Here is a 576,716-nt window from a genome sequence, read left to right as displayed (position 1 = left end):
ATACAAACAAAGCCAAACTCACAGGAGCTGTCCTGGATCATAGGCTCCACTTCCGATCCCAGGTAGCTGGAGGATGCTGAGCAAACAGTGGAGTTAGATGGGGCTATCTCTTCATTATTCTGCTTGTAAGGGACATATGAACTATGTACTTAGGATAGATTTTGTGAGACATAGGCTACAAATTGTATCAGTCAGTTCAGTTGCTCAGTCATGTATGACTCTTTGCGACCCCATGAATAGCAGCACGCCAGGCCCCCCTGTCCATCACCAACTCTCAGAGTTCACTCAGATTCACTTCCATTGAGTCAGTGATGCCATCCAGCCATCTCATCCTCTGTCGTCCCCTTCTCCTCCTGCCCCCAATCCCTCCCAGCATCACAGTCTTTTCCAATGAGTCAACTCTTCACATGAGGTGGCCAAAGTACTGGAGCTTCAGCTTCAGCATCATTCCTTCCAAAGAAATCCCAGGGCTGATCTCCTTCAGAATGGACTGGTTGGATCTCCTTGCAGTCCAAGGGACCATCAAGAGTCTTCTCCAACACCACAGTTCAAAAGCATCAATTCTTCAGCGCTCAGCTTTCTTCACAGTCCAACTCTCACATCCATACATGACTACTGGAAAAACCATAGCCTTGACTAGACGGACCTTAGTCGGCAAAGTAATGTCTCTGCTTTTGAATATACTATCTAGGTTGATCATAGCTTTCCTTCCAAGGAGTAAGCGTCTTTTAATTTCATGGCTGCAGTCACCATCTGCAGTGATTTTGGAGCCCCCCAAAATAAAGTCTGACACTGTTTCCAAATTGTATAGGAATGTATAAAAAATGACCAAGAACCAAGGTTGGAATGGGGGTCAGATGAATTCTAGCAAAATGCTTTCATTTCAACAAATTCTGTTATGAAGTCCAAATGGCCATTTTGAGCACCTCCATGATGTATAGGAATCATGTGGCTTGGGGATAGTCCCCTCACCCAACACACACACACGCATGCACATGCACACACGCATACACACCCACACGTGTGCGCACATACATACATACTTTAGCACAGACCAACCACTCTGCGAATTAAGATTTCTCAGAGAAGATTTATAAGTCTTAGGTCAGTAGATCATCATGCAACCGAGGCTGCACATAAGATTTATCTAGAAGTATTTGGGGGGAAAATAAGACCAATTCCCTTGACCTCATTCTAGACCAATTAAATCAGATTCTCAGGGCAATGAGGTTTTTTTTTTTTTTTTAAATGCTCCCCGGGTGATTTTAATATATGACTAGGGTTGAGACCCATTTTTTCAGGTAGTATGCTGAAATGGGTTCCCTGACACTCTTTCTTCTCTTCCAAGTTTATAAGAATTTTCTGTTAGATTCTAGGTTCTTTGAAGGAGAGGTGGGCTTACATAGCTTTTTGCTTCCAGAGCATCTAGCTTCCAAGGAATAATTGTTTTGTGAGTGACTTCACATCAGAAAGGGCACCCAGTTCTAGGGCTGCTTCATCCATTCATTAGCTGGGTGACCCAGGGATAGGGCAGCCAGATAAAATACAGGCTATCCAGTTACATCTGAAATTTAGATGAACAATGAATGGCACTTTAGTATACATGTTTCCCATTCAGTGTTTTCACATGCATTTTTATTTGCTAAATCTGACAGTCCTACCCAGGAGTGTCTTCTTGGTCTCAGATTATTTGCCTCTAAAATGAGGAATGCAGGCTTCAGAGGTTAAATTATTTCGTTTGGAAGGTAAAAAAAAATTGTAAGAGATCAGAATTACTTCTAAGTATGGGTAAATTTAAGTTGAAGTGTGGCAAATCCTTTTATTTAGGTTTGTAAAACAAGTTTTTCGATGGGTACACATAATGGTAACCAGACCAGTAGACACAATGGTCGTTATGAAAGTGCTGCTTTTTCTCCATTTAGTGATGTTCATTTGGATTTCAAAGGGCTCCTTCAGGTTAACAACGAACTGTGGTCTTTTTAGTTTCTCTTAAAGACTGGAGATGTTTGATTTTGAAAAGCCTTTCTCTCAACAGTTTTTTAAGTTCAAAGCACCCAGAAGGTCTCTGTAGTCCACTTGGTAGAGAGCCCTTTTTTCACAGGCATATGAAAATTTTTGTATCTTTCAGACCTTAACTTAAATATCATTGTGTGTCTGCATTTGTGTGTGTGAAATTTTGTCCCTTTTCATAAACTTCCACAATAAGCAGCAACTTTTGGAGTCCTAGTACCTTATTATACAGTATCTATTATACAGTATTTGCACACACACAATTATCTAATGCTAAAATGAGGGAAATAGAGATTACAGCCTAAGGCAATTTCTGTAAGTTGAAGAATCATTAAAATTGGAATTCCCAAATGAGTTTTTCCATGTCTTAAACCTCATGGAATGGATCGAGTCAGATGTCCAGGAAGGTAATTAGCAGCATTATTAAAAAAAAAAAAATTGCAACTTTTGTGGGGCAAAGATATTCCTAGTTTTACCCAACATTAATTTAATACTGTGGAGTCAGGAAAGTCTTCAAAGGAGGTGTGCTTGGTAAGGTCACCAGAGGGAAATTTGAAGAGTTTTTGGACTAAAACTGAAATTGTGTGAATTTTACAAATATAGTCAACAGGAGAAATACTAAAATGTGAGTGTATAAAAAATGAGTTTCATAATATCTCACAGATACTGCCATTTTCTGTGGCTTTCATGACAAAGTCACTTGGAAAATAGAAATCACTGGATTTACAAGTTTGTTTCTCTGTTCTCCAGTTTTCCTTCCCTCCTTCACCTAGAAGCTCTTAGGGAATGAGCACTTTCTCATGATTCTTCTTATCTCGACTGCATCCTCAGTGGACAGTTTATTTGTACGTTTAAAAGATTGAGTGATTGATTTTTATTTTATTTTTGCCTGTGTTGGGTGCATTGCTGTGTGCGGGCTTTTTCTCTAGCTGCAGCAAGCAGGGGCAATTCTCTGGTTGTAGTGTGTAGGCTCTCATTGCGGTAGCTTCTCTTGTTGTGGCCCAAGGTTCTAGAGAGTGCAGGCTCAGTTATTGTGGCACACAGGCCTAGTTGCTCCGTGATATGTGGAATCTTCCAGGACGAGTGATGCAACCCACGTCCCCTGCATTGGCAGGTAGATTCTTAACTACCAGATCCCCCGAAAGTCCTTCAGTGGACAATGTATATGCTGCCTCATTGGCTTTTCCCCTTCTCTGGTATTCCTTGGAACCAGACACCACAGTGGGCTCCAGGATATCCTACTCCTCTCAAAAAGATTCTAGTCCTTGCTATTTTGTTTTATTTTAGCACTTGTACTTCTAACAAATTCTGCTCCAGAAAACATTATACAACGCTAATGCTGAGCCTTGTGTCAAGCATTTTATATGCATGATCTCATTTGCTCTTTAGAGCAATCTTATGAAAGAGGCAAAATTACTTTCAGTTAACAGATGAGAATTTTGAGGTCAGTGGAAGTTGAACACTGTCCCTAAGGCCATGCGGGTGGTAAGGGGCACCTGTAGAATTTGGACGCAGGGCTCTGGATTTCTTGACTGCTATGTCATAGTAAGATCTTAGTTTTATAGTGAACATAAGAACATTTATTTAAAAATAATGACTATTATTCTTATGGTAACATTCAAATTACAAACAAATCACTCTTGGTTCTTCCTAAATATCAAACAACTCTGGAATCAATACTCCAATACTTTGGCTGCCTGCTGTGAAGAGCCAACTCATTCACTGGAAAAGATCCTGATACTGGGAAAGATTGAGGGCAAGAGGAAAAGGGGATGACAGAGAATGAGATTGTTGAATGGCATTACCAACTCAATGGACATGAGTTTGAGCAAACTCCGGGAGATGGTGAAAGATAGGGAAGCCTGGTGTGCTTCAGTCCATGGGGTCACAAAGAATCAGACATGACTTAGCAACTGAACAACAACAATGAAATCAATTGGTATTTTAATTCAGAAATCTGAGCCTTAGTCCAACTCTACATGTTCTTAAAATAGATCTGAAATATAATAGAATTAATGAACATTTTACCTCTTCTCTCCCCATTTACAGGGCCCTCCACTAATACATGGGGCTTCCCAGGTGGTGCTAGTGGTAAAGACCCTGCCTGCTGATGCAGGAGAATGTAAGAGACACAGGTTCGATCCTTGGATCAGAAAAGTCCCCTGGAGGAGGGCGTGGCAACCCACTCCAGTACTCTTGCCTGGAGAATCCCATGGACAGAGGAGCCTGGTGGCTAAGATCTATAGAGTCACAAAGAGTAGGACATGACTGAAGTGTCTTAGCACTGCTAATATATATGGTCACTTGGTACTCAAAAGGGGCTTCTGTCCCCTTGCAGAAGCCTTGTGCCAGGATGCTCCCTGGACAAAGGAGTGTTCACTGGATCTTAAGCTCTAGTTATCCTCTTGACTTAGGCCAAAGGTAAATGTGGAGTGAGATGACTCGAGGACTCTAAACAAAACACATTTCAGATCATCATTGAGAAGAGGTGGCAGGAATACACGGAAGAACTGTACAAAAAAGATCTTCATGGCCCAGATAATCATGATGATGTGATCACTAATCTAGAGCCAGACATCGTGGAATGTGAAGTCAAGTGGGCCTTAGAAAGCATCACTATGAACAAAGCTAGTGGAGGTTATGGAATTCCAGTTGAGCTGTTTCAAATCCTAAAAGATGATGCTGTGAAAGTGCTGCACTCAATATGCCAGCAAATTTGGAAAACTCAGCAGTGGCCACAGGACTGAAAAATGTCGGTTTTCATTCCAATTCCAAAGAAAGGCAATGCCAAAGAATGCTCAAACTACTGCACAATTGCACTCATCTCACACACTAGTAAAGTAATGTTCAAAATTCTCCAAGCCAGACTTCAGTAAAACGTGAACCGTGAACTCCCTGATGTTCAAGCTGGTTTTAGAAAAGGCAGAGGAACCAAAGATCAAATTGCCAACATCCGCTGAATCATCAAAAAAGCAAGAGAGTTCCATAAAACATCTATTTCTGCTTTATTGACTATGCCAAAGCCTTTGACTGTGTGGATCATAATCACCTGTGGAAAATTCTGAAAGAGATGGACATACCAGACCACTTGACCTGCCTCTTGAGAAATCTGTATGCAGGTCAGGAAGCAACAGTTAGAACAGAACATGGAACAACAGACTGGTTCCAAATAGGAAAAGAGTACATCAAGGCTGTATACTGTCACCCTGCTTATTTAACTTCTATGCAGAGTACATCATGAGAAACGCTGGACTGGAAGAAACACAAGCTGGAATCAAGATTGCCAGAAGAAATATCAATAACCTCAGATATGCAGATGACACCACCCTTATGGCAGAAAGTGAAGAGGAACTAAAAAGCCTCTTGATGAAAGTGAAAGAGGAGAGTGAAAAAGTTGGCTTAACGCTCAACATTCAGAAAATGAAGATCATGGCATCTGGTCCCATCACTTCATGGGAAATAGATGGAGAAACAGTGGAAACAGTGTCAGACTTTATTTTTTTGGGCTCCAAAATCACTGCAGATGGTGACTGCAGCCATGAAATTAAAAGACGCTTACTCCTTGGAAGGAAAGTTATGACCAACCTAGATAGTATATTCAAAAGCAGAGACATTACTTTGCCGACTAAGGTCCGTCTAGTCAAGGCTATGGTTTTCCCAGTGGTCATGTATGGATGTGAGAGTTGGACTGTGAAGAAGGCTGAGTGCCAAAGAATTGATGCTTTTGAACTGTGGTGTTGGAGAAGACTCTTGAGGGTCCCTTGGACTGCAAGGAGATCCAACCAGTCCATTCTGAAGGAGAGCAGCCCTGGGATTTCTTTGGAAGGAATGATGCTGAAGCTGAAGCTCCAGTACTTTGGCCACCTCATGCGAAGAGTTGACTCATTGGAAAAGACTCTGATGCTGGGAGAGATTGGGGGCAGGAGGAGAAGGGGATGACCCAGGATGAGATGGCTGGATGACATCATGGACTTGATGGATGTGAGTCTGAGTGAACTCCGGGAGATGGTGATAGACAGGGGGCCCTGGCATGCTGCGATTCATGGGGTCGCAAAGAGTCGGACACGACTGAGTGACTGAACTGAACTGAATTTTATGAGAAGCAGGATGTTATTGATAAAGGAGAACTCAAACAAATATTAAAGGATAAAGCCATTAGTTCTTGGACAGACCTCCTGGGCTATATGTCATATTTCTCATCTGCCTCCTTACAAGAACTTCGCAGTGGGAGGGCACACCAGGGCTTCCTTATATCAGAGCAGGCTATTGCCGAGAAGCACACGGCTTCTCCACATCCTTTACTCTCTCTTTGTATCTGCAGTCCTTGCTGAAGCTCCTTTCTACCCTCTGACTGATTTCCATAAGTTTGAGATATGAATACATAAAAGGACAGGGTGCTGTTACGCAGTGAACAACCAATATCAGAGGAGTGACAGAGAGCAACCCAAGTATCCGTTGCTGTAGTTCTAATCATTTAGAAGATCTCAACCTCAAGCAGTGAGGAGCAATGGGCCTGAATTGCCAGGGAAGGAGGAAGACTTGGTGGTGGTGGGGGGATCCATAAAAGCCCTAATCTGCTTATGAAGCCCCAAGTTTTAACCTTCTGTTTAAACTCTTGATAAGATGTTCAACTTGTCTGTCGTTCCCATGGAACTTCATTCAGTGATCTGCATATCCTCCACTTACATCTCCCTTGAATAATGTTCAGTGCACAAAGTGTTCAAGCAAGGCCAACTGAAAAACCGTCATCTGATTTCTCCCTGGACTCTCAGGTGAATAGAACAGATGTGACTCCCAAATATGAGGATAACAATGGCACCAAAGGAGTGTTCTGATTGCCCATTATACTTGGATCTGGAAGGACATGTAAAAGAAGTTAAGGTATTTTCCCTCTTCAACCACATTTATAGTGTCCCAAAGCCCTAGGCCAGGGTGTTACAGGGAAGGAGTACTGTAACTTCTTAGGGGCTTCCAGTCACTCTAATTTTGGACACATACTTTACAACATACAGGAGGCATGCCGGAATCAGTGCTCAGAAATGCCCTGGCTGACATGTCTCATGGCTTAATTATAGCAATGCACACCCACAGTACAGCACTGGTGTCTGGAATTACTCCCATAGCTGTATCTGCCTCAGATTTCTAGGTGATTCAGCCCAGAGATGGGTACTGAAATGCTGTACCATAATTACAGGTATCCTACCAGTAGGTTCATTTCAACTCTTAGGAATTCTCAATAAATATATCCAGAAGTCCTATACCTTAATTCTAATCCACTGTTTTAAAAATTGTAGGTTGCAACCCATTAATGGATTTGAAATCAACTGAATGATTTATTACCAGTGTTTTGGGAGACATGACATTGACTAGAACAGAGTAGTCAATATCAAAGTGGACTACACATAATAAAGGTGAGTATTGTTTCTTGAAATTTCCTCTATATTCCATCCAAGACATAGCATTCCATCTAAGACATACATTTTTCATCATACATCTCTTAAATCAGGATGAGTTAAAAGACTCTTGCTCCTTGGAAGATAAGTTATGACCAACCTAGACAGCATATTAAAAAGCAGAGACATTACTTTGACAACAAAGGTCCATCTAGTCAAAACTACGGTTTTTCCAGTGGTCATGTATGGATGTGAGAGTTGAACTATAAAGAAAGCTGAGCGCCGAAGATCTGATGGCTTTGAACTGTGATGTTGGAGAAGACTCTTTAGAGTCCCTTGGACTGCAAGGAGAGCCAACCAGTCCATCCTAAAGGAGATCAGTCCTGAATATTCATTGGAAAGACTGATGCTGAAACTGAAACTGCAATACTGTGGCCACCTGATGCAAAGAACTAACTCATTTGAAAAAACCCCAATGCTGGCAAAGATTGAAGGTGGGAAGAGAAGGAAATGACAGAGGATGAAATGGTTGGATGGCATCACTGACTCAATGGACATGAGTTTGAGTAAACTCCAGGAGTTGGTGATAGATAAGGAGGCCTGGTGTGCTGCAGTCCACGGGGTTGGAAAGAATCGGACACAACCAAGCAACTGAACTGAACTGAACTGAAAACCCTAAAACATCTTGCATCTGACTCCAGATTTATTTTCTGTCTTCAAATCCTAACTACTTTCCCTGAGTTCAAGTGTTACCCTTCCCCGAAACCTGACTCCAACTGTAGAATATTCCAACAGAATATTCCAATTTGCAGGTTTTGTGTAAGTGGAATTATACAGGATGTGCTCTTTTGTGTCTAGCTCCTTTTTGAAAAGGTTTTTATTATCATTGTTATTTTTTGGTTGTACTGTGAGGCATGTGGAACTTCTCTGACCAGGGATCAAACCCGTGCCCTCCACATTGGAAGGGTGCAGTCTTAAGCACTGGAACACCAGGGAAGTCCATGTTTATGAAATTCATCCATAGTTTTGCACATTCTTGTGGAGCCTTCATTCTCATTGCTGTAAAGTATCACATTTTTGTGAATATACCACAAATTGGTCCTTCATTCAACTACGGAGGGTATTTGGGTAGTTTCTACCATTAAACTGTTTCAAATAGAGCTGCGGTGAACCTCCTAGTACCTTCTAGGATGTATTCTTAGGAATAGAAATAATGAATCATGTGTGTGTGCTTAGTCACTCAGTCGTGTCCACATCTTTGAGATCCATTGACTGTAGACTTCCAGGCTCCTCTGTCCATGGGATTCTCCAGGCAAGAATACTGGAGTGGGTTGCCATGCCCTCCTCCAGGAGTTCTTCCCAACCCAGGGATCAAACCCAGGTCTCCTGCATTGCAGGCAGATTCTTTACTGTCTGAGCCACCAGGGAAGCCCAAGAATCTAATATCTTAGGGAATATATATTCAGATTCTGAAAATGGACTTTTTCATTTCAGTCAGTCTGGTGAATGTGTAATAGTATTTCATGTGGTTTGAATTTGCATCTCCCTGATGGCTAATGGAGTTGAGAATCTCTCCTGTGCTTATTGAATATTCGGATGGATAGCTTATTTTGTGAGTTGTCTATATAATTTTATATTGGGTTTTCTGTCATTTTCTTATTGATTGTTAAAGGGTTTTTTGGTTAAAAAACGTTTATTTATTTGACTGCTCTGGCTCTTAGTCGTGGCACATGGGATGTTTTAGTTGCATTGTGCAAACTCTTAATTGCAGCATGTGGGATCTAGTTCCCTGACCTGGGATTGAACCCAGGCCCCCTGCATTGGGAATGTGGAGTCTTAGCACTGGACCACCAGGGAAGTCTCTGAAAGTTATTTTGGATGTGATTCCTTTATCAGATGTATGTAATTACAAGTGTCTTTTCCACTGTGGAGTTGCCTTTTAATTCTCTTAATATTGTCTTTTGATGAACAGGTCCTCGTAGTTTTAATATTGTCTAATTTATCAACTTTATGTTTAAAGTTCTTTGTGTCCTCTTTACGAGCTTCTTGCTTGCTCTAAAGTCATAAAAATATTCTCCTCTGTTTTAACAATTTTAGAAAAGGTCCAACTCCTCCTTTTCTGCCTTCTCTTCTTCTTATCTTTACTTTTCTTGCTCTCTACAACTTCCCCTTTACCTGGTTCTCCCTTCTTTCTTTTTTCCCCTGTGGTTCTCTGTCCAAATAAGCAGCATAAGAAACCTTTCATCTTTTCATTATGAAAATCAGATTCGTCCTCTGCTTAAAATATTCCGCAGTCTACCAAAGCTTTCAGGATAAAGTTGGAATTTCTTAGCGTAGAAGCAAAGTCTGTAATGATCTTTCTCCTCTCCACCCCTCTGGCCTCCCTTGGTTAATGTCTCCACCTGAAACATACTCTTCATTCCCTTCATTCCAACTGTATTGTGATATTAAAGTTCCTAAAGGTGTCCATTTTCTTTTGCTTCTGTGCTTTTGCACATGCTGTCTGTCTACCTGGTACACTCTTCCTCCTTTTCTATTTGACTAATTACCATTCATCCTTCAAAACTCAGCTCAACCAGGTTTTCTCTGGTGATCTTTCTGCTCCACACACTTGGTTTAGTTGTGCTTCCTTTGCTCCCCCAGTGCCCCGAGTGTCTCTGAATTATGACACATATCACACTCTAATTATTGTTTTGCCTGTCTTTCTCCCTCGCTGCAGTCATAATATTCTTGAGAGCAAGGATGGTGTCTTATTTGCCTTTGTGTCTTCAATGTCAATATGCTTGGGTTGTAGAAGATGCTCAAAATGCTGAATAAGTACATTTGGAGATGAATGCATCCCTTTCTGTGGGTGAGGAAAATGGTGGATATGAAGTGATAACCAGACCAAAATAGAGAAAAGAGATAGAATTTATTGAGGATACAATGCACTGGCATTTTCTGTTATTAAGACCTCCTGGCTGAGAGTTCTATGTAGAGATTTCTCATATCATATTCGTTTTGCTAGTAAGCTTTACACTGTTTCTTCTTCTCTGTTCTGTCTGGAAGTTTGTGGTTCCTTTTAAAGACAACTGGTGGATATTTAAATGCTCAGGTAACAGCACTGCATTGTTTCCCTTTCTGTACTCCATGTCTGGAGCATTGCTAACCAGCCATCTATAGTAAGGAAAGATAAATGAAGTAAATTTTGCCAGCTTATGTCTTTCATTTTTTGTTAAATGTTTATGACACATTTTTATTTAATTAATTATGACTAGGCAATATGTGCATGTGGTTTAAAATCAAAAGGTGAGAAGGATAGATAGTGAACAGATTCTACACAGAAATCCCTTGCATTCCTATACACGAATAATGAGAAAGTAGAAAAAGAAATTAAGGAAACAATTCCATTCACCATTGCAACGAAAAGAATAAAATACTTAGGAATATATCTACCTAAAGAAACTAAAGACCTATATTTAGAAAACTATAAAACACTGATGAAAGAAATCAAAGAGGACACTAATAGATGGAGAAATATACCATGTTCATGGATCGGAAGAATCAATATAGTGAAAATGAGTATACTACCCAAAGCAATTTACAAATTCAATGCAATCCCTGTCAAGCTACCAGCCACATTTTTCACAGAACTAGAACAAATAATTTCAAGATTTGTATGGAAATACAAAAAACCTCGAATAGCCAAAGCAATCTTGAGAAAGAAGAATGGAACTGGAGGAATCAACTTGCCTGATTTCAGGCTCTACTACAAAGCCACAGTCATCAAGACAGTATGGTACTGGCACAAAGACAGACATATAGATCAATGGAACAAAATAGAAAGCCCAGAGATAAATCCACACACATATGGACACCTTATCTTTGACAAAGGAGGCAAGAATATACAATGGAGTAAAGACAATCTCTTTAACAAGTGGTGCTGGGAAAACTGGTCAACCACTTGTAAAAGAATGAAACTAGATCACTTTCTAACACCGTACACAAAAATAAACTCAAAATGGATTAAAGATCTAAATGTAAGATCAGAAACTATAAAACTCCTAGAGGAGAACATAGGCAAAACACTCTCAGACATAAATCATAGCAGGATCCTCTATGATCCACCTCCCAGAATTCTGGAAATAAAAGCAAAAATAAACAAATGGGATCTAATTAAAATTAAAAGCTTCTGTACAACAAAGGAAAATATAAGCAAGGTGAAAAGACAGCCTTCTGAATGGGAGAAAATAATAGCAAATGAAGCAACTGACAAACAACTAATCTCAAAAATATACAAGCAACTTCTGCAGCTCAATTCCAGAAAAATAAACGACCCAATCAAAAAATGGGCCAAAGAACTAAATAGACATTTCTCCAAAGAAGACATACGGATGGCTAACGAACACATGAAAAGATGCTCAACATCACTCATTATTAGAGAAATGCAAATCAAAACCACAATGAGGTACCACTTCACACCAGTCAGAATGGCTGCGATCCAAAAATCTGCAAGCAATAAATGCTGGAGAGGGTGTGGAGAAAAGGGAACCCTCCTACACTGTTGGTGGGAATGCAAACTAGTACAGCCACTATGGAGAACAGTGTGGAGATTCCTTAAAAAATTGCAAATAGAACTACCTTATGACCCAGCAATCCCACTGCTGGGCATACACAATGAGGAAACCAGAACTGAAAGAGACACATGTACCCCAATGTTCATCGCAGCACTGTTTATAATAGCCAGGACATCAGCAGATGAATGGATAAGAAAGCTGTGGTACATATACACAATGGAGTATTACTCAGCCATTAAAAAGAATTCATTTGAATCAGTTCTGATGAGATGGATGAAACTGGAGCCAATTATACAGAGTGAAGTAAGCCAGAAAGAAAAACACCAATACAGTATACTAACACATACATATGGAATTTAGGAAGATGGCAATGACGACCCTGTATGCAAGACAGGAAAAAAGACACAGATGTGTATAACGGACTTTTGGACTCAGAAGGAGAGGGAGAGGGTGGGATGATTTGGGAGAATGGGAATTCTAACATGTATACTGTCATGTAAGAATTGAATCGCCAGTCCATGTCTGACGTAGGGTGCAGCTTGCTTGGGGCTGGTGCATCGGGATGACCCAGAGAGATGTTGTGGGGAGGGAGGTGGGAGGGGGGTTCATGTTTGGGAATGCATGTAAGAATTAAAGATTTTAAAATTAAAAAAAAAATTATATTTTTGGCTGTGCTAGGTCTTAGTTGCTGTCTGTGGGCTTCCTCTAGTTGCAGTGTGAGGGCTTCTCATTGCCATGGCTTCTCTTTTGTGGAACACAGTCTCTGGGTGCACATGGGCTTCAGTAGTAGCATCAAGTGGGATCATATAGCTCACAAGCTTAGTCACCCCGTGGCATGTGGAATCTTCCTGAACCGGGGATTGAACCTGTGTCCCCTGCATTGGCAGGCTGATTCTTAATCACTGGACCATCAGGAAGTCCAGTCTCCTTATTAGCAATTACCAAATGTTGGCAATGATATGGAACAACTAACTAGAATTCTTATATACAGATGATGGGAGTTTAAATTGGTATAAACACTTGGAAAAAAGCTGCTTGGAAATACCTACTAAAACTCAAATACCCTTACCTCATGGATCTAACAGTTCCTCAGAAGTGAACATTTCTGAGTCCACCAAGAGACTGCTAGATTACTACTAGAATACTCCTAGCAGCTTTTATGCATCATATCTCTAACCCTAAAATAGTGTAGAGTCCACCAATAGTAGTAGATACATAAATTTTGGTATAATGATACATCATCTATTCGCACACAGTGGAATACCACATGTTAATAAAGAAGAACTGCCGCATGCAATAACGTGGATGTGTCTCATAGACATAATTTCCAGTGAAGGAAGCCAGACAGGAGAGATTAGACACGGTATGAATCCATCTGTATTATGATCTAGGTCCAAGGGTGGTTGTCTTTTGGGTTGCAGTATTGACTGGATAGGAGCAGGGGGTGTCTTCTGGACTTCAGGAAATGTTCTGTATTTTGATCAAGATTGTGGTTACATGGGCAAATACCTATGTAAAAATTCATTGGGCAGTTCATTTAAGATTTACGCACTCTACTTCAATAGCATAATAAATAATAAACACACATACACACAAACATTTTACAAAGTCTCTTTCTATATTCCAAGTTCTCTCTAGAAATAACCAGTATTATCAGTGTTTTGGGTGAATCTTTTCCAGGATATTTTGTGCAGGTATAGACAAATGAATATATATGTACCTGCATGGATATTTACATGTATGTGTGCTTTTTTTTTCTATTTTATAAACAGATAGTAGCTTTTAATGTGTGCTATTTTATATCTTTCATTTTTTTCCTCAACAATCTTGAAAGTTTTCAGGATGCTGGGGTATTTAAGTATTATGCATTATAACATAAATGATAGACTGAATTATTCTCTATGCTGATCAAAGAAGAATGTGGTAAAAATAAAACAAATAGAATGAGCAATGGCAGATTTTGTTAAACTGTGAAGTTTGCTTTGTATTGATTATCTCAGTGTTAATGGCAGCGCTACCCTGGAACTGACTGCAAGGAGATCCAACCAATCCATTTTGAAGGAGATCAACCCTGGGGTTTCTTTGGAAGGAATGATGCTAAAGCTGAAACTCCAGTACTTTGGCCACCTCATGCGAAGAGTTGACTCATTGGAAAAGATTCTGATGCTGGGAGGGATTGGGGGCAGGAGGAGAAGGGGATGACAGAGGATGAGATGGCTGGATGGCACCACCGACTCGATGGATGTGAGTCTGAGTGAACTCCGGGAATTGGTGATGGACAGGGAGGCCTGGCGTGCTGCGATTCATGGGGTTGCAAAGAGTAGGACACGACTGAGCGACTGAACTGAACTGACCCTGGAACTGACATTAAAGCGAGTTTAGACTTAAAATTGGTAGATGGTTTTAAAAATAACCATTCTGGAGATTTGTAATTTTCCAATTCTAGTCGAATGATTTGTGCCCTTCTTCAAGTTGAAGTATGGAGTGATGTCTTCATTAAGACACAGGAGATTGAAAACCATTTTAAAGTCTCCTGACCCCAGAGCCTGTTTGGAGGTTCAGGTTCACTGTTAAGGTCCCAGTGAATGTCATGAAATCATCAGTCGAGCATAATTTCTGAGCACGAGCTGTGCCAGGTGCTGTCTCACTGTGCGCTCACCTGGCCTTTGTTCTGTGCACATGGTGTGGGAAGGGCTCTCTTCCTTCTCCTCTGAGGCCAGTGGTTCTATGGGATTAGGGTTCTACCCTCTTGATCTCGTTTACCCTTAAGGACCTCCTAAAGACCCTATATTTAAATGCAGTCACATTGAGGGTTCGGTTCAGTTCAGTTCAGTCAATCAGTCATGTCCGACTCCTTGTGACCCCAAGGACTGCAGCACGCCAGGCCTCCCTGTCCATCACCAACTCCTGGAGTTTACTCAGACTCATGTCCATTGAGTCAGTGATGCCATCCAACCATCTCATCCTCTGTCGTCCCCTTCTCCCCCTGCCTTCAATCTTTCCCAGCATCAGATGAGTCAGCTCTTTCAAATGAGTCAGCTCTTCTCATCAGGTGGCCAAAATATTGGAGTTTCAGCTTCAACATCAGTCCTTCCAATGAACATTAAGGACTGATTTCCTTTAGGACTGACTTGTTTGATCTCCTTGCAGTCCAAGGGACTCTCAAGAGTCTTCTCCAACACCACAGTTCAAAAGCATCAATTCTTCAGCACTCAGCCTTCTTCACAGTCCAACTCTCACATCCATACATGACCACTGGAAAAACCATAGCCTTGATTAGATGGACCTTTGTTGGCAAAATAATGTCTCTGCTTTTTCATATCCTGTTTAGGTTGGTCATAACTTTTCTTCCAAGGAATAGGTGTCTTTTTATTTCATGGCTGCAGTCACCATCTGCAGTGATTTTGGAGCCCTCAAAAGTAAAATCTGCCATTGTTTCCACTGTTTCTCCATCTATTTGCTATGAAGTGATGGGACCAGATGCCATGATCTTCGTTTTCTGAGTGTTGAGCGTTAAGCCAACTTTTTCACTCTCCTCTTTCACTTTCATCAAGAGGCTTTTTAGTTCCTCTTCACTTTCTGCCATAAGGGTGGTGTCATCTGCATATCTGAGGTTATTGATATTTCTCCCAGCAATCTTGATTCCAGCTTGTGCTTCTTCCAGTCCAGCGTTTCTCATGATGTACTTTGCATAGAAGTTAAATAAGCAGGGTGACAATACACAGCCTTGATGTACTCCTTTTCCTATTTGGAACCAGTCTGTTGTTCCATGTCCAGTTCTAACTATTGCTTCCTGACCTGCATACAGATTTTCTCAAGAGGCAGGTCAGGTGATCTGGGATTCCCATCACTTGAAGAATTTTCCAGAGTTTATTGTGATCCACACAGTCAAAGGCTTTGGCATAGTCAATAAAGCAGAAATAGATGTTTTTCTGGAACTCTCTTGCTTTTTCGATGATTCAGCGGATGTTGGCAATTTGATCTCTGGTTCCTCTGCCTTTTCTAAAACCAGCTTGAACATCTGGAAGTTCACAGTTCACATATTGTTGAAGCCTGGCTTGGAGCCAGGCTTCAACATTGAGGGTTAGGGGTTTAATTTATGAATTTTAGGAGGACAGAAGTCAGTCCATAGCAGTTACTAAACCTCCCTGAAAGCTTGTTTCCTCATCTGTAAAATGGGTTAGTGGGAGGGCACACCAAAAGTATCTGATTTTTTTTTTTTTTTTTTACTTTCTTCCTCTGGGAACAAAATCATGAATGTGAGGACTGTCCTGACTCTGGTAATGTGTGGGCTTATTGGTAAAATAAGTCGGAAGGTCCCACAGCATTTAAATGACTTGTTCTAGGTCACCTATTAACCTAGTTGTAGAAACTGGATGGAACCCTAGACCTCAGGCCCCTCAGGTCTGTGTTACACTACACTGGATGACTTCTTTCACTTAGGGATGACAGGAGTGGGAGAGCTTCTCAGCCGGCTTAGATTTGTCTTGGGTATTTCACAGCCATGCCGCCCCCAGACACATGCAGGCATTATGGGCTGAGGGGAACGCTATGTGCTCTATGGAATGCTATCCTTTCATTGGATTAGTGGGCTGGGGCGGCCTCTTTTGCTCTGCACAGGTCTGGCCTCGCAGTATCTAGTTTCAGAAGAGCATGATTGGCTGGCACACAGGTCAGGGAGACAAGGTTCTGTGGGGGTCACCCATGTCCTTGGGGAAAGGGGATCGTGCTTCTCACCGGGCAGAAGGCTCTGCACCAACTGTGTTGTAAAGCTCACCAGCTCAGGCAGCTGAAATAATTTGCTCTCTAAGGGCTTTGGGTTTTGAGAGACAATATCTGCGATTGAATGACTCTCTCCTCTGAGCTCCACGTGGCTCCTGTTACCCCATCATTCCAGCCTGCATAAACATTCTCTCTCTAGCCTGGGCAGCTGGGTAAGAATCCCAAACCGGCTGGTGAGAGTGTTTCCCGAGTGATCGGATTTAAGGGGCAGTTGTCCTCAAAAGAATCCTCCAGGAGGGTGGCTCCATGCCTGAGCTCCCACCATTGGCAAGGAATTCTTTTGTGGGTTGAAGGCTTCAGGGTCAGTTCTTGTCATCCCCCTTGGAGACTTCAGGACCACTAGGTAGGATGAGAGGAAGCTGATGAGTCTCTGCTATCAGGCAGCTGACAATGATGTCCCCTGGAGGGGTGACCCAGAATAGACTGAGGCAAGGTAAGGTTGAAAGACAACCTATTATGAGTTTATCCAACCCCTTTGACTTATAGTCAAGGAAACCAAAGTAAAAAGACTTTTCTGAAGTCACACAACTAGTTAGGACAGAGCCAAGCCCAATATCCAGACATTTGGCTTCTGCTTCTGTCCTATTTATTGGATATACGTAATGCTGAAGAAAACAGACACAGCAGAAGAGTGAGGCCTGGAGCACAGGGAATGGAAGGAGACCAATGACAAAATCCGACTGCCTCCCAGGGGAATCTCAGGTCAGTCCTGGTGTCAGCACTCCTGCAGGAAATCCAGGTATAGCAAGAGTCCTAGTCCAACAGTTCATTCTTACAAAGTTTTTCTCTTGAGTCATGGGGCTTGCTCTCCTATAGAAACAATAATTTCAATGTTTTAAATGGTGAATTAGGTTCCCCAAGATCTATCTACAGAAATCTATTTAATTCTTGCAGTATCTGAAGGGAAATGTTAACAGGAGTATTTCAATTAATACTGCTTAAAACTTGTCTTTGAACTGTGGTTTTGGAGAAGACTCTTGAGAGTCCCTTGGACTGCAAGGAGATCCAACCAGTCCATTCTAAAGGAGATTGGTCCTGGGTGTACTTTGGATGGAATGATGCTAAAGCTGAAACTCTAGGCCTTTGGCCACCTCATGCGAAGAGTTGACTCATTGGAAAAGACTCTGATGCTGGGAGGGATTGGGGGCAGGAGGAGAAGGGGACGACAGAGGATGAGATGGCTGGATGGCATCACCGACTCAATGGATGTGAGTTTGAGTGAACTCTGGGAGTTGGTGATGGACAGGGAGGCCTGGCGTGCTGCGAATCATGGGGTCACAGAGTTGGACACAACTGAGTGACTGAACTGAACTGAAAACTTGTCACACTATGATGTCTATGGGAATATAATACATGATGAATCTTCAATCAGGTTAGAAGAAAGGCATCCAGGAGTGGCCTTTCTAGAACAGAATCTGGAGGATGGAGTGGGATACCAGTTAGGAAGAGGGGTGAGGGCGCAGCCATACTCTCTGAACCTCAACTCTAAAATAAGAACAGTAGGAATAATGTTGCCCTGCCCACTTCATAGTGTTGAGTGAAGGACTGAGTGAGATAGTAAATGGGAAATTGTCTTGAAAAAAATAATGTGAATATTTGTCTCAGATAAGCCCTTTCTAGGTCAGTCACTCCCTAGATGGTTAGGTGGGATGGTCAAGGGAAGATGCTAGAGTGGTGGTGCTATGGGGTTGTGTTGGGCCTTAGTTAGTGGCAGTAATGATAGTAATAACAACCACAGTAGTGACAATAAGGGCTTCACCAGTGGCTCAGCAGTGAAGAATCCGCCTGCAAGCCAGGAGATGCGGTTTTGATCCCTGGATGGGGCAGATCCCCTGGAGGAGGGCATGGCAACCCACTCCAATTTTCTTGCCTGGAGGATCCCGTGAACAGAGGAGCCTAGCGGGCTACAGTCTGTAGGGTCGCAAAGAGTCAGACACGACTGAAGCGACTGAGCACACACACAGCAGTGAGAGTACACATTTCCATAGAGCGCTTTCTAGGTGCCAGCTGTGGTCCTGATGCTCTGTAGTATTAATTTGTTATACCCATTGTAGTGGCTAATTTCATGTATTAATTTGGCTGGGCCACGGTACCCAGATATTTGGTCATACACTAGTCTAGCTGGTGCTGTAAAGTTATTTTTCAGATGAGATTCATGTTGAAATCAGTAGGCTTTGAGGCAAGCAGGACACCTGCATAGTGTGATGGGCCTCATCTAGTCAGCTGAAGGCCTTCACATTTCAAGATTCTCCAAGAAAGAATTGTGCCTGCAGACTGCCTTTAGACTCCGACAAACTCTTGCTTGCCAGCCTGCTCTGTTTTCAGACTTGCCAGCTTTTAACAATGATTGTGTGTGTGTGCGTGCTTAGTCATGTCCAGCTCTGTGACCCCACGGACTGTAGCCTGCCAGGTTCTTCCTGTCCATGGAATTTTCTAGGCAAGAATACTGGAGCGGGTTGCCACTTCCTTTTCCAGGGGTTCTTCCTGACCTAGGGATCAAACCTGTCTCACGTCTCCTGCATTGGCAGCTGGGTTCTTTACCACCAGTGCCACCTGGGAAGCCACGCTTTTAACAATCACCTGAGCCAAATCTTTGAAATCAATCAGTCTCTCTCTTTCTTTCTCTCTCTCTCTTTACACACACACACAAACTCACTCACTCACACACACACACACACACACACACTCACATTTCATGTGTTGTTTCTCTGGAGGACCCTGACTGATACACCCAATCAACAGTGGAAGAAGGAACATAAACACGTGAAAATAGAAGACAAAACATAGAAACTTTCTTAAGTAAGCAGATATGGTAGAGGCTGGGTTTGTTCACCATACCAGTTTCCTTTTCCCTCTGGGTCACAGCTAGACTACACTTCCCAGCCTCCCTTGAGACAGGCGAGGTCATGTAACTGAGTCTGGTCAGTGGCTGGTGGGTGAGTGAAATATACATCTCCAGACCTTGACTCCACACTCTTCCCTGACCTGCTGACTCCAAGGCCCTGGAAGCTGGCAGGGTCATGGGATAGAATGAGCCTGAGTCCCTAATAACTGCAGGGAGCTGGGCCTCTTAGCCAAAAGTACACAGGACAGTGACCCAAGTAAGCAGTAAACCTGTGTTATGTTTAGTTGTTGGGATTTGGGGGTTTCTTTGTTAATTATAACACTTACCCTGACAAATACAGTGATGGAGCTAGATTCAAATCCAGGCCATCAGGATTTAGAGTCTGGATGCCTCATCTCTCTACTCATCAGACAGCCTTTGTGTTCACTCATCAAGAAGTCAGAGTAGGAAATGTCTCCTTCGCTTTCCCCTTCCTGCTCCAAAAAGCGAGGATGCCTCAGAGGTACAGAGCACCACATCCCAGAGTGGGATGCTGAACTCCATCTGTCAGGTGCCCGAAGTTTTGCAGAGCAAGTGAGCCCTGGGTATAAGGTGAAGGAGAGGAGGAGGATGGGCACCAAGCATGTCTGTTTCCCAACTTCCTTGGATGTGGTTTTTGTCTTTCCAGCAGGGGAGTTCCTGGCTCGTCACTAACTAATATGCAAGGCCTGTTTATGCTGGAGTGGACTGTGGAAACACACAGCCTGTTCTGCCCAGTGCCAATCATTCCTTGCAACTTAGTGCTTTTTTTTTCCAAGCTCAGTTCAACAAAGGAAGAATGAACTGTCGCAGGGCTGCCCAAGGAGGCTGGCACAAATGCATTTTTCCACAAAGTTTGCCATCTATAAACAAAATCAAGGTTCAGGGGAATGAGGTCTGCTTTGTTTTCCCTTTTCTGTGTGTTGTGGATGCTCAGCCACACTTATCCAGGACAGTCACCCTGTCCTGTCCACGGTCCAGGGTGGTTACACTCCTTGGATTTTGCTAGGGTCAGAACACCTGGGTGGGCTGGTAACAGATTAGGTTTTTGATGCTTTTGAATTGTGGCACTGGAGAAGACTCTTGAGAGTCCCTTGGTCTGCAAGGAGATCCAAACAGTCAATCCTAGAGGGAATCAACCCTGAATATTCATTGGAAGGACTGATGCTCAAGCTGAAACTCCCATACTTTGGCCACCTGATGCAAAGAGCCACCTGGAAAAGACCTTGATGCTGGGAAAGGTTGAAGGCAGGAGGAGAAGTGCGTGACAGAGTATGAGATGGTTGGATGGCATCACCGACTCAGTGGACACGAGTTTGAACAAACTCCAGGAGACGGTGAAGGACAGGACTGCCTGCTGCAGTTCATGGGGTTTCAAAGAATTGGACATGACTTAGTGACTGAACAACAATAAACTGAGAGTGATTCAAGGAGCTGACCAGTCTCTTTACCCTACAGAACAAGGAAATGCCTGAAGGAAACTGAACTGGAAAGGGATATGGTGGTACATCTTCTACTGGAGCCATCCCAGAAACCCTGCCTATATTTGTATGGAAAGGTGACCTTAAACACAAGCTCAGGTACAAAATCTGAATCTCGAGGCATGTGTTGTCTGGCTGAGACTGTGAAAAGAAGTTGATCGGTTTAAGAAAACAAAAAGTTAAACTTAGTTTGACTTTGCAGTCCAAGGGACTCTCGAGAGTCTTACAAAATCAAAACTTACAAAATCAAAACTTTTTGATCGGCACTTTTCTTTTCAGCTAGTGGTAGTTAGCTTCAGATTTTTCCTAGTGTATTCCTTTCGAATTAAAAGAAAATTGGGATAAGTTTTTGTTGAAATTGACTAGTTCATTCATTTTTAACACAGTGACCACTGACTACCTTTGTTTAAATAAAACAATGGTTGATTTCCTCTGGCATAGTAGAACTCAAGTATTTCAAATCAGAATGCCAGATTTTGGTGCATGGGGTATGTGGCATGACAAAGCTTTCCAAGTACCTCTTATCTTTCCAAACTACAACTCTGGATTTTGTTTCTTGGGTTTTTTGTTGTTTGTTTGTGTTTTGCTGGTCGCTTGCTAGACATTTATTGAATCTTAAGACAACTAAGTTTTTTGATTGCAAGCAACAGAAGGCAGCTTTGGCCAATATCAGTTAAATGGAGTTTTATTTATTTATATTAGTAGTCCTCAGCTTTGATGAGAGGCTGGGAGACCAAGTTTAAGAACCACAGGAACCACCATAGGTCCAGGAAGTAGGAAGCAGGAAACAGCAACAGTCTCCATCTCCTACCAATAACCAAGTGGCTCAGTTGTTATCACCACTGCTGCCTCTGCAATGATGGTGACCTCCAAATGTCCCTAGCTGTGGTAGGGCAGAATGCTACAGAGGCTCCAAGATTCCTGTCCCCTTTTTATTCAATGGCACACTTATCTAGGTAGTGATATGAAAGGATTTTGCAGATAGAAGGTCCAAAGTCAGTTGACCTTAAGACATGGAGATTATCGAGATGCACCTGATCTAATCATAAAATCCCTTTAAAGCAGAAGAGGAAGGCATAGGGGGAGTCAGATTCAAAGCATCAGAAGGATGCTATGTGCTGTTGCTGGCTTTGAAGGTGTAGGAGCCTGTATGCCAGGAATGCAGCAGAATGGCTGCAAGGAGCTGAGAGTGACCTGTGGCCAACAGCCAGAAAGGAAACAAGTTCCATAACTGCAGGAAAGTAAATTCTGCTAAAAACAGACTGAGCTTAGAAGAGGTGTGTCAGATGAGAACGTAGCTGGCCAACGCCTTGTGAGATCCTGTGTAAGCCAGGATTCTCTGCAGGAACAGAACCAATAAGACATACATAGTTAAAGTTGACCTTGAATAACTTGGGGGTTAGGGGTGCTGACTTTCCCTATAGCTGAAAATAAGCATATATTATAACTTCATGGTTGGTCCTCCATAGTCTTACATCTGTGATTTCAACCAAACTCAGAACATCTAGTACTGATCCGCTTAGTTCAGTTCAGTTGCTCAGTCATGTCCTACTCTTTGCGACCCCAAGGACTGCAGCACGCCAGGTTTCCCTGTCCATCACCAGTTCCCAGAGCTTACTCAAACTCATGTCCATTGAGTCGGTGTTGTCAGCCAACCATTTCATCCTCCCCTTCTCCTCCCGCTTTCAATCTTTCCTAGCATCAGGGTCTTTTCCAATGAATCAGTTATTCCCATCAGGTGGCCAAAGTATTGGGAGTTTCAGCTTCAGCATCAGTCCTTCCAATGAACATTCAGGACTCATTTCCTTTAGGATGGACTGGTTGGATCTCCTTGCAGTCCAAGGGACTCTCAAGAGTCTTCTCCAACACCACAGTTCAAAAGCATCAATTCTTCAGCACTCAGCTTTCTTTATAGTCCAACTCTCACATCCATACATGACTACTGGAAAAAACGTAGCTTTGACTAGATGGACTTTTGTTGACAAAATAATGTCTCTGCTTTTTAATATGCTATCTAGGTTGGCCATAGCTTTTCTCCCGAGGAGCAAGTGTCTTTTAGATTTCATGGCTGCAGTCACCATCTGCAGTGATTTTGGAGCCCCCCCCCCCGCCCCAAATAAAGTCTGTCACTGTTTCCATTGTTTTCCCATCTATTTGCCATGAAGTGATGGGACAGGATGCCATGATCTTTATTTTCTGAATGTCAAGTTTTAAGCCAGCTTTTTCACTTTTTTCTTTCACTTTCATCAAGAGACTCTTTAGTTCTTCACTTTCTGCCATAAGGGTGGTGTCATCTGCACATCTAAGGTTATTTGACGTTTCTCCTGGCAATCTTGATTCCAGCTTGTGCCTCATCCAGCCCAGCATTTCACATGATGTACTCTGCATATGTTAAATAAGCAGGTGACAACTACATATATATTGAAAAAAGAATTGCATATCTTTATGTGAATTTGAACTGTGAACTCACATAGTTCACATTCATGCTGTTCAAGGGTTAACTGTATATATAAGAGAATATTTATTGTAGGCATTGTCTCAAGTCATGATGGAGGCTAAATTATATAATCTGCAAGCTGGAGACCCAGGAAAGCTGGGGTGTAATTCAGCCTGAGTCTGAAGGCCTGAGAATCAGGAGGCTGATAGTTGTTAAGTCCTAGTCTAAGTCTGAAGGCCCAAGAACCAGGAGCACCTATGTCCAAGGGCAGGAAAAGACGATGTCCCAGTTCAAGCAGAGAGCAAGTATGCACTTCCTCCAACTTTTTGTTCTATTTCAGTTGGGGGATCCCTCCCCACCCCCACCAGACTGGCGACAGTCATCTTCTTTACCAGTTCAAATGCTAACCTCTTCCAGAAACACCCTTGCAGACACACCCAGAAATCATGATTTACCATCTCAGTGGGCATCTCTTAGCCCAGTTAAGTTAATGTAGAAAATTAGCCATCACAAAATCTGAGCCACAATATTCCTGACCTACAGAGTTATGATAATATAAACTTGTGTTGTTTGAAGACACTAAATTTGTGGTCATTTGCTACACAGCAATTGTTAACCAATATACTGTGTGTCTGTGTCATTTAGGACTTACAGAGTCTGGGAGACAGTGTCCCTTTGAGTGAGATGAGGGCACATACACATCCCTGACCATACCCATGGGCAGATATTGTATAGATGGCTCGCTCTCTTTGTAGTTGAAAGGTGGGCTCTAGGAACTACCTCCTGTCATGGTTTCACACTGTGGAAAAGAGCTGATTTGCCAAAATGAAATTAAGATATAGTTACCAAAAAAGGAATGGGAACTGGATAACCCAGGTAAGCATCTACCGCACAATTTTCCTCAGGGAATGTTCTGGTATGCCTCAGCTCAATCTGGCTTTGGGCAATTTATGGCCAGTTTGCTAACCACACCTGAGTTCCTAACACATCCTTTCTTACTTGTGGGCCTCATGTGTAAATTGGGGATAATGTGTTGTGTCTTAAGTGTCAGTGTTTCAGGATAGGCTTGGATATGTTTGAGCAGAGTGGTGTGAGGAAGGGGCTGTAAGTTTAGGCATCTGGACAAGTGGATTTTAATTCTCGATTTTCTGCCGCGTTACTTTGGGCAATCACTGACATGCTGCGTGTAAGGTCAGGGCGAGGTCAGGATGAAAGGTTCAGGGCGAGGTCAGGGTGAGAGGTCAGGGCAAGGTCAGGCATGCCGGGACATGTCCCAGCAGAGGGCGCTGCAGACAAGCCCCGGAGACGGCCCAGCAACCAAGCCGACCAATCAGGAGCCGTCACGAAGCCCTCGCCGTCCAATCAGGAGCTGACACGGAGCCCTTGGACACCAATCACTGCTGAGCCCGCGTTTTCTTCCTTATATGGGAGGCCTGGCCCGGACTATAAAACCCTTCCCCACCCTCACAGACTCTGCAGACTCCTTTACCCCCGCAGACTCCCTTTGCTTCGCAGGCCGCCCCCCCCCCCCCCCCCCCCCCCCCCCCCCCCCCCCGCTTCCTTGCTTACCCGCCCCCGGGAGTTCTGCCCCAGAGCGACCACCCAATAAAAGGCCCTGTTCAATGGTCCATAGGGGTGGCTCCTTCTTCCTGCAGCGTTTCTTACACTGTGAATTTAAGCTGCCTCTCTGAAAACTGAAGGTCTGTGATTAATGAAACCTAGTCTCTTCCAGCTGGAAGTGCTTCTGATTATCTGTATTTACTTGTTCATTAAATAATTATTGAAATTTGCTATGTGTCAGGTTCTAAGGATAGAGCAGTGAGCAAGGCTGTCAAGACCTCTGAAGGCCTTCCCATTACATAGAGGTTATGGGAAACCAAGCCAAAGAGGTAGTATTTGAATGGAACTTGGGGGCCTGAGACTGGGCCTACTTTAAGATTATGAACAATGTGTTGATTTCCTGGATGTTGAACCAATATGGCGGGGCATAGTATAGATACAGCCCATGGTCCATATTTAGCTTGCTGCCTGCCTGTTTTTGCATGGCCCTTGAGCTAAGAATTGTTTTCACATTTTAAATGAGGTTTTAGTTTTCTAGGTCTGCCATAGTAAAGTATTACAAACTGAGTGGCTTAAACAACAGATATATTATCTCACACTTACGGAAGCTTAGTCCAAAGTCAAGGGGTCAGCAGGGTCATTTCCTCCTGACAGTTGTGATGGAAAATCTGTCCATTGTTGGTGGTGGCCTCAGGCATTCCTTGGCTTGTAGGTGGTGTTCTCCTGGGTCTCGCATCTTCCCTCCATGTGTTTCCCTCTCATTATGAAGACATCAGTCACATTGGATTAGGGTCCACTCTAATGACCTCCTCTTAACTTGATGACCTCTGCAAAGATCCTATTTCTTAGCAGGGCCACACTTGTTGGTACTAAAAATTAAGATATCCACCTATCTTTTCGGAGGAGGATAAGACACCATTTAAAGCACAACAAATGGGTAAATTTTAAACAGTTACATGACTACAAAATAAATCCTCAGTTTTGTCTCTAGCCCACAAAACCTAAAATGTTTGCTGTCTGACTTGTTAGTAAAAGTTTGTCAGCCTTGGATCTAAATCGGTGGCTCTCACATTTTAGTCTGCACCTACTGCTTAGAAGGTCTCATATCTAGAATTCTGAGAATTGTGATGCTGATGCTGCTGGTCTAGAGGGTGGTTCTCCATTTCTGGTCCTTGGAGGTGCCACATCATCTGGGGAACTTGTTGATAGTACAGATTCCTTGTGCCCAGACTCAGTCCATCAGAGTCTCCAGGAATGAGGCCAAAGGTGATTCTAGTATGTAGCCAGGTGTGGAAACTATTGATCAGGTGTAGTTATCTTGATCAGGAGGAACAGCTGATTGGATTATTCTTTTGTGATTGGATTGGTTGCTTGGGCCTCATCTGTCTGTGAGAAGTCAGGGCATTGGGGAATCCCATTTTTCTTGTCAAGACTTGTGTTGAAGGAAAACATCATCAAGAAATGTATGGTCTGAATTCTTCCAAGGACAGAGATCTTTGTTTAGGCTGTTTCACAAATATTATTATCATTAAGTGGCTTGTCAGCAGCTCACAGTAAAAAAAGACGTATTGACTGTAAACTCAATTGGAGCCAACAACAGCGCAGGACATCTGCTGAGAGACCCCAGGCCTTCTGGGCTGCTCTCAGAGCTGTTTACTACCCAGACCAGAGAAGGTGACACTCCTCTGTATCCCAGGCCCCATGCACTGTCACTCTCGGTTAATTAAGCACACTTTAAGAGCGACACTGACACGCTGGAGTATTTCCAGGAGAGGGAGATGAAGAATCTGAAAACTGTGTTCAGGAAGGGAGGACTGAAAGAGAACCTGTAAAATGGTGGCCTGCAGACCCAATCTAGTCACAGACGTGTGTTATGCTCAATAATCCTGGTGATGCAAAAAAAAAAAAAAAAAACCAAAACAGAAAAAACCCAGCCTCTGTGCACTGGTGCTGGACCAAATCTTGGAGATAGAGTTTTCAGTGAAGTGGAAAAGAATATCTTTATTGCTTTGCCAGGCAAAGGGAGACATAGCCAGCTCCTGCCCTCAAAAAATGTGTGTCCCAGTGCAGGAGGATTTGGTGAGGAGTTTTATAGCAATACTTCAAGGGTGGGGTTACTGATAAAATTAGGGTTAGTGCAGGACTTGCACTCCATTAATCTGGCCTCAGGTGCTCCCCTAATCTTGTTGAGCTTCTCTCGTGCCTTTAACATGGAATGAAGAATATAAACACCTGGATTATTATTATTTAGTTCTTTAAGGAGTTCAAGGATATTGTTATATGTATCCCTTGAGGTGAACCCAGACCCTGCCCCAAGGCTCCACTATTGTTTCCTGGCTGCTGCTTCCTTATCTCTGCATCCCCTCCCTTCCCTAGTAAACAGCTGTTTGAACCTGCTGTTTGGAACTCAGGGAAGGTCCTAGAAGCTGCACAGAAAGGTTTCCATGCCCAGGAGACCCACCAGGTCCTGCCTTGTTTTACGAGTGTTAAGAGGTCAACCTAGAGTCAGATTTCTAGAGCGGTCAGCTGATGGAGGATGTGCTGGTTCCATTAATACAAAAAATACCCCCTGAGGTTCAAGTATCAGCAAAGGTGACATTGGAACTGGTTTCTCAGCAAAACAAACACCTCCCTCCTAACAATGACTTCAACTCCTGACTTCAACTTTCACCATCTTCTTTCTCTCAGGCTATCTTTTCTCCTTAATAATAATTTCAGCAACGAATTACATGAGAAGTGTCCATATGCCAGGCACGATGTGCCTCCGATAGATCGTCTTCTGTAACATTCCTAACAATCCTTGCTTCAAGGATCCTTGCTTAGAAATCCATCAGTAATTTTATTGATGATGAAATTGAGGCCCTGAGAGGCAGGGATTTCAGCCCAAGTCACAAAGCCACTCATAGGCACAGACAAGCTTTGTGAATTTAGGTTTACTTGGCTCCAGAACTGGGTTGCCACACATTTTTGAGGATGATCACTGACACTAAATTTTTTGGTCATTTTCTTATGATTAAAAATGTTAAGAAATTCCCTTTAAGTGGACTGTAAGTAAATATAGTCAGATTGCTAGAGTGGGAATCTCAGGTTGTGTAAAAATTTATCTCTTGGACAATCCTCTTCTATGTGTGTCTGTTTTTTTTAAAGTAAAGCTTTGCGGTGGTACATATACACAATGGAGTATTACTCAGCCATTAAAAAGAATACATTTGAATCAGTTCCAATGAGGTGGATGAAACTGGAGCCTATTATACAGAGTGAAGTAAGCCAGAAAGAAAAACACCAATACAATATGCTGCTAAGTCACTTCAGTCGTGTCTGACTCTGTGTGACCCCATAGACGGCAGCCCACCAGGCTCCCCCATCCCTGGGATTCTCCAGGCAAGAACACTGGAGTGGGTTGCCATTTCCTTCTCCAATGCATGAAAGTGAAAGGGAAGTCACTCAGTTGTGTCCAACCCTCAGCGACCCCATGGACTGCAGCCTCCCAGGCTCCTCTGTCCATGGGATTTTCCAGGCAAGAGTACTGCAGTGGGGTGCCATTGCCTTCTCCACCAATACAGTATACTAACGCATATATATGGAATTTAGAAAGATGGTAATGATAACCCCGTATGCATGACAGCAAAAGAGACACAGATGTATAGAACAGTCTTTTGGACTCTGTGGGAGAGGGTAAGGGTGGGATGGTTTGGGAGAATGGCATTGAAACATGTATAATATCATATAAGAAATGAATTGGCAGTCTAGGTTTGATGCAGGGTGCAGGATGCTTGGGGCTGGTGCACTGGGATGACCCGGAGGGGTGGTGTGGGGGGGGAGGTGGGAGGGGAGTTCAGGATTGAGAACACGTGTACACCTGTGGCAGATTCATGTTGATGTGTGGCAAAACCAATACAATATTGTGGAAAGTTAAAAAAATAAAAATTAAAAAAAAAAAAATAAATAATAAAGTAAAGCTTTGGGCATTTGCTTGATTTTATATTATTTTCTTTATGCTTTCCCCTTGCATTGTGAAGTCATATTTTTATAATAGTTTCAATATTCTGGGTAGAGAATAGAATCTGCAGTTTACTATATCTGTATGTTTTTCATGTGGTTAAGTGTGCTTGATTTCATGATCTTTTTCTCTTTTTCCTCCTTCCTGTATTGAGGAAATAATTTACATAGTACAGTGAAAAGCGCAGATCTAAGTGTAATGGGTTTTGATGAATGTAGCTAATCCTATGTTACCATTAATATTCATTATCTGGAAAGGTCTCTACTGCCACTTTCTAGTCCATTTCTTCATTCCCCCAGAGGCAACCACTGTTCTGATTTCTATCATCATATATTCATTTTGCCTGTTCCTGGACTTAATATAAATGAAATCAGACAGCCCATAGTCTTTTCTGTCTAGCTTCTGTTACTTCACTTATGTTATTGCATGTGTCTTTAGTTCTTCTTTTTTTATTGCTGAAGAGAAACCTATTCTGTGATTATATCACCACTGACTTATTCATTCTTTTTGATGAGCATCTGGTTTGTTGACAGTTTGGGGGGATTATGAATAAAGCTGCATTTGTATACACGTCTGTTTTTAGGCATCTGCCTTCATTTTTCTTAAATATATTCCAAGGAGTGGAATTGTCATACGATAGGTAGAGTATGTTGAACTGTATAGAAAACCTGTCAACTGTTTCAAAGTGATGGTATCTTTACATTCCCACAAGCAATGTATGAGCATTCCAGCTGCTTTGTTTTCTCACCAACACTTGATATGGCCAGACTTTAAAGAAGCAGAGACAGTTTCCTGGCAGTCCAGTGGGTAGGATTCCATGCTTCCAGAGCATGGGCTGCAGGTAAGATCATACATGCTGTGCAGTGTGACCCAAAAATAAATTAATAAATACAATAAAAAGGTAAACATATTTAAAAAAACAAAAAATAAATAGAAAGTGACTTCTCATTATGGTTTTAATTTATATTTCTCTGATAACTTATGATGTTAAATACCTTTTCATGTGCTTATTGGCTACTCTATATACCTTTCCTTGGGAAGATTTCTTTTAAAACTTTCCCCCCTTTGGGGGGGCTTCCCTGGTGGGCTCAGACAGTAAAGAATCTGCCTGCAATGTGGGAGATTCGGGTTTGATCCTTGGGTCAGGAAGACCCCCTCAAGGAAGGAATGGCTACCCACTCCAATATTCCTGTCTGGAGAATTCAATGGACAGAGGAACGTGGCAGGCTACAGTCCATGAAGGTTGCAAAGGATTGGACATAACTGAACAACTAACACTTTCACTTTCCCACTTTTATTTGGGTTATTTTTGATTTATAGAACTTCTTTATGTATTCTAGAAGACTTGAGAGTCCCTTGGACAGCAAGGAGATCAAATCAGTCAATCCTAAAGGAAATCAACTGTGAATATTCATTGAAAGAACTGATGCTGAAGCTGAGGCTCCAATACTTTGGCTACCTGATACAAAGAGCTGACACATTGTAAAAGATCTGGATGCTGGGAAAGATTGAGGGCAGAGGAGAAGGGGCCAGCAGAGGATGAGAGGGTTGAATGGCATCACCAACTCAGTGGACATGTTGTTGCTGTTGTTCAGTGGCTCAATCATGTCCAGCTCTTTGTGATCCCATGGACTGCAGCATGCCAGGCTTTCCTGTCCTTCACCACCTCCCAGAGCTTGCTCAAACTCATGTCCATTGAGTTTGTGATGCCATCCAACCATCTTGTCCTCTGTTGTCCCCTTCTCCTCCTGCCTTCAATCTTTTGCAGCATCAGGGTCTTTGCTAATGAGTCGTCTCTTCTCATCAGGTGGCCAAAGTATTGGAGTTTCAACTTCAGCATCAGTCCTTTCAATGAATACTCAGGACTGATTTCCTTTAGGATTGACTGATTTAATCTCCTTGCTGTTCAAGGGACTCTCAAGAGTCTTCTCCAACACCACAGTTCAAAAGCATCAGTTCTTCAGCACCCAGCCTTCCTTATGGTCCAACTCTCACATCCACATGGGACTACTGGAAAGACCATAGCTTTGACTATAAGGAATTTTGTTGGCAAAGTAATGTCTCTGCTTTATAATATGCTGTCTATTTTTGTCTTAGCTTTTCTTCCAAGGAACAAGTGTCTTTTATGAACATGAGTTTGAGCAATCTCTGGGAGATAGTGAAGGACAGGAAAGCCTGGCATGCTTCAGTGCATGGGGTTGCAAAGAATCAGACACGACTTTGTGACTGAAAAACAACAGTATATATATGTGTGTGTGTGTGTGTATTGTGAATTTTTTCTCATTGTCAGCTTGCCTTTTTTCATTTTCCTGATGCTATTTTTTATGAGCAGAAGCTTTTAATTTTAATGAAATTAATCATCATCTTTTTCCTCGTGGTTAAGACTTTTTGAATCCTGACTAAAAAAATCTTTGATCATTCCATTCATGAAGATATTATTTTCCCTGGAAGTTTTAGAATATTTTTTTGCACTTAGATCTATCCCCAGTAATTGTTTTTTGCATGCCATAATGTAAAGAGTCAAAATTAGTTTTTTTCTACGTACATATTTATTTGTTCTGGCACTGTTTTACATAGCACCATTGCAATTTTTCCATCAGATTCATAAATTTTTGTTGGAAATCTATTGATCACATCTTTATGGACCTATAATGGACTCTATTCTTTTTCTTTTTTATTTGTTTTTTTTTTCCTGCCAACACAATATCTCAATTAATACAATTTTATAGTGTCTTAATATCCACAAGAAAAAACTTGCTAAAATTTTGATTTAGATTATTTTAATCTATAGACTAATTTGGAGAGAATAGACATCTAAACAGAAATGAATTTTCAATTGTTGAAAATGGTGTATCTCTCTATTTATTTTGAATTTTACTCAGGAATATTTTTGTAGTTTACCATGATAGAGGACTTGCACATATATTGAAAATTTATGTTTAGATATTTGCTGCTATCATAAATGATATTTAAAATTTTGTGTTCCAGGATTTTTTTTATTGTTGTTCTTGTTAGGATGTAGAAATACAATTGATTTTTAAATATTGCCATTTTATCCTATGACCTTGCAAATGCATTCAGTAGTTTTTGTTTTTTTTTTCATTCCTTTGCATTTTCTACAACCATAATTATATTGCCTCAAGCCAAGATTGTTTCTTCCTTATCAATCTTTATTCCTTTTAATTTTTGGTTTAAATCATTCCTTTTTTCCTGATACATGCATTTAAGGTTACCACTTTTCTTCTAAACATTGTTTCATTTATTAGATCTCACTAATTTTAACATTACTTTTTGTTGTTGTTTCAGATATCTTTTTTTCTATTCTAGTATTTCTCTTTGGGTCTTCTTTAGAGCTTGACTCTCTCTGATGAAATTTCTTTCTGTTTATCCATCGTGTCCATCTTTGATAATATTTAACATAATTGTTTAACAAATTTAACATTTATTTTAGAGACCTCATCTACTAATTGCAATATCTGGTCATCAGCAGATCTGCCTCTATTGACTGTGAGTAACATTTTCATTCTTCTTTGTAGGTATTAGGATTTTTAATTTTATGTCAGACATTTTGCAGGCTTTCCAAGTAGCTCAGTGGTAAAGAATCCGCCTGGAGGAGCTGCAGGAGCTGCAGGAGACACAGTTTCAATCCCTGGGTCAGGAAGATGCCCTGGAGAAAGAAATGGCACCCCACTCCAGTATTCTTGCCTGGAGTTCCATGGACAGAGGAGCCTGGTGGGCTACAGTCCATGGAGTTGCAAAGAGCCGGACATGACTGAATGATTGAGCACTCGGCCACTCACTGCCACAGACATTTTGCTTAAAAGAACAATAGGGACTAAACTAGATTGTATATTTTTGTTTTGGTTTTCCCAGAGAAGACTTCTTTTCTGTCTCAAAGATGAGGAAGGGAACTTTATCTAGATCCTATCATGAGTTTAACTGAGCTGGGGTTGGGATATAACTTCAATTAGTTTTCGTTTACCTCTTGCCAGTGAGATTATGGTGAGTTCTCTTGGCCTTTCAGTCTAACTCCTAGCTTCTTGCTTCATATCTAGGGAGTTCATGAATGTGGGATTCTCAGTATTTGAACCAGAAAGGACATTGTTTGCAGTTTTAATTACTTTGATTTCACCCCCAGACTCAACTCTAGGAGGCCTCTGGACCCTAAGTAGCATGAGGGACTGGGAGATCACTCTTTACCTCCAGCTTCGGCTCCAACTGTTGCTGACTCGGCTGAATTCCCAGGGTGGAGAATTGCCGTTTTGAGAGATATATTTTTGTGTTTGGGACTCATCCAGATTTCAGTGTTTCATGCTACCCCGCACTCTTGTTAAAAGTTTAGGTGATTCTTCTCATTCCAGCAAACTGCTATGTCTATGTTAGACTTCCATTTTCATCCCCCTGAACTCAGATTAGGCAATTTGCTCAAAGTAGGAAAATAATCACCTCCCCCCCCCCTTTTTTTTTTTTTGCCCTTCTTCCAAAGGCATGTCCTCTTTGGAACTAGTTTACTTGGACTTATGTGTGTGTCTAGTAGCCTTTGAAGGCTTTTAAGAAAAGAAAAATAGAATTTTTAGTTTATTTATTACTTTTTAAAATGATGATAAAAGTGATAATCTTTATGGCTTTCTATATCTTAACCAGAAGTAGCACTCCCATAGTTTCTTAGAATTTTGTCTTAGATTAGCTCTGGGAAGCAAGTGTAAGGCTTCAGAGCAACATAAAGTAATCACAATTCTGGATTTAGACTTATTTAGATTTTGAATGCCAGTTGCCTGAGTCATAGGCAGTATTTGGCCTTGTAAAGTATTACTGTTGTTTTAACCCTCCTTCCCTGCACCAAAAGCAATTAGTTTTACTTCATATGCTTATTCTGTAAGCCTCTTTCCATCTTCAAATCTAATTCAAGTCCTAGTGATTTCTCTTTCTATCCGTCTCCAACTGGTAGCATCTTGGTCTAAGCTACCATCATGCCAGATAATGTTGTCATTCAGTCACTCTGTCGTGTTTGTGACCCCATGGACTGAAGCACGCCAGACTTCCCTGTCCATCACCATCTCTTGGTGCTTACTCAAACTCAGGTCCATTGAGTTGGTGATGCCATCCAACCATCTCGTCCTCTATCATCCCCTTCTTCTTCTGCCTTCAGTCCTTCCCAGCATCAGGGTCTTTGAGTCTAATGAGGTCTAATGAGTTGGCTTTTCTCATCAGGTAGCCAAAGTATTGAAGCTTCAGCTTCAGCATAAGTCCTTCCAATGAATATTTAGGATTGATTTCCTTTAGAATTGACTGGTTTGATTTCCTTGCAGTCCAAGGGACTCTCAGGAGTCTTCTCCAACACCACAGTTCAAAAGCATCAATACTTTGGCGCTCAGCTTTCTTTATAGTCCAGCTCTCACATCCATACATGACTACTAGAAAAACCATATCTTTGACTAGATGGACCTTTGACAGCAAAGTAATGTCTCTGCTCTTTAATATGCTGTCTAGGTTTGTCATAGCTTTTCTTCCAAGGAGCAAGCATCTTTTAATTTCATGGCTGCAGGCAGATAATAGCCACAGCTTTTTCCTAATATTCTAGCTAGTTTCCCTAGCCCCTCTGGGCTCCCTCTAACCCAATTTTCACACTGGATTCAGACTAATTGTTGCAAAACTGTATTTCTGACCACATCACCCCCCTGATTAAATTGTTTCCTTGACTTCCATTGCTCTTAAGGTATGGACAAAGCTCCTCATACGTGCACGCCGGTTCCATCTTGTATCCTTCCCCTGTTTTCCAGTGTTCCACTGGCTTTCTTTAATCGCTTCTCTTCTTGCTTTCTCCCACCATACAGCCTTTCTTTGCACATACTCATCCCTCTCCTTGGGATACCCTTCCTGTTTTTATCTAGTCTATGCCTGTCATTTTTTTCCCCAGATATCTCCTTAACCATCACTTCTTAGAGAAGATGTCCCTGACCTTCCTTACTTTTTCAACTCCTCCTATCTGTTTTTCTCTTATTTTTAGTTATTTGACCCAGTAATGAATTTTCTGTTTGTTTGTAAGTGAAAGTGAAAGTGAAGTCGCTCAGTCGTGTCTGACTCTTTGCGACCCACGGACTGTAGCCCACCACGCTCCTCCATCCATGGGATTCTCCAGGTAAGAATACTGCGGTGGGTTGCCATTTCCTTCTCCAGGGGATCTTCCCGACCCAGGGATCAAACCCAGGTCTCCCACATTGCAGGCATATGCTTTAACCTCTGCACCACCAGGGAATGGCAATATCTATTAGACCAGAAGGTCTAATGAGGGCAGAAAAAAATATTTGTTTTTTGGATAACCACTCCATCTCCAATGCCTCAACAGTGACTGGCATTTAATAAAAAATAAAGTGGATAGAATGAATGGTAACAAATTAACAAATGTGGAGAAAATGATAAATTTTTTTAACCTGGGGTCTGTTCTGTAGATGCTTTCTATGTACCTACCTACCTACCTACCTATCCTCTTCTCCATCATCATCTACCTATTTCTTTTGTTTTTAAAATCTTTAGGACAAGGCCCTTGGACTTCAGGAATTTGTCTTAAATTAGAGTGAAAACATAAGGTTACATATAAAATAGGAAGTATGCCTACTTTTAAACTCTGAGTTGACTGTTATAAGTCTGTTATTTGGGTCATTATTATAGCAAAGGAATCTGTCTCATAGAGCAATGAAGGAATTTTCTATTCTTTCTTTCCAGGCTATACTGACATGTTTATTTCTCCTGACCTAAATCACTAGAGTGGATGAGAACTGAACATTTGCCAATTAATTAGTGACTTAAATCACTTGTGAAAATGGCTGTAAAAATGAACTCAAGCTGACATAGCTGGATTTTCAGATGCTGCGTAAACAAAAGTAGTCCTTTCTTTTTTTTTGTGGTGATATCCAAGGAATTGTGGCTAAGAGTTAAGATAATTGAAGACCTCCCCCTTTGAGTTCTTCTTCAAAGACTGGGTCTAGTTACCCAAGGTGTTCTTAAATTATCTCTAGGTTTCCAATTCAGTCTTTTGATCCAGTGTGTAATTACTGGCTTTGAAAATGGTAGAATTATAAAGGAAACATCTCTCCTTCAAAAGTCAAGAAGATTGAGTTTCACACTCACATGGGAGTGATTTTAATGTTTTGATTCCTAATAGTTCTTTGGTCTAACATGTCAAATGCTACTGGCACCCCCAAGATGACTCAGAGTTGGGAAACTCAAGTATCTCTCTCAGTGGTCTTGCCCTAAACCTCTGGGAAAATTAGCACACATGGCCACACTTTCACATATAAGTTTGAGATCCTCTGCCTTTCTGTCTTTTAACACATGCTAAAATGTATTGCTTGAGTAAAAGCAAGAAGACATAATTAGACTGTCTGCTGAAAGGAAGGAAGCAGTCAGCTGCTCCCTGCCATGTCTTTTATTTTTTTAAAGAGCAAGCAAATAAGTTCAAGAAGGACCAGATTGTATCTTTAATACTTAATTTTCTTGACATTTTAATATGATTAACTGGAATTGAGCCAATCTGGAATGGTTTAAAATGTCAAGAAATGCCTTTTTGTGGATTGTGTGTGTGTGTGTGTGTGTGTGTGTGTGTACTTGCACACACACAGATGCATGCTACACAGATTATACAAGAGGATACTTACTCTGTGATAAGCCATGTGTCTAAAGAACACAGGTCTCAAGAAAATGGAATTATTGCTCTGACTCTGAATCCCTAAGCATTTATCTTCTTTTTACTATTTCTCTTTTCTGCATGTGTATAAATATGTGGTGATCATAGGGAGAAAGCTATACCAGAAGCTTTGAATAAGAATCTCAATACTATTTTATTTATTCACACTTCTTGAGGAACAGTATTAGTGAAGCTTTTATTTTTCAGTATTCACATAAAATCCTCAGCACTGCACTGGTAGAGAGACAATATGATCTTCTTTATATTTGCTAGTTCAACATTTTTATTGAGTACCTGTTCCCTACAAGGTGTTACTTGGGGTGTTGTTAATTATATATTACTTGGAAAAAATAATAACCTTACTTGAAAAATACTATTGGTCTTCCTTTCTCTGTGTCTCTTACATCCTGATTCTTCATTTCAGTAGTTGCTAAGAGAGACTTGATGAGAGAGGCTTTTGTGTCCTATGATATAACAAAGGTAATAATAAAAATAAATTAATAGCTAACACTTATTTGGGGATTAGTCTGTTCACCGTAGTATGAGCTTTACATGTATCATTTCATTTAATCCTCACAGGAGCCCTGAGGTCATGAGAATTATTATCCCACTTTACAAATGAAGCAACTGAGGCAGAGAGTTCAGGTAACTTGCCCAAGGTTACATAGCTAGTAAGTGGCAGAGCTGAGATTGAATAAGCTAAAGAAGCATAAAAATGGTATCCATAGAGCTTAGTGATGAGAGCTAATTTGTGCAAAACTGACATGACACATAGGAAAGAAATGACTCATAGCGCTTTTAAGGATAAGAAACCAAGGAATTTTCAGAAGTTCCAAGTTCATTCTGCTCTTTTCAGAAATACTGAATGAACCCTTTCAAAACTCGGCAGAGAGGCAAAAGTAGACACTAGCCAAAAGAAGAAAACAAACATTTGAGAAGCAGATCCACATACAGATAAATAATTAGTCCTTCACAAATGTAACGTAGCGAAAGAGGAAATGATAGACCTTTCAATAAATAGAGGTAACAACAAAGTCTAACATTTGCTATGTTCTGGGCGGTATTCTAACTCTTTCTGTGTTTTCAGCACATTTCACTGTCAAAACCACCCCAAACATACCTGTTTTGTAGATGAGACATAGATAAGATGCCTAACTTTCAGAGCTCACAAACCTACCTGTCTGCCTCCAGAGCCAGCCCTTTTAATAACCAGGCTTTTTAACAGCTACATTAGGAATTCTGTTTAGCTACTTAGAAAAAAGTAACTTTATAGCCTGACCTCATATCTTACAACAAAATAAATTCTAGACAAATTAAGGATTTAAAAATAAAATATGAAACAATAGTTGTACTGCTGCTGCTAAGTCGCTTCAGTCGTGTCTGACTCTGTGCAACGCCATAGACAGCAGCCCATCAGGCTCCCCTATCCCTGGGATTCTCCAGGCAAGAACACTGGAGTGGGTTGCCATTTCCTTCTCCAATGCATGAAAGTGAAAAGTGAAAGTGAGGTTGCTCAGTCGTGTCCAACTCTTTGCGACCCCATGGACTGCAGCCTACCAGGCTCCTCCGTCCATGGGATTTTTCAGGCAAGAGTACTGGAGTGGGGTGCCATCACCTTCTCCGATAGTTGCACTAGAAGAAAATATAAAATAAAATAGAAATAATTGGTATGGAAATTATTATTGCTTAAAAGATGTTTAAGACAACAATCTAAAAAGAAATATTTTATAATTTTGATTGCATCAAAATGTAGAACTTTTATATAGCAAGACAATAAAAAATTAACTAAAGCCCACCATAAATAAAGTATAAAGGAAAATGACAAGTGAGAAAAAAATTAAAACATATGACAGATTAAATTTTAGCATGTAAATAAAGATGGAGGGCCAACTGAGAAATGAACCAGGGTATCAACAGATAGCTCATTAAACATTAATACATAAAAACTAAATATCAGTATATAACTAATGTCAGAATAATTTCATCTTTGATAGTGCTCAAAAAGACACTTATTTAAACAATGAAATATTAGTTTTTCCTGTAGAAATGATGAATGATACTATTTGTTGGTGAGGTTGGTTATGGGAGGCTAACATTGCATATACCACTGCTGAAAGCATAACTTTTGGGGAAGGCAATTTAGAAGATGTCTAAATATCTTAAACTGTGATTTTTTTTTGAGTCAACAATTCAATATTTAGCAATTTATTCCAAGAATATCATTCTATACAAATGTAAGATTGAATGTACAATTATGCTAGTTGAAGTATCACTTTTAACAGTAAAAACAACTATAAAACTGTAAGATGGGATTGGCTAAATAAATGAAGACAAAAAATTTTCATTGACATCTGTACATTAAAATTGGAATCATGCCCTATATATCACTTCATAATCTTATTTGAACAATGGAAAACATGGTTCCACACTGTGGTTAACACCTACTGTTTGCTGGCTAACACCAGTTTCTCCTAATTCTTGGTGACAGAGTCCCATGATTCCCTTGGGGAATGTACCATTTGGTTTGATTTTTTTCCCACCTCCAGGGATAGGAAGCTGGTTGATTAAAGTAACTAATCATGTGGTGTCCTCCTGGCCACACTGATGTTGCAGAGGTGAAAGCATCATGTAAGGAAACATCTAGCAGGGTGTACTTTCTGACTTTTGCTGGAAACTGTTGGGACAAAGACTGACTCAATTCTTATCTGTTTGCCAAGGAAGAGGCAAGCAGCTTTGGGAGCTGCTGGCAGCCATCCTTGTAGCAGAAAGAGGGAGACAAGGTTAAAGCTAATGGAGCTGAGAAGTAGAGATGAGAAATGGTGAGAGAAAAACCAGGCTCCCTTCATAGCCTTGAGCCCGAATGAAGCCTGATTTGAAGCTAACCTTATGTGCCACCTCGAACTCTTCAGGTATGTGAGCCAATAATTTCTTTTCCCCATCCTAATTTTTAAAAACCATTTGGGTAGAAATGTCTATTTCATGTAATTGAAGGCATCCTAACAGCCATACATCTCTCTGTTTCAAACATATAATGTACTCTATGCTTGGGACATGTTGATTACCATTCAAAACAGCAAGTGACTGAGGAGGAAAGTATGTATTCTGTTGAACTAAAGGCTCTCATAGCCAAATATCAGGATCATTGAAAGATTCCTGGGCTAGAAAGTAAACAATAAATTGTATGCAACTGATTAAATTATAATAGTTTGATAATTAATATTTAATAGTCCAAAATTTTAAAAATTGTTATTATCCTCTGGGAACATTATAATAGTCACTCAGAGCTGACAACTGTTAAGTGGTTCTTTCAGTCATTATTCTGCATGTTTCAATACTGAAGAAAGGGCTAGTTTCAACTAGGACTTTTTAAAATGTTATTATTCATTTTGTTCAGAAAGGATATCATGATCTTCCTAACTTTTCTGGCTAGTTCATTCTCTATTAATATTTGCATTCATTTATTCTATATTAATGGTATATTTGTAGTTTAATATTTGTAAAACATTCCCTTATTTAAGCTTCTGAAAGTTTCTAATAATCATTTTAGTGCGTAAAATTAATAATCTTTCTAACTATTCATAATTACTCTCCCTACACACACACACACACACACACACACACACACACGTAATATTTGTACTCCAGCTGTTAGAATTTCAATATAAAATTCTCTGCAAATAGAGATTTCCTCCTCCAGGTTATATCTAAAATGCTTATGTATATTTTAAGGTAAATATTCAGGTATTAACTGGAATCTTGATTATGTCTTATTCAAGTTACTGACATTATTCTCAGCTAGATGTAATGGTAATCTGTTCCATCACATAATCACTGAACATGCATGACTCCAAGGTTTCCAGATGGTGATGAAATCAGCATTTACCTCTTTCACTTGCCAAGGCCAAGGCCAGAGATGAAACCAAAGAGCAGATTTTGGATAAACACTAACTGAGGCCAAGGTCCAAAGTCGATGTATCATGTATGTATCCTTCTTAAAAGCTACATTTTATGACTGTACCAGGATTTACTTAACCAGTCTCCCGGAGAAAAATGTCTGAAAACACATGCCCCAGAATGATAAGACTGCTTATCCCTGGGTGGCGGAATGATAGATAATTTTTTTCTCATCGCTTATCAGTATTTTCCACCTTTTCTCTAATGAACATGCATTGCTTGAGTAATGACGAAAAAACACGAAAGGCTAAAACTTCTACAATTTAGAATGAATAATAACAACAAAAACCCAATTTACACAAACAACATCACACTTAAAAAAAAAAAAAAAACAAGCAGAGGTACATCGGGAAATCCCTTTTGGGAAGACACTGCCAGGGCTTATAATAGTCAGGAAGCTTTTTCTTAAGATGTAGCCTCAGTTCTTCTTGCTATTAGTTAAGCCCTTCATCAAAGGAGTCAGAACAGCTGCTAATCCTCATCTAAATCCACCACCAGATTACATTTCCTTCCCTCTGTCTTCTCATTTTTAAGCTGAACTTTCCTTTTCGTGTCCTTTCACCACACCCTCATTGTGAACAATTGTAGCATTAAGAGTAAAGGAGCAAATTCCTCCTTCAAGGACGTGTTCTTATTCTGTTTTATTGCTTTAAACCTCATTGGAAGAATAACTAAAAAATCTTGTTGAAGATAGGCTTTGGAGCCCCAACTTGAAAATGAATCCTAGAACCTAGCAAATAAGCAGAGCTGGAGTGGTTATACTACTCTATCCTGGAGGCTCAAAGATAGAAAAATCACTTGAGAGAAAGACCCCATCACGCACACACACACATTTCCCAGGTATATTCTTTTTCATATTTCCTGCCAGAAAATGCAGCAGAAGTCACTGCCTAACTGTGTTAGGCCACTCACTGGAAGAAAGCACAGCCTTTTCTCAGAGTGGAAGCAGAGAATAAGGATCTGATACATCTTCCCTGTCCAGGCATTTAGTTATTCATAGTCTAATCCAAGTATTGCAGGTTCAAATCCATGCCATGTCTATAGAATTGAAAACACAAAGCAAAGCAAAATGAAAAAAGTTCACATTAAAGAATCACCAGCTCCCTGGTTTTTTATATTGGTCCCAGTTCATGTGGGACCTTAGAGCTAGTTTACAGCAGGGCCTCAGTAAAGAATCGTGGGCATGTTGCTTGATCCATCCTGCCAGGCGGTTGCCTGCAGAGGAGGCTTTGTGATGTATACATAGATATACATAGACTTTGAGGACTTAATAAATGATATTTTCTGGGTTTATTAGAATTTTTCTCTTTCTTGAGCCCCTAAACTTACAGATTCAGGTCAGAGTTTGGGTAGGAGGTAAGGGGCTGTCCACAGACATGTTGCTATGATCCTGGCTTCACCAGAAATGGATAAAGTAATGACGTGAACACTCGAGGAACAACTACTTGGATCAGTTACTCATCCTATAACTGTGAAAATGTTACATATTAATTATGAATATGAATGTTGAACTATGACAATAGGTGATAGCCATTATTGAATGTCTGAAGATTGAACTCCAAGCTATAATTTTATTTTAGACAGTGGAGTAAATATTCTAACTGGGAGAATTTAAAGCACAATTACATTGTGTCAAAGGACCTGGTGAATTTGCTTGGCATACACACTCAGTGACTCATTACCAAGATCCTGGTCTTTTTCAAAACTGTAATATAAGCCTTTAGGCACAATCTAAAAGAACTCAGAAATCTTTCCAGTTTCTCAGTACATTGCTGTTTTCCTTGGTTTAGGGGGAAGTATAGAGTATATTAATTTAAAGCTGCAATTTAACAGATATAAGCCAGCTGTTCAATCTTGGAAAATATCATATCCCAAGTATTCCACTTTCGTATAAGCTTTAGACTTGGTACAGAAACAGGCAGGGGTGGGAGAGACGATAAGGGTCATCCAAGTCATTGAAATTTGATTACCATCCTGCTTAGAACATTCCAGCCAAATGAATGCATCAGATCATCATCAGCAAAGATGGGGCTATGCCACCAAGGGCTCTAATCCAAAAACAGTAGGACTATGCCCAGGAATTGAGCTCCTGTTGCCCCTTGAGCTCTCTTTAGATGGCTGTTGTCTAGGACCCTTAGTTTATTAAGGTGACTGATGTTGCCAGAGCTGAGTAGAGCAGAGAGTCTGTGCCTTTGCCAAGAGTGAGGCAGTTGCTATGGGAGAGGTAGTCTAAGAGGGGCTCTTGGGCCCAGCTTCTGCAGAACCTTCTGAAGGCAGGCTGATGAGAGCTGACATACCATTGTCCTCTAGAAACCTCATAGGACACACATATTTTTCCAGTAAGTGAGACAATTGCAAAGTTCATATTTCATAAATGCTTAGAAAGAGATCTCACACGCACAAGAAAATAAACTCATAACTAATAGCCCTTTGGGGGGAAAATTGTATGTTCATTTACCATGCTCACATGGCCTTCCACTTAATCTTGAACACTGTTGTCGGAACTGGGCTGGAAGCCAGTTCTCAAAATAGCGTAAATGGGAAATATTTAGGCAATCCTTGGGATATACACTAGGTGTGTTTGGTTATTGTAACACAGTTCCCTTTAGTACTTTCAAAGTTATGTGTGATGGATTATGGGGTTTGAGATTATTATAGTAGGTGTCACTTCCCTTGTATGACACAGCTGGATTAGAGGTCACAGGAGTCAGAACTCACTATTGGCAAGATCAGGGTACATATGCCATATTTGGAGAATGTGCTCAAAAATGACAAAATCTTCCAGTGGAGTAGAACACATAAACATATTTAATTCATCTGTAAAATTGATCTCTGAAGTTTTTTGCAGCTCTACTATTATATGGCAGAAACCAATTTTCAAGTAGTTGGTTTTAGATTGTCTATAAAACAGGGGAAATAGTGGTAGGCACCTTGGGTATTAACCTCAGCTTGATATGAAGATTAAATGAGTTAATATATGAAAATGATCTATATTGGTCCCTGGCACATAGGAGGTTCTCAGGAAGTAGGAGAGGCTGAGATTGTTCTTTTTATTGGCGTGTGTCTAGAGCCCTTTCTAAAACCAGTACCGCGATGCTCATGCTAGTCCTTCTGTTCCTATACCTCACACACATCCTCATAGAAAATATACATTTCTTTCAGTAATGTTGCTGTTGCTCAAATATCCCCAAATTTTGTCTTAAAAATGAACACAGTTGCTGATAGAATTAAAGCAATTGAGATATGTGCTTTGTAAATGAAAGAGGGCTGTTCAAATGAACAAAGAGTTGGGGATTGTCTGTTCCTAGTGTAGATGCCCTCCACTGAAATCTCCCCGATATCCATTTGTTTTAAAATGTGGGTTTATTATTAGTCTGGTATGCTGAGGCCAACAGATCTGGAAATAACAATCATTGAAAAGGTAGTTTGTCACGGTTCTCAAGAGGAGGGGGCATGTCATGTCCTATAGGGCCACCTGGGGGAAGCACCAGAGTTATTCAGGAGACAGGAAGAAGGAGTGGAAAACATGGGCAAGAGCCCTTATCGTGGATTTGTGGGAAGGAATGGACCAGGCTTGGTAAGCAGGCTGGACAGATTAGGATTGGCTAGTTTGAATAATTTCAACAGGTTCTAGGATGTAGGGACTATCCCTAGTTTCCTTGTACCTGGCCCTGGAGTGATTAGGGTAGGGGGATATGGCTCAACCTGTGAGATCTAGCAGAAAGGTGTTAGTTGGTAAGTTTGGGCTCTGGATTGGTTGGTTATATTTGAATAGCCCTATTTTGTTTATAGACTATCTCAGCCTTCTCAACTGATTTAATTATATCAGCAGTTGTCTTCATTTTAGAGACAAAATTTGGAGATATTTGAAGATATTAGATGAAAGACAGTCTCTCAACAGAGTTATTTGCTGTTTCTGGAAATTAGCTAGCCTTGGGAGAGGCATTCTCCAGAATCAGCAAGGCCCCTGATGCCAGAGGATTAAGAATACAGAATATAAGAAAATAAAGTTAATATACCATTTCATATTCAGAGCATCTTTGGATTCATTGTTTGTTACCTAGGGAGGAGGGCTGAGGAAGTTTAGAGGAAGATGAAAATCTAGAATTTTAGCTGGAGTAGAAGGTGTCTGTCCTTACCTGGTCCCTTGAACTGATTTTGAGATCCCAGTGAATAAAACGGCTTAGTAGCAGACTCTGATGAAGTGTTCCTTATCTAGTCATGAGAGATGTACAGGTAGGTTCAAGTGAAAACTGTGGCATGGAGTTGGAGAGAAGATCTTTCCCATCTTCTCTCCTGGCCTCCCTATATGATTTGGCCCCTTTAATGTTCAAGAGAAATTAGACGATTTGGAACTTCTTTCAGTGGTCCCTGGGGTTTGGTGTTCCCAAGATGGACAATAGTAGCCATAGGACTTTTTTGAGTGGTTTTCCAGGCAGATGTAAAAGAAGTGGGAGCCAGAGCAGATGAGACTAAGATGAACGCATATGAGAAATCTTTTTGGAGATTCCCGAAGAATTAATGCTTTTGGATTGTGGTGCTGGAAAAGACTCTTGAAAGTCCCTCAGACTGCAAGATCAAACCAGTCAATCCTAAAGGAAATCAACCCTGAATATTCATTGCAAGGACTGATGCTGAAGCTGAAGCTTCAATACTTGAAGCTGATTTGAAGAGCTGGCTAACTGGAAAAGACCCCGATGCTGGAAGAGATTGAGGGCAGGAGGAAAAGGGGCCAACAGAGAATGAGATGGTTGGATGGCATCATTGACACAATGGGCATGAGTTTGAGCAAACTCCAGGAGATAGTGAAGGACAGGGAAGCCTGATGTGCTTCAGTCCATGGAGTCACAAAGAGTAAGACTTGACTTAGTGACTGGACAACAGTAGCTGCAACAAGAATAACTTGAAGGTCTACCCTATACATCCAAGCCAGTAGACATTTAGGCAAAATTATAGGAGATGACATTATTTTATTTTAAAACGTTTTCACTTATTCAGTAGTTAACCAATATTCATTAAGTCCCTTTTATCAGTTACATCAGAAAAGTCATCTTATTTTATAGCTACTTCTAACATTTCCCTTGAAAGTTGCTCAGTCATGTCCAACTCTTTGTGACCCCATGGATTATAGAGTCCATGGAGTTCTCCTAGCCAGAATATTGGAGTGGGTAGCCTTATTCTTCAGAGGATCTTCCCAACCCAGGGATATAATGCAGGTCTCCCATATTGCAGGCAGATTCTTTACCAGCTGAGCCACAAGGGAAGCCCAAGAATACTGGTGTGGGTAGCCTATCCCTTCTCCAGGGGATCTTCCCAACCCAGGAATGGAACCAGGGTCTCCTGCACTGCAGGTGGATTCTTTACCAACTGAGCTATCAGGGAAGCCCCGAGCTGGTTGCTAAACTTGATACTTTGAAATTGGCCATTGTTAAACAAGTTGATGACTACCTCTCATCCTTTTACTAAACATGGTACCGTGGGCTGGATCTGCTGAGCAGATGCTAAGAAGAGGCAAGATGTGCAAGGAAAAAGTGGAAGCAAGGAAAGCAGGAAGAGTTTTGAGACTGTATTGCAGGTCTGACATGTGTGAAAGGAGAGAAGAATGAAAGAAGGCCTGGATGAGAAGAATCTTGGCCACAGCACAGTTCTGAGAAATGTTCAGCCAGGCTGATGGGGAGCCCTTGAGTCCCATGTCTTGTTGAGAAGGGCCCACCTGCCTTCATTCCCCGTCATGCTGTCGTTGTCTGGAAACCAAATGGCATAAGTGCAGTGCATCCCAAGGGGCAGTAACTGGGGCCATTAGTCAATTGCGCTCCCAGCAGCAGGAAATCTGAGTGGCACACTTTCATTATTGCCACCTCTGGGATCAAAATAATTTTGACTATTTCCCAAATCAAATTTAGCTTTAACAGCCAAGGATTTGCTACCACTGGAAACAGTAAATGAATGCCCACTGGGGTTTGAAGGCAATTCTGGAAGAAGCATCCTAAAAGCATCCTGAATTTGTAGAATTCCAGGAGGGTCACCAAGGATGACTGAGCAGGTTATGCACTACACAAGGCCATTTGGTCAAGGGACCTGAGATCCAGCCCCCAGTTTGCTCATTAGGCTGCATGCCCTCAGCAAGGCTGCCTTTCCCAGAGAGGTCACTCATTCTTATTTGCATAAATATTAGCACCAAGACCTGGATTCCAATGTGTTTGTTCAAAGTTCAAGCACATATATCAATACTTAGCCAACACACAATCACCTAAATAATAAAGAAGTCAAAAGTTTAGCCAGTTTCTGCCACTGAGTCCTGTGGCCAGAAACCTAGGATCTTTTCAGCTTTCCATTCTTTCTGATGTGTTAGATTGCTGTTCCTAGGCTTCTTGCTGCATGATCACAAAATGGCTGCTGTTGCGCCAATGTCTATTTTTAATGATTGTATTCAAAGCAGACAGAGAAGAAAGGAGAAGATCACTATCTCACTGCCAGTTTCTTTCTTTTCAGAAAGGAGAATGTTTCTCAGCATTATTTTCCTCCCCACATATCCTCCTACCATACTGACTTCCCTGTATATCTGCCAGAACTGAATCTGCAGAACTGCAAAATAGTTTGAAAACTGAACATACACTCTTTAAACTTCTGTAGCGGGAAGTGGATTTTGCCTTCAAAGCAAAGAGAAGACATGACTGGGGAGGCAACTGTATCTGTTATCTATTGCTACAATAATGCTGCATAACAAATCACCCTAACACTTGGTGGCCCAAACAACAATTTTATTGTTTTTCTCATTAATCTATGGATTGTCTGGACAGTTCTGCTGGTCTGAGCCAGGGCTGGCCAGTCCTAGCTGGGTTTGCTTGTGGATCTGCAGTCAGTAGGTTGATGGGCTAGGGAGGGGCTGGCTGGGCTAGACTGTCCTCAGCTAGGATGATTCATCTCAGTTCCAGGTGGCCCTCAGTCTCTATCAGACTAGCCTAGGTTTGTTCCCAAGGTAGAAGAAAGCATTCAAAAGATAAGGCAGAAGCATACAAGTCCTCTAGAGGCCTAGACACCACATGGAGTCATTCCCCCTATATTAGTCAAAGAAAGTCACAAGGCCAGTCTCAATTCAACAGACAGAGAAATAGGCTTCAACACAATATAATTGAAGTGGCAGTCACATTTCAAGGGATGCAAATACAGTTTTTTTTGAAAACCTGGGGCTATTTCTGCAGTCAGTATACCATAGCAATCAATAGAGTTCTTAATAAACGAATGTAATGAAAAATGAAAGTGTTAGTCACTCAGTCATGTCGACTCTTTGTGACCCCATGGACTATAGCCCACCAGGCTCCTCTGTCCATGGAATTATCCAGGCAAGAATACTGGGGTGAGTTGCCATTCCCTTCTCCAGGGGAATCTTCCTGACCCAGGTATCAAGCCCAGGTCTCCTGCACTACAGAGAGATTCTTTTCCATATGAGCCACCAGGGAAGGCTGTGGACAAAATTTAACCTCTCAGCTTCAATTTCCCCAAGTGCTAAATGGAGATAATAATAAAATCTAACAGGGTTGTTCTGAAGATTATATATGTATCAATCTATATCAAGGAGCTTATAAGACTATCTTCATTTGGTAAGCTACCATATATTAATACTAACTGACGTTAGCCCTCATGTTTATCGGCCAATGGTTGGTCATCGCAACGCTGGTCTCAAGTATCTTATTGACAGAGTCATAACCAACTGGAAATTCTGATGTTTAGGACAAAGAGCAAGAATTTCATCCTCACATTTTGTTAAATTCACTTTTCAATTTATAGCACTATTCATGTTGTTTGGGGCTGTAATTTAACCAGTTCTTGCTAACTAAGATCTACTTCTGTTGTTTCCATCCACTGAAAAGGCGCTCAAGTTCCACTATCATGTGAATGTCGCTAATATTTAAATTGCATACTCCTTTTGGATCCTCACAGACTCCTGGTTAGCCTGGCCCAAGTTGCTACCCTGCCTTCAGGATGTGCTGAATGGAGCAGCTGGGGAAAAGTCGGGGAGAACATTTGCTGAGAGCACAGCTTTGCCCATGGGGCCTCTGCTTCTCTAATAGTCAGGCAGGAGCCCTAAACAGAGCGCTGAGTTGAGTTCAGGCCAGTGTAGCTGTCTACAAAGTTCCCCGCTCCTCCAGGGCCAGATAAAGGAGGAAGCAGATTAATCTAGCACCCAAGTGTAAAACAAACTCATTTGACCTTGACCCACAGTTGAGAGTACATTGTCTGGAGGTGGGGTGGGGGGTGGGGTGGATAGGAGGAATAAGTTAAGAGTTTGGGATTAACAGATACACATTACTATATGTAAAACAAATGAACTACGAAGATGTATTGTATAGCACAAGGAACTCTATTCAATATTCTATCAGTTCAGTTCAGTCACTCAGTCGTGTCTGACTCTGCGACCCCATGAATCGCAGCACACCAGGCCTCCCTGTCCATCACCAACTCCCAGAGTTCACTCAAATGCACGTCCATCGAGTTAGTAATGCCATCCAGCCATCTCATCCTCTGTCGTCCCCTTCTCCTCCTGCCCCCAATCCCTCCCAGTGTCAGAGTCTTTTCCAATGAGTCAACTCTTCGCGTGAGGTGGCCAAAGTATTACAGTTTCAACTTTAGTATCAGTCCTTCCAATGAACACCCAGGACTGATCTCCTTTATAATGGACTGGTTGGATCTCCTTGCAGTCCAAGGGGCTCTCAAGAGTCTTCTCCGACACCACAGTTCAAAAGCCTCATTTCTGCGACACTCAGCTTTCTTCATAGTCCAACTCTCATATCCATACATGACCACTGGAAAAACTATAGCCTTGACTAGACAGACCTTTGTTGGCAAAGTAATGTCTCTGCTTTTGAATATGCTATCTAGGTTGGACGTGAGTTTGAGTGAACTCCGGGAGTTGGTGATGGACATAGAGGCCTGACGTGCTGCAATTCATGGGGTCGCAAAGAGTAAGACACGACTGAGCGACTGAACTGAATGACTGACTGAGGTTAGTCATAACTTTCCTTCCAAGGAGTAAGCGTCTTTTAATTTCATGGCTGCAATCACCATCTGCAGTGATTTTGGAGCCCAAAAGAATAAAGTCTGACACTGTTTCCACTGTTTCCCCATCTATTTCCCATGAAGTGATGGGACCAGATACCATGATCTTCGTTTTCTGAATGTTGAGCTTTAAGCCAACTTTTTCACTCTCCTCTTTCACTTTCATCAAGAGGCTTTTTAGTTCCTCTTCACTTTCTGCCATAAGGGTGGTGTCATCTGCATATCTGAGGTTATTGATATTTCTCCTGGCAATCTTGATTCCAGCTTGTGTTTCTTCCAGTCCAGCATTTCTCATGATGTACTCTGCATAGAAGTTAAATAAGCAGGGTGACAATATATAGCCTTGACGTACTCCTTTTCCTATTTGGAACCAGTCTGTTGTTCCATGTCCAGTTCTAACTATTGCTTCCTAACCTGCATATAGGTTTCTCAAGAGGCAGGTCAGGTGGTCTGGTATTCCCATCTCTTTCAGAATTTTCCAGAGTTTATTGTGATCCACACAGTCAAAGGCTTTGGCATAGTCAATAAAGCAGAAATATATGTTTTTCTGGAACTCTCTTGCTTTTCCCATGAATATCCTATAATAACCTATAATGGATAAGAATCTGAAAAAGGATATATATATATATATACACACATGGGGTCACAAAAGAGTCTGATACAACTTAGTGACTAAACAACTATATATACATATATATATATATACACACACAACTATATATATATATAATCCATATATATGTATATGAATGACTTTATTATACACCTGAAACTAACATAACATTGTGTCAACTATACTTCAATTAAAAAAAAAGAGTACATTGTGCAGTTTTACAGTTGTCGGTGCATGTGTGCATGCTCAGGTGCTTCAGTCGTGTCCAACTCTTTGCAACCCCATGGACTGTAGGCCACCAGGCTCCTCTGTCCATGGGATTCTCCAGGCAAGAATATTGGAGTGGGTTGCTGTGGCCTCCTCCAGGAGATCTTCCTGGCCCAGGGATTGAATCCAAGTCTCTAATGTCTCCTGCATTGCAGGTGATTCTTTATTGCTGAGCCACTGGGTAAGCCCACAAATGTTGGTACTCATGTACAAATATGTGTGCATCTGTATTAACTATACAGTACACAAACGTATGCACATATAGAAAACTGAGGCAAAAGTTCACTAGAACAACATTTACTTTTGTATGTACCATGCCCTCTGATATTTTCTCTTCTATTACATTCTTTTTTATTTCATTTTAATTTTTTGAACTATTACTCACAACCCATTAAATTGGCTAGGGAATGCTGTTTGAACCAAACTGTTTTGAAAAGCAGTGACTTATGTGGCATCATGTAAGGAGCATTGAGCAAAACTTTTCTCTTTTCCAGAAGTTTTGTCTATTTCAAGATTTACCAAGAGGGCGGTGTCTGAAGGCTCTGTGGCTAAAGCAGTCTTGCATGGTGGTTAAGAGCAAAAAGTCTATAGGGAAAACTGCTTGGGTTTAAAACCTGTTTCAGGCGCATTCAGTGCCTGCATGCTCAGTCATGTCCAACTCTTTCCAACCCCATTGACTGCAGTCCCGCAGGCTCCTCTGTCCATGAGATTTCCCAGACCAGAATACTGGAGTGGGTTGCGATTTCCTCCTCCAGGGGATCTTCCTGACCCAGGGATCAAACCCGAGTCTCTGGCGTCTCCTGCTTGGCCACTTGTTAAAGGACCCTAGCAGAGTTACTTAATCCCTATCTAGCTTTAATTCCCTCCTGAAAACATGGGGATGATATTACTCCTTCATTACAGTTGTGAAGATGAAGTGAAATCCCTTGGCATAGCACTTAAACGTTATCTATTTCTATTACCTCGAGAGGTGCTGTCAACCTTTAACCCTCCGTGAAGCTGTGTAGTTCAGTTTTTTTCTAGTGGAGAACCAGCTGGCAGAGTGGTACACAATGGGACTCAACATAAATCTTGGTACAGAAAGAATAGCATACTGGGGGAGTCCTAGAGGTGACCAGCCAGAGAAGGCCATGGCACCCCACTCCAGTACTCTTGCCTAGAAGATCCCATGGATGGAGAAGCCTGGTAGGTTGCAGCCCATGGGGTCGCTAAGAGTCAGACGTGACTGAGTGACTTCACTTTCACTTTTCACTTTCATGCACTGGAAAAGGAAATGGCAACCCACTCCAGTGTTCTTGCCTGGAGAATCCCAGGGACAGGGGAGCCTGGTGGGCTGCTGTCTATGAGGTTGCACAGAGTTGGACACGACTGAAGTGACTTAGCAGTAGCAGCAGCAGCAGCAGAGATGACCAGCAGGCAAGGGACAATGAAGTAGAGGTGGAGCTGGTGAGGGAAAGATGTCTCACTGACCAGGAGAGGGTCTGCAGAAAGAATCAGGTGGGGGCTGGCAGTTCTTGCGCAGATGTGCCTAGGTCTCTGATGCTGTGTACATGCTCAGTTGCTCAGTTTTGTCTGACTCTTTGCAACCCCATGGACTGGTAGCCTGCTCTTCTGTCCATGGAATTTTCCAGGCAAGAAAACTGGAGTGGGTTGTCATTTCCTGCTCCAGTGGGGTCTTTCCAATCCAGGGATCAAACCATGTCTCCTGCATTGGCAGCTGAATTCTTTACCACTATGTCTCCATGATGCAGGTGTAGAGCCCCTCTTTCTACAAGACTGGCTCTATTTAGTATGAGGTTGGCCAAAATTCCATAAAATGGCTCTAGTAGCACTTAGCAGTTATCTTTAACTTCATTCCAAACTGTTTTGTTAGGTTGTAATGTGACAGCTGTCATATCAGCATGAATTTTAAATAAGCTTATCAAAATAGGTGAGTTTTTTGAGACTTTGTCGGTGGCCCAGTGGTTAAGAATCTGCCTTGTAATGCAGAGAATGAGAGCTTGATCCCTGGTCAGGATCCCTGGTTGGGGTAGATACCATATGCTGTGGGCCAACTAAGCCCTAACATCTCAATTACTGAGCCCCCATGCCACAACCAGAAAGAAGTCCATACTCCGCAGCTAGAGAAGCCTGTGCACTACCAGGAAAGATTCTGCATGCCACAAGGAAGATTCCACGTCACCACAACTAAGACCTGATACAGCCAAATAAATACTTCTCAAAAATCGGTGAATTTTTCTGTAGCCATTTTAATATTAAAAGTTGGAAGGAAAAACCCCAACATTTTCAGCTTATTATGCTTTATTATTTCAAGAAAGGTAAAAACGCAACTGAAACACACACAAAAAAGATTTATGTGGTGTATACAGAAGGTGCTATGACTGATCGGATGTGTCAAAATTGGTTTGCGAAGTTTCATGCTGGAAATTTCACTCTGGACGATACTCCATGGTGGGGTAAATCAGTTGAAGTTGATATGGATCAAATCGAGACATTAATTGAGAATAATTAATGGTATACATGTGGAAGATAGCCGACATATTCAGAATATCCCAGTCAAGCACTGAACACCATTTGCACCAACTTGGTTATGTTAATTGCTTTGATGTTTGGGTTTCACAGAAGTTAAGTGAAAAAATCCTTCTTGACCATATTTCTGCATGACACTCTCGACTGACATGTAAACATTCTGTTTTTAAAACAAATTTTGACGAGTGATGAAAAGTGGATACTCTATAATAATGTGGAATGATAGAGATCATGGGATAAGTGAAATGAACCACCAAAGGCTGTGATTCATCATCCAAAGAAGGTGATATTATATACATTGTGGGACTGGAAAAGAGTCCTCTATTATGAGCTTCTTCCGGAAAACCAAACAATAATTTCAACAAGTGCTGCTCCCAATTAGACCAACTGAAAGCAGCACTTGATAGAAAGCATCCAGAATTAGTCAACAGAAAGTGCATAATATCTCCTCAGGATAACACAAGACTGCATGTTTCTTTGATGACCAGGCAAAAACTGTTACAGCTTGACTGGGAAGTCATGATTCATCCACCATAATCACCAGACATTACACCTCTGGATTTCCATTTATTTTGGTTTTCACAAAATTCTCCTAATAGAAAAAAAATTCCATCCTTTGAAGACAGTAAAAGTCACCTGAAACAGTTGTTGGCTTGAAAAGATATAAAGTTTTGAGAAGATGGAATTATGAAGTTGCTAAAAAATGGCAGAAGGTAGTGGAACAAAAAAGTGAATATGTTGTTCAATAAAGTTCCTGGTGAAAATGAAAAAGGTGTCTTTTGTTTTTATTAATACTTAAAAGCCAAAGGAACTTCTTGGCCAACGCAATAACTCAGTGCAGGAACCAAAGTCCAATTCTAGGCAGTCTAGATTGTAACTGTTAGGCTGCACTTGTGGAAAATTGAGTGCTGTTAAGGCTATTAAAGTTCTGGACTATTGATTGTGGTCATCGACGAGGCTTGCTGTTGGTAAACACTGGGGTAGGCCCCTGCAAGGATCCCCAGTCCTTTGGCCAATAGCACCCCTGGGTCTGAAGCATAAGCTTTCTTGGTGGAGTCAGAAGGATCTCAATTTTTTTTTCTAAAGACTCAGAAGCAGCAGGATGGAGAAAGGAACCACAATCCCCACCCTGTACCACAAACCCCACCCAATATCCCTACACCCCTCTGGCCCCTGGGGCAATTTCCAATGACAACCAAAACTGTTCCAAATTTAACATTTAAAAACTTCTTCATATTGTCTTGATTCATTAAATTGCCATATTTCATGTTTGTCTGATCACAAAATTACTTTGCTATTAATATCTTTGATCTTATAGACCTAATTAAGAAAAACAGGCTTTCTTAGGACTTCCCTAGTGGTCCAGTGGTTAAGATTCTTTGCTTCCACTACAGGCGGTGCAGGTTTGATCCCTGGTCAGGAAATTTCTGCATGTCACGAGGTACAGCCAAAAAAAAAAAAAAAAGGAAAAAAGATGAACAGGCTTTCTCTGCACAGAACAGCCTCTATCAGACTGTATCTGGATCTTATGTTTATCGGTTATTTATTGTTGTTTAGTTGCTCAGTTGCGTCCGAGTCTTTTGCAACCCCATGAACTGTAGCCCACCAGGCTTTATACAATCTCTTTAAAGCTAAGCTCAGGGACATTTCTACCCTGGCATTTCTGTCTATTCCATATCCCCTCTGGGTAGTCATGTCCTTTGGTCCAGGCTCCTTTCTTGTTGCCCTAGAGTCTAATTTTTATAGATTCCTTCTTGGGAGTAATACGTCTTTCCGCTTCCACTTTTCCTTGTATCATAGCTCCTGATCTGCCTCTCACTCTCTTGTCTAATCCCCACTCCTTGCCTGGGTTACCCCAGCCAGCTCTGCCTTTGGCCACCCACAACCCTAGTGTTTGCATTAGTGGACTCGTTTATCCCTTTTCCTGTTACATAGCTAGAAGAAATCCCGGGTAGATCAATCACAGTTTTGATCTTAACAAAATACAGTCCCTCCCTCCCCTGTATCCCACACCTGACCCCACAACACATGTAAAAAGTCCAGCATGAAAGTCAGAGGTGGGGAAAATAGGAGCCAGCCCCGATGAATGTGCACTTTGGGAAAATGCTAAGCGCCCTGTGTTTATCTTTCAGCAGGGCAAAGGACACGGGGCGGGATGGGGGAGCTGTCATGCACAAAGATATCAGCATCAAGATGAAAAACTGAATCCCTTCTTCGAGGCATTCCACCTGCCTTGCAAACAGTTGTTTAAGTAGGTAAGACCTCCCAGATCCTGGAGAGAAAATTGCACCTTGTGGCTGGAAGACCTTTCAGGAGCACAGCTTGTGTGGGCATTTTGAAGGCTCCTCTTTTCTGTTTCCTGCAAACTGTTAACAAAGCTTTTACAGAGAAAGAAATATGCAATCTAGAGCCATCAGCCTGGAGTTTTACTAAAAAAGACCAAAAAAAAAAAAAAAAAAATTGCTGACTACTGGCTCCTCAAAGGCTGTCGGTCAGTCAGCTCACTCAGTTGTGTCCAACTCTTTGCAACCCCAAGGACTGCAGCATGCCAGACGTCCCTGTCCATAGATGATATTGACTCAGTTTTAACATTATAATTGCTTGCCAGCCTCAGGGCAATTTCCCTTTGAAGTAAGGGACTCTACCATCCAGGGCCATCTGGAGGGGCAGCAAAGGACATCCATATGGCAAGTAAGGGTGAAACACACAGGACATTGTCCAATCTGCTGCATACCGGTTTTTGTTTCAAGATGGAAAAAACTAGGTAGATGTGGGTTCTCACCAGGGGAAGGCCAGCCTGTTATCTCCCCTGAACACTTGAAGGGTAAGGCCTTCCTTTTGTGAATTCCAGCTAACCTCAGCCCTGCAGATTCAGAAACCCATCATCAGCTCACCTAGGCTTTTGGAGGTGGGCTTATGTTAGCCAAGTTCATATGACTGATAAGTAAAATTGGTCACGGGTTAATACATTTACAGTAAGAAATAACTGTCATAGTTTTGACTTGAATGTGAAGGACTGGAGCACTGTCTCCCTATGGAAAGATTGGAGGAAGACAAATTATGATAAGAATAGCTCTAGGTTAGCACCAAATCAGATGACTGAACCATTGAGTGGCATGAGATAAAGACCACATGTCACTCCTTTCTCTCTGTTTTGGGGATGATCTTGCCGATGGGACCAGAAAACTCCAAGTCCACTGCCCAAGGCACTCTTTCCCTTTGGACAGTGCTCTTTTCTCTGTTTCTGAGGCTGGTTGACACTTTCTTTAGATATGTTAATATAGTTAGTCAGATCACACCATCTGCTCTAGAAGGTCTGAGAGTCCCTTTATGAAGGTGGCAATGCATATTTCTGTTCCAATCTATTGTATATTGATTACAAAATATTAAATGTTAGGGATGATTCCATTTCTTTCATTTTCAAGGTCTTAGGGGACACTGTCTTGTTGTCAGGTAAGGCCAGTGTGTCGTCCAGCCGTCTTTCTGCTTGGAGGTAGACAGGTGGGCTCCGCGTCTCTCAGGTGTCCCTCTCAGCTCCATCATTTTGATTCTGTGTGGTCCTGTTTTCTTCTCAGTTCTTTCCAAAAGCTCTGTAGCTTCATGGGAAAACCATTGTCCCTAACATTTCCAGTGCTATTAAAGAGTCTCTACACCCACATGTCACTAGAGAAAAGCAAGGAACTTTGCTAACTGGATCCACTGGTGTTTCATTTGTAGCTGCACTGCTACTCAATATCATTTTATTCAATTCAAGACTTCTCCATGGCATTCTCCTCTGAGCAGTCTCTAAGCACTCTCCTTTTTCCTCTGGCTCTCAAACTTCTCAGCCCTTGGCTCCTCATGAAATTTTACAAGTATCTGACCATGCACTTTCATGTTCATCCTAAAATTTCCACCATTTGCTCCTTTTCTTTTTTTTCCCCAGAGGAAGAAAACATCTCCCCAACACCAGTCCCATCCTAAAGATCCTTGATCCCCCACTTTTCCCTACTTTTTCCAGGATTTTGTTTTATTACTCTTATTTCCTCTCTCTTGAGTTTTCAATTCCTCCCTCTGCACAAGCTCCTGCTCCTTGTCTTACACACACAAGTGCAGGCCATCCCGTCTAAACATCATTTTTTATCTTAACTCTCCACTCTCTTGAGTTTGCATCTTATCTTTGTGCCCTGTCATTTACCCCCAACATTTTTAAGTGGAGGCTAATTGCCTGCCTCCATTTCCTCACTGCTGTTTTCTCCCTAATGCATTTCAGTCTGGCTGTGATCCCCACTGCTCTACCAAAACTGCTCTCTTGAAGGGACAAAGGGGAAGAAAATAGGCAAAGAACTTTGTATGATGTTTAGCAGTAAATCTGTTACCACAAGGAACTATATTCAATATTTTGCAATAATCTATAATGGAAAAGAATCTGAAAAAAGTATTTATATATCTACCTGAATATATATGTATGCATGCAGGCTAAGTTGCTTCAGTCATGTCCAACTCTTTGGCACCCTATGGACTATAGTTTGGCAGGCTCCTCTGTCCATTTACTAGAATGGGTTGCCATGCCCTGCTCCAGGGGATCTTCCTGACCCAGGGATCAAACCCATGTCTCTTACGTCTCCTGTATTGGCAGGCAGGTTCTTTACCACTAGCACCACCTGGAAAGCTCATATACATATACATATAGGCTTCCCAGGTGGCTCAGATTGTAAAGAATCTGTCTGCAAAGCAGGAGACCTGGATTTGATCCCTGGGTTGGGAATGGTTACCCAGTCCAGTATTCTTGCCTGAAGAATTCCATGGACAGAGAAGGAGGCTACAGTCCATGGTGTCACAACTGAGCAACTAACACTTTTGCTTTCACACACATACACACACACACAAATACACGCACGCACATATGAATCACTTTGCTGTACACCTGAAACTAACACAATATTGTAATCAACTCTACGATAAATAAATAAAATAAATAAATAAAAAATAAAATTAAAAAAAGAGCAAATCTGTTAGAACCACAAATTTGATTTTAAACACAAGTTTTTTGAGGAGAAAATTAGGACAAAAGGATCCATCATGTAGCTCATAGTGTGAGAATACAGTTGTGGGTTCACAAAATTGCTGACCATTGACACAGAGCTGGTGTGTACATAATAATTTGGAAAAGTAAGTTCCATTTTACTATAACAAACATATTCTAGCAAAAATTACTTTTATTGTAAACATAAAGTGTCCAAAAATAATTTTTATGCCCACTATGTAAAGGAAGATTTGCAGTTATCATAGCTTTGTAGTCAAGGTTTACATTCCATGGGAGATAACTATAAAACTTTGGTGGTTAAAAGCAGAAAATCACAGGAGAGCTTCTTGCCTTTTTCAATAAACAATTCAATTTTATGATGACAAGATACAGAGTATGTATAGATTTAACTTAAACAGGAACTTCCCCCACCTGGATAATACTTCTTATTCTTTGTGTCTTATAGTATCTAGTATATAAAATTCTGTATATTTTTGCAACAAAATATGATTTTAATCTAGACCCTTGATACCTTTAAAGAACTTCTGTCTTTTTGTCAACCATCTTTTCTGTCTAAATTACTCTTCATTAGTTTCTTCTTGTTATCTTACAAACAAGCCCAGGTCTTCCAATTCCTAAAAAAGATAAAATATCTTATCTCAACCCTGCTCCCCCTTGAGTTAGTACCTTATGCTTGCTTTTCTTATTCTTGAAATTTGGAAGGTAAAGGCTATCTTGTTTATCTCTACCCTCAAATTTCTTATTCACCATTTTGATCCATGACATATGATTTGATAATGATTTTAAAAGAGATCAAATCAACATTTTAGGGGGTAATAAATTTTTATTTTCATGGACTTAACTTTATTTAGCACCAATGACACCACAGGTGCTCTGTAGATGTTGTGTAATAATCGTAACCACACTGAGGTAGGTACCATTTCTTTCCTTTAATAGTTGAGGAAGAAGATGTTCAGAACATTGCACAAAGATCACCCATCTGGTGACAGTCACTCAGCTAGTAAGCATGGTGCTTGGATTCAGTCTAAAAGAGACAGAAATCCTAGTTGCAAGGAACAGAAATTAAGGCCGCCTGATTTCAGCAGAGAATGAATGAATTATGCTGTCAGGTAGACTCACAGAACCCCAGGCAAGTCTAAAGACCTAGATTGAGGGCTTAGATAGGGCCTAGATAGTTAGCGGTGATCTCATTCATACAGAGGTGCATGAATGAGGACACTTCTGGCGGCTTTGCACATTGTAGCTTTCACTCTTTACACTGCCAACGCTGCCAAATGGATACTGGATGCCTGCATCAGCACCAGTCTTGTTGCTTTCCTAGGAACTTAATATTTCTTCAACTACTGCTACACTAGGGACAATCTCTTACGGTCCTCTGATATGAGCTATGTTTTCCTGACTGGCAAAACTTAGATCATGGGCCTGTATCCTAGCTACAAGTTTTCTTGGGAAAGTACATTTCTGGAATTTTCCATGTTTGTCATGGAAGATAGTTTTGTATCCCATCAAGAATCATAGTGTGTGTGTGTGTGTGTGTGTGTGTGTGTGTTGTGGGACGGGGGATTCTTAAATAAAGGAAGTTGTGTTCATACAATGGATGGTCAAAAAGAAAAACAGGTTCCATTACCAGAGCTCAAATGTGTCTGATTCTGTCTTTCCTTTATACAATGAAACAAGTCACTGATGGTCTCCTATTTGCCAGTTTTAATGACTTTCTCATTCTTTATGTTAACTGCTCTAAAGATTTGACATTATTGAATATATCTCCTTCTTTCTTTCTTTCTTTATTCCTAAAAAGAAATCAAATTATTGTTTTTGCAAGACAAAAAAGTAGAAGAAAGAAAATAATAATAGAGCAAAATTCAGTGGAATAAAATATATGAAAAAATAGGCAAAATAAAGAAAACCAATAAAAAGGAAAGTTTGTTCTTTAAAGTATTAATAAAATGAATAATCCCACAGGATGACTGACCCCTTAAAAAAGGGAGAAATACAAATTTGATGATATCTGTATAGACCCTATAGACAGTAAGAGAGTGATAAAGGGGATATTATTAGTAATTTTATTATGATACATTTGACAACTTAGAACAATGGGCAATTTGCTTACAAAAATCAACTTACTGAAATTATTAAAAGTAAATATAGAAAATTTGAATGGGCAGAAGACCTTAATTGACATTTTTCCAAGAAAACATCCAGATAGCCAATAGGCACATGAAAAGTTGCTTAGTTATTAGAGAAATGCATATCAAAACTATAATGAGGTACCACCTCACACCAGTCAGAGTGGCCAACATTAAAAAGTCTACAAAAAACAAATGCTGGAGATGGTGTGGGGGAAAGGGAACCCTTCTACACTGTTGCTGGGAATGTAAGTTGATACAGCCATTATGGAAAACAGTATGGAGGTTTCTCAGAAAACTAAAAATAGAATTACTGTATGATCCAGCAGTCCCACTCCTAGGAATATATATCCAGATAAAACTATAATTTGAAAAAATACATACAACCTTATGTTTAGGGCAGCAGTTTTCAAAATAGCCAAAACATGGAAGCCACCTAAATATCCATTGACAGATGAAAGAAGATGTGGTGTGTATAAATGATGCACTACTACTCAGTCATAAAAAGGAAAAATAAGGCCATTTGCAGTCACATGAACGCAACTATTCATAGAGATTATTACACTAAGTGAAATTAGTCAGAAATGGAAAGACAAATGTCATGTGATATCACTGATATGTGGAATCTAAAATATGGCAGAAATGAACCTATCTACAAAACAAACAGACTCATAGATATACGGAACAGACTTATGGTTCCAAGGGGAGGAGGACGAGGAATAGACTGAGAGTTTGGAGTTGGCAACCCACTCCAGTACTCTTGCCTGGAAAATTTCATGGATAGAGGAGTCTGGTGGGCTATAGTCCATGGGGCCGCCAAGAGTGACTTCACTTTCACTTTGGAGTTGGTAGAGGCGAACTATTACATTCAGAGTAGATAAACAACAAGGTCCTAATGTATAGCACAGAGAACTATAGTCAATATCCTATGATAAAACATAATGGAAAAGAATGAAAAAGAAGAATATATATGTGTCTATAAGTGAGTCAGTTTAGTATACTGCAGAGATTGGCACCACACTGTATTAATTAATCAACTATAATTTCATAAAAAGTAGAAAATATGCTGCTGCTGCTGCTGCTGCTGCTAAGTTGCTTCAGTCACGTCCAACTCTGTGTGATCCCAGAGACGGCAGCCCACCAGGCTCCCCCATCCCTGGGATTCTCCAGGCAAGAGTACTGGAGTGGGTTGCCATTTCTTTCTCCAATGCATGAAAGCGAAAAGTGAAAGTGAAGTAGCTCAATCGTGTCCAACTCTTAGTGACCTCATGGACTGCAGCCTACCAGGCACCTCCGTCCATGGGATTTTCCAGGCAAGAGTACTGGAGTGGGTTGCCATTGTCTTCTCCAAGAAAATGTGAATACTCCCATATTTGTTAAAGAATTCAAATAATTGAAAGTTTACCCAAAAGGAAATCCCAGACCCAAGCGCGTACTTGGTTTGTGAATAATACCAAACATTTAAGTAAGAAATAATACAAATATTAAAACCCTTTCACAGAATAAGAAGAGAGAACATTTTCCCATTCAATTTTATGAGTCCAGAAAAGCCTTCATACCAAAACTGGACAAAGGAGTACAAAAAAGAGAAGTATTGATCCCATGAACCTCATGAACATCAGTGGAATAATTCTAAGCAAATATAAGCAAATAACAATATATAAAGAAGATAAAACATAATGACCAAGTAAGTTCATGAAAGTTTGGTACAGAATCAAAAAATCAATCAATGTAATTCACCACATCAAAGAATAAATGGGAAAAATTATGTGATCATGTTAATAGATGCAGAAAAACACTTGATAAAACTCACCACATGTTCATGAAAAAAAAGTCTCACCTTAGGATGAAATAAAGAGAACCTTTCCAATCTGATGAAAGCATTTACAAAAAACCTAGGGCAAACATACAATCTAGTGGAAAACTGTTGTTTTCCCTTTAAGGCAAAAATGTTCCTTCTTATCCCTTCAATTCAACATTGTACTGGAGATAGTGAATATGATAAGGCAAGAATATGAAGTAAAAGGCATAAACACAGGAAAGAAGATGTAAAACTGTCAACTATTTTCATTTACAGATAACACACTGGTGTATATAGAAAATTCAGTGGAAAATTCAAAAAACGAAAAACAGGAAGGAGGGAGGAAAAACCCACTATAATTAAAAATCCACTTTGTCAGATCCAAGAGATAAAAAGTCAAAATTATTTTTGTCTCTGCTTATTTGCAGCAAATAACTGGAAAATTTAAAAAAAAAGCCATTTACACATTCCTCTGAATATATTTAGTAAAATATGTGCAAAGACCTATATATTGAAAAGTATAAAAACATTGATAATAGGAATTTTTAAAAGCTGAAGTGAAAAGACATATGATGCTTATGAATTGGGAAACTCAGTATTGTTAAGATTGGGTGAGTGTGGTGGTGGTTTAGTCGCTAAGTCGTGCCTGACTCTTGCAACCCCATGGACTGTAGCCTGCCAGGCTCCTCTGTCCATGGGATTCTCCAGGCAAGAATGCTGGGTTGCCATTTCCTTCTCCAGTATATCTTCCTGACCCAGGGATCGAACCTGGGTCTCCTGCATTGTAGGGAGATTCTTTACTGACTGAGCTACAAGGGAAGATTGGTTAATTCTCACCACATTGATCTATTGATTAAATGCAATTCCAAGAAAAATTCCAGCAGGTGTTTTGGAGAAACTGACAATCTTATTCTAAAATTTATATAGAAATGCAGACTTAAACTAGCTATCTTACCTTGAAAAGGGACAATAGCGAAGGACTCACACTATTAGATTTTAAGACTTACCAAAAGCTTTAATAATGAAGACAGTGCAGTTGACGTAAGCGTAGATAAATGAAGTCATAAAGCAATGGAACAGAAAAGAGAATATGTGGAGTAGGAAATGGGAACCCACTCCAGTATTCTTGCTTGGAAAATTATATGGATAGAGGAGGCTAGTGGGCTACAGTCCATGGGGTCGCAAAGAGTCACACACAATTGAGCAGCTGAACACAAATAAACAGACAAGGGCCTATCCTAAATCCAGGTTGATCTCATCGCAAAATCCACAATTACATGTACAAAGATCATTTATCCAAATAAGGTCACTTTTGCATGTTCTGGGGTTACAACTTGGGGTTACAGTTCCTTTGAGGGCCACTATTAAACCTGCTGTAATCTGATAAGAAAAAAAAAAAAGAGAATCTGGAATAGACCTATATGTGTATAGTGTTAAGTCAATTCAATAAGGAAAAGGGTGTCTTCAATAAATGATGAAGCTGAAACATACCTTTGTGGGGTAGGGGGGGAAGGAACTTTGACTCTTAAGTTGTGTTTTTCCATTGCTAAATCACATCAGTCTCTTTGCAAGCCCATGGGCTATAGCATGCCAGGCTCCTCTGTCCTTCACTATCTCCCAGAATTTGCTCAAATTCACGTCCATTGAGTCAGTGATGCTATCTAACCATGTCATCCTCTGCTGCCCCCTTCTCCTTTTGTGTTCTATCTCTCCTAACTTCAGGGTCTTTTCTAATGAGTCAGCTCTTTGCATCAAGAGGTCAAAGTATTGGAGCTTCAGCTTCAGCATCAGTCCCTGTATGATCAGGGTTGATTTCCTTTAGGGCTGACTGGTTCGATCTCCTTGCAGTCCAAAGGACTCTCAAGTGTCTTATTCAGCACCACAATTCAAAGGCATCAATTCTTTGTGCTCAGCCTTCTTTGTGGTCCAACTCTCACATCTGTACATGACTGCTGGAAAAACCATAGGTTTGAATTATATGGACCTTAAACTATCAAGTTTTCTTAAAGGAAATATAGAGGAATATTTTTATAATCTTGAGATAAAGATTTCTTAAGATATATAAAATACTAATTATAAAAGAAAAAATGATAAATTAGACTTCATCAACATTAAAAGTTTTTGTTCATAAGAGACATTGTTAAGAAAGACAAAAGCCAAGCCACAATCTAGGAGAACATATTCATAAACATATATCTGATAAAGAACTTGTCCCCTGAATGTAAAAGAACTCCTATGAATTAAACATTAAAAGGACAAATCATTTAAATAAAAAATTAGCAGGTGACTTGAATAGGCACTTCACAAAAAGAGATATATGAATGACCAATAGTATTTGAAAAGGTATTGAGACTCATTAATCCTCAGGCATGCATGCTTAGTTGATTCAGTCATGTCTGACTCTTTGTGACCCCATGGACTGTGGCCACCAGGTTCCTCTGTCTGTGGGGTTCTCCATTATTTCTCAGGACAATGTAAATAAAGACCATGATGAGATATCAAAACAATTAAAAGTTAAAAAATGGCTGTTGTGGATGTAGAACAGTTGGAATTCTCATACAGCTCTTGTAGGAGTATAAAACAATTCAACCCCTTTGTAAAACAGTTTCTCACTCTTGAATAAAGCTAAGCATACACCTATACTATGACCAAGTATTTCCATTCTTAACTGTATTGCCAAAAGAAAGGAATGTCACTATCCTACAAAAGATTTATTCAAGAATGTTTCTATCAATTTTATTTATAAGGGCCCCAAATTGGAAACAATCCAAGTGTCCATCAACATTAAAATGGAAAAAGCTGTATTCTATTCAGAAATAAAAATCAAAGTTATGGAGAACAAGATGGCGGAGGAGTAGGTGGATGTAGAGTACATCTCCCTCTAGGGATACATCAGGAATACACCTTCAGACACAGAAGTGCATGCAGAACACCAACTGAGAGCAGACAGGAGGACCTGACCTGCAGAAAAGGATATATAGACCCACGCAAAACTCGGTAGAATGAAGGAACTAGGGGAAAAACAGGAGTGTTAGTAAGACTGGACCTGCCCTCAGAGGGTGGCGGAATGAAGTAAGGATATGATCCCCACATCAGGGCAATTGTCTGAGTCAGAGGAGAAACATTTAAGGCTGAGAGTGAAACAGCTGTGGCAGCCTTAATGGAATGAGAATCAGACAGTCCTTGCCACAGCCATACATACCCTGTACAGGGACATAGATCCCCTGGAAGGGGCAGCAGCTGGAAACTGGAGTTTAGGGATTGTGGAGCAATCCCAGGGCGAGGGCTGCTGTTGACTGTGGAAGGACAGATTGAGGGGATGTGAGGGAGGAGATTGTGGTGGCAAATGTCTATGAAGGAAGGCCAGGCAGCCATGGAAGCAAGGTGATAGTGCTGAGTCACGCATAGGGGGTGGAGCCATCAGCAGCTGAACAGTAGAGAGGCTGGTTCATCAAACACCTGAGGCACTGAACTACAGAGTAGGACCCCACCCAAGGTGCCCCTTTAAGTGCCTTACATGCGAATCTACAGAGTAGGACCCCAGCCAGGGGGGCCCCTCTATGTGCCTGACACCCAAACAACAGAGAAGGACCCCAGGCAAAGGAGCCCTCTAAGTGCCTGAATGGGCGGAGCTACGGAGAAATATTGCCCAAAGATGCCTTCTTATAGCCAGCTACAAGAGGCTCGAAAAAAGACTCTGATAGGGCCATAACTCCTGTGGTGGAGGCAGACCATGTCCCTGCACACTTGGCACTGCCAGGGTCCCCGCAAGCCAAGCAGCTGTCCACCTTCACACTCAACTCTCACTGGGGCAGAGCTGTCACAGGTAAAAAAAAAAAAAAGTCTTGCATCGGTGCATGCAGGGTTGCTTTGGTAGTGTCTAACTCTTTGTGACCCTGTAGTCTGTGTCCCGCCAGGCTTCTCTGTCAGGGAGGGGGTTGCTCCAGGCAAGAATACTGGAGCGTATTGGCCAGCACTGGTTGCCATACCCTTCTAGAGCACTATATTTCCTGCTGCCCTAGCTGCCAACTCCCCTGAGTATCTGGTGCTGCCAGAATTCCTGAAACCCAAGCAGCTGCACCACCTCCAACCTGGCCCTCACAGGGGCAAACTCAAGTCCTCCAAGGAAGCCTCAGGAGCAAACCCCAGTGGACAACTGACATACAGAGGTGGAAATAAAACCACAATTGAAACCCAGGGGCAGTGTGACTAAGGAAGAAGACCCAAAACCTTCCCGCCAGCTGTACAAGCTGCAGATTAAATCCACATGATCAACCAGGCAGACTCTGTGTCTATGGAATATATAAAAGGTCATTGAAAACTCCCAGAAAAGAAAACACACTAATTCTGATAGTTGCAGACATTGGAGGCAAGAACACAGAGAAGTAGGACCAGAGTGGAATCTGAGCTGCCCTCACAACAGGTCCAGAGACCAGCACAGTGTGTATATGCGTATAGTCCATTATTTTAATTATTATTTGCCTGACTTTGTAACTACAGTTTATCTGGGGTTCATCTTTGGTTTCTCACTTTTGAATATGTTTTAATCTCACTTAATGCCATAACAAACCACTTACGAAATCTTCATTCCTGACCAGAGATCAAGCTCTGAGGCTTTGGAGTGGGAGCACTGACTCTAAGACCCTAGACTACCAGAGAACTAACCCTAGGAAGTATCAAATAGTGAGAACTCAACACAAAAGAAACCACTTGAATATAAGACCCAGCATCACCCAACTACCAGTGGCACACTGTGCAGTATGCCCCATCTAAACAACAAACAAATAAACTGTGGAAAATTCTGAAAGAGATGGGAATACCAGACCACCTGACCTGCCTCTTGAGAAATCTGTATGCAGGTCAGGAAGCAACAGTTAGAACTGGACATGAAACAACAGTCCTATTGGTTCCAAATAGGAAAAGGAGTACGTCAAGGCTATATATTGTCACCCTACTTATTTAACTTCTATGCAGAGGACATCATGAGAAACGCTGGACTGGAAGAAACACAAGCTGGAATCAAGATTGCCGGGAGAAATATCAATAACCTCAGATATGCAGATGACACCACCCTTATGGCAGAAAGTGAAGAGGAACTAAAAGGCCTCTTGATGAAAGTGAAAGAGGAGAGTGAAAAAGTTGGCCTAAAGCTCAACATTCAGAAAACGAAGATCATGGCATCCAGTCCCATCACTTCATGGCAAATAGATGGGGAAACAGTGGAAACAGGGTCAGACTTTATTTTTTTGGGCTCCAAAATCACTGCAGATGGTGACTGCAGCCATGAAATTAAAAGACGCTTACTCCTTGGAAGAAAAGTTATGACCAACCTAGATAGTATATTCAAAAGTAGAGACATTACTTTGCCGACTAAGGTCCTTCTAGTCAAGGCTATGGTTTTTCCAGTGGTCATGTATGGATGTGAGAGTTGGACTGTGAAGAAGGCTGAGCGCCGAAGAATTGATGCTTCTGAACTGTGGTGTTGGAGAAGACTGTTGAGAGTCCCTTGGACTGCAAGGAGATCCAACCAGTCCATTCTGAAGGAGATCAGCCCTGGGATTTCTTTGGAAGGAATGATGCTGAAGCTGAAACTCCAGTACTTTGGCCACCTCATGCGAAGAGTTGACTCATTGGAAGATTGAGGGCAGGAAGAGAAGGGGACGACAGAGGATGAGATGGCTGGATGGTATCACAGGCTCGATGAATGTGAGTCTGAGTGAACTCCGGGAATTGGTGATGGACAGGGAGGCCTGGCGTGCGGCGATTCGTGGGGTCACAGAGTTGGACACAACTGAGCGACTAAACTGAACTGAAACAACAAACAAAACAAAGATACAAACCCAATCATTAGCAGACAGGATTACCACCTAACTCAGCCTTGCCTATCAGAGGAAAAACAAACAAAAACTGGGCACAAATCTTACCCTACACGAAGCTTACACAAAACACTAGACCAACATAAGGAGGGAAGAAACCAAAAGGAGGAAAAATTCAAACTTGAAGCCTGGGGAAATGAGGCCTCAAATACAATAAGTTAAAAAAATTAATGAAAAGGCAGAGAAATACTACACAAATGAAGGAACAAACTAGAAACACAGAAGTCCATATAAATGAAGAGGAAATATGCAAACTATCTGAAAAAGAATTCAGAATAACGATAGAATAGATGATTAAAAAAAAAAAAAAAACCTTGAAAACAAAATGGAAAAAATGCAAGAATTAATTAACAAAGACCTAGAAGAATTAAGGAATAAACATACAGAGACAAACTTACAGTATGGAAACTTACAGTACCATATGTAAAATAGATAGCCAATGGGAATTTGCTGCATGGCTTAGGGAACTCAAATAGGGGCTCTGTATCAACCTAGAGGGTGGGTTGGGGAGGGGAGATGGGAGGGAGGTTCAAAAGGGAGGGGATATATGTATACCTATGGCTGATTCATGTTAAGGTTTGACAGAAAACAACAAAATTCTGTAAAGCAGGTATCCTTCAATAAAAAATAAATTAATTAAAAAAAATTTAAAAAAAGCAACCTCAAGATCATATCAATTTGTTAAAAAATTTTCATGGATACTACTTTTACTACTAAGATAATGAATTTCTAGATAACTCTTGTCTATCTAGACAGAAAAATAACCAATCATCTCAGATCATGTGGTATGGATATTACAATTGACCTCAATCTTCTCTGCAGCAACATCTGGTGCCAGAAGATAATGTATAAATGCCTACAAAGCTCTAAGAGAAAACAACAGTGTGTTTCAAGAATATCAGAACCAGGCACCACACTGGGTAATAAAAATAACCAGATGTTTTCAAAATGAATAAATTATTACAATAGAGCCTTTAAGAGTTTTCTTTTTGTTTTGATTTTTAGTGTTAAGAGCATATATGGTTGAAATTTAATCTATATAGAGTGGAATTAATAAATTTTAGTGTACAGCTCAATGAACTTTGACCTGTGTAACCATCACTCTAATCAAAATTTAGAATATTTTGGTCACCTCAGAAAATTTCCTGGTGTCTCTTTCCAGTAGACAACGCTGTATCCTTTCCTGATTTATATCATCATAAACTAATTTTGCCTGTTCTTAAAATTTATATACATGAAATAATACAGTATTACTATTTTATTTAGCTTCTTTAGCTCTAAATTATGTTCTTATATTTCATTCATGCTGTGATATATGTCAGAACTTTTATTGTTTTTTAACATTTAGAGGAAATTAGTTATTTTATTTTATTTTATTAATGTTGGTATTAAATTGTTCAGTTGGGCATCTTGTCAAAACTGGACTTTTTCTTTCTTTTTTTTTTCTGCTTCAGATCTTTTCTTATTTTTATTTTTTTATTGAAGGATACTTGCTTTACAGAATTTTGTTGTTTTCTGTCAAACCTCAATATGAATCAGCCGTAGGTATACGTATGTCCCCTCCCTTTTGAATCTCCCTCCCATCTCTCCTCCCCAACCCACCCCTCTAGGTTGATACAGAGCTCCTGTTTGAGTTTCCTGAGCCATGCAGCAATTTCCCATTGGCTATCTATTTTACATATGGTACTGTAAGTTTCCATCCTACTATTTCCATACATTTCACCCTCTCCTCTACTCTCCCCATGTTCATAAGTCTATTCTCTATGTCTGTTTCTCCATTGCTGCCCTGTAAATAAATTATTCGGTACCATTTTTCTAGATTCCGTATATGTGAGTTAGAATATGATATTTATCTTTCTCTTTCTGACTCACTTCACTCTGTGTAATAGGTTCTATGTTCATCCACCTCATCAGAACTGACTCAAATGCATTCCTTTTATGGCTGAGTAATATTCCATTGTGTATATGTACCACAACTTCTTTATCCATTCATCTGTTGATGGACATCTAGGTTGCTTCCATGTTCTAGCTATTATAAATAGTGCTGCAATGAAAAATAGGATATATGTGTCTTTTTCAGTTTTGGTTTCCTCAGGGTATATGCCTAGGAGTGGGATTGCTGGGTCATGTGGTGGTTTTATTCCTAGTTTCTTAAGGAATCTCCATACCGTCTTTCTTAGTGGCTGTATCAATTTACATTCCCACCAACAGTGCAAGACTGTTCCCTGTCCTCCACACTCTTTCCAGCATTTATTGTTTGTAGACTTTTTGATGGTGGCCATTCTGAACAGTGTGAGGTGATAACTCATTGTGTTTTTGATTTGCATTTCTCTAATAATGAGTGATGCTGAGCATCTTTTCATGTGTTTGTTAGCAATCTATATGTCTTCTTTGGAGAAATGTCTGCTTAGGTCTTTTTCCCACTTTTTGATTGGGTTGTTTGTTTTTCTGGCATTGAGTTGTATGAGCTGCTTGTATAGTTTGGAAATTAATCCTTTGTCAGCTGTTTCATTTGCTATTATTTTCTCCCATTCTGAGGGCTGTCTTTTCACCTTGCTTATAGTTTCCTTTGCTGTGCAGAAGCTTTTAGGTTTAATCCAGTCCCACTCGTTTCCTTCTGTTTTTATTTCTGTTATTCTAGGAGGTGGGTCATAGAGGATCTTGCTTTGATTTATGTCATCGAGTGTTCTGCCTATGTTTTCCTCTAAGAGTTGTATAGTTTCTGGTCTTACATTTAGGTATTTAATCCATTTTGAGTTTATCTTTGTGTATGGTGGGCTTCCCTGGTGGTTCAGATGGTAAAGTGTCTGCCCGCAGTGTGGGAGACCCAGGTTTGATCCCTGGGTTGGGAAGATCTCCTAGAGAAGGAAATGGCAACCCACTCCAGTACTCTTGCCTGAAAAATTCCATGGATGTAGGAGCCTGGTGGGCTACAGTCCATGGGGTCGCAAAGAGTCAGACATGACTGAGTGAATTCACTTTCTTTGTCCCCACTGAGGAGAGAAGTTGATAGCAAAACTTCCTTCCTAATGGTGTTAGGAGGTGTTCCAATTTCATTCTTTTACACTTAGCTATCCAGTTTCCCAGCACCATTTATGGAAGAGGCTGTCTTTGTCCCATTGTATATTCTTGCCTCCTTTGTCAAAAATAAGGTACCTATTTCTTGTTCCATTGGTCCATATTTCTGTTTTGTGCCAGTACCATACTGTCCTGATGACTGTAGCTTTGTAGTATAATCTGAAGTCAGGAAGGTTGAGTCCTCCAGCTCCATTCTTCTTTCTCAAGACTGCTTTTGCTAGTCAGGGTCTTTTGTGTTTCCATATGAACTGTGAAATTTTTTTGTTCTAGTTCTGTGAAAAATGCCATCAGTAATTAGATAGGGATCATGCTGACTCTGTAGATTGCCTTTGGTAGTATACTCATTTTCACAATATTGATTCTTCCAACCCAGGAATATCTGGAATATATCCATGGAATATCTCTCCATCTGTTTATGTCATCCTTGATTTCTTTTATCAGTGTTTTACAATTTTCTGCATACAGTTCTTTTGTCTTAGGTAGGTTTATTCCTAGATATTTAATTCTTTTTGTTGCACTGGTGAATGGGATTGATTCCTTAATTTCTCTTTCTGATTTTTTATTGTTAGTATATAGAAATGCAAGTGATTTCTGTGTATTGATTTTGTGTCCTGCAACTTTGCTAAATTCACTGATTAGCTCTAGTAATTCTTTTATACTACCTTTAGGGTTTTCTCTGTACAGTATCATGTCATCTGCAAACAGTGAGAGCTTTACTTTTTCTTTTCCAATCTGGTTTCCTTCTGTTTCTTTTTCTTCTCTGATTGCTGTAACTAGGACTTCCAGAACTATTTTGAATAATAGTGGTTAAAGCGGACACCCTTGTCTTGTTCCTGATCTTAGGGGGAATGCTTTCAGTTTTCACCATTGAGAATAATGTTTACTGCAGGCTTATCATATATGACCTTTACTATGTTGAGGTAGGTTCCTTCTATGCCCATTTTTTTTTGAAGACTTTTAATCATAAATGGGTGCTGAATTTTGTCAAAGGCCTTTTCTGCATCTATTGAGAAGATCATATGGTTTTTTTCTTTCAATTGTTGATATGGTGTATCACATTGATTGATTTCCATATATTGAAGAGAGGTTGATTTTTTTTCATTCGAGTACAGTTTGCTTGTATTAGACCATTTAATACTTTCTCTAACTCATATTTAAATTTTTTCAGAAACAGTATTTTATGTTGTATTAATTTTGTTCTCTATTTCAATTAGCTTCTTTTCATTGCATTTGGCTTTTTGCTATTTATTTTGTGCATTTGTAATCACTTTCCTACATACCATTAAGTTTATTTTTAAGTTGGTCTAGCCTGAAGAATTCCATGGAGCAAGGAGCCTGGCAGACTACAATCCCTGGGGTTGCAAAGTTAGTCAGACTAACACTTTCTAGTGTATATCTTGTAGTCTCAAATGTAATCATAGATGCTGCTATTTTTTCCTTCAGTTTATTCTCTTACTTCTGTGACTTTCCTGTTTATCTCATCCTTTTGTGAGAGAGGGCTGAATCCTATCTACTAGACAACCAGGGAACTTTCTTTTTATTGTTTGATCATCTTTACTATGGGCTCTTGTTTATTGAATTTATCTTCTCACTCCGTTTGCTGTAGCTCAGAAGACTTGTGAAGAATTTCCTTCTGATTTTTGTTTTTGCATCTAAGTTGGTTTCTATCTTTTGCATTATTGACCTGTGTGTGTGTGTCTGCATGTGTTTATGTGTGCATTTATGTGGATGGTTGCCAGGGACTAATTTTCATTTTGCTCAACTGTTCTCTTTGTCTGAAAGTGTTAATTACTCCGTCAGGTCTGACTTGACACCATGGCCTTTGTGACACCATGGACTGTAACCCACCAGGTTCCTCTGTCCATGGAATTCTCCAGGCCAGAGTACTGGAGTGGGTCACCATTCCCTTCTCCAGGGGATCTCCCCAACCCAGGGACTGAACCCAGGTCTCCTGCATTGAAGGCAGGTTCTTTACCATCTGAGCCACCAGGGAAGCATTTGCCTGATGTAGTGTAGATGTCTTCTTGTCTTTCTTCCCTTTTGACACTGTTTTTCCTCTGAGAAGCCACAGTTTGAGGGCTAGGATTTTGATGCTGTTTTCACTTTTTCTGCAGGCACAACAGGACACAACATAGCCCAGCTGAGGTACTGTGCAGAAGTACCAGGGCTCAGCAGTCATTTCTAAATGTGTTAAATGTTTATTAAATGGGCTTCCCTATAATCTGTGGGGTCACAAAGTGTTGGATGCAGCTGAGCAACTTTTACTCTATTAAATGTGCAAAGGCTTTCTTCACTCAGTTGAGGAATGTATTCTATCTTAGGGAGGATACCCTCAATCTTATATGGGCTTCCCTGGTGGCTCAGAGGTTAAAGCATCTGCTTGCAATGCAGGAGACCCAGGTTCGATCCCTGGGTTGGGAAGATCCCTGTGGCTCAGCAGCAAAGATTCCGCCTGCAGTCCAGGAGATGTAGGAGATGCAGTTGCAATCCTTGGGTCAGGAAGATCCCCTACAAAAGGAAATAGCAACCCACTGCAGTATTCCTGCCTGGGAAATCCCATGGACAGAGGAACCTGGTGGGTTACTGTCCATGGGGTCGCAAAGTCAGACACAACTTAGCAACTAAACCACCAAACCACAAGGTATTGCTAGTTTCTACAAATTCCCCCCAAGTATCAAGCATGATAATTTACACAGAGTATGTTAATAAATGTTTATTGATTGAAAAACATGAAATAAAATAAATAAATATTTTTAATTAAAAAAAGAAAAACGTGAACTATACCTATCTTTAATTATGCCTGTCCCAGGGCACCAAGGAAATGCTAATGGGTAAGGATAAATATAGAGGAAGTTAATAATTTGTGTGGTTATGCCAGCAATTTGCCCAGGTGGAGAACTGTGTAAGTGCCTCATCTAAGAATTCATGCATAGTGCAGAAGACCTACCTAGACGGAGGCAAACAGATGAAATGGTTTGTTCCAGTCGCTTCTATCATCTGATATCTAGTCTTTCACAGAACAACATAATAAATGTCACATGGAAAAGTAAAATATTTTTTTATCAGTAGCTATTCTGTATATGCACATATATACATTTCAGATGTGAGTTTATGCTAAATATATTTCATGTAAATATAGAGGTTTATTTCCTTAAATGTTTCCTTTTATAGTTTTTGTTGCCATTCATTCAATCACCACTGTTACTCTTTTCCAAGCTCCCAATTTTCTAGTAGTGCTCTGTTCATAATCGAAGACAGAAAAGCTAGTGTATTCACATCAGAGCTGAAAAGAAAGTGACAAAACAAGTACATGAGAATGGCCATTAAATAATTCTCTTAATAGTTGAAATCATCTGGATCAAATCCCGCAAATGTTCAGATTTTCCATGCCAGCTTCTCTTGCTTTTCTTCCAGAACCACATGCTCAAATGTTTAAAAGTATTCCAGCTTTATAGGTCTTTTAGAAGTCATATTTCATAGGAAACTGTCCTTTTGGAGGGGAATCTTAATAAAAGCCAAATATGTATTCTGAGAATCTGCTTATAATGTGATAAATTTAAGACAGTGTTTGTAATGAAAAACTGAATGCTCACATTTATTTTGTAACTGGACACAATTTTGTACAAAAAGTGTGTGTAGCATCTCTTGTCCTAGATGGAGCCTAAGATAGGTTCCAGATTCACATGCCTCAAACCACGCCTCTAAGGGCACATTTGTAGAAATCTATGTGCACAAGGAATGGAGACACTTTTTAAAACAAAAAAGTTTAATTGACAGTGATTTGAAAGTTGAGCTTTTACTCTTTGATCAACATGTCTTAGCTGATGGTAGAACCTGATTTCCAGTGGAAGACAGCTCTTTATTTTATTCATTTATTTTTGGACATGCCATGCCTGTGGGATCCTTGCTCCTCGAACATTGCCTTCTGCATTGAAAGCACAGAGTCTTAACCACTGGATGGCCAGGGAAGTCCCTGGAGACAATTTCTGGGCAGAATTTTTCCTAAAGGGAGAGCGAGGCAGAAAGAAGCTAGTATGAAGCCAGTCCCTCCAAGAAATCATGTGTTAAGTCCTGGGGACAGAGGAGGCTGGGAATCAAAACTTGGAGAGACTGGGGGCAAAGCCACATGACATGGAGAGGGCAATGTTCTCCACCTCACCAGCAGAAACTCATCACCTCCAGAACCTCAATGTGTCAGCACTGGTGGAGCAGAAGTACCCAACAGGAGAGGCGGCAGTGCCCTGATCCAGATCTAGAAGGTCTGTGGGACGGCAAACAGGGAGGCGGCAGAGACATCCGAGCCCAGTAGATACAGCATGTGCAACAGTGGTGACGTGTCTGTAGGCACTCGAGATGTGGAAAGTGACCTGCCGAGAGCTTAGCAGGCTTGGCAGGGATGGCAGCAGCAGGATCCAAGCGGTAGAAGAGGAAAAAATGTGTCAGAATCTTGTTGTTTTTCAGTCACCAAGTTGTGTCCGACTTTGTGACCCTGTGGACTTCAGCATGCTAGACTTCCCTGTCCCTCATCATCTCCCAGAGTTCATCCAAGTTCATGTCCACAGAACTGGTGATGCCATCCGTCCAACCATCTCATCCTCTGTCACCCTCTTCTTCTGCCTTCAATCTTTCCAAGCCTGAGGGTCTTTTTTTCCCCTCAGCATCGGGTCAGAATCATAGTTCTTTGAAAAATGCCCACAGTGGATAAAATGTCTGGGAAGGTTTATTCAAAACAGAGGCAGGAGAAAAGACAACTAATAATCTTTGAAGAAGTTTTTCAGATATTTAACAATGTTCATTTCATTTATTCTTTTAATAAGTACTTGTTGAAAGTATCAACTCTGAATCTGAAATAAGGCATTATCTGAATCTATTTATGTAATTTTTATCAAGTGCATCACAATGTATTAAGTGTTTCAACACAAACATTGAGCCTGGCAAGTCAATTACTAGGCTTTCAATCTCATAAATGAAAACAGATTTTATTCACCAAATCACTATTAGAGAAATCTTAAATGACTACAAATTTTGAATTTAAAACGTCTTACTGTTGTCGTAGATTCTTAGATTATGGAACTGAAAGTATCCTACCAAGGGTTAGGAGTGGTGGCATAATTCATGATGAAAATGTAAGGAAAAATAAAAAGGGGGAGAATTGTACAAAGTTGGAGATATGACAAAGATGAAAGATGCTGAATGCTGTTTGTTGTTGTTTAGTTGCTCATTCGTGTCTGACTCTTTTGCAACCCCATGGACTGTAGCCCGCCAGGCTCCTCTGTCCATGGGATTTCCCAGGCAAGCATAACGGAGTGGGTTGCCATTTCTTTCTCCAGGAGATCTTCCCGACACAGGGATTGAACCTGTGTCTTCTGCATTGCAGACTGATTCTTTACAGCTGAGCCTCTGGGGAAGCATAGAGCTCTTAAATACATCAAATAGCTAAGCTAACTAGTCTTCTCCAAGAGGCGCTGTTGGTGTCAGTTACCGCCAATATTGACAGTCTATTATTATATATAATACTGGTGCCCCAATATTAATCACCAACTCTTTATCACCAAGGACTAGTAAATCCTTAACTAATTTCATTCTGGTTAACTGAACATAAGATGTAAATGGTTGAAATACAGTGAGCATTAAGATAGAGATATGCACAGAACATATGGAAAGAATACACAGGAAAAGCATTCTTTAAAATTTTGAGTGGTTTTACTTGGATGTAATTGATGTAGAATGAACTGTACATATGAAGTGTACACTGATAATTTTAGGCATTTAGACACTTATGAAACCATCAACAAAATCAACATACTACATATTATCATCCCCCAGTTTTCTTGTACTTCTTGGTAATCCTTCCCTTTTCCTGTCCTTCAGTTCAGTTCTGTTCAGTCGCTCAGTCATGTCCAACTCTTTGCGACCCCATGAATCACAGCACTCCAGGCCTCTCTGTCCATCACCAACTCCCAGAGTTCACTCAGACTCACCTCCATCGAGTCGATGATACCATCCAGCCATCTCATCCTCGGTCGTCCCCTTCTCCTCCTGCCCCCAATCCCTCCCAGCATCAGAGTCTTTTCCAATGAGTCAACTCTTCACATAAGGTGGCCAAAGTACTGGAGTTTCAGCTTTAGCATCATTCCCTCCAAAGAAATCCCAGGGTTGATCTCCTTCAGAATGGACTGGTTGGATCTCCTTGCAGTCCAAAGGACTCTCAAGAGTCTTCTCCAACACCACAGTTCAAAAGCATCAATTCTTCGGTGCTCAGCCTTCTTCACAGTCCAACTCTCACATCCATACATGACCACTGGAAAAACCATAGCCTTGACTAGAAGGACCTTAGTCAGCAAAGTAATGTCTCTGCTTTTGAATATACTATCTAGGTTGGTCATAACTTTTCTTCCAAGGAGTAAGCGTCTTTTAATTTCATGGCTGCAGTCACCATCTGCAGTGATTTTGGAGCCCAAAAATATAAAGTCTGACACTGTTTCCACTGTTTCCCCATCTATTTGCCATGAAGTGATGGGACCGGATGCCATGATCTTCGTTTTCTGAATGTTGAGCTTTAAGCCAACTTTTTCACTCTCCTCTTTCACTTTCATCAAGAGGCTTTTTAGTTCCTCTTCACTTTCTGCCATAAGGGTGGTGTCATCTGCATATCTGAGGTTACTGATATTTCTCCTGGCAATCTTGATTCCAGCTTGTGTTTTTTCCAGTCCAGAGTTTCCCATGATGTCCTCTGCATAGAAGTTAAATAAGCAGGGTGACAATATACAGCCTTGATGTACTCCTTTTCCTATTTGGAACCAGTCTGTTGTTCCATGTCCAGTTCTAACTGCTGCTTCCTGACCTGCATACAGATTTCTCAAGAGGCAGGTCAGGTGGTCTGGTATTCCCATCTCTTTCAGAATTTTCCTGTCCTTACCCAACCTGTACTGCTGTTCTACTGTCCCCAGGAAATCAATGATCTGCTTTCTATCATTATAAATTATTTTACATTTTCTCGAATTTAATGGAGTCATACTCAGTTCAGTTCAGTCACTCAGTTGTGTCTAACTCTTTGCGACCCCGTGGACTGCAGCCTGCTAGGCTTCCCTGTCCTTCACCAACTCCTGGAGCTTGCTCAAACTCATGTCCATTGAGTTGGTGATGGCATCCAACCATCTCATCCTCTATCATCCCCTTCTCCTTTTGCCCAGCATTAGGGTCTTCCAGTGAGTCAGTTCTTTGCATCAGGTGGCCAGAGTATTGGAGTTTCAGCTTCAGCATCAGATCTTTCAATGAATATTCAGGACTGATTTCCTTTATGATTCACTGGTTTGATTTCCTTCCAGTCCAAGCACCTTTCAAGAGTCTTCTCCAACACCACAGTTCAAAAGTATCAATTCTTCAGCACTTAGCTTTCTATATAGTCCAGCTCTCACATCCATACATGACTACTGGAAAAACCATAGCTTTGACTAGACAGACTTTTGTTAGCAAAGTAATGTCTCTGCTTTTTAATATGCTGTCTAGGTTGGTCATAACTTTTCTTCCAAGGAGCCAGTGTCTTTTAATATCATGGCTGCAGTCACTATCTGCAGTGATTTTGGAGCCCAGAAAAATAAAGTCTGTCACTGTTTCCATTGTTTCCCCATCTATTTGCCATGAAGTGATGGGACTGGATACCATGATCTTGTTTTTCTGAATGTTGAGTTTTAAGCCAACTTTTTCACTCTCCTCCATACAGCATATCCTTTTTTTGTTTCATTTCACTCAATGTAATTATTTTGAGATTCATTTATGTCAGGTGTCTCAATATGGAAAGGTGTTATCTAATTGAGAGTGGAAGCAAGCTTGAGACTTAGAAGTGATATTTATATTTAGCCGGAGAGCAAAAACAAATGGTAGTATTCTAAGTAGAAAAAATAGCAAGAGCAAAGGCAAGCATTCACACTCGTGCGTGTGTGTGTGTGTGTGTGCATGCATGTGTTGGGGATGAAGGAGAAAGTAGTACATCAGGGTGGCCATAGTGCTAAATGAAGGGAACACAGGGCATGAGATGGCAAAATAAAGGGTGCAAGTTAGCAGGGCAAACTGATGTCACTGGTGCTGAAAACAGATGCCAGAAGACTTAAAAGGACTGAAAAAGTATACTTCAGATTGTATGATGCTAATTGAAGTTGTCAAGTGTGACCTACTTTCCATTTTTGCTTAATTTTCATCTGCCCAACAGAATGTGTGTGATTACATATAATATATGTGTGTGTGTTAGTCGCTCAGTCATGTCCGACTCTTTGTGACCCCATGAACTGTGTAGCCCACCAGGCTCTTCTGTCCATGGAATTCTCCAGGCAAGAATATTGGTGTGGGTTGCCATTTCCTTCTCCAGGGGATCTTCCTGACTCAGGAATTGAACCTGGGTCTTCCACATTGCAGGCAGATTCTTTACTATCTGAGCCACCAGAGAAGTCCATATATAATATATATGATATAAATGATATATCATCAAATTTATATATAATCACTGAGTTGATTATATGTAATTATAGGTTATGTAATTACATATAGGCTCACTAGATTTGATAATATGTCATACAGATCATCGTGTATATTGCATGATATATAAAATCACTAAATTTGTTAACTTTACTGTACATTTTTTTAGTATACAGCTGTAAGCACATACTTATAGTTCAGTATTGTTTTCTTAATTGTTCAGGTAGCCTTGTTGCCTTCTTGGACATCCTGATATTTCTGACAGTTTAAATACTTACGTGGACTGCGGCATGATTAATAGCGTCTCAGAACTGTTTGGGTTTTATGTAATTTATTCCTTTTTAGTGAGCAGAGAGAGTTTGCGGCTGGGGAGTCACAAGGCCTGGCTTTCACCCATTCTCTGCCCAACTAGCTGGGGGGCCTTGTCTGTGCCTTCTTTCTCTCATTTTGAAAACCCAGGCTTTGGAATTAATGTTTTCCTAGTGCTTTACTGGGGCAGTGCAATATGATGGCAAGATGATGGCACCAGAACCCAGGACTCCTGGCTGGTGACTCTCAGTCCCCAGTGTGCCCGTTGACAAGCAGCATGGGACTCAGTCCTCTCATCTGTTCAATGGGGCTAATAACACTGTCTCTGCTGGTTTCATCAAGATGCCACCTGGATTAAATGAGCATGAGTTGGAAAGTAAACTAATGGTAATAGTGCTGTCCAGTTCTCAAGTTCATGACCAAGGGCCATAGGGCGCTCCCATGATTTTCTCAGAGTCTTACTTTTCCTAGTTCCTTCCTGTTCTTTGGTGAATGTTATAGTGTCACCATGACATATCTGTTTATAACATACATAACAATAATACTTAATGTAGTATCATTCATCCTACAAACTCATCAGTGTGCCATAATGTTCAGTATTGTCTCCAAGAGTCAAAAAGTATCCTTTATGCTCTCAGTTGCTGTATGGTTTATGAAAAGGACAAAGCAAAACATGTTTCCTTGAGTTAGCAGAATAGAAGAGCCTAAGTATGGTCTTTTGTAGTAGGAGCTACCTAAAACCAATAAATAAATAACTTAAATAAATAAGTTACAATGCCACTTTCAGAACAGGGGTCACCATTTAACCTTGGACTGGGCGTAGGAAGAGGTGAGAGCAGGGAGAGGTGAGACTGGACTCAGGAAATTAAATTAAACAATAAATAATGGCAGACCCCGCTCCCGTCATCATTTCTCACCAGACCCAATAAGACTTTGAAAGGAGGGCTCTGTGGAATTCATTTTAAGTCTTGGGGAAACAACATGCAGTCTAAATATCTGCACATAAAAATGTGAGGGGCAGGAGGGTGGGTCAGGAGGTGTCAGACAGCACTAGGATCCCAACCCAGCTCCCCAGCCCTTTCCCCATTAAATACGATTATGTACAGTTAGCCCTGAAGGTGACAATGCTGCAACTGGAAGTCCCTAGAACTTCCCATTTGGGGCAATTTTTCTTACGGAAATAGCATTGTTTTTCCAAAATTTATTCCACTAGCAGAAGAAATACATTGCATTTGAGTTAGACTAGTAGTTTAGATAAAAGCTCTTCTTTACCAAGTAAAACCCAGAAAAGTAAAGGGACTCCTGGACTCCCCACTCCAAATAAGAGCAGAGACGTGAAGGGGCAGATCCAGCTGCTTGATTTCTTTTTTAACTTTGCACAAATACTTATATGGCTCCTATATTATGGAAGACACTTTACAAACCCTGTAGGAATACAAAGCTAAAAAAGAAGAAGAAGAAGAAGAAGTCTTCTCAGGAGGCATCCAACATAGACAAGCATAGAAGTAAACTCCAAGACAGAATGAGGTGAAGTCACTCTTAGCGGAGTCCAAAGGAACGAAAGATCACTGGCTTTGTGGAAGAGAAGGCATTTGAGAGGAGCCTGGAAAGATGGCGGAAGCTTGAAAGACAAATAGGGATGGATGGGAAATGATCAAAAAGTACAGAAGTGTGAAAATAATGTGTCTTTTTCCAGTTTGGTTCAAGAATGGTGGGAAAGCGAGGGCTGGGGCTGGAAAGACAAGTTGGAGCTGTGTTGTAGATGGATTTGTGCTGGGCTGTGGGGTTCATTATATTTTAGATGGTGTCCAACAGGGGGACCCTAGAGGCTTCATCATGGGATTGAAATGATTGCAGGATTGAATGATTGGAAAGTGGAGGCTCAGAATTGGGTGAGCAGGATGGATTTGGTGGAGACTGCCAAGCAGAGATTACGGGGGCATGAACTGGGATAGGAACTGAAACCAAGAGGAAGAGGCCAATTTAACCACTATTGTGGAGACAGAGTCAGCAGGACATGACACCTCTTTAGATGAATAGGTGAAGAAGAAAAACGTGGGCTTAGGCAGCAAAGATAATTGCAGGGACTTCCCTCATGATCCTATGGTTAAGACTCTGTGCTTCTGCTGTAGTGGGTGTGGGTTCAATCCCTGGTCAGAGAACTAAGATTTCATATGCTGGGCTAAAAAGAAAAAAAAAAGAGAGAGAGATAATTGCGAAAGAACTGGGATACACAGAAAGAACATAATGTTGTCTTAAGTACCCTTGGAAATACTTCAAAAATAAGGTTCCTGGGCACGAGAAAGAGAACTTGGGAGTCAAATAATGGGCATTTGTGATAGATTGCTTTTCCAGTGAAATTCAGCTTCTCTTGGAGGAAAACGGAGAATAAAGAGCCTGGGGATTCCCCAGATAAGACATTCTAGCCAGAGCTTCATTGAACTAAGGGATCTGAAGTTTGGGCTGGATGGGGATAGAACCAAAACCAGTGGGGCTAAAGGATGAGAATAGTAGAAAGGGGCTTGGGTTGGGGGAGGTTCGGCTCAGGAGGAATAAGAAAGAAAGATGGAAGACAAAGAGATGGTGGTGTGCAAGGAGAACTCCAGAGCTGGTGATCTTGGGGATGGAGACATTTTGAGTGATGAGAAGAACTAGTATGGAAATGGGCCATGTTGGGTGATGATGCAAAGACTGGAATTGTGAGTGTCAAAGAACTGGGAGGCTGTCGGCAGGGAGTAAAAAGAAAGTCCCAAGAAAAATATTCAAATAAAGTTTATATAAGGCATGTACGGAGTTTACAGGAGGTGGAGGTTGCAAAATAAAGGAAGGCTATGGCTGTATTTATAGTCTCGCATTTTTTATTGCTGCCTCCTTAATTCTTTATGAATTGAGCCAACTTGGAGCTTACTCTTACTTTATACAATCCATGTGTTTTCTCACGTCTTTGAAATAGGCCGGATGTAACATCTTTTTCTTTTATTTTTCTTTGTTAATCCTGTTCCTGGGGAAACATCTACTGCAGTGTCTTCTGCCAACTTATATTTTTCTTAATCTTTGCTGTCTTTGCCAAGGTTAATCTAAATACCTCACACCTGGCCCGAAATTTGCAATACAAACTTCATTCCTCTGGCCAAAAAGCAAAGAAGGGCAAGGGAAACAAGTAAGAGAGGCTTCAGGTCGGGGTGGGTGGGGACAGATGAGTGGGAGAAAGCAGGCAAACAGATTTTAAACCATAGTGGATGCCATTATGTATGACTTCAGCATTTGAAAATTATATAAAAACCAGAGTTGGTTGGTTTTTGTTTGTTTGGGTAGGTGAGTTTTTTCTTTCTCAGATGGTCTCAGGAGACAAAGACATGGTATCAAGACAGAATTTTGTCTGGACAAAGATGTATATCAAAAGGAGAAAAAAATAACCCAGACTTTATGTTTTGCTTTGATTCTACAATGCTGAAGTTGTACACTCAGAGCTCTAAGTTGCACTAGAACCTTTTCTAACATCCATACATGCTGTGTCCCCACAAACAAAATCAGGAATCCTTTCAGCCTCAACCCTTCTGAGATGGTAGCACATCCTCTGCAGGGGTCTTCCCTCCCCTTTTCAGTTTTCTGACTAGCAGTGGAGGTAGAGGAGGAAAGCCCAAGACACTTGCTGTTGTTAAATTACCAAGTCTTGTTTGACTCGTGTGACCCCATGGACAGCAGCAGGCCAGGTTTCCCTGTCCTTTACCATCTCCCAGAGTTTATGGAAGTCCATTGAGTTAATGATGCCATCCAACCATCTCGTCCTCTGTCGCCCGAGATGCTTAATTAGGCTAATAAACCCACTTAGAATAGAAAGTCTGCCTCATTTTTTTCAACATCTAAATCCTATATCATCTTCTGGAAGAGGATGGAAGAGGAATTGGAATGACAGTGTAGTACTAGTCTCTTTCCTCCAAGATTTGTCCTGGTCGAACCAGAAAGGTGCAGCTGATTTTTTGCAGCTGACATGAAAGGCATCCCTCCAGGGGCAGTGAGAACATTCTTGCTGGAGAAGTTAGCTGGGTGCAGCTCTCTCCCTGTGGATGAGTCACTCGACTCAAAGTAGACAGGTAATCACACTGCTGCTGCTGCTGCTGCTAAGTCGCTTCAGTCGTGTCTGACTCTGTGGGACCCCATAGACGGCAGCCCACCAGGCTCCCCCGTCCCTGGGATTCTCCAGGCAAGAACACTGGAGTGGGTTGCCATTTCCTTCTCCAATGCATGAAACTGAAAAGTGAAAGTGAAGTCGCTCAGTTGTGTCCGACTGTTCGAGACCCCATGGACTGCAGCCTACCAGGCTCCTCCATCCATGGGATTTTCCAGGCAAGAGTACTGGAGTGGGGTTGCTATTGCCTTCTCCAGGTAATCACACTAGTGAGAGATAAAAGTGGTTTCTGATGAAGAGAGCTTGGCAGGAGGAAAAGGCAAAACATGGGCTTTAGAGCTTGCAGTTTTAAGTTTATAGTCTGGCTTTAACAACTAAAGTCTCACTTTTGAATGCAAATAAAGAACATCTATTTTGTTCTTTCTTTGTAACATTCTCCTGCAACTCTCTCTCTCTCTTTTTTTCTTTTTTTGCAGGTAAAGAGGAATAAATAATTTCTAAAACAGGCAATGGTGCTCTGACTTAAACCTCATGTTTCAATTCTTTAAGACAATTTCCCCCTTATTGAATCAAGAGTTGAATGGAGAATTGTTGTATTTTTGTTCTCTTTTTGCTTCATGCTAATGAAATATCTTTTTCTGTTTATCTTTTAAAAGACTGTGTTTAATCACACATGAATGGGATTTTCTTTGGTTAGATGGACTTGTATAACTTAGCTAACCTTTGAAAGGTGGGGAAAAGGAAACTGTTTAAAAAAAGAAAAGAAAACCTGTGTTGGACTGAGCTTAGACACATATCCACACACACAGGCACATACTATTGATATTTTTCTTTTACCTGGAGACCACCAAGATTGCACCGTTGCTGGAGAGCTGGTCTGGTTTTTGTTTGGATTGGGTATTTTTATTTTTAATATTTGTCTTCTGAGTCAGAGGTGGTTATCTCTTAAAAGAAAAATTTGATGGCTTGAAAGCTGGATGTTTGTGCTTTCCCTTTGGAAATGTTAACATTTAAGTAGCCTTCAATGTGCTTCAAAGTTAGCACCCCACTAAGATAAATTAGTGACCTTCCCCCAACCCCACCCCTGCCCTGTTGCACTGGTGCAATTACCTCCCCGTGGCTGGCTGGGAGCCCCCTCTGGCCTGAACTGGGTGATTCTGTAGGAGATTCGGTGGCATGAATGTCTTGCCAAGACAATGGTGGCTTTTTATGCTGATTTAGTAATCTGAAGAATGTAGCAGCCTGTCCTTGAGAGGAACCTGCTTCTGTTGATATGTTTATGTGGTTTCCAGAGGTGGGGTGTGGGGTGTGGGTAGGGGTTGCAGGGAGCTGGAGTGAGGAGTGGATTGCCTGGAAATTTACAAGTCAGTTTGGACCTGATTTATTGAGACTTTATGAAAAGTTTTTTTTAATATCACTTATCCAGTTCCCTGACACATTAAGTTAAGATTGATGAAAACACAATTTTTTTTTGTTTCAAACTCTGACCCTTTTTACTCTACTCCTATGCAGCTTATGTTTCACAGGAGTTTTAAACAGCATCTTTTTCTGTTCAATTCTAAACTTTCTCTACCTTTTCTTGTCTATCTGCTGATTAAGGCACCCTGCTTTATCTATCTATCTTCTGGCTGTGTTTGTGGCTTGCACAGTCTATATAGCCACCAGCATGGTGTCAATGGGGATGAGACTGGTATCCATTTACCATGATGGGAGGCAGGGGAAGAGCCTGTGTACCACTGTGCCAGGATGAGTCAGGCAGGAGAGCATGAATGGGTCCAGCATTCATCTCCCGCTGCTGCCTGAAATACAGTTCAAATCAGATGACCTCCCAGGAGTGTCCGTCGCTGTCTCCATACATGAACGGCAACTCTTGTCTCTGCAGTCCTAACACAGAGCAAATTGTCAGCATCTTCGCCACCCCACATGGAAATCTTTCTGCTGGAGGATGTGGGCACTCCCACCCCTGGGGAAACATGGCATTTGTAGTGCAGATAACACAACTGGGCTCAGAATTCAGCTCAGCCAATCACTTAGCCTCTCCGAGCTCTGGGGCTTCCCTGGTGGCACAGACAGTAAATCTGCAATGCAGATTCCAATTTGATCTCTGGTTGAGGAAAATCCCCTGGGGAAAGGAATGGCTATCCACTGCAGTATTCTTGCCTGGGAAATCTCATGGACAGAGGAGACTGGCGGGCTGTAGTCCATGGGGTCACAAAGAGTCGAACATGGCTGGGAGACTGTTGCTCAGTCCAACTCTTTGCAAACCTATGGGCTGTAGCATGCTAGGCTTCCCTGTCATTCACCATCTCCTGGAGTCCGTTGAGTCAGTGATGCCATCAAACTATCTCATCCTCTGTCATCCCCTTCTCCTGTTGCCTTCAATCTTTCCCAGCATCAGGGTCTTTTCCAACGAGTCAGTTCTTTAAATCAGGTGACCAAAGTATTGGAGCTTCAGCTTCAGCATCAGTCCTTCCAATGAATATTCAGGGTTGATTTCCTTTAGGATTGACTGGTTTATGTTTTTAATATATTTATTTTAATTGGAGGCTAATTACTTTACAATATTATATTGGTTTTGCCACACCTCAACATGAATCCGCCACGGGTGGACACTGGTTTGATCTGCTTGCAGTCCGACAGACTCTCAAGAGTCTTCTTCAGCACCACAGCTCGAAGGCATCAATTCTTTGGCATTCAGCTTTTTTATTGTCCAGCTCTCACATCCATACATGACTACTGGAAAAACTGAGAGACTAACATTTTCATTTTCACTTTTCTCTGAGCTTCTTTGTGTTGTTGTAAAGATGAGGAGTGAGGAGGTTTATTTGCTTGTTTAGTCGCTCAGTTGTGTTCGTCCCTTTGGCGACCCTATGGACTATAGCCTGCCAAGTTCCTCTGTCCATGGGATTTTCCAGGCAAGAATACTGGAGTGGGTTGCCATTTTCTTCTCCAGGGGATCTTTCCAACCCAGGGATCAAACCCACGTCTCTTGCATTGGGAGGCAGATTTTTCACCAATGAGCCATTCTTCACCACCTGGGAAGCCTTAAGAGGTTTATGTCTCTTCCTAAAAGAACTGCTTTCAGCTTTAAGGAAAATAGCAAATGATTCTCCTAGCATCGTGTAGGTACCAGATAAATGTTAGAGTGAGCAGTAGACTGAACCAGCACAACTCGTGATATATTCAAGACACAACTTTCCTTTTGCTTCCCTTGGTGCCTTTAAACTTTATTTGGGATGGTGGTGGTAATGTTCCCTTAACCCAGATGAGAATCAGGCAAGCCTGTGACTTTTATGCTCATTCCGTAATGACAGCCTTGAGTTCTTTTAAGTCATGTAGTCTTGAATCAGAAGACAGAAAGCATACACTGGTGATGTTCTATGCTAGACCTGGCAGCAACTCTTCCCTTCTCTAGGGCTCTTGGTCTTCCTTAATCAATAGAATTTGATAAGAGGCTGTGCAAGAAATTTAGACACAGCTTTATCTGGGCTCCTGCTACAGCCGTGGGGAACAAAAACAAGAAACCCTGAGGGGAGCAAGTTGGTTCCTTAGATGGGGTGAGGGTAGGGGAGCATCCAGGGGTCAGGCTGGAGGAGTGGCTTAGGTGATCTGCCCACCCCTTCATGGTGCTGAATGCAGGGAACGTGCCCAGCACCCTACTTCTACTTTCAACATCCTGTTTTTGTTCCAGGCCCCTCAGAAGTAGCAGTTGAGCTTTTTGTATCTTGTCCATAATTTAGCCCAACTGTACATGCAGGCAGTTATTTTTAGTCCGTTGTAGATTCTTTATATTTCATTATATTTTGTTGCTTGAGGAGATATTTGTCCAGTGCAAGCCCTGCAGCAGTGCTGCAAAGGGTCCCTAGTCCCAGTCCCGGCCCATCTCACACCCTGATGCTCCGCAGTAAGCCTGCAGTCTTTCTGGACTCAAGCTGTCTTCCTCCCTTCTGCTGCCCCATCACAGACTGGTCCCCCAGGCCCTGAGTGGTGGGGTGGGCAAGAGTGGGGTGGGGGAATGAGGGATGGCTAGAGAGAAGTTCCTAATCAGATTCTTGGGACCTGGGGGATGGCCGAGACTTTCCCTCCTGGGAGACTCTATGTGGCTTCTCTGTCTCCTTCAGCTCCCCGGACCCACATGGCCTCATCTGTGTTCTGCCTTGGCTTCCATCAGTCCTGGGCAGCTGGCTGTCCACCTCCAGCCTCCTGCTTCCCCCGATGAAGTCCTTTTCCTCGTGACCCCAGCCCATGGCAATGCAGACTCTCCCGGTGCAGGGACACACCAGGCTCTGTGAAGAGCACCAGGCAAGACCTTCATGAGGACCTCCCCAGTCCCTCTGTGAAGGTGGAGGAAGAGAGTTCAGGGCACAGGTTTCTGCAAAAATCTCATGACAATACTCTCTTCTTTCTGCCCTCTCTGATCCCTGTGTTATGCTCCAGGTTCTCAGAGCCATTCCTTTGAAAATTGTGTGTGTGTGTGTGTGTGTGTGTGTGTGTGTGTGTGTGTGATGGTGGAAGAATCTGTCTCATATCCTCCTTGTTATCCTGATATTTATCATATTGACATCTCAGTCTAAACTGAGGCAGGAAATTTCCCCCTTCCCACATAAACACCCTGGCCTTCATTTACCACAGGAAACTTTGATTGATGGCAAAGATATGGCAGATTGGGACCCTTGCAGTGATGAAAAGCTGGTGGCTCAGGGCAAATAATGATGATTAAGGCAGTTGAAAGGAAATTGGCATTTGATATTTCAACATGAAGTCATGAGGATAAGAACAAAAGAGAGGATTAGAACAACATAGAGCTTTGTTCAATTTTATTGTTTTTATTTGGATTTCATGAGTGTTGGAGAAACAGGGCGGCTTAAAGCATCTGATATTCTTAGCAGGTCTTGAGGGTCTAAGAAGGTTCCAGATTGCAGGTTCTGTCCTAGCAGAGGCTTGGTCCAGGCTGGGCATACCCTCTGCCCATCAGCCCTCACGTGGAGTTTGCAGCCTGCTTCTGCAGCTTTGTGCTGTCTACGTGGCTTGTGGGGCCCTGCCTAGGTCAGTGCTCTCTGTGCTCTATTCTAGAGCCCGTCTGCTGGTCCCTCAGTCTGGGGAAGCCTCTTTGTGTTGTGAGGTGGGCCCTACACTCCCTAGAGCCTGCCTCCTGCCCCTGTACCTGCCCCGCCTGGAGATGCCCTTTGATGCAGCCAAAATCAGCACTTTCTCCCTGAACCCTGCCCTTGAGCAGGGAAGCCTGTTTGGGGGTGGGGAAGGGGTGGTAAAGTTTGGAGGCACAGAGAGTCCTAATCCACCTGCCCGTGGGTTGTGTGACCATGGGCTGTGTGACCGTGGGCAGTGTGACCATGGGTTGTGTGACCGTGGGCTGTGTGACCGTGGGCAGTGTGACCGTGGGCAGAGTGACCGTGGGCAGTGTGAGCGTGGGCTGTGTGAGCGTGGGCTGTGTGAGCGTGGGCAGTGTGAGCGTGGGCTGTGTGACTGTGGGCAGTGTGACCGTGGGCTGTGTGACCGTGAGCATATTACCTAACCCCTCCAAAGCTTCTGTCTCCTCACCCCTAAAAGGGGAAGAGGATAGAGAGCATCACCCATGTGTGGTTTGTGTGTATGAAATGAGGTTGGGCATGTAAGGCAGTTAGCTCAGCACTTGGCACACAGAAAACACTGGAAAATCTTTAGCCATTATTCCATGACTTAGTTTAAAAAGGAGGAGCTCCAGCTCCCACCTCCGGAGATTCTGATTCCGGACTTTGAGTTTTCACTGCTTTCCGCAGAAGATTTATCCGTGAACAGGTTTGGAAGCCCTGCACACACCTCCCTCGGCTCTGTGGAACTGTCTTTGGCAGCCAGCTACCCAGTCTTGTTTAGGCATTTGAGGCAGCTGTGCCTCATTGTTAGCACCGAGTTCCTAGAATTAGACTGTCTGGGGTCAAACTGCTTTGCCAGGCACCACTAGTGTATACCCGGGGAGGTTGATCACCCCCTCTATGCCTCTGTTTCCTCATCTGTAAAATGGGTATAATGATGGTGCTGCCTCATGAGATCACTGTGAGGATTCAGTGAGTTAATATGCTCAGAGTTAATGAACACATTGCTGAGAGCACAGTGAGCACTCAACAAACGGTAGCAATGATTAGGTCTACCTATTTTGATCACATACCCTGAGAAAGCCTTATAAATTATTAACAAAAATTTGAATTCTTTTCAAAACTATTTTTATTAACTAGTTAATTCCTTTTTTAAATGAAGAAACAATAAAAATTTATTGATGAAAATGAAAAGAATGAACAACACATGGTAGCATAAACCATAACTTCAAAAATGAGCAATCCAAACTTTTCAAATTTTAATGTGTAGATGTTAAATAGCAATAATTATAAAACAAAACAGAAAATCATGCTATGTAGCTATCTGTTCGAAGCTTACTTTTCCTCTCATTTAAAATCTTTCATGGCTTTAGTTGAAAAGTCTTTTTTTTTAATTTTTCTCTTTAATTTTGGAGCATGTGTAGGTTCATTGTTAAATATTTTTAAATGGCACCTTTTAAGGTTAATTTTCACGCCTTGATCTAATTTACAGCACCATTTCTAAGATAATTTTTAAATTTGAACATGAAGGTAATTTTTTTTTCTTTTTTTTTTGGCTATGCTTTCCCATAAAAAGGTCATTGAGGTTATCAAAGAGAAAGAATAAACAATTTAAATACCTTGCTTTCTAAAAAGTATTTTTAAAGACTTTCTGCTGCACAATCTATAAAATTCTAATAGACTCCAGAACTAAGTTCAACCAATTTACAGTTAAGTTGACGTGTGTACTTGGGATCCACAGCCTGAGTTTCAAGTGCCATTAAAAGTAACCATGGTGAGCATATTGATTCAAAACATCTTTGTATGTCCCCTTGATTATTTCCTTAGGATAAATAATCAGAAGGAGAATGGCTGAGTTAAAAGGTATGCCCCTTATTACGGTTTGTTGAATATCATAAACCTGCATTTCTAAAAATCTGAACCAGTTCCTCTTTGCACCAGCTGTATGTGAGAAGGCTTGTCTCACCAGTACTCACAACAACACTTGTTGATATCATGTCTAACAAGATTAAATAATACCATATTGCCTTAAACATACAACTTTATGTACTGAATTAGTGAGGCTGAACACTTTAAATCTATTTGTTGACCATTTATATTTATTTTGGGGCTTCCCAGGTGGCAATGGCACCCCACTCCAGTACTCTTGCCTGGAAAATCCCATGGATGGAGGAGCCTGGATGGCTGCAGTCCATGGGGTCACTGAGGGTCAGACACGACTGAGTGACTTCACTTTCACTTTTCACTTTCATGCATTGGAGAAGGAAATGGCAACCCACTTCAGTGTTCTTGCCTGGAGAATCCCAGGGACAGTGGAGCCTGGTGAGCTGCCGTCTATGGGGTTGCACAGAGTCGGACAGGACTGAAGCGACTTAGCAGCAGCAGCAGCAGCAGCAGGTGGCTCCAGCAGTGAAGAACCTTCCCGCAATGCAGGAGGTGCAAGAAACATGGGTTCAATTCCTGGGTCAGGAAGATCCCCTGGAGGAGGGCATGGCAACCCACTCCAGTATTCTTGCCAGGAGAATCCCATGGACAGAGGAGTCTGGAGGGTTTCTAGGAGCTGAACATGACTGAACACATGCACATTCATTTTATAAGTTATATGTTCAAGTCCTTTGACTGTTTTTTGGGTTGTCTTCCTTTTCTTATTAATTTATAAAATTTTACATATATTGAAGAATAATATCCTCTCAAAGACATTACAATCATTTTTCTTAGTTTGTTCTTTATCTTTTGGGGTATACTGGAATTTAAAAATTTTTGCAACTTAAAATTTTCCTTTATAATGTTATTCCTTTCCTTTATGATAGGTCTTACTAATCTCAAGTTTCCATAAATATTGTCTTAAAAATATCTAATTCTTTAAGGTTTTAAGCAGGATTTACTTGGCTTTTTCAAAGAGATGAACATTTATTCCAGTACCATGTGTAAATAACACTGAGACTAGTTCCTAGTACATCAGTTCAGTTCAGTCGCTCAGTCGTATCCGACTCTTTGTGACCCCATGAATTGCAGCATGCCAGGCACCCCTGTCCATCACCAACTCCCAGAGTTCACTCAGACTCATGTCCATCGAGTCTGTGATGCCATCCAGCCATCTCATCCTCTGTCATCCCATTCTCCTCCTGCCCCCAATCTCTCCCAGCATCAGAGTCTTTTCCAATGAGTCAACTCTTTGCATGAGATGGCCAAAGTATTGGAGTTTCAGCTTTAGCATCAGTCCTTCCAAAGAACACCCAGGACTGATCTCCTTTAGAATGGACTGGTTGGATGTCCTTGCAGTCCAAGGGACTCTCAAGAGTCTTCTCCAACACCACAGTTCAAGAGCATCAATTCTTCAGTGCTCAGCTGTCTTTAGAGTCCAACTGTCACACCCATACATGACCACTGGAAAAACCATAGCCTTGACTAGACGGACCTTTGTTGGCAAAGTAATGTCTCTGCTTTTGAATATGCTATCTAGGTTGGTCATAACTTCCCTTCCAAGGAGTAAGCGTCTTTTAATTTCATGGCTGCAATCACCATCTGCACTGATTTTGGAGCCCCCCAAAATTAAGTCTGACACTGTTTCCACAGTTTCCTCATCTATTTCCCATGAAGTGATGGGACCGGATGCCATGATCTTCGTTTTCTGAATGTTGAGCTTTAAGCCAACTTTTTCACTCTCCATGTTCACTTTCATCAAGAGGCTTTTTAGTTCCTCTTCACTTTCTGCCATAAGGGTGGTGTCATCTGCATATCTGAGGTTATTGATATTTCTCCCGGCAATCTTGATTCCAGCTTGTGTTTCTTCCAGTCCAGCGTTTCTCATGATGTACTCTGCATAGAAGTTAAATAAGCAGGGTGACAATACACAGCCTTGATGTACTCCTTTTCCCATTTGGAACCAGTCTGTTGTTCCATGTCCAGTTCTAACTGTCACTTCCTCTACTAGCTTTGTTTGTAGTGATGCTTTCTAAGGCCCACTTGACTTACATTCCAGGATGTCTGGCTCTAGGGGAGTGATCACACCATTGTGATCTTGGTCTTGAAGATCTTTTTTGTACAGTTCTTCTGTGTATTCTTGCCACCTCTTCTTAACAGTAGGAACAAAATTGCTTGGAATCAGTGAATAGATATTTTAGATACTTTCTCATTTAGGAGGACTTCCCAGGTGGTATTAGTGGCAAAGAATCCACCTGCTAATTCAGGAAATGCAAGAGATGCAGTTTTGATTCCTGGCTCGGAAAGGTCCCCTGGAGTAGAAAATGGCACCCCACACCGGTATTCTTGCCTGGAAAATCCCATGGACAAAGGAGACTGGCGGGTTACAGTCTATGGGGCAGCAAAAAGTCAGACACAACTGAGTGACTGAGCACAGCATATTTATAAATTAATGTGAATTTAATCTAGGACTCCCTTTTATTTCAACACTGAAGAATAGACTGAATATATATTGCAAAATATCACAAACCTTGAAGGAATTAGCCTGTGGATAGAAGAAACTAGACCATGGGTATTATGGAATCATCCCTTTATGTGACAAGAGCCACTTGGGTCTTGCCTGTCCAATGGCTACTTCCCACTTTTCCTTCTTTTTCTTTTTCAAATATTATTTAGGCATGGATCAGTAACATGTTCAAGGAAGCTGGTCCCAGGGTAAAAACCATGAGTCATCTAACCATAGAATAATAATCCTCATTCATTTTTATCAATAATTGTTTTAAAGGTGGGCATATAACAGCCGAGCTCTGGTTAGTGGGCCCTGAGGGAAAGTCTACTGGGAACCTATGGAAACAGTCACATTCTCATAGCAAAGGAAAGATGTACAATGTGAGTTTCCTTCCCCATTTTTTCCCAACACACACACACGCACACACCTACACACCTTCCTCCCTTTGGATATCATCACATGAGGTGGTGATGCTTGGGACTGTGGCAACCATCTTGCCAACATGAGGGGAAAATGTTGGAGTCTCAATAGTGTTGACTTTCTAAAATAGCCCATTCTCTAGTCTTCTTGTTATGTGAAATGCTGAACCCCCATTTTAAAAACTATTTACTTTTTTATGGCATCCTTGGTGAGCCACTCAAACTTTCTGGGATTTAGTTTCTGTGAAATAGCTTCGGTGAACTGGATATTCATCAAGGTCCTCTCTACATTCAGAACACTGTGATTCCAACTAGTTGTCCCTGGAGCATCTTTCTCCTCTTTATTCTAACAAAAAGGACTTTAAGTGCTGAAATACAGAGAGTGATAATTAACACCTGTAGAGCACATTTCACATACATTATCTCTCATAATCTTTGTAACAACTGTGAGAAGTAAGCATACTCATTTGCAGATTTAAAAAATTGAGGCTTAGAGACATACCAAGTTCTCTCCACTAAGTGCTGAGCTGCTGCTGTTGCTAAGCCACTTCAGTCACGTCTGACTCTATGTGACCCCATAGACGGCAGCCCACCAGGCAACCCCGTCCCTGGGATTCTCCAGACAAGAACACTGGAGTGGGTTGACATTTCCTTCTCCAATACATGAAAGTGAAAAGTGAAAGTGAAGTGGCTCAGTCGTGTCTGACTCTTCTTTGCGACCCCATGGACTGCAGCCCACCAGGCTCCTCCATCCATGGGATTTTCCAGGTAAGAGTACTGGAGTGGGGTGCCATTGCCTTCTCCTAGTGCTGAGTTGAGACTTCAACAAACCCAGCTTCTCCGGCTCCAACTCCATTCCTCCTTTCCCTGTGCCTCACAGCCGCAGGCACCATTATCTTTGGTTGGTTTATAGCAGCAGACAAACTTCCAATGTGATTAATTTCTCCTTGCTGTCCAGATGATCACTGATCACTCTGAAAGCAACGCCACGAGCAGCCAGAGAGTCCAAAAGGAATGTTACCACCCACCACTGGATTCTTTTTTTAAATGAACTTACAGGGTCAGGCTCTGATGTTTATATGAGAGGAGATAAAGTACACCTGTTCTTTGAGGAATATACTTTAAGGAAAGGAGAATATATGACTTATTTTGGATAGGATATTTATAACCTAGTAATCTATAAACTAAATGATGAATTGCCTAAAGTCAGAGTTCTGCAGGCCCTGGCAGAATAGAGTTTACACCCTGATCATGTGGTCCCAGCATGAGAGGAAGAGGTGAGAGATGGTTATGACAGGTGGGGGTGGCCTCTATACTCATCACAACTTGTTGCTGATGAGTAACTGCTGCAGAACCTGGGGACATATACCTGCTGTCTCCGTCTCTTGAGCCTGTAGTCTTTGAGCCACAGGAAGGCTTACGTTATCTAGGCCTCCCACTCACTCTGTAGGTGAGGAAGTTGCCTTTATGGTCATATCCTGAGCATCTAGCACAGAATCTGGCCCATAACAGGCACCCAATAAATATTTTCTGCATCCTGTTGTTAATGAAGGAAGTTGAAGCCTGAAGAGGTGAAGTGCCTTGTTCGAAGTAAAATAACTAATAAATGACACAGCCCAGACTTCTGGTCTCCTCAGGCCCATCTGACAGAATTAACTCCAGTAAAACTGGAAATGCAGACTTTGTTGGAGGTCAGAAATATCACTACACATGGGAAAACCATTGTTTTAATTGCCTCAAAATGTCTGGGATCCAATATAAATACATCACTCATTTTATAAGGAGCCAAATATGTCTTCCAGGTTGAGTAGCAACATGGCTAGAATGACTGGAATAACTCTGGGAGCATTTAGGAAATGCTATGAAAATGGAAAATGTTATGGAAATCTGTCTGTCTCTGATGGCTCAACTGAGGGTGCAAGGTGGTCTCTGTCATCCTGAACAATCCGTTCTCTCTGACTGGTGGAAACTTGGTTACCCTCAGAAAAATGCCCACTGGGCCACAGGCATAACTTTCTTACAACACCTCAATCTCTAATATGTCAATGGCTTAAATGTGATCCCATGAGTCACTTAAAGGTGGAAGAATATTATGTACCATAAACAGATTCTGAAGAGATTTTATGAAGAGTCAGAGAAGGGTTCAGTCACTTCAACTTGGTAATGAAGGAGAGAAGGAAAGGAGAAAGGACTATTAGTTCCTTGAGGGCAGATAATTAACAGTTCATTGTATCAGGTATGTAGCAGGCAAATATGTTGAATAAATGAAAATTAGTCTTAATTTTCATATGTAATGTCAATGCATATTTTAATGCATATGTAAACCAAATCTTTGGCTCAAACAGTAAAGAGTCTGCCTGCAATGCAGAAGACCCAGGTTTGGTCCCTGGGTCAGGAAAATTTCCTGGAGAAGGGAATGGCAACCCACTCCAGTGCTCTTGCCTGGAGAATTCTATGGATGGAGGTGTTTGGCAGGCTACAGTCCTTGGGATCACAAAGAGTTGGACACGACTGGGCGATTAACACTTTGACTTTCATGGACACATATATTTAATCTAGACATATATTTATGTATTATATGGATATCATTGGTTGGATGGAGCTAACTCTATATTCCCTAGTTTCTTCTAGCTGAGTCACTGACCATCTTTCTTGTTTCAATACTAACTCAAGGTCTCCCAAACTTGGAGCCCAACACGGTCAGCCTAAATGGTCCCATTCTAGGTCTTTGAGTGGCAGAGAAGATGGGATTTATGAATGTAGCAAGATGTTTTCTGAAGGCAGCTGGTGAAGAAATTTCTTCTCTCCTCTATGTAAGCCACCTGGAGAGAGTCCCTCTTCCAGAGGCTATTGTACTGCACAAATCCAGAGGCACTGTTGGCACTGTATTTAATTTAGTTCCATGAGTGTTGTACCCTAGAGTTGTGCAACATGGCAGGCCTACCAGTGGGCATATGAGGAAGCATATATTCCCTGGAAACAGCTGGCCAAAATCTTGTAGGGGCAGCCAGCCTTAGGGTTCAACACTACCTGCAGAAGACAGATTGGAGAGAAAGGATGAACCTGGCCTTTGGTTACACTGTCGAGCTAGAGTCAAGCCTCCATGAAACATTCTGTTTCATTCGCAGGTGGTGTCAAATTTCGTCCATTGTTTAGATCTGTTTGAATCAAGTTTCAATATGACTTACAACCCAAAAGGTCCAAACAGACACACACAGAGGAATGAACAGATTAAATCCATAGCATTCTCATCAGTGGAGACACCCAGGTCAGACCACTTGGATCTCAGAAGGAGGATTTTGTCCTCAGTGTCCAATTTCACGCCCTATTTATAGTCACCAGATAATTATCAAGTGTCTGTTTCAGCATGGAATGGACATGAGAACGTCTACACACATTTAACAGTTCTCTTCAACAAACTTTACCCAAACTTCCTTTATATCAGGCACTCTGCTAAGTGCAAAGTCATAAAATATACATTTAAAATATCCCATGTGTTTAAGACATGAACAAGACAAGAACTCAGCCTTTGGGAACTTGTAGTTTTCTGGACATCAGGGGTTGTAGGGGAGGCAGGAGAAAGAAGGAGGCCCCAAATGTCTCCTGTCATATAAGGCACAATTGTTAAAGGAAAAAAACGAAGGGCAAATACATTGCCTAGGAGGGAGAAACCAACTCCAAGTTAGGGCATCGCGTTGGGGTCAAGAGTAAGTTTGCTATGAGCTGGACTTGAAGAATTCACAGAATTTCATTAGCCAGCAATAAGGATGAGGGCATCCCAGGCAACAAAGGGTAAGAAAAGGCCAGAAGGCAGGAAATTACAGATGAATAATCCAGTGTGGCGAATGCTGGTATGTGGGAGTGAGGTATTGACAGCGCAAGCTGGAAGGTAGAAAGGGCCCAGAGTGTAGTGGACCTTGGAAGGTTTTTGAAGGAGCTGGACTTTATTTAATAATATAATAGTGATCATACAAATAATAATAGTATGAACATTTGTAGTAATCATACAAATAATAGAATAGTGATCATACAAGTATATGTTATGTGTGTGTGTTTGTATGTGTGTGTGTTAGTCGTGTCTGACTCTTTTCGACCTCACGAACTGTAGCTCACCAGGCTCCTCTGTCCATGAAACTCTCCAGACAAGAACGCTGGAGTGGATAGCCATTCCCTTCTCCAGGGGATCTTCCTGACCCGGGGATCCTGACTTGGATCACTTCCTGACCCAAGTCTCTTGCACTGCAGGCAGATTCTTTACCCTCTGAGCCACCAGGGAAGCCCACACATATATGTGTGCATACACACACACATATATGTTAGGAATTGGACTAAGTTTATATATATTATATAGACCAATATGGAGAAGGCAATGGCACCGCACTCCAGTACTCTTGCCTGGAAAATCCCATGGACAGAGGAGCCTGGTAGGCTGCAGTCCATGGGGTTGCTAAGAGTCGGGCATGACTGAGTGACTTTACTTTCACTTTTCACTTTCATGCATTGGAGAAGGAAATGGCAACCCACTTCAGTGTTCTTGCCTGGAGAATCCCAGGGACAAGGGATCCTGGTGGGCTGCTGTCTATGGGGTCGCACAGAGTCGGACACGACTGAAGTGACTTAGCAATAGCAATAGCAATAGACCAATATGTATGGACTAATTTAATACACATTACTTTAAATATAATAAATATACAAACTAATTTATATATGTATATGGACTAATTTAATCTTTGTGACAACTTGATGGACTAAGTACCAGAATTGTTATTCCCATTTCATAGGTAAGGAAACTGAAGCATAGAGAGGCTAGGTAAGTTGTCTGAGATCATACTGCTAAAAAGTAGTAAAGAAGGGAGTGAAAACCAGCTCTGAGGTCGGTCTGAGGACTCCAGGGTACTCAACAGAATATTGATGTGGCTCTGGTGACCCAGGTACTGCTGTGGGTAACAGAGAGATGTCAGGTTGTCCTAGCAGCTCAGGTAAGAGACAACAAGGGTCTCATTAGATCAGTGGCACAGAGAAGGCAGAGGAGAGAGTGGAAGAAGAATACAAAGGAGAGAGGCTTCATACAAGGACTGGAAACCGACATCAGTCTCACAGTCTGGCCTGTGGTGTTTAACAGATTGAGCTTTGAATGCATTTTGATGGAGGATGTACCATCTGTTTCCCTGTTGTCACTCCCAGACCCTTCCTATATTTCTCTCTCCAGCCTGACTTTTGGAGGCCAATACATTTACAAGCCCTGTTCCATAGAATCTGATGTTAAGGATAAATGAATGAGCCAGAGACTATCAGAGATGTCTAGCTTGACAGCAGCATGGATGATAGTGCCATCACTGATGTAACACAGCCTAGCGAGAGGCCAGAAGAGAGAACTAGCTGGTCCATCTATATGTGGAGGTGAGAGGCGTAGGGGACCGACTTGTAGACAGCAAGTAGGTATGGAAATATATAGCCTGGAGCCTAGGACCTAAAAATGGTTGCTCTTAGAGAAAATAGTCACAGTGGAAGCATAGAGTGAAATAAGGGGTGGGTACATATACCTGAAATGGACAGATAGCTTATTCTCATCACTTTTAATCATTCAGTTAGATCCTATTGTACGTGGCAGGCTTTAACCATACAAATAAGCCAGTGGTTCTGGACACTGGTTGTGGATTAAAGTCAGCCGGGGTGTCTTAAACATGCTAATTCCAGGCTTCTTCTCTGCCTCTCCATGGTTAAAGTAGAGTCATCTAAGCATAGGTATATAATTTTTAGTTCCCCCATGCCCTAACAGGCAATCTGGCTGGTAAGCAACACCTGGAAAGCTTATCAATGGATAATCAACTTTGCAATAGAAAAAGAGGAAAGAAAAGGGAAGAGGAATGCCAAGCCACAGTTCTAGAAAGCCTGTGGTATTGCGCTCATCACCTTGCCTGGAGCAAAAGAGAAAAATGTTTGGTTAATTAGGGCAAATTACTAGACCTACATAATGTCTGCAATGGACAATGTTGTTATTTAGTTGCTAAGACATGTCCAACTCTTTTTGACCCCATGGACTATAGTCTGTCAGGCTCCTCTGTCCATGCGACTTCCTAGCCAAGAATACTGGAATGGGTTGCCATTTCCTCCTCCAGGGAATCTTCTTGACCCAGGGATCAAACCTACGTCTCCTGCATTGGCAGGTAGATTCTTTACCACTGAGCCAACTGGGAAGCCCACTTTGCAGGATAACTATAATCTTACTTTGCAATTACTATTCCTGGTTAGACCCTAAATATTATATGGAGCCTTGTTCAACTCTTTCTTCTAAAGCCAGGATTGGCCCCCATGACAGAAGTGAAACTGAGCCTGCTGATGGCCAGCAAGTGGCCCAGCTATGAAATAAGAGGAGATCAAGATGTCAGGAAGCTGATGGAATATTAATACTTTTTAATGCACATGTGGAGAACACAGCTCATCTTTGACTTTAGAAAAACAAACCACCCTCAGAATAAAAACAATAAATAGACAGATGAATATATAAAAGTGCTCCAAGAGACAGTGTGAAGCTAGGTGGATGCCTATGCCCTGAACTGGCCAAGTGAACATGGCACTCACTATGAATATAAGCTAGAGTTCACCTGATCCTATTTAAAATGAGATTTTTTTAATTATAAAATTAACATACCCTCACTGTTAAAAATTTGGAAATAGAAAAAGGATGAAAAAAAATCAGAATCACTCAAAATGTCACTACTGTGGATAGCTATTTTGTTGTATTTTCCCTCTTAAAGTACATGCATTTATGACATGTGGTTGACATCTTACTATAATTATAATTTTACTTTTTCATCTGACATTATATCATAAGGATTTCTCTGTGTCATTAAAATGTCTTTGGAAACACAGTTCTAAATGACTTTATAATTTTTCATTTACATGGCTGAAATATAATTTACTAATCATTCCCCAATCTTTTGCTCATATACACTTTTGCTTTTTTATATTATGAAGGGTCCTGGTATTATTTGTGTCCAAATTTCAATTAATTTCATAGGCCAGTTTCCTAAAAGTATTCTCCTGGTCAAGGAGTCTGAACATTTTAAAGGTAGAGAGATTCTGGCTAGTCATGCGAAAATGGGATTATTGGAAAGAGCTAGGAAGTGCTCTGGAAGTTGAAGAACATAGCAGATAATCTAGAATCAAAATGGCAGGATCCAGCCTACTCTTCAGGCTCCATCTCTCTGCCCCACGCTGTCAGAGCCTGGTTGGCTAAAGTCAGACCCTGGATCAGTCAGCAGGTAAGGAACACACACACACTAGGTATGAGCAGGTAAGGAACACACAGACACACATGCTGTGAGCGCATGTCTGCTATATGATATTCCTAGCAAGGAAATTCCTGGGTCAAAAAGTATGCATGTTAAAAGTTCTTAACAGAAATGACCAAATTTCTTACTAGAAATGTACCAATTTATACCCTCATGAGGTCTGCGTTTACATCACAAACCTGTGCATGGGATCTATCGAATTCTTCTAAAATTTGATAGGTGGAAAGCTGTATCTCATTTTGTCATTTTAATTTACTTTTCTTTTTTTTTAACTCACAAGAATTCTGAACGTATTAGTGATCAGATGCCCTTCTGTGACGTGAACCTTAGTTTCTATCAGTCACTTTGACTCAGCTATATGAGTTTTTTGAAAGCACCCTCTACATGCCCTCACACCAAAACTCCTCATGAGGTTCTGAAGTGCCATAATGTTAAGCAAAAGCATTTGTTTCTTTGAATAATGCAAATGGTTTCGATTTATATTTCATGTGCCTCTTCAGTGTGCCAAAGATTTGAATCTTATTCTAAAAAAATGTTAAAAAAAAAACAAGCTCCATATAAAAGTCTTAAATTTTTCCTTATTAAACATGATTTAAAAGCCTTTGATTTGTAAAGTATTTTTAAAAATCCCTTTGGCTTGTGTGGGAGTTGAGGACACTATCTTTCACTAGCTGCTGGTTGAGTAGTAGTAGAAGGGAAAGCGTTCCCTCGTGTAGGCAAAGGAATAAACCTATCAAAGACTAGCGTCATAGTGCACAGCCTTGGCTGTTTATGGATAAGTCAATAAAGATATCAAAATTATAGGGGCTTTAATTATCGTTAAATAACTCTTGATGTGCCAAGTCACAAGGTCCTTTGTTTTATGTTTCTAAAGAAAAATTGTTTAAGGCTAAAGCAGTTCTTGGCTTCTTGAAACTTGAGATTATCACCTTAATCAGGAGAAGACATCTGTCAAAAAAAAAAAAAAAGAACCTTATCATTAATGACTATTTCATTATGTAAGCAAGAGAAGACATTAAGGATCAAATGCAGACAAGACCAAAATCTCTTTTTGGATACTCCTTCCACTTTTCTCCTCTACACTTACCATTCTGTATGTTTATACAGCCAGATGGTGCCAGTTCATAGTGCTTATCACAGACATCCTTTTGCAATGGATTTGATAAGTATAAAAAAAGACTCAACTGTGTTGAGTTTGAGGTCTCAAAACATTGCTAGTGATTTCATTAGTTCTTGGGATCATGATGTGATTGTAAAACAGCTGACCCTGTCTTGGATATCATAGAGACAGACTTTGTTTGAATTCATGTCTTTTCACTTTCCTGCATTGGAGAAGGAAATGGCAACCCACTCCAATGTTCTTTCCTGGAGAATCCCACGGATGGGGGAGCTTGATGGGCTGCCGTCTATGGGGTCGCACAGAGTTGGACACAACTGAAGCGACTTAGCAGCAGCAGCAGTAGCATGTCTATCTTCCAGCTTTACAGGGTTGGGGAGAGAAGGTGAGCAGAAAGAAAGAAGAAAGCTGCACTTGAGCCTTGCCTTCATTAGCCTAGCCACCTGGGCTTCCCTGAAAGGTCTAGAAAGGGGTGGTAGTAACATCATGGACATTTGCAATTAATTTAGATACATATTTTTCTTGTATCAAAAAGTTCAGAAACAGAAGGTTCCAAGGTAAGTTTCAATACTCCAGATGGCTCTCTACCATCCTCTGTGAACTACATTTTCCTCATGGCCACAATATGGCTGCAATGCCTCCAAAATCATGTTCTTCACATGATAGCTTTCCAGGAAGAAAGGGAGGGAAGAGAGCCAAAATTCCTTCTGACTAAAAATAGAACTGTTATAGACTCAGCAATTCCACTCCTGGGTATTTATTTGAAAAAAGTTGAAAACACTAATTTTAAAAGATACATGCACCCTAGCGTTTCTAGCAGCATTATTTACAATTGCCAAGGTATCAAATCAACCAAAATGTCCACTAACAAATAAGTGGATAAAAGAGATGTGGTATATAGAATATTACTCAACCATAAAAAAGAATGCAATTTTGCCATTTACAACAACATGGATGGACTTGAAGGGTATTTTGCTAAGTGAAATAAGTCGGACAGAGAAAGACAAATAATGTATGACATCACTTACACATGGAATTTAAAAAATAAAACAAACTTATGAATGAAACAAAACAGAAATAGACTCCCAGACACAGAGAACTAGTAGGTACTGGTGGGCATAGGGAAGCAGGACAAGCAAACAGGGTAAGGGATTAAAAAATATAAATTACTACTAAGCTACAGGGATATATAGTACAATACAGGCAATCTAGCCAATATTTTATAATAACTATAAATCAAATATAATCATTAAAAATTATGAATCACTATACTCATTAGATAGAGAAGGCAATGGGACCCCACTGCAATACACTTGCCTGGGAAATCCCATGGATGGAGGAGCCTGGTGGGCTATAGTCCATGGGGTCGCAAAGAGTCAGATACGACTGAGCGACTTCACTTTCACTTTTCACTTTCATGCATTGGAGAAGGAAATGGCAACCCACTCCAGTGTTCTTGCCTGGAGAATTCCAGGGACAGGGGAGCCTGGTGGGCTGCCCGCTATGGCATAGCACAGAGTTGGACCTGACGGACCCGACTTAGCAGCAGCAGCAGCAGCTTACTCATTAGAAAAGATCCTGATGCTGGGAAAGATTGAATGCAGGAAGAGAAGGGGACAACAGAGGGCAAGATGGCTGAATGGTATTACCAACTCAATGGACATGAGTTTGAGCAAGCTCTGGGAGATGGTGATGGATAGGGAAGCCTGGTGTGCTGCAGTTCATGGGGTTGCAAAGAGTTGGACATGAATGAGGAACTGAACAACTACAATATTGTACACATGAAACTTATGTAATATTTTACATCAACTATGCCTCAGTTTTTTTAATGAAGGCTTTTTGTTTTCAACTGACTACTTTGTATCAGAAAAAAAAAAATCTTTCCCAGAAATCCCCAACTGACTTCCTTCTATATCTCATTGGGTCACCTGACTGCCTCTGGCTTTGCAGAGGAGGTTGAATAGGCCAGCTCTAACTGGTTTAGACCAGATTCATTCACCTCCTCCTGAGTGTATGATACATGGACAAAACTGGGGCTCTGCTATTGAGGAAGGTGAAGGATTGGCTGCTGAGAGGCAACTTCCAGGAATTGTCCTGGTGTGGTTAATAACACCTTCTAGTGGCAATCACTCTACACAGTAACCTTCAGTATGTGGCATGACTTCATATTATATGATGAGAAAGTAGGAACCAGGAGACTGAAACGTGTGTGGTAGTAGCAGTGGTGATGGTGGGGTGCTGTTAAGAAAGGTAAGATCATGTGGACCGACTCAAAGCAAAGAAACAACTTTCCTAAGGACCTCTTAAGTGCCTGACTTGGTACTGGGCTAGTGTCAGATTCGAAAACCCCCCAGATGTATGCTGTGGGCCTCATCTGTAAGGGAATTACATGCTGTTGCGATAGCTGTGAGAGAACTGTAGGAATCAGGACGTTACGAAGGACTAAACTGTGTGGTAGTTTTAACATTCACAACAAACTGGAAAATTCTGAAAGAGATGGGAATACCAGACCACCTGAGCTGCCTCCTGGGAAATCTGCACGCAGGCCAAGAAGCAACAGTTAGAGCCCGATATGGAACAGTGAATTGGTTCCAAATTGGGAAAGGAGTACATCAAGGCAGTATATTGTCACCCTGCTTATTTAACTTATATGCAGAGTACATCATGAGAAATGCCAGACTAGATGAAGCCCAAGCTGGAATCAAGATTGTCAGGAAAACCTCAGATACGCAGATTACACCACCCTTATGGCAGAAAGCAAAAAGGAACTAAAGAGCCTCTTGATGAAAGTGAAAGAGGAGAGTGAAAATCTGGCTTAAAACTCAACATTCAAAAAACGAAGATCATGGCATCTGGTCCCATCACTTCACGGCAAATAAATGGGGAAACAATGAAAACAGTGATAGACTTTATTTTCTTGGGCTTCAAAATCACTGCAGATGGCGACTGCAGCCATGAAATTAAAAGACACTTTCTCCTTGGAAGAAAAGCTATGACCAACCTAGATAGCATATTAAAAAGCAGAGACATTACTGACAAAGGTCTGTCTAGTCAAAGCTATGGTTTTTCCAGTAGTCATGCATGGATGTGAGAGTTGGACCATAAAGAAAGCTGAGCACTGAAGAATAGATGCTTTTGAACTGTGGTGTTGGAGAAGACTCTTGAGAGTCCCTTGGACTGCAAGGAGATCTGACCAGTCCATCCTAAAGGAAATCAGTCCTGAATATTCACTGGAAGAACTGATGCTGAAGCTGAAACTCCAATACTTTGGCCACCTGATGCAAAGAACTGACTCATTGGAAAAGACCCTGATGCTTGGAAAGACTGAAGTCAGGAGGTGCAAGGGGATGACAGCAGATGAGATGCTTGGATGGCATCACTGACTCCTTCACTGACTCAGCAGACATGAGTTTGAGCAAACTCCAGAAGTTTGTGAAGGACAAGAAAGCCTGGCATCCAGAAGTTCATGGGGTCACGAAGAATTGGACATGACTGAGTGACTGAACTGAACTGACACTGTGTGGTAGAGAAAACAATGGCCAGGAGAGATTGGGGAGGAGACTTCATTGCAGTTTGGAGTCTGGAGAGGGCTTCAAGGAAGAGGTGTGTTTGGGGGCTCAGTGGGATTTAGCTGAGAGAACATTCCAGGTGGGAGAACACTGCATATCGGGGTGGGGGTGGGGACATGTCAGAGGCTGAAACTAGAATGCATGTGTGGGAATTCCCTGGTGGTCCAGTGGCTAGAACTCCTTGCTCTCAATGCCAAGGGCAGGGTTCAATCCTGGGTCAGGGAACTAAGATCCCACAAGCCTTTCAGTGCAGCTGGAGGGGAAAAAAGAAAGAAGAAAGTTTAAAAAGAAAAAGAATGCATGTGTGTTTGGGGGTGAGAGGACCCATCAGTAAAGAAACCTGAGTTTGGAACACATTTGGAAAGCCGCTACTTAAATTCTTGAAATGTTAGCATTCAGAAGTGCACCTCTGAGAGCAAAATGGCGCCTGACAAGTGAGGTTTTGCTTCACAGATTTCCTGGAGGAACATTTTTGTTGTTGTTGGCAGCACAGTCTTGCCTCTAATGCTTACAGATACGAAGCTTGAGGTTTGTTGGTTGAAAAATGTTACTGATGGGGTGGGGTGGGGCTGGGGGCCTCCTTCTGGGTTAAATGGCTCTTTGTCTGTTGCTCAGGAAGACTGCACAGAAACAGTCATTCCGTGTAGCACTGTTCTTGTATATAGCGGTGCATGCAAAGAGACAGGAATACTCCTCTGGCCCTCCTTAAGAGTTAAGACCCATCTTTAATTGCAGATTTTCTTGAAGGCTCCTTGTAACCTCTTTAGATATCTTGCCCTTATCCCAAAGACTCCCCTTCTCAGCAGCTACTGAAACCTCTTTCACTCCATCCCTCTAAACAGCATACTTCCGACCTGCTGATTGCCTTGACTCCTTGTTCACACACATCACAGCTTTCCCTAAGCTTGTACCCTTTCTCTCTGTGTGCAAAGATCCTCAGTCATTGACCTGACTCAAGAAATCTACCCAGGAAAGAAGAGTTGGGAGCAGACTTGATGAGACTCACTGCACGAGTGTGGGAGATGGGCGACTGAGAAACTCGTATATAAATCACATTTATCTATGTTCATAGCTAGTCCATCAGTCTACAGACTTAAAAGTTGTTTTATTGTGGTAAAAAAAAGTATAGAATAAAATTTGCCACTTTGTTTGTAAGTGTATAAGTCAGTGGTATTAATTATATTCACAATGTTGTATAACCATCACCACTATTTCTAATACTTTTTGATCACCCCGACAGAAACTTCCCTGGGGCTTCCCTGGTGGCTCAGAGGGTAAAGCATCTACCCACAATGCGGGAGACCTGGGTTTGATCCTTGTGTCAGGAACATCCCCTGGAAAAGGAATTGGCAACCCACTCTTGTACTCTTGCCCGGAAAATCCCATGGATGGAGACGCCTGGCGGGCTACAGTCCATGGGGTCACAAAGAGTCGGACACGACTGAGTGACTTCAGTTTCTTTCAACAGAAACTCTACCTATTAACCAATAACTCTCCATTCCTCTCTCTCTAGCCTTCCTCTCCCTCTATCTATCTCTAGCTCTGATAACCTCTAATCTACATTCTGGGTCTCTGAAATTTTTTATTCCAGATATTTCATCTAAGCAGAATTATGCACTATTTTCCCTTTTAGATCTCGCTGATTTCATGTAGCATAATGTTGGCAGGGTTCAGCCATACTGTAGCATGTATCAGAGCTTTGTTTCTTTTCATAGATGTGAGTATTCCATCGCATGTTTATGCCATATTTTCTTTATTCAGTCATTTGTTGATGGAGGGGGTTGTTTCTACCTTTTTTCTATTGTGAATAATGCTGCTATGAACATCAGTATACAAGTAGCTGTTGGAATCTCTCTTTTCATTTTCTTTGGGTATGTACTTAGAGGAATTGCTATATCATATGGTAATCCCATGTTTAGCTTTTTGAAGAAACACCAGACTATTTTCCGTAGTAATTGCACCATTTTACATTCCCACAAGCAATCTACAAGTGTTCAAATTTCTCCACGTCCTCACAAACATTCATTTTCTGCTATTTTTTATATATAAGTCTATTTATTTATTTATTTTTGGCTGCACTGGGTCTTGGTTCCTGTGCGGGCTTTTCTGTAGTTGCGTCAAGCAGGGGCTATTCTCTGTTTCAGCGCCCAGGCTTCTCTTGGGGTGGCTGCTCTCGGTGAGGGGCACAGGGGCTTCAGTAGATGCTGCATGTGAGGCCAGCAGTTGCTGCTCCCAGGCTCTGGAGCACAGTCTCAATAGTTGCGGTGCACAGGCTTTGTGGTCCCATGGCATGTGAGATCTTCCTGGACCGGGGACTGAACCTGTGATGTCTGCACTGGCAGGTGGATTCTTCACCACCACCACCACTGAAGCCCTATTTCCTGCTTTTTAAAAATCTTATTATAATCATCCTATAAGTGTGAAGTGGCATCTCATCATGGTTTTGATTCGCATTTCCTCAAGTATTAATGATGTTGAATTTTTTCATGTGTTTATTTGTGTGTGTGTAGGTATGTATACATATGAAAATGTCTATTCAAGTCTCTTGTCTATTTCTAAACTGAATGTCTTTTTGCTGAATTGTAGAAGTTCTTCATACGTTATAGATATTAATCCTTTGTTAGATATATGATTTTCTAAATATTTTCTTCCATTTTGTGAAGTATACTTTCACTCTTTCCACAGTATCATTTGATGTATGAAAGCTTTAAATTTTAACAAGGTTCAGTTTATCTATTTTTTCTTTTATAACTTGTGCTTTGTTATATTTAAGAAACCACTGTTAAATCCAAAGTTATGAAGATTTTCCTATATTTCCTCTAAGAGTTTTATAGTGTTAGGTCTTAAATTCAAATATTGGACTCACTTTAATTTTTGCACATGATATCAGGGAAGAGTCAAACTTCACTGGTTTGCATGTGGATATCCAGTTTTCCTAGCACCATTTTTGAAAAGACTGTCTTTTCCTAATGAATGTTCTTGGCACCTGTGCTGAAAATCAATTGACCATAAATGTGAGGATTTATTTCTGAGCTACCAATCCTATCCCATTTATCTGTATGTCTGTCCTTAAGCCAGTACCACACTGTTTTGATTATTGTAGCTTGGTAGTAAGTTAAAATCAGGAAGCTACAGAGCTTAAAATGCAGGCCTTTTTCATTTTGGTCATACCTTTTATGCTTCATAGAAATCTTTTCTATATTGAATGCAAATGTCCCTGCCAGTGTGTGGGTCTCTCTGTTCCGAGGTTAGCTCTAGTTTGGGCCACAGTGGGGCAAAAGGAAGGCCATCATTTTTAGCTGCAGCAAGACTAAGTGAAAGCCTGGAGTAAATGCTCTTGCGATCTTCCACAAGAACTATGGCATTGGGTTTTTTTACTTTCCTCACCCCCAAATACAGTCAAAGAATGAATTCAGAACAAGCCCTAATAAGGGAGCAAATGTTAATGAGAGAATATGAGTGCCTGTCAGGTTCTAACCAAGAATTTGGAAACCACTTCCAATATTACCACAAAGAGAACTGAATTCAGGGAACACTTACAAAGGAATAGAGAAATGAACAAAGAGCAGAGGTATGTCAAAGATGAAAAAGAGCTGAAACCCTACTGCCGCTCTGTAAATGTTACGGGCAAAGGGAAGAAGCAATGTTCCCAAAGCTTAGGGGCCAGGATAGCCCTGTGGAAGCTAGGGGTTGTCAGGTAGGGGGTGGAGCTACAGGGGAGATACAGCCTCTGCACAAAATGCCACCCATGGCTGAACAGGAAGGGCAGAGATAGCCCAGGTTCTCCCAGCAAGTGCTACCCGCTGCTAGCTGAACCTGTTCCAAAGTCACCGGTCCTGGGAGCTGGTGGGCCTGCAGTCTGCAGGGGCACTCTCTTGGTCCCTCTGTATTTCTCCTCCCCCCAGTGATGGAGAGCAGAGCAGAAAAGGTTGCTGCAGAATAGATCTGAGGTTACTATGAGGCCCTGGAGTTGCACACCAGGAAAGCAGGACCCTCCCAACACTGGCATGCAGGAATCTGATTTGGGGTGAGCTGTTAAAAACAAATTCCATAATGATAACAGTTTTACAGTTACTTAGGATGAGATATGTATGAAGGAGACTACTAGGCTCTTAGCATGTCATGTAGTTGAAATTCATGAAAAGACCTAATGATGTCACTATTATTGAATAGTTTTCAAGACAGGAAGAATGGAACTCACTTAAGTAGCTTGTCCAAGCTTGTTACTGGCAGAGCTAGAATTGGCATTTGAGCACATCTACCCACCCCCCTTCACGAGTCTGTGTTCCTAACCATGAGGTTTGCTGCTTCTCAGCAAAGAAAACCAAAGCTAACTGTGTCTGCCCTCTGGGCTAGTTTACCACTACTTCTAGAAGTAATTTTGCCTTTTCACCAAAATGAAGAATGAATGAGTAGTCACACTGAAATTTCCTACCATTCTTTAGAAGCAGGGAACAAGAGGCTCAGCTAGACATCGTAGCAAGAACCAAGAACAGTCCTGAAGAGGCCCAGAGACAGCCTGGCCTGGCACCAGGCTGCAAAAAAGTATAATATTTGGGGGAGTTCTGAGGTGCTCCATATGGTGTTTGACCCATATATGTGACTTCTCCATGACTCCATCCTCTTGTATTAGTTCCCTACATAAATTCTCCCTGTGGTGAATGACTTTAGGAATCCTTATGGAATAAGATTCCCTGGAGAAATATCAGTAACCTCAGATATGCAGATGACACCACCCTTATGGCAGAAAGTGAAGAGGAACTAAAAAGCCTCTTGATGAAAGTGAAAGTGGAGAGTGAAAAAGTTGGCTTAAAGCTCAACATTCAGAAAACGAAGATCATGGCATCCAGTCCCATCACTTCATGAGAAATAGACGGGGAAACAGTGGAAACAGTGTGTCAGACTTTATTTTTTTGGGCTCCCAAATCAGTGCAGATGGTGATTGCAGCCATGAAATTAAAAGATGCTTACTCCTTGGAAGAAAAATTACGACCAACCTAGATAGCATATTCAAAAGCAGAGACATTACTTTGCCGACTAAGGTCCTTCTAGTCAAGGCTATGGTTTTTTCAGTGGTCATGTATGGATGTAAGAGTTGGACTGTGAAGAAGGCTGAGCGCCGAAGAATTGATGCTTTTGAACTGTGGTGTGGAGAAGACTCTTGAGAGTCCCTTGGACTACAAGGAGATCCAACCAGTCCGTTCTGAAGGAGATCAACCCTGGAATTTCTTTGGAAGGAATGATGCTAAAGCTGAAACTCTAGTACTTTGGCCACCTCATGCGAAGAGTTGACTCATTGGAAAAGACTGTGATGCTGGGAGGGATTGAGGGCAGGAGGAGAAGGGACGACAGAGGATGAGATGGCTGGATGGCATCACTGACTCGATGGACATGAGTCTAAGTGAACTCCAGGAGTTGTTGATGGACAGGGAGGCCTGGCGTGCTGCGATTCATGGGGTCGCAAAGAGTCAGACACGGCTGAGCGACTGAACTGACTGAACTGAACTGAAGGAATAAGATCAGCTGGTGCAACAAAGTGCATCCAGAGCGATGGGAAACGTTCTCATCTAGGGGCTTCCCAGGTGGTGCAGTGGTAAAGAATCTGCCTGCAAATAAAGAAGACACAGGAGATGCTGGTTTGATCCCTGGGTCGAGAAAGATTTCCTGAAGTAAGATGTGGCAGTCTACTCCAGTAGTCTTGCCTGGTAAATTCCATGGACAGAGGAGCCTGGCAAGTTACAGTCCATGGGATCATAAAGAGTTGGACACGACTGAGCACACACACAGAATCCACAGTGAATGAATCAGGCGTAGGACCAGCAGCATCTGCTCCACAGACCCTTCCCTCTTCACCTTTCTAGTTTTCTAACTTCAATTCCTAGTACTCTTTCCCTGGCTCATCTGCTCCAGCTACACTGACATCTTTGCTGTTTCTTGGACCTGTTAAGCATAATCTTGCCTCAGGGCCTTGGAACTTGCTGCCTAAGAACACTTTTTATTCATATATCTGTTTAATCTCTTCCTTATCTCTGCTAGTGCTTTACTCAAAAGTCACCTATCTCAGTGAGGCCTTACCTAATTATTCTATTTAAAAGAACAAGTCTGTCTCTGCTCTTTTCCATCCCCCTGCTTCTCCCTCCATAGCCCTTACCACCTCTCCAAAAGGTTCTCAAATTATAGCAGGTATCAGAATCTCCTGGGGTAAGGCAGGGAGGTATATTGAAATTCAGATTCCTGGCTCCACTCCCAGTTTCTGAGTCAGTAGGTCTAGGGAGGACCCTGAGTATTTGCATTTTCCAGAATTTTCCAGGTGGTGATGCAGCTACTGATCCCAGAATCACATTTTGAGAACCATTGTTGTATAACTATCCATCCATCTTGCTATACAGCTATATATGAATATATAACTTCAAGTCTGCTGTCCTTAAGTTGCTTATTATTTTATAATATTTTTAAAAACTTATATTTCTATAAGTTCTTTTCTCTCTTTATATTATTTGCAGTTCCCAGGAGACTTGGGTTAGATCCCTAGGTTGGGAAGATCTCCTGGAGGAGGAAATGGCAACCTACTCCAGTATTGTTGTGTGGGTATTCTTGTCCATGGAAATCCCATGGACCGAGGAGCCTGGCAGGCTATATAGTCCATGGGGTTGCGAAGAGTCAGACACTACTGAGCAACTGAGCACACTCATGCCCGCATTTAATCATCATAGTTTTTCAAGAAACCAGCTTTCACTTTTCATAGTTATTATTTCTCTGTTTCTCTCTTTGTTTATATCCATTATCTTTCTTATCTTCTTCCTTTTTATTTCTTTATGTGTGCTCTATTACTCCTTACCTTCATGAGTTGAATACTTAGCTCATTTTCCATCTTTCTTGTTCTTTGTTTACATATATTTAAAGATTGCCCTAGCCCTCTAAGGGCTTCCTGGGTGGCACAGTGGTAAAGAATCAGCATCCCAATACAGGAGATGTGGGTTCGATCCCTGAGTCAGGAAAATCCCCTGGAGAAAAAAAATGGCAACCCGCTCCAGTATTCTGGCCTGGAGAATCCAATGGACAGAGAAACCTGCCAGGCTACAGTGCATGGGGGTCACAAGAGTCAGACATGACTTAGCATCTAAACCACAAAGCTTTCCTTGCCATAAGGCTCTGTATTTTTAATAATTTTTCTATCTGATTTTCTCTTATATAGAAATGTTCTTTAGTGGTATCTTTTTTTGGTTTCCAGACATATGGAATTTTTTAAAAACTATCATTATATGAATTTTTAATTTTATTGCACTGGATCTGTGTGACATTGATGCCTAAAATCTTACTATTATTATTTTTTTTAGCCAAGAGTATGTCGAATTTTTGTGAAGTTTCATATGACCCTGAAAAAATACAACTTTCATTTGCTGGAAACGAAGGTATGTATGTACACATGTGCATGCATGCTCAATTGCTTCAGTCGTGTCTGACTCTCTGCCACCCTGTGGACTGCAGCCTGCCAGGCTCCTCTGTCCTTGGGATTCTCTCAGCAAGAATACTGGAATGGGTTGCCATGCCCTCCTCATACACGTATATACATTAGTACTATTATTGAATATGTACATAATAGTTATACTGATATATATTAGCACCTCTTAACCACGTTATTAAAACCTTCTGAATATGTGCTTGTTTGTTGTCAGCTAGACCCGCTATTTCCTTCCCTCTGTGCGCTCTCACTTTTCTTTGTGAGATTCCTATTAGAATGGTGTTGACATTTCTGCTTATTTTTCATATCTAAGTCTCCTCTCATTCTTTTCATCTCTTCAGACTGTCTTGATGCCTGCTGGAATGATTCTTCAACCTGAACATCCAGCTTGCAAATTCAGACTTTGTATCTGCTATTTCCTGGGCCACAGTGAGAATGAGGGTACAAACCATGCCAAGTAACGTAAAGGAAAAAAAATTAAACAAATAAAACTGTCTCCTGGAGGCTGGCTGGTGCTTCAGCTGTGTCCCAGGCTCTCTCTACATAAGGCCATCATCATCCCCACCCCACGCCCACCCCCAGCTACTGGGTCCTCATCAAGACTCTCCTGAGCATTTCTCACGATGTTCGTGTTATCTGGCTGACCACAGTCGAGATCCATCAAACCTCCCATCTCTTCTGCAGCCTCTACAGCCCTGGGGTCCATCTGGAAGCCTTCAACCCATGAATATTCATTTCATGTCCATCCTGGCTTATCTATGGGTCTCAGTTCTCTACTGTTATAGCCACTGCTTGTCATAATTTCATTCTTTTCAAAATATTGCAAGAAGGAAAAAACCAAGAAGTTTCGGATCATTTTATTAGCAACAAATATCTGTAAATATTAATTTATCCCATGTTTGATATATGAATGAGTCAAGTGCCAAACTATTAAATTCAACTTAAATAACAGGAACAGCAAAGAATGAACTGAATTCTTGGCTAGTAGATTAGCCACCTTTTTCTAGCAGACTTGACCTGCTGAAGCTCAGAGGTCTGGGGTAGAAAACCTTAACAGAGGTTCAGACAAGTACCAAATCTGAAAGGACAAGTTTCTCAGGATAAATTCCCCAGGAATTTAAGCAGAGTGGTTTCTCCATAGAGTTGCCCTATTTTGCAAATAAAAATATATAGGACACCCTATATTTTCAATTTGAAAAATAGCTTTGACTGTCAAATTTTTGTAATTTATTCCCCGAATAGTTGAACACAGGACATATGAAGAGTTCTGACAAGGTCAATATATGACACAGGACAAAATCATTAAATACAGGACATATGCTATGTATGCTGGTCACCTGGCAACCCTCTTTCTTCATCCACTGATGTTACTAGACTTCCTCAGGCCTAATGATACTCATGGTCACAATGACAAAGGCTTTCCTTCCACAAGTTTGAGGCATGACCACCTTAGGAGAGAATATGGGAAATCAGGACCATTCAGGGAAATTCCAGGGTAGGTATTGCATAACAGTGGGTTTCTTTATAGCAGAGGTCCTCAACCCTAGAAATATATTAGCATCACCTGGGGATTATGTTGCCAACAAACCCAGGATGCCTAGTAAGATTTAAATTTCAGATAAACAGGAATAATTTCTTACTGTAACTATGTCCCAAATACTTAAAATTTTTTAAAAAAATGTGGTTTATTCAAATTTAATTGGATATTCTGTATTTTTATTTCTTAAATCTGGCAACCTTATGGGGGCACTTTGAAGATATATCCTTGCCTGGGCCATGCCCCAGATTAAATCAAAATCTAATGGTGGGATCTATTGTTTGGTCCCTTCAGGCTAATGTGCAGCTGTGGTTGATGGCCTCCCCAAGCCCTATCTTTCTAGACAGAAGATAGACTAGATCAGATGGAGTCTAGAATGGAGAATCTCAGCTTAAATTTTATGTAAATCATCTGGGATTGGGTCACCAGCTGATTCTATTGTCTGGGGTGGGGCTTGAGAGTCTATTTCCAACAAGCTTCAGGTGATGTGATTCCACAGGTCCCAGAACTTCTTTGCTGAAGAACTGTTTAGGAGCACTTGTTGGTTAGACAGTGCTAGATGGGGCTGGAGTAAAAGCCTACAGCTACTGAGAGAGTATCAATGCCTCTGTACCACCCACGCCTGTCCACAGGAGTTCAGTGTATTTTCTAGGCCTTCTTCTCACTGGCACGGTGGTGGTACTAGGTAAGAAGAGTGGCTCCTTGGTCCAACTTGTCTTAATGGTTTCCTTGCTGAGCATAGGATGTACCTGAGTATAGGGAGCAAAATCTAGTGTGTGTATTTGGGAATGAATACTGAAATGAATACTAGGATGGTGGGCTTCCCAGGTGGTGCTAGTGGTAAAGAACCCACCTGCCAATGCTGGAGACATAAGAGATGCGGGTTTGATCCCTGGGTTGGGAAGATCCCCTGGAGGAGAGCATGGCAACCCACTCCAGTATTCTTGCCTGGAGAACCCCATGGACAGAGGAGCCAGGCGGGCTACAGTGCATAGGGTTGCAAAGAATCAGACATGACTGAAATGACTTGGCTCACATGTACTGGCATGGTGGAGACGGCGGTTGATGCAGTCCCTGACCTCCAGGGAGGGATACTCAGACCCCACCTGACTTGATTTTTTTTAAAAATTATTTTATTGAAATATAGTTGGTTTACAATATTGTGTTAATTTCTGCTGCACAGTAAAGTGATTTAGTTATACATATGTAAATATTCTTTATCATATTCCTTTCCAGTTTGGTTTATTACAAGATATTGAACATAGTTTCCTCTTCTATACAGGAAAGATCTTGCTGCTTTTCCAGTCTGTATATAATAGTTTGCTTCTGCTAATCCCAAACTCCCAATCCATCCCTCCCCTTCCCCCTTCCCTCTCAACGAGGTCACTAGTCTGCTTTCTATATCTGTGAATCTGTTTCTGTTTCCTAGATAAGTTAATTTGTGTCATATTTTGCATTCCACATAAAAAAGGTATCATATTGTATATTCGTCTATGTCTCACTTACTTCACTTAGTATGATAACTCAGGTTCCATCCATGTTGCTGCAAATGGCATTACTTCATTCCTTTTTATATTTTAATTCCTTTTTATGACTGCGTAGTATTCCATTGTGTGCATGTGTATGCTACATTGTCTTTATCTATTAATTAACATTTAGGTTGTTCCTATGTCTTGTCTATTGCAAATAGGGTTCTATGAACACAGAGGTGCATATATCTTTTTAAATTGTAGATTTTCCCAGATATGCTGAGGATTGGGATTGTTGAGTCATATAGAAGCTCTATTTTTAGTTTTTTGAGGAGCCCACTTACTCCATAGTGGCTAAATCAATTTACATTCTCATCAAAAGTGTAGGAGGGTTCCCTTTTCTCTGCACCCTCTCCTGCATTTATTATTTGTAGACTTTTTAATGATGGCCATTCTGATCAATGTGAGGTGGTACCTCATTCAGTTTTGATTTGCATTTCTCTAATGATTAGTGATGATGAGTATCTTTCAAGGTGCTTGTTGGCCATCTGTATGCCTTATTTGGAGAAATGTCTATTTATGACCCCATCTAACTTGGCAGCCTCTCTGCTCAGCTGAAGCTTGACGTTGATCCTCAGAAATCATCTAGCCCAGAAAGCATTTTAGAACCCTTAGAGCAGCCACTTTCGTTCTGCAGAATATCACAGGATTTTTGCAGAGGTGCATATTTGTGAAACAGATGGTATGGATGGATGTGGGTACAAGTGTGATAGGGAAGCCTGTAGAAATAGATCAGATGGGGTCTATGGCATTGGTGTGGGGCTGTGAGGGAGGGCAAGCTTCAGGTTTATCACATTACTGGGTAGTGTTCCCAAGCCTTTTGCTCCTTCTATCACCCAGATTCTTCCCCTGGCCCCATTGTTTCATGGTTATTGTACACGTGTGTGTGTGTGCAGATACACACGCATACACTATACTTTCTTTTTTCACCTTTTACAGAAAGTGTAAAACTCTAGGTCACTGTTAAGATCACCAGGAGAATGTCAGCTTGTTCCTCTAGGGTTGCCCAGCCCACGATATAGTCTTTAAAGGAATGCACATGACAAGCAGCTGGTCACTAGTGAATGCCATCATATGCTGCTGCTGCTGCGGTGCGGCTCAGTCCTGTCCAACTCTTTGAGACGCCATGGACTGTGGCCAACCAGGCTCCACTGCCCATGGCATTTCCCAGGTAAGAATACTGGAGCGGGTTGCCATTCCTACTCCAAGGGATCTTCCCAACCCAGGGATCAAACCTGCATCTATTGCATTGGCAGGCAGATTCTTAACTGCAGTGCCACATGGGAAACCGTCATATGAAAAAAATTAAAAAATCGTTCTGAAAGCTACCACATACCACCATCCACCAGAACTCCTCTCAGTATACGTCAAAGAATCAGGACCTGGTGGGTCCCTGTTTTTGTCCCTCCAAGGAGACAGGGGCAGACAAGTCAGGAAAGTAAATGTTGCTTAGATAACTAGATTTGATTCCCTTCTCGGGTTGCCACCTAACTAGGTCAGGACTTTGGGCAAGGCCCACTTGCCTGTCTGACTCAGTCTTTCACTCTAAAAATGGAGCTAGTAATACCTAAGTGGGCTGCTGGAGGGTTAATAAGAAGATGCAGGTCAGCGCCTGGCACAAGAAAACTGCTGATCAGCCAGTTCTGCATATGGAGGGGGGATTCTGTTTCCATGACAACTTCAAGGCCTCCCCATCTCCGGTCCTTATTGCCACACACGTGCTCTGAGGGAGGAAGGCAGCTGAAAGCAGCAAAAACTGCTGTTCAGAGAGGACTGCAAAGCCATGTATCAGTGCCCAGCTCATGTTTGTGAAGAATGGCATTTATAGCTGAGCATTTGCCAGCGTAGCACACTTCAATAACACAAAACAAATCACACAAAAATACCAGCACACACCCACCCCTTAAAAAAGTATTTACTATTAATTTTATGAGAAGTTGACTGAACTGTTGAAAGAATGTTGAAATGAAAAGCCACTTCTGAAACATCTCTCCATGCCTAGAAACATTCTGGTGTATTATTAGCAGTATTCTTTTTAATCTGGAGGCTCTTTGCCGCCCCCGCCTGCGTGACTGAATGAGGAAATACTCCAGTGTGATGAGAAGGAATATTGCTGGTTATCTCCTTGGTGAACATTTGTCAATTTCAAATGAATCATCGCTTTGGAATATCAAGAAATGCCATTTACTTATTAGACCCACCTAGAATTTTACTCAGTGAACGAATTATTTGACAAAATGTGCCAATTAAACAGAGATTTTTTCCAGAGTCTGGGTGTGCCCTTTTTTTTTTTTTCAGTTAAGATTGAAAAAATGAATTTGCCTCATTTTTAAATGCTGCATAGTAAACAGAGCTTTATTTTCAGCCTGATCAATGTGACCAGACATAAATTGTGTTGTTTTTCTGAATAATGACCAAATTCACATAGTCCAGTGTAAGTGTCTTTTAATGTGTGTCTACACATTTATGTGTATATGTTAAACTATAAATATCAATTAAATATATACAAAATATTATTAAATACTTTGTGCTATAAATATTTAAAATTCTCTCTGTATAATTTGATTACTGTACAACCCCTAAAAATTAAGTGATTAATGAAAAGCTGCTCAATATCACTAATTATTAGAGAAATGCAAATCAAAACTACAAGTGAGGTATCACCTCACACTAGCAGAATGACCATCATCAAAAAGTCCACAAAAAATAAATGCTGGAGAGGGCAGAGAAAGGGAACCCTCCTATACTGTTGGTGAAAATGTAACTTGGAACAACCATTATGGAGAACAGTATGGATAGTTTTTTAAAAAGCAGAGCTACCATATGATCCAGCAATCCAAATCCTGGGCATATATCTGGCAAAAACTGTAATTCAAAAAGATACATGTGCCCCAAAGTTCATAGCAACACTGTTTACAGTAGGCAAGATATGGAAGCAACCTACATATCCATCAATTGAGGAACAGATAAAGGAGACATGGTACATATCTACAATGGAATATTATGCAGCCATGAAAAAGAATAAAATAATGCCATTCACGGCAACATGGATGGACCCAGAGATTATCATACTAAGTGAAGTAATTCAGACAAAGACAAATACCATATGATATCACAAATGCAGTATCTAGAAATATGATACCAATGAACTTATCTGAAGTGGAGTGAAAGTGGCTCAGTCATGTCCAACTCTTTATGACCCCCCCACTCTACAGTCCGTGGAGTTCTCCAGGCCAGAATACTGGAGTGGATAGCCTTTCCTTTCTCCAGGGGATCTTCCCAACCCAGGGATCAAACCCAGGTCTCCCACATTGCAGGCAGATTCTTTACCAGCTGAGCCACAAGGGAAGCCTAAGAATACTAAGAGTGGGTAGCCTACTTTTTTCCAGCATATCTTTCTGACCCAGGAATCAAACTGGTGTCTCCTGCATTGCAGGTGGATTCTTTACCAACTGAGCTATCAGGGAAGCCCAATGAACTTATTTATAAAACCAAAATAGAGTCATAGATGTAGAAAACAAACTTATGGTTACCAGGAGGGGAAAGTGGGAGAGAGAGAAATTGAGAGATTTGGATTGACATATACATGCTGCTATATATAAAATAGATAACAATAAGGATTACTGTATAGCATAGGGAACTCTAGTCATTACTCTATAGTGACTTACATGGGAAAAGAATTTTTAGAAAGAGTGGATATATGGATGTTATAACTGATACACTTTGCTATACAGCAGAAACTCATACAGCATTTTAAATCAGCTATACTCCGACTATAGCTATGAAGGGCTTCTGTCTTCCCTCATAGTCTCCTGCAATGCAGACCTTGGTTCAATTTCTGGGCTGGGAAGATCTACTAGAGAAGGGGTAGGCTACCCACTCCAGTATTCTTGGGCTTCCATGGGACTGCAAAGAGTTGGACACGACTTTCACTCACATACTCTGATAAAATTTTTTTGAAAAATTTACTAAGGATCATTCAGTGACAAGGAGAGAGAGCAAAATAAAGAGGCAGAAAGGGTTATAAAATGATATTAGAGTATGATCCTAGCCTTGTAAAATAACACACATGCACACACACATGGGAAAAATACATAAGCAAAAATTAGGATACACAACAATGTGTGACCAGTGGTTGTATTGCGGTATTTGGGTTACAGGTGATTTTTTTTCTTTAGGTGGTTTTTTTTTTTTTTTCATTTTATTTGTTAGATATGTCTTTTTTATATAATTAGACAAAGCCTGCAACAACTGTTACTTTTAGGAACTGAAAGAGAAACCCCAGTCTTTTCTATGGCTGCAGGTCAGTGAGCCACTTCGCCGCCCTGGTTTTGTGGCTGAGACCTCATGGTTTCCTTGACTGGCCTGGCAGGGACTGAGGGGCAATGAATGCCTCCAGCGAAGTAGCAGAGTTCCTTCAAGCTGCCATGTCCAACAAAGGTCTGACCGCCCTTGGCCATCATACCTAAAGATAAAAAAAGTGTAAAGTGATGCTTGAAGCCACAGAAGACTCTCAAAGGCCCCCATGTTTGGCTGATATTCTGTTGCCACTGTGTTGAAATTCTTACTAATTTTGGAACAGAACCCTGAACTTTGATTTTTCCTGGGGCCCAGCAAATGTTGTAGTTGGTCCTGCCTGAAACTCTGACTTCTCAAGAGCAGAATCTGAGTTTATAAAAGGAAAACAAAAAGGACAAAACAACAGCTTAGTTTTTCCACCACTTCACATGTCTTGTTTATAAGAACACCCTCTGGGTTGAGTGTCCTTGGAGCACTGTATTTCCTCCCTAGCATTTCACAGTATTTCTGTTTATTAAAAACAAATAGTAAACAACCTGCGCAACATTGGAGGCTGAAGATTGCCGGGAGAAATATCAATAACCTCAGATATACAGATGAAACCACCCTTATGGCAGAAAGTGAAGAGGAACTAAAAAGCCTCTTGATGAAAGTGAAAAAGTTGGCTTAAAGCTCAACATTCAGAAAACGAAGATCATGGCATCCAGTCCCATCACTTCATGGCAAATAGATGGGGAAACAGTGGAAACAGTGTCAGACTTTATTTTTTGGGGCTCCAAAATCACTGCAGATGGTGACTGCAGCCATGAAATTAAAAGACGCTTACTCCTTGGAAGGAAAGTTATGACCAACCTAGACAGCATATTCAAAAGCAGAGACATTACTTTGCCGACTAAGGTCCATCTAGTCAAGGCTCTGGTTTTTCCAGTGGTCATGTATGGGTGTGAGAGTTGGACTGTGAAGAAGGCTGAGTGCTGAAGAATTGATGCTTTTGAACTGTGGTGTTGGAGGAGACTCTTGAGAGTCCCTTGGACTGCAAGGAGATCCAACCAGTCCATTCTGAAGGAGATCAACCCTGGGATTTCTTTGGAAGGAATGATGCTAAAGCTGAAACTCCAGTACTTTGGCCACCTCATGAGAAGAGTTGACTCATTGGAAAAGACTCTGATGCTGGGAGGGATTGGGGGCAGGAGGAGAAGGGGATGACAGAGGATGAGATGGCTGGATGGCATCACTGACTCGATGGACATGAATCTGAGTGAACTCCGGGAGTTGGTGATGGACAGGGAGGCCTGGCGTGCTGCGATTCATGGGGTCGCAGAGAGTCGGACACGACTGAGCGACTGAACTGACTGACTGAACAGAGTGGCTGACATTCAGCTTATGGACCAATTTCCTCTCCTCCAGTTATGTGGTTCCTCTAGAGTGTGGCTGTGGGGGGATGTTCCCAGCCCTAATGGGGGGACATATGTGTTGTCAGAGTGTTCCACTCTCCATTTTTCTGGACCCCATGCCCTTCAGATTTGTGCCCCAACACATTTTTTAAAGTGATTTTACTCAGCTCCAAACAGCATCACCAATAAATTCCCTTGCTTTATTAGGTCCCTGTGCTCTTTAAAAGCAAAAAAAAAAAAAAAAAAAAACTGAAATGCTTGCCCTGCATTCTGAATTACTTTTCAGGAGACTAAACATTTAAAATGCAAGACATACAACAGGCTTATTCTTGACTTCATCTTTTGCAAGAAAGAGAAAACCATTCTCACGTTTTGGGGCTTGCAAAAGATTGAGAATGCATTTCCAGTATTTTTACTGACTCTAGTAACGGCCTGCACCGTGCAGCCTGTGGCACTCATCGCCCTCTGCTGCTGGGGTCATGGGGTCTGCAGCCTCCCCCCTAACCCCCGCCCCGTGTCCCACCCCCCTCCCACCCTGCATTCTTCAAGGAGTGCGGGCGGGTCACATCCGCGTGGGCTCTCCAGCTCCGGAGCGCTGGCCTGACCACAGCATGCCCTGATTAGTCTTGCTCCCGCTCGACCCTGTCTCAGCGATGGCTTCTCTTATTACAAAGTATCATCCTGCTTCAGCTGTTGAAACCTGGTCATTTCGCACCTGCTTCGATGAATTCGGAGTGACTTGTGTTTTTGATGAGCTGCTCACTTCATAAATTCACCCCTCTCCAGTTATCAGCACTCGCTCACCACTCAGGCGTGTCCCCGCTCAGCCTTCTCCGGCAGCACCAGGAGGAGGCCACTTTCAAGCCTCTGTTCACATTAAGATTCCCAAGTAATGATTTTAAGTAAGCCTGAAACCTTGAAGCAGCATAATTAACGGAGGATCAAAATTGGATCCACAGCCTGACCTGAGGGGCAACGGCCTTACTGTCAGGCTCCAAGCCCTAGACAGCCGGCTGGAGTGAAGAAAATGCAGACGTGAACGGTTTTCTAAAATTAAAGCAGAAATCTAGCTCAACTTCTCACCCTACCCCCACCCCACTCCCCATCCTCCCATCCCCATTTGAGGGAATTTTTTGTTTTTGTTTTCCTGTCATGAAATCACTCCCTGTGTTCTTTTTTCCCCTCAAATATTTTTCAACACCACAAATTACGGGAAATACAAAAATGCCAGGAGCTCTGGGGTACTTCTGGTATTTTAGGGTCAGCTCAGACCAGGAAATAATTCAAGTTTGGTAGAGGAACCTGATCTTGGGAGGTTTCCAGCTGAGAGAGTTTTGGCATCCTAGCCCCCGCTAGTCTTACTGAGGACAAAGCTACCTTCCTCCCTTTGTCTCTTGGCTGAAAAAGAATTTTCTCTCAGGTAAGATTGGGCATCATGGCACCCCACTCCAGTACTCTTGCCTGGAAAATCCCATGGACGGAGGAGCCTGGTGGGCTGCAGTTCATGGGATCTCGAAGAGTCAGACACGACTGAGCGACTTCACTTTCACTTTTCACTTTCATGCATTGGAGAAGGAAATGGCAACCCACTCCAGTGTTCTTGCCTGGAGAATCCCAGGGGCGGGGGATCCTGGTGGGCTGCCGTCTATGGGGTCGCATAGAGTCGGACACGACTGAAGCGACTTAGCAGCAGCAGCAAGATCGGGCATCACCTCATTTCTGGATTCTCTAGAGAAGCGTTCTAAATCTGTGGAATCTGATTATGGGTGTGTGTATTCATAGGTGGGTGTCTGAGTGAGGGTGCGTATATGTGCGTGCACACACATAACAGAAATTGAGTGTGAGAATCTTCCGAGCAATAAACTCAGTAGGTTTATACCTATGACCCTGTGCTCAGTCGTATCTGACTCTTTGTGACCCCATAGACTGTAACCCACCAGGCTCCTCTGACCATGGGATTCTCCAAGCAAGAATACTGGAGTGGGTTGCCATTTCCTTCTCCAGGGGATCTTCCCAACCCAGGGACTGAACCTGGGTCTCCTGCATTGCAGGCAGTCTCCTGCACTGTAGGTGGATTCTTTACCAGCTGAGCCATCAGGGAAGCCCACTGATGGCCCTAGTGGGGAATTCAAATGGTGACCAGCCACTCTGGGCTTCTACTGGCTAATGGAGCCCAGGTCTTAGGAGGCTGAGAATTCCTTCCTTGCTCCTCGTGTCTCCTCGGAATATGCCAGGTGCAGGAAAAACTCAGTACTGATGTCTCTCCTCCCCAGTAAGCTCTTAGCAGGGACCAGCCTCACAAACCATGGGGAACATTAGCGCCCAGCCCATCTGTGCTTTTCCCCAGCTCTGTGCCCTCATCTGCCATTGGATCAGGGAACCCACTCCTTGGTAATGCCCACAGTTGTCACCTGGGATCAGCCTCATTGATTTCAATCCAGACTTCCTCTGCCTTCTGACCCTGCCCACTTAAGAGCTCACATCAGCCCTTTGCAGAGTTGACCTCCGAGCTTCATGGAGGTCCCCAGGTGGGATTTTAGCTCAGATTCACCTCACAGGGTCCTCCTGCCTTGGGCCAGCCCTTTGGACTCAGAACCCACCCTTGGCTGCAGCTGCTGGGATGGAATTTTGGCCACTTGTGTGGGATTCAGAAAGAGAAGGTATGCTTTTTCTCCAAAGTGAGGGAATGGCTGTTCTCTTCCCATTGCTGCTGCCACCCTGGCAGCTATAGGCTCTGGGGACCTTCTGCTACTAACAGCTGCCTAGCTGCCTTCCGCCACTGACCACAGCCCTAGAGAGTCCACTCTGCCAGGAGCAGCTCCCTAGTCATCACCATGCCCACGTTCTGGAGCAGTGGTCGTGGCTCACTGGCTGGGACTCTTCTGCCCCCTGCAGCTGCCGCCAGTCTCCAGATGCCCTTTCTGTCAGGGACTGGGAGGTAAATCCCAGAGACATGCCCACATGCTGCTCCTCCAGACGTGTCTGTGCTGCTCCACACATACTTCAGGTTGGACAGGAGAAATCATCAGACACTAGGTTGGCCACCTGATGCGAACAGCTGACTCATTTGAAAAGACCCTGATGCTGGGAAAGATTGAAGGCAGGAGGAGAAGGGGACGACAGAGGATGGCATCACCGACTCCATGGACATGAGTTTGAGTAACCTCTGGGAGTTGGTGATGGACAGGGAGGTCTGGTGTGCTGCAGTCCATGGGGGTCACAGAGAGCTGGACACAACTGAGTGACTGAACTGAGGGTACAACAGACTCACCTGAAGAGCCCAGTTGGCAGAACTACTCTGTTAGTTCTTTCCTGCATCTCAAGTCTTCTCTTGGCCGCTCAACCCAGGGCCTGGGTCTCACATGGTGGATCTCCCACTTCTACTCACCAAGAGAGCCACAACCCAAGTCTTCTTGAAGGGTCTGAGCTCAAGGTGAAGGACACAATAGTCCCAAACGTTAAATTCAGGATGGTATGTACACCCTGTGTGTGTGTGTGTTAGTTACTTAGTTGTGTCCAACTCTTTGTGACCCCATGGACTGTAGCCCACCAGGCTTCTCTGTCCATGGGATTTTACAGGCAAGAATACTGGAGTGAGTTGCTATTTCCTTCTCAATGGGATCTTCCCAACCCAGGGATAGAACTTGCATCTCCCACACTGTAGGTAGATTCTTTATGGTCTTAGCCACCAGGAAAGCCTGTGTACACCCGAGCCACCTCAAATCACTGAAGGGTCTCATCTCTAAGATTCTCCTTTGTAAGAGAACTGCTGCCTGTGCCCTTGGTTGCTAGGCTATATTTTCCCATTCAGCCCTACTACTACCTTAGATGGTGTGTGTGCACACGTGTGCACACTCAGTTGCTCGGTTGTGTCTGACTTTTTGTGATCCCATGGATTGTAGCCTGCCAGGTTTCTCTGTCCATGGAATTCTCCAGACAAGAATAATAGAGCCTGGATTGCCATTTCTTCCTCCAGGGGCTCTTCCCCACCTAGGGATTGAACCCATGTCTCCTCTATTGGCAAGTGGATTCTTTACCACTAAGCCAGCTAGGGTATGTGTGTATAAAAACAACCTCTGTGGCTTGTGGCCCTGAGCTCGTGTACTCTTTTCTCCAGAACCAAATTCAGACGCATCCTTCGGGTTTGATAGCAGAGATTCTAAAATGTTATGGTGCACCAGACTCCCTTCTTCTCTTGTTAGAAGTGCATGTTCCTATATTCCACTTCTAGAGATTCCAGTGTGATATCCTGGGAGTGGAGTGGGGCATCTGATAAGCAGCAAGCCACCTCTCCTTCCAGATGATTCTGGTGCAGGTGGCTCACAGACATCACAGACATTTTGAGAAATGATGCTTTACAGTCTTAGACTACATCCTTGTTTTAAAAATATAAGTGCCAGGTAGTACCAGCATTACAAATCAAAATACATAGTAGTGATTATAATATGAGTTTGTGAGTTAACTGCAGTTTTGGAGATGTCTGAAACTCTTTTTTGGCTGAATAATATCTTCTTTGCACTTGGATCTTTGAGCTATGGAGCCCCAGAGATAAGGAGACCAAAATGATTAAAATCTAACTATATCAATGAAGTTAAGAGATGTCATCACATCATACAAAAGTGAGAAACTTTTCTACAGTTATCTTTGGGGTGGTCTGATTGGAGTGTACAAAATAGGCGTTTGGGGAGTTGTCAAAGAAATACCATCAAAGAGATGGACAGTCATCTTCTAGAGCACCAAGAAAGACTACAATGAAGAGCCAGCTGGGAGAGACATGCCATTTGTATTAAGACAATATGTACAACACAGGCAATGACAAGTGTGGGCAAGGATGTGGAGAAACCAGAACACACACACACACCACTGGTGGGGATATAAACTGGTAAAGGAAAATAGTAGCAGGTCCTCAATGAGTTACTATATAACAAAGTAACGTGGTTCCTGGTTATCTAACCAAATAAATGAAAAAAATATGTTTACACAAGGCTTTGTATGTGATTGTTCAGACTAGTATTATTTATATAGCCCCAAAATGGAAGCAACCCAAATATTCATGAAGTAATGAATGGATGAACAAAATATGATACTGCATGGAATATTACTCAGCAGTGAAAAAGGAATGAAGTACTGATACATGCTACAGTATGGATGATCCTTAAAAAAATTATGCTACTTAAGCAGGTCACAGAAGACCATATATTGAATAGGCAGCTCTACAAATCAGAGATCCAGAGAATAGATTGCAGTTGCTTAGGGCTGGGGTGGGAAGGACTGGAGAGTGATTGTTAATAGACTTGAGATTTCTTTTGGGGATGATTAAAATGTTCCAACATTAGGTTATGTTGAAGGTTATGTTGATCGTTGCACAATTCTGAACATTCTAAAAACCACTGTACCTGTTAAATGGGTGGATTTTACCATGTGTAAATTATATCTGATTTTGGGGGGCTCCAAAATCACTGCAGATGGTAACTGCAGCCATGAAATTAAAAGACGCTTACTCCTTGGAAGAAAAGTTATGACCAACCTAGATAGCATATTCAAAAGCAGAGACATTACTTTGCCGACTAAGGTCCGTCTAGTCAAGGTTACGGTTTTTCCAGTAGTCATGTATGGATGTGAGAGTTGGACTGTGAAGAAAGCTGAGCGCCGAAGAACTGATGTTTTGAACTGTGGTGTTGGAGAAGACTCTTGAGAGTCCCTTGGACTGCAAGGAGATCCAACCAGTCCATTCTGAAGGAGATCAGCCCTGGGATTTCTTTGGAAGGAATGATGCTAAAGCTGAAGCTCCAGTACTTTGGCCACCTCATGCGAAGAGCTGACTCATTGGAAAAGACTCTGATGCTGGGAGGGATTGGGGGCAGGAGGAGATGGGGACAACAGAGGATGAGATGGCTGGATGGCATCACTGACTCGATGGACCTGAGTCTGAGTGAACTCCGGGAGTTGGTGATGGACAGGGAGGCCTGGCGTGCTGCGATTCATGGGGTCGCAAAGAGTCGGACACGACTGAGCGACTGAACTGAACTGAACTGAAAGTTACTTTAAAAAAAACACTCTGGAAAGAGGAAATGAATAGTTATTTCAATTGTAAGTTCATAATAAAAAAAAAATCACATGAGCAGACCTTCTAAACTGGATATTATGATTGAGATAGAACTGTGTCGCTTTGTCCAGAATTTCATTTATTGATGGTTAAAGCAAGCAATGCCGAATTCACAGCTGGTCTAGGAGAGTAAGTTATCCGGTGACAGGCTTCCTGAACCAAGAGACTCAATGTCCCTGAGTGATGGGCCCTGGGCCCCAAAGGGTAAGAACCACTGCAGTTCAAGCACACACTCGAGAGCTGGATTTCAGCAATCCTGTGCAGAGCTTTTTGATCCGTTAGCTAAATCTGGCCCAGGCAGCAAGCCATGATCCAAAGAAGATCTTTGTAAAAGTTGCATTACTTGTATAAAAACCTTTTCATTTTGAAAAATTGCTCCAAGTCCACCTGCACTTGTAACTTTAGTTGGGCCATTTGGCCGGAAGATGGATGGAATTTTTCAACATGACCATTTTAAAGCTTGAAAGATAAACTTATTTTTGGTTCTACCTCAAATATTCCACTTGTTGCTAAGATTCTGCCAATAAAAGTTGAGTTTCACCCTGAGAATTATTTACACTATCTTCTATACTTCACTCTGGGTGTTGTCATAACTTTAGAAATGGAACCTCTAATTCAGCAACTCCAACTCTTTGAGTTGTAACATCCTATATTTATTAAATCTCATTAAATCTCCCTATTCCTCTGAAGAACTTGGATATGAGTCTGAATTCTAAGCATTAACTCTGTCACAAAACTGTGCAATGTGTTTAGAAAATAATGAATAAAAATTAAATAGGGCTGAATGGGACTTCAGGGAAGCCTTGCTTCGTTCAACCCATTCATTCTGTAGATCAGGCAGATCTCCTTTAGAAGGTTATAACCAATTCACAAAACTAGTTATTTCAAGCCTTGGTTAGCTCATCTTTAAAATGGAATGGATATAAAAGAATAAATAAATAAATAAAATGGGATGGATAATGTTGACCCTTCATTGTTATTGCTTTACTCATGGAATTGTTGTAAGGATAAAGTAAGATCATTTACATAGATGTGTTTTGAATAAACTTTAAAAGAGCTAAATGTGTTTTTCATAAACACATGCATGCTCAAATTTATTTTACTCAGATGGTTCTTGTCTCTTTTGAGAAAGTCTGAGACCCTGGGCGGGGCGGGGCAGGGTGCTCACATCACCAGCTGCTGCTGCTGCTGCTAAGTCGCTTCAGTCGTGTCTGACTCTGTGCGACCCCATAGATGGCAGCCCACCAGGCTCCCCTGTCCCTGGGATTCTCCAGGCAAGAACACTGGAGTAGGTTGCCATTTCCTTCTCCAATGCATGAAAGTGAAAAGTGAAAGTGAAGTCGCTCAGTCATGTCTGACTCTTAGTGACCCCATGGACTGCAGCCCACCAGGCTCCTCCATCCATGGGATTTTCCAGGCAAGAGTACTGGAGTGGGATGCCATTGCCTTCTCCACACATCACCAGAGTAGGTACCCATTGCTCTTGTCTGATAAACATCAGCTGATGAGGATAGGGGAGTTAAGTCAGTTTCTCATGTCCGGGGGGGGGGGGCGCTGCATTTAATAGGCTGTTTCCATGTACATTTTATTTTTTTATTTTATTTTATTTTTTTTACAAGCAATTCACTTTATTTTTTTTTTAATTTTTATTTTCACGTTGTTTTACCTTACAATACTGTATTGGTCCATGTATATTTTAAATATTCATCAACTCTGTGATTTTTCACCAAGATTAGTTTCTAAGAGCTGGAGTAATGAGGGCAAAATTTTAATATGATTTCTGAAGTAGGAAGAAGAAAACATAGGGAATCTGAGCTGCCATGTTGCCAGGGTAAGAGTTAGCCTGATGCAACTACAAGAAAGGGCCTGCCTTGTGGCAAAGAGTTGGTGCCAGAAAATAATATTGGAAAACTTGAAATAAGTGTAAAGTGTTGATTTGAATACAGAAAGATGGGACAATTTAGACTTCTTGGCTTTAATTTGAATTGATGGATTGTCTCTGAAGGTTGTATTATGCTATGGTAGCAGGTATAGATTTTCAAGCCAGTGTAATCATGAGAATTGGGCTGTACCCCATAGCTAAGTGGGGTGATGTGTTTTAGGAGAGCAATCAGGTTGAAGAACTCCAGAAATACACAAGGAAACGCCCAAGTGCAAGGTACTTGAAGTGCATAAAAACTTGAATGAAGCTAAAACTGCATAGGAATGCACAAGTCTTTATATCTCCTTAGAAAAAGCCTGATGCTCTGTCATGCTCAGTGAAGCTGGTTTGCCTTAGAGAATCAAAGAAAACTGAATTGCAACTTCTTTCTAGCTAAGAAATGCATTTGTTCTGGTAGATTTTTCTGCAAAGTTGAGTGAAGCTGAGAATTAGACTGTTCAGTTCAGTTCAGTTCAGTTCAGTTCAGTTCAGTTCAGTCACTCAGTCGTGTCCGACTCTTTGCGACCCCATGAATTGCAGCATGCCAGGCCTCCCTGTCCATCACCAACTCCCGGAGTTCACTCAGACTCATGTCCATCAAGTCAGTGATGCCATCCAGCCATCTCATCCTCTGTCATCCCCTTCTCCTCCTGCCCCCCAATCCCTCCCAGCATCAAAGTGTTTTCCAATGAGTCAACTCTTCTCATGAGGTGGCCAAAGTACTGGAGTTTCAGCCTTAGCATCATTCCTTCCAAAGAAATCCCAGGGCTGATCTCCTTCAGAATGGACTGGTTGGATCTCCTTGCAGTCCAAGGGACTCTCAAGAGTCTTCTCCAACACCACAGTTCAAAAGCATCAATTCTTCGGCGCTCAGCTTTCTTCACAGTCCAACTCTCACATCCATACATGACTACTGGAAAAACCATAGCCTTGACTAGACGGACCTTAGTCGGCAAAGTAATGTCTCTGCTTTTGAATATGCTGTCTAGGTTGGTCATAACTTTCTTTCCAAGGAGTAAGTGTCTTTTAATTTCATGGCTGCAGTCACCATCTGCAGTGATTTTGGAGCCCAAAAATATAAAGTCTGACACTGTTTCCACTGCTTCCCCATCTATTTCCTATGAAGTGATGGGACCAGATGCCATCTTCGTTTTCTGAATGTTGAGCTTTAAGCCAGCCTTTTCACTCTCCTCTTTCACTTTCATCAAGAGGCTTTTTAGTTCCTCTTCACTTTCTGCCATAAGGGTGGTGTCATCTGCATATCTGAGGTTATTGATAATACCCCCTACAAGCTGGACTTAACCCCTTTCAAAGTTATGTATGAGAGGCCCCCTCCCATATGCCCTCTCTTTAAAAGTAAAAAGCCCTACTATGTGCCCAGGTGGCCAGTATTACAAGACTAAATAAGACAAATTAGATTGTGTCTGAGACAAAAGATGGTGGGTTTGTTCAAACATCGGGCTAACTCTATGTTTACATGCATCAGTTTTTAATCAAAACAGAGAGTTCTGTATAATAGTGACTATAATGCCCAAAATCCTGTACCACCCTGAAAAGATAATGTACGACTACTGGGCCCAAAAACAAACACCCGGCTCATTACATTTATAAAAGAGCATATTAATACAGTTCAACTATTTGTGCTTAGACAGCAATATCAAACTGTACCCCAAAACAAAGAGGAAGATTCCTCTATATGATCTAAAGACAGGGGGGAATGTTACAACCTCACCAGGGCCATGACAGGCTCAGAGAGGTGCACTAGGCCAAAAATAATTCCTGAGTCATGCTTCCGGGGCTTCCGGGAATGGTCACTCTGGCCAATCAGAGAGATGGTAACTCTGGCCAATCATCATCCCTCTGATTGGCCAATCAATAAATACCAGGAAACCCCTGCAGCCAATCAACTCTTGCCAACTCCCTGTCTTTGTTCTAAACTTATAAATAGTGCTGTACTTGGGCTCGGGGCTCTCGTCAAGACTCCACTGCCCTGGATGAGACGGGAGCTCTGGCTCGAGCTGGGAATAAAACCCCTTTATGCTTTTGCATTGCTGTGGACGTCTTATTCTCTCAGTTTTGGGGACTCGGACTCTGGGCATAACAACTTTCTGCCATAAGGGTGGTGTCATCTGCATATCTGAGGTTATTGATATTTCTCCTGGCAATCTTGATTCCAGCTTGTGTTTCTTCCAGTCCAGCATTTCTCATGATGTACTCTGCATAGAAGTTAAATAAGCAGGGTGACAGTATACAGCCTTGACATACTCCTTTTCCTATTTGGAACCAGTCTGTTGTTCCATGTCCGGTTCTAACTGTTGCTTCCTGACCTGCATACAGATTTCTCAAGAGGCAGGTCAAGTGGTCTGGTATTCCCATCTCTTTTAGAATTTTCCAGAGTTTCTTGTGATCCACACAGTCAAAGGCTTTGGCATAGTCAATAAAGCAGAAATAGATGTTTTTCTGGAACTCTCTTGCTTTTTCCATGATCCAGCAGATGTTGGCAATTTAATCTCTGGTTCCTCTGCCTTTTCTAAAACCAGCTTGAACATCAGGAAGTTCATGGGTCATGTATTGCTGAAGCCTGGCTTGGAGAATTTTGAGCATTACTTTACTAGCATGTGAGATGTGTGCAATTGTGCGGTAGTTTGAGCATTATTTGGCATTGCCTTTCTTTGGCATTGGAATGAAAACCAACCTTTTCCAGTCCTGTGGCCACTGCTGAGTTTTCCAAATTTGCTGGCATATTGAGTGCAGCACTTTCACAGCATTATCTTTCAGGATTTGAAATAGCTCAACTGGAATGCCATGACCTCCACTAGCTTTGTTCGTAGTGATGCTTTCTAAGGCCCACTTGACTTCACATTCCAGGATGTCTGGCTCTAGATTAGTGATCACCTTTATACTAAAGCTGACAACTGAAAATATTTTCCTTTGAGTTCAAGTGAAGAAGAAGTTTGGAAGCACCTGCCTGGTCCATACTCCCCATCTCTGAGAACCCCTCCTGCCACCATCCATCAGGAGGGGATCCAACGGCATGTCTTTATTGTGTAACCTCTCCTTCATTGTTAAAGCTGATTAGACCAATGTGGGACACCCAACCCAGGGTGAACCAATCAAATCTTCTTTTTGCAGAATCTAGAATTAGGATTCTAAAGTGCTGGGCAGATTCAGAGGAACTTTTGAGCCAGACTTCTGCCCAGGTCTCAGGCAGAAGTAGATAAAGCTGGTCTGCAGAAAGGGAAAACACAGATTGATGCAGACAAAAGCAGAAACGAGATCACGTGGCCCCAGAGAGATGGAGAAACTGACTTTGTTTCTGACAGCTTTACAGGTTCTGGTCTAATTCCTTGTAAGGCTCAACAACACTTCCTGTCCTAAGATACATAAATTTGCTTAAGCTAGTTTCAGCAGGTTTATGTTATTTTCTCTTTTTCCTATTATTTTCAATCTAATAAGCCTTCACCAAGATCTTGGAAGTTTGTAGATGAGAAAAGACTGGATGTTTCTCTTTTACTGTAAAACAGCCTTCTTGATCCGTAAAATAATTTTTCTTGCATGTTTTGGTTTAGAAAATCTTAAACTATAGTGTATTTTTAAAATGTCATATGAATATCCTTCACATTATTACATACAAATGCCACTTAGCCAGGGAAGATGTGATACTTAAATTTCAGTCTAGTAGGGGCTCACTAAATATTTATTGAATGAATGAATCTTTGACAGATATTTACTAAGCCCTATCCCAATACTGAGCTAAATCACATGCTAATCCTCTATTTCCAAAATTAATGATTAATGTTCTTGGAAGATTATTGTGCCTTTCATCAAAACATAAATGAAACATTTTTATGGATTTGCTAGAACACATGGCCTACATATGCCATGCATTTATATTTGCATTATTTCCATAAAAGAGATTTATTGTCCCATAATAGCAATTAGGAGAGGGAAAACAGTGTTAGGCCTTTGAAGACATAGTTTATAGAAAGAACCAGCAGTTGACTTTTCTATATGGAAAAAATTTAATTCAGAATTTATTCATTTATGTTATTGATATATGCCATAGACACCTAAATGTAAGGTTAAAAGTACTTACCCTCAGTGTAGAGTTAGACCTGGAATCAAATCCCATTAGGTATCTGGGGAGATATTTAATTTAATGCTTCTCTAAATTGTATGACATTGTTTTCAGAATTACCTTGAAATTGTTTGTGAACAGTATCTCTGCTGCCCAGGAGGAAGAAAAACATTGATTTCCACTGGTTACCTTTTCATTAATGAGTGACCCTCACATGAGGTTGATTTATAATGGTCCTTAGGGACACAGGTAGGGTTTATTAACCTCAGTTGACCTTCAAACTGATAGAATCCAGTCATTTGATAGAATAAATGGTGGTCTCTGCTTATTCCCACTTTAGTGACACAGACTTTTGGCCTAGAAACTTTCTAAAAGTTTGTTTGGCAAGAGACATTTCCTGAAATTTTCAACTACAGTTGTCCTTTTTTGAGCCACCAATTAAAAATGAAGTAATTCCTATTCTGTGATTTTATAAGGATAGGTGTTGGGTGTTTTCTAATGCTGTAGGCCCTTTGAAGGTTTTCTCATGCCTGAATTATATAAAAAATATGTGATTTTTATTAGCAATATATTTCTATTGAATAGAATTGAATTTAAACAATAACCTAAGTAGTGAGAGTAATAAGTTATTTTCAAGATGTGAGGGAAAAATCACAAATTTTTTTGTTTTTCTCTAAAATACAGAATTATATTTTCATGTGGTTCAACATATTTCTAGAGAAATAGATAGGTCTGTATTTATCATTAGTCATGGCAGGAAAGCTGTTTATGGGAAAGCAGAGATGTTTATTTCACGCTCTCTGTAACAGGAAATGTTTTCAGCTACAACTAACACCCCCACACCCCCCAAACAGTGGTTTATACAAACTAGGAGTTTCATTTTTCTCACATTTCCTAAAGTCCAGAAATAAGTGGTTAATGGCTTTGGCTCAATGGTTTAAAGATACCAAGGTGAGGTATCTGGAAAGATCTGGGGGTATAATAAACGCTGCAGGTGTGTCCTCCTTAAGACTCACCTGTCAGACTTCTGCTCTCACCCCCTGTGCTAGAACTCTGCAAAAGGTGCTGGGAAGTATGGATTTTTAGCTGGGAGCGTTATACCTCCCAACAAAATAAAGGTTTGTGAGGAAGAGGGGCAGTGACCAGCAGGTCTGCTCCAGTATCAAGCCAAAGTCAAGGTAAACAGGAAGTGTCCTAGATATCCCTGGAAATTGACAATTCATCATGGATGAACAGTCCTGTGTGTATTTAGAACTTTCTGGAATTGAATTCTACTTTCAACCAATTCACTTTTAAGGAAAGAGTCAACAATTCTAGACACAAATTAAAAGCAGTTGTTTTCAAGTTAGTCTTTCTGGGGGTGATAAGGAAGAGCACAGTTGGCAGCCACTCTCCGAACTTCACTGTGTCCGTGGTCCACACCTCTTTTCTAAAGAGCAACCTTGGAATCATTACTACTTGGAGAGACTTCCCTCGGCCACTGTGCTCCTCATCCCCCCACAGACATACGTACATGGGCTCAAACCTTTCTACAAATGAACTGCCACACCCCTCCCCACCCCCAAGGGTGCCAGACTCTGTCCTTGAGCCCCTTGGTGTTCCAAGTTTTGATTCTTCTCAAAAGTTCAGGATATACATCACTTTGTGGTTAGACTGAAGCAGGAATTTAAATCCTACCTACCCAAGTGTGGATTAGTTTCCAATGTTTCTCAAAGTTTGGTTCAGTGACCACCGGAATCAAAGCACTTAGGGTGTTGATAAAAAATGTAAATTCCTAGACTCCGGCAATACATTTAAGATCCAGATCTCTGCAGGGAGAGTTGAGGCAGTCTGCTAGGATAATGTGAGCCCCAGAAGGACAGGATTCTCTGTTTTCCCTTCACTGCTGTATCCCCCACTGTCTAGCACAGTGCCTGTCATGAGGTTGGCACTCAACACTATTCCATTGGAGATGAGTAAACACTTATAATGTTTCCTATGTATTGGGCACTGTTTTACGGACTTTTTATGTCCTTATAAAGGACACATTTAATCCATATAAAAACCCTATGAGATAGGCACTGTTCTTATCTGCATGGAACAGATAAGGAAACTGAAGCACAAAAAAATGAAATGGCTTGTCCAAGGTCTCCGTTTGTAGGTGGTGAAGCTGAGGTTTGAACTCAAGCTATCTGAATAGAATTAATGATTGACATGGAACCTAAAAATCCTGGGTTGGATGGTTTAAAAAAAAGAAATTACCAAAAAATCTAGAGATTTATGACAGTCTCAGAATGCGTCCTGGAGAAGAAAATGGCAACCCACTCCAGTATTCTTGCCTGGAGAATCCCATAGACAGAGGAGCCTGGTGCGGTACAGGCCATGGGGTCACAAAGAGTCAGACACGACTGAGTGACTAACATTTTCACTTTCAAAGAAAAGAAGACTGAGACCTGCCTCTTTTTTTGTCTTTAGTGTGATTATACAAGTATATATATATATATATATATATATATATATATATATATATGCACAAGAATGAGGCTTTCCAGGTGGCATTACTGGTAAAGAACCTGCCTGCCAATGCAGGAGACATAAAGATGCAGGTTCAATCTCTGGGTCAGGAAGATCCCCTGAAAGAGGACATGGGAACCCACTCCAGTGTTCTTGCCTGGAGAATTCCATGGACAATAGTGGTGGGCTATAGTCCATTGGGTTGCAAAGAGTTGGACACGACAGAAGTGACTCAGCATGCATGCATGCAGAATGCATCTCTCAAGAGTGTCAGATGATTACAATAGACACTGGAGATACAAAGATGAATAAATAGGAGGAAACCAACAAGTTAACAGGGAAACTATAGAATCCTCTGATGTGTCCCATGAGAGAGGTTGGCTCAGCCTGTGCCGGGAGCTCTTATGAAGCCAAAGTAAGACTAGGAGAAGTAGCCAGGTGGGGTAATGGCGAGAGTTGAGAATGGAAGTTGGTGAAGGGAATTGTTTGCCTTGATGAGGGTACTCAGGCAGTGCCAGAGAGTGATCCAGAGCCAAGATGGGCTGCTCGGGGAACTGGGAAGAAAATTAGAACACAGACAATTTCAGGAGCCTGCATTCATTCAATATCCAGTCATCCTTATGAAAACTAAGAAGGCAAGTCGTTACTGAGAATCTATCTATTATATGTGAGGGACAGTGCTCTGCTCACATGAGTATTATCTCAACTCATCCTAGCTACAGTGCTACGAGGTTGTTAGCATTCCTGTTCTACAAAGCTGAAAAAAAATAGCAGAACAATTGACTTAGCCATTCACAGGAAGAAACTAAATCGTCCATAATATAGTGTCCAATCTTCAAAATAGCAGAAAGAAAATGTCGAGAAAAAGTTATACCACTAGTGCCACTTGGGAAGCCCAAAGAAACTTAAATGGTATGCCAAATCAGATGAAGTCATCCTTTCAACAGGATTCATTGTCTTTCCTCCTTAATGTACACATTTTCAGTGCCATTCTACTGAATGTCAATTTCACAAGCGTTTCACGTTTCAGATACTTCTGAGCCCTTCTCCAAAGCTGAGTATTTCTTTTATGAATGGGATGACTGTCCTTTCAATGCAATTTGTTTGTCATAGATAAAGTGAAAACTTCATTTTGTCAAATGTCCGAACCAAAACTGTATGTATTTAAGTGTAAAATTTACATGTGGGTCTGGGTTGTCTGGGTATGTATGAGTGTATGTTTTCTTCAGTACTTACAGGGTAGTGAGTATTTCTGCTTGGAGGATACATATATAGGTATTGCTGTTGTTCAGCTGCCCAGTCATGTCTGCCTCTTTGTGAACACATGGACTGCAGCATGCCAGGCCTCTCTGTCCCTCACCATCTCCCAGAGTTTGCCCAAGTTCATGTTCGTTGCATTGGTGATGCCATCCAGCCATCTTATCCTCTGATGCCCTCTTGTCCTCTGCCCTCAATCTTTCCCAGCATCAGGGACTTTTTCAGTGAGTCATCTGTTCACATCAGATGACCAAAATACTGGAGCTTCAGCTTCAGCCTCAATCCTTCCAGTGAATATTCAGGGTTTATCTCCCTTAAGATTGACTGGTTTGATCTCCTTGCTGTCCAAGGGATTTTCAGGAGTCTTTTCCGGCACCACAGTTTAGTTCAGTTCAGTCGCTCAGTCATGCCCGACTCTTTGTGACCCCAGGCCTCCCTGTCCATGATCAACTTCCAGAGTTTACTCAAACTCATGTCCATCGAGTCGGTGATGCCATCCAGCCATCTCATCCTCTATTGTCCCCTTCTTCTCCTGACCCCAATCCCTCCCAGCATCAGCCGTTGACTGTGTGGATCACAATAAACTGGAAAATTCTGAAAGAGATGGGAATATCAGACCACCTGACCTGCCTCTTGAGAAACCTGCATGCAGGTCAGGAAGCAACAGTTAGAACCGGACATGGAACAACAGACTGGTTCCAAATAGGAAAAGGAGTATATCAAGGCTGTATATTGTTACCCTGCTTATTTAACTTCTATGCAGTGTACATCATGAGAAATGCTGGACTGGAAGAAACACAAGCTGGAATCAAGATTGCCAGGAGAAATATCAATAACCTCAGATATGCAGATGACACCACCCTTATGGCAGAAAGTGAAGAGGAACTAAAAAGCCTCTTGATGAAAGTGAAAGAGGAAAGTGAAAAAGTTGGCTTAAAGCTCAACATTCAGAAAACAAAGATCATGGCAGCTGGTCCCATCACTTCATGGGAAATAGATGGGGAAACTGTGGAAACAGTGTCAGACTATCTTTTTGGGATCCAAAATCACTGCAGATGGTGATTGCAGCCATGAAATTAAAAGACGCTTATTCCTTGGAAGAAAAGTTATGACCAACCTAGATAGCATATTCAAAAGCAGAGGCATTACTTTGCCGAATAAGGTCTGTCTAGTCAAGGCTATGGTTTTTCCAGTGGTCATGTATGGATGTGAGAGTTGGACTGTGAAGAAAGCTGAGCACTGAAGAATTGATGCTTTTGAACTGTGGTGTGGAGAAGACTCTTGAGGGTCCCTTGGACTGCAAGGAGATCCAACCAGTCCATTCTGAAGGAGATCAGTCCTGGGTGTTCATTGGAAGGACTGATGCTAAAGCTGAAACTCCAATACTTTGGCACCACAGTTGGAAAGCATCAATTCTTTAGCGTTCTGCCTTCGCTACTGTCCAGGTCTCACTACAGTACATGACTACTGGGAAGACCATAGTCTCAAGCATACAGACCTTTGTTGGCAGAGTAACGTCTCTGCTTTTCAACACACTGTCTAGGCTTGTCATTGCTCTCCTGCCAAGAAGTTCTAACTGCAAGTATACTGGGGTGGTTTGCCATTCCCTCCTCTAGTGGATTACGTTTTGTCAGAACTCTCTGCTATGACCCATCTGTCTTGGGTGGCCCTGCATGCTATGGCTCATAGCTTCATTGAGTTAAAAAAGCCCCTTCACCACAAAGCAGTGATCCTTGAAGGGGACATATAAAGATATTCCTAGTCAACTTATGACATTAAACTTTTATTTCTCTGTGATCTTAGAAAAGTCTATAGACATAAGTTGAACATTTTTTTAAATAGACCTACTTTATTGTTTGTAAAATCCTTGAAATTCATTATATGCTCAACACTAACAAGAAATCACTAAGTACAGTGATCTTTTAAAAGTCTCCAACAAAATAGAAATTGATGTAAACTACATAAATATGAGAAACAAGTTTTAAACAAACAATTTATCGCATTACTAAATTGATGAAAGTGAAAGTGACTCAGTTTTGTCTGACTCTTTGCCACCCCATGGACTATACAGTCCATGGAATTCTCCAGGCCAGAACCCTGGAGTGGGTAACTTTTCCCTTCTCCAGGGGATCTTCTCAACCCAGAGATCAAACCAAAGTCTCCAGCATTGCAGGTGGATTCTATACCAGCTGAGCCACAAGGGAAGCCCAAGAATACTGGAGTGGGTAGCCTATCCCTTCTCCAGTGGTTCTTTCCAACCCAGGAATCGAACCCAGGTCTCCTGCATCCAGGCGGATTCTTTACCAACTGAGCTATCAGGGAAGCCCAAAGATGAAAGTGAAAAGGGAAAGTGAAAAAAATTGATGAATGCTTTACATAAATTAATTTCCAGAGAATTGATCTAGAGTACCTTCTTCATGTATCAGAATTAGGTAGGAGAGTTTATAACACAAACAATAGTGACTTGAAATACAGGTTTATTTTTCTCTCATGTAGAAGAAGGAGGAGGTCTTATTAATAGGGCTGTGATGAATGCCTGAAGATCAATAGTGTTCCAGGCCCCAGCTTTCTTTCTTCTTGACCTTCCTTAGGGCTTGCCTTAGATCTTCGGGGTCACCTCATGGTCCAAGATGGCTGCTATAGCTCTGGCTATCACTTGTAGGTTTTAGACAGGGAAAAGAAAAAGGGCAGAAGGTATGTATCAGCTGCCTGTGCCTCCTTTTAAGGAGTTTCTTTTGAAGTCCCACCTGACAAATGCCACTCATTAATACATCTCCGAGACCACTCCTAACAGCAAGGGAGAGTGGCTAAGAGGCATACTCTTTGATCTGGGCACATTGTTTTCCAGAATAAAATTAAATTTAGCTTGGTTAGAAGGAAATGGATAATGGGTAGAGAGCTTTGGCCATATTATTGTACCTAAATCCTGAATTGTTTATGTATATCAGGGCCCAAATTTTAAGAAGGAAACTTAATGTCATCCTTCAGGAACTTAGAAAAAACATGAGTTCTCAGGCCACCAGCCTAAAACAGGGACATTGAGAACCCAGTGGACAGCTATCAATCTAAAACCACAGAGACCTTTCTAATTGTGTGAATAGTGAGAAGCTAGCTGAGAGATCTTTTTGGCCTTCATGCTAATATGTCCTGAGAGTCACCAGACATACCCGAATCGCAAGTGATAATGACAAAGGGTGACAGAGGGAGAGCTGAAGAAAGTAGAATACTATTATCCCCGAAACTTCCAGGGGTGACCGTGAGAATATGTATTTTTTTCTCATATAAACTTGCAGAGATTTAACTCGAGTATAATCCTGAAAGATGATGCTGTAAAAGTGCTGCACTCAATATGCCAGCAAATTTGGAAAACTCAGCAGTGGCCACAGGACTGGAAAAGGCCCGTTTTCATTCCAATTCCAAAGAAAGGCAATGCCAAAGAATGCTCAAGCTACCGCATAATTGCACTCATCTCACATGCTAGTAAAGTGATGCTCAAAATTCTCCAAGCCAGGCTTCAGCAATACGTGAACCGTGAACTCCCTGATGTTCAAGCTGGTTTTAGAAAAGGCAGAGGAACCAGAGATCAAATTGCCAACATCCGCTGGATCATGGAAAAAGCAAGAGAGTTCCAGAAAAACATCTACTTCTGCTTTATTGACTATGCCAAAGCCTTTGACTGTGTGGATCACAATAAACTGTGGAAAATTCTGAAAGAGATTGGAATATCAGACCCCCTGACCTGCCTCCTGAGAAATCTGTATGCAGGTCAGGAAGCAGCAGTTAGAACGGGACATGGAACAACAGACTGGTTCCAAATAGGAAAAGGAGTACGTCAAGGCTATATATTGTCACCCTGCTTATTTAACTTCTATGCAGAGTACATCATGAGAAATGCTGGACTGGAAGAAACACAAGCTGGAATCAAGATTGCTGGGAGAAATATCAATAATCTCAGATATGCAGATGACACCACCCTCATGGAAGAAAGTGAAGAGGAGCCTCTTGATGAAAGTGAAAGAGGAGAGTGAAAAAGTTGTCTTAAAGCTCAACATTCAGAAAACGAAGATCATGGCATCTGGTCCCATCATTTCATGGGAAATAGATGGGGAAACTTTGGAAACAGTGTCAGACTTTATTTTTGGGGGCTCCAAAATCACTGTAGATGGTGATTGCAGCCATGAAATTAAAAGAAATTTTGGAAGAATTACTCTTTGGAAGAAAAGTTATGACCAACCTAATAGTATATTCAAAAGCAGAGGCATTACTTTGCCGACTAAGGTCTGTCTAGTCAAAGCTATTGTTTTTCCTGTGGTCATGTATGGATGCGAGAGTTGGATTGTGAAGAAGGCTGAGAGCCAAAAAATTGATGCTTTTGAACTGTGGTGTTGAAGACTCTTGAGAGTCCCTTGGACTGCAAGGAGATTCAACCAGTCCATTCTGAAGGAGATCAACCCTGGGATTTCTTTGGAAGGAATGATGCTAAAGCTGAAACTCCAGTACTTTGGCCACCTCATGCGAAGAGTTGACTCATTGGAAAAGACTCTGATGCTGGGAGGGATTGGGGGCAGGAGGAGAAGGGGACGACAGAGGATGAGATGGCTGGATGGCATCACGGACTCGATGAACGTGATGTGAACTCCAGGAGATGGTGATGGACAGGGAGGCCTGGCGTGCTGCGATTCATGGGGTTGCAAAGAGTCGGACACGACTGAGCGACTGAACTGAACTGAACTGAACTGATGGAATTATTTGTGACACAATGGTAAATGGTTTTATCAAGTTATAGCATAAACTGTTAGATCATCGAGCTCTTTGTTGAGCGACATTGGTTTGGGATGAGGAGATGGATCTTCTCACATAAAGCCTCTCTTCTTCAGCATGAGAAGAGTTATGTGAGTAGAAAGTACTCGGTCAAAGTATGAACCTCTAGCCTGATTGAGTTGTTCTTCCAAAACATGACGCTACTGCCCCATCCTGGCTGAGGCAAATGATTTGTGCTATGTCTCCAGTAGCGTGTAGAATTTCCACTCTGATGCTCGTATTCACACTTAAAAATTAATATAAGATCTACCATTGCTGTGAGCCTCCTGAAGACAGGTTGACTGACCTTGCAGTGAGACCACTGCCAGGGACAGTCCCCAGCTGTCCGTGGCATTGTAGTGTCTTTACAGAGAGAGGACCAGCCAGTACATCAAAGCAATTGATTGACAGCAGCTCCCTCCTTCCCAGTGTCTTTGAATCATACTTGCTTTGCCAGTTCAACATCCTTCTTCTTCCTCTTTCTTTTTCCTTCCTCCCAGAGCCTTCTGCTATTCTGATCTTTGGTACCTAAATCACCATATGTTCATGGTCCCTTAATCATACTCTAGACCAGGCCTGTGTTTCCCTTGACATATTGTGTTCTCTGAGTTGGTAAAGACTTTTATAGTTTGCCCAGAACTATGCTGAAAGTACCTACAATTGTTAAAAAAAAAAAAAAAGCTACATTTTTGGAAAGGTAACTGGAGAGAGAATGCTGCTGTGATGAGGGGGCTATGGGAAAGACAGAAAACTCCATTGTGCCAGGAACCCTAGGGTTGGAGTGGGGAGTCAGCAGCAGGGCAGAGAGCTGGGCATCACCTGAGTCAGGGAATTCTACAGGGCGGGGTCTGAGGACTGCCTTCCCCACGGCCTCTGCTGTCGGCCATGGACCCGAATCCCCAAACTAAAAGCCTCTAGATGTGTTACCTGCCTCCAGAAAGAAACTTCAGCCATTGACATTGCTATTGAAAGGATTATAAGTGTGGCAAGACTAGAGTTTGGGCTAAGAGTTTGGGAGTGACTGTGGTGGAGATGATGGAGGGCCTGGAATGGTATCTGGCCACTTCCTGTACAGATAGAGAACAGCACTGCGTAACAGAAGCATAATGTGAGCCGCAGATGTAACTGTAATTTTTCCAAGAGGCATATTTAAAAAGTAAACAGACACAGATGAAATTAATGCTAATAATAGTATATTTTATTTAACCCTATATATCCAAATAGCATCATTTTAAAATATAATCAATATAAACTATTAATGAGATACTTTACAATTTTTCTCACATAAAATCTATAAACTCTATTGTTTATGTTTTCTACTGACAGCACCTTGCAATTCAGACCAGCTGCATTTCAAGGGCTTCATGGCCACACGCGCTAGTGGCTCTGTATGGATCAGCACAGCTGTAGGAAGATCCAGTGATTCAAAATATCAAGCTACTTTCATCTATCTTCCTGATGTCCTCTCTGTGGTCATTCTGAAATCTTGCTTTTCTTTCTGCTTGCCCTCCTTTCCCCTAACTTCTTTTCCAATACTGTCCACTCCTTCTCTTCCCTCCTTTTTGTTTTAATAGCAGTGACCTGTATAAATCACTTATGGACTCATTAGAACTGAGAAGAGGGCCAGAATTAGGACAAGGAAGAAAGGAACAAAAGGAGCTTAGTTTTGTGGTATAATATTAATAGAAGGAGCAGAGGACAAATGTATGCACTTCTAGCCCAAACCACATTAAACTCTAGGAAGAAGTAATATTTCTAAGTGAATTTTGTATGGAAAAGAGTTCATTAAATGAATTTAATTTATAATGAAAAGAAATACTAATGCTCCCCAGTGATTTAATTACTCCATGCCCATGTGTGTCAAATTTTCCAATGGGAACAATACTGGTTTTCTTTACCAAAACTGGATTGCTTTTAGTTGTGTTAAATCTATTTTGTTGCTCACTCCCTTGAACTATAAATTAGCTACTATGAACTAGCAGCCAAATTCATGCAGAAGGTGTAGGAAGTGTTCTCAGAGGCTACTCTTCTCTTTAATCACTTGCGGACTCCCAACTCCTATCCGTGTTTCTTAGAAAACAGGAATGCGGAAAGAGTTTCTTTCCCCCCATGTTCCTTCTTCTTCTTTGATGTACAAGGACAGCTGAGCAGAGCCTGAGAGGTCACATAAAGAGGGAGCTCAAAACTGTGAGCTGTGGGTTTTGTGGGGCCTGAAAGCTATTCTTCAAAGTCTTGAATGTACAGGAATCCCAGCTTAGGCTCCAAGAAACATTGGATTTTTCTCTGATTTATTTTCCCTCTGGTCCTACATTATTACCTATTAAGTCCATCAAAGATCATTTGGTTGATTCTGGGCATTCTTCTTAATTATCCCAAATCTTCCCTCTCATTGGATGCATAATAGATATAAAGATCGTTTCCAAACTTTGGATTTGGGGCCCTATTGACCTATTGTCTCAAACTGTCAACTCATTGAGTTAAAACAGGCCAAATCCATTGTTCAACTTCTTAAATAGAAATCAATTGGCGGTTGAATATTTTGACAGCTCATTCTTACGTGTAGGTATGACTTTGGTGAGATTGCCTTTTCCCCAGCATGTGTTGGTTCAACATTAAAGTTCTTTCTTTAGTTTTAGCCTCTTTGGCTATGCTGAGCCAAAGCTTTTGTTGTTTTCTGTCTAGCTTATCCACCACCCACTTCATTTGACCTTATAAACATGTTTAAATAGATTTCTCGGATAATGACCATTTTAGCTGGCAACTTCCCGTTTAGATATTACAGCAGGCACAGTGCAAATTAGAGGGCAGAGCAAAAAGCACTAAGAATCATGAGACCCTAGATAAATATAGTCGGACCACTCGGCCTCGATCAGACAAGGCTGAGTTCTGATCCCAGTTTACTCACTGACTCAGTGAGTGACTCTGGGTAGGCAGAGTAAAACAATCATTGATTTCATCCACTGGTGACTCAGTCCTGTTGATCTCGAAAATGTGGGGGGGGCGGGGCGGTGGGGCAGGGCGGGGCGGGGGGGAGTGAAGAAGGAGTTTACTGTTGCAAAGATACCTCATTACCATCCTGGCTGTTTCACTGTTTCCTGGGTTTGCCTCTGAGTTCATGCTGAAAAAAATAAAGATGCCCTTTGTGCTCAACACACTAGGCTATCATCAGGATGAGTGGCCTGACCAGCAATGGGAGGAATCTTTCTAAAGTTTGACACTGGTCAGCCTGATAATGAAACGTAGCCTTAGAAATGTGGCTTTGCTGAGTTTGATGTTACCTTGATGGGATGTGCTTTACTGCTCTGTGATCTCAGTAACCACCCAGGCCCACAAGTGATTCACACTTGAGAAGCCTGATGAGGTTCTGCTCAGCACCTCACACAGCATTTGGCACATGCTAGATGCTCAGTGCATGTTGAGAGAGTGAACAAATAGATAAAGACCTGAGGAATTAGGAGCAATTACATCGTAAATGGTCTAGTTCACGTCTCTGACAGCACCTTTCCTTATTAACTTGATTTTCGAAGTGCCAGAATTTTCAAGTCTGAACTTCTTCAAGTCTTTATATTTCTGATTTTTAGAATAAAGTTTTTTTTTTTTTAATTGAATTATACACATCTGTGTCTTTTTTCCTGTCTTGCATACAGGGTCGTCATTGCCATCTTCCTAAATGCCATATATATGTGTTAGTATACTGTATTGGTCTCAGAGGGAGAGGGAGAGGATGGGATGATTTGGGAGAATGGGAATTCTAACATGTATACTATCATGTAAGAATTGAATCGCCAGTCCATGTCTGACGCAGGGTGCAGCATGCTTGGGGCTGGTGCATGGGGATGACCCAGAGAGATGTTGTGGGGAGGGAGGTGGGAGGTGGGTTCATGTTTGGGAACGCATGTAAGAATTAAAGATTTTAAAATTTAAAAAATAAAAAATAAAATTAAAAAAAAATAAATTGAATTATAATTAACATTTAATTATAATTAATTAATTAATTTCACGTGTACAACATAATGACTAGGTATTTTTATACAGTAAGCATTTTCAGTTACTTGCTGGCCATTTGATGGGTGTTTTTCAGTTGTTTCCAGGAGATCATACTTTGTGACCTAGCTAGGAAATATTTTGACTAAGTTTTCACTAGGCCTTATTAAATAAACTTAACTTATCCCTCTTCTCATTCCTCAAAATGTATTTCCATGTCTTTGGAGCTGGAACAATGGAATTAGAAAGTATAACATATAAAAATATACAACAATTTGATGAGCAACTAGATTGATGTTTTTGAAATGCAGAAAGTGTGCAAAACAAAAATTGCAAAAAATTTAGCCAGTTCACATACATTCCTTTAGAGAAAGAAGAAGCAACTTCACATGGATGAATGATGTTATTATTTACCAGTTAATAAATACATTACCATATATTATATAGTTCTTTTATATTTATTGACCCCAAATACCTTGATATTATAAATATTGCCTGAGGCAAATGGGAAAGGTATAATGTGCTACATGAGCAGAAGGGTTAACTGAGCTTTGCTTTCAAGGATTTTATTTTTTTTTAATTTTTATTCTTTTTTAATTGAAGTATACTTGATTTACAATGTTATGTCAGTTTCAAGTGTACAGCAAAGTCAATTATATACACAAACATATACATAGTAATATATATGTACACACACACGCATATATAGTCTATTTCAGATTCTTTTCCATTGTAAATTACTGTGAGATAGTGACTATAATTCCCTCCGCTACACATTAGGTCCTGTTGATTATCTGTTTTATATGTAGCAGTGACATCTGTTAATCTCAGACTTCTAATTTACCTCTCCCTACCCCCTTTCCCCTTTGGTAGCCATAAGTTTTCTATCTCTGTGAGTCTGTGTTTTGTAAATAAATTCATTTATATTGTATTTTAGATTGCGCATCTAAATGACATCATATGGTATCTGTCTTTCCCTGCCTGACTTGCTTCATTTAGTATGATAATTCCTAGGACTATTCATGTTGCTTCCAATGGCATTATTTCATTCTTTTTATGGCTGGATAATATTCTATTGTACATATACACCACATCTTTGTTATCTACTCATCTGTCGATGGACATTTAGGTTACTTCCTTGTCTTGGCTTTTGTAAATAGTGCTGCTATGAATACTGTGGTGCCAGTCTGTTTTCAAATTTAAGTTTTCATCTTTTCCACAGTGGGATTGCTAGATCATATGGTAACTCTGTTTTTAGTTTGTAAAAGAACCTCTGTACTGTTTTCCATAGTGGCTAGACCAATTTATGTCCCCACCAACATTGTAGGAGGCTTCCCTTTTTTCCACATCCTCCGCAGAATTTTTATTTGTAGACTTTTTGATGGTGGCCATTCTGACCAGTGTGAGGTAATACCTCATTGTAGTTTTGATTTGTATTTCTCTAATAATTAGTGATAATGAGCGTCTTTTCATGTGCCTGTTGGCCATCTGCATGTCTTCCTTTGGAGAAATGTCTATTTAGGTCTTCTGCCCATTAAGGATCCTGTAGTTTATTGGGGAAAATTAAAGGTGTATATAAAAGTGAATAACATGGGGCAGATTCTGTGTGTGCATGCATGCTAAGTCACTTCGGTCGTGTCTGATTCTTTGCGATCCTGTGGACTGTAGCCCGCCAGGCTCCTCTCTCCATGGGATTCTCCTGGCAAGAATACTGGAGTGGGTTGCCATGTCCTCCTCCAGAGCATCTTCCTGACCCAGGGATCAAGCCCACATGTGTCTCTTACATCTCCTGCATTGGCAGGCAGGTTGTTTACCACTAATGCTACCTGGGAAACCCCGGGCAGATTCAGAGTGCCCATTGAATGGTAGGAGTTCAGGCAATGGCACCCCACTCCAGTACTCTTGCCTGGAGGATCCCATTGGATGAAGGAGCCTGGTGGGCTGCAGTCCATGGAGTCGCTAAGAGTCGGACACGACTGAGCGAATTCATTTTCAGTTTTCACTTTCTCACATTGGAGAAGGAAATGGCAACCCACTCCAGTGTTCTTGCCTGGAGAATCCCAGGGACGGGGGAGCCTGGTGGGCTGCCGTCTATGGGGTCGCATAGAGTCAGACATGACTGAAGCGACTTAGCAGTAGCAGCAGCAGGCAATGGTGCTATTTCCTCACTGTATCAGGGAAGACTTTCCAAAGGAGGGTAAGTTTATGAATTTAGAGTATTAATGAAGCTAAAGCAAGTGAAGAAAACTGACTTTGGTGGATCAGGGATGCAGAGAAAAGGGCAAAAACAATTACCAATAAATCTAATAGCTTTCCTGATTCCTTGAAATGCTTTGGTCAGATCAGTTTCCAAGTGCACGTTGTAACTTATGCTATATATGTACTGATTGTACTAAGTTTGGGTCCCACTGTGACACTCACAAAATCAGATTCTGATGGGTTCCTGAGGCAACACTGAAAGCTATTAACCTTAGGCTGAAGGACCTAGCATCTCTTACTGGAGTGTAGGAGACACTGATCTGCCCTACTCAGATCCTCTCTGATTCATTTTTCCATTTTGGTGTGCCCTTCATTCCCCTGGCTTCTGTGTGATTTTGTTTCCATGTTCACACTTTCACTCCCAGAAGACCCCCTTTGCCTTCCAAATTTAAAGCCAGAAGCACTTGAAGGCTTATCTATCTCCCCGTGCCCTTACCCAATGACTGCCTGGCAAAGGAGAGTGAAAACCCAGATCCATTGCCTCAATTTGGGATAAACTTGGAGGTGTAATTCACTCTCCAATGCTCTGCTGAAAGATCAGGCTCAAATATCCTCCATGAAATTTTCCCTAAAATCATAGCCCTGCTTGGAAGTAGGGAAGGCCTAGTTCCCTACCCACTACCCACCTTCCTCTACCCCCTTATGAAGTGAACCTTCATTTCAGAATCTGCATCTAGAATAATCTCCCTAAAATAAGGAAACATGCTTTTCTTCTGATTTGGGTTAAAGGTCTGTAAAATAAAGACAAGAAGGAGGGGATGGTGATGAAGCTAAACCAGAAATTAATCTCTCATTATTTTCTAAGCGCAAGAAGCCTCTACTCTGCATCCTTTCATTTCCATTTTCTCCTCCTCAGTCTCCATGTAAGAGCCCTTCAAGGCACAATCAAATACCACCTTTTGTAATAGTAAACTCTGATAACTATTTTCTAGATAGAAATAAAGTCTTTCCCTCCATCCCCAACACACCCAATACAATCTGTGTTCATAATGTGCAATTTGAAAATTACGATGATCAAGAGCATAATCATAGTCACAGCCCTATGTCATCGCTCTGTACCCACACAGCCTCTTGCTCACCCCTTCAGTGTTTACCAGGAGGCAGCTGGCCAGAAAGGAAGTCCACTGCGGGGGCTGCACAATTCCAGGAGCCAATCCATCAAGAAGACATTTGTGACTTTGGGGTGTGGGGGCGAAGTGGAACAAAAGTAATGTTTGTCCACTTGCATCATGAGACAGCATGGGAGAAATCACTCCTGACCAAGCAGTACTGGTTGGTGGAGCCCAGCTTTGAAGACCATCAAGTTGCCCATGAGGAAGAATATCCAAGGGATGAATCCACCACCAAGATTTCCTCCTTCCTGCTGTCTGAGTTTTCAGAAGGAGTGCCAATCTGTGATAGACGGTACTCATGTGATGATTACTGTATTGTGAATCCACCAACACTAATGATGTACAGACTTTCCAAAGTTCAACCATTTTATAATACCCCCAAATTAATACCAAGAGCGTTTCTTGGGAGAGGAAGGGAACAACTGTGACATATGGACCAAATCTGATGATTTGTCTGAAACTGATCAGTTTCTCTTGAAACTGATTTGCTGAGTTTTTACCTCCTTTGTCCCCTTCTAATTCCTTGAGAAATGAAAATCAATCAGTGTCACATTGTGTAATTCTTCCAAAGCAAGAAATAATCTATAGCATCTTATTTTTAAGAGAGGCTTTCTTTGATGACCTCAAAGTTTGTCACACAGAATAGGATATTGTAAAATCACTAGAAATTCAATTTGTTTCTCATGAATTTTGACATATTGAAACTCCATTCTTAATAATTATTCTCATTATGAATTTGTGACTGAATTCTAGAGTATTTTGTACAAAAATTCATATTGAAAGGAATTGTTCCCTTAAACGACGTTTCAAATGCCTTGATTAAAATTTACATGTACTATAACCAGTACTTCCTTCACCTACCATTCCAGGGGAAATTGTATTTTTTAATAAAGGTTGTGTGTGTGTGTGTGTGTGTGTGTGTGTGCTCAGTTGCTTCAGTCATGTCCAATTCTCTGTGACCCGATGGACTACAGCCCACCAGTCTCCTCTGTCAATGGAGATTCTCCAGGCAAGAATGCTGGAGAGTGGGCTGCCATACCTTCTTCCCGGGGATCTTCCAGACCCAGGGATCGAACCTGCATCTCTTAGTGTCCTGCTTTTGACATACTTTGGTCTTAGTGACTCTCTATGGTTCCTCAAGGATGGGGCTTTGTAATCACAGCTGATGGGGACTTATCTATTCTTGATTAAAAGAATGAATGAACAGAATATATCATCTAATTTAGTACTCCTCTCTTTATGCCTTCTAAAATGTTATTTTTTAAAAACATGATTGTAACTATTCTTTGACTGTGCACCAAAGATCAACAAGTGGCAGTTTCTTTTTTAAAGTTAATTAATAAGTTTGGCTGCCTCAGGGCTTAGCTGCAGCACGTGGGATTTTCGTTGCATCATACGGATCTTCGGTTGTGGCACAGGGACTCTCGTCTTGGCCCACAGGCTCAGGAGCGCACAGGCTCAGTAACTGTGGTGCTCAGGGCTTAGTCGCCCCATGGCATGTGGGATCCTAGTTCCCCAACCAGGGGCTGAACCCACACCCCCTGCATTGCAAGGCAGATTCTTAACCACTGGACCACCAGGAAAGCCCCTCTAAAATGTCATCTACACTGTGAATTGGTTTTATAAAATTCTTTTATAGCAAATGTGAAATTCAGTTCAGTCACTGTCTTAGTGAAAACCCCAGATCAGTAAAGTCTAAATCCCAGGTGGCGCTAATGGTAAAGTCTCACCTGCCAATGCAGGAGACATAAGAGACGTGGGTTCAATTCCTGGGTCAGGAAGATACCCTGGAGAAGGGCATGGCAACCGACTCCAGTATTCTTGCCTGGAGAATCCCATGGACGGAAGATCCTGGTGGGCTACAGTCCATAGGGTCACAAAGAATCGGACACGACTGAAGTGAGGAAGCACACGTGCACACACAATTGTGCAGTAGCTGACAGCTATAGAATAGATGATCCAGACTGTCATAGGCTCTATGTGACATCTACAGGGTGTCCAGCAGAAAAGAGGTTGCCTCCACATGTGTCTTTATCTGCAAGGAAACCTTCTTAGAACCTCCCACGCCCAAGAAAGTTCTTGCGTATTACTGGCCAAGATTGGATCCATGCCCTTTTCTGAAGCAATAACTGGCAAGGGAGATGAAATTTTAGTAGTTAAGTTTAATCAAAATTTGCTCCCTGAGTCATGTAAAGAAAGGGTGAAGGCCTGAACCTAAATCAAAGGAAGGGAGGCATGAATGATGACCCAGAAACAAAAATTCTGCTCCGACTACCTTTCTAGGAACCAAGCTTCTTCTGCCACTACAGTGGGGAAAGATGTGTTCAAGGTGTGTGAAGTGACTTTTTATAAGCATGGCTTGTAAGTAAAGGCATAGGGCTTCTAAGGTATGATTAATAGATAAACCAGAGAAGGCAATGGCACCCCACTCCAGTACCCTTGCCTGGAAAATCCCATGGACTGAGGAGCCTGGTAGGCTACAGTCCAAGGGGTTGCAAAGTGTCAGACGTGACTGAGCAACTTCACTTTCACTTTTGACTTTCATGCACTGGAGAAGGAAATGGCAACCCACTCCAGTGTTCTTGCCTGGGGAATCCCAGGGACGGAGGAGCCTGGTGGGCTGCCGTCTATGGGGTCGCACAGAGTTGGACATGACTGAAGCGACTTAGCAGCAGCAGCAGCAATAGATAAACATGCTTCCTGTCCCAAAATGTCTCACTAATGAGTCTTCTGAAAAGTCTTACCTTATTTCTTTGGGTTAAATTATTTTATCAAGATTAAACTTTGAAATTTTGCAAAAATAAAATGTGAAATTTGGAGTGATATAGTAGTGTAAATGGGATATATGTTTAATATTTAGTAACTTTTAAAAAGCACCTAATAACAAGGCACTATGTTAGATACCATGAGGAATATAATACATCATAACTAGTCCTTCAGACTGACAGTCATTTGGTTTGAGTGAACTATGTGCAAAAAAAAACAAGATGGAAAGTGATGCCATAGAGATGTGGCCGGCTGTTGGAGTTTAGAGATAGGAATATTGCAGAGAATGAAGAGAGAATGGTGGAGAAGGCAATAATTGGATGTGTCCCGCAGGACACTAAGATGGAGATTTTATTTTCTTGGGTTCCAAAATCACTGAGGACAGTGCCTGCAGCCGTGAAATTAAAAGACATTTGCTCCTTGGGAGTAAAGCTATGACAAACTTAGACAGCGTATTAAAAAGCAGAGACATCATCACTTGCTGACAAAGGTCTGTATAGTCAAATCTATAGTTTTTCCAGTAGTCATGTATAGATGTGAGAGCCTCCATAAAGAAGGCTGAATGCCAAAGAATTGATGCTTTCGAATTGTGGTGCTGAAGAAAACTCTTGAGAGTCCCTTAGACAGCAAATCCTAAAGGAAATTAACCCTGAATATTCATTCAAGGACTGATGCTGAAGCTGAAGCTCCAATACTTTGGCCACTTGATGTGAAGAGTCAATTCGCTGGAAAAGACCCTGGTGTTGAAAAGACTGAAGGCAAAAGGAGAAGAGGGTAGCAGAGGATGAGATGATTGAATAGCAACCAACTCAACAGACATGAGTTTGAGCAAACTCTGGGAGATAGTGAAGGACAGGGAAGCCTGGTGTGCTACAGTCTATGGGGTCGCAAAGAGTTGGACACAACTTAGCAGCTGAAACAACAAAAGATGGACACAGGGAAAGGACAAGCTAAGACATAAGAGTTTCATGTTGACATGAGAAGCACAGGAACAATACAAGGAAAAAAAGATCTTCTTTTCCTGAAAGAAGTTGGCAACCCACAAGTGGCGTTTGGTAAGCAAAGCTAAGGAGTTTGATATTTATGACAGGTTCAGAGAGGATCCATTAAAAGCACTGAAAGGCGTTGAATTTTTTAAAAAATTAGAATTTTTTTAGAGCAGTTTTAGGTTCACAGCAAAATTGAGCAGAAAGTACAGTGAGTTCCCATATATCCTTGCCCTCATACTTTCATAGCTTCCTCTACCATGAGCATCTCATTCTAGAGTGGGACAATTTGTTACAACCTACACTGTCATGTCGTTATCACCCCATAATTCATAGCTAACATTAGTGTTCACTCTTGTGTATTGTATATTTTATGGGTTTTAACAAACATATAATGACATGTATTGACCATCATAGTTTCATATAGAACAGTTCCACTGCTCTAAAATCCTCTGAGCTCTCCTGAGTCATCCTTCCCCTCTAAACCCTGGAGATCAGTAATTTTTTTTATTGTCTCCATAGTTTTGCTTTATCCAAAAGGTCATATAGTTGGAGTCATATAATATGTAGCCTTTTTAAGTTGGCTTCCATTACTCAGTAATATTCATTTGTTTCCTCCATGCTTTATTAGGACATGCTTCTTGATCAGAGCTTTTTTCATGAAATTGTTTTAGTTTTGATTGGTAAATAAATTTATTGTTGTTTAGTCGCTAAGTCAAGTCCGACTCTTTGACAACCCCATAGACTGTAGCCTGCCAAGTTCCTCTGTCCATGGGATTTCCCAGGCAAGAATAATGGAGTGGGTTGCCATTTCCTTTTCCAGAGTATCTTTCAGACCCAGGGATCAAACCCCTGTCTCCTGCATTGGCAGGTGGATTCTTTACCATTGAGCCACCAGGAAAGCCTGAAAAAAATTGATTATGGGAATATTAATAGATTATTAAAGACAGTTATTTATTCATAAATTGTTTGAAGGGCTCCCCAGGTGACACAGTGGTAAAAAATCCACCTGCCAATGCAGGAGACACAACAGACATTAGTTCAATCCTTGGATCAGGAAGATGCCCTGAGGAAAGGAGTGGCAACCCAACCCAGTATACTTGCTTGGAAAATTCCATGAATAGAGGAGCCTGGCGGGCTATAGTCTCATGAAGTCACAAAGAGTCAGACATGACTAAGCCACTGAGAACTCACTCATACAGTTGTTTGAAAGGACCTAGCTGGAATTGAGAAATATTTATCAAATACTTACTATGTGCTTGGTTTCAGCAGTATGTGAACTGAGAAATTCCAGATGTACAAGCAGGATTTAGAAAAGGCAAAGGAACCAGAGATCAAATTGCCAACATTCATTGGATCATATAGAAAGCAAGGGAATAAAAAAAAATCTACTTCTGCTTCATTGACTACACTAAAGCTTTTAACTGCGTGGATCACAAAAAATGGGAAAATCTCAAAGAGAGGGGAATATCAGACTACCTTACCTGTCTCCTGAGAAACCTGTATGCAGGTCAAGAAGCAACAGTTAGAACCAGACGTGAAACAACTGACTGGTTCAAAATTGGGAAAGGAATACATCAAGGCTGTACATTGTCATCCTGGTTATTTAACTTTTATGCAGAGTACGTCATGTGAAATGCTGGGCTGGATGACTCACAAGCTAGAATCAAGATTGCTGGGAGAAATATCAATGACCTCAGATATGCAGGTGATACCACTCTAATTGCAGAAAGCAAAGAGGAACTAAAGAGTCTCTTGACGAAGGTGATAGAGGAGAGTAAAAAAGCTGGCTTAAAACTCAACATTCAAAAAAACGAAGATCATGACATCTGGTCCCATCACTTCAGGCAAATAGATGGGTAAAAAGAGGACACAGTGACAAATTTTTTTTCTTGGGCTCCAAAATCACTGTGAATGATGACTGCAGCCATGAAATTATAAGACATTTGCTCTTTGGAAGGAAAGCTATAACAAATCTAGATAGCGTATTAAAAAGTAGAGACAGCACTTATGCTGACAAATTTCCATATAGTCATGGTCCCAGGTGGCGCTAGTGGTAAAGAACCCATTTGCCTATGCAGGAGACAAAAGAGACATAGGTTCAATCCCTGGGTTGGGAAGATCCCTTGGAGGAGGGCATGGCAGTCCACTCTAGTGTTCTTGCCTGGAGAATCCCATGAACCAAGGAGCCTGGCTGGCTATGGGCCACGGGGATGTTAAGAGTTGGACACAACTTAAGTGACTTAGCACAGCACACATCCATATAGTCAAAGCTATGGTTTTTCCAGTAATCATGTATGGATGTGAGAGTTGATCCATAAAGAATACTGAGCACCAAAGAACTGATGCTTTCGAACTGTGGTGCTGGAGGAGACTCTTAAGTCCCTTGGTCTACAAGGAGATCAAACCAGTCAATCCTAAAAGAAATCAACCCTAAATATTCATTGAAAGGACTGATGCTAAAGCTCCAATACTTTGGCCACCTGATACAAAGGGCCAACTCATTGGAAAAGACCTTGATTTTAGGAAAGACTGAGGGCAGGAGGAGAAGAGGTCGACAGAGGGTGAGATGGTTGGACGGCATCATTGACTCAATGGACGTGAGTTTGAGCAACCTCCAGGAGATAGTGAAGGACAGGGAAGCCTGGCATGCTGCAGTTCATGGGGTGGCAAGGAGTCAGACTCAACTTAGCAACTTAACAACAATAAGGCTTTTTGCTAAATGCTGTGGGCAACAAAAAATGGAAGTAAGCACAAACCTTCCTTTTTTTCCTCTATTGAAGTATAGTTTATATGCAATATTGTGTTAATTTCAGGTGTACAGTGAAATAATTCAGTTATATATACATATATATCTATGTTTTCAGGTTAATTTCCCTTATAGGTTATTACAAAACATTCAATAGAGCTTCCCGTGCTATACAGTAGGTCCTTGCTATACAAGGACCTATCTTATATATACATAAAATATATATCTATTTTATATATAGTAGTGTGTATATGTTAATTGCAAACTCCTAATTTATCCCCCCCCTCACACCCCCCAACAATAAGCCTTACTTTCTAAAAAAGTAATACAATAGCACTGACTTTTATTCATTCATGTCATAAGTCACCTCGCATATCTGTTGCATTTAAATGCTCATTGTAAATGGCTGAACACACTCATTTTAATGGAACTTAATCCATTAAAAAAAAATCCTCAGTATCCCAATAAGTGAAGTCACTTCAACGTATCCTCACAACAACGCCCACACCAAAAGAGTGCTTTATTTTGTAAATCTTGACCCATTATTACACCCATGTTATGGTTGTTTCAGTTGTCAAGTATACAAGGTTTAGCAAAAAAAAATTAATTAGATAGGGGTTGCATCTGAAAAATAAATTGTTACACTCCATATGTGTGCTGTGCTAAGTTGCCTCAGTCATGTCCAGCTCTTCGAGACCTTACTGACTGTAGCCCACTAGATTCCTGTGTCCATGGGATTTCCCAAGCAAGAATACTGGAGTGGGTTGCTATGCCTTCCTCCAGGGGAACTTCCTGTCCCAGGGATCTAACCCACGTGTCAAGTCTCCTGCATCGGCAGGCAAGTTCTTTACCACTAGCACCACCTGGGAAGCCCTAACTCCATATACATGTTTCAAACCTGTTGGGTTCCAGTCCATCTGTGAACTTCTGGGCTGCCAGTATCTATCACGTGCTGCATACTAAAGCAACACCTTCTGAAGAGCTGATTAATTCTGAATAGGTCAGATTGATCAATATGTCAGCCTATAACAGATTGTGCTCTTTTCACTGAAGTGGCAAAATATTCACCAATATGGCAGGAAATATTTTCATCTCACCTTTCCCATAGTGATTGATCCAGTCAGTTAACTCATTGTTTTATGCAACTTTATTGAAGAAAAACAAATCAGTTACAAGCAGGGTTATTAGCTGATCACTCAACCATTGACAACTTGCATCGTTTATTCAGTGCAATGAGCCTTACTTTTAAAGGGCTTCAAACTTTGGAGGCTAAGCATATACACGAATGAGGAAAGTTTGTACACTCAGCCATCATTCATTTGGAGAAATAGTCTTTCTTGTGCCTTTTGGATAAAATGCTTTGAGCACAGCCTAGAGCGTGTCTTGGCACCCCTTCTGTGTTTGTGTACAGTGTGCCCTGAACCCACAGGTCACATCCCTAAAACAAGTCACTTTTTCCAGAGCTGAGGGAGTGCCCAAACGAAGTACATAGGGGGCCCAAATGTTTGTTGTACTCGGGAACAGTGAGTGGACTAATGACCTACTGGGGGATCCCTTGTTCCTCCTGCTCTATTATCCTTTCCAGGTTTAGGGTGTTGGAGTACTCAGGAGCTTTAGTAGCTAAGCTTCCCTTTGACATTTGATAGCTACCACTTAACAACAACCACTTTGTAAGTGGTCACAAAAAATAGCATTTTATCAGCTTGGAGAAGGGTTCCATCCTGGGGAGAAATCTTTGCCACGTGTGTAATTTCATTGTCAGTTTCTTAGATGTAGTTCCATTTGGAATACTGTAGTTCCAGGCCATTCACGTTGTCTTGGAGAAATACTTCCATTCTTCCAGTCTCACTGATTATGTCCTTATTCCTCTTTGATGTCAGAACTTGGCTGGGTTATTCCAGTTGCTTGTCATCAATGCTTCAGCAAAGGCCTTTAAGTAGGCCATTTAGAACAAGATAACTATAGACCTAAAAAAAAGAGAAAGAAAGAAAAGACATTGTTCTAAGATGCAAATAAAATCATCCAACACCAATATGACATTGGCAGTGCGTTGAAAGAGTTCTCTTTCCCTACTGCTTCTCTGTATCTTTAAGCACCTCTCTATCTTCTTGGTCATAGATGAATTAAGATGAAAAACTTACTTTTCGATCTCCTTGTTTCTGTTCAGAATATTACACACAATTATTTCTTATGCTTTCCTCCCAGAATTACAAATATTTAAGCTGAAATAAACAAAGGGAAAATTAGAAAAGAGGATCAATGAATTCCAAAATCAATTCTTTGAAAATATCTACAAAATAGAAGAAGGGGGACAAAAATCCTTGTCCAATTGCCCAATTAAGGTGAAAAAGATAGAGAAGAAGGTTAGGAATGAAAATGGAAATGTAATACACATCACAATGAAATTAAAGTAATTAAGAAATAATTCCCCAATGCCAGCAAAGTTGAAAACTTACATGTATAGACTGGTTCTGTTTATAGTATAAACAAGCCTCTATACCAGGCTCACCATAAACTACAGACCAAATAAAATAAACCACTTGAAGCCACTAGAAAGGTAGATTCTGGGGACAGATTTTGGCACTGAGAAGAAGGAAACAATATTGAGTGAGTTCCCTCCTCTTTTTTTTTTTTTTTTTGCGGGATGTGGGGGCGGGGAAGGCTGGCTTCAGTCTATAACATACAGGGTGGTGAAAACTTTGAAAAAAAACTCTTGATCTTATTGGCGTGTAGAACCAGAGGATTAAGAGCAACCACAGCCACAAGAAAATAAAGAGATTCCTGGAAAGAGGCACCAAGGGAGAGCTCCAAAGTCTTGAGTGTAAACTGCTCAAATCTGTGGCTATTACATGAGCAGACTGAGAGGTCCATTAAGGCTAGAAGAAGAGCTGAGATTTGCAGTGCTACCCAAGAGTAGAGTTTGAAGTTTGAATCCCACCATATTAATTGCTGCTAAAACAAAGACATTAAGTACAGAGTGTCTACAACTTAACAGTGCAATAAGCAAGATATAAACAAAGTTACCTGACATAGGAAGAACCAGGAAAATGTGACCCAGTTTTTGAAAAAAGTAATCCTACGGTAGCTTAGATTTTGGAGTTGGGACAGATATTGAAAGCAGCTATTTTAAACCTGTTCAATGATATGCAGAAAAATATACTCAAAGTTAACGAAAAGATGGGACATTTCAGCAGGTAACAGAAGCCACAAAAAAGAATTAATTTCTCTTTCCATTCTAGTATAGTGTCTGTACCTCTTTCCAAGAGATCTGTCCTTTCCTGTTAGAAATATCCTTAGAATGATAAGTAGCTGGATTTTCTTAGCAGTATGACATGTTCCTCTATAATTACCTAGAGCTTATTTCTCCTTTCTTTGCCTTTTAGCCCCTTGTGCCTCACCTCTGGCTCTTGCTACAGTGAAATTTAGAGACATCAAAGTGAAGAAGTGAAGTGTTAGTTGCTCAGTCATGTCCAAATTTTTGTAGCCCCGTGGACTGTAGCCTGCCAGACTCCTCTGCCCATGGGATTCTCCAGGAAAGAATACTGGAATGAGTTACTGTGCCTTCCTCCAGGGAATCTTCCTGACCCAGGGATTGAACCTGAGTCTCTCAAATTGCAGACAGATTCTTTACCGTCTGAGCCACCAGGGAAGCCCCTTAGAGTCATCAACATCTTTTAAAAGCAGTAACAGCAAGAGTAAAGTTGTAGGTAAGTTCCAAGGACTCTGTGCTGCATTCTTTGCCTCCTGGTACTTACATTCTAGTGAAGTAAAATAATTCAGTGCAGGGGTTCTCAACTCTGGCAACTCAGACTCACTAAGGGAGTATTTTTTTTAATGCCTTGGTCCCTCTCAGGGATTCTAATTTGGGGGATCTGGGATAGGGCCCAGGCATCAGCATTTATTGAAAGCTCCCCAGACAATTCCAATGGGTGGCCAGTGTTGGTAGCCACCAATTATCATGTTACACTTCAAAAGAACTAAGAAATGATGTTTGGGGCAACTGTCAAAAGAATATGCATGTGTGGATGCTAAGTCACTTCAGTTGTGTCAGCACCACCTGGGAAGCCCAAAGGAACATAATTTTGTGTAAAAGGGATAGTTTGGGGTTTGGGGCTCAAAGTGTTTGTGTCATCCTTCAGTTTACACAGTGTAGTGGGTGAAATTTTTGTTGATGGCTGGGGTCAAGTTAGGTGGCAAGGTGGCACTATAGGTAAAGATCTGCCTGCCAATGCAGGAGACATGACCGTTGCTGTTTCAATCCCTGGGTCAGGAAGATGCCCCTAGAGGAGGAAATGGTAACCCATTCCAGTGTTCTTGCCTGGAGAATACCATGGACAGAGGAGCCTGGCAGGCCACAGTCCATGGGGTTGCAAAGAGTCAGACATGACTGAAGCAATTTAGCACGCAGAAGCAGGGTCCACTTGGCCCCAAAACTTTCTGATCAAAATTCCTCTTGTATCCTGACTATAGATTGTACGGCAGCCTTAGTTACCATTCATTACATGCTATTGGCACATTACATTGAATTCTCATGGTGACCCTGCTAGGTAGGTCCCGCATGCCACCTTTTGCAGGGACTGTCACGTTTTAACAGGGGACAAAGAGTTCACTTTGGGAGTCCAGCACACGCGGACTTGACTCGGGCTACCGACTGGTTATGTAATGTTTGGCAAGTAACCTAACCTGTCTTAGTTTCAATTTCCTCATCTCTAAAAAGGGAAGAAGACCTCAGCGGGCTGTGACGAGGATTAAGAAGATTTGAGAGTGCGCCTGGCATGGTGCCTGACACCTAGTAGGTACCTGTTGAAGGTTTGATCCCTTTTTCCTTCACCCCAGTGGCAGGAATGAAAGTGCCTGGGGGTCTGTTGCTTTGGAGATCCCTCAAGAGCAGGCGGGCTGTGACATCCTCCACACCACCACCTACACAAGGCATTGTTGAGGAACACATTGAACTTTTCCCCAGAGCCACACTCACATACGTACACACTCACAGTCACACACACTCTCTCTCACAAACACACACACACACACACACACTCACAATCCATTGCTGGGTGACATAGATGAGATAGATGAGTTCACATAAGAAGGCCTGGACTGTACATCACATCCAGGCTTCTCATCAGCCCTTCCTTTCAATCCTGAAGCTTCCCCCGAAACCCACTTGTGAAGGCTCCTATCTTACCTCTGATGCACTAAGTGTCCAGATATATTTTGGACAAAACAGCCACCTCTTGGTCTTTCTTTCTACGGAGATTGAAATGCAGCTTCTCTAAATGAAAAACTGGTGGCTGTGTTCGCATAGAACATGGCTGAAATGCAAATAGGCTTCGGAGTTTGTACCTTGACAGCAGTTCGTTAAAAGGTGACTGTTATTAAAGAACAATGCAAAGCCATTAATTATCAAGCTTTCAAGGAAGCTGTGTGAACAAGCTTGACTTTCATTATCTGTCTCTGTCATCCTGTATAAGAGCCCATTAGACTTTCTGCTAAGGCAGAGAAGCCAGCTGACAATGGAAAGGCAGTTGTTTAACTGCCATTACCTTTGCAAGTTTGAAGTGCAATTTTTTCTCATAATTGTTTCCAGGAAAAGAAGCCTGGATTTGAAGACTAGGTTAGGGGAGCAAAGGACTGAAATGGAGCTGGCTGTGGCATCAGAATTCTGATCCCACAGATCCTGCCCTGTTGTGGTAGGGTTCTGACCTGGGCACACCTGTCCAGCTTAAAGCCACGGTGTGTGGGCATTGCATGCTCAGTCATGTCCGACTCTGTGCAACCCCATGGACTGTAGTCTGCCGGGATCCTCTGTCCATGGAATTCTCTAGGCAAGAATACTGGAGTGGTTTGCCATTTCTGACTCCAAGGGATCTTCCCAACCCAGGGATCGAACCCACGTCCCCTGCTCTGCAGGCAGATTCTTTACCACTGAGCCATCTGGGAAGCGCTTATAGGATGGTAGACTTTGGCAAGTCATGTAATCTCTCCACACATCAATTGTCTCACCAGTAAAATCAGCAGAATGAGAGTGTTCCAAGGGTCTTTGAAGGTAAACGGAATTTATATAACGTACCATCACATTGCTCAGAGGAGAGTCAACAGAAGCTATTGGCCTTTCTCCTATGCATGCACGCAAATGCAGTTTGTCCAGTGCAGTTACACTTGGTAAAATCAAATGAAATGGACATCAAGGGCAGTGCTGAAAAAAGAGAGAAGTCACAGAGGAAAAGTACCCTCAGGGGTGTGTGGATATGTGTGTATAAGACCCAGTTTTTGAAACTCAAGGTATAAACTGTAAAGACTCCAATACTTTTGAATAGCTACCCTACGGCAAAGCGTGTGACCAGGAGCCTAAACACCAGTGCTACAAAGGGGTACTGTTTGCCTGACCTGGCGATGTTAGCGCCCTTCAAATGTCATGTTCGTAGCACAGGACTTGATGCATTAATTCAAAACAAGTCAAAGCATTAAAAACATTGTGGAATAAATAACAATGGGTCACGCGTTTCTGAGACATGTTTTCTGGTCTTTTTTTTTTTTTAAACTAAAGTAGTCTTTCCTGGCTCCTGAACACAAGTCGTCCTCATCTATTTCCTAAGATAATCCATTATAAATTATGACAGGCTCCCGAGGGCCTGGCGGGCAGTGCGGCCCGATCTGTTGCCCAGGTCTCACTTTTCTGTCCTGGTCATCTCCGACAAGTTCCATGCGTGACCGGTCAGGAGACGGCTAATTCTAGTCCACACATTTTTCAGATGAGCTTCATTTTATTTTTAATTTCCCCACAAATGCACGCCAGGCGCAGATTTCATCAGTTACAGACATAGCTCTCTAATCTGTGCCGCCCTTCCGCAGCTCAGACACCAAATGAATTAAGGTCCAGTTACATATAAAAGTGATTATGATCAGCGAAATGTCTGCCCAGCATGGCCCTCCCCCAAAAAGGGCCAAGATTAAGAGTCTGATGCTCCCCTTTGGCTATCTAGGGGCCACGCACTGTATCAGAAAAGCGATCCCACCCACAACCTTCTAAAACCTACGCTCTCTTCAGATTTTACAGCTCAAGGACCTCCAGCCACCACCGAGAAATACATCGTTTTCCTGGGTTGAGTGAACTGCATTTGTTTTCTATTTTCATCCTATAAGATTTCAGGAGACCTGACCTGATCCTTTTGAAAACTTCCCGTTACACTTCTGCAGGGTCTCACTTCAAGGCACACAACTTCTTGCAAATCCTAACCATTGAGGGGCAGGACACTGCATCATTTCAGGATTCTTATTAGGCTCATCCGGGCCTTTCTCCGGACAGTTCAGGACTGTTTGCCCCTTAAATGGTCAGGGGCCAGGAGTGCATGAGATAAACACTGCACAGGGACTGTAACGTTAAATCAGGACAGGGAGCAAAGGCATAAAGGCCACCTCTGTCTGCTCACAAAGGGTTGTTAGCATACTTCAAGGGACAGGAAATATTCCAAAGGGTGCATTGACTCCTCATATTAATACTTTATCATCTCATCTTGATAAGTTAATGGGTTATGTACCAGGCTCAAAAAACAAGAAATAGTGTAGCAGAAAGAGTATTTATTAGGGACCACGGAGCTGGATTTTGCCACCAAAGAAGCATATTTTGTATACGTCAATGCCTTTCTCTGGGGGTTGGTTCCCACAAACGTAAAGTCTATAATATTCTGGGCTTCAGTGACAATTGGTGACAGAGCTAGGCAAATCAGGAAAACCTTCCTCATGGGAGTCTCTAGGACAAGGATCACAAAAGCCTACCCAGGCTGATCCTGCGGGGACATCTCCATAGCACCCCCCACCAATCAGGCCTCTTTCTGTGGATTTTTCCAGCTTGCTTTTGCAGAAGTAGCTGAAGCGAAGTTGGCTCAAACCATTCAATCCAGTTCTTATTGGGGTGGAAGTAAGTTTACAAAAGGCCCATCAAGCCCTCCCAGATCTGAACACTGAGCAGAGCCTGCAGTGTGGTGGTCAAGGCAGAGGAAAGGCTGCCCCCATCGGCAGAAGAACACGTTACACTGGTCCCTCCAGGCCCGCCAGGCCGGGGGCCCAACAGCCCTCTGGGACAAACCAACCTTGGTAGTCACCCAACTTGAGAATCTTTTGAGCTCTTCCTGTCGCCATGCCCCACCCCGTCCCATTCCACCCTGGCCTCTTTTTTCTCCTCCCTGGCAGCCACTGTGTTTTCAGATGTTTACCCTGGGTTAGAACCTCAGTGGCCAGCATGAGGCCTGGAGGAGAGGAGGGGAGATGGCCCAGGAAAAGGAATTCCTCGGAGAGGCATCTAGGGAGCAGCAGATGGATGCCCGCTCTTTCTCTTGGCATCTGAGAGACTGTGTGTATGTGCGTGTGCACGCGTGTGTGTTTTTACCAGTTAACAGTGGGTCTGCATCTCTGGTTTGCTAATCCTTAATCCTAGATTAGCCCAAGCCAGAGGCCTTTTTGGGCGGAACACTCACCTCTGAATGCCCCATCTCAGTGGTCTCAGTCTGATCAGGACATCCAGATTCCGTAACATCACTTTATAACCATGCCCCCGACCCCGATTCCATCCTTCAGAGCTCTGAGGACATGTAACTAGAAGCCGCTCCAGTTTCTCTCCCCCTCTGTGGTGGACCAGTGTCACCTGCCGCCCTGGCATCATCAGCCAGGCATGCCCTGTCACACTCCCAACCGGAATGTCAGCTTGCTGTTTGAGATTCACACCGACACTGGGTCCCCAGAGGGCTCCTCCCAGAGCCAGGGCAGCCTGCGCTTGGGCACACATGAAAGCACAGGAGTCCCCTGGCTTTTTGGCAGCACTTCAAGCGCTAGCCCAATGAAGAGATCTTGACAGCATACTTGTAAACTCCACAGGCCCCAAGGGCTCAAACGCCACGATATTTATGCTCGCGGGGTGGACAGCCAAAATAGTTGGGTTGTTATGCAGACGTGGGTCTCTTAGTTGGGGCCAGCATTTCTGACACCTGTTAATTGGCATTTGAGAGAACTGAGTCGAGGGGGGTGGGGGGCCTTTGGAGCTGCTGCCAACCTGTACCTGAACAGCAGGGTGTCCTGCAAGGTTTTGGCCCAGCCGGTGTGGCCCAGAGCAGGGGTGGTTTGGGGTTCCCTGGAAGAGCGGTGGGGGGATGAGCAAGAGAGTCCCAGGGTTGCCAGAAAGGATCATCAGAGAAGGAAGAAAATAGGAAGGAGGGCGAGAAGAAAAGTAAGAGAGCGAGAGGGAAGAAAACAAATAGAGAGGGCGGTATTTTTAGATTTGCTAGCATAGAGCTTTGTGCCGTAGCGCTCAGGGCCCTGTTTCTGCACGGCCAGTTCTCCTGGTCCAGGTTAGGACAAGCACTCCATCCCAGCTGAGGCAGACCCATCCATGATTCCAGGCCAGCTGCAAGACCACCTCCTCCCAGGAGCCTTCTCCAAAAACCCCCAGGTCCAGCTCTCTCTCCTGCCCATTGCTCTTCTCCTAACATAAGTTGAGCACTTCCTCACTCTTCCTGAACATCCGTGTTCCTCTCCTCAATGGCCTCCTCGCCCCGATGTTCACTCCTTGGCATCATAATGGAGACTTTCTCTGGTCTGCGTGGCCCACCGCTGACCTAGACCCACAGGGGTCTTTGGCTTCCATAGCTGGATGCCTATGCTCCCACTGGATCTCTTCTCTTTAGTTCCAGGCTTTCTGTCTCAACTTCCACTCAGTGAAGCCCCTGCTCTGTCCCCACGTAGACAGAGCTGACCTCAGACAGAGCTGACCTCAAGCTGACCCTCAGGGCTCTGTGAACTTCTTCCCTGTTCCTCCCTCGAGTTTTGGATGGTCCACAGCTTAACCTGAGGTGAGACTAGGTTTTAATGACTTAGTAAACATCACTTCTGTATTTCATTATTCACACATACACAAATGTCCAGAAAGTCCCTATATACGAACTGACTTACATTCCAAAAGTTACCTTGTAAATTAGTTGTTTGAATCTGGAAGTTCATAGGAACAATACTCTAAATGAATTCATTCATTCATTCATTCACCAAATACATCTCAGCAACATTAAAAGGCAAACTTGCAGGGAACAAAGCCCCTCTCCTCAAGGAGTGTATTCCCTTGTCAGGGAGACAGATAACCCACAAATAAAAATATATTTATGGCAGAGGATCCAAGGTGCTACAGAAAAGAATGCCACAGGGAAAGTGAATAAGGAGTACTGGAATGGGGCTGGGATTATAAATAGGGTGGCACGGGAAGGCTATTTAAGACTCTTGAAAGAGGGCGAAGAAAGTCCAGACACAAGGCAAGAGTGAAGTTGATCTGTTCAAAGACCTACAAGAAGGCCAGGGTAGCTAGAGCTGAGTGAGCACTGGGAGACAAAACTACTGATTGGTTTCCTGGCCAACCCGCTGGCTGTCAATTTAGCCGTAATTCTAAATCAATGCAAGACAACCTTTATTGGGTGCTGACTCTCTCCCAGGGATTAGGACTGGGACTCATTCTCTCGACTTCCATAACCTAACTCGTCTCCTAAGACACAGTTTTCCAGATCTCTGAAGACAGGTGCCTATCCCATTGCCCTAGCCCCAACACACTCAGTATAAGATTTTCTCATCTTTGGTATACTTCAGTTTTGTCATGAGGTACTTTGTTTTTAAATGCTTCCCTGTATACAGTTGCAGGAGTCACAGGAGAGGCAAGTTCAATTCCTGGGCCAGGAAGATCCCCTGGAGGAGTATATGGGAACCGACTGCAGTATTCTTGCCTGGAGAATCCCATGGACAGAGGAGCCTGGCGGGCTATAGTTCACAGGGTTGCAAAGAGTCAGACACGACTGAAGCAACTGAGGGCAGCACGCCATACACTATATGCTTTCAGTCGAAGACTTTATGACCTTCTTCAGCTCTTAAACATTCTCAGCCATGACTTCAAGTATTGCTTCTCCCCCAGTCACTCTTTCTCTTTTGCTGAAATGATTAGACACATGATGGAATCTTCTTAAACAGCCTCCCCTGTCTCTTACAACTCTTTCTATTTATCTCTTTCTGAACTATATTCTGAGTAAATTCCTCGGAACTGTCTTCCAGTTCACAAATTATGTCTTTAACTATGTCCAATGTCACGTTTACCCAATATGGTTTTATTTGTTCTTACGTATTTTAATTACCTATTACTCCTCAGCAACTAAACTCCACACAGCTGTGTGAAGTTGGGGTGGTTTCTTCATCCCTTTGAGAGTCAACTTTTATTAAACAGGATAGTGATACTACATTTCTAGAAATGAGGATTAACTGAAATAATGCATATAAAGGGCATAAATAAGTTGTTCAGTAAAAATTGTTGGCACCATTTCCTTTGACTGGCTGTCATCTGAAAGAACCGTGGATGAGAAAGGAAGCAAAAAGATGAAAAGCATGAAGGGGATTGAATGGAGGTTGTTGTTTAGAATGGAGGGGATTGTTAAGGACTTCTGCAAAAGGAGATAAAGCTACTTTGGCCATCAACAGTTGATGGAAGCTTGTGGTCAATATTGGTCACCTCCAACAATTAGGGTGGGTGGAACTCCAGGTCTCCTTCCTCTACATCCTGGCTACCTAGTGGAAGGCAACAACAGTAGCAAGCCTCAGACCCCATTCTACCGCAGTCTGATGATGACCAGCACTGCTGCTGCTGCTGCTAAGTCGCTTCAGTCATGTCCGACTCTGTGCGACCCCATAGACGGCAGCCCCCCAGGCTCCCCCGTCCCTGGGATTCTCCAGGCAAAAACACTGGAGTGGGTTGCCATTTCCTTCTCCAGTGCATGAAAGTGAAAAGTGAAAGTGAAGTCGCTCAGTCATGTCTGACTCCTAGCGCTCAGGTCCTCAAACAACCACGCAGGCTGATCCATAAGCTTGGGATGACCCTACTCTTGGTCCTTTCAGGCAACTTGACAAGCACATTGTATGAAAGATTCACCCTCAAGCAACCAAGGCAAATTCATCAAATATTCTAACAGCAGAATCAGCACACACATCTTCTGCCAAGTGTGAGAGACAGAGGATAAACGGAGTTTCAGGTCAACAGCAACCTCCTGCAGGTAGTAGATCACCAGATTTACGCAAAGGGAGGCATGCCTTTAGAAATTTTCTAGGCAATCATTTATCTTGAACACCATTGATTTCACAAACGAAAAAATGTTTTACCATCCTTTATGCTAATTAACCTAGTCTCAGATAAAGGTTTTTAGATCAGGAGAGCTGAGCTGTTTTCTATTCTTCTTCTGCGATGTTTATCTCTGAGTATGTGTCTCCAATATGCATGATATTCACTCTCAATACACATCATGTTGTCTGCATTCAAGTATTTTTAAAGGAAACTACATGCACTATAACAAGGATAGTTAGGCAGAAGACTTGGAAAGCCTCGATCCTTCAAGGGAAATCTGAAGATAGGAAATGGAAGTCACTTGTTCAGACAGAGGAACAAACAGCACACTCATGCTTGGAATGGTTTCCATTTCCTGGCTTGTCTATCATAACCCCTCTTTCGGCCCGAAAATGACTCCATTTCCATTCAGATTTGTTCATTCCATTACCATCCCACATAGTCTTCAAGAAACGTTTTTGATATAAAGATCTGAATATAGACTTGAAGCTTGAGTGCTAGGAGAACATGAATCTATTAACATTTTGATATGATCTATATTTGCATTTCTTTCAAATTCAAGCTTGTTCAATGCACCTGGATAGTTAACATTCCACCGTAGGTACTACTCTTTTCAGCCCCTGAATTCCCTCTAACTAGTCCCACTGGTTTGGCAGAAAGATCTTAGGCTTCTTCTACTGGCAGATTTTGATCAAAGGGTGGGGAGCTGGGATTCAGGAAGCTGGCACACACACACTGACCTTGGAACCTAGCTGAAGGTTACAGGGACACTAGCAGGGTGTACTTGCCACTCTCCACTCACAGTGTAACCAAACGCCCTCCATTGTACCACTAGTTTGGCTGCTTAATGTGAAGACCACACTGGGTTAAGAGTGAAATGTCCGGATTCAAGCTCCAGCTCTAACATCTGCAGCTGGCTATGCTTTGGTAAGTCATCTGATGCTTCCCAAGCCCAGTTTCACAATCCATCAGATGGGGCTGGTGAGTGAACTCCGACTCACAGGGTGGTCGTTAGACCAAGTGGCAGATTATGAAGACATAAGCTCTGTAAATTATAAACGTTAACATGAAAGTGAAGTTGCTCAGTCGTGTGTGACTCTTTGCGACCCCATGGGCAGTAGCCTGCACCAGGCTCCACCGTCCATGGGATTTTCTAGGCAAGAGTACTGGAGTGGGTTGCCATTTCCTTCTCCAGGGAATCTTCCCGACCCAGGGATCAGACCCAGGTCTCCTGCATTGTAGACAGACGCTTTACCATCTGAGTCACTAGGGAAGTCCTTAGAAACATTAAGCACATGCAAAGAAGTATTTATATCCATCATGCCCATGCATGTGATTGTTTCAGGTGAACATACCTGATCTTTACAAGTGGATTCTAAGATTCTAGAAAGGGTAGGCTATAAACTACAGGTCTTTGCACTACCTAACAGCACCATATACCTACTGACACTTATTGGGTAAATGAAAGAATGAGATTCCAATAGCAGGGGAAGAAGACAATGACTTGGCTTAATATCATAGACCTGTGCGTGCTAAGTCATTGCAGTTACGTCTAGCTTTTTGTGACTCTATGGACCATAGCCCGCCAGGCTCCTTTGTCCGTGGGATTTTCTAGGCAAGAAAACTGGAGTGGGTTGCCACTTCCCCCTCCAGGGGATCTTCCTGATCCAGGGATTGAACCTGTGTCTCTTGCGTCTCTTGCATTGGCAGGTGGGTTCTTTACCACAAGCACCACCTGGGAAGCCCATCACACACCTAGGAAGAGTATTCAACATCATCCATTCCACAGAACTTTATTGAAGACATGTCATGTTCAAAGTCTTGTGTAAGACTTTCAACATAAGATGAGCGGCCTCTGCCTTCAGGAAATTAAGTGGAATAAAGTGTTAAAAGGGCTAAGACGAGAGTCTGGACTGAACACAATGGGAACACAAAGAAGTGTTTGGGTAATTCTACCCCTTTGGGTGTTGAGGGAAATGAGAAGAGAAAGGAAGAGCTTCATATGGAAGCTGATGCATGAACTGTTTTAAAAGATAAGTGGGTGTATGACATTTGGGGGACTCAGAAGGTCTGGGTACTGTGTTCCAGAGGAATAATGTGAGCAGAACCAGCAAGCGAGCAGGGCCAAATCCTTTCCTGTGGTTTGAAGGGCCAGAGTAGCGAGCAAGGGACGAGTGGTTAAAGAGATGAACCTAGGAAAGGAAATCTTTCCCACTCTCAGTTTCTAAGAAAGCAGACCCCCTACAAACACACACACACACACACACACCTGACTTCTCTCTACGCTTGGGAGGTGCAGTGACTTCTCTGGCTGGTAAACTGGGAAGAACAGAGAGCGTGTTCTGTTCAGCCCTGTCCTTCTTCTTCCTCTTGGGACTTGGAATGTCTGCCACATGGAAATCTGCCCCTCTGTGTACCAGTCCACACACCTGGGGCTGCATGCTGGAACTTACCTAATGAGGAGTCAGCTGGCAGGCCCCTTGGCCCTCATACTAAGTGGCGTTCTCCACTTGAGCCTCCATCAGTAGTAAAGGGATGTTCTGGCCATGTTTGCACACTTCGTTTGCTTTTGCAGTTTATCCAGAGCCCACACAGGGCGGAGGGGCACTGTTTTGTGTTCGGTGTCCCTACCAGGGCCAGATCATGGAGGGCTTGGAAGGCTTTGCCTATACCTTTAGAATCGCGTGGACCAAAGGGTCCCTGCTACAATGAGTGTGCGACGAGAGGGCCTGTAGAGGAAAACAGTTAGTGCAGCTTTTGTAGGAAGAGCGTGGATCTGGATTTCAGGGGAACTGGGAGGAGCCCCCTGGCTCTGCCACCTCTGGATGACTTTGGGCAGATCACTTTAACGTTCCAGGTCAATTTCCTCATCTGTAGAATGAGTTGGTTTATAAAAATCTCTAGTGGCTCTCTCAACTTATATAAACTTAGAACAGGGAGGATTTCCTAACAGGAGGAAGTTTGGAACACTGGAGCAGGTTGAACAACGTGACAGGCTGTGGAATTTCTTTCCTTAAAGATCTTGAAGAAGCAACTTGTTTCACATCTCATTTGGATAAGCAATTTAACTTGTATATGCCACGTACTTGATCACAATAGTTATATGAATGTTCTTACTTAATTCTCAGGCTTCCCTGGTGGCTCCGTGGTAAAGAATCCACCTGCCAATGCAGGAGATCTGGGTTCGATCCCTGGAGAAGGGAATGCCAACCCACCCCAGTATTCTTGCTTGGGAAATCCCATTAACAGGGCAGACTGGCGGGCTACTGTCCATGGGGTCGCAAAAGAGTTGGACACTTCTTAGCGACTAAATAGCAATTTAATTCTCATGCCAATGTATGAAACAGATACTACTATCATTCCTTATTGATATTCAAGGAAACGGAGACTCAAGAAGACTTAGATAACTTCCCCAGGGGCTGACAAGTAGTAAGCACCAGCGCTGGACTTTGAACTTGGGAGGTCTGACACCACGGCTGCACTGTCCAGCGCTCCATTGCACTGCCTCCGTGCTAAGGGGCAGCTCTGGGTCTTTTCTCAAAAGCCCATCATGATCCATGGTGTCTCTGGAGGGACTCAGTGTGAAGCTTCTCCAGACACGTGCAAAAGGCAGGTGCTTGGCTAGTGAGAGAAACCAAACTCTTTTGGCTCCCTCTGAGCTCTGTGCCCTCGCTTTTGACATTCAGGGGTGAGAAGCACTTGTTTGGCAATTAATAATGCACTGCCTTGTCACATCTCTTTATTGATGTCTTTATTGTTGTTGAGTTTCCATGTGCTTAGGCGTTGCCTTCTTCCTTCATACTGATTGCATAATTACCACCTGTCAGGCACTGTTCTACACACCTCAAATATGTTATTCCATTTAACACTCACAACAATCCTTCAGGGCAGGTACTATTATCATCCCCAGTTTACAGCTGAGAAAACTAAGGCACACAGGGAAGGATACTATAATATTGCCAATAGGACAGAGACAATGACAGCGTATAGCAGAGCCTCAGTGAATATCTGCAAATGGATTGACTAGTCAAGCTTCATTTATTTCAAAGATTCCCCTTGCCCAGGTCTTTCCATAATCTTCCATTTATTCTCTGCTTAGCTTTATCTTTTCTATAATTCTTACACTGACTGTGTCTAAGGTGCCGATTGAAAACTGGAACAACCATCCAGATGTGGAACATTTCAAAATGCTTGAGGGCAGTGTTATTCTAGTAGGCCCTGGGGAAGATACAGGAGGCTCCCGATACAGAATACGCACAACACCTTCCAAATAATAATTGTGCTTCAGTTGACTACCTTATTGATGGTATATTTGCTTGGTTCATGATCTGCTGATAAGCCTGTTTGTTCATTCATTTATGAATTTCAGGCCTGAGAGAATTTTTCTTGCTTTTTTTGTTCTGCTTTCATCTGACTTTTGGCTTAAAAGTAAAATTAGGAGAAACTAATATCAGCGGAATGAGGGCTGCACACAGTAGATATGCTTTCTAAACAGACGTGTGTGTGTGTGTGTATTTTGGAAGGTAACTACGGGCTGGCAGTGGCGGGAACCTCTCCTCTCTGCCCCTTGAATGTCCTGTGAACAATCTCAACTCCAAAGCCACAATTTCTGTGTTTACTTTGGGCTCTGGCAATGAATGATTAGTCTTCTCCAATGGTGATGCACCCATTTTGGACATGCTTTCTACACTAGCGTTATACTTTGCAGACCACCGCCGTGACTGCAGCTGGGACAATGATCTACAGTGGTGGCAGCAGTAATTCACATAAACCACAGGCTAGTCAGACGTGCAAGCTGAGGCAGATGGATGTGTCCATCACTTCTTGTACCCTGACCTGTGTAAACCCCTTGTGGACAAAATTAATTTTCCACGAGAAGAGTTAGACAAGAATGGATAGAAGAGGCTTTCTGCCTCTTTACTCCTGACCCTTCTTTAGAGAACACTCTGCTCCAAAATTGCAGTTAGAGAGATCTCAAATTCAACCCTGGGCATGTTTCTTTTGGCTTCACTTGTGACACATCTCTAAATAAATGTTAGCGTTTTACAACATTGAAAAATACCAGAAATACACATTTCTCCATAAAACCCAGGAAATTCTCAGTATTAGCGCATGAGCCATAATTCCATGACTTTTACTGGAGAATGAAGGTTCACAGTCTCCTCCAGTGCATGCTTAGGCCTCTCCAGACCAGGTGGTGCAGGTGGCCATCTGGATAGAATCACCATCAGCCCAGAAACAAATGCTCTGAAGACCCCAGGTTTCAATTTCCTAACAGGAGACTCACATTCTGCACCTGAACCGCTGGTGTGAAGAAAATATGGATACACTGAATGCACCTAAAGAAAGGTGATGCTCATCCACACATTCTTGTGGTACAAGTGGGAACTATGTTATAACTTCTCCAAGAATACAATACACAAGAGTGAAATCTGGTCATGCAATCGATGACTTTCCCAGGACAGGTAGTATATATAGTTCATCTATGTTGAAAATCAAGAGTAGACCAAAAAAAAATTGAAGAAGTAATTCACAGAGGAGGAAACATAAATGGCTACTAAACATAAGACGACATGAATTTTCACGGTGGTTATTAGGGAAATGCAGGTGAAAACTACAACAGGTTACCATTTTATGCCATTCAGTTCAGTTCAGTCGATCAGTCGTGTCCGACTCTTTACGACCCCATGAATCGCAGCACGCCAGGCCTCCCTGTCCATCACCAACTCCCGGAGTTCACTCAGACTCACGTCCATCACGTCAGTGATGCCATCCAGCCATCTCATCCTCTGTCATCCCCTTCTCTTCCTGCCCCCAATCCCTCCCAGCATCAGAGTCTTTTCCAATGAGTCAACTCTTCGCATGAGGTGGCCAAAGTACTGGAGTTTCAGCTTTAGCATCATTCTTTCCAAAGAAATCCCAGGGCTGATCTCCTTCAGAATGGACTGGTTGGATCTCCTTGCAGTCCAAGGGACTCTCAAGAGTCTTCTCCAACAGTTCAAACGCATCAATTCTTCGGTGCTCAGCCTTCTTCACAGCCCAACTCTCACATCCATACATGACCACTCGGAAAACCATAGCCTTGACTAGATGGACCTTTGTTGGAAAAGTAATGTCTCTGCTTTTGAATATGCTATCTAGGTTGGTCATAACTTTCCTTCCAAGGAGTAAGCGTCTTTTAATTTCATGGCGGCAGTCACTATCTGCAGTGATTTTGGAGCCCAAAAATATAGTCTGATACTGTTTCCACTGTTTCCCCATCTATTTCCCATGAAGTGATGAGACCAGATGCCATGATCTTCGTTTTCTGAATGTTGTTTTAAGTCAACTTTTTCACTCTCCTCTTTCACTTTCATCAAGAGGCTTTTTAGTTCCTCTTCACTTTCTGCCATAAGGGTGGTATCATCTCCATATCTGAGGTTATTGATATTTCTCCCAGCAATCTTGATTCCAGCTTGTGTTTCTTCCAGTCCAGCGTTTCTCATGATGTACTCTGCATAGAAATTAAATGAGCAATATACAGCCTTGATGTACTCCTTTTCCTATTTGGAACCAGTCTGTTGTTCCATGTCCTGTTCTAACTGTTGCTTCCTGACCTGCATGCAGATTTCTCAAGAGGCAGGTCAGGTGGTCTGGTATTCCCATCACTCTCAGAATTTTCCACAGTTTATTCTGATCCACACAGTCAAAGGCTTTGGCATAGTCAATAAAGCAGAAATAGATGTTTTTCTGAAACTCGCTTGCTTTTTCAATGATCCAGCGGATACTGGCAATTTGATCTCTGGTTCCTCTGCCTTTTCTAAAACCAGCTTGAACATCAGGGAGTTCACGGTTCACGTGTTGCTGAAGCCTGGCTTGGAGAATTTTGAGCATTACTTTACTAGTTTGTGAGATGAGTGCAATTGTTCGGTAGTTTGAGCATTCTTTGGCATTGCCTTTCTTTGGAATTGGAATGAAAACGGACCTTTTCCAGTCCTGTGGCCACTGCTGAGTTTTCCAAATTTGCTGGCATATTGAGTGCAGCACTTTCACAGCATCATCTTTCAGGATTTGAAAGAACTCAACTGGAATTCCATCACCTCCACTAGCTTTGTTCATAGTGATGCTTTCTAAGAAGCATCCAGGATGCTTTCACATTCCAGGATGTCTGGCTCTAGATGAGTGATCACACCATCGTGATTATCCGGGTTGTGAAGATCTTTTTTGTACAGTTCTTCTGTGTATTCTTGCCACCTCTTCTTAATATCTTCTGCTTCTGTTAGGTCCATACCATTTCTGTCCTTTATCGAGCCCATCTTTGCATGAAATATTCCCTTGGTATCTCTAATTTTCTTGAAGAGATCTCTCGTCTTTCCCATCCTGTTGTTTTCCTCTATTTCTTTGCATTGATTGCTGAAGAAGGCTTTCTTATCTCTTCTTGCTATTCTCTGGAACTCTGCATTCAGATGCTTATATCTTTCCTTTTATCCTTTGCTTTTCACCTCTCTCCTTTTCACAGCTATTTGTAAGGCCTCCCCAGACAGCCATTTTGCTTTTTTGCATTTCTTTTCCATGGGGATGGTCTTGATCCCTGTCTCCTGTACAATGTCATGAACCTCATTCCATAGTTCATCAGGCACTCTATCTATCAGATCTAGGCCCTTAAATCTGTTTCTCACTTCCACTGTATGATCATAAGGGATTTGATTTAGGTCATACCTGAATGGTCTAGCGGTTTTCCCTACTTTCTTCAATTTAAGTCTGAATTTGGTAATAAGAAGTTCATGATCTGAGCCACAGTCAGCTCCTGGTCTTGTTTTTGTTGACTGTATAGAGCTTCTCCAGCTTTGGCTGCAAAGAATATAACCAATCTGATTTTGGTGTTGACCATCTGGTGATGTCCATGTGCAGAGTCTTCTCTTGTGTTGTTGGAAGAGGGTGTTTGCTATGACCAGTGCATTTTCTTGGCAAAACTCTGTTAGTCTTTGCCCTGCTTCATTCCACATTCCAAGGCCAAATGTGCCTGTTACTCCAGGTGTTTCTTGACTTCCTACTTTTGCATTCCAGCCCCCCATAATGAAAAGGACATATTTTTTGGGTGTTAGTTATAAAAGGTCTTGTAGGTCTTCATAGAACCGTTCAACTTCAGCTTCTTCAGCATTACTGGTTGGGGCATAGACTTGGATTACCTTGATATTGAATGGTTTGCCTTGGAGACGAACAGAGATCATTCTGTCGTTTTTGAGATTGCATCCAAGTACTGCATTTCGGACTCTTTTGTTGACCATGATGGCTACTCCATTTCTTCTGAGAGATTCCTGCCCGCAATAGTAGATATAATGGTCATCTGAGTTAAATTCACCCATTCCAGTCCATTTTAGTTCGCTGATTCCTAGAATGTCGACATTCACTCTTGCCATCTCTTGTTTGACCACTTCCAATTTGCCTTGATTCATGGACCTGACATTCCAGGTTCCTATGCAATATTGCTCTTTACAGCATCGAGCCTTGCTTCTATCACTAGATTGGGTATAAAATGACTCTCAAAGTGATAATATGGATGTTGAACAATAGGGAATCTTTGTGTCCTGCTGGTGGGAGTATACACTGGTTCAATTACCTTAGAGAAAAATTTGGCATTGTTTAGTCAAAGTGGAGATGTGTATTCCCTCTCCCTTAGGTAGTCCACTGGTAGAATAAGTATCACATAAGTGCAGGGTAGATACTACATGGATATCTGGAGTAAGATTGTTGGTTAAAACAAAACAATGAAAACAACCTAATGTCCATCTACAGGGTGCACATAAATGGTTGTACCTTCATGTAATCAACTGCTAGATAGGGTGAAAATGAACAAGAGTGACATTCATCAATGTGGATGAAGTTAAGAGAATGAAAACCACTTGTAGACTAATAAATACAGCATGATATTATTGATACTAAGTTAAAAGCAGGTAAAATACCACTTGTTTCTTAGGGATCCATATATATGCATATAATAAAAGTGTAAAGAAATCCATGAAATTGAAAAGTACACAGTTCAGGATGATTAGTTGTTCCGGGATAAAGAACACACTTGGGGAAGGATACACAGAAAGTTATCTATTATTTTGGTAACTTTTATTTCTTAAGTTGAGTGGGTATTCTTTTTTTTCTGCTTTATACTAGTGTGTATATATTAAATATTTTGTAATATACTTTAATTTGCATATTCCCTATGTGGGTGTGCACACACAGACACACACTTTGAGATAAACCTATGTTGTAGGAGACTATTATTAGCAGAATGATGCACAATAGCAACAAATCAGACAGTACATATATATGTGATATATTGATATACTATATATATATATGTATATCCATATTAAAACAAATGGGTAAAAAAATAAAACTAAATAAAATATTCCGTTGAGATGCCAAAAAAATTTCAGAGTTAGAAAGAAACCATCTAGATCAACAACCTCCCTTTAAATATGATGACAAATAATGAAAATCAGAAATGGAAGAGGAGGCATTATAATTAATGGCACAGAAGTAAAAAGGAATACAAGAGGCTGCTATAAACCATTATACTCCAGCAAATTGGATAGCCTAGGAGAAAAGATACATTATTAGAAAAACATGGAATATCAAGAATGAATTAGGAAAGAATAGAAAATCTGAACTTACCTATAGATAGCTAGTAAGGAGATTGAACTATTAATCAAAAATATTCCAACAAAGAAAAGAAGAGGACCAGATGGCTTCACTGGTCCTTCAATCCTTCTCAAACTCTTCCAAAAAATTGAAGAGGAAGCACTACTTCCAGACTCCTTTTGCAAGGTCAGTATTACCCTGATATCAAAGTCAGAAAACGAGACTGAAAGAAAACTACAGACCAATATCCCTAATGAATATTGATGTAAAATTCATCAACAAAATGTTAGTTAACTAAATTCAACAGCACATTAAAAGGATTACACATCATGATGAAGCAGAATTTCTCTTGGATGTAAGGATGGTTCAACAGACAAAAATCAATGACCATAACACACTACATTAAATAGAATGAAGGACAAAATTTATATGATCATTTTAACTGATGCAGAAAAAAGCATTTGACATAATTAAAAAAAATTTTGATGAAAACACTGAATAGACTATGAATAGAGGGAAAGGTCATATATTAAAATCCTATAGCTAACATCATACTCAACAGTGAAAAGCTGAAATCTTCTCCTCTGAGATAGAAACAGGACTAAGATATCCACTCCCACCATTTCTATTCAACATAGTATTAGAAGTCCTAGCCAGAGTAATTAGACAAGATAAACAGAAGTCATTCAAATTGGAAAAGAAGCAGTAATCTGTTTGCAGATTATATGACCTAATATATAGAAAACCCCAAACATTCTACAAATATGAAACTGTTAGAATAACTAAACTAATTCAGCAAAGTTGCAAGATGTAAACCAGCACTCAAAAATCAGTTGCATTTCTAAGAACCAATAGTGAAAATCAAACTAGAAAATTAAGAAAATGATAACATCAAAAGGAATAAAATACCCCGGAATAAATTTAACCAAGAAGGTAAAAGACTTATGCACTGAAAACTACAGAACAGTGATGAAATGAAAGAAGAGACAAATGAATGGAAAGAAATCCCATGTTCACTGGAAGACTTAATATCGTTAAAATGTCCATATAGCTCAAAGCCTTATACAGATTCAATACAATCCTTATCAAAATCTCAATGGCATGTTTTTGTAGAAAGAAAATAAGTCATAAAATACATACAGCACCTCAAAGAATCCTAAACACCCAAAATAATCTTGAGAAAGAACAAAGCTGGAGGGCATACACTTTCTGACTTCAAAACATATTACAAAGCTATAGTAATAAAAATAGTATGGTGTTGGCATAAAGACAGACATATAAACCAGTAGAACTAAATAGAGAGCCCCCAAATAAACCCTCATGTATAAGGTCAAATGATCTTTAATTGGATACTTAGGCTACAAAATGGAAAAAGATAGTCTCTTCAATACATGGTGTTTGGAAAATTGAATATTCATATGCAAAAGAATAAATACGGACCTTTATCTTATATGGGCTTCCCTGGTGGCTCAATAATACAATACGTGAATTACAACAAGACGTGAACCGAGAACTCCCAGATGTTCAAGTTGGATTTAAGAAAGGCATAGAAACCAGAGATCAAATTGCCAACATCCATTGGATCACGGAAAAAGCAACAGAATCCCAGAAAAACATCTACTTCTGCTTTATTGACTACTCCAACTGACGGTCAAAACTCTTTGACTGTGTGGATCACAATAAACTGTAGACAATTCTTCAAGAGATGGGAATACCAGGCCACCTTTCCTGCCTCCTGAGAAATCTGCATGCTGCTCAAGAAGCAACAGTTAGAACTGGACATGGAACAACGGACTGGTTCCAAATTGGGAAAGGAATACATCAAGGCTGTATATTGTCACCCTGCTTATTTAACTTATATGCAGAATACATCATGTGAAATGCCAGAATAGACAAGGCACAAGCTGGAATCAAGATTTCCAGGAGAAATATCAATAACCTCAGATATGCAGATGACACCACCCTTATGGCAGAAAGTGAAGAGGAACTAAAGAGCCTCTAGATGAAAGTGAAAGAGGAGAGGGCAAAAGCTGGCTTAAAACTCAACATTCAGAAAACTAAGATCATGGCATCTGGTCCCATCACTTCATGGCAAATAGATGGGGAAACAGTGGAAATGGTGAAGACTTTATTTTCTTGGGCTCCAAAACCACTGCAGAAGGTGATTGCAGCCATAAAATTAAAAGACGCTTGCTCCTTGGAAGAAAAGCTATGACCAACCTAGACAGCATATTAAAATCAGAGACATTACTTTGTCGACAAAGGTATGTATAGTCAAAGCTATGGTCTTTCTAGTAGTCATGTACAGCTGTGAGAGTTAGATCATAAAGAAAGCTGAGTGCCGAAGAACTGATGCTTTTGAACTGTGGTGTTGAAGAAGACTCTTGAGAGTCCCTTGGGCTGCAAAGAGAACCAACCAGTCCATCCTAAAGGAAATCAGTCCTGAATATTCATTGGAAGGACTGATGCTGAAGCTGAAACTCCAATACTTTGGCCACTTGATGAGAAGAACTGACTCATTGGAAAAGACTCTGATGTTGGGAAAAACTGAACGCAGGAGGAGAAGGGGATGACAGAGGAGAAGATGGTTGGATGGCACCACCAATTTGATGGATGTGAGTTTGAGCAAACTCCAGGAGTTGGTGATGGACAGGGAAGCCTGGTGTGCTGCAGTCCAGGGGGTTACAAAGAGCCGGAAATGACTGAGTGAGTGAACTGAACTTATCTTACACTATATACAAAAGTTAAAGTCCTAAATATAAGACCTGAAACTATAAAACTTCTAAAAGAAAACAGAGGGAAAGACTTCATGATACTGGAGTATGCTTACAATACATCCAATGTTTTCTTGGATGTAACACGGAATGCATAGGCAACAAAAGCAAAATCAGACACGTAGTGCTACATCAAACTTTAAAACTTATATTCCACAGAGGGTACAATTATCAGAGTAAAAGGAAACCTACATAATGGGAGAAAATATTTGCAAACCATTTATCAAATAAGGAATTAATCTCAAGAATATACAAAGAACTCCAACAACAACAACAAAAATAATTTAATTAAAAATAGGCCAAGGACTTGAACAGGTATTTCTCGAAAGAAGACATACAAATGGCCACCAAACAAAAGATGTTCTATATCACTTATTATCAAGAAATGCAGATTAAAAATATGAGATACCATTTCAAAACTGTTAGAACGGCCACTATGCAAACAAAACAAACCCTCAGAAAATAATGAGTACTTGATATAAAAAATTTGAATGTAAAGAATTCTCACTGTTGGTATGATTATCAAATGATATGCCATTATGAAAAACAATACAAGGTTTCTAAAAAAAATTAAAATAGAACTACAATATGATCCAGCAACACCACTTCTGGGTACATATCCAAAAAATTGAAAATAGGATTTTGAAGAGATATTCGCACATCCACATTTATTGCAATATTATTCACATAGTCAAGATCTGGAAGCATCCAAAATGTTCACTAACAATGAATGGGTGAAGAAAACATGTATAGACATGCAATGGGATATTATTCAGACTTAATAAAGAAGGAAATCTTGGCACGTACTAAAACATGGGTAAAACTTGAGGACAGTTTGCTAAGTTAAATAAGCTGGTCACAAAAAGACAAATATTGCATGATTCTACTCATGAGAAAGCTAAAGTAAACTCATAGAAACAGAAAGTAGGATTGTGGCTGCCAGGAGCTGAGGGGAGGGAAAAATAAGATGTTTTTCAGCGGGTATAGAGTTTTCGTAATACAAGATGAAAATGTTCTAGAAATCTGTTGTATAATACCATGAATGACGTATAGTTACCAACGCTTACTGTGCACTACAAAATTATTAAGAGGCTAAATTTATGTTGACTGTTCTTTTACAACTAAAAAATGAAACAAAAACATGATGAGAGCAAGGACCAGGATAATGGAGTGACTTACCCAAGGTCATGAACTAGCCAGTGCTGGGACTAGAATGCAGGCTGGCCAAGTCCAGATCACTGGCCTTTTTCCTACACCTTGCCAACTTCTTGTCCTGAGTTCTGTCTTATTTGTAATACCATTTTAGAGACTTGAGATGGCCTTTAGTGAGGACTGCTCTGAGGGGAGAGTCAACTCTTTATTGAACATGATAGCTCCGTTAAAAACATGGCCTTGTATCTTTGTGAGGCTTGCCCAACAAGCTTCCATAATTGAGTTCCTAATTTTACAGCAAGCAATCACACATTCACATTGCACTCAGCTTTTGCCACCTTTCAATTATGGAGCTCAAGCCCCTTCGGAGGAGGTCAAGATTCATGGTTTGCTTACTGCATGAAATGACAGCTATATTATAGAGTGAAAAATGCGAGGCCTGGAAAGGTCAAAGGGCCTATCTAACATTATAATGCCATCCTTAAGGGGAACACGCTTTAAGGTCAAATTATTTAAAACTTCTCCCCCTCTCCTCATTTCAGCCTGATGGTTGCCTGTCTCATTCCCCAGCAGTGGGAAGTGATTAAAATACAGAAACACAGAAGTTTTAGTCCCAGCATTATCTTTTGCCCTTGGAAATGGCCTCCTTGCCTCTGTGGGAAAGGTATCAAGTGTTTCCTTGATTCTAGGGACAATTTTTTTTGCAAATTTGTAATTTGGGGTGACTGAGGCTCTGAAGTGAGGTGGGGCATGGGAACCCCTTTCCAGATGGGGAATGTGGGCAGGTTACAATAAGTAGCTCCTGCAAATGGAAGTGAAAGGCCAAAAGCGCCTGGAGTCATAATTCCATCTGCGCTGAGGCAGTCATAACTCATGGTTTCCTGAACACTCCAGACGCTCCAGAGGGTAATTAGGGCTGCCTTCTCAGGGGCCCACATGCCCTAAATGGGGTCCAGTTGGACCGACAGACCCCCCCCCTCTTCCCCCCACACTTGGAACTGAGGTTGGGCACCTGGTCAGCCAGCCTCCTGGTTCAGCTCAGGTTCTGGGTTTAGGAAACAAGAAGCTGCCAGCCCTTCACCGTCTTCCCGGAGGGTGTGCTTCCTCTGGGTTAACTTGTCAAAGTTGGCTTCCAGGAGGAAAGCCACAAGCGGCACCACACTGACAAGCGGTTGCCGCGTGGGGAGGGGCCCGGCGTGACCGCCACTCCCGCGTGGGAGCAGCGTGGACCCCGACGCCACGCCTCTGAACGGGGGCGGGGGAGCGTCTGCTGGAGCCTCGTGGACCCCTGGGACCCCAGCATTTTGGGGACCCCAGAATTTTGGGGCTTCCTGTGCCCCGCCGGATCTCCCGCCTGGCATTCCGCACCCCGGGGCGGGCACGCTGATGTCCCTTCTCCAGCCTCCAGCCTGACCCTGACCTCTGGGTCCTGAGGTTGGCACGGATTTATAACCCTGAGCTGCTTTTTATCTCTTCGGGAAGTAGACGTTTTGCTTGGGAAGTTTTTCAATTTCCTCCTGGCCTGGACCAAACCGCTCAGATTTCCGAGGCCGAGCTTCTCCTCTCCTGCTTGGGAGGCTCACTCCGCCTGCAGACAGGCCTCTGCAAAATGCCTGGAGGGTGGAGCAGACAGGCCTTCCTGACAGGCCTCCCTCTTACCAAAATGCATATGAGGGGCGGGGGCACAACGACGGCCAGCCATCACCCCTCCCTAAATGTCCCCTCCAAAGTGACCACAAATTCTCCTAAGCCACAATCTCCCAGGACAGGGCCCCACAGCGACACCTCCCCCCGTGGCTACGGTGGTTCTGAAACACCCCAAAGTTCCATTCCCACTGCTCTAGTCACTGGACAGGAGACAGAATGGGGCGAAGCAAATCTAGTCCTCCTACCCTTAATCCTCCTGAAACTTTAGAGCATCATTCACAAGGAAAAAAAGATGAACCCAGGACAGTCCAACAACAGCATACATCAGGCTCCTCACCAATAACACTGATGCCTTTTTTTTTTTGTTTTGCGGAGAAGTTTTCATCCAATTACACACACATCTTTTTCCCCCCTCCATAAATTCCCCTCCTCTAATCCCCATACTCACCCTCCCACGCAGTTTTCCCTCTTACACACGATGTCATCTGAAAGTCAGGGAAAGCAGTAAAGTCAAGGCATCCCTTTTGTAGCTTGGCGAATATCTTCCGTTTTGATGGCTCTTTTATCCTGAAACGCTTCACCCACTTCATATCCCAGGATAACTTCACCCACCACTGAAGTACCGCCAGCCGGCTCAGGAGGGGAAAGTGGCAGCTGTTGCTCTGTTTAAGGCAGGAAGTGAAGAAGAACATGATATTCAATTGAAACTGCAGGGGGAATTCAGCGAGACAGCAGGGTCTAGTGGAGACCAACGGCCTGGGCGATCAGCCGGTCTGAGTCCTCTCCCGTCTCTGCCACCAGCTCCTGGGGGTGACCTTGGGCCTGTCACTAAAACCTGCAGGGCCTTCGTTTCATCTGAAAAATGGTGGTGATGATACCTGCATCCTCGCAGGGATAGTTATGAGGATTAGAGAGATTAGGAAAATAAACAGGGCTCTTTTGATCCCTTCAAAGTCAGCAGCAAAGGATGGATGGATGCAGAAAGCCATCTTAGGCTGAGTGGATTCGGCTGCCAATTACAGGATGTGATCTGAGGTGTAATGAAAAGGCGGCCAGAGCCGAGATGCCGCTCCCAGCAGCCCGCAAAGCTGCTCTGAAATCCCGCTGTTGGAAAGACATGCAAAGAGCTGGGTTCACATATGAATGTGACCTCTAGGAGCGACAGCACAGCCTTCTCCTGAGCTAGCTGGAACAGTTTGCCAGTTTCCCAGGAGAAAAAAGGGTCCTGAGTGAGTGAGACATTTGAACGAGTCCATATTATTGGAGAAGAGTTTAGTACAAAGAGAGTGAAATCAGCATCAGCGTTTATGGTGGTTAGTGACGTGGGGAGGGGAGTGATACTTCAGAAGCTGGTTATTAGAAACACTGTAATCAATGTTAGGCTATTGATAACAGTATGTAATCAATATTATTATGGTAACAGTAAGATCACCCTGCTGAAACAATGTTACCTGATGTCTGTTCTCTCTGTAAGATGCTGTACGCATCCTTTCTTACCAAGTTTGTTTTTTTTTTATACACATTTTTTAAAATTTTTATTTATTTATTTTTTACTTTACAATACTGTATTGGTTCTTACCAAGTTTTGTTCTTCATATGTCCGTGCTCACTCGTTTAAGTTGTGTCCGACACTTTGTGACCCCATGGACTATAACCCACCAGGCTCCATGGGATTCTCCAGGCAAGACTGCCATGCCATCCTCCAGGGAATCTTCCCGATCCAGGGCTCAAACTCGGGTCTCTTACATTTCCTGCATTGGCAGGCAGGTTCTTCAGCACCACCTGGTAGCCATCCTATGCGTATATGTTCAGCACGCCAGGAAGAAGAATGATACTGCAGAAAGCTTTATGAAGATGATGGCTGCGGTTGTGCTGACCAGTATCATTGTTTCCACACACACATCAAGCATTGTACCACCGAGGGTGATTAAATCCTGGAGCCTTGAGTTGGAGTCCCAGCTCTATCACTTTGTTCTGGGGCCCTGAATACTTGAGCTTTCTGAAACCCAGTTTCACCATGTAGAAAATTAACAGACCTGCTTCACAGCTCTTTCCAGAGGATCGAATGACGTGGTGTAAAGGGCAAAAGGCATATGTGCAAGACAGAGGGTAATTCAAAGGGGAACTCTTGTCTCAGTCAGAGTAGGCTAGGTTACACCACAGCAACAAGCAGCCCATGACATGAGCATTCCATGGCTTAAAGCAATAAAGGTTGATTTCTTACTCTTACTACAGGACTACCACAAGTCAGCCTAGGAGGTGCTCTGCTCAGTGTAGTCACAGTGGGACACAGAACAGCAGCCTCTAGGTCAGAGGTTAAAAGGGAAGTGCCCTTGGCTCTTAGAGTTTCTGCTGCTCCTTCCTTAACGCAAGAAAGTCACAGGGCCCTATGGACTTCAGGTAGGCAGGGGATTGTAGTCCTACTACGTGTCAGAAGAAGGGAGATCTGGGATATTTATTCACAGCCCTAGGGCAGGCACGGTCGCTGCTCTACAAGGCTGGGTAAGATGTGGTCCTTGCATTCAAGGAGCGTAACCAGAACTGACCTCTAGAGCACACCCTAGAAGCTCCAGAAATGGCTCCAGAAGAGCACGTGTGCATTCTGCCCTGGATTCCCACCCTTGCCCCCACCTCCTCCCAGCCTTCTCAGGACTCATTCCCATCTCAGGAATGCCTCTGTGAGAGGAGGCTAGAACACCCTCCTGCTTCCTTAGCCTCTGCCACACTGCTTGTAAAATAACCTCAAGGCCTTTCTTTCAGAGCTGGTGTCCCCACTTTGTCCTTCATCTAGACTGCATGGAGAGGTGCCCAGGCAGCAGGCCCCTCAGGATAGCAGATAGCCTCCCCTGGCTGCAGCTAATTGCACCAGGTGTGAAGCACAGCTCTTCCCCTGCCTCCAGCCCTTCCTGAGCCTGATGCAAGCTGACCTTCCCATGGCCCAAGCTTGGAGCTGGTATTTTGCCTTTAGGGAAGAAGCAGGCAAACTTAGGTCAGACTTTGCCCCTCCCAGTCTCCCTTAGAACCGGTTTCCAGCTCTCCGAGTGTAGACATCTCCCACATCCGCTTCTCCATCATCCAGAGATTCCTAGCATGGCCTGAGATTCAGCAAAGTTTTCCCTCCTTCTTCTTGAGTCATGTCCCTTTTCCTAGGCATTTCAGTTGAGACCCAGAAAGAAAATGAAAGGGTTTAACGTGATATTTTTAGTAATAATAGTAAACATAATAGCTTACTATGTGCCAGGCTTTGAGTACATTAAAGTATTAACTCATTAAATATTCACAACAGTTCTACGAAATAGGGACAATTTTCTCATTTTCAAAATGAGAAGGAAACAAACCCAGAGAGGTGAAGTAAGTTGTCCAAGGCCACGCAGCCAGTAAGGGACAGAGTTGGGATTTAACCCCAGCAATCTAGTGCACAGCACGTGCAGACCGTTTTTCATAATTTATACAGTGTTTGACAGAGGTGGTTGATAGACTGGAAGACTGATTCACTTGCAGATGCCTTCTCAAGATATTATGAGGTCATCACTGCCCTCTGGTGGTCATTAGTGAGCATTGCCGCTCAAAATGCACTGACCCTAACCCTCTGGCAAAGAGCTTCACAGAATTCAGAGTGAACTGGCAAATAAACGTTCAGTTCACATGCCACGATGTCGTATTGACTATTTCCCTCTGGCTTGGTGTGTTTTACATTTGTTTTTCCCCTGGAGAGAAAAGAAGGGAGAACAGAAAGCACATGGGCAACTCTCCACCTCTGTGAGAAAAAGCAGAAGAAAACCACAATTATGTAACTATCAAATAACAAGTCTATGTGTTTATTGTCATGGAATTTGTGATGTAGTGTAGATACCCATGAAATGTCATCCTAAACAGATGTAAAAACACATTTTCAGTCGTTTATAACTAAGTTAAGGTGTAATTCTTGCCTTAATTAATCAGGGTGTTCTTCCACTATAGAAGGTTGCATGCAAGAAGATTCTTATTTTTAAAGTTCAGCCATTTTGGATTATCTTTGTTCAAATAGAAGTCCGAGGTCATTTTTTGTTTTGGTGCAGAAAGACGAAGATGATCATTTCTGACGGACTTGTAATCGGACAGTTTGGCCTGAGAAACAGTGTTTCAATAGTGACTACGATTGTGGAGTGGGCTTCCCTGGAGGTGCCCAAACCTGCCTGCCAATGCAGGAGACATAAGAGACGCAGGTTCGATCCCTGGGTGGGGAAGATCCCCTAAAGGAGGGCATGGCAACCCGCTCCAATATTCTTGCCTGGAAAATCCCATGGACAGAGGAGCCTGGTGGGCTACAGGCCATGGGGTCGCAAGGAGTTGGACACAACTAAAGTGACTTAGCTTGCAGGCATGCACAATTCTGGAGCTTCTTATTAAGCTCCAGCCAAAAGGACCCCTCAAACAAGCTGATCCAGTAAGTCTTCGGGGAGGAGGGGCGAGGGGAGGGAAAGGTGAAGGGGGACATGTATTCCTATTTGTAGCCACAAAAACCTGGTCTGGTCCTGGAAGCCGTGCCCCGGAAATTTCACAGATGAAGCACCTGGTAACACGTGGGAGGCCTCAGGAGTCAGGGCTTCTGGAGGCTGGGTTTTCAGCCCCCAGATTGAGAATCATTCACCGTCAGCTCTTACCTTGGTTAAAGTTTCCCTCCTTGAGAAAATCAAGTAAGTTATGCATGCACAGGTCATTAGTCACACCAACAGCAAATCCTTCACCGATCAGAATTCCTCTGTGTATGTTTCAGTTCCTGCAGATACACCTTGTTCATATCAAGATGGGAAATCACAGAAAAACTGCTGATAAGAAGTGTTAGTAAGGCAGACCTACCTTCAAGACACACTTAGGATCTGTACTCAGCCCCACCCACAGATCATGCCTGGACCATGAACATTCATACCCTATCCATGGGTAACCTTTTTGATCCATGTCCATACTTCAAATCATTGTCTTGATATGGGCCATGTGCATATCCATTGTTCCTTGCTGCTGCCTCTGCCCCAGGGTCCCAACTTGCATCCAACTGCCCAGTGGCAAGTTCCACCCAGTTGTCCCCCAGCCCCCTTGCTCAGCATGTCCAAAGTGGACCCACATATCCCATCCCTGGTGCCTCTCCTGAACGTCTTCAATTTATTTCACCAGTTTCACCATCTCCCTGTGATTCCAGATCAAACCCTGAAAGTCATCAGCTTTGCTTCATGCTCTTGTCCCACCCACTGGACCTAGTCACCTGCTGAGATCGCTCACATCTGCCCTCTACTTATGGCTTCCCACTCTTATCACCTCGGATGGCATGATGCACTGGATGAGTATTCAGAGTCAAACATGGGTTCAGATCCCAGCTCTGTTGCTTATTATATGTATGAGTGTGGACTTTACTTAATATAATCAAGCTTCATTTGTACAATGGAAGATTGATGATGAGTTCAAGGTGGGTCAGTCAGTCAGTCAGTTCAGTCACTCAGTTGTGTCCGACTATTTGCAACCCCATGAATCGCAGCACACCAGGCCTCCCTGTCCATCACCAACTCCCGGAGTTCACTCAGACTCACGTCCATCGAGTCAGTGATGCCATCCAGCCATCTCATCCTCTGTTGTCCTCTTCTCCTCCTGCCCCTAATCCCTCCCAGCATCAGAGTCTTTTCCAATGAGTCAACTCTTCGCATGAGGTGCCCAAAGTACTAGAGTTTCAGCTTTAGCATCATTCCTTCCAAAGAAATCCCAGGGCTGATCTCCTTCAGAATGGATTGGTTGGATCTCCTTGCAGTCCAAGGGACTCTCAAGAGTCTTCTCCAACACCACAGTTCAAACGCATCAATTCTTCAGCGCTCAGCCTTCTTCACAGTCCCACTGTCGCATCCATACATGACCGTGTGTGTGTGTGTGCGGGGGTGGGGGCAGTGCTCAGTATATCCTATTTCCTTTTTCCATTCAGGCCTTGTTTCTCACCAGGACTAATTTGTGCATGCTAAGTCCCTTCAGTCATGTCCAACTCTCTGCAACACTATGGCTTATAGCCCACCAGGCTCCTCTCTCCAAGGGATTCTCCAGGCAAGAATACTGGAGTGGGTTGCTATGCCCTCCTCCAGGGGATCTTCCCCACCCAGGGATTGAACTCACATCTCTTTAGGTATCCTGAACTGGCAGGCAGGCTCTTTACCACTAGCTCCACCTGGGAAGCCCAGGGCTAACTTGACAGCCTCCTAATTAGCCCTTGCTTCTTTGCTCTCACACACTAGTATGGACTGAACACTTACTATTTGCCAGACACCAGACTTTCCACTAGGAAGAGAAACAGTAAACAATTCCACAGGGTGCTGCCCCCATGAAGCTTACAGTCCGACAGAGAAAGTTAGATTCTCTCCTTCCAACAATTTATCTTCACTCTTCTGACAAATGAATCTTGCTAAAGCACAGAGCACTCACGTCATTTCCCTCCTCAAGACTGTCAGCGGCCCCCCACTTCCCATCTCACGAGATATGCATTCCTTTGCCTACACTCAGGCCCTCCTTAGCTAATAAGGGCCTTGCCTCCTCTTGCAGCCTGATTTCCTCCACCCCACAGACCCTCCTTTCTGTCCAAGCAGAGCTACTTGCCAGTTCCACAGTAGAGTAGATAATTATCTTTTTTAAAATGTCTGTTATAATGTCCTTCCTGTTGGGAGAAATCCCCATGACTGAGAATCTCGGTGAGAAGCAGAACTCCCTTCCCATAGGAGTGGGAACACACCGTTTCTTTTTCCCACTTCAGTGGCTCCTGAGACATAGGCGAAAGACCAAGGCTAGGACAGTCCAAAACCCTACTCAGGATTTTGACATGATATCAGATGAGACACTTAAAGGTTTTACCTGAAAAGATCTTAAGGAAGAGAATATTTACAGAGATATGGGTAAGGTTAAGGAGGTTAAGAATATCACCACTGGGGGTTGGCAATGCCCTTGGGATGTATTTATAAAGACAAATCTAGATAAAAGTTTATGTCTCCCCTTCCCCCAGACTTTAAAAAATGTGGCAGGTTTATAATTTTATCAGCAAATATGAAGAATCACATAAGAATGTATTCTCAGCTGTTTTTTGCATAAGGAGGAAAGGGCATAATTTCTGCCTGTGACTTTCATTCAAGCATCTGGAAGTGGCCCTTGATTAATAGACTGAAGCTACTAAATGACATCAAGATGAGACAAATTCCTTAGTATGATGTAGAAAAAGAACTCAAAGACCTAAAGAGAAGGGAATGCTGGAGTGGATTTAGCATATTTGATCCACACCCCTCGTCTGTAACCTGCTCCAGTATTCTTGCCTGGAGAATTCCATGGACAGAAGAGCCTGGCGGGCTATGGGCCACAGGGTTGTAGAGAGTCGGACACAGCTGATTGGCTGAGCACACATTACCACGGTAAGCAGAAGAGTTGACTTTTAATAGGGATAATCAGACAAGAATTTTTGACGGGGAATTCCCTGGTGGTCTAGTGGTTAGGACTTGGTGTTTTCAGTGCCAGGGCCCCTGATCAATCCCTGGTTGAGGGATTGAGATCCTGCATGCAAGTTGTATGGCCAAAAAAAAATTTTTTTTTTAGCCAGAGTTAACTGATTCTGAATTTCCATGAGTGCATGGATTATCCTATTTGCATAACTAAAAATAACTTTCACCGTAAGAGACTATGTTGTTGTTTGGTCCCTAAGTCATGTCTGACTCTTTTGCGACCCTATGGACTGTAGCCTGCCATGGACTGTAGCCCTCCAGGCTCCTCTGTCCAAGGGGTTCTCTAGGCAAGAATACTGGAGTGGGTTGCCATTTCCTTCTCCGGGTACCTTCCCAGACCTCTGCAGTCACAAGGCTGCTAGATGGGGTAGGTATTCTTTCCTTCCTGAGTTCCCTCAGGGCTCACCAGCTCACTGTTGGCAGTGGTTGCAATTACTGACAACTGTGACATCTTAGTTGCATTTGAAAGTGGATTCTTTATCACTGAGATACCAGAGAAGCCCAAGAGACTATAGATTGGCCCAATTTTGGATAGGCTTAACATGTGGCCAGGGGGGAGCAGCGCTGAAACACCCCTGCTCTCTCAATTCCTGACTCCCTTCAGGGATCCAGAGGCCCAAGGACGGTGGATGAGAGTGCCACTTTGACACAGGCAGATGATTAGACACCAGATTAGACATGCCTGGGGCTGCTGTGCTTAACCACCATCTGCCCTACAGCAAAGCCAGTTATTATCCAAGTTATTGGGAAAGAACCACTGGGATAAATGAACTTGAAGAGCTTAATTTAACTGGTCACAGGGAAAATACACTTTTTTCCTTCTTGATTTCACATATTTATGTCCAACCAAAATGATCAGTTTAGTGACAGAATTAAGATGTTCAATCTATGAATCCCAAAGTGATAGCATGCCCTGCTGATTCACAACTGACCTTAGTATGCAGTAATATTCCTCATACCCAAAGGGACTTGCACCTGGGAAGATTTCACTTCTGTCAGCCTCAACCCATCAGATCATGAAGAATCATGGTGTAAGAGAACTCAGGCCACAATCTTAGAGGTCTCTTTCCTATTGATGAAGAAGGAATTTCCAAAGACAGTTCACTGTGGAAGATCTTCCTCCTGGTAGAATAATGAATGTGATTCTGTGCTTGAGTAATTATTCAATACATTGACAATGAGGAAAAGTTTGTCCTGTTGGAAAACTGGTGGTAAAGCTAAAAGCCTTGACTCAACTAAAAGCTTGAACTATTTTGATAAACTAAATTGAAAATGTCTCTCTTAGGTCCTGATGTCTAAAAGTTATCCAATATAATTAAGTAACTAGCTTCCAGATCTTGTGACTAAGAAATGGAATATTTCCTGCCATATCAAACAAAACACTTCAGCTGCTGCTGCTAAGTTGCTTCAGTCGTGTCCGACTGTGCGACCCCATAGACGGCAGCCCACCAGGCTCCCCCGCCCCTGGGATTCTCCAAGCAAGAACACTGGAATGGGTTGCCATTTCTTTCTCCAATGTGTGAAAGTGAAAGTGAAGTCGCTCAGTCATGTCTGACTCTTAGCGACCCCATGGACTGTAGCCCACCAGGCTCCTCCAACCAAGGGATTACAGCCACTGCCAACATTGAGCTGGTGAGCCCTGAGGGAACACAGGAAGGAAGAAACACCTGCCACCTAGCAGCCATGTGACTGCATCCACTCCCAGTGGCGAGCCCTGAGGAAACTCGGGGTGTGAAAATACAAGACACTGGCTCCAGATATCTGAGGTGCCTATCAGAGGAATAATTCCAGCAAGTCCAGACTCTTGCATCTTCCCATACATGGAAAAGCACTAAACTCCCTAGTCGGGAATATTGGTTTTCTTTAACTAACAATCATCTTTTGACATTCAGGCTAACTGCTCTCAGTGACAAAACGTCTATATAACCTGGCCGTCCCCCCAAACCCCTTGCCTCCTTGGGGCAACTCTCTCAGGGTAACTCGAAATGCTGTCTCCCAGACTTAAGTTCTAAAAATTCTCACCAAATAAAACGTAACTCTCAAATTTAGGTTCTGAATATTTCTTAAGTCTACGTGACAAGTGTTTGACTTGAGCTAACCACTATGACAGAAAGTAACAATAGACAGAAAAGCACATAAAGAAGTTTGGTTCATTAGGAAGGACTCTGCAATAACATCTTGAGGACACAGCATGGCTATTCATCCTAGTTTCCCAAAGATCCCCAAAGACCATTTACCAGGGTAACTGGGTACTGGGGAAAGATATCATTTGACACTGACTCTAAGCTAACAGATTCTTAGAGATTACAGAGGGGGATTGGGGAGGTGATATGATGAGTGACATTTTGTCCAAATCCATCTTGAATACAACTTAGTGAGATCCCAAGCCTATCCTGATTATTTCACCAGCCCCTGGATATATAGTTTAAATTAATATTTTTAACACTTAGAAAAATCCTGATCTGTAGGATAAGATGATCTTGTGGTAGAAAAAAACCCAAAGAAGTTCCAAAGATCCCTACCAAAATAGTAAAAAAAATAAAAAGAAAAAAAGAAGAAAAAGAAAAAGCAGTGCCAGTAGTCATGTATGGATGTGAGAGTTGGACCATTAAGAAGGCTGAGTGCCAAATAATTGATGCTTTTGAACTGTGATTTGGAGAAGACTCTTGAGAGTCCCTTGGACTGCAAGGAGATCCAACCAGTCCATCCTAAAGGAAATCAGTCCTGAATATTCATTGGAAGGACTGACGCTGAAGCTAAAGCTCCAACACTTTGGTCAACTGACATGAAGGGCAGATGCATTAGAAAAGACCCTGATGCTGGGAAAGACTGAAAGCAGGAGAAGAGGATGACAGATGATAAGACAGTTGGATGGCATCACTAACTTGATGGACACGCATTTGAGCAAACTCCAGGAGTTGGTGATGAACAGGGAAGCCTGGCGTGCTGCAATTCATGGGGTCACAATGAGTCGGACACGAATGAGCAACTGAACTGAACTGATAGCGTTCCTGGGTTAGGGGAGGAAGATACTTATATAAATTGTTGCTGCTTGAAAGATGCAGGAGTGGTGATTCTCCAAAATAAGGATAATAATGCTGTTCACCTCATAGAGATATTGCAGTCATTGAATGAGTTAATACATGTGCCTGGCACACTATAGCCACTTAATGCAACTTAGATACTATTTCCATAAATATTGATAATTATAAATCCTATTTTAGTCTGCATGGGGGTGTGCAGAGAACACTGAGATCTTGAAGAATTACTATAGATTAAGCATAACCAGGTATCAATAGGCCCTGGAAAGCAAACATTAACAGGGATTCTGGAATTTAGGTAAGAGAATGAAAAGTAAATCCTTCCCAATTCAAAGACTTTCGACCTCAGACTTCTCTTAGGGGTTCAGCAGTCTGGGCACATCAGGATATCTCCTCTGAGGTAAAGGGGTGTCACTGTACTTCACATCTCCTACTAAGAGGCCTTGGGACTACGAGGTGGGGTGGCCTGTTTCAAGTGGGTGTTGAGGCTACCGACCAAGATGGCATTTCCCTCTTCCTATGGATGCTCTGAAAATACTTTCAAGAGCCGGGCCTGGGAGGTGGGGGTGAATTGGCAGATGGGGACTGACATACATGCACTACTGATACTGTGCATAAAATAGATGGGCTTCCAGTTGTGCTAGGGATAAACAACCTGCCTGCCAATGCAGAAGACCTAAGAGACACGAGTTCAATCCCTGGGTCAGGAAGGTCCCCTGGAGGAGGGCATGGCAACCCACTCCAGTATTCTTGCCTGGAGAATCCCATGGACAGAGGAGTCTGGCGGGCTACAGTCCATGGGGTCGCCAAGAGTCAGACATGACTGACGTGACTTAGCATGCATGCTAAATAGATAATAAATAAGAACCTACTGTATAGCTCAGGGAACCCTCTCATTGCCCTGTGGTGACTTACAAGGGAAGGAAATCCAAAAAAGAGGGGATGTATGTATACACAGGGTTTCCCACATTGCTCAGTCAAGATCAGCCTGCCAATGCAGAAAATGCAGGTTCGATCCTTGGGTCTGGAAGATCCCCTGGAGAAGGAAATGGCAACCCCCTCCAGTATTCTTGCCTGGGGCATCCCATGGGTAGAGGAGCCTGGAAGGCTATAGTCCATGGAGTCACAAAAGAGTTGGGCACAACTTAGTGATTAAGCACCAGATACATATACGTATAGCTAATTCACTTTGTTGTACAGTAGAAACTAACACAATATTTGTAAAGCACCTATACTCCAACAAAAATCAAATTTTTAAAAAGGAGATAGACCTGTACATCATCTGGGTTTGCATTCACAAGTTCCATGGGATGGTAGTGAACAAAGAAGCTGGTGTTAATGGGTGAACCCTCCCCAGGGCTATCCCTCCAAGGCTCAGTAGAATGGGAGTAAGCAAAAACACCTATCTCCTGAACTTTCCCTGGAAGGAATTTGACAGCATACTTTACAAACTGTTGTTGACTTAGAGTCTGACTTCTAATTAGCATGCATCTGAGTGTTGACTGAAATCCTCCAGGATTTCAAACACCAGTGGACACTTTGGCCCATCTTCTCCCTCCAGCTCACTGCAACAATGTAACTAAGTCACCAGTATTGACTTTTCCTGTTGTGACACCAACAGTCTTCTAGGAAGAGGTAGTTCCATCCCCCTGGTTCCCAGCATGAAGATGTCCTGCAGCAGAGTTGCAACAGTCCATGTAGTGAGTGAGAAACTTTTATTGCTTGTTACTACAGCATGACTTAGCATTACTTATGCTGACTGACACTCCCTCCTAGAAGCAGTGTGCTCTGTGAAATGTTAAGATGGCTTCAGTTCAGTTCAGTTCAGTCGCTCAGTCGTGTCCGATTCTTTGCGACCCCACAAGTTGCAGCACACCAAGCCTCCCTGTCCATCACCAACTCCCGGAGTTCACTCAAACTCACGTTCATCGAATCTGTGATGCCATCCAACCATCTCATCCTCTGTTGTCCCCTTTTCTTCCTGCCCCCAATCCCTCCCAGCATCAGAGTCTTTTCCAATCAGTCAACTCTTCGCATGAGGTGGCCAAAGTACTGGAGCTTCAGCTTTAGTGTCATTCCTTCCAAAGAACACTCAGGACTGATCTCCTTTAGGATGGATTCATTGGATCTCCTTGCAGTCCAAGGGACTCTCAAGAGTCTTCTCCAACACCACAGTTCAAAAGCATCAATGCTTCAGTGCTCAGCTTTCTTCACAGTCCAACTCTCACATCCATACATGACCACTGGAAAAATCATAGCCTTCACTAGACGGACCTTTGTTGGCAAAGTAATGTCTTTGCTTTTGAATATGCTGTCTAGGTTGGTCATACCTTTCCTTCCAAGGAGTAAGCATCTTTTAATTTCATGGCTGCAATCACCATCTGCACTGATTTTGGGAGCCCCCCAAAATAAAGTCTGACACTGTTTCCACTGTTTCCCCATCTATTTCCCATGAAGTGGTGGGACCGGTTACCATGATCTTCCTTTTTCCAAATGTTGAGCTTTAAGACAACTTTTTCACTCTCCTCTTTCACTTTCATCAAGAGGCGTTTTAGTTCCTCTTCACTTTCTGCCATAAGGGTGGTGTCATCTGCAAATCTGAGGTTATTGCTATTTCTCCCGGCAATCTTAATTCCAGCTTGTGCTTCTTCCAGCCCAGTGTTTCTCATGATGTACTCTGCATATAAGTTAAATAAGCAGGGTGACAATATACAGCCTTGACGTACTCCTTTTCCTATTTGGAACCAGTCTGTTGTTCCATGTCCTGTTCTATCTGTTGCTTCCTGACCTGCATATAGGTTTCTCAAGAGGCAATCCTAAGATGGCTTAGGCAGTATGTAATTACAGGGCCATTTTGTTGTGCTCTTCTGCAGGTGGAGAATCCAGTGAAAACCAGAGTATATTATGCAAATTTTCCCATGTTATGATTAGAGAACTGAGAAGTGGATGTAGAACCTAATGGAAAAAATGTTGCCTCTCCTCTCTGAAGCTCCCGCCTCTGTCATTGTAGAAGTTATTATAATCAGGAGAAGACTACTTGTCCCAGTGAAACCAACAATAACCACATGGACTTGAGTAAGCCACCTAACCATCCCACTGGATGAACAGGCAAGAGAGTCCCATTTGCTAGGCTCTTGCCAGCTGTCTTCTGGTTGGGTCCTACCAGGAGCAGTGACTGGAACTCAGAAAGTGAGCAGGGAAAAGGACAAACATGTGCTGTTTCTAGGTGCTGGCGGTATCTTTCCAGCAAATAGTAATAGACACCTGTACGCTCTTGAGTCCGTAGACAGGTGTAGCTTTGCAGCATGGAGGAGGTTTCCTGGTCCATGGAGCTTGGTGCCTTCTCAATGGTCCCAGCACTACCACACAGCGTCCCCTTGACAAACCAGCATTCTCATGTGGCACTTCCTCCAGAGGATGTCCCAGCACCAGCTGTGGGGCCCTGTGTTCCTGGACAGCTCCAGGTGGCTTCTGCTCTGCAGCAGTCCCGCTGGCTGGAGGCACTCCTGGCAGTGGGGAGGATGAGTTGTCCACTGTGGGTGAAACCACTTCCTCTTCTTTGCTTCTGCAGCCATAGGGACGGAAATTTCTTCCTCCAGCTATGATTCTCGGCATTGCCTGGCCTTCTTGATTTTATCTTCTTGACTGATTTCATGTTTTTGCAAACAATTCCCTGAATGAAATCCTTAGACATGTTTAGCTTGGTATCAGTTTTCCAGATTGGACCCCAAATGATACACTATCCATTTTAGAAGGCACATTCTGGTTCATTCCTGGTGGCGCAGTGGATAAGAATCTGCCAGCCAATGCAGAGGACATGGGTTCAACTTCAACCCCTAGTCCAGGAAGATCCCACATGCTGCAGAGCAACTAAGCCCATGCACCACAACTCCTGAGCCCTCCTGCCTAGAGCCTGTGCTCTGCAACAAGAGAAGCCTCTGCCAGCTCAGAAGCCACCACAGTGAGAAGCCTGCCCGCCACACCAAGGCGTGGCCCCACTCGCCACAACCAGAGAAGGCCTGTGCAAAGCCAATGAACACCCAGTGCAGCCAAAAATAAGTAAATAAATAAAATTACATATATATATTTAAAAAGCACATTCTGAATGCCCTCTCCTCCCAGAAGTCTTATGTGATCTCCCAGCACAGTCTATGAACTATTTGCAATTATGAGTCCCTTGGACTGCAAGGAGATCCAACCAGTCCATTCTAAAGGAGATCAGCCCTGGGTGTTCTTTGGAAGGAATGATGCTAAAGCTGAAGCTCCAGTACTTTGGCTGCCTCATGCGAAGAGTTGACTCATTGGAAAAGACTCTGATGCTGGGAGGGATTGGGGACAGGAGGAAGAGGGGACGACAGAGGATGAGATGGCTGGATGGCATCACTGATTTGATGGACATGAGTCTGAGTGAACTCCAGGAGATGGTGATGGACAGGGAGGCCTGGTGTGCTGTGATTCATGGGGTCACAAAGAGTAGGACACGACTGAGCGACTGAACTGAACTGAACACTTTTTGATGAGAATACCACACCACCTGACCTGCCTCTTGAGAAACCTATATGCAGGTCAGGAAGCAACAGTTAGAATGGGACATGGAACAACAGACTGGTTCCAAATAGGAAAAGTAGTTCGTCAAGTCTGTACATTGTCACCCGGCTTATTTAACTTCTATGCAGAGTACATCATGAGAAACACTGGGCTGGAAGAAGCACAAGCTGGAATCAAGATTGCCAGGAGAAATAGCAATAACCTCAGATATGCAGATGACACCACCCTTATGGCAGAAATTGAAGAGGAACTAAAAAGCCTCTTGATGAAAGTGAAAGGGGAGAGTGAAAAAGTTGTCTTAAAGCTCAACATTCAGAAAACGAAGATCATGGCATCTAGTCCCATCACTTCATGGGAAATAGATGGGGAAACAGTGGAAACAGTGAGAAACTTAATTTTGGGGGGCTCCAAAATTACTTCAAATGATGATTGCAGCCATTAAATTAAAAGACACCTACTCCTTGGAAGAAAAGTTATGACCAACCTAGATAGCATATTCAAAAGCACAGACATTACTTTGCCAACAAAGATCCATCTAGTCAAGGCTATGGTTTTTCTAGTGACATGTATGGATATGAGAGTTGGACTGTGAAGAAAGATGAGCACTGAAACATTGATGCTTTCGAACTGTGGTGTTGGAGAAGACTCTTGAGAGTCCCTTGAACTGCAAGGAGATCCAACGAGTCCATCCTAAAGGAGATCAGTCCTGGGTGTTCATTGGAAGGACTGATCTTGAAGCTGAAACTCCAATACTTTGGCCACTTCATGCGAAGAGTTGACTCATTGGAAAAGACTCTGATGCTGGGAGGGATTGGGGGCAGGAGGAAAAGGGGATGACCGAGGATGAGATGGCTGGATGGCATCACAGACTCGATGAACGTGAGTTTGAGTGAATTCCGGGAGTTGGTGATGGACAGGGAAGCCTGGCGTGCTGCGATTCATGGGGTCGCAAAGAATCGACTGAGCTACTGAACTGAACTGAACTGAACTGAACACTTTTTGAACATCTTTTGATGTTTGTAGTTTTCCATCTTGTATAGAATTCACTTATTTCATCCCACTCGGTTTCCCATAGATGGTAAATACAGTTAAAGCAATCACTGCATTGCAGTCATCACTTTATCTCCTACAGCAATTAGCTCAGTACCATGAACTCGGCTGATGTTCTGAGAAAATATTATCTGATTTAAATTGCTGTTTCAAGCGGTAACCCTAAGATCTTACCATCGTCCTCAGCCATCAGGATCACATTGCCTTGGCTGTACTCTTGGTTGTACTCAGAGTGATGATTAAATTTGGAGGTTAAAAAAATAACTGAGGTTAAATTACAAAAAATATATTGTATTCATAATTCCCCAAACTGAAATGGAAGTATTTGTATACCCTATTTCCTGCCTTGCACTCATCCATCTATACACATAAAACAGTGCTGTCTGAAAACATTTAGCTCATTTTAACTTCATGTTGATGATGAGAAATAGGAATTGATACACTTTTAGTACACAGTGCTAAAAGGCAGAGTTTGGGCTCCTATCCAAAATACTAACTTCAAAGTCAAGTATTCTTTCTCACCTTTTGTCTAAAGTTGGGGTTCTGGAAAGTCAAGGTTCATATTTCTCCAAGTCCTTTCTCCCTGCGAACAAACGCCACCATTAGACAACCAGATTTCCATGTTTCATGCAAAGGTACAAAATAACAGATTCTTTTTTATTCCTCTTTCCTATGAAATAAAGGGGCAAATGACCATTTAATTCTTCTGGCTTAGAGAATGTGGACAATCGTGTTGTCAATTTCACAGTTCATCGCTTGAACATTTATTAGATTAGCACTGGTTTAGAAACGCACCACCGAGCCTCCCCATAGCTTGGCAGTCGCTTTTTGATTGCTTTTTGGAAGTGCACTGCCTGTTCTCCCAAGAGTACGACCAAGGTTTAGCGAGTTAAAACTGAAATGCTGCAGGCAGAAACTGAATCCAATCCAGGCAAGGCTCAAGTTATTACTTTTTCCCACCTGTTTATTTTTCAGTTTTTCATTGGTGCCGCTTCTTGTCTGGGGGGCTGATGTTACAGAAGCAGGTCTCCTTTCTCAGAGCAACATTTGTGTCTTGGTAGAGAGGGGAGACTCATTCCATCACTAGCCCTGTATTGGCCCCCAAGCACCTGAAAATATAGCTCCAGTAACTGACCTTGGGTTTGGCTGGAAAAGACTTGTTCTGTGGCCAACCTTTATGAAGTACTATTTGAAGGGTACTGTGAATGTCCAGGCAAAAGTGTCATTCTCTACACTATACCCCTCGTTTTACATTGTGGTTGATCCTAAATTCCAGCAACAAGTCATTTTTCCTTTCCATTGGGTTTTTGAGTCCTTATTCCTGAGAAATTATCACACTGATTTTGCTTGTCTGATCATACCCAATCCTCTTATCTGAGCAGGTAGTTTAGGCTCTAAAACTCAAAACTTTGGATATTGCCTGGTGGTAAATCCTCCGACAACGGAGGTCATTACTGTCATAGTTGTCATCATCACTATTATTAGCCGTGTTTTGTTACCCAGATCAGCTAATCGGGATGGCTGATATTTATCACACACATACTATTCTAGGTTTATTCTAGACACTACTTTGCTATTTAATCGTTGTAACCGCACTATGAAATAGGTACTAATATTTGCCTCAGTTTTAAGGGTGAGGAAATGCAGCCAGAGACTTAAAGCACCTTTCCCAAAGCTAAAGGCCTAGAAAGGGGCAAAAGCAAAATTCAACTGTTGACACCCTTAATAGTGTAAGAATTGAAGAGCCGCTGCAGGATGAGTCTACCAGACATGTCACCTACTCCCATATAGCCTACCTGAAAAATACTGAAAGAAACTTGTCTAGACAAAAGGGGAAATTCAAAGGCTTGGGTCACTGAGGAGAGCTATAGGCCCTCTTTCTCTCCCAAACTTTCAGAATAGGGCACATAATAGCTGGCAGAGCCTGTTGTCAACTGGAAAAAAATAAAAGCACAATGTGAGAGTTGTGAGTTAAGTTCTATTTGGGGCAAAATGATAACTACAGCCTGGGAGACAGCATTTCAGATTGGTCTGAGAAATGACTCCAAAGAGGCAGGGGAAAGGTCAGTATATATGTGATTTTGGTGAAAGGAGGGTGCATGCATTCAAGCACACATTTTTACAGAAGGTTACTGCTAGTCACAAGGAGCAGATGTCGCCAGGAAGGATTTTAAATATGAGGCAATATAAGAATTGAGCTCATAAAATTTTATCCTGGAAATATCTAACCATCTAAAGACCTGTTCTGCCAGTCTTTCCCAGAGCACAGGGTGTCTCATTCCTGATCTCCACCCTGAACACCTTTCAGGAGGTGCTGGCAGTCAGTGGTCACAGCAGACTGGGATTTAGTCCTTGCAGAGGTAGATGGCCAGTGCCAGCTTGTAGCACTCCTGAAGGCAGAGGTGTATTGGGAATATGGTTCTTGGTGTTCTCTTTGTTCACAGCCAGTGTGTGCAGTGGGGTGTGTTTAGGTTTGTGCACAACTTCCAGCCCTCACCTATAGATCTCTCCTCTGCTCCACACTCAAGGAAGCACACTGCAAATTAAGTGAATTTACTTATGTCTTTGGACCAAATAACTCTGGAGTGTTCTGGTGCCCCACTGGGGCTGTCTCTAAGGCTCCCTGCAGGATATCTAGGGAGTGTGGTCATACCTACCTCAAGAGAGCTCTGGACAGAAAAATGGGAGTGAGTAGAGGACAGAGGTATGACTGTGCAAACCCAGATCTTGCCAACACATTTCAGACAAGGTAGAGAAGAGCATGGTCATGTCATTCCCCAGATTCCCAGCTTGGCAAACCCAGGCTCAACTGCCAGACTCAGGCTGCAGAAGGTGTCCAGTCAACCGTTGCTTCTGAGTGGGGACTGAGCCTGGGCTGACTACCAGGAGGGCAATGTGGCCGGTGGAGCGCAATCAGTAGCCATCTCTCTGGAGACCAATCTGGCTCTCGAGTCTCCTCTTCCCTTGCTGTCCCATCACCTTCCAACTCAGCAGCCACTTCCCAGTATCAACAGTGGTGATGGTGGGGGCCTGTCATCATGTTGTAACCTGCCAAGTTCCAAAGTCATGTTCCCAGGCAGGGAAATTATAACAGCCTGAAATGTGCCACAACATGAAATACGAAAGCACATGAAATCAGTAAAATGGAATTCAGAAATTTAGTTGTGATGCTATATTGCACGTTTTGTTTATCAAAACAAGTGTATCTCTCTGTTAGCATGATGTAGAGGGGGGAAACCTACGCTATGCTTCCCCATCCCAAACTTCCTGGATTTTTCAGGGAGAAATCACAGTCCTTTTCCAGTCTGTCTGGACTTCTTTCCAATCTTCTCATTTCCCTCCTGCTCTTACCTAACCCTACTCCCTCCCTTTTTCCTTTTTTATATTCCTTTCCCTTTCCACCTCACCTCTCTTTTAAAACTGGTCTGTGATGACTAATGAAAATGACAAAGCAGAAATCTGACCAAAAGTGACTCCCTGCCTTCTCCTCTTTTCCCAGAGAGCTGGAATATGCATGTAAATATTTTTCTTTTCCCACAAGGCTTGTACATGTTTAGTTAGATGTGATTTCATGCTGTGGATAAGCTTTGACAGGCAGACACTGTTAACCGAATTCCTCAATTGCCCGTAGGTTTTACAGTGGTGGATTTTTAGGAGAAAAATGATAAGAAGTGACATGAATTTGGAAAGGATATTCCTATATAGTAACCTGTTACCGCACAAAATAATGTCTAACAAATAACTGCAAAACCCAATACAGTCAATGATAGTTGGATTTTGCTCTTTCAGCTGCAGATCAGTTACAAGATGGCTGATCCAGGCTGGGGTGAGCTGGGCTCCAAGCTGCAGGTTGCTTCTTTGTCTGTTCTAATTGTCTTTCCTCATCCTTGGATCAGTGGGATTCTTGGAAAATGTTCTTCACGTCAAAGAGACAGAAGTCCAATTGGCCAAGCACAGTTCAAGCTTCTGCTTGCATCATATCTTATAACATCCCACTGAGCAAAGCAAGCCCCTGGCCAAACCCAACATTAAGGGGTTGGGAAGGATACCTTGCTTCTAGTAGTAGGAACCGCAAAGTCACACAACAAAGGGTGTGAGGATAAGGAAGGCTGAAGAAATGGGGCCACTGAATTCAGTCGACCACTCCTGGGACAGCAGTGGCTGTATTTAAAGCCGTGAATAGCCAGGATTTAGAGGAAAACTTCACTTTGATAGACTCTGGTGGCATAAGGAGCCCTCCGGAGGCAACGGCAGGGGTGTGAAGGGAATTGGGCACAGGAGTGGCCCATGGCCAGAAGACACCAGTGAATGCTGTTTACTTCTCACAAGGGATCTCTTTCTAGGATACCATCTGCCTCTTTTTGTAACTTTCAGCCTGTCATTTGTCTAACTAGAGCCTCCATTTTTCATATGCAAAATGGGCACAAGGAGGGAGAGAAGAGAGAAAGAACTGCAAGACCTCTGAGTTACCTTCAGACTTAGGAGTTTAAGATTTCGAAAAAATATATTTAAAACATCCTTACTTCCGTTGCCCCTTTCTCCCAAAGCTACATTCACCTAACAAGACCTCAATCCAACTTTCTACCTGCTCCACACCTGAAGCCAGATCAGCTCGGTGTCCTGAAGGGAACCACACAGCAAGCTTGGCCAGCCTGCCTCAAACTTAGGACCAAAAGCTCCAATGACAGCTGTTCCATAATCTGCTATTACCTGTACTTTCCAACCTTATCGCCCCTCACATTTTCAATATTTCTTCCTTGCCTCACTATCACTCGATGACCTTACTTTATAACTTTGTAGACAATATAGAAGCAATTTAAAAAATACCCCATGTCCCCCACTCCAGTTTTACCAATGGACCTACAGATGTATTTAGCTGCCCACGGCTGACAGAAGTGACTACAGCCAGATACATGAAGTTCATGTAACATGCTGCTGCTGCTGCTGCTGCTGCTAAGTGGCTTCAGTCGTGTCCAACTCTGTGCGACCCCATAGATGGCAGCCCACCAGGCTCTGCCGTCCCTGGGATTCTCCAGGCAAGAACACTGGAGTGGGTTGCCATTTCCTTCTCTGATGCATGAAAGCGAAAAGTGAAAGTGAAGTTGCTCAATCGTGTCCGACTCTTCGAGACTCCATGGACTGCAGCCCACCAGGCTCCCCCGTCCATGGCATTTTCCAGGCAAGAGTACTGGAGTGTGTTGCCATTGCCTTCTCTGCGTGTAACATGAGTAAGAAATAAACCTTTGTGTTCTGTTTGCCACTGAGATTTTGGAGTTGTTACTGCAGGACTGATGCTGAAGCTGAAACTCCAATACTTTGGCCACCTGATGTGAAGAGCTGACTCATTTGAAAAGACCCCGATGCTGGGAAAGATTGAAAGCGAGAGGAGAAGGGGACGACAGAGGATGAGATGGTTGGATGGCATCACCGACTCAATGGACATGAGTTACTCTGAGTAACCTCTGGGAGTTGGTGATGGACAGGGAAGCCTGGTGTGCTGCAGTCCATGGGGTTGCAAAGAGTCGGCTATGACTGAGAGACTGAACTGAACTGCAGGATAACCTAAAGCGACTGATACATGTGTCGTCTTAAATATCGCACAATCTAAAAGTTGAAAATTACATTTTATTCGAAGAGAATTTTTAGAACTTCAAGCCCAGGAAGCAGCATCTCAATTAAGCCTGAGAAAAGTGCTCTGAGGAATTGCTTGGGGTTGGGGTTGGGGGGTGGGGTGGAGGGGGAGCCAAGTTATACAGAAATTTTGTAACAAAGGGCAGGTAATCTGAAAGTCAAAAGATTATTGTAAACTACAGAAAACCATATATTCCAAGTTGGAAAATGCAAGAGTCTGGGCTCACTGAAGTCATTCTTTTGAGATGCCTCTCAGCTATCTGGGGCCAGTATCCTGTGTTTTCACATCCTGAGCTTTCTTAGGGCTTACTGTAGGGAGTGGCTGAATTCTGATGGCTGCTGCTGCTGCTGCTGCTAAGTTGCTTCAGTCATGTCCAACTCTGTGCGACCCCATAGATGGCAGGTATTGTTTCCTTCCTGAGTTCCTTTGGGCCTCACCTACTCACTCTCAGTGGTCTCTGCAATTGCTAACAACTGTGATATCCTTTTGGAGAAGGCCATGGCCACCCACTCCAGTACTCTTGCCTGGAAAATCCCATGGACGGGGGAGCCTGGCAGGCTGCAGTCCATGGGGTCGCTAAGAGTCGGACACGACTGAGCAACTTCTCTTTCACTTTTCACTTTCATGCTTTGGAGAAGGAAATGGCAACCCACTCCAGTGTTCTTGCCTGGAGAATCCCAGGGACGGCAGAGCCTGGTGGGCTGCCGTCTATGGGGTCGCACAGAGTCGGACAGGACTGAAGCCACTTAGCAGCAGCAGCAGTGATATCCTTTGTTTACTGATATGGCAGGAAAGATTCCATTTCTGAGTGTTTTCTTTTAGCTTATCAGACTAATACATACAATGAGAGTGACTTTGTCATGGAAGAGTCCATAATCTAGAGTTAACACACCTCCGTTTGAAACGTAGATCTGACATTGGATTTGTTACCTTGGAAATATCACTTGACCTCTGGACCTCATTTTCCTTGCTTGTAAATTGGAACTAATAAAATTTCATGTTTTTAAATATGGTTATTATTTTTCTACCATAATCAATAATAGCAATTCTACTTTTTGCTCTCTTATTATTGAACTCCTATCAGGCACTGGGGCCAAGCACCTTCCATGGGTTTACTCTTCCCCACAGTGTCATGAAGTAGGTTTATTATCTCCATTTTACAGATTTAGAACTCAAGGCCTTGCAATGTTAAGTATTCTGGGCGCGGTCACATAGAATACAGGAGTGGACCCAGGGGACTTCCCTGGTGGTCGAGGGGTAAGACTTTGACTACCAATGCAGGGGACCTGGATTCAGTCCCTGGTCAGGGAACTTGATCTTGTACGTAACAATGAAGATCCTGCATGCCGCAACCAAGACCTGGTGCAGCCAAATGAATAAATAGAAATAAATATTAGAAGGGAAAAAAAGAGAGTAGAACAGGATGTTTGCTAAAGCTGGAACCATCAAACCTAGCAAGGATTTCAACTTTATACTTAGAAAGGAAAGCCCCCAAAAGGGAATTTATAAACTCCAATGCACACACTTTAGAGATTTAATATTTTTAAGATCCATTTTTCTTAATTAGCTTACCTAACATAATGGCACCGTGCATAGGTGAGAACTACGTACATACCATTTGATTGTTTCTATTTTTTAAAAAGGTTTTCCTGCTTTTGGTCACTAGATGGTGCTCGAGGCCAACAGCCTCTCCCAAGCTGTCCCTGCTTGGCCATAAGTCACTCCCCAGCACAGCTGTGCCAGGTATTCTGGCCCTTTCGCAACAGGCCTCACGCCTTCCTCACACCAGAGGGCCTGAGCTGGAAGAGCTGATCAACATCCATGGGGTTCCTGGCATCTGGAGACCTAGGCCAACACTGGGACTATATTCAGAACTCTTTCCCATAAACTTGTTAACATTTTTCCAAACCAAATAAATTTACCTTGGAAACTCCAGGTTTGAAACTTCAGAGGGGCCCCAGCCCAGAAATGACATGCCTGTCCACCTCCGGCCAAGACGAATTCTCACAAGTGTTGCCCTTCAATGCAATGGAATACGTATTTATTGGGCTTCCCGGTGGCTCAATGGCAAAGAATCTGCCTGCCAGTGCAGGAGATGCAAGAGTTAAGGGTCCGATCCCTGGGTCAGAAGATCCCCTGGGGTAGGAAGCGGCAACCCACTCCAGCACTTTTGCCTGGAAAATTGCATAGACAGAGGAGCCTGGCGGGCTACAGTTCACGGGGTGGCAAAAAGTCAGACACAACAGAGCACACACACACACACAGAGGCATTTATGCAATTTAACCTTTCCAGTTTACCATTACATTAAAGATCTGACTCTACTACTCAAGCATGGCTCACTGTGGGCAAAACCCAGGAGCTTATTTAAGAGGCAGAATTTCAGGATCTGCTCTGGACTCTCCGGATCAGAGTCTGCATTTGAATAAGACTGGGTGATATGTGGGATCACATTTCAGTTTGAGAAGCACACAAGAGTCACTAGCCCATTTGTGGTCTTCCTATTAAAAAAATATTTTTTAAGTGTCTCCTTGCAGGCAGATGAAACCATAAAGCTCTAAGCACAGCAGAATTTCAGTGCCCACTAGCCAGGGGCTCTTGTGCTGGGGTTTAATCTGCACATTACACAGTGACCTTGATGATTGATTTTTTGATGGTCATATTCTTTTCTCTCTCTCCTCTCTCTCTCTCTCCTTCCCACCTTCCATTCTTCCCTCTCTCTTTGGTATATGTGCCAAAGATCCACCATCATATACTTGTATAATAATTGTTTAACCAGTACGCAACAGCTTACCTTAAAAAGGTGTCCCTGAAAAGCACTTTCAGGTTTAAGCTCCTTGGAATATTGATGTTTTATCCCTTAGCCCTGATAATCAAGAGCCAATTATATACTGAATCCTGGAATAAACGTACACCCACTGAATTCTTGGTGGTCCAGTGGCTAAGACTCTGCATTCCCAATGTAGGAAGTCTGGGTTCAATCCCTGGTCAGGGAACTAAGAGTTTGCATGCCACAAGTAAAGATTCCACATTCTGCAAAGATGATCCAAGATCCCATACACCATTACTGAGACCTGGTATAGCCAAATAAACAAACAAACAAATATTTTTTAAAAATAAATAAAATTGTAATACAACATACACTACTTACAAGCTTACACTGCCAAAAGGATGACGAGACTTGATTATATATCCAGCTCTTCCCTGCCACACTGACATCATGCGTGTGTGCTCATTTGCGTGTGACTCTTTGAGACCCTGTGGACTGTAGCCCCCCAGCTCCTCTGTCCATGGAAGTTTTCAGGCAAGAATACTGGAGGGAATTGCCACTTCCTATTCCAGGGGATCTTCCCCAACCAGGGATCAAATCCTCATTTCTTGTGTCTCTTGCATTGGCAAGCAGGTTCTTTACCTCTCAGCTACCTGGGAAGCCCCATCACATTCACATCAACTTGCATATTTCTTTAAATGTTTTGGGGTCTTGTCGAAAAAAAAATAGCAGTGAAATATCCTTGATGGTCTTTGCTTTAACTCTCATCTTGTTCTTCCTAAGCCTTTTCTGTCTGATGCCCAGCATCTGAGGAATAAGGTAAAGGCCTGGACCGGGCCAGTCTTCTCCTTGGATCATTCCAGGGATAGTGACCTTGGTTTCATGTGCCACCAAAAGAGAGTAAAGTATTACCTAAGAGAAGAAGAGTTATAGGAGGGTAAGAAGGATCTAGAGGAGCACAGGTGAAGAGGCCTAGATAGATGGGGAGAGAGAAGTCGGGAAGGGGCAGTGGGAAGGTAGGAGGAAGGAAGAGTGAAGAAGAACTGAGAAAAAGTGCTGGTGATACAAGGTAATACCAATTAAAATTAAGGATAAAAATAATATGCCCCATCTCCTGCAGAATTAAAACCAGGGCCCATAGCCTCTCCTCTTCACATTTCCCCAAACTCTTGGTTTTGTCTCCCCCCTGCCCCCAGCACCCATGTCAAATTTCCACATTACTGTGGCCACGCCTCCCTCAGCCCCCAGAATTCCCACGCTGCTATGGCCAGCCCACCTCACCTCAGTCTGGGAGCACTGCCAGCAGGCTCTCGCTACAGGGATTTTGCATTAACCTTATCTGTGTTGAAAAAGGCTTCCCCCGAATATCTACCTGGCCCACTTCCTTCCTTAGTGTAGTTTTCTGTTCAAAATCTCTCCTCAGGTCCACCCTATGGATAACTTTACAAACACACCTCCCCCACCTACCCTTAATCCCGCTCTATTTTCTTTTTCAGCCTTTATCACCTCCTGACAATTCACACATCTGTTTGTTTCATGCTCTGACTTGCTGGACCAGAATTTGAGTTCTAGGAGGCCTTGTTTTGCTTGTGATGGGACCTCCAGCACCGAGGACAGTGGCTGATGCAGAGTCAGGGGCATCAAACCTCCATACAGGTGAGCGAGGGTTTGTGGCATCCTTCTAAGTCCGCTACAATCACCAACCTGTTTAACCTTCACCAGAACCCTGTGAAGCCAGGGGTTGTACTGAAGAGGAACCTGAGGCACCAAGAGAGGAGGTAACCTGCCCAGGGTTTCTTTGTTCGGGTTTTTCTCTGACTTGGCCTTGACCAATCTTTTTCTGGTACAGGGCAAGGGTGAGAACACTACAGCTCGCTGGCCAAATCCAGCGTGCCATCTTGTTTTTGTAAAGAAAGTTTTAGAGGAAAGCAGCCAGGTCCACTTTTTAAATATTGTCTGTGACCGCTTTCTGGCTAAAATGTTAAGAGTTGAGTGGTGTGACAGATACCATGTGCCCCGAAATGTATTCACTATCTGACTTTTTATAAAAAATGTTTGCTAACCCTTGTTCTTGAAAGTAACCCATCAGGAAAGCAAAGCCAAATCACTGGTCATCTGCTTGAATGTAGTGGCTCAATAACTGTGTTTGATCATGTCTTTAGGTATTCAGATGAATTCAGGGAAAAGAACTCCAATCTTGGATTTAATAAGTATGTGCTCTCATCTCCATTCTGTTGCTAATTAGCTCTGTGATCTTAGGTCATCATTTCTTGTTTCTGGATCTGTTTTCCCACAACAATAATGTCTGGGTGCTAAGTAGCTTCAGTCGCAACTTTGTAGCTCTTTGCGACTCCATGGACTATAGCCGGGCAGGCGGGTCTGTCCATGGGATTTTCCAGGCAGGTATACTGGAATACATTGTCACGCCCTCCTACAGAGGATTTTCCCCACCCAGGGACTGAACCCTAGTCTCTTACACCTTCTGCTTTGGCAGGTGGGTTCTTTACCACCAGTGCCACCTGGAAAGCCCAACAACAGTAGTATGATAACAGTAACAATAGCTCTTGTTAAATGCCAGGCTCTTTTCTTGGCATTTTACTGTAAAATAATAGTGTTTAATATTTGAGTTGGGCTTTTGGTAAATATACTGACTCGACGTATGGTAGAAGTATGCTTCCGCACCCACTGGGAAATAAGTATAGCTATGGACTTGCTTTGGTGAATAAAGTGTTAGAGAAAGTGGCACATGTAAGCTTGCCTCAAACTCAGCCTATGCACACGTTTCTTCATTCTTTCTACCATGGCAACCAAAAATGTTTCAAGGAGTGGATATTATGCCAGTTGGGTCTCAGAGTATGGATAATGCAGAGCAGAACCCCTGGTTTTCCCTCATAGAGCATAAGTGTTTAGTACACCTGGGTTTTTGTTGTTTTTTCTAAGCCACCGAGATTTGGAACTGTTTCTTACTGAAGCACCAGCTAGCCTATCCTCACTAATAACACAACCATTAAGATTCTCTTCAGGTCAAATTCTGACGTCTTAAAAACAAAACTCTTTCCCACCTCAGGGGTAGGATCTTCATTGGTTTTGTCAAGGAAAGGTGACTTATGTGTGTACTGTGGATAAGGAATGGCAGGGCATACAGGGGAGAGTGACAAGGATCAGGAGCAGACAAGGTTCTCTCTGAATGACGATGGTAGCAATCCAGATTGCCCTGTTGTCATTTCCGTTATAGTTTTAGGCAAGCTTACCCCCAAATATCTGCTCCTGTGGCCACTTAAAGAATTCTATCCCTGCTCATTCCTTGGGTAAGACAGTAAAAGCTCTTATGAGAACATGTGTCCATGCAAGTACACGCAGGTACAGTGGTTTCTGAAGGGTGGAGAGTTAAGTTATTAGCCCTCACAATAAAAGTCCATGTGTCAAGTTTTATTCCCTGGAAGGCAAATGGAAGGGCCTAAGAGAGGTATATTTTGCAAAGGGATGTGGGGAAATGTTCACACATACACATTTCCTGCAAATAGAGAACCCAAATCAGCCAGGGAGTACAACCTTTCTGGGGTTGAGGGAGAACTCAAAGAGAAAGGAGGATGACGAGGGAAGAGACACACAACTGTAATTGTCAGTCAGACTCAGGATTGATAGGAGTTTTAAGATGAAGAATGTGAAAGAGAAGTTGAGAATTTTGTTATTTTTGTCAATTCCACTTTTAAAGGTTCAGATTGGCACCGACATAGGTGAGGGGTGGGCAACAAGTATTGTCTGAATTGTAAGCATGCTGTGTCATCTCCATAAGCCATTTGTTTTTCCTTTCCCTTCCTCCAGCAGAATGCCATCAGTTTGCATGCTTCAGCTTATAGTACAAGGACATCTGGTGGGTGCAACAGTCCTCTGGCTCATATTGGTAAACTTTCAACATACTTGGACATTGGGTGGAGTTATTTTACGAGTTGAAGGGGTTTTGCAGAATGGGCAACTCATGTCTGTTTTAAGAGGAATCGTAGGCCACCTAAAGTGTAGGTGGCCTTTTGTGTGATCACTAAGCATAATATGCCTTGTGCTCTGTTGATTCTGACTCTTTATGACCCAACGGACTCTAACCTGACAGGATCCCCTGTCAATGGGATTTTCCAGGCAAGAACACTGGAGTGGGTTGCCATTTCCTTCTGCAGGGGATCTTCCCCACCCAAGGATTGAACCTGTATCTCCTGTGTCTTCAGCATTGCAGGCAGATTCCTTACCTGCTGAGCACACTGGGGAAGCGTGTGACCGGTACAGACAACGCTAAATGACAGCCACATTAGAAGGCCAGGTGTCTGGGGAGGCGATGAGCCATGTGACTGTGTGAGCAGCTGCCCTGACCCCCAGTACTGCAGTAGCAGCAAGCGTGTCCTGACCACCGACTCTGTGCCAGCCCACCATCCTCCTCCAAGAACGTTGGCCACCAGGCCCTACATTGCACAGATCCCAAGGGACCACCCACTCCTGCCAATGGCTACATGGGTGCTCTTCAGACAGAATGCAGAGTGAATGTTTTCCGGGAGTGGTACAAATTGGTGACCTTCTCCATCCCTAACATCTTATGAGCATCTCACCTCCCAGATGTCCTGGAGATTGCCAAGCTTTTGCAAGCCACAGACCAAGTTTACAAAGCCAACTCTCCTGGCATGAAGGCAGGAGGGAGTGAAGTCTCCCGAAGCTGAGTGCGTGGGAAAAGATGTCCTGAGACCTCACACTCGTGTTGTATGAGAGACAAAGGAGGCTCTGGTGCTGGAAGGCAATAAGGGTCTTTGGAAAGAGCAGGAACTTCCTCCTTCTGCACAGACAGACGCGGGGACCTCCTTGGGAAAAGTCTCAGAGTCAGGACACTACTAATATTTCAAGGTACACATGAGTAGCATTTATGGTTAACAAATTTCAGGAACTTTGAGGAATGAGAAAGATTTGTGGGCTAAATAATGTTATTTCTTCCAGTGTTCTAATTTTTTTTTTTTTTACTTTGAGTGTATATTGCTTTTATAATCAGAGATGGCAATAGCTATTTCTTTTTGACAAAATTAACTCAAGAGTGCTGAAAAAAAGAGGTGGCAAAATAAAATACACCATTAATTCTTTATTAATTATTTACACTGATTTTAATGACAATAATTGCACACACATATATATATAATTATATAGTAATTATGATTTTGAAATAACAAATTAATCATTAAAATAGTTAATTTATACTAATTATTGGGAATGCTAGGAATGAATGAGCATTGGCTATGGCATGGGATGTATTCATCGTTTTCCAGATATGTATTGAAGGGTAGAAGGCATTTCTGGCATCTGGACCATCAGAACATGTGAGCTTCTTGCTTCCAAATGTCCGTCATATCACGTAAACATCTGTGCCTGGCATATCCAGCCCCTTAGTAATTATTAACTGAACTGAAAAGCACAGTTTTGCTATCCAGTAAACCTCTGGTTTGAAGTAAGTTTTTTATTATGAAAATTTGCTTCCCTGACCTTCCAGTGTTACTCTGATGTGTTCTCGTTTGAGATTCAGAGACCTGACTGCTACCCAGATTTCAAGCTGACAATCTTTGGAACATCTAGTATGTCCATTTAGAAATGTGAGCTTTAAAATCAGTAAGATTTTGCCTTAGTTGTTTGAACTTGTAATGCATTCCATAGCAAAGAGATGAAGCCCCATCATGTCTGAAGCCCTGGGCAGCTAGAAGTTTTAGCTTGCATTATTCTCTTATGGGGCAGAACTTCTTTATATCCGTATACACATGAAAAATGTGGAAAATGACATTTCATGTCATTTTTTTCCTTGCATCTTCCCCAGCTTCCTTTGGCCCCTGTTTTTGTAATTGCAGATGTTTGTCAAGCGCTTAGAGATACTATTTGCAGGGAAGGTGTCATATAAAGTGAAGTTACTATTGGCTCTACTATCGCCATGTCAAACATTTCGAGCCTGAGGAATACAGATTCTTCAGCAGCAAATGAAAATGAAATGAACAAAATGTTTTTGATTCATTCCAGTAACACTGGCAAGTGATCTTCTACAGCACCATGAGGTGGGAAAACCTTGCTTAGTTTCCTCTACAACATGGATCAGAAATGTAAAAAGAAATATTCAGTCCGAAACGGTAGTAACTTCTGAATATGGAACTAAAAGAAAACTTAAATTCATTTAACCTTTTCATAGATGAGAAAATATACCTGATGCCAACATAGGTCAAAGGTTTTGCTGAAAATCATTCAGGTAGTGGAAGAGTCAAGCTCAGAACCCTGGTCTCTGAGTTCCCAGCTAAGGATTTGTTTTAGTACATTATGTTACCTTAGTCTACCTGCAGCAAGAGTTTGAGGTCATACAGCCTCTCTCTTCCACTAGGATGTGCTTCATAGCAGCATCAGAATTTGGGGGCCAGCTTGACATGAACCTTAACAGACATAGGCTTCCAATCTTTGTAAGTTGTATGGAGGGCACTGGGAAAAGAAATGCCATCCTGCTGGCTAAACCCACATGATAGAAAAAATGAGGAAGGATTTCATAAAAAACGAAAAATATGAAGACATTGGGTTGTAAGAAGCACTAATATCAAAGCTTTGACTTATGCTCATAAACATTGCCAAGCAAATTTTTTATGTTCTCAATTCTACCTCTTCACAGACTGAAATGTTCACTAGTTGGATTCCATTTCAAAGTTAAAATTCCAATTCGGTGAAGTTGCGATGAAGATCTGAGTTGACTCTTGTTGTTGTATGACCTAAGTCTTCTATCCATGCCAACTTTTTCATTTTTTTCTGTGTTGTGCATTAATGATGGCTTCTTTTCCCCTTGAAGTTTAACTCCATAAAATATCCTCTATAACTGTTCCACTTGTCACAGTCCAGACAATTCTCCAATCAAATAGTCCTGTTTAGCACAATACCTCCTCTCAGAAAGCCAAAAAAATAGATATGGGGCAAACAAAGTGCAGCTGTGTTGAAGCTGTTTAATAGCCCACCAATGTACAGCCCACCAATGAGGGGGCGGGCAGTGGATGGGGTGGGTTGTAGAGACCCACAGGGACATCCAAAGAAAGAGCAATCATTTTGATTTCAGACACAAAGTTAAGGAGTGCCTTTTTTTCGAAAGATACTTGAGATAAGAATGTAAATGGTAATCTGATGATGCAGGCTCCAGCAGTAGGGCTGCCCAGGGAGAATGGCCTGCCTTACCAGGAAATGTTAAGCTGTTGCCACAGAGATTGTTAGCTGCCTGGGGAGAAGCACTCTAAGAATCTCTGTGACTTTCTGAGGTGTCCATTAGGTGGATGAGGGTGTCTTACCAGCCCTGTAAGCCCCAAGGAGTCAATTCCATCAGCTTAACCAGCAAGTCTTAACATCCCTGAAACTGGCTTCATACTGTCAGGAAGTTAATTCTTTAGTGGTCAAGAAAAAGAAAGGGATCTTGTTTGGGGACAGGGGAGTCTAGAGCTGGCTGGTGTAAATGGCCTGAAGCTAAGGAAGAGAGTGTTTTACAATAAGCCATTGATGATACAGAACGTCAGACTGAGGCAGAGAGGATATGAATGAAAACCATGGATGGGTTGCAAGAGAGAGCAGAATGGGATTATGTCAAGTGCCCCCAACACAAACAGTGTTCTGACTTTTTCATCGTTAGGCTTCTGTGGAAATGTGTGTTTCCCGATTCACATGGGCAGATCAGTCAAATGTCACAGAAAGAGATGTGCTCTCTCTCCTACGGAATTCTATGAAGCTCTAGATGGACGGGTGCTTTGAAGTCAAACTGTAACCTTTCTTTTGGTAAAACTCACTTGCTAAAAATGACAAAAGGCATAAAATATTGTTGAATAGTGTATCAATGGTAAAAATTGAATTCTTGAGGTTTAATTAGTCACTTGTATTCTATTTTAAAGAAACTTAAATCATGGTGTTTTTCTCCATTGCTGGAGTATCTTTTCACTTCATTTGATGAGCTTGGTCTGAGTGACTCATGGATATTTACGATCCTCTTGCTGGTTTCATATTTCTGAGCCAGGCTCAATTTTATAGACCAGTTAGTTTTACCATCTGTCTCAGTAATTCTCAAATATTACAGTGCATCAGTATCCACTGAAAACCTATTTTTTGTTGGCTTGATTTTTGGTTTTTAAAAAATTTTTAATTGCAGTATAGTCACTTTACAATATTGTGTAAGTTTCAGGTGAACACAATAGTTCAGTTATACATACATACATATAAATATATTCTTTTTCAGGTTCTTCTCCCTTATAAGTTGATATCAGGTATAGTTTATGATATCAAGTATAGTTTCCTGTACGATATAGGAGGTCCTTGTTGGTTATCTGTTTTATATAGAGTAGAGTATATATGGGCTTCCCAGGTGGTGCAGTGGTAAAGAATCCGTCTGCCAATGTAGGAGATGTAAGAAACACTGAGTTTGATCCCTGGGTCAGGAAGGTCCCCTGGAGAAGGAAATGGCAAAGCACTCCAATATTCTTGCCTGGAAAACTCCATGGACAGAGGAACCTGGTGGGTTACAATGCATGAGGTCACAAAGAGTCAAACATGTCTGAGCTCGCTTGCAGTGTATATATGTTAATTCCAAACTCTTAATTTATTCCTTCCTGCTCCCACTTTTCCTTTGGTAACCATAAGTTTGTTTTGTATGTGTGGGTTTATTTTTGTTTTGTAAATAAGTTCACTTGTATCTTTTTTTTTTTTTTTAGATTCCACATATAATCAATGTCATACGATATTTGTCTTTCTCTATTTGGCTTACTTTACCTGGTATGATAATCTCTAGGGCTATCCATGTTGCCGCGAATGGCATTTCATTCTTTCTTATGATTAAGTAATATTCCATGTATATAGTGGTGGTGGTGGATTAGTTGCTAAGTCATGTCTGACTCTTGTGACCCCATGGATGGTAGCCTGCCAGGCTCTTCTGTTCATGGGATGTCCCAGGAAAGAATACTGGGGTGGGTTGCTATTTCCTTCTCCAGGGGATGGATTGAACCCATGTATTCTGCATTGCAGGCAGTCTCCTGTATCACAAGCTGATTTTTTTTTTACAGGTGAGCCAGCAGAGAAGCCCTCCATCAGTCAGTGGACACTTAGGTTGCTTGCATGTCTTGGCTGTTGTGAAGAGTGCTATAATGAACATTAGGATGCATGTATCTTTTGATTTATGGTTTCCTCTGGGTATACCTCCAGAAGTGGGGCTGCAGGATCATATGTTAACTCTATTTTTAGTTTTCTAAGGAACTTCCACATTGTTCTCCATAGTGGCTGCACCAATTTACATTCCCACCAACAGTGTAGGACTGTCCTTTGAAAGTCTGTTAGAGTGAGCCCTACTAACTCTTCTGTTCTTGAGCCATATTACCAGAGTTTCCAACTCAGAAAGTGTGAGATCAAGGAACCTACACTGTGACAAATGCTCTAAGTGATTCTGATTGTGACGCAGTTGGTCTACCAGTGGCACTTTGAGAAGCCCTGCCTACCCTTTTCTAGTTGCTGTCTCCTGTATGACTTGCTCTCCCTCCATTTCCCATCACAGAATTGTTTTATGATCCATATCAAGGGGAAACCACATCAAGGCCTCAAACTTTCTCAAAATCCATTACATATGTCATCAGCACCCAACTACTTTCCCAATCATTCCAACTCCATCCTAGATATCTTCCATCCTTTGGAATCAGTCTCTAGAATGTCTTCTAGAATCAGGCAAAGTGAGAAATTAATAGCGTCTCTTTAGGCAAATGACATCTCTTTAGCCTTTTGGTCCTTCAGCTACAGAATAAATCAGTTGGACAAGATCAATAGTTCTCAAATGGGATGCAGGGTACCTATGAGTCTTTGTGGAATGCTAGGAACTGATGCTTTGGAACTGTGGTGCTGGAAAAGACTATTGAGAGTCTCTTGGACAGCAAGGAGATCAAACCAGTCAATTCTAAAGGAAATCAACCCTGAAGATTCATTGGAAAGACTGATGTTGAGACTAAAGCTCCAATACTTTGGCCATCCCATGTGAAGAGCTGACTTATTGCAAAAGACCCTGATACTGGGAAAGACTGAGGGCAGGAGAAGGGGGTGACAGAGGATAAGATGGTTGGATGGCATCACCAATTCAATGAACATGAGTTTGAGCAAACTCTGGGAGACAGTGAAGGACGGGAAACCTGGTGTGCTGTATGTAACTCATGGGGTCACAGAGTTGAACATGACTGAGCAATTGAACAAACAACAAATAAAATACAGAACTATTTGCTTAATTCCAGGAACAATTTTATTAAAACTTGGCCATGCAATATAAAATCACAACCATGACCACAGGAGTAGCAGACTGTCTTTCTCAAAGACGGCCACACTCAACTGTATAATCCTTGCAGTATATTCTTCTTTTAATGTGACTTACACCTCTTTCACTGAGAGGTGGACTGTATGTTACCTCCCCTTGAATCTGGGCAGGAGGCTGTGGCTGCTCTGATCCACAGAGTATAGTGGAAATGATACTTGCGAGCTCCAAGTTTAGGTCATTAAAAGAATACACTTCTTGTTTGTACTTGTAAAGTGAAAGTGAAGTCGCTCAGTTGTGTCCAACTCTTTGCGACCCGGGGACTGTAGCCCACCAAGCTCCTCCATCCATGGGATTCTCTAGGCAAGAATACTGGAATGGGTTGCCATTTCCTTCTCCAGGGGATCTTCCTGACCCAGGGATCAAACCCAGGTCTCCCAAATTGCAGGCAGAAATACAGTCTCTCAGAAAACCTCCTATAGTGACACAGAACTTCAGATCCAAGTACTAACATCAAAGATTTCAAGGGAGGAAAGGAATCCAGGTTGAAGAAGGGGGATGAGGCTGGGCAAAAGGGGTGACCTTATAGACGTCTCCTGCTACCTACAGATACCCAGGTGTTATGGGACTTTTCCCTGGGCCTCCAGAGAAGGGAGGACTGACCCCATGGACTGAGTAGTCCATGGAATTCTCCAGGCCAGAATACTGGAGTGGGTAGCCTTTCCCTTCTCCAGGGGATCTTCCCAACCCAGGGATTGAACCCAGGTCTCCTGCATTGCAGGCAGCCGCTTTACCAGCTGAGCCACCAGGGAAGCCCACTTGTACTTGTAAACTCGCCTCCATATTGTGAGGAAGCTCAACTATAACATGAGGCAGTCATTCTGCCATGAAAGAAGTGGTGTCACCCAGGTGTAATGATTGGATTAACGGAAGGAGAATTTTTGCTCTGCCAGCATTAGAACCATCTCTTATTATCTATTTCTGTGCTGCTGAACTTAGAAGTTTTCCAGTTATGTCTGTTTATGGGTTTTCTATGGTAGACCTGGTCATCATAATAAAGAGTTTTTGTTTCATTCTAAGCGCAAGGGAAAACTGTCTGAGGGATTTAATAAAAGGCAAGACATTATGTTTTAAAAAGATAATTCTGACAGGTTCATGAAGAATGAGTTGTGTAGACAAACAAGACTCTGGAGGCCTGCAGGAGGTTATTTTAGGAAAAAAATTATGGTGACATGGACAAAGGTGGCAACAGTAGTGAAAAAGATAAATATATAGATTGGGGATGTGCTCTAGAAGGAGAGTCGACAGGATGCCCCAGTGGATTTGTCATGGGAGATGATGAGAAAATCAGGGTTATCTTAGCTTTTTGACTTGATTACCTGGTCGGAAAATAGAGTCATTTACTGAGATAGTTAAGATGGAGGAAGGAACACCGTTGGGCTAAGGAGATGTAGAAATCAATAGATTGTAGATTTCAATGTAGAAATCAATAGATTGTATATTTCAATGTAGAAATCAATCAGTCCTCTTTCAAGATCCTATTACTCATCCACACAGATATTAATATATCAAGTCCAAAGAAGGATACAAGTGTGGAGTTGAGGAGAGAGGTCGAGGCTAGAAATGTAAATACAGGCATCATTAGCACATTAAGGCTCTTCATGTATTTGTTTTTATTTATTTGGCTGCACCAGGTCTTAGTTGTGGTGTGTGGATCTTTTCTTTTTAATTTCAGCATGTGGGATCTAATTCCCAGACCAGGGATCAAATCCAGTACTCCTGAATTGGGAGCATGGAGTCGCAACCACTGGACCACCAGCAAAGTCCTCACTGATGCTATTTAAAGCCAGCGGGGCTGACTGAGATCACGGAGAGAACAGTAGTTGGGAAAATCAAATGGGTAGAGGCAAAGCCCTCAACAGTCTCTGTTTGGAGAAACAGAAGAGATGATGGAGCTGACAAAGGAGACTGAGAAGGAGATACCACAGACAGGAGAACCAGGAAGGGTCTGCGTTGTTTACATGGGCTTAGAGCATGCTGATGGGAATGGATGAATAGAGGCAGGGGAAAGGCCGAAGGAAAAATAGAAATAACTGCAGGAGTAGAGACCTTGAGAAGGTGAGAGAGGGGGTTCAAGCACAAATGAGAGCTGGTTTTCCATAGGAACTAGGACCCCTTTGTGACTGGCCAGAGTGGGGACAGACTGCCTGCACACACAGGCTACAGGCTGGTAGATTTGCTGTGGGAAGATGAGAGAGTCTGGCTTGAGTCACTTGCTCTAAACCCACTTGTTTATTCTTTTGATAATCCTATGGAAAACTTCTTTGTAGAAGCCAGCTGGTCTGGGAGGATCAGAAGTTGCATTTGGCATTGTTCAAGGCATTTGTATTGCAGAGTTAATAAGCTCAGAGCTAGGATGGGCACCTGGTAAGTGGTGAGGTTATCACCATTTATCTTTAGAAATACTCCCTCCCCCAAGTCCTTCACTATTTCTCCCACCTCCTCATCTCTTTGTTCAGTGTTCTCAGTACTTGGTAACTCAGGTCACAGAGAAAGCCTCAAACTTCTCCATCCTAAGCTATAAGGGCTTAAGTGTCACCCTTCCCAGGACTGTTTGCCTTTTTAAAAGAGAGTTCTGGGAAAAGAGGAGACAGTTCCCAATGCAAATTCCCAGTGGAGGAAAGGCAGGCGTGGGGAAGATCTGGGGGAGTGGCTTTCCTCCTTCAAATCCCAGTGGGGACAGCAGTCATAAACAATCATAGGACTGAGAAACAAAGCATCAACCAAACTACTATTTACAAATCTGATTACTGATCACAGATGCTTTCTGTTTTATCTTTCAAGGTATGTAACTGTGACATACTGTGACTGTGAGCCATTATGGTGGGGGAAGAGAGGAAGACAAGGAGGAAGAAAAAACGGAGGGAGGAAGGAATAGGGAAGGAGAAGGGAGAAAAGGAAGAAAGTATATTGATTGGTGCAGTTTGTGGCTCTGTAATAATACATCTCTTTTGGTCCATGAAATTTCCCAGGCAAGAATGCCGGAGTGGGTTGCCATTTCCTTTTGTCCATGGGGTCACAAAAGAGTCGGACATGATTTAGCAACTAAACAACAACGAATAATACCTCTCTAACAATCCACTGGTATATTTAGTAGCAACGTTAGTTGGAGTGTCCAAACATCGGGATTCTAGAAGGAAATGGACTTTTAAAGAAAGTTGGTTTGGTGATCACCATCAGCCATCACACTAGTCTTTAATAACAAAGTTTGAAATTTCAGTTAAAGTATTGTGTGCCATATCAGAGGCAAAGGAAAGAAATAGGGCTTGACTTTTTCATAATAAGGAGAAAAGCAGAATGATCCTAAGAATGATAATGGCAGTAGTAACAGCTATGATAGTGGGCGACTACTGTGTGCCACAACTACAGACTTCCCTGGTGGCTCAGACAGTAAAGCGTCTGTCTACAAGGCAGGAGACCCGGCTTCAATCCCTGGGTCGGGAAGATCCCCTGGAGAAGGAAATGGCAATCCACTCCAGTACTATTGCCTGGAAAATCCCATGGACAGAGGAGCCTGGTAGGCTACCGTCCACTGGGTTGCAAAGAGTCGGACACGACAGAGCGACTTCACTTTCACTGTGTGCCAAGCACAGCACTTTGTTCTTCAGCTGCTAAGTCATGTCTGACTTTTTGTGACCCCGTGAACTGCATCACGCCAGGCTTCCCTGTCCTTTACTATCACCTGGAGCTTGCTCAAACTCATGTCAATTGAGTTGGTGATGCCATCCAGTCATTTCATCCTCTGTTGCCCTCTTCTCTTGCCCTCAATCTTTCCCAGCATCAGGGTCTTTTCCAGTGAGTCAGCTCTTCACACCAGGTGGCCAAAGTATTGGAGCTTCAGCTTCAGCATCAGTCTTTACAATGAATATTCAGGGTTGATTTCCTTTAGGATTGATTTTGGAGCCCAAGAGAATAAAATTTGCCACTGTTTCCATTGTTTCCCCATTTGCCATGAAGTGATAGGACTGGATGCCATGATCTTGGTTTTTTGAATGTTGAGTTTTAAGCTGGCTTTTCCACTATCTTCTTTCAACTTTATCAAGAGACTCTTTAGTTCCTCTTTGTTTTCTGCCATTAGGGTGATATCATCTGCATATCTGAGGTTGTTGATATTTCTCCCAGAAATCTTTGTTATTCTTGCTTCATCTTGTTTATCTTCATCTTGATAGCTTTAAAGTCCACACTTTCATAAAGTAAGTAGCTATAAAGTCTGCAAACTTGGAAAGGTCAGGAATAAGATGGCCCTTAAAATATACAAGGGTGAAGGGAAGGACTTTTCATACTGTTCATGAGGAGAGTGAAAAAGTTGGCTTAAAGCTCAACATTCAGAAAATGAAGATTATGGCATCTGGTCCCATCACTTCATGGGAAATAGGTGGGGAAACAGTGGAAACAGTGTTAGACTTCCTTTGGGGGGGCTCCAAAATCAGTGCAGATGGTGATTGCAGCCATGAAATTAAAAGACGCTTACTCCTTGGAAGGAAAGTTATGACCAACCTAGATAGCATATTCAAAAGCAGAGGCATTACTTTGCCAACAAAGGTCCGTCTAGTCAAGGCTATGGTTTTTCCAGTGGTCATGTATGGATGTGAGAGTTGGACTGTGAAGAAAGCTGAGCACCGAAGAATTGATGCTTTTGAACTGTGGTGTTGGAGAAGACTCTTGAGAGTCCCTTGGACTGCAAGGAGATCCAACCAGTCCATCCTAAAGATCAGTCCTGGGTGTTCATTGGAAGGACTGATGTTCAAGCTGAAACTCCAATGCTTTGGCCACCTGATACGAAGAGCTGACTCATTGGAAAGGACCCTGATGCTGGGAGGGATTGGGGGCAGGAGGAGAAGGGGACAACAGAGGATGAGATGATTGGATGGCATCATCGACTCGATGGACATAGGTATGAGTGAACTCTGAGAGTTGGTGATGGACAGGGAGGCCTGGCGTGCTGCAGTCCATGGGGTAGCAAAGAGTCGGACACGACTGAGCGACTGAACTGAACTGAACTGAAAGGGAAGGACGGTGATATATAACAGTAAGATTTTGTGAGATTCAAAGAACACATGTTCCCTGTGTTGATTTCTACCCCAACTGTCCCTTCTCCACTCAAGTCAAAGGAAACAACGTTTACCATCTGCATCTGCCTTTTGGTCTCACATCTAGATTTCTGAATATTTCCCAGATTCTCCACGGATGGTGAATGTTGTGAAATGAAAATAGCTTAAGGTTAATCTACCCTTAATGCAGAAAGTTATCACTCAACATAAACCCACACGTGGCCCCCTCACTGTTGCCCAACAGCTGACGCTGAGGGTTATGCTATTTTGCGTGGGGTGGCTCTGGTGGACAGAAGCCAACAGTATCAGAGTCACATCAAGGCTGCATTTGGATCTCATCTCTGCTATTTATTAGCTGTGTCACCTTGGGCAAGTTCCCTAGCCTCTCTGATGCTCAACTTCCTATTAAGTAAAGCAAGGAGACCCTGGTCTTCTTGTGAGGGTCAAGTCAGAGAGTATATATGAGCATGTAGAATTTTTAAATGAGGAAAAGGACATTGAAGGAAGCAGAGCAGTTAAGAAAAAGATGAAGGAAGAGAGACAGACAGAAAAGCAAAAGGGGGAGAGGAGAAGGGGAGGGGGAGGGGAAGGGAAAAAGAAAGTGCATTGAAGACTGGCAAATTGTTTTGCACATATGGCAAATATTTGTTTACTGGCTATAATGATGAATCAATTTCAGTGAAAATAATCATAAAAAATAGCTAACAGTTCTCTCTTTCTCTCCTTCATCCCCAGTAGTTTCCATTATCTGCCCCACCATTTATAAGAAGGTAAAATCCCAGGGTTACAGCATCACCTTCTTGGGGCAATCCTAATGAAGAGGAAAAAGAAAACAGCATGTAGGCTTTGGATAATTCAAAAGCTGAACAATCAGCTCCTGAATAGTTGAGAGCAGCTGCTTCTGCGCATTGCTTCAAACCTATAACAAAGCCGGGCCACTCAGGTGGACATACAGCGAGGCATTGTGCATCCCCCATCCTCACCTGTCCCCAAACACGGGGCACAAGTGTTTGACCTTGACCCAGACGCCACCAAGCCCAGAACAGTCTGATCTGCATTCAGTGAGCAGGCTCTGTGTGAGCTCATCATGTATACATCATACATATTTACAATAGTCTGCCATGCTTTCTAATGACTGCAGGGAAACTCAGGCTATCTGTCTGCATACATCACTTACCTGAAACAGAATTAGGAAAATATTTCTACTTGATTTCCTGAAAAATTGTCAGTGGAATGATTCTTAGGTTATGAATTTAGTAACAGGCAATAGTGTTAATTATTAAGTGAAATCTATAATATATATTGAATGTATCAGTTACTCAGTCATGTCTGACTCTTTGCAAACCCATAAACTATAGCCGGCCAGGCTCCTCTGTCCATGTGATTCTCCAGGCAAGATTATTGGAGTAGTTAGCCATTCCCTTCTTCAGGAGATCTTCCCAACCCAGGGGTTGAACTTGGGTGTTCTGCATTGCAGACAGATTCTTCACCATCTGAGCCACCAGGGAAGCTCATAATACATAAGAGCTTCCCAGGTGACTCTAGTGGTAAAGAACCTGCCTGCCAGCGCAGAAGACTTGAGAGACGTAGGTTCAATTCCTGGGTTGAGAAGATTCCCTGGAGAAGGAAATGGCAACCCGCTCCAGTATTCTTGCCTGGAAAATTCCATGAACAGAAGAGCCTGGTGGGCTACAGTCCACGGGGCTGCAGAGAGTCAGACACAACTGAGAGACTGAGCATACATATACATATATTTTATATCTATTTAATTATGAAATATATATATAATACATGTAATTATAAATTAATGTATTATAGATTTAGAAAATAAATGAATATATAATTAAGTGAAATCTATTCAGATTTTCCTGGAGTTGGTTTTATCATCTTGAATTCTGAATAAAAATGGGTATTTAAACTCCCATAAGAATCAGTAAAAAAATAAAAGCTCTCCAGTTCTTGTATTCTTCTGAATACTACTGAGATACAATAAATAATCCTATCAGACAATGCTTGTGTTATGAAGCCTGTGATTTCTTTTATTCTGCAGCAGAAACCACTTGTCAGGGGGCTCATTAGTACAGGGCAGATGCCAATACCCTTTCAGAAGAGTGGGTACCGAGAAATAAATGCTTTCTCAGAGTAAATGGGCCAGCAGCCTCTGCTATATTTCCACATCTTTGGCCTTTCTCCTTAGTCTGGGAATGGAATGAGGTGTTTTTCCCAGAAGTCAGTCTGTCACCTTCTTTATATCACAGGAGGTGAGAACTCAGCCCTGGACTGGAGGTGAAGTGGTGAGCAGGCGCTGGAATGGCTCCAAATATGGGTGTGAAGCTGTAGTGTGATGATGTCCAGGGAACCCAGCCCATGTAGGGTAGGGCTCCATCACTGCCTTGTGTGTGCATGCTAAGTCTCTGGTTATGTCCTACTCTGTGACCCCATTTACTGTAGCCCGCTAGGCTCCTCTGTCCATGAGCGGGTTGCCATGCCATCCTACAGGGGATCTTCCCAACCCAGGACTCAAACCCATCTCTTATGTCTGCCTGCATTGACAGGCAGGTTCTTTACCACTACACCCCCAGTTCCCTTCACCCTGTCAGGTTACAGTGGAGGAACCACCTTTGGCTAAAAACAAATGCTTGGATTGCTCTGCTGCAGTCTACCTCTGGTACTCATGGGAACTGCTAGAGGTCGAAAAGGGACAGGTCATGGTGTCTATTTGAAATGAAGCAAGTGTGTTTGCTGTGGAATGAAGTCCTTAGGGCTGTGATGCTAACTAAATGGGGACTGAAATCCTAATGTCCGGGGCAGACATCCCTGCTTTAGGTCTTAACCTTGCTGTATCCATAAATATTTCTGAGATCAGAATCAGGCTCTGTCCATGAATTAGCCTATAGAGGGTTACTAAGCCTTCAGAATATAAAAGCATCAATGACCAAAACACACACTTTCTCTCAGTGTGAGAATGAAAATGAAGACCTTCAGATTTAGTCTTCAAAACAGCTCAATGCTCATTCACTCTGTTGTGACCCTCATGTGTTCTTTTGAAATTTTCTCGCCAAATGCAGGGCAGGGACGGAGCATCAAAGGGAGACCTCGGCAGCACAAGGGGACCAAGGACAAGCTTGAAGGAGTATTGATTAAAAGGCTGAACATTCATCTCAGGACTCAGATTCTAAAAAATGGCTTCTTGGTATCTAAATTACCAATTTTAGATAAATTCTTTAAAAAAAAGTTCGTTCATATAAAATCATTTTTCCTAAAATCAATGATAAGAAGCTTATTGTTTATAGACGAATGTTTCCTCTCTGAACTGTATAGTAAGCACCACTTCAGGACTTTCTTCCATTCTGTTGCTTGAATCACGAAGCCTCCTGTGGCAGAGGCTGGGTGATCTTTCACTGAACCATTTCCATTTTCCTCCCCGGCATGCAGCTCTTTTACCAGGAGACTTAATGCAATGAGCCATGGAGCACTCCATAGCATTCTGTCTCTTTCCTTTCAAAATTAAAATTTCCTTCACTGCAGAATCATTGCTTCTAAAAAATGTGCTTTTATTTTTTAAGTTAGTTTTAAAGTAAAAAAAAAAAAATTCTGATGTGGTCATCAAATTTGGTAATTAATTGAGTGAAGAGATTGTGATTACCAGTGGCCAAGCATATGCTTCTTATCATCAGTTTAGCTGAAAATGGCTTTTTCTTTCCTTTTCTTTTCCTGATTTAACAGAATATTTTTCCACAAGCCTAGTTTAATGGGCTCCTAGTGATGCTCTAAGTGTTCGCTTGTATATTATTGGAGAGCAATGGGTTTATAAGCTTAATGAGGTTGATGATTATAGAAATTCAAACCAGAATCATTTTGGTAACATATGCAATTCTTTTTTAACTTCAATGTATTTGTCAGTATCTAATGCATCAATATCATTTGACTTTTAGCCTTTCACACAGGCAAACAAAATAACTACATTTTTAGGTTCCCAACAGTGAAGTTTCAAGGAAGCATTATGATGTGCTTAAAATTGACTTTATAATTTAATTTATTGTTTGAGTGGATCATGTAATGCATACTATAGCCAAACAACATAAAGGATCACCTAGTGAAAAACAGTTCTTTTCTCTCCCTTGCCTTCTAGAAACTCAGTTTCTCTGAAAACTACCATTATTACCCATTTCTTCTATATCTTTCCAAAAGTATTCTATGTATATTTAAACAAACATTTATATATTTATTTTCCATAAAAATATAATATTATACTTAAATACTGTTTTGGAACCTTTCTTTTTTAACTTAACCATATCATCTAGAAGTTCTTTCCATACCAATACATATACAACTTTTCCACTTTCTGTACAGTATTCCATTCTAGGGGTGTGCCAGGTTGGCTAACCAGTTCCTATTAATGGACATTTACATGGTTTCCAATACATTGCTATTATAATATTACAATGGGTATATTCACCCAATAATGTCACTTTGCATGTATGAGAGTGCCTATCTGTTAACTAAATACCAAGGGGAGGGAGATAGGAGGATTTTTATTCTGAGACATACACATACACATGCTTATATAACCATGTCTTTAAAATGACCAGTGTTGGACTCTCCCACTTTGGAGGAAATCAAACAATTATCATGCGGAAAGAGCCAGCCATTTGCTTCGCCTTTCTGGGCCTAGCTGTAGGGTAAAGTAGATTCAAAAGCCTAGACTTAAGGATGGTCAGCGAATTTGCAAGATGTGGAGATGTCAGGAGCTTGGAGTAAGGGAGGTAAGAGAGGAGTGAAAGAAGTGGACTAATGACATTTATTATTATTTTTTTTAATTTTACTTTACAATACTGTATTGGTTTTGCCATACATCAACATGAATCCGCCACGGGTGTACATGGTATGGGGAAGGAGGTGGGAGGAGGGTTCAGGATTGGGGACTAATGACATTTAGAATTAAGGTCACCTGGCTGAAGATACTAGGAAATACACAAGTTAGGGAAGGGCAGCTACCTGAAAATGATCATTGTGTAATTGTGGTGAAGGGGGAAAGATAGAGATGGTTAAAAGATAGAGATGGTCAACATGCTTAAAACTAAATTCATTCAGATTCCACTAACAGTTATTAAGTTCAAAATTTTCCAGGCATTTTCACATGCATTCCTTTTTCTCCCCTACAAAACCCTTGTGAAGTAAGCCTTGCTATCTTAATCGGTCATTCAACATGTTTAGGCACAAAGCGGACTTCCCTGGTGGCTCAGATGGTAAAGCGTCTGTCTATGATGCAGGAGACCCAGCTTTGATCCCTGGGTTGGGAAGATCCACTCCAGTACTATTGCCTGGAAAATCCCATGGACAGAGGAGCCTGGTAGGCTGTAGTCCATGGGGTTGCAAAGAGTCGGACACGACTGAGCAACTTCACGTTCACGTTCAGGCACAAAGCAATGCTAACTTCAGAAAGTTTCCCAGAACATCAGCCCCATAAGAGCAAGGCTGTGTCAGGCTTGTTCAGTGCTAATGTCCCCTCTGCCCAGAATTGTGGCTGATTCCTAATGGGTATCCTATGAATGAAGTTTGGGCCTTCTCTACTCCACTGAGGAAGGAAATAAAAAGGCATAGAGAGAATCTGGTTAAGGTTAGAGATAGAGTTTTAAGAATTATGCCCTTATAATTATTAGTCCCAATCATTCTTTATAAGGAAAACATAACAATGTAGGCATTCTATGAAAATTTACTGATTACATACTTTAACGAAGAAACGAATGAACTTTTCAGAGTGTTTTCAGAAAATATTTCATGAAGTCGCTGGGTTCCCCAAACCCTACAGGGAGAAAAATACTATTTTTATTTGCATTATTGGATTGTCCAAAAAGGTCATTCAGGTTTTTCTGTAACATCCTACAGAAAAACCCAAACTTTTGGGCCAACTCAATATTTATATTACAATGACTTGAACTATTGAGAAGTTATTCCATATTTCACTTTTTTTTTTGTATTTTTAACTGTTTTTTGACCTATGTTTTGCTTGGGATAAATTAACACATATGCAGTTGGCCACATATTTCTAAAGCCTGTTTTACATAGTCATGTAGTTTATGTTGCCATATGGAAATATATAGATAAGGAGAAAATTTCTCAAACTTTCTCACTGACCAGGTTTCTTAAATTAAATAAGGAAATTGAAGGTGATGACCTTGAATGTCCTCTTTGGGCCTAAAATTGTATAATTCTGTGAATAAAAGTATGAGGGAAAGCAGAGGTAAGAAAAAAAAAAAAAAGCCCGGGATCCCTGTGGGACAGAAGCCACGTTACACTTGGAGTATGATAATAAACACCTCTCTTTTATAGAGTGTTGACTGAAGGCCAGGCCTTACATACCTTGTTTCACTTAATCCTTACAATCCCTATAAAAGGGGTGTTGGAAATTCTGCCTGGTGTCCAGCAGCTGGAAAGGAGATCGTTCTAAGCACAGACTATGATTCGAAGCAGCAAAGTTGCCAATAATAACAAGCTTTGTAAAAGTAATTGCTGCTTCAAGTCAAAGAACCCTACCATTCCCCTTCTCCCCCACCCCCACCCCACCCCCGTCCCGAAAGGGCCATTAAATCCAGGGGTGGTCCCTCCAGCTATAAGACACACAGAGATAGTGTCACCTTGAAGGAGACGGTTCTGTGTGGTAATGACTTCACAGAGCAGGGCTTTTTTACTTGCTTTTTCACTTTCTCTAGAATCAGTTCTTCTTTCTTGAATGGATGATACTCTTTCTCCCTTCTAGTTTCTGCTTCTGTTGTGAACTTGCCTAAGCCAACGTTCTAGCACAGAGTTCTTAGGCTCTTTTTGTTCATATCGGGTGTATATCAATAGTCAGAGGTAGCTGGGAACTGCAGATCTCAGTGCTCACGTCTTGCTACAGGTAATAAAAGCAAGACTCAGACAAACTCTTCTCTCACACAAACACTCACAAGCAAGCATCATTCACTTCGATTCTTGCCTTTCTGGCCACTCCCATTACTCCCTGTATAAATGGCACATTTGGGGCAGCTGCCATTATATCTTACAGGGTTGCTTCAGTTAGCCTGGTCGCCGTTAGGCAACCAGAATCCTCCAAGTCAGCAGTAGCCTTGGGACAATTTTAGAATTCAACCTTAGGAACCATTTTATTGTGTGAAGAGATTATATTCTTAAACCCTGTCCATTCAAAGGCAGGCAGTGTGTCTACATTATTCTAGACTAGCAGCTGGCAAACTTGGTGCAAAGGTCAAATCTGCTCTGTGCCTCTTTTTGTAAATAAAGTTTTATTGGAGCACAGCCATATCATCTCATTTATATGTTGTCTAAGACTGATTTTGTGCTACCAAGGCAGAACTGAGTGATTGTGACAGATTATTCACCTGCAAAGCCAAAAAAAAAATTAGTCACTTGACCCTTCCTAGAAAAAAAAAAACACGTTTCCTGACCCCAGCACTGGCCAATCCACATATATTGATGTAAAAATGTTAGTCTAGTTGTTCAGTCATGTCTAACTCTTTGCTATCCCATGGCTTGTAGCCCACCAGGCTTCTCTGTCTATAGAATTTTCCAGGCAAGAATACTGGAGTGGGGAGCCATTCCCTTCTCTAGGGGATCTTCCTGAACCAGGGATCGAGTCTCCTGCATTGGCAGGCTGGTTCTTTACCACTAGCACCACCTGGAAAGCCCCCAGGTATATTAAGCACGACTACATTCAGCAATAAAAATCCTTTGCTATTAATAATATCCATTTTGCTAATTAGCAAAACCTCTGGTGTGGATCAGAGGTAAATGTAGCTGAAGTGTTTACAGCAGCTACCTCTGCAGGGTGGCCTGCCTATTAAATATTAAATGACACCCCCATAATATGCATGTTCTATTAGGGCAGTAGTAGGCTCAGAGTATTTATTAAAATTAACACACACTTATAGAACATTGTCAATTTTGACATTTTAAAAGTAAGTTGCAAGTCATCTTAGATTTTCTTTTATTGCATCTCAAAGCTTATATTCATTAATGATTATGATTAAATTTGGACTTTCCCAGTGGCTGAGTAGTAAAGAATCCATCTGCAATGCAGGAGATGCAGGAGACGTGAGTTCAATCCCTGGGTTGGGAAGATGCCCTGGAGGAGGGTGTGGCAACCCACTCCATTATTCTTGCCTGGAGAACCCCATGGACAGAGGAGCCTGGTGGGCTACAGTCCATGGGGTCTCAAAGAGTCGGACATGACTGAAGTGACTGAGCATGCACGATTAAATTTTAGATACTCTTATATCAATAACAGTGTTCAACCCAGAGTTTGAAAAGTATGTTATTTGATTGGATCTCAATACAATAGCTAAGATAGAGCAGGTTTATATAATCCCATTTTACAGAATAAAAAATCTGGGGACTTCCTTGATGGTCAGTGGCTAAACACCCAGCTCCCAATGTAGGGGGCCAGGGTTCAATCCCTGGTCAAGGAACTAGATCCCACAGGCTGTAACTAAAGATCCTGCATGCCACAATGAGGATAGAAGATCCCACATACCTCAACCAAGACCTGGCACAGCCAAATAAATAATTTTAAAGAAACTAAGGTCTGAAAGTGTATCTACTTTTCTCACAGTTGTAGAGCTGATGGGTAATAGACTGAGGCTTGAATCTGAATCTATTCATTTTCAACATCTCATCATCTCTTCTCTACACTATCATAACATCCCAATAACAACAATTAATTGATTTTTTTTTCAGTAAACTGCAGATTTCAATTTCAGACAATGGAAATTAAATAGAAAAAAAATAAATTCTTAGGGACTTAAGTATTTTACAAACTGTGTCTACCTCTTTTTCTCCACACTTTTTATTCTTAAAGTTTTAGAGCCATCATTGGGTTGCAGAATTAGTTACTTGAGGTGGGAAGTAATTTCCCAGGGAATCCAAGGAATGAAGGTAAATGCTTGAAAATGGATCTGTTTCATCAACTACATAAAATGAGACTCTACAGTGTCAAAGAAGTCTTTGAAGGACCACCTTGGACTTAGAAGTCTGTAACTGGCACAGTATAATAAGGCTCCAGGGCTAGTCATAGACATTAGAAGAGGAAGAAGCTCATTATTAGGTTAATGAGTTCACCCCACCTCACTTTACAATGCTGGGTTGTTCTTCCAACTGTGTCGGGCTGCATGGGAGATTCAGTTATTAATGATTGGCAGTGGGTTATGTGACCTGGTGTAGCATCTCCTCAGCCTTTCCTCAGTCACTATTCCCCATGACTCTGACCCTCAGTTTCCCATAATCTATTCATTCCCATCCTATGCAATCATCTTGGTTGGATTTAAGCCCATTATTGGTGCTGGTGCATTTTGCTTCTTCCACCTGCAGGTTCTGAGTTGGAGACAGAAGAGGCTTTCCTCCAAGACATCCCTTCGTCTACATGGGCTCCAATAGGCCTCAATCATTACCATAACTTTAGGTGAAGAAGGGCAAAGGGCAGGTATCATGTTCAGGAATAAGAATGTTAAGGTGTGAGTCCAAAAAGGAAGCTTGAGGGTATCTTTCCAGACCTTAGCATGATTGTCTGCTAGTGACTTGGATGACAAGTCATAACCATATGGTTTCTAATAGCCAATAAGAGCCCTCATTGGAGACTTTTAAAAACAGCTTTAAAACAATAAGTTAGTAATGTAAAGAGGCAAAAATGAGTTTAGGTGTGAGTCCACCAGTAGATGGTAAAACAGCAGCAATGTTAGGAGAGAGAAGTCGCTGTGTATGCTTTTTTGAGAAGACTCAAATCTCTTAAAGATAGCTTCTCATGTCTGAACATCTGGGAATCTTCTTTGTTGACTTCTAGTTGACTTTTGATGATGATGCTGGAAATAGCAGAGTCAATGTTGGGAAAAAGACAAGACTTTCAAAAGTTAGGGTTTGAGATTATATATTTATGGTCTGCCTGAAATAGAAAAGTGGGGAAAACAATGAAATCTTGAGTATTGACTGCAGGAGAGAAGACTTCCCTGATAGCTCATCTGGTAAAGAATTTGCTTGCAATGCAGGAGACCTGGGTTTGATCCCTGGGTTGGGAAGATCCCTTGGAGAAGGGAATGGGCTACCCATTCCAGTATTCTGGCCTGGAGAATTCCATGGACTGTATAGCGCATGGGGTCGCAGTCGGACAAGACTGAGCGACTTTCACTTTCAAAGATAATTTACTTTTCACATAATATTAACTTTAGGACTATGTAGTCAATCATTCAGGATGGGTTAGCTTATCCTGTGGCAACACAGAACTGCAAAATCTTAGTGGTTTAAAACAACCGAGATCTACTTTTCATCCAGAGAATATACCCCTTGAGAGAGTTAACTTCACTCTGGAACCCAGGATTATAGAAAAGTAGCTCCGTGGAACAAGACTGAGCATTGTGATAGAGAGAATAAGAGCTTTGGGAGATTTGAACCAATTAAGTGCTTCAACCCAGAGTAACATTTGCTAACAACTCATTGGCCAGCGCTGGTCACATGCCCCACTCAATCACAAAAGCCGGGGAAGAATAATCTTATCAACTACCCAAAAGGCAGCTAAAAATATTTATAAAATAGTACTAATGATTTCATGTCATTAAGATCAACAGGGCAAAATCTGACCTGGAGTATGTTCAAAATCATGTACACCAAATGATTCTGTTAAGGCTGACTTTGAAAAAACAGATTACAATAGCCAGGGCATGGAAACGACCTAAATGTTCAAGAACAGATGAATGGATAAAGAAGTGATACATACATACAATGGGATATTACTCAGTCATACAAAAAAATTGGGTCATTTGTAGAGATATGAATGGATTTAGAGTCTGTCAGACAGAGTGAAGTAAGTCAGGAAAAAAAACCACAAATATTGTATAGTAATGCATGTATGCGGAATCTGGAAAAAATTATACACATGAACCTATTTCTAGGGCAGGAATAGATATGCAGAGATAGAGAATGGACGTGTACACAGGGAGGTAAGGAAGGGTGGGATGAATTGGGAGATTAAGATTGATATATATATATATATATATGACCGCATAATACAAATCGGCTTCCTTGGTGACTCAACAGGTAAAAAATCAGCCTGCAATGCCGGAGATGTGGATTGGACCCCTGGGTTGGGAAGATCTCCTGGAAGAGGGCATGGCAACCACTCCAGTATTCTTGCCTAGAGAACCCCGTGGACAGAAGAGCCTGGTGGGCTACCCGTCCATAAGGTCACAAAGAGTAGGATATGACTGAAACGAGAGCGCACATGCATATAAAATAGATAGCTAGTGGGAAGCTGCTGTATAGTGCAAGGAACTCAGCTCGGTGGGTGACAACCTAGAGGGGTGGGATGGGGTTAAGAGTGGGAGGAAGGTCAAGAGGGATGGGATATGTGTGTATGTATATAGCTGATTCACTTCATGGTACAGCAGAAACTAACACAACATTGTTAAGCAATTATATGCCAATAAAAACATAAAAATAATTTGCAGACACTCACAGTAGTGAGAGAATCTACTCAAAGTTTCTCTGCCCTTGGAGAGTGAATATGGGGATATCCTGGAAAGTGTGAAAAACATTTATGCCTGGGGCCCATTTCAGAGATTCCGATTTAACTAGTTTGAAGTGCATCAGGATCTTTAAAAACTCCCTGAAGTGATACTAAGATTTGCCTAGAGTAGAAAGCCACTGATCTGATTTACAAGTCGGGGTTTTATGGTCATCTTCAACTCCAGAGTTATCTGTGTATCTGTGTGGTCTTAAGTCAATTAACTACTCTAGGTCTCTGTTTTATTATCTGTGAAATTAAGGGTGGAATACAATGACTTCTACAGATCCTTCCAGTCTTAAAAATCTCTCTGAGACCACTGACTTCTATTTAGAAGGCGTTTCAGAGCTCGAATTAATGCTTAAGTGCAGCCAAATCACTCTGTAAGTTCATCTGGTTAAGCTCCTCTATCTTCAATAATGGAAACAGGGCAATCATTGGCAGGAGTCTTTATGAGGTAAGGAGCTGTGTTTTTTTTTCCCACCAAACCAGAAAGCTTGGCCAGACTTGGGGCTAAAGTCATGCTATAAGAAAAAACATGAAGTTAAGTTCTTCTCTCGGTTCTGCGTGGACTGAGGGTGAACTTCCTGCTCCAAGATGAAAAAATTGTATGACCTAAGGCTATTCAGGCAAAAATAAATTTTAAAAAGCCACTTCCCTCAATTCTTCTTGCTGAAAATGAAAAAGTGAAAGGTTTCACCATTTCTTCACCGTGTAATCCTATCTCAGTGCTGTCAGTGTCTTAATGGTGTATTGATTGGCCCACACGCCTGCTATCTTTAAAGAAGCATTATTACTTTGTTGGGCTCAACATAAAAAACTACTTTTAAAGACCTTTTAAAGGTTTCTTTTTTCTTTTTTTTTCAAAAGCTTCTTGGGGGTGTATTGAGCTTCTGTGGCAGCTGGAATTAACTCTACAATGCTCTTTGTCTATTTCTGACACAGTGAATCAGCTGAAGACGGCAGGTTATCAATGACTCATAGGAGGGAGACGATAAGAAAGCTCCGGAGGTAAATTAATGTGGTAATTAGTTATGTGGATATCTGTATTTTTAGGCTCTTTCTAAGTGCTATTGTTCCACTGAAAACTCACGATAATTATCAATCGCCATCTTAAATATGTGACATTGACTAGTATTACAGGGCAGAAAGTGAAGAGAGGAGAAGATGGATTGTAAAAATTAAAACTGTTAGATGTTCATCTGTTTTTCAATTATCAAAATGCCTGACAAGCTGAAAAAAGACAGAATCTTCATTTAGAGCTCTGCTATATTTATTCTATGTCTGCATCTCTCTTCTTCAGTTATTAGAAAAAAGCATCAGAATGATTTTTGTTGAATGCTTAGAAAAATATATGATGATAATAAACCAAAATGTTGTCATTGTGGGTGATGGTATTGTGAATAGGTCTTTTCTTCTTCCTTTGGGAATCTCTAAGTTACACTACTTTTCTCCATTAACCAAAAAAAAAAAAAAAAATTTAACCTCACTCCTTCAGCATGTTTTTGGGAAAATTACTTAACCATTCTGACCTCATTCTGCAACTCAAGATGAAGATAATAATAGTATCTGTCTCAAGAGCTGATGTAAATATTAGGTTTAATCACCTGAAATAGCTGATACTTGATCATCTTTTGACCTGTGAACATGACAATTTGAAATGGTTCAGCATAGTATTAAATATTCAGCATTGTGTCTGACAAATACTAAGCACTCAGGAAATATTCACAGTGAAAAAATGTTAAGGAAATACAGAGAACAAATTTCAAAATAGAAAGGACATGATATGCAATTTGAAAAATTAGGTTTATGGAGGTATCATCTGCATGTAGCTTACAGTTCTAGAAAAGATGACAAACACATACAGTTGAATAACCACAGTCAGGATACAGATAATTTCATCATCCTCTCAAAACGCATTGCGCCTCTTGTAGCCAGCCCCTCCCTTCTCCATAGTCCCTGGTAAGTGCCAATATTTTTCTATCCTGATAGTTCTGCCTTTAAGACGAATTTCCCCCTTAGTTTGGGCTTCCCTTGTGGCTCAGCTGGTAAAGAATCCACCTGCAATGCAGGAAACCTGGGTTCGATCCCTGGGTTGGGAAGATTCCCTGGAGAAGGGAAAGGCTACCCACTCCAGTGTTCTGGCCTAGAGAATTCCATGGACTATAAAGTCCATGGGGTCACAAAGAGTCAGACATGACTGCACGACTTTCACTTTCACTTCCCTTTCCCCCTTAGTTTAATTAACTAAATGTATTCATTTGCCTTCTTCTTACGTGCACACACACTTTCAGAGGCAGAAGGGAAGTCTCCTCCCTTTGGCTAGGCGCTAACTTCCACAGGGGTTCAAGATGTGGAGGGGACAGGGACAGGCATTTGCTGAGGCTTGACTTCCAGGAGTAGAGAGGTTCATTCTCTCATGAGAGGAGGCGAAAATGTACACAGGCAACCCATTCTGACTGCTTTTCCTGGGATCCCAATGTGGTTATGGACTCTGACTTTTCTGTTGATTATAACAGGTACACATGCTTGCAGGAGGTCTCAGGATCTAAGGTCGATTTAAATTATTCCATATCTCCAGAAAGTGTTTAGCAAAGAGTCCTCCTCAGTCTGGTTCTCCTTTTAGAATAGTGCACATCCTGTGGGTATAGGAAAAGCCCTCCCTTCTTAGATACTGGGGTACTTTTATGAGGGTCAGGGTTGTGGTCGTGCTCTTTGAGGTATTTTTTCCTTGCCTTCTAAGCATCTTTTCATCATGAGATCACTGAGAATAATGGCCTTATTTCACATTTCTGCAAGTCTCTTTAACATCCGGTTTAATAGAAGATGGGTCTTCCCTGGGAGCTCATCTGGTAAAGAATCTGCCTGCAATGCAGGAGACCCAGTTTGATTCCCGGGTCAGGAAGATCCACTGGAGAAGAGATAGACTACTCATTCCAGTATTCTTGGGCTTCCCTGGTGGCTCAGCTGGTAAAGAGTCTGCCTGCAATGTGAGAGACCTGGGTTTGATCTCTGGGTTGGGAAGATCCCCTGGAGTAAGGCATGGCAACCCACTCCAGTATTCTGGGCTGGAGAATTCCATGGACTACAGTTCATGGAGTTACAAAGAGTCGGACACGGCTCAGTGACTTTCACTTTCACTTAATAGAAGATGTTATGCTCACACCTGCTTCGCTTCTGCAGTCAGTCTATTATCACAGGATGTGTGACATGCAGCCTCTGAAAACCCCCTCAAATTCTCAGGACAGGAGGCAAGTCAAAAAAGGCAAATGGCATCTTAATATTATAGGAATAGTTTTAACCTTGCAAACCCGACCAGAAGGTCTCAGATACCCTACTCAAGGGTCCCCAGCACTATCTTTAAAAACCACTGCAATAGACCACTCTTAAGAATCCTAGAAAACTCTGGAAGTTATTACATTAATTCTGGAGTTGGCCTTTATTTAAAAACTAATTTAGTGTATTTCTTTATTTTTGGCTGTGCGGGGTCTTTGCTGCTGTGCGGGCTTTCCTCTAGCTGCAGCGAGCAGGGGCTGCTCTCTAGCTGCGGTACACTGGTTTCTCATCGCTTTGGTTTCTCTTGTTGCAGAGCACACGCTCTAGGGTGCCTGGCCTGCAGAGGCTGCTGCATGTGGGCTCTGTAGTTGCAGTTCCTGGGCTCTAAACCACAGGCCCAATAGTTGTGGTGCACGGGCTTAGTTGCTCTGAAACATGTGGGATCTTCCCAGACCGGGGATCAAACCTGTGTCTTCTGCATTGGCAAGTAGATTCTTTACCACTGAGCCATCAGAGAATCCCCAGGCTTTTAAAAAATATGTATTTATTTATCTCTTTATTTGGCTGCGTCAGGTCTTAGTTGAGGCACGGGGGTTCTTTTTGCTGTGGTGCACGGACTCTTTAGTTGTGGCGTGTGGGCTCCAGAGGACTCAGGCTCAGTAGTGGAGGAACACAAGCTTAATCGCCTGGCAGCATGTGGGATCTTAGTACCCCAGCAAGGGATTGAACCCATGTTCTCTGCCTTGCAGGGTGGATTCTTAACCTCTGGACCACCAGAGATGTCCCTGGAATTGGGCTTTTGATGTTTTGTACAATTTCTAACTTCTTAACTTCTGTGAGGACACTCTTTCTGAACCTAGGTTTTGTTTTTATTTCAGTTGCAGTTTCCTTCTTCATCTTCATCCTCTGATGGTATCTGTCTGATCATAGTCTCAATACAGAGGAGAATCTCTCCAGAAAATCACCAGCCAAAGAGGTAGTATTTTCTCTAGACAGAACATTTTATAAAGAAGGATGTCAAGTGGATAAACACATTTTATTGAATTCCTTAAAGATTTTAAAAAATTACTTTGGAATAGATCACCCTAGCCTCATGTATTAAATGACAGAGTATGATTTTTTTTTTTTTTGCTATATGCATTTACCATACTTATCTTAGTATTTTTTATTCAAACATGGTTTCACAATTCTTTAAATATAAAATGTAAACTAAAATAATTTGATTTGCTTAAATATCATATGTCCATTTTTTGTCCCTAATTTTTAATACTCTTATGCCTGGATTTCTAAGTTTATACCAGGTCTTCTCAGAAGAGCTTTAGAGTAGGCCTCTGAGTTCTTTGATGTGAACTCTCCTTTGAGCTTGGAAATGTTTCTTTCGTGTATTTGCTTCTCCATTGGATCTGTATCAGCTTGACTCCTCCCAAGTGTATATTGAAGGAGTTGTGCTAACTGGCAAATCTGTTGTTCATCATTATGTCAGGGCTAGGAAAGTGGGACCCTGTGAATTCAAGGGTCTTTCTCTACAAGATTCCCCTGAAGGCTTAATACTCTCAATTCAGAGAATCATAGAATATTAGAATGAGGAGAGATCTTCAAGGTCATCTAGACCCATGCCACTCAAGAACTAAAGCACAAGTACCACCTGGGAACTTGCTAGAAATGAAGAATCTCTGGAGCCACTCAGACCTACTGAATCAGAATTTTCAATAGAACAACAAGATTGGAAGAGATGAAGTGTCCGTGTTAGTGTCTGAGAAGTGCTGCTCCAGACCAGCCCCTTATCCAGCGGAGAAATTGTATCTGCAGCCTCTTCCATGTGGTGGTCCCCTAGGGCTCAGAAGTCTTCACCTTCAGGCTTTGGGATACAGATCAGTGATTCTAGATCAAGATTCCTAACTTTGATTGCATATTAAAATCACTTGGTAAGTTTTAAAAAATTCTAATGTTGAGGTCTCACCTTGGACTAATAAAATCTGAACCTCTGGCATTTGTGTTTTATGAAGTTTCCCCACAATAGCCTAACATGTAACCAAGAATGGACCACGGATCAAGAGCTATCCTTTTGCAGCTTAGGCCATTTACTTCATTCCTGCTTTGATTTTCTGTGAAAATGCAAATATTCCCTAATTTCCCTGGAAATAGGGTTTGTTTGTTTTTTTTTAAATCATCCTAACTAATTGATGGCAAACTCTTTAGTAGCATGACAATTCACACAGCGTTGTTCTGGGGTGGAGGAACCAGCAGTTAGGAAACCTCACACCTTGTTCTTGGTCATGATCAGTTCTTGGTCAGCTAAACTGCCTTGGGGTAGGCAGAGAACAGGAAGTCCTTTGGCCAGCCCACTTCAAGTTTCTGGTCTGTCTTCTTGCTTCTGCATTCACGGTCCCTGGGGTGAGGAAGGTGTAAGGAGGCAAGAACCTCTATAACTTCCAAGCTATTGGGCCCCCACTGCTGAGTATGGGGTCCCCAGTCTAGTCCTTGGTCTAATAGGTCTAAGGCAAATTTTGCTAATGTCAAAATCTTGTTGGCCTCAGAAGCAGTTGGTTGTTTTTCTCCGCTCAATAATCCTCTTGAGTCATAAGCACTTTTGTTTGTGACATGACTATTGAGGAAACTGAAACCTGCTTTTATTACTTTTTTGCAAGATTTGTGGGAGAATGATTTTGTTGACATTTATTAGCTTTTAAACTATCCAGTTTTATTTTGATAGTACTACATTAGACTAGTTGTTGCTTGAAAGTGTGTAAATCATGTTAACAGTAATTCTGAACAGACTAAATTTATGATCAAGTCAAAATTTTGAGGACTTGAGAGACAGCATTATTTTAAAAGGAAATTCAAGTTATCACCCATAGTCATTTTAATTTACTATTAATAAAAATATAACAGAAAATGAACTCTTAATAATCAATAAATTTAGAAGTTCTAATATCCTACAGTCCAACGAGTTTCATTCACATATTAAAATAAAATTCAGAAAATGTATAGCTTATAAACTTTCCTTTATACATGTTTGAGGATGAAATGCCATCACATCACCTTCCTCCCATCCCTGCTTGCTCAGTTGCTCAGTTGCCTAACTATTTGCGACCTATGGACTGTGGCTCACCAGGCTCCTCCTCCATGGTATTTCCCAGGCAAGAATACTGTAATGGGTTGCCATGCCCTCCTCCAGAGGATCTTCCCAATCCAGGGATCGAACCTGCATCTCTTGCGTCTCTTGCAGTGGCAGGCAGATTCTTTACCTCTGAGCTGCCTGGAAACCCCATCCCTGCTTACATAGCCTTCAAATCTGTATATACATATACACATGTTATTTAATCGTGAATATGACACATTAGCTTTATAGACGTGTGAAGGGTTTAAAGTTTTGACTCCTAGCTTTTTAAACATCCCAAAAAGTAGTCTTAGAGATAACATTAATGTTTACTTTGTAGACTAAGCAAGTATTATAGGAAGAGAAGATTGTGTCTTGGGTGCCTGAAAAGTATAGAGAATTTTAGAGCAATTCTGTTCTCCGTTAAGGAAAACGTGGTTTGGCTTCCCAAGAAAACGTAAAAGAGGAAGATAGAAAACATTTTAAGAAGGATATTTTTTCTAATTATAACTCTTTTCTTCTACTACTACATTTGTATTTAAAAAAATTTTAAATAAAATCTCAATTTTGGTACATGTATTCCACTTTTTTTCACTAACTTACATTTTCATTTCAATAATGCTTTATTCTTATGTTTGAATATGTATGAATTGAAGTTAACACTTTGTCTATTCTACTTCCAATTAAAACATTTGGGAAAATCTCTCTGTAGTAACTTTTATAAATATTTTTTTTTAATGTGAAAAAATCCTAGTTGTGCCCCAAAGGGATCTTTTACATATGTTCAGATTTCTTAAAGAAGGGTACACCTGTAAAGAGTCATCTATGTGAACAGGTAATTTTCTTATTTACTTGCTTGGTGGGGCTTCCCTGGTGGCTTAGATGGTAGAGAATTTGCCTGCAATGTGGGAGACTTGGGTTTGATCCTTGGGTCAGGAAGCTTCCCTGGAGGAGGGCATGGCAACTCACTCCAGTATTCTTGCCTGGACAATCCCCATGGACAGAAGAGCCTGGCGGGCTGCAGTCCATGGGGTCACAAAGAGTCGGTCATGACTGAGCAAGTAAGCACACACATGTACTTTACTGGTCATCGGGCTTCGCAGGCGGTGCTAGTGGTAAAGAAATCTGTCTGACAATGCAGGAGACGCAAGAGACATAGGTTCCACCCCTACGTCAGGAATATCCCCTGGAGTAGGAAATGGCACCCCACTCCAGTATTCTAGGCTGGGAAACTGTTAAAATGTGAAATTATGAAATTATTAAACTTATGAACTAATTCAGTATATCTGAGAATATACGTGAGAACGTTCTTGATCTCAGTATCTTCCACTTCTGTTCCTTTCTTCTCTCCCAATTTGTTTCCTTGACTTCTGGGTTTCTTCTTTGTCCTAATTTCCTTACATAGAGCTCTCTACTTTTTGAGAAGGGCCCATGTGTACACCTGCATGGGTGAGGATATATGGGGACAGTTTCTTACATTTTCAAATTAAAGTCACTATGTTGCTACTGTCTGCTTTTCACGCTGGTGAAAGTGAACAGCTTGAATTGTGTGCTGTTATTATTGTTATTTCAACTCAACCCATGATTGTCATAGAGTCTGGGACCAAAGCGCAATTAAAGCCATCCCTCTCCTTTCACCACATAAATACCTTGAGGACTGCCTTCTTCCTGCAAGTCAACATCTGACATTCTTCATCTGCTTCTTGGGTCTTTCCCCTTATCATCTGGACCCAGCAACCCCTTTGGTCTAATCCTTCAGCTCAGACACCAGGACCATGGTAGCATTTCCCAGGATAAGCGGTTGGGATCTGGACGTAATTGAGGAGGATGTGCCTGAGGCCACATTGCCCAAACATGGGTGCAACAATGTTCAAGCTGGGAAAGATCTTGTGCTCCCTCCAGTTCATCCCAGGAAACTGCTGCCAGGGAGGCAATGTGACTCATCCAGGGACATATAATAAGTAATAAACAAAGAAGAAAACAGGGAACATGGAAAGTACGCATACTGGATTAATTAAGAGGCACTAAAGCTGAAGGAAAATATGAATGGGGCTCAATGTTCCCAGGAACAGAGAGGACTAATTGGCGTGCTACCAGTGGTTAAGTGTATCCTGTGTGTATCTTTATTCATCTTGATGGCCTAGCCATTATTCCTTCCCTAGGGAATCTCTATCTTGTATATCATTATCTTTTTTGGAGCTGTCTTTCATTGTCCCAAAATACAAACCTTGACTTTCCCCTTATTTCCAATTTACATTGAAATTGTTCAGATCAAAGCTTTATCTCTGGCCTCGAGCCTTATTTGCCATCCTAGCAATAATCCATTAGTGGTTCTGGAATTTAACTCTGAAGAGGACTTAGCCTGTCTCTGTGATAAACATGAGTGATGCAATGAAAGAAAGCCAACATTTAATGAATGCCAAGGGTATGGTAAGTACAGTGCCCTGGGTTATCCCATCTGATGGTCACAGCCTTTGAAGTAGGCTGTACATCCCATTGGCTTCCCAGGTGGCGCTAGTAGTAAAGAATCTGTTGCCAATGGAGGAGACATAAGAGATATGGGTTTCATCCCTGGGTTGGGAAGATCCCGTGGAGGAGGAAATGGCGACCCTCTTCAGTATTCTTGCCTAGAGAATTCCATGGACAGAGGAGTCTGGTGGGTTATAGTCCATGAGGTCACAAAGAGCTGGATGCGACTAGTCTTGCTTGTTGCCTACATTCTATTACACAGGGGATAAAAGCAAGGATAATTTCTCCCTCATCCTTCACCACTGATCTTTCTTTATATTGACAAATAACTTAAACATGGATCTAAGCCATTCGGTCTTGTTTTTTTAGAATTTCCTTTGAAACTATCCCATTCCTCCTTCCTTGAAGCAGTGCTGCCATCTTGACTGGCCACACAATGTCTTCTCTGGCTTGAATCTTTTCCTCTCGCACCTCTCCTCCCCAGGGGCTGGGAACAAGCCAAGTCTCCCCTTCCTCAGCTGTTTTGCACCTCCTTGACTTGTCCCATATGGTGACATCAGATTGTATCTTCAAACCTCCAGTCCCCTCCTCCTCACTTCCTCCTTTAAGAAACACCCAAATACAATCAAACTCAGATGGAAAAACTGGCATTCTGCTTTTTTCCACAGGTTTTTTTTTGGCATCAGAAAATCTGCTTTTATTTGTACTGTCATTAAATGACCCTGAAACTGAGCCAGGCTTCCTCTGCTTCCTACGCCCACCTCTCTACAGAAGTCTCTCCTACCACCTCCCTTTTCCCAACTCCTTATTCCCTCTGTCTGGGTAGACTGGAGATGACTTGCTTAGAAACTCTGGGTCTGCACCCTAAGCCTTCTCAAAGGCTTTTGTCCTGCTGTGTGTGTGTATATTAAATGTTGCGTTTTATCTTGTCTTTCTCCCTCCCTCCTTTCCTCCTTCCCTCTTTCATTCTTTCACAAGAGACCCTGCTTTCCAACTTCACAAAGTTTTTCTGAGAATAAACTTTTTACAAGAGTTCTTGTTGTTTTTAAGTACTGACATCTGTCTATCCTGGAAAAGTAAAGAGGTTCTTCTGTGGATTCTGAAACAGTGAGCCCCAGGACAAGGACAAACGTCTTCTCATCCAATACCCTCATTTGATAGAGGAGAAAAACAAGGTCTAAAGAGGTTGGCTGAATCACTAAAGTCCCATTGACTGTTCCAGACAGGGCTAGAGCCAGAGGGCAGGTCTCCTGACCTCTAGTCCACCGAGATTTTCTTGAGATCATGTCATTTCACAAACAAGCCCTGCATTTTGAAGTTGCATGCTGACTCTTGAAATAGCTGTCCGTTAGTCTGCTGAGCAGTTGCCTGCGGCCACTTCGGGGCTCTGGCATTTTGTTGTGTTGTGTGTGTGTGGTCACTGGTGACCACACAGCTCTGGAGACCCCAATGTCTTTAACATGTGTGTGGGGCTGGGGTGGGGTGGGGATTCCCTGCATTTCCAAGAAGATAATAACTCCTGTTCTCTTTCTTGCATTAAATCTGGCAGCACCAGATAGAATCACATGACCCATTAGGGCTGCCTTTCATGTCCCACTCTCCTCTGAACAGCCTGCCTGTCTCAGACTTCTCTCCTTCTAAGAAAGATGTCTGGAGCCTCTTCGTTTCTCAGTCCCTACCATTCCTCCTCTCCCACCAGATACTCCAAGTAGGCTGCCCTATGTTCTTTTAAAATGTATTCGTTCTTTCTTTTTAGCCCAAATAAAGACATTCCTGGGCTACCCCAGGTGGCGCTAGTAATAAAGAACCCGTCTCGGTCAGGATCCCTGGGTTGGGAAGATCCCCTGGAGGAGGGCATGGCAACCCACTCTAGTATTCTTACCTGGAGAATCCCATGGACAGAGGAGCCTGGGGGCTATGGTCCATAGGATTGCAAAGAGTTGGACACAACTGAAGCAACTTAGCGTACACGCAAAGACATTACAATGATTACAACATAAGAAGTAAAAACAGCATCCCAGACTCCCCAGTTCCCTTCCCATGCTCAGTTAACCCTGGCACTCTGTTCTGCATCTTATTTTGTCCACAGATTTGGGGATACCAGGTAAGACATCCTGGCGACTCCAGTCCTGTCTCTGGTGAATCCTGTTATGTATGCAAGCATGATTTAAACATTTGTGATGCGGAGTGCTGTATTTTATAGTATATGTAGTATATATATAGTATACTATAGTATATATAAAATATAGCATATTTTATAGTATAGTTTACCATTCGAAATCCAGGATCTTCCTCTCCTGACATACCAACAGTGTGTTCACTCTCATCTGTTGCTTCCTTTGCTCTGTTTTATATGCAGTGTCTTCTCGCAACAAAACCCCACTCTTCTTGAGTGTGGAAGATACTGTTGTTTTTTCTTTCCTGTAGGTCATTCTTTTCTCAGCACAGAACCTAGCACATGGTGGGATCACGTCTCAGTTAATGCTTGCTTCATTTTGAGGATGGGGAGTGTTTACACTTTTTGCTGATCTATTTTTATTTGTGTATTTTAAGGAAAAGTGAAAGGGAAGTGTGAACTCTCCTCATTCTTCTTCTTCAAAAATGTATACACGGACGGATGAAGTGCGAGGAGGGATTCTCGGGTTGATGGCCATGTTCTAGTTCTTGGTCTGGATGGCAGTTACACATATGTGCTCACCCTGCTATAACTCATCAGTTGGCGTGCTTCTTGTATGTGCGTTTTTCTGTACATGTTGTGTGTCATTTAAAACAGGTAATATGTATTATATGATATATAGTTCTAGTCTGATAAGACACTGTGTTGGTGAAAGTTTGTGGAAATAGTCATGCTCCTGCATTGCTTATGGGAATGTAAATTGTAAAATGTCCTTAGAAGTAAATTTGGCCAAATTATCAAAATGAAAAGGTACTTACCCTCTGGCTGAGCAATGGCTAGCCTAGCAATGTCCCCCACATCTATTGTAACATGTGTAGACTTGTTATACATTCAAGATCATTCACTGCACTGTTGTCTATAATAGTAACACTGGAATCAACAGGAGGAAGAACAGATTGTTGTACGTCATACAATAGAATATTATTCAGCAGTTAGGAAGAGGGAGGCAGATTTGTATCTGCTAATTTGGAAGCAACTTCAGGTTAAAAGGGCTTCCCTTGTGGTTCAGATGGTAAAGAATCTGCCTGCAATGCAGGAGACCCAGGCTTGATCCCTGGATTGGGAAGATCCCCTGGAGGAGGACATAGCAACCCATTCCAGTATTCTTGCTTGGAGAATTCCATGGACAGAAGAGCCTGGCAGGCTACAGTCCATGGGGTCACAAAGAGTTGAACACAACTGAGTGACTGGGAACATTTCATGCAAAGATGGGCTCAATAAAGGACAGAAATGGTCTGGACCTAACAGAAGCAGAAGATATTAAGAGGTGGCAAAAATACACAGAAGAACTGTACAAAAAAGATCTTCATGACCCGGATAATCACGATAGTGTGATCACTCATCTAGAGCCAGACACCCTGGAATGCGAAGTCAAGTGGGCCGTAGAATGCATCACTATGAACAAATCTAGTGGAGGTGATGGCATTCTAGTTGAGCTATTTCAAATCCTGAAAGATGATGCTGTGAAAGTGCTGCACTCAGTATGCCAGCAAATTTGGAAAGCTCAGCAGTGGCCACAGCACTGGAAAAGGTCAGTTTTCATTCCAATCTCAAAGAAAGGCAATGCCAAAGAATGCTCAAACTACCGCACAATTGCACTCATCTCACATGCTAGTAAAGTAATGCTCAAAATTCTCCAAGCCAGACTTCAGCAATATGTGAACTGTGAACTTCCTGATGTTCAAGCTGGTTTTAGAAAAGGCAGAGGAACCAGAGATCAAATTGCCAACATCCGCTGGATCATGGAAAAAGCAAGAGAGTTCCAGAAAAACATCTACTTCTGCTTTATTGACTATGCCAAAGCCTTTGACTGTGTGGATCACAATAAACTGTGGAAAATTCTGAAAGAGATGGGAATACCAGACCACCTGACCTGCCTCTTGAGAAATCTGTATGCAGGTCAGGAAGCAACAGTTAGAACTGGACATGGAACAACAGACTGGTTCCAAATAGGAAAAGGAGTATGTCAAGGCTGTATATTGTCACCCTGCTTATTTAACTTCTATGCAGAGTACATCATGAGAAACGCTGGACTGGAAGAAACACAAGCTGGAATCAAGATTGCCGGGAGAAATATCAATAACCTCAGATATGCAGATGACACCACCCTTACAGCAGAAAGTGAGGAGGAACTAAAAAGCCTCTTGATGAAAGTGAAAGAGGAGAGTGAAAAAGTTGGCTTAAAGCTCAACATTCGGAAAAAGGAAGATCATGGCATCCGGTCTCATCACTTCATGGGAAATAGATGGGGAAACAGTGGAAACAGGGTCAGACTTTATTTTTCTGGGCTCCAAAATCACTGCAGATGGTGACTTGCAGCCATGAAATTCAAAGACGCTTACTCTTTGGAAGGAAAGTTATGACCAACCTAGATAGTATATTCAAAAGCAGAGACATTACTTTGCCGACTAAGGTCCGTCTAGTCAAGGCTATGGTTTTTCCAGTGATCATGTATGGATGTGAGAGTTGGACTGTGAAGAAAGCTGAGCACCGAAGAACTGATACATTTGAACTGTGGTGTTGGAGAACACTCTTGAGAGTCCCTTGGACTGCAAGGAGATTCAACCAGTCCATTCTGAAGGAGATCAGCCCTGGGATTTCTTTGGAAGGAATGATGCTAAAGCTGAAACTCCAGCACTTTGGCCACCTCATGTGAAGAGCTGACTCACTGGAAAAGACTCTGATGCTGGGAGAGATTGGGGGCAGGAGGAGAAGGGGACGACCGAGGATGAGATGGCTGGATGGCATCACTGACTCGATGGACGTGAGTTAAGTGAACTCCAAGAGTTGGTGATGGACAGGGAGGGCTGGCGTGCTGCGATTCATGGGGTTGCAAAGAGTTGGACATGACTGAGAGACTGAACTAAACTGAACTGAGTGACTAACACTTTCACTTTGGGCTTCCCTGATGGCTCAGACTGTAAAGAATCAGCCCGCAATGTGGGAGACCCGGCTTTGATCCTTGGGTTGGGAAGATCCCTTGGAGTAGGAAATGGCAACCCACTTCAGTATTCTTGCCTGGGAAATCCCATGGACAGAGGAGCCTGGTGGGCTACAGTCCGTGGGGTTGCAAAAAGTTGGACACAACTGAGAGACTAGCACTTCAGGTTAAAAAGTATGTACAAGATGCGTCTGTTTGCGTTAAGTATATATATATATGTGTGTGTGTGTGTGTGTGTATATATATATATTTGCTTGTATGCTCATAAAATAACTGTAGAAGGACACACAAGAAAGTCTTAATATTTATTGCTTATGACACAGGAAAGGGAAAAGGAAACTTACTTTTCACCGTTTACTCCACCTGATGCACATTTCAAATATTATGTGTACATGCAACCTATTCAAAAAATTAATTACATCCAAAGCTGTTCCTTTGCTGCTGTCTATTTCTCACTCTCATTCATGGACTTCCTAAAAATCCTATAATTGGTAACTTTGCCTTTACTTTCTTCTAACAGCCTCCGAATCCACTCTATGGAGGAAAGATCATACTCTTCTCCCATGATATTGAGCAAAACAGGCAGGTCACTCTTCTGCTGGTGACCTTATTAATTGAGTTTAGACCTCAAGTGAATTTGCACAGCTCTTTTTTAATGAAACATTCAAAGTTTCTTTGCCCTCTTTAGCTCCCTTCCTCTCAGAAGGCAGGAAGAGAGTCAAAGACAAGAGTTCCATTTGTCTTTAATCAGATTTACAAGTGCTGTAAACTGGTTGTTGGACTAGAAGAAGAGAAAACCTTAAGGGATGTAATTTGACAAGTGATGGGAAGAAGTTGGGTCTAACATGTGCCCTAGATTTGTAACAAGCAGATCTCAAGAAGTAAGGTCTTATCTCCATGGCCTGAGAATCTGGAGCTATTAGAGGCCCTCAAAACTAAAATATAACAATATAACCAAAGATAATCCCAGCAAAGAAGAAACAAAGGGGACTCTGATAGAACCAAGGCAGCTTCCGGATCACCCCCGGCCAGCTGCAGAGGGTGGTAAGGCCAAAAGTGAGGAGGTGTATAGGTGCTTGAAGAGAACATCAGCAGGAAGGCTGAAACTCAGCCTTGCAGAATTCGCGATGGACAATGTGTATAGATTTTTGAAAAGAGACATTTAAACCTACTGTATAGTACAGGGAACCCTACTCAATTCTCTGTGGTGATCTAAATGGGAAGGAAATCCAAAAAGAGGTCATATATGCCTACATATAGCTAATTCACTTTGCTGTACAGTAGAAACGAACAACGTTGCAAAGCAACTGTACTCCATTAAATCTTTTTTTTTTTTTAAAGAGAAAAGGAACTTTCAGAGAAAAAGAGACTTGGATTAGATGGTGCCGCCTAATTGGATAATAAAGAGAAAGCAAACCCTGGAACATGGCAATGACTTCATCTAGTCCCTTCATTTTGCCAAGATACACTGCAAGTAGAGCCTAATATTAAACACATGGATCTCAGGATTTTTGGTCCACTGCTGTGTCTGCCTGCACCTGTCTCCTTCAAAGTCTGGACTCTGGAACCAGGCCACCTGGATTCAACTGAAGCTCTGATTCTCAGAAGTTGAATGATTTAGAGCCGGTCACTTAACTTCCATGGCTTTTCCAGGCGGCTCAATGGTAAAGAATTTACTGCCAATGCAGGGGACACAGGAGATGCAGGTTCTATCCCTGGGTCAGGAAGATGGTTTGAAGGAGGAAATGGCATCCCATTCCAGTATTCATGACTGAAAAATTCCATGGACAGAGGAGCCTTGCAGACTAGTCAGTCCATGCAGTAGCAAGAGGGACACGACTAAGCATGAATGCAGTTAACTTTTACATGCTTCAGCTTTCTCCTCTGTCAAATGGGGATAATACTAATAACAATACCTAGCTGGTATGGCTGACAGTGGGATTAAACAGTCTTTTAAAGAGGGTCTGGTACACGGTAGGTAATATATAAATGCTAGCCATGATATTAATGGTTAATATTACTTCCAATTTTTACATCGGGGAGAATAGTTTTTAAGTGGGAAAGAGCAGAACCAACATGGGAGATAACTTCAGGGTAACAGTTATTTGGTTCTGGGTGTCACCTTAGGTCCAACACCTTCTCAGCTGGTGGTAAGGTAGACACTCTTTATCACAGGGGGAGCTCAAGGCAAAGATGCTGGAGACAGATTCCCGAGTGGAATGGAGGCAGGGCCTAGATGACCTCTAATCTTAAGATTCTGCTACCTTTGAGACTAGCAGCCTTGGCGGGCAGACGCATTGCCTGGCTACCAGACATACATTTAGTATCACCTTCCAAGTGAAGGGCGCAGTCTGTACGAATTATCCCCTCCAGCTCCGTGTAAAAGGACAAACTCTGGTGTCACATCTAAGACTCCCAATGACTCAAGTTGGAGTGACTTTGAATTTCTTTAGGGACAGTAGTACACTTGAGAACGCCAAAACAAAAGGGAACGTATTCTCAGCTTTGCTAATAAACCAGATCCAGCCCATTACAAACCCTCTAGCCAGGGAATAGATACTTGCCTCCTAAAAGAACAATATCAATCTTTGAGGGGAGGAAGCGAAGGGAGATAGGCAACATCGTTCCCTCCGGTTCCCTGAAGCCAGGTTAACAATGAGGGGCCTGGACACCAGGAGCCTCCCGGGAGCGGCTCGGTGGGGCGGGGCCGGCTCGGAGTCCCCCAGGTCAGCCACCCAGGCTTCCTCTGCGGGATACTTCCTAGGGCCTTTGATCTTCCTCCAGGAACTGGCGAAGCCTGCGTTTTCCTCCAGGTTTGTTCCCTCTTGGTTTATTGTATCCGCCTTCTCTTTGGCTCGAAAATCAGCACGCGGCTGTGCAACAGGACTGGTCACGGCGTCTCCTCTCGCCACCTGGAAATCCGGCAACAGGCGCTTTTTCCTGAGTTCTCCGCAGCAAATTGGAGGAGAAAGGGTATTTTTCGGAAATAGCGAGCCGATCTGGGGACCTTGGTCCCAGGGTCAGTGGCCAGGACCCCTTGCCTCCAGGTCCAGCCTGGCTGGCGCGCGCCCCCCTCCCAGCCGTGTCTACCCCGTCTACCCGGGAGCTCGAGCTCGCTTCCTTACCCGCAAAGCCAGGCTTAACCTAAGGCTTCATCTCCTCCCCTGGAGGGTCTCCAGTTGCCTTCCTCTACCGGGAGGGCACCCCACTTCCCCGCGCCGGGCCCTAATCTCCACCCGGCGTTTCCAACAGAGTGACCGGCTTCAGCGCTCCGTAAGCGCGCCTTAAATCCCATTTATCTTCTTAGCGCCTGGGTCCCGGCCGGCCCCGCCCCCTCTTCCTCCTGGCCTCCCGCACTGCAAACCTCAGACCCTCGCCCCTGCCCCCTGCTACGCCCCTTACCCCGAGGGCGGTGGAGCGGCTAGAGCCACCTTTGGAGGTGTTGGGAAAAGTGCCCAGGGAAGGGGGAAGCGACCCAGAGGGGCGCGGCCCGAGGAGAGTTTACTAGGGAAGGGCGGGGAGGCCCCGCAAGATTTCAGAATCAGAACCAAGGCAGAGGGTCCTGGGCTCCCAATCACCTAAATCCTGCCCTGCGTCTCTAGAGGTTGAAGTCGGCCCCTCCTAGCGCGCCAATCTAGGTCACCAGCCGGGAAGGGCTGCGCAGGGGGTCGCTCGAGGGGTGATGGGCGGGCTGTCTGCCCCAGGGGTGGGCGCAGAGTCAGTTGTCTCAGGGCCTGCCCCTCTCACTTCCACTCGATTGTAATTCCATCCCCGGGCGGGTCGAGCCTTTCTCCCTCCCTCCGGCGGCCAGCCAGTCCCTCCCCGTCGGCTTCCTCAGCCGCCCCCCTACTACCCCGCCCCGCTCCGAAAAGCCCTGCCGCTCGCAGCCGGCTTCACTCCAGCACGCCGACCTCCCGCCTGCAGTTCTGCCTGTTTGGACGCCTCCTGGTCCAGTTCCCTCAGCCCTTCGCCCGCTCACCCAGGTCAGGGGCTCCGCGGAGGCCGCGTCCCCCACGTCTCCCAGGAGACGCCCTTTCCGTGTGCGCCCGGGACTTGGAGAAACTTTGCAGGCGCCCGCGGTGAAATGGATTTAATCCGAGGAGTCCTGCTCCGGCTCCTGCTCCTGGCTTCCAGCCTCGGACCCGGCGCTGCGCCGCTCAGATCAGCGCTCAGAAAACAAGGTAATGCTGTCAGTGCTCCCGGGAGCACCACGTCCGGAGCGCCCGGGTCCCCGTCCCCAGCGAGGACGCGAAGCTGGCGACCTACCTTCTCTCTCACCCCTGATCCACTGCACTTAACTGGGTTCTTCTCTGCCCAGAGCCCAGAAGAGACGCGAACCTCGCCCTCCCCTTTCCATCCCAGGCGGTTCCAGGGATATTTATTTGTTGAAAGAAGGATCTCTTTTCCAGACACAGTAGAGGTGGAGGGCTCTGTATTTGACCGCAGAGAGCTGAGTTGTGGCAGCGATCACACTGTCTCAATTAGAAGGATTGCAACTGTGCAGGAAAAGTCAAACGGCTCCTCCTGCGTCTCTAAACAGCTTATTGAATTCATACTGTCCAGAGCCCAGCCATTTCCTGTTGAGTGTCTGAAGATTTGCCTGGTGTGCCCCGTGCCCATCTCCGGTCCTTCCCACGCACTGTGTTGGGATGTGGCTTCAGATGTTAGGGGCTTCTTCCACTCGGGCTGTTTTCTCAGAAAGGAGCGCCCAGTGGGTTTATTTTATGCTGTGTTTTGAGCTCCTGTCTTTGCGATTTAAACAAAGATAGATAGCCTCATGAGCTATTACAGTGAACTGGAGCGAACTTGAAACACAGTAGCTTGCATTTCCTCTAGTTACACAGGTAAAAAATCTTGTGTTTTTGTCTACTTTGGTTTGGCCCGTGTGGTGAGATTACTCAAAGTAGAACATTCTAAGCAAGAAAGTTCTCAACATTGTTTCTCTAATGATTTTTATTCCTCTTTGCTGAGGTTATATTTAGAATTCTGAAAAATCTGTTTTTTCTTAGTTTACTTTGTAAGGAGGGTGTTGTCTTATGGGATTAATTATATCTTATGAACAATGGAAACAGTATAACTTTATTTGAATGCAGTCTGCAGAACTTTGCAGAAAGTGCAGTTTGTCTTCACAAAAATTTTTTCCGAAACCAGGAAAATTGTGCTACATTTTACTGGCGAAGTTGTGTCCTACTCTTTGAGACCCAAGGACTGTAGCCCATCAGGCTCCTCTCACTGTCCATGGGCTTTTTCAGGCAAAAATACTGGAGTGGGTTGTCAGTTTTTTCTCCAGGGGATCTTCCCAACCCAGGGATTGAACCCACATCTCCTGCACTGGGAGGCTGATTCTTTTACCACTGAGCCACCAGGCAAAGAAAATAATCTTGGCAGATTCCTGTATAACTGCTTAAATATTTGCACTGCTCAAGAATCTCTCTACTTGGAAATATGACTTGTTGCTTTTCAGTTTTGGAAGACACCTTCACCCTTCAAGCTGTAGCAGTCATCACCTACACTTTGCTACCTGCTTTGAAATTTATAGTTGTTATTATTATCTGAAGCACGCTTGAATTATGAGCTGTTCTGTTCCTACTGGTCATTGACTTTGGAGAAAACAGCAGCAGTCCCAGGTGATATTGCATTATGTTGTTTCTCTTCATAATGCACACAAATACATATCTTAAAGCATTTCAGTGAAGGAATTCTTCCTAAATTCCCTCCTTAAGATATGCAGATTGTGATCAACTCCCTTCTGTGGATTTATTTACATAAAACCATCTAGTCACAATTTTTTGAACAATGCATAGTTATAGCTGTAGTTCTTTAGCATGAGCAGTGTATGTAATGTTCTTTTAAGGATAGATTTCAATTAATTTAAGCAGATTTTTTTAAAAAAAGTATTGCACAAAAGCCTGCTGTGTAAAACTGCTCATATGGTTCACCATATTTCCTTTCTTATTTTCTATAGTTCGTCTCCTAAAAATATTTCCTACCTGGTTCATCCAGGGTCTCATTCTGTTATTCATGCTATGAATATGCTGTGTTGGTCTCTTTGGTTTTATTTGAAGCATAGATAGGGTTTTGATAGCAGAAACTCTACCTTTTAAATATTTTGGCACATTAAACATATCAAACTGGAGGTAGAAGGAGTGTTTGGACTAGGTTCAGCCTAGGAGAGTTTTTCATTATTTTATAATTTTATCCAGACACTGGCTTTCAGGTTGGAAGGCTGTTCAGATTAAAATGACAGCTACTTCATAAACTTTGGGGGAAAATATCCTCCTGGGCTCATTTACATCCCTTGGAAAGACTGGTTTTTGATCCGGAAAATTGGTCCAGATTAAAAAGTGAATGTGCCCCACTTGGCTCTGATGTGAACAGCAACCAGCTAATTTATAATCTTCCCCAGACACCAGCAAATCCTGCGAGTATCCATGTGGGAGTTTCTTTGTACCTTGTTTCCTCAATAGAAATTGATTTGTGTGCAGTACTTTGAAGGTAAGCATGGCTGCCACCTAAGGCATACTGGAACAGTCCTGTTTTATTTGAATGGCCCTGTTTTTCTCCTCACACTCCTAAATCTATCTTTGACAAGTACAGCTTTGTTGAAGTCTTGGATTCAAAATCCACCTGAAAATTCCCCACCCCCATCTAATTCTGGTGAGAAAGAGAAAAGCTATGCAGCTTGAAACTCAGTTTTGAGTTTCATTTGGGTCTAAGATAGGCACCCTTTCCCTCCACCCCAAGAATAGCTACTCCTCTTTCAATAATGTCAGTAACGAAACCTCGGCACTTGCTGAGACTCACAAGAAAGGACGGTGGGCAAGTTAAGTCATATTAAATAATAATAACACTGATTAAGTGCTTGCTACTCTTTCCAAAGAACTTGACACGTAATGATTTATTTAATCAACCCAACAGGTCTGTGAGATGGGTACCATTATTATCCTTGTTTAACTGAAGAGGAAGTTGTGGCTTAGAGAAAGAAATTAAATGTCTTAACCAGGGTCACTCCTCTAGCAAGCGGTGGAATGGGAATTAAAGTCTCTGATATTTAGGAGCAGAAAGGAGTCCTTAGTGGCCTGATTAGCAGAGATGTGCATCCCTTCAGAGAGGGTGTCCTCCTCCTGGATGAACTGGGGGGCTCCCTTGGGGCTGCCACATTCAAATCACAGACCTGGCAGGAATTGAAACGCCCTCACTTTACAGCTGGGTTGAGCATGACTCAGGGACTTGCCCCAAGTTAACATCAGAAGCCGAGTCTGGAACTAGTACCCAGACCTCCTGAGTGATCTCCAGCACTTCCCTTACCCAGTCTCTCAGCAGCATGTGCAGAGAGGACGGCTGAGCCTCTGATGTGGGGCAGGAGGGAGGGAAAGGAAAATCCAGACAAGACACATCTGCTGGGACCAGCATGCGTCAAGCCACGTGTGTTCCCACAAGCAGATTTGTATCTCACAGTGTTAGCTTAACTCTGGCATACAGAGAGAGCTGAGGGCTCCCCTGCTTTTTCTCTTTCCAGCTGTCTGAGGTCTCAGGGTCAGTGGGACAAGGTCAGAATTGAAGATTTTCCCCTGGAGAACTGGGGTTCACAGTCATTTTCGGGGGAGATGCAGGTCTGTAATCATTTCCTTTCCACCTTTCCCCTAGTATTTCTCTACCGAAGTGGACTCATACAAAGATCCAGGGAAACTCAGCAAAACAAAACCTTGGGGGAACAGAGCAGATATAGCTCAAGGGCACTGTGCCTTGGGGGTTGATGGTGGGGAATACAGGCACCTCTAGGTGGTTTCTGCTGCTTCTAGTGTGACACTGAATGGCTAGAGGATCAAGCATGGGTCCCGGGTCATCTTGTTCTATTTCCCCCACCTACCCAGAATAACCTGATATTCACAAGAGTTTGCTTACATCCTTACTTGAAGCTCTCATCAAGTCCTTTTCACAGGGCATGTAATTTGGGGGACTCAGCTCTTCTGGACACCCTCCTTCCTTTCCAGCTAACCCTACTCCTTCAGGAGGCTGATCCAGATTGCCTTGCTTCTTGATGAAAACTGGAGCCACAAATACGAGGGAGATTATGTGAGTGTGTGTACTCAGTCTCTCAGTTGTGTCTGACTCTTTGTGACCCTGTGGACTGTAGCCAGCCAAGCTTCTCTGTCCATGAGACTTTTCAAGCAAGAATACTGGGGCAGGTTGCCATTTCCTCCTTCAGGGGATCTTCCCAACCCAAGGATCGAACCTGAGTCTTCTGCTTTGGCAGGTGGTTTCTTTACCACTGGGCCACCTGGGAAGCTATAAATATATATATATATTCCGCCTCCCCTCACCCCAACCCAGCACCTAGCTACTAGCATCCCATGCAGTTCTGGCACCATAGCAGAAACATTTCCTCCAACCCATTCTTCCATCAGCCCTCCTACCCTCCTGTTTGTTCCCACTTCACAGCCAATCCCTATAAAGAAGCCCCTGCCTCTCTTTCTCTTTCCTTTGATTCTCTATGAGGTAAAGGGACCTCTGTGAGACCACGATCAGGAGTAAATGTGTGTAACATGAGGCAGTACTTTTTTCTCAGAATTCTTTCTCATGGAAGAGTGACTTGTTCAGAGAGGAACTGAGTGGTGGTTTTTGTTTGTGCTTTTTATTTCTTACGCTGAGATTAGGGCTTTAAGAATTCTTTTGGGAGTAGTTGTCCATCTGTTCACGGGTTGCGCGTGTGTGCGGTCAGTTGCTTCAGCCATGGGTGGCTCTTTGCAGCCCTTTGGACTGTAGCCCGCCAGGCTCCTCTGTCCATGGGATTCTCCAGGCAAGAATACTGGAGTGGGTTGCCGTGCCCTCCTCCAGGGGATCTTCTTGACCCAGGCATCAAACGTGCGTCTCCTGCATAGCAGGCGGATTCTTGCTGCTGAGCTACTGGGGTAGCCAGTAGCTCCTCAGAAAGTGGTCCAGTGACCCAGAGCTAGATTTCCGGAAAACATGGCTCAGGTGTCTGAGGCAGAGGGGGGCATCTCAGCTCCTGCAGGGTTATTCTGGGGAGATCCTGTCTTCTCCCACCTCTTCCCCTCCACAAATGGGACTGTATTTCTCCCAACCCGCTAAATGAATGAGACGATGTCTCGATTGCAGCAGAGAATCTTCGGAGCTGGTCAAGACCCTTGCCATTTGTTTTGGTCACAGCTAGTTGCAGGTATTAGAAGTGCACCTGCTATTTCAGGGATTAAAAAAAAATGGGGGAAAGATGAGGAGACACTGCAGAGTGTAAATGGCAGTTAATAGGAGAAACACCCCCACCCCCACCCGTCTTTGATTGCCTTGGCTGTGAACCGCCATTTTGGAGAAGGACCTCAAGGTGTGACTTTACTGTCATGAGCTGAAAGGTATGAGCCCTCTGATCTCATGGGTTGGGGGTTGGGCTTGGGGACAGGGAGAGACTCAGGTGAAAAATCAAATCAAATTGCTGCCACCAGAGGGCACATTTTCTAGCATTGGCTCAGAGCAGGTATTAGACCTGTGAGTCACTCCTGAACTCCTGTGTGGATAAGAATTCCTGGAGTGCCTCCCAGACATCTGCTTTTTAAACAAGAACCTCAGGTCACGTGGTGCGTGTAGGTCATAGTTCACACTTGGGGACATGACGGAGGAGAATTTGGGCTCCTCCACTGCCTCTCTTCCCCGGTACCTCCACCCTAGGAACTTTCCAGTACCCCAACACTCTCCACTTCGATAACACACTTGTGTTTCAACCAGAACAAACCAGTGTCTAGACACTCTGCAGGGCTTCTGAAGATTGGATTTAGGACTTGAGATCTTCGAAGGTCGCTGAAGGACATCTCTTCTGAGCAAGTCCTCCTACTTATCCTCTTTCCCCTAGCCCTGTCACTGAGAGATGGCTGCACCCAGGAGGGATGACCTGCAGTAACATCAACAAGAAGCCAGGCTGAACTGTACATGACCAGCCCTTCTCCGGGCTTGGGTGAAAGCACAGACTCTGCCATTCGACAAGTTTGGGTTCAAGTTCTGACACTGTGTTTTTATTGTTGTTTTCTTTTTCTTTTTTAAAAAATTACCTGGTGACATTAAGGCTAGTTATATTAACTCTATAAGCCTGGGTTTCCTTGTCTGTAAAAATATTGGGTTGGTCAAAAAGTTTGCTCTGGTTTTTTCATAATGTCTTACAGAAATAGGATAAAGAAAGAACCAACCAATTAAGGATTAAATGAGGTAATGTATACACCAAGGCATTAAAAAGGATTAGAAGCTTGAAGCTTGAAGGCAATGTTTATGAATTTGGGCTTGTTTAATCTGGATGGGGATGGAGGGGACAGGAGGGAAAAATATGTGTATTTCTAGGCATCAGAATAATTAACACAGACATGAGTTCATGTACTTTTTATCCTTTCTCATGTGTGTTGATGTATACTTGATAACATAATTTTAAGTTTACCAAGTTGTACAACTTTTTTAGATAAATTGGCAAATCAGAAAGACTCTTTGGTCAACCACATGCCTTGATTTGGGGTTTGGAGATGTAACTGTGAGGTTTGTGGTCTTGCTTGAGTGGATTCTTTTGAGAAACACTAACTCCAAGGGTGATGGACGGTTTTTGTCTAGTAATTGTCATGCGGAAGTTTTGTAGGGTGTTAGGGGTGGGGAGCAGCTATTCCTGAAAGAGAATTATCCAGACTGGCATGTGACTGGAGGTTCATGAAAATCTCCACAAAGCTAGATAGCTAAGAAATGGCCAGGGTTTGCTCATTGATCAGCAGATTGGAGTGATTCATGGCTACTACTGGTGATATAGAAAGATAAGAGACTGGACACCAGTGGCTCTTGCATTTCTTATTCATGATTCTGCATTTCCAGAGCTGTAAGAAAAACCCCACTTACCCCAGATAACCAGCTTATTTTAAGAATCAAAGGAAATCAGACTAGTGCTTTGAAAGAACTAAGGTGCTACACAAAGATAAGATATGATTATCTAACAATACTCACACTAATTATTATTATCTTAACTAATGGGACCAACCTTACTTTCTGAAGCTTTGATCTCTTTTCCAGCCTCTTTCTCCTCATTCCTGCTAAAGATATGTGAAGATTCTTTCTTTGCCTGAGTCTGCAAATCCTGAGCAATTTAAATCTTAACACTTGTGTTTGCTGACAGGGCACCCAAAATCCTGAATCAGATTTAATGCAGTGTTAATGCTGTTTATTTTCCTTGGTGCAAGAAGTTTATATTAGCCAGTTAATGGTTTACATTGTGCAAAAGGAGTTCTATCACCAGGCACTTTTCTGTAATATCTGGGCAGTTGGAAACGTAATATTTAAATACAACCTGAGTTTAAAGCCTTCCTTGGACAGATGGCTAATTTTATTGATCTAATCTGACACTTAGGGATAGGTCCCTTGATCCTTTGCTGGTAATTCTTAGGGTGAGCAGAGACATAAACACACTGGGTGATGTCTGTGAATTAGACGCTTGTTTGTTTCTAATTTACTTTTTAAATACTTCAGTATAAACAGTCATGGTGTGAATTACTTTAATCTGTACCCTAAGGGTGCTTAATTAACATTTGAAGTTATCCAGGATAGAAGGTACCGCTCCAACATAAGAGTTTGCACTTTTTTTTTTAATCCCTTGGTGATGTGTGGTACCAGTGGTTAAATATTTTGAACTTCACCTCTGTGCTGGCCAGTAATCTACACTCCAGGGCTAATTGGTTAGTTACCACCTGAAGAATTTTATTACAAGGTCCACCTTCAAAGGTGCTTGGGGAAAGTACTTTGAGTGATGCTATCAAAATGCAGACTGGAGGGTTTGGTAATTAGCACAAATTGTGTTAGAAATGTTTTCATTAATGAAATATATGGTTGGCTAGAAAGACTGTGTGTGCCTCTATTTTTGCATGGACAAAAAGTAACAATCCAGCAAGCCCCGAGGGTCAAGTTGCTTTGGTGTTGGCTCAGAGCTCCATTCACTCCTGTGTCTTTCTCACTTAACCATAGGCTCCTTTGCCCAGTGGCCCTGGATGACTTGCTGATCCTCCCATTAGAATACTGATGCAATTTTGTATTATGTAATTCAATAATATCTGCCTCAGCAATGTGCTTGCGGCTGTAACACACAACTTCAAAATCTCAGTGACTTGACCTAAAATTTATTTTTCATTTACTCCAAGCCCAAAGCGAATGTTTCTTCATGGGCAGCTCCCCTGGGCTGCTCTCCTCCAAAAGGTGACTTGAAAACCTAAGTCACTTGGTCTTTAATACCTCCATCTTGTACTACCGCCATCTTTAAAATGGGCCTCCAAGGTGTCACGGAAGGTAAATAGAAAGAAGACTTGTATGGAAGACATTTGTGTCCCGGGCCAGAACAGGATCCCTGGGCCCCAACCGAACCGTAATGAAGCTGGGAAATGTAGTTCAACTGTGTACCCGGCAAGACCGTTACCACATGTGGTGAATTTTCTCTGAGGCAGTGCTTTGGAGCTCCTAAGAGAACAAACAAGGACGTTAAAAGGCTAAGTTATTTCAGAATTTTTGTGACTTGCGCATGAATATTTGTATATGTGGCAGAAGTTGGCCTGGAATTTGCTTTCGTTGTAGTCTGTGTGCTCAATCGTCCAGTCATGTCCGACTCTTTGTGACCCCCGTAGACTGTAGCCGGCCAGGCTCCTCTGTCCATAGAATTCTCCAGGCAAGAATACTGGCGTGGGTTCCATTTCCTTCTCCAGGGGATATTCCTGACCCAGGGATCGAAACGGTGCCTCCTGCATTGCAGGCAGATTCTTTACCACTGTGCCTTCTGGGTAACTAAATACTATTTGTTGCTATGTATTTCCTACATTTTACAAAAAGTAAAATTTATCCCTTTTGAAAAGTGAAATAACTCCCTGGAGGGTTAAATAGAGTGAATTTCTAAGGCACATCAACTAGAACTCCAGTTTTTACCACAGTTTTCTAGAAGCTCCTTCTATTTGTGTCCCATAACAAAAATGACTATTCATGGTAGAATAATTTATTCAGTGACAGATGCATCTTAAAATACAAAAATCATATTTTAGACACCACAGCCTGCTTCGACGGGGATGAAGATGGTGTGGACTGATCCCAAAAAGATAAATCGATGTTTTGTTGAACCACTGTGTTTTCCAAAGCACTTGCAAAGAAATAATCTTAACTTGATCTTGTAACCCTTGCCTCACTGGGAAGTCAAGGGCTGATGACTCAGCAAAGAGGAAACAGGCACAACCCAGGTCATGAGCCTATCCCCTGACGCTTTCCATCAATGCAGAGGTGTTCTTGCAGCTGCTGGATAAGAGCATGACCACTGTGACATGTTTAGCTCTGCAGTCAGGAGGGACCTTGCCAACAGGACTCGCCCACCTTTCACTTGCAGAGGCTCCAGGCATGTCATGGGACACTCTGTGGAATGAATTGGTACTGCTTTCAGTCATACTCCTGACTGGCTGATGTGTGTTTTGCAAAATACATGATGACTGAGGGGCTGTTTGCAAATGAGAAGAGTTATTATGGCTGGAGGATGGCCCCAGAATCCTTCTAGTACCCCTTACAGAAGACCCTTCTGGGGTCTCAGGAACACCCAGGATACTCAGCCTGGCTTTGTCATTCCTCCAAGCTTCCCATTCCTCCAACATGTAGCCATTTTCTTTAGTGGAAATGGTATTTGCTAGACCTTCAATGTGGCATATTTCAAAGGTTTATCATTCAAGTCTTAAGACTTTCTAATAATTTCTTAGGCATTTTTTTTGATGTTCTAGGAGTTCCTAATGGGTGTAGTTAAACAAGTATGTCGTGAGGTTGGGAAAAGAAGGATTCCTTTGATAGCTGTTTGAGAGTAATTGATGGGCTTTGGCCACAATCTGCGCATATAACACACATCCCTGCAGCTTGGAAGAACTGTAACAAGAATCCAATCAAACAGACATGGGTTTCAAGCTTGGCTTCAAAAGTCATGGCTGCCTGATTCCAGATAGAGTACTTCATGCCTTAGGCTCATAATACCTATCAGATAAAATCTTATCTGATAAATCAGTGAGTTAATATAATGACTGGAAATGCAGCTAGGAAAAGTACTTAAACGTTTGGTACACAATGGGCACTCCAGAGTTAGGCCATATTCATTAGGTTATTATAGTTTATAGAGTTTATATAGTAGTAGAGATGGCAATTTTTCCATATTTGATATGGAAGATATTGACAACCCCAAATATTGACAACATTGACACAAATGTATAATTGAGCTTAGGCTCCCGTGAAAATGGAACTGAAAGGAATTTCATTTCCTTGGTTTCATCTTCTAGATTCTTCAGGTACGCATCATCAAACAATGACTTTTGGCATCTAGATCAGTCATAAAGTTCATGTTATTGATGAAAGATCTGGAATCAGTTTAGAGTTTAATTAAAAAAAAAAAAGCCAGGAAGAAATAATCAAGATACTGTATCAAGATTATAAATATCTACTGTAGTGGTGATAGATTTTCATGTATCATCTGTATGGCTCCATACCCAAAAAAGAGGTTATTTGCAGTTAGAATATATTCTAATAAGAAACAATTTCCTTATCTACCTTCTTTGCTGTGGTATTAAGAGAATAAATATGAAAGATGCTGTTTCTATGATATCTGCTCTCTCTCTGCCTGTTTTGAGTCAACTCTCCTCCCTGCCAGAATAATCTTTCTAAACTATAGTTCCAATCCTGTCACTTTTGTGTTTAATATTCCTTTCTGGCTCCCTACTGCATTCTAGACTCTAAAGCTGAACATCCAAGGCCTATCACAGTATGGCCCCCACTTCCTTTTCCTGTCTTCTCACTGAGTACATGATCTGTATTCCAGCCAAGCTCGATTATTTGCTCTTCCATAGACCTCCTCTTTGCTTCCCAGCGGTGAACCTGTCCACATGTTGATCCTCACCCTTGGAATATCCTTCCCTCATCTCTGCCCAAGGAAATGCAATGACCCTTCCAAGCTTGGCTCAGTTTCCCCCGTTCTGTGAGGTCTTCATATACCCTCCCGGCCAGAAGCCCTTTCTCTTTCCTCCTGTTTTGCTTTGCTTTATGTTTTTGGTGTGAGGAGCTTTCCTGGTGGCTCAGAGGGTAAAGAATCTGCTGCATTGCGGGAGACCCAGGTTTGATCCTTGGGTCGGAAAGATTCCCTGGAGAAGGGAATGGCTACCGGCTCCAGTATTCTTGCCTGGAGAATCCCATGGACAGAGGAGCCTGGCGGCTGCAGTCTATGGAGTCGCAGAGTCAGACAAGACCCAGTGACTAACACATTCACTTTCATGTTTTTGGTGTACTGAACCGTGCCTTCGGTTAGATTGGTATTTTGTGAAGGAGAGCACTCTAATGTCTTCACCTGGGTGTCCCTTCCATGGCCTGCTGGAGTGTCTAGCACGCAGTTGGTCTTTCCCAGACAGTTATGCAATGGGAAACAATGGCCTTGTTTGGGGCAAATACGTTTTAACATGGTATGATTAATTTGATTATGCTCCCAGCTCCCAGATTCATTTCCTTCCTCACTCACGATACAGAAAAGATGTCGCTTCTTTGTGTCAACATTTTTTATCAACCTGAGCAGACATTTGAAAACCCACACTGGAGAATGATTTAGAGAGGGAAATGGCCCAGGAGTCAGTGTGCAGCAGTATGTAATTTAAATTCTCCCTCCACATTGCCAGCGGCTATTGGAAATGTGGGTTTTTAAGGAGCGTCTGATTGAGTCCATACTGTGAAATATGTTATTTTCGATACCCAGAGAAGAGGTAGAATTTGAAGTAACAAGTTGGACTGCCTCAGACCGGCTTTTTATCACGGTTTGGGAGGTTAAGAAGCAAAGGCAGTAATACTGTTTACTCATACATCAAAAGATCGTGGGGGAGGAGGAGTTAAAGCAGGCCAGTGTGTTCAGTTCCCCTCCTCCCTCCATCTGTCTTTGAAACCAAAGGAACATGCGACTTGTGTGGGAATGGCATTGGCAGTATAATAGAAAAGGTCAGGTTGCAGGAGAAGGGATAAAGTCAGTCCATCTCTTGAAACGAGATCTGATTGTGAGGTTGGGAGGAAAACAGTACTCAAGAACTTGCTTCAGTTTTATTGTGTTGACCCTGGCTTGCTTACCAAGATCAATTCTGGAATCCTTGGAAAGTAAAGCAGCCAAAAGCTAGAGTCTTTGTTTTATAAGGACTGTTACACCTGATAAAATGAATGCCCCTGTGTGGCCCAATTGAAAGCAACCAAATTGATTGACCCATTCACTAATTGATTTCTTGATATATACATATACAAGTGTATTATGAGTGTGTGTATGAGTCGCTCCGTTGTGTCCGACTCTGCAACCCTATGGACTGTATAACCAGCCAGCCTCCTCTATCCTTGGAATTCTCCAGGCAAGAACACTGGAGTGGGTAGCCATTCCCTTTTCCAAGGGATCTTCTCAACCTAAGGATTGAACCCAGGTCTCCTGCTTTGCACGCAGATTCTTTACTGTCTAAGCCACCAGAGAAGCCCATGTGTGTGTGTGTGTGTGTGTGTGCATGTTCGCTAAGTTGATTCAATCATGTCCGACTCTTTACAACCCCATGGCTTGTAGCCCACCAGGCTCCTCTGTCCATGGGATTCCAGGCAAGAATACTGAAGTGGATTGCCATGCCCTCCTCCAGGGGATCTTCCCAACCCAGGGATCGAACCCATGTCTCTTAATGTCTTAATGTCTCCTGCATTGGCAGTATGTATAAAGTAGAGCTGCATTATAATAGCATTGTAAGCTGCATTATAATAGCAGTTGAAAATGAGCAAAGTAAATGATTTGATGCTGAAGTATTTAAGAGGAAGTGATGTCTAAAATTCAGTTTGAAATATCAGTACATCAAAAATCAGATTCACTGATGGAGACAGTATTAGGCTATTGATACATGCTGACTCAGACAGTAAAAAATCTACCTGCCATTCAGGAGAGCCTGATTCGATCCCTGGGTTGGGAAGATCCCTTGGAGAAGGGAACGGCTACCCACCCCAGTGTTCTTGCCTAGAGAATTCCATGGACAGAGGAGCCTGGCAGGCTAATAGTCCATGGGTCACAAAGAGTCAGACACAGCTGAGCGGCGTTCACTTCACTCAAACTCTCACTTCATCCATGTGATGATTATACATATGTTCACTCAAACTCTCACTTTTCTATAATTTTTGCTTATTTTCACAATTTAAGTGAAAAGATGAACTAAGTATTAAGGAAGTAAATGAAATGACTACAGAGTTTTCCCCACAAAGAGGGGTTCCATCATGCTCTGCTCTGCACCCAAATAACGGTGGGTTTTCTACTCCACCCTGCTCCTGGCTCCGAGTTTCCTCTTCGCTCTTCTCTGCCCTGCTCCTTGCTCTCTGGGGCTGGGCTTACTGCATCACTCAGGCTTCTTTGAGTTCAGCTAATGAGAGACATCGAAAGGAGATCAGGAGAGCGCAGGGGAGAGACTCTGGTGTACTTCTGCCGTGATTCCACCCTCCTTTGGAGGCACTGCATGCCTGGCAGCAGTCACGTTTCTCTAAAACTGCATCTCCGGGCCTTCCATGGCTTCTGACTCTGGCTGGCTCCAGGAACAGGTTTTTCTTCACTTTGCATTTTCTGCCCTGGGGTATTGGCAGCATCTCACTGGTGCTGGCCTCTAGGTGTATCAACACCTCTAGTTGTTTCTCAGAGCTGTTCACACGTCTGTTAAGTAGTCTTTTAATGACCATATTTTTAGATCAAATAAATTCTACTTCTTACTGGGACCCTAATTGCTACTTTTGTTACCACGGCTGCATGATATATCTTCTATTTCTACCATTTTCCTCCTTAGGTGTAACCATGAGGTTTTGATTTGTGTTTAGCTTGCACTCAGAACTCTCAGAGGATCAGGTCCGATTTAGCTTAAGGATGCCTGCTATAAATTCACAGAGTATCTTCAAGAGCAACGGAAACCTTTACCTTTTGAGAATGAGCTTGTCCTCTGGGCCCAAATCTGCTGGCTTCTTGGCTAAGAGCACATTGAGACTGACCTATCCTTCGCTGCGTGGTGTTAAGAAATTACTGCAGTGATGTCCAGGACTTTTAATAGAAATTCTAAGAACTCAGGTTTCTGGAACACATATGAAATGAAGGCAAGATAATTCTTCATCTCTTGAGAAAGTTACCATGAACCTAAACTAACCTCTTAGAACTCCAGGGAATTTGACTTAAAGGGGAAGACCACAAGCTTGGACTTTCTCCCACTTCTGTTAGGTTTGTTGCTGGTTTCTATGCTAATCATATTTTTTCAACTCTGTTCTGATTTCTTGGCTATAAATATCTTGTACCTGATACTCTGCTGATTAATGTTTATTCTTCAAACTTTAAATAATTAATTAGTCAACACCCACTGTCTTCATTTGAATTTCCCAGGAACAGACCATAGGATAAATATTTGAATTAATATCATTTGCTTAAAAAGTAAAACAAACCAAAACAGAACAACAAAAAAAGGACAGTGGGGAAGTGAGATAGGGAGTCCATTGAGAAGGCAGTCAGTGAAGGTTTTCTCATCAAGTGAGTTAACACTGTGAGTAATTAGAGCTTAGACTTATGGAAGAAACTCTAGAAAATGGTATAGAACAGGTGGCTCAGAGTTTTCCTACCTGAGGCGTGAGAGCTGTGGTATTTACATCAATTCCATCTGTCACCACGAGGCCTGCCAGAATTATGGGCAGGGAAGTTTTCTGTGTCTTCTGAGAAAACTCTTAAAAATTTTTTTTAAAATTTATTTTAACTGCTCTGGGTCTTCTTTGCCGTACATGGGCGTTGCCTAGTTGCAGAGGGCAGAGGCTGCTCTCTAGCTGCGGTGTGTGGCATGGGTTCTGGGCGTCGTGGCTTCAGTAGTTGTGGTACGTGGCTCTAGAGCACAGGCTCAGTAGTTGTGCTGCACAGGGTCTTAGTTGCCCTGGATCTTCTTGGACCAAGAATCGAACCTGTGTCCCTTGCATTACAAGACGGATTCCTAACCACTGGACCACTAGAGAGGCACTGAGAAAATGCTTAAGGTGAAAGTTGCAAAGATTGGTAGCTGGAAGTGGGCTGGCAGGTCTGAAATGGCAAGGCCTGAGGGATTTTGGTGGGTACTAACAGTTTTTCTAAACCCATAATCAACTAATTTTATTCAGAATCTGAAGACTGAATTTCATTTACCATTTTGTTGGACAACCCTGCCTCCTCCTCTGCCCCCATGAGGAGTTTATGTATTATGAGAAGATGGAAAAAGATGTTTGGATACCCTAAAGAATCCTAGTTCTCAGTCACAACCTATTGATATGTCGAGATTTTCAGGGGAAATTTTTTTATATTGCAGTACGAAATAAAGGCCTCAGTGGGTAAAGAATCCCCCCTGCAATGCAGGAGACACAGGAAATGAGTGTTCTGATCCTTGGGTTAGGAAGATCCCCTGGAGGAGGAATGGCAACTCACTCCAATATTCTTGCTTACTCCAGTATTCTTGCTTGAAAAATTCTCTGGACAGAGTAGCCTGGTGGGCTACAACCCAAAGGATTGCAGAGACTTGGACATGATTGAGCAACTAAGCATACACACAAAATAAAAACTTTCGATTGAACCAGGTCTCTAACTGGAGATATTAAAGAAGGGTCACTGTTTGGGTTTTAGATTCAAGAACTACCATCACCACCAACTACCCTCTTCCACGTAAAAAAGCTTTATTCATTTGTGCTAATTGAGAAGGCCAGTAGAAGTTGGAGACTTCATTGCTTATGGTTATGTTCTGTTTAGAACTTGAGTTTAGGTTGTTGATTGTTACAAAGGGGAAGAACCCACATTAACATTTAAAGGCATGCATTGTGCCTTCACAAAACGATAGTGATAGTTAATGCTTTTATAGTGTTTGCGATGTGCCAGGCACTGGTAACAGCACAGCCTCCTAAGGCTGGCATCATAGAATCCTAGAATCTTAGCACTAGAAGGAACCTTAGGGATAGCTGGCTAAGCCTATATGGCTTAGTGAAGGTAAGTCACTTGCCTGGGGCCATGCATTTTGTTAGTAGCACAATCAGCACCACGACCAGAACCTTCTGACCACAGACCTAGTACTCTGTCTGCTAGAGCCACCACCCCTATGACCATCGGGATAGGTAGAGACTCATGTTTTCTTTTCATTGACTAGCTCTTTCCTTTTGAATTTGATTGTCTTTATATGTTTAGAAGTAATGAACCCTTTGCCCAGGCTCATGTAACAGTGCCATGCTTGAAGAAACAAATGATATGTGAAAAGACAACCCAAGCTACCTTTTCAGGAGCCTAAGCTCCTTGTTTGCTGCAAAATGCAGCATCTGTGAAAAGCACCATTTTCTAAGCCACGGAGATCCATAGGTCAGTTCAGTTCAGTCGCTCAGTCGTGTCCGACTCTGCCACCCCATGAATCGCAGCATGCCAGGCCTCCCTGTCCATCATCAACTCCTGGAGTTCACCCAAACTCATGTGCATCGAGTCAGTGATGCCATCCAGCCATCTCAACCTCTGTTGTCCCCTTCTCCTCCTGCCCCCAATCCCTTCCAGCATCAGGGTCTTTTCCATTGAGGCAGTTCTTCACATGAGGTGGCCAAAGTATTGGAGTTTCAGCCTCAGCATCAGGCCTTCCAATGAAGACCCAAGACCGGTCTCCTTTAGGATGGACTGGTTGGACCTCCTTGCAGTCCAAGGGACTCTCAAGAGTCTTCTCCAACACCACCGTTTAAAAGCATCAATTCTTTGGCACTCAGCTTTCTTCACAGTCCAACTCTCATATCCATACGTGACCACTGAAAAAACCATAGCCTTGACTAGACAGACCTTTTTTGGCAAAGTAATGTCTCTGCTTTTGAATATGCTGTCTAGGTTGGTCATAACTTTCCTTCCAAGGAGTAAGCGTCTTTTAATTTCATGGTTGTAATCACCATCTGCAGTGATTCTGGAGCCCCCAAAAATAAAGTCTGACACTGTTTCCACCGTTTCACCATCTATTTCCCATGAAGTGATGGGACCAGATGCCATGATCCATAGGTAGACAGAGGTATTAGAGTGGAGGAAAGAATACATTTGTACAGCATCAAAATTCCCATCTGAAACTATCTCTACAGTGTGATTTTAAGGGAATTCTTCTAGGAGGCACCCTTGAAGGGGAAATTGAGGGGAAATTTGTGTCATAAGACATTGTCAGTGGCTTAGTTAATCACTTGGCTTGCTTCTCATTGTTGGGGATAACCTTGAGGAATTAATCCACTATGGCAACGTTCCAGGACATTTTATAAAGCACAATTATAATCATACCTTGTCAAGTACTATCTTGGGCAGAACTGATCCTTTAGAACGAAGGTTAGCAGACTTTTTCTGAAAAGGGCCAGATAATAAATATGTTATTTATTTCATTTTTACTTGTTGGGTCTGTATTGCAACTACTCAGCTCATTCATTGTAAAGCAAAAATAGTCATTGATCAATATGTAAATAAAAGTACATATGTTTCAATAAAACTTTATTTACAAAACAAACAGAGGGCCACATTTTGCCAGAACCCTAGTCAGCCTAACCCTTTAGATACTGCACATCACCTGGCCTGCTGCTTCCTCTTGTTTGCTCCTCTGTGGTGTCTGTATTCACTATTAACATTATTGATAATTTTTTTATTTTCCTGCTGAAAGTTTCCTGTGTCCTGGAAAATAGCTTGTCAGTTCCCAAACACAACAAAGATGGGAGTATTAGAACAAGTCCAGGGAGTTTAGCCTTAGATAGATGTGAGTTATCCCATAAGTTCTCCATCTGATGTAGATAGTGGGCCATATATGACTATGTCCAAAACACACACACATAGAAAGCATTGGAGACCTGACCCACATCCTGGAACTCACATTCTGCTTATGTTTTAAAGTAATGACAATAACTCTGTCTTAACGGAAAAAAAGGGAGTTCCCTGGCGGTCCATGGTTAAGACTCCACGCTTCCACTGCAGGGCATAGGTTTGATTCCTGTATGCCATACAGTTGTTATCAACAGTAACTATTCTCATGTAATTATGGTAGAAATTCTTTTATCCACTGTAATTTGGAGTGGTCAGTTAATAGGAAGAGTAAATTAGGGGGATGATTTAAATATAGATATATTTTATTTTCAGTTGAGAGTTAGTAATGGGAGACTTATGTCATAATATTTGGATGTAAGGATAATGCTTCTTTTTTTTTTTTAAACATGGGCCCACTAATTAGAGTTCTTGATCATCTGTCATGCTTAGACTGCAACAACAGGGCCTTATCTGAGTGCAGAAAGTTTCCAGACATTTCAGTCTTTTAAAGTAGCTGCAATTGTTGCTTGGAAATTACCATTACTGAGTTATCCCCAAGCAGTCAACCTAGTTTTTACAGAAACAACTTTTTCTTGTTATATTTGTATTTCATCCATTTACAGAATGAAAGGTCATGTAATTAAAATAACAACTGGGAGCAATGCAGCTGACTCTTGGTAAATAAGCACACTGCTCAGCTGTGGGGGGAGTGGGTGCCCAAGGGCCATAAAGAGAGTGGAGCCCTGCCAGCCCAAGCCTTCCAGGAGCACTGGCGGCCATCAGTATGAGAACCCTTGAGAGGGAATGGAGGATGTTGGTTAATACAAGAAATAAGTTGGACTTTCTTTTGCTTAAAGTACTTTAAAAAGTTGTTTTGTTTGAGTTTGTTAAAACAAGGTTCCTGCCCTCTTATTCATACTCATATTTTGTACAGGTAATTTCTTCAAAGAAGACTGTACACAAGCTTCTGCCAAACCCTGATGAAATTGTCAGCTAACTTGGCCTTGGTGAAGTTCAAATCAATGAAATTAATCAATGAGCTGAGAACCCTTCCAATCAGCCATGAACCTGTGTCTTCTGTTAAAAAAAAAAAATGCAGTGATTAGTAACTTATTTCAGAATCAAAAAAACTTAAACATGTATAGCTTTACTACATGCCAAGCATTATTTCAAGTGTTTAGAAATAACAGACTTTTATTCTTAACATGCCTTAGATGTAGGTCTTATCCCATGGCCATTTTGCAGATGGAGAGACAGAGGCAGAAAGTTGAGTGGCAAAGCTGGGCTTTGAGCATGGCAGGCTGGGCTTTCTTTCTAACCTTGTCCTTCTGCCTCTCCAAGGCTGAAGTTGTCCTGCAGAGAATGGGTTTGAAACTTGACCCAAATGAGTACTCTGACAGTCAGATCCTTTATGTCTTATAGTTCACTCCAATAAGCACAAATGATAGGTTGTCAGTAAAGTGTATCATGAGGTATTAGCCTGGGAGGTGTAAGACAAGCTCAACTTCCCAAATCCCTAGTTCCTCAAGGAGGACTTGGTAGCCGTGGTAGACTTCCAGTCCAGAGGAGGTCCTGCTAGGCATGGCCCTGAGTAGGAGTTGACCAAGCCTCTTTAATCCTTAGCCACGGACCCTGAAACTCCAGCACACTTGGCTTTTATGGTTATAAAATTGGCATTAGAAAGCCAGAATGCTGGACTGAATATCTGAATGTAATTACCACCAGCACCATCTTGCTCTGCTTTACCCAGATTATAAAATTGTGAGCAAACATAACTCCTGGGTAGTGACTTGGCACCTTTGAAATGATGACCAACGTATGAACATGCTCAGTCAGTCATGTCTGATCTAAACAGACCCAGAAGGGGGTGAACACAGCAGCTGTGACCAGAGCCTACCACAGAGATCAGGCACAGTAAGGACTCCACCAATATATTAAGTGGTTTTTGTTGTCTTCAAACAAGAAGTATCTATGCAGGCAATGATAGAAGTATTGGAGACTGCAGATGATATAGTTACTCTTTTCTGTATCATCACCATTGCTACTGGTGATTGATTTTGGAGTCAGAGCTATTGTGCAATCCTGTCTGTTAGATTTGTGACTTTAGGTCAAATTCCTTAATTTTTCTGAAGGTCAGTTTTTTTTTTTAATATATAAAATTTGGATTCATCTTTTACCTTTTGGAGTTTCCTGAGTTAAATCTTTTAATGTCTAGGTTGTGCCTAGCTCAGAGCTTAGTTTGCAGGAGTTTCAGTGATATTCTTTACAGAGCTCTTTGCAAAGAAGGAATCATGGAAGGCAGAACCTAACCGTACATCTCTGACTTCAGATCAAGTGTCTTTGCTCTTTATCACACATACTCTGAAAGCAGGCATATTTGTGTAATGAACTGTAAGGCAAAGGAACTATCCAGTCGGAATGTACACCCAACTGATCAGAAGAAGATGAATTGGTCTCTGAATTGAGACACAGAAGTGAATCTCATTCATGTCCTGATTGGGGGTGGACAGGAACAATGACAAATGAACGGGTATTTGCTAATCACTTATTTGTGATCACATATTCATTTATTTATTCAGCAGTTGTTTATTTAGCAAAAACTATATGCCAGGTATTGTGCTAACTGTTGGGAACAAAGTGAATGAGAAATAGAAACATTTCTCTAAAACTCATTAACGCTCTGCAAAATTCCAAAGGTATAATGATTCCTTATAGAAAATAGAAATTCTATTCCTTATGGAAATAGAAATTACTTAGCTGGTAATTTAACTGTTAGATTTAAATCATCTGATTACAGATTACAGAACTAATTATAAAGCTGAAAGGTACATTATGAACTGCTTTTTCAGTATAATTTCTTAATATAGACCATTATTAATGTATTTTTATTTAAACGGGAATTCATTGTGTAGGTTAGACGGTCTAGAGATTTAAAAAGAAACTGTTAAAGATAAAAGGGCTTAAATGTATGGTAAGGCTGTTTTATTATATTACTTAATTTTCTTGACATCTTCTAGCACTTTTAATATAATTAGTAAAATAGCTGTAGGCTTCTGAGGTTATGAAAGAAGTAATTTTGAAAACGATAAAATGAAGAAAACATTACTGGGAAGGAAAGGACCTCCAGTTTCATAGTATTTATTATGCATTTTACTATTTTCATCTTCTGATCAAATAGAAAGCCCTCATTTTGCAACTGGACTTTAACTAGAGTCTAATTGAGGAGTCCACATTTAAGATTGAGAGTGGAGTTTTCAGTTACTGAGAGTGATCCACAAGTTGAGGAAATACAGGGCTCCTATCAATTCTTGGAGAGGAGTGGTAGTTTTGTTACAGAATGAAGCTTCGGACAATCTAAATGCTAATTTTTCAGACTATAAGAAGGAACACAATGACAAACATTTGCTTTTATTTTCCTTATAAGTTACATAATTCCATTGTCTAGACAGTACTAAATTAACCATATTGTTGAGCAATCTCTCCTCTGGTTGTGTAGACCAGATGTGTGTTATTTCTTCAATATTGGGGCAGTTTTAAGTGGTAGGAAGAGTACTGGGTCATAAGCCAAGAGACCTAATTACAAGTCATCTCATCATTATGTCCTATAATTGAGTCATGATCACTACACATTGTTATGAGGGAAATACTAGGGAAACCCTTGGTGACTCATCCCATTATTAACCCCCAACCCCTGGCCTCTGTGGGGAGAGGGCATGGGAAAGCTTCTTTAGATGGTATGAAGTAGAACCTCTTTAAACTCATATGTCATACCAAATCAGCCTCGCCAGGATCCACTCTTCCTCTAGACTTGTCTTTTTAAGATACCATCTTCCTTCCAATTTTCCAAGCTTGAGACTCTGCAGTCGTATGTAAGTCCTTTTTTCTTCAATACTAACTGATTCTTCTTCCTTGAAACTTGCTCTTTTATTTCTGTCCCTTCACACTTCCAGTTTCTAGATCCTACTTCAGACTCTTTTTACTTGAGGCTCGCAGTAGACTCTTAACTAATCTGCCTTCAGTTGTTCTGTCTCTTTCCATCTGTACTAGTCAGGGTGAGTGAGGTTACGTTACAGTGACAGATAATCAGAAAATCTCAATGGCTTAAAACAAAATTTACATGTAGTTTGTTACATGGTCTTCATAGATTCCAGGGCTTGATTTCCATTGTATGTTCACTCAGTGACTCAAGCTCCACTCTTTCAGATTTTGTCAGTTCTCAAAGGAGAAAGGGGTGCAGTATGACTTCAGTCTGATAGTTAAATGTTCTGTCCTGGAAGTAACACTCTAGCTTCCATTCATAGCTGTTGGCCAGAACTAGTCACACAGCAGAAACGTGGAGTCCTTTAATGCAAGTGGAGAAATGAATATTGGGGAGCATTAGGGAGCTGCACTGTTCCATCCTACAGTGAAGGCCAGAGTTCTCCACTGAAGACCAGGTCCTCCAACGAAGGTCATTGGAATCTCTCCAAAACATGCCTTTACTTAAAAGCTTTCACAGTTCCCACTCTATCAGACAGCCTAGAATTCATGGATCTCTAACATGTATGGAATAATCACTATTTCTCAAGCCCTTATTATGTCAGTCACCCTGCTAAATTCTTTAATCCATTATATTATCTATCTCTCACAACAACTATTCAAAACAGGCATTATTATCCTCGTGTGACAGATGAAGAAACTGAGACGTAAAGAAGGTTCTAGTTTGAATTTCTCCAAAATCAGACCATGTGGCAAAGACATGAATACTCAGAAGCCCGGTGAGGGAGGGGGTTGTGATAACAGCAAGAGAGGAGTGTCAATGATGGATAACAAGTGATTACCACTGGGGGCAGCCACAGACCCTCTGAGAGATTGTACAACAGGGCTGTACACCGAGGGCAAGGAACTGGGCCAGTTTTCCACCAGCTCCTACACATCATTGCTTGAGGGCTGCTCTAATATGTTAATTCCCCAGCACCTTTCCCTGGCCCTACCCACAAGCCAAGCACATGTTGTCAGCCCTTCTGCAGAGGTGAGCAGGCTGTCAGCTTTCTGAAAGTGTTAATTCCCCAAGGGGATATGGGCATTGGCAGCTAATGCTAAAGAGAGGTGAAGCTTCTTGCATAAGGAATGCAGCAGATACTCTTATCCACCACTATCCACAAGGACATCCCACTATTTACTAACTAACACTGGAGGTGGATCTGGGTATCGGCCAAAACGAATCACTGACCACTCTCCAAGCCATCTTGTCCTTTTTCTTTTTCTCCCTGTGTTCATACCATTTTTTTCTTCAGGGAGTTCTCTGTTTTCCATGCCTCCTATTTAAATTCTGTGTTCTCTGCTCAGCTCAAACAACACCTTCTCCATGAAGCTTTCTTTGATCACCCAAAAATCTGCTTTCCCCTCTCAACCCAGCCATGATCAGTATGTTTTTAACACTTCCCCTGGCCTGTCTTGTGTTACAGAGATGCATGGACAGGTCTTTCTCTGGATTAGACTATCCTTGAGGGCACAAATCCTATTTTATTCCATTGCTTCAAATGCTTGGTGGAGTAAGGCTGGTAAATATGACTGTGTATGCGCACACCTCCATAGGCTCATTCCTTGCACTTTCAGTCCAGGTTGGCCAACTTTGCCAAACATCACACTGAAGTCTGGATTTCAGGAGGAGGTGGTTTTCTACTTTTCTGCTCAATGCACCACCATAATCTTCTCTACTTACCGGACTTCTGGCATCTGTGTTGCCAATTGCTGTGTCTGCTCCTGAGAGGGACAGGACAGGTTGCTGACCGATGAGGACAGGGTAGTCTCCAGCAGCCTGTGGCAGGTTCCTTTTAGGTGTCATATCTGGGGGATGCATTCTTGTTCAGTTGCTAAGTCACGTCTGACTCTTTGCGACCCCTGGACTGCAGCACACCAGGCTTCCCTGTCTTTCACTATCTCTTCGAATTTGCTCAGGCTCATGTCCAGTGAGTTGGTGATGCCATCCAACTACCTCATCCTCTGTCATGCCCGTATCCTCATAACCTCAATCTTTCCCAGCATCAGGTCTTTTCTAATGAGTCAGCTCTTCCCATCTGGTGGCCAAAGTATTAGAGCTACAGCTTCAGCATCAGTCCTTCCAATGAATATTCATGGTTGATTTCCTTTAGGATTGAATGGTTTGATCTCCTTGCAGTCCAAGGGACTGTCAGGAGTCTTCTCCAGCACGACAGTTCGAAAGCATCAGTTCTTTGATTCTCAGGCTTCTTTATGGTCCAACTCTCACAGCCATACATGACTCCTGGAAAAACCATGGCTTTTACTAGACGGACCTTTGTTGGCAAAATGATGTCTGGGGAATGCATACCTGTCCTTGTTCAGTCGCTCAGTCATGTCTGACTCTTTGTGACCCCATGGACTGTAGCACGCCAGGCTTCCCTGTCCTTCACCAACTCCTGGAGCTTGCTCAAACTCAGGTCCATTGAGTTGGTGATGTTATCCAACAGACTCATCCTCTGTTTACTCCTCCTCCTCCTGCCTTCAATCTTTCCCAGGATCAGGGTCTTTTCTAATGAGTTGCTTCTTTGCATCAGGTGGCCAAAGTATTGGAGCTTCAGCTTCAGCATCAGTCCTTCCAATGAATATTCAGGACTGATTTCCTTCGGGATTGACTGGTTTTATCTCTTTGCAGTCCAAGGGTCTTTCAAGAGTCTTCTCCAACACCACAGTTTAAAAAGGATGAATTTTGAATGCCTGTCATTATTCCGATTCAAAATGGCAGTGGAATGAAGATGGTTTGCCTCATTCAGGGGACATGACCGGGAGAGTGTGATTAACCTGCTGGGGACACATCTTATCGCCATAAACCGTATACCAAGGGTTGCTGATAGACAGGAGGCAACAAAAATCTTCAGCTTTGTGTGTTCAGAACTGGAAAGAGGAAGCCACTCTTTAAGCATTTTCATTTGCACTTTTGGTGGTGCAGGCTGAAGAAGGGAATTCCACCTGACCCTCTCTCACTTCCAAAGAGATACTCTCGTGTTCCTGGGGATCACCTTTCAGGTTTCCATGGTACACTGGAGCTCCATGACGAGAAATAACAGCAGGATAGGTGGCCCTGGCATCCTCCATATGAGAAAACCTGTCGAGGTTTTCTTGCATGTCATCTGGACTGCTCCTGGAGAATATTGCTCTTCCGTTTTGAAATGCTGAGCCCACAGAGGCACTTTGGCCACAGGTAGTAGCAATTCATTCTAAACAAAGAATGAATCTATCTCCTCTTTTCCCCCAACAAGATTATATTCTTAGTCAAATTCTTTTCTAAAATACTAGAGCTAATAACTGCTTTCACAATTTCCTGCACAGCAAATTCTTAATTATGTAGTGGACTAAAAAAAAAAGGGCAGCATTATCTTTTATCTGTTTTAAACGAGTTGCCTCTCGGTTTCATTGACTGCCCCTTTGTTCTTACAAGGCGAAGAGTTTGTTTGAAGAATGGCTTTGTCATGTTTCATGTGACTGTCTCCATGGCCTAAACAAAAAGTCTACCAGAAAAACCTTGAAAAATTCAGCTTCTTAGTTGTGAATCTCCCGCAGGAGCAGGCAACCTCACGGTTCGCTTTTATCTCTCAGATTATGCAGTCCATCCCATTTATAAAGCACTTATGCCCCCTCTTCAACAGTAACCAAGTACCCGCAGTCATCGAGTTAATTGTTATTCCTATATCAAAACTGCACAAAGATTACAGACATACGGAGAGGACAGTGCTCACATGTACATGTATAGACAATTTAAGTCCACTTTGCAAAGGCACGTGTTGATATTAGGAAAATTTTATATATACATGTGTAAGCAGGTTGGCCAGGGCTGGGAGCGGGGGCCAGTGATTAATCAAGAACAACATTTGGAGGAGTCAAATTTTGGGCCAGTGTTGGAGGGAAAGGGCATAACATTATAGCAAGTTATGTAAACATTTATTATTATCATACTTGGTGAGATAGTTGATATTTCTATGGAGAACCATTAACAATTGTTAAAAATAAGTCCATTCCTGCTCTCCGTCTATTCATCTCTCTATGGAACACACAACAGAGATTTGCCCTTGTGAAAAACTGCTGTTGGAAAGCTCCTTTCTTGTGTTCTGTTTGTTTTTAGGCTGCAGCTTTTATTTCTGCCTTTAAGCCTCTGACTCCATATGCTTTTCATTTCCACTCAGAGGAGTTTGTACTGCGGTCGACCAGAACTTCTAGTCTAATAAGCCTTCTTATTTTTGATCTTTTAATTGTCTAGTGTTTCAAAGTACGAAGACCTTTTGCTTTCTAATCTGGGCTGGGTTGCAATTGTCCTCATAAGTGGTGTGGTGGGAAGACCATGGGATTTGAAGGCAGAGGACCTGGGTTTGAATCCCAGTCTTAGCTGTGTGACTTTAGATAAGACCTTCAACCTCTCTGAACTTCTGTTTCCTTGTTTGCAAAGTAAAGGAGAACAGTACTTATTGCCTCCAGAATTACAGCAAGGATTAAATTTAGTCACATACGTGATGTAAATTTTAAATGTGTTATTTAAATGATTAGTGCTGTAATTGTACAGGCACTGCTTGGAGACTTGGTTGCCAACAATTTCCCCTTTAAGGTTGTCTTCTATTTCTGAAACACTTTAATTGAAAACAGTTACCCACACTGAAAGCATGTTTTTCCTTATCAACCCCAAAGATACCTTTGGGGACTTCATGTGTGGTTCCTCAAGATATAAATGGTGGAGTTATAGGTTTTATGGGGTTATTGCCTAATGTCAGTGCATCTTACTAAATTACACAAGAAACCAACATTATCCTTGCAAGTCTTTATTCTTCTTCATAAAGTATAGTGTATAAGCTTTGATGTCTACACATGTGACTCCCATTTAGGGAGCCATTTGTAGGAAGGTATTAATATTTCTCGGTAAGCATTCTGTGGGGTTGATATGCACACTGGGAGATGCAAGTGGAAATGGGTATCTATTAAGGAAAAGTAGATTCCAGACCCTGGTCTCAGGCTCGCTCCAGGTGCACGCTCATTAGGAACCCTTCATATTGATGTTTCTTTCATTTTCCTTATTACTCCATCTATCAGCTATAGTGTTACTAGATAGCAAACCACTCCAAAATTCAGTGATTTATAAGAGCTATTATTTATCCTTACTCATGTCCCTGCAACTTGGCTGAGGCTAGACCCAGTCTGGCAGTGCTGTTTCAAGGTGCAAGTTTTTCTGGGCTTGACTCATTGTAACATTTTAGACTCGGGTCAGTCCCACATTTGTCTTATGTCTGTTCTGGTTGAAGGGGCTGTCATGACGATAACAGAGGCATAAGGGGCAAGCCCAAGTGCACAGACCATATCAAACCTCTTATAAAACCATGTCTGCTGTTGGAGTAATACTGCTAAGCTTAAAGACAAGGAGCAGGTCAACAGATACACTCTGCTTACCCTGAAGCCAAAGCAAAGCGCATGGCCATACCCAGTGTCAAAGGGGTGGGGACATATACTCTTTCCATGTTGGAGTATGGGGAGGTTGAATATTTTTTATCAGTAATCTAATAGGCTGATTGCCAAGTATGTATGTTGAATTCCTATAAATAAAATACATATGTGTGGTGAGACTTTACAGTATAAACATTAAAGCTCCAGTGCACCTCTACAAGGGCCATCCTGAAATGACACACAGAGGATGAGTCTCCCACACAGAACCGTTTCCATTGTTAAGAAAGGTAAGAAAGGCTGTAGGTTTTACAGGTTTGTCTTGGGTCTAGCTATGATTCTTCTATTCCGCTCCCTTTCAAGAAAGTATATCTACCTTGACTTATTTTTTAAAAAGCAAATCACTCTTAAAACTTTCGTATGATTAATCATGAATTGCTTGTAATAAAGCTCACACTGATGGCAACATGCCATGCCTAAGACCCACAGGTAGATTCCACTAACCAGTAACCAAAGTGCCTGGACAGTTGATTACAAAACAAAATCCATGGAATGCTGTAGTGATCTGGGCTCTCTGATGAACTTTTTATAAGTTTGGATTTGAAAAGGAAAGCATGTTTGTGCTAGTAATCAAGACAGAGAAGGACCATGCTTGCTCTTTGACTGAGTGGGTCAAAAGTTTAAAAATATATATGACTGATGAAGAAGGTATAGATGGACAAACTGTCTAATGAGGATGACCAGTGGTGTGTTAGGAGAGTTCCAATATTTTACCACACAGAAAAGGTTAGAAAAGAATCAGTTGCAAATAAGAATTTAATTGATATTTTAAAAAATTAGGCTGAAACTGAGAGGAGGATCCTGACTTGAAATTTATAACTGTAGTATTGTTTCTGTTCAGTTGTTAAGTCATGTCTGATTCTTTGCGACACCATGGACCTTAACCTGCCAGGCTCCTCTGTCCATGGGATTTTCCTGGGAAGAATACCGGAGTAGAATGCCATTTCCTTCTTCGGATATAATTATAAACCTTTCTACATACCCAGAATGCACCCAAATGATAAATAAGATTACGATGATGGTCATCAGACAGCTAGTATAAACTACCTCCCACACTTCTAGTAGGAAAAATGCTTAAGTAAGGCAGAATGTATTCCATTGCTAAGCTAACCTTGTTTCTCAATTGACTGTGGATTGAAAGACCATAGTTTTATGCTATCTACTTTGTGAAGGCAAATATCACATTATAGGTAGTACAAGTAGAAACTCTGAAATGTAGAGGAATACTTGTTACGTATTTAGGGTTTGTGCTGTTGAAACTGCAATATACAATCAGAAACAAGCCCAAGAATCATTGTTAAGACACTTTGGGAAGTTCACACATCTACATCTGGTTATATCCAACACTCGTGGTCAGGAAATTCATTAGAAATGATGTGTGGATGAGAAAATGGTGTCTGTGGGGTACTGATAGCATCAGGTTAGAAAAAAAGAGTGGTTTCCACCCAGTCCCTTCATAGGAGAAATCCAGGCAGAAAGATAAAAAAATCTCTTGATTCTTATTGCTTTAACTATTCTAAGTGAAGCTAAAGAATTGTTTTACAGGAAGCAATTATTAATTTTTGATGATGATAATGTAATCAACTTACAGATATGTACTCCAGTAAATTGAATCATTTGAATTCCAACAGAGGTCAGTTTAACTCTGAAGTCCATTTCAGCTACATTTAGTGGCCTCACAATATACTCAGCTGCCTCTTATTTAAAGAGAGTGGCATCTTCTTTACACAAGAATTCCAGTTAATAAATGTCAAAGGAATGAGAGAAATAGAAAATCACTATTAGTCAAATGCTACAATAATAACGAATGCAGGCAGGATCCATCAATGAACATTTCCAAAGTTTGAAGAGAAGAGGAATAAAAATATCTCCCCACCCAAAGATACTTATTAATTCCAAAGGGAAAAATAGTAACTTTACAATGGAAAACCTTGGCAGACAGCACTGTATCCAAATGACCCAGTTTAACAGCACCAGTAATAAGACATATTGACATTCTGTAACCTTTGATATGATGAATTAAGAAAGGCGTCACTTCTGTATGGTTCTTGCCCAAAATATATGACCGCAATCGAATCACGAAGAAATTTCATAAAACCGAGTTGAAGGATATTCTACAAAATAAGTGACCAGTACTCTTCAAATGTATCAGAGTCATAAAAAACAAGGAAGGATTTAGAAATTGTTGCAGATTGGAGGGGTTTAAGGAGCCATGACAATTTAATGCAAGATAGGATCCTAGACTGGATTCTAAAATGAAAAAGGGCATCAGTAGAAATATGGGCAAAATTTGAATAAGGACTTTAGTTAGAAATATTTAAACCAGCTGATTTCCTGGATATTATCATTGTGCTAAGATTATGTAAGATGTTGACATTAGGGGGAGCTTGGTGAAGAGCATATAGGAACTCTACTATTTTTACAAATTTTCTGTTAAGTCTGAAATTTAATAAATAAATACAAAGTTTAGAAAAATAAAAAGATAATGTTATAGCTTAAATTAGTAGGGTCTGTGGATCTTATTTTTTTACTAAAGAGTCATCCTTTTACCCGATAAAGACACTTATCATTATTATTTACTTATTCAGAAACAGAAATTCCAAGGATTTAAAAAATATCTTGGCAATGAACTTCAGATTACACAATTTTGTTTTAGCATTAAAGCAGTCATTGGGTATTTTATTCCTTTTGATTTTGCCCACTGGATTTTGGACTCTTTCTCCAGACTAGCATTTATGAACCATAAATCATATCAGAAATGGGAGGAAACCTTTGAAGAAAGATTTCTGTTCTAACCCAGATTTGCTTGACTCTTTGAATCTGTCCTGACTCTTTGGGAATTACCTGATGTTTAAAGTCTAGCTTCTCAGGCGGGGTGAAAAAAAAAAGTGAGACTCATTCATTAGTAAGCTCGATTAGTCCTGAAGGGCTACACGTATTGTTCCTGGGTTCACTGTCCAAATACCAGCACTGGGAGATGTTCCAATAACTTCTGGGTGCTGAAAGCCTCAAACCATCAGAACTATGTCTGGGCAAAGCAAAACAAAGCAAAGTGAAGTCGCTCAGTCGTGTCCGACTCTTTGCGACCCCGTGGACTGTAGCCCACCAGGTTCCTCTGTCCATGGGATTCTCCAGGCAAGAATCCTGGAGTGGGTTGCCATTTCTTTCTCCAGGGGATCTTCCCGACCCAGGGATCGAATCCAGGTCTCCTGCATTGCAGGCAGATGCTTTACCCTCTGAGCCACCAGGGCAACTGCCCCCATCTCCTGCCCCTGGTGTCAGGTAGCGAGAAGCAGCCAAGGAGGAGACAGCCTGCAGTGGGGTGCACACTCCATGAGTGTCCAAAGACAACATCTGTCCAGTGATTTCAGTCAGCATCCAGTGCTGTTCAGTCCAAAGCCACAGTGTGTGCAGACCAGGAGAATGGTTTCCAGAAAGCTGATGTCTTCAAGGGTTTATGAAGCCTTGAGTGGAAAACCTCTCCAGGCTCAATAAGATGGGTATGAGAAGAGCTGTGGCTGAGAGGAGGGGACAGATGACTTGGTAACATGCTTGACCTAAGAACCTTTACTGGTGATGCATCTCTGACGTTTCCTTCTTTTCCTTCTGTACCACAGTCGGCATTATTCACAGGCTTCGGTTTTGAATAATGTGGCTCCAACTGTATGTGAACAATGTCTGAGTTATCTTCGGAGTTGATTTCCTAGCTACTCTTTTGCACGGCTATCTGATTGGAGAGACAAAAGGCATCTCAACTCCTTGTACTTCTCTGTTGCTCCCTTACAATGTGGCAGCCTACAGACACCTCCCTTGCTCAGTCCAAGTGAGCCCATGCTTTCCCAAGCCTCTGGCTCTGGACCATCTTGGGGGCTGTAAAACACTTAATGGAAGTTCGAAAGTTGAGGCTTTAAGTAAATTTAAGGCATTAAGTACTCTGTTAGAGAACTGTTTAAATGCCTATGAATATGAAAATTTACTTCCATTAAGTTATGCAAATACATATAAACGGTAGTCCCCAACCTTTTTGGCACCAGGAACCAGTTTTGTGGAAGACAATTTTTCCATGGACTGGAGGTGGGGGATGGTTTGGGGATGATTCAAGGGCATTGCATTTATTTGGAACTTTATTTCTATTATTTTTATTTTATTCTATTATATTTTGCATCAGTTCCACCTCAGATCATCAGGCATTCAATCCAGGAGGTTGGAGACTTCTGCATGTAAATATAAAATCTCTATACATTTATCAAACATTAGCCAAAATCATTGAATGTTTATTATAGATTAAGCACTATTTTGAGTACCTTGCACTAATTTAATCCTTATACAAGATTGGGATACAAGTACACCTATTATTCCCATTTGATAGTTGAAAAAACTGAGGCACAGAAAAGCTAAGGAAGTCCTGTTAGTAATCACAGATGAGTAAAAACAGGTGAGTGATAGGGACAAGTCATGAATGAAGGCAATATGGCCCAGGGATTTTGCTCTGGGTCACTACAGCCCTGGGCTTTGGCTTGTATTTTGCAACACAAAAGAAAAGTAGTGTGTAGGCCAGACTTTGCTTCCTCAGATGTCCATTAATGTGAAAAACTAAAAATTCTATTTCTATAGTGTTCCCTTTTCCACTTGTTATTCTTTACCTATAAAGCATCCACGTACTTTGTAGCTTACATAAAGAAGTTAGTGTAAACCCCAGTGAGTTTGAATAAAATTCAGGACATCTTGGCAAACACGTAAGTGTAGCTTGTCTTTGCCCAGTCTCCTAGCAAGGTGGCAGACAGGAGTCACCTGGCAGCTATTTACTGAGCATCTGCTATGTGCTGGGCACTGTTCAAGATACAGGAGATGCCTTAATGAGCAAACACAGACACAGATCTTTGCTATCATAGAGCTTCTATTCTTGAGGGAAGAGAGAGACAATAAACAATAGCCTGCAAATAAATACATAAATAGATACTAGTAGTGCCATAGAAGAACGAGAAATACTTCTGAGTTCGGAATAAGAAGAGCTAGGCAGGGACAGATATGGGCTGCCGTTTCCAGTAGGATGGTCAGGTCAGTCTCACGGAGAAGATCAAAAGACTCCGAGGAGGTGAGTGAGTTAGCAATATGAAGAACCGCCAGTAAAAACATCCTAAGGTGGGAGTGTGCCTGACAGCTTCCAGGAGTATCTGGAGCTGAGTGGTGGGAGATGAGAGAACAGAGTTAAAATCAATCGGGGGTCAGATGGGGTAAGAGCTCGAGGGTCACTTTCATGCTGAGTACGTGAGGAGCCACTGCAGGGTTTTGAACAGAAGAGTCGCCTGGTTGGATTCTCTTTTTAAAATAACACTCTGGCCACTGTGTGAAGACTAGATGTGAGGGGGTTAAACATAGAAACAGGGAAACCTGTTAGGAAGCCATCACAGTAGTTTGGGAGAAAGAAGATGGTGACTCAGGCTGGGATGCGTCAGCAGAGGTGGTGAGGAGTGCTTGAGTTGTGGCTTTATTTTGAAGATAAAGCCAAGAGGATTTTCTGATGTGTTGGATGTAGGTGTGAATAAAACAGAGGAGGCAAGAATGATGCTAAGATTTTTAGTCCAAGCAACTAGAAGGACTGTGTCAGTTTGGATGAAGGAGACTGTAGGTGAAGTGGGTTTTGGTGGTGGTTGGCATCAGGGGTTCTGTCTTGGGTATGTTGCTTCTGAGATGCCTGGTAGACATCCGCAGGTCAGGAAAGCAGTTGAATACAAGTCTGGAGTTCGGAGGAGAGGTCAAAGCCCAAACAATGGTATTTAAAGCCAAATGCAGAAGAGATCAGGCTGCCTAGGTGGCTCAGTGGTAAAGAATCTACCTGCCAGTACAGGAGATGCCGGAGACACGGGCTCAGCCCCTGGCTCAGGAGGATCCCCGGAGGAGGAAATGGCAATTCACTCCAGTATTCTTGCCTAGAAAATTCCAGGGACAGAGGAGCCTGGTGGGCTACAGTGTATGGGGTCGCAAAGAGTCAGACACGACTTAGGAACTGAGCGTTAACGCACATGACAGAGATCATCCAAGAAAGGAGCGTAGGTACTAAAACATTACATCAGAGATAAGGAGGGCCCAACAGAAGCTGCTTAAAGGGAGTGAGGCGAAACCAGGAGGAAGCCAGGAAAGGGTGGTGTCCGAGAGGCCAAGAGAAGGAAATATGTCAGGAGGACAAGTGATCCACTGGCAAACACAGTTAATAAGTCAGGTGAGGTGGGGTGCAGAACTGGCCATTGGACTTAGCACAGACAGAGGACATTGGTGACTTTGAGAAATTCTGACCAAGGTAGATTTAAGGGAAAACGAGAGGAGGGAAGACAGTGACTACAGACAGCTCTTTCTGGGGAGTGTTGCTGCCAAGGGGAAGAAAAATGGTGGTGGTTACCAGAAAACAGTTGAGTCAGGAGAAGTTTTTCTAAGATGGGAGAAATAACAATACGTGGCTTATAGCTCAGGTTCTTTAAATAGCATTATGACATCTAGAATTCATAGAGAAAATCTGGTAAAATACTACTGCTGGTGTCTTGTGAGAACTGAAAGTAGGGAGGGTGGAAGAAGATAAAAATGATATGGGAAGGAAAAGAGAGGGGTCTGAGGATTGACACCTGTTGAATGCTGTGAGTTTGGGGGGACCGGTTATCAGCAATGGCCAGACCGACTCACTGTGTTGAGCCAGGCAGCTTGTCCAGTACCTGTATGCAGTTGGCGTCAATCTCTCCCGTCCCGATAGTCCCCCAAATCCAGTTTAATCCTGTGATAGATCACTCAGCTAGATGCGTAGATCTCATACTATAAACCTGAGATCCAGGTCTGAGATCCCTCTGAAGTTATAGTGATGGACCTGGCATAGACTTGGGAGTCAGGCAAGTTGACATTCAAGATCTTAGCATGGACACCTTCCTGCTGTGGCCAATCAAATCTTCAGCCTTCATTTTCTTATCTGCATGAAGGGAAGGATAATAATGACTACCTTATAAGGTTGTACAGCTTCCCTTGTAGCTCAGCTGGTAAAGAATCAACCTGCAATGCAGGAGACCTGGGTTTGATCCCTGGGTTGGGAAGATCCCCTGGAGAAAGGAACGGCTACCCACTCCAGTATTCTGGCCTGGAGAATTCCATGGACTGTATATCCATGGGGTCGCAAAGAGTCAGACACGACTGAGAGACTTTCACTTTATAAGGTTGTACAAAAATAATGAAAGAATAAATATAACCATAAATATTGTCACACAAAAGAGCCAATAAATTAATTTCTTGCTTCCTTCTAAAATATAGCTTAATTATATTTCTGTTCTTTGGATTCATCTCTTCCCAACAATTCAGAGGCACTTCTTCACTCAGACTCTTGAAACTTCAGACTATTTCTTTAAGAGGTTTGTTTTTGAGTTGTCCAAGAATAAAAAAAAGAGCACCTTATAAAAAGCCTTTCTTCCTATGTTCAAATAACTGTAAAATGGATGATATAGATTTTTCAAAAGCATCCCTCATACCCGGTAAGAGACAAAGCCTTATTTCAGTTATTTCAGCTCCAGGGTAATTTTCTGAACAGGTTGTGTATACCTGAAGTGAAGATTTCATGAGTAGTCTCTACTCTTGCTACTCCCTAACTGTCTTCATGCCCTGATAGCCCAGATTCAAGAGTGAGCTCATTCTGGACCCTTAGAATCCCAGGGCTTAGCAGCTACCATCTAACTCATAATGCACAGCTGCTCATCAGAAAAGATTACGGGAAGGTCTTCATTCCCATTTCACAGAGGAAGTAAGAAAAGCACTAGCAAGTTGTAAAATTGTGTAAAATATACCCATTGTCCCTGAGATTTACCCAGAACACTTCTGGGGGTATCTTTAAAGGACTTCTTTTTTTTTTTTTAAAGGACTTCTTAAAGAGAAAAACATTTCCCAAGTCTAACCCCTCTTATCAGTCTACTGTAGTTTTCTCATTACTCCTCAATCAGTGAGGATTTAAGGGGGGAGGCAGCTGAGCTATTGCCTAAGGAGTTTTAAACTATCACAAGGATGTCAAAATTTCACTGGAAATATAAGATGAAGACAATTGTAGTTACCAGAACTTCTCTTATCGGTTCGGTTCAGTTCATTTCAGTTGCTCAGCTGTGTCCGACTGTTTGCGACCCCATGCACTGCAGCATGCCAGGCTTCCCTGTCCATCACCAACTCCCGGAGCTTACTCAAACTCATGTCCATTGAGTCGGTGATGCCATCCAACTGTCCATCCTCTGTCGTCCCCTTCTCCTCCCACCTTCAATCTTTCCCAGCATCAGGGTCTTTTCCAATGAGTCAGTTCTTCACATTACATAGCCAAAGTATTGGAGTTTCAGCTTCAGCATCAGTCCTTCCAATGAATATTCAAGACTGATTTCCTTTAGGATGGACTAGTTGGATCTCCTTGCAGTCCAAGGGACTCTCGAGTCTTCTCCAACACCACAGTTCAAAAGCATCAATTCTTCTGTGCTCAGCTTTCTTTATAGTCCAACTCTCACATCCATACATGACTACTGGAAAAACCGTAGCTTTGACTAGACGGACTTTTGTTGGCAATGTCTCTGCTTTTTAATATTCTGTCTAGGTTAGTCATAACTTTTCTTCCAAGGAGCAAGTGTCTTTTAATTTCCTGGCTACAGTCACCATCTGCAGTGATTTTGGAGCTGAAAAAGTAAAGACTCTCACTCTTTCCATTGTTTCCCCATCTATTTGCCATGGAGTGATGGGACCAGATGCCATGATCTTAGTTTTCTGAATGTTGAGTTTTAAGCCAACTTTTTCACTCTCCTCTTTCACTTTCATCAAGAGGCTCTTTAGTTCTTTGTTTTCTGTCATAAGGGTGGTGTCTTCTGTATATCTGAGGTTATTGATATTTCTCCCGGCAATCTTGATTCCAGCTTGTACTTCATCCAGTCCAGCATTTCTCATGATGTACTCTGCATATAAGTTAAATAAGCAGGGTGACAATATATAGCCCTGATGTACTCCTTTCCCAATTTGGAACCAGTCTGTTGTTCCATGTCCAGTTCTAACTGTTGCTTCTTGACCTGCATATAGATTTCTCAGGAGGCAGCTCAGGTGGACTGGTATTCCCATCTCTTGAAGAATTTCCCACAGTTTGTTTTGGTCCATGCAGTCAAAGACTTTGCTATAGTCAATAAAGTAGAAGTAGATGTTTTTCTGGAATTCTCTTGCTTTTGTTATGATCCCGTGAATGTTGGCAATTTGATTTCTGTTTCCTCTGCATTTTCTAAATCCAGCTTGAACATGTTGAAGTTCATGGTTCAAGTACTGTTGAAGCCTGGCTTGGAGAATTTTGAGTGTTACTTTGCTAGTGGTGAGATGAATGCAATTGTGTGGTAGTTTGAGCATTCTTTGGCATTGCCTTTCTTTGGGATTGGAATGGAAACTGACCTTTTCCAGTCCTGTGGCCACTGCTGAGTTTTCAAAATTTGCTGACATATTGAGTGCAGTACTTTCACAGCATCATCTTTTAGGATTTGAAATAGCTCAACTGGAATTCCATCCTCTTTACTAGCTTCGTTCGTAGTGATGCTTTCTAAGGCCCACTTGAATTCACATTCCAGGATGTTTGGTTCTAAGTGAGTGATCATACCATCATGGTTATCTGGGTCATGAAGATCGTTTTTGTATAGTTCTTCTGAAGAACTTCTCTCATAGAGAGTACCAAATCCTCAAGTGGAATTCTTGTTAACAAAAGAATTCTTGAAATGCCCTGTAAGGAGATGAGTCCATTGACCCAAAAAAAATTTTTTTAGGGAGGGTGGGGTTCTAAGTTTTACTGAGTGAGCTATATAAGTTTAGGGCCAGAGTTGAATTACTGGGCAAGACAACTAAAGCTGAAGCCTGTGAATCACTGACCCTTTTTCATAATCCCCTAGGCAGTGAGCAGCTTGTCTTAAATAAGTATTGATCATATATGTGAAGAATATTGATTTGAGTTTCTGCTCAAATGTTTGGGACAATGGGTAGAGGTTAAACACACAGGTACTTTTACTTCTAGTCAAAGCCCCACTAAAATGATTTCAAAGTATTTTTTAAAGTATATTTTTGAGTTTTTTTTTTAAATAGTTAATTTTATTTTGTTCACTCTGGGTCTTTGTTGCTGCACAGTGGCTTTCTCAAGTTGTGACAGTCAGGGGCTACTCTTTATTGCAATGTGTGGGCTTCTCATTGCAGTGGCTTCTCTTGTTCCAGAAGCTCTGGGGCACATGAGCTTCATCAGTTGTGGTGCCTGGGCTTAATTGCTCCATGGCATGTGGAATCTTCCTGGATAGGGATCAACCCTGTGTCTCCTGAATTGGCAGGCAGATTCTTATCCACTGCACCATATGTTTTTTATTGAAAAAAAAAAAAAAAAAAAAAAGATCAACAGAATTAGAGTAGGGAAACATCCACTGAATTCTTGAAGCTGAAAGGTATATGTAAGAGTAGTAAATGACTTAATAGACTTAAGAAACTACAATCCTAAGCTATCAGTAAGGAAAGCTAAACGCCTATCAGATTTACATCTTGAAAATCTCCTAAGTTTCCAGAGCTTGGAAGCACTGGATTCTTCTGGAAGTAGGAGGTGAGTTGGGGAGCTAAGATAAAAAGAAGTGATGAAAGTATGATTAAGAAGTAGAGTCCCAGGTATCTTTTTAACATCTACATAGCTGGGCAGTTCCTCCCCATTCCTTTCCCAAGATTAGTAAAGCAAAAGTTCTGTGGCACTCATCACAGTTAAGATGGGTACCATATTGAAAAGTGTGTGTACACAGAATGCTGAGACTTCATAGTCTTCTTCTTTACCCAGCTCCCATAGTTTTGGCAGACAGACTTTCCCCTTTAGGTAGGATATAGGAGAATCTTTCTTTGGGATTTGACTAGCCTAAGAGGAAAGACTGATGTTGATATTGAAAACTCTTGAAACAGCCACAGTAAATTTCATAGTCAAGAAGTCCACTAACATACAAAGTTTACAATGAGCTTTTGATTCCTGAACATTTAACTGTGAGCAGATAATCAAGGCTTCCTAGGCATGTAAAGAATGCCTCTAACATGAAAAATAGAAACAAAAATTATAAGAAAGAAATAAGTGACTTGAAAGGAATAGACTATGTGAAGAAAAGAAAATGTAAAAGAAAAAAAATGATTTACTCAGATCCCTAGAAAGATCAGATATTGCAACCATAGAACATGAGCAGGATATTATATAAAAGAACATAATAACCAGAGGGCAAAAGGAGCTCTGGGATTTTAATAATATGATACTGAAATCAAAACTCACTGTAAGGATTAAAAAGAGAAATCTTTAAGGGCTTCCCTGGTGGCTAAACTGCAATGCAGGAATCCACCTGCAATGCAGGAGACCTGGATTTTATCCCTGGGTTGGGAAGATCCCCTGGAGAAGGGAATGGCTACCCACTCCAGTATTCTGGCCTGGAGAATTCATGGACTGTATAGTCTGGGGTTGCAAAGAGTCAGACATGACTGAGCTACTTTCACTTTCATTTTGGGAGTGATAAAGAAATGGCAAAAGGAAAGGAAAGAGAATTAGTGCCCCATCTGGGATATCAAATAGACAAATAACAAGTATTTTTCCAAGGAAGAACAGGGGAAAAAAAAACTGCAGGAGATGTCACCAATGGAATAATTCAGAGATATTTTCTAGAACTGAAGGGCATGAATTTGTAGCTCAAAAAGGCCCACACATGAAAACAGATCCAAACCAGAGGGTGAAGATGAAATGCTACAAAATTTTAGAATGTAAAAACAAAAACACAGAAAAAGTCAAGAAAAGGGGTGGCTTTGGACTTCAACAATAGTGACAACAAGAAGACTGTGGAGCAATTACTTCAAACTTCTGAAGGAAAATGATTTCTAATTCAAAATTCCATACCCAGCTGAACTATCAATCAAGGGTGAGGATATAAGACTCCTGATGCATTTACCTCTCTCATGCCTTTCCTCAGGAAGCTACTGGCGGATGACTCCACCAAAACAAGACAGGTAACTTAGAAAGAACCAAGAGGCAGGACACAGGATGCAGGGAGCAGGAAATCCAGCCCAGGAGAGTGATACGAGGAATCCCAGAACAATGGTGGAGAGGAAATGCTAGGATGACAAGTACTTTAGATAAAGAGGGCAACCAGTCCAAACTGAAAGAAGTCAGCAGGCTCTGGATGATATGTCTTCAGCAAAATGAAATTGATAAAATATCTGACATGTCTTAATGTCTTGAGAAGAGATTTATGAATTAAGTACAAAAACAAACAAACTACCAACAGTAAAAATTGTGTCTTACTTGAGGGGACACAAATTAGGCATATTTGAATACTAGGATGGATTTATTATGTAAGGCCTGCGCACTGTGATTCCAGAAAGGTTCAGAGGACACTTTCTTCACCAAAGCAGTGAGGAAATCATTTGTTAGGTAAGCCCTGGCATCCTTGAAGAGCTCTGTTGTGCAGACCAGAAATGACAATGGGAACTGCTGCCATCAAACTGAGGTCCCTGAATTCAGTGGGAATGCTGGAATTTCAGGGTTACATGGACCAAGAAGCAACATTTAATGATCAGAGATTTGGTGGGCATGGTTATCATAATTGGCAGCAAGCTGAGTAGTAGTTAGAATAGTCTTCTGACTTACTGAGATCTTTGATATTGGCTAGTTATCATGGCAATAAGTGGGAGCCTATTATATTGCTACTTGATTTGTAAGAGTCTAGGCCTTGTGATGAGAAGGAAATGGCAACCCACTCCAGTGTTCTTGCCTAGAGAATCCCAGGGATAGGGCAGCCTGGTGGGCTGCCGTCTATGGGGTCGCACAGAGCCAGACACGACTGAAGCGACTTAGCAGCAGCAGCAGGCCTTGCGAACAGAAATCTAATTTGAATTATCACGTTTTTCTTCTTCTTCTTTTTTACAAGATACTATTCTTTTGAAGGAGCACGAAATTATTAGTCAATCCACAAATCTAAATTCAACATTTAGTTACTTGGTAATATCTGTTCTAAGACAAAGGGAATCAGCAGAGCAAATATTTTAGGCTCAATGGCTTCTTGATTTAGGCTGATGTTCTGGTTGTTTGTGACTTACTCTCTAGGCTCACAGAGAAGCTATGGCCATTCTACAATGTTGAGTATTAAAGTTTAATATCTAATGTTCAGGGCCACTTCACTGAGAGACAACTGCTGCCATTGTTGCTGTTCTATAATTTATATTATTTTTACTTTCATGTGGCTTTCACTTTATTCATTACTTATATATGCACTGAAGTTATGCTGCTGAGTATATGACATTTCTCAGACTAGTGAGAAATTATCTGTTACATTGACAGTCCCTGATGAACCATGACTCCCTGTGGGTATTTATGGACTTCTACAGCCTCTCCTGGAAGCTGATGCAGAAGTGATGCTGAGTCAGTGTTATGCCTAAGTCTTTAGAAGTCCTGAAAGCTCCTGTTTTTTTGCACTTTGGCGAAAGCCAGCTGCACATGGAAGTCTACCTGCCCTGAGAGCACCACGTTATGGAAAAGCCCAGTATAAATACCACATGAATGGGCCGCATGTAGGAGAATCAATAAACCCAGCTAACAGCAAGTACCAAGATCCTTGGTTGCCAACCCCAGCTAGTCTCCCAGCCAATAGCAGGACCAGCAAGCTACCCTGTGAGTGATGGTCCACCATCTTGGAAGTGAACCCTCCAGCCTCCAGCTGGGAGGCCAGCCTCGCTGACACTGTGTGAAGCAAGAGACAGCTTTTTCCACAAAGCCCAGTCCAGACTGAAGAATCATGAATAAAGAACTAACAGTTATTTTGAGCCACTAAGTTTGGGGGTTGTTATTAAGTAACAGATAGTTATAGTACTATTTTTGTGTGTTTGTGTATTGTACTTGGCACCTGGTGTAGCTCATGGATCTGTGTTAGGCTCCATTTTCTTAGGCAGCTTTGAAAAAATTGCTGCTGATCTTTGCATATAATTCTCTTGGCAAAGATCTGTCTCTTTGTGTAGTTGTCCAACCAATTAAATATTTCAAACTGCTTAGACATTCAAGAGAACATAAGCTGAAGAGTCTATGAACTCACTAGTCAGAATTTTCTAGTATTTTGGACAAGCAGAGTTACACTGCCCTGGGCCTTGTAGCTGAGTCTGGCCTGAGAGCTGGATGTGGCTTCTCGTGACCTTGACTGCTCTCTTGCTATTTCTCTGATCTGCTCATACTCTTGGTTCTCAATTTGCTTTCAGCTTCTGGGGAAGGCCTACTGATTCCATCCCCCTAGTTTTGTGTGGGAAAGAATACTTTCCCAGAAAAAGATGTTAAAGAGGTGTCCCCTTAGGAATAAACAGACTTCTTTTTCCATGTTCTTTTCAAGTAGCCTGTTTAAAAACTTCTCTCCTCTAACAATCACTATAAAGGAGAAAAAGATAGCCTTTATCATATAAAAGTGCCATGGCCAAAATGTTCTTTTAATGTTTGAAACTCAGCTGGTCCCATTCCTGCCCCTTTTAGTCCATGCTTCTCAGGGATGGGAGGCCCTGCTGACCAGTGGGGCTCCTCTCAGCACTCTCACAACTCTCTCTCTCCTCTTGGTCAAACTTTGACTGGTGTCTTCTGCCCATGAGCCCTGCGTGTGGTGAGAGCTGGGTTGTACCAAGAAATGGGAAGCTTGGCAACCAAGAGATAGGTGCATGGAAAAGAGCACCACATTCTGAACCAGACAGATCTGGCTCAGAATGCCAGCTCTGGCATTTCTCTAGTTGTGTGACCTCAAGCAAGTTGCTTATACTCTCTGGAGTTTCCTTATCCCCAAACAATCATATTTAATGCTTGCTTTATAGAGTTTCTCTGAGGTTTAAAAGTAAATTGTGTTAAGAACCCAAACCATAGAGTGGATGGTCAAAAAAATGTAGCAGTGATGAAGATGATGATGGTGATTGGCTCTAGAGAAAGAAAGGCCAGAGAATTCTTAACTGCTTCTTTCTATCACGGCTACCTTACCAAGCTCGACAGATTGAAGAGGAATAGGGGAGGAGAAGGAATCTGGTGGGAAGAGCCAGGATTCGCTCTGGCCTGGGTGTCGCCTCCAGCTCTGTGTATTGCACTGAGCAGGCTGGGCACTGCGTTGCCCACTGTTCAGCAGCACGTGGTGACCGCCTCTTTGTTGTTTAGTTGCTCATTCATGTCCAGCTCTTTGTGACCCCAGGGACTGTAGCCCACCTGGCTCCTCTGTCCATGGGATTTCCCAGGCCAGAATCCTGGTGGCTACCTAGGGATCCAAATTCCATGGTGGCAGCTGGGTGGAATTAGTCACAATGATGTGCTGGGTACCAGCTCCCATCAGCTCACAAGAGCCAATTGTTCAAGTTTTAGGAATTTTGCCAGCTGTTAAACACAGCTATTATACAATTTAAATGATATGAGCCTACAATCAAATCCTTGAAACTCATCACTTTCCTGATTATTTTACTGCATTTTCTGTTATCAACGTTCTTGAGATTATTTATATCTAGGACTTGAACTGTGGAAATACTGCATAATTATGTGCTAAAGGAACATCTCTTTCCAACTCTGTGTTCAATAATATTTCACAGGTGACTTGGAACTGGCCGTGGTGTATTTACACTATACAAATTGGCAAGGGCTACAAAGGAGGGCATTTAAAAACCTTTACCAACATGCCACTGAATGTAGATAAGGCTGAGAGAAGAAATAGGAACAAAAGCATTTCATTCTTCTGGAACCCACAGTGTGTTAATTACATGTAAGCCAATCACTAACATTAGTGAAGGAAGGAAGAGGAGGAAGGAAGCATGAGAAAGGAGGGAAGGAAGGAATGAAGTACCGAGGAGTACAAGCAGGATATGTTGCTCCATCTCCTGATCCCTGTAACTAGAAAAAGCCTGTGTGCAGCAACCAAGACCCAGCACAGTAAAAACAAACAAACAAAAAACCTTAAGCAAAAAAACTTATAAAACAAGCAAATGAAGAACTTGGGAAGGCGACAGACAGTCCACTTCAGGGCAGTAAATTCAACTCTTTGGGGGCAGGTAAGGTCCAGCCTGCATATTGCCTATCACCATAATGAATGATGATAACCCAACACCACACAATAACACCGAACACCACCACCATGGCTCCAGGCATGGACTGTGACAGAGAGAGGCTCAAATAAGTCATGATGGGGAATCCCAAGTCTCTCATACAGTTCCAATCCTTTATGGGTTGCCAGGTACTCGAGGTACACACAGAGCATGGACATTAGATGGTATTTCATCTCTGGAGCAGAAGTTGATTCTTACCTTTTAAAGTGCGTCAACAGATTTGGCTGACCTTTCACCTATGCTTTCTCAGCTCTTAGTTCTCAAAAATCCCCAAACAGTCTCATCTTTCCTTCTGCCCTTGTAAGTCACTGATTTGCTCTGAGGTTTCGTTCTTTAGATTAGCAAAGTGGGTAAGAGCTTTGAGCTCTGGGGTCAGACAATGGAGTCTAAATCTAGCTTTCCCTTACTAGCTGTATAACTTTGTACTAGTTTCCTTATCTGTGAAATGGGAGTGATAATAGCACCTACGATGTGGAATTATTTTGAGGATTAAATTAATTATACATATTAACTTGAATTTGAGCGGGCTCTGGGAGAGGGTGAAGGGCAGGGAGGCCTGGCATGCTGCAGTCCATATGATTGCAAAGAGTCAGACACAACTGAGAGTCTAAACAACAACATAATAACTTATGGAGTTAAATCATTCTGATCTTATGTGACATAAAGGGCTCAGAAAGTGCCTGTGATAATGTTTTTTATTAAAGTATTTATTTATTTACTTTTGGCTGTGCTGGGTCTTCTTTGCTTCCGCTTGGTTTTCTGTAGTTGCAGCAAGTGGAGGTCTCTTCTCCAGTTGCGGTTTGAGAACTTCTCATTTGGGTGGTTTCTCTTGGTGCAGAACGCTGGTTCTAGGTCACACGCTCAGTAGTGGTGGCTCACGCAGGCTTAGTTTCCCCATGACATGTGGAGTCTTCCCAGACCAGGGATCGAGCCTGTCTCCCTGCTGTATCAGCAGGCAGATTCTTAACCACTGGACCGCTCAGGAAGTCCATGCTGTAATTATTCTCTCATTATTATTATATGAAGTTTTCCATGCTTCACCGCTGTCATATTTCAACCTTCCTTCCTGCCTTTTTTTATACTTTCTCATCTTCTTTAGAAGTCTCTTTGCTTGAATGTTATAATTTAATGACTAAGAAGAGAAAAAAAAGGTATCAATTTTTTCCTAATGCCTTACTGTACATATTAAGGCCATTATCATTTACCTTTCTAGCCTGACTTTTCAGACAGTTTTCAAACATAACGCAGTGTTGCAAATGTAGTGACAGTGACCTTCATTAAGATTTTAATCTTGGAGGCATTTTATCCGACATTCCACTTTTTAAACCAATTTGGCTAATAAACTCTTTCCTTTTCGCAAAGAACTCTTCATATGTAATAACTACTGTAGAATGATGCACTCTGTGTCACTCCGTGTCAGAAAGCCTGGGAGCACTGGGAGATTACTTCTAGAGGTGGCCAGACATGGGGATAAGCATCTCCCCCTTATTTAGTTTTCTGTTGCGCCCCCCCAACACCCCAAGCCTTGCTCTGCCTGCCTCTTGTCTTTCTCCCTCCTACTTAGAAGCATAGGGAGAGAGTGTGTGTGTGAGGCTAATGACATTTTGTATGCAGCAGCCACCTGTCTATTTTTTGTTTTTTGTATTTTTTGTTTCAATAGAAGCAAGAATGGAAATAAAGACATCTATGAAAACACTGTATTTACACTCCCCTGCCTATGAAGGTCTTTATCAAATCATGAACTTGAAGCAAAGTTTGCAAGCCTAGAATTGGAAATGTTGGGAAAGGAATGCAAAGAAGGAAGGGAAGCAAGGGTCATTAAAGGTCTTAGACCGTCCATGCCCTGGGAAACAGAGAGTGTAGTTTCTTAAGTAAGGAAGAGGGGCCGCTGAGGGAAAATGAGAGAAGCATGAGAGCTGTGTGTACTAGTTATTTAAGGGGTGAATGTGTCCAGTAGCTAGGGATAGGGGTGGAGGAGCAGCGAAGGGAGTATTCTAGAGTTGGAGTGCCTGAGTTCACACACAAGCTTCTTTGTAATCCTGTGATCACAGTCACTTAACATACTCAAAGCCTCAATTGTCTCATCTGTGAAATGGTATCCATCAGGTTGTTGCAATGGACAATGCGAGAATCACTGTATAGTCACAAGAGCTGGATTTGGAACAAATCTATCTTGGTTCAGATACTGGCTCCATCACAGACTTGCCAGCTGTGTGATTTTGGAAAAGTTACTCAGTCTCACTGAGCCTCGGGTTCTTGACTGCAAACCAGGGACATAACAGACCTAATGATGGGACAATATAGGGGACCAGTCAGAGCGTATCTGACATCTAGCAAGTGTTAGATGTTACTCTTGTGCCTTTAGCTATACCAGTGTGTGCCTTGGTTTTGTAAAGCAGCCAGTACAGCGCTTGACACAGTCAGTTATTATTATCAATTATTTATTAAGATGCTTGTTTTTCTCTCATAGTATAATACATGCTCTTTAGAGAAAATATAAATATATGGGAAAGTAGAAAGAAAAAGGAATCGCTTTGAGCCAGCTGCTGTGAACTTTTGATAATCTTTTCTCAGGGTTTTGCTCTGCATATTTCTGTGTGTGCTTTCATTTTTATGGACTGGTTTGTTTATGTAACATAATAAAAGCATTTCCTCATATTATTATAAACATCATTTTTATGAAAGACCATCATTTACATATATGTTGCTATAATTTACTTAAATATTCTTGCCTGAATTCATGTTTTTTAAAAATTTTTTCAATATTATAAATATATTGAGATGAACATGTTTGCATAAAACTTTTTCATTTTATATCTGAGATATTCTTTAGGATAGATCATGGGAAGTCAGACTACTATGTCGTATTTGGATATATTCAAGAATCCTCAGACATTGCCCAATTACTTTCCAAAAGAGTTGTATAAGTAAAACTACAGTCAGAATGTATAAAAACACATCTTCGTTGAACTGGGTTTTAGCATTTAAAAATTCTTTCAATTTGTAGATAAGCAATGGCCCTCAGTATTGCAGTAAGTTCTAGTTTTTAATTACTCATGTGTTTTGAATGTTTTTCTCTGTGTTTTTTTCAGAAAACTTCATCTTTTTTAGTACCTTGTTTGTTCATGCTTTTGTCCATTTTTCTCTATATATTGCAAAATATTTCTGTTGTATTTCATATGAGTTCTTTAATATATTAAATTATATTAATGTTTCTTCCATCTGTAAATATTTGTACCCAAGTTGTATTTTAGCTTTGGTTGTTGTTTGAACAGGAGGAAATGTGTGAAAAAGTTGTATAACCTGTTTATTTTGCATATGATTTCTTCTATTAACAAAACTTTAAAAATAGATATGCTGGGGTAGGTGAGGGTGAATGGGGAGCATCTTGTTTAGGTCTTTAAAAATATAAACTTATCTAATTATTTAATCCATTTGGAGTTCAAGTTATGTTTGCGTGTTGTATGAACTAAGGCTAGAAATTGATTTTCTCTTCTAATTTGCTAACCAGTTGCCCTAGTGTAATCTATTGAATAATTCTTCCATTACCCATTGATCCAAGATGCCTTTCTTATCATAAATTAAGTTTTTTACATTCTAGGGCTATCTGTTCTGTTCTATTGATCTGCTTGTCCATTTCCATGCCAATACCGTGGTGTTTTAATTATAGTTGAAAGGTATTTCAAGTCCACTGTTTTAAGAGAGAGCCAAAACAATTATGTGAATGTGAGGGTATAGGCAATAGGTGCCTAAGAGTTTTGTTCTTGTTGTCTTTGGGCTCTGAAGAGGTCACAGAGTGACTGGTGTTTGTTGAGAGGAGGTACTTAGGGATGCAGCCATGTCACGATGAAGATTCCCAGGCACTAGCGTCGCTGGACAGTGCCCAGGTGGTTATCACTACCATTTGACGTTCTGACCCGCTTTTCCTGTGTTCCACATGAATTCTGCACGCCTGCCCCCCGACCCCCGGGATAGCATCTTTCTTCATATCTTGGTAGAATGCTACTGTGGAAGCAATGTGGAGGAGAGCTGCAGCCCACTCATGGTGATTTTGTGAATGCATGGTAAATAGATCCTGGCTGTTGTAAGCCTCTGTGTTTTGGGGGTCATTTATTACAGCAGCACAACCTAGTCTATCTGAACTGAGTGTAAGAGTCAAAATATTTAACAAATGATCTGACTTGAGCGTTGACTAATCCAGACGGGTACCAGCAGGGGCTCCATGGAGGTGCATACTGCCTGATCGCGGGCCACATACTTTATTCAAGTCTTACCATCCCATTTCTTTAAGGTGACTTTGCATATCTCAAATCTCATTTGCTGGGTATTGATTTTCTAACTTAGATTTTATAGTCCTTAGTGACTCCAGTCCCTCTTCTCTATTACCTATGGCATGATTTGCTGTGCTGGACAACAGACAGCTCTTCATATTTTATTGTTTCAGTTATGTTTATCATTTCTCCTTAATCAGATCATAAATCCTGATAGGCATGGTCAGTATTTATGCAACTTATGTCCCTTCACTGGCTATAGTGCCGCACTGAACCTTCCTTCTTTCATTCCACAAATATACTTTCTGTACATTTTTATGTTTCCAAAGCCTATATGCGAGACATTCTACTCTTACTTTCTTAACTAACCATAAGATCTTATATCCCATAGTTAAACAGACCTGGGGAATTCCTGGCGGTCCAGTGGTGAGGGTTCTGTGCCCCCACTGCAGGAGTCGTGGGTTTGATTCCTGCTAAGGAACTAAGATCTTACATGCTGCTTGCATGGCCAAAAAAAAAAAAACAGAAAGAAAATAATCACCTGCACATATGGTCTGGATCTGGAAGCATTAGAGGGGGGCAAGGACTTTGGCATTATCCTTAAGAAGAGACGCTGCTGTAGTGATTGACTGCTTAGTGATTGAAATGCTTGGTTTTTGGAGACCAGCTTACCTGGATTACTAGCTCCTACTTACGGGTGTGTGATTGGCAAGTTATTCTATCTATCTCAACCTCAGTTTCTCATCTGCAGAAGGAAGTTCTTTGTGAAGATTAGATGAAAAAATATGTGTAGAGAATAGAGAGGGTCAACTATGAGTTATAAGTGGTATATAAGAGGTATTTTGTTATACATCCAGATTTGTTGATAATAAAATATGCTATAGTGTTTTTTCCTGATAAGAAGAGACAGCAGGTTTTATAGAAATAATGTCCATCTCTCAATGAAATTATGTACCTCCAAGAGGATAGTTGTTTTTTTTTTTTTAACATGGCTTAGAAATACTAAAACAGTGTCACAGGTCCATATGATTTTAATATTTCGTAAAGTGAATTTTGGGCTTCCCTGGTGGCTCAGATGGTAAAAAATCTGCCTGCAGTGTGAGAAACCTGGGTTTGATCCTTGGGTCAGAAAGATCCCCTGGAGAATTGAATGTATTCTTGCCTGGAGAATTCCATGGACAGAGAAGCCTGATGGGCTACAGTCCATGGGGTCACAAAGAGTCGGACATGACTGAGTGACTAACACTAAAATGAATTTGGATAAAGAGTTTAAGCACAAAATCTGGTCCTTAAAGCACAGAATCTGGTCCTTATATTTATTTGTTTTTATTATTAGTGTAGCCCAGATGCCTTTGCATCCCTCTTCCCCGTTTCTTGGTTGATCAGTCAAATTTGGCTCCAAGATCCATGTGTTACTCCCCAAGGTTCTGGAGTTGTCCTTGGTTCCTCGTCTGTCTCCCTCACCTTGCAGTAGCAAGTTAATCTCTTTTTCAAATTCCTCACCTCTAAAATAGGACAATAGTAGTGCTTATTTCTCAGAGTTGTTATGAGAATTGCTGAAATAATACATCCAAAGTCTCTAGAACTGTAACTGACAAATAGTATGTAATCAACAGAATTCAGTTACTGTTACTCTCTACTCCATAGTTTTGTTAAGTTTGGCATTTTTTATCAAAGATTTGGCATCTCCTCCATCTCGCAGGCTCAATTCCTCATAGTCTGCTGCCTTCCAAAGCCCAGGTTCCTACAACATGACCCTCATCACCCCATGAATCTCCTTGAGACGTGAGGTCCAATTCAATTACTCTCATTATTTCTCTTTTGGGGAATAAACTTGTCAGATGAGTTTGACCCCTAGCGCCAAACTAGGAGGAATAAAATTTCTCCATTTTTTTATGTTATCTTTTAAGATGCTATTAAGAAAGGGTGGAGGGCAAGGGAAGACTTGCTGTTTTGGTCCAAAGGCAAAATAAGTAGGATATGATCTTTGCCAGTAATCACTGCCCATGGAGTAAATCTGTTTCTTCCCATCAACATTCCAGTGATTCTTCCATCACATAATCTTAGAAGTAACTGAGAACATTCATTTTGGGGTTGGAGAGGCCTGAGATCAAATCCTGGCTACTTCACTTTCTATAATCTTGAACATGGCAAAAATTGTCTGTACTCAGTTTCCTCATTTAAGAAATGGGTGTAATGACAGTATCTTGCAGAGCTGTTGAAAGAATGAAAAAGAAGGACAACCTCAGGCCTTTTGTTTGCAGTTAGGAGTTGCAGAGATCTAGAATCCAGTTTGGAATTACCGTGTTAATCCATGAATGGCTGAGGATGCAACAGCCTGGGGTGGAAATTCCATCCTCTTTCCCTGGCCTGGAGATCTGTGTCTGCCCAGAGGAGGCCTCCTTTCCCTAGTTGTGTAAAAATAACTTATGGGCTTGGAAGTGGAGGAAGGGACTCTCTTCGTAAAGTGCTGATGAGCGCCAGGCTTAGAGATAGTGGTCAGCAAATTATAGCCATTATCATCTTTAGCAAATTCATATCCCCAAACTATGAAACTACTGTCTTTAAGATTTCCAGCATTTTGGGAAAGGGGAAGTGATTGGTTACATTTCCGTTTTGAAATGACTATTATTCTCTGTTCCCTAACTTACTTGATGATTCAGTGGTTAAGCCTACTTTCCAATGCAGGGGTTGTGGGTTTGATCCCTGGTTGGGTAGCTAAGATCTCACATGCCTTGTGGCCAAAAAAACAAAACATAAAACAGAAGTGATATTGGAACAAATTCAATAAAAACTAAAAAAAAAAATGGTCTACATAAATTTTTTTTAAAATCCCTATTCCCTGAAGGACAAGACATTTTAAACCTTTTTGTGATCATATACAAGCTAATCCAGTCTACTGATTAATAAGCTTCATGTTCTACTAACCCCATGGCTTTACCAGGAGGAAGCCATGGGTGAAGTTTTGGCCAAAGGCCTCTTGCCAACACCCTGAAAATTGCAGGGGCCAGATTCACAGGGAAAGGGGGCGCTGCTTCTCAAGCAGGTGTAGCCTGGAGACCCCAGCCAAATGTGCTTCCATATGGTGCAGGGCCAGTGCTGGCAGGAGGAAACAGGAGGGAAACTTTTTCTGAGGAAAGGAAGAAGCGTGAAGGCTGCTCTTCTCAGTCTCTGTGGCTGCGCAGGCCCTGCAAGTCGGGAGGGTGGGGTGATACCAGCTTTCCATTGCTGGTTTTCAGGGCTCAGGACAATTCTGCTCCAGCAGGGAGACAGTCTTGCCTGGGAGAGGGACTCTGCAGGAGCAAAAAGGGTCTCCTTTCTGGGACTATAATGAAAAAAAAAAAAAAAGGGAAGGATCTATATTTTTTTCCTTGGTAGTTTTATTTTGGGATTAATTTTAAATTTATAAGTGAGTTGTGGCAATGGTATAGAGTTTCATATGTCTTTCACTCAGCTTCCTGTGATATGATTATCTTATGTGGCCATGGTGCATTTATCAAGGCTAACCATACAATGCTACTAACAAATGTATGGTCCTTATTCAAATGTTATCAGTTTTTCACGAATGTCTTTTTCTCTATTCCAGGATCTACTCAGGGCAGCACACTGCATTTCGTTGTCATATCTCCTCAGTTTCATTCAATCTGTGGGACATTCTCAGTCTTTCCTTGTCTTTCATGACCTTGACTCTTTTGAAGAACACTGATAAATTATTTTGTAGAGTGTCATTCCATTTGGATTTGTCTAATATTTTCTAATGATTAGACTGGGATTGGGCATCTTTGGCTGGCATACTAGAGAAATGAATTATCCTTCATATCCCACCAAATCATGATGTCAACATGACTTCTCACTGGTGATGTTAACCTTGATCACATGGTTAAAGTGGTGTCTTCCAGGTTTTTCCAGCTTTAAGCTACCATTTTTTCCCCTTTCATCTTCTATTTATTAGAAGTGAATCACTAAATCCATCCCACACTGAAGGGGAGGAAGGTTAAGTTCTACCTCCTGGAGGAATAGTATTAAAGATTTTGTGGACACATGTTAGAAACCACTATGGCCATTGAAAGAAAGAAGTGTAAGTCACTCAGTCGTGTCCAACTCTTTGTGATCCCCATGGACTATACAGTCCCTGGAATTCTCCAGGCCAGAATACTGGAATGGGTAAGCTGTTCCCTTCTTTGGAGGTCTACCCAACCCAGGGATCGAACCCAGGTCTCCAGCATTGCAGGCAGATTCTTTATCAGCTGAGCCACCAGGGAAACATCATTAGTAGATATTTTTGATGTGCTACCTTGAGGCTTTCTTTGTAAGTACTCTCTCTCTATTTTAAAAATATGTATTTGTTTATTTGGGCTTCCCAGATAGCTCAGCTGGTAAAGAATCTGCCTGCAACGCAGGAGACCCTGGTTCAATTCCTGTGTAGGGAAGATCCGCTGGAGAAGGGATAGGCTACCCACTCCGGCATTCTTGGACTTGCCTTGTGGCTCAGCTGGTAAAGAATTCTCCTGCAATGCAGGAGACCCTGGTTCAATTCCCGGGTAGGGAAGATCCGCTAGAGAAGGGATAGGCTACCCACTCCGGCATTCTTGGACTTGCCTTGTGGCTCAGCTGGTAAAGAATTCTCCTGCAATGCAGGAGACCCTGGTTCAATTCCCGGGTAGAGAAGATCCGCTGGAGAAGGGAGTGGCTAACCACTCCGGACTGCAGGATCTTTCGTTGCGGCATGCGAGCTCTAGTTGCGGCACACTGCCTCCAGAGCCCATTGGCTCAGTAGTTACAGTGTTCAGGCTCAGTCACCCGGAGGCATGTGGAATCTTATTTCCCTGACCAGGTTCGAATCCGTGCCCACTGCTTTGCAAAGCAGATTCTTAACCACTGGACCACCAGGAAAGTCCCTATAACTATTCTCTTTACCAGAGTTTCCCCCACTAAAGTTTGCCTTCACCTGTGGATTTTGCCTGCAGCAACGATCACTGTAATGTTTTAATGGGGATTCTTTCTTTTCTCACAAAGTCCCCCACTGAAGTCACAATAATCCCCAAAGTCCGTTCATCTAGCAGTGAGGCAGAGGAATTACAGGGAGGATTGCCTTCTGTGGGCACTGGCCATTTTCTCTGAAGTCATCCGAGTGCAGACATCATCATCCCCAGCCCTTACAAGGACCTCCTGAGTGGTTGTGGCTTCAGGCCTGTGGGATGGGGAGAATTCATAGTAAAAGCAAATAGCATGTTGGTCTTTCCCCAGTGTCCCCTCTATACCCTCTTGGAAAGATGACCCTGTTTCCTGCAGCAGACCCTTGCTGCTTAGGGCTTGGCCGAATGAGGCATTCTCTTTAGACCACAGACTAGGAATGACCACAGCGGGTCTGATCTTGAGTAAATGGTCTCTGGTCCCAGTGGCAACCCACTCTTGCCAACTGGGATTTCTTTTTTCTTGTGGTCCTTGTGGTACCTTGGACATCTAGGAGAACAAAATATGGCTAATTTGGGGATGTCAGTAGAGTTTGATAGGAGGCTGAACTAAGGTCATGGCAGTAGAACTAGAAGGAAGATGTGGATTTATCTGATCAATCATTTAGTCAGTCAGACAACAAATATTTCCAGACTGCCTGTTATATTCTAGAGACTACTATAGGTGCCAGGGATTAAAGGCTGACCACAAGAGGCCTGGCGCTTATGGAGCTTACTATGGGCTGTTGGCAGTGTCCGGGGGGTGTGAGTTGGATCTGGAACATAGAGGGAGGAGCTAAAGATGCTCCCCGATTTTTGGATTGTGGGGAACATGGGAGAGGAGATTTGGAGACTGAAGATGGTTTCAAACCAAAACATTTTGGAGTTTGGAGTGTCTATGAGCCATCAAGGCTGAGAAATCCAGTTAGATATGCAGAGCTTGCTTGAAAAGATACATCAGGCAGGTGCCTGGGGACACTGTGTGGATGGATGAAACCACCTGGAAGAATGGAACTCACAGTGGGGCTCAGCCAGGTGTATAGCAGGACCACCTGCAGAGCTTCTTCAGACTCCATGCATCAGTGTCCTGGACCTAGACATTCAGAGATTTTTGAAATACCCTATAGGGGCATCCTCTTGAAACCACCACCACTGACATGTCCTCTAAGGGGAATGTGATTATACTGAAGCAACAAAGGAGCTGAGAGTTACTGGCACACCTAATTGGAGGCCAGCCTCCAACTGAAAGCCACTACAGCTTTGTGAAACTTGGAGGTGCTGCTGGATGCTCCAAAGCATCTGACAAGGGACTGAGCGGATCAAGATCTTAGTGTCAGCACTTCACCAGCTGCTGAGATCTCATATGATGCTTAGCTGCTCTGAGTTTTAGCTTCCCCATCATTAAAATCAGAGGTTAGGGCAAACCAGTGGTTCTCACACTGTGGTTTAAAAACCAGCAGCATCAGCATCTCCCAGGAGCATGTTAGAAATGCACATTCATGGGCCCCATCCCTCACCTGCAGAATCAGAATCTCCAGGTGGGACCTGCAATCTGTTATTCCAGCCCATGGGAGTGATTCGGATGCTCCCAAACCTCAGAGAACCGCTGGATTAGATGAACTTGGATCTCCCTTCTGAGGGCTTCCCTGGTGGCTCAGACAGTAAAGAATCTGCCTGCAACGCAGGAGACCCAGGTTCAATCTCTGGGTTGGGAAGATCCCCTGAAGAAGGAAATGGCAACCCACTCCAGTATTCTTGCCTGGAGAATTCCATGGACAGAGGAGCCTGGCAGGCTACAGTCCACGGGGTTGCAAAGAATCAGACATGACTGAATGACACTTTGAATTTACTTCTAGCTTAAAATCTTCTCTCTATATTCTTGTCCAGAGGCTTTTGTCAAGTTTCATAGTCTGTTTCTTTGTCCTCCCCCGTGTTAAAAGATCTGAGCCTTTAATCATTGTTAATAATGAATCACTGTGCAGTGATTTAAATGATTTCTGCTTGGGGTGGGGAGGAAGTGCATGCACATATATGTGTGTGTATGTATGTGCAGGTGAGTGTGGCAACAGGCGGCTGATTAGTAGAGGCTCACAGCTTCCACTTGCTTTTCTTGGTTGATGTGGCCAGAAGTGAGCTCCCACCAGTGACAGCAAAGGGTCACAAGGGCAGTCTCGCACACAGTAGGCACGTAACAGCTGGTTTTTGCCTTGACCCTCTCTAACACACCTGGAGTTAGGGGAGAGCAGACCCTCGAAGTCCACCATCTAGCTGTTACCCTAGCAGGTTGCGAGCTCTGTGGTGCTCCCACTCTCTCCAGAATCCCTCTCCATTTCTGGCATCTGTGCTATGCTCGGCTTGTTGACTGATTCTTTAAAAAAATTTTTTTTTTGGAGTATAGTTGCTTTATGATGTTGCGTTAGTTTCTGTATACAATGAAGTGAATCAGCTATCTGTATACATATATCCTCTCCCTCTGGGGCCTCCCTCCCACCCTCCCCCATCCCACCCATCTCGGTCAGCACAGAGCACTGAGCTGCGCTCCCTGAGCTATGCAGCCGCTGCCCACTGGCTATCTGTTTTACACATGGTAGGGTATATATGTCAGTCCTACTCTCCCAGTTCGTCCCACCCCATCCCCCTGCCCCCGTGTCTGCACGTCTGTTCTCTGTGTCTGTCTCTATTCCTGCTCTGCAAATAGGTTCATCAGTACCATTTTTCTAGAGTACACATATATGTGTTAATATACGATACTTGTTTTTCTCTTTCTGACTTACTTCACTCTGTACGACAGACTCTAGGTCCATCCACATCTCTTATTCTTAACAGGAATGTTGTTAGAGGCCCGCAGCTAAATTTCCCCCTGCCAGAAGGCCCCAGCTGGGCCGGAAGGACTCCTCTGTAAGATCCCCTCACAACCCAGCTGAACCCCCCTTTATGAAACAGTGTGATTCTTGGAGGCAGGCCTGCCCCTCCTGCTAGTGCATCCAGAGCAAGAGTTCAAATGGACACCTCCACACCACCTGTAAAAACTTACAATCCATTCACCAAGTAAACTATTAGATACAGTGTTTTCTCTCTTTCTGCCCTGACCAATATACTTTCATGATGACCTGGAAGACCAGGTTCAAATTTAGATTTCTCAGACTCCTTGAGTTTTTCTTTGAAAGAGGCAGTGTGGCCAGGACTGGTCCCTAAGGCTGCGCCTGTGCACACATGTGGACACCCCAGCCAGCAACCCCAGCTCCGTCCACCACCCGTCCTAGCAAACAGCAACCCACTGGCTACCCTGTCACTGAGGGTGCACCCACCAGCAGCCTGGGTCACCCTGAGAAGAGCAGACCCAGGGAAGAGGCCACTGAAGACCAGGAAGCGTGCTCAGGATTATTCGGGCAGGGAACCCAGGGTCTAGGGTGCTCAGGAAGTGCTCCACAAGTGGAGGTGCCCCAGGCTCTTATAGGCACATCATCGTAGCCTGGGACACACACTCAAGCCAAGGTCCCCGGTGTGGCCAAAAGAGGATCCAAACCGGGTCTTCTAAAGCAGGGCCCACATCTGTCTGGGTCTACCTGTTCCAGGAACCACTCTGAGCCATTCTCTTCCCTCTTACCTTTAGTGTTCTGGGGATGTTCCCATGTGGTATTTAGGGGAGTAGAATGTCAGAGTAGGGGGGATTCTAACCATCTAATCCAGCCCGGTGGTTAGCTAATGAGTAAATCGAGGCATTGTGCAAGGGTGAAATACGTTTTGGAAAGGTGGCTTACTCTCTGGAATTGTACTCTGGTGCTGTGGATTATATTCAGGAATTACACCCTAGAATGGTAGGTTTCAGAGGGAAGCAGATTGTGATGTAGACCCTGTACTGTGCTTAGTCGCTCAGTTGTGTCGCTCTTTGTGAGCCCAGGGACTGTAGCCCTCCAGGCTCCCCTGCCCGTAGGGATTTTCCAGGCAAGAATACTGGAGTGGGTTGTCAGGCCCTCCTCCGGGGATCTTCCCAGTCCAGGGATCGAACCCAGATCTCCCGCATTGCAGGCCGATTCTTTTACCAGCTGAGCCATCAGGGAAACCTGATGTAAACCATAACTGCCCCACAGAAAGAAGCTTAGAAGGGCTCCGGAAAACACTTTGTGCTGCTCCTCAGAGTGTGAGAATTTTTCATCCCCAGATAACTAGAACAAACACTGTTCTGTGTCTAAACCTACATTTTTAGTGTTGCCTTGAAGGCATCACCTTGAGAGTGGCTCTAGTGGCAGATCCTGGTTATATATTCATAGTGCTTGCTTTAGTAATAATGGTTGGAGCAAGCTTCAAAAAGATGGAAATAAGGTTTTATTCCTATTCAGAATTTCTTGATTATTTTTAGTCTGGGCACTTTCCATTGCATTAGTGAATATTACTTGGTTCATTCCGTGAAAGTCAAATAACTAAAAAGCGAGCAATGTATTTCTGTCACAGATGATATTTTTGTTTGCATTTTGAAGTGTTTTTATGAATTGGATTACAAAGCTAATTGAATCAGAGATGAATTTTGTGCAGGAAGTCAAAGTATTTTATGAAATAAAATTGCCATGAGAAAATGACCTAATCATTCAGAAGTTTCTAATGCAAAATCCTAACACAGTTTTGAAAGACTTCCAAAGAAGAAAGCCCCTGTAAAGAATAGAGCTCCCTCATGGCAAAGAAACACACTTTTTTATTAATTTATCTCTTAAGAAGTATAGCTTTTAGCTTACAAAAACACAGCTTCCAGATATATTGTATAAATGCATTATACTAGTTTAAAAGGCTACAATTCTTCAAAACTAGCTTTCTATTGTGTAATATGTAATCCAACATTCTAAGCATTGTTGGTTAAATATGAGTGTTATTTTTGTATTTAACTGCTTAAATCTTGTTTATTCCACATGTTAGCGACCTACCCCTTTGATTTCTTTTTTAATACTGAGGAAGCACTAGTATGTTTTTATATCATAATAGATAAAATCCTAGAGGAACTCAGTGTTCCAAGAATTATTGAAAGATTTTTTTGCTTCCTTAAGAGTTTTTGGAGAGAGTAGCTTGGGTTCGACTTGCCCTGTCCAACGATAGGACATTCTCCTGGTGACGCACAGGTTGTAGAGATGTGAGGCCAGTCTCATTAGTTTCACTTCTAATCTTTCACTTCCCTAGCCAGAAGCGATTGAGAGAAATACTTTGATTGGTTCATTCTGGTGGAGACCACACTCCAATGTCCCTTTATCTCCAAAACTGGTACTAGGCCAAGCCTCAAGACTTCCCAGCTGCCTGGACTCTATCTCCAGCTCAGAGGGGCGCACTGGGTGGTGTGCTCCTGCCTTAGCCTGCCCCCTATATGGATACTCCAACGATCCTACAATCTCTGTGTAAATATTGTGCTGACTTTGCAAATACAGCTTCAGACGGCTCCCAGCTGGAGACCTGCCCTTCCTTCAAGGACATCTCAAACACACAAAGAGAAAAATGCTATGCTCGCAATACAAATGTGCCTTAAGACAAGGCCTCTGCTGCTTCCTTATGACAAGGTGACCCTTCATACAGCCCTCCTACTCCTAAGATTTAGAGTCATCAGTCCTGTGGCCTTCCACTGCTTTGCAGAAAAAAAGTTCTATGTGTGGGTGTAATAGTTTATTAACACACATTCTTCTGAGGAGGGTGCAGGCTGAGCAAGCTGCGCTGGGATAACTATACTCTTTAGGGTCTGGAAAGGCCAGAGAAACCTTAAGGGAAGTCTTGAGAGCATGTGTGCTAAGTCGCTTCAGTCGTGTCTGACACTTTGCAACCTGCGGACTGTAGCCCGCCGGGCTCCTCTGTCCATGGGACAGAGGCAAGAATACTGGAATGGGTTTCCATGGCCTCCTCCAGGGGATCTTCCCAACCCAGGGATTGAACTGGAGTCTCTTGAGTCTCCTGCATTGGCAGGTGGGTTCTTTACCACTAGTGCCATCTGGGGAAGTCTCAACAAGTGGCAAATAGGTCCCATTGCATGTGCAGCTGAGGAGGATTCTGAGGCCTCCATGAACAGGAAAGAATGGACTCCATGTGATCAATTTGATGCTGAGGGTGACTTCCAGGTTTTTGAAGGTCATAGTGGATGGTGATACCATTTACTTGAACAAGGATTACTGGAGGGGCTCAGGTTAAAGAGAAAGATGATGGATTTAGTCTGGACATGTTGTGTTTGAGAGGCCCACGTAACATCTGGGTGTTCTTGGCAGCTGGGTACATAGACCTGACCTCTGGGAGAGTGGGCTGGCCTGGGGAGATGGACTGGGGGGAGGCACCAGTGCATGTGTATATGATGGGGAGAGATAAGAGCGCCTGGGAAGAGAGTATAGTGGAGCTGAGAAGGGGAGGTGGGCATAATCACTGAGCTGTTGTTTTCAGTTGCTAAATTGTATCTGACTCTTTGCAGCCCCCTGGACTACAGCACGCCAGGCTTCCCTGTCCTTCACTATCTCCTGGAGCTTGCTCAAACTCATGTCCTTTGTGTCAGTGATGTCATCCAACCATATCATCCTCTGTCACCCCCTTCTCCTCCTGCCCTCAATCTTTCCCAGCATCAGGGTCTTTTCCTTTGAGTCAGCTCTTTGCATCAGGTGGCCAAAATATTGGAGCTTCAGCTTCAGCATCAGTCCTTCCAATCACTGAGTACACAAACTTCATGGGGTAGAGAGAAGAAGATCCTCTCTTCTTTGTTACTTACTGTCTCTGTCTCCTGCCCCACTGATGAGATCTTATATCAGCAGACTCTCGATCTCAGTTTCTTCATCGGTAGAGTGGGAATAATGTCTTCTTTCTCTGTCCCATACTGTTACAAAGATCAGTTGATTTCTGGTGAAACATAGTGGGTTGAAAAAGCATATTTACTACTGGTTCCTCCAAAACCCCACCGAAATACTTGTAAATGGGGACAAAGGCATTAACCTGCAGGAGAAAAAAGAAACAGACAGAAGATAGAAGTGATGAAATATGGAAACCAAAATGCACATGGACAGATAGCAGTGAATTTAGAAACTAAAGAATCAGGGTTTTTAGGGCAGGAATGAAGGGAAGAACTGGAGTTTCAGCTTTAGCATCATTCTTTCCAAAGAACACCCAGGACTGATCTCCTTTGGAATGGACTGGTTGGATCTCCTTGCAGTCCAACGGACTCTCAAGAGTCTCCAACACCACAGTTCAAAAGCATCAATTCTTTGGCGCTAAGCTTTCTTCATAGTCCAACTCTCGCATCCATACATGATCGCTGGAAAAACCATAGCCTTGACTAGATGGACCTTTGTTGGCAAAGTAATGTCTCTGCTTTTGAATATGCTATCTAGGTTGGTCATAACTTTCCTTCCAAGGAGTAAATGTCTTTTAATTTCATGGCTGCAATCACCATCTGCAGTGATTTTGGAGCCCCCAAAATAAAGCCTGATGCACAATTGAGGGCAGGAGGAGAAGGGAATGACAGAGGATGAGATGGCTGGATGGCATCACCGACTTGATGGACGTGAGCTTGAGTGAACTCTGGGAGTTGGAGATGGACAGGGAGGCCTGGCATGCTGCAGTTCGTGGGGTTGCAAAGAGTCAGACGTGACTAAGCGACTGAACTGAACTGAACTGAACTGAACTGTAGGGAAGAAGAGAAGCTGACTTTTACCCTATTTCTAGATATTTAGGCTGTTTATGATTTTTCTACATCACAGATGATTCTCTGAAGAACATCTTCATGGGAGCAGCCTTCTCTTAATATTCTTTCCTCATGGCCGACTGTAATTCCATGTCTGAGAGTCCACAGGAAAAAAAAATACTTATGGATAGTACCGCATTTTGCCAAATTGCCTTTCAAAATGCCTGGGCTGATTTACTCTGCCATCAGTAACGTTTTGAGACCAGCACATTTATGTAGTCTTGTCAGCATTAGTTACTGTCACTTAAACATTTTGGCTAATTTAATAGGTGAAAATGAAATCTCAATTTTAAGAAGTTGTATTTATTTGATAACTAGCAAACTGGAATCTTTTGCCATGTGTATTTACCAGCTATATTTCCTCTCTGGTGAGTTCTCTCTTCATATTTTATTTATTAGGGCCTGGATATGTTTTTTTCTCAATAGGTATGAGTTTTATAATAAAGATATCCCTTGGCCTGTCATTGTGCTTCAATTGTTCACCCTTTGATCTGTTGTTTTGAATTTTTTCTTTTGTGAAGTTTGAAAAGCATAATGAAGTTTTCTGAAGTGGAATCCATCACTTTTCTTTTGATTTCTTTACTTCTTTTAAACTTAGGAAGGGTTATCTTAAAAAAAATCTGATTTTCAATTCTTTTCCCTAGTGTGATTTCCCATCTTTAACCACTGGACTCGTCTAGGATAGCTTTGGTATTTGCCCCAAACGTCTGACCTGGCCACCTCTTACTCACCAGCTGCTGATGAGCACACCTCCTACATCAGTAGCAGTCAAAGCTACCCTGTGCTCCTAGACAGTGGATGGCCCACACCTCTCCCCTGTGCCTCCCGAGGCAGAACTCCTGGAGCTTTCATCCTTCTCATTCACTACCCACATCCACTCAGTTATGGCCCGTAAGGTTATACTGGGTGTCCATGGTGGCCCACTGGTAAAGAATCTGCCTGCAGTTCAGGAGATGTGGAGATGCGGGTTCAATTCCTGGGCAAGGAGGATCCCCTGGAGAAGGAGATGGCAACCCACTCCAGTATTCTTGCCTGGAAAATCCCATGGACAGAGGAGCCTGGCGGGCTACAGTCCATGGGGTTGCAAAGAGTCAGATATGACTTAGCCACCGAGCACCAGCGGATATATTTAATATTATGTGGTTCTTCCCCTGACTCTTTGAAGAAAGTGTATACTGCTCACTCTGCTTGGGATGCTTCTCCATCCTCACTTTGTCTCATTTTTACTAGTCTGCCAGGTGGAGTCAGATGTCTCCTTACTATGGACCACCAAAGTGCTCCATCCTTCCCTTTATGCTCCTCACACCAGACTGTGATGTTCTGCTAACTTGTTTATGGTCTTCTGTCTCTCTTTACCATTAATGTAGCCTCACTGACTAAGCCAATGCCTGATATATATGGGAACTCAGTACATACTCGTTAGGTATGTGGAAGATTAAATAAATGGAAGGCTATACCAATAAAATAGGAATCATACCTGTCTGTGTCCCAGCAGGGCTTGATTTGAGCACTTTCCTAGAGAATATGAAAGTAAAAGGGATAGTATATTGGAATTCAGGCTTCTTAAGGTACCAGTATGTCATAGATCCTGTGGACTGGCTGGTTCAACAATTTTACCCTCCTTTTAGGCATCATTATTGTAATGGAAAGCTGGAGGAATAAAAACATTTCCCAAACTGCCTTGCAGGCAGTATTCTACATGTAAATTATATCCGGTACAGTTAGATGCACTCTTGAGACTTAATGGAAGGCAGGAGTGGGAGGAAGGCCACTTTCTGGCTGCTGTTTCTCCTGCCAGGAAAGGCCAACAAAACACAGAAACCTTTCCAAGGTTCCCCACCACTTTTGTGTGTTTCTGCAGGCAATTGTAGTGACAAGAATGGCAGGATCAAGCGTGAAGGCAGAAGCTTCTTGGTTCTGAATCACGACTATAGTGAATTAGCTAGCTATCATCTCTCTAACTAGTATCTCTCTCTCACTTTCTCATTCATTTATTCACATATTTGTAAAATAGAGCTAATAGAGACTCTTGAATTCCACTCCCCTAGTCTTTCTACCAATTTTGTAACCACCTTTCTGCTTAAAATACCTAGAGAGTTTTCTGTCCTGAACCATGGCAGATACACAGAGGATACAAGGACTGCTTCCCACTCATTGATTCAAGTAGCCCATTGAAAAATTGATTGTAATTTTTCTCCATTAAAGACAGCAGTGCTATTCCTAGGATCTAAGTGAAGAAGAACTAAAGAGCCTCTTGATGAAAGTGAAAGAAAAGAGTGAAAAAGTTGACTTAAAACTCAACATTCAGAAAACTAAGATCATGGCATCTGGTCCCATCACTTCATGGCAGATAGATGGGAAATCTATGGAAACAGTGAGAGACTTTATTTTGGGGGCTCCAAAGTCACTGCAGATAGTGACTGCAGCCATGAAATTAAAAGACGCTTGCTCCTTGGAAGAAAAGCTATGACCAACCTAGACAGTGTACTAAAAAGCAGAGACATTACTTTGCCAATAAATGTCCGTCTAGTTAAGGCTATGGTTTTTCCAGTAGTCATGTATGGATGTGAGAGTTGGACTGTAAAGAAAGCTGAGTGCCAAAGAATTGATGCTTTTGAACTGTGGTGTTGGAGAAGACTTTTGAGAGTCCCTTGAACTGCAAGGAGATAAAACCAGTCAATCCTAAAAGAAATCAGTTCTGAATATTCATTGGAAGGACTGAAGCTGAAGATGAAACTCCAGTACTTTGGCCACCTGATGCAAAGAACTGACTCCTTGGAAAAGACCCTGATGCTGGGAAAGATTGAAGATGGGGACGACAGAGGATGAGATGGTTGGGTGGCGTCACGGACTCAATGAACAGGAGTTTGAGCAAGCCCTGGAAGTTGGTGATGGACAAGGAAGCCTGATGTGCTGCAGTCCATGGGGTCACAAAGAGTCTGACACGACTGAGTGACTGAACTGAACTGAACTGAGGATGAGATTGTGCTTACTGGTTATTCTGTGGTCTGTGAGGGTTCTGTAAATCATTTCTACTATCTTTTCCTCCCATTCTTGGCTTCTTTTGAGATTTCATTAGCATAGACCTCAACTCAGCAATAAAACTGGCCAGTAATAGATAATAGTACAGCCTGGCCTAAATTTAAAACTACATAGGAAAAAATATAGATAAATGATTCAGATCTTTAACATATTAAGAGCTCTTTTCAATCATTGAATAATAAGAAAACTAACTTGATTAAAAACCGTATGAAACACATAAAGGCTGGAGGAAAAATAGCCAAAGAGGGTATTAAAATACTCTTCTTTTTTTTTTCTTATCAGTGTAACAAAGATTTTAAAGTAATACTCAGATCTGGTGAAGATGTGTTTCTTTTATTGGGTTCTTATGTGTTTATATGTGTTTCTTATATTCTCATACATCTCCATAAGCTTCTAAAATTCCTTAATTTTCTAGATTGTAAATTTGGCTACATTAGAATCTGCCTGCAATACAGGTAGACCCAGGTTTGATCCCTGGGTTGGGAAGAGTCCCTGGAGAAGGGAATAGCTACTTACTCCAGTATTCTTGCCTGGGGAGTTCCATGGACAGAGGAGCCTGGTGAGCTGTAGTCCACAGGGTCACAAAGAGGCAAACATGACTGCGCAACTAACATAAACGTCTTTAAAATATTCATTCTGTTGGATCAGCAGGTTTTAGCTGGAGTCATTTTTGCCCACCATGGGACATTTGGCAATGTCTGGAGATATTTTTGGTTTTCACAACTATGATCGGTGGGTGCTACTAGCATCAAGTGGATAGAGACCAAGGATGCATCTCAACATTCTAAAACAGGAGAGTCTGCACGAAGAATACACAGCCTGAAATGTCAGTAGAGTAGAGGCTGAAAAATTATGTCTTAGACACCAAAATTCTACTCTATTTACCCAAATGGAAACATTGAATGTACTTCAAGATTCATTTATTTAATCCTTTTTGGAGAGCAACAGGTCAGTAGCTGTTAAAAATTAAGATGCATTTACTCATAATTTTTAATAGCTATCCATCTTGGAAATGCTTGGACATTTGCATGAAAAGGCACGCACACACACACTGGTGTTCTTCTTTGCATAATTTTCAGCAGTGAAATTTTGGAAATGGCCAAAATGTCTGTCAGTGGAGTAACAGTTAATATATGTGCATGCTCTGAGTACCAGAGGATTTGGCTATCTCACCACCCACCACTCCTCTTTTCCTAAGGTCCTGTCCTCCTTTAGAGAGACTCCTATGCAGTAGGTAGGCTTGATGGAAGAATGATTTCCAAGACTCCTTTCATCCTGTCCTTTTCCACTTTGGAACCAGAAAAAACCTGATAGTTCTTTTCCGATCCTTTGGTCACATGACTTGTTCGTTACATGACATTACTTTGGCCAATCAGATGGGACTTTAAATCTTCATCCAAGCCAGAGCCAGAGAAGAGTTGAAGGCCAAATCCCTGAGGGGCAGCAGTGGTGGCAGTGGGAGGTGTCTATGGCAGTTCTTGCTGATTGCTAGCGCTGGACCTCTGTAACCTGGTCCCCCAGAAAGGCCTGCGCTTCTGTTATTGAAAACAATGCTGATGGAAGGCCTGGCAGTAACCCAATAGATAGACACATTAGATATCTGTGTGTGGAGAGTAAATCCCATGGATGGAGGAGCCTGGTGGGCTGTAGTCCATGGGGTCGCTGAGAGTTGGACACGACTGAGCGACTCCACTTTCACTTTTCACTTTCATGCATTGGAGAAGGAAATGGCAACCCACTCCAGTGTTCTTGCCCGGACAATCCCAGGGGCGGGGGAGCCTGGTGGGCTGCTGTCTATGTGGTCACACAGAGTCAGACACGACTGAAGTGATTTAGCAGCAGCAGCAGCAGCAGCAGCAGCAGCAGCAGAGAATATCCCAACTGGTATGTTAGAGAATTATAGACAGTCATTAAAAAGGAAGATCATCAGGACATATTAGTAGGTGTAAAATCAAACTGAAGAACATTCATTCACTCAAGGAGTGTTTGTCGAGCCATACCTAGTTTCTGCCCTCATGGAGCATTATTTAAAATAGCAAAATAGCATAAAGAAATTAAGCACAACAATAGTAAGATGAGATAAATTGTAAATTATGGCACATGTATTAAGTGGAAGAGCTAATGTCCACTTGATACAGAAATAAAAAATTTTTTTTGGTAAATGTATATTATCAGTTTTTATATGTATATATATGTATTATATATACTATTTGAAATAACATGAATATATTGAGTATATGTGCATATTATATATAATGAACACAATAGAACATTAAATTTATATATACATTATATAAGTAAAATATGTAAATATGTCTGTATGTATATATACCTATATATCTTTCAAAAAATTCCATGTAATCAAGAGAAGGTATAAATACTGTATTACAGTGCTGGCAGGATTCAATTCTGAACAATGAAAGTTTTTTGTTTGTGTTTTCTAAATTTTGAAATCTGCGTATGTTATTTTTAGAAATGTAAATTTTGTTATTTATAACCACAAAATTATTTATGATAAGAATAAAATTTTCAGTAAAAACTTGAAATTTCCTAAAACCATTTTATGACTACACTAAGCCACACTTATTAAGTATTCAACATTAAGAATATATGAACTATATAAACAGATGTATCTATATAACATATCCATAAAACATATATGTTACTGAGTTAAAAAAAAACAAACGCCATTACTATCTTGCTTTAAAACATTCCACACTCCTTGGCCTGCATGTGCTGTGCTTAGTCACTCAGTTGTGTCCGACTTTTTGCAGTCCCATGGACTGTAACCCACCAGGCTCCTCTGTCCATCAGGATTCTCCAGGCAAGGATACTGGAGTGGGTTGCCATGCCCTTCTCTAGGAGATCGTCCTAACTCAGGGATCAAACCCAGATCTCCCTCACTGCAGGCAGATTCTTTACCATCTGAGCCACCAGGGAAGACCATGAATTCTGAAGTGGGTAACCTATTCCTCTTCCAGGGGATCTTCCCAACCCAGGAATCTAACCGGGGGCTACCTGCATTGTAGGCGGATTCTTTACTGGCTGAGCTATCAGGGAAGCCCTCCATGGCCTATGCTATCCTGAATTTTCCTTTGCTGGTCCTTGAGATATTAGCAGTTACAGAAGGGACTGTGGGCAATAGCTGAGTTGATTTCCCTCCCATTGCCCTGTGGGGAGGGGCCAACAGCTGACACAGGAGTGGCCTACTAGAGAGCTGTCTGCATTTCTGGCCTCTGGAATCATCTTTCAGTATGCTCTCCATCTGTAAGCACACACTGTTACATCTTGTGTTAAGTGTATTCATGGTGGAATGCATGAAGCTTCTAAAACCATCTCTTTTTTTTGGAGCAGGCAAGGTGGGACCACCTCTTGATATCATGCTGGATGCTCTGAACTGTTCAGCCTTCAGCATACAATGGAAGATGCCTAGGCACCCTCCAAGCCCCATCATGGGGTACACTGTGAGTACCTGGGCACAGGGATTTCTCTAGTGGGTGTGTTGGGGGAACAGCACCTCCTTCCCATCATTGCTCCTTCTCTATCTGGCCTCCTGATATCAACCCTCTCATGTCAGGGGAGCCTCACTCTCCCTCCATGAAACCGGAGATGTTTTCCTTTAAAGGGCCTTTGTAAGTGTCCTGAAAGTCAGTTGGATCTATTGGGTCCTGACTCTGTTCAGTTCAGTTCAGTCAGTTTGGTCGCTCAGTCATGTTTGACTCTTTGTGACCCCATGGACTGCAGCATGCCAGGCTTTCCTGTCTATCACCAACTCCCAGAGTTTACCCAAACTCAAGTCTGTTGAGTCAAACTTGATGGCATCAGCCATCCAACCATCTCATCCTCTGTCATCCCCTTCTCCTCCTGCCTTCAATCTTTCCCAGCATCAGGGTCTTTTCTAATGAGTTGGTTCTTCACATCAGGTGGCAAAAGTATTGGAGTTACAGCTTCAGCATCAGTCCTTCCAATGAATAAGGGATGGAGGAGCCATCCTGGTCAACACAAGAGTCTGAAATGCAGTACTTAGATGCAATCTCAAAAACGACCGAATGACTCTGTTCAGGGCTGGGAAAATATAAACTCAGTGGAAGACATGCTTCTTGCTCTCCAACTGCCCACAGTCAAATTTGGTGACCAAAGCAGAAACATGGGAAATGATAGGGAGTCACTGTCGTCAGTAAGGACAGAATAATGTAAAACCTGAATGAAAGTGATGGGGTGGACAGGTAAAGTGGAGAAGGGGACAGAGAATGCATTTCTACCTCTGAGAGGTAAACGACTGGCCTTTAAAAAAATATTTTCTTTGAAAAGTGTTTTTTTAAAATGAGTCAGCGTTTTTAAGTTAGGAGATTTCAGATAAATTCTTGGAATTCTTGAAATCTCTGTGAATATATCCTCACCCCAGGCCCACAAGCCTGCTGGAGCTGAGCCGTCCACTGGGCTGTAAACTCCCCACGACACCCCAGACCCACCATTCCCTCCTGTCTCCCGTTCACCAAGGGAGAGAAGGCATTTATCAAGCCCTTATCCTGTCGTCATTTTAAAGCAGAGAAATGTATTTCTGGATTCAGGTAGACGCAAAAGTGGGAAAATGAAAGACTGCCTGAGAGAATGGTGGTTTCAGGAAAAAATACTGGGAGGTGGGTCGGCCCTCTCCACCCCACTTTACACTGTGTCTTCTTCCCGGCTTCTACAGGCTTAGGAGTTTGCGACCCCAGCCGGGTATGTCTGATGTTTGCTGACAAAGGGCTAGTGTGTGAGAAATGAGACAGCTCATGTCAAGACCCACTGTGGTTGTGAGTGCAACTCCAACCTTGGGTCCTCGGTCTGGTGGAGAAGTGCCAGCCCCGCTCTCATGTTGGATGTCTGCCTCTTTTCCAGGTCTTTTACTCTGAGGTCGGCGTAGACAAATCCCTGCAGGAGCGGTCCTACGGTGTGCCGCCCAGCCTGAATACCCCGACCTCTGTGAGTAGCTCCATCCCGGCAGCCCCCCAAAAGCATACCCTGTGAGTGACATTTCACTGATGTTCAGAAGGATTTCTAATTTGCTGTGTGTGTGCCGCTGTTATGTATAATAATAACAACTGCTTGTATAATCCTTTGGAATTTAGAATGTCTTTCTTGGCCGTAACCCCATCATATACATCTCTATCCTCAGAAAGGCAGCCATGTGAGGAATGTTTCCATGGACTCAGTCCACCCCATTTATCCTGCGAGAAAGCAGCCACCTTACAGCTGTTTTTTACCCCCCCTTCTTTTCTCTATAAAATTCAATTCTGTTTTTTTTTTATCTCAATAAAGCTTTATAAATAAATATGACACATTTGTATCTTCTCAACTGCCTGGAGACATAATGCAGAAGAAAATGATGTAATTGGAAATGTACATTCAAATGGCGCAAGTTGTTTGTTTTCCTTCTGCAGCCGGTATCCTGTCCTTCCACTAACCAACTGTGGGCTCTTCATCTATTTTTCTTCTGTTTCCTGTCAAGGTCTCTCGGGGTGAATTCCTCTGCCTTAGGCATGTTCTGTTTTCTTTTCTTTCACTTGCTGTCTCCTCCGTTCTACTGCAATTAATCTACAGACTAGAGCCTTTTTAATTGCTCTGCAAGGAGTTGGCATCAGTGCCCAGAATACTGCAGCTTTAACAGCACTGGTGGTGGAGGTGGTGTCTGTAACTCCTGTCTAGTAAATGCCTGCTGGGCGCTGCACCAAGAAACCTACTTGTCATCCGTGATGAGTAACCATCACTTACTGAGAATCTGTCACCTGCCAGCCACGCTCCCTCATGCTTTACATTGCTTTTGCCATTTAATCCTTACAACTATCCTGTGACCTGACAAGGATGCTGAGACTCAGAGAGGTGAAGTGACATTCTTCAGATCATACATTAGCAAGTAACAGTTGACTGTAAACCCAGGGCAGACTGCATTCTGAGCCCTGCCCTGGCTGTTTTTACCAGAGCACTCATGACTGAAAAATAAGAGATGCATGTCTTCAGCTGGCTTGTATTTTGCAGGCTGCTTTTATTCTCAGACTTTTGCTTAAGTACCCCTCAGTTGCCTCAGAAGCCCTCAGCCCCAGCCTCTGTGGTTTATTCTGTCCTAAGAGGGGGCAGTTGGGGTGGCCCCACCTGTCGTTGTTGTTCAGTCGCTCAGTCCTGTCTGACTCTTTGCAACCCCATGGACTGCAGCACACCAGGCTTCCCTGTCCTTTACTGTCTCCCAGAGTTTGTGCAAAGTCATGTCCATTGAGTCTATGATGCTATCTAACCATCTCATCTTCTGCCCCCACCTACTCCTTTGGCCTTCAGTCTTTCCCAGCATCAGGGTCTTCTATCAGGTGGCCAAAGTATTGGAATTTCAGCTTCAGCATCAGTCCTTCCAATGAATATTCAGGGTTGATTTCCTTTAAGATTGACAGATTTGATCTCCTTGCAGTCCAAGAGACTCTCAGGAGTCTTCTCCAGTACCACAATTCAAAAGCATAATTTTTTTGGCACTTGGCCTTCTTTATTAATTCTCACATTTGTACATGACTACTGGACAAAACCGTAGCTGTGACTACACAAAACTCTCTGAAAAGTGATGTCTCCGTTTTTTAATATGCTGTCTAGGTTTGTCATAGCTTTCCTTCCAGGGAGCAAGCATCTTTTAATTTTGTGGCTGCAGTCACCATCCAGTGATTTTGGAGCCCAAGAAAATAAAATCTGCTACTGTTTGCATTTTTTCTCCATCTATTTGCCATGAAGTGGTGGCCCCAGATGTCATGATCTTAATTTTTTTCATATTGAGTTTCAAGCCAGCTCTCCTCTTTCACTTTCATCAAGAGACTCTTTAGTTCCTCTTTGCTTTCTGTAATTAGAGTGGTATCATCTGCATATCTGAGATTGTTAATACTTCTCCTGGGAATCTTGATTTCCAGCTTGTGATTCATCTAGCCCGGCATTTTACGTGATTTACTCTGCATATAAGTTAAATAAACAGGATGACAATATACAGCCTTGACATACTCCTTTCCCAGTTTTGAACCGGTCAATTGTTCCATGTCTGTTGCTTCTTGACCTGCATACAGGTTTCTCAGGAGACAGGTAAGGTTGGACTATTACTCCCATCTCTTTAAGAACTTTCCAGAGTTTGTTGTGATCCACACACTCAAAGGCTTTATTCTTTCCATTAACTATACCTATGTGTTAGAATATGCTACCAACTTGTAGTATTTGATTACCTTGCTGATTTCAACAAATGTTCACAGTTGCCACTCTGCCCAGCACAATATCACATATGGTTGCTGTTCTTGGGCAGCTTTTGGGAAAATCACATTTATGCTGGGTCTCCCAGGTGGTGCTAGTGGTAAAGAACCCGCCTGCCAATGCAAGAGATGTAAGAGACATGGATTCGATCCCTGTGTAGGGAAGATCCCCGGAGAATGAAATGGCATCCTACTCCAGTATTCTTGCCTGGAGAATCCCATGGACAGAGGAGCCTGCCAGGCCACAGTCCATTGGGTGACAAAGAGTAGGAAGACTGAAGTAACTTAGCACATGCTCACACACCTTTACACTAGATAAAACAATTAGAGAGCAACGTGAGGCCAGATTTCATTCACATGCCACTTACCAGACAGACTGAGGTTGAGATTAGTGTAGGAACAGGTGTTCAAGAGGTAAAATTTGGGGCTGAGATTTGAAGCAGGGGCAGTTTCTGGAAAAGGCAAAGAAGACAGGGGACTTCAAATCATTTGAACCAAGGGACTGAACACTCAAGTGTGCATACACGTTCTTGTGCTTGTGTGTTTGGGTGGGGGAGGGGGGATTGCAGAATACACAGAGCGGAGAGAGGAAACGATGATTAGCGATAAAGGCAATGAGTCAGGAAGGGGGAGGGAAGAGGTCTGGTATAGCAGAGTGGGCTGACATGCATTCAGATTCCTGTATGATAACAAACCATCTGGGTGACCTTACTGGGTCTCAGCTTCCTCATCAACAGAACAGGGATTTGAATAGGATCTGTATCATGGGTAGTGTGTCTGTGGTTCCCAGCTTGTGTACTATGGTACTTCAGGGCTCTGCAGCAAACTCACAGGGGCCTTGTGGAATATTTGAATGTTGCATGGGAAATAGCAACATCTGTGTAAACTTCCACTACCAAATCTTTGGGGTATAGCTATTGAATAAACGGAACTGTTAGGGAGTTTTTTTCTGGATTGGTGGTGCTGCTAATCCAGTATTATTTTATACTGAGAACAGAAAAAGTTTGAGACCCTCTGTACTCGCATCATCCTACAGAGTAAGGATGTTGTGGACATTAAACAAGGTCATGGTCCTAGAACCCTCAGCACCACACCTGGCGCAGAAGGACTGAGTGAGGGTTGGAGAGAATCCACATTGCCAAGGCGTGTGTTTGCTGCCCTTGACTGCACATGGCGGAAGCTCAGCTACTCTACGGGTTCATTTTAGTTCCTGTGAGCTTTACTACTTCTCCTTTTCATATTGTTTTTTTTTCTTCCTCTCCAGGGACGATTGGATCATCAGATGATTTTTGTAAGTATGCTTCAAAAAGTTAAACCCTTGCCCCAACCCAGGAGTCAGGCGGTCTCTTTTCATCAAAATGTCTATTTTTCCTGCATCTTCCTCATCGATTAAGGCCCACAGAGAGTGCTTGGTTCTAGTGGAAGCAGCAAAGGCTGGGCATATGGGTGAATTTTTAATCATTTAGAAAGAAATGGCTTGTATTTCACCTGGAAGAGTAAAGTTAAAGCAATATTTTTAAAGTTTGAAGTAATTTAAGTTCAGTTCCCAAAGTGAAAAAGACTGAAAAGGAGAGAAAATATTTAGTCAGCAAGCCCCCTCCTGCAGGAAGTGCGCCCCTCCCCCCTCCCCCCTTTCTTCTTTCCTCACTTTCTCTAACAATTCTAGATCTTGTCAATGAGACCGGACTGGGCACCTAAACCTGGTTGATTGACTTTCTGAACTGATTGCCAGACAGAGGATTGGGTTGACAAATGGTTAGTCTGATTCAAATGAAGAATTAACCAAAATAACCTGGTGGTTGCTGCTGCTGCTGCTGCTGCTGCTAAGTCGCTTCAGTCGTGTCCGACTCTGTGCAACCCCATAGATGGCAACTCACCAGGCTCCCCCGTTCCTGGGATTCTCCAGGCAAGAACACTGGAGTGGGTTGCCATTTCCTTCTCCAGTGCATGAAAGTGAAGTCGCTCAGTCACGTCCAACTCTTATCGACCCCCTGGACTGCAGCCTACCAGGCTCCTCCATCCATGGGATTCTCCAGGCAAGAGTACTGGAGTGGGTTGCTATTGCCTTCTCCATAACCTGGTGGAGTAGGTGGAATTCTGATATTTTCTCTGATACTCTGCCTATGTAAAAGCTTCTGATTTGGTTAGCATTTGGTATCCACACTTTTTAATCCCATGGACAGAATAGGCTGGTGGTCTACAGTCCTGAGGGTTGCAAAGAGATAGACACGACTGAAGCAACTTAGTACCCATGCACACACCATCAGTTAAAAATTATTTAAACATATACCAGAGTACCAATATATGTAAGTATTTGTAAATTATATATCTGCTACTCTACTAATATATTGTGCACATTCTAAAATCCTACCAAATTTTAAATGAGGAGATAAAATAGAAAGTGCTTATGTTTTCTTTGGGTATTTCAGTAAATTTTGTCTTGCTAACCAAGGGGGAATAAACCATCACCCTGCTCTGGATTTCACTGGTCTGGCTGACCCAGAATAGTGATGCTATTTGGGTTTTACCCAAGGTTAAGGGATAAAGCAGACAGGAATCATGGGGCTTGCATCTGGTCCCAGCTCTGTCACTAGAACAAGGGTATCCGTGGGAAAGTCTCTGAGCCCCTGTAAACATCTCTTAACTATGAAACAAAGGGGCTGAGGGTTTCCACCTGAGGGTTTTCTTTGTTCCCTGTGGCATATGGAAACATCTGGGCATTCTAGCGATCAAGCCTCAGGGATACTGACTGTCCTGCAATAAGGATAGATCCATATGAGGGAGGTTTGTTCAGCCCCAAAGCCAATGCTGCCCTTCTTGGAAAACCCAAATGATACTCTTTCTGTGACCACTCAGGAAATGGAAATCCTTCCAACTCTTCCCCCAACTCTGGCCTGCCCTGCCTTCCTTGGGACCTTTGAAAGAAGGCTGTTTGGGAGATAACCCTTTTCTATTTCCCTGTGCCTCCCATCTAATGATGCTAAATATTCCCAACTTCTATTAAGAAAACCAAAGCACAGATTTGACTTGCGAAGTCAAATGTGATGTTGAATCCAAGGTCACTAGCCACTAGTGAAGGTTATTTTAAAATAATTGTAGAATTTCCGTGTTGAAACCCTGGCCTGGAGAAGTTAAGTGGAGTCCCTGAAACCACACAGCTCTTTGGCTGCAGAGCCTGGGTCTCCGGGCCCCTAGTCCAGCACTCTCCCACTTCATGCCGCCTCTCTGCTGTGCTCACTGGATGCCCTCCTGTAGGGACAACCTGACCAGACTAGTGCACAAGGCAACATCCAACTTCATTTCTGAAAACAAATGACTTGGTTTTCCAGCAGTAGAAAAAAAGTACAGCATGAATGGGGTTAAAGGTGAGGTCTGATTTAGGGTCAGAGATTTACGTTCGGAACCATTTAATACAGTTTCCTCACTGCACAGCAAACAGGGATTCAGTTGAGAATAGTTCTGTCTTTTCAGGGGCTCCTCTTACATAGCTATCCAGGCTGTTTTTGTACATTGGGTCTAGTATGAAGCAGGATGAAAGTTTAGCAGTCCCCAACCCAAGGGTAAAGGGTGGCTCAAGGGTAAAGAATCTGCCTGCCAGCGCAGGAGACGTGGGTTTGATCCCTGGGTTGGGAAGATTCCCTGGAGAAGGAAATGACAACCTACTCCAGTATTCTTGCCTGGAAAATTCCATGGACAGACAAGCCTGGCAGGCTATAGTTCACAGGGTTGCAAAGATGAGCAACACAGGAGCATGAGACAAACACAAAATAAAGCTATTTTGCAGTGCGCCCATCTTCACTCTCTCTCTAAGGAAAGTATGGGAGGGGCCGGAGGAGACTGGAATTCATTCAGGCTTCTACTCCAGGAAAGCAATTTCTTTCTCTTTGTTTTTCACCGTTCTGTGGAGAAGGAGGTCCAAGAGAGAGAATTATTTTGACTCATTTTCAAACTTCCACAAGACAACAAAACACTTTGTTTTTCTACTTTGAAAAGGGTATATTTAGCATCTTATCTAGTTTGACGCAAGGCTCAAGTAGTTGCCATGAGACATTTAAGGACAGCAATGGAAAGATTTGTGGAATTATGCAGCATTTTGCTAAAGAATTCAAGGGTTATCACAAGTCATACTATTCTGAGGGATTCCATTTGGAAGGAGAGATGCAAGAGGAAGAAGAGATGATTAAGGCACTGAATCCAGCTGCTTTTTTAATAACCCCAGCTACTCAGTCCCCTTGACCTCACTCCCTTATGCTCACCTACCAGCCTGTCAGCTCAGGAAAGGACCAGAAAAGACTGGAAATAATTTCTGGGAGGGTAACAATTCACCTTTCAGAATATACCTGGGCTAAAGGTCATACCAATAATTCCATGTTTAACAAAAAATTTAGTTGTTTTCTCATCCACATTAAGAACTTCTATTAGTGTAATTTCCCTTGATTTTTAATGATCACTTTTACATTTCTGATAACATAAATTTCCTTGTTTACAGATAAAGTAATCTGATCTTTGGTGTCTATGTTATAAAATTTTGTCCATTTAAATATTATTTAATATTTTTCATTCATGTATTATCCAATTAGAACTTTGTTCATGGAGTCAAACAAAGCAGGGTTCAAATCCCCACTTTGCCACTTAATAAATATACAACCTTGAGCAAATCATTCACTTTTTCAGAATTCAGTTTTCTCCTCTGGAAATGAAAATAAGAGTGATACCCACCTCACAGGGCTGATGGAAGAATTAAATCAGGCTCTGTATGTTTCTGGAGCAGAGGAAACACTCAATAAATGGTAATTAATGGTAGCTGTGTTTGATATTGATGCATAGCTAATATCTGCAGTAGTTTATAAAACCACATCACCACCCCCATACTTCATACAGTGTAGTAACTTCACGGGAGGAAAGAATGGTAAACCAAAAGCCCGTGAGAGCATTGGATTGGTTTGAAAGTGTATTTCTGCTTCTCTGGGAAGAACCTGGGAGTGGCAGTTGGGAGAGGAGCGAGAGAGCAGTCTTGTTACACCTGCTGCCTCCAGCCTCTTAGCCACCCAGCTTGACATGCATCAGGAGACAGATGGTAGAACTGGGATGCACAGATGCAGAGAATTAGAGCAAGGGTGAGGGTGGGGGCCCTGAGGCTGGGAAAACAGGACCATATGTTCAGCAAAGACCCTCATGCAGTTACACGTAGGATGGAGTCATTGGGGAGAGAATAGGATGGAGTCATTGGGGAGAGAAGGGACGGAAGATGGGAGACACACACCTGCCCTGGAGGCTGTAGAAATGGCCCAAGTAAGGATTCAAGGGAAATGAAAGGAGGGAGCAGGTCCAGAAGGCGTGTGGATGTGGCTGGGGACAGACTGATAAAAGGAAGTCAGCCTTGTCTCTGTATTACTAACTCCAGGTCTAGGGCAGAGACACAGAAGCTGATGATCCAGTCGGAGGGGTTGTTAGGAGAAGCTGGTTCTTGATGAGGTGATCTGTTTATGGCAGACGCCTTGGTTTCATTTCTTTCATTCATTCACTAGTTGTCCATGTATTCATTCATCATAAGAGCATTGCTTGGAACTTTGCTCCGTGTCTGGCAATGCTGTTCTAAGCTTTGGCATGCCAGAGGAATACGAACTTGTCTTGTGCCCTCCAGCGGGTGGGGAGAAGGTGACCAATAAGCAATTACAGTCTAAGGTGAGTGTTGCTACATTGAGGTACACCAAGGGCACCAGGGAGGCATAGAGGAGGGACACCTAACCAGACTGGGGTCGGGGGGCCAGAGAAATGAGGTAATGTCTCAGCTGAACTGAGTCATGAAGGATAAGCCAGGCAGACATGGAGAGAAGGGCATTTCTCACAGAGGGGGCCGCAGGTTCAAAGGCCCCGAGGCAAGGAATTGAATGGCATAAATTTGAGCCCTGCCAAGTTCTTCAGTATGACTGGAATGCAGAATGTAAGGAAAGACGGTGGCATGAGATGATGCTGGAAGAATAACCCAGGGGACGCAAAGATGGTATCGTAAGTGGAACGTGACGTGATCGGATTTGGGGTTTAAGAGAACTGCTCTCGCAGTGTGGAGTCCAGATTGGATGTGCAGAAAGTTTTGGAGGCTGGGAGAGTCAGAGGCATTGCCGTCACTATGGGGACTTGGACTTAAATGGCTGTGAAGGTTAAACTACATGGACAGATTCGTGTGACCTGAAAGAGTATTGGTACTCGATTGAATGGTGGTCAGAGAGCAGGGGTGAGCAAGTGTTGAGAATTTCTGGTTTGGGTGATGAGGGAGAGAATACAACAGTGAAGCAGTTTTCTGTTTTGTTTTTGGTGGTTGCAGGAGAAGTGATTAGGTGAGCTTTGGTTATGTTGAACTTGAGTTGCGTGGTTGTTGAGTAGAGAAGCTCAAGAGGCAGTCATAAACTCATGACGAGATCAAGAGGCAGCTTGGAGCTGGGGATGGAGGGGGGTGTCCTTCGAAGGTGTCAGAAGCTACAGGACTAGTAGATGAGCTCGCCTAAAGAAGGCTACAGAGTGAGAGGAGATGGTGAGGGGTGAACTTCTGGGAAAGACCAGCACCGAAGGGGCCAGCCGAGAATGGGGAGTAGGTGAGGGATACTTGAAAAGAGAAACAAAAGAAGTAGAAAGAGACAGGGAGGAACAGACATGGTTTCCAAGGGAACCAAGATATTTAAGAGGCAAGGGTGGGTCACAGTATTGAAAGCTGCAAAAAGTCGAGTAAAGATGGAGACATCCCCACTTGATGGACTGCAGAGTTGTTGTGGCGACTTTGGTAGAAATATCTCAGTCGTTTGCAGCGAGGAGAGGCCAGATGGGAGCAGGGTGAGGAGGGAACAGGAGGTGAGGAAGTGGAGACAAGGCCAGGAGGGTTTTGTCTCTGGAGAGGTGAGAGGGGCGCATGCGTGGTGGTGAAGAATTGATTGCTTTGAAGATGAGAGTGACTTGAGCACAGTAATGAAGGATCTGGTAGGTAAGGGAGAGGCTGTAGATACAGGAGGGAGAGAGGAGGGGAGACACGTGGAACTCAGGTCAGGCGAGCCCAGGACCAGTGGTTCACAAACCTGGCTGCCCATATTAGCATTGCCTGGAGAGCTTTAAATAGACTCAGGCCTGCTGCCCAGAAGTTCTGATTTAAGTGGTCTGGAGTAGCATCTAGCATTGGTATTTTATTTTTAGATCTTTGAGTGATTTTAAAATGTTTTCAGGGTTAAGGGCTACTGTAGTAAGTATTCAATAATTATTTGTTGAATCTTTTAAAAAAGTTTTGTTGATCTATTGATTAGTTCTCCTTATCAACAATGAATAGTGAGTCATTTGCAGGGGATGTTGTAAAGAAATATAAGACAGGATGCCTGCTCTCAAGTGGCTTGTAATCCCATGGGAGAAATAATAAAAATTTTAATACACGGAAGTGCTAATTTAGTGGTGTAACACTTAGTGGGGTAAGATTGAGTCTGTGTGGTCAGATGTCAAGGGGATAGTTGGGCCTTAGAAGTGGTAGGACCTAGGTAAGTGGAGAAGAGGAGGAGTTTTAACGTCCAAGACAATAATCATTACAATCCTGCTTTTTGAGGACGGCCTTGGAACCAGCGACTTTACACACATTACCCCAAATGCTATAACTGTGCAAGATAATTATCCATCATCCCCATTTACAGAGGAAAAAAATGATGCTCTGGGTATTTAATATGAAGGCCACAGCTAACAATAAGTGTCAGAGTCAGGATGCAAGCCCAGGACTGATAGATTCCATGTCAGTATCATTTTCACTACAATGTGCTGAGACCATTGTGACCTAGGCTCCCACTTACTGAAGCCTCCAGTTGGGGCATCCCTGGTGGCTCAGATGCTTAAGAATCTACCTGTAATGCAGGAGACTTGGGTTTGATCCCTGGGTCAGGAAGATCCTTTGGAAAAAGGATTGGCTACCCACTCCAGTATTCTTGCCTGAAGAGCTCCATGGACAGAGGATCCTGGAGAGCTGCAGTCCAGAACATTGCGCAGAGTCAGACATGACTGAGCGACTAAGCATACACAAGCCTCAAGATGGTGTGGGTCCACTTCAACTGGGGCTTCTTGGTCAAGGCTTCTGGGCAGGTGAAGTTCACACACACACATTCCTCATCAGTCCTAGTGGTTTTCAATGTGAAAGTGTTAGTCGCTCAGTTATGTCCAACTCTGTGACCCCCTGGACTGTAGCTTGCCACCATGACCCACCAGCAGCATCACTTGGGAACTTCTCAAGAATGCAGATTCTCAGATGCTTCCCAGATTTACTGAATCAGAGACTCTGGGGGCCAGGCTTAGCAGTTTGTTTTAAGAGGCCCTCATGGTGATTCTGATGCAATTTGGGAACCAGAGTTTGAGTCCCTCCTTTATGGATGCAAATCAAGGCCTCAGTTTGCTGTTGTGGCTAGTACCTGAGCATCGGTGATATGCAAATGGAAAGAAAGGGCTGGGGGATTCCAGCCCTGGAAAAGATCCTTAGCTGAATTCCAGCAGCCTAGTACTCTTATTGAAGAACTCAGATGTTAAGCAACAGCTGATAAGGTGAATGAGCCCTAGTTCTAGGACAGTGTATACATTCCAATAAAACATAATTCACTAGGCTTTGGAAATACGTCATGGTGCTTTTCTCTTTGCAAATTAAAATACTTGGCCAATCCTAGAGAAAGCAAAGGACTTCCCAGGTAGCTCTAGGAGTAAAGAACCTGCCTCCGAATGCAGGAGACATAAGAGACGTGGATTTGATCCCTGGGTCGAGAAGATCTCCTGGAGGAGGGCACAACCACCCACTGCAGTATTCTTGCCTGGAGAATCCCATGGACAGAGGAGCCTGGCGGGCTACAGTCCATAGGGTTGTGCCGAGGCGGACATGACTGAGATGACTTAGTACGTGTGCACACAGAGAGAGCAAAACAATCTCCCAAGCAAATTTCACAAGGGCCTCAAGATGCAACCTTCATGGAAATTGTCTGGTTTGCCTCAAAGGAACTTCTGATCATTGATACATTTCATGTTTGGTCATCTACAGGAGGAAGTGATCGGAGATTTGAAACCAGGCACTGAATACCGCGTGAACATGGCAGCTTACAGCCAGACTGGCAAAGGGCGGCTTAGCTCTCCTCAGCATGTTACCACTTTGCCCCAAGGTAAAATGGGTCTGATTCATTAATAATAAGAACTGTTATTTAGGGCTGTTCATTCATTCCTCCATTCAGTATATACCAATGAGGACCGACTCTGTGCCAGGCATTGTGCTACACTAGACTCTGGGAATTCAGTGGTGAACAAAAACAGGCACAGCCCCCGCCCTCTTAAAACTTGGCGGGATGGGTAAAGATATTATCTATTTAGTGTATAGATAGTGACAAGTGTTTTCCAACATGCTATAAGATCTTCTTTTGTAAGATCTGATGTAGAGGTGCAGTAAGAATTCTCTAAAGACATAACTACTAAGTAGAGATCTGATAAGTAAGTGGGAATTAGGAAGGTGAGGAAGAGGGGTGGGAAAAGAGATTTTACAGGCCAGAGAAATCTAACAAAGGCTCATTGAGTGGTGGTGCGGTGGGTACTTGGGGACAAAGGTGGTCTGAAAGCATCGTTGCTCTCAGGAGCTCCCTGGGGAGGGAGAGGTTAGCATGTAACTCAGTGTATCTGAGTCCACTCACGGCTCTGGAGCACTCAGAGGGAGCACTTCCTCACCCCAAGTCTTAGGAGGGTTTCAGAGAGAACCATATCTTTGGCCTGGCTTTTGAAAAGTTCATAGGATTTTGCTAGGAAGAGGAGGCAGGAATAATATTTCTGGCTGAAGCCACAGTGTAAAGCTGGCAGATGTGAAAGTCTGGATATGAAAATAGTAATAGCAGTGACCTTGGGGGGATAGAATCATCCTACGTCTTCACACATGAGAGCTTTTCCAGATGTCTTACCATCGGTATGTATGCTGGTGATGGGGGTGGGGGGAAGGGAGGAGGTCCACACACAGAAGAGTGGAAAGTAAGTGCCATTACATTAAGCATTTAATTTTCTTCATAAGTAAATATCAAGGGGCTTCCCTGATAGCTCAGTTGGTAAAGAATCCGCCTACAGTGCAGGAGACCCCAGTTCAATTCCTGGGTTGAGAAGATTTGCTGGAGCAGGGATAGGCTACCCACTCCAGTATTCTTGGGCTTCCCTTGTGGCCCAGCTGGTAAAGAAACTGCCTGCAATGCAGGAGACCTGGGTTCGATCCCTGGGTTGGGAAGATCCCCTGGAGAAGGGAAAGGCTACCCCCCCTCCAGTATTCTGGCCTGGAGAATTCCATGGACTGTATAGTCCATGGGGTCGCAAAGAGTTGGACATGACTGAGCTGCTTTCACTTTCAAGTAAATATCAATTCCAACACACGCACAGAGGTCTTAAAGGGTACACAACACTGTATGTCCTGGGGTCAATAGTCTGCACATAATTTAATTTAGTTGGATTTCCAACCAGGGGTGCTTGGGGAGGAAGGGAAGATCAGCTCTCATTGATAAACCTTTTACGAATCCAGTGGAGAATCCAGTTATGATCTGGGCGTGTATGCTTATTTTGGTTTGGACTTTGAGTGGCTGTTCTGAACAGAGATGTTTAGGTTGTAGAAAGTACATGTTTTTTAGATACATGAAACCTCTCCAGCAGCAAAGACTACAGCCAACTCCAGTTTGCTGTCCTGCCTAGATTCCTGCCTGCCTCCAACAGCACCCCAGCAGCCGCACGTCATTGTGGTTTCTGATTCCGAGGTGGCCCTGTCTTGGAAACCTGGAGAAAGTGAAGGAAGCTCTCCTATTCAGTACTATTCTGTGGAATTCACCAGGTAAGTCTGTGTGTCACATTCAGAAGCCAAATGTATTGACTGCAGGTATTCCAAACACCATAGAAATCTCCGTTGCCTGTGTATTGAAGAGATGACAAAGGCTTGGAAATCTGACTTGGGCCAACAGCAGTCTCTAGCCTTCTTCGATGGTGGGTCATCTGGTAAACCTATCGGTACTCACCTCTTCCCCATTTCCCTGCCTCAGTCAGACTGTCCTAGGCTCGGAAAACTCCCGAGGTACCACTGCCAACAAGCTTTGCAAGCTCACCACTGCATTTCAAGCTCAAAACGTAACTCCCTGGCTCTGAAATACTATGACTGAAGTGTATGTTTGATGGTGACTTTTCTCGAGGGAGAGGAAAAAAAAAACAAACCAACACCTTTAAAAGCAAGTGCAGGGGATTGTTTTCTTTACATCCATACTGCTGTGGGGCAAGGTTCTTGGTGTGGTTTCAGCTTTTTTCTCTCACCTACTTCTCCAGCTCTCATACTCAGCTCATCAGAGAGTTGAGGAGTGATTAGAAGTTCTTCTAAGAACTTACAGGTGTAGAAACATGGCTTCTCAATGCTGCTATGTAATTTTAAGCAAAAACAAAAACCAGAACACCCCAACCAACCAATGAGCAAAAGCAAATCTCTGTCTAGGATTCTTCCTTTGAGCTCCAGTTGCTGCTGAATTTTGAGTGGAGCACCTAGCTGAGGAAAGCAAAGTTTGTGGAGTTGGTGTTCTCTACCTTAAAAGTGACAGGGTTTGTCTGAGGCCAGTTGCTTCATGGATTCATAAAGAGACTTGTTTAGCACCTCACTCCCAAGGCTCTCTGAAGCTGGGACAGAGGATTCTGCTGATTTGATTAGCTCTGCTTCTGTTTCTTGACTTCCTCGCCTGTTTTTTGGTAGTAGAAAACAGATATTTGTTTCTTCAGAGAAGCCCTGCACTGAGTCTCTTTAAGGCTTGAGTACAGAGCTCATTTCAGGAGGGACTTACTGAACTGCAAGTGGCAGGAGCTTGAAAGATGAGACCGTAATGTACCGGTCCCTGTGACGGTCAAGCCCTGTGACAAACCTAAATTCGAGGAAGACGAACTCCGTGTCACATCAGCAGTCTGTCTCCCTCCATCTCTGTGCTGTGTTTCTCCCTTTATTGGCTTTATTTTCAGGCTCTTTCAACAGTGTGGCAAGATGGCCATCAGGCACTGAAAGCTTGCTGTCTACTAGCCTGGCTCCCCACTGGAGAAGAGTGAGTCTTTCTCAGTGGACCCATTAGAGCCATAGGATTTATTCTAGTTGTCCAAGCTCCGGGCCCAATCATAGTGGCCAAGGAGAAAAGTATCCTAATTAGTCAGGCACTTAAATTCTGAGTTCTGGAACTAAGGACTGGTGGGTCACTCAGATCTGAAGTATACGAATTGAGGGTTCCTTAAGGTTGCATCCTTAAAGGAAAATTGTGCAATTAATGGAAAAGGGAGGAACAGATGCTGGGAAAATTTAAAAATAAACAAAAGATGCTCTCAGCAAAGCTCCAGACCAATGCCCTTCATTGAAGATAATCTACAATCCTGCTGTTGAACAGATATGGTAGGCAAAGCCCGGAATGTGCCTGGAGTAGAAAGATTCTAAGCCTGGTTCAAATAGTAGTAAAACTGCAACAATAGAAGATCTTAAAATTTAGCTTTCTCATCTGTAAACTTTATAATTTCTATTTTACTTGTCCAACGCAAGCAAAGAAAAATGTAATACTTTCAAATTTTGAAAAATGTGCAATGTTTTTCATAGTAGCCCAGCAGATCATCTCTGTAACTTCCAGCAAAGATGATGGCTATCATTTACTGCTAATTTTGTGGTAAAACCTGTGTTTTTTAAAAATTTAAGTCTGACATATTGGTAAAAGGTGAAAATTACAGTTTCTTGACCTGTATGTGGGTTTCCCAGGTGGTTTAGTGGTAAAGAATGTTTGATCCCTTGGTCGGGAAGATCCCCTGGAGAAGGAAATGGCAACCCACTCCAGTATTCTTGCCTGGGAAATCCCATGGGCAGAGGAGCCTTGTGGGCTACAGCCCATGGGGTTGCAAAAGAGTTGAGCATGACTTAGGGACTAAACAACAACAGCCTGTGCCAACAAATGAAAAGTAGAATATGGAGGATGGATTTAGAACCAGAACTGGAAGGGAGTGCTTGCTGCCTCTTCTGCCACCAGCAGGGGGCACTGTGTAAGTCACTTTGCCTCCTTCAGCCATACACAATGGCTTCTAAGGTTGAAGTCTCCAAAAGGAGAATGTTTTAAGAGGACTTTGGTAAAAATAGATTTATTTGGAAGAGGGAATGAGAAAGTCAGGAGGGGGATGGAGGACATATGACTTGTGTTAGAGAAGTCACTTCTACAGGCAATGAGGTGTCTAAAGGGATCTGACTCCATGGAGTTCTCTTTGGAGCACAGATTTCCTCTTGAATTTGCTTATCAAAAAGACAGGAGCCATTTTTCCCTGGTAAAACTTCCCACCCTTCCAGGCTTGGCTGGCCTGTGGATTAAGGAGGTAGGTCTAGGGATCGAAGGAGCAGAGACATGAGCACGGTGTATGCTTTTTTTCTATGCTGGCCTCGAGAGGCAAGTTGGGCTCACAGGAAACTGTATCGCAGCTGCTGCTGAATCAGAACAAGGGCAGGTGACACAGGCCGCAAAAGCATTGACTATGATGTCCTTATACGGGTGATAAATAAATAAATATGGGTGACAGCTTCTTCCCACCTTATAGTGCATCATGAGGAGGACCAAGTAAATTCACATACGAGAAAGAACTTTGTAGATGTCAAAAATCTAAACAAGTGTAAGGTGTATATGGGTGTTATGCACCTACGTTTAAAAATTATAATTCTTCTCCAACAAAAAATGCATCTTAACATTGAGAATGTTATTACCTCGAACAGTTGAGGGACTCAGGCTCCAGATTCTATGTATAAATATTTTAAAGGTATATACTGTTTTAACAAACTGTTAATTTTTTTTTTTTTAATGTTTATCTTAACAAGTATGTCTTTACAATGTCCTGGAAAGCTAGGTTCAAACTGAAGTGTTCCAAATGGAATATGGTGGAATGGGGAAAGCTAGCTTCTGGTTCCAGCTCCTAAACTAGGGATTCTGCTTCTGTTCTCTCTTCCGAATATGTACTCTTAGTCAAGTTAGTTTATCTCAGAACCTCCATCTCCTCGTCTGTAATATTAAGCTAATGTGACCTTCATTGAAGAATTGTTGCTTATAGTCTTCAAAAAGTTTATTTATAGTAGACATTCTGTATCTGTTTCCTTTTCCTCATGCAACTATTTCCCCTTTACAAAGAAAGAAATTGGGACTCAGTTGCTTAAGCTGATTTGCCAAGGTAAAATGACAAAATGAAAATTAAACTTCAACTCTCCTGATTTCCAGCCCAGTGCTTTTTCTGCAAAGCCCCACATCCTCTTTGCGTGTGTGATCCACCTTTGGAGAGGTATGCATGGACTCAGCCCGCCTGGAGCCCTGTTGGCTGAGGAAATGGGAAGCCTAATCTTAGGCTGCTGTTTGCTGTTATTCCAGAAGGAAAGCTCTCGCATCTTGTTGTGCATTTAAAGTTTGGCTGCAAAATAAATCCCCACATTCATTTGTAAACATCTCAGACTCTATCCCATTTCAGTCGAGAGCCTGAGGATATGTGTTTAGAGAGAGCTTTCCTGGACTCTCAATCAGAAACTGCAGTTAGTGTGAGAGGGACTTTGGGGATCTTCAGTTTTCTTTTTTCCCAGAGAGGTCTATTTAACGCTTAACATTGAGGATTTTTTGCCCAGATACCTCCTGTGTACAGAAACACCTGTGACAGGTCTCTATGTGAGCCAAAAAGTTTATTTTCTACCCAGGAGGCAGACTTTTGACAGCCCAAGGCTAAGAAATTGTAGAATCAGTGTATTGCCAGTGGTTATCCTCAGGTTTCACCTACCTGAATGTGAAGTTCTTGTCTGAGTTCTATCACTGGAAGATGAGATTCCAGTCCTCTGTCCTGGTAGGCGCTTATACATCAGTTGCTCTTCTTATTCAACAAGGATAATGATATCAAATGTTACAAAACAGACTAAAAAATTTCTGAGGAAATATTTAATTGGCTAATAAAAGATTAACCTGAAAAACTATAGATGGGCCACTGACTGCTTTTCTGCTAGTTTTGTTCATATTTGGACACTTCAGGTATTTGTGATGCTCTGAAAGGGGGCTTCCCTGGTGGCTTGGAAACAGTAAAGAATCTGCCTGCAATGCAGGAGACTTGGGTTCAATCCCTGGGTCTGGAAGATCCCCTGGAGAAAGGGATGGCAATCCAGTATTCTTGCCTGGAGAATTCCATTTGGACATTTCATGTATTTGTGATGCTCTCTTAAGTCATGGGCTTTAGGACCAAGCAAAGTTTTGCTCTTCATCCAGCTTCTGTCTCCTGCAAATTGGAGGATACCTACACATGAGTACCTTAAACAGGCCCTCTCAGTATCAGAGATGAAGTTTGGTTTCTGACTCAGGCAGGATGAAGCTTTCAGATGACAGTGATCTTCATAATCTCTCCCAAGGTTGCCCTGGGGGCTCTTCATCAGCTTCCTTATTTACAGTAGATTTTAAATTTTTAATCAGTGTAGAAAATATTTGAAGAGGCAAATTCTAAGTAAGCCTGCAGGCTGTAACATATTTTGCAATGATTTTAAAACTTTTTCCTCCTGCTTTTCTAGAACAGAAAAATCATGCATTTGAGGTAGGAAAGGTATTTTGTTTGTAAAGCGATACTGAAAATTTCCTTGTGGGCAACAATCTTAGTGTTCATTAAAATATGAACCAAGCATAAATATAGCTACCTATGTTTTGAAATATTTCGGCTATAAATATCTGAGAAACTTTCCTCTTTCTGCCTAAGAATTTCCCTAGGGTAAGTGCTTTTCTCATAAGCAAAAAGTATACACTATGGTGGCAATGAAAATCCAAAGGCCTGGAGAAATAGTCCTTTGAAGTTTTAATTGAGGTAACATGTTGCATATATGCTATCTATCAAGTTGGTTAAAGGTGAAAATAGTTTTTATTTAACTTACCTTTACAGTAAGCCCCCTGCATATGAACCAGTTCTGTTCTAAGAATGCGTTCGTAAATCCAATTTTTTCCATGTCCAACAAAGTTAGCTTAGGTACCCAACTAACACAATTGGCTATATATTACTGTACTATAAGAGGTTTATAACATTTTTCACAAAAATGATATACACAAAACAAGTAAAAATAGAGAAAACATTTTTAATCTTACAGTACAGTACCTTGAAAAGTACAGCAGTATCTGCTACATCACCACTGCTTTTGTGCTTGCTTCTGGACATCCTGAGCTTGAAATAAAGAGTCTGTACTCCTGTATCCTACAGAGTAGCGCACAGTAAAGTACACAAAAACACAGCCCCTTGCAGCGGATATATGCATGTGACACCAGACGTGTGAACTAACTTACATGATCGGCCATGTGAACACATGTTCACATTTTGAAAGTTCACAACTTGAAGGTTTGTATGCAGGGAACTCACTATGTACCTTTTTCTGTAGATGTAACCTGATTGGTTAAAATTGCTTCAGAGTTTTGCACTGTCCACTGTTAGAAAGGGCAGATTAAAACTCTTTTCTGTAATTTTCAATACAACTATTTTCAATAAAAAGGCCACTAAGACTAATTTTGAGTGCATGTGAAAGTTCAGAACATTTCTGTGTGTTTTAGGGACATAGGTCAAGAAATGATCTCTAAATGTCAACCCAAGACAGGAATACTAATAGATATGAAAGAGAAGTGCTTCCTCTCTTTTCTCTTTCACACCTTTCTGCCTAAATAATTTCCTGGTCCCTTGCAGATGCCTTCCCTAATCAGACTTGCAAAATTCATCTTCATGCAGAGCTGCTTTTAAACTAATTGTAATGTCTACGTATTGGTTTTACTTGAGGATCTCAAGGTCATGCACACCTGGGTGGGTTTTGAAAATTATTTTAAAAATTGATATTTTTGTCAAAAGTCATCATCTGTCTTTCCATCCCATCATCAACTTCCTCAGGCTATAAGTAGCAAGTGAATTTAATTAGCTTCTTCTTAGGCATTGACCCTGCAAAGACTGTTCCTGAAATGAAGATCAAGTTTGGGATTCAGAGTGGAAGCTGAACGGATTATGGATTTTCCTTGAATAGTTTTAAGGGATGATATGGTGTGACTCACGGTCAAGGTCACTGTCTTTGAAGGTTAAGGAAGTGTTCCATTCAGAACTTAGTCTTACAGTCCAGTATTTGGTATCATCTCTCGGGTTCAAGTTTGTCCACATGTGGAATCAGAAGACACAGTTCTGAGCTGGCCTCTAATCTTGGGGACAGGTGGCTTGATTCCACTTTCTTACATGTGAAATAAGGCTGAACAGTTTGACTTCTAAAATCTGATGACTCTGATTTTCTGTCCTCATGATCCTGCCTCTTTGTCCAATGCTAGTCTCCACCATTTTTAAACCATAAGATTTTAGTTAGATTACTTAACTTCTCCATGCCTCAGATAGAAGAAAGGAGATAATTTCCTTACCTCACAAAGTTGTTATGAGATTAAGTAAATTAATGCATACATAATACACAGAACAGCACTTGTTATACAGTAAGTGCTCAATCAGTGCAAACGATTCTTAGCAAGGCTTTTATGATAGGTCTTTTCTGTTTTCCTTTATAGCCGTGTTCTTTCTTGTCTCGAGGTCTCTATGCTTGCTATCCTCTGCCAGGATGGTGCTTCTGCTTCTGTACCTAGCTAACTAACTCCTGTTCATCCTTCAGTTCCCCTGCTTAAGTACCACTTCCTCTAGGAAGCCTCCCCTGAATCCCTGCCCCCACCTCAGACCAGGTTAGCTATACCTGCAACATTTACTAGCAACGCTTAGCACACTCGTAGTTAATTACTTGTTCAGTGTCTGTCTTCCTTGCCAGGACATGCAGGTAACCTCTTGACTTGCTCCGCTCTATGGAATAAGATGCCTAGCATGGAGGAAACATACCACATGTCAAACAGGTGCTGGAGAACATTTGGACATAGGCAGTCATGGGATTGAATCCAGAGACTGTCAACAACTAGCTGCCACCTTAGCAAGATCCTTAACCCTCTGAGCCTTGCTTCCCTTGGCTGTAAAGTAGGAATGACAGTAGTGGATACTTCAGGAGGGTTGTGAAGATAAATAGATGTCTACCTCCCAGGTGGTGCAGTGGTAAAAGTATCTGCTTGCCAATGAAGGAGATGCAGGTTCGATCCCTGGGTAGGGAAGATCCCCTGGAGAAGGAAATGGCAACCCACTCCAGTATTCTTGCCTGGAGAATTTCATGGACAGAGGAGCCTGGCGGGCTATAGTCCACGGGGTCACAAGGAGTCAGACAAGCCTGAGTGACTGAGCACGCACAATATTTAGAAGAGTGGTTTGTGGAAGAATGTTTTTAAATGTCAATTCTTTTCTTTGCCCTGAGCCACATGGAGATGTACGGCCACACTAGTCACAGGAGATTCAGTGAATCCTTCAGCACTAATTTCCAAGGCCACAACAGTAACCAACATCCTTCCTTAACAACTATAGAAAAAAGAAGCAGACAAAACCCAAACTGGATCTGCTGCTTGTCTCCTCTCCTTCCCCCCAATCCAAAGCTGTTCATTGCTTTTGTTTTCTCATCATAAAAGGGATAGCGGTATGTGGTAACACTTCAAATAATACCTAATGTATAAGACTAACTTGAAGGCTCCCATTGTGATTTTATTTCATATTGAACGATAACATGTATTTTGGGGACTTTATAACGGGCAAGTGAATTGCCAATTGCCAACTTGTTTCATAGTGTTTTACTAGAGTTTATAGCAATAACTGGGCAAATGTCTGTAACATTTAACAGTGATGTAGCTCTGTGTTGGTTTTCCTGCCCCACAAAGTATAAACTTGATATATTTAAAGAATTGTCCTTACACAATTAATTAATTTTGGCGAGAACAGGAAACGATGACAAAAAAACTCCCTTTCTTGTCACGAAAGCATTAAGAAAGTTGTGCTAATTATAACCTTCCTTGCTACCAATAGTAGAAGTAGGAATAACAAGAATAGGCTTATTGGGCTGTCAGCTACTATTTCATGTTAACAAGTGGTGGTTTGTGAAAAAGTCCTTCTTTTTACCTTTAGTTTCCAAATTGAAAATCTCAGAACCACATTCCAGAGTGGTGCCTAGTCCTAGAAATTCTGATAGCCATCAAGTTTCTCCACACAGGCTCAAAAGGAAGGGCGATTTTGAATGTTTTTGCAGAAGTTTCACCTATAGTTCTACAAATTGATCGCTTAAAGCTTCAGTGCCTCCTACCGTGAGCTTTCCTGATGTAATCCCTGGTCAGATTGATGGGAGGTGACACAAATCGAATTCTTGCATACCAGCATTGGGAGTCATTTGTAAACTGCAAATGAAAGTGAGCTCTCTAGTTGCCCCACCAGGGACAAATTGCCAGCTGAGTTTATCATTACTCCATTCTATCCATCTGTTTGTCGTTTGGTTGGGTTGAACCAATTCATAAATGAAGAAAGCTGAAGGTCAAATAATACATCGTTTTTTTTTCCTTGACTGTGATTACTTAGCAGTTTTGGACTTCCTCTGCAGTTCATTTTAATGTAGAGCAAACCCTGCCTAAAACCAAGTCTATAAAATTGAGAAAGACTTAGAGACTTTCCTGAGCATGAGGTTTTCTTTCACTCCTTTGTGTTCATTCTGGATAATCTATGGGATCTTAAAGCAGGGTGCTTAACCTGCAGGCTGTGTGTCCCCAAAGCGTTCATGGATAGAAGGCCAGGGGTCCCTGAACTTTGGCTGGAGAAAAATTACATCCTTAGTTTTATCAGCTGAAATTTAATTTATTCAAATACAAATGTCGTCACCTGCAGTGGCATTAGCAATTCCTATGCCTTTGTCATCTTTAGGGATATGTTCTTATCCCGTTACAATTGTTGCATATATCTCACAGTTCCATTTATGCATATTACTATGATGAAATTACTATAGTTAATGGATCCATTTCTAGGTATTATTTGCTGCATTAATGAAGAAGTATAATGATACGTATATTGACTTATCATAATTTTATTCTTGTTTTGGTCATTGTTTCTAGTATATTTAATCTGGTATAGGTTTCCTTGGAATTCCTATGCATGTTATGCATTTAAAGATATTATTCTAAAAAGGGATTCCAGGCTTCTGCAGATGGTTGAAGTAGCACAAACAAGGTTAAAGACTGTTGTCTTAGACCAAGGGTTGGCAAACTGTTTCTACAGGGCCAGGTAGTAAATATTTTGTGCTTTGGCAGCTATATGGTCTTTGTCTCAGCTATTGAACTCTGCCTTTGTAGCAGGAACACAGCCATAGATAATACCTAAACAAATGCATGTGGTTGTGCTTCAATAAAACTCTATAAGAACTGACAGCCAGCTGAAGTTTGCCACCCTCTGGTTTAGGCATCATGTTATTCCCCATGTCCAAGCCTGAAGATATTTCAGTTCAGTTCAGTTCATCCTTAAGTACACACATTCATCCAAACATGTACATAATTGAGTATCCTCTGTGGGCAAAGCATGTGCAAGAGATTTTGGGGTGAATTGGCTAGTACCTTTGCTTGGACAGTCCAGTGGGGAAGGCAGAGGAGCAGAGTCCAGAGTGGTGAGTGTTGTGGGCCTAGGGGAACACAACTTTGACGTTTAACCCAGTTCTGAAGGAATCTGGGAAGGCTTCTTAAAGGAGCCAAGAAGGATACATCAGTGATAATCAGGCACAAGGGGAGAGAGGAAGCAGCGTGGGACAGCTCCGGCTAGAAGAAACTACTCCAGCGGTGATTTGGAGGCAAAAAGTAAGTGCTCTTGGACTTGCTTCGAAGCCTGGAGCTCTGTGTGGTGAGAGAGAAGCTGGGTAGGTAAGTGAGGTTTGGAGCAGGAAAGGCTTTATCAAGGATCTCATGTTTGTCCTGAAGGGAATAGGGAGCTATGGCAAGTGTCATGCAGGAAAGGGACTGATAGAGTTTGCATTTTGAAAGCTCATGCAGACATTCCAAGGACCACAGACGTGAATAAGACAGTAAGCATGTTAGTGAGCTCACAGCCTACTAGGGAAGACAGAAATATAAAATTACATTAGAAGGTAATATATTCAGTGTAATGGTAGAGTCAGATTTAAGAGGTGAGAGAGTCCAGAGAAGAATCATTTCAGTTCTCTTTTGGAAAGGATACTTGGAGGGAATAACATGAAAGAAAATATTTTTAAGGAAGGAGCTTCCAAATAATCCAGGGTCCTCCAGTAAACATTAAATCATGGAATGCTAGGTCCCATATTGACGGAAGGGGGACACATGCATCTTGGATTGTACTGTAATTAGGCTTTTGGTCCACTCTTTCTCAGGCCCCGAAGAGTGGCCTCCACCGTCAAAGCCACCCTGGATGTTCTATGAATCCCCTAGGGGGCTGTTTTCTGCTCCAACAAATTCCACTCTCAAAAGAATTCTCTTAGCATTTAACTAAGCATTTTCTAAGTAAGACTTAGGATTCAACCATGCCTACTGCTGTTTCCTAGTTAATGTCTGTAATGTGCTTGAATGTCACTCCTCACCTCAGCTCAAACTTTCCAGAGAAGGGGTTCTCAACCCATGGACTCATTAGAAGGTAGAGAAATCAGTTGAAGGTGTCCTGACCAATAGTTTTTCGAAAGTAAAGTGGAACAGAAGAGAAAATATCAGAGGGCATCACACACAATAAAAGTAAGAATTATTTTGTGAAACGTGTTTCAGTTGTGTTTGCTTCACAATGTTCAGTGTGTCTTATTGTGGATCATTCAACAATGTTGAAAGGCAGCACCGTGAAGAGCGCTGTATCTGGAGCATGCGTGCTGTACTGCGCTAAGTTTCTGCAGTCGTGTCCGACTCTGTCTGACCCTATTGACTGTCACCTGCCGGGCTCCTCTGTCCATTGGATTCTCCAGGCAAGAATACTGGAGGGGTTGTTGTGCCCTCCTTCAAGGATCACCCCTACCCAGGGATTGAACCCAGGTCTCTTACATCTTCTGCGTTGAAAGGCATGCTCTTTACCACTAGCACCACCTGGGAAGCCCTTAGTGGGAATCTTACCAGCATTAAAAAAAGAGAGAAAGGAAAAGAAGAGAAAATAGTAAAGTGAATAACAGTAAGGATAAGTAATTTTTCTTAAAATTTTTCTTTCAGCTTTGTACTCACATATAAGTCATATAGTATACATATATGAATAGGCATATTGGGTTGCTTTGCAAAAATGTATTTCTTACTGTGAGTTGATGTCAGAGACGTTGAATGAAGTCCAGCCTCTGACTGTGTTCAGAAAGTAGCTGGTTACATTTCTGATCGATCGTCACCCAACCTCTGCTTCAAGACAGCCACCAAGGCAGAGCTCAGCCCTCTATGCTGTTGACTTCGTTGTCAACCATTCTTAATTGCCGTCGAGGGGTCTTCTTTATAAGGCACTGCCGTTGGTCTCCTTTTGAGGAATTATTGGGTCTCCTATTCTGATACGAAAAACACTGAAGGCATTTTCACCATCTCCATTTGACCATCTTATCTCTTATCTAACTAGCCTATGTTCACTGTATTCTCTCTAACTCAAGCCAGACAATAACCAGTCCTTTGCACTCTGCCTCAGTGGAGATGGGTCTGGAGCACTTCTGCCGACTGATCAACTTAGAAAGCCATTTTTTTCCCAGGATATGAACACTGGACCTTTTCAACAGCAGGTTGTCCAGAGAATTCATATAGAGTTTGTGATCAGTACCCCCTGCTTTCCCATAGATCTTTGTCATACTGGGTTTTCTCTACCATATATCTGTGCCATTTGCTTTCTAAAAAAAACCCCGAATGTAAGATTTTACATTTATCATTTGAGGTGGCTTTGCCCTTTTGTTTCTGCACACGAGATCGTCTTGAATTTTTGTTTTGTCATGAATGTCTTATGAGGCCATGTTCCGAGCAACTATTTACATTTCCTAAAGCTCTTCTTTTTCAAATAGTTGGTTAGTGTATAGAAACAGAACTGATCTTTGTATTTTTTTGTATCTTGCAACTTTACTGAATTTGTTCATTAGTTCTGGGTGAAGTGTTTAAGGTTTCCTTCGTATGATACCATGTCATCTGTAAACAGAGACCGTTTAGCTTCTTCCTTTCCAATTTGGATGGCTTTTATTTCTTTTCCTTGTGTAACTGCCCTGGTTAGAACTTCTAGTACTAGTTTCATAGAAATGGTCAGGGGGGCACCTTTGTTCAGCCTGTTACTAATCTTAGACGAAAACTGATGGCTGAGTATGACGTTAGCTGTGGGTTTGTCACATATGGCCTTTATTGTTGTTTTAGTTACTGAGCCGTGTCTGACTCTGTGTGACCCTATGGACGATAGCCCACCAGGCTCCTCTGTCCATGGGATTTCCCAGGCAAGAATAGTGGAGTAGGTTGCTAGGCCTTTCAGGGGATCTTCCCCACCCAGGGATTGAGCCTATATCTCCTGCATTGGCAGACGGATTCTTTACCACTGAGCCACTAGGGAATCCATGGCCCTTATTATACGGAGGTAAATTCCTTCTGTACATAACTTGTTAAGAGTTTTTACCATGAAGCATGTAGACTTTTGTCAAATGCTTTCTCTGCATTTATTTGTTCTGTTAATGTCGTGTATTAGTTCAGTTCAGTCGTTTCTGACTCTTTGCGACCCCATGAGCCACAGCACACCAGGCCTCCCTGTCCATCACCAAGTCCTGGAGTTTACCCAAACTCATGTCCATTGAGTGGGTGACGCCATCCAATCATCTCATCCTCTCTTGTCCCCGTCTCCTCCCGCCTTCAATCTTTCCCAACATCAGGGTCTTTTCAAATGAGTCAGCTCTTTGCATTAGGTGGCCAAAATATTGGAGTTTCAGCTTCAACATCAGTCCTTCCAATGAACACCCAGGACTGATTTCCTTTAAGATGGACTGGTTGGATCTCCTTACAGTCCAAGGGACTCTCAAGAATCTTCTCCAACACTACAGTTCAAAAGCATCAATTCTTCTGTGCTCAGCTTTGTTTATAGTCCAACTCTCACATCCATACATGACTACTAGAAAAACCATAACCTTGACTAGACAGACCTTTGTTGACAAAGTAATGTCTCTGCTTTTTAATATGTGGTTTATCAGACTTCCTGATTTGCTTACAATGAACCATTCTTTCATCCCAAGGATAAATTCCCCTTGATCACGTAAGATCGTTTTAATGTGCTATCAAATTTGGTTTGCTGCTATTTTTTTGTTCTATTTCTGTGAAAATGGCATTGGAATTTTAATAGAGATTGCATTGAATGTGTCCCACTCCAGTATTCTTGCCTGGAGAATCCTGTGGACAGAGGAGGCTGGTGGGCTGCTGTCCACGGGGTCGCACAGAGTCAGACACGACTGAAGCGACTTAGCAAGCATACATGCATTGGAGAAGGAAATGGCAACCCACTGCAGTATTCTTGCCTGGAGAATCCCAGGAACAGAGGAGCCTGGTGGGCTGCCATCTATGGGGTTGCACAGAGTAGGACACGACTGAAGCGACTTAGCAGCAGCAGCAGCAGCAGCAGCATTGAATGTGTAGATTACTTTTGATAATATAGACATTTTAACCATACTTACAAGGTATCATCTACAATTTCTACTTACATTATTTTCAAGTTAAAATTTTAGAGTCACTTGCAAAGTTACCTGATTGCAAATTCTTCTGGAATTTTTTAATCTTTTCACTGTTTTATAGTTGTCTTGCTTTCACTTAGTTCAAAGGCAGTTGTATTTTAGTGGTTCAGCTTTACCAAGACTTTCAAAAGCATTAACATAGCTATCACCTATATTTTTTTACTCATATTCACTAGTTTATATAATATTGCATTAAATGACATAATTACAATAACAAACACAAAAGTCATAAATAAATTTGGGAATAAACCCAATGGATAGCTAGATAAATGGGAGCAAGCGAGATTCATTGGGTAACCTGACTGACAGGTAGACTGATAAAGAAAGCTTTGACTCTGTGTGATATGCAGAGAGGTGCCATTTGTTCACTTACCTACTTACTTACGGCTAATGTTTCTATATATTATACCCATCTTTCATATAGATTAATTGATCATTCATATTACGGACCCATATTATTTATTGTCCTTGAATATCCCACAGTGTATTTTACATGTAGCTGGTGCTTAATTTATCCACACTGTACATAGAACTAATACTGCACCTAGAGACGTTCTAGTCCTTTTCAGTTATCAGAACCCAAATATATTTGAAATCTGGCTTAAATTCTTCCTAGTCTTGTATTGTTTCCCCAGGATGTCAGTTCGCATTGACCCGTTCAAAAATATAGCTCTCAAAACATGTGACTTGGCACTGGCTTCCTGCTGGTCCTTAAATGTATTATCTGCCAATTAGATTATAAAGTCTCTGAAAATGGAACTGTGTTTATAGTTCCTTAGAGCCTCCCAGAATATAGCTTCCCTGATGGATGCATGGCTGATAATCATTAATCACTTGCCAAGTGAGTAGTCCAAGGCAGCCACCCACTGAGTTTGATGATACCAAGAAAAATGATTGTCCACTAAGGGTGAACTTGGCAATAGTCAAGTTGGTCAAAATGCCAAAGAAAGGAAATAAAACAGAAATATATACCACCCTGTGGTTTTATGACCTTGGATAAATTATTTGCCTTCAGTATCCACACGGGGAGAATAAGAGACTGGATTAGACAGTGACTTCTAAAATTTGGGGGATCATGATTATACTTGAGAATCTGGTAAGAGACTGAGGACCCTTTACTTAGGAAAATGAAATGATGTTCACACATAGAATCTTGCGTGTAATTTTTGAGAATCCTTAGACACTGGGACCAAACAATCTCTAAGATTCCTGATAACCAGGCTGATGCTAACATTGCCAATGGCGATGCTTCTTCCTACCCAAACAATGAGTGAGTCTTGATTACTTGAATCAGCTAACTGGGTTTTGAATAGTTGCTGTTGACAGACTTGTATCTGTTCTGTCTGACTTCCACTGCCCAACCACCTTCCAAGGTTGTCCTACTGGCCTCCTGAGATACAGGATGCACAACCCAACCCTTCCCACTCTTAAGTGTTTAAGTGCCTGCTTTGCTCGTGGCTAGCCATCTTTACCTGGGATGGCAGCACTTGTCTTAGTCTACATCTTCCCCTCTAGCCTTTTCCTGGTTGGGGAAATTGGCAGGCTAAGGTTGCTATGGTGATTTGACTGGCAACTCTGTAGTTAGAAGACAATGATTTTACTTAGTGGAGAAAAGATAAAGCTATTATTTGAGGATGCACTAAGACAATGCTTTAACCTGATTCTCTCTCTCCCAGCCTCACCTTTGCACTTTTGTATGTCAAGAGACTTTACAAACATTTAAATGCAAAACTCACGACAAAGTCAGAGGCAAAATGTTAACGGTTTTGAAGGCTATTTAATCTACACGAGCTTTCCTCTCAGTGTATACAATGAGATGAAATGTTGATAATGTCAATCTCTTTTTCACTGAAAATGGGACTTTCTTTCTTGCATTAAGTGAACAAATCAAAATAGTCTCTTGCTGGGGGAGCTGGGAAACTGTTGAACAATGAAGATTGTTGCAGATATTTGCAGGTAGCCCTGGGTGAACAATGACACATTTTGAGAGCAGCTGCAGGTCCTTTCCTCTGTAAATGTCACAAGGGAAGCTTAGCAAAGGATAACAGGAGAGTTTTATCTAAAGATCATATCTTTCCTGACTTTACTGTTGGGCATCCCCTATGACTTTTCTCTGCGAAGTGATTTTGTTTTAATTTGAGTTTGTAAATGTGTTTCCTTCCAGTCACTAAGGTTTTCTCTTCAGTGACAGAGTTTGTTTACATGAGAAGTCCATCTTTAGGGAAAGGAAAGTCGAAAGAGAAATGAGCCCTGCTTCCTCCAGTGGCCATCCGCTGTGACCTCTGCTTCTCAAAACACGTGAATTCTTGTGAGATATGAGTCCTATGAACTCCTCATCAGCACAGTTACCCACGGAAGCCCTTTACTGGGCTTTAGGACTTCATCTGTCTCTCATCAGTTCTTGCTAATGAAAAGCTAGGAGAGCGCACGTTAGAGAAATCCATGCACCGTCCGCGCATCTCCTTTCAGCAAACTGAGTGTTTATTTGCTCGCCTGTTAAGTTGTTCATAAAGGACAGATGCCAGTCTTTTTGCTTCCTGCCTTCCTCTAAATGGGGCTTCCCAAGTGGTGTAGTGGTAAAGAATCTGCCTGCCAATGCAGGAGACACAGGAGACGAGTATTCCGATGCGGGTTCGATCCCTGGGTTGGGAAGATCCCCTGGAGAAGGAAATGGCAACCCACTCCAGCATTCTTGCCTGAAAAGTCCCATGGACATAGGAGCCTGGTGGGCTACAGTCCATGGGGTCACAAAGAGTGGAACACAGCTGAGCATGAGCATACACGCACATGCACGCACGCACACACACAGTCCTCTAGATATCTGTGAGCAGAAGTGCTTAACAATTGAAGAGCTGAGAAGTTGGTCAGGGAGCAAACTAAGATGGAGACTGACCCCTGCAACCACTATCACCCCAATTTTTCATTCAGCATCGAAGATCTCAGTCTAATCTTCTCCCATCAACCCAAGTAGGCCTCACATTTTTCAGCTGTGTGAGCTCAAGCAAGTTACTTACCTACCCATCCTGTGCCTTAATTTCCTCTTCAAAGAAAGTGGAGATGTTTAATTTTAATACCTACTTCCTAGGGTAATTTTGAGAAGTAAATGAGTTAAACTATTAGAAGAATACTTGCTATTTCACAAGAACATGATAAATAATAGTTATTATTAGTTATTAATAAAAATCCTCCATTCCAGTTTGGCCATTTGCACTGTCCCTCAACTGTGCACAAATATTCCCAAATTTTATTTTGCAGTTCTCACTAGCTGAAAAGCTCTCCTTTCTCCCTCCAACTAGTAAGTCCATACAGAACAGCACAGTCCATTAGAAAATGCAAGCCTATATGGAATTTCAAGTTTTTTAATATGGTCATTTAAAAAGTAATAAGAAACAAAGGAAATTAATTTCAATAATGTATTTTTTAACCCACTGAATCTAAAATATTACATTTCAACACGTAATCCATATAAATATTAATGAAATATTTTACACTTAAAGAAATCCATTGTCCATTTTGCACTCACAGCACTTCCCAATTCAGATGAGCCGCATTTCAAGTACTGATTAGCCACCTAGGCTAGTGCTAATGCACTGAAGTTCACAGGTATATAGAGTAAGCAGGTGGCCCAGGGTTGCCTGTCAGCTCTGTGAGCTGGGTACATCCCTTGCTGCTGCTGCTGCTGCTGCTGCTGCTGCTGCTGCTGCTGCTGCTAAGTTGCTTCAGTCGTGTCTGACTCTGTGCGACCCCATAGACAGCAGCCCACTGGGTTCCTCTGTCCCTGGGATTCTCCAGGCAAGAACACTGGAGTGGGTTGCCATTTCCTTCCCCAATGCATGAAAGTGAAAAGTGAAAGTGAAGTTGCTCAGTCGTGCCCAACTCTTAGCAGCCCGTCAGGCTCCTCCGTCCATGGGATTTTCCAGGCAAGAGTACTGGAGTGGGTTGCCATTGCCTTCTCCGAGATACAGCCCTTACATAATGCTAATCCATGCTGAGCGTTTACTATATGATGATGTTCCCTAACCACACTTGGCTCCTCTTGTTGGGCTCGGGAAAGCCAATCCACTGATACTGGGTTGTGGTGAAGGGAAGTGCAATGTTTGTTTCAGGAGCAAATCAAGGCATCCAGGGTAGCTAGTGTTTAAAAATCCTGAAGACTTTCAGGAAAAGGTTTTTAAACATGTATGGGACGGGGTTGTAGCTTGGGTGACCAGCTTTTGGACATTCTTCTGATTGCCTGGTGGTGAGGTAATCAGGAGTCAATATCATCAACCTTCTGGTTCCAAATGGTCTGGGATCTGTGTGCTTTTGGGCAGCATACAGTTAACATCTTTGCCTGGTGGGGGTTTCAATTACTGCAAAAAAACTCAAAGGACATGGCTCAGGATATTATCTACAGCCTCTGAAGTGAAGTGAAGTGAAAATCACTCAGTCATGTCCAACTCTTTGCAACCCCATGGAGTATATGGTCCATGGAATTCTCCAGGCCAGAATACTGGAGTGTGTAGCCATTCCCTTCTCCAGGCGATCTTTTCAACCCAGGAATCAACCCAGGTCTCCCACATTGCAGGTGGATTCTTTACCAGCTGAGCCACCAGGAAAACCCTTGAGGGGGAACTAAAATTTCTTGACTTTTTTTACTGGCTAAGCTACTATTATTTTATCTTGACTTTTTTTTCCCCTGCATTTTCTCACTTCTCTGATTACATTTATTCTTTGACTAAAATTTTTCTGGGCTTCCCAGGTGGCTCAAGTGGTAAACAATCTGTCTGCCAATGCAGGAGATTTAGGCAGGAGACGTGGGTTCGATCCTGGGGTCAGGGAGATCCCCTGGAGGAGGAAATGGCAACTCTCTCCAGTATTCTTATCTGGAAAATTCCAAGGACAGAGGAGCATGGTAAGCTACAGTCCATGGAGTTACCAAGAACCAGACACAACTTAGCAACTGAACACATACACAGAGTTTTTCTACAGCCAGAAGGCAGGCTGAGAACATTGGGATGTGGGGGGTCTTGTACTGGGAAGGTCCATAGGGTCCTGCTCGGTTACAATGCCAGGCACTGTTGCTGAGGATAAAGAGCTCATTTCTCCTTTATGATAGCCCTCTTAAGTAGGTACTTTTATCACCCCATTTTACAGATGAGAAACTAGAGACTTAAAGAGGCAAAATAGCAGCTAGTGATCAATAGCAGCAGGATTTGAATGGCTCAGTCTAGCTCCAGAATTTGTTCTCTTAACCCCTGTATGTTGTCCCTTAGGTGGAAGCTCTGAGTCAAGGTCTGCACTCTCTATAGGGTTCTCAGAAGGACATGTGAACATTCAGCAAGTTGGCAGAGTTGTGCAATTTTGTGAAGAGTAAGGATGGCTGTGAACAGAGTCTTCTTGGGTTTTCCCATGGCAGTTCACACGACTAGTTGCCCTGAAAATTTATATTTGTTTATTTTGTGAACAGATTGTGAATAGATAGAGTCTGTGCTCTCCTGACCCCTGGGAACAGGGACTGTCAGGGGAAGGCTTGTTTATGAAACATCTGGCAGGCAGAGTCCTTGAAAATGAACTCCTATATGGGAATCTTTTCACCACAGTCAAGGCCATGCAAGGAAAACCCAGTGATCTTGAAACAGCGCTGAACACGGGCCCTAAAAATGATCTGCTTGCATTTATCAGCAAGGACCTGCCAATTTTTACCTGTGATGTCAAATCAAGATGACTTTTCAGTAGGAAATGTATTTTGTAAGTCTTGCTTCCAGTGCTCAAACGCTGTTAGTCTGCATAGCCAGCAAGCTTCTGTTTTTTCTGCTGTTCCTAAACTACTGTTTTTCATCCTGCTTTTCTTTCTCTTTTAAAAAAATCAATAAAGGCCAGATTTTGACAAGAGTTGGACCTCAATCCAAGAACAGATCCAGATGGATTCCATGGTGATCAAGGGCCTCGATCCTGATACCAACTACCAGTTTGCTGTGAGGGCCGTGAATCCGCATGGTCCCAGCCCTCGAAGTCAGCCCAGCAGCACCATCCGAACTGCCCGTGAGTACCGCAGCCCCTCTGAAGGACAGGCAGACAGACAGACATAGCTGCCTTGCTGGGCTTGCCTCCTGAGGACCCAACTGACCGAGCTTTCTTACTTCCCACAGCAGGGCTGCCTGCAGTGGGGGTGTCCTCAGCCTTTCATTCTGTGGTTTTCTCAGCCCTTCAGAAGTGCGAGGCAGTCAACAGGGCCAGGCGCTTCTATGTACAGGAGGTCAGCAGAAGGTTTATTTTTGCATTATCCTTAGGGAGTTTGAGGTCAGTTTTCTTTCATGAGCACAAAAAAGGCTACATACCAAGACGATGCACAGCCTCCCCAGCCCCATTCCCTTTTCATTTTATAAAAAGATGGATTTAGCTTTGAATCATAGGAGAAAAAATACTGATCCCAGACTCATCAGGGTTAGTCTTCACCAGGAAATCAAAGATGCCCAAGTAAAATCGGTCACTCTGAAGGATGGTCAGGGAGGATTCAAGCTGGCTAGCAGGCTGATGTGTAGCTGGGGGTCCCGCCAATGGCATAGGCTCCTGAATACCTCTCTGGGAGGGCTGGGGAAGACTTGAGCGAGTCCATCACATCATCTGGAGGGTCTGTGAAAAGTCAGAGTCTGATTATGGTCTGGGGTTTAAGAAGCTCCCACATGATTCAAGAACTACATTTTGATTGCTTAGTTCACCTTGCCAGTCTGGCTTGGAAACCTTTGTCGTTTGGAAGTGGGAGACACTTGTGCATAAACCTAGTACCCAGTGTCTTGGGGAGATCTCAGAACTATTGCACTTCTTTCATCTGAAGACGTCTCTTCAATTTTGCCAGTTTAAGTTCTTCCGGGTTTTTGTGTCTAAACAGCCCTACTATCATCCCGGGGTCCTCTTTACCCAAGAATGGTGCTCTCCGAAAAGGAGCTGACTTCACACTTTCAGAGGCTTGCCCCTGGCCAGCACAGAGCCCTGTGTTTATTGATTAGTTCATCTGAATAAACTCCTCCCCTTTCCCCACACAACACTCCAGTAACTGACTTCCTTGCCCACCTGCTGTTTCCAGGGGTGGCGATTCACCTAGTTCCCTGAGCCCCTGGAATTTTGGCTCTTCTGCAAACAGCTCTTACCTTCATCTTGAACGTGAGGGCTCTTTCAGATTGAATTGTTGGGGGATATGGTGGGGCCACACCACGCACACACACACCCTACATACGCTATGACAACAGTCACCCAGCAATTGTTCCCCTGCCCTTCTTTAGGATTTGGGAGCTAAAACCCCCCAGTTAGGTGGTAAGGAAGGAACTCCTTCTCTCTAGAAGAAATGTTGTCTTTCAAATTGAAGCCAGGCCACCTTCCACTCTTGCCGGGTGAGATCTACGCTGTAATCTTTGGTTAAACTTGGTGATGCACGGCCAAAAATTGGGACGACAGTAGCTGAGTCGAGCCTCAGGGTCTGCCTGTGCTTTGAGGCAGGTAGTTGGTCTTTTGGTGTTATACACTGAGCAGGCACTCTCTGCTGTGTGCCCACCCACCCCTCCCCAGCCTCCAGCTCCTCTGCTTCCATTCTGTGAGCTGCCCGGGCTCACTTCTTTCCTTCTACCCCTAGTATCTCCTTCTCCACAGAGACAGGAAGGTAGAAGGATGAGCTAGAACATCTGGGGACGGGAGGGGGCATGAGCGGGGCATCTCTGGAACTTTTTTTTTTAAACTGAAACACTAGACTGGTCTTGGAGTTTCTGATAAGTATTTCCCCATTGGTGGATAGCAGCTTTGTGAGTTAAGTGGGATAAGGTATGTGAAAGTGCTTTGCAGATGTATCACATTTTGCAACAAGTGGTCTCCCATGTGCAGTAAAATTTTACCATTTCAAAGTAATTGTGTGCAGGGAATGCGGCTGATTCAGTGAAAACTCAACTGTGAAATATTCTTAAATCCAGTTTAACTGTTTTTACATAAATATGGTTACTCAAATCAGAATAACAGAAATGGAATTTATTAAGTGGCCTGTTTCATGATATGTAAGAATGTGCTGTAATTGGTATTTCAGTTGTGATATTTTTGTCGTGATCACTTTGAATGTTTTAGAAAGCCCTATATTCTGGCACATTCATACTTCTTATTCTGCTGTTTGTCTAGACTATTATTTTACCTCCAAACCCACTATTCCATATATAAAAATGCGTAATTACCAAGTAGCCCTTATTGGAATTACAATAAATTCCGACTATCAGAGGTACCACTGGGATAGCCTCCTAAGAGCTGATGCCATCTGGAGCACTTACCTAGGAAACCCCATTTTAATCCTTGCAAAAATCCTGTGCTTGAAGAATAGCATCCCTTTTTGTAGGTTTTCAAAAATGGAGTCTTTGAAAGATTATGTATTTAGCCAAGAATAATACTTGCAAAGGCAGGATTTGAACTTGGGTTTGGCTGACTGCTAAAGCCACTTCCCTGTATGAGATTCAAATTAAACAAGGTTCTTATTCTTCTAGTGCAGAGTAGCATAAGAAAGGTAAGGTCAGCAATTCAATAAAATACCGGGACAGTCTTTGTAGAATCTATGGACTAGGAGGTTCTGACAACACAGAACAAACCTCTAAGGATTTTTTTTCCTTCAAAACCTGTAAGATATATTGTACATGCCAAAAGGTGAGTAAAACATTCATACAGGTCTGAACTTCTTCCGGTTAAGCATGGGTATAGCCCTGGCAGTTTACAGCTGGCAGCCCTTGTGATTGGTTAGACCCAAGTCAAGAAACTATTAAACATTTTGAACGCCTCTTAAAGGAATCTGTGAGATGAGTATTTCCACATGTTGGGCTTCCCTTTCTCACAGCTCCTGCTTTTCCTCACCTTTCCTGTATGGACTTTTTCTTGGTTCATGCCAACTTTGCTTCCTGAACAGTGAACCTCAGAATGGACGTTCAAGTTGACTATCAAGGATCAGAAGACCCCATGGGAACCCTTAGATCCCCACCCCTCTACACCACCACTTGTTGGGTTCCTCTATCATCTTTTTTATGCCTGCATCCACCACCTTTCCTAAAAAAATATAACACATCACCCCTATTAACTTGCAAAATGTTGACTTTCTCTGGACCTGTTAGTGCAGGACCCTGTTAGCGGCTTAGTTGCTTAGCTGGGGTCAGTTGGCAGATCTCGGGTGCTCTGAACCTGTAGCTCAGACCCGGGACCAGCGTTTTCCTTCACTGGTGCTCAGCTTGCATGAGGAAGATGGAGGGTTTTGATGGCTTCACCAGGGAATTGTGATGTGTGTTCAGCATCCACACCTTAGCTCCACAACCTTCCAAGTAAAACAGGAAGGAAAAATCCAGGTGTGTTATTGAAGATTCTCTACTGAGAACTAGATCATTTCAGACCTTCAATGATAAAGATGCCAGCCGTATTGAGTCCATGCTCTCAGCAGAGACTTTTCCACACGTCAGCTCCTAATTCTGTTCCTCTAAGGAAATACAGAGAAGATGAAGACCACTATCCCTCACTCTTTACCCTATCCTACGATACCTGTTTTCTTCAAGAAAGAAATACCACCAGCCATTGTAATTTGCCTATTGTTTCATGGCATTCTTTTTTCCCTTGGTTGATCTTATAAATGAGCCAATCAGAACAGGGGGCTCATGGAACCTCATGGACACAGGTGCACAAGTGTGGCATTGTAATAAGATATGCATTCGCCCTGTCTGGTGGCCACTTGTTCTCTGGGATCCAAGTTTACCTTGGATTAAGAAGGATGGGACAAGTAATAAAGGGTATGAACTGTAAACAATAGAAATGGCAGAAGTCAGAATTCATGTGTTTTCTTTTCTTCCCCAACAACAAATGAAACGAAAAGTCACTCATATGTGTAACCAACTCTAGGATTATATAACCTTCCCTGGGAACATTCCCTGGGTCCTGCTACCCTAAAGCATATAATTTCTCGTATCCTATCCTCATGATATAAGCAGAGAAAGAACCAATAAGTTTTTTGGTGACGTGAAATTAGTATCCTCAGGGCAGTCCCTAGTAAAAGGTGTTCTATTCCCAGCAAAAGTCGTTTTACTTCGTTCTGCCTTGGGGCTTACGCACCTGCTGTTTTCTCTGATTGGAACCGTCTCTGCCCGATCTTTCCATGTCCCCGTGACCTCCCTCCCTTTCCTCTTTAAGACCACAGCTCAAAGGTCACTTCCGCAGGCGAGCTTCTCTAAACTTCTCACTCTGTTTCCTCAGCCCCACTCCCTGCTTCTCTACAGCCCTTTCACTGCCCGAAACGATGCAATGTCCTGTCTCCTCCTCCAGGATAAGCTCCATATGGAGCTGCAATGACTTATTCAAGGTTGTGTTCCCAATACCCTGTACAAAGAAGGTTCTCAATCAACATCAACTGAGTACGTGAATGACTGAATTCCACTTCACAAGCCAACAGCCTGTGACTACTGTGGAGACTGATAGCTTTCTACTGCTGCCATCTGGGAAATTCAAAGGAAGATGTGAGGAGAAAGTTGGTCTAGAGACCCACCAGGCCAAAAATGGGTTTCCCCATTGGCGAGGTTCACAGGGAAAGTCAAGCTCCTGGATTTGCAGTGGGACACAAGTAAGAACAAAGTAGAGTGAGAGAGCGAGGGAGGAAGGAAGGAAGGAGAAGAGGGAAGGAGGAAGAGGGGGAGAAGGAAGGAAGGCAAGGAGGAAAAGAAGGGAGAAAGCAAATCTGGGGAGTTTAAGTTCAAGGCCATGACTCTTTCAAATCAAGTCCTTACTTCACTCCTGTGTTCTTTCTTAATTATTAGAATAAGCTTTAGCATTCCTATGCTAAATGAGAGTACATTTTCCTTTTGGTGCTCACATTTCTAATTGTGGTCTCAGAGCCTCAGAGATTGTGTAGGGAGGTATGATGGTGTTTGATCTTTGCCATACTCTTCTCCCCACAAGCCATGTTCTTCCAGTTTCAGAAACTTCCTCTTGTGCTGAACCAAGACAGTCTAGCCTGGCCCCGGTCAATCAACTTTCTGCAGTACTGTCAACCTGATTCCATGGTGTTCCTTGCCTCCCCACCAACCCACCTCCCTTTTCCTGTCGCACTGTCCTGCTTACTCAGACATTGCTCTCTGTTCAGTTGTTGCCGGGTGTGTATCTGTTTGGGGGGGTGGCGGGGGGCTTTCCTGATAGCTCAGTTGGTAAAGAATCCGCTTGCAATGCAGGAGACCCCGGTTGAATTCCTAGGTCAGGAAGACCTGCTGGAGAAGGGATAGGCTACCCACTCCGGTATTCTTGGGCTTCCCTTGAGGCTCAGCGGTAAAGAATCCACCTGCACTGCTGGAGACCCGGGTTTAATCCCTGGATCGAGACGATCCCCTGGGGAAATTTATGCCCTTTTGTCATGCAAGTGTATTCTGGCTTTTGCCTAGTTTTGCTCTGAGATTAGAACCTTTGTAACTACCTGGCTCTCTTTCCAGAGACCAGCTCAGCATGCTGGGGCTCCTGGGTACATGTTCTCATATATGCAGCCACAAAACAGATGTCCATTATCCCCAGTCGCTAGAAGGGCTTGTGTTTGGTGGCAGTGCCTTGCATTGACCGTAGTTGTGAGTAATGAGGAAGCCAATAGAGGCAGAGGCCGTGGCACCCCTGGGGAGGGAGGAACATTCAGGAGGGGACTGGAACTATATTTTTCCACAATTCCCATGACTTATCATCCATCACCCTCTGGCAGCTTTCATACAACCTTCAGTCAGTGTCTGTGAAAAGTTCTCACCAACCTTTGAAAGCTCCTCACTGCCCATGAACACTGTACCTTTGCACAGAGCAGAGTCTGGCAGCCATGGCTGTGTCTGAGGGCCAGGGGAGCTGGCCTTTCATTACCTTGTTGTGAGACCTTCTTGGAAAGTCATTTAATCTCCCTGGGCCTCAGTGTCCATATCTCTAAAAATGGGTACAGTAATGTCTGAGGCAGGTAATATTTTCTACTTCCCAAGATTATTTCGAGGAAATACATGTGAAACAGACATTATGACATCTGCCCACTTTTTTCAGAATGAAGTGAGGTTGATTCCCATTTCCTCCACGCATAGCTAGAAGGACGGTGTGACTGACCCAGGTGGCCACCAGCTGGTGTATTGCTTTTTCTTTATGACTCTGTGCCCTGAGCTGTTTTCCTAGGACTTGAAGTCACTGGATCTTCAAACTTTTCTTCTGCAGCTTCTTCACTGCCAGCCTTGTTCTAGGATAGCTTTTGGCTTCAGGAAATGTCATGGCTCGTATGATCGCTCTAGGAATCAGCCTTATTGCCGATATGAAGTAAGTTTTAGTGGTCTGGTGAGGTCAAACCAGCAAGATTTACCAAAACGTGACACAACGTAAGCAAATTATATTGAAAAAATTGTGCCAATAGACTTGCTCCACACAGGGCTGCCACAAACCTTCAATTTGTAAAAAACACATTATCTGTGGAGTACGATAAAGTGAAGCGCGATAAAGTGAGGTGTGCCTGTAGACTGTATATTTGGTCAAGTGGAACATTTTCAAGGATATGAAAGTTACCTTAATTTGAAGGTGCTGATGTAGAAACCCTGGCAGCATTGGCTTCATCATGGGCCTGGAAATTTATTTCAACAATCATGTGTTTTAGAAAAACAGGTGGCTGTCCAGATTTGGCCTATGGGATGTAGTTTGCTGATCTCTTTAGTACAGTGCTGGGGTTTTTCCCCCAAATTTTGGGAGATTCTCCAGGAAGTTTAAGAAATCCTCTATTTTGTAGCAATTTTGTCAAAATTGCAATGGATTAATTAGTGCGTACTAAGGGAATTGTCCCCTTGATAGAAATTCCTGTGGCTTAATTTTCACATGAATGTTCTGAGATAAAGAAGAGACCTGGAGAGCCTGTAACCTAACTGTGTTTGGACAGGTTTGCACTGTTGTCAACAGAGAGGGTAGGAGGAGAGGGTGAGAAAAAAGAGGCTTTGCTTGGCATTACTGTAGGATCTTGAGACAGGTCTATAAATTGGTGAGCTTCACTGATTTGTAAATCTTTAGAATGCAAGATGAAAAAGCGAGGAGGAGGAAGAAATCGTTTGTTTCCCTCCTCGCCTAGACAGATCTGCATGTTAAATGTGCAGTTTGTGCATAAACATAATTTCAGGTGTGATTTTACACTTAGGTGCTCTTTGAGGTAATCGCTCCATTGATCTGCTAATGTCGCAATGCCTGTAAAGCTGAGCAACACTCATTTGTGCAACTTTATTGGTTCTAAAGGGAATGATTCACTTTGCTGCTTAAATACCTGCTACCTATTAATTGCTCTTCCGAGGCCTTTCTACATCCTACATTACCATCCATTTACTTATAATCGGCACACCGATGTTTTACCCCCTCCGGCTAGAGCTGGAAGAAAGACTGAAACAAATGATAAGAAAACATACTTTTCCAAAGAAATGGCACTTCTGCTGCTCTAGTTTCAGCTGTAGCATCTCTTCGATCAGTCAGCTAGTGTTTCTCAACCACACGGTGAACAACCACATGCTACTTATTCCACTCTGGCTCAGTGGATTTCGAAACATTAATATGTTGACATGAGTAATATACAGATGTTCTTAACTATTTTTCCTTTTGTTTCCTCCTATTTCCTTGTTATTCATTTTGTTCTCTTTCCTTTATACTCATCATTTCATGGTTCATCTTTTCTGCTCTTGGGAGCACTCCTTGCTCTTACACAATTCTTCATAGGGATTGTTTCTTAATATTTAGACCTCTAAATCACTTAGGTGCTTTGATGAGCGAGGAGAGCTGCAATCATGGTTAGGCACAGAGAAGGGAGTGGAAGAAATAAGCTCGAACCAGCGACAGACGTGTGGGAGAGACACAGTTCCCACTGTCTGAGTCTGATGGAACTTGTCTGATTCTGCCACCAAGCAGGAACCAGATATGTGCACATAAGAAGGAACCTAGGGAGAAGGATGACTTTTCTAATGATCTCAGGTGTCTCCCGCCTCCTAGCAGGAAACAGAGGCTGTGCGTGCTCCGTTGCTAAGGCGTGTCCGACTCTTTGCTTCTCCGTGGACTGTAGCCCACCAGGCTCTTCTGTCTGTGGGATTATCCATGCAAGAATTCTGAAGTGGGTTGCTATTTCGTCCTCCAGGGGATCTTCCCCACCCAGGGATCGAATCTGCATCTCCTATAGCTCCTGCATTGGCAGGCAGATTCTTTACCACTGAGCCACCTGGGAAGCCCAACAGAGGCTATGTAATTGGGTAATTTGAAGTGAGCTTAGTGAAGGGACTGTTTGCAAAAGTTTGAGTAGATGCAAGGAAACCAAGAGGGGGCAATTACCAGCTTCTAGAGATAGACAGGGAGGTCAAAGGTGACTTTTGCACATGTGTCCCATAACAGCCTCTTAGGGAGGACGTTGGAGAACAAATACTCTACTCTTTTCCTCTTCCTTCACTCCCCTGCTAGTGTCTCTGGACAGGCAGATACAGCAGGAAGTCAGACAGGCCTGCCTCCCAGGACCCAGAGCAGAGGTAGATTAGAGGGGGGATGCTTTCACAAGAAGCAATAGTATCATCTCATATAATAAGAGAATGGTACCTTTTACACAGATTGCAAAAATATGGATTATTTTTGGTCTTTCATTCAGCATAGATCTTATCTCATTCTTCTTTGCCTATGTAGCTTTGTCGACTGAGAAAAAATGCACATGGGAGTTGTGAGTTAAGTTTTATGGGGGTGCATAAACTCGTTATGCAAAACGAGGACTGTAGCCCAGGAGACAGTATTTAAAATTGCTCTGAGAAACTGTTCCAAAGAGGTAGGGCATATATGATTTTGGGGAAGGGAGAGTACATGCAATCAAGCACACTTTTTTTTTTTTTTTTGGCAGAAGGCTGCTGCTAGTCACAAGGAGTAGATGCTACCACAAAAGATTTTAGTGCTTTTGTAGATATGAAAAGATACAAGAACTAGGCTCATCAAATCTGAAATTATCTGTCTGCAGACCTGGTCTGCCATTTTTCCCAGAGCACAGGGTGCTTCATTCCTGATTTCCACCCTGAACTCTCTTCAGGGGATGATGGAGGTCAGCAGAGCCCATGATTCATAATTTAACCCTTTAGAGGTAGACGGCCAGTGCCAATTTGTATTAGTAGCTGGTGGTTTATTTCCTTGATACAGGAGATAATGAGGTCTCACAGCCAGTATTCATTTACTGAGGGTTTGTAAACTCATAGAGCCGGAAAGCACCACCTCCACATTCAGTACCTGAGGGAACTGAAGCCCAGAGCCCTGCCAAGGTCACTTGATGGCAGATCCTGGGCAAGATCCCAGGTCGGTGACTACCTTGTTTTCAGCTTGATTCTTAATGTCCACGGGATTCCTGTTTTCTCAAGAATATCGGCTTCTCAAGTTATTTTATGATATATCCATTTACTCTTTCAAACAAAGATTTCATGCCCACCATGTGCCAGCAGTGTTTCAGATGCTGGGGATTCAGCAGTGAACAAAATCGACAAAAGGAATCCCCATGCTCACGGACCTTACATTATAGTCAGGGCAGGCAGAAGGTGAAGAGATAAAATTAGCAATGTAGATAGCATGTCAGGTGGTGAAAGAGCTGCGGAGAAAAATGAAACAGGGAGGCCTATGTACAGTCAGAATAAGCCTCCTGAGAAAGTGATATTTGAGTAAGAAGGACTGGGTGAACTCTGGATAGATCAGTGTGTGTCCATTGATCTACCGTCTCTCCATCCACCTGGAGGGAGAGCTCCAAGGTAAATGCTGACCTGACGCACGATCATCCTGGGGTGTTCATGGAAGGGCAGGGGTGCCAGTGTGGCTGGGTTAGGGGGCTGTGAGGGTGAAGAGTGGGAGGAGATGAGGTCAGAGAGAAGGAAGTCACAGTTGGTGGAGGCTGATTAGGACCTTAGTGGAGGCCATTGGACTTTGAGCTTTCTTGGAAAGAAAGGCTGGGAGACTGGGGAGACTGGGAGAGCTGGAGGGCAGGACGGACTTGGCCAGAGGGGCAAAAAGACCTTACTTAGGTTTCAACAAAATCGCTCTCATCTACGAGAAAGAAGGGCTGTCGATGGGCAAGGATAAGAACAGCGGGATCATTAAGGAGACCATTGCAGTAATCCCCAAGCAAAATAGCTTTTTTATTGTCTCTAAATAGTAAAAGTAATCCATGCTTATGATTAGAAAAAAATATGAGCAATATGTGAAAAAGTGAAAAATCAAGATGAAAATGTTCTCGAATCTTAGCATCCAGACATAACCATTATTAACATTTTGGTCCATAATCATCCAGGATTTTTAAAAACCCACCATGAGACCACAGTGCATATACTGTGTAACGAAAAATTATTCTGTTACACGGAAAATACTGTGTAACAAAACACTGTGGAAGTGTTAGCCGCTCAGTCGTGTCTGACTCTGTGCGACCCCATGGGCTGTACCTACCAGGCTCCTCTGTCCACGGATCTCCAGGCAGGAATGCTGAAGTGGATTGCCATTCTCTTCTCCAGGGAATCTTCCTGACCCAGGATCGAACCAGGGTCTTCTGCACTGCAGGCAGATTCCTTACCATCTGAGTCACCAGGGAAGCCCCAAATACTTCTTTAAGTATACATCTTTAAATATAAATAAGTACAGCTTACATCATTAATTTTAGTGACCACAGTATATATTACTGTAAAACTCTCCCACATTTATTTAACTAATTCCTTATTGATGGACTTTTACATTGCTTCACTAAAATATATAAAACTGGGCCACTTGATGGTTCTCTTACTTATCTTTTGGCTTGTCCAAGTTTGTGTTACCCCTTGGATACCTTTTTGAAGGAGGGTAGGTCAGGACTGTTGGTTATCTCTCCTTAAGTTTATCAATGGATAGACCAATGTGTTCAGTCAGTTCGTAACATGGAAGGCGTTTGAAGTCCAGCTTTCTTCCTGCTATTCTAACCATTATTAATTAGATGTGTTGATACATAGTATCCATGGGGCTTCCTCTGTAGCTCAGTTGGTAAAGAAACTGCCAGTAATATAGAAGACTGGGGTTCTATTCCTGGGTTGGGAAGTTCCCCTGGAGAAAGAGATGGCAACCCACTCCACTATTCTTGCCTGGAGAATCCCATGGACAGAGGAGTCTGGGGGGCTACAGTCCATGGGGTCGCAAGAGTTGGATATGACTTAGTGACTAAACCACCACCAGCCATGCTAAAGCATGGTGTTCATACACAATTTGGGGACAAAAAGCTTAACAAAAATCACCTGCTATGTGGATGTAACTATTTTTGAAGTTCAGGTCTCATACAAGAGGTTTTGGTGATTCCAGCTCCTCCTTCCCACTTGCATGGAGGGTCATTAGTGTTGCCAACTAAATCTAACCATAAATTTAAGCATGCTATCTACCATGTCTCCAGATGTAAGTGTATGTCCATTATGGCCCAGTGAAATGTTTTTCCCAACATTAATTTTGATCCCATGGTTATGGAGGGATTCCAAAACCCCATAGATTCTGAGGATCACAAACATTAGGGAATGACCTATTGCTTCTCAGGAGAATGAGTGAAGCCTGATCCCCAGGTGGCAGTAGTTCACAAGTCACCCAGCAGATGGCGATAGTTCACAGACTTTCAGAGCCTGAGAGCCCTCTAGCATCATCAGTTTGAAGTCTCTTGAGGTGCTTGGGATGAGGATGAAACAGAGCGGTTTCCTAAGTTGCTTCAGATGACTGACTTCTTCCATGGTTATCTAGTTCCACTGAAATGAGAGAAGGCAGCTAATTTTAGCTTTTAACTGTAATGGAGAGAAAAGTCTACAAGCAAAAAGTGAAATCTCTTCTGTAATCTGAGACTTTGATAGTATCTTACTTATAATCAAGGCTAAGCCCTAATGATAAAAAGAACGGATTCAATAAATTTATCTCTAAAATAAAATAAAATAAAGGGCTGTGAAATTCAGAGAGAATTAGAACAATGAAAAATGGAAGAGTGCGAGATAAAAACTACAAACAACTGGAAATTAAAATCAGATTTTTCTTGATTGTTTTCACATCAGACATCACCTTTGGTCATTCCCTACATTAATCTGGAGACTCTTTTGGTGATGCTCAAGAAAGTAAAGAATTTAGTTTCTGAGTCTATAGTGATTATGTCTCTTGCTTAAATATTCACTTGGCAATTCATTTTTAAAAAATGTATATTAAGTCTTAGCAATAAGTAAGATATTGCCCTTGTAGATCTTATATGTGGGAGAATCAGTCCCTGTAAGGAAGTAGAGAATGAAGTAAATAATTATTGTATTAGCCTACATGAATAATGGGCTTCCCTGTAGCTCAGTCGGTAAACAATCTGCCTGCAGTGCAGGAGACCTGGGTTCGATCCCTGAGTTGGGAAGATCCACTGGAGAAGGAAGTGGCAACCCATTCCAGTATTCTTGCCTGGAGAATCCCATGGACAAAGGAGACTGGCAGGCTACAGTCCATGGGGTCACAAGAGTGGACATGATTTAGCAACTAAACCACCACCACCACGTGAATAATATATCTTTAATGTTATATATTAAGAGGAAAAGAGAGGGGCTGAGAGGGCATGGAGGGTGCAGGAGCTACTGTTTTGGATAGGCGACCAAGGAAGGCTTCTCTTCAAGAGAGATTTGAGCAGAGCTCTTCCTTGTGGAAGGAGCAGCAGGTGCAAAGGTCCTGGGGGTGAGAGCAGGCTTGGGATATTCTACAAACAATAACGAAATATAGTTAAGTGAGACGAATGATAGGGAAGTGAGGTCAGAAAGGTAGTCAGTGGCCACGGTCAAATCATGTCCAATCTTGTTCTGGTGAGGACTTAGGGTTTTATTCTAAGTTAGATGCAAAGATATTAAAGTGTTTTGAGCAACAGAATGGTTGGTCTGATCTACATTTTAACTGGGATCACTGGCTATAGTGTGTGGAAATCAGCAGAGAAGATGAATAGAGAGACGGTATATTGCTCGAAGGAGAATATATATGAAAAGAAAAGAGACTCAAACCCAAATCATGGAATTCGGGGACCCACAGGTTGTTTAAGGACCCAGCCAAGCTTCCACGATTTCCTGATAAGGAACTATCACCAGATCATATGACTAGTTCTAGGTCACTGTTAGTTGCCATGAGTGTTAGTCACAGCACTTTCTGTCCAGCACTCCTGGCATTTCCCTCCCTCCCCTCTGTGCAGAGACCCCTTTTGCAGGCATGATTGGGCCTTTCCATGTAAGAGCAGTGTCACTTCTTACCATCTGACGCTTCGTTTCTCACCCATCTCCTGGGGATTCGTAGCTCCTGTTTAGAGCTGAGGGACTTTTGTTTCCATGATCCCAAGTGGGGACCTTCCACATGAGTTTCCTGAGATGCTTCCTCCATCGCAAGACTTTATGTCTTTCAGCCGGAAGTTCTAGGTAGGATTCTTCTCCTCTCTTGGTGCTTCCAAGAGCTCCTTCTGATTATGAATATGTACTGAGTCCTGCTGCACACCCACCTCGTGAAAACCCTGTGCTTAGACTGATAGCATTCTGTGCAGTCAGACAGTGGTCTAGAGGGACCTGGTTATAAACCTGATGGAGATTAAGAATCTTTGGGGATCAGTGTTTCCAGATCTTCTGTTGCAATAGGCCCCTGCAGGATCTTTGTTTCAGACCTTTCTCATGCATTTCTTAAAGCTGCCTGAACGCTCAGCTTTATTTTGGGCACCATAGGCTATGGTTTTCAACCGAGGGAGATTTGGTCCCTTATGGGGCACTAGGCGGACTCTGGAGACATTTTTGACTGTCTCAGCTGGGGAAAGGTGCTACTGGTACCTTGGAGAGAGAGGCTGGGGATACTGCTAAATACCCTACAATGCACAGAAACCCACCCTCAAAACACACACACAAACACACGCACACACACACACACACCAAAAAGTGATTCAGCCCAAACTGTCGGTGGTGCTGAGACTGAGAAATCCTATTACAAGTCAAAAATAAAATGAGAAAATCTAAGCCTTGCTCAAAATAAAATGGCAATCAGGCTGGAAAATTAACTGATGTTCAGAAAATCAACTTGAGTGAAGAATTTTTCTCAAACTTTTTTGGATGACAGCCCACATTAAGAATATACAATTCTCATAGCAGCCCAGAGCACACAAATATATCTCTAAATACGTGTGTGTGCGTGCAAACGCCTCACAGAGCAGTACTCACGGATGCTAAATTCAGAGCTTTATGTGTTTCGTTTGGTTCCATTTTTGAAAACTGTGGTCAGGTCCCAGTGAGTTATTTTTACTCTCTGCTAATGGGTTTAAAATGTGCAGCTTGAATAATAAGGAAATTGAATACAGTTTCATATAAATAACATATCAGCCCTTTAAGGCATAGAGTGAGGATGGATTCTCTATCGAAGTCACCAAAAAGGATCAGCCCTTAATTCCACAAGTATTTTTGCCACATCCTTGTCAAAGAGAGTTGAGCCAAGACTTCCCTCCCAAGGTTCAGGACCCAGTCCAGGGAGCAGACACGTGGTGGGCAGCATACAGAAGGGCTCTGCCGCACGGGGAGGAGAGTGGTTTGTTTTGTGGATCTGGGAGCTGGGAGGTGGGTTGGCAAAGATTCCCACGGTGATGTGTTGTTGGGCATGGCTGGGAAGAGTTGAGTGGGATTTCTCCAAAGAGGATGGGAAACAGGAGAATCCAAGCAAAAGGATTTCTGGATTGAGTGATGAGGGAGGCCTTCAGGGGTGCGCAGGGGCCCGAGAGACAGAGGGGCACAGAGGGAGAAAGTAGAAAGCCCCTGCTCTCTGTTAGTGCGTGTGCACTCAGGCGTGTCCGACTCTTTGCCACCCCATGGACTGTGGCCCTCCAGGCTCCTCTGCCCATGGGATTCTCCAGGTAAGAATCCTGCAGTGGGTGGCCATTTTCTCCTCCAGGGGATCTTCCCCACCCAGGGGCCTAACTGGCGTCTCTGGCGTCTTCTGCATTGCAAGCGGATTCTTTACCACTGAGCCACCTGGGGCTAATGTAAAAGCGTCTCCATTGGCTGTTACTCTCCTGATCCTCACTGTTTACAGGATCAAGGCCACACCCCTTAGCCCAACATCCACCATCTCCCACGGTCTTAGCCCCACTAGCCTCTCTACCTTGTTGCCCTTGGCCTCATAGCATGAGGCCTCCACCCTGGCCGATGGGCCCTAGCTCCACTCACTGTCCCCAGGAGGCTGCCTGTGCTGCTCTGTGCTGCTGGTGGTTTAGTCGCTAGGTCGTGTCTGACTCTTGCGATCCCGTGGACTGTAGCCTGCCAGGCTCCTCTGTCCATGGGATTCTCCAGGCAAGAATACTGGAGTGGGTTGCCACTTCCTTCTCCAGGGGATCTTCCTGACCCAGGAATTGAACCCAGGTCTCCTGCATTGCAGGCAGATGATTTACCAGCTGAGCTAGGAGGGAAGCTTGCTCTGTCCCTTTCGCTTATTTCCTTGCTCAGCAGATTCTAGATGGTATTTTCTGAGGGTGTAGGTTTCAGATCCCTGCAGAAATTTTTCCCTTAGAAAGTGACTCATGGTGAGTCCACTGGATAATTCCATTTAGACAGTGAATTCTCGGCGTGGGCATGTCATGATTTTCTCTCTGGTGGAGAAAGTTTTGTGAGGCTTCAATGCTTGGAGACCCTCAGTGGCACCCCTGGTTCCTCCTCTATTCTCTGTGTCTTGATGTAATCAATATGCCACAACATCTATTTGAAAACCAGACCAGATGACTCATGCTTCCATTCATTTTGAAAACTTTTCCTGGGCACAGCTAATCTCATGTCTCAGGGAGAGGCTGGCTTGCTCCTGCCACAGACTCTCCATGGAGTTTTCAATGAATTGTTGGGCAGGATTGGGGGTTGGATTGAAGGCCAAAACCAGCCTCCCTTCCCTGATTTAGGACTGGCTTTTATGACAGTATTTACAAGCAGGAGTTGTTTTCATCGTGATGGGGCACTAATGGGCCCTCCCTAGCTCAGTTATCACCAACGGTCTCTTCCACAAGGCTGTCGTCTGGGGCCGTGCAAGCTTTGGGGATGTGAGTTTGCTCAAGATGGTTGAATGTATTTCTCGTGTGCTTTCCCTTCCAGTTTCATTGAGATATAATTGATATACCACACTGTGAAAGTTGAAGGTGTACAGCAGCATGGTTTACCACAAATACCTCATGAAAAGATTATCACAGTAAGTTTAGTGAACATCCGTCCTCTCGTATAGGTACAAAATTTAAAGAAATAGAACAATTTTTTCTTGTGCTGAGAACTCATGATTTACTCTGTGAACCAGCTTTCATATATAATATATAGAGTGTTAATTATATTTATGATGCTTACATTACATCCCTGGTCCTTATTTATGCTTTAACTGGAAGTTTGTACCTCTTGACTGTCTTCATTTAGTTTTCCCTCCTGCAGTCCCCACCTCTGGTAACCACAAGTCTGACGCCTTTTTCTGTGAGTTTGTTTTTCTTTGCTTTGGAAGTAGAATTGACTCACAACACTGTGTTTCTTCCTGATGTGATACCCAACATAGTGATTTCTCTACATTTCAAAATGAACACCAGTTATGATATGTCCCTGTAGAAAGATGTTACATGACTTAGAGGGTCGTATGTGAAATAAGTAAGACAGGGGAAGACAGATACTATATGATTTCATTTACATGTGGACTCTACAAAGCAGAAACAAGTGAACAAGCGTCACAAAGCAGAAGCAGAGATGCAGACAGAGAGAACACACAGGCGACTGTCAGAGGGCAGGGGGCGGGTGGGGAGGAGAGAAGTGAGAGAAGTGAAGAAGAGGCACAAACTTCTATTTGCAGAACAAATGAGTCACAGGTGTGAAATGGACAGCAAACGTATTTTTAAATCACTTCTATTTCGCCTATGTACAAAGTTGTTTGAGAATATTTATACACACACACACACACTCACACATATTAATGAAAGAGAAATACTATGATCAGAAACCAAACAGGTGACACAATTGTTATGAGATGAGATAGTTAAGTCCTGGATGTCACTACACTCTGAATTTCCTATTAGCAAAGATGAGAAAGAAACCAAGTTCTGAGAGAACTCTCCATGTGTGACCAAAGGATGCAAACCAATATTCCAGTGAAAATAGTGGTTTTTTTCTGGATACAATTGCAAGAAGAAATTACCAAAGGAATCATTATATAAGGAATATTGAGCAATTGTAATGAATACTGACTATAATAGGAAAAGGAGTGTGGCACCCTGCTTATTTAACTTCTATGCAGAGTACATCATGAGAAATGCTGGGCTGGAAGAAGCACAAGCTGGAATCAAGATTGCCGGGAGAAATATCAATAACCTCAGATATGCAGATGACACCACCCTTATGGCAGAAAGCAAAGAAGAACGAAAGAGCCTCTTGATGAAAGTGAAAGAGGAGAGTGAAAAAGTTGGCTTAAAACTCAACATTCAGAAAACGAAGATCATGGCATCCAATCCCATCACTTCATGGCAAATAGATGGGGAAACAGTGGAAACAGTGGTAGACTTTATTTCTCTGGGCTCCAAAATCACTGCAGATGGTGATTGCAGCCATGAAATTAAAAGATACTAACTCCTTGAAAGGAAAGTTATGACCAACCTAGACAGCATATTAAAAATCAGAGACATTACTTTGTCAACAAAGGTCTGTCTAGTCAAGGCTATGGTTTTTCCAGTAATCATGTATGGATGTGAGAGTTGAACTATAAAGAAAGCTCAGCACCGAAGAATTGATGCTTTTGAACTGCAGTGTTGGAGAAGACTCTTGCAAGTCCTTTGGACTGCAAGGAGATCCAACCAGTCCATTCTAAAGGAGATTAGTCCTGGGTGTTCATTGGAAGGACCAGTGCTGAAGCTGAAACTCCAATACTTTGGACACCTGATGTGAAGAGCTGACTCATTTGAAAAGACCCTAATGCTGGGAAAGATTGAGGGCAGGAGGAGAAGGGGACAACAGAGGATGAGATGGTTGGATGGCATCACCGACTCAATGGATATGAGTTTGGGTAAATTCCGGGAGTTGGTGATGGACAGGGAGGCCTGGCGTGCTGTGGTTCATGGGGTCACAAAGAGTGGGACACAACTGAGCAACTGAACTGAACTGACTATAAAAGTGGTTTGAATTGTGGTTTTATAATGAGAAAAAAAATCTTTGCATGACTCATCTCAGTCTCTCTTTTGTGCCTCCTGATTCTAATTGCAAGATTTGAACCAAGCCCTGTCTGATGCTAAGCCAATTGGAGATTGCTACCTGCACCCCACCCCATCTCCCCACCCCAGTCTCTCCCACACAACCCATTTTTCACTCTCTGCTTTTCTAGATCATTCCCATCAGCATGCAAACATGTATTCCATACTCACAGAAAAGACTTCCTGAACCCCGCAGCCCCTCCACCTACTGTCTCATTTCTCTGCTTTCCTTCAGGCTAGAGTTATTGAAAGTGAAAGTGAAGTCGCTCAGTTGTGTCTGATTCTTTGCGACCCTATGGACTGTGGCCTACCAGGCTCCTCTGTCCATAGGATTTTCCAAGCAATAGTACTGGAGTGGATTGCCATTTCCTTGTCCAGGGGATCTTCCCAACCCAGGGATCGAACCCAGGTCTCCCGCATCGTAGACAGACACTTTACCGTCTAAGCCACCAGGGAAGTAGAGTTATTGAAACATCTACATTTACTGTTTCTACTTTTTTCCAGCTTCCCATTAACTCAGCTCACTCCAGCCTGCTTCCAGTCCCACCACTCATGTGAAGAGCACCAAGGACTCCATATTTCCAAGTATAAATTCACCCCACGAACAGAGAACATGCCATTAAACTTGTTAAAATAATGTTTTAATGATAATGACTGTTTTTATACATCTGACTATTAGGACAAATTGCTAGTAGTATTATAGAATAATAAAATCAGATAACTCAAACAATTGATGAAAGTGAAATTGTTAGCCACTCAGTCATATCTGACTCTGTGACCCCACAAACTGTGTAGCCCACCAGGCTCCTCTGTCCATAGGATTTCCCAGGCAAGAATACTGGAGTGGGTTGCCACTTCTTCTCCAAAGGATCTTCCCGACCCAGGGATCAAACCCCAGTCTCCCACGTTGGAGGCAGAGTCTTTGCTCTTTGAGCCACTAGGGAAGCCAATACACTTGATATATATCTTGCAGAAAGAGAAGAGCTCTCACTTTTTAAGCCTTGTTATCCTCCTAATGCTATGGACAATGGTTTTCTGTTATTAATAGTCAGTTGAGAATTATTGCCAAACTCCCAGTGAAAAAGAATGATTAGACACTTAGAACATTGCCACATACCAGATTAAAGCTGGTCTTTCAACAGACATTTTATTTTACATTTATCATGTGCAGAGCACCCTGCAAGAAGATTTAGCTCTAACAGACAACAGTCATTCACTCGCTCTCTTATTTAAATGATACGAGCCTGCTGTATATGTAACCCTGCCAGACACTATTGCTTGCCTATCTAAATTGTGCACTGCCCACTCCACCTCAGGTCCTGAATAGCCCCGCAGAATGTTGTCAGTAAATTAGTATTCATTATTCTCTGGAGTTACAAAAGTTCCACATTTGAAATTTTCAGCACACCATGATGAAATATGGCCTGAGGTTATCCTGCTGGGTTTGTAGCCACCTCTTGCATCACGCTTTGCCTGTGTGTCTCCGCCATCCGCAGGTAGTAGAGAAGCAGGTACCTAACACCTTGGTTTCTGGCCATCTGCTTAGCTTTCTACGGCCCCATTATCTTTAGAAAGGGGGACTCCAGGGCTGAAGGATACAGTGGGTTGTGCTTGGTTGACTGGTTTATGTTCTTCAAAAGACAACTCTCCACAGGGGTTATGCAATTGGCGCCTCCTCTGTGTGTGCGGGCATAAGGATAATGGAGTCGGGGAAGCTTTGAGATGAGGGCTCTCGAGGTCATCTGATGCCTGGCATGCCATTCTTGGGCTGTAGTCAAATAAGAGTTTCATGAAGCATGATGAATGGGAAAGAACAAACATATGCGCCTATGGCTGGTTCTTTAGAGCCGCTGTCTCCCAACCACCCCGCCCCTACCACCATAGAATTGTACCCAGAGATTACTTCATTCAGGTGGAAAGAAAAGAACCAGAAGGATTGTTTGTGGAACAGGGAGGAGTCAAGGAAACCATTCAGCATTCTTGCAGACCCTCCGAGTCCCTGGGTCACCAAGGCTGAAGTTGGGGTTTTGAGGATGCTCAGTGATTCACTCTTCCTCTCCTGGTCCATTTTCCGAACCAGTTGAGAAATAAGAAATAAACTCAGAAGATACAGAATGGAATATCTTCCATAATTATGATAAAGGCTGGATCAGAGGACATTGTTTACTCTTAAGGCACAAGCTCCCTGTTGTCCAGTCCAGCCTATGGAACCCACCTGAGGGAAAGTTCGGGCTTGCAGAGAGGTCAGTTTTAATGTCTTCCCAGGTCACTGCTTTCCACTTGTCGAGGCGGAGAGGGAAGGTGCAGGGAGGACCCATTTGCCCCCAGTTCCTCCCCGCCTCCCAGGTCCTTTGATAGATGAGCTTCACTCTGTTTGGAAATATGGACCAAATGCTTCTACTCAGCATCTGTCTCTGCCTCTGTAGGGAGGGGAAAGGTTGGCCATGCATCCAGCAGTATTTCAGGAAACTTCTCATGACTGCAGCTTCAGGAGTGGAGAAAGTGTTCCTTTCTCATCCTTCACAAGAGTGGTTAAGTAAAGGGTCCCAAATACAACCTGGTTCTTATGAATGAAGATGAACTCTGATAAATGATAGCTCACATCATCTAGGAGGCTTATAATGTTGAACAAAGTTACAATCCCCAAGGTGTGTAACTTCTGTGCTGAACCAACTCCTTTTTTCTTTTTTATCCACATAAGTGAAATTCCCTGGTGGTTTCTTTTTCAAACTTCTCTTGGAGTAACAGATGCCTGTAATATGTCTAAATCAACAGGGTAAACTTTAGGGTCACAGAAAGTTAGTGCCAGCAGGTCATCAAATCCAATCCCATTCCTTATTTTATTAGAAACCATGAGACCCAAGGAGATTAAATGACTCATTCAAGGTCACACAGTCACTTATGTCTCTTTCCCAATTATTGGTTTCCATGACTAGGGTATTTCCAACTATATCATGTTGATACATCAGAAAAAAATGGTATAACCTCTATAAAAACAAGCACATAGGTTTTTAAAAAATAAGTCATCCCTTAATATAGAAATTTGTCTTTTGTTTATCAATTTTCCTCATGGCAATAACCCTTGAACTTGTTTTGTATTCAGTCAATGGTGTGACTATTCTCGTTCTAAATAAATGGCTCTTTTTTTTTTTTTTTTTTAATGTTCTCTTTTCCTAATTAACAAAGTGCCAAGCGGAGAGAGATAAGTTATGCACTTTAATTACAATAACCCCAGGCTATGGGGAGAATGCTTATCACTGGCTTGGACTGAATGTTCTGTGCTCGCTTAGAAACAGCACTGGCAAAATCTTTAGAGAAGCAGTGGATTTGAGATCTGAGGAGATGGGGCCATTAGAAAACAAGAGTGGGGTCTTCATTCGAGCTGTCTTCATGCTGTAACTGTGTCTCGTCCTCGCTCCGCTCATTTCCTTCCTATTAAAATGGGGAGTGGTGATGATTGTGAGAGACAAGAAGAGATGCTGCAGCAAGCACTGGAGCGCAGTATCAAGAGTCCAGAACCATAGGTCAGCTCTGCCACTGATGAGCTGCCTCTCTGGGCAAGTCACATGGCCTCTCTGAGCCTCAGCTTACTCCTCTGTGAAACTGACTTGTGCTCGCCAATCTCCAAGGTCTTTCTACTCAAGTTGTCTTTGACTCTAAAACTTTGTAATTCCACATTCTCGTCCCACTCTTATCTCTCATCCTTTGTCTCCCCACACAGAGCAGTAACCTCTGGCTTCAAAGAGATATGTTACATACAGTGTCAAACAGAAGCAAAGATTATAGAGACTAAGGAATCTTACTCGTTGAACACGACATGTCTTATTTTCCTTGTCAAAATGAGCAGAGAATGGAGTCATTTGTGTTCTCATTACGGTACCATCTCATAGCGGTGGCAATGGTCCTTTCCTTCAATGTAGAGTTTCTTTCCTAGGATGAGTGAAGGGGCAGGACGAGGACTCAGTTACCTTCCCTGGCTCCACTATATTCATCTGGCTGAAGTGCCTTATATGCTTGGTGTCGAGACATTTGTATGCTAGAGTATTCTGGGTGTCGAATTCAGGGTCATACGGCCTGCTTCTGGTATTGAATTTTCCGCTCATGAGATGCATGACCTTGTATTAAGTTCACATCTCTCCTGTGGCCTGAGTTTCCACATTTATGAAATGAGAATTTTGGACCCAATGGTCTTCCAACTCTAAACATCTAGTTCTGGGCTGGGGAAGGAGACAGGAATGGTGACAGTCTGGGGAGAATGTTTTTGGATTTGGGGGCAGCATCTCACCACACAAGGATTTGTCCCCAATATTCCGCTACTAAAACAGACGTGACCAGGTGGGCTAGGACAGGGCAGAGACAGACTGCCACTGTCGCGCCGTGCTGCGCTGCAAGTGTCTCCATGCCTGGTGGACGTCTTAGCTGTTGGCGAATGTGTGAAGCATGAGTTAAATGGAGGATAGGGAGGCATCTCAAGAAATCTAAAATATAGTCCTGCCCTCAGGGCGTTCACATTTGAGTTGAGAAACAGAAGGATTCCAGAAAGTGTAAATACCATTTTAAATATCCATTGAGTTCATTAAACTATGGATGCTTATTCTGAGCTCAGGATTAGAGACATATCCGTGTGTGAACAGCCCCACTGAGGAGAAGATGGAAGAATTGTTCTATAGGACTTGGCAGCTCCATCTTTTCTGGAGTCACCATTTTTTCCCCAAGAATAGTCTGACGTTCTCTTTTTAAAATATTGCTTGATTTTGGTCTTTGGATGATACACATTCAGCTCTGTCTCTACAGAGTGCAGGCAACTGGAAGGGTAGGTAAACTACATATTATGATACAGGAGAGGGGAAATTAGGTGATGTGGAGAAGAGCATTAACCAAAATCTCAGGGTAAGAAAACAAGTTGTGTTCACGAAACAACTAGTAGACCAGTTTGGCCATTGAGACTTTGGAAGAGGGGAAAAAAAGAGTCAAACTACAATTTGGAGTCAGATCATAAGTGGCATGTGAGTGAAATTTGCTCAGTCCTTTCCGACTCTTTGCAACCCCATGGACTGTATAGTCCATGGAATTCTCCAGGCCAGAATACTGGAGTGGGGAGCCTTTTTCTTCTCCAGGGGATCTTCCCAACCCAGGGATCGAACCCAGGTCTCCCACATGGCAGGCAAATTCTTTACCAGATGAACCACAGCAAAGCCCAAGAACGCTGGAGTGGGTAGCCTATCCCTTCTCCAGTGGATCTTTCCGAGCCAGGAATCGAACCAGGGTCTCCTGCATTGCAGGCAGATTCTTTACCAACTGAGCTATCAGGGAAGCCCCATAAGTAGCATAATGTAATCAAAAAGAGACTAAGGATAAAGTTGCTTACTGTCTGTGTGCCTTTGAGCAAGTTATTTAATCTTTCTCAGTTGATATCTCTACATGGCAAAATGTTAGTAATAATACCAATTTATCAAGATTTGGCAAGGATAATAGAAAGAATATATGCACAGCTCCTGGCACAATAAAAATGATAAATAAATGTTAATTTTATAAATCCCAGCCTCCTCCACAGTGGTGTCTTCTCTTACAGGCAATGGGAAAACAGTGACCAGACAAACCTGGCTTTCGGTTAGGCCAGACCTAACTGAGAAAGTATTTTTGTGTGTGTGAAAAAGACAGTCTTTTGATCTTAGTCAAACCACTTAACTTCCCTGAATTTAATTTACTTATCTGCAAAATGAAATCTACCAGACTTACACTGCAGGAGAATTGTAAAGTTTAGGAATGTATGGTGTGAAGCACCCGACAGTCCCTGTCTCTATGAGAGAGGCAGTAGGTTTCCATAAACAATGGTGACGGGATAAGGGAGGAAAAAGAGGAGCTGTGATCTTTGTTGTTCAATGTCTCAATGCAGCGCACCAGGCTTCCCTGTCCTTCACCATCTCCCTGAGATTGCTCAAACTCATGTCCATTGAGCTGGTGATGCCATTCCAACTATCTCATCCTCTGTTGGCCCCTTCTCCTCCTGCCTTCAGTCTTTCCCAGCTTCAGGGTCTTTTCTAATGAGTCGGCTCTTGGCATCTTTGGCCAAAGTATTGGAGGTTCAGCTTCAGCTTCAGTCCTTCCAATGAATATTCAGGGTTGATTTCCTTTAGGATTGACTGGTTTGATCTTCTTGCTGTCCAAGGGACTCTTAAGAGTCTTCTCCAACATCACAGTTCAAAAGCATCAATTCTTCAGCGCTCAGCCTTCTTTATGGTCCAACACTCACATCCAGACATGACTACTGGAAAAACCACAGCTTTGACTATATAGACCTTTGCCGGCAAAGTTCTCTGCTTTTTAATATGTTGTCTAGGTTTGGAATAGTTTTTCTTCCAAGAAGCAAATGTCTTTTAATTTCATGGCTGCAGTCACCATCTGCAGTGATTTTGGAGCCCCCCAAAATAAAGTCTGTCACTGTTTCCATTGCTTCCCCATCTGTTTGCCATGAAGTGATGGAACGGGATGCCATGATTTTAGTTTTTTGAATGTTGAGGTTTAAGCCAGCATTTTCACTCTTCTCTTTCACCTTCATCAATAGGCTCTTCAGTTCCTCTTCACTTTCTCCAATAAGGGTGGTGCCTTCTGTTTATCTAAGGTTATTGATATTTCTCCTGGAAATCTTGATTCCAGCTTGTGCTTCATCCAGCCTGGCATTTCGCATGATGTACTCTGCATATAAGTTAAATGAGCAGGGTGACAATATGCAGCCTTGACATACTCCTTCCCCAATTTTGAACCAGTCCTTTGTTCCGTATCCAGTTCTAACTGTTGCTTCTTTACAAAAGCATACAGGTTTCTCAGGAGGCAGGTAAGGTGGTCTGGTATTCCCATCTCTTTCAGAATTTTCCACAGTTGTTGTGTTCCACATAGTCCAAGGCTTTAACTTAGTGAAGGAGAAGTAGATGTTTTCCTGGAATTCTCTTGCCCTCTCTATGATCCAGTGGATGTCGGCAATTTGATCTCTGGTTCTTCTGCCTTTTCTAAATCCAGCTTGAACACCTGGAAGTTCTTGGTTCACATACTATTGAAGCCTAGCTTGGAAAATTTTGAGCATGACCTTGCTAGCATGTGAAATGCGTGCAATTGTGTGATAGTTTGAACATTCTTCAGCATTGCCTTTCTTTGGGGTTGGAATGAAAACACCTTTTCCAGTCCTGTGGCCACTGCTGAGTTTTTCATATTTGCTGGCATATTGAATGCAGTCCTTTAACAGATCAAATAGCTCAGCTGGAATTCCATCACCTCTGCTAGCTTTGTTCATAATGATGCTTCCTAAGGCCCACTTGACTTCACACTCCAGGATGTCTGGCTCTAGATGAGTGATCACACCATCGTGGTTATCTGGGTCATGAAGACCTTCTTTTGTATAGTTCTTCTGTGTATTCTTGCCATCTCTTCTTAATATCTTCTGCTTCTGTTAGGTCCATAGTATTTCTGTCCTTTATTGTGCCCATCTTTGATGAAATGTTTCCTTGATATCTCTAATTTTCTTGAAGAGATCTCTGGTCTTTCCTATTCTATTGTTTTCCTCAGTTTCTTTGCATTGTTCACTTTATTTAGTCTCCAAGTCGTGTCTGACTCTTTTGCAACTCCGTGGGCTGTAGCTCTCCAGGCTCCTCTGTCCGTGGGATTTCCAGGCAAGAATACTGGAGTGAGTTGCCATTTCCTTCTCCAGGATTGTTTACTTAGGAAGGCTTTCTTATCTCTCCTTGTTATTCTTTGGAACTCTGCATTCAGGTGGGTATATCTTTCCTTTTCACCTTTGCCTTCCACTTCTCTTCTTTTCTCAGCTATTTGTAAGGTGTCTTCAAACAACCATTTTGCCTTTTTGCATTTCTTTTTCTTGACGATGGTTTTGATCTCCTTCTGTACAAGGTTACAAACCTCTATCCATAGTTCTTCAGACTCTCTGTTTATCAGATCTAATCTCTTGAATCTATTTGTCATTTACACTGTATAATCATAAGGAATTTGATTTAGGTCATACCTGAATGGCCTAGTGGTTTTCGCTACTTTCTTCAATCTAAAGTCTGAATTTTGCTACCAAGAGTTCATGATCTGAGTCATAGTCAACTCCTAGTCTTGTTTTGGTTGACTGTATAGAACTTCTTCATCTTCGGCTGCAAAGTATAGAATCAATCTGATTTTGTGATCATTGAGATTCTTTAATTCTTAACCAAAGAGCCTGGACATCTATTTTGTAGGCAGTGGGAGTCTGAAAATGTTTTTCCGGATAGAGCATTATAAGATGAAATGCAGAGAGTCTCGACATCCATGAGAACAGTAACTATGTAACAGTGACTAGACTGTGCAGGGGCAAGAGTGAGCATCCAGGAGGCACAGAGACCCACCTACTGAAGATAAATCCTTCTCTCTCCATGCATGTGCTATAGTAATTCTTTTATTACCATTTGAATTCTTTCTAATGAAATTCAACAATTCTGAAAATATAAAAGAGACAAAGATAAAATCGAGAGTGATGAGGGTGAGATGAAAGAGACAGGGGGAGAGACAGAAAGATACAAAGATGCAGAGAGACAGGAGAAGGGGGAGCTGTCCCCCCCGGGGGCTTCCTGGATGTTTGTATGTAGACATCTGGCACACAGCTGTGCTGGGCTGGATGCAGGTGGCTTGAAAGAATTTGCATCTAGGTATAAATCTGGCACCAACAGACTTGAATTTTCAGCTGACATGTGGGCTGCTTTAAACAAAACTAGGAAATTGGTGTGGAGGTGGTGAGAAAAGCTCTACCAAGACATGCCTCATACCTGAGAAGAGGACCTTCCCTGCCGTCTGTGGATCACCTGCTGACCACATGCTCCTCTCCCTAAGACAGGAGAAGATGTCTGGTCAGCAGTGTGCCCACTGAGCAGGCTTCCCACACTCCCTTTCTGTCATTTCCTTCAGCTTCGTAGTCAATCTGCTTGCTATTTTTCTTAGAGGAGGGTGAGTTTGCTTTTATGAGAAAAATGTTTGGCTTAGTTTATTCTGAAAGCAGATTTGTCTTTACATTCAATTTATGTTTTTAATGTCATTTTCTTTCTTTTTACTAATCATTCAATAACTAATGAGCACCAGTGACCTACAAAAGTGAGTTTCTGTTGCCAGAGTTGTTACAGCCATAAAGTTCAGTACCTGGTTTGTCTGAATTAGGGAAGGCAGCTGGTACCTGTGCTTACCCTAAGCCACCAGGAGCCCCATGGGGGCGCTAGGGAGCAGCACTTTGAAAGACTCTCAGACCGTGAGGGTAGGGCTTCCTGTGTTTTAGCCTAAGTCAGGACTTTTAAGATCAGTAGATTTTCCTGGATGACAGCTGAATAAAACTGTTAATCTGACCATCCCCCAAGGAACAATAAGCTGTGTTGTCCCCTACAAGTTTTTCTCAACCCACCTTTCAGTTTTGAAAGATCTTCCTGTCCTATGGATGGAAATGGTTGACACCCAAGATGTCACATGGGACCCCTTTTTTTTCCTGGATGTGTTTGCTGTAGAATAATGTCTCTTTCTTATTTTAAAGAACTTTTAATGAAATATCTCATGCTGCTGCTGCTAAGTTGCTTCAGTTGTGTCCGACTCTGTGCGACCCCATAGACGGCAGCCCACTTGGCTCTGCCATCCCTGGGATTCTCCAGGCAAGAACACTGGAGTGGGTTGCCATTTCCTTCTACAATACATGAAAGTGAAAAGTGAAAGTGAAGTCACTCAGTCATGTCCGACTCTTAGTGACCCCATGGTCTGCAGCCTACCAGGCTCCTCTGTCCATGGGATTTTCCAGGCAAGAGTACTGGAGTGGGGTGCCATTTTCTTTTCCAGAAATATCTCATACATCAAAAGTATATTTATACACATATTAGTTTATGCTTTTGTATAATATATAAATGCTCATGGGTATCCAGCACCTACCTTAAGAAATAGAATATTTTAGAGTACTTTCAAAGACCCTGAATGTCAACCTCATTCATAATCCTCTTCTAACCTTTCCCAGGTATTTTTGATCATTGCCTTGTTTTTCTTTTCTTTTTTAAAAAATATTTATCTGGCTGCATCAAGTCTTAGTTGCAGCACCCAGGATCTTCAGGGCATCATGTGGGATCTTTTTCATTATGGTTCACAGGCTCAGTAGTTGTGGCACATGGGCCTAGTTGCTCCACCGCATGTTGGGTCTTAGTTCCTTGACCAGGGATTGAACCCACATCCCCTGTATTGCAAGGTGGATTCTTAACCACTGGACCACTAGGGAAGCCCCCTGCTTTACTTTTCTTAAGAGTTTAAATTACATACACAATAGGTCTTCCATACTGATCTGTGGTTGGCTGAAACCATGGATGCAGAACCTGCAGATACCGAGGGCCAGCTGTGCTCTGGCATTTTATATAAAGAACTTGAGCGTCTGCAGATATTGGTATCTGAGTGGGTCCTGTACCCTAACTCAAAACATACATGTATGTTTGTGTTAGTTGCTCAATCATGTCCAACTCTTTGCAGTCCCATGGACTATAGCCCGCCAGGCTCCTCTGTCCATGGAATTCTCTAGGGAAGAATACTGGAGTGGGTTGCCATTCCTTTCTCCAGGAGATCTTCCCAACCTGAGGATCACACATGGGTCTCCGGAATTGCAGGCAGATTCTTTATCGTCTGAGCCACAAGGGAAGTCTGCGTGTGTGTATGTATCCTTAAATAATATATAGTTTTTCTTGCTGCTGATTTTTATATAAGTGGCATCAAACTGGTATGTTCCTTGGCAACTGGCATTTTTTTTTGCATAAAATCATGTGAGATTAAACCATGTTGACTCATTAAATGTCTCAACTAAATGTTCATCCAATGCCTCAACTAATGCCTCAATTAAATGTTCATTCATCTTCCCTGTTACATAGTATTCCACTCCATAGATATTTTAATTCACTTATCCATTCTCTGTTGATAGATATTTGGGGTGTTACTGTTATTATAAATAGCAAATTTGGCAGGTTCTTTTGTACCATTATAAATTATGATGTTGCAAATGTGTTATGCTCCTGTCTCCTGGTACACATGGGAAAGATTTTCTCCCATATTTTGTAAGTGGGAGTGAGATTGCTGGGTCAAAAGGTATGAACATTTTCTCCTTCATTAAGTGTTTCCATGTGTTTTGCAAAGAGGATGTACCAGTTTACACATCTGACATCAGAGTATGAGTCTCCATTGATTCCGTCCTTGGCAATACATTTTATAATTTTAATTTTTAATTATGAACATATGATAGCACATTTACAAGAGACTTGAAAAATTCAGAACAAGGTTACATATAATTCCACTATATGTTACAATTACTTTTTTAAGTAGATAAATTAAGGTTTTTAGTTGGAGTTTCAATATCAAAGTCTCAAAAGTTAGTAGAATGTGTGTACATTCTATTATTACTTCTCTGTAATAGAAGATTCTTCTCTTCTATTACAGAGAAGTAGGATGATATAGTAGACCTGAAAAGCACTGTGAACCAATTCAACAATTGAGATTTATACAATTTTCACACAATGGTAGGATACAAATGCTGTTCAAATCCATAGACTGTAAACCAGGAGACACTGGAACATATCCAGGGACATAAAACATGGTGCGAAAATTTCATGGTCTAAAGGTAGCAATACATTTTTTCCAGGCCCTGCTGTGCGGCATGTAGGATCTTGGTTTCCCAACCAGGGGGTGAACCCATGCCCCTGCATTGGGCGTGTGGCGTCTTAACCACTGGACCACCAAGGAGCTCCCCTTGGCAATATTTTTTATTATCTGACTTTTGTCTTTGCCAGTCTTGTTGGTATAAAATGGCAGCTCTTTCTGCTTTTTATGGGCATTTCCTTACTTATGAGATTAAATGTTTTCCATATTTTTTTGCTCAATATTGCTTCCTCTTCTGTGTTGAATTCCTTGTGTATTTCTGATGTATCTCCATCCATTCAGTACAGCTGTGTATGGGCTATGTTAGGATAGAAAAGGGAGCAAAGGCAGGTGCTGACTGCAGGCTGCTGCTTTCTCTACGAAGGTCCCGAGGAATCTGGAAGTGGGCGCTATGGACCCCATTATGCAACCGACACAGAGACTGGCGAGGATGATGACACATTTGAAGATGACTTAGATTTGGATATTTCCTTTGAGGAGGTAATAGGAAGTCCTGCTTTATAAGCCTGGGTGTTTTTGTTTCCTTGCTGAACAAAGCGGTTTAGTCAATGGACCACGAGCATCTTAATTAAGAGTTACTTAAATTGGCTCATTTGCTTCTAAAACGTATTTATTTCCTCTGACTGTTAGTCTCCAGGTGATTGTAAATGAATAGTAACTAGATACCAACTATGCCGATGTTCTAAAGTCAGCCTCTGCTTGTTGACTTCACCATTTGGCAAAAGCATATTTAGATTCCAAGCAAGTGAAATTTTATAAATTCAGTATTGATAAGGAAATGAACAATTCCTTGAAAAAGTAATGTGCCTTAATGATGTTGTAATAAAGATAAATCATGTAATTATATCAGTTTTAGCACTGATTTTCTGAGTAATACAGGGGAAGGTACTTAAAAGTCTTGAGCCTGAAGTTCTTTATCCATAAACTGGAGTCAGTACTATTTGCCGTCTCTACCTCCCAAGGTTTTGGGAAATATCAAAATAACTGTAGTTTCATGTATTAAACATCAACCATAAATAAGGCAGTCTAATTACTTGCTCCATGTTAATCCTGAACTTCTTTTCCTTCTCTGTCTTTAGGTTAAACCACTTCCTGCTATCAAAGAAGGGAATAAGAAATTTTTTGTGGAATCCAAGATGGCGCCTCGACTGAACCCAATGACTGTTTCTAGGCTTGTCCCCCCAACCCCAGCATCTCTCCCCACAGCTGCAGTGGCTCTGCAGCCCACTCCAGTGGACAGGAAGGGAAAGAATGGTGTGGCTATGATGCCAAGGCTTTTTGACATGTCTTGTGATGAAACTCTTTGCTCTGCTGACAGCTTTTGTGTCAATGACTACACCTGGGGGGGCTCTCGATGCCACTGCAACCTGGGCAAAGGTGGTGAGAGCTGCTCAGAAGGTAGGTGCCTGGGGGAGTGGGTGGGCAACATGGGGTGGGCTAACCCTACAGGAAGCCAGAGAGCAGTATTGCAGTCCACACAAGGTTCCTTCTTGTCCTTTTCCTAAGATAAGCCCTTTCTTCCATGTTTTAGTTATTAAACTAGCTAGTTAGCAATACAGGGCAAATGTGAGTTTTCCATTGCTCCTAGTTGGATAGCAGCCCTATTCCTGTATGTGCCAAACATGTACTCCTTTTAGAGCAATGCATAAATCATCCCAATGGCACCTTGGGAGTGGGTTTACTTTTGTGACACCTCTTCTACAAAAAATATAGCAGAAATCTGTGCGTGAAGGTTAAGAAGGATACTAGTTGAGCCAACATATATTACACAGTTGTGCAATGTGAAAGTAGGTGTCAGTAGCCTTTAAGCCACTGATTTCTTTTTAGAGTGGCAAGTACCAATCTCCAAAGATCTGATTTCTCCCTAAGAACTTCAGAAGCTCAATGCCCCCAGGAATGAGAATCCTAGGGGTAAAGAGTAGAGAAGTGAAGATGGTAAGCTAGGCTTAGTAGACAATTGGAATTTTTACTTAGTGACATCCAAGCAATGGCATTGTGTATTGATGTTATGCATTTGAAGAAGTGAGCAAACAGCATTCTTTTTCTTTTTTCAGATATTGTTATACAGTATCCTCAGTTCTTTGGTCATTCCTATGTAACCTTTGAACCTTTGAAGAACTCTTACCAGGCATTTCAAATTACTCTTGAATTTAGGGTAAGAAGGATTAATCCTTTCATGAGTGCCTATTGGACACCTTAACACAGCAATGTGCTGCATCAAAGGGAGAAGGAGAAGGGGAGAGGAAGCAGAGGGTGAACCCATTCACAGGGCAGCGAGAATGATGGGCACATTTGCACACCCGAGGGTGGCACCAAAGGGAGAGTGGGTTGTGTATGTTACCGAACTATGGAAATGGCTGGTCTGAAAGTTCCCGAGGAGAATGTTTGGGTTCCAGCCATACTGCACATGTTGACCTAAAAGATGAGAATTACGTTTCATTCAGCAGATTTGCTGAGGACTTACAGGGCTTTCCTGGCAACTCAAATGGCAAAGAATCTGCCTGCAATGCAGGAGACCAGGGTTCAGTCCCTGGGTTGGGAAGACCACCTGGAGAAGGAAATGGCAACCCACTCTATGCCTAGAGAATTTCATGGACAGAAGAGCCTGTTGGGCCACAGTCCAATGAGATCCCAGAGAGTTGAGCCCAACTGAGTAACTAACACTTTCACACTTTAAGCCTAATAGCTCTGAGAGACTATTCCCTGGGCATAATGTCCTCAAGTCCATCAAATAAAACATAATTCTCATCTCTTAGGTTGTGCATTTGTTTTTTCAGTTGACTTTCATAATCGTGACCAGGCCAGGATTTCAGAAGGCATAAATGCATTCTTCATCCCCAAATCCCTTTTACTGGAAGCCCAAACAATCTTCCTTATTATGACTGCACCTGCACAGATGGAAAACCAGCTATATGCAACCCTGGCAGGCGGTGACAGCCTAATAGATGCTCTTCACTATGAATCAGCTGCAGTGCCTTCAGCTTATAGGCATTCTTTTGGGTATCTCAGATGACAGGACTGGGTTTGGAGATACGAAAACAAGTCCCCTTTAAGGTCAGAGTGCTGAGAATCCACAAGACGACTTGTCCCAGTCTAGGGCAGGCAGCATGGGTGAAAACCAAACTAGTCCATGCGCTGCTTGTGTTGTCTTGTTCTCCTAATGCAAGGAAAGATGCAAATGTGCTTGGGAAGTAAAAAAAAAAGAAGGAAAAACTGGAATGCTCTTTGGTGAGAATAGGATTTGACGAGGATGAGAGCAGCCCCCGTGGGACCACGGCCTCTGTGCACATGGTTCCCTGAGGCTCTGCTGGTGGGTCCAGGAAGAGTAAAGAGTGGGTCAGATATGGGGCTGCCTTCCTCTCACGTCACTGCCAAATTCCTCATACACTGTTTGTATTGCTGCCCCTTGTTTATTGAAAATGAACTAGAACTGTGTACCTGGGAATTAATTGGAGTCTGCATGCTTGTAAATAGGACCTCTGTGGAGATGCTCGAGTTTCGTGTCCATGAGTGTTAGTGGGTGGCCCTCTGTGGAAGCGGAGATGCTCATTATTCGTGTGGCTTTTGTTTGTGTAATAACAGGCAGAGGCAGAGGACGGCTTACTTCTCTACTGCGGGGAGAATGAGCATGGCAGGGGGGATTTCATGTCCCTGGCTGTCATCCGGCGCTCTCTCCAGTTCAGGTAATTCTTGGCAGAAACCCCTGGAATGTTTAACACTACCCTACAATATGTTTTCCTTTCTGTACTGTGAACAAAACCTATGCTTGATTTATAGTGTAAATAAAGGAACTGTGTATTATGGAGCCTGGACCAGTCTACTAAATACTGGGGTGTCAAGAGAGCAGGGTAACCTCTGAAATTTGAGTCTGGAACCTTGTGATCATTCATTCACTCAACAGCAGATGTTTTCTTGAGCCCCCACAGTGTACCTGGCCCTGCGGTAGTGCCTGGGGGTGCAGCAATGAGCCAAAGCCCATCAAGTTCCTTCTTTCCCGGAGCTCTGGTGGATGCGATGGGAAGAAGCCTGGGACCTTCTCCTTGTCCCCTGCAGTAGATTCAGCTGACAGCCACAGAGCCCAGAGAGGAGCCCACAGCCTCCTGGAGGTTCCTAGAGAGTCAGACCATATCCTCATCTTCCCTCCAGACTGTGATGGACTGTTTGACTTACCTCCTCTGCCCCGATCATTTGTGTCCCAGTGCATCTTGGAAGCCACCCACCTTTGGTTTCTGTGTGGTTTTCTGGAGGCAGAGTTCTGTAGATGTGCGAGGGTTTTAATCATCCTCACAGAGGCGTACATGGGACTATTTGATGAGGTCAGCCAAGTGCTTCTCCATGGCTTACTGGTCAAGAGTCCCCATGACATTCCCTGGTGACCTGACCTTCAACAAGTGACTTAACCTCTCCAACTCTGTGTTACCTCCCAAGGTTACTGTGAGGATTAAATGCATTAATACATAAGAGTACTTAGAGCAGTGCCTGAACCATAGCAAGCACTCAGTAAGCACCAACCATTATTGTTTTTGGATTATTTCAGCACCAAAATTACTTTTGGTTAAGAGAGATAAGACTGTCTGCAAAGCATTCCACACGGGGTAGAAAATGCCCCTGCCCCCTGCATCCTTTGCTAAATGCATTGCTTGATGGGAGATTGAGTTCGGCTAGTAGGATCCAGGGCAGTGGTCCCTAACCTCGTGGGCTCTGACGCTTGGAGGATCTGAAGGACTGCGCTAGCCCTGCTGGTTATTTGCCAGTAGCAGCTCTCCATCTCTGCAACTCCTACTGTGTGATTCTGAGAGCACCCCCTCTAGGTGAGCCAGTGCTGCAGTGCCTCTCCAAGCCATTCCTGCCTGCTTAGGATCAGGAGACAAAGGGAGGCCTGAAGCCGGCTGCAGTTAGTGCACATCCTGGAAAGGACAGCACTGTGTGTCATGGCCAGGGTCCCCTCTAACAGCCTTGGGACCCGAAGGGGAGGTGCTATGGTGGCTGCTTAGAACTTGGCTGGAAGGGGTCAGAATTCTAGATGTCAGGTGTAGTGACCGGAGGGCGCCCCAGGACATACAGAGGTTGGGGGGAAAAAATAAGAATAATGCAACTGTCTGAGAATGCTCCTTCTCCACCCACACCCGCGCTGAGCCGCAGCTTCCCATGGAAACCACACCTGCATTCAGGCCCAGCTGAACACAGATGGCAGTGCTGCCCAGCTTGCCAAAATAAGTGTGAAGACTCGTTTTGGGGGTTTTTTTCAACATTTTATTAATATCACTGAGGCTGTCATTTGGGAGTTGTGGGAAGTCCCCAGAGAAATCCCCGGACGCAGAGTGACTCAAGCTCTAATTCTCCTCACCTTGAATCCATGTTTAGTATCCAGCCATCTCTGAGAAGGAGAGAGAGGATCTTAGCTGCCCAGGATTCTCTGAGTTACAGAGAAAGTTGGGTTAAAGGAGGCCCCACGTTGAAAGGTCCTACAGGCAGATTCAACACAAGACTGAGGTGGTCCTAGGGAAGAGGCGTCTTTCTAAGGAAGTTTTTCTGTATGCGGATTTAAACAGCCCTTGATACCCATAAGCCTAACTCTGAACAGACTGGCTCTCAATGAAGCTATTACTGCCCTGGAAATGTCCATTGAGTCTGAACACAATAGTGAGCTTCCCTGGTAGCTCAGCTGGTAAAGAATTCGCCTGCAATGTGGGAGACCTGGGTTCAATACCTGGGTTAGGAAGATCCCCTGGAGAAGGGAATGGCTACCCACTCCAGTATTCTGGCCTGGAGAATTCCATGGACTGTGTAGTCAGTCCATGGGGTTGCAAAGAGTTGGACACAACTGAGCGACTTTCATGTTCACTTTGATCTAAGAGTTTTCTTTTCTTCCCCCACAGGTTTAACTGTGGAACTGGGGTCGCCATCATTGTAAGTGAGACCAAAATCAAACTCGGGGGCTGGCACACCGTTACGCTCTACAGAGATGGGTTGAACGGGCTGCTGCAGCTGAACAATGGCACCCCAGTGACAGGCCAGTCCCAGGTGAGTGCGTGCCTCATTCGCACCCTCCCGCCCAGCACTCTGGGATGATCCCACTGCAGAGAGCTGGCAGATGGACTGTTTTGCATGGTATACTCAGGCAACCCAGCTCTGCCAGCTTTTCCATTGAAGGTGGGCTTTCAGGGCTCATGTCCGTCCCACATCTACTGAGGAGGGGGACTGAATATGCCGACATCGTGGCCCTGGGTGCAGGGACATGCAGGAGGCTTGTACCCGAGGACATGTTCTTTTTCTACAAGGACATCAAAGCCAGATGCAGAGAAAGGCTCCTATTGGAAGAATTGAAGCCATTATTAGTGCCAAACACAAAGCTTGCTTTTAAGACAGAGGTGTTGTAATCCTGTGACTTTAGAAAATCATCCCGAAAGGTTCACTTGGTTCAATATGCAGGCATAATCCATTCATCCACCTTTTTTGGGGCCATGATTATAGGAAGTGGTAAAACAATTTAACTGTTGGGCTACTCAGCGAATCACCTAGGTATTCACATATTTGTCATGCTCTGAGCAATTTTAGGACTGTGCTTAGAATAAACAGTTTGGATTAGCAACCTGCCAAGGAACCAAGTCTGTAATTATAATCAGGCAGGTGTTTGTATTCTCTGAGGAAAAAAGTAGCAAGAAAGCCTTTGTGTATATGTGTGTAGCTTTCTCCTTCCTAGGCTCTTCATATTCTTTGCTGACAAGACAAGTTGTATAAAGGGTCATGACTTGCTACTAAAAAAAAAGAATAGAATAAAAAAACCTCATCATTTGGATCCCAGTGATTCCAAAAGAACAAGAATACAAATGTAGTGAATGTGAATCCAAGATCATTAGACAGATATGCATATATTTCTAAGGAAGGGAAAGAGAGGATAAATGCACTGCAGACTCAGTAAATGCCAGAACAATGGGCCTACTATGGTTAAAATTAAATCTGATAGGAATAAAGAAGCTTTGAACTTGGGTTCAAAATACTAACCTGAATACAAGGTGGAGAAGCTGCAAGAGAAGTAACACATGTATAAGCATCATATGGTTTAAAACAAAGAAATTCAATGAAGGCAAATAAATAGGGCCATATGATAACTACATGCTAAAGAAATTATAGGTTACATTAATAAAGGCATAGCATCTAGAAAAATGGAGGTGATAATCCTATTCTATTCTGGTGCCTATGTATATAGTTTGCAGTGCTCTAACAGTTGGGAAGATCCCCTAGAGTAGGAAATGGCAGCCCACTCCAGGATTCTTGCCTGGAAAGTTCCATGGACAGAGTAGCTTGGTGGGCCATAGTCCACGGGGTCACAGTCAGTCAGACATGACAGAGCACACACAACAGCATTTCTAATCCTTAGATAGAATTGCCTTCAGAGTATATGATTATTGAATATAATAATTAAGTACAAAAGGTATATAGTTTTGTGGATACTCAGGGTAACATCTGCCTCTCTATTACCAGGATTTGCTAAGCAAGTTGTATAAGTCAGACTGCAAGTGTAGAGTGTTTAAGAAACTGTCTTGAGAGATAGTGATCTGTTTTAAGTCAGAGTTCCCCCAAAACAGACCTGGGTTGATGAGTCTATGCAAATGATTAACTAAGAAAGGAATCCCATAGGAGACCTGTGATAGAAGGGATTAAAATGAACAAGGGAGGGACAGAAGTCAGTAAGAATGAGACCTAAGGCAAAGTTTACCAGGATCTGACATTAGCCTGACCCTACAGGGGAGCTCTGGAGTGTCAGTTGTACCTCAGAGTAGTGCCAACCCAAAGCAAGGGGGCTGGCCTTTCACGCTTAATCACCCATGAAAACCTGTAAAGAGCTATGCTGAGGGAATGCAAATTCTAGTACCACCAGTTCTTTCCATAGGCAGGCAATACAGGCTTCAGAGACCCAAAGGTAACCCTCATTAGAGGAAGATAAAGGCTAGGCTCAAAGACTATTGTCTGGGATGTTGTGAAGGGAGCCTCAGAGGAGCAATTCACCCCTATGGCGCACTTAATGCTCCAGAAAAAAAGAAAAGGATTTAGCTGTTGCTCCTGCTGTGGTCCTGGATCAGGGAATGGGTCAGAGGGATGGGATGCGGTGAGGATGAGATCCAAAAGAGGTAAATCCTGAAGATCTTGATGAAATAAGCCAACCAGGCACTCAATTCACCTAACAAAAAATGTAAATAATTAACCTTTAAAATCCACTGTAAGTACTTCGAAGCTGCCTAGCTCACATTTAATACACTATTTATAAATGATTCTTACCTAGTCATTAGAAGAGATAAAGCAATGAATAGATGTTTTACTTATTGATAACAAAAGTATGAAGGGTAAAGATTACATTTCAGTGGTTTACATTCTGGAAATTTTATAACTACTGGCAGCATGCCTTTACCCAGCCCTTCTCTATACCCTTTAATCCAAACAAATGAGATATTTGTGCAATAAAAAACAAATAACCAAGAGCACTTTAATTTTGTCCCACTTCATGTTCAACTCTGTATTTTATAACCTCAAAACCTGCAATTCAGATTGTGGTTTAGTCTAAGATTGGAAATGTCCCTACTTAGCTGTAATAAGACATTAAAAAAACGTATCCATGAGCAAATTTCAAAATATTTTGCAACTCAGTCTTGGCAATTTCCCTCTCTCTCACAAATGCCTCTTGCAGGACATAGTATAAAGATGACCGGGATAGTAAAAGGATAAACGTTAGCCCATGTATACACAAAATTAGTATTATCACCTTTTGAGACACAGAATAGTCCTGTGGCCCATCCAAGATACACAGTAAATTGGTGTCAGGACTGGAAAGAGAAAGTTTGTTTTGGATGCCCAGCACGATACACTGCCTGTTGGCTTGCTCTTGGCTTTGACTGACCTTCGTTTCCCTTCGAGGCATTCCAAAGCCATCCCTTCTCAAAACACAGCTCTCTGAGTTTCCAATGCTAACTGTGGGTTTGATTTTCCAGTAGGACAATGACTTAAAGATAAATATGGGTGGAATAAAATCCATAAATTGGATGTATGGATATCCATATACACCCATATATATATGATGAATAGATAAAGAAGATGTGGTAATATATAGCTTCCCTGTTGTTTCTGCTAGTAAAGAATCTGCCTGCAGTGCCAGAGACCTGGGCTCGATCACTGGATTGGGAAGATCCCCTGGAAAAGGGAAAGTCCACCCTGTAGTATTCTGGCCTGGAGAATTCCATGGACTATGTAGTGGTTCCATGTGGTTGTATGGAATACTGCTGCTGCTGCTGCTAAGTCGCTTCAGTCGTGTCTGACTCTGTGCGACCCCATAGATGGCAGCCCACCAGGGTCCTCCGTCCATGGGATTTTCCAGGCAAGAATACTGGAGTGGGTTGTCATTGCCTTCTCCAATGCATGAAAGTAAAAAGTGAAAGTGAAGTTGCTCAGTCGTGTCCGATTCGTAGCAACCCCATGGACTGCAGCCTACGAGGCTCCTCCGTTCATGGGATTTTCCAGGCAAGAGTACTGGAGTGGGTGCCATTGCCTTCTCTGTATGGAATACTACTCAGCCATAAAATGAATGAAGTTCTGTTATCTGCAGCAACACAGATGGACCTAGAGATCATCATACTGGCACTGTATTGCATCTTAATCATGTCCCTCATCTGGTGTGTTCTAGCTTTTGACTTTGTTTAGTGAGTTATGGTTTCCATCTTTCTTAAAGGGCCAGTACAGTAAAATTACCTTCCGGACACCTCTCTATCTTGGTGGCGCTCCCAGTGCTTACTGGTTGGTGAGAGCAACAGGGACAAACCGAGGCTTTCAAGGCTGTGTGCAGGCACTCACTGTTAACGGGAAGAGATTGGACCTGAGGCCCTGGCCGCTGGGGAAAGCGCTCAGCGGGGCCGATGTGGGTAAGTGGTTGAAAGTGGGAGGTATGCTCCTGCACGTTGCTTTTCTGCTTTGGGTCATGGATGGTTAATACAGAGCTTCAGGAGGGAGGTGAGCTGACGAGTGAGGCTGGTGCCCTGCAGACCTGATGACTTTGAATCTGAACACCAGGACGTGGTAAATAAGACCACGGGTGCTCCGAACCCTCGGTTGCGTCCTGCTGCCGTCTTGGCCTCCTTCCTGAAATGCAGTCTGGTCCAATATGACGAGGCAATGACAGTTGAGTCCTCCTACCCTTCTTCATCCAGTCCAGTGGAAAAACGTTCGTGGAAAGATCTTTTGTATACCGTCTGCTTCTAAAAGAAGTCACATTCTGATTTTGACCACTGTGCCAAACACCTTATTGTAGCCCTCTCATTTACTCCTCATTGGAGAAGGAAGTGGCAACCAACTCCAGTGTTATTGCCTGGAGAATCCTAGGGACGGACGGGCCTGGTTGGCTGCCATCTATGGGATCGCACAGAGTCGGACACGGCTGAAGCGACAGCAGCAGCATTTACTCCTCACACTGACTCTAGGAAGCAGAAATTATTACTACGTTTATTTTATACAAGAAGGCACTGGGGCTTGTAAAAGTTGAAGAATTTACCCAAAATAGGGCAGAACTAGGTTTGTGGATTTTTTTTCTATTTTTTTAAAATTAAGACCTGATTGAGTAGTTTAAGGTTCACAGCACAATTGACAGGAAGATGCAGAGATTTCCTATATGCCCTTTGTCCCCACACGTGTATATCCCCTTCTCCCAATATCGGCATCCCCCATCAGAGTGTTTCTGGTGTGCAGCAAGGTGATTTTGTTATATATATATATACAATAATTTGCATTTGTTAATCCCAGACTCCCAATCCATCCCTCTCCCACCCCTCTCCTCCTTGGCAACCACAAGTCTGTGCTGTGTGTCTGTGAATCTGCTTCTGTTTTCTAGATAAGTTCATTGTTTTGTATCTTAGAATCCACATATAAGTGATATCATATGGTATTTGTCTTTCTCGGTCTGACTCACTTCACTTGGTATGATAATCTCTAGGTCCATCCATGTTGCTTCAGATGACCAAACTTCATTCCTTTTATGACTGAGCAGTATTCCACTGTATATATGCATACCGCATCTTCTTTATCTATTCATCTGCCTGTGGACATTTTGGGTTTTTCTATGTCTTAGCTTTTGTAAATGGTGCTGCTATGAACAGAGGAATTCATGTATCTTTTTGGATTATAGTTTTGTCCAGATATATGCCCAAGAGTGGGATTACTCAGTCATATGGTAGCTCTATTTTCAGTTTTTCGAAGAACCTCTATATTGTTTTCCATAGTAACTGCACCAATTCACATCCCCACCAGTAGTGAAGGAGGGTTCCCTTTTCTCCACACTCTCTCCAGTATTACTATTTGTATACACTTTAATGATTGGTCTGTTTTTAATTGGGTTGTTTATTACTGAGTTTTAAGAGTTCTTTATATATTTTGGATACAGTTCTTCATCAGATGCGTTTTTTGCACATATTTTCTTCCAGTCTGGTTTGCCTTCTCAGTCCCTTGACATTGTCTTTCAGAGAGAAGAAGTTTTTAATTTTAATGAAGTTTATCTTATCAATTATTTCTTTCACAGATTGTGCCTTTGGTGTTATATCTAAAAAGTCATCACCTTACCCAAGGACATCTAGGTTTTTACCCATGTTGTCTTCTGTGAGTTTTATAATTTAATGTTTACATTTAGGTCTGTGATCCATTTGAGTTAATTTTTGTGAAGTTTGTAAGGTCTGTGTCTAGATTCATTTTTTGTGTGTGTGATTGCCCAGTTACTCCAGAACCATTTGTTGAAGAACCTAAGATTGCTTTTAAAGCAATGAGGATGTTTATTCCATAACTGAAGGCAGCTGATAGATAATTTTAAGATTGGTTAGTTCAGTGACTGTTTTAGTTGGGCCACTGTAACAAAATACCACAGACTAGGCGATTTAGACAACAGAAATTCATCTTCTCACTGTTCTGGAGGCTGGAAATTCAGCATCAATATGTTGGCAGGTTTGGTTTCTCCTGAGGCCTCCCTCCTTGGCTTGTTGATGGCCATCTTCTCATGGTGTCCGCATGTGGCCTTCCATCTGTGCTTGACTCCCCACCAGTCAGATTGGAGTAGGGCTCACTCACATGACTTCATCTAACCTTAACTGCCTTCCAAAAGGTGGTGTCTCCAGATACAGTCCCACTGGGAGTTAGGGCTTCAACCTATGAATTTGGGGAGGACATGGCTCAGTCCCTCGTAGTGACTCAGTAATGTCAGATCTCTGGGTTGGTGTGTCTGTGGTTCTCTTGTTCCTCACTCATAGTCCCAAGATGGTGCCACAGCTCTGAGCATCACACCCTCATATGACATTCTCGTGGCAAGGTATGGCAAGTCCTTTTCTTGGGCCTCCCTGTTCTCCATCTTCAAGGTGTTCTTAATGCATGGTGAGTATCACACACCTGCCACCTAGGTTCTACTGTCACATTTGGCTACATTTGCTTTACCACGTGGGCTTCCCTGGTGGCCCAGCTGGTAAAGAATCCGCCTGCAGTGCAGGAGACCTGGGTTCGATCCCTGGTTTGGGAAGATCCGCTGGAGGAGGGCATGGCAACCCACTCCAGTATTCTTGCTGGAGAATTCCATGGATAGAGGAGCCTGGCAGGCTATAGTCCATTGGGTCACAAAGAGTTGGACATGCCTAAGCCACTAAGCACACATGCACACATGCACACATGCTTCTCCATGTATGATCCTATTCCACCCTCTCTCCATTCCTGGATCAGAGCTATTTGGTACTCATAACTCCAGGTACAGTTGGTTTATTTTGTTTCCTGTTTTATAGCTGATTAGCTGAGCACGTGCAAGTTATAGCCACCATTTGGAATAACTTTATTCTCCTCAAAATAAAAGCTGTAACAAATCTTGACAGCATATTAAAAAGGAGAGACATTACTTTGCCAACAAAGGTCCATATAATCAAAGATATGGTTTTTCCAGTAGTCATCTACAGATATGAGGGTTGGACCATAAAGAAGGCTGAGCACCAAAGAATTAATGCTTTGGAACTGTGGTGTTGGAGAAGACTCTTAAGAGTCCCTTAGACTGCAACAAGATTAAACCAGTCATCCTAAAGGAAATCAGTCTTGAATATTCATTGGAAGGACTGATGCTGAAGCTGAAGCTCCAATACTTTGGCCACCTGATAGAAAAAGCTGACTCATTAGAGAAGACCCTGATGCTGGGAAAGACTGAAGGCAGGAGGAAAAAGGGACGACAGAGGATGAAATGGTTGGATGGCATCACCGACTCAATGGATCTGAGTTTGAGCAACTCTGGGAAATGGTGAAGGACAGGGAAGCCTGGTGGGCTGCAGTCCATGGGGTCACAAAGAGTTGGACATGACTGAACGACTGTAACAACCTCAAAATTCCTTCAGTAGGTGCTATGATTAGCCTCAGTGTTTATTGATGAGAGCTGGTGCTTCAGAACAGTTAAGTAACTTGCCTAAGGTCACACAGTTAGTAGATGGTAAAGCTGATGAATGGTGACCTCAGCAATTCTGGCTCAGTGTCTGCCCTCTTAGCCACATCTGCCGCATCAAAGCCTCCTGAACTGGCTTCAAATTGCTTCCTTCTACTTTTCTCACTCCTAAAGATGATACCATTGTTAAAACTACAAACGATCAAGTTTACTTGGAAAGGAAAAGATTACTTCCTTCTTGTTATTCCCTATGTTACTTTTCCCCTCAATTGATCACTTAGTCAAGCAAACAATCAACAGTAATATCTAGAACTACTATAACAGCACCCACTGTGGTAGTGTAGGAACCAGCAGGCCCATCAGAAGTCTCCTGTGATGTAGAAGGGTCTGAACTCTGAGGTAGGTTGCCTGGATTTGGTAGATCATATCCAGGTAGCTAACTGGTTTGGGACTCAATACCCCATCTTTGGGATTCCCTGGTGGCTCAGATGGTAAAGAGTCTGCCTGCAATATAGGAGACCCAGGTTTGATTGCTGGGTCGGAAAGATACCCTGGGAAAGGGAATGGCTACCCACTCCAGTATTCTTGCCTGGAGAATCCATGGACAGAGGAGCCTGACGGGCTATAGTCCATGGGGTCACAAAGGTGATACCACGGATACTACAAACAGTAGAGTTTACTTGAAAGGAAAAGATTACTCTCCTCTTGTTATTGCCTATGTTACTTTCTCCAGCTGAGCAACTAATACTTTTGCCCCATCTATAAACGTAACTACCTTATAAGAGTATCTTGTCTAGATGAGTCATGGTGCATATAGAGTACGTAGAATAAAGCTTCGCACGTAGTAAATATGTTGTAAATGTTTCCTGTTGTTAATATTATTATTAATAATAATAATGTGGCTTCAGTTTATTAATAACAGTAATCACAGAGTATAAGTTGTCCTTCTTTCTTCATTGAACTTTTAGGGAAATAGCTCTGAAGGACAGGTCTGTCGATCTCAGGGCTGTAGAAACCTCTGACAAGAAGTTAAGAAGTTGCAAAGTTGAGCAAGGGCCAATTCCTGACAACGTTTTAAATTCTACAATACCAACCTCTCCACTGAGTGGATAAGCTATGAGGGTCCACCTTGCAGGCTCTGGGCTCACTGGGCAGAGCTATGGGCTTATTATTATATGAACCTTAATGGCAGGCATTGGTCACATGACGTTTTTTCATTTCTTCCCAATTTTTTTTTTCTCTGTGATAGAACAGGGCTAGCTACCTTTCTTACCCTCCATATTTGCTTCCCTTTGAGTGTGTTCTGTTGCAGTCCAAGTTCCTATAAGTTAAGGTGGTCTCAGCACAGTGGAGACTGGGCTCTTGTAAACAGCGGTAATTTCTGGTGGAGATGCAGGCTTCTGGAAGAGGGTGAGGACAGTTGCAAGTCATGGCTCCTCCCTCTGATGTCTAACTTGGCATTGCTATCTTCAACCTCAATGTTTTCTCTGTCCCACCTCTACCACCCCCCAACTAAACCCATTTCCAGGGGGCCTTTCATTACTCAACCCATCCCACCTCATCGCCTTTGTTAAATTTTTTCCAGTTAGTGGACTCTCTCTGAACTCACATTTTAGAATAGTCAGCAATCTCAGCAAAATTTTGCAAACTTTGGCCCAGTGTTTTCTTTTATTATTTCCACCCCAAATCTCCAACCTAAACCACCATCGCTCACTTTTTCCAATCCCATCTTGGATCCCCACACCCTGCCATGTCATGCAGCCAACTCCCCAGATTATTTGAGATTCATGAAATCTGCAGGGGCCATGGGTCACACGATGGTTTATCACCCTCTTACTCTTTTTTCCACTCAATAAATACTTAAGCTCCTGCTTAGTGCTGGTCACACTCTAGGTGCTTAGGATAAAGGAGTGAACAAGACAGGATCCCAGCTCATTCCTCCTGTACTTGCCATGCACATGTGCGTGTGTGTGCGTGTGTGTGCGTGCGTGTGCGTGTGTGCGTGCGCTAAGTTGCTTCAGTTGTGTCCAGCTCTGCAACCCTATGGACTGTAGCCTGCCAGGCTCCTCTGTCCATGGGATTCTCCAGGCAAGAATACTGGAGTGGTTTGCCATTTTCTCATCCAGGAGATGTTCCCGACCCAGGGATCAAACCCGTGTCGCTTATGCCTCCTGCATTGGCAGGCAGGTTTTTTACCACTGACACCAACTGGGAAAGCCTGTACCTGCCATGAGGAGGGACCAAATTAATCAAATAATCATCACTCGAGCAATGTGAAATTACAATTTGGAGTGTTACAAAGGGAAAGTGCAATGCTAATATATTATAGGGGGATTTATGGGGTGAGGGTCAAGGAAAGCATTTCTGAAGATGTGAAGTTGATATCTCAAGCAAGAGTAGGAGTTAGAAAGCAGAGATGAGAGGGAAGTGCGTTCCAGGCTGAGGAAATGGTCTGTCCCAGTGGGAATGTGTTTGTGGGGGTGTGGGTCTCATGATCTAGTTTGTGTTTTGGAAAGACCCTCTGACTACAGACAGCTTATTGAAAGGGGTCTTCCTTCATGGGGGTGCACGTAGGCCAGCTGGGAGGCTGTACAGTAGTTCAGATCAGAGATGACGGGTTTTGATCGAGGGTGAGAGGAATGGCAGGCTTGTCAGATCTTTAGGAGAGGAAATAGACAAGCCTCGTTTTCGGGCTGGGTGGGCGACGAGGGGCAGGGAGGCTGCTCGCTGTCCACGTCTGCTTAGTGTGTTCCATTCCGCCCTCTCTGTCCTCCGCAGGACCTCATCTCTCTCCTGCCCCTCCCTTCATTGTCTTGCATAAGCCCACACAACAGCCGTATAGTAGGTCTCGGTGTCAGTTACTCTATGTGTTGGTGCCTATATGCATGATCTTGCAACTCCTTCCTCAGAGTTGAGAGTTCTCTCTAAAACTAACCTGTTCATCTCCGCTCTGCACCCATCCTTCCCTATATTCCTGGGACCTTGCTGCCAGGATTGTTACTTCTCAACAACCCAAGGTTTCGTAACCTTTCGTGTGTCACGACCCCTTTGGCAGTCTGGTAAAGTTCATGGAACTCTTCTCAGAAGGATGTTTTCAAATGCAGAAAATAGTATGCCTGATAAGAAACAATTTTATATTGAAATAAAACTATATAATAAGTTTCGTTAGTATAGTGCTGTGTGTTTCTTTTTTAAAGAGATTTTAAAATTTTATTTATTTTTGGCTGTGCTGGGTCTCTGTTGCTACGTGCGAGCTTTCTCTAGTTGCAGTGAACGGGGGCAACTCTGTAGGTATCTTGCACGGCCTTCTCATTGAGGTGACTTCTCTTGTTGTGGAGCATAGGCTCCAGGATGCACAGGCTCAGTAGATGTGGGTCATGGACTTAGTTGCTCCCTGGCATGTGGGATATTCCCAGACCAGGGATCAAACCCATGTACCCTGGATTGGCAGATGGATTCTTAACCACTGAACCACCAGTCAAGTCCCTATATGATTCTTTATAAAGCATTAAAGACATGATTCTTCAATGGTGGGTGCAATAACTACCATGCTTTCAAAGGAGTGATGAGCATAAATGAGATTTTGAAATACCTGCAATAATATGTCCCTGAGCTTCTGGGAACCCACTTTGTCTGGATCCCCTGGGTGCTTTGTTCTCACTTTGTCTTCTCTGCTGGCTCCTCTCCCTTCCCTGGTGCTGTGGGAGTTCCAGGGGCCCTTCCATCCTGTCTTCTGTCAAAGAGCCCATCTGTTCTTGGTTTCAGGCTCACCACCAAGTGGCTGCTGTCCCACCAGCCCTCACCTGTGTGCAGGATCTCTTCTTGCCCTGGTGCCCAGCAGCAGACACTTCCACCATCACCTTATGTTTGAAGTGAACAATAGACAGCTTCTCCTCCGCTCCTCAGAAGCCCAGTCCTGTTCCCAGCCTCCCTTATTTCTTTCCTCTTGCCTCTCCTTTCCATCTTCCAAGCTAGAAGCCTTGAGGTTATGCTGGAATCTTCCTCTACCTTCAGCCTCCAGAATGAGCTGGCTACTCCTCCTTGCCCTGTACCTCTTTGATTATTCCGTTTCTCTCCGTTTCCTCTGCCATCAGCCTCTCAATCCATGGTTTACCTCCCCGTGGGCATTTCTCCTCGTCCCCACCCTCATTGCTCACAATCCATCATGCATACCATTGCCAGCACAGTCTTGCTGAGACACTGCTTTCATCAAGTAAATATCTCTGGCTGGCTTTCGAGCCCCCTCCCTGTCAACTCCCACCCATAAAAAATAGTTACAAAGCAAATGTGTAAAATAATTGTTTCCATGTATATCTAAGATAAACCAAGGACCCCACTTCTTCCTGTGGCACCAGCACTTCTCTGAGAAAGACTCCCAGCCCAAGGAGATGGGTGGAGCTGGAGGACCTGTGAGAGTTTGGCTCCCTAAAGCCAAGTCAGCCTCTCTGTGGATGCTGGAGATGTTCTCAGGGCTATGGCTGAAGAAAAAGACCCACAATCACTTCTGTCTGAACTTGCAGTGCCTCCTCCCACCCCCAGCTGGACTTCCCACCTGGCTGGAGAGGCACGCCATGTGGAAGGGCTGTAATGAAACTGTGTTATCAGGTCCTGAAGTTGGTCTCCTCTCCTGGGTACACAGTGTGCCAAGCCTTCCTCCTCCTCCTGAGGAGGCTTTGGGAGAAGAAAAGAGTGGATCAGTTCAACCAACACTGATGACTGATGAGAAAAGGATAAGAGACTCATCCTGCTGAGATGACACAATCATGACACCAGGGCTCTTCATCTCGCGAAGTCGGTGGCAGGGGGGTGGTGATAATAGGAGACGGGATGAGGGTGGGGGGAGAGCTCCAGGCTCCATTGCATCGGAGATGGTGGGATGCCCAGCTGGACTGCTCACGGCTCGACCACAGATGCACCCCATTTTCTTCCATCCTGAGAAACGTGCTTCGGACTCACCTATGTTGTTCTGGGCCAGGTTGTGACCCATCTGCCTAAGTTCTTTCTTATATACAAGGAGAAAAGGAAGAGCAGAGAAGCAGAAGGAAAGCAACCCAGGAAAATCCAGTTTGTTTTCATTTCATCTGGCTGACTACACTTGAAAATGACCAAGAGTACCTTTTATGGGTGTCTCCAATGTGTATTTGTAAAGAGAACTAAGCCATCTGATGTTGAACCTTTCAGAACTTTTTACTTCCGGTCACCTTCCTGTCCCTCATGAGACTGTAGCTTGGGGCTGAGAAATAAGGATTCTGGAACCCCCTGCTGACCCCTGCTCCCTCTCTGCTCCTGTCAGAGGAGTTGACAAGCCGGGCAGTTAATAAGCTTCGACAAGGCTCCTTACCTCCCTCTGTACTTATCTTGTTCACCTCTGCGTTCAGCCAACAAGGCGGGCAGCACTTAAGGTAATTGAGGCCACATAAATGAGAAGGCTTTTTAACATAAAGCCTCTGCTGACATTGGAGGCATGGAAACACACTCTTGTGGGAACAAGAGTGAGGTGAATTACAGCAGAAACGGCTCCGTCATCCCTGTCAGGGTTCATAAAATTGCCCGGTAGTTTATTATTTGATTTACTGTGTCCACCCTGTTTTAAAGCATCTGTGTGGCTTCTCATAAAGAATAAACCAAAATCAGATTAAAATGAAGGGAAGGGTCCACATCTCCTGAAAGCTGGTTTGCAGTTGTGCAGAGGAGCTGATCAACAGGACAAGGGCATGAGCTGTATTTGTTCAGAATTGCAAGTGGTCGGTCTGGCCAGTCTCGGACAGGTCCGCTTGATGAATCAGCTTTGTAATTCCCGCTCTGTTTTTAGGGGAGTGCAGCAGTGGAATCTGTGATGAAGCCTCGTGCATCAATGGTGGCACCTGCACGGCGAGCAAAGCCGATTCCTACATTTGCCTCTGTCCCCTGGGCTTTCGAGGTCGACACTGTGAAGATGGTGAGAAAGATGCAAATTGATGGCGGTTTCTGTCTGCCTCGTTAATTCACGTTGGTGTAATTTTGCATCAATGCATATTTAGCAAGGTTCCACATATTTTAATGGGATTAACGTTGCTTTGTTGAGAGGGATGGGAGAATCTTTTTTTCGAAACTGTTGGAAGTGTCTTCAGATGTCAAAGTGGCAAACTGGCCGAAAGACAAGTTCATTTTATGATGTTTCTGGGCTGATGCTTTGGTGAGCTCCTCTTGGCCCTCAAATAACTCAGAAAAGCTTATATTTGCGTGGTTTGTGTCAGAGTTTGAAGCATTCACAGCTCAGGCTCCTTAGAATATCTCACAGTTTGGAGAGCCATACACAGAAACATTAACTCTATGATGTTTCTTTTTCTTTGTCCTGTTCTGCTCAGTTGTTCTACCTCTCAACACTGTATTGATTATTAATATATACATATATATCTATACATACATGCAAACACACATGCACACACAAGTACACACAATAATAATGGAAATTTAAAAAAAGATTTTGCAAAAAATCAAGCAGGGATGAAATATCTTTTCTACCAATGATTCAGATTTGGCCCTAAGACACTATCATCCTAGAGAAAAGGTTTTTTTTAACACTGTATAATTTCAAATCTCTTGTCACCTCGAAGAGGGTGTTGTGAGTCAGAGTAAGGAAGAGCTGTTCTATTCCATCTTCATATTTCTGAGCCTCACATACTAAAGGTTGGTCCTTGCTCACATCGCTGCAGGTCAGTGGGAGAGGGATGGTTCTGGTCATTCAGGGATGCCTTCTAGTAGCCCTGCTAGGATCTTAGAATCCTCTACTGATTCCCACATCCAGCCAGTAGGTGAGAAAGAGCGAGTGGAGGATGGAAGGAAGCTATAGAGGCCAGACCTGGAATGCCGTGTACTATTCCCAACCACATTCCACTGGCCAGAGTTCAGCTACACCACCCACTTCTCTTCGGAGCAGCTGGGAAATATCCTTGAGTTCTATACCCAGAAGGAAAAGAAGATGGCTAGTTCCAGCACGAAGGGATTTCTAACCCACACACTTGCTTTTTCAGCTTTCACCTTGACCATTCCTCAGTTCAGAGAGTCTCTGAGGTCCTACGCTGCAACCCCCTGGCCTCTGGAGCCCCGGCATTACCTTTCCTTCATGGAATTTGAGATCACATTTCGGCCGGATTCGGAAGATGGCGTGCTCCTGTACAGCTATGACACGGGCAGCAAAGACTTCCTGTCCATCAACATGGCAGGGGGCCACGTGGAGTTCCGCTTTGACTGTGGCTCTGGGACTGGTGTTCTCAGGTAAGGGCTGAGACTGTCAGGGGCTCTCCTCCCTTCAGTAGCCACTTGGAAGAAAGGTTTGTCTTCAACCAGTTGGCTCTCTTCCTGTCTTCTGTATACAGTTGTCTTTTCTGAAAACTGTCCTGATTAATACAGATGATGTATTCCTAGAGATCATGCTCTCCTGGTGGCAAGGTTTCCTTTTCTCAAATAACTACCTAGCAGGTAGCGAATCTCTGCTTCAAACTATGGAAAATGGGCTGGCCTCAGATGGGGGTAAACTGTCTTCCTCTCTACCTGAGATCATGCAACACAATCAGCAGAAACTTTATAAACTGTCAATCAGTCCCTTGCTCAGAGCATCACTTGGTGAGCACTTGGCAAATACATAACAACTAGTTGAAAAAGTAGGGATTTACCAGGTGGAGCTAGTGCTAAAGAACCCGCCTGCCAATGCACAAGACTTAAGAGACACAGGTTTGATCCCTGGGTCAGGAAGGTCCCCTGGAGAAGGAAATGACAACCCACTGCAGTATTCTTGCCTAGGAAATCCCATGGACAGAGGAGCCTGTTGGGCTACAGTCCATGGGGTTGCAGAGAGCAGACAAGACTGAAGTGACGTAGCATGCATGCAATAGAAATGTAATGAACAGAAATATCCTTGGTGGCCTCACATTTTTTTCTTTTTCTCTTTGGCCATTGGAAATGGAGTGTATCACAGCCACATTCACTTAGAAACGTTAAATCATTATTCATCTGCCCTGTTTCCCACAAATGTTCTATTGGCAGAAGCTTACCAGGTTATTTCCAAGTCATTTCCATTAGATTAAGAGGGTTTCAAAGGGACACCAACTTCCTCACCAGCCTTGAGTGAACACACTGGCATTATTATACATGCTCACATGCGAATAAATGCATAACTGTCACATAATCATGGTGTGACATGATGTCACCTTAAATATCACTGATCGTCACCAGTGATTGCAAGGACCCTTCCCTGACCAGTGTGCTCAAAAAGGCTGTGAGATGACTGATTTCGGTGGTGTGGAGTAACTGAGTGCTTCTAAACGGCTTGCTCGTGTCTGTGGACTTAGTTCTGGGTTATCAAAACTTTCCCTCTGACCTAGTTTGTACTGTTCGTCAGCTCAGCAGATCGATTGTTCTCATAGAATGTGGCAGGATCTCTGTGAATCCCTCAGAGCCTGCAGTTGGAGGTGCAGGTGTTTTTCTTATTTGTTTATGTTTCCCTCTTCTGACTGTGTTCCTCCCATGGGAGTTTTTACCTTCCAGCTGGAGGCCTGCTGATCTAATGCACAGACGCTTCTTGTTCCTACATTTCAAGAATTCTCTTCTGAAACTCACTAGGGTGCTTTGTTCAACAGTGCCCTGCAGCAGGAAATTGGTTAGTCTTTGTTGCTGTTTTAAAGGAAATTGCGGGCTGTATTCAATCACAATTCAAATTGCTAGACTGTCATCTCTAGAAAGAGTTCTTTGTGAGATGTTACAGTCATGAAGTGAAAGTGAGTCGCTTAGTTGTGCCTGACTCTTTGCAACCCTAGAATTCTCTAGGCCAGAATACTGGAGTGAGTAGCCTTTTTTCTTCTCCAGGGGATCTTCCCAGTCCAGGGATTGAACCCAGGTCTCCCACATTGCAGGCAGATTCTTTACCAGCTGAGCCACAAGGGAAGCCATGCATTGTCCTTAACTGCTGATCATTTTTCCTGGCTGATGGAAAGTGCTTACTGCCTTAGGTTTCAACAGTTCTTTAAAAGTACAGTTCATTCTTGTCCTTAAGGTTGAATTCCTACACATCAGTAACACCTCCCACCTTGGGGAATGGACAAATATTTTTGTGTCTCTGGTTATGCAAGAACATCCTGTGTCTCAAGACAACTTTGGTGGGTATTTAATTGATTCAGTTTACATATGATTATGCAAAACAGCCTAAACAACTCACTTAGAACAATTTGTCAAGTCAAGAAAGGAAGAAGACACCTTGAATATCACCTTGTACTTTCAAATGGCTTCTTCCTGGATAAGGAATGACTGGAAGGGGCTGGAGAGGGTCGTGGCTCATCAGCCGTCCTCCTGAACAAATTGCCTCCTGCCCCCTGCACATCTGCAGTAGCAACTTCAGCTGTGGAGTTACAGACATGTGGAACCTTAGAAATCCAGAATTTCTCTCTTTCTTAATTCGGTGCCTATTTTTGATAAGAGGTATTTAAAATTTTTTTAAGCATAAGTTATTCCTTCCCTGCTTGTCAGGAAAGGTGCCTGGGAAAAAAAATCTTTAGCATTAGGTATGATGAAAAAGAGGCAAGAACTCAGAGTAACCATCATCTGCTCCCCTGGGCCACCCCTCTGCAATGTAACTGACAACACCGATCACGGTTAATGTTTCAGATGGCCCTTTGGAAAATGTTTATTTTAAAAACCATTTCCAAGACTTCCTGCTTCATTAAGACAATTCAGTGAAAGGCTGAGCTACAGGAAGCTGTGGAGTTGGCCATATCATTTTAACTTTAGGCAGAGGATAAGGTGGTCTAATTTATGATGAACTTGATTCAAAAATCGAGACAATTGAAATGAGCTTATGATGGCAGCGATCAATATCCCTGTGCAGAGGGAGGCAGCGTATTGACAGGGAATGACCTCTACAGGACAAGAACAGGCTCAGATGCTGTTAGTTATTATGGAGATGGGCTGCTGAATGAGATCTTTATTGCATATTGATTGAGCCAAGGTGATTAAATTCTAATTGCTAAGGACAAATGGCAAAAGCATTTGCCAGAGCGAAAAATCAAGTGAGGGGGTGGAGACCTTTCAGTAATTGTGCCCATTGGTATTCCTGGTGGGTTTCTAAAGATGATCCAGGACCACAGAATAATTGGGAGGTTCAGAGAAGGCCAGAAACTATATATACATCTTTAGAAACACAAATGCAATAATTATACTCCTTTTACACACCTTGCTGTAAAATGTAACATGTAAAAATCTTACCAATATCATTTAAACTTCAAGTGCTTCCATCTTGAATTAATAATTGAATTTTTAAAGTACTTTTAATTTTTTTCACAATATCAGATAACGTGGAATCTGCCTCCCAAATATTTTATTATGAAACACTTCAAACATATAGCAAAGTTGAAAGAATTGTGCAATAAACCTTCGACCCGCCACCTACTGTCTACAGTTAGCATTCTGCTGTAGTTCTCTATCATGTGTCTATTCGTTCTTATATTCCCCCATCCATCCGTCTTATTTTTTATGCATTTCAAAGAATGCTACAGACATCATTACATCAAGGAATCTGCTTTACATCGTAGCCTATGTAGTTTTCTCTTCTTCAAAGATTTCATGCAACTCTGATCATATTTTACCCCCTCATCTTGAAAACCAGGCTAATCCTACCCCCATTTCATACTTGTGATAAGGAATAAGTAAAATGATAAGTGAGATACTTCTCCCATGAAGGAGTCCAGTAAACGGAGCTAGCCCTGCTGTGTTTAACAAGGAGGAATGAGGTTCTTCTCTTTGCTGGACAGGACGAGGTGCTGAAGGTTGGCACACTTCATCAGAGCCAGATTGGTGGACGTTACCTGCAACGCCAGTGATGCTGACACATGTTCAGTTTCCTTCCTTCGACAGGAGTGAAGAGCCCCTCACCCTGGGCCACTGGCACGAGCTGCGTGTGTCCCGCACAGCAAAGAACGGCATCTTGCAGGTGGATAAGCAGAAGGCGGTGGAGGGGATGGCAGAGGTGAGAAGGACATCCCCTCCTGATGACGCGTGTGAGCGGGGTTCCTCTTTCCTTCCTGTCCTGGAGACGAAAGCACCAGCACAGTGGTTAATCACATAGACTCTGGTGCCAGTTTACCTGGGTTAGCACCCGAGCTTCCCACTGGACGAGTTCCTTAGCTTTGCAGTTCCTCAGCCGGGAATGGGATTGATAATCGTAGGGGCCTTCATAGGGGAGTGAGCTAATACAGGTGTCACTCACAGAACTGCCCACCCGCTCCACGCCTCCCTGCCGACCCATAGCTTTGTTCATATTGCTATATAAGGTAGATCAGAACACAGCTCCAAGGCAGGGCCAGTGAGGGGGGTGGGGGTGTGATCACACATCTGACAAGAACAAAGACTCCGAAACCAGACACCTAGGCTTCAAAATCTAGCTCCATTCCTTATCAGTGATGTGAGCTCAGACCAGTCTGATCGCTTGATCTCCCAAGATGGTGTTTTTGCATCTAAAAAAATAGGGTAATCATGATAATAATAGCACTGCATTATAAGGTTGTGAGAATTAGAATAACTGTATTTCTCAGATACCACAGAACCCGGCATATGATCAGTGTTGTGTAGCTTTACTTACTATTATTGCTAATAGTGTACTCAGTTCAGTTCAGTCATTCAGTCATGTCCAACTCTGGGACCCCGTGTACTGCAGCACACCAGGCTTTCCTGTCCATCACCAGCTCCTGGAGCCTGCTCAAACTCATGTCCATCGAGTCCGTGATGCCATCCAACCATCTCATCCTCTGTCATCGCCTTCTCCTCCTGTTTTAAATTACAACCTACTAGCATTCTGTACACACATGAAATTTACAGACCCCTAAAAACAGCAGGGACCTCAGATTTGCCAGAATTTTCATTACAACAGTCTTCATTGTGTGCATCACAGATTTAAAGAAGGTATTGATGAATGTGACTGTTCTGATAAGAAAATGAATTGATAGGAAAAGAAAGAAAGGGAAAGAAAAGGGACTCTTGGTGGGGAAGGAGATCTTGGTTGAGGAGGGGAGTAAAAAGGCAACTTATCAGGAAGGCAGCTTCAGGAACAGCAGTGGTGGAAGGTCCTGTGAGAATCAAGGGCCTCCTTAGAAAACAGAAAAATCCCAACCTGGGCTCTGCTTCAAGAGGCAAGTACCCCGGAAAATGTCCCATATATATTTTAGGAAGGAAGGAAAGATGGAAAGAAGGAAGAAACAGAAAGTAGGGTAGGTAGGAAGGAAGATGTATAAAGGAAAATGGATTTTAAAGCAGGAATGGGAGTCACTTTCATATAGTCCAGAAAACAGCTGATTTTAGTCCTGGACAGAATTAGAAGCTCACAGGTGTAGATCTGACTGTGTGTTGACTTAATAATATAAATTCACAAAAGCGCTGTATCACTCTAGGCCTTAGTTACCAACATCTGTACAACAGTAACAAAAACAGGATGGGCGTGTTTGTAAACAGTAGGGTTAAGGCCTTTGATTATAAATAAGGAACTATTTGGGACACAGTATTTACCCTTGAGATCCTGTAGTGAAGAGACAGCACAAGGGTAGAAACCACACACCTCGGGTTCTGTTACTGCCACACCAGGACTGGTAGAACCAGCGTCCTCTTTATCGGCTTTTTGAATGGGTGGAGCTGCCCACTTGGAAAGCAGTGTAAGCAGGTAGGAGGGAAGGCGTGGCTGTTCTGTGTGCATCTGAGGGTCGTTCTTGGGAGGCCTCCCTGAGACCAGAGTGGGAAGACCCATGCTTGATCTCGGTGAGTTAAACCTTAATCAGAGATCAGGGGTCTCTGCCTCACAGCTGTTATACCCTGTTCAAAGGCTTGGTGAACGAGGATAGTGGTCTTAGAGCTTAGAGAAGGAAGGGGACAGGAGTTATAGGATATGCTGGAGGCTAAGCCAGCCCCTAAGTGTCCAAACCACACCCGACATCACGTTGCTCAGCTGGCTGCGCTAAGAAACACCCGCAGCCCAGGATGAGTCAAGCTGTGCAAACTCAAAGGGGCAGTGCTCCCAGGGCTTCAGAAAACCCCATCAGGGGGTTTACTCAGGTTTTCCAGCCACTCTCAGCTTAACGGAAGTGGTGGATCCAGGCACTGAGCGCCTCACTTTGGTGAGTCTGTTTGCTTCCCTCCTGCGGTCCCGCTGCAGCCCCGCCTTATGTCCACTTCAGGTGGTGGTGGTGGCAGAGGTGTGGAGTGGGGGGGGGGGGGCAGGGGCAGGGGGAGGACTTTGATGAGGAGCCAAAAGAGACTTCTGTCACCCCACAAGACCTCACCCAGTTTGCCTGACACAACCAAGAAACTCCCAAGTGTTTTCAAAACAGCCTGCTTCTCTGAAATCCCTTTGACCTTGCAGCCCTCCTTTTCCTCCTAGTATTTTATTTTAAAGACATGATGACGATGGGTCTCCGTGGGTGTGTCCTGACAGCTCCTGCCTGGTTCCCTAATCCACAAGGATTCCTGACATTGCCTCTGATGATTCCCCACATCCCCATTAGTTAAATAAGAACCCTCAAAGCTGCCTGAAGGTTATTGACAGAAGGCAGTTCAGTCTGGCTACTACGAGACCTCTCTGCTGTTACCTGGCTGGACTCAGCCACTCTGAGCGCTCCCCTAGATGAAGCATCCTCCTCTCTGCTCCCCTGTCTCCTCTTCTCCACCCCGACTGGACCCCAAATCCATTCTCCTCCCTCTGGCCAATGATAGTCCTAAAACACTGATTACTCTCTCTCTTGCTGAAAACTCATTGTTCTTTTGGTGAAGTGTAAGTTTCTGTCCATGTGTGATGTGGTCCCTCCTTGCCTTTGCCCTGTACCTAACATGCCCTCCAACCTCTGACTCCAGCCAGTTTCTGAGACTCGTTTTGACTCTTGCTGCTTCACCTCCCACTCCTTAATTCTGAAGCAGAGTATGAGATGCCCTATCCCTGCCAGGTGCCCCCATAGTCACCTGGGCAGTCCTCACAGGGCTTATCTTACCTGCCCGTTGACTTGTCTGTTGCCCCACAGTGTAAGCCCCTGGAGGGCAGGGACCTGGGCTTTCTTATTTACTGTGGTTTGTGCACCACTTAGTACCTGGGACATGGTAGGTACCTAATAGTATTTGGTAAATAAACGAATCCTGCTACACTTTGTATTTCTTTTGACCATAAATCAAAGAAAACAATAACTTATGTTACCCCAAATGTGTTCATTCCCAGAGGTCTCAAATTTACGTGTTATCTTAGGGCATTTTAACATTTTGCTTAAGATGTTTGAAGGAGTTCAGACATTAAATCTCACACACAGGTTGTTATCTAACCCAGCCGTTGGGTTTAGGCTGTTGAAATGACCAGAAGCAAGAGAAGCCTTTGGGGATTGACAGTGGGGGTCTCTAAGAATCTGGAAGAAATTTCTCTGCCCTTTGTATATGATAACAAGGAATGCCTCCTACTCGCCATGCTTTCCCTTTCTCTTGGCCTAAGGAAATTCTGTCTTTACCGTTAGTGAATATATCAATAAGCGTAATACTGGAATTTGAATCATGTATCCAAATCTAGGCAAAGTGCTAAACCAGTGGGATGTCAGTTGCCAGGAGAGGCTCAGGCACACGTGTGCCCCAAATAGCAGCAGTTTATAATGAGGGGTTATTTCTTACTCATATTACATGTCCATCAACAGTCAGCTGCAGCCTTAATCTGAGACCCAGGCTGAAGGAATAACAGTGATCCCCAACATTTTTGGCACCAGGGTCCACTTTCATGGAAGACAATTTTTCCACGGAAGAGGGATGGGAGGGTAGGGATGGTTTCAAGATTATTCAAGCACATTACATTTATTGTGCACTTTATTTCTATTATTATTACATCAGCTCCATCTCAGATCATGAGACATTAGATCCTGGAAGTTGGGGACCTCTGGAAATAGGGGTAGAGGAACAGGGCATAGGGAACCACTCTTGGCTCTGAAAGACTCTGCCCAGAAATGATTCATTTCTCACCTGCTCATGTTTTGTTGACCAAAGCAAGTTACATGGCCCCACTTGAGACTGACAGGTTACAGGTAACCTTCCTGCAGGGAGACAGTGATACTGATGATGTAGTGGTCTACCATATTCGCTTGTATTTTCTAGACGATGAATCTCAGAAATGTCCAGAAGTTTACAAAAAACCAAAAAGGTGGTAAGCAGTAATGAAAAACAAGACAAAGGTCAGGCCAATATGTATAAAAATTGTCATGATGAGTCTTGAGACTGCCTCAGCCATTTGTTCCCTAATAGGGAACCAGAGGCACAGTTGGTTATACGTTGTTTTGTTTTTAATCTGTTGGCAGGGAGGCTTCACCCAGATTAAGTGCAACTCGGACATTTTCATTGGTGGGGTCCCCAATTATGATGACGTGAAGAAGAACTCGGGCATCCTCAAGCCGTTCAGTGGGAGCATCCAGAAGGTACAGGCTACCCTTCCTCATGTGCATGGTGTGACTTTGACTACTGACAATGGAATTGAGAACTGTGATCAGTGCAAACTGCTATACCCAAGAAAGAAACCTTGGGGAAGTTGTAACATTTTTAAAATTATATTTTTTAATTCTCAAAGCATACCTTTCCAACCTCGCTTTCTTATAGCACCTGCTCCCAGCTGTGCCCAGCGGACATCTCATGAATGCAGCTCAATGAAGATGAATTTTTACAATAAATCTACTTAGAATATCCTAGTATTGTTGAGGGGGCAACTGTACCAGGTCACTTCAGACACTTGTGAAAAAGGGAAGAAAATGGATGGAGTTTCATAGTGGCTCCTGCCTCTCTTTGGGGTCACTTGGCTTTTTGCTCAAGGCAAGACCCAATTGTTTTTGCTGCCTCCACTTCCATCCCCACCACCCTGTTTTAATGGTTGTTCATCAATCATGTAACCAAACTCTTAAGAGCACAGATTAGAGTCCTTCCATGGAAAGTTCGAGAAAAAAAAAAACCCACTCAGCTAGTGAGAGACAGGACACCGACCCCATTCATATCTGCCCCCTGTTCCTTCTCTCGGGGCTGCCCGTGATCTCTCCAGTCATGAGATCATGTTCTGTCTACAACAGACATGTAAGTTGACCCACCAACCCAGAGTTGCAGGCCCACTAAACATGGGGAAAAAAGGATTTGAAGAAAAACACATCCGGTTCCTGGATGTCAGCCAAGTCCTATTTCTCTTGGCAACCAGTGAAGGGATGGGGGCCACCAATCCCTGAGGGGAATCTGAGGCAAAGTACGGGAGGTGCTAAGGAGGTGGAGGGGCAGAGAGAGGAGGTCCTCTCAGGATTTGCACAGTTGGGCTCTGAGAAGGGCCCCAGGGACTCTGTCCTTCTCTGTATCCCAGTGTGGGGCCCAGAAAAGGGGCCCAGTCAGTATTTCCTCACCCTGCTGTGCTTCTCTTTGCTGCTGAACTGTGAGGTCAGTGACACCTCAGTTCAGACCGTTGTCCCCTCCGCGAGTGGGACTGGCCATGTGAAATCATGGGTTTGAAATTCTAACTTGGGAAGTAAGCTGAGCTGCTGAGAGGCTTCATCTTCCTTCTGAACATGTTAGGCTTTGCTCTCTTCACACAACACATACAAGCCTTTCCTCCTTACTTCCTGGAAAAGCCCCCTCCCCTCCCAGTGACCCAGTCAGTAAGAGAAAGTGAAAGTGTTAGTCGCTCAATTGTGTCCCAACTCTTTGTGACCTCATGGACTGTAGCCTGCCAGGCTCCTCTGTCCATGGAATTCTCCAGGCAAGAATAGTGGAGTGGGTAGCCATTCCATTCTTCAGGGGATCTTCCAACCCAGGGATCAAACCCAGGTCTCCCACCTTGCAGGCAGATTCTTTACCGTCTGAGCCACCGTGGAAGCCCTAGCCCAGTCATGGCATTTGCCTTGTTCAATTTCTCATGACTCGGGTTTACAGTCGTCACTCACAGCAAGAAAGGGGGACAGTGTGGAAAGATTCCGGCTCTTCTCTGGTAGATTCTGAGTGGCATTCCTGGAGGAAGGTTTTCTCAGCTTTCTTGACTCTCCAAAAACTAGACAAACCTGTGGAAACATGGATGAGTGGCCAGAAGTACCCTTGCTAACCTCTTAGGATCCCCTGCACGCTGGAGGTTATCCTAGGAAAAGCTCTTTCTGTCTGAGTTCTGCAAAGCCTGAAGAACCCCGAAACACCCACAGCTCAGGGCCAATGTTTAAAGCTCAGGCTTTGTTTATTTGGAGTCGGGGAGCCCAGTGACCTGTCTCTATAATTCATCAGTTTCACTAAAGCCCCATTGCAGGGAAAAGGGGTGAGAGCAAAGAGCTGTCTGTCCTGGTGAATATGCACAGCAGAGCTAAGAATGTGACCTGAGTTTCACTCCGGGGAAGAGGATGTGGTGAGGTGGGGATTCCGGACTGCTGGGGAAGAAGGAAGCAGGAGGGAGGGGGGCAGTTGGAGAGACTGTGTTGATGGAGGTGGAGGAGGCTGCAGAGAATACCAGCCAGGAAGACACAGCAGTACATTTCCACCACCTCCAGACTCTATCACCAACCCCCGCCCCACCTTGGATTCCTGCCTCTGTGACATTTTGTGTTGTATTCTTCCTTACTCTGCTTTTTAGCCACATGTCTCAGCCTTGGCTGCATCTTGGAATCACCTGGAGTGTTTCTTTAAACTTACCGGTGACTCAGTTTCACCCACAGAAATTCTGGTTCAGTTGATCTGGGTGGGGCTTGGGCATGAGTATATTTCTTAACCCCCTCACCTCCCATGATTCCACTATACAGCATTAGAAACCCAGTTTTGTAGTAACTGGTTCTTCTTTATGATCGCTCCGAGTGGCCAGGTTGTCCAGAACCAGAGGAAGCTGCTTGTTTACTCTTGTACCTGATGCAGGTTCTCCCAAGCACCAAATGCAGTCACTTCCATTTCCTGCGTCATTCACAGAACTCTGAAAGCAGTAACCAGACTTTCTCTTTTTATTTTTAAAGCTCCCCCCGACCCCAAGCGTAGTTCAGGTTGGTGTGCTGAGGGAAGCTGTAGAAGACTCCAGAGCTGGTTTCTGAATCCCTGAATTTCTTTATGTTTTCTTTCCTAAGATCATCCTGAATGACCGGACCATCCACGTAAAGCATGACTTCACGTGGGGCGTGAACGTGGAGAATGCAGCCCACCCCTGCGTGGGGTCCCCCTGTGCCCATGGGGGCAGCTGCCGACCCAGGAAGGAGGGCTATGAGTGTGACTGCCCCTTGGGCTTCGAGGGGCTGCACTGCCAGAAAGGTACACTGTGTGTGTGTGTGTGTGTGTGTGTGTGTGTGTGTGTGTGTGTGTGTGTGTGTGTGTGCGTGCATGCACGTGTGCTGGGGAACTGCTTCCTGGAGCAGAGAGAATGGACACGCTGTTTGGGAGACTACCATTCTTAAAGGACGAGTTGATTACCCTGAGACAGCCACACTGTTTATTTTTATTAATGATGTCAACAGCATATTAGATGATTCTTTACCAGCTGAGGCACCAGGGAAACCCAGATGATTAATTATATGTATATATAAATGACTTTAACTATTTAATAAGAATTAAAATGCTGAAATACTTCTGTAAAGAGTAAGTAAATAGCTCCCCATCACAGCTACTATGGCTTTTTCTCTGAGAATTGCCCCATGGTCTAGAATCAAAGGGTTAATTCATAATATTGGGGGCGGGAGTGGTTTCCAGGACCCCTGATCTGAGCCTCTTCCAGAGCCTATCCTGACAGGTGAATGCCTGGGCTTTATAGACTGATAAACATTTTGACAAAATATTTTTGACTCCTACCTGTGAATGCTACAAAGGGAACTCTTGCCAAATATGGCACAATATGACTTGCACATTAGTTGCTACAAGCTAGAATATGAACAACCTTCTGCAGACTGCTGTTTTCCATGCTGTATATGTTTCCTCAGTACCTCAGTTTCTTCATCTGTAAAATGAGAATAATACAGTGATATTGTTTAACTCAGAGAATGGTAGTGTAGATTACATAAGGCAATGTGTATTCTTTAGAAGAGGAATGAGGCAGTACTCATATTTCTCAGAAGAATACCTAGTAAGTAACAATAGCACCCATTATCCATTATCTGATGCTGAAGCTGCAATACTTAAGCCACCTGATTCGAAGAGCCAACTCACTGGAAAAGACCCTGATGCTGGGGAAGATTGAGGGCAGGAAGAGAAGGCGGTGGCAGAGGGTGAGACAGTTGGATGGCATCACCAACTCCATGGACATGAGTTTGAGCAAGCTCTGGGAGATGGTGAAGGACAGGGAAGCCTGGCGTGCTGCAATCCATGGGGTCACAAAGAGTTGGACATGACTGAGCAACTGAACAACAACAAGAAGCCATTATTATTCTTGGTGAGAAAAATAAAAGCCACCAGCAGGTGCTGTGAGCGCTTAACTTCCAACTTGCCCTTGTCTGAAAGCAGAGCAGATCCAGATCGCAGGTCCTGCTGGACTGTTTTCCACGTCTGCTCAAGGGAGGCAGAGGCCAGGGTGGGGTCTAGAAGAGACCCATGTCGTGGAGCTGCATCGTGGTGAGCCATATGGACCTTCTTTTTAGAATGTCAGGGAGGCCTCCCCTCTCCAGGAACTAATTAAAAAAGGCAGACAGGCCTGAAGGCAAGAAGGCAGCAGTCCTGAGTGAAGCACTGCTCTCTCTCTCTTTCCTTTTTTTTTTTCCAGGTTTTTGATTGTTCTTAGAAGTAGGGCTTAGAGGACAACTGTAGACTACAGGTAGATATTTCAGTATATGGAGTGCTAGGAGAAGTTGTTTTGCAGCAGCATTGGAAAATATGAAAGATGCCAATTAGCCAGTTGGAAGATTAAGTAGTATTATATTGAAATGAATTTTGAAACCCTCATGGCAAATCATATGAAATAAGTTTACAAATGTAGCTCACTCTAGTGATGAACCCCTAAAGAAGAGGAACTGAGCCATTTGTGAATGATCCTGATTATAAAGCTAACAAGGAAATCACTGTTTAGCTAACAGCAGGTACTTGGAGAGATTTAGCTCAAGAGTGGCCTGTTCATTCAGAAAATTGGATCCTGATTTCACACATCAGCGTTTGAATCTCCTAAGTCTCCAATTTTACCACAGGCAAATGCAAGGTTGCTCTTGCCTTAGATGCTAACACTAAGGGTCAATATATAAAGTCCAGGATGAAATGAACATTTAGCTTCTGGAATTAAATAGAAAGAAAAGATAATTGGTGTCTTGGTAACCCTTGTTTCCTGTTACAGAACATTAACCATATAGATGTAAAGAGCTTTGCAACTATAGGTTCAGGTTCAATGAGAAATATACCTCTCCAAAATGAAAGTCAGATCGCTGATGAGGGCCTGGGCCTTCTGGCAAGATCCAAGAGATTGGGCAATGGCAGTGTGCCGGTGGTCTAGGTGGCATTTAGACCCCTTTTTTCTGCAACGTCCTAGGCTGCAACCAAGACTAAAACTCAGAGCATCAGCTGCTTTCACATTGTATCAGCATTTCCTTGTGCTTTGAAATAGGGCATTTCTGGCAAAAGGGCAATTGTTGCCAGTCCTAGGAAGATAGGAGGCATGGCCTGTATCGTGTAATTTCTTCTCCTGCTATATGGCTTGGGAGGATTAACGGAACTGTGGGTACAGGTTAGGGCTGTTAAGGATAAGTTTTCAGGCCCCAGCAGGCACATAGAGGTACACAGTTACCATACAGACTGCTGTGATTGTTCAGTAAGCTTGGATAAGTGTCAGAAAGAAAGGAAAGAGAGCTGGCAAATTATACTGTTCCACAGAGAAGCAAAAGAACAGTCTAAAAGCTGGGATATATTCTTAGTGGGAAAGACAAAGACTGGTTAGGAGCCATCCCTGGTTATCAAAGAGAATCCCACCTGATCCAATAAGATGCTTCTTACCCTTATATAGTTACAAGCTTTCCCCTCCATGATGAACAGATCATGCTTCAAAAGCACGAACATTTTTCCTAGTGTCTCCCACAGATGTTAAACCACCCTTTTGCAGTGTGCAGCATGTTGGAGAAGCCCCCAACACCAGGCCTCACTCAGTCCATACCAAGGGGCACCTTCTCCAGCAGGAAGTTCGTTCTGGGGATGTTCAGTGAGTCTGGTTCTCTCTACCTTCACTCCGTGAGGAGTTCCACTGGGGCCCTACTTGGGAGACTAGACACTTGTTCTCAATTCTTGGTGGTACGGGAGGGCTAGGGCTGGGAGGATTCCGGGCTCTCAGACCATCAGACCATTAAGAGGGTCTTGGGAGCCCTGTCCCACCCTTTGTCTCTGTGACATCAGAGGCTGGAGCAGAGTCTGAGCCCAGATGGTGGTGGGCACCAGGCTGCCACGGAGCTGCAGGAAAGTGAGCCTCTGTGTCCCCAGCTGGGGCTAGAGAAGCCGGAAGGCACAACTTCAGATACCAGCAGAAACCATAATGCGCGGTGGTCCCCTCACCTTCCATCTGGAGCTCTCACCCTCGTGTGCCTTCTACCACAAACCTCAGCACCCCATGCTGCAGCCCAGTCCTGAGGTCCCTTTCTCATCTCACCAGAGGGGTGTCAGAAAGCCAGTACTCCCCATCCTTAGAGATTTCTTTCTTCTTTCTCTCTACTCTCATCCAAATTAGCCCATTTTGTGTCCCAGGCCATTAAGAGCTCTTGTATCTAAGTTACTAACAAGGGAAAGCAGAGTTTCACAAAGCACAGGTGAAAATTTAAGTTCTAAAGAATACTGATGGCTGTTTTGTGCTCACACAGAGAGACAGACAACATAACATTCACATGCGCAGAATGGGACGGGGGTTCTGTGGTCTAATAAAGTGAGTCGCTCTGTCATGTCTGACTCTTTGTGACCCCATGGACTGTAGCCTGCCAGGCTCCTCTGTCCATGGAATTCTCCAGGCCAGAATACTGGAGTGGGTTGCCACTCCCTTCTCCAGGGGATCTCCCCAATCTGGGGATCAAACCCAGGTCTCCTGCACTGTAGGCAGATTCTTTACCATCTGAGCCTCAAATAAGACTGCGTAATCCTGGGTAAACCATCGCTTCTTCTGAGGGTCTTCTCAAAGCCTTGGATATGTTCTGAGTGTCTAAGACAAGGGTGTAGGATGCAGCTGGTTCCTCCAGGGTTTCCCCCAGCCCATGGCAGACAGGTCACTTGGGAAAGGACTGAGCTCTGATGGTACCCTCTTCCCTTCCCTTCCCAGATTACTGAGAAGTTCTGACTCAGACGGTGCAGGACCCTTCAGGCCACTAGATGGGAGTGTTTCTCTGCAGCAGCTGAAGTTCCACTCACTACCAACACCAAAAGCCACTGGCTTAGGTCACACATTTGTCAGGGATGCACAGTCCTCAAAGATGGGAACCTGTCTGACTCATAATGATTAACCACATTCTAGGCACTTCACAATGTATTTAGTAAATTCATATCAAATTGCTGAGTCTGACTGGGGGATGGGGGAAGTCCCAGAGCATTAAAAAAAAAAGTAGCTTCATTAAATATGAGCTGTAATTTAAGAATACTCAGTATGAAAAAACACAAATTCATAAAACATACAAGTTGTGCATACTATAGGGAATTTCTTTTCTTGGGATGGTGTATCCTTAACCAATGGAAAATTTGGAGGCATTCAGCCTGGATGTTGATTTTTCAGATAGTTGAAGGCTGGTAGTGTAGAAAATGATTTTTTAGCTATTACTTACTGCAGAGTCAGCTTCATGGGACCAAGATGGCTGCTCCAAGCAGAGCTGTCCAGCAAGGGAGAGTGCTGCCTGTGGACGAGAGAGCTGCCCACCTTGGAAGTTCAGTCCAGTTCCCTGGGACTGGATTGCCATTGCTCAGGAGGTTGTGGGGAGGAGTCCTGGCTGCTGGAAAAGCTAGGTTACAACCCCAGGTCCTTCCTTCACTGGTCCTGGGACTGCGTGAAGGAGCCAGCAAGTTTTCTTCCACTTTTTATAGTCCATTGGGAATTTCAAGTCCCTGAAGTGGAAAATTTGCCTGGCTTGCAGGCTGGCTATTCGTTTTGTCACCAGATGTCTCCAGCTTTTAGGTCTAAATGTAAGAAAGCACCAAAAACTGTCTTTGAGTAGTGCCTTTGCCCAGGACCAAAAAAAAAAAAAAAAAAAAAAGTGTAGAAGAAACTAGATATAAAGGGTTAGGATAAAATATACTTGTGCTTACAATATTTAAACAAACTGCAAAAGGCTAGAAAGAACTAGGTGGTTACTTCTAACTGTAATGTTTTAGGATGGAATTAATATTTATCCACATATACTAATGACACGGTATATTTTCACCATGTTTGTGTTCAGTGGTGTCATTTCTAGAGTGTTCCCCTGCTCTTTATTAATCACAAGATCTGAACCTTGTAAAGGGGGTGGGGCGGGAATTAGGGTGATATTTTCCACTGTGGAGAGAAAAGAGGCAGCTGGCTGGCTTATCATTCCTTTTTCACATGTAGCCTGGAGCCAAGAAAAGGTAGTGGTCATTGACAAGGTACGCAACTCTCCAGGAAGTGTTTCTCCAGGTTTAGGTTAAGTGGGCATTGTCAGTTCAAGGTCAGGGGAGCCCCAGAGGTGTTCTTCCTGGTCCACCACCACTTGCACCCCAGTTACTAAGCCGAGATCTGCAGAGGTGTGTTGGGTGATCTGGTGCTAACCATGCTGAGAGAAAAGATTTCCAGCTGTTTCTCATGAGGGGAATGAGTGGATTCACGTTCCCTCAGAGGAATGTGAGTTCCTGCAGGGCTTCCCAGGGGCTGTGCGAGGCCACTTTCCAGCGATCTGCAGCCACAGCAATTGGGATTTTACAGTGACTGTGAGATTCTGACCTGCCCTGTTCTGTTTCATGCTGGCATCTGGCAGAGTGTGGGAACTACTGCCTCAACAGTAAGTACAGTGAGTCCTCCGAGAAGCTGGGACAGGCCCTGGGCTGGTGCCAGGGCAGGCTCTGGCCAGGCTGTGGGCACAGTGCCGGCCAGCCACCTTCAGAGGGTAACGGGGGACACACCTCTCAGAGGGGTTGCAGCCTCCCACCGAGATCGCCAGCCCTGGGAACACACTTGTCTCCCAGCTGGGTCTTGGGAAGCCCTGAGCTAGGGGGGCTTAGTCAGCAGCTGGACGGGGCTCACACACACAGCCCTTTGAGAGTCCAGGTGCAGAGCATGTCCTGATCATTTCCAGGGGTGCAGGGGAATGATGACTGTTGGCCACAGACCCATGTCCATGACCAATAACAGCAGGGACGGGCCCTGCTTGGGGCCGAGCCAAACCCAGCAGAGACTCCAGAGTGACTGGGAGGGACGGCTTCTCCTCCTGTCTGGCATCAGCAGCTGGCAATTCAGGGCCTGCTCGCCCAGCTACGAGCTAACCTGTCCTCCTGCGTTTCCCCCCTCTTGCTTCTTATACCGCATTCTCACCCTCTTCTTTCTATATTTTTGCTTCTCCTGGACTTCTCCCCCCGCCACAGCTTTTTTGTCCCCTCTGAGTCCCCTGCCTGGGGCTGCCATCCACTTGGCTGTTTGTTTTCATGTTGTTGTTGTTTTTTTCCCACACCTTCTCCTTGCTTCTCTAACATTTTCTTTTCTCCTCCTCTAACATCTGCTTTCCCCTTCTTCTTCTCTCTTCCCACCAACTTTCTACTTGTGGCATTTTGCATCTTTTTTTTCCCCTCTCAGCTTCCTTTTCTTCCTTCCTCCTCCTCCTCCTCACTTAAACCAGAGGGTGGTGCAGCTCAGGATTTGAAATTAAAGAGCCATTCACTTCTGACTCTAAAATGCCCTCCGGGTCGACAGCCCCTTGTCCTGGGCCATGCTGCCTCAGAGGACAAGAAAGTAATTTCTTGGGTAGTTACCTCAAACAAATGTTTGCTTCTCTTCCTCCCTTTCTTTTCTTTCTTTCTTTTACTCTCTCCCTCCCCCAACTTCTCTTTTCCTTCCTTCCTTTTTTTTTCTTTCTTTTTTTGAAGAATACAGGAGCATGCTGTGGGTGACCTGCCAACACAGGAACTTTTATTTGGGGGCCCAATGTCATCATGATTCTTCCCAGTGGTAAAGAATCCACCTGCTAATGCAGGAGACGCCAGAGAGGCGAGTTCGATCCCTGAGTGGGGAAGATACCTGGAGGAGGAAATGGCAACCCACTCCAGTATTCTTGCCTGGAAAATCAGAGGAGCCTGGTGGGCTACAACCCATGGGCTTGCAGAGTCCAGACATGACTGAGCATACACACATGCAATGTCCTTGGGTTTTGTGTTTTACTGTTTTTTTTCTTTCTTCCTTCCTTCTTTTCTGTCTTTCTTTCCTTCATCCCTTCTTTTTAATGTGTAGAAGTTGAGTTTAAACTCTCCTATCATTTGTAGCATCGATAATTATGCATTTTTTCTCTCCTGGATGTATAGTCCTTAGTTCAATGTCTTCTTTGTGCCAACCACATATCTTGTAAAACTATGACTTATTTTATAAGCTGGCTTATTTTCTCTCATTTTGCACATTTCTTTGAACATGAGATTCATTTTACCTTAACTTTCTAAACTGCCATTTCTCTGTCTTTCTAAAGAGGAAAGTGATGCTGCTGTGATCTCTGTAGAAGAAATCCTCTGCATTATCCCTAATTCATGACACCAAATGCTACTACTTAACTTATTCCTTTACTCACTGTGTGGGTGACGGTGATTCCTCAAGAAAACAAAGTGATGAGAAGGAAACACTTCTAGAATACTGGAAAGTAGGCTGAGGGCCGGAGTTTGGTTCCTAGTCTGTTTCTCTCCTAGCTGTATAATCTTGGGCAAATCCTGTATGATTATGTGCCTCATTTTCTTTTTCTATAAAATGGGAACACCCAAGCCTCCCCTTCCCCAGTACTTGCTGCTCCTTTGTATGTCTGTGGTAAAAATTTTGTGAAATAAAACACCAGAAGGTGCTTCACAAAAAACAGTCAAAGCCTTATCCATTACTAACCAGTATCTGAGGTTGTGACCAAATGGGTTCTGGACCAGGTTGGTTTCAAATAGAGAAATCCTGGTGGATTTTGTTGGGGGACTGTTTGCCTCCCTTGGAGAACTTCTAGGGCTATCCCCAGCTGCTCCTCACATGGCCCAGGGCCTGCCCTTTAGCTTCCAGGAATAACTGGGCACGATTCAAGGTTCAGTATATTGCAGGGCCTTCTCGGTAGGGCTGAGGCAGATAACGGTGACGGCCAGCCCCAGGGAGGGACCACCAGGGAGACGCCAACTCCAGGCAATCAGGCCAGGTCATGCCAAACCAGGCCAAGTGCCTGTGCAGCCAAGAGGAAGGGGCTGCCAAGTTGATGAATGCCCTATTTCCGGGAGCTGGCTTTCTTTGTCTTTTCCTGCCGTGTGGTGGAGTGCTGGGGTCAAGAGAGCCGCATAGCTCGTAACCTCCGTTTTCTGTTCTGTCTCAGCGATCACAGAAGCTATTGAGATCCCGCAGTTTATTGGCCGCAGTTACCTGACATATGACAATCCAGATATTCTCAAGAGGTAAGAAGACCCCCTCGAGCACTTTCCTTATCTCCTGGGAGGTCAGTTTCTCTTTATCTTTCCCAGAGCTTTTCCTTATCTTCCATGCCAGAAGATAATTCTCCAAGAAGGCAGGAGAATTTAGCTGTAGTCCCAGGGGAAGAAAACATACAAAATAAACATAGAAACTAGAACAAAACAACACATACAAAAAAAAAAAACAAACAAACACAAAAATGTAGCCTTTGAACCAACCTCATGACCAACAACCCAGACCCTTTCTGGTCAAAGGGCCTGGAGAGAGGGACAATGGTCAGCCCTGGGATTTCTGATACTCAGGCTTTGAGGAGCAGTGAGAACTCAACGTTCCTGAAGCCAGGGTTACATGCGTGCAATTTCCGGCAGGGGAGTCAACTTCATGCTACTTTGTGGCCATGGCCTGCCTAGAGCCAGCCGTGGAAGGGTTCTGGCACAGCTCCAACCAAGCAGAGAGCTCCGAGTCTGTGTCCTACTTTGAATCATCATCAGCGAGGTCCACTGTCCTCTTCAGGCTCTTTCCTGTTTGGTAGTGGAGGGCTTCTTGGCTCTCTTCAGGTGGATACAAGAGCACCACTAAAGAGATGCCCACGTCACAGCTGGGACTTTTAATTGCTGTTGACTGAAAGTCCAGCCCTGCTCCAGAGTCCAAGCTCCTGGTTTCAGTTCAGTTCAGTTCAGTTCAGTCACTCAGTCGTGTCCGACTCTTTGTGACCCCGTGGACTTCAGCACTCCAGGCCTCCCTGTCCATCACCAACTCCTGGAATTTACTCAGACTCATGTCCATTGAGTCAGTGATGCCATCCAACCATCTCATTCTCTGTCATCCCCTTTTCTTCCCGCCTTCAATCTTTCCCAGTATCAGGGTCTTTTCAGATGGGTCAGTTCTTGGCATCAGGTGGCCAAAGTATTGGAGTTTCAGCTTCAGCGTCAGTCCTTTCAATGAATATTCAGGACTGATTTCCTTTAGGATGGACGTTGGATCTTTTTGCAGTCCAAGGGACTCTCAAGAGTCTTCTCCAACACCACAGTTCTTATAAAGCTCCTGGTTTGGAAGAGCCTAATTAGGCTATTTCCCGTGGGGAAGACTGGCTCTGGTGAATCTAGTAAGCTCGGCTTTGGTGCTTTCAGTTTGCCCTTTTCTCTTTCTTTTCCTTCCCCTCTACTCTTTGTAGTTTAGAGAGCACCACTCCCCACTCCACTGCCAGCACAAATCTGGATATTTTCCATTGTCTCAGGTTGATTGCCTTGTCACAGACTAAGGCAACTCTTTAAGCCATAGGCACACAATTCTTAGGGTGGAATTTGGTGGTTTTTCAAGGAACAAAGAGGGTTAAGAGACATTTTCCTGGGGCATTGGATGTCCCTGGTGTTTCTGAACACAAACCAGACAGACCCGGCTTTGTTTCTCTAATCCCATGTTGTGTTTATTGAAGTTGTCTTGTGTGGGCCTTAGGCAAAATGGAGTCCCAGCAAAGAAACCCTCTTCCTTCTTCAAGTCCTTACACCCAAGAGATGGAGGGGTGTTCAGTCCCCAGAAACCAGGAGGGTGATGCTTAGTGAAGGGCGCCAGGTTGTTTGGGGGAGTGGAAGGGTTTGGCTCAAGTAGGAGGTTCAAAGCTCCAAAGCAGAAAGCTCAATAACACCTGTGTGCATATATATATATATAGATTGCATCTATGTGTGCAGGTGTGTAAAGCTGCAGATAGAAGTCAGGTTCAGAGTCTGTTTCCGTTAGATGCTTTTGGCTGCAAGTAACAGAAAACTCAGGGTTCCCAGGAAACACAAGTGGTAAAGAATCCACCTGTCAATACAGGAGTCACAAGAGACCCAAATTTGATCCCTGGGTCTGGAAGATCCCCTGGAGACGGGCATGGCAACCCACTCCAGTATTCTTGCCTGGAGAATTCCCGGGACAGAGAAGCCTGGTTGGCTATACAGTCTGCAGGGTCACAAGGAGTCAGACATGACTGAAGCAACTGAGCACACACACACACACACAACAGAAAACTCAGCTCAAAATGTCTTAAACATGAACGGTAAATATTATTTCATATAACAGACTGTCTAGACTTAGTCTGGATCCTGGGTTGATTAATTCAGAGAATCAATTGTATTATCAATGACTCATTTTCCTGCCTTGTTATCCTCAGCATATTTTGCAACAATCATACCCTTTATGGTAATAAGACAGCTGTTCCTAAGATGCTCATTAAAGAGTTACAAATCATGGCAATATCCAGTGCAGAAAAAAAAAAAAAAAAAAAAAAAAAAAGCCCTTTTTTTCATGTGACTCTCTTTGAAATGAAGAGACTCTCCTAGAATCCTCCTGATAAATTTCCTTTATCTGATTGGACAACAGTAGGTCACAGACCTACCCCTAAACCAATCACTGCAAAAGAAATGGAACCGTGTGATTGACTTGTACCAATCAGTGTATCCAAGGCAAGTGAGGGAAGGAAGGAACCTTGAACACAAGACTGGGAAAAGCAGATCTCTAGGGAATAGCCCGCAGCAGGATTGCTCCGCACCTGGTCTGGTGGCGAAGTCGTCAGTGTCATGGACCCCGCGCCTCACTCACCACTCTGAGACCGTGTCTGGGGAGAGCACACTTGACCTCTTCCTGTCTATCCCAGGCTCTGGGAAGCCTTAGACAAAAGCCTCCTCCACTTGTCACTACTGAATGCGCTCTATAGCTGCAGGCCACGTTCATTAGACAGACATGTGACAGGAAAATGGTCAGGACTTTTCCAGTAGAGCCATCTTACACTATGAAGAACAACATTAAATTGCATTTATTCTTACTTCGTCTTTTATTTAAGGACCTCATGGTTGCTTTTCTCCCTCCATCGGATGAAACACTGGCCACTTCCTAGTGAAACTGGACCTCTGAACTAGTCTATTCCCAAGAATCAATGAGAATATCCCAGCATTGATAGGAACCGATAAGCAGCGATCTTATTCCCAGCCAAGTCTGCAGGACTGGGACCTGACCTCCCTGAGCAGCCCTTCCTTCCTCTCAGCTTCCTGTTCCACTCCACCCTGCCTCTGCCCCAACACCTCTCAAGACCGTTATCCCATCGAGGCACCTTCCTTGTCTGACACTCTGTCCCCTGTCCAGTCACTGCTTCTCTGCGTTCAAGGACATCACCTCCACAGATGGCCTCCACAGCCACAATCATAGCCCTGAGCATTCAAATCTCTTGGTAATTAAGTAAACAGCTTCCTTTGGAGGAATGGGGGGCACTTTCCCAAGGGCTCGTGAGTGGTAAGACAGGAAGGAGGGAAGACTGAGGTGTGTGCTGGGGGTACAGGCGGGGACTGTGGCATTGGCCGGGGTCTGGAGTATCTGTCACTCATCAGATGCTCTCTGTGGTGTCTCACCACACTTGGGAAGAGATACGGACTCCATGTCGTGGAATGAGGAGTTCAGACTTTCAGACCCATGGCAGGGCTCGCCGTGGTGATACCTTTTCTAATCTCCTGATTGTGTCAGAAACATTAGACCATCTTTATAACTGGCAGACAAAACCAGGATTACTCAGAAATGGATGTTGGTGGAGATTGGTTGATTTGGTGTAATGATTTGTGTCTTTCCTCCAGGGTGTCAGGATCAAGATCAAACGCGTTCATGCGGTTTAAGACAACTGCCAAAGATGGCCTGTTGCTGTGGAGGGGAGACAGCCCCATGAGACCCAACAGTGACTTCATTTCCTTGGGCCTTCGGGATGGAGCCCTGGTGTTCAGGTAACCCTCACACTGGCTGCCGACAGCACAGTCTTGTGATTTTTCTCAGCCAGTGCAGATCATGCCAAACAGAGGTTGCAGAGGAGCGAGAACCCAGTCAGCCAGAATTAACTGTTGCCTGAAGCTCCAGGTTAATTTAAGGCTCCTGGTCTTTCTTTCCAGTATCCATCTCTAGAGCAGCAGTTGGTCAACTACAGCCTGGTGGCCATATCTGGCCCCCTACCCATTTATGTGGCTCAATGGTAAAGAATCCACCTGCCAATGCAGGAGCCATGGGTGCTGCAGGTTTGATCCCGGTGTTGGGAAGAACCCCTAGAGGAAGGCATGGCAACCCACTCCAATATTCTCACCTGGAGAATCCCATGGACAGAGGAGTCTGGCAGGCAGCAGTCCATAGGGTCGCAAAGAGTTGGACACGACTAGTCACACATACCCACCCATTTTTGTAAATGAAATTTTATTGGAATACTGCTACCCTCGTTTATTTATGCATTGTCAATGACTGCTTTCATGCGACAGTGATACACTTGAGTAGTTTCAATAGGAACTGTACAGCAAAGCCTAAAATACTTATTATTTGGCTGCAAAGAGTGGACACGACTGAGTGACTGAGCTGAACTGAACTTAGGGAACAATTTTGTGGCTCCTGTACTAGAATGTTATTGCCATCTACTTCCCCATGAGGAAGTAGAAGGAGGACTTTGATCCTGCCAAGCATGGACATGAGTATTTGGCCCAGTGCTCACCAGCTCAGGAAGATCTGAAGATTTAGCTGAGAGACCTGGCTTTATATTCTGACTCAGCTCCCTAATCCCTGTGGAGCCTTGGGAAGGAGAAGCCCTGCTTTCCAATCTCCCACTGCAAAGAACAAAGCACAAACTCGTATCTCAATAGAGCAACTCCACATTTGCATTTTTATAAGTGCTTCTCAAGTGATAATGGATAAGACAGTTCCAGAAGTTCTACATGAGCTTAGACTGTTCTCAGATTTGTCACTGGGGAAGATCCCCTGGAGAAGGCAATAGCAACCCACTCCAGTATTCTTGCTTGGGAAATCCCATGGACAGAGGAGCCTGGAGGGCTACAGTCCAAGGGGTCACAGCAGCGTCGGACATGACTTAGCAGTTAAAGAACAACAACGACAAGCTATAAAGTAGCTGAAGAATTACCAGGACAAGATCTCACCACCAGAAGCGGGGTGACAGCTGGGTGGGAGCCAGATTCCCAAGGGGCAGGGGCCAGCTGTATAATATGAAAGAGTTCTCTAGAGATGGTGATGACACAGCCTTACTTGAGGGTAGAAATATCTTGTTTGGAACTGTGCTTCTCAAAGTGTGGTCCCTGGACCAGCAGCATCAGCATCATCTGGGAACATGTTAAAAATATACAAATTTTTAGGCTACACCCATGAACTATTAAACCAGAAAAACTTTAGGGATGAGACCCAGCAATCTGTTATTCTGATGCCTGCTACGGTTTGAAACCCCTGCTCACTCTCTAGACCATCTGCTCCATGGGGGAAGGAATTTCTCTGACTTTTCTTTCTCTAATCCCCCACCTGGTGACCTGCACAAGTGTTCACTAAATAATACGGAATTAACTGGAGTTGAAATAGGTGAAGGTGAGATAGGGAACTACAGAGAAGAAGAAGGCTGAGTTCTGGGGCTTCAGTGGGTCCTGCGCTGGGATTGCAGAGAGCCAGGGTACAAGAATAGAGGTCTTGGCAATTGGAATAAAGGACATTTTGAAAGGAAATGTCGCTTGTCCAATGCTTGCCCCTACATAGCTGAGCATGCTCAGTCATGTGACCCTATGGTTGTTGAGGACTTTGGGGAGCAGAGTGTGGTTGAAAGCTGGAGACTGCCCGAGAGCAGTTCGCACCACCTCCGCCCCCTCCCCGCGGCCCCAAGGTCAAATGCTGAGCTCTTCACACCCCAGTTTTAGGCTGGCTGCTGCAAAGCCATTTTCTTGTGGTTTTCCTGTGGTTAACCTCGCCAAGGCCTCAAGTACTTGATTGTGCCCAGAAAAGGGAACTGAAACAGTAGCTCAGCCGTGGGTGGGAGGCCCGACTTCCCCCCTAAACCGCCAGTGAAAACTTAGCTGGACGGGGAAACTCAGTCTCCTCCCGGCCGCCCTGCAGCTCCCACTGGTTCTCACACCCTGCCCGGGCCAGACCCCCATGCCCTCTGGGCACCCTTCTTACAACTCCACTCCATCCCGATGTGTTTCTTTGGTTACCAACTCTTTTGGGTTTCTGGAAATTGGTCCCACATTTCTCTTTTAAGCCTGCAGTTCTGGCCAAGTTCAGAGTAAAGGGCACCCTCCCCCGCTCAGCCCCCACACCCCAGAGCAGACATCTGTGCTCATCCCTGGGCCTGGAACCTGGCGTGGCTGCTTCGCTGCATTTCCTTCCTCTGGGCAGCTCTTCTCCCCACATCATTCACCCGGCTCAGAAGTACGGAAGCCCTGGGGGAGGCTGGGCGGAGAGGTATCAGAGAGTGGCCAGTGGTTTAAGATTGTCAGCCTGCACAGAGTCAGCTGCGGGGCTCCTATCCGAGGTTACTGGATTCCTGGGCCCACACCTGGAAACGCACCTGGTGGAGGAGGTCCTGCTGAGTGCCAGAATCTGATTGGAAGATACCAGGAGCCACACCCTGAGAAACCGAGTCTGGAATGGTCAGAAACCAGGGCTTCAGAGTCAGACATGCCTGATTCCCACGGCCACGTGATCACCTGCAGGTTATCTGACCTCTGAAAAGGAAAGGGTTAATCATGAGGACTCAGTGAGTTAATTCACGTAAAGGCCCGGCATGTCTCCTTATTAGTAAGTGATAATGATTATCCCTGATAAGTGTTTACTGTGTTCAAAAAACTCATATCATGAACATATGTAAGGGAACTGGCGCAATATACTATATAAAATTTAGCTATTGTTATTGTTACTATTACTATTGTTATTATTGCTGTTATTATTTTGACTAAGGCACTTGCCACCATGCAGCTTACATCAGTGGAGCCTAGAGAGTGAACCTGTTGATTGCGTAGGTGAACCAACCATTTTTGAGGTTTTAGTGTTTGATCCAATTTCAAAGCAAACAACAGGAAATCTAAGATAATACGGTATAATCTCAACATTCTTCACCTAAATGCTTGTCCTTTTGCTAATTTAGTGCTCAAAGTGCTTCTGCCAGAGAATAAAGAAAAGGTTTGGGTGCAAATTAAAGAAAGGGAATCAGAGTGCTCAATTGAGAGGGTGGTTTTTGTTGTTTGTTTTGTTTTGTTTTATGGTTATGTATAGGGCATAAAACTAGGTGTGTAAATATCACTTTACTGGGGATATTACCCACTAATTTTCCATGTGACTTTGATAACATTTTCATGCAGCAGAGAAAGGGAAGCAGTCTGACATTAGCCAAGTACCCTGTGCTATGCTTTAAAGGAGGCACGACCAATTATAAGTGCCACCACATGGAGGCAGTCAAGTGGCTCCCAAGAGACCTCACCTGCTGGCGTTTCCTGGGAGCACACCTTCGTGCTCAGACTCCTGGCCTTTCGTGTGCACCGGGTTGAGTAGGTAAACTGGGTTCAAGATAACTGATTCATGATCACCAGGTACGCGGGACATGGGAGAGAAAGCAGACATGCATTTATTCATTTATTCATTCATTCACATATTTTTACCTTTTTTTTAAATTGATATTTAACTAAGTGAAGTAAGTCAGAGAAAGACAAATGTCGTATGCTGTCATTCATATATGGAATCTAAAAGATAAACAAGGCAAATGAATTTATCTACAAAACAGAAACAGACTCACAGACATAGAAAACAAACTTACGGTTACCAAAGGAAGGGGATAGGAGGGATAAATTTGGAGTTTGGAATTAACAGAGACATACTATATATAAAATAAATAAACAACAAAGTCCTATTTTACAGTACAGGAACTATATTCAATATCTTGTAATAACCTATAATGGAAAAGAATCTGAAATCAGACAAAAAGACATATAATATTATCTGAATCAGTTTGCTGTGCACTAGCTGGTGAAGCGACTTAGCAGCAGCAGCTGGTAAAGTATCTGCCTGCAATGCAAGAGACCCTGGTTCTATTCCTGGTTCTCTTCCTGGAGAAGGGACAGGCTACCCACTCTAGTATTCTCGGGCTTTCTTGGTGGCTCAGACCATAAAGAATCCATCCGCAGTGCGGGAGACGTGAGTTTGATACCTGGGTTGGGAAGATCCCGTGGAGGAGGACATGGGAACCCACTCCAGTATTCTTGCCTGGAGAATCCCATGGACAGAGGGGCCTGGCGGGCTACAGTCCATGGGGTCACAGAGTTGGACATGACTGAGCGACTAAACACAGCACAGAAACTAACAAAACATTTTAATTCAACTATACTTCAAATTTTTTTTAATTAAGGTAAACTTTACATAAAGTGTACAAATATTAGGTGTACAGCTCAACACATTTTTTAACATACAAACGCTTGTGTGACCACCACTTGGAACAAAACAGAACATTTCCTACATCCAGGAAGGCTCCCTCATGCCCTCTCCCAACAAAGGCAATCACTGTTCTTGGCCATTTATTATTATTTAAAAGAAAGAGAAATTCCAGGGGGATGTATATCAGGTGTCTGGGCAAGCAGGAGGTTATTCGAGAACCGAAGAGGGAGTCAATGGGGTTGGAGAGTCAGGCCGTCAGGCCGTCAAGGAGCCAACTGGGCCGCTCCCCGACCTGCAGTGGTGGCTGGATTCCTGCCTGCTGGGTTCCGTGTTTGCTCCTTGAGTACAATCTGGATGAACAGGCATGTTACCGGGCTGGAGAACAGACGAAGAAAACCCGTCCTTTGTCCAAACACAACTGAAAACGTTTCCATTCACTGGGTTACAATCCCATTCCAGTCTAGTGCTGCTGCAGTTGTACCTAAGTCGCCTTGTTCTGAGACCTGGATGTTCCTGGTGTTTGGTTATATATTCGCAGCCTGTTGGTTCACTTTCACCCATGACTACTCTTCCAGGAGAGGCTTGACAGGCTTGACTCTGGGTGGCAGTTTTCCCCTATTGTTAGTTCCTCTAGGTGTGCTGTCAATGCTCGATCCGAGCTGCATTAAGCACTGCATGTATTCCCACATGGTGCTAGTGGCAAAGAACTTGCCTGCCAATGCAGAAAGCATAAAAGATGCAGGTTCAAGGCCTGGGTCAGGAAGATCCCCTGAAGAAGAGCATGGCAACCCACTCCAGTATTCTTGCCTGGAGAATCCCATGGACAGAAGAACCTGGTGGGCTGCAGTCCACAGGGTCACACAGAGTCAGAGACAACTGAAGTGACAGCACGCACACAGGCATGGGGTTATTTGCTTGTCTCCTACTATGTGCTATGCTCTTTATATATATTATCTTACTGAACCTTCCCTAAGATCCTTCAGGGTAGGTATTATTAACCCATTTCACAGATGAGAAAATTGAGGCTCAGACAAATGGAGCAAATTGCCCAAGATCACAGAGCTAGGAATTGGCAAGGCTGGGAATCTAGGTAGACTCCTCTAATCCAAGTGTCTAGGTTCTTAGAGAAGGCAGTGGCACCCCACTCCAGTACTCTTGCCTGGAAAATCCCACGGATGGAGGAGCCTGGAAGGCTGCAGTCCATGGGGTCACTGAGGGTCGGACACGACTGAGCGACTTCACTTTCACGCATTGGAGAAGGAAATGGTAACCCACTCCAGTGTTCTTGCCTGGAGAATCCCAGGGACGGGGGAGCCTGGTGGGCTGCCGGCTATGGGGTTGCACAGAGTCAGACATGACTGAAGCGACTTAGCAGCAGCAGCAGCAGCAGCAAGTTCTTTCTATCACCCCATGCTGCCTCTCATAAAAGCCCACATAGTAATTCAGCTGTACTTCTGCCAACCAGCTCTCGGCCTTGCTTTATACTCATTCATTTCTTCAACAAGCGTTTGGCCACTAAATAATGAAATCTGAAAATTCCACCTCCAGGCTGCTTCATACAAGGAGACACTTGATGTGGGAAAATTCATTAGAAAACAGTGGATTTTTCTGGGTCAGAGCAACAGCTTTGTCTCAGAGTTTGTCAAGTCACCCGAGTTCTATTCTTGGTTAAATGTTGATGGGCTGTGTGGCTTCTTTGAGACTCCAGTGTTAAAGAAAGGACTCATAGTGCTTTCCCTGGGAAAAGCCAAAGCTTTCTATTCTTGCTCTTTTGTTGGCTTGAGTGCATAGAAGAGCTCAGTGACTAATCCGAGTTTTCTCTCAATTTCCTGTTTCTTGGCCAATGAGCTAAAGGAGAGACATGTCTCTTACAACATGAGGAGAGAGTTGTCTGGGTGGAATGCATTTTCCTTCAAAAGCATGATTACATGGGCTTTATTATATTATCAAGGGGTGATCTATGCAACTGGCTCAGTGCCCAGCCTCGAATAGTCACTCACTAAATATTTGTTGTATTTAATTAAATTAGAATAATTGAATGAACACTGGACTAAGAGGGATATTTCTCTCTGGTAAACAACATATGCAAGTCTTCTGATCCCCTTAGCATATCAGGGTATCTGGCAACTGAAACAGAAAACAGAAAGCTTCGGAGTGGATCTGCTATCCAAGAAAATGTGGCAGGGGGAGGGGCTCAGGTAAGAGCCCAAGTGCAAGTCCTATACTTTGGCTTTGAGATTTTAGGCAAATTCCCTTAAACTCTTTGGGACTCAGCCTACTCTGCAATGTTTTGCTCTGTTCTGTTTTTTTGAAAAGTGAAAACACATGTATTTGTTTCTGAAGACTGCCATAACACATTACCGCAAATTGGGTGGCGATAGACATGTGTTATCTCACAGTTCTAGAGGCGAGAAGTCAGCCCCGGAGGCCTTGCAGGGTCTCTTCCTCCTGGGGCTCTGAGGAAGTCTGCTCTGTGACTCTCTGCTAGGTCCTGGCAATCGCTGGCACTCCTTGGTGCTCCTTGTCTTATCGCTGTCATCATTCCAGCCTCTGCCCCTGTCTTTACGTGGTGTTCTTTGTGTGTCTCTGTCTCTGGGTCAAAATTTCCTCTTTCTGTAAGGAAACTAGTTGTATTGGATTTAGGGCTTCACTACCCCAAATGGGGCTTCCCAGGGGGCTCATTGGTCAAGAATCTGCCTGCAATGCAGGAGATGTGGGTTTGATCCCTGGGTCAGGAAGCTCTCCTGGAGCTTCTCCTGGAGTATTCTTGCCACTCCAGTATTCTTGCCTAGAGAATCCCATGGACATAGGACCCTGGCAGGTTATAGTCCACGGGGTCGCAAAGAGTCAAATATGACTTAGCGACTAAACCACAATAATCACGTATGACTTCCTCCCTAACCCCATATAACCGGCATATAAACCCTCTTAACTAATTACATATGCAAAGACCTTGTTTCCAAATCAGTTCACTTTCTGAGTTTCTGGACCCAGGTTCAATTCCTGGGTCAGGAAGATCCCCTGGAGGAGGGCATGGCAACCCATTCTAGTGTTCTCACCTGGAGAATCCCATGGACAGAGGAGCCTGGCAGGCTACAGTCTATGGGGTTGCAGAGAGTCAGACACAACTGAGCGACTAACACTTTCACTTTTCACTTAGATTCTGGGTGTTCATTAATTTTTGGGGGATACTGTTCAACCTAGTACAACACATTACAAATGATAAAGTCCTTCTTTTTCCTTATACAGTAATAGCATGCATGGAGCCTAAAATAAATCAACTTTGAGGGCATTATGGTAAGTGAAAAAAGCCAGTTACGAAGAGACAAATCTATTTGGCCCTACTATAAGGTACCGAGGATTGTCAAATTTACAGAAAGAGAAAGTAAAATGGTGGTTGCCATGGACTGGGGGAGGGGGAAATGGGAAGTTGTTTAATGGGTACAGATTTTCTATTTTACAGGACGAAAAAGTTCTGAAATTGATTGCTCAGCAATGTGAATATACTTAACACTACTGAACTGAACACTTACAAATGATTAAGACTGGACTTCGATAGAGGTCCGGTGGTTAAGACTCCATGCTCCCAGTGCAGGGGGCAGAGGTTCAATACCTGGTTGGGGAACTAGGATCCTCTTTACTGCACAGTATGGCCAAGAAAAAAAAAAAAGTTGATTGTAAATGTTACCACAATTAAAAAATAAAAAAACATGGCCTAATTTGGGAACCTAGTGTCTTTTTAGCATTGTGTTAAGGAAACTACCTTCTGAGGTTCAGAGAGCTTTCTCATTGAGAATCATTTATGAATGACCGTCTGCCTGTGCATCAGTACTTTCTTCTGTTCTCTGTCTTGTTCTTCTCTGACACCTTCAGCTATAACCTGGGCAGTGGTGTGGCATCCATCATGGTGAATGGCTCATTCAATGATGGTCGGTGGCATCGAGTCAAGGCCGTTCGGTGAGTACCTGTCACAGCGTGAGACAGAGCTGATGGGAGTGCTCTCCAAGTCCCTGTAGTTCCACTTCCTGTTCCCCCACCTGGCCTGGCATCCCAGTATCCCTGATTCCGCTCATTAGGACATCTCAGTACCAACTCCCCCCGTGCCCATCACTAACACTGCAGGTTGGAAAGGCTGAACTCCCAGTCTTCACTCAACAAAGGCCTTCTGGAGAAGGAATTGTATGATGGCTAAACTGGAAGAGGGTCTGGTCATCTAGTGAGGTCTAGATATCTCTAGTGAGATAAGATTTCAGGACAGGTAGACTTTGAGGAATGCTTCTATTCTCGTTATGCAGGCAATTGCCCCCACCGTTTTTTGTTTTTTGACATTACATTACCTGAATCATAGAAGCCATGTGTACCCTGCCCCAATTACACATCCTCCCCCTGCTCACAGAGCTCACTACCCTCACTTCTGATTAATTTAGGGTGAATCATTCCTTTGAAATGAGTTTTACTATGTATATATCCCTAAAAATATATTTTTAGAAACTGATTAGCAGGTCCTAAATCAGCTGTATAAAGAAATGTCAGTCCTGCCACTCCTGATGCAGGTCTCGAGATGAGCTGAACAGTCTTTGGCTCAGGTTCCCTGAGAATATACCATAGTACTTTCTGGGGAGATCAATAGACGAGGTCATGAGCGAAGCTTGGGAAACATGGGGCCACCACGGTCAGTTTCCTACTCATTTCATGTATAGGCTGTGATGGAAGTAGCCTTGCTGGACCCCGTTCTTTCCACTGTGCTTGCCTTTGATTCTAAAGGATGTGGCAGGTACAGAGGCAGACCTGTGCCCATCAGCTGTCCAAGTGACCTTGAAAGTCCTTGAGAGAGTGATTTTGATGAAGCCCCAACTCTGACTTGTTAAAAAGAGATGTCTTCCTGTAGTGAATATTTACTGGCATAGGTAGCCATTCCCTTCTCCAGAGGATCTTCCCAACCCAGGGATTGGACCAGGTCTCCTGCATTGTAGGCTGATTCTTTACCGCTGAGCCCCTGGGGAAGCCTCAAACTACTCATACTCCAGCTCAATTCCAAGATCCTTCAGACTAGGTGGCTTCTAGGTTCTTCATTTTACATTTTTCAAATCTAAGATGCCATTGCTTATAAAGTATATCCTCATTTTGGACATATTAAAAATGAAAAATTCTTAGAACTGATGAAATAAAGTGGGGGAAACGGAATTTTTAGAGTAATGGGGAAAAGCAGTCAGAGCAGGCAAGGCATTGCCCATCACATCCTTCCAGTATGAGATTTTGAAAAAGCATATCCAAAACGGGGAAGCTGTGTGGTCTCAAGGGTGATTATAGAACAGGCTAGAAATATCTCTAAAGCTAGTTGCTAGAAGAGTTGTTATCAATAAATGAGGTTTAGGCAAACAAATTTTTATCATTATACCCTACTCCCTTCCCAAAAAGGAGTAGGACCCAGAACTTTTGGAAGGTAAATAAGGGGCTGAAAACAGACTGGCTTAGAAATCTTACTTAAGGTGTTAGACCCCAAGTTCCTTCTACTTCATATAGCTGGCATGCTGCCCTTTCCCTACCCATGGAAGAATAATTGCCATGGAAAGGCAATTCTCTGGAGAAAGTGAATAAGGGTCTTTACAATGGGAGACATTAGGTATAGCTAAACATTGGACTAGTCTACTCTGTGTATATTAATACTGGAAACTATGTGAAAGTTCTGTGTTGACTATTAAGAGCCCTATAAATCTTCCCCCATTGAGATTCCAGAGTGCTGAGAGCCAGGCCTATACCCCACAGTAGAGTAGGAAATCCAGGTATCCTCAGTGATTGCACCAGATCGCAATACAGTCTCAGAAGCCATCCTGCACATGCGGCTCCCATAGGGCTTCCAGTCCCCCCTCAGTCCTCAGCACTGAACTGTGCAGTGGCAGTCGGGGATCACTAAGCATTTGAAAAAAATCTCCAGTATCAGACATGGATATCAGAACAGATACATAGAACAAAGCAATTTGGAGGAAACAAACTATGAATGAAAAAAAATGATATTCACATCATCAGAGAGAGAAGAGTTTCTTGTTCCTGTTAACCTGAGAAACAAGAAGTGATGGCTATTAAAAAAAAAAAAGGACAGTAAAAGACAAGAAAGAACTCATTTTAGAAGGAGGAGAAGAGGTGTGGCTGGTTTCTGGAAACCCCCTTAAAATGCAAAGTCCTTGCCATAGAGGAGTGCCTCCATCCTACTGTTCTCAGAGTCACTTTTGGGTGACTCTGGGTCCTTTGGCTTCCCAGGTGGTGCAGTGGTAAAGAATCTGTCTGCCAATGTAGGAGCTGCAGGAGGTGTGGGTTGGGAAGATCCCCTGGAAGAGGAAATGGCTACCCACTCCAGTATTCTTGCCTGGAGAATCCCATGGATAGAGGAGCCTGGTGGGCTTCAGTCCGTGGGGTCACAAAGAGTCAGACACACCTGAGCACGCATGTGCGCACCACATGGGTCCTTTAGAAGCCTCTGAACCATTCTTTGTTCTCCCAAGAGTGATCCGCCAATGGGGACTGCCACACTGGTTTCTCACTGTGCTTAGAATAACACCCACACTCACCATGTGTCACCATGTCACCACCACCCTTAAAGTTCTCTGGTTCCTTCCCACATTCGGAATAAATTCTAAGCTCCTTTTGCCCTTCAACATCTGCTTCTGGTTTCACATTTTCCTGTTCAATTCCCACCTCTGGAATTCTGTATGCTCAGACTGTCCGAACCCCCGTGTCTTTTCTCTCTTTGCGGTTGCCACTTGCTGTTTGCGTTACCCTTCTCCTTCATCTGACTCACCCAGCCTTCAAAATGCATCTCAGACAGAATCTTTGTTGAGAAGTTTCCCCTGGCCTTCTCTCCATCTCCTGTAGGATTTCACAGCACCTGGGCATTCTTCTACCATAGAGTGGTGACACTGTGTGATCACTAGCAAATTTTTTTCTTTTTTTTGCCTCAGGAATTTGGGTGATTTCTTGGTTTGTTTCGTTTTGACAGCTCCATCATTTAGTACAGTGCCTGGTGCTTAGTAAGGACTTGAATATATTTCTGTTAACATGAGAACATGATTGAATGATTAAATGAAGCTCCAAAGCTGGTGGTGGTTTTTACAGGGATGGCCAATCAGGAAAGATAACCGTGGATGACTATGGGGCCAGAACAGGCAAGTCACCCGGCATGATGAGGCAGCTCAACATCAACGGAGCCCTGTATGTGGGTAAGTGACCTTGACTTCCAGCGGAACCTCAACTATCCAGTGCCTTTTCTTAGTCTTCCCTTTGTCATGCTGGGGCTTCCCAAAGTCATGCACTTCACTTGATCAGTCAAATACTTGGAAATCAGGAAACTCTCCAGATATTCCATTCTTCCATTTTCTGAACTTCTGACTCATGGCTGAGGGGTCAGGAAACACTTAGATGCTTTTGTGCTGTGGACCAATCCACCAGGAAAACCCTGCTTGTTTATAGAACAGGAACCTGCTAAATATAGCTCCTGGAATTCTCCTGGAGGAAGGAGTATCTGTCTTTCTGGCCCCTTGCAGAATTAGAATGAGTGGCATTTTTATAAATAGCTTAGAACCCACTAATGCAGACACATAAACATGGAAAGACACCTCGGTCTGTATGCTATTTCCTAAAAGTGAACTTAATTGAAAGCATTCAACATCAGTGTATTTCTTTTGGTTTAAGATGGCATCATCTCTTATCACATACTACATATTTTTGACATTATACAACATTTCTTTTTTTTTTTTTTTTTTTTCAAAATTCACCAGGTACTGTGTGGCTTTAAGTGGTCAGCTAGGTCAGAAAATCATGTATGAGGTAGATAGTTAACGGCTCTGATTGTGTATCTCACTGACCCAAGTCAACTTGTCCCTTCAAGGTTAATTATAAACTAAATGCGACGTCCAAAGTTCTAGGTTCTGCACCCTCACCTGTCCCGTCAGTCGAGGGGCGTGCTGGTCGGTAGCCACTCAAGCATCCTCCAGAGACGTCCTCCCCTTTGGCTCAGGTCATCTCCCTCTTGCTTCCTGGCAGGCGGAATGAAGGAAATCGCTCTGCGCACTAACAGGCAGTACATGCGAGGCCTCGTGGGCTGCATTTCTCACTTCACACTGTCCACCGATTACCACATTTCCCTGGTGGAAGACGCCGTGGATGGGAAAAACATCAACACTTGCGGAGCCAAGTAACACCAGCTGGCCCTGCCCAAAAGACCGAGCCTTCTATCCCGAGAGTCCCAGGGGCCCGAGACCCTGCCGGACACAGAGGCATGGGGACCAGGAGTGTGTCTTGTCCTCAAGGAGCAAGTTCACCCTGATGGGAAACTAGAACCGAGGCGGGAGTCCCTCGGTGGCCTTTCCTGCTGACACTCTGTGGGCCAAACCCAACGGAACACTCTGTGTAGGAAGCCTGAGACTTTGTCCACTGAGTGTGAGGTGGCTGCCAGAGAGCACACATCAAGGCGAATTTCCGAGCCCGTCTGCTGTAGTTCAATGACTGTGTTGTGATTCATAGTTCATTTTTTAAAAAAAAGAGAGAGACCCAAAGGGCAGTATTAAAATACTTCTCTCCTCTCCTGACTCATCACACTCTTACTGACAGCAGAATGACTGTAAAACCTTGAACCTCAATTTTCTCACTTCGGCCCATGAATAACTAGGATTAACCCCTTCCCCTCCTCGCTGCATTCAATGTGCTTTGACTATGAAAATAAGGATGAAGGGAGACTAGAGATAGAATCATAATTATGAAGCTGCCCCCCACCCCCGCCAACCCTGGAAAGTTTACCTTTAATGAGAAATCCTTACTTTTTATAATGCAAATCTCAGAAAACGGGCACCATGATTTTGTAGCTGTCCTTTTGTATGTGTATATTTTTATAGCGACCGACTGTCCATGCGGTATACTTTCGCGAGTTTGAGTGGACGACCCCGAGTTCTTCGCACACTTCCTAGAATTTTCTCCCAAAGGAGACTTGTCTGGGCCCTTTGTGGCATCAGCAGTGTGGGGTGGGCACCTTGGGGAGCTGACCATTCCCTCTTGGTAAAGGATGGCTCAAAGAGGCAAATATGAAGCTTCCCGAATAAGCAGATGAGAAGGCACCTGCGTTACTGAGGTGGGTCACTGTCTTGGTTTTGAGAGAGGGGGATGTCTGTAGTACACTTGAATAAAGGAGATGAAGGCTACAGTGCATTCATTTGGTTGTTCATTCACCCATGGAAGGCTTACTGGTCCCTCCCAGGGCCGTGTCCAGAAATGGACATGAATACAGTCAAGTGTTTCTGAGGCTGGGTAGGGGGCACCCTCGGCCTGGTCTGAGCATCTGGACAAGAATCAGGGAAGCAAGGTTGCTTCCTTGGGAGCCATCGTGGTACCGCTCAGCCAGCTCATGAGTGACCCTGGGGACGGCGGGCTCCCTGGCAGATCCCCCGTGCTGGGACTTGTGAGGGAGGTGAGATGAATGCTGCTACCAACCTAAGAGGAGGGAGATATGATCCACCTCACAGAGGCACCTACGAGTAGCTCTACTCTTGCTTGTGCAGCAGGCTCTCAGCGAAGGCTTGAAACTTTGCACCAAGCACCGTTCTAGGCACATTAAGAGTTCTAAAACTGAATAAATAAACTAGAGACATTCACCTTGCATGTCAGCCTTCTGTCTCCTGTCTTTGAGGACCTTTGATGACCAGGATGCTTCATCCCAGAGCAATAAAGGTAACAACAATTCATCCTCTCCTACCTAATGTCACCTTGTGAGTGCAGCATTGAGAAGGTACATGGTGGAAAGTGGGTGTCACCACCTCCCTACCACGCTCACCTCCACACCGTCTCCTTGGAAACATCCAGGGGCAGGGCTTCCAAGATATAATGGAGTTGCTTTCACAACTCCAGGTGAGTCACATTTGGAATCAATTGCCTTCAGTCAAAAAAAAAAAGTGATTTGAGCAAAATATTCAGCAGAGCTGAAGCCAGAAGAGTTGTGGAGTTTCTCTCTACGACCGTTATCCAGGAAAACACGCAGTAACCTGGGGGTGGGGACCCAGGAGTGTGTGTTGGAGCTGATGAGGATGCTGAACTGCCTTGCTCTGGGTGGGATGCAATAGGGGCTGGAAGGGGAGGGGTGACATGTGATGGAGTCAGAGCCATAGAGATGCTGTGGGTGAGAGGGCACCAGAGTAGGGGGACCCAAGAGGAGCTGACCACATAGGAGGCTCAGGGCAGGAGAACAGGCTAAGAGATGGTATATACCAAGCTGGGAGCAAGCTCCTTCACCCTCTCAGTGGCCCCAAATCAGGAAATGTGGGGTGACTTTATAAAAGCAGTGGTGGTCGGGAGGATAAAAACTTTGTCCTGATGCTAAGGGATTAGATTGGGGTTTAGGTGAGCAAGAGACCTAAGGAGAACTCAGGCTGGCTTTGTGGCTCCCCCAGGTTCCTTGCTAAGTGTATCTGCTATCTATTGTCCTGATAATGCTGCCTGACAAGCAACCACAAAACCTCAGTGGCATACCGCAGAAATGTGCTGATTGCCTCCAGGCCTTAAGTGGTTGGCTTGGCAGCCCTGCTGATCCGGGTTGAGCTTGACTTGGCGGTTCTTCCAGCCTCAGCGGGACTTGTTCACACGTGCAGGGTGGCTCACTTAGGGCCTTGGCCAGGACGGGGAGGTGACCGGGGTCTGCTCCATCCTCCTGTTGGGACCAGTGGCCTAGCCTGACATGCCCTTTGCATGCTGATGGAGGAGGGCAAGAGCACCAGAATCGAGGTCTAAGGCCTTTGACAGCGTGGGATTGGACCTTCCTTGTGTCACTTCTGCCACATTGTGTTAGTCTGAGTCCATACAGTCTAGGGATGAAGGAATAGACTCTATCTCAATTGTGAGAGCAACTACAAAGTCGCATGGCCCCGGGCAGGGATTCAGGGAGAGTGAGAAGTCAGGGCCATTAGTGCCAACAGCACTAATTATTCCGCAGCAGCAAGTCCTGGGAGGCTGCGGTGACAGCAAGCTGAGGTGGGGAGGCACTAGCTCCTCCTCCAGCCCTGCCTGCTGCTCCCTGTCCCCATTCCACCTGCTCCCATGTTCCATCTGAGGAGCAGGGCCTGGCGGGGGAGGGACCTCTGCGTGGCTTTGTGGCAGCAGCTCCGTGGAAGGCAGGAGGGGGGTGCTGGCCAGACTCCTGGCTGCCAGAAGAGGTTTGAGGGGCAGTCAGCGAGCTGGGAGGTTAACGCCAGCCACCCCTGTCCTGCCCAGGAAGGATATCATGAAGCATGGGTTCCTGATAAGTTTTTGTCCTACAAGCAGGATTTGAGAAAATTCCCCCGAACTTCCCATGTGTTCTCAGCAAGGACGGCTGGGGTGAGGTCAGGGAGGGGAACGTTCTTGCTTTTCTTAGGAAAACTAACTTTCATGCACCCTGTGTTTCCTCTCAGCTGGCCTGCGGGGTCTCTCAGGAAGGCCTGTGGAGTCTTCGTGGTCCCCTCGCTGCCCCACAGTCCAGGGAGCTCGGCGCCCCTGCGGGTCAGGCACACCCTGAGCGGCTGCCCTGCTCCTCCTCTCTTGCCTTCCGTCCAGTCCCCAGGCGCCTCCAACACAAACAGGCCCTCTGCTTCCCACGCACGCCCAGCAGCCCTGGTGTCAGAGCCACTGGTGCTTCCCTTCCGGTTCCCTCCCTTCTTCCACCCACCGCCCACCTCTTCTCCTCTCCCCCTTGCGAGGAGCTGCCTGCCTCCTCCCCGAGTGGGAGGAAGATCTCGGAAATGTGCCCAGAGCTGGCGGACCCAGTGCTTTCCACTTGGAGGAAATGCTGCATTTTTCACCTTTCACCCAGAAAAATATGGTTCTCAGTGAGCTTGTTTTTATCCCCTGAGAGTTCCCCAAGGAAAAGGGGATCACGAATAGGAGGGCTCCCAGCCCCTCTCAGAGCCCTGACGGCCAGCCCCGCGCGCCTCCCCCACCCTCCACCCCCAGGGTTGCTTCACCCCTGGGAGGGAACCTGGCTGCTGGCAAATAAAGGCAGAGAATTCCAGCTTCTCGCAGAAAAGATGGTTCATCCTTGAGGAGAGGGTCTTGGACAAAGCATCCCCTGCTTCCTGTTTCCCTTCTGGTCCTCTTCTAGCTCCTCCCAGTCCAGATACACAGCGGCTGCCCTTGAAGGCGGAGCACACGTGTGCCCTGCGACAGCCAGCCAGTCCCTTAGCCGAAAAGGGTGTTGTGTTTATCATGTCAAAGGCGGGAAAGAAGAGCTCCAGGACTACTGTCCAGAAGGAGCCCAGAGGGGACAGGGCTGGTGGCATGGAGTCAAAATCAGAATCCCAAATAACTCAGCCTGGCCCACTGAGTTACCTCCCAAGATGGAGAAGTGGGGTGAGGGGATGTCATCACAGCATCATCCCTTGGTGTTTCTACAGTGCACCTTAAACATGCACGGAAAACACCAGCGGTCCTGCCTCAGCTTTGATGAGGATGTGGAGTACGAGGTCAGAAGGCATTCAACTGGTGGGCCTCGGTGGAAGTGACAGGCTGCCATTAGGAAGTTCCAGTTTATAGGTGGCTGTATGCTTACAGGCTGCAAAATGACTAATCCGGTTCAACAGCATGGTCTGGCTTCTGAGACAGGCCCTGTGAGTAATTGCACTTCAACCTCACATTGTAAGAACATTCAGATATTGGATCTCCAAAACAGTCCTCCTTTGATAACGGCCAGAGCCAACAGGCAAGGCCAATAGTACACACAAAGACAGAAGCTGGCCGCAAGGACCAAGTGACTTGCCCGTGGTCCTTGCACAAGGACACGACCACGGTGCTTCACTGTGGAGGCACCTGACCTGACCTGCAGTCAGATGCAGCTGCCGGTGGACCCCACCCAGGCTTGCCCAGTGGCATTCTGGGGCTCCCTCGGGTTAGCTGTCATTGGCAGGAGAGTCTTGTGGGTGAGGGGGATTGGGGCCAGTCCCCTAGCGTCTGCCTGCCAGCTTCTTATCACAGCTCCAGGTCTGCCTTCTCCCAGAGCTCTCCCATTGCCAGGACTCTGGCTTGAGCAAACCTGGAAGCAGGGACCAGAGCTGCTGCGTCAGAGAGGGGATTCAGGCCCCCAGCAAGCAATGAGGTCTGGGCTGTAAGTCTTTTCCTTCTCTCCTTTGCCTTCTCCACAAATAACCTTCAGCACTCAGGGGGAGTTGACATAAGCTCTTTCCAAACATCGATGTGCTCCCCCTGGGGGCCCTGCCTGGCCCTGGCCAAGCCGAGAAGTACAAAAGCAGGGGAAGAAGCAGAGAAAACTCCCTGCCTCTCCTCCTCTTCTCCTCCTCCTGCCTTTGCTGAGACGTCTTTATCCTAGAAAGTGCGCGGCTCCAGGAGCTCTCGCCTTTTCCTGGAAAGACGTGAGAGGAACTCTGTGTCTCAGCAGTTGGGATGAGTGCTCTTTGACTCTATCTCTCTGACTTGCTCAAGATCCAAGGCACACAGATCTTGGAACACATGGATCCCTCCCCTCCACCACCCCCCACCATGTCCCAGCAGCTCACCTCCAAGCCAGGGCCCGGCTTGAGGCTCTGACCTCCTCGGACAGCCTGGTGCTAGGGACTGCACTTCCAGCTTGTCTGAAAGAGGACTTAGGTGGGAATATCCGTGAGAAGGAAGGTCAAGGAAGTGCATGGAATTTGATCATCTACACTCATTTAGAAACACCAGTAACAGGCACCAGGCCAGAGGATTAGCTGTGGAAAGCCCTGTTAGGAAATGGCCTGAAGGAAAACAGAGGCAGAGACCCAGAGGGCTGTGGAGGACAGGGAGTGGGGGACCGCCCACTCCCGCCCCCCATCCACCCCCTGCCCAGGCTGCAGGCATTCTTTGCTCTCACAGAACTTATGGTTCACAGGACAACTGTGGGTATGAAGTGGGGGACATTGTCCAATAGAGTAGTTGTGCCCACTAGTCTGAACCACATCCCTCAGAAATAAGCTGAGTGATCTCCAGGTCCAGACCCTCAGAGAGGGCAGGGGAGGTAAGAGGACTTGCCAGGGCTGGGACCTTATTCACTGTCACGTGACTGGATCTGGTCTGGAAGCCTGTTTGTTTGGAGTTTGTTTGGAGGCTTTGAAGTTTTCAAGATGGAGGGTGGGGATGCAAAATGATTTCCTGGGTCCTCGCAAGCATTGTTGGAGCACCTCTCGACCACCACAGACACTCACTATATGCAAACCAACCCAGAGGAGATGCAATGAGAATATAAAGGAGAGTGAAGACTCTGTTCCTCAAACCAGCGTGGGCCAGGGCTATGGGGTCATCACAGGTTCAGGCCCTCTTCCAAGTCCACGGGGCACCTTCTCTGTTCCTTCAAAGCCAGCAGTCTTTCTGAAAGGCCTGGTCTCTCTTTAAGAGCTCTCCTGATGAGTTAGGTCCACCCGGGATATCCTCCCTTTCTATTAACACACAGCCGACTGAAGTAACCTAATTATGGGAGTGACTTCCAGTCCTGTACACCAGCTGAGCCACACTCTAGGGTTGAGTTTGTACCAGGTGTGTGCATCCAGGATCAAGTCTTGGGACCATTTTAGAATCTGCCTCCCCTAATCCTCTTCAACTCTGGCTCCCAGTCTCTCCCACCTCCAGACCATGCTTCACCAGAGACCAGTTTTGTTCTCTTCAAGTGCACACTTGAGGTCATGTGCTGTCCCAACTGAAGAATTGGCACTGTCTGCAACTTCCCCAAACCATGAGCCAAACCAAGACTGCCAGGAAAAGAACTATTCCCAGAGAATATAGCAATCTTGTAAAATTTCTACTAAAGAAAAAAGACTTCTCTGGTGGTCCACTGGTTAAGAATCCACCTGCCAATGCCGAGGACACTGGTTTGATCCCTGGTCTGGGAAGATCCCACGTGCCACAGAGAAACAAAACCTGTGTGCCACAATTACTGAGGCCCTATGCCTAAAGCCCATGCTCCACAAGAGAAGCCACTGCAATGAGGAGCCTGAGCATCACAGTGAAGACTAGACCCACTCACCACAACTAGAGAAAGCCTGCACACAGCAACGAAGACCCAGTGCAGTCACAAAAAGAAAAAAAGACCTATCAATAAATTTTGCCAAATCCTATTTCCCCTGGGTCCTGAAACCCTCACCAATGACTAGAGGTCCAGCATGGAGTTGAGTGGTTGAGCCCTGAGTACCCCCCACCCTGAGCTCCTGCTGGCTGCCCCAATATCTTAGAGGAAATGGCATATAAGTGAGAGAATTCTGCACTAGGTCAGAATCTTCACTAGTCACTCAACGGTGAAGACTGCACTTAACAGCACAGGAAATGTGGTTTGGGACTTCCCCAGCATCATGTGCCAACAGCACCTAAATTCAAGTGTTGCTTCTTAGTGCTGGGAAATCTGTGCCAGCTTCATCTGAGCTTAAAGTCCTCCATTATTCAAGGAAAAGTGTGAACCGTATGAATGTCCAGAATGCTGAATTTAAAGAATATTGAGATTTTATATATCTGTGAAAAGAATAATGCCATATTCTATTGATATGCAAACATTTTCAAAATGTTATATAAAAGAATCAAGTTCCAAAATAGAATATACAATGTAATTATATATATATATGCATACAGGTACAACATATGAAAATATGTGTAAATATATATACACACAGGAAAAATGTCTAAAAGGACAAAAAGTAAAGTGTTAAAAATAGCTAATCCTGCATCAGAAGACTGAGCAACTTTTTTTCTGTTTCCTTTTATCTACTCCAGCTTTTCTTCAGTGAGTCTATAGTGATTATTTATTGTTCTGTCCACTCAGAGTATCACCTCCTGTCTTTTGGGGGACTGACTGGTCCTCCTCTAACTTTATATCATCCTTGGGGAAGTAGCCTTTAAATAGAACATCTCTTGAACCACAGGACTGGACTGGGGATGGATATGTGAACAGGTCAGGCCAGCCAGAGTCCTTGCTGGAGCTGGGAGGAAGGGTGCCCTCTTCTCTTTGAATATAAGGCTGTAAACTTGGAGAAGCCTGGAACCATGGGTCCAGCTCTTTTTTGGGGATGTCTGGCCTGACAGTTGTGGGTGAGAGAATAGAACCGTGTCAGTTCTGGGGGGAAACAGTGCAGCTGGCAGAAAGTACCAGGACCCCTGCCCGCAAAGTAAATGCTGGAGAGGTCAAGCAAGGATTGCCTCCTATAGAAGCACATATGCCACTGGGAGAAGAGAGATGGGAATAGGGATGGATCCCTCCGTCATGCAAACTGTCACTTGCAAGAATGTCAAGAACTTGACTGAGAGAATGAAATACATTTCCAAACAGGAGGAGGTGGGCAATGGGCATTAGGTGGGAGGGCTGTAACCTGTGGTCACTTCACATAAAGCCCATTTATCTGCTTTTGTCAGATAACAGTGCAAGGGCAAACTTCCTTTGAGGGAGACTAAAGGGTAACTGCATTTCACAAATACAGGAGCATCTACCACGAGCAACAGAAGCTTCCCCCAGCTGACCTGGGAAGCCTCTTCCTCTTCTAAGGGATTCCCAGCTCCAGGAGGATTTTCCTGGCTTCTCCTCCTCCCCTTAGCCCCAGAGACTCTCCCACAGGTGGTCACCTCTCTGTAAGATAATATCTAATATCTAGGAAAACACATTAAACTGCTTTCGCTTTCAAGGCACAATTATTTAAAGAATATTCATCAAGCATTTGTGATGCGGCAGACACTATGCTAATCTCTGTGGACACAGCTGTTCAATTCCTGTTATCAAATGAAGCCTTAGGATTGTGGTAGAAGCTGAGAGAGGTGGGGGTGCTGGGAAGGCAGATGATGGGGTTCCCAGGGTGCTGAAAAGACTTCTCTGAGCAGCACCATCTAAACCAAGACCTGGAGGAGTTACCCAAGTGAAGAAAGGTGAAGACTACAGCATCGACCCGTGAGAAGAGATCCTGGGCTTTACTTAGCAGGACCCCTGCTGGCTAACCCCCTCTGCGAGATGTCACTAACCTGAGGTGCACCTTAAGCCAGCTTTGAGGCACTGACATCTCTAAGCGCTGGTCAGAAAGTCTTGAGTTGTATCCAAGGTTTCTCAAAGGACAGAGATGTGAGTCACATAGTGAAATGTGATCTCTTGGGTGCACTGTGGACATTACCCGGAATCCTCACAACCGGTCAAGGTAGTAAGACCCACAGCTCAGAGCTGAGAGGAGTGATATGAGAAGTGGAGAAAATTCTCCAGGGCCACCATGGGAGTCAGAGGTGAAACTGGCAGGGAGCCAGGGCAGCTGCTGCCTGGGGTGCGGCACCTGCATTGGCCACAGGGAAAAATGAAGCCTCAGATGGTGACTGAGAAAATCAGACCCCCGGTGCATCTCTGAAGAAGGCGCGTTGTCTGATCCGTCCTTGGGCAATCTGGGACCAGGAAAGGCCATGTGTCCTTAAGACTCGGCTCCTCAAGTCTTCCTGCCTCTCCATCGACTCAAGGAAAACGTGGGTGGGGGTGTGTGCAAGGCTTTAAATGCCCGGAAGACACCCAGACTCACCCTGCTTCTGAAGGCTGAGTCCAAGTGAAGACCCAGCTCTGCAGCCAAGATTCAGTTAGCTGAGGAAGGAAGGGGAAAAAGGTTTAAAGTAATGCTCAAAATTCTCCAAGCCAGGCTTCAACAAGCACGTGAACCGTGAACTTCCAGATGTTCAAGCTGGATTTAGAAAAGGCAGAGGAACCAGAGATCAAATTGCCAACATAGGCTGGATCATCAAAAAAGCAACAGAGTTCCAGAAAAACATCTACGTTATTGACTATGGCAGTCTTTGACTGTGTGGACCACAACAAACTGTGGAAAATTCTTCAAGAGATGGGAATCCCAGACCACCTGACCTGCCTCCTGAGAAATCTGTAGGCAGGTCAAGAAGCAACAGTTAGAACTGGACATGAAATAACAGACTGGTTCCAAATGGGGAAAGGAGTACATCAAGGCTGTATATTGTCACCCTGCTTATTTAACTTAATATGCACAGTACATCATGAGAAACACTGGGCTGGAAGAAACACAAGCTGGAATCAAGATTGCTGGGAGAAATATCAATAACTTCAGATATGCAGATGACACCACCCTTATGGCAGAAAGCAAAAAAGAACTAGAGTCTCTTGATCAAAGTGAAAGAGGAGAGTTAAAAAGTTGGCTTAAAGCTCAACATTCAGTAAACTAAGATCATAGCATCTGGTCCCATCACTTCATGGCAAATAGATGGGGAAACAGTGGAAACAGTGACAGACTGTTTTTTTGGGCTCCAAGATCACTGCAGATGGTGAGTGCATCCATGAAGTTAAAAGACCTTTGCTCCTTGGAAGAAAAATTATGACAAAACTAGACAGCATATTCAAAAACGGAGACATTTTGCCAACAAAGGTCCATCTAGTCAAAACTATGGTTTTTCCAGTAGCCATGTATGGATGTGAGAGTTGGACTATAAAGAAAGCTGAGCACCGAAGAATTGATGCTTTTGAACTGTGGTGTTGGAGAAGACTCTTGAGAGTCCCTTGGACAGCAAGGAGATCCAACCAATTCATCCTAAAGGAAATCAGTCCTGAATATTCATTAGAATGACTGATGCTGAAGCTGAAACTCCAATACTTTGGCCAGCTAATGTGAAGAACTGACTCATTTGAAAAGGCCCTGATGCTGGGAAAGATAGAAGGCGGGAGAAAGGCACAACACAAGATGAGATGGTTGGATGGCATCACTGACTCAATGGACAGGAGTCTGAGTAAGCTCCAGGAGTTGGTGATGGACAGGGAGGCCTGATATGCTGCGGCCCATGGGGTCGCAGCGAGTCAGACGACAGAGCGACTGAACTGAACTGAGACTTGAAGTTCTTTCTCATCTTTCAAACATTTAGGGACATAATTTTGAGCTCCATTCAGGGCATGTGTGTGTGTTCAGTTGTGTTTGACTCTTTGCAATCCCATGGACTGTGCCCGCCAGGCTCCTCTGTCCATGGGATTCTCCAGGCAAGAATATAGGAGTGCTTGCTATTTCTTCCTCCAGGGGACCTTTCAGACCCAGGAATCCAATCTGCAACTCTTGCATCTCCTGCATTGGCAGGTGAATTCTTTACCACTGCACCCCCTGGGAAGCCCCCCCATACATGGCAGTTGTACTCATTTTAACATAATTCCCACTTAACAGTTTCTATCACAATCATCCTTAACAACTTTTGTTTCTTTAACCTGAAAGTAATCACTCTGGGATAAAAATCATCTTGGGTTTAATCCCAGATCAGTTCAAGACATCTCTTGTTACTTCAGCATCACTGGTTCTTACAGACTGAATAATGCTTTTAATTCAATTTTACTGTTAGTCACTCCAGGGGAAGGGTAATAGATCAAATTTATAGGCCGTTGAAAACGAATTCTTACACAGGCCCTTTGAAATGAATGTGAGTTTGTAAGCTAACATTTTAGTGTGATGCCTAATGCTACATATGAAAATAATGATTTTTCATACATTTATATGTTGTTTTCCCCTAATAATGACATCATTCAACTCTTTTTGACCCTTTTAAAAGTTTTCGGGGTTGATTGGGCTATACATTTTGGCTCAAGAACTCACCATCTGGGAAACCAGATATGCACTGAGGTCTCCCTAAAGGACAGACCACATGTATGAGCTCTTCTGGTACTTAAACACTAACATGTGTTTCACAGTTAATTTAAAATTGGTCAACAGTTTCTTCAGGTTAAATACAGGCCCATTCATAATACATCAGTTGTTACTCTGGGTCAGCAGAGGCGGCATAATGCTAAAGACTTCATTTCACCCCCTTTTGAAATTCCATTTAAGATCACTTCATACTTCAAAATTATTGGGGTTTTGCTGAATCAATGACTATATTTCCAAATTCAAAAACTTGACAATAAAATTTTGATATATTTTTAGAATCTCCAGAAATGTTTAGGTTATCCTCAGAGGAAATAAATTAAAAGCCATACTTTAAGGACCAGTATTTATTATTTGTTTTAAAATGCTGGTTCCCCATTACTTGTTTTTATAGTTAACTTCTTTGGTAAATAGAATGTAGATTTAGTGGAATATATGGAAGGTTTCATCAATGACATAGCAATATATTAAAATATTAAAAATTTAGTCAAAGCCCTATGTGATTGCTTCACAGCCACTGTAATTTTTGAGACAGAACCAGAAGTGTTAACAACAAAGCAGAAATCATTTCTCTCAAGTGCTTAAAATAGGAGGAAACCATCCCTCCCCCCATCCTAAATAATGCCCAAATCTGTCAGTGTAAGAAAATATATTTATTTTTTCCATGACAATACTATGATAAAATTGTTAAATACATGCATGTTTTAAAAACAGACATAAGTAACATCTTTAGAGTTAACAGCCAAGCATACTAGTTTTATATTTAAGTGTCTTAGTAATAGGTTACTTATAATTCTATGTTCTTGCTATGACCATGTTTCCCAAAAGATATGGACACTAAATTCTGAAATTATACAATGATATAAAATGTCCAAATTTTTCCTTTTAACAGCAACATAATTTCCAAATTTTCATTAAGGCAGAAAATACTTCAGTTGTTATCTCTGTAAATGGAATGATTTTATTCCATGTTAAACTCGAAATTCTGTGAACCAGACTGAAACACACAAATATACTGCAATCTATACAGTTTGCTTCCTGCATATGTGTATTTAAATGTTTCCAGACATGATTAAGCACAATTTTTAGGTGCAGAACATCACAACTGATCATTCAGGATTGAAAAAAAAAAAAAAGTCTGTAGTGGTAACATTTCAAGAAATTAAACAGTTTTGGATTTGCAGTTTCTCCCTATCTTTCAGCTACATTTGCACACACCTGACCAAACAAAAATTAGTAAACAGTTAACTAGTATTTATAAAAAACTGAAAATATTTAACATATAACATCCCCTTTAAAAAAACACTCATTCTACAAACAACCTTATAAAAGACAAAAACCTATATCTGTTCACAGTATGTGTATTTTGTAAACAGTAATTCACTGTAATGCAATTTTGAAAGTAAAAAATGGTGACTGTCTAGCATTGTAAGGACCTCTGACTTGTAGCTGGCTGACAAAAGAGAAGGAAAGGGAACACACTTCTATGAGCAAAGATGAGCACTTTAAAACAATTCTACCTTTGGACATACTTTAAGGTGGCACCATCTCAAACTGAGGATGTCTCTCTATCCAGGCCAAATTTTTTCAAGCAATTCTGAATTGAAATGTAAAAAAAAAAAAAATCCTTGTCCCTTTTGGAGGAAATAATTGGATAAATCCCAATCCCAGGAATATCTACCCTTCCACAACCATGAGTGGAAGAGGGTTTCTTTTTTGTTTTATTCATAACAGTCACATTTTTCTGAAACATTATGCTGGAGGGAAAAATTGGAATTGAAGGATATATCATAAATAATGGGGAAAAGTATTGAAAATCAAACTGAGGAGATTTGAAAAAAAATTTTATGAGAATTATTCAGTATTATTTTCTATAATCAACTACAAAAATACTAATGCTAAGGTTAAACCTAACAGTTAACTTGTCCATGTTTTATAAATAAAATTGCTTTACCACCTAGAAATCTTTTGATCTTTTATAATATACCACTAGAATGCTTAGGAAAAAATAGTAATGTACAAAGAAATTCAATACACAAGTGAAATTCAATCAGGTATACAAATTATTTTTGGATTCTGTGCAGTGTAAGGTCTATATTGTTAGAAAATTTTTTAAAGTTCTGATTGGCTACTGCAAAGGCAATTTTAGATGATATATGCATTAATACATGTAATAAAAATTAATTCCTTATTAATTGAGCATTCATTTTTTCCCCAACTCATCTTTTAAGTTTTTGGGTATTCAGTTACAGCAACCAAAAATTACTTTTTCTATTTGGTTAATATTCAATCAGTGACAGTTTACTTATTTAAAAGCTTTCAAATTTATTGTTTCTATATTTCTTCAACTACACACTTGCACATTAAAAAAACATTCAGAGGGTTTCTCTCTAAAAATACTACTTTTAATTTTCACAAAAATGTCCCACAGTTAGAATTTGTCTCACACATGTAAATTCTCTTGATAACATGATTTATAATCCAAAATATTAACATTCTTAATGTAGGGAGAAAGAAATGCTATTCATGATTAAAAATAATAGAATTCCATTAAAATCCAGTATCATAATTATAAGAATTTGGATATATTCAAATCACATCCCATGAAACTTTACCATATACAACAGAGTCTGACATCTCAATTAACAGAATGTTGATCTTTAATCTATTACCAGAATTACAGATAGTTCATTTGTGTTAAAATCAGCATGAATATGATCATGTAATAGTTAAAAGACAAAAAAGTACTAACTGAAAAGGAATAAGAATCTCACCACCTAATTGAAGTAAGAGGTTTAAATATTAATAGCCTTGGCACATAATCTGCGGAGGTATAAATAGACCAAATTCAAAACAAGTCATTTCCAATGATATTCTAAGGTCATGACTAAAAGCTACATTGCCAGTAAGTTTAGCCACAAATCATTTTCTTTTGTCAAAGATTTTCTTCTGGATATAAAAAGTAAAATGGCATGGTACCATGAAACTTTGTTTTAGCAGGAAGTATCAGTTTAAAATAAACGCTTTTATCAGGAGAATGAGGGCTCATTCTAATCAGTAAAACTCACACATCAATGTGTTGATTTGCTAGAATCAACTTAATTGGTTGGTACAAACATGTCCCGCATTGTAAACCCATCATATAAAAGTTACTGTGAATATTTAAAATTAGATTAGAATAAGATATCTGTGTGAGACCCAAGTTTTCACTCAACCTGTGGAGTCACTTCTACAGTAGATCTGAGTCTGGGAGCCAATGGTCTCAGATCTATACACGCTAGATCTTGGCATGCACCATCCCGCAGGAGAACTCTGTTGAATCAACACATTCTGGGATGGGACTCAGTCAATAAAAAACCTGACTGAATTTCCATTATGTGCCTAGTCGTAGTGATTAACTAATGATCCCACATTTCACTTTTGAGATGACCAATTTTATACTTTCAAAATAAGGGGGGAAATGTATGTTATAAAAGATACACAAATTTTAACATGGTTCAGAACAGAAAACAGTAAAAATTACCTTAAATAGAAAAAAAAAATTTATCAGATTATGTGCCTGAGCAGTAGAAAAATTTGAGATAATATTTTCTGGATATTAACAGGTTAGGGAGCACTTTTATTTCAAACTATCGCTAAAACTGATTCCAAATTCCTTTCAGAAGAAAACATTCACATGTCTCCTTCACTAAACTACATCTAATTATTCAAGTACAAAAAAGGACTGTGATGTTCTTTAAATATGGACAGTATGAACACAACTAAGAAATTACAGGACTAATTTCCAATAAGAATACAAGTTGCATGAAGGTTTAAGAAAGTGACTTTTACCACAGTTTCTGAGAGTGCAAAAGGACTAGATGTTCTCAATGCAATCCTTCAGATCCATGAGCCGTGAAAGCAATGCTGGTATGGAAAATGAGGCTGAAACTTCTGCCTTTAAATTTTTCTGGGAATGGCTGCCACTCTGTGTAAACTGCAGGGCTGGAGCACCTCTATCACTGAAGCACATAAACACCCAACTATCCAGATACCTGGGCCACGATGTCAAACTCAGGCTCCTACAGGTTTAGCACACTGAAGACTTCAATTGTATATGGATGCTAGTCCATGCAATACGCAATTTATAAGGCCTATCTAGTGTCAAAAGCCTGGCTAAGTCTTCCAAGAATATTTTTATGTTAAATATTATTTCAGATGGCCACTCATTAAGAGAAATGTAGTCACAATGACCATCAGAATCTCCATTCCTCACAAGGGAAGTTTGGTTTGCTGGCTTGGAGGAGATGTGAAAATGTATCCTTTACATGGCACTAATCAAGGCATACTGGGATATATTTCATACATTTAGAATTTTCTAACCAATGATTGGGCTTAACTGGAAACTTTGGCAGGGAAGGTGGGTTTCCCAATCAGGAAGGGCTGGAGGGAAGCCCTCCCTCAGAAGAGGAGCTAATCTGACTGCACAGAGCAAGGTCTTATTAGACCACCTCTCAGCCATGTGCAGGGTCCTGGCACTGAGCATTTACCAGGGTCTGCAGTGACACAGACAACCGGATATGGGACAGAGGGTGTCTTCTTCCCCTCTCCCTGTGCCCAGGTGCCCAGAGGCTGGGTGGTAATCACTTCCCACCTGCAGCTCAGGTCTGGCAGTCTTCAACAGGGGAAAGATGGAGAAATCTGTTCTGACCTCAGACCTAAGCCACATTCTTCTAAGCCTGTCACAAGTAATAGGAGCCTGCCCAGACTTAACAGAGAGACATTCTGCTACTCATTAACCCAGCGATCCTGTGTGTGGATTCCCAGGGGCAGGGGAGAGGTGAGCTGCACTCTGAATCTTCATACAGAACAAGCTATGAAGCCTTGGACGGAGTGAGAGGACTTGAGAGCCCCGGTGAAATGCACCATGAGCCGAACAAAGGAGTCGTTATGTAGGTAGATGGTAGCAGCTGCAACACACAAGATGGAAATCAAAACAATCTCTTCCGGCCTTTTTCCATTATCTCAGGTTAGTGGAGTGAAGATCAATAAACTTCTACCTTGGCCTAAAGAGACACTTTAGAGGCCTAAACACTTATCCTAAAGAGATGAGGCACAGGACTGGTGAGTTTTGACCGGAAAAGAGGCATGAACTGGGGGAAAGAAGGGTGTGGTCACAACAAGCTTCTGCAGGGAGAGAAAGCAGCTCCAGGGCTCAGTGTCTGGGGTGGAAGCAAAGAGAAGGAGCCCAACAGGAGAAATAACAGGACAGAGCAAACTGTTTAGAGGTGACTCTGGTTTGATACAACTTTCATTGTTGAAAATACCTATGAGCTATTATGTGGTTTTACTGTACTATGTGTATACATAATTAATTGCATTTCACTCCACATGTTCATCTACCAGGAAGCTCTGGGATTTAATTGAATCCTAGCAATTAAAATCAGGATTCATAAAGCAGAGTACTACCTAAGTAGATTTTTGTCCCTTGTTGAGGCTTTTTTCTACAACATGGTTTTTATAATGATACATCATGGGCTAGAAAAGAAAAAAACCTGATTCATTATATGCACATACACTACAGAATCTCAAATGATAAATAAAAAGGGACTTATCGTGACTTCTTCAGTTCTTCCAAATTTTCGGGTACTCTGGCCTTAACTGTCAAAAGATAAAATACACAGACAACCTGAGGGCAGGGAAAATATGATAGTTTTTAGTTCTTCAATCTGCTTCTCCAAGAACCATACTCATTCCAGACATCACTTGTGAAGATCAGGGGTGGACAGAGAATGCTGTGAGGACCCCACTCTAGACATCTCCCAGAGCACCTTTAATACAGGTATGCCCATGGATTCAAATCCTCTGTAATGACATTCTATATGAAAGAGCCCTTGAGCAACTGTCCCTGTTAGGAAGCATTATCTTTTTTAGTTTTATATTGAAAAGTTTGAGGACTGAAACAACTAGTTTGGACTGATGAAGAGGAAGGAACTGCTAAGATGTGCGATGAGAAAGAACACCTGTTAGCAGGTGTCAGAGATGCTCACGCTGCCCAGGCAACCAGGGCTCAAAGCGTGGTCTTCTCAGGAGGAACTGAGGCCAATCCCACGTATACAGACAGCTGATGCTGCCAGATATTGCTTAGTAGTCGTCTCAAATAGTAAGTCACTGGAATCCTGTGTTTATGAATAATATTGAATTTGCTCATAATATTTATAAAACTGACACTGTCATAAAAAAACACAATTTAAAAAAAAAACCAAAATCTACAGTCTTAGAAATTTACTTTTAAATATTAGGGCAACCTAATAAGGGAAGCTAGCACAAACACTAAAAAATAATGGAACGTAAAACACCTACCAAAGCAAGGAGACATGATTCTGATTTTGGCTGGTCAGTTTCACGCTCGTTTTCCAAGTTTGTACCCCTGAGAAAACTGTTTGATAACCATTATACAGTAGGCACAGAAATCAGCATACTTTATCAAACAAAACACTAAATAGCTGCTGCTACATTAAAAATTATATTAATTTTCTTAAATGCTGTGGATAAAGAATAATGTCAAAAGTTTCCAAATCTGTGCTTGGTTTTCACCTGGAATGGAGCAAATGTCAGGCAAGTAACATCACCTGTTACTTTGACATTCTACCCCCCTGCCTGCAAATCTGCGTGCAATTCCATGAATTATGTGTGTGAGAAAACCAGATGAACGACAGAACAGAATATAGCTGCTGCAGGGTTTGTTTTGCATGAATGGGCCTGGCACTGCCTGTTCTTGAAAAACTTCTTGAAGGCAGAGTAGTGTGAGAATTCTTTGGCTCGAATCCCAAATAGCTCCAAATTGTGAGTTGTGTGGATCCAAATTCTGAGTTACTGTACTTTGGCTTTGAGACTGTATGAAAAGCACATTAACACTTTTTAGTGTAACTTGTGAGAGTGAAGTCCACCCCACTAGCAACACTTCACAGGACCCCTCCAAGGTGCCTTCGGTTGATGTGGCAGCTCTAGCAACGGGGGCTTATTGAGATGGTGGACTGAAGTAACGGGGACACTTAATCATTTGGTTTGTTCTGAAAAAAGTTTGTAAAGGACCATCCTCCTCCACTTGATTTAGGAGAATCTTCATCTTTAGGTGGAATCAAAAATTGTCGGGAGTTAATGGAGCATGGACTTCCAAAAGACACAATCTCACTGTTGCTGTCTGTGGACCGAGGGGAGTCTGGAGATACCAAGTTCCAAGTATTTACGTTTGCCTGAGGTCTGTAACCTGCAGTTTTATCTAAGTCATCATCTGCATCCAGGTCGTCTACAGTGGAAGTAATGGGGAGGTGCATCTGCGGCTTATAGCCTGCTCCCCCTACAGGGTCACTGTCCAGCTCCCCCTCTGGTTTTGCCTGAGGCTGGTACATGGACTGGATGTCAATGTAGATGACTTGTGAGCCCCCGCCGCCTTCTGCTCCTGGGTTCGCTAGCTCTTCCTCGATGACCGGTGGGCAATAGGACACAACCACGTGGTTCTCGGGTTCTGCGTCAGAGCGATCTTCTGGACGCTCAGCCACCGGAGAAATTATTTCTGTATCTTCTATTTTGGGAGCCACTGACCGAGTTTCCAGAACCTCGACATTATTTGGAGTACAAGGATTCATTTCCAATGTTTTAAGAGCACTGTTTCCCTAGGAGTAAATTTTAAAATAGGGATTAGGGATACCATGAAAAGCTGCTGCAATGCTCCTCCTACAAAAAGAAGCATTATTTTATATATTTTTCACAGATGCTTATAAAATTGCATCTCTACTACTCATCCTAGAGCAAAGCTACTTTTTTCTACATATCAGTATCTTCCATGCTCTTAATAGCAGTGAAAGGAAAAAAGAGCATGCACAAACAATTTAAAATTAATAATTTTGCAAGTTCAGCAGATGGTCAAGCACTGCTGTTTTCTTAGTACATTTTACTGTTCATGACACTGGCATGTTAAAAACTTTTCACAAAAGACTAAAAAAAGGAAGTCAGTACTTCAAAGGTAAATGTAAGAAAATAAAGGATTACCTCACAGACACTCTTTTGAAACTGTAAAGCTTTACAATTTTCTGGATTTGGAATATCAGGATAGAAGGTTTCTTTAATCCTTTAAATAAAGATTAAATACATTTAATAATTATAGGATTATCAGTTAGACAACGAGTTAGTAAGTTATCAGGTTTATTTTGACGTTTCATATGAATATGCTAATGAACACATGAGATAAAAAGGGAAAATCATTTTCAGTTTGATCGGTTGCTAGAGCTTTCATACAGTGCATTCAGAGGTTCCTATCCGAAAACTACAAACAGTGCTTCTGTTTCTAGAACTATAACATCTTATGTATCTAATGAAAATGGAAAGAAAAGAGTTAAGATGCTGACTGTGCTGTCAAGTCAAAAGATACAGGCATTACTCATATAACCAAAATGTTCACACTGTAGACTGGATTCAGTACCATTAACTACTTGAGAACATATTTGCATTTTCCATTCTCTACTACTCAAAAAAGACTTTTCCTGGACTATCAGAAAAAGGAAGGCTATTAATCTTAAGCAAAAACTAAACACAAAAACGAAATTTGCTTAGTGCCCTATCATAGTTACAGCTGTTAAAATTTTTTTTTATCGTTTGAAATTCCTATAGGAAAAAAAAAATGTTGTCAATGTATGTCCAAAATGCTCTAACTTCCAATCTATCTCCTTATATTTTTTCTGAATGGAAACTGTCTTAAAAATGTGATTTTTGGTAATGAGAATGTGGCTATCAAATAGGGTATTCTATAGTTTTAAGCTGTTACTATACTGATTTATAAGCCAGGATTGCTAGAACACATTCTCTTCTTTACCATGAATGATGGCATTTTGAAGGCCAGTGAGGACCAAATGAAGACAGCCGTTTGCCCAAAGCCCAGCCCAGGACAGCTCCTGCTGGCTGAGCACAAGCACGAGCCCGCTCACCTCCGCTCACACCACTCACGCGGTCACTGCATCCAAACACACACTGCTCTCTCCAGAAGATCAAGCTCTTTCCAACTTGCAGGCCCTCAGAGAAGCCTTTCTCTCTGCCTGGCACATCCTCTCCTCTTCCCCTGTTCCAGGGACCTCCACAGGGAAACCTGACCGCCCACAGAGACACGTTTCCCCACTGTTCTCTCACGCGCCCATGCTCTTTCCAGCACCCACTCACACTTCTCCACATGTATTTATTAAATGATTATGGGTTCAAGTCGATCCTCCCCACTATTCCATAAGGATCATACTTATTTAGTCTACCACTGTACCTCCCTTCACATGGGAGGGCCATTCACATCTGTTAAATAAATGACCAGATTTTCTAAATAGATCACCAGGACAAGGGAGAGCTCAATCATTAAACTACATTTAACCCTGCATATAGCTACTGCCGTATTTACACCTGTAAATATATTTTTTTTAGTACAATGGCTTCTACTTTAATTAGTAAACATGCTTTTGTGCATGCTCAGTCATGTCTAACTTTCTGTGACCTCATGGACTGCAGCTTGCCAGACCTCCCTGTGCATAGCAGGAAAAATTTACACTTTTCCTTTGTTAAGTTTTAAAACCTGTAAATAATATGCCATGTTCTTGTCTAATATTATCTCCAACATTAATTCTGACCAATATAAATATGTATTACCTAGTTTCCACCAAAAAGGTGTACCTGTTATTTTGTTCAGTCACAAGTTGTGCCAGACTCTCTACACATGAACTAATCAATCATGCCCTTAAGAACAAAACAGTGAGAGTCAATCATTACCATTCTCGTTTCCGATAGCAAAGGATACTTGTTACCACTCCAATGATGACAGCCACTGCCACTGGGATGAGAATGGCAATAATCAAACCCTCAGCTGAAAAGAGAACATTGCAGAGGTTAAAATCATCATTTTTATATATGAATTCAATAAATTCATAAGACATTTAAGTCAGTAGATTATCTGAAGAAAAAATCCTAACTGCTCCAGAGAAACTGAAAAATTATTAAAACATAACCTTAAAAAGTACTGTAATTTTATACTAGCACATAAGTTCTTTAGAGCAGGGTTTCCCTACTTCGGCACTCCTAACATTTTAGGGCAGATATTTCTTTGACATGTGCTGGTGGGGAAGAGGCTGTTCCATGCACTGGAAGATTAACAGCATCCTTCAGCCTCTAACCACCAGATACCAGTAGCACAATCAAAACGGCACCATACAATGCCAAGTGTCCCTAGGAGGCAAAATCACCCCCAGGTGAGAGCTAACTCCACATGGCCCTCCTTTATTTAAAGGCATGTATGACCTTCAACCCAGGGCTAGAGAACAAGCCTGTGATCAATGAAAGTTCTTTGCTGTTGACCAACTGATCAAGTCTATCTCCTCTACTTTCCATCTCAAATTTATAAGTGTTGTGCTTTACACTTTTTTAAGGCTGTTTCTTACATTTCTTCCCAGGATATGTTAAAAATCTCAGAATATTTCGGGCAAAAAATTTTAAACCAGTTGACCATAAGTTTAACATGAATTTAGAACTCGAAACTTCAGATATATCCTCAATCCCTTAATTTCTCAAGTACGCATTAGACAATAGGTTCAGATAACTAGTAAGAATAAATATGAAGTCATTTCAGGCCTTTCAACACTGCCCTCCACCTACTTTAAAAGTATAACAAAATGTGAAATTCAAAGAGGGGGTTTCTGTACAAACAAATGTCACTAGAAAACCAATGCCCTTGCGTATAGAAAGCAACTCAATCACAACATTTAACTCACAGTTCTCCTTTGTCACCACAAACATGCTCCTCTCTGGGCCCATTCCTCCACCTGTGTAGGCTCGCAAGACCAGGTGGTAACTTGTTTTACCTTGAAGATCAGCAATCCTCAGTGTCTTCTGGGATATGTCAGTAATATTCTTAACCTTTGTGTCAAAACGACCTGTTTTGCAAGTGAAGAAGATTAGTACTGTATACTGTATCAAACGTAGACTGGCGATTTGTTTCTTACATGATAGTATACATGTTTCAATGCCATTCTCTCAAATCATTCCACCCTCTCCCTCTCCCACAGAGTCCAAAAGTCCGTTCTATACATCTGTGTCTCTTTTGCTGTCTCGCATACAGGGTTATCATTCCCATCTTTCTAAATTCTATATATATGTGTTAGTATACTGTATTGGTGTTTTTCTTTCTGGCTTACTTCACTCTGTATAATAGGCTCCAGTTTCATCCACCTCATTAGAACTGATTCAAATGTATTCTTTTTAATGACTGAGTAATACTCCATTGTGTACATGTACCACAGCTTTCAGGGGGTTCAGGATTGGGAACTCATGTACACCCATGGCTGATTCATGTTAAGGTATGGCAAAACCAATAAAGTATTGTAAAGCAAAATAAAGTAAAAATAAAAATTAAAAAAAAAGATTATTACTGATCTCTATACTATTTTTAAACATCTAGTTACCCAAACTTGTCACATATCATTTTTAAGTGAGTCTAAATGCTAGTCGCCTCCAGGGCCACAGCTTGTACTGCAAGTCAGCACCATGTTCAATTCCACCTCTACCAGTTAGCAGCCGGGTTATCTGGATCTATTATTTGAACCACTCTGAACCTGAGTTTCTCTCACTGTGAAATCCCATATCATGACTTAGCTCTCAGAGCTGTTTCGAAGCTCTCAGAAATTTCCATGCACATTCTCTAGAACAATGCCTGGCATACACCAGGCCATTAATAAAAGTCTCTTTTCTTTCTGTTACTAAGAGCATGAAAACCCACTGCAACCCAAACCCATGAGGGCAGGGACACTGTCACTTGAGCTGACCATCTGTCTGTGAGTGAAGTGAGAAACTCAAGGGAGCGGGAGCATGAATCAATGGAGATCACTCCAGATGACTCAGGAAACCGAGGTCTCAAGTAAGACACCAGTGAGGACGCCTTGGAACTGTTTTAAAAGGAAATGAGAAGAATTGTCTAAACTATTGTTTTTTTAAATTTAACCAAAATAGTGCAGTTCAATAGCATATGGCTAATAAAAAGCAGCAGTTGCCTGCCTGCATCTCCCTCCCCCCAACCAATCACTTCAAAATCAAGTTATCAGTTTCTGTGGGTATTCACTTCCATTTCTGAAATAAACTTAGACTGGTGCTGGTTTAGTCACTACGTCATGTCTGACTCTTGCAATCCCGTGGACTACAGCCCATGAAACTCCTCTGTCTATGGGATTTCCCAGGCAAGAACACTGGAGTGGGTTGCCATTTCCTTCTCCAGGGAATCTTTCTGACCCAGGCACTGAACCTGGGTCTACTGTACTGCAAGGCAGTCTCCTGCACTGCAGGAGCATCTTCTTTACTGACTGAGCCACCAGGGAAACCTAAATTGGTAGTGCTTGACTTTTAAATTTTAGATGTTAGCTCTAACACACAACCACTAGCCCTTCTCCCCTCAACCCCACATCACTGGCAGAAAAACATAAAAAATTTTGGTAAATTCAGTGTTTATATTATCACGATTATATAAACATGAAGTACTGCTAAGACAAACTGCTTGAGATGATCATGTTTCCTTTCTTTTCTGTTGTTTTAATTGCCTTTCTTCCTTATTTGTTTGATGTACCAGTTGCTAATTCTCCCCACATCCTTCAATGAATATTCAACATAATTTTCCATGTGATCCAACACAACTAAGTCCCAGCGCTGTGGCCTCTCCCAGCCCCTGTCTGCTCTTCATCAGGTTACTTCCCAGGGTGTCTTCTCTGGACTGAAAGCCTTCCAGGGGCCCTTGTCCTGGGACTCCCTGCCCCACTTATTTCCTTGTGTGGAGGCCCACTTTTCTAGTAGATGTTGGAGAAGGGATAGCTGGGGGAAGTAATATGTGTAGCCTCGCCTGTCTAAAAATGTCTTCTATTCTCACAGAAGTAGTACAGCTACTACTGTATCTGTAGATAAACTGGCTTGACTACAGTATTATTTTAGGCTGAAACAATTTTTCACTCAGTATTTTAGCCGTAATATCTTCTAGTATCCGGTATGTTGTTGAGAACTGCCATTCTTATTCCTGATCCGGGCACCATAACTGCTTTGTTTCTAGGACTTTTTCTTTATATATTAGGTGCTCTGAAAATTCACCATGACATATTCAGCATAGATCTATTTCTCCATTTTACTGGTGTATTTAATGGCACCTTTCACTGCATACACTGAGGTCTTTTGGTTTGGGGAAATTTTCCTGCGCTATTTCTTTGATACTTTCCTCCCCTCCACTCCACTCTCCTTTCTTACAGATCTCTTATAAAGGAGGACAGGGAAGGTCTTTGACTCAAGCTGCAACTTTCTTTTACCTCCAAGTCTCTTCTGCCTGTGTCTCATTTTCAGAAGAATTCCCCCATTTTCCTTTTAATATTTCTACTTCTATTTAACTCCTTAAAAATTTCCTCAATCACAGTTTTAATTTGGAGGAATTCATAACCATCTTCTGTTTGTTCCTTTTTAGAACGTCATGTCTTTTCAATAAATAGTTGTACCTCAACTATCCAAGAATAGTTGTTTTTTTTAATTTCTCTGCTTTCCCACGTAACATTTGTTTCCTCTGATTTCTCCTGCTGTCTGTCTTGCAGGTTAGAAGCTTCCTCAATCATCTGGTTATCCCTGGCTATACTTCGTGTTTGAGAGTGAGCCACTAAAAGGCTCACTGGAAGCCTGGTGTGCACAGGTGGGGTTTAGAGGTGGGTGGGCTTCATGTCTGTTACTGACAGGAAATGACCAGCTGGGTTCCTGGCTTTTCATTGGGGTGATCCCCTGAATCTCAGCATGTTTTATGTCTTTTCTCAGGAACCATTTAATCCTCTCACCTCTTGTCCGGGAAACATGCCTAGCTGAAGATCTATTAACCGCGTGGAAAGGAGGAAGAAGGAAGGTCACATTGTCCGCTGTGGTCTCCCCTGCCTGGAGGCTCTCTGGTTCGGAATAAATCTGTTCTCATTCAGGGGAGAGGGCACTCACATGAGCTACATGACATTCTGTAGGACTTGGGCGTTCTAACTGATGCTTACATGCCTTCAGTCAACTCCTGCTGTTCAGGCCAGATTCATCCTAACCACTGGCATCCACTGCTGGCCCGTCAGGATAAACCAGACTACTCCTAACTGATGCTTGCCTGACTATCCACCTAGACTGTCCCACCATCCACTCTAGTTCACTCAGCCCACTTCCACGTTCTAATGTTTCTATGTCCTCTTTTTTGTCTCTCCGGTTCTTTGTCTTTATTGGCTTTATGGGTTTTTTGTTTTTTTCCTCTGTTTTACTCTAATTTTAGGGACCAACCCACTCTAACCAGAAGTCTACGTGCTATAATTTTAACTGATTCAAGTGCAAAATTTCTGAGAACCTGAGGTTCAAGTGCAAAATTTCTGAGCTCCTGAGGGAAATTACACCAGACTCTGGTGTAATGTCTGGGCTTCCCTGGTGGCTCAGATGGTAAAGAAATCACCTGCAATGCAGGAGACCCGGGTTCAATCCCTGGGTTGGGAAGATCCCCTGGAGAAGGGAAAGGCAACCCACTCCAGTATTCTTGCCTGGACAATCCCATGGACAGAGGAGCCTGGTGGGCTACAGTCCATGGGGTTGCCAAGAGTTGGACATGACTAAGCACTTTTTTTTCTGGATATTTTCAGAATCTGATAGTTAGGGTTTGCCTCAACTCTGAAGGTTTAGGAAATGCGGAACTCCGTGATTTGGGGCAGGCACACGTTTATGCAGCTGTTCTCCAGAGGTGACTAAACTAATGCCCAGGTGGGCAGCATGTCCCTATGGCACTGTTTGTTCTCTACTTGTCAGACAGTCATTAACTAATTAAAACGGTTTCTTTCCAAGAAAAGGTCATTAAGGAAAACAAAAGCTCTCAAACTGAAGAGATGATACATGCTTGTGTTATTCAGTCATAAATAAGAAGCTTCTGACTTTGAACAGAAATGTCATTGAGGGTTTAAAGCCAAAAGTCTGCATAAACATGTCTTTATTTGTAAATGTGAGGATTCTCAAAGGTCTCTGTGCATACACTTACCAATTGTCAAGACTGACTCTAAGTTTTTAAGATTTAAGGGACACACACATGCTCTATCAAGCCAATTAAATTTCCCAACTCATTAAGGCCTTGCCTAACTGTGGGGATAGCTCTTTGTCAAATAAAAGGAGGCTCTGAAGCCATTTTTTAGGTTCCTGAGTTTTCACTTCCATCGGCATAAATGCAGGAAGCCTTTTTTTTTTCTTAAGGTAACCTTCATAAGATGCTTTGTTATGCATCATGCAAGATTAGTAAGAGATCTTCTCTGTCCTGTGGGGATCATAATCAAAGGCCTCAGAATAAACGATTTAAATGATTTCTTAAAGACCACATGCCATTTATTACATACTAAAATCTTGAAAAATCTCATATTCATCAAATGACTTCATTTTCACTTCCTTATTGTTCAGAGTTTTGGAGAGCAGTTTGAACTATTCAGTACCATTTTCTTTTACCTTTTCTTTCTTCTTTCTCTCCATTTTTTGTAATTAATATAGAACTTCTAAGAAACAGTATATACTTATTCTAGTAATTTACTCACCTGATTCCAAACCCATTATCTTAGATGTGTCTCTCTCTCCTTTTTCAAAGTAAAATAAATATCCTCTTAAAAATCCTCTAAGCTCTTCCACAGGAATTTCTTCCCATTTCACTAATATAGAATCTGCAGATGTATCCTCAACGGTAAAATTTGGAGCAATAGCTGGAGCTGTAAAAGAAAAGAAGCCCACACTTAGAGGAGAGTTTACTAATACAGAGCAAGACATTAAGGTTTATGAGATTTCTAGCCTCAAAAATAGCTGAATCTGGAATGAGAACATTATTCTTTATTTAATCATAAACTTTCACATGTATTATCACAGCACTTTTACTATGAAGATACAAGGGTAGAACTTACAACTTTCAGGTATAAAACATATCTGGGGGGGTTCTATGCAAAATCTTTAAGTGGCTACTCCAATAGACTATTTCTATTTCCCCTTTTTAGTGATAGTCTTAAATAAACAGTTTTTAAAATTTGTAGAAGTACATAGTAAATCTTTTTGACATCCAAAATAAGACTTAGTTTTCTCTATGACAAGAGTAAAACTGTCAAATGTAAACATTAAACAAATGAAGAATAAGTAATTATCAATAATTTTACAGTTATCATCTAACTTATTTTTCTTCCTTGAACTAATACACATCTCGATTCAATCTGTTTTTAGAATTCAATCTTAAAATTGATGTCTACTTATAATTTCTCATGTTACCTTCAACTCTTAAGAAAACTTACCCATTTAACTTACCCAATTCTTCTACATATCCAATTACAGAATGTAACAATTGATATCCTTGATTTCTGCACCCATACACCGAAAAATTATATCTTACACCTGGTCGAAACTGATCTACAGGATGAACACAATCAGTAAACTTTCCTAAGTACATATGGCTATGAATATCTATTTTAGAAATATCAAACTGAAAATAACTCACTTTGAAATTTCCAAAGCTAATTTTACAAAGGTTACAGAAAATACATTTGCGTTTCCAAAACTAGTAAACATTCAGAGTGAAAAGTGACTTGACAAAAATTAAATTCACATCTGTTGCAATGAAAAATTTAGTATTATAACATGACATCATCTTGAAGGGGGAAAAAATGGTAATCAAGGTTTTCATTTTGTTCCTTCAAATTAAGCAATGACAACTTCTTCCTAGATTTGGTCCTGGGTCAGTTTTTGAAACAGCCCCAGGTCTGTATCACACCTCTGAAAAGCTCTTCCCTACCTAGGGTTATTTGTGGGTTGGAAAGAACCCATTGCTCTTCCCTTGTTCCAAGAAGCAGATACTAAAATTTCCACTGTACAGGACACCAAGGGGTTAAAGGAAATGGGACTTGAGTCTATTCCTCTTTACCGCATCAGCATTTAGTGCTATTAATTCCACAAGACATACAAGAAAAGCATTTTAACTTCGATCCAAGTTAATCACTTTCAACTGTCTCCTCAATACAATGCAAAGCAGGGTGGACGCAACAGGACTCCTGGCCTGGAGCAGCTGGCAGGACAGATGTGAACAGCTAACAATAAGATGCTATGCGGGGCCTCTGCATCAAAGGTCCTCCTTCTCACCCTACAGGTTTCAACTTCATCTTATAGCCCAGATATTCCAGCTAAAGAGACATTTCTCACCTTCCGGCATCATTCCACCCTGCCCCAGTCCATTCTGATCATTCTCAAGGCCAAAGTGAGAAAGGAGGGAAGAGGGGTCATAATTTATACAGAGCACACTACGGCTGTGTAAGGTTGGGCTGTACTTCACTGGTAAGGGACGACGTACTAGTCAAGGAAAAAGAAAGGCAACCGTCGAGGCCTTGGCCAATTATGCACATGAAAGAATCTGGCTGTATTCCAAGTAGAGATGGAAAAAAAAATCTGAAGCTCCATGTAGGAATCCAATGCATGGGGCTCACCCTGACCATCTGACAGTGAACAAAGTAAACGAGCAGAACGTGATTCCTGGGAGAGAAGGCTCAGCAGCTGCTCCTCTCCTGCACTTCACTCACACGTGAGGGAGAATGGGGCTGGTGGGGGGTGGTGGCGGTGGCGACGTCAGAAGCTTCACTACCCAGAGGTTCCACAGTTCCCACAGGTAGAGACACACTCACTCATGCCAGGGGCTCAGAAGGAACAGTGATGGTGCAGAGAGGCTAGAGCTCCCAAGGCCAAGACTGGCTCAGCCTGAGGCAACTGCACACCCGTCTTGGCTGCATCGTCTTAGGCTTGCAGCTCCTGAGTTGTCCCCCCGGCCCTCACTGCGCCCCTGACCTGCATCGGGAAAGTGCTAATGGGTGCAAGTCCTTTGTGCTCAGTAACCCGGCTTGTGGGCAAACAAGGGCAAAAAGGTGGCAAATGAGGTCATTATAATTATAAACAATGTTGTGCTGAACATTCTTAGATGTACATCTGTGCTGCTCTTGGATTTTTTTTCCTTAGAATACATTCCTAGACAAGTAACGACGAGATCAGAGTCTATGAATTTTTTCACACACATACTGCCACAAACTGCTTTCCAAAACAGTTAAACCAATCCATAACCAGCCCAGTGGTGAGGGGGAACAGTCACTGCACTGCAACCAGTAACTCTGAGTGCTGCTCTTAAAAAAAAATTTTTCTTTTTGGTGGTTAGCCGCTGTAGTTTATACAGAAATAGAAACATAATGGTGTACACACGAAACTTGCATGATGTTATTCTAAACCAATGTCACCTCGATAAAAAGTAAATTTTAAAAATATCTTTAAAGAACTCTGAGAGACACCTACCAGATTCTATTACAGTTTCAGTGCTGTTTGAAGGGATTTTTTTCCAGTCCATGAGGCAGGGTCCAGACTGAGATGAGTTACACCACTTAATTACATAGTCGCAGGTCATGTTGGGGTCGTAATTCCAAGTGAGGAGGATCCTATTTCCCATTCCAAGAGCCTGCTCTATTTTGAGATCATCTTCAAGAAAGAAGGATTTTTACTAGTGTTAAAAATAATGTTTTCAGGTAAACCTCATGAAAATGAGCCAGAGTTATACACATCATTTCATTGTACATACACTGCCAAATGGTGCTAAACTAGATAAACCTTTAGCCAAGTTTAGAAATGCTGCTCTATGGCAATTACTTGGTCATACAGATCAACTCTGCAGCTGGAAACAAAACAAAACAAAATAACAAAGAACCAAGGATCAGGCAGTGACATAGCTGGGCCGGGACATGAAGCTCAAGAGCCATGATGAATGGCGCAGAGGTCACGGCACAGCGGGGGCGGGAGGCTGGAGAAGAGCAGGCCTGGGTGGCCAGAATCTCCCCTCTCATCATCCACTATGGATGTGAGCTCCATGAGCGCAGACGGGGGCCTGTGCCTGCAGCTCCACTCTGGGCACAGACCATGGCAAACAGGAGCACAACCCCACACAGTGAGTGAATGGATGGTTGTGCCAGCCCCTCGCTTCCCTTCAAGGGAGACTGCTGTCCCATGGGTGGGTGGAAGGGATTCTGGAGACAGGACAGGGATAAAAGCGATGGGATGGGGTGGCCAGCGTGGGCAGAGAGCAGTACGGATGTGTGAGGTGCAGAGGCTGACAGAGGGCGCTGGGGGCCATGATGAGGTTTGTTTTCCCCACCTGCCGGATCTCAGCCTCAGCGATAAGGGAGGCCCAAGGTTGGGAGTAAGTAATTAGTGTGGGTTAGAACAGCGTGGCCAAGAGGGAAATTTTCCAGAGAAACAGGGGAAAGAAGTAATTTCTCTAAATGATGCATATTTAAGGGCTCATTTGCATTCATAAGCAACTACTACTAGATACAAGACAACAATCTGGCTTGGAATACAGAAGACTCTGGATACAACAGCTTCTTGGCTCAATGTGACTAAAAAATCCACACTGTCAGCCTGTGCTGAGGCAGTAAGGCCTCCAGCTGGGGAATCCTCAAGGAATCATGATTTGTTCTGAGCTGCAGTAACTGTCTGAAAGCTAATGGCCAGACCACTGTTAGTTCTGTACATTACTATCTCCTGAGAGACACACAGAAAAGGTAGGAATATAGCTTCTGAATTATAAAAGATAAATAGGTATTGCCTATTATTCTGAGAGCCATGAAACACCTAACCTAAATCGGCAGCTCGTCTTGCCACGGGGGTCCACACGGCTTCCCCTGTCCTGTTTTCGCCTCCGCAGCGCTGCCTGCGGACCTCTCCGCTCTAGCATGCACTGCTATCTGGGCTCTGGCTGCTGCTGCATGTCTAGAAACATACTGTGTGTCCCTATTCCTTCCTCCTAATGTGTCCACAACTGAGTGGAACAAAGAAACAGTTATGTAACAAGCAGTCAGACACTGCCCAGTGCCCTCAAACAAGAACTGAAAAGGTACTGAGGACCCGAACTGGACCAATTTTTCTTCCTTCAGGAGTGGGTGATCACAGAAAGGTGACCCCATACTAGGGTGGGACAGCAAGTAGGGGGGGTCAGGGAATGACTCAGAAGAGAAGCTAACTGGGCGAGGAGGCAGGAATGGCCACTGAGAGCTTGTGACTCAAAAACTTGTCAAGGAAGAATGGACAGTCACTGTTCAGTTCAGTCGCTCAGTCATGTGCGACTCTTCGACCCCATGGACTGCAGCACACCAGGCTTCCAGGTCCATCACCAACTCCCGAGTTTACTCAAATTCCTGTCCATTGAGTCAGTGTGTGATGCCATCCAACCATCCCATCTTCTGTCATCCCCTTCTCCTCCCGCCTTTAATCGTTCCCAGCATCAGGGTCTTTTCAAATGAGTCAGTTCTTCACATCAGGTAGCCAAAGTATTGGAGTTTCAGCTTCAGTATCAGTCCTTCTAATGAATATTCAGGACTGATTTCCTTTAGGATGAATTGGTTGGATCTCCTTGCTGTCCAAGGGACTCTCAAGAGTCTTCTTCAACACCACAGTTCAAAAGCATCAATTCTTCGGTGCTCAGCTTTCTTTATAGTCCAACTCTCACATCCATATGTGATTACTGGAAAAACCATAGCCTTGACCAGATGGACCTTTGTTGGCAAAGTAATGTCTTTGTTTTTTAATATGCTGTCTAGGTTGGTCATAGCTTTTCTTCCAAGGAGCAAGCATCTTTAATTTCATGGCTGCAGTCACCATCTGCAGTGATTGTGGAGCCCAAAAAAATAGTCTGACACTGTTTCCACTGTTTCTCCATCTGCCATGAAGTGATGGAACCAGATGCCACGATCTTAGTTTTCTGAATGTTGAGTTTTAAGCCAGCATTTAAACTCTCCTCTTTCACTTTCGTCAAGAGGCTCTTTAGTTCTTTTTTGCTTTCCCATTAAGGGTGGTGTTATCTGCATATCTGAAGTTATTGATATTTCTCGTGGCAATCTTGATTCCAGCTTGTGCTTCATCCAGCCCAGCGTTTCTCATGATGTACTCTGCATAGAAGTTAAATAAGCAGGGTGGCAGTATACAGCCTTGATGCATTCCTTTTCCAATCTGGAACCAGTCTGTTATTCCACGTCTAGTTCTAACTGTTGCTTCTTGACCTGCATACAGATTTCTCAGGAGGCAGGTCAGGTGGTCTGGTATTCCTATCTCTTGAAGAATTCTCCAGTTTGTTGTGATCCACACAGTCAAAGGCTTTGGCCTAGTCAATAAAGCAGAAGTAGATATTTTTCTGGAACTCTCTTGCTTTTTCGATGATTCAGGGCATGTTGGCAATTTGATCTCTGGTCCCTCTGCCTTTTCTAAATCCAGCTTGAACATCTGGAAATTCACGGTTCACATACTGTTGAAGCCTGGCTTGGAGAAGTTTGAGCATTACTTTGCTAGTGGGTGAGATGACTGCAATTGTGCGGTAGTTTGAGCATTCTTTCGCATTGCCTTTCTCTGGGATTGGAATGAAAACTGACAGTCACTGTAACTCATCAAATTTAAAGTGGGAACTGAAGAATTTTAAAATTACATAAAAATTCTTTTCTAAAGCTTATACTGAAGATGAAATTTAGACTTTAAGAAGAATTTATCAGTAAAGGATTCCTATTAATAAAGAATTGTCTTATCAATGAAGCTGTCATTTAAAACAAGTATTTCTTCCTTCCTGTTTAAAAACAGCCCAGCTGATGTGTCAACTGTCATGGTCTTGGGAAGATGTGTAAAAGCAGTTCTGAATAAACTGTTAAAATATTTCTTCCTAAGAGTAGTATCTACCGCCATAACTCTACAACATTATGTGTTAAAGTAACTGGGTTTTGTAATTATTTTATCCATCAGTATAGATGCTTCCAGTCAATACTGAAGGCTACTGCCTTTCCATGAATATTTGACAGTAATCTGCCTGTTCCTCCTTAATCATTAGCAGCAGCAGAGGGTATGAGAAGAGAGCTGACATTATGAGAGCAAGCAACACCGTCAAAATGTTTCACCTTGGTTTCCTGTCCTTATATACTACTTTTACCTTAAGTACTCACCATTGGGAATTTCCATACTAGCTATTTTAGAAGGTGGTGATGAGCCGGCAGCATTTTTTGCCACCACACTGATGATGTAGTCATTTTTATCAAGTTGTAATTCTGCCTTGTGTTGAGTACCAGGAATCTCAGAAAGGGATTTTGTTTCCTCATCTGACGAATATGATACATTATAAGAAAGTATTTTTCCATTAGCTTCATTAATGGGTAAAGGCTATTTAAAAAAGAAAAATAAATTCTGTTATAAAAATTGGCAAAGGTGATGTGACAAGGCAAGGCCACTGAGTCTAAACTGGATACTTCACTAATCCTAACAAAGTAATGTTAGGAAACATGAGTCATTAACAGTGCACAGCACAGACTTTAAATCCACTGAGATCTGGATAAATCAGGGAAGCAGTGCTGAACAAAAACTACCCTTGCTGTAAGCAGTAGAGTACATAAAAATATAAAAATTAAGTAACAAAACAATATTTAGCTTCATATTTTTCAGAAGGAAACCAAAAGAAGAGATGAGAAGCAGTGCGCTACTTAAATAAAATATTAAAAAGTATGGCATCATGTTTTTAAAATAGTTATTGTTTTTTCATTTTAAAGTAGTACTTGCTCATTACAGAAAATGTGGAAAATATTAAAAAGTTGGAAGAAAAATCTCCCATATTCCCATTTCTTAAATATTCTTACATTCTGGTATTTCCTTCAAGCTGTTTTTCTAGATGAAGACTTTTATTAAAATTGTTTCAATCATACTATACAATCATCTATTTTTTTTCACTTTTCTACAATACACTCTTTTTTTGGATAATACAATTACATATATTTCTAACAGCTTTATATTTCTTTTCATATAGCATTTTTATTAGTTTACCTGAATATTTCTTAAAAAAGTAGATTTTAAGTTGTTGCCATTTTTTTTTTCACAATAAAATGAACCTTTTGGTGCCACACTTTTTTCCCCAGTTAGGATTAATTCCTTAATGTGGCGTCCCAAATCTGGACTTACAGGAAAGGAAATAAACATTCAAATGTCTTTATTTATATATCTAAACTGCTTTTCAAAACAATCTCTCCAATTTATATAGCAGTGCATAGGACCCTCTGATCCAGCCACTAATACTCTGCTGAAGACACAGAGGTCCCCGACAGCCCTCTGACAGCCTGGTCCAGTGAACACGCTACCCTCCCAAGAACTGTGGATTTCATTTGATACTGCCCATTCCTTCACGTATCACCCCCATTCCCTTGGTTTCTGCACACTATTTTCTCTGGTCTTCTTGCCCTTCTAACCTTCCCAATCTCCTCTGCTGGTTCTTCAGATGCTGCCACCACCCACCATGCCACCCCGGGCCTCTTTCTACGCGGTGTGCTCTGAGTGATCAATTTATATGCTACTCAAAGCTATGTCTTTAGCTCAGACCTCTCCGGAGCTCCAGAGCCTTACACCAAACTACTGCCTACTGAACAATACTCAATCACCCTAGTGGTCATGATGTGTATAATCAACATGTCCAAAACAACTTAACTTTCCACCCAAATATGGCAGAACCATAAACTAGTCACTGCAGTTAGAATCTGAATTGCTTCAGTATTTTTAATCCTTGGTTAAACATTCATCTAGTCTGAAAAATATCCTAAACTCTCTACATTGAAGTCATCTGTACGATCATTCCTATATTACTGCACAATCTGACAGACAACTGAGAGCAGCTAAGGGAGTTTTCCAGTTAAGAATAAGAGGGGATGCAGAGTCACATACAGACGACCTCCAAGTGATGGAATGTGTACACAACACGCTCGCAGACTTCAAAAATCCACTTTAATCAAAGCCATACTGACATCAAGTTTTTGTAAAAGTTTACTTTAAATAACAAAATGCACTATTTAAAAGAATCTGGTTATAACTGTTCCTATGAAATCTGATGTAGAAAACAACTGTTTGTGATTTTGATTTTCATAAATCAGCAGTGAAAACATTTGCTCCAATAAGGTTTATGCTCTAGTAAAACATAATGCAATTCATATTTTAGCTAAAATTTTAGAACGCCTTTGTAAAACTTTATAATTCCTATATTGTAACACAATGTATTTAGGGAAAAACAAATTATGCTGACTGAGAAGATATAAAATGTTGGTTTCCTATTCACTGAAGAGAAAATACAACATTAACACTTACAATTCTAACTTGTGGTTTCCGGCTGCATTTCTGACTAAAGTGAGGTAGATGGAACTCATGAAATTCTCGGTCCTTTATAAGTCTCGTAAAATCAAACTGAAGAATGCCTAGACCTGAGACAGAGGTCCTCACTACAAAGACTGTGGGACGTCTGCAGTGATGAGGAATCTGGGAGTTTTAGAAGCCAGGCTACATTCTCAGCAATACTGTCAACTAAGCCAGTCTGGGAAGTCTTGGCTCCCTAATAACCCAAGAACCATATGTAATTTAAGTAGTTTAGCATACTAAAGTTACTTAAATATTCAAGGAAAAATAAGACATTTACCTTCCAATATATTATTAGATTTTTTCCATCAGAACTCCACTCCCTCCAAATATCTGGTCCCTTTGAAGGAACTAGAAAAGAGATTTAAAAGTTAATATTTGAAGATGCATACTATGTCAGTTGATAAGATCAATAATTGGGACGGCAGGGTTTAAAATTGAAATTCTCAATAAAAATGTGAAGCAGTTACTGCTTCTAAGTCATTTTCCACTTAGAAAATGGAGCAATGGAAAGGCCGAGCTCTGAACATCTGCAAAGCGTAAGGTCCCTTACAATGGGTTAAGATCACCCTCACATCCCTCAGACGGATTGGGGCTGCCTCTCCATCTCACACCCTCCAACCCCTTCTTCTTCAAGCTGGCTCTAGCTACAGGTCAGCTTCCTGATTGTTCCTAAAACATGAGGAAGACACCCACTCCAGTCTTTCTGCACTTTGTGTTCTCTCTTCCTCTGACTACAACTTTCCTCCTCTGGATTAACTAGTAGCTTCCTTCCCTGCCTCCTTTGTATCTCAGATCAAGTGTCACCTTATTAGTGAAGTCTTTCCCAGCTACCTTACTTAAAATTGCACCCCCTCTCCCCAACCACTTGGCCTTCATTTCCTAGCCCTCTCTCTAGTTTTTATTTTTTTTCCATGGCACTCATTGCCACCCAAAATACACTATTATATATGTAGTTTAAAAACTCATTTCTAGTACTCTAACCTCTACACCCCATGGGCAAGAGAGTGCTGTTTTATTCACTGCTATATTCCTGTAACTAGATGATTCCTGACACACGGTGGATGCTTATAGGTTATTTCTTAAGTGAATTAAATGCCTTTATTCAATGAGGTGTAAATAAAGTGTTTCCTCTTGGCAACAACAGCTCATCAACTAAGGCAAAAGCTCCTGTGGTAACTAGTTTCCAAAAGGACCAATGATGCTGGTCATGGTCCCTGACATTCAGTGTGGTGGTCCCTCCTCCACTGTATCAGGGTTGGCCTGTGCGGCCAGCAGGGTACAGTAGACGTGATGTATGTTCCTTCTGAGACTAGGACATAAAGACATTGTGGAAGCTGCCTTGTTTTCTCTTTGACCACTAAATCTGGGTGCTGCTGGCTGCCATGTGAGGACACTCCAGCAGCCCTATGGAGAGGCCCGCACAGTGAGGAATACAGACCTCGTGCCAACAGCCATGTGAGTGAACCATGCTGCAAGCCAACCCTCTAGACCCACTCAAGCCCGCAGCCCCCACTCACATCCTGACAGTAGCCTCCTAAGAAACTCTAAGTTGGAGCCACTCAGCTAAGCTGCTCCTATACTTCTGATCCAAAGACACTGTGAGGTAACAAATGCTTGCAGTTTTAAGCCACTGAGCTCTGGGGTAATTTGTCACAGCAACAAATAACTAGTACACTCTCTCTCGGGACTCAAGCATGATCCAAATAACTCTTGGATGCGTTGTAAAGATCCTCTCGTCTCTTTCGTCTTCATGTGAAGAGACAAAATCTGGGTTAATACCTATCAGTTTTTGTCTTACTGTTTCTCTGCTTATTGCTTCCCCCATGGTTCAAACAATAAAGAACCTGCCTGCCATGCCAGGGACCTGGGTTCAACCTCTGGGTCAGGAAGATCCCCTGGAGAAGGGAATGACAACCCACTCCGGTATTCTTGCCTGGGAATATGGATAGAGGAGCCTGGCCAGCTGTAGTTCATGGGGTCGCAAAGACTTGGACACGACTGAGCGACTAACACACATTACATTTTTTGGAAGAAGTTTGATATTCCCTGTATTATATAGTGCAAATAAATCTTTTGCTATCTTTTATTGAATAATTTCTGAAAACTACACCTATTTCTAAATTTTTGCTGTTTGTTTGAAAGTTGATATCTGGATTAATCAAGAATAGAATCTCATTCTGTCTTTAGAAATTATCATACTCAGAAAACCAGTTACCTGATTTTAAAGATATTTTGATCTGGGTGTACCACAGAAACTATAAAGTTCAAGAACTTGTAGTCCCAACCATCCTTAGGCCTAAGTCACAATATTTTACCAAATTAGCTTTATTAATAATTGCTTTCAATAAAGAAACACTATAAATAGATTCTTATAATTAAAATACCAGGAATAGGAAGAAAAAGTATGTGAAAAACCACCCCATAATCTTACTAAATTTCAAGTTTGGTTTCCTGTGTATCATCCTGTGTATAATATAGTTATAATCATATTGTGGATAAGGCAGCTTAGCCATTTCACGTAACATAAGCCAAGCATTTTTTCATATTATCACGAAACTAAAACCCATCATTTAAAATCTTTGTATGGTATTTTACTAGTAGGTATTAAATAATTACACAATTTATCTAAACATTCTCCTACTTTTAGTCACTCTGGTGACATTTTTGTTAAAAAAAAAAAGGTATAAAATTTCAGGATCCATAGTAACAATTAGCCATAAGTCATTCAGTTAACTTACTGGCTTCTGTGGTTAAACACTGTTTTTCATTGCTCCATTTGCTCCATTTCCAAAAAGGGTCAGTAGAACATCGAATCCGAAAAGTATATATGGTATATGGATTTAACTTGTCCACAGTAGTAAGATAATTTGAACTTTCTACCCCCCTCATTGTGACATTCCGCTATTAGAAAACAAACATATATATTACATATGTAATATCATGTGTATATGAATAAATATACATATACATTTATTTTTCAGAAGAAACCCTCCCAAATTTGCAACATAAATTGACTGAATGTCCTAAGACTTTACCTCTATAAAACCAAAGACAGTTCATCTACTATATTTTAATTCTTATATAAATTCAAAATCAGTGAAATTATGTTCTGCAATAGCAAAAAAATTAAAGTATATTTTTAATCCAAATGTTGAATCTAAGTAATAATGGTCAATTAAATTATGCAGAGACGATGATATTCTGTCTATGGTTAATGGTGATGCAATATGCCTTAATATAATTTAGTAATCCAAGATGACCTTGAGTATTAAATACATTATTCAGATATTTGGAAGCTTATTGGAGGCAAGCATCATTTATGCATTATTTTTTACATGGCACTTAGAACCCCTAGTGCAGTGCTAAACATGTAGAATATCCAACAAATATTTAAACCAAATAAAATTAAGATGAAGCAATCTGAAACAAATTTGAGGATTTGCATGTCTCCGGAAAGTCTCTGAGTTCCCAATTACTTATTGCAAAGGAACTTTCTGTGTTACATTTTGCAGTTTGACCGATTTTTTAGAAATTATCAGTACGTTTCCAAATAACTATTTAAGTAGAATGTCATTTATTTTAGATCTACCCCAAATTACAAGATGGTGCAGCATAAAAGTCAACTTAAGTATTTAAAATGTATTAAAAGTCATGTTTTGACTTATAATGACCAATTATAACTTGCTCCTATTGCTGCACTTAGCAGTTTTAAATATCACATCATCTCTCTGCTGCTGATTAGTCCATTAACTAACACAAAGGCTACAGCAAAAACTACTCATTCATTCACAAATTTATTGAGCGCCCGTTACATGCCAAGGACTATACTAGATCTAGACACATTCTGAGTTACAGAAGTCATACTTATATTCTATAACACCTACTACTACAATTGTTTTTAAGTGCTAAATGTTTAGACCATCTAAAGTATGTATACACACACACACACACACACACACACACACACACACACAAACAATGGCTCTTAGGAAACCTCTATAATAAGTAATCTGAGAGCTTATACATGTGAATTTACTTAATTCTTTCTGAAAACTACGTATTTTATCCAAAATAATGTCGAAAGAAGTTTAGAGGAGAATCTTACTCACCAATTCATGCTCTGAGTTAGTTTTATTAATTTCAATTTGACATAACAGTTTAATTTTTGTAAAGTTGCCCGGTAAATGCCAGGAAAGTGTCACAGCTGTTGAATTAATATCCTTCACTTTGAGTGAAGTAGGAATACGGGGATGAACTGTAAATACAATTTTCAAAAATTACTTTAAAAGTTCTTTTCTAATATGACAAATGAGAGCCAAAGAAAACAAAAAACAGGAGATGTGTTATTAGTGCTGATCAACAATGTTCCACCCAGTGTTTGTGGAAGACAAACCTCACATTTATGGCCTGACACCAGGCCAGCATTGCTTAAGAACCATTCATGCTCAAGGTTGCTCAGTTAGCCCCAGAAATACTAAAAGGTAGTCTCTACCTTTAAGGAACCTCTCCTTTACTTGAGGAATGACAAACAGAAAGAAAGAAAATCAACAAGAGTATATATATACAGTAAATCCTAATGTGTGGTATAGATATTAACAGATACTGGAATTTGGCTGTAAGTAAGTGTAGATGTACAGTGAAGATGGGACTTAAGATGAGCCTTAGAGGATAAACCAAAGGAAATTGGCAAAACTATTGCAGAAAAGCATTTCAGGCTGGAGTCCTGGCAAGAACAAAGGCACACTGAAGCAAACTACACACCATATTGGATATACTGCATACACCAATTTGAGTGATAGAAAGAATCATGGGAAAGACAGGGTTGAAATGGCAGAGGGCAGATAAATACATACAAAACTGCCACTCAAATAGAAAATGTAGCCTTTCTGATCTTAGGGAAAAAAAATCAAGAAATAATGAAGTAAGGCAACAGGAACATCTACTAATCACTTGTACGCTATCTTCTAATGCAAATGGTTTAAGCCCTTAGCCCCCGACTGTCTCTAAGAGAAGGCTTCTGTGCTACTGCTCCGTATATCGTAGAGCTGGTCTCAGCTGATACATGTGGAAAGACCACAGGAATGAATGCCAAAAAGAATGACCTCTTTTATTTCTATTTTGATCTCTATATGAATAGGGTTGGTAAAAACTCAGAAATCATCAGTAGTAAAATGGAACAAACTATTTACTGATACATAAAACTACGTGGATGGATATCAAAGACATCATCCTTAGTAAAAATGCCAACTTCCTGTGGCGCAGTGGTAAAGAATGTCTGCCAATGCAGGAGATGCAAAAGACACAGTTCGATCCCTGGGTGAGGAAGATCCCCAGGAGGGGAAAACGGCAACCCACTCCAGTATTCTCGCTTGGAGAATCCCATGGACAGAGGAGCCTGGCAGGCTAGATAGAGTTCACGGGGCTGCAAAGAGGCAGAAACAAGCACAAAGGAACACACGAATGCCAAAGGTCACACAGTGTATGGCTCCATTTACACACATTCCCCATATGACAAAACAACAGACTTGAGGAACTGATTAGCTGTTTTCCAGGGACAGAGATTCATGTGTGTGTGTGTGTGTGTGTGTTGGTGGGGTTGCTAAAGTGACAGCAAGAGGCAGTTCCTTTGGGGTGATAGAACAGTTCTGTATCTTAACTGTATCTGGTGGGTTACATGAATCTATACATGGATCTGACTGCACAAAGCTACACACATACCACACACAATCAAATGCATAGAAACTGGTGAAAAGGGAGCACGGTCAGTAGTCAGGTTCAGTACTGAACCAGAAGGGTCAACTGTCTAACTGAAGTACAGTTCCATAAGATGATACTACTGAGAAAGCTGAAGGAGGACTCTATTATTTTTGCAACCACCCTTGAGTCTACAATTATTTCAAAATAAAAAATTTTTAAAATATTGGGCAAAAATATTTTCAGAAATCAAAATTATTAGATAAAGCCACTTACAATTTCTATAAAACTAATTCAAATTTTTATTTGAATTCAATAACATAGTGAAACTTGAAATTTAAATTTTAAAGATTTTTAAATGAAATTTTAAAAATGAATAGTAAGTAACTATGAAGGAAATAATCAGTAATTTAAAAAAAAATCCCTAGAAGCACTTTTCATTAACCTCAAGACATTTTACCACTTCTAAAGTTATTTTTAAGACACTGGTTTATGCAGCAACTTACCTTTTTCAGTTATGTTAACTAAAAGTGTTGATTCTGTCTGACCCAGAAGATTTTGAGCATTCAATGTAAAATTGTATACTTCTTGATTTGAAAGTATTTGAAAGAATAACTGGTAGTTTTCATTTGCGGACACTTCATCTCTGTTAAATCTAACATATTTTCCTGAAAAACTGAAAAAGAGAATATTAAGGAATATTAATTTTAAAATGGTAAGAGATACATTACAGAAAAAAATGGATGAGTACATTTTAAGTAGTTTTTTCAAAAAGGCTTATATTTCCAAGTGTAGATATATTACCTACTCAGGGAAGAAAATATATACAATGCATAACACAGAAGAAAATAATCAGCCATATTCCCACTACCCAGAGAGTCTCTGTTCATATTTGAGGGTTCTTCTTTCTAGGCTTTTTAAAAAAAGATGACAAGATATTGAGTCTGCAATGTGCTTAAGTTAGAGTGTTTATAATATACCCAATTTTCTACAGCATATTTTGTTTTATATCTTTTCTATAAATGAAACAGAACATCTTCTTATGTCATTTAACATCCTTCCAGTGTGCTCCTTACTGTCTGACAACCTCTCCCAAAGACCTTCACCTTTCAAATAAAGTGTAACTTGTACTGCGTGGGCCCTCCAAGGATGTCGGTCTTCCTGGATTCCAAGTGCAAATGATTTCTTTTAAATCATATGTCTCACAGTTCAGTTTTTGAGGAATGTCTGGTGGATCTAATTTAAAAATGAGAGGAAAAAAAAAAAAGCAGTTACTTTTGTTACATATACCTTCCCTAAAAAATGTTGCATTTTATAAATGTTAATTACATTTTGGACAATTTTCTTAAAAAATAAAATAATTTGCTTATTACATTTTGAATGATGCAGAAATTACCATTTTTTGTATAGCATGTTGTGTTAGAGTCCATATTACATTAGGAATGATGGATTAAAATATACCTAAGAGTGACTATTAGCTCATTTGGAAACTTCCTCCTAGCAACCTTAAGAGATCAACTATCATGTTTTTCCCTTAATCCCATTTCAGAGTCCATCAAATCTCTCAAAGGAACCTGTGTGCAACTAGTTCAATCAGAAAAATCTACAGGTTGAAAGTATTATCATCTATCATCTTTATATTGTGACTTGAAAAGAAGTACCAAATCATATTATAAGTCAATATAAGTCATGTTACAAGTTCCAGAGTTCTTAAATAAGGACTGTTCTTACAAGGACTTACAAGGACTGTTATTTACAAAGTAATTCTTGGTAAAATTCTGCATCTCCCTATATTCAAAGTGACTACTGCTCTTTTGTTTTTTAATGAAACGATTGTTTTTGTAGGGGCAAGACAAGAAAAAGAAAAACAGTTGTCTTTGTTTTGACAGACCTTAGCGTGATAAATTAAAATTCTACAGTGTGACAATGATTACAGAAAGTGATATTTCTATCTTACCTAACCAAGCATATGCAGAAACTGATATTTCCTAGTCATTTTTTTTAAGAATTAAAAAATATTTATTTATTTTTAGCTGCACTGGGCCTTTGTTGCTGTGTGGGCTTCCTCCACCTGTGGCTGTCTTCATTTGCGGTGCACAGGCTTCTCATGGCAATGGCCTCTCCCACTGGGGAGCAGAGGCTCTAGGCCCATGGTCTTCAGTAGGCATGGCACGTGGGCTCAGGGGCTGTGGCACAGGGGGCCTAGCTGCTCCTTGGCACGTGGAATCTTCCCAGACCAGGGATCAAACCTGCGTCTCCTGAACTGGCAGACTGATTCTTAGCCTCGTATCTTAGCCACCAGAGAGGTCCCTTACTGTCATATGTATCTAAACCATCTTCCAATGAGGTTACGGTTTTATAAACAATTATCTACTTGTTGAAAAACTCTAAAAGATACATTTTTAAAAACCTGTATTTTAAAAATAGTTCTCAGTTTATCAAACAAGATTTAGAAAATTTCACATACTTTCCCCAGAGATAAGCATTGCATCCTTCAAAGTATTTGGGATAACATTAAGAGAAGTAATGAGTATTTATATGAAAGTTTAACAACTGGTAAATAAAACTAACATTGACTTATTTATTTTGAAAACCATTTTAAACTTGAGGCCAAACTTTTAGTCATTTTATTTAGCTCAAATACCCAAAATTTTGAGGATATTTAAAATGCTGATTATTTTAGGATTTGGCAGATTTTTTTAAGTTGAAATACTTAAAATCCAAAATAACAGGAGCAAACTAGATAGCAGTGGAAGGAAAAATTGAAGGAGAAAAAAATATGAAAGGGCAGTATTTAAAATGTAATGCTTTTCAAAGAAACCAACAAGCTAGGTAAAAGCTTGGTATAAATCAACTGTCTTTCTATATAGCAGCATATAGAAAATGCAATTTAAAAAATCAATTTTTAATAGCACCAGAAAACATGAAACACCTAGAAATAAATTTATAAAAAGGCATGAAAGACCTCATCTCACTAAAATAAATGAGACAAAATCTAAATAAATGAAAGGCTATACCATGTTCATAGATTGGAAGACTCAATATTGTAACAATAAAAATCTTCCTAAATTGACAGATTTAATATAATATCGATCAAAATCCTGGCAGGTTTGAATCTGTATGTATGTGTAAGGGAAAATGAACAAGCTGATTCTAAAATTATTTCCAGCTTTTCCAGTAAATAATGGGTTAACAGGATACCCATAAGGGATAGAAAAGTGAGTCTTGATCCCTAACTCACACCATAGCCCTTGTTACAGGTTTCTGAAGACTCTCTCTGAAGTGAAGGTTACCGCTGCTCCTGAACAAATATTGATCAATATTTCAACCTCCAAATGTTAAAAATGAAAGCTAAATTATGAATTAAGTAGGTTTTCCCTACCACTGTAATAAAAATTAGAAAACTGTCAGAAATAATAGTGAATCTTATCATCTTTTAAGTCTTAATTTTTATCCCATTCTTTTACATGAATACTTCACTGTTTGGTATCACTTATCAAGTAGTTTCCCTTCATTGGTTCTTAACTTTAGACTTCATGATCATTTATGAAGAATGTTGCAAATCATTTCCTAAAATTCCATTTAGGAAAGAAAATTTAATTTTTTAAATTTGTAAAATTTAAATGTATCCTCACTCTCACTTGAATTCCAAAATGTTTACTGGGAAGGCAAGAAGCAATTAAGGTTAGAGCCATCAATCTGAGAAGGGCACCTAATGCTGGTCATTCCCTTGGAAATCTATCAGCAACTGAATGTAATTCATCATAAGTATAAAAATTGGCTGAAAGCAGCTGATGTAGAGCACCACTGAGAATCATTAAAAAAAAAAAAAAAGGCATAAGAAAAGTCATTCTGTGCCACCAGGGAAGCCCAAGTGATCAAAAGAAATTCACAAAATCTATTCACTGCATTTTATACACTTTACTCATGAGATCCTCAGACCACTCAGAACCTTCAAGTTCAGAATGTGAGGTGGAAGAGAAGCACTGCTGGAGGCACCATCAGTGCTCCTAATATTACAGTTACCATTAGGGAGGGGAGAGAAAAACTCTACATACAAAATCATCTGTGGACGGATAACACAAGCCATCTAGGCAGGGCAGCCCACCGACAACTTTTGGAAGCACCATGGGACAGAGGTGTAAGCATGTTAAAAGATGCCCCTGCATTCCAGAGAGTCCTCGGTACACAGAGCACCGTGAGGGGGAACTCTTCCTCCCATGTCCTCCAGCCACCCTCCTCTCATCAGAGAAGTGCAGGTTATGCTTTTGAAAGATTTTGAGCAAAATCCTTACAATTTCTTTAATTTAGGTACTTTAAATAAAAAGGCACACTTTAATCAGGTGAGAAATTAATCTATATGAAAAAATTCCTAAACAATGGAAGATTAATTACATACTAACTGCCCCTGACTTAACAAAGCTGTCAGCTAAGAATTTTATTTATTTTTAAACTAAGAATTTAAACTAAAAATTAGCAGTTGAATGTCTCAAATCTAATTATAAAATCTGCAAATTATATATATATATATATTCTTATAGGGCTTCCCTTGTAGTTCAGTCAGTAAAGAATCTGCCTACAATGCAGGAGATCCAGGTTCGATCCCTGAGTCAGGAAGATCCACTGGAGAATGAAATGGCAACCCATTCTAGTATTCTTGCCTGGAGAACCCCATGGACAGAGGAGCCTGGCAGGCTCTAGTCCACGGGGTCACAAGAATCGGACATGACTTAGCCATTAAGCCACCACCACATATATTCTTATATGGGGCTTCTCTGGTGGCTCAGATGGTAAAGAATCCTCCTGCAATGTGGGAGACCTGGGTTCATTCCCTGGGTTGGGAAGATCCCCTGGAGAAGGGAATGGCTACCCACTCCAGTATTCCTGCCTGTAGAATTCTATGGACAGAGAGGCCTAGCAGGCTATAACCCATGGGGTTGCAAAGGGTTGGATGCAACTGAGCAACTTTCACTTTCACAAATTATACAGATACAATTATGTAAAAAACAAGCTTAGAACTCACCTGAACTTGCTTGAAAACAAGCAAAAATGCTGGTACCTTCTTATATTATTTATCAAAGAATTAAAAAAAAAGAAAGAAAATCATCCCCCAGAAAAAAACATTAAGGCTTTCCAAGAAGACCCAAAAAACATTAACAGGAACTCTTAAAAAAAAAAAAGTAATATACTTACATCCCGCAAAAACAACTGTTCCAAATATGTTATCTTCTACTGAGAAAACCACATTTGTTCCACTACTTGCAGAAGCAGAAATGTTGCGAATCTTGATTGCAACATTTTCCCCATCAAGATGGATAAGGGGACAATGTGTACTGCCAATCTGTGCTGATAACACTTTTTCTTGAGTCACACAACATACTGTTAGATCTGAGCCTGCAAGTATCACTTTGTCTTGAGGAAAAACCTTAGTCTGAGAATCAGGAGGCACTAGAAAGAGCAAAAGGAATTATAAATACTTTAGAAGTCTTTTACATAAATTAGCCCAGTGTACATAAACCACAGTTAGGTACTTTGAAATAATGGTGACTCAAAGAAAAAGTCCCTTCAGGTTTCAAAGGAGCAAGACATACACAAGAAATAAAAATGCGTGTGGTTTTATTTATGATGGGGTGATAGGGGGGAGTGGAAGGGATTGCAGATCAATGTATATAGTTACAGGTTAATATTAAGATCTAAGACGTCCAAAGGTTGATATTAAGCAGGTTTATATCTACCATGTGAAAAATCCATACCAAAAAAACCTGTATGTTAAAGAATTCCACTTCTTTGAAATTACTCTATATGTTTAGATCAGATGTGTTACTTTCCATTAACCTACATATATGGGTAAGTATTCCACATCCTAAAAGCACTTTAAGGAAAAAAAAGCCCAACTCTCTATATGTTAATGGAAGCCACCCCTTTGTTTTTATTTTCCTAAGTAGCCAATTTAAGAAAAGTATCTCTAGTCTCCTTTCTACCTACTCATTCTTTAATCTCCTGCAATCTGGCTTGTACTCTGATACTTATTAAAATGGTTCCATGGCCCAATTGCTCAATCAAATGGCCACTTCTTGGTAATCTTTCCTTCAACTTCCACAGCATCTGGTACGTTGCCTAAAGTCTTCCTTTTCAAAATTCCCTTCTCTCTTGGGGTGTAGACTACTGACTTTTGCTACTCTTAACACTCTGGCTGCTATTTGCTTTGCTGGCCTCTTTCTTCCATCATCCCTCTTCATACCAGCTTCTAAGGGATCTGTCCTTAGTCTTCATGCCCCTTTCCTTGAGTTATGTTAGCCTCCAAGATTTAAAAAATTTCATATCATGTATATTAATGATTCTCAAATACACAGTGACCCTTGAACAATACAGGTTTGAACTGCCTGGGTTCACTTTTACATGGATTTTTTTCAATAGTAAATATGACAGGATTTGTGGTTGGTTGAATCTTTGGGTGTGAAACTAGATATGAGGGTTCCTCAGGTGCAGAGGCCAACTATAAATTATATATGGACTTTCCACTACACAGAGGGTCAGAGCCCCTTACCTTCAGTTGTTCAGAGATCAACTAGATAATTCCAGTTCCAACTAATCACCTGGATGCTGAACTTGTATTCCCAACTGACAATAAGAAGTTGCTCCCAGACACTTCACGGCTACCTCAAACTTAACACTCAACACATTAAAATTAAATTTATCTTTCCTACCCAGTTTGTTCATATTGTTCTGTCTCATTGGACAGAATCATCAGATACCCAGATGCCCAAACCAATAACCTTTTTTGGCTCTATTTCTCCCCCACCAAATACACAGTCACTGATTCTGTCTTTTCAGTGTTTTCACACCTCTCCTCCTTTTTATTTCTAAACCCAGCTGTCCTACTTCATACTTGTCTTTTGCTGAACTACAAGATTCTTATTAGTCTGCCTGCTCCTAGTCCCTCCTTCCTCTGGCCATTTCTCCATATAGCCACTACAGTGAATAATCCATAATGATCCCCAGCCTTTTTAAGGACTTCATTTTACTGTCAACAGTATTTCAGGCCCTTTCTCACACTGCCAACATTATACCTGCATATGAGTTTTGGTCAATGTACAGACGATTTGGGGTAAACTTGCAGATTCCTGCAATGTTCTCTGCAATAACTCTGCAGCTCACAGGGGTCTGCTCTATCGGCAAGAAATTGAGAGCTAATTTTTAAAAATATGGACTTGATATCATTACATAAAAATCTTAAATGTTCTTTAATGCTGATTCAAACTGATTTTTAAACCTAGACATTTATCCAATCCCTCAGAATGTTCTTTTAAAAAAACAGATTTCTGAAGCCTCAGAGTTTCTGAATCAAAATGTTCTGGGATGGAAGACATGGACGATCCCTAGGTGACCCTTGTGCATCCAAATGGGGTTCTGAGAACTAAAAGCTTGAACTCAGCCCTACCCTTAAGCAAGACCAATCTAATTCATCTGAAACAAAATTTTTTAAATAGGCACTTACAAGAGATGTTCTTCAGTAGGCTCCAGTCACTCCACTCTTTGTGACCAGAGAACTGAGGATCGTCAATGTAGCATCTAATCCCCACATAGTGAATGGCACACTCCAGGGGCATGTCTGAAGTCCAGTTCCAATGATGAACTGTATCTCTGCCATTCAGAGTTGTGCTGTAGGTCACCTACAAAGTAAACACAAACACAAACCTCTATTTTCAAGTAGTATGTTCTGCTTTCCTTTAGGGTTAAAAAACAGACTGTATACAATTACCAGCAAAGTAAGCAAAACTGGTTTCTATAACATATTAAGGAGAGTTGGAGTAACAATAACTATGATTCACTTATGCTTACTTCTTCAACTTTAGGGCCTACTTCTTTTTATACTGATGTTCATATTATAAAACACTCAATACACTTCATGAGAAAACACACCATTGCCTAAAATGGTCTCCATTTGTCACAGAAAAAAATTTTTAATAGATTTTTATCTCCAAGAGTTAAAATCAGAAAGAGAAGAGCATTTCTACAAAATAAACTATTACTTTAGATTAGACATATTTTTTTTATAAAAGCACCACACATTTCAAACTTTACTTTTAAATATGGAATTGATAATAATATAAAAATTTTAATTTCAGTTGTGGAAAATGGGGAAGATTTTAATCAAATACATGAAGATATACTAAAAGTGACCTTGGGACTTGTGGTTAAAAATAACAGATTAAATAAATGTATTTCCTTCTCTTTATTTCATGAAATTCCTCTAACAACAGTAAAAGATTAAAAAAAAAAAGGCACAGATGCACATGGGCAAAAAATTGAAAAAACAACACCAGTAAGATTTTGGACACTGGAAAACAGATGGGCAAAGGTAACTGACTCAGAAGACTTGAGAAGAGCAAATCTTAAGCTGCCAGTGAGAAAGTCAGAAACAACATAATTTCGATCATAAAAAGGTCACAGGGCTCAGGAACTGGCTGTACTAGGTTATCCTGGAAATGCACAGCGCAGGTAAGGTGCCAAACTGGTAGCCTGACTATAAGTTATTTGAAGATATATTAGGCACTCAAATCCCCTTCCACATTTTGTTCTACCAAAGGACTATTCTTCACCGAGGCTGAAGAATGGAGATTAACCCTTTGTAAAAGTGAAATAGAATTCCTCTGAATTTAATAGCTCTAGGAAGAACTAACAATGGGGAATACCATACTAAAAACAGGGAGACTGCTAACTATGCATTCTAAAGGCTGGGGCACTCCTCCCTTTCTGCCCTACTCAGCACCCAGGATACTGACAGCCAAGTACATATTCACTAGGTTAGGAGTCTAAACAAACTTTTCTAAGGAGTATATGAACAGGTCAAGATAAAAACCTAAAATAATATTAAGATTTTTACAGCTTGACAGTCCATCCTAAAGAAGTATAATGAAGCACTAGTCAACAAGTCCCACACAGGCAAAAAGAAGTTCCAGTTAGACTTGCTTTATTTTTTAAGACTCTCACTTAAATAAGAGCAGCAATCAGAATGACCAGAAAGTGAGAAAAAGTTACAATGTGAAAGTCAAAATTCAAAATAAAGAAAAAAGCAGCTTGAAAAACAGACTGCATAGAAAGAAAAATAAAAAATTGAAATCTGATATCCTCAAAGAAGAGATACTGCATCTATGAAAGAACATGACAGAAAATTTTGTTAAATGACTAAGAATAAAAATGGGATCTCTTGTATATTAAAAAGTACATTAATAAAAACTTCAAAAGCACAAGATAAAGTTTAGGAAAAATTGCTCAGAAAATAAAATATTGATGCTAAGGATGCTAAGAAGTCTTAAAATACTAATGTAAGAATACTAAGAGAATTAGAGAAAAGGTTAGAAAGGTCCATCTCTAAAAAACAGAAATTCTAAGGAAAAAAAGAGAAAACAGAGGAAATCAAAGACATAAAATATGAAAATGTCCCAAGCTGACAGGCATGTGTTTTCAGACTGAAAGGGGCCTAATGAATGTCCACTGCAACAGATGAAGATAAATCCATAATAAGAAACAAATAGTAGAACACCAGGCTTCCCTGGTGGCTGAGAGGATAAAGCGTCTGCCTGCAAAGCAGGAGACCCGGGCTTGATCCCTGGGTTGGGAAGATCCCCTGGAGAAGGAAATGGCAACCCACTCCAGTATTCTTGCCTGGAGAATCCCATGGACAGAGGAGCCTGGCGGGCTACAGTCTACAGGGTCGCAAAGAGTTGGACATGACTGAGCGACTTCACACACACACAGTAGAACAATGGCTTCAAAATCTTGAAAAAATTTCCAACCTAGAATTCTATACCCAGCTAAACTAGCAATCATGAGTGAATGCAGAATAAAGACATTGTCAGAAATGTCAAGTCTCAATGTTTTCACCAAGTAGCACTTTACATTCCTACCAGAAGGGTATGAAAATTTCAACTGTTCTGGATCTTTACAACATCTGGAACTGGCAGTCTTTTAATTTTATTGGTAACTAATTTAAATTTTTTTAATAAAATATATTGGCAAGCTACCTGCAGTTAGCAGGGTATCAACAATAAATAGCAAATAAATTTAAGCTTCTACCAAAATGAGAAAGTAAGATGAAGACAAGGAATTCAGGAAAAAGAGAGTCCACCATAAGAAAAATAAAAAAGGAATCCTCTGGATGAGGATGAACCACAGCTTTCTAACAAATGTGTTGAAACATGTAGAGGTTTCTCCTGAATGGGTTACAGGCATGCTCAGGTATTAATCTCTTCAAACCAAGGGTTGGCTACTACAGGTGGAGGCTTCTGGAGCTTCTGAGAAAACTCTGGCCATGAGAATACTTAGTTATTTATCACATTCTGTGCTTTTCAAATATTGGCAGCATCAATGTGAACTCTTATACGACAAAGGCTGGGAAGTAAGTCAGAAGGCCCTCAGAGACATTTATTCACAAAGGCAAAACTGATAAAATATTAATATGCTTGAACATTTTGTTAGATTTATACAACCTAGAAAGAATTTGGAATTGAATTAATGAAGCAGACAAGTAAAACTAAAAGCATAAGACAATATGAAAGGATGTACCCCCTCAAAAAAGGAAAAAGTAAGAACAGTATACAGTACTTTGTTCAGCTTGAACAGGGTTTATATAATCATAACACAAATAACGATTACTGGCCTACCAAAAATTATAACAGAATGATATTGGAAAAACAGGAAGTGGAAAGAGCATGAGCACACGCATAAGTGCATATGCATGGGAGAGTGTGTCTGTGGCTGGGAAGTGAGACGGGATTAAATTCTTATCTTTCATCGTGGGAAGTTAATAAACAGTGCTTAAAACTTAAAATGAAAAACGCTCGGCTGGAAGAAGCACAAGCTGGAATCAAGATTGCCGGGAGAAATATCAATAACCTCAGATATGCAGATGACACCACCCTTATGGCAGAAAGTGAAGAGCCTCTTGATGAAAGTCAAAGAGGAGAGTAAAAAAGTTGGCTTAAAGCTTAACATTCAGAAAACTAAGGTCATGGCATCAGGTCCCATCACTTCATGGGAAATAGATAGGGAAACAGTGGAAACAGTGTCAGACTTTATTTTTGGGGGCTCCAAAATTACTGCAGATGGTGATTGCAGCCATGAAATTAAAAGACACTTACTCCTTGGAAGGAAAGTTATGACCAACCTAGAGAGCATATTAAAAAGCAGAGATATTACTTTGCCAACAAAGGTCCGTCTAGTCAAAGCTATGATTTTTCCAGTAGTCATGTATGGATGTGAGAGTTGGACTGTGAAGAAAGCTGAGCACCGAAGAACTGATGCTTTTGAACTGTGGTGTTGGGAGAAGACTCTTGAGAGTCCCTTGGACTGCAAGGAGATCCAACCAGTCCAGTCTTAAGGAGATCAGACCTGGGTGTTAATTGGAAGGACTGATCATAAAGCTGAAACTTCAATACTTTGGCCACCTCATGGGAAGAGCTGACTCACTGGAAAAGACTCTGATTCTGGGAGGGACTGGGGGCAGGAGCAGTAGGGGAAGACAGAGGATGAGATGGCTGGATGACAACACTGACTCGATGGGCGTGAGTTTCAGTGAACTCCAGGAGTTGGTGGTGGACCGGGAGGCCTGGTGTGCTGAGATTCATGGGGTTGCAAAGAGTCGGACATGACTGAGCGACTGAACTGAATTGAAAATTAAAAAAAAAAAAAAGAGGAAGAGTAACATAAATGTGCTAACTGGAAAAATGGAGACAATAAATAACCAGCTAAAAGAACTGAAATGCATTGTTTATAGGCAAGAAAAACAAGAGGAAGAAACGGGCCTGTATAACTACCAGGTGTCACACACATTTTGGTCTATGCAGAGCACAGCTTCCACAGCTGTTTGTGAGGCTATGGGCAGAAATCTTCAAGTTGTAAGTGAAACATTATAAAAGAAACTTATAAATGAAACATTTATATTAGTAGTGTTTCATGATCTTTAGTGATCTTTAAACTATTACAAACTAATAGCATTATCATCTGTCATAGAATGACTGATTATAAGCAATTCTGCCTTAAATACTAATCCTAACAACATAATTACAAATAAAAATGTCACATTTTACTATGCAAAGGAATAACATTTTAAAATTAATTTGTTCTATTGCTATTTTTCTTGCTTCTTGCTATTCTTCTTCAAAGACCATATTCCCCAAAGTAGGGAATTACTATTTTGACATTGCTATCTTGTTATGCATCTTGTGGCACTGAGGTACACAACCTTAGAATAATATCTCCATTCATTTCTGCCTGATTTCACTTACATATCAAACAGTATCCCTCTTATTCTAGCATCCCTAAGTTAGGGAAAAAACACCTATTCCCCAAAGGAAGTAATGACAATGAAGAGCTGTTAATAGCTTTATAAATATCATATCATTTACAGTAGCAAATATTAGCACTACTTTACAAATAAGAAAAAGGTTTTGAGAAGTCATCCTAAGCTGGTAATTAGTAACCCAGAATACAAATGTTAGACCATAATAAAAAGCTACACAATACAATTTTAAAGAAGCCATAGTTCTAAGACAACAATGCTAGATGACATCAAAGTTGGCTGCAAATCAGACTGACATTAAAATTGAAGAAAAGAGAGAGCATTTTAGATCGAGGTAATTAGAATGGGCTTCAAAATAAGGATTTGACCTGGGTCATGAAATGTGTATTCAGTTTACACAGGTGAAAAGAAGAGGGAGGGCATCTTAAATGAAGATAACAATACTGATTATGTAATATAAACTTTACTGGTTAAGGGAAAGCACAGACTCTGCAATCAACTCTCAGTTGGGGTTTGAGTCCTGGCTCCTTTATTTGTATCTTCCTGAGACTTTATATCTGAATCTGTAACATGGGGATGATACTAACAGTGCCTCCCCCAGAGGCCTGTTGTGAAGATGCAAATTATTAACATATAGAGAGCTTTTACATCAATGTCAGTATCACCAGAAGCACTGGATACATGATGACCACAATTATGGCTGCTGTTGTTTCAAGGGTGTAATATATAGGTTGTTTATAAGGAAAAATAAGATCATGACTATGAAACACAGAATAATTCCATTTATTATCTGTACTATCTTACCTATAAACTTTGGCAAAAAAAATTGTAAAATCATGTTCTTCTAATTCTTAACTCTATAACTAAGCATATATCAAGTACATTAAAGAGTAAAAGGATAAAGAGGGAATTCCCACATACTAGCTGTCAACCTGTTTTACTCACTATTCCTCAGACAAAGAACAAACTGAAGACAGACCATAAAGTAACTATTCATAAACAGTATATAAAAAAAAGCAGTACTACTAATATAAGAATGTTATTTTGGATTGAGATAAATGCAAACTTACAGATTTATGCAAAATTTCTCAACAATTACTATGCCTAAATATGTTTCAAAACATTTATGTTTATATTTATAATGCTAGATATTTATAATAATTAAATGAAATTATATGTATATTTTTATTCCATTTATGCAAAAATGTGCATATAAAAAGGCTAGACAGGAATACACAAATATATTGTTTACTATATTCAAGTGGCAGAATCATGGATTAAACATGTTAATTTCCTAAACTTCCTATAATTGTTACACATTATTTCATTAGTGATTTTTTATAGTCATAGCATACAGTTTTTAAGGAATTCCAAAGAGATATCTGATCTACTTCTTTAATAATCAAAAGATTCACTTTAAAATTTAAAAAAATTATTCAGTTTCTTTATTGTCATAGGAAAAAATCTGTTTTTGTTTAAACTTACTAATTTTACAATTTCCATATTCTTTTTACGTAGGACTTTAATTTCCCAGATGACATTTGAGTAATGTGGAAAAACAGAACCTTTGTCATCCCACTTTAGGTGTAACATAGAAGTTGAGAAATCAGCAGACAAATTCAAGATCTCTGGAGTTTCTGGAATTAAGGCTTAAAAAAGGAGACAAAAGATAAAATTTAGTAAAAGAAGTAATGGTCTTCATATTGTAATTCCATTAATCAACTAATTTTAAACTCTATTCCTTCTTGATCTAAAAATAATTAAGGAGTAAAGCATATTCTTATACCTAGTACTGAAAAGAGAATAAATATATGTATTTATTTGTACAAGCAGCTCCCAGTGATTCATCAGCCAAATCTGAGGAAATTATTTACCAGCCAGCTGTTTCAAATCCATAATACAAACAGCAACTGGACTCCCACAACACTCTGGTGTCACTGGGTCTGGGATCTCCAAACAGGCAAAATCAGAGGGAAGTGAAAGAGCTTCCAGTGTGTGGATTACGTAAAGCTGGCCTTGGCAAAGCCTTCCATCTGCGTCCTCGGCTCCCTCCCCACTCATCTTCAGTGTCACAGTCTGCACACTAGGGGAAGTCACCCACTTCTGGATGCAGTGAACTACAGCTGGCACTGGCACGTTGCTGTCACTCAGCTGTGTCTGTTAGCGACCCCAGAGCCCACCAGGCTCCTCTGTCCATGGGATTTCCCAGGCAAGAATACAGGAGTGGGTTCCCATTTCCTTCTCCAGGCTATCTTCCCAATCCAGAGATTGAACCCAAGTCTCTTGCATTGGCAGGCAGATTCTTTACCACTGAGACACCAGGGAAGCCCGCAACTGGCATAGGCAGCAGTAAATAGTAGCAGGATGGTGGTAATGAGATGAGGAGGCCAATGGGATTCCATGCAGATCTAAGAAGCACTTGGCAGGATGTGAAGTCTTTCAGAAAGGTTAGTTTGCAGTGGGGGGCAAAAGGCCTGTAGGGAACTGAGAAAGAGATAACGTGACCCAGCAGGAGACAGTCAGGCTATGGTAAAAAGGATACAGCTCAGGATGCCATATATGGAAAAGAAAGGACAAATCTAATGGACACTTCAAACAAATGAAGAATTCATATTAATAAGACATGAAACCATCAATTCTTAAGAAACAATGCTGGCAGGGCAATTGGCTCTGAAGCTGCATTACAAAAGGTAACGAGAAAAACCATGCTAAAGCATAGGGCCTCTCACAGGGAGAAAACTGGTAAACTAAAAAAGAAAAAAAAAAAGGCAGCAAGAGTAAGGAGTTCTTAAAATTCTTAAATTCAAAAATTCTTTGCACCTACAAGGGATGAGTATCGTATGGAAAAACTTAGGGGGTCAATGGAAAACACACACGGTATGAACCTGTTCTATAAAATTCAGGCTTTCTAGTAGGTAGGGCTCTTTCTTGCCTGTGCTCTCCTCAAATGACAGTTAAGGTGAAGGTAACTTCAAAATCATTGCAGATGGTGACTGTGGCCATGAAATTAAAAAGATGCTTGCTTGTTGGAAGAAAAGCTACGACAAAGCTAGACAGCATATACATTAAAAACAGAGACATCACTTTGCTGACAAAGGTCTGTATAGTCAAACCTATAGTTTTTCCATGTACAGATGAGAGCTGGACCATTAGAAAGGCAAGTGTGGAAGAACTGACACTTTCAGACCGTGGTGCTGGAGAAGACTCTTCAAGAGTCCCTTGGACAGCAAGATCAAACCAGTCAATCCTAAAGGAAATCAATCCTGAATATTCACTGGAAGCACCAATGCTGAAGCTGAAGTTCCAACACTTTGGCCACCTGATGTGAAGAGCCAACTCACTGCAAAAGACCCTGATGCTGGAAAGGATTGAGGGCAGGAAGAGAAAGGGGCAACAGAGGATGAGATGGTAGGATGGCATCACCAACTCAAGGGACATGAATGTGAGTGAACCTTCAGATAGTAAAGGACAGGGAAGCCTGGCACGCTGCAGTCCATGGGGTCGCAAAGAGTTAGACAGGACTTAGCAAGTGAACTACAACCGTTATATAGCTACATGAAGACAGTGGAAGATTCTTTATAGGAAAAGTTTAAGTGGGAAACCGCTTTTAAAAAAAGAAGGAGCAAATGAGGAGCAACAAGCTGATTCAGAGCCAGAAGGGCCAAGTTCAAGGTGGCAGGGCAACCACAGACAGCAGAGGCTGCCAAGAACTTGGATCCTTCAAATGTTTCAAGAAGTTACAATATAACGATTTAAAATTATGCAACATGAGACTATTTTATTAAGGCAACACTCGTCTATTAAAATGCTTCCCTCTCTGAAAAGTACACATAATTAACATTTTATCGAAACAGCAGTAGTCTAATCTTCAAATCTTCATAGCTAATATTTCAAGCTAAAAACAGAAGCAGTCATAATTACAGGTGAAAAGATTAAACATACTTCTTTTCATGATTTCATAGTAAACTGCTTTCGTGTACCTGGGAAGCTCCCTTAAGCGCCCATGAACTGTCATCTGCCTTTCTCTCCAGCTAAAACGCACTTGAAGACAATGTTAACTTGCTTTCTAGAAACTTTCCAGCTAGAAAAAAAATATCATCAGTCTTATTTGTGAAGCTGGTATATCTTTGCCCGTAACCTCCATGTCCCTTCCACCTTAGGACATCAGAAGATGGGAGCTTTCCCAGGTCTTTCTAAAAGGATCCACAGTATTTATTCTGCCTCAGACAGATCCAAAATTTTAAGAAACTTAAGAGATTAAAAATCTTACAAAGACTTATTTTTTCCCTTGTCCCTTGTCAATTAGAAGTGTATTGTACATGCTAAGTCACTTCAATTGTGTCCGACTCTTTGTGATGCTATGAACTGGAAACCGCCAGGCTCCCTGTCCATGGGGATTCTCCAGGCAAGTATACTGGAGGGGGTTGCCATGCCCTCCTCCAGGGGATCTTCCTGACCCAGGGATCAAACACACATCTCTTCTGTCTCCTGCATTGGCTGTTACTGCTACTGCTAAATCACTTCAGTCGTGTCCGACTCTGTGTGACCCCAGAGATGGCAGCCCACCAGGCTCCCCCGTCCCTGGGATTCTCCAGGCAAGAACATTGGAATGGGTTGCCATTTCCTTCTCCAATGCATGAAAGTGAAAAGTGAAAGTGAAATCGTTCAGTTGTGTCTGACTCTTTGCGACCCCATGGACTGCAGCCTACCAGGCTCCTCCGCCCATGGGATTTTCCAGGCAAGAGTACTGGAGTGGGGTGCCATTGCCTTCTCCTCTCCTGCGCTGGCAGGCAGGCTCTTTACCACTGGCGCCACTTGGGAAGCCCAGATGTTTATCAGATATATGTATATACTTTAAATCTCTTCTTTGCTCTGTGTATATACTTTTGAAAGGATCTTAAGATCTGGAAAAAACTTAATTTCTCATAGCTTTATTTAGTAGCAAATTGCCAAAGTGCCCAAATCTTCTGATGTACAGCTCCATACCATTTCACAGCATCTCTTCCACATGACAGATGTTCAAAGGTTTACTGATGGACCTGCCTCCCTCTCTTACATTCATGTAATTTGCTATTTGTTTTCTTGAGTAGTGGTAGTAATAACTTAGCATTGGGATACTGTTTAGCTAATATTCTAATCATGATGAGAACCATTATTATTAAAAATGCTATCTGGCTCAGTGGTAAAGAACATGCTTGCCAATGTAGGAGATGTGGGTTTGATCCCTGGGTCGGGAAGGTCCCCTGGAGGAGGAAATTGCAACCCATTCCAGTATTCTTGCCTGGGAAATCCCAGGGACAGAGGAGCTGGCAGACTGCAGGGTACAAAGAGTCAGACATGACTGAAGCGACTTAGCATGCACAATAAACTTCTAATTGACAAGGACAAGCACAAAAATAAGTCTTCGCAAGATTTTTAATCACTTAATAACTCTTTGTAAGATTTGGTCTATTAATCAAATGTTACCTAGAGTCCGTCCTGATTTGCCTTTCTAACACTGTTATCTTCAAGTAGTTTTCCAGATGGAATGTTCTTACTTCCTACTAAAAAAGCAGACAACACAAATTGGCTCTTTGACGGAGTCTTGGGGAAATTTTTTTAAATCTGGAATAAAATTAAGTTAGATTCCTCATACCTCACTACAAAATAATTCCAGATGGATGAAAGATTTAAGCATGATAACAAAACCAAAATCCCCCAAATATCATGCGATTCTATTATATAAAAATGAAGACTTGTGGTGTGAAAAACACCACCAAGTTTAAATTTAGGAAAATATTTATGGGAAAAGATTTATAACAAATAGGACATAATCAATAATCATACTATACAGAGAGTGCTTATGAACTGAGAAGGAAATATGAATTTTCAACATGAGAGAAAATTTACAAAGGACACAAATAGCTCAGAAAAAGAATAAAAATGATAGGTAATTTTTTAAAAGTAAACACAGAAATATAAAAACAACAATGCTGTAATTTGGGGGGCCATCAGATTACAGGGGCCAAATTAAGAGAGAAGGACAGTATGCGTAGTCCTGGCTAGGATGCAGACAAGCAGGCAGGCTCTCATTTGATGTCTGCGAGAATGCAAAAAGATTCAAAATTTTGGAGGAACAAGTGGTAATGGATATCAAGTCATAAAAAGGAAATGTTTCCAACACAGCATTCCCAATTCTATGACTTTAGCTTAAGAAAATCATCACACAAGTTCAGCAACGTAGATGTGCAAAAAATGTTCATTAAAGCACTGGATATAATATTGAAAAACTAGAAGTAAAAATCTCAATGATAATAATCACTGACAATCCCAAACTCCCTAACTATCCCTTCCTGCTACCCTCCCCACCTGGTCTGGAACTGATATGCACAGAGTACTATATTTCAAATGCATAACTAATAAGGACCTACTGTTCATATAATCAAAGCTATGGTTTTTCCAGTAGTCATGTATGAATGTGACAGTTGGACTATAAAGACGACTGAGTGCTAAAGAACTGATGCTTTTGAACTGTGGTTCTGGAGAAGACTCTTCAGAATCCCTTGCACAGCAAGGAGATCAAACCAATCAATCCTAAAGGAAATCAACCCTGAATATTCATTCGAAGGACCGAGGCTGAAGCTGAAACTCCAATACTTTGGCCACCCGATGGGAAGAGCCAACTCAGTGGAAAAGACCCTGATGTTAGAAAAGACTGAGGATGCAAGAGGAGAAGGGGGTGGCAGAGGATGAGATGGCTCGATGGCATCACCAACTCAGTGGACCTGAGTTTGAGCAAACTCTGGGAGATAGTGAAGGACAAGGAAGCCTGGTGTGCTGGAGTCCATGGGGTCATGAAGAGTCAGCTAGGACTTAAGTGATTGAACAATAATAGTAACTGTATAGAACAGGGAACTCTGCTCAGTATTATGTAACAGCCTAAATGGGAAAAGAATCTGAAAAGAACAGATACATATATATGTATAAATGGAAAAAAAAAAAAAAGACATCAATCTAGTTCAGCTTTACAAAGCCTCTATTTAAAACAAGAAAATGAGGCTTCCCTAGTGGCTCAGATGGTAAAGAATCTGCCAGCAATGCAAGGGATCTGGGTTCAATCTCTGGGTCAGGAAGATCCCCTGGAGAAGGGAATGTCTACGCATTCCAGTATTTTTGCCTACAGAATCCCATGAACAGAGGATCCTGGTGGTCTTCAGTCCATGGGGTTGCAGAGTCAGACGCAACTGACTCACACACACACATTTGATTATAATAAGTAGTATAATAAGCTAAAAAATAAAATATAACTTGCTAAAAATAAAATATAATTCGCTAAAAAAAATCAATGACAAAGTAATTATGGTACCTCCATTCAATGGAATACTATGCAACCTATAAAAATGGAGATTTACATAATAACTTGAAACTCTATATAGTCTGATAAGCCTATTATAAAGTAATATAAACTTTACTGTTTATATATATACACACACACACACACAGAGAAAATGCATGTAATTAACACTATGTAACAAAATACAAGTATTAACAACATTTCTCTGCAGGTACTGGCATCATGGCTGATCTATACAAAATAATCTCACATGGATCTCATGTATAACTACAGAAAGAAAATAACAAACATGGCTCTTCTCTCTTTTATCTTGAAGACAGCCTTAAATAGCACTTTCCCCAGACCAGCCAGAAGAGAAAATGAGACAGGTTCTAAATTCTTGGACAGCATGCTTGTTATTATCATTTCAAAATCTGTGCTATCTCAGACACAGACCACTCCAAACATGCATTCTGTCTGTAAAACTGGCCAGATCACTTGTATTTTCTTTCCCCTACTTCAGCGTAAGTCGTCCTTGTAAGACTCTCTATAATATTATAACACCATCCCATAATAGTTGTCAGAAGGCAACACAGGTATTTAGCCAACTATTAAAAGAGTCAAGACAACTAGGGTTTTTAAGATCTCACTATACAGAAAAATTTCCATTTCCATCAGCCTGGGTTTATTCATGTTTCCACCCAGCTCGGAGCATTATATCCTAGGTATTTGGTCAACACATCTGTAAAAGATACCGGCGAAGTGCAAGGCACTGGACCAGACACTAGCGGCAGAAGACAGTGTCTCTGCCCTTGGGGAGCCTATTTTCTTATAAGGGAAACACACAGGGAGCACCTACTTACATAATAAATTATTTATGCAATTGTGAGAAATGCCACAAAAGAGAAATACAGACTGCCAAAAGGAATGGGGTCTCCTCTGGGCAGGGATGGTCAAAGACTAGTTCCTTGAGACGGCTGAAGAATTCTGAAAGGCGTGCAGAAATCAACAAAGCAGACGGGGAGGAGGAAAGTTTCCAGCTGCGGGAAGGACCTTAGCCTCTGCAGCACCTATCTGCTTGGCCAGAGGAAGAGTTTGCTTTCATCGTGATCTTGCCTGTGCTCCAGAGTTGGAAGTGAGATCACTGGGCACATGGGAGTATTAGTATAACAACAGATACCGAAGAACGGTACATTTCTGTCAGCTATAGAGCATTACAATACTAACAAAGTCACCATTCTGAGATATTTTCAAATCAATTTTCTTTTCAAATACTTACAAACGTTTTTTTCATTTAGTATGAATTTACTTTTGGAACTTCCAAACTCATATAAAGGGTTTACTGTTATTTCATAATCACCAGGTAAAAGAGGTGGGATTTTACTATTTTTCTCCAATTGATAACAAGAACGGGACCTGAAATATAAGAAATCAAAATTCAATTAGCAGATAAACTTGAGTGCAATTTTCATAAAAACTTGATTGACAAAAGACGCACTGAAAAATACTTCATGTTCTTTTGTGTACAAAAGTATGACAGGTCATATTGCATTTCAAGACTGAAAAAAGAGAGGAAAGTGGTCAGTCCATCAATGTAGTGGTAGTAAGACTAATCAGATTGAATCAGAAAGTAAACAGAGTGAGCAGAGATGATTCTCTCCAGAATCTTAGGATTTCAGCATGCACTTCAAAGCCCTACCCCAACTTTCTCTGGGCAGGCTTGTCCCCCACCTCACACACCTGTCGCCCACTTGTGGACCACAGCATCACAGGGTTCCCATCACTGCGACTTCAACTCAGCCTGTCTGCTCCGCTGTCTTGGCTCACGGTTCAGTCATACAAAATGTTCTCATCAGCTCTGCTTTCAAAGAGCTTCTAGTTCCCACCCATTACCTCTCAGACAAAAGTGAGTTTTTTCTCTGTGGTTCCATGGGCTTTTGTATCTTTACAGGGCATGTTTACATGCTCTGTTATTCACATACATTTTTAACTTCGCATAAAAACTTTAATTCAAGCAAAAGGACTTTGCGTGCCTCCTGCATCCCCGCCCTGTTCCGCACAGGCTTCCTCACATTACTCACTTAGGACTGAGGACTTGAAAGGGTCGGCTCGCCTCCTCTCAACCTCACTTGTGAGGTTTCTTTATGTGCCAGCAACACAAAACCACCTGAATTCTATAAATCAGGCTTTTCACACTTTGATACCATTGTACCCAATATCCTCCCCGGCTGGAATGGCTTTCTGTCCCATTTCTGCTGAGCAAATTGAGTATTCCTACTCCACAACCATGCTTCTGACAGCCTCCCTGGACCTCATACTCCTTAGTCAGTGCTCCCTCAGACCATCACAGACAATTTCCATCGGCACTTAATCCACAGCATCGTTATGATCTGCTTCCTGTGAACTCCTGGGGCCAGGATAACTTCCTCTCTGTAGGGCCTGCAGTGGTTATTAGTGTGATTTACCAGATTTTTCAGATTCTCCCCTTCTGGGTTCAAAGGAGGATGGCCTTTCCCTGCTCCTCTGAAGTGAGGCACGGCCATGTGACACTGTTCATGGAGAAACTGAATGGAAGTCACATCTCTCATGTCAGGAAGGAAGCTCTGAAAGGCCGTGATCCCCTTCTGCCCCGTCCCAGTGCATTAAAAGATGAGGGTCCCCTGGCCTGGGTCCCTGAGGGCAGGACGAGGGGCAGAGATGCCAGATGACCCCATGATAGACACAAGACACAAGCAAGAGTAATCCTTTATTTTCACTGCAGAAAACAACGATATAAAACCTGAGGGCTGTCTCTGCAACAAAACCAAGCTCAACTTGGCTGATGAACGAGCACAACACAACTAATGCTCAATAAATCTACATGCACTGGGAAAAAACCCGAGTGTACTTAAATCCACATTTAGGTCTCTTTACAGCAAGACCGCTCATCAGCACACTGGTGCCTGGAGCTCTGCACCAAACTTCTCTGGCATCGCGAAACAGCTCTGAGGCCTGCCGGGGTCAGGGAGGAGCATGCAGAGTGTTCCGGCCTGCAGACACCCTGAGGGCTTCCACTGCAGGCCCCGGAACTTGTAGCTACTGCAAGAGAGGGTAAGGTGGTGTGACAGAACCTGCCGCTTGCCTCCTAGCACCCACCTCCCCGCTCCCCTGAGTGACATTACCCCAGGTTTACTCAGGCACATTGCCATCAGCTCTGAGAACACATCACCCAGCCTCTCACGCAAATAGGTTTGGCCACTGGATGAAGTTCTGCCAGTGAGACGGAGGCAGACACCTCTTCAGGGAGTCTCTGAAGAAAATCATCCTTCCTGTCCTTCCTGCTTCCTGGAATGCAGACATGACCGCCACCCTGGAGCAGCACCTTGAACCAGGAGACCACACGCTGAGGACGGCCAAGCACCACGGGAAACAGGAGACTGGGTCTCTGGTGGCCACGTGCACCTGTGTCAGCCTTGAACTGCTCACCCCGGACCTTTTACGTGAGAGTAAATGCCTGTCTACTAAACTGCCACTACTGACATGTTCTATTGGAATCTGAACTTGAACCTCTCTGATACAGGCAGGCATTAGTCTAGGACAGACCAGTCAAGCTTTCCCACAGCTTATCAGAACCCACAGCCCATGAGAAGTGTGTCCCATACTCAAAATGCCCACGACAAAAGAATCAAAGTCATGGCCAAGGGAAGGGTTTGTTTCCACCCTGACTGAAGTTAAGACTCACCTTTTTAGGAAACAGAGAGCTAGGATTTTAAAATTCTTTAAAAAATTTCCAGAATAAAATCTTTATATTCTAAAATTAAACACAAGGAACCTTTAGGTTATAACTTTAAATTAACCAAAGTATTTCCATTACCCGTTCTCAATGCAAACTTCATAAGAAGCACCACGACCTGCTCCAGAAGGTGCTCTCCAAGAACAGTCCCACACTTGTAAATTGTTAGTTACACACTTCAAATCATGAGGAGTACCTGGAGAAGGAGAAACAACACACATACACACACAATGCATATTAATTTAACTGCACTGTAAAGGTCAACAAGTCAAAACCATCCCCAGATATAAGTACAAGCTATGTGTCTGCAGAGGGCCCAAGTTCTTTATGCAGAGATGAACCTGCAGTCACAGGAAGTGACTGGTTTTCTATTTCTTTTTTGCAGCTTTGGTTTAAAGAAGCTAGCAAGTAAACTGATGAAAGTGGGCCAACCACTAGACCACTTAGGGGTTAGGCCTCCCTCAAAAATTCCACTTCCAGGCAACTAATATAAATAGAGGGAGTGACTGTACTGATTCAATGAAGGGACCAAGAAAGGGCCTGGGAGAATTTTAATCTACAGTGACCCCATTTGCAAAAAAACAAAAAAAAATTTTTTTTAAAGTAACTCTAAGACTCTAAGCAAAAATAAAAACTGTGTATCTCTTCTACCACAAACATAGCTTCTAAGCACTCCTAACTACTACTGCTTCACAGCTTGTTACCGGACTGCCACCTATACAGAAATCCCATAGCCAATCTTTAGGTTTTTATGAAGCATATCATATACATGGTAATAGACTCACATGAGTCTCTGGAAAATAGACATTTTGTGTAGGCCTAAACAACTAAAAGGTGACAAGCAATTCAGAAGATTCTAGTCCTAACAGTACTGACTGACACAACACTGGCTCATGGAGTACATAAACACTATACAGTGAAGAACTCATTCTAAAAAGACAATGGAAAAGAAAGAAAGGAGAGGACAGAAGGAGGGAAATAGGGAGGAAAAATGGAAGCAGGGAGAAAAGAGAAGGAGGGAAAGCAATCAGAGTGTGAAAAAAGGTACTCTATCTCAGATTCTCTATATAAATATCTATTAAAAAGGCTTCCTCCTTAATTTTTACACATTATTGGTGTGATATTCACTATAGCAATAAATTATAAAGCTATAAGATAGAAAACAAAAACATCAGAAACACATTATAAATCATTAGTAACATAACAATGTTATTGAATAGTAATTTTTGGGGAAAAAAGGTATGTTTATGAAAATAACATAAAAACTAAGCTCAGAGGCAGAGGATGAAAATGTTCTTTGTACAGTAAGCGAGGTAACACCTACAAACATTCTTAACGCTTTTAAATAAGATAAAAATGAATAATATAAAATTTAAAGTAGATATTTGGATTTCACTTGTGTGACATTCTGAAAGGCAAGATTATAGACAGAAAATAGGCCAGTGTCGGCTGGAGGTGGGGCAGGGAGGGGCTCACGGCAGAGGAACAGGGGCATTTTCTGGAATGATGGATCTGCCCTGAGTCTTGATTGTGCAGGTGGTTACATGACTGTATGCATTTGTCAAAACTAATAGAACTTTATCCTAGAAGGGTGAATTTTATTTTATTCCAACAGGAAGTCACACCTTACTTTTTTAAAGGGGAAAGAATACTTAGAACTATCTCTTTACGGGCCTTTTTAAAAGAAACCAAAAGTACGTTTTAAAACATGACAAAGAAATGAAGTTTAACCACAACCTGAAGGGTTCAATATAGACTCAAGATCACTTCCTAATCTAAACAGTAATGACGCTGCGATCAGTTCATCTTCTCTGACTCTGATGCACTTACTTTTTTTCTGGCTGTTTACTTGATTTGTTAAATACAGAAGCACAGCTGTTAATAAGAGCCACTGGAAATGTGAAGCCATCCTCATTCTCTTGCTGTCCACCACCCAGGATGGTCGTTTCAAACATAAAGAAATGTCCATCACCTGTGCGCTGCAATCAGTTCTGCATAAGGAGAAAAGAATTTCAAATGGTGCTCAAACTGGTTCAAGACACTCCTTATCCTGTGCACATCAACACTGAAAATGGATACTGACAAATACCAAAACCTGCTGCGTCTTAAAGCCATGGAGAGACAACTAGGCTCAGCTGGCCTGGCTTTGGGGGACGTGCCAGTCGGACACAGCTGCTGCTCCTGGAGCTGTTATAGGGTCAATTTTCAAATGATAGGCTTCAAGTTCAAGATTACAACAGAGCACATATTTATCAACCCCTCAGTACCGCCAGAACAGAGAAAAGCAGTGCCTAAAACCGAGGTCTTGACAATTTTAAGTGATACATGCAATGGCATTTTTAATTAGTATATATTACACTTTTACAGTCACTTATGTACAAGAATACTGGTTTTCTTTTCCATGTACACTGTGGTGTTAAGTTTCTATTTCATGTACTTTTAGACAGTTTAAGGAAAATAGCAGGGTCACGAGTCACATACGGAGGACTGCAGATGTGACAAAGATACTGCCAATGACACGCAAATGACTGAGACGTAACGAACACCCCAACAGCTCTAGCCGGGAAGGGCCCACTGGTGAACGAGGCTTCAACCCGAAGCTGCTGAAAACTGAAAGCACAGGACAAACAGTGACTGGCCCTGGTGAACAGCATAGGGGGCTGCATCAGAAGCAGGCGCTGTTCAACCCCAGAGCTCCCAGAGGTACCTGTCAGCCTACCCAGCACCAGGTCCCCCTCTAGACACCAGGAACTGAGCCAGACAAAGTCCCTGCCATCGAGGACCTTAGCTGCTAGTTCTGGAGATACTTAAGAAAACAAGAAGAAATTTAAGGTCCTGATACAAACTTTAAAAACCAGAGTAAGTCGATGTGCATGGAAGTGTGTGAGCGATGGTCTATTCTCTGGGCTGGGATGTGACTGACCAGAAGCCTGCCATAATAAGATCAGGGAAAGAGTGGCAAGAGCAAATACAAGGACCCTAAGATGAGCACCGCTCACCAGGTTCAAAAGTCAGGAAGAGGGGCTAAGAGGACATGGGCCAGTCAGGCCACAAAAAGCCTGAGGTCATCTAAAGGACACGTGCTTTTATGGGATCGAATATAAGCCACTGGAGTGTTTTCATCAGGGGAGGTCCACGATTCCATCTGCACTTTGGGAAGATTTCTCTCGCTTCTATATGGAGCACAGACTCTACGGGAGAATGGAGGCTGAGGAACCAACGTCCAAATAAGATAATCAGCAGTGAGGACTAGGGTTCTAAAAGGAGATGGTGAGAGGCCATCAGATTCAGGATCTGTTCTAGAGATGGGGGACCTTACAAGCCATTATAGGCAGGGCAGGGTGGTGGTTAAAAACAGACAGGTTCTGAATCGCAGCTTCTGTACCTACTATGTAACTTGAACCACTCCATGCTTCAGTTTCCCCATCGGTGAAGTAGGGATGATAACTGTATCTTTCTTTTAAGTCTGTTGTGAAGATTAAATTGTAAATTTAAAAGACATATAAGTGCTATAAGCATATTTTGTATATTATGTAAGGTGAAGAGGGAAGTCAAAAAGGACTACTATATTTGGTGGAAAAATAACACTGGATGGATAGTGCATGCTCAGTCACTCAGTCACCTGTGATTCTTTGTGACCCTATGGACTGCAGCCTGCCAGGCTCCTCCATCCATGGGACTTCCCAGGCAAGAATACTGGAGTGCGTTGCAATGTTCTACTCCAGGGGATCTTTCCAGCCCAGGGATCGAACCCATGTCTCCTGGACTGGCAGGCAAATTCTCTACCACTGAGCCACCTGGGAAGTCCCTGGATGACGTGCTGTGCTTAGTCACTCAGTCACGTCTGACTCTTCATGACCCCATGACCTGTAGCCTGCCAGGCTCCTCTGTCCATGGGGATTTTCCAGGCAAGAATACTGAAATGGGTTACCATGTCCTACTCCAGGGAATCTCCCCGACCCAGGGATTGAACTCAGGTCTCCCACATTGAAGGCAGATTCTTTACCAACTGAGCTACCTAGGAAGCCCAAGAATATTGGAGTGGGTAGCCTATCCCTTCTCCAGGGAATCTTCCCAACCCAGGAATCGAACCGTGGTCTCCTGTATTACAGGTGGATTCTTTACCAGCTGAGATACCAGGGAAGCCCTCTTGGATGGATAGTGGTACCATTTAAGTTCTCTCTGCCTGCATGAAGATGGGGGCAGTGATTCATGGAGCCTAAGCTCAAGGATTCCAAGATCTGTTGCATACGTCAACTTTGACATGCTCCTACGCTCCACTCCCAACAGAAGTGTCCCCCCTGCAGAACATCAAAAAAACGCTGAGGACACAGAGCACTAATAAAGACATGGCCGTCAGAGGAAAGCCTTTCACAACTGACCCTGATGCATTCCTCTGAGTAACGATGTTCCCGTCCACTGTTACTGAATGAAACTTGCCAGCAACAAGTCCTCAAAGTGTGCTGAAAATTCCTTGTCAGACCTAATATTACCTCATTTGTATATTGGAATAGACAACTAAGGATCATAAAACATATAAGCAAAGACTAAATCATTAAAGGGAAATTCAGGATAAAAAGTGTCACCAAGAGGAAAATAAAAATGACTGCCAGAGGAAATAGGGATAATATGAGAAACAGGAAAACTAGAAACACACACAAAACAAACAGAAAACCACCTCTAAATAGTCTTCTCTACGTACGCATGGCACAGTCATAAAAACAAGAAGAGGATGCAATAAAAAAGGAATAATCAGAAACAAAAATGGCTCTTACACATTACATACAATGGCTGATATTAAAAGACTTCTAATGTGGTTTTCCAGTGGTCATGTATGGATGTGGGAGTTGGACTGTAAAGAAAGCTGAGTGCCGCAGAATTGGTGCTTTTGAACTGTGGTGTTGGAGAATACTCTTGAGGTCCCTTGGACTGCAAGGAGATACAACCAGTCCATTCTGAAGGAGATCAGCCCTGGGATTTCTTTGAAAGGAATGATGCTAAAGCTGAAACTCCAGTACTCTGGCCACCTCATGCGAAGAGTTGACTCATTGGAAAAGACTCTGATGCTGGGAGGGATTGGGGGCAAGAGGAGAAGGGGACGACAGAGGATGAGATGGCTGGATGGCATCACTGACCCGATGGACGTGAGTCTGAGTGAACTCCGGGAGTTGGTGATGGACAGGGAGGCCTGGCGTGCTGCAATTCATGGGGTCGCAGAGTCGGACATGACTGAGCGACTGAACTGAACTGAATGAAAGTTAAAACATTGAGTAATCTTTCAGAATAAACAAAAGACAGAAAAATGTGAGAAGAGATATGAGCAACAGGAAATTGGGGAAAAAAACACAGTGATTGAACATCTGAGAAACTGGAGCCTACTAACAAGAGAATTCAAGAAACACATTTCTTAGTGAAAGCAAATGACGAGATGGCCACCTGTTAACTGCTGAGCACTGTCACACAGTCTTAACCAAACAAATACGAGGGACAAGCATACAATTCAAGTGTTCGCCATTCGTTTCTGGATGAATAACTTCCTAATCAATCACAGGGTTGCTGAGTTTACTTATTAGAATGAAAATGTATTCATGGAATGTCTAAAATGCCAATTGCTAAAGTTAGGTGGCGTGCACAGGAATAGCTGAGTAGAGAGACCAAACATGACCATACCATGACTGAAACAGTCACAGCCCATATTCACAGAGTGTCTGTACATTATCTTGAAATAAATCGATTCCTCACTACAAGATAACATTTGTTCTAGAAAAGAGGAGAGTGTCTCATGAAGTGGCATGTGGGGGATGGAGGCGCCTGAGGATGGCTCCGGACGGGGATGCTGTGGATTTAAGACTTTCACCCTGGCTCCATTACTAGTGATGGTGTGACTGAATGCAAATCACTCGATCCCTCCTGGCTTCAGCCTCAACCAGGGCAGCAGGGAGGCAAGCTCCGCCCAAGGTCTCTGTGAGAGGTTCCCCCACGCACGCGGGGATATTCCGTTCCAGTGGGCAGGCACAGCACACTGTGCCAACAATCCCATTAGGGACTCCACTGACCAGGTCTGCAAGGGTCAGGGTCGGGGTGCTCAGGAACAGAAGAATCAACGTCATTGTCACCAAGGCTGGCTTAGCTGAAAATAGCCAAGATGATAAAGAGGACTTTTTTGTTACAACATTTACACAGAAAACCTTCAGTAAGACATTGAGGCCATACAATATCAATATGCTCATCAAGTATCTGACTTCTCTACCAAAGGGACTGACTGGAGGCTGGAGCAACACATGAACAGAGCTTTCCAGTGAATAGAAAATGAGGACGCAGGAAACTTGTCTCTACTCCCTCCCGACAGATAACACTGTCAGAACTTACTTTTTTCCACCAATGCCTTATTCCTTAGAGGAAAGCATACCTTTCATTGAATTTCAGGAGCTCATTTTCAAAACTAGGTGAGCTGTCTCTCAACACACAGAAGACAAATGTAAATGCCAGAGGGGTAAGAGGGAAGAAATCACACAGGCAGGTGCCAACTAGAGCCCTGTGTCCTCGCATGGGGGAGAGCCACGTGCTTGGAAAGTGGCAGCTACGGGCCTTGTTTTGCCAGATTTTCTTCTTTTTCAAGAGTAGGTAGAAATCTGGGATTTTACATGAAAAACTCAAACTTTTAAGCATAAAGCAGCTCATTCATATTTTTCAAACATCCTAAAGGCCAAACAGTGGACTCATTAGAAAAGGCCCTGATGCTAGGAAAGATTGAGGGCAGCAGGAGAAGGGGGCAACAGAAGATGAGATGGCTGGATGGCATCACTGACTCAATGCACACAGGTTTGCGCAAACTCTGGGAGAGAGTGAAGGACAGGGAAACCTGGAGTGCTGCAGTCCATGGGGTTGCAAAGAGTCGGCTATGACTTACTGACTGAACAATAACGAAAGGCCAAATGAGGTATGTCTTTGGGCTGCCCAAGGGCTACCAGTGTGTCTCCTGAGTGATGTAATTACCTTAAAGGATTCAAAAATGTCAATAAATCCTCTGTTTAGGAAAACTGATCACACAGAATCAATTTATAAAACTGCTGACCTGAAAAAAAAAAAAAGATCTATCCTTTGCTTGTTTGTTGCCATGTCTTTGACTCTATCGGCCCTGAGAGTGTATCCTGAGAGCCGGGATGCAGATTGCGGCCCCTCCCACAAAAGCTCCACACAGGCGCTGTCTTCATTCTGCTAGGCTCTGAGAGCTCTGCCTCCAGCATGCATGAGGTCCCAGATCTTTCTGCTGAGGACAGTTAGAGAAAAAAACGGAGAAAAGCAAAGCTAAAGGCAAAAGAGCACCAGGAACTGCAGTCCTGATAAACTCTGTTTAGTTGTGATAGCTTGTTTTTTTTTTTTTCTTTTCAGGGGGTGAAGGGGAGACAAGAAGGCAGAGAGGGGGTGGGAATGTGACAGAGAGTGACAGCACATTTGGCTGACGCAAGTCTATCCTGCCCTGAGACACAGCTTGAGAAACACCTGTTTAGGTGGGGGGAGGTGAGTAAAAACCCAAAGCATCTTTATCCTGAGCCCCTATCCTTGTCATCACAGTGAGATAACTCCCCTGTCATTAACTCATCAAAGGCATGAGACACTTGAAGGAGAAAGCCGCTTAACTGTAAGACAGCAAAACCAATGTGCAAGCAGGTGGCTGAGTCTGCAGGAGAGGAGATGTCTGGATGGTCACCCCATGCAAGGGAAACTGGATGGAAAGCAGACAGTGTCCTGCTGCTGGGTCCCATCCTCCCAATGTCCCTTTTCTTACTATTTTCTATTAGGGAAGATAAAAATCATTAGGAAAAAAAAAACCCCTCTGATCATCATCCACTTTCCTAATTCCACTTCTCACTTGTACCCCCTACTCACAAGATCTCAGTTCCTCAAGCTCAGCCCTCTGGAGAAGGTTCCCCAGGAACAGAAACTGCAGGTAGGTAGACTTTCCTGTATTAGTAGAGTCAAGTGCACGGATTTAAGTAAAACGAGATGTACCATGGAAAACCTCAGCCTGGCTGAACTGGGAGGGGGGAAGCAGTGAGGAGAGGAAAACACAGACTTCTCAACACTGAGAGCTTAGAGGCTGTCTTCCAAAAGCTGACTGAAAATTATTTCCACACTTGAATTCTATACTCAAACACTAACTGAGAGAATAAAATACATTTTAGAAAGACATACCAGATCTCAGAAGATACTTCTTCCTTGCGACCATCCTTTGGAGGCTCTTAGAGGATGCTGTCTATTGCTGTTGTTTAGTCACTAAGTCGTGTCCGACCCTTTGGCACCCTATGGATTGCAGCCCGTCAGGCTCGTCTGTCTATGGGACTCTCCAGGCAAGAATACTGGAGTGGGTTGCCATTCCCTTCTACAGGGGAATCTTCCCCTCCCAGGGATCGAACCAATGTCTCCTGCATTAGCAGATGGAATTTACCTTCTGATCTCTTTCCAGATCACACTAAGATGGATTCCGTTCTCCTGGCTGCCTGGACCCCTTCATGACACTATTTGTGCGTTTCCCCTTCTGCCTGGTGTTCCCTCTGTACTCCTCTCTGATACCCTCCGCTCACTTCACCTGGGAGCCCGCTGGTGAGCAGCAGGATGAGCTCACCATCACCTCTGTGACCCCTCCTGGGATTCCCTGAAGGCCTGCTGCTCCTTCTTCTGCTTTCATGACACCGTGATTCCATCTCTACGACAGGGGCTGCACAAACTGTGGCCTGTGGGCCAGACAGGACCCACCTCGGCTTTTAGAAATAAAGTTTCACTAGACAGAGCCAAGCCCATTTGTGTCCACAGCGCCCATCACATCACATCGCTGCACTGGGACTGAATGGCTCCTACACAGACTGCATGGCCAAGCCTAAAATAATGACCACCTGGCCCCTTCTAGAAAATCTGCTGACCCCTTCCCCATTCTGTAATTCTTCCCACAGACTACAAGCTCCTTGAGAGAAAACACTGTCTCTCTTCACTGTAAGCCACAGCCCCTTACCCCCGCCTTGGCCGAGCACAGTGCCTGGCACTGAGCAGACACTCAAAATTCCAGCCGGCCGATCAGTGAAGGAACACCAAGGGGTGTGTGAACACGTATATGTCTGCACACTATGCTCTGGCTGCTGGCTCCATACTAACTCACGTACTACCAACACTGGGAACATAAGCTGGAGCTGTAGTTCCCACACCAGGCACTCAGGTGCCCCAAGAACTCGGGTACGACGTGACAGTTTAACTTTTTGGAGGTAACAAAGTGACATCTGTCCAACACTGTGAGGACCTTCAGTTCAGTGTAGTTCGGTCTGAACACTAGGTCATGCCACAGTCCTCTCAATGGCGTCCTGTCTTTGTAGAGCCAGAGGGAAGGCTTGTTGGATGCTGTGAGGAAGCTTAAGCACCACCCAAAGATCAGTGGAGAGGCGTGGAGACCAGGCTGGCAGCGCCCAATCTATTCCCAAATTTTGAGAAGTTATGGAATACACAGCAGATTCGTACACATGACTTTTAAAGGATAAAGATATTATTTCTTTTAGGTTAATATGCATTATTTTTTCAAGCTGCTACTTAAAGTGTCAGGTCATACACACTTACTAAGTTGTCAGGACCTAACAAATTCATAAAAAGAACTGTAAGGTATTTCTTTTGACCTGGGGCACTATAAAAACATCACTGTAACACTGAGGACACTATGGACCAAGAAAACTTGGAATCTGCCTTAGAGGACAGCTGAAGTGCTCAGGAAAGTCCAGTATCTTATTTTAGCTTGCCTTCTGTGCGTGGGAGAGTAATGCTGAAATTCAAGCTTTGCTATGTTGTATAAGAATCTAGCTGCTGTTTTTCTGAATTTCCTAGGAATTTTTTAATACACTCTCATCCTGATGTTTCATTTCTGCAGATCCTGACATTCCTGTCACTTCTGGTCATCTTCATTCCAGCAAGAACTTCCCCGTTAATTCAACAGCCTGTTCCTTATCAACTTCAGCACAATAAATTTGAGCACATCATTCCAGTGCCTAAAATGCTTTGAAGGTTCCCAGCGCTCCAGCATCAGGCAGGGCCTTGTTCTGCCTGGCAGAATGAACCTCCACCCTTCCATAGGCCTCAGGTCTCCTCCCAAACCATGACTCTAGGGAATGGCCCCTTCCACCCACCGACATTCTCCACACCCCAACGCTTCCCAAGCTTCAGAGGCCCCTGGAAGCTCCACCCCACTGAAGAGAGACATGCATCCACTCAAATCTCACCTCAGCTCAGCCATAACAGGAGTGACTTCAACAGCCTTCAAGAAATGTCAACGAGCATCTATCAGACAAATAAACTTGTTCTCCCCTGAAACACTCTACTACCACAGTAAAGAAACAACCTGAAGAACATTCCTTCCTGTTCAAAAACATGTCAAGAGATCTTCAACTTGCAAGAAAGCAAGCTCACCTTCAGAAAGAACCAGGAGCAGCTCCATTTCCCAGTCCATGCTTGCCCATACTCTTGCTGTATCAAGGGTATCTTGATACCCTTGCTGTATCACTCTCTTCTTTTTTAAAAAATTTTAATCTCTTCCAACTGTTTTATTTTATTCCAAAAATTTTATTTCCTTGCTTATGTAATCAAAATACATTTTCGTATGTTTCCTGGTGATGTACAATGCTTTATTTGCAAACTGCTTGTTCTATCTTTTGCCTCTCTTTTTAATTAGGCATTATTCCTTACTGCTCAATTAGAAAGAAATATCACAATATGCACATTAACTCTGTTATATACATTGCAAATATATATCCCAGTTTGCTTTCTTACTTTCCAGTGAAGTTTCTGTTTGACTTTCAGACTTCTCAATTCTGTTCTTTATCGTTTTTGACTGTAAACTTCTTTCTCATGCAAAGATTCTATAACTTGTCACCTTTGAGAAATCTGTGAAATATCTAATCTTTGTCACTGTCTTCAAGTACAATTAAGACTTTTAACATTTTAGACTTGAATCCATATGAAATTAACTGTGGTGAACAGTAAGGGCCAGGGACCCAGCTCTCCCCTCTCCCCATCAAGGTTACTACTTGTCCCAGTGCTGGTTATTAAATAACACAATCCTTCCTCCACTGACCTGGGATGCAATTAGGACTCCATTCCTTCTCACTTTCCTTCGTGGAACTCCTTTAAGCCACTGTTCCTTCATCACACATTCTTTCACTGAACAGCATACTCTATTCTTGTGGCTTTAACCATCACTCATAACTAATGTGCTAATGGTAAAGAACCCACCTGCCAGTGCAGGAGACGTGAGAGATGTGGGTTCTATTCCTGGGTCAGGAAGATCCCCTGAAGGAGGGCATAACAACCCACTCCAGTGTTCTTGCCTGGGAAATGCCACGGACAGAAGGAGCCTGGCAGGCGGCAGAGGTGGACGCAGCTGAAGCAACCTGGCATGGCATGGCATAACTAATGACTTTTAAATATGCATTTCCAGAATTGTTATCTTCCCAGTTATAGATTAAGCATCGACTGGACAACTTCTATCTACAGAAACCCATGCAAATGAGGTCTTTGAGGAATGACAAAATATTTTGATGCTACATACCCACTTAGATATTTCACAGATTCCTCAAAAACTCCACATGTGCAGAATTAAACTCACTTCCCCTTCCAAACCTACCCCCTGCCAAGCCCTATTCCCATGCACAGCACCAGCCTCTCCTGGGTCATGCTCAACTTCTCCCCACTCCTTCCACCTATTCACCAGTTTTACCTCCCAAACATGCCTTGACTCTTTGCCCTAGAACCTACCCCTATTTCCACCCCCACTGCTCTGGTAGACCCTCACCGGAATCTCTGCCAAAGGTCACCCACATCACTACCTGACTAATCCCATGGTCTCGGGCAGGGGCTTCCCACAGTCCATCTTCCACAGTGACTCACCTAGCTCTGAACAGCATGACCATCTAAGTTTCATCATTCATCCACACTTCAGGCTGAATGCCTGGAGGCTGTCACATCTACCGCCCTTCTACTCCTGTCCCTGGGGCGTCTCTGCCTCCCGGCTCTTTCTAAGACCCGCAAGCCCAGATACTGCGGTCTCCTGATGTTCCTGCTGCATTGATGCTGCATTTCCACTTCGGTCACTTATTACACCGTACAGGTATCTCAAAGATTATTCTTGCCCCCCTTCCCACCCCCATTAAAAGTTACCTAAGAGCAGAGATTCCTCTTAACAACACTCCTGCATCTAAGAGAGCTTTATATGCAATACACGTTTATTGAGCGAACTGAATAAATCCACCCAAATGGCATCCTGGGTAAAGACTTACAATATTTTGATGATACCCAATTATTTCTTTACATTCTGAAGAGAAAGCTGAATGCTATGCTTTTGAATGCATCTATCTGCTATAGATACATTTGTGAATTAAAAAAAACAATATTGGCTCACACTGCTGGAGGAGTTTTTATAAAACAGATGAAATAAAACTATCCTTAAAGCTCTTTCTAAACTCTAAAATGAAAAAAGTTGATAATTATATCATACTTTCGAGCTGGTGAAATGGTGGGTTTAGCTGAGCCAACCTTAGTATGTAATTCATAACTACTATTTTTCAGATATCATGCATTGTTTATGTATTATTTATAATAGGCAAGGCACTGTTTTAAGTTCTTCAAATCCAAAAGTGGATTTAATCCCATTAACAACATTATGGAGGTCGTATCATGATTGTCCTTTGTATAACAAGAAAAATGAGGCACAGAGAGGTTTCTGACATTTGCTTGAGGTCACATAGCTAGTCAGGAGGAGAACTTAGATTTAGATCTACGTCTGCTTACAAACGGAGAAGGTGATGGCACCCCACCCCAGCACTCTTGCCTGGAAAATCCCATCGATGGAGGAGCCTGGTGGGCTGCAGTCCATGGGGTCGCGAAGAGTCGGACACAACTGAGCGACTTCCCTTTCACTTTTCACTTTCACACATTGGAGGAGGCAGTGGCAACCCACTCCAGTATTCTTGCCTGGAGAATCCCAGGGAGAGGGAAGCCTGGTGGGCTGCCATCTATGGGGTCGCACAGAGTCGGACACGACTGAAGCGACTTAGCAGCAGCAGCAGCTGATTACAAATCTCATGTCTAGACCATTCCACTAACCGTGGAGCAGAATTCACTGAAGTGGGGCAGTGGGTCCAGGGCTCCAGTCCTCATTCCACTCACTAGGCAGCAGGCATGGGGCCTTGGACAAAGCCCCTCCTATCTCTAAAATCACACAGCTATGACCCAGGGCCCTACAGCTGTTTTCCTCATGGGATACCTTCCCTGTCACGTCTGTGAACTGGGAGATCTAGAATGTAAACAGCAATGCTGCTCCCAACCCTGGTCAGCTGAGCGCTGTTCCTGGTGGAAACACCCCTCACTCTACCAAGCCCTTCCAACCACCACAGCAGGCCAAGGGTCAGGCAGTCAATGTCAGGGGGCAACACAGCAAACAGCTACCATCCTACTATTCTCCTTCCGGCTCAAAGTACATTTCCAATTGGTCAGCTATGACTCAGCAGGTGCTGAGACATACCACAAGGGCCAGGCTGATGAAGGGGGCGACACTGGCCCCAGGAGTGCAGTGAGGATGGGAAAGCTGTGGTGGGCAGCCCCCAGTTAGCACCTTACTTCCATATTACCACCAGGCAGGAGAGTCTGGCAGAGTCACAGATCTTCAAGGTTTTCACAAAGAGGCAGAAATGCAGGGGTTTTGGTGTTTCCCCCCACTCTTTAATGTGAAATCTTTATTTTTAAATGTTGGCAACTAATTCCTTCTTCAAAAATCAGTAGGTAAGCCAAACAAAACACATTTGCAGGCCAACTACAATTCTTAAGGCACCATTTAGCAACCTGTTTCAGAATGCATCAGCATGAAAAAAAAATCTTGTCTTGTTGCGGAATAACCCTAAAATATAAACTGAAGACATATATTTCAGGGCACAGATATTGACCAAAATGTGCCTACATGTTTTCTTAACATTCTTCAGAGTTGGAATTTGAAGATTCCCTTCTCCAAAAGAATTCAAATACCTTTTCAATTGGTTGTATTCTTTAATTCCAGATCTTAATAGCCTAGGCATCATTTTAGAATATGAATGCTTATCAAAAAAACAAATGAAACCTTGAGCATCTGACCAGGGTTATAAGGTCTTCTAAGTATGAGGAAGCACAGCACTTACCTAACGTTATACTTGAGTCTTCTGCATAAGGTGGGACAGAGGATGACAAAACAGAACCTGAAATAATTGGCATTTGTCGAAACTATCCTGGAAAGGGGCATTCAATCAGGACAGCAGATACTATCGACCAGAGACACCTGAGCTTGACATTGATCCTGGATAAGGTTACGGAACGCATTAGGCAAGGAACCCTAATTCAACGTAACCCAGCCCCACCTAACCCCTCACTTGACGAGGCCAATGAGTTGGAAAAGCCAGTGTCAGAATCAGACACGAAGGGTTTGGCTCTGAAAAGACCTTTCCTGACATCTGAAAGGGGTTTATGAGCAAGATGGAGGGATACCGGTTGTATAAAAAGAGGGACGAGGGCTCTTTCCCAAAGTGATCAATCCTACCCAAGGGGTGCTAATTAACCTGTGATGCCAAGCTAGATGAAGATTATGGAAAGATGTGGCAGAGTTCTGTTTTCCTTGACATTTTCATTAATGAAATGGAAGATGATACAGGAATCATATTCATCAAATTTGTGGACCAAAAGATGGGCAAAATAACAAATATACTGGATGTAATAATGAAGATTCTTATAATTAATTTAACAAACTAATTCAATAAGATAAATTTAGCATTAATAATTTCAGGGTCTCAAATAAAATGATGGCGATGGTAACAATAACACATAAAAAACTGTACAGTTTAGAGGAGATGTGACTTAACAGCAACGTGTGGGGGAAAAAAAAAACCGACTGGTTGATGAAGTGGGCCAATAATGTAATAAAACCGCCAAAATAACAAGAAGAGGGACAACTCTACCGCCTACTTATTTTATCATAATGTCTGAAATCTTGTCTTCTTGTGGTATTAAAATTGAGGGATTCATTTTTAGTCTAAAAAATAAGTAGATAACCTAACATTAAATTATTATTAATATAAAAATCATAAGCTATTACAGTTACCTTTATTACTGTCCAAACTATTATAAATTCTTACTTCAATATAAACCATACTCTTAAGTATTCGTATCTTTTTTCTCCACTGGTGCAATCTACTCCCTATTTTTTCCCCAGCTTTACTGGGATATAATTTGACAAGCAAAACTGTCTGGATGTGAAGAACACAACGTGATGATTCGATATGTACATGTGTGCAATGTGAAACGATTACCACGACCAAGCTCACGTCACCTCACAGCAGTCTTCTCTTCTGGGTGTGGTAAAAACGCTTAGGCTTTACTCTCACAACACATTTCAGGTATACGACACTGTACAGTGCTATTAACTAGCAATTCCCAGACTTCATCTTATAACGGAAAGCTTTTGCCTTCTGACCAACACCTTTAGCTTAAGTGGCGACCTCCTCACTTCCACTTCACCTACTCCGTTTTATAACCACCCACACTGAGGATCACTTGAGCTTTTAAACGTGTAAGGGTAAGGCATCAGCAGATCTGAGAGCTTTAAACACACTGAATGCCTTCACTGACTAGCAAACTCAGAGAGAGTGAAGGACAGGGAAACCTGGCGTGCTGCACTCTCCGGGGTCGCGAAGAGTCAGACACGACTCAGTCACTGAATAGAAGCTTATGTTTTAAGAAAAGGGTGTGATGGATCGAGCATGGGAAGAAGAGAGTCATTACTGCTGCGCATGTCATTATTAGGAAACACTGCCCCAACATTATTAGGAAAATAAAGACAAATTTTTAGGGCCAGGCCTGGCTGGGGTCCTGTTGGGGCACCTCCCCTTTGGTCTACACTCCTGCCAGGTTGCTGGATTCCTGGATTCCAGGTTGTTGGATTCCCAGGCCTCCGTGACACAACCTGGAGTCACGCTCTGAACCAGTGGTCTCACATGCCTGAAATTTCCCCTGGCTGTCCCTGGCCTATGGAGAAGGTGCCAGCTGTCATCATGGCAGGAGGCTCTCTGCTGTTCCAAGCTAACTTCAGGCCTCTGCCCGCACTGGCCCTGTATTCAAGTTCCAACAAAAGCACCAGGCTCTGCTGTCCTGTGTGTCATTGAACACCTTACCCTCTACCCAGAATGTCTTTCCCACTCCACTCGTTCTTATCCACTTAACGAACACCAACTTGTCCTTCAAAACTCAGCTGACACTACTCCTGATCCAACCCTCCTCAGTGTCTTTCCTTATGGATTCCCCAAACTGAGACAAATTTCAGTCACCAAGCATCCAGTGTTGTCTACCATGCAGCAGAATTAAGAAGAAAGTAAATATATCAAATATTTCTTATGGCTTTTATCAAAAGCATTAAGACAAAAGGCACATCACACCCACTTAGCAGCATCTGTGACCTCTTTTGTCGCTGTAAGCATTAGAGTATGATCCCAGAAATGCAGCCCATGGAATGCGTGAGTACAGCAATCACAATTTTGACGATTTGTGAATTGAAAAGTTCCAAAACACAGTTGTCTGTAATTTCATTGAAGCTGGCATTTGAGAAAACAGTGAGTTGGATAAACTCTACACCCAGCCAACAGAGCCAACAGTCTAATGTCTACAGGTCAACACAGCTGTGCTGCTCTCCATTTCCTATTCCATACTCAGTGTATCTCAAGACAGGGAAAGAGCATTTGTGACCAGGGAACCCCCCACCCGAATAAAAACAAGAAGGCCAATTGCTGGTTCCAGCAGAGGCCAGGGGAGCAGAGTGGACCATGGAAAGCAGAGGTATAGATCGAAAAAAATGTGAGATAAAGAAGGAATAAAACGTTGGCTTTGCGAGTGGCTCCAATCTGTGACATGACTTCTACATGCATTCGCCACAGGAATAAGAAAAAAATGATTTATGATGCCATTTTATCTTATTAGGCTATATGAGAAAAATAAAATGCGAGGTCAATATTTGTCATAAAGGTCCTAAGACGTTTTTCATGAACACGGAGGGTTTATTTTATATCAAAATATTTACAGCTGCTGCCAACTTTAAAAGAACTGTCTCGACTCAAAAAATAAATTACAGAATTAATGTATTTTGATATGACTGTCAAATGGAAACCTCACTTTAAACTGCAGGTTTTACTGCCTCATCCTCAGTGAGACCATGTGCTAGAATTTTTCAAACGCTATAGCCATGGATATCCATCCATCCTAAATTCATGAATAGGAACCTATTTCAGTAATTTTACATAAAATAATCTCAAGAAGGCATGTCCTTCACAGAAGATACATAGTAGCAATTTTAAGACTGTTAGCCCAGGATATTCTAACAGATGTGTAACACAGTTCAGTTCAGTTCAGTCGCTCAGTCATATCGGACTCTTTGCAACCCCATGAATCGCAGCACGCCAGGCCTCCCTGTCCATTACCATCTCCCAGAGTTCACTCAGACTCACGTCCATTGACTCAGTGATGCCATCCAGCCATCTCATCCTCTGTTGTCCCCTTCTCCTCCTGCCCCCAATCCCTCCCAGCATCAGAGTCTTTTCCAATGAGCCAACTCATTGCATGAGGTGGCCAAAGTACTGGAGTTTCAGCTTTAGCATCATTCCTTCCAAAGAAATCCCAGGGTTGATCTTCTTCAGAATGGACTGGTTGGATCTCCTTGCAGTCCAAGGGACTCTCAAGAGTCTTCTCCAACACCACAGTTCAAAAGCATCAATTCTTCAGCACTCAGCCTTCTTCACACAAGTCATCACTAAATCATCAGAGAATGTCAAGGTGAAATAACCTAGTCAGCACCTCCTGTACTTCGTGGATCAAGCAGGAGGCAATGGCTGTGTTCACTGACAAGTAACATAACAACATAGTTTCTTTCACAATTGCAGGAGAGGAAATGAGGCCCACTTGACTGCCAGCCGCGGTAACACAGGCTTACTGAGCAGGTATGCCTCCTGGCCTTGGACTGCCCTGGCCACCTGCCACGGCACTCAAGTAGTGAGGGTGTGTCTTCCCTGGGCACTGCTGCCTATTTGATGCCTACCCCCTGACTGGGAGAAAAAAAGCCCTCAATAGTTGTTGAGTGAATGAATCACATTTCATTTTAACAACTCTATGAGTACAAAAGATTGGACCCTGACATTCAAGAACTTCTCATACAGGATTGTTAAAGTCGACAACAAAAGAGGAAAAAAAAGCTTTTGACTCAAAATCTCTTGGCAATGGAAAGCACTGCAGTTTTAAAGTAAATAATAACAAAGTATTTCCCAGTGACCAGAAGTAATGCAATATTTCATCAGAATGCCTTAAAACGCTTCTTACAAGAGTTGATATAAGCTATTCTGCTTAGAAATCTGTCTTAGTAGGAATACTGGCCTTAATCATAACAGAATTGTGAAGGCAAGGTAGCATTTACCTAACACATACTAGCTGTGGGCACCATGAGCTGGATATTATTATTCCCTTTTACAGGTAAGAAATCAGACACAGAAAGTGCTCAAGTTCACACAACCAGTAGATCAAAAAGGGAATCTGTTCTCCTTCCCTTCGCTATAAAATATGCTTTAAATGTTGGAAATCCAGGAAACCAAAAATGGTTGTTGTTTAGTCGTTAAGTCTTGTCTGACTCTTTGGCGACCCCTATGGACTGGAGCCCGCTAGACTCTAAAAATAGGAGTCACCTGTACTTTCAACACAAACACACAGCATTTGGTGTATAGTCTTCCTGGCATTTTCCTACATAACAGGTAGAAAACTGAGGCTCTAACTCGCTTGCTTGAGCTCTCTGCCTCTTTCTCCAAGACCAAAAAAAACACTCCTAGATCAAGTTACACATACTGTTTTGCAATTTGCTTTTTCAGTTTACAAACTCAGAATATCTTTCTACATCAATAAATACTTCCCTACCTCAGTGTCAATGAAGAAAGGGTTTTCCATTACATGTGTATGCCACAATTTATGTAATCAATATCCCTATTATTGAGCATTTGTTTCTAGTTTATAACTATCATAAATGAAGCTGCAAAAATCATTTTTGCAAATTAGAGGTTGGGTTTTTTGGTGTACTTTTCATGGAGGTCACCAGAATTTGGAGATGAGGTTTTTCCTAATTTGGGAGAGGACTCCCCCGCCCAATTCTGAGATACCCCACTACGTGGGCTTCCCATCAAGGGAAGAATCACTGTGCCAGGAGAAAGCGACTGACAGGAACATGGGGCCCACATGCCTATGTAGGCGAGAACCACTGCTATAGATTGGTCTCCATACACAGGCTTTATTTTTTTTTCCCCTTAGTTTAAATTCCTAGTGGTGGAAATGCCTGACTAAGGGACATGGCACATTTTTGAGGCTTTCGATGAGTAATGCAAAATTACCCTCCTGGAAAGTTGTAACAATTGAATATACCCACCAGCAGCATTCGAAAGTGACAATCCCCCAAACCTAATAGTTAGCAAGGTTTGTTTTTGAACAGTCAAATCCCTATACAGCTCTAAGTTTTAAAAACAGTGAAACTATTGATAAAACATATTGAGAAAAATAGCAAACAATGTGGACAATAAATGTTGGATTTTACATTACACATGTTTTCAAATACAAAATATAAAACTCTGACAGCAGATCCCAGCAGAATGAACAGAATCAATGTTAAAAAAAAAAAAATCTAGTGACACTGGGCTCTGAAAAATGCCAAGCTAGTAAGACTCCACATCTTTGTTTGCCCACCTGGTTAATATCAGGCTTCACTGTTGGGCTCTAATAGTAACATGCTCTATTGTTTACAAAAAAAGAAACTCACAATTATTGTATATTCTCTCAAATTTTGTAAGTACCATCTTACAGTTAAGGTGCAATCTTAAGTTCTCAAAACTCTTGTATATTCACTTAGTCAATAAATATCTGAATGTCTACTGTGGGCTGGGCATCGTTCTATGGAGACACAGCAGTGAACCCCACGGATCCCCTGCTGTTCCAGAGTGGAGCGCAGAGCCCTGCAGTTAGGAATTAGCAAATCACAGTTACAATGCAAGTCTGGAACTACTGGATTCTTAGGCAAATGAAAACACCTCTGGGGCTTGGTTTCTTTAGCAGTAAACTTACAGTTGACCAGAAGATCCAAGGCCCTTTCTGGCTCTTAAATTCTATACCTTCTTTGGTTTTGTTTGAATGCTTAAGCTCCTATTGCTGTCAGTACTTTGGATTTTAAGCCATATATAGGACTACATATAGTCCTTCCTTAGAAATCAGAATCAGGCTGTCAGTCCCTTCCTCCCAAATTTTACATGTAGAGTAAAACTCTGGCGATCCAGGTAACTTCAAGGGATAATACAGGATCAGGTTTCACTCAGATGAAGATTTATGCTCCCAATTTAACTGTTTCTCTGAAAAGGATCCTAAAATGTTCTTGTGTCCTTCGCTTTTGCACTGCACTATAAATACCACAGCATGAAACGTGAAACAGGAGCCAGAGGTGTGGCGGCTGGTCTCCAAGCCTGTGGCTGGGAAGGCTGGCACCCAGCTTTAAGGTGGCGTGCTGGCAGCTGCGGCACTGGGGTTGTGGTGGTGGAGTCTCATCTCGCTCCAGCTTACTCTCACCCCCCAGTCACAGGCACGTTCCGTCTACAGAATGTCTACAGCTCACTGCCCCACCAGTATTTCTAACAGGAGAAATGGGGGCATGCCGTCTGCCACCACTTGTTACTTTCCACCACATGTTCCCACCACCACCATTTCAACTGTCCTCCGATCCAGGGTCTCCTTGGAGAAGCCTGCTTCTGCAAGCTGTGAGAGGAAGGCAAGGGGCCTCAGTATCCCAAGTCACCCTTAGAGAAGAACCACACACTTTCTACAAGCATTAGCACCTTTCTGGGGTCTTTCAGGATACTACCACTTAATAATACAGGTGCAGATTCTCAGCTTTGGGTGTGTGACTCCAAGTCTTCCTCTGTACCTGCCCTACAAACCAGAAGAATGTGTAGAGGCAAGGTTTTCTCACATTTCTGCAAAAGTATGGGAAAAAACTCACCTACTAAAAGGTTTTCTTCAACTTCCAACATAAAAGCATAAGACAGTAACTGATATATACAACCTCTGCCCACAGAAGCAAACAGGAGCAGCCAGGACGGGTAAGCATGTATGTGTTGTCAACTGTAGACAGTGTAAAGTCAGCCTGAAGTCCTGCCATCTCTACAGTTCACAAAGGAAATGTAAAGGCAGTAGCACCTGCACTTTGACTCAAGCACCTAGGCCGGTACATGTTCCAGTGACCTACAAAACAGATGCTTACGGGCGTCTGCTGGTTTGCTTGAAGGGTTTTTGCTGCAAGGAGACTGACAAAAGACAGAAGGAACTTGAGTTAAGATTTCAAAGTCACAGAATCCATCCTTCACATAGCATGTGCACAGAGCTTATGCGAGAATGCTGGAAGATATAATTATCTTACATGGGAGCAGCTTATTGGGTTCAGGTATCAACCAATTCAAACAGGAAATAAAAATATCAAATCCCCTCATTCTGCAAGGTCACAGCTCCTGATGTTGGACAGGACCTCAAAAGTCACAGTTAAGAAAAAGACAACAGATTCTAATTAGGCATCTACAACAATTGCTTGGCACAACACTCAATCCCCAAGATTTCAATTAATCTAAAGGAACATATATTTAGAATGACACACAGATTAGAAGTTGGGAAGAGGAAATACCACAGTTCCTGATACTCCCTAAAATAGAACAGGCACACATTCTTCCTGTGAGAATAAAAGTACCTGCAGAAAGTACATATATTTTATGGGCTCATTAGTCTGTAATCTGCCCCCAAAGAATTCAAACATTCACTGTACTAAAAAAGGCCTCTCTGAAATTTTTACACTTAAGCAAAGGGCTAATACACTGAAATCAAAGATGGAACTTCTGACTGAATTACTCAGAAATCACTATAATGTCCTGGAAAATACACACATTTTTAAGGCTTCATAGTTTAATTTCTGGAACACAAAATGCAACTCACGTAAAGCAACAATCTGAGAAGGTGCTTTAACAGTGGGATGGATCTGGTAATGTCAAGGGCCACAGCCAAGATGCAGAAGACTCAGCTTAAATACTCCTAAATCTAAATATTTTGAGTAAAACCAGACAAGATTACTTCTTAAACTCTCTAATTATTAGTTAATTCTCTAAACAGTCACAGCACATTATGACCCAGGCTAAGCAATGAAGAAGCAGCAGGTCCACAACTGCTCTCCTGGAGCGTCCAGCAGGTGGAGGAACCCCGCCATCCAAGGTCTGTCTCCCACGCCATTGAACCTTCCTTGCCATTTGCAAATGCCCAGGACACCCATCGCAGCGCCTTCTCTCTCCCACCAGCCACTTTTTGATAAGAAACTCCAGCCACACTGGCGGCCGTCTGTTCCTCTGGTGTGCGAGACTCGGTCCCACCGCCTGGCCTTTGCACAAGCCATGCCCTCTGCCTGAACCACCACTCCTCCAGATCTCCAAGAACACACTCAACTCTCGGTTTAAACTTCTTCACCTCAGAGAGGCTTCCAGAGCTGCTCGGTCTAAAACAGCGGCCCCACCCTGCCCCTCTTTATCCCAGCAACCCTCTTTTATCACTTTGCCAGCATGTCTCACTCAGACCTTACTGTCTTTATTGCTTCTCTGCTTTTTATCCATCTCCCTCACTAACAGGTGAACTCATTAGAATGGGGTCTCTATCCTGTGCATTACTACATTCTTAGTCTCTAAAAATTGCCTGGGATGTAACACATGCTCAGTAAATACTTATTTAAGAAGAGCAAATACAGCCAATATTAGCAGTTTCGTACAATGACAGGTACTAAATAACAAAGGAAAAACAAAACACCTTAAACATGAAAAGGTCTCCTTGGTCATTTAAAAAAAAGGATTATTATAGCTTCTTACATTAGCTCTAAAATAATCATAATGGAAATATAAAGCTCAACACTGAATAATACTCAAATTTTTGTAATGTATTTGGTTCAACCGCTAGCTAGCATTAGTCTTACTTCTATAATTTATTGTTTTAAAAGCACTCTAAAAGACCTCAATTTTTAATTTAAAAGGGCCAAATATTTTCTAAAAGCATACTCCTCCTTAAGAGTTACGAGCAACCTTCTCCCAAAGTGTACAATTTATAAACATATTATAGCAACATTAAAATATGACATACCAGTGATCATTTGCAGAAGGCAGGGGTGTTGGTGCCTAACGGCAAACAAGTTTTACGAAACACGACCTGCCTTTATCTCCAACCTAACCAAAGGTATAAGCCTCTTCTCTATGTTCAAAATATTTAAACTCTAAGAATTTTTCTTACAGATTATTCTTAAAATTTTATATCTGTTCTTCTATTTCTTTTGTTGAGACAAAGAGCTAAGGTGTTAATCAAGGAATGCCACCTTAGTAATTGGCCCTGGTGGCTCATGCTTCACCACAGACACCAGAGACCCTTATGGATCACTTGGAAATTATATAAAAGGAAAGAGTGTACACTGAAGAGAAGGGGCATTCATTTCCTGGAATATGATGCGAAGAAATAAGTTACCACTGCCTTTGGGAATAATTGAAATTCACTTAAAAACCTCAGAAACTAATGTTTTACAACAGTTCTATAGGAAAATAGTAGAAACCATCTACTACACATACCTCAATAAAGCAGAGGTTAAATAAATGATGGCTCATCCTTAATGGAGTACTCCGCAGCTGTTGGAGAATGAGACAGCTCCTAGGTACTGATGTAGAGGCTGCCAAGATTTAGTACTCTGCCGGGAGGGAAGGGGAGGGCGGGGAGCTGGTGCAGAACAGAGTATACAATGTGTCCTCAATTGTGGAAAGACAAATAAAAAGAACACATACAAAATGTTTATACTAGCATAGGCTTTATCTGGAAAGATATACACAGGGTCCTGGGGAGAACAGGGTGCAGTAGGGGTCGGGGGTTGGGGAGAGGAGATACACTTTTCACTCCATAGCTTTTTATACATGCTGAATCTTCTAGAGGATGCATAAGCAGCTGGTCCCACAAATAATGGTGGTAAATTTTAATAATAATTTATATCACTGCCAACATATTATTGAACAATGACCATCAATAAACGAAAGGTTTCAAAAATCACAGAAGTTTGTTCTCTTTGACAGCAAAGTTCTTGATCCTTATTTCCCAGAAAAGAATCCAACTCTCCAGCAATTAGAGAGGCGAGCTTGTGATCTCACCTATTACAAAGCAAATAAACCTCAATTCAATTCTTGGAAGGGAAATTTAAATCGAGCTTGTAACTACCTAATGAAGTCTCCAAATCAACAGTTTCCCCTTGGCTATAAAACAGAAAGTCAACCTGTGAAACAAGTAAGAGGACAGTGTTTTTAAAAACATACTCTATACTTAGGTTTCCTTTCCCCAGCCAGGCTAAGACAAGGAACCCTCTGATATTAGTGAAATGTGATTTCAGATCTGTGGCAAAATCAGCATTTAAGCGAAGGGACAAGCATCATTTGCACTAAACAAACGCTTTCACTTTTCTAGGAAGGGGAATTTGCTTTAAATTTAATTTAGGAATCATTTTTGGACCCCTGACCAAATGATACTACTAAGTCACTTCATTTTACTCCCAGCAAATTTTTTTAATTAAATACAAATCTGAAACTGAAAACAAACAAATCAGAAGGCAAACTTTAAGCTGAAACCTTTCTGTCAAAAAACGTATCTTAAATGAACACAGTAAAAAATGCAGAGAAATTCATTTCCATACAAATGCTATTCAGTAGCAGCATATATGCTATATCAATATTTGAGTGCAATAACACACCCATACAAAAAGGAGCACAGAGGTACCCAACCGCAAATAAAACACCTCATATATTTTTGGTAGCCAAAGGTGGGGATGCAGAAGGTGGAAACCAGAATCACATTATTCAAGGTGTAAATTCACAACATGTGAAGTGCAGAATTTTCTGTCGGTCAGAACTCATGATTCCAGCTCTGTCTTTTGAAACGATCCATTTAAAACTGGAATCTATTATGAAGCCTAAGTTTGACGGTCAACTCCTTAAACTCTGGATTCAATCAGTATAGCACCTTCGGATACAAGTACATAAAATAAAGGGAAATCAAATACACCATGAATACAGAAGGGACAGCGAACTGGCTTTAATAAAGAGATAAGGCACGGGGGTCACTTGGTTGATTACATCACTTAAGAAAAATAAAAATTAAAGCTCCTTCCCATCCCCCAGGTAGCCTGTGGCCTCAGAACTTACTGCCCTACGTGCGGCAGAAGTTCGCGGCCGGGGAGTCGGCGTCCTCCTGGAGCCCGGGTGGCCCAAGGGCGCGGAGAGCGGCGAGACCTGGTGCGCCCCATCCCCCGCCCGGGTCACTCCTCTCAAGCGCTCCCGGACCCAGGGGCCAAAGCCGGCCGAAGCGCTGCCCCCAGCCCCGCGCCGGCCGCCCGGCGCCGGCGACGATGCGCCCAGGGGACCCGGCTCCGGGGTCCGCGGCTCCCACTCCCCACGCCTCGCGCCGCGCCCACCCGCTCCCAGTACTCACGGGCCGCTTGCGCGCCGCTATCTAGCCATCCTCGGCCGCCGCCCGGGGGCTGCCGGAGTTCGCAGTCGCCCGTGGGCTGGAGGCGGAGAGGAGGGGGGCCGGGCACCACCCGCCGCCTCCGCCGTCTCGCCTCCGCCAGTCCCAGAGCAGGGCTGCTGCAGGCGGCCGCGGGCGAGGGGCGGCCCGCTGCCCTCCGCGAGCTCCGGGGGACGCCGCCGCCGCCACGGACGCGCGGAGGCAACAGTAACGGCCACCACTACTGGCGAGACGCTCCAGCCCCGACTGCGGCGCGCGGGGGCGGTGCCTGCACGCCGCTCGGCGGGGGGCGCCGCTACCCGGGTCCCGGCCCCGCCCCCGGCCCCGCCCCGCGCACCCCCGCCGGAAGCCGCCCGCGCGCCCCCGCCGTCGCCCCTCGGCGGGGCCGCGCGCGTCCGGCGCTTTTCGCGGGGCCGCCCCCTGGAGCCGGAGGAGAGCGGCCGCGCGCGGGGCTCCAGCGCCGAGGGTGGTGCTTCCGCGGAGAGTCCCGTCGCGAGGCCCATCTCGGAAGGTCACGGAAGAGTCGGGGAGAGGAGCGGCCTGGCCCGTGCAAATGGTCGGGAAGGCCGGCCTAGCGCGCGGCGGCCCTGCAAGGAGAGCGGCTCCCGAGACGCTGTGAAAGCGCATTGCAAACACTGCATGGAGGAGAGAACGACCTGCGGCCGTGTTTTAGCTTCCTCTGTAAATACACTCGAAAACTAGCCTCTATGCCGGGGCGCGGATGGTTGGGGGCGGGGGGAACGACACGGGGAGCGATTGCTTAGATTTTATGAATAACTTGTAATGCTCCAAGGGCTGGGGCGCTGCCACTCCGGTCACTTTCCTCCTGCCCACGCAGGGCTCGCTCGGCCAGAGAGGGCCTGCGGGGGCATTCGGAGTCATCTAGTCTTGCCTCCAAGGCGTGGTGGGCTTATTTGTGCTTAGAAAAAACGGATCTCTTAATGGGGTGAGATTTTTCCTCCTTGCATTGTTCCCATTTCCGCAGTTTCACTTGGCCTCGGTTTTCGTCCAGAGTAATGCACCAAATGTAATTAGCTGGAGAGCGTTTGATGGCGCAGAATCATGGTTTGAAGATGTTTACCGTCTATGCCGGACACGTTTGATGGTGTTCTCTTCAGCACAATTAATTTTGCAAAGTTCAGAAATGTGCCAGATGGAGTCCCTGGCACGCAGAGTCACAGGGCTCTGCAGACACACCTTCAATAGGAAGCCAACTTGTTTGTTTCATTTGTGATTTATTTGATGCACCAGCACAAAGGCCAACGTGTTTTTATAAGAGACCTTTGGATGAAATTCCAAAGCAATTTCTAAATTGGCAAAACGAACCTTATTTTCTGAGGCAATATTTCCCTGTTGATAATGTAACTAGAATGGGCACAAAAAACACCATCAGGTACACTGAAAAGTAGTCTCCCTAAATGAAAGTGTGTGTATCACAGTAAGACATGGACCCCACTTGTGTTCTAACGGCCAGCTTCATTCATATGTATTTTAAACGCCCAAACTAATGCTTCCTATTATCTCTGAGACCTTGTTTGCAAAACAGGCTTCCAGGATGTGTACCTGAACCCCTGTTTAAGATGCTGCTTTTTGTGTTACCCTGATTCTTGAGTCCTTGGTGGGTTGGGACGTTTATCTCATTTAAAAAGATTTTAATGGATGAAGGGGTTCAACAAAGAGGCACAAGTGCCTAGAGTCTAAGAAAATTGTGATGTAGCCCCTACATGAGGTGGAGAAATTCCTTTTGTGGGGAAAAATCATAGTTTTTAAAGCATATTACATAGAATGCTTACTTTTGTGACTTAGACATAGAAACTCTTGGGGGAATAATAATGCCTAGCAACTATTGGATACACTCTGTGCCTGGCACCATCCGTCAGCTCTTTTAACCTGCACAAATACCTGTAAAACAGGTACTGTTATCACACAGAGGGGCGCGTTGATGCAGATTTTATGAGAAATTTATGCAATTTGGGTGGTCCTCCCAAAGGAAAAGGAAAAACAAAGCAATACAGCACACCTAAGCTGCTCCAGCACCACCCAACCCGAGGGAAAGTGACAAAGGGGAAACTGAAAGGGAAAGAGATCTCAGTCTCAGCTGATGGTGGTTAAAATATCTTACTTTTGCCAATTGTACAAAAACACGACTATGTGGATGTATTGCCTTGTCTCCTGCCAGGGACTTGGATGTGGGGCTGGAACAATGCCTTAAACCTTTAATTAGATTCAGAAAACCTGCCTCCAGTGCACACCCCGGTATCACTAGTCAGGGAACTCAGGAAGTTGCCACAGTTTTCAAGGAGCACCCCAGGACCCACACGATACCGAGGTCTGGTTTGAAGAGCCATGTTACACACACTTTTCATGAGAAAAAGTAGATTTTATATTTCCATAAGAAAGCAGGGACTTGAAAAATATCTTAGCAGTTTTCTGATTATGACCAGAAACTCCGTTTTTGCAGCACTTCATATGGTCCTGCTGAGTTGGTAGTAGGAAATTTTCCTTAATGATTACATAAAAGGTGGATTAACCACTTTGGATTCTTAAAAGAATTTAACTTGAAGTGTCACGGATTGACATTGTTATTTCCCTTGTCATAGACAAGTCTGTTTTGTAAATACTATTTTATATAATAATTAAGTTTGTAAACCAAAAACATATTGCAAAATAAATATCAAAACATAAAATTTGTTTTGTTTGATGCTTATGTTGTATAATATGAAGAGTCTGACAGTAGTTCTTATTCAGTGTTTGTGTTGAACAAATAAAGAAGGAAACGGAAATGACTACATAATTAGAAGCAAGAAAGTAAGGCATATAATAAGCTAAAATTGAATGGGAATAAAGCAGCAAAATGTTGGACATAAAGTACTTATTGGATAGCTAGAATTAATTTCCTTGTTAATTATTTTACGCCCAAGATTTGTGTTCTTCTTTCTAGCTATTCTCCCTGCTTTTCTATTTTGTTCATGTCTGTCTTTTTTTTTTTTCATAAATAAGATTTCATTTGAAATGTTTAAACATAAGAATAATCTTTAAGTGAAATAAAAATCATCATCACACCTGTAATGAAAATTTTGGAGATGAAAGGCATTGTTCTTTGAAGGGATCCATCACTCACAAAAGCAGCAAATGTGAGATGATGGGGTTTTGTTATTAAATTACTCATATCTTGGCTCACATGCAGGCTTCTTGGGATATGTGATCTAACACGTGTGCTGTTATCAATCAGTGGGACAAGAAAAGGCTTTCTTCCTGGAAGAAATTTTGGAACCAAATAAAACTACAAATTAAGCATAGTTATTAGCCAGAGAATAGTTGAAATGAGTGAAGCCATTCTTCATTTTAAGCCTGACTGATAAATGTAGACTTAAATTGGTTTATTTTAGAAAGTAGTTTTGGACAAGGTACAAAACTTTAATTAGATATATGACAAGAAGATACATGAGAATAATCAGCTAATTTTCTCTCCATGTTATGTTCTGAGTAACCAAAGTAGTTTGAAATGTAGTGTGAGGGGCATGAAAAATGCAATAAACACTATGAAAGATATTATCTTCCTGGGATTCTGTTTAAAATATTCTCTTTCAAATAGAAAAATTTGGGGGGTGTTATGTAAACTATTTTGGTTTATGTCCTCATCGTGGCCCCAACAAGATTGTATTTTGTCTTTTGCTTATTTTTACCAAAGACTTCTTCCAAGGAGACTTCAGGTGGTTTACAATGAAAAACAAATATTAAAAAAAAAAAAGGGAAAAAAAAAACTTCTGGCTAAGACAAACAACAGCATTTGAGCACAAAATTTAGCTCCAGGCTTCCTCACAGCCAAATGAAGTAGGGGGAAATGAAGATTTTTGTAACTCTTATTGTTAAGTGCAAGGAATGGCAAAGTAGAGTTTATTTTGAAGAAAGTCTTTCCTGGCTCATTCTGGGAGAGAAATTTGTCATAAGGGTCCTTATATGATGGATTTTCCAGAGTCTTAACAGGGCACTACAATCCATTTCAATGGTTTCAGCCATCCTTTGATGACAGGCAGACCCGACATTTTTTTTTTTTTTTTCCTGGTGGAAACCTTTGAAATTGCTATTGTCGTAAGTGGAAAGATTCATTCAGGGTTATTTTCTTTTTTTTTTTAAACTGCCCCGTGAAGGCAAACCAAAGACATAATATCAAATCTTGGAGGTGACTTTTTTTTTTCCCCCTGGTGGAAACCTTTGAAATTGCTATTGTCATTAAATGGAGAGATTCATACAGGGTTGTTTTCTTTTTTTTAATACTGCCCCATGAAGCAAACCAAGGACATAATATCAAATCTTGGTTTCCCCAGTTTCTTCATGAAAAGGGCTTATTTAAAATACGCATCAGAAGGTGGCAGAGAAGACGAATGAATGAATTTCTATAAAGCCTCTTATTGCACTGTGTTGAACATGCTGCAGTTTTCTTCAGATAAGGTGTGTGTGTATAATTTTTCCTCCTCTCTTAGAATGTCTATCATGGTAAATCCCCTCAGATCCCTTTTGGAAGACTACATGGAGTATATGACTGGCACGAAGTAAGCAATGAATAGTAGCTACAAATTGTATCCTTATTACCACATCTACTATCACTTCTAAGTCAATCAAAGCAGGTAGATGAGTCTCTTTGGGACTACCTGTGGTACTTAGGTGGTTATAAATCCTGTTATCCTCAGTGAGTAAAGCTTTGAAATTGATTTGACGAGCACTGAGTAAGGAGGGTCCTTTCCACCAACAGACTAACATTTAGTTAATTCCCTGGTAGACCCAGGCTTCCCAGGTGGCTCAGTGGTAAAGATTCTGCCTGCAGTGCAGGAGCCCCAGAGCCACAGGTTCAATCCCTGCATAGGGATGATTCCCCGGAGAAGGGCATGGCAACCCACTCCAGTATTATTGCCTGGAGAATCCCGTGGTCAGAGAAGCCTGGCGGGCCCCAGTCAGTGGGGTCGAAAAGAGTCGGACACCACTGAAGCAAATGAGCACAAGATCTGTCACTTCCAGAATCCTATTAAAATTCTTACACTTCTGAGAGGTTAAGCATCTTCAGCTGTTGAGGTTACCCTGAACCGGAGCCTAGGGCTGGGGTACCAGGAAGGTAGAAGGAGCCACTGAAGACACCACCAGCAGCAAAGCCTCACCTGGAATGAACTCTGCCTCACTGCCCCGCTCTGCTCTGCTGCAATCTCCTTCCCTCCGGCTGGATACCAATAAGCTACGGTCCGAAACTTCACTTCACTTCACAGCCTTCCCTTCATCGCCCTCATTTTCTTGTTTTCCTTCCTGCCTCTTCCGTCTTCTCATTTCTGCTTCTGTCTCCGATCACACCACACATCTTATCTTTTGGTCCTCCATCCCTTCAACTTGTAGCTCTTCTTTTGACTTACCAAGCTCGCTCCTCTCTCCTTGCGTGTCTCTTTCTTTCCCAATATTCTTCATCTGTTGTCTAGAGTCATTGAGGGGCAAAGCAGGACATTCAGATTGACGCAATGCTATTCCGCATAGTCCATCATAGACCCAGAATCCTGTGCTGTTACTCTCAGTTGAGCTAATGGATCCCGCAAAAGAGCTATTTACTCCAATCTTGGTGGTGATATTAAGCCCATTATTTAATTTGTTCCTACAGTTACTGCACTCAGTGTGTTGCCAGAGGCATCTTGCACAGATGGAGAAAGAAGCCAAAAGATTAAGGAATTGAGCTGAGGTCAAGCCAGAGGTAGTGGAGTGGTTCGAAATTGGACCCAAATTCCTTAAATCCTTGGATATATTATTCTAACTAATGCACTTAATCCACAGCCTTCGATGTTCTTTACAAGACCAAAAAAATCTAAAACCGAAAGAGTGAGTTTTTGTTTCCAGTTTCTGACTGTGGAGAATTTTTAATGGTTACACATTTGCCAGCAGAGCTAACTCAAGGTCTCTAACACATCAGGTAGCCGAAAAATAACGAGTCAGTTATATAATTAATTTTAATAACTGCAGTGTCCCTGGGGTTTCCTTTGGGCACCTCACCTGGTACACCGCCTAGGTCTCACATCGGAAAACAAGAGTGGCCGTCACTATGGAAGCTCCGGCCAATAGGGACGTTGCTGTTGATGATTTCCGTGCTGGAACTTCAGGTAACTGAGGACAACACTCTCAAAGGAGAAGTCCACAGCTCTCAGGTTCTCTTCTGTGACATGCCCAAGAAATCTGAAGTTTCTATTTTGTTTCATTACAGAATCTTACATTTAAAGAGCTGACAGAAATCTTCACACTGCTGAAATTAAGATATCCAAATCAAACTCAAGTGCATTTTGAATTTTGTCCTACCCACCTCGATAGGCCTAACATGGACTACATCAATTAATCTGGTCTCACTAGATGTTTTTTTCTTAACTCTAGGAAAGAGAAACAAGTGTACATGTGACCCTCAAGCTGGGAGATGAGTATTAATTGATTATCAGCATGAATAGTCTCACTGCAGGGCACTTTCTTTGTGATATGTGTATCAGTCCCACTAACAGACGACGAAACCAAAGCTCAATAGCAAAAGAAGGAAAATAACAAAGGTCTGAATTCCAGGCTAACTCAAAAGCTTCATTATTCTAAATTAAAAGACATTAACTAAAAGTAGGGTTCAGAACACTTACTTGCTAGATACCAGCAATGAACATTTACTGAGCACTTAACAGAGTTCCAGGTTATACCGAGCTGCTCCATGCTCCCTGCAACCTAGTCAGTTTCAAGGAGGGCTGTCATTCACATTTACAAACGAGGCTGCATTTGACAACAGTTTATTTCAAACCACTGCAGTGTGCCTCCAAAACCCACACTCCTGATTACTGGGCTCTGTGTTCCGCTATCAGTGCCAGCCTGGCTGCTCACCCCTGCATTGCTTCCAGTTCGCTGCTGCCGCCGTCGTTTTGACCCAGTGCTTTGCAAAGCCCTTTTCAGTCCGAAGCCACACTCTGAGTGTTCTCCCATCTCTCCTGAGTCCAGTTTGTTCCTCTCCTTTGCCGCTGTCGGCATGGACCTCTTTCTCTCATATACCCCTGTTTCAGATTTTCTTACTCAGTGAGAGAGATGAATTGCTATTTCTTCTGGGTATTGTTTGCATTCTGCCATCTCATGCAGGACTGTGTCTACAGGGCCTGGCCCATCCCAACATCCCCAAGTTTCTCCCCTCTTCATTGAGACCTCATGATCAGATTTTCACACTAGCATCTACCTCCGTGGGGTTACTGCTTCCTCAAAGTGAAAGTGTCTCTATACTCAGAACTCCAACAGCCAGGAGCACCCCAGATACTTCCAATGGATTTAGAGAGAGTGTCGCTTTTGCCTATGCCTTCCAACGGTAATTTTACTTCACATAGAGCAGTTTTGTTAGGAGTTTCTTAGAATTACCATATAATTATATCTGTTGAATCCTGAATTTTCAATACATGTTTCCATCTTTAGAAAATAAGAAATTTCAGTTAAAGAACAAAGATCAGTAATTCACAGATACAGTTTTAAGTATAATAGACATCCATGAAGAGAGAATGAAATGATTGGATGGCTTCACTGACTTGATGGATGTCAGTTTGAACAAGCTCCGGAAGTTGGTGATGGACAGGCAAGCCTGGCATGCTGCAGTCCATGGGGTATCAAAATTCAGACACAACTGAATGACTGAACTGAACTGATTGTCATTTTTAGATTTTTAAACTCAATATTCAACACTTACTCATTGAACGCTTACTACATACAAATGTGAAGGGTACAACAGTGAGCGAAACAAAGCCCTTATCCTCGCGAAATTTGCATTGTAAGACTCTTTCAAAACACAGAATGTAATTAATTTCCTATTAGTTAAGTATTAACTAATAGAAATTACCTTGCTGGTAGTTCAGCTGGTTAAGAATCCACCTGCATTGCAGGAGCTAAGTTCAATTCCTAGGTTGGGAAGATCGGCTGGAGAAGGGATAGGCTACCCACTCCAGTATTCTTGGACTTCAGCCGGTGGCTCAGCTGGTAAAGAATCTACCCACAATGCGGGAGACCTGGGTTTGGTCCCTGGGTTGGGAAGATCTGCTAGAGGAGCCTGGCGGGCTATAGTCCATGGGGTCACAAAGAGTCAGACATGACTGAGCAACTCAGCACTGCAGTTTTCTATTGCTTTGTTTGGGCTTTCCAGGTGATGCTAGTGGTAAAGAACCCGCCTGCCAATGCAGGAGATGTAAGAGATGTGGGTTCTATCCCTGGGTTGAGAAGATCCCCTAGAGGAAGTTACAGCAACCCACTCCAGTATTCTTGCCTGGGAAATCCCGTGGACAGAGGAGCAAGGTGGGCTACAGTCCAAGGGTCGAAAAGAGTGAGACACAGCTGAAAACCTGAGCACAGAGTACATTACCTAACTAGACTGAGTTTCATATCTAAATGCTTAAAGCCTTAACATTTGATTTCTCAAAGGCCCAAGGTTAGTTATAGCTCATAAAAGTACTAGAAATTAGCATATACTAGCTAGCCTAAAATATATAGGGAATTTGTTATTCCTTTGATTTTAAACCTTTTTTTACTGGCTAAAAGTTAAAATATGCATACTCAGTTGGCATAAAGTCAACACTTTCTTCACTTTAGATATTTTCTAGTTTCTGTTCAAGAGACAGTGAACCAGAAAATAATTGTGGACTTTCCCCCCCACCCCAGCCACTAACACGCAATAGGTCTACATATTATTTTTCTTCGTAGTTCTCTCATGTTCTGTCTCTAAAGTCTGGTTCACTAGTTTCCAAAGATGTTAGGAAGTTCATTAGAGCTTCATGAAAACAAGGGACTCCTGAATCACAGAAGTTTGGGTGCAAGGAGTTATATAACGTGATATGATGTGATGTGATAAGACAATATAACATAATATACAGTGTAGAGGACCCTGCCCAACATTCATTCTCTCATCTTTCAGTAACAGTATCCTGATTTCTGGTTAGGGAGCCACTCCCCCACCATTCTTACTCTTTCAGTTCTGGGGGTCCGTTTTCCATTCCTTGGCTTTACAAGTGATCATAAGACAAGTGAGGTGTTCCTGGGTATTTAACAACTCATTCTCGAAAGAAAAAGAGCCTTCCTTGATTGACAGCACTTGCCAGTTTCCACGGCGTAAATACTCCCACCATGGCCAATGTCAGGCTACCAAGTGAAATCACTGAATGCGGAGTTGGAAAGAGAGGCACGCAGTTGAGTTGTGGAAGCCTCTAGCACACCATATCAGATACACTGAGACTCAGAATCACAACACTTAGCCCTCCCGGCCCATGATTCAAGCCAGACCAGCCCCTTAGGCCCGGTTCCTTGAAAGTTTTTGGTGGCAGAAAATTGTTGAGGAAGGCGTACTGTCTTTAGCTAGGTTTGCTGACTGGAGGGACTGGAACTGATTCTGGTGATCTGCATGCCGTGTGGTCCACTTCACAGGAAGCCAGCTGAGAGCAGTCAATGCAGAGAAGAGAAGGGCAGAGAGGTGAAGAGAGACCGAGTTCTAGTATCACTCTAAGTCCCTGGATCTGTACCAGCCTGAGCCTCTGGACTTTGCAGTCACATGAGTCAACAAATCCCCCTTTCCGGCCTTCCTTTCTTTGTCTCTCTGTCTCCCTCTATCTCTCTCTCTGCTTATTTTTCTTTTAATACATCTGTTTGCATTGGGCTTCCCATGTGGCTCAGCTGGTAATGAATCTGCCTGCAATGCAGGAGACCTGGGTTCGATACCTGGATTGGGAAGATCCCCTAGAGAAGGGAAAGGCTGCCCACTGCAGTATTCTGGCCTGGAGAATTCCATGGACTGTATAGTCCATGGGGTCACAAAGAGTTGGACATGACTGAGTGGCTTTCACTTTCACTTTTCTGAATTGACTTCTATTCTTATTTTCAAAGAGAGACTCATTAGTCTCTCCTGAGATTAACATTTCCCAGAGCAACCAGGGAACTGCTCTTCAGGTTCATTCCCCACCCCCATTCACTTTACAGGGTCCTGGACACTCTGAGGGACTCCCTTGTCTCTGTCTTTATCTAGAAACCTAAATTGGTAACTGTCTTCTAAACTTCTGGTGTAACTGTTCCGAAGACTGTTCAGACGCGACATATTCAAAATGAGACTCATGTTTTCTACTGGAAGTACACTCCTTATATGTCCCTGATTTTCACTAACTTCTGCACAAATTATGTTCCTGACTAGGGATACAACAGAGAAGAACACAGTGTTCTTGTCCTTATGGAGCACTCATGCTAGAGAGGAAAAAACACACCAACAAACAGGTTAAATAATACAAAGTCAATGTCAACTTGAAATAACTGCTTTGGGGGGAAAAAATGAGTTTCAGGGATAGACAATGACGGAGGTTGATATTCTAAATGGGGTAGTTGGGCTGCCTCCCAGAGAAGGAGCTTTTGAGGGAAAGAGGTATAAATGAGGGATAAATGAGAAATGTAACCTTGGGAATATCTGGGGACAGTGGGATATGGTTGCCATGTTTCAGGAATGAACAGAGGCCAGGGTGGTGGAGCATGGAGAGGTTGGAGAAGCATCGGGGTCAGATTAGGCAGAACACTGCAGGAAGGATAAGGAATTTTCATTTTCTTCTGTATATGATCCCTCTGGTGTACGCATGAAGAGGGGGCCATTTCTATGATGGTCAAGAAGAGAAATGAGGTCATTAAGGGGTACTTTACAGTTGTCCAAGGAAGGCATCAGGCTTCCCAGGTGGCCCTAGTGGTAAAGAATCCCATGGACAGAGGAGCCTGGTGGGCTACAGTCCATGGGACCACAACATGACTGAAGTGACTTAGTACACAGCAGGGACAGCAGGCTAGCTTAGACTGTCAAACCTCTAGCTACCTTGTTCAGGCATCTTCTTTGACTTGCCTTCTCTTTCACTTGCTACATGCCCAACTGCGGGATTTATTCCTACCGAACACCGGCAGTCATTGGAACCAGGTGGAGGTTCCCAGAATGCAGACTTTAAGGTATGAAGGAGGAGGTGAATTAGGGAGAGCTCTTGGGATAATGACCTTTCAAAGAGAAAAGGAAGGGGGTGGGACTGGGCAGAGAAAAAATTTCAACAGCAGAGTAAGGAGTTCTGAAGCTGGGATGATCCTTCAGAGCTGTTCCCAGCTGGTGTGACAGATGAGGGCCTTGACACCCTCACAGTAGTCAGTCACTGGATGCCAGTCATGCCAGGAGGAAGGCATGACCCTAGGTAAGGGGGCTTCACAGCTGAGGGCTCTCTGATGGCATCATTCTCAGTGACTAGGAGGGTAAGACTTTTATTCTGAAAGGGGGTCTGCATACCATATCACAATATCCACTAACCCATCCCTTTTTACATCTGTCACCTAGGTGGCTCCGTGGTAAAGAATCTGTCTGCCAATGCAGGAGATACAGGTTCAATCCCTGGGTCAGAAAGATCCCCTGGAGGAAGAAATGGCAACCCTGCTCTGGTATTCTCTCCTGGGAAATCCAGTGGACAGAGGAGCCTGGGGGCTACAGTCCATGGAGTCGCAAAAGAGTTGGTCCGGACTTAGCGAGTAAACAACACAACAACAACAAAATCCTCACTGTTGCTTGAACCTGCAATGCTCTCCTCCCACTTTATCTGTTAAAATCCATCCCTTAGGGCTCACTCAAATTCCACCCGCTCTTTCCCCAGAATTTCTGATCTAGTCATCATTCCATTCTGCTGGGAGCAAGTTGCTTGTTTTTTAGCTGGGTTAGCAGAGCAATGAATTTCTCATCGTTCCACCTCTCCTCCATCCTAAGCAGCATTAGCCCAGGGCGTTCCTCATAAATGTGGAGTGACTTGTCTATTTTGCTTTCATCAGCGGCTAAATGATACCCTGAACAGAGGGCAGCAGAATAAAAGATCAGGCAGAACTTCTGGATCTCTACCACGTGGGTTCCAATTTACCTCCATCACTTACTAGGTCCATAATTCTGGGCAAATTTAACCTTTTATGCCCCAGTTTGGGCTTTCCTGGTGGCTCAGAGGCAAAGAATATGCCTGTAACGCAGGAGACGTGGGTTCAATCCCTGGGTTGGGAAGATCCCCTGGAGGAGAGCATGGCAACCACTCCAGTATTCTTGCCTGGAGAATCCCATGAACAGAGGAGCCTGGTGGGCTATAGTCGTACACAACTGAGCATGCATACACACCCCAAGTTACGCATCAGTGAAATCCTCACTTTCATAATCATAACGCCTGCTTCATATGATTGTTGTCAGGAATAAACTAGTATAACCAGAGCATTTAGAACAGTGGCTCCTACTTAATAAGCACATGTAAGTGTTGGCCCCTATTAGGGCCTGTGCCACACCAGTCCCCTTGTTGACCCATGCTCACCTGTGGTCATCAAGATGGCCACAGAGGAGATCACTGCCCTCTCTAAGCAATATATATTTAGTGAAAAGGCCTTCACACAGCTCTTCTGCAGGGAAATCTTAACAGAGCTCTTGTTTTTCTCTTATGAACATTCCTTTAATGAGTGAAGAAATGCTTGCAAAATGTCCTGGAATTCTCTGCTTTCCTGGGGCCCTTTCAGTCTGGACTCTGACCTGGTTTTATAATGAAGATTATGCACTTCTCCAATGTTGCAATGAAAAAAAAAAAAAGCAACAAAGCATCACATTTATAAGTGAATAGATTCAGACACTTTTGACCTGAGAAGAACTTTAGAGATCACCTAGTCCTGGAGTCAAGAAAACAAGGAAATTATGTGACTTGTCTAATTCATACAAACGTATCCAAGTTATTAAAGGACAAAGTTACTCAATAATATTATCCAGTTTCTGCCTAAAGATGCTATTTTCTTTAGTATGTATAATTCAAACAAATGTAGATCTAACTTGCTAATTCTCATAGAACAAAAAAAGAAATCTCATTTATTTCTCAGACTTGCTGTTTAATTAAAAATTTCTCCTTGATTTGGTGCAATACCTAGTGGTTTCATAATTAGCTTTTCTTGTGTGGACAAATAGTAACCATTATCATTCTTTCAGTTATGTATTCATTCATTTACTCAAAAGTTATTTCTGAAGGGTCTTTTATGTACCAAGCAATCAACTGAAAGTTGGAAACTTTTAAAATGAATGAGCCTTAGTGTTCTGTGACTGGCCCACATCTGTGGGATCTGTGTGTCTGCTGGGTCATTCAGATTCAAGCAACTTCAGAACATGTGTTCAGGCTCAGAATTGATTGTCATCAGCCAAAGATTAACTATTGTCAGTCACAAAGCCAGTGATTGAACTCAGAGCAAAGTTGCCATCAGTTCAGTTCAGTCGCTCAATCGTGTCCGACTCTTTGCAACCCCATGAATCGCAGCACGCCAGGCCTCCCTATCCATCACCAGCTCCCAGAGTTCACTCAGACTCACGTCTATCGAGTCGGTGATGCCATCCAGCCATCTCATCCTCTGTCATCCCCTTCTCCTCCTGCCCCTAATCCCTCCCAGCATCAAAGTCTTTTCCAACGAGTCAACTCTTTGCATGAGGTGGCCAAAGTACTGGAGTTTCAGCTTTAGCATCATTCCTTCCAAAGAAATCCCAGGGCTGATCTCCTTCAGAATGGACTGGTTGGATCTCCTTGCAGTCCAAGGGACTCTCAAGAGTCTTCTTCAACACCACAGTTCAAAAGCATCAATTCTTCAGCGCTCAGCCTTCTTCACTGTCCAACTCTCACATCCATACATGACTACTGGAAAAACCATAGCCTTGACTAGATGGACCTTAGTCGGCAAAGTAATGTCTCTGCTTTTGAATATGCTATCTAGGTTGGTCATAACTTTTCTTCCAAGGAGTAAGCATCTTTTAATTTCATGGCTGCAGTCACCATCTGCAGTGATTTTGGAGCCCCCCAAAATAAAGTCTGACACTGTTTCCACTGTTTCCCCATCTATTTGCCATGAAGTGATGGGACCGGATGCCATGATCTTCGTTTTCTGAATGTTGAGCTTTAAGCCAACTTTTTTGCTCTCTTCTTTCACTTTCATCAAGAGGCTTTTTAGTTCTTCTTCACTTTCTGCCATATATATACAACCAATTCTCATTAAGTAAGAATTGTTCTCTTAAAAAAAAAAAACAAATACTATGGACTGGTCTCTGCCTACCTCTCTCTCTCTCTTTTTCTCACTGATGGAGCTCCACAAACACCAGGACCAAAAAAGATGGTATTATAAACTTTGTAGTACACCATCATGTTATTATAACACAATTATCGGTGCAGATATTATCATGTTCTTATGATAATAATGTTAGGCGAAAAAAATTCCATGGTCACCTCAACTTGGAAAATTCTGGGTGCATAAAATTAAAGAGGTTCCTTGTAGTGTGCTTTATTTCCTGAACCTTTAACATGCTGATATGCATTATGGATCTCTACGAGGAGAATCAAGATTTGACCCAAGTCAAACTAACTTCCCCGTGGAACCCAGTGTTTGCAGTACATTGTCCATGAATATGTCCAAGCCCAAGGTCAGTTTAGTTAGTTTCTACAATCCACCATCCATCAGGTAATTTCTTTTTCCTAATTAAAAATATGCTTGTATAGTTAAAGCCTACTTTTATACTTTTATATTCTATATTTCATGCTGCATTTTAATATTTTTATAGAGAAAAATGACTCAAAGTCATCTGTGTGAGAATCTTATCTGTACTTGAAGATCATTATGAAAGTACTCCTCGGCATTGTGCTACTAGCTGCTGAGGCAGCTCCCATGGCAGACATCTCCAATCCATCACAGAACTCTTCACCCAAGTGAAGTTCCAATCGGGTCTGAAAGAAGGCTCAGAATCTTTCTCAAAGCCATGCTTTAGACAACAGTTTCCAGTCCATGAAATTTAGGCTGCTGGATCGGATTGATCTTGCCTTCATTGTTAACAATATCCACTCATGACAAGGTACCTACCATGTACCAAGTATTTTGCAAGTTTTCCTACTGAGAATCTCTCACTTCACCTCCATTTGGACTGGTAGCATCTCACACCCAAACTATTTCCATCACCTCCTAACCAATCACACTGCTTCCTTCTACACTAAGAGGATGATCTGAACCACTTCCATGGTCTCCAAGGCCTGCAGGATTTGAACCCTGCCTACTGTCCGCTACCCTGTCTCTACTTTTATCACTCTCCTGAGATGTAGTCATGGAACCACAGGTGGACTGGCAGGTCTGGAAGCTCAGCCATCTCAGTACACTATTAGGAAATCGAATCATGCTAAGCCACTCACTAGAGGTGAATGTGCACCACACACACTAATTTATTAATTCACAGTGAGAAGTGGAGCAACCCTACCAACCAGAAGTTTGTGTTGGCATGTTTGTCACCTGTTTCTGGAGGCTATAAAGAGTAGTCCCTGAGAGCTTGTGGGCTGGAGTCAGACTGCCCGAGCGTGAATCCTGCCTCTGTGCTTACTAATGGTCATTTCAGGCAAGTGAGTCAGTGTGTCTTCAGAGTCTATCTCCCTATCAGTAAAATGAGCATAATAATAAAAATGTACCTGCCTGGATTGTTATGATGAGGATTGAACGAGATTATATACTTGTTGGGCTTCCCAGGTGGTGCAGTGGTAAAGAATCTGCCTACCGATGCAGAGATGCAGGTTGGATCCTTGGGTCGGAAGAGCCCTCTCGAGGAGAAAATGACAACCTGTTCAGTATTCTTGCCTGGAGAATCCCATGGACAGAGGACCCTGGTGTACAGTCCTTGAGGTCGCAAACAGTCAGACAAGAATGAGCACACGCACACATACACTTGTTACATTCCGCTTAGAACAGAGGTTGGAGCATAGTAACATAATAAATACTTGTTGTTCCTAGAGTGGAGATCTAGCTAAACTAAGTTAATATCATAGCAAAAGGAATGAAATAATGTTAAACAGATTCGTTTCAAGTTGCATTAACCTAGTATATTACTATTTCTGTATTCATCCGTTTAATAGCTATTGATACCTGAGTAATTTCAGATACTACCAGATTCACTTGGTAGTCCCACATCCCATAAATGTAAATAAATTCTTTGATAGATATGGAAATGCAAATGCACAAATTAATCTATATTTTTGCACTTAACTAATTTTGTCCATTTCCTGACCCCAAACTCTCCTTACCTTCTGTTTAACATTTTTAAAAATCAACTGATGTCAGTTTCATCACTTAAAAACCCTGTCTGCCCCTTCACCCATCTTCCCCCTCCTCCACGTGCCTTCTGTCTGCACTCTCGCTGTCTCTTTTCCTCGCACGTGCCAAGCTCCTTCCCTCCGTAGAATTCCCTCATGCTGTTTCATCTGCCTGGAATTTCTCACCTCCAACTCTTGTCCTGGCTCCTGTCTGCTTGGCCCCAGAAAAGCTTCCCTGGTGCCCAGACTAGGTTAGATCCCTTCATGGCACTTAACCATGATTGTAATTAACTGATCATTGTTTACTGTATCATTCCCAGTAAAATCAATGAGGACAGGACCATTTTCTGCTGTTCACCACTGAGTCCCCAATACCCTGAACATAGGTAGATATTCAATCAATAGGTGTTGAATGAATGAATTTAGTCTTCTCAACAATCTGTATTTCCTGCAATGGAAAAGTCAAAGATTGGAGCTGCCAAGTGATACACCCAAGTCACACAGTCGGGTCTTTCTGATTCTTACCTAAGCTCCTTATTACCCCACACAACTGCCCCTTGATTTCTGCACACTACCTGCCTATCTGCACGCAATTATTCTCCATAGCCTTAACTACACTCCACTTTGCATCCTTGCTGTCGCAGTGTTTTTCATCTGGGCTCTGGACTTTTACTTTCATTCTTGAACCAATTCAGATCTTCCCCGTCATATTTATACAACATACTGCTCTAGCATATGCTACATTTCATTTTGCTCAGACCTCTTTTCTCGCCGACAACCTTGCAATTCCACTCTTAGATGTATACCGACCAGAAATGTGTGTGTCACCAAAAGCCATGCACTGTAATTTTCATAAAGCACTGCTCATAATAATCCCAAACAAGAAGTTATCCAAATGCCCATCCGAGTAGAATAGACTGACTCTTTTGTATCCACACAATGGCATATAATATAATGTCATATAATGTGACAATGAGAATGAATGATTTACAACTTTACATGACAACATGGGTGAGCCTTACAAATGTAATGTTGAGGGGGAAAATGTCAAGTACATGGTATTAATAAATAATTCTATTTATAAAATGTTCAAAGGCTTCCTGGGCAGTTCAGTGGTAAAGAGTCTACCTCCCAACTCAGGAGACATGAGTTTGATCCCTGGTCTGGGAAGATCACACATGCTGCAGAGCAGCGGGCGCCACATCTACTGAGCCTGTACTCTAGAGGCTGGGAGCTTTCATGTCCCAACTAGTGAAGGCCGTGTTCCCTAGAGCCTGTGCTCTGCAACAAGAGAAGCCGCTGCAATGAGAAGTCTGTGCACGGCAACCAGAGGGTAGCTCCTGCTCGCCGAAATTAGAGAAAAGCCCACAAAGTGGTGAAGGCCAGGGCAGCCAAAAATAAATAAAAATTCAACACTTAAGAAGTTCAAAAATTGGCAAACTATAATATTACAAGTCAAGATAGTGGCTACTCTTGGAAGAATAGCAATTAGAGGAGATGACAAAGATTTTCAGGGCACTGCTGATATTCTGTTTCTTGATCTGTGTGCTACTCAGGTATCAGTGTTTTGCTTGCAAAGATACATCAATATGTGCATTCATGGTGTGTATACCGTTCTATATTAGACTTTAATAACAGGTTTTATGAAATGACTTCGTATCTGTTTGTTTCTGACAACTTCAATTTACAGAGGCCAGTTTAAAATCTAATGCTACTGTCCAACATGCTGCCTGCTTTTTTCCCAAGTGGGAGCTTCCTGTGCATGCAAAGAGCCTCCTTTGAATTGCTCAAAACCTCACTTGAAAAAAAAAGCTGCGAATGGTGACGACAAAAATGTTCCCAGGAAACAAACTGACCTCAGTTGAGAACCACTGGCCTGCTGCTGCTGCTGCTGCTAAGTCGCTTCAGTCGTGTCCGACTCTGTGCGACCCCATAGACGGCAGCCCACCAGGCTCCCCCATCCCTGGGATTCTCCAGGCAAGAACACTGGAGTGGGTTGCCATTTCCTTCTCCAGTACATGAAAGTGAAAAGTGAAAGTGAAGTCGCTCAGTCATGTCTGACTCTTAGTGACCCCATGAACTGCAGCCCACCAGGCTCCTCTGTCCATGGGATTTTCCAGGCAAGAGTACTGGAGTGGGGTGCCATTGCCTTCTCCAACCACTGGCCTAATAGGGCTTAAATGATTTCCCCACCTGTATCCCTTGCCAGCTTCCTCTCTCACCCACTTTCTGCCCCTGACCTGTCAAATCCAGCCACCTGGTCTCCTTGGTGTCCTCTGAATACACCAGACACGTTCTCACCTCCCTTCTGCACCAGCTGTTTCCTCTGCCTGTAACATTCCCCTCCAGGTATCTGGGGGTCTCACCCCCTTACCTCCTTCAAGGATATGCTGAGAGGTCACCTTCTCAGTGAGGCTTTCCCTGGCCTCCTTCTGTAAAATTTGAATCCTCTGTCCTCTCTATCTGTCTAGCTTGCTTTATTTCTATCCAGAGCACTTATATCCTGATCATCTAGCATAAAACTTATTTCATTTTATATCTGTCTCCCTTAAGAAAATATAAGATCCAAAGGGGCAAAAATTTTGTTTTCTTCACTGTTCTGTCCCCTATACCTACAACTAGTGCTTGACACATAGCAGATGCTCAATTAAAATTTGTTGAATAAATGAATTAATACAGTCGAGAGCCCAGTTCAATGTCTGACATACATATGACATTCAGATTAATTTAAGATTTAACCACTGTCTTACTGTTCTTGTAACCGTCATCCCCCCAAGATTAGGATCTACTCCTTACCTCCACATGGCACTGTGACTTTGGTCGACTAGCACTCTTGATTGTGACCACTTCCTTCCTCCCCACCTCCTCTGGTCATGCTTAGCCCACCTGCCAGGAGGTTTACCTGTCCCTCCCTCACCTCCACTGCCCTAGTGCAGCTACCTGTCTGGACCACCACCTTCCTCTCCCTAGAGTCTCCCAGGGCTGTGATCCTTTGGTTTCTCTCCTTCCCTCCCTGTCCCTGCACACTGTCCCCATCCCTCCTCTTGTCCCAGCAAACCCTCACCCTGGTATCACCTTCCCAGAGGTGGATGCAGTTCTGATCTCCAGCTCTAACACAACCTACTTACGTCCCCAACTCTATAACTTCGAAGACATGACGTCTCTCTTTTTCCTCTGTTCATTTACCATGAAACCTGAAATTGTGGTTGGCCTGTCTTTCCATGAAAGGCTGCCTGAGTTTTCTTGCTTCCACTTGACTATAATATGAGCCAGTGTTCAGAGCCACAGAAACCTGACACTGTTCAATAAGAAAGCAGCTGTAAAAGCCAAGAGTCGAGATGCCTCAAGTGAAGGGGAACTTGGAGTCAAGGTTGGTCATCATTTTTGTTGCATTAATGTGACAATAGACAGTTTCTTTAGCAGACATCACAATAATGTCAGCAGGGACTTCTCTAGATATGGTAGTTAGTTGCCTGTGATAAGTAAGAATCATATAACCAGACACATGATCTTTCTACATAAGGTTTGTTTGTATGCCTGTTGTGGGAAGGCATTTGGGCCAAAATCCAGATACACCCAATGCACAAACCTAGAAAAATTGGCAAAGCAACACTTTCAATTTTTACCTAGAAATACATCTGTGGACATAATCCCAAAGTGCTCAACAAAGAAAACAACTGATTGAACCATAATGCATTTGCTTGTGTTAAAACTGAAGATCATTTATCAAACTGTCCACAGAATCCATGATTTGAACTGACACTGACGGCATAAACAGATAATCAAGATTTTGAGAATTTCATGGCTAGCTCAAGGAATTCAAGGACACTAGTTGAAAAGATTATTATGATTTGGTTTCTGGACATCTGGCCATGGGATCCAGCCAACCCTCCTCTCTCCTCCCTCCTCTCTCTTCCCATGCTGACTTCTAACAGTTTTCCTATGAGCTACCAAGGAAGGAGCTGACAGATAAGTCCTCCATGCCCTTGAACTTTTCAATGCCTGAGTGCTATGGAGGAAGACAGCCATTTATCACCTTCACAATGGCCAGGAGGCTGCAGGGACAGGACAGGAGTCTGGCTTCCTGGTTGGTTCTGTTTTCTACAATGGTCTGAAAATGATAAATACACTTGTTATCATATCAGCCCTGCCGAGGAGGAAATGTGACATGGGAAAGGGCAGAAATAGCTCAATCTGCGTGATCACACAAGTTATGTATGGATTGTATGCATCAGAGCTATTTCTCTACAGTCAGATGTTGAAATATTGAGTGCCAAGGTTGTCAAGATCTACATAGAGTTTAATAGTCTTCCTAAATATACCTCATTTTATTAATTGCACTCCCTTTACATTTGAACTTTAAGAAATAAAAGTGACAGTTACGTTTTTCTTTTTCTAAAAAATAGGAAGCCATATTTAAAAAAAAATCTTATGTTTGGAATTTCCCAAGTCTCTGCTAAAATGCCCAAATATCTAAATTTTGGCAGAGTTCCAAGTCATCTCAGAAATGACTCCACAGTACTTCAGTGAATGGTGGCATAATGCAAAACATGTTGAGCCCATGTTGAGTTATTAATTAGTGGCATTTATTGAACACTCATTGTATACAAGGCATCATATTAATGCAATATACAAACAAAAATATGAGAAGGGGAGTCTAATTATACTAAGGCAATAAGTAAAGGCTGCCTTTTTTTAGATAAAAGGAATAGGATAATGGAGAAACAACTTTATATATGAACCTCCTTACCTTAACATTATTCCCTGATAATAAATAAGTGAAAATATGAACTATAAATAGAGAGACACAGCAAACTCCAAACCTGTTTTTGTCAAGAAACTTGATGTGAAGCTTCTTGGCTAACACTCATAAGTGAGTCAGTAAAGGCCATAATGAAGACCGAATTGCTTTTCTCTGTGATATTTTGAGAACACTGTAGCAAACAGCTCTGACTTCAGCCTTTTAATAATTGACTTAACGGACAAAAGGTTGCCAGCACTTTTTGACCCTTAACTTTACGCATCTATAGACAATCTGGCCCCCATGGAAACTAAATAATTATGAATTTCAAGCAAGATTAATAGGTATCCAGGCTCAACATATCTAGTGGGAAAAAATTATTCATTAACATGCAATCTTGAAGTAGAAAACACAGGTTCCTATGACTGCCATTAGACCTAACTGAAATCTATAACATTGGGTTCCTTGCAGATATTTTCCAAGAAGGAATAGGCAGTTTGCTTAATTCAAACACTTTAGAATATAATTGCTTGCTTTGTTCATTTTAGGAAAAAAAAAAATTCCTCTTTTCGGGAAAGGAGAATCCAGTGTGTGAGTTTCCTCCCCTGTCAGATTGCTGATCCAGAGCAGAAGTGGCATCAGCTACAGTAGACAGACTGAATTTTCCCTGCCGTGTCTTCAGCGGCCTCCTTCTGCTGGGAATAACATGAACCTTTTTCCTTTTGGGAAACCTTTGTGATTCAGTAGCTGTAACCCATTCCTGTCTCCAGAGATGAACGCAGGACTCAAAAGGTCAATCTCTGGCCTCAGCGATTGAGTCAAAGATTGGCCTTGACCCAAGCCAGACAGATGATGCCTGTCCAATTTGGGGATAACTAAATTGGTGACTGCCATCTTGCTTCTCATAGGAGAATCTTCCTGAGAGGAAAGCTAACACAGAAGAAAGCAGAGCTGAGAGATGGAAAACAAAACAAAACAAAACAAAATATACTTGAAACCATCTTGTAGAAAATACTTTGGCCCTGCCATGAGACATATGGGATATAATTTCCCAGACCAGAGATCGAATCTGCACCCCTGCATTGGAAGCCTGGACTTTTAACTACTGGACCACCAGGGAAGTCCCTTGAAGTTGTCTTCTGAGCATCTACATCCAGCTATAGGTGAAGCCTTGATTCTGGCTAACTGGCGTTCTTAACTCTGTTCCTTACCTGCTCGGGTTTGGGACTTCTACTTGATCCCATCCTGCCAAACTTCTTTGGTACAAATTACCTGCCTAGACTCCACTCCCGGCCCCTGATACTCCAGGTAGCACCCTGGAGGCCCACCTCCAGAGTCTTCCTCCCATGAGAACCTGCATATCACCCTCATTTTGCCCTCTCACGTACAACCTCCCTCACTCCCAACCATCCCATAGATAGGTCTGGCCTCCAGTTTTAACATGTCCAGCTTGTTCAACCAGCAACTAAACTCATTCCCTCAAAACCATGCACATTTAATTCTGTAACCAATAAATCTATTTTGCTTTGGGTGGTTCAAATTCAGTTTCTGTCACTTGCAACTGAATGTCCTTAATCATCATAGATAGCAGATAATTTTTTTCAAGCATGTTGGTTATTTTGGAAGAGTCAAGGGTCATCGAGAATCAGGTTTTTTGAATATGATAGGCACTCAAGCAGAGAGTATCATTGTGTGCATGAAAAATTTTGCGGTCAAATATAAGGAAATATAATTAATATGAACTAAAATGTGAAACTAATTATACATGCTTCTAGTAATTCCAAAGAGGAGTCTCCACAGTGCCTGTTTAAATTGAAATGGTATTTAAATACACGTTATCATAAGATTGGTAAATAAGTGAATAGCTTTAGAGTAACACACTCAAGTATGGCTGACAGGCCACCTGCACTGGTAATTTCTTGGGAGGATGGTTTAAAATTCAGATTCCTTGGACCCATTCCAAGCTCATTGAATCAGCATCTCTGGGAACTGGATGTGAGAATGTTCATTTTGGATAAAATTCCGGGGTATTTTCTAGGCATACAAGAGTTTGAGCACAATTGGTTTCTAAGTCCTGCTTCATATATATATATTTTAGTAAACCTTTAAGTGTCACTGTCTGAATCTAAAGAATACTTCTAAGAACATCTCATTATTGATAAGAGTGAAGCTGAATTGGCACACCTATAAAAAGCAGTAAGGTTCAGGTAACTTATAAAGGCTTAGAGGCAGGATATAGTCAGCTCAGGCTAAGTTCTCTGTGGTAGTTCAGTTCAGTTCAGTTCAGTCGCTCAGTTGTGTCTTTCTTTGCAACCCAATGAACTGCAGCAAGCCAGGCCTCCCTGTCCATCACCAACTCCCGCAATTTACCCTAACTCATGTCCACTGAGTCGGTGATGCCATCCAACCATCTCATCCTCTGTCGTCCCATTCTCCCTCAATCTTTCCCACGATCAGAGTCTTTTAAAATGAGTCAGCTCTTCGCATGAGGTGGCCAAAGTACTGGAGTTTCAGCTTCAACATCTGTCCTTCCGATGAATGCCTAGGACTGATCTCCTTTAGGATGGACTGGTTGGATCTCCTTGCAGTCCAAGGGACCCTCAAGAGTCTTCTCCAATACCACAGTTCAAAAGCATCAATTCTTCGGCACTCAACCTTCTGTATAGTCCAACTCTCACATCCATACATGACTAGTGGAAAAACCATAGCCTTGACTAGACGGACCTTTGTTGGCAAAGTAATGTCTCTGCTTTTGAATATGATGCCCAGGTTGGTCATAACTTTCCTTCCAAGTAGTAGGCATCTTTTAATTTCATGGCTGCAATCACCATCTGCAGTGATTTTGGAGCCCAGAAAAATAGTCAGCCATTGTTTCCACTGTTTCCCTATCTATTTGCCATGAAGTGATGGGACCAGATGCCATGATCTTAGTTTGCTGAATGTTGAACTTTAAGCCAACTTTTTCACTCTTCTCTTTTGCTTTCACCAAAAGGCTCTTTAGTTCTTCTTTGCTTTCTGCCATAAGGGTGGTGTCATCTGCATATCTGAGGTTATTGATATTTCTCCCGGCAATCTTGATTCCAGCTTGTGCTTCTTCCAGCCCAGCATTTCTCATGATGTACTCTGCATATAAGTTACAATGCAGAGTGACAATATACAACCTTGATGTACTCCTTTTCCTATTTGGAACCAGTCTGTTGTTCCATGCCCAGTTCTAACTGTTGCTTCCTGACCTGCATACAGGTTTCTCAAGAGTCAGGTCAGGTGGTCTGGTATTCCCATCTCTTTCAGAATTTTCTACAGTTGTTGTTATCCACACAGTCAAAGGCTTTGGCATAGTCAATAAAAAAGAAGTAGATGTTTTTTCTGGAACTCTCTTGCTTTTTCCATGATCCAGCAGATGTTGGCAATTTGATCTCTGGTTCCTCTGCCTTTTCTAAAACCAGCTTGAACATCAGGAATTCATGGTTCACGTATTGCTGAAGCCTGGCTTGGAGAATTTTGACCATTACTTTATTAGCGTGTGAGATGAGTGCAGTTGTGTGGTAGTTGAACGTTCTTTGGCATTGTCTTTCCTTGGGATTGGAATGAAAACTGACCTTTTCCAGTCCTGTGGCCACTGCTGAGTTTTCCAAATTTGCTAACATATTGAGTGCAGCACTTTCACAGCATCGTCTTCCAGGATTTGAAATAGATCAACTGGAATTCCATCAGCTCCACTAGCTTTGTTTGTAGTGATACTTACTAAGGCCCACTTCACATTCCTAAGGACTCCACTCCAATTCCTAAGGACTTCACATTCCAGAATGTCTGGCTCTAGATGAGTGATCACACCATCGTGATTATCCGGGTCGTGAAGATCTTTTTTGTATAGTTCTTGTGTGTATTCTTGCCACCTCTTGTTAATATCTTCTGCTTCTGTTAGGTCCCTACCATTTCTGTCCTTTATCGAGCCCATCTTTGCATGAAATGTTCCCTTTGTATCTCTAATTTTCTTGAAGAGATCTCTAGTCTTTCCCATTCTATTATTTTTCTCTATTTCTTTGCATTGATTGCTGAGGAAGACTTTCTTATCTCTCCTTGCTATTCTTTGGAACGCCACATTCAAATGGGTATATCTTTCCTTTCCTCCTTTGCTTTTCGCTTCTCTTCTTTTCACAGCTAGTTGTAAGGCCTCCCCAGACAGCCATTTTGCTTTTTTGCATTTCTTTTCCATGTGGATGGTCTTGATCCCTGTCTCCTGTACAATATCACGAACCTCTGTCCATAGTTCATCAGGCACTCTGTCTATCAGATATAGTCCCTTAAATCTATTTCTCACTTCCACTGTATAATCATAAGGGATTTGATTTAGGTCATACCTGAATGGTCTAGTGGTTTTCCCCACTTTCTTCAATTTAAGTCTGAATTTGGCAATAAGGAGTTCATGATCTGAGCCACAGTCAGCTTCTGGTCTTGTTTTTGCTGACTGTATAGAGCTTCTCCATCTGGCTGCAAAGAATATAGTTAATCTGATTTCAGTGTTGGCCATCTGGTGATGTCCATGTGTAGAGTCTTCTCTTGTCTTGTTGGAAGAGGGTGCTTGCTATGACCAGTGTGTTCTCTTGGCAAAACTCTATTAGCCTTTGCCCTGCTTCATTTTGTACTCCAAGGCCAAATTTGCCTGTTATTCCAGGTGTTTCTTGATTTCCTACTTTTGCATTCCAGTCCCCCAAATGAAAAGAACATCTTTTCTGGGTGTTAGTTCTAAAAGGTCTTGTAGGTCTTCATAGAACTGTTCAATTTCAGCTTCTTCAGTGTTACTAGTCGGGGCATAGAATTGGATTACCTTGATATTGAATGGTTTGCCTTGGAAACAAACAGAGATCATTCTTTCATTTTTGAAAATCTCTGTGGTAACAAGTGGCCTAAAATATTAATGGCTTACAACATCAAAGGTTGACTTTTTATGTATCTACATATCCATCACAGAACACTCCAGAACTCATGACTATTGGAACCATCTTTCTCTGGGACATAGCTGGTCCTGTAATGGAGGGTAAAGGGAATAGGGGACCTCAGGCTGGCTCTTAAAGTCTCTGCTCAGAAGTGATACATGTTACTTGCAGCCATATTCCATTGACCAAAGCAGGTCAGATCACTGTTCTTGTGTTCAGTGGAGTTGCTGCTGCTGCTGCTGCTAAGTCGCTTCAGTCATGTCCGACTGTCTGACCCCATAGACGGTAGCCCACCAGACTCCCCCATCCCTGGGATTCTCCAGGCAAGAACACTGGAGTGGGTTGCCATTTCCTTCTCCAATGCATGAAAGTGAAAAGTGAAAGGGAAGTTGCTCAGTCATGTCTGACTCTTTGTGACCCCATGGACTGCAGCCTACCAGGCTCCTCCATCCATGGGATTTTCCAGGCAAGAATACTGGAGTGGGGTGCTGTCACCTTCTGGTTCAGTGGAGTAGGGAGGGATAATCCTATAGAAAAGGATACTAAAGGGAAGAGCAGCAAACATTTTGAATGGAAATAAAATCTACTGCATAGGGCATTCGATCAAGAAGGTTATGCGCTCCTGAAAAACATGGGGGGGCATATGGTCAGATAAGTTTGGGGACTGCTGCTTATTCTAGCCATTTCTGGAGCTGCACAATGTAACCCAGAATATTAAAGGCTCTCAGAAGTCTTCAATAGAACACAACTAATTTATTAACCCCAAGTTTCCAAGCTTTGTTTCCATGGTCTTTTCAAACACCACCTCAACACGTCAACAATTTGACATTGGACAAAGACATCATTTGTGCTGTAGACAAAATAATATTTTCTTCTTCTACGACTACAAAGCAGGCATATGGGACGTTCCTAGTTGAATATTGCCTAAATTTTGTGTAGCTTCAAGCTATTCATGTGTTTAAAAAAAATTCTGATATTCCACTAAGTCATCAAAAAAGCCTGGGGAACTCTATGCAAATATCTTTCTTGTTATTCTAACTAGTTAAAGTCTGTTGAAATTTAATAGCATTATTAGAGAGCACTTAAGAAGTAAATCTAATAAACCGGTTCTTCCAGGTATGATGAGAGTATTCCAGAAAAGATTTTACTTTAAAATCTTCCCCATTACCATGTTTGGGATTAGGCAATTCCTGTAAATTGAAGCAATGCACTTTTTCCCCCCATTTATGGGAACTTGTCATTTTACAAGTTGATCAGCAGTTCTGTAGTTACAAATAAACATGAAAGTACTCAAATCTATCAGCATCATGATGGGGGAGGTCATTTCCTACTTTTTCTCTACCTCCACCCAACACATCCTTGTATCCCTGCTGGGATGCTGGTGATGTACAATGTTTTTGCTGCTGTGTAAGTAGAGGGTGTTTTTTCTCAAGTTACTACGTGGCTAGAGCATGCCACAGACAGAGGTGGTTGTGGTCATTGCCCAGTTTTTCCATGGTTAAGTCACTGCTGGTGACACCATTTTTGAAAACCCATGCTCTGTTCTCTGATGCTTTCCTCTGCTCTATCACTGCCTCTCAGTCTTTCCCTGGCTCCTCTTCCTGATCTGTTCATCACATAATGGAGTTCTTCTGATTAGTCCCTTGACCTTTTCTCAACTCACTCTGCATATGCCTGCCAATGAGTCCACTTTCTAGGCTTGGGCCCCATCTGGATCTATCTCAGTTGTTCAGTCGTGCCTGATTCTTTGCAGCCCCATGGACTATACCCACCAGGCTCCTCTGTCCATGGAATTCTCCAAGCAAGAATACTGGAGTGGGTTGCCATTTCCTCCTCTAGAGGATCTTCCTGACCCAGGGATTGAACCTGGGTATCCTGCATTGGCAGGCAGGTTCTTTGCCATCTGAACGACCAGAGATACCTCCCTCTCTGAGCTTTGGTATCATATTCTAATTGCAGAGAGATGGTCTCCACTTGGTGCTGCATATCTGCCTCAAAGTGAATGTATCCCAAACAAAACTCTTCACTTTCTTCCTAAACTTTTTCTAATATTCCATTTCCCATTCATTGTTTCACTACTTATTTAGTCTCCTGATTAAGGATGGGACATTATCTCTGACCCTTCTATTTCTTCTACCCAAGACTCCAACTCATGCCCATATTCAGTGCAATATTAGAAGTATGAGACTTGAGACTTCCTCTCTATGTACTTCCTCTCCATGTACTGTCTTGATTCAGATGCCGATCCCATCTGCTTGCAAACTGAGAGTGTGGTATCGTGGTGAAAAGTACGGGCTCTGGCATCCAGACAGCTTGGGATGGAATTCTGACTCTAACCACTTCTTATAGACTGATGAAGCCAAGTTATTTAACCTCCCTGGGCCTGAGTTTCCTCTTCTACAAAGAAGGATCATTATGTCATGCTGTGCCCAGCCGCTCAGTCATGTCTGACTCTTCGTGACCTCATGGACTGTACCTTGCTAGGCTCCTCTGTCCATGGAATTTTCTAGGCAAGAATGCTAGATCAGTTGCCGTTTCCTACTCCAGGGGATCTTCCCTACTCAGGGATCAAACCTGCATCTCGTGCATTGGCAGGCAGATTCTTTACCACTGTTCCACTGGGAAGCATAAGGATCCTTCCAGTCACTAACTGGGGCTGTTTGAGGATTACTTTGGTAAGTATATATGAAATGTCTAGCACATTATAAATGCACATCGAGTGTTAGTTACTAGTGTCATAACAACATCTTGGCTCATTTCACTGGTTCTAGTATTTTTCTGTTCTCATTAGAATCACCTTCCTAAGAGATAAATCTTATCATGTCACTCCTTACCTTCTGCTGACTTTCCACCATTTAAAGGATAAAGTTAACTTTCCTAGCAGGACATGTAAGACCCTTAAAAAATCTCTTCCTAACTGCCCTTTTGGGGTTATTTCTGGCCACATGAGGCTTTAAATGCCAGGTCTGCGCTAAACTTCTCACCATTTCTCACTCTATATCCATTGATACTTCTGCACCTTTGCATGTACTGCTTCCATGCTTGTCAGCTTTCCTAAGTTGTGCTGCTTTAATGACCATCCACAGGTCTCAATGGTTTTCAACAACATAAATTTACTTCTTACTTTAATTATAGGCTGTCTGCAGGGCAGCTTCAACTCTACTCCAGAAGTCTCCTTTACTCCGAGATCTACACTGAATAAGCAGTCCCTTTCTGAAAATGGCTCTTCATGTGGCAGAGGGGAAAGAGTGGCCTTGGAATGTTATGACAGATCTTAAAGGTTTTGTTCAGAAATGGCACAAAACACTTCTATGCAGATTTTATTGGCCAAAGTAAGTAATTTGGCTAAGCATGACCTTAATTAGGGTGGGGAGATACAACCTCTCCTGTCCCTACATACCTCTCCCTATATTAGGAAGAAGAAACTAACAAAGAAGCAATAATATAGTCTCCCATCATTCCCTATATTTGAAACACCCTCACATGTCCTTGCTTTCCCCATTTTTCAAAATCTTCTAAGCCTTGTTATCACTTCCCATATGGAATTTTTCTGTTGGCACCAGACAGTTAGCTCATTTGTCATCATTCTCTCAGGACTCCAGCCCCATTTTTAATAAAGTGCTTGTCAAGCTGTTATTAAAAGTATGTGTTTACATCCCCTTTTCTCTCATGGGCAAAGGCTACAACTTCTTGATTTCTCTATCCCTGGCTCTAAGCATCCTAGGACTCAGAACATGTCAACAGAATGAATGAATGAGGCAGTTTGTTGCTTGGCCATTTATAGGCAAGGTTGGTTAAGCTTTTCTGCTAATATGCAGTTGGAGGTGGCCAAGTAACTAAGTAACTCCTTTATGCAGGCAGAAAGGAGACTTAAAGACCAGTGAAAAACACATGTGCTTTTTTTCCTCCATGCCCACCAAATATTATGTCATTTTCTTATTTTGCCCTTTCCATGGTTATGTACCAAGACAAAATGCTTTGGAAATATGCTATCTGTGCATGTAGCCTTGGGAATTTATACACATGCAATATTCAAACAAAAGCAGATTGTGCCTATATAGTTTGCTAAACTGTGTTTCAAATCCAGTTATCTACTGAAAAGACTGAGCCAGTAAAACTGTCTTGATGAACTATCAATAAGTCTTATCTTCGGCAGCTTTTTGGGAAGATACTAAATCAAACTGACAAAGTATTCCGTTTTACTTCCTAAGTATTGCAGACTCATTCTCTGTCATCTCTCTCCTCTGGCACCGTCTTAGTTCAGGTTCTTATCACTCCTTGCACACATGTGTGCTAAGTTGCTTCAGTCACATCTGACTCTTTGCAACCCTATGGACTATAGGCCATCAGGCTCCTCTGTCTATGGGATTCTCCAAGCAAGAATACTGGAGTGGGTTACCATTTCCCCTTTCAGGGGATCTTCCCAGCCCAGGGATTGAACTGGCATCTCGTATGTCTCTTGTATCGACAGGCAGGCTCTTTACCACTGAGCCACCTGGGAAGCCCTCGTCACTCCTTACCTGCACTTTTACTACTAACTCCTTGGTTTCTCTCTGCCCACAATACCCTTCTCTAATCAAGCATGACTTAATGATGAAGGAAGCATTTTCCTTAGGCATCACCTTCCTTCTACACTCTTTCCAATGCCCTCTCTTTCAGCTCAGTTCAGTTCAGTTGCTCAGTCATGTCCGACTCTTTGTGATGCCGTGAACCACAGCATGCCAGGCCTCCCTGTCCATCACCAGCTCCCAGAGTTTACCCAAACTCATGTCCATTGAGTCGGTGATGCCATCCAACCATCTCATCCTCTGTCGTCCCCTTCTCCTGCCCTCAATCTTTCCCAGCATCAGGGTCTTTTCAAATGAGTCAGCCCTTCACATCAGGTGGCCAAAATATTGGAGTTTCAGCTTCAACATCAGCCCTCTGTTTACATGTCCTCCAATAGGGTTAAGTCTTCTCCCTGTATATCTTTTTATCATCATGATTTATCACATCACATTGTAATTGTTTGTTTATATGTCTGTTTCCTCTTAATGGAATGAGAGTTTTCTGAGAGTAAGTATTGCGGTGTAAGATTCATCTCCTAATCAGAACAAAGTGCCTTTGAACACACATAAGGTGCTCAATTAATGTTTGGTACATTGAGGTCCCATTGAACCGAAGGCAAAAATTACAGGTTACACATTTTGTGCTAAATAATACAGTACAATTGAAAGGAGATTTTGATCTGGGCTTTTAATGTGTGATTTTCATGATTCATGAAGAATGCAGTGTTTATGTTTTAATTTATATGAATTTTAACTTTTACATATAAGCTCTGTGCAAAACTTTTTGGAAATGAACTAATTCTCATGAGAATTTTAGTAGACTAAGAAAAAAGTCTATAAAAATTACCCTTCATAAAACCTTGTATGGCTAAAGAAAATTTAGAAGACACAATGCCTCTTTATTATCCTTGCCACTGAAAACAAAAAATGAAATTTTTACTGAGATATAAAAACTAAAGAAAGAAAGAGAATTTAAGTTATGTGTGTCTTAGAAAAACAGTATGACATGCTAATTTGGCCAGATCTCTTGAAAGAAAAGAAGCCAAGTGCAAATTACGTTTATCTAATTTAGCTCGAGAATGAAATTTTCAATTTTGGTACCTCTAACACATGTTATGTAAGAGATCATGAGGATAAGAGGGAGAGAAAAAGGGCAAAAGAAGTTGTAATTAAAGTAAATCTTCCCAGAACCCTGGATTGCACCAGGAACGTGGCCAGAATAAGCAAGGCTACTGACTTCTGCCAGGGTCATGTTTAGAGGTTACTTTATCATAGCCCTTGCTCAAAAAACATAATTTGAGCAAAGAAGTGTTCCCAATGTTCAGCGATCTCCATGTGCTTCCCATTAGGGTCGGAAGAAGAAATGCTGTGGTGTCTTCCGCAAAGGGAATGGAATGGGAGTTTTCAGATCTCTTTCCGACTTGGCAAGAGATGCCAGTCTGGACATCAGGAAGGCCCAGCTATTTCTAGAGTACAGGGGCACACAGCCATAGCGACACCTAGGAACCACTGCAAATAGTTACTTACTTACTCCTTTTCCAGACAGCAAAGCATCTAGTTCAACTCAGAATTGCTATCTACCTGAATCTAAACAACATTATGATTTTTGAAGTCTAAGTTAAGAGCAAAATATTATTAGTGATTTCCTTTGCTAGCTAAGCTCAGATTTGGAAGCTCCCTGAAATGGCCTGTCAAATCTTCACTCATTCACCCACTCCCTACCAAGAGAGAAGGACAGATCACATAGGCCAATTAAAACCTTTTCTTACCTCCCATCAGCAACCAGGATAGTGTGAGGCCAAACCAAGGGAAGCATTATGGTCAGTTGCTTATCCAATATCCACTTCCCTCTTTTTCCACACTTAACACTTGTCCAGTTAACTATTCTCTTTTCCAGCCAATAAAACACAAGGAGATGTTTGCCTGGGAGTTCTGATAAAGCCTTTGCCTTCCTGTTAGAAGGAGACAGAGATAACATTCTCTTCCTGCTTTCATAGCACATATGATGTCAACTACAGCAAACATCTTGGAACATCTTGAAACATGAGGCTCTAAGGATAACAGAGCAGAAAGATACAATGACCTGGGTACCTCATGGCATTGTGAACTATAAACAACTCCAGCAATCACTTAACTCTGGATTTTTGTAATGAGTGAATCCCCTATTCATTGAAGCTACTATGGCTTGGGTTTTCTATTATTTGCAGTCTAAGATATCTTTAACTTTGTATACCAGGTCTATTAACAGAGCTCAATTAAGGATTCTCAGAGGAAAGCCAGTCTCAGGCTATTAGCAGTAAAGAGATAACAGTTTAGAAGAGGTAGAATCTAGTCAGATTTTACTCTCCATTTCCAAATGTCCCTTCATTTCCCCTGCAACATCCTCATGAAATTTTGGACCAGTCATCTTGCTCGTGCTTAGTTGCTCAGTGGTGTCTAACTCTTTGCAACACTATGGACTGAGGCCCATCAGGCTCCTCTGTCCATGGTTTTTTTACAGGAAATAATTCTGGAGTAGGTTACCCTTGCCTCCTCCAGGAAATCTTCCTGACACAGGGAGGGAGCCCACATGTCCTGCATCTCCTGCATGGGCAGGTGGATTCTTTACTACTGAGCCACCTGGGAAGCCCCAGACCAGTCATAGAAGATGGGATTAAAAGTTCCCATTTTAAAATATCAGTCCTGGTATATGATGTACCAATATTATGACTTCATTGCTTTGAATCATAAAGTTTCTTCCAGTACTAAGAATCATTAGCATCTATCCTGCCTTTTTATATTTCAGCAGAGTTTGTAACTTTAGAGGCTTAGTTGATTGAAAACAGTATATATACACTTATTTATAATTTTAAATAAAAGAAGATATGGCTTTATCCCATCAAATTTTACATAATCACATCTCTTTTAGGAAAACTCTCTCTTTAAATTCCAGTGGGAGGTACAGTTTCACCCTTTTATTACTCAAGTGTAAGATTCAGGTATAAGACTTTCATGTGGATTCTATAATTACCTTTTGCAAATTATGTTTTTATATGATAGTCATTGCCATCATTTTCCAAGTGCTAACATGTAGGTTTCTATAGGCATAGATCATATTTCTGTATTTTTTTAATATAAAAACACTGGTAACATCTGGTTGATGGCCTGGGTTATGGATGTGTGCACCTGGAGTACAGCCAGGCCCATGCAAACATACAATTACACTCGATCCATCACATCAAAGCCATTTTCTATCCTGGCTCTAATTTTGGTTTGGCACGTTGTTTCATCTTGTTCTGCTCCAAAAGTCTGCAATAGTATTGAAAAGAATGGATAGAAATGGGCAACTTGCTAATCTACTCTTAACTTTCCCAGTTGGAGAGGTGCCCACCAAAGAATTTAGAAATGAAACGAATTCATCACTTAAACATTTCTATTAATGATAATAGCCACCATTGGCTGAGATATTTACCAGGTGCTGAGAGGTTCTGAACTCTGTGCAGACATCTGGCCCTCACACGTCTGGGAGGAGATCTCAGTCTACCGATACAAAGTCCTTCACGCATCCAGTCAGTGCATGTTAAAAGCAGCCTCTGGGCTGGACTCTGGGACCGCAGTAGAGAAAAAGGCAAACCTGCTGCTCCCCACTCCATGCTGGGCCCCACTTTCTGCATATACACAGATGTCTCATGCAGTCTAACAGAGGGCTGGGGGAAGAGATATCCCAGTGCAACAAGAGGGAAGAAAGAGGGAAACTAGGAGCATAATGACAAGCCCTAACTTAGAGGGGGACAGGAGGTAAAATCTTACTGAGAAAATGATGTTTAAACCTAGACATTCAGGGTTACTCACTTAACTGGAGAAGAGGTACTGGCACTGGGGATGAACTATTTCCAGGCAGATGAGACAAGATGTGGTTGGATAACATGGGTTCAAGAAAGGGCCAGGAGCACTTTTGGGGGACTGAAAAGGGGCACTGCTGGGGGATCTAAGGGAATCAGGGACAGATGTGAGAGGGACACTGCTTTGTGGGAACATGCTTGGGACTTATCCTAAAGGCAAAGTGAAGCCATGTAGAGTGGTAATTGTCACAATTTTGTGTGAGTGTGAGTGTGAATGTGTGTAGAGGGGGAAGTAAAGACCGTGCGGTGAGTAGGGAGAAGAATAATCAGATTTAAATGCAGATTCAGAGAAATTCCCACCTTTGTCCAAAGTCACTCCAAAGCTAGAACCTGATCTCAGTGTGCTTGATTCCCACCCTTTGCTCTTTACCCATCATTCTCTGCCATCTTCTAACTTCACCAGCTCTCTGCCAGTCAGGGTGCGTGCATGCTCAGTTGCTCAGTCTTGCTCAACTCTTTGTGACCCCATGGACTGTAGCCCGCCAGGCTCTACTGTCCATGGGATTCTCCAGGCAAGAATACTGAAGTGGGTAGCCATTCCCTTTTCCAGAGAATCGTCCCCACCCAGGGATGGAACCCTTGTATTGTAGGCAGATTCTTTACCATTTGGGCCACTAGGAAAGCCAAAGCATGATATGAGACTCTCCAATTTGTCCCCTTGGCTTTAAGTATTTTTAACCAAACTTATTGTTATAAAGCCCCATAAAAGTCATTACTTCATAGGAAAAAAAATGGATTTTCAATTCTTGCTAAATCCCAAAATACATTTTCAACTTTCCATTTTTTTTTCTTTTAGAAGTTGTATCCACTTAGAATTGTTAGTAGGACATATGATTTTGCTCAGACAAATAAGGAATAAAATATAAAATTCAGAGGTAATATTTGCTTAGGTCTTTGAGTACCTTTTTAAAAAGGCCTTCAATCCCTGAGGATTAATCAAGCACCTCTCAGATTTTGTCTTTCAAAGCTCGAGAAAGGAATAGCTTCTAATAGGATAAAAGGTATACTAAGACCTGAACTGGGGAACTTGCCTGAATGTTTTTCTTTAGAACTAGGTTTGCTTTGGCAAATTTTATAAAATGCTTCAAGCTTTTCACTTTGTTTTCCAGATTATTTACCCAGTCTAAACCATCTGTCTACAGGTTAGCAACATTTTTATATACTCTATTTATCAGAATTAAATGGATCAGATTATGCACATATTTCTTAGTATTAATTTAAATTGAGGAGATCTATGATATGACTGTAATTTATCACAATTATGTTCTTTAGAATACTGCCTTCTTAAAGTGTTGAGCTAACCCCTCCCCCATTTTTTTTTACAAGTACTGATCTTGCTAGATCATGTTTAAACCTGAACTAGTAATGCATAGTGTTATACTTCAAAGAACCACAAATCTTAAAGTGCATGCTCCTTAATCATAATAAGAATAAAATGGATCAAAATGATTTTGCTTATTAAAAATAATTAGATTTTTAACAACAGTCAGTTCTCAAATAAGTGAAATTGAATCCCACATTGTATGGGAAAAAGCTTGTTCTTGGAATGCTATACAATCTAAAACTGGTGTCATTAAATCTAGCAAATTAGGGGAGAGGGTAAGGATATGATTTGCCTTATTTGATTAAAGAACACTATGTAGAAAATATCGAAATGAAATTACCGCATGATTCAAGTTTTACTTACGAATTGCAATAGAAGTCAGAAGGAAAAAGAAAGTGTGTGTGCGTGTGTGCGTGTGTTTGTGTCTTTCCCCGCCCCTCCTTTGTCCTCAGGCAGGATGTAGCCCCACCATTTAAAAACGGGGTCCCTAGGGAAAGGAAAAAGCCCTTAGCTAAATCTTCCAGATCAATGTGGAAACTCAGAATGACTTTGGTGGGGGTAGTAAAATTTGTTCTTTTCACAGTTTAGAAACTCTCTTCTCTGAATTAGAACTTTTGCATGTTTTTCTCATTTAATTTTCAAAAGCCCAGAGGTGGATCACATATTGATTAGTACCATCTGATATTATTCTGAGACACATTCCGTCTAGTAACTTACCTTCTGGATGATTAAGTGACTTTACTAAGTGACTTAGTAAAGGCAAGATCTAGAATTAGTTTCAAGTATTGTTTCTTATTTTCCCTTTCTGTCCTAAATACAAAGATACAGACTTTTATCGTTTACTTTCTGGCAATGAATTATTTCCATGAGAGAACAGATTGCTAAAAAGGATCCTTTAATGGGTAGAGACAGATCCTATAGGGGAGACTGATTTGCAAACTGGGAACTTTCTGGGACAATTGGTCAAACAGAGATGAGAGGAGGGTATTGGAGGTGAGAGAGGAATGATGTGATGTAGGGAGGTGAATTATTCTGTAACTTTTCCTTGGACCCTAAAGACCCATGTACCATTGTGAACAGCATTTTGGTGTTTCTTTGACATGATGTCTCCACCCTTGTGCTGGGCATAGCATACAAAGGGGAAGCAGCCATCCTATTATAGTAATACACAGAACTGGGGCCCTGCATATAACTGCTACTTCAAAGGGGAAAAACACTTTCAATAATGATAGCAAATAGGAAGAAGAAATGTCGTTTATGAAGTACTTATTACACATCATTGTTTAAAATTATTAACATTTATTGGGTCTTATGTACCAGACACTGTCCTAAGATCTTTGCATATATCATCTCACTTAATTCCCACAATTACTCAATCAAGTAGATGCCATCACCATCTTCCTTTAGAGAAGAAGAAACAAAGACACAGGCAGGAAAGCTGCTTGTCCAGGAACCCAGGAGCCAAGCCCAGGGACCTGACTCCAGGGACTCTTCATGATTTACATGTTTCATTCAAAAGATTTGTGCTGACTCCATCTCCCAGGCCAGGCTCTGAGCAAAGCTGACACAATCCCTGCTCTCTTGGAACTTACATTTTAGCAGGGAGAGACAGTAGGCAAGTGATATCAACAGATGGGTCACTGCAATGGCGCTGAAGCCTCTGAAGGGTTTATACAGTGCTATGCCCTGGTCTCCTGTAGTCATCACGACACTGCTATTCCTATTCTTCACCGCAGAAGCAAGGTTTAGGGAGAGAAAGAAAACATACTTGAGCACTTGGCTGGGGACAATTGACTCAAACTCTCCCAAGCTAGGAATCAATTATTTTACTCAGGGGTATGTCACATTTAGAGGCCATTAGCAAATCATTTAACTTGGAATCCTAAATGGTAATTACATGCACATTAAGAGTTCCAGAACATGAGTTTTACTTTAGCACAACTCACCCTATTTTTAAATGCAGAGACTTCCTACTGCTTGTATAACAGAGACCAGGCATTTAACTGACCATTCACATGGGCATACAGGCAAGGCAGACTCAGCCAGGGAGGCCGTGCTTATACTGCAACTTTTCATCTGTTTTGTGGAATGTCGGCTTTGGATGAAAGACTGTGTTTATCTCTGTCCAAAGCACTGGAAATAAAAGGTCTGTGCAGATGTTTTAAGGACACCATATAGACTAGTCACAAACTTTTGTGGTCAGTTGAGCCACTAGAGTCAGGACCAATGACTCACTCTGAACTGGGTTCCGTTGGTTCTTAAAATATTATTTCAGTCTTGTCCTTAGCACAGTTAACATGTTCATCATCGACACTGCTAGTTGGGGAAGCGGTGGTGGGGGTGAAATTGTGTGAAATATTCCATGTGATCACAGCCTGTTTCCAGTGCCCTAGTCATTCCCAGGCTGCTGTTGACCTAAGGAACATCTTAATGTGGGAGGCAGGTCAAACCAGAGCCTCTGGTCCAGACCCTTCATTCTATGAAGGAGAAAGCTGAGCCTCCAGGATGACCAAGGTCATAGGCTTGCTGGTGGCACAAAAAGCCAGCCTCCTGAGAACCCCCAGCCACAACTCCTGACTCACACCATGCTGACTCCGAGACGAAACTTTTAATTCCCTTTATTGATGTTATTGTTTCTTCTCTTCCTTCCCTTTCAACCCTTCAAAGTTATGTCACAATGTTCTAAAATGGCATGTATTAGCCCACTTACAATGGCTTATCGTGACTGCCAACTAAAGCATGAGTTATGTAATTCTACTCTGTCTTCTAGGGGTATGGAGTCTTGAACAGAAAACATTAACAGAGAGAGACATAAAAAGGCATAGACAAGGAATGTGGGAGAGCCTCATACATTAAGTACATTTTATAAGGCATCTTAATGTTCTGGGTAAGAAAAGAATATATTTGATGGTGATAAATGTGGCCGATGTGAGAGCTGTGTATTTTAGTGATGAAAATACTAAATAATATTAAATAATAATAGGGTCAGGCAGAATTCAGTTACTTTTCTAATTTGTCAGGGAGGATTCAAGAGGACAGGGAGGATTCAAGTATGAAGAAGGGGAAATTCTGAATGCTATCAGGATGGGTGATCTGGCTGATGCAAAAGCTTCAATCTGTGCTGTCCAGTACAGTAGCTATTGGCCACAGGGGTTATGTAAGTTGGAACTATTAACATTAAATAGAATGAAAAAATTGCGTTAGCCACATTCCAAGTGCTCAGTAAGTAACATGAAACGAGTGGCTACTGTATTGGGTGGCAGAGATGGAGAGCATTTTCATCACTGCCGAAAGGTCTTTGGGACAATACTGACACAGAAGATGCATCGTAGAAGGGGAGGGATGGCTAAATGGAGAAAGGGGACCGTAAAGTAATTCAAAAAAGTGGTACTAGATAAGAAGAAATGAGGGAAACGGTATACACTGAATGGATCCAGAGAAAGAACTTAAACTAGATTTCCTCTTTGATTCAAGGCATTGACTAATTTTTTTTTTTTTTTTTAATGGTATGTCTCTGGGCAGAAGCAACCTTGTGGTTTTAGCTGGTAGATATTCCTCTGTACAAAGAAAAGTATACCTTCAACCAAACTATGGAACAGTAAAAAGATCAACAGTTTCTAGGGCCTGGGGAAGAGAAGCAAGGGAGGGAGTTAGGGGAAGCGAAACACAGGGGGTTTTTAGAGCAGTGAAACTCTTCTGTGTGTTACAAACGTGGTGACTACAAGACATTGTATACTTGCCAAAACCTGTACAACTACAAAGAGGGAAACCTAATGTAAACTATGGACTTCAGTTCATAATAATGCATTAATAGTGGCCCATCCATCATAACAAATGCACCCCAACTAGTGCAAGATGTTAATAATAATAGAGGAAATGGGAGGTGGGGTGGGAGGCGGTGGGTGGGAACATGCTGGAACGCTCTGTACTTTCTGTTCAGTTTTTCTGTAAACCTAAAGCGGCCCTAAGAAATAAAACTCATGAGTTAACTATTTCTCATAAAATATTTTCAAGCCCTCTCAAAGTCTTCATTTTCATATAAACACTGAGATGACAATAAAACACATTAACCTAGTCTCAGCTGATAATCTATTGTAATTATGTGTTCACAGAGAAAGAGATATATGTATATACATACTTGTCCTGCAGAAAGAAAACAAAAGAGGGTACCTTCTTGCAACTGTCCACAGCACAGTGTCAGGCACTCATCTTGGTGAGCACGAGCTGGATTTAAGTCCATACTTGCTGCCTTCTTCGGGTGCCTTTGTGCAGTGCACGAACTGCACAACTGTACACAGCGCTCTAGGGGACCCCAGCCATTGCTATTATGGGGTTCCAAACAGTGACTGGGGACAAAGGAGGACCCTATGTCTAGGGTGCCAAACTGAAGGAAGAGTCTGTCAAGATGAGATCATAGTAAACCACATAAGGAAAAAAAAAAAAAGAAAAGAACCTGACATTCAGAAGCAGCAGAAAAGTTGAGTGGTAAAACATCAAAAAGGATGAGAGAAACAAAAGCAGGAAGACAGGAGCCCAACCACAGCAATACTGTACCTGGAAGCCTAGATACAGCAGCAGCCACAGCTCCCTCTTGGAGCTGGAATTCAGAGCCGATAGTGGTCTTGGCAGTTCTGCACGGTGAAAGGCAGGGTATCTGGTGGGAGAGATGACTTTGGGAAGGGTTAGGATTTGAGGATGGTCACTCCAGGAGGCTATATATACTACTCATATGGCATAGGCCGGGGGGGTGGAGGAAAAGAGGAGAAAACAGTGCTTCCCAACAATGCCTGGAATGCATCAGTTGTGCAAACCAAAACTCCTGGGAAAACCAAGCTGTGTCTTGGATTGTGGTTCAAGGAACTAGTAATGGGATACAAAGCTTTTCCTTCCAGTCTAGCAGCATGAGCCCAGGACAGGATAGGAGTTAGCAAAGTGCTTCAGACGGCAGAGTGAAAGGAAATGATGGGGCCAGCCTGACCTTCTAGTATTTTGAGTAATCCTGAAAAGAACTACCTGCCACAATAGGTAACCCTAGCAGCCAGCTTCATGGAATGACTGGGAAGGGAAGCTGAATTGTGATACCGACTTCATTCACAGGACTCAGGGGAGTCTCTCGGAAGAGAACTGGAGCACTGTAGAAAATTTCTACTGCCCCTGGGAAGAGAGATCAGGGCTTCCCTAAGCTTGGGCCTTGGACTCTGCATTCAAATCCCCCTGGGATACTTATTAACAAGGCAGGCTTCCCAGGGCCCAATCTGGACCAAGTGAAGCTGTGTCTTAAAGGATGGGGCTCTGGACACCTGCATTTTCATCAGGTCCCTATAGGTACTGGGCATTTTGAGGGTTACATACGGATAGAGACATGTTTCCCAGTCTGCATTAAAATCACCGGGAGGGCTGGGTACTGCAGATGCTGGCCCCACCTCCAGAGGTGCCAAATTCACTATTTGGGATGGAGCCAGAGAATCAACATTTCTAACAAGTTCCCAGGTGATGCTGCCGGCTTTCGGGCCTGCACTTTGAGAACCACTGCAACACAGAGAGAATCTCTTCACCTGAAAATTTCTTAAAAGCTATGAAAAGTATAAAACTCCACTAATCATTCATCTGCATAGCTGAGCTAGTTCCTACCACTTCGGTATTCAGATGACTAATACCCATGACCTCTTTCTCACCTTGTTAGATAACTTGAAGCTGTAAACTGACAACATGAAAAGGGATCTCACCTGGCCAGCCCTAATCTTGTCTCTTGTCCTGCTTCCAAATATTTATATTATCACCAACCCCGTCCTTTCCTCCTGTTTGGCGGAGACCTGCAGAAAATCACTCAGCTTTGTGTTATTCTGGACTTCAGCAACTCAAATCAATCCTTTTCTTTACTTGCCATAAAGAGATAAGCTGCAAAACAAAACAAAACAAAACAAAAAATAAATTAAAAAAAAAAACGCTTATGAAAAAACAAAAAAGAGAAACCTGAAAATATTCTGAAATTCATAAAGTGTTATTTTGGGGAGTCTTCTGGGACAGGATGTCCCCATCATTAGCGAGAGGAAGCTCCGCTTCTGATAAGCACTATTTGGCCTCTCACAGATCAAAGAGAGCCATTTACTGAAGGAAGGGATGGAAGTATTTGATGGGGCCCTTCGGCAGACTCCTCGTAAACAGGATAGGCTCTATCAATGAAAGCATATATGCAGCCAGGCCACCGTCCCCAGAAACAATGGAACAGCAACAACAGTAGGTGGCAAGGAAAAGCGCCTCGGTCCTGGCAAGATTGTTCTGCCAAGAGAGTAGCTGTAAACAGGATTAGTCGCAATGAGATTATCAACTCAGGACCTGGAGGTCTGAGTTGGAGAGTTCAGTGTTGCACGAAGGAAAGACACAGAAGTAGCTTGTAGGGTGAGAGGATGACAAAGCAAGGGGCAGGGTCTTTCCCTTCCTGGAACCCGCTGGACCAGGGATGCCCTCTCTCCTGGGCTGAAAAAGTCGTGTGATTGCAAACACTGCTTTGAAGAAGCAGAAGAACCAGAAGCTAAAGCCTTAAAGAAGTGGTTCTCAATCAGGGGACATTAGCAGTATCTAGAGACATTTTTTGGAGAAGGCAATGGCACCCCACTCCAGTACTCTTGCCTGGAAAATCCCATGGACGGAGGAGCCTAGTAGGCTGCAGTCCATGGGGTCACTAAGAGTCGGGCACGACTGAGCAACTTCACTTTCACTTTTCACTTTCATGCTTTGGAGAAGGAAATGGCAACCCACTCCAGTGTTCTTGCCTGGAGAATTCCAGAGACAGAGGAGCCTAGTGGGCTGCCGTCTATGGGGTCACACAGAGTTGGACACGACCGAAGTGACTTAGCAGCAGCAGCAGCAGAGACATTTTCAGTTGTCACAACTGGTGGGGGCAGGGTGCTATTAGCATCTAAGGGCAGAGGCCAGGGAAGATGCTCAGCATCATACAATGCACAGGACAGACTCTTACTTCCAACAAAGGATTATCCAGCTCCAAATGCTTGAGAGGGCTTCCCCGATGGCTCAGTGGCAAAGAATCCACCTGGTAAAGAACCTACAGGCGATGCGGGTTTGATCCCCAAGTCAGGAAAATCCCCTGGAGGAGGAAATGGCAAGCCACTCCAGTATTCTTGCCAGGAAATTCCATGGGCAGAGGAGCTTGAGGGGCTACATCCATGGGGTGGCAAAGAGTCAGACACAACTGAGCAACTGATCATGCAAGCATGCATGAAAATGCTTGAGAACACCTGTGCTGGGGTGGTTACGAGGGACTCCAAATAGGATCTTGATAAATGACAAGCTGGATACTGAGCATGAGAAGTGAGAGGAGGTAAGAGGTGGCAGGAGGGAGGAAGGGGTGGGAAGAGTAGGCAAGCATTTATTAAACCTGAAACTTGAGGTCATCACTTCCCAGGTGAAAACTGGTTCGAAACACAGAATCATTTATGTATAAAGCACAGATATGTCCATGGCACTTAAACACATGAATATTTTCTGTGATATTAAAATTTCATATGAGGCAGCAGAGTGATTGGGAAAAAAAAATGTCTCAAAAGGCTCCTCAGGGAGATGATAATGAAACAAATGTTGAGAGACAGAGAGCCATTGGTCCATATTAGAATCGAGACTGAAACGCTTTCTCCAGCTGCATCCAGGAATCACGTGGTGGGATCTTACTAAGAGCTGAATCGGCAGCAGTGGCTCCAGGACTGAAGATTGGTTTCTTTTTGCTTTAGAGATAAAATATAAAGAGCCTTGTGCTTGAAGGCACGCTTTCCACCAGGCCCCACCACACGGAAACCCCGCACTCTTGGTCTCAACCACAGCAGATCACTCCACTGCTGCTCGCCCCCCAGGTCCTTTCCTCTCCTTCCCCGAGCATCTCTCAGTGGCTAACTGCAGCTCCTCCACCAAGGACAGAGGACTGACAGCAACTCTAACTCCCGCAACCCTTGGCTGCTTGCCCCTTCTCCATGCTTCCCTAGGGAAGAACAGTAGTTTACTCCTATTGCAGCATCGTTTCCACTTTATTGTACTAATTCACTGCCTCAATGGCAGGCATTTGCACCCAATGCAATGCCTGGTCCATAGTGGCCCCTCAATTTTCTGTTTAGTCACTAAGTCATGTCCAACTCTTGCAAGCCCATGGACCCTCCAAACCTGTTTAACCTGTTGGTTAAAACACGAGAGAATTTGCGCTCACTACTCATTTTGAGACAGCAATGACCATTCTCGTCCGACAGAGTGGTATCTGGATTTCCCAGATGAGGAATGGGTGTGCCCTTTCGTGCCACTTTCTGGGTCCTCAGCTTCACCTAGACCTTGGCCAAGAAGGGGTTTCCCTGGTAGCTCAGCTGGTAAAGAATATGCCTGCAATGCAGGAGACCCTGGTTCTATTCCTGGGTTGGGAAGATTTCCTGGAGAAGGGATAGGCTACCCACTCCACTATTCCTGGGCTTCCCTGGTGGCTCAGATGGTGAAGAATCTGCCTGAAATATGGTAAACCTGGGCTTGATCCCTGTGTTGGGAAGATCCCCTGGAGAAGGGAATGGCTACCCACTCTACTATTCTTGTCTGGAGAATTCCATGGACGGAGGAGCCTGGCAGGCTACACTCAATGGGGTTGCAAAGAGTTGGACATGACTGAGCAACTTTCACTTTCACTTTTGGTCCAGAAATGCACGGCAGGCTTCTCCAGAGCTGTGCTTCCAGCAAGAGTGCATCACTTAGAAATGGGTCACAGATAGAACCAAGAACAAGGACAGAAAGTGAGTCAGGGGTAGGAGTTGTACAAAGTCACAGCCTTTTAATACTCCTTTTAGAGGAGACACAAATACATCGGCCACCTGAGACTCCAATACTTCGCCCACCTGGTGCAAAGAACTGACTCATCGGAAAAGACCGTGATGCTGGGGAAGACTGAAGGCAGAAGGGGAAAGGGATGACAGATGATGAGATGGTTGGATGGCATCACTGACTCGATGGACATGAGTTGGAGCAAGCTCTGGGAGTTGGTGATGGACAGATGGGGAAGCCTGGTGTGCTGCAGTCCACGGGGTCACAAAGAGTCAGACACAACTGAGCGACTGAACTGAACTGAACTGAACTGAGAGGAGACACGAAGGGCCATGCCACTTAAGAGGTGCATTGAAATCATTGCCTTGAAAGCTAAGGTAAGCATTTTTTAGTAAAGTGGCCCATAATTTGACTGTAAGTGTTCTGGCCCCTGTACTAACAGGCTCACCAGCCCAAGTGCAGAGTCCATTGGGCAGAGTAGTAATAGTGGAGATGGAAGCCTTGGAGGGCAGGCAGAAATGCCATCTGGAGACAGTAATGACCATCCCATCCCACACCCCATCCCACCCGGGGAGGTTGTCACACAGTACTGAGTTGAGCTCCCTGTGTTGTGCAGCTTTGAGGATTACTGGTAGCATCTGAGTCTGATACAGCTCAGAAAATTCAAGTTCTCAGCGATCCCAGAAAGTACTGAAAGCATATCCACAATGGCCACCTAGTTTTACCTTGGATGTCTGAACCACTACCTGATTTTGACTTTCAAATGCATTTTTCTCTTTGATGACCAAAACTGATATCACTGTTAATGATTTCAGTGCTTCTCTAGAGGAAGAGGTGCAAGAATTTGGGTCCATAACATCTCTTGGAAATATCTAACAATCTGAAGATCTATCCTGAGAGTTTTTCTCAGCACACTGGTCTCCATCCTGA

General features: G+C 42.6%; 3 protein-coding genes and 1 non-coding gene across 7 annotated transcripts; 3 read left to right on the top strand and 1 right to left on the bottom strand.

Annotated features, from left to right (window-relative positions):
* TRNAC-GCA lies at window positions 73,443–73,514 on the top strand. The gene has a single exon. It is a non-coding gene; the product is annotated as a tRNA-Cys (tRNA).
* Window positions 253,301–442,409, top strand: EGFLAM (EGF like, fibronectin type III and laminin G domains). Of its 4 annotated transcripts, none has more exons than XM_005694776.3 (23): window positions 253,301–253,609; window positions 320,181–320,290; window positions 321,708–321,791; window positions 325,341–325,367; window positions 333,117–333,234; window positions 334,784–334,919; window positions 354,553–354,719; window positions 384,971–385,086; window positions 385,686–386,004; window positions 386,661–386,761; window positions 388,189–388,289; window positions 390,486–390,630; window positions 394,328–394,517; window positions 403,851–403,976; window positions 405,052–405,295; window positions 408,923–409,034; window positions 413,368–413,484; window positions 416,128–416,308; window positions 424,474–424,552; window positions 428,171–428,314; window positions 436,638–436,721; window positions 439,875–439,978; window positions 440,802–442,409. In XM_005694776.3, the coding sequence occupies exons 1-23, from the start codon at window positions 253,513–253,515 to the stop codon at window positions 440,954–440,956; spliced, it is 3,057 nt and encodes a 1,018-aa protein (XP_005694833.1). In that variant the 5' UTR covers window positions 253,301–253,512; the 3' UTR covers window positions 440,957–442,409. The 4 variants fall into 4 exon arrangements, with proteins under 4 accessions (XP_005694833.1, XP_017921120.1, XP_017921121.1 ...); XM_018065631.1 differs by having other exon boundaries at window positions 334,745–334,919; XM_018065632.1 differs by lacking the exons at window positions 253,301–253,609; window positions 320,181–320,290 and adding an exon at window positions 320,877–321,397 and having other exon boundaries at window positions 334,745–334,919.
* On the bottom strand, window positions 453,024–531,673 carry LIFR (leukemia inhibitory factor receptor alpha). Its single transcript, XM_018065593.1, has 20 exons — window positions 531,386–531,673; window positions 507,572–507,732; window positions 505,823–505,937; window positions 503,249–503,385; window positions 496,143–496,306; window positions 489,852–490,026; window positions 487,547–487,801; window positions 483,460–483,589; window positions 482,860–483,029; window positions 480,769–480,914; window positions 479,398–479,560; window positions 476,937–477,007; window positions 474,439–474,652; window positions 470,762–470,941; window positions 468,743–468,844; window positions 467,995–468,162; window positions 463,168–463,329; window positions 462,173–462,266; window positions 460,421–460,499; window positions 453,024–460,044 (listed from the first exon to the last, which is right to left on the bottom strand). Exons 2-20 carry the CDS (start codon window positions 507,708–507,710, stop codon window positions 459,424–459,426), a joined length of 3,285 nt encoding a protein of 1,094 aa, XP_017921082.1. The 5' UTR covers window positions 507,711–507,732; window positions 531,386–531,673; the 3' UTR covers window positions 453,024–459,423.
* On the top strand, window positions 528,034–532,123 carry LOC108638393 (translation initiation factor IF-2-like). The gene is made up of 2 exons (XM_018065474.1): window positions 528,034–528,103; window positions 531,117–532,123. The coding sequence occupies exons 1-2, from the start codon at window positions 528,034–528,036 to the stop codon at window positions 532,121–532,123; spliced, it is 1,077 nt and encodes a 358-aa protein (XP_017920963.1).

Source organism: Capra hircus, chromosome 20 (assembly GCF_001704415.2).
Source record: "Capra hircus breed San Clemente chromosome 20, ASM170441v1, whole genome shotgun sequence".
In the NCBI taxonomy this organism is placed as follows: Eukaryota; Metazoa; Chordata; class Mammalia; order Artiodactyla; family Bovidae; genus Capra; species Capra hircus.
The sequence above is the reverse complement of the archived record's forward strand: the minus strand, read 5'-3'. Positions and strand labels throughout refer to the sequence as shown.

Bases quoted from the DNA above. Each gene is read 5' to 3' on its own strand.
- EGFLAM (XM_018065631.1), top strand. From the start codon at position 253,513: ATGGATTTAATCCGAGGAGTCCTGCTCCGGCTCCTGCTCCTGGCTTCC. The intron at 334,920-354,552 runs GTAAGTCTGTGT...AAATCAATAAAG, and splicing joins TATTCTGTGGAATTCACCAG to GCCAGATTTTGACAAGAGTT. The intron at 354,720-384,970 runs GTGAGTACCGCA...TTCTCTACGAAG, and splicing joins CAGCACCATCCGAACTGCCC to GTCCCGAGGAATCTGGAAGT.
- LIFR (XM_018065593.1), bottom strand. From the start codon at position 507,710: ATGGACATTTCTTTATGTTTGAAACGACCATCCTGGGTGGTGGACAGC. The intron at 505,938-507,571 runs GTAAGTGCATCA...CTCCTTCTCCAG, and splicing joins AGTAAACAGCCAGAAAAAAA to GTACTCCTCATGATTTGAAG. The intron at 483,030-483,459 runs GTGAAGGTCTTT...TCTCTTTTTCAG, and splicing joins AGTTACACTTTATTTGAAAG to TTTTTCAGGAAAATATGTTA.
- LOC108638393 (XM_018065474.1), top strand. From the start codon at position 528,034: ATGAAGAAGCAGCAGGTCCACAACTGCTCTCCTGGAGCGTCCAGCAGG. The intron at 528,104-531,116 runs GTCTGTCTCCCA...TACGTGCGGCAG, and splicing joins GAGGAACCCCGCCATCCAAG to AAGTTCGCGGCCGGGGAGTC.